The sequence below is a fragment of the Lissotriton vulgaris genome, chromosome 1_1, assembly GCF_964263255.1.
Source record: "Lissotriton vulgaris chromosome 1_1, aLisVul1.2, whole genome shotgun sequence".
Classification (NCBI taxonomy): domain Eukaryota; kingdom Metazoa; phylum Chordata; class Amphibia; order Caudata; family Salamandridae; genus Lissotriton; species Lissotriton vulgaris.
The window spans coordinates 1,402,731,473-1,403,308,188 of record NC_141685.1 but is presented as its reverse complement, the minus strand read 5'-3'; the positions used below and the strand labels follow the sequence as shown (position 1 = coordinate 1,403,308,188).

At 46.0% G+C, this 576,716-nt stretch overlaps 1 protein-coding gene, 1 long non-coding RNA gene and 1 pseudogene across 2 annotated transcripts; 2 read left to right on the top strand and 1 right to left on the bottom strand.

Annotated features, from left to right (window-relative positions):
• Nucleotides 1-210,782: 210,782 nt before the first annotated feature.
• SYPL1 (synaptophysin like 1) lies at nucleotides 210,783-487,069 on the top strand. The gene is made up of 6 exons (XM_086967099.1): nucleotides 210,783-210,862; nucleotides 211,000-211,071; nucleotides 287,838-287,953; nucleotides 346,541-346,745; nucleotides 433,204-433,395; nucleotides 486,160-487,069. The coding sequence occupies exons 1-6, from the start codon at nucleotides 210,788-210,790 to the stop codon at nucleotides 486,286-486,288; spliced, it is 789 nt and encodes a 262-aa protein (XP_086823225.1). The 5' UTR covers nucleotides 210,783-210,787; the 3' UTR covers nucleotides 486,289-487,069.
• LOC147750593 (uncharacterized) lies at nucleotides 286,188-287,359 on the top strand (annotated as a pseudogene).
• A 73,543-nt stretch (nucleotides 487,070-560,612) lies between the features above and the next one.
• Nucleotides 560,613-573,526, bottom strand: LOC147750591 (uncharacterized). Its single transcript, XR_015310120.1, has 3 exons — nucleotides 573,395-573,526; nucleotides 564,581-564,629; nucleotides 560,613-561,885 (listed from the first exon to the last, which is right to left on the bottom strand). It is a non-coding gene; the product is annotated as an uncharacterized LOC147750591 (long non-coding RNA).
• Between the last annotated feature and the right edge of the window lie 3,190 nt (nucleotides 573,527-576,716).

The following is a 576,716-nucleotide window of genomic DNA, read 5'->3' as shown; positions in this document are numbered from 1 at the left end:
TTTGATTTTCCGAACATTGTTTACAGAATCAAGACTTTGGTAATAAGGAAGAAGCTACAAAACTGAAAGAGCAGACATTTGTGCTTAATGAAACTTCCGATGACTTACCTTTGAATCCCTGAGCATAATCCGGGACTCTTCAATCGCCACAATCACAAATCTGAGCATAAAAAGAAAACACAAGAGGAGAAAAAGAACTTTATTGAGAGCATATTAAGACTCAGTGAACATTATGAATACTATTTGTGTGTTTTTGGAAGTTATTATTTAGTAAGTTAGTGCGACGGTCATACTATGTAGTGAACTGGAATAACAGTGCAGGCCAGGGATTGATGTCATTTTATTTCCACAGATTTAAAGATAAGGATAATAGCATTTTGTCATAAAAACTTCTTATGGTGAATCAGAATCACGTTTTATACAAAGGTATCTTCTTGACTAGTGTTATAAACATATAGAGAAAAAGACAAGACATGGTTTTTATAAGAGAAGTGTGATAACATATTCGCTTATGTTTAAGATGTACTTGTCAACTCCCAGGAGTAAGACTTCCCGAAGACTTTTAAGCTAGAAAGGAGTGATGTCTAATCAACGTGAGCCGTAACCAGAGGAGCTACAAAACTGAAAGAACAGACATTTGTGCTTAATGAAACTTCCGATGACTTACCTTTGAATCCCTGAGCATAATCCGGGACTCTTCAATCGCCACAATCACAAATCTGAGCATAAAAAGAAAACACAAGAGGAGAAAAAGAACTTTATTGAGAGCATATTAAGACTCAGTGAACATTATGAATACTATTCGTGTGTTTTTGGAAGTTATTATTTAGTAAGTTAGTGCGACGGTCATACTATATAGTGAACTGGAATAACAGTGCAGGTCAGTGATTGTTGTCATTTTATTTCCACAGATTTAAAGATAAGGATAATAGTATTTTGACATAAAAACTCCTTATGGTGAATCAGAATCACGTTTTATACAAAGGTATCTTCTTAACTAATGTTATAAACATATAGAGAAAAAGTCAGGACATGGTTTTTATAAGAGAAGTGTGATAACATATTCGCTTATGTTTAAGATGTACTTGTCAACTCCCAGAAGTAAGACTTGCTGAAGACTTTTAAGCTAGAAAGGAGTGACGTCTAATCAACGTGAGCCGTAACCAGAGGAGCTACAAAACTGAAAGAACAGACATTTGTGCTTAATGAAACTTCCGATGACTTACCTTTGAATCCCTGAGCATAATCCGAGACTCTTCTGTCGCCACGATAACAAATCTGAGCATAAAAAGAAAACACAAGAGGAGAAAAAGAACTTTATTGAGAGCATATTAAAACTCAGTGAACATTATGAATACTATTCGTGTGTTTTTGGAAGTTATTATTTAGTAAGTTAGTGCGACGGTCATACTATATAGTAAACTGGAATAACAGTGCAGGTCAGTGATTGTTGTCATTTTATTTCCACAGATTTAAAGATAAGGATAATTGCATTTTGTCATAAAAACTCCTTATGGTGAATCAGAATCACGTTTTATACAAAGGTATCTTCTTGACTAATGTTATAAACATATAGAGAAAAAGACAAGACATGGTTTTTATAAGAGAAGTGTGATAACATATTCGCTTATGTTTAAGATGTACTTGTCAACTCCCAGAAGTAAGACTTGCTGAAGACTTTTAAGCTAGAAAGGAGTGACGTCTAATCAACGTGAGCCGTAACCAGAGGAGCTACAAAACTGAAAGAACAGACATTTGTGCTTAATGAAACTTCTGATGACTTACCTTTAAATCCCTGAGCATAATCCGGGACTCTTCAATCGCCACAATCACAAATCTGAGCATAAAAAGAAAACACAAGAGGAGAAAAAGAACTTTATTGAGAGCATATTAAGACTCAGTGAACATTATGAATACTATTTGTGTGTTTTTGGAAGTTATTATTTAGTAAGTTAGTGCGACGGTCATACTATGTAGTGAACTGGAATAACAGTGCAGGCCAGGGATTGATGTCATTTTATTTCCACAGATTTAAAGATAAGGATAATAGCATTTTGTCATAAAAACTTCTTATGGTGAATCAGAATCACGTTTTATACAAAGGTATCTTCTTGACTAGTGTTATAAACATATAGAGAAAAAGACAAGACATGGTTTTTATAAGAGAAGTGTGATAACATATTCGCTTATGTTTAAGATGTACTTGTCAACTCCCAGAAGTAAGACTTGCCGAAGACTTTTAAGCTAGAAAGGAGTGACGTCTAATCAACGTGAGCCGTAACCAGAGGAGCTACAAAACTGAAAGAACAGATATTTGTGCTTAATGAAACTTCTGATGACTTACCTTTGAATCCCTGAGCATAATCTGGGACTCTTCTGTTGCCACGATCACAAATCTGAGCATAAAAAGAAAACACAAGAGGAGAAAAAGAACTTTATTGAGAGCATATTAAGACTCAGTGAACATTATGAATACTATTTGTGTGTTTTTGGAAGTTATTATTTAGTAAGTTAGTGCGACGGTCATACTATATAGTGAACTGGAATAACAGTGCAGGTCAGTGATTGTTGTCATTTTATTTCCACAGATTTAAAGATAAGGATAATAGTATTTTGACATAAAAACTCCTTATGGTGAATCAGAATCACGTTTTATACAAAGGTATCTTCTTGACTAATGTTATAAACATATAGAGAAAAAGACAGGACATGGTTTTTATAAGAGAAGTGTGATAACATATTCGCTTATGTTTAAGATGTACTTGTCAACTCCCAGAAGTAAGACTTGCTGAAGACTTTTAAGCTAGAAAGGAGTGACGTCTAATCAACGTGAGCCGTAACCAGAGGAGCTACAAAACTGAAAGAACAGACATTTGTGCTTAATGAAACTTCCGATGACTTACCTTTGAATCCCTGAGCATAATCCGAGACTCTTCTGTCGCCACGATAACAAATCTGAGCATAAAAAGAAAACACAAGAGGAGAAAAAGAACTTTATTGAGAGCATATTAAAACTCAGTGAACATTATGAATACTATTCGTGTGTTTTTGGAAGTTATTATTTAGTAAGTTAGTGCGACGGTCATACTATATAGTAAACTGGAATAACAGTGCAGGTCAGTGATTGTTGTCATTTTATTTCCACAGATTTAAAGATAAGGATAATTGCATTTTGTCATAAAAACTCCTTATGGTGAATCAGAATCACGTTTTATACAAAGGTATCTTCTTGACTAATGTTATAAACATATAGAGAAAAAGACAAGACATGGTTTTTATAAGAGAAGTGTGATAACATATTCGCTTATGTTTAAGATGTACTTGTCAACTCCCAGAAGTAAGACTTGCTGAAGACTTTTAAGCTAGAAAGGAGTGACGTCTAATCAACGTGAGCCGTAACCAGAGGAGCTACAAAACTGAAAGAACAGACATTTGTGCTTAATGAAACTTCTGATGACTTACCTTTAAATCCCTGAGCATAATCCGGGACTCTTCAATCGCCACAATCACAAATCTGAGCATAAAAAGAAAACACAAGAGGAGAAAAAGAACTTTATTGAGAGCATATTAAGACTCAGTGAACATTATGAATACTATTTGTGTGTTTTTGGAAGTTATTATTTAGTAAGTTAGTGCGACGGTCATACTATGTAGTGAACTGGAATAACAGTGCAGGCCAGGGATTGATGTCATTTTATTTCCACAGATTTAAAGATAAGGATAATAGCATTTTGTCATAAAAACTTCTTATGGTGAATCAGAATCACGTTTTATACAAAGGTATCTTCTTGACTAGTGTTATAAACATATAGAGAAAAAGACAAGACATGGTTTTTATAAGAGAAGTGTGATAACATATTCGCTTATGTTTAAGATGTACTTGTCAACTCCCAGAAGTAAGACTTGCCGAAGACTTTTAAGCTAGAAAGGAGTGACGTCTAATCAACGTGAGCCGTAACCAGAGGAGCTACAAAACTGAAAGAACAGATATTTGTGCTTAATGAAACTTCTGATGACTTACCTTTGAATCCCTGAGCATAATCTGGGACTCTTCTGTTGCCACGATCACAAATCTGAGCATAAAAAGAAAACACAAGAGGAGAAAAAGAACTTTATTGAGAGCATATTAAGACTCAGTGAACATTATGAATACTATTTGTGTGTTTTTGGAAGTTATTATTTAGTAAGTTAGTGCGACGGTCATACTATATAGTGAACTGGAATAACAGTGCAGGTCAGTGATTGTTGTCATTTTATTTCCACAGATTTAAAGATAAGGATAATAGTATTTTGACATAAAAACTCCTTATGGTGAATCAGAATCACGTTTTATACAAAGGTATCTTCTTGACTAATGTTATAAACATATAGAGAAAAAGACAGGACATGGTTTTTATAAGAGAAGTGTGATAACATATTCGCTTATGTTTAAGATGTACTTGTCAACTCCCAGAAGTAAGACTTGCTGAAGACTTTTAAGCTAGAAAGGAGTGACGTCTAATCAACATGAGCCGTAACCAGAGGAGCTACAAAACTGAAAGAACAGACATTTGTGCTTAATGAAACTTCCGATGACTTACCTTTGAATCCCTGAGCATAATCCGAGACTCTTCTGTCGCCACGATAACAAATCTGAGCATAAAAAGAAAACACAAGAGGAGAAAAAGAACTTTATTGAGAGCATATTAAAACTCAGTGAACATTATGAATACTATTCGTGTGTTTTTGGAAGTTATTATTTAGTAAGTTAGTGCGACGGTCATACTATATAGTAAACTGGAATAACAGTGCAGGTCAGTGATTGTTGTCATTTTATTTCCACAGATTTAAAGATAAGGATAATTGCATTTTGTCATAAAAACTCCTTATGGTGAATCAGAATCACGTTTTATACAAAGGTATCTTCTTGACTAATGTTATAAACATATAGAGAAAAAGACAAGACATGGTTTTTATAAGAGAAGTGTGATAACATATTCGCTTATGTTTAAGATGTACTTGTCAACTCCCAGAAGTAAGACTTGCTGAAGACTTTTAAGCTAGAAAGGAGTGACGTCTAATCAACGTGAGCCGTAACCAGAGGAGCTACAAAACTGAAAGAACAGACATTTGTGCTTAATGAAACTTCTGATGACGTACCTTTGAATCCCTGAGCATAATCCGGGACTCTTCAATCGCCACAATCACAAATCTGAGCATAAAAAGAAAACACAAGAGGAGAAAAAGAACTTTATTGAGAGCATATTAAGACTCAGTGAACATTATGAATACTATTTGTGTGTTTTTGGAAGTTATTATTTAGTAAGTTAGTGCGACGGTCATACTATGTAGTGAACTGGAATAACAGTGCAGGCCAGGGATTGATGTCATTTTATTTCCACAGATTTAAAGATAAGGATAATAGCATTTTGTCATAAAAACTTCTTATGGTGAATCAGAATCACGTTTTATACAAAGGTATCTTCTTGACTAGTGTTATAAACATATAGAGAAAAAGACAAGACATGGTTTTTATAAGAGAAGTGTGATAACATATTCGCTTATGTTTAAGATGTACTTGTCAACTCCCAGAAGTAAGACTTCCCGAAGACTTTTAAGCTAGAAAGGAGTGATGTCTAATCAACGTGAGCCATAACCAGAGGAGCTACAAAACTGAAAGAACAGACATTTGTGCTTAATGAAACTTCCGATGACTTACCTTTGAATCCCTGAGCATAATCCGGGACTCTTCAATCGCCACAATCACAAATCTGAGCATAAAAAGAAAACACAAGAGGAGAAAAATAACTTTATTGAGAGCATATTAAGACTCAGTGAACATTATGAATACTATTCGTGTGTTTTTGGAAGTTATTATTTAGTAAGTTAGTGCGACGGTCATACTATATAGTGAACTGGAATAACAGTGCAGGTCAGTGATTGTTGTCATTTTATTTCCACAGATTTAAAGATAAGGATAATTGCATTTTGTCATAAAAACTCCTTATGGTGAATCAGAATCACGTTTTATACAAAGGTATCTTCTTGACTAATGTTATAAACATATAGAGAAAAAGACAAGACATGGTTTTTATAAGAGAAGTGTGATAACATATTCGCTTATGTTTAAGATGTACTTGTCAACTCCCAGAAGTAAGACTTGCTGAAGACTTTTAAGCTAGAAAGGAGTGACGTCTAATCAACGTGAGCCGTAACCAGAGGAGCTACAAAACTGAAAGAACAGACATTTGTGCTTAATGAAACTTCCGATGACTTACCTTTGAATCCCTGAGCATAATCCGAGACTCTTCTGTCGCCACGATAACAAATCTGAGCATAAAAAGAAAACACAAGAGGAGAAAAAGAACTTTATTGAGAGCATATTAAAACTCAGTGAACATTATGAATACTATTCGTGTGTTTTTGGAAGTTATTATTTAGTAAGTTAGTGCGACGGTCATACTATATAGTAAACTGGAATAACAGTGCAGGTCAGTGATTGTTGTCATTTTATTTCCACAGATTTAAAGATAAGGATAATTGCATTTTGTCATAAAAACTCCTTATGGTGAATCAGAATCACGTTTTATACAAAGGTATCTTCTTGACTAATGTTATAAACATATAGAGAAAAAGACAAGACATGGTTTTTATAAGAGAAGTGTGATAACATATTCGCTTATGTTTAAGATGTACTTGTCAACTCCCAGAAGTAAGACTTGCTGAAGACTTTTAAGCTAGAAAGGAGTGACGTCTAATCAACGTGAGCCGTAACCAGAGGAGCTACAAAACTGAAAGAACAGACATTTGTGCTTAATGAAACTTCTGATGACTTACCTTTAAATCCCTGAGCATAATCCGGGACTCTTCAATCGCCACAATCACAAATCTGAGCATAAAAAGAAAACACAAGAGGAGAAAAAGAACTTTATTGAGAGCATATTAAGACTCAGTGAACATTATGAATACTATTTGTGTGTTTTTGGAAGTTATTATTTAGTAAGTTAGTGCGACGGTCATACTATGTAGTGAACTGGAATAACAGTGCAGGCCAGGGATTGATGTCATTTTATTTCCACAGATTTAAAGATAAGGATAATAGCATTTTGTCATAAAAACTTCTTATGGTGAATCAGAATCACGTTTTATACAAAGGTATCTTCTTGACTAGTGTTATAAACATATAGAGAAAAAGACAAGACATGGTTTTTATAAGAGAAGTGTGATAACATATTCGCTTATGTTTAAGATGTACTTGTCAACTCCCAGAAGTAAGACTTGCCGAAGACTTTTAAGCTAGAAAGGAGTGACGTCTAATCAACGTGAGCCGTAACCAGAGGAGCTACAAAACTGAAAGAACAGATATTTGTGCTTAATGAAACTTCTGATGACTTACCTTTGAATCCCTGAGCATAATCTGGGACTCTTCTGTTGCCACGATCACAAATCTGAGCATAAAAAGAAAACACAAGAGGAGAAAAAGAACTTTATTGAGAGCATATTAAGACTCAGTGAACATTATGAATACTATTTGTGTGTTTTTGGAAGTTATTATTTAGTAAGTTAGTGCGACGGTCATACTATATAGTGAACTGGAATAACAGTGCAGGTCAGTGATTGTTGTCATTTTATTTCCACAGATTTAAAGATAAGGATAATAGTATTTTGACATAAAAACTCCTTATGGTGAATCAGAATCACGTTTTATACAAAGGTATCTTCTTGACTAATGTTATAAACATATAGAGAAAAAGACAGGACATGGTTTTTATAAGAGAAGTGTGATAACATATTCGCTTATGTTTAAGATGTACTTGTCAACTCCCAGAAGTAAGACTTGCTGAAGACTTTTAAGCTAGAAAGGAGTGACGTCTAATCAACGTGAGCCGTAACCAGAGGAGCTACAAAACTGAAAGAACAGACATTTGTGCTTAATGAAACTTCCGATGACTTACCTTTGAATCCCTGAGCATAATCCGAGACTCTTCTGTCGCCACGATAACAAATCTGAGCATAAAAAGAAAACACAAGAGGAGAAAAAGAACTTTATTGAGAGCATATTAAAACTCAGTGAACATTATGAATACTATTCGTGTGTTTTTGGAAGTTATTATTTAGTAAGTTAGTGCGACGGTCATACTATATAGTAAACTGGAATAACAGTGCAGGTCAGTGATTGTTGTCATTTTATTTCCACAGATTTAAAGATAAGGATAATTGCATTTTGTCATAAAAACTCCTTATGGTGAATCAGAATCACGTTTTATACAAAGGTATCTTCTTGACTAATGTTATAAACATATAGAGAAAAAGACAAGACATGGTTTTTATAAGAGAAGTGTGATAACATATTCGCTTATGTTTAAGATGTACTTGTCAACTCCCAGAAGTAAGACTTGCTGAAGACTTTTAAGCTAGAAAGGAGTGACGTCTAATCAACTTGAGCCGTAACCAGAGGAGCTACAAAACTGAAAGAACAGACATTTGTGCTTAATGAAACTTCTGATGACTTACCTTTAAATCCCTGAGCATAATCCGGGACTCTTCAATCGCCACAATCACAAATCTGAGCATAAAAAGAAAACACAAGAGGAGAAAAAGAACTTTATTGAGAGCATATTAAGACTCAGTGAACATTATGAATACTATTTGTGTGTTTTTGGAAGTTATTATTTAGTAAGTTAGTGCGACGGTCATACTATGTAGTGAACTGGAATAACAGTGCAGGCCAGGGATTGATGTCATTTTATTTCCACAGATTTAAAGATAAGGATAATAGCATTTTGTCATAAAAACTTCTTATGGTGAATCAGAATCACGTTTTATACAAAGGTATCTTCTTGACTAGTGTTATAAACATATAGAGAAAAAGACAAGACATGGTTTTTATAAGAGAAGTGTGATAACATATTCGCTTATGTTTAAGATGTACTTGTCAACTCCCAGAAGTAAGACTTGCCGAAGACTTTTAAGCTAGAAAGGAGTGACGTCTAATCAACGTGAGCCGTAACCAGAGGAGCTACAAAACTGAAAGAACAGATATTTGTGCTTAATGAAACTTCTGATGACTTACCTTTGAATCCCTGAGCATAATCTGGGACTCTTCTGTTGCCACGATCACAAATCTGAGCATAAAAAGAAAACACAAGAGGAGAAAAAGAACTTTATTGAGAGCATATTAAGACTCAGTGAACATTATGAATACTATTTGTGTGTTTTTGGAAGTTATTATTTAGTAAGTTAGTGCGACGGTCATACTATATAGTGAACTGGAATAACAGTGCAGGTCAGTGATTGTTGTCATTTTATTTCCACAGATTTAAAGATAAGGATAATAGTATTTTGACATAAAAACTCCTTATGGTGAATCAGAATCACGTTTTATACAAAGGTATCTTCTTGACTAATGTTATAAACATATAGAGAAAAAGACAGGACATGGTTTTTATAAGAGAAGTGTGATAACATATTCGCTTATGTTTAAGATGTACTTGTCAACTCCCAGAAGTAAGACTTGCTGAAGACTTTTAAGCTAGAAAGGAGTGACGTCTAATCAACATGAGCCGTAACCAGAGGAGCTACAAAACTGAAAGAACAGACATTTGTGCTTAATGAAACTTCCGATGACTTACCTTTGAATCCCTGAGCATAATCCGAGACTCTTCTGTCGCCACGATAACAAATCTGAGCATAAAAAGAAAACACAAGAGGAGAAAAAGAACTTTATTGAGAGCATATTAAAACTCAGTGAACATTATGAATACTATTCGTGTGTTTTTGGAAGTTATTATTTAGTAAGTTAGTGCGACGGTCATACTATATAGTAAACTGGAATAACAGTGCAGGTCAGTGATTGTTGTCATTTTATTTCCACAGATTTAAAGATAAGGATAATTGCATTTTGTCATAAAAACTCCTTATGGTGAATCAGAATCACGTTTTATACAAAGGTATCTTCTTGACTAATGTTATAAACATATAGAGAAAAAGACAAGACATGGTTTTTATAAGAGAAGTGTGATAACATATTCGCTTATGTTTAAGATGTACTTGTCAACTCCCAGAAGTAAGACTTGCTGAAGACTTTTAAGCTAGAAAGGAGTGACGTCTAATCAACGTGAGCCGTAACCAGAGGAGCTACAAAACTGAAAGAACAGACATTTGTGCTTAATGAAACTTCTGATGACGTACCTTTGAATCCCTGAGCATAATCCGGGACTCTTCAATCGCCACAATCACAAATCTGAGCATAAAAAGAAAACACAAGAGGAGAAAAAGAACTTTATTGAGAGCATATTAAGACTCAGTGAACATTATGAATACTATTTGTGTGTTTTTGGAAGTTATTATTTAGTAAGTTAGTGCGACGGTCATACTATGTAGTGAACTGGAATAACAGTGCAGGCCAGGGATTGATGTCATTTTATTTCCACAGATTTAAAGATAAGGATAATAGCATTTTGTCATAAAAACTTCTTATGGTGAATCAGAATCACGTTTTATACAAAGGTATCTTCTTGACTAGTGTTATAAACATATAGAGAAAAAGACAAGACATGGTTTTTATAAGAGAAGTGTGATAACATATTCGCTTATGTTTAAGATGTACTTGTCAACTCCCAGAAGTAAGACTTCCCGAAGACTTTTAAGCTAGAAAGGAGTGATGTCTAATCAACGTGAGCCATAACCAGAGGAGCTACAAAACTGAAAGAACAGACATTTGTGCTTAATGAAACTTCCGATGACTTACCTTTGAATCCCTGAGCATAATCCGGGACTCTTCAATCGCCACAATCACAAATCTGAGCATAAAAAGAAAACACAAGAGGAGAAAAATAACTTTATTGAGAGCATATTAAGACTCAGTGAACATTATGAATACTATTCGTGTGTTTTTGGAAGTTATTATTTAGTAAGTTAGTGCGACGGTCATACTATATAGTGAACTGGAATAACAGTGCAGGTCAGTGATTGTTGTCATTTTATTTCCACAGATTTAAAGATAAGGATAATAGTATTTTGACATAAAAACTCCTTATGGTGAATCAGAATCACGTTTTATACAAAGGTATCTTCTTAACTAATGTTATAAACATATAGAGAAAAAGTCAGGACATGGTTTTTATAAGAGAAGTGTGATAACATATTCGCTTATGTTTAAGATGTACTTGTCAACTCCCAGAAGTAAGACTTGCTGAAGACTTTTAAGCTAGAAAGGAGTGACGTCTAATCAACGTGAGCCGTAACCAGAGGAGCTACAAAACTGAAAGAACAGACATTTGTGCTTAATGAAACTTCCGATGACTTACCTTTGAATCCCTGAGCATAATCCGAGACTCTTCTGTCGCCACGATAACAAATCTGAGCATAAAAAGAAAACACAAGAGGAGAAAAAGAACTTTATTGAGAGCATATTAAAACTCAGTGAACATTATGAATACTATTCGTGTGTTTTTGGAAGTTAATATTTAGTAAGTTAGTGCGACGGTCATACTATATAGTAAACTGGAATAACAGTGCAGGTCAGTGATTGTTGTCATTTTATTTCCACAGATTTAAAGATAAGGATAATTGCATTTTGTCATAAAAACTCCTTATGGTGAATCAGAATCACGTTTTATACAAAGGTATCTTCTTGACTAATGTTATAAACATATAGAGAAAAAGACAAGACATGGTTTTTATAAGAGAAGTGTGATAACATATTCGCTTATGTTTAAGATGTACTTGTCAACTCCCAGAAGTAAGACTTGCTGAAGACTTTTAAGCTAGAAAGGAGTGACGTCTAATCAACGTGAGCCGTAACCAGAGGAGCTACAAAACTGAAAGAACAGACATTTGTGCTTAATGAAACTTCTGATGACTTACCTTTGAATCCCTGAGCATAATCCGGGACTCTTCAATCGCCACAATCACAAATCTGAGCATAAAAAGAAAACACAAGAGGAGAAAAAGAACTTTATTGAGAGCATATTAAGACTCAGTGAACATTATGAATACTATTTGTGTGTTTTTGGAAGTTATTATTTAGTAAGTTAGTGCGACGGTCATACTATGTAGTGAACTGGAATAACAGTGCAGGCCAGGGATTGATGTCATTTTATTTCCACAGATTTAAAGATAAGGATAATAGCATTTTGTCATAAAAACTTCTTATGGTGAATCAGAATCACGTTTTATACAAAGGTATCTTCTTGACTAGTGTTATAAACATATAGAGAAAAAGACAAGACATGGTTTTTATAAGAGAAGTGTGATAACATATTCGCTTATGTTTAAGATGTACTTGTCAACTCCCAGAAGTAAGACTTGCCGAAGACTTTTAAGCTAGAAAGGAGTGACGTCTAATCAACGTGAGCCGTAACCAGAGGAGCTACAAAACTGAAAGAACAGATATTTGTGCTTAATGAAACTTCTGATGACTTACCTTTGAATCCCTGAGCATAATCTGGGACTCTTCTGTTGCCACGATCACAAATCTGAGCATAAAAAGAAAACACAAGAGGAGAAAAAGAACTTTATTGAGAGCATATTAAGACTCAGTGAACATTATGAATACTATTCGTGTGTTTTTGGAAGTTATTATTTAGTAAGTTAGTGCGACGGTCATACTATATAGTGAACTGGAATAACAGTGCAGGTCAGTGATTGTTGTCATTTTATTTCCACAGATTTAAAGATAAGGATAATAGTATTTTGACATAAAAACTCCTTATAGTGAATCAGAATCACGTTTTATACAAAGGTATCTTCTTGACTAATGTTATAAACATATAGAGAAAAAGACAGGACATGGTTTTTATAAGAGAAGTGTGATAACATATTCGCTTATGTTTAAGATGTACTTGTCAACTCCCAGAAGTAAGACTTGCTGAAGACTTTTAAGCTAGAAAGGAGTGACGTCTAATCAACATGAGCCGTAACCAGAGGAGCTACAAAACTGAAAGAACAGACATTTGTGCTTAATGACTTACCTTTGAATCCCTGAGCATAATCCGAGACTCTTCTGTCGCCACGATAACAAATCTGAGCATAAAAAGAAAACACAAGAGGAGAAAAAGAACTTTATTGAGAGCATATTAAAACTCAGTGAACATTATGAATACTATTCGTGTGTTTTTGGAAGTTATTATTTAGTAAGTTAGTGCGACGGTCATACTATATAGTAAACTGGAATAACAGTGCAGGTCAGTGATTGTTGTCATTTTATTTCCACAGATTTAAAGATAAGGATAATTGCATTTTGTCATAAAAACTCCTTATGGTGAATCAGAATCACGTTTTATACAAAGGTATCTTCTTGACTAATGTTATAAGCATATAGAGAAAAAGACAAGACATGGTTTTTATAAGAGAAGTGTGATAACATATTCGCTTATGTTTAAGATGTACTTGTCAACTCCCAGAAGTAAGACTTGCTGAAGACTTTTAAGCTAGAAAGGAGTGACGTCTAATCAACGTGAGCCGTAACCAGAGGAGCTACAAAACTGAAAGAACAGACATTTGTGCTTAATGAAACTTCTGATGACTTACCTTTGAATCCCTGAGCATAATCCGGGACTCTTCAATCGCCACAATCACAAATCTGAGCATAAAAAGAAAACACAAGAGGAGAAAAAGAACTTTATTGAGAGCATATTAAGACTCAGTGAACATTATGAATACTATTTGTGTGTTTTTGGAAGTTATTATTTAGTAAGTTAGTGCGACGGTCATACTATGTAGTGAACTGGAATAACAGTGCAGGCCAGGGATTGATGTCATTTTATTTCCACAGATTTAAAGATAAGGATAATAGCATTTTGTCATAAAAACTCCTTATGGTGAATCAGAATCACGTTTTATACAAAGGTATCTTCTTGACTAATGTTATAAACATATAGAGAAAAAGACAAGACATGGTTTTTATAAGAGAAGTGTGATAACATATTCGCTTATGTTTAAGATGTACTTGTCAACTCCCAGAAGTAAGACTTGCTAAAGACTTTTAAGCTAGAAAGGAGTGACGTCTAATCAACGTGAGCCGTAACCAGAGGAGCTACAAAACTGAAAGAACAGACATTTGTGCTTAATGAAACTTCTGATGACTTACCTTTGAATCCCTGAGCATAATCCGAGACTCTTCTGTCGCCACGATCACAAATCTGAGCATAAAAAGAAAACACAAGAGGAGAAAAAGAACTTTATTGAGAGCATATTAAGACTCAGTGAACATTATGAATACTATTCGTGTGTTTTTGGAAGTTATTATTTAGTAAATTAGTGCGACAGTCATACTATATAGTGAAATGGAATAACAGTGCAGGTCAGTGATTGTTGTCATTTTATTTCCACAGATTTAAAGATAAGGATAATAGCATTTTGTCATAAAAACTCCTTATGGTGAATCAGAATCACGTTTTATACAAAGGTATCTTCTTGACTAATGTTATAAATAAATAGAGAAAAAGACAAGACGTGTTTTTTATAAGAGAAGTGTGATAACATATTCGCTTATGTTTAAGATGTACTTGTCAACTCCCAGAAGTAAGACTCGCTGAAGACTTTTAAGCTAGAAAGGAGTGACGTCTAATCAAAGTGAGCCGTAACCAGATGAGTGTTTCTTTTTTCTTTATTATTTTGTCCCCTTTTCCCCCTTCCCCTGAGAATCTATTCTTGACAAACTGAGTTGTACATCCAGTTGGGCTAGCATAGGTTTTTAAGGGTGGAAGAGAATTAGCATCTCATCTCTCAAGTTGAACAACCTGAATTTCAGGTGAGTGAAGGTTAACAGAAGCACAAGCCTTGACAACAATTTAAGTTCTCCTTGAGAGATATGGACTTGCAGGATGACAGAACAGATGGCCAAGCCATGGCTTAGGCTCCTAATGAGGATTGAGAGATGGGTAATTCAGTAACCCAATAGTTGGAACAAATACAGTTAGAAATAAACATGTTAAAACAGGAAATCATGGAATTACGTCAGGAGGTAGTTAATATAAACCAAGACAATCTCTTGGGACACACCCTTTTCTTCAACCTTCAAATCTTCTGTAGACACAGAAGCTAGGGTGAAAACCTCACACAGTTTTATGACATCTAACAAAACTTCATCACCTGTACAAGTCACAGTGGTAGTTCCTAATGTTGTGCCTTTATCTGCACCAGAACGAATTTTTGAGATAGTTCAAAGTTTAATATTTTTATCAGTCAGTGCCAATTACATTTCATCTGTAAATCTCAGTCATTCCCTAACGATGCAACCAAGGTGGCTTTTGTGCTGTCCTATTTAGGTGCAATTGAAAGGAAGGGGTGGGCCCTTAGGGGACGGAGGGTAGGTAGGGCCACAATAATAATATAAAACAAGGGGATTGTACCTATGCCTCCGGGATGTATTACTAAATCACTCAGTAAGACAATAGATAAAGCTAAATGAATTAGTTTTACCAAGACAATTTATTTTGTCAGTATCTTTAGAATCAGTTTTTTAGATGATTATTTTTTAGGCAAGAGAATCAACATTATCAACTCAACCTCTAGCGACTGAATTTTCACAAAAGACTAATGTACAAATAACATACAAAAAACATTGAATTAATCATCAATAGACCTTAACAAAAAAGGACTAATGTACATGTGACATACAAAGAACATTAAATCAACATATATCATTTCATTCCAATTATCAAAAAACAGTTAATCATGGACAGAAAGAATTTGCCAATATTAAATATGCATTCAGTTTCCACAATGTGGTGCACTATTTCTTTTTAGAACCACATGAGTCAAAGTTTAAACATTCCTTTTAAACTTGAACATTCATATTAAATGTATTAACAAGAATTTTATGCGAACTAGTGCCGTAGCCGACGCGTTTCGAGTCCTGTTAGGAAAGTCACAGGGCTCTCATCAGGGCAGCATTAAATGGATTCTACGGGGAACTGATTGAGGGCTTGAGTGCGACCTTTTATTAATAGTAGTGTGGCCGCCACTGTGTGTCTCACACTTAAGTGAAAGCCTCAAGGGTGGTCTCTTGTCAAGGCATTGTTTATTGTTCCACGGTGACAAGTCTTCTCTATTCAGAAGCCAAACAGTCCACCGCAGCCTTGCGTGAGGTACTGTGCTTAAAGTTGGTTATTTTGTAATAACTCTGAAGGCTGAACAGCCCACCGCAATCGAGCGTGTGGCGCTGTGAGTAGGAATTATGTCTTCTCTGGTTCAAAAAGAATCTTTCTGTTTTCTCTCATTGAATGAGCACGAAGCCTTCGAGGCTTTCACTTAAGTGTGAGACACACAGTGGCAGCCACACTACTATTAATAAAAGGTCGCACTCAAGCCCTCAATCAGTTCCCCGTGGAATCCATTTAATGCTGCCCTGATGAGAGCTCTGTGACTTTCTTAACAGGACTCGAAACGCGTCGGCTACGGCACTAGTTCGCATAAAATTCTTGTTAATACATTTAATATGAATGTTCAAGTTTAAAAGGAATGTTTAAACTTTGACTCATGTGGTTCTAAAAAGAAATAGTGCACCACATTGTGGAAACTGAATGCATATTTAATATTGGCAAATTCTTTCTGTCCATGATTAACTGTTTTTTGATAATTGGAATGAAATGATATATGTTGATTTAATGTTCTTTGTATGTCACATGTACATTAGTCCTTTTTTGTTAAGGTCTATTGATGATTAATTCAATGTTTTTTGTATGTTATTTGTACATTAGTCTTTTGTGAAAATTCAGTCGCTAGAGGTTGAGTTGATAATGTTGATTCTCTTGCCTAAAAACTAATCATCTAAAAAACTGATTCTAAAGATACTGACAAAATAAATTGTCTTGGTAAAACTAATTCATTTAGCTTTATCTATTGTCTTACTGAGTGATTTAGTAATACATTCCGGAGGCATAGGTGCAATCCCCTTGTTTTATAGTCCTATTTAGGTGGCACTGCGGCTAATTGGTCCATTCCATATATTGATAGGAATGATCCCATTTTACATGATTGGCCATTATGTAAGAGATCTATGACTAAGCTGTTTGCAAAACACACATATGTGCAAGCTAGTGATAACGAGTTGCTTAATTTAAAGCAAGGAAACAAAGATCTGTTAACTTATGTAACCACGTTTAATAGATTACTGACCGAGACTCAGCGGCCAGAGGAAAAGTGTAATTCCTTATTTTATAGAGGGCTGCGAGATGATTTAAAAAATGCTCTGGTGCATATTGTGGAATTGCCTGATGATAATTCGTTTTTTGTGGATTTGGTTGTTAAACTGGACCATCGTTTAGGAGAGCAAAAAGGGGATAAATCAGAATGGAGGCTTGATTCTCTGTAGTAAAAAATGATAAGAAAGAGGTAGATACTAAGACATCGGAACCCGAGCCTATGCAAATAGGGACGATTAAAGGGCCTCTGACCTCGGAAGAAAAAGAAAAAAGGCGAAAATTAAATTTATGTTTATATTCTGCACGATCTGGGCATTTCGTTAAAGACTGTCCCATAAAGCCAAAAATACCCAAAAAGATAAATGCGTTAGTAACTAGTTCAGGAGAACAGGAAAACTAAGAAGTTTGTCAAGAATAGAGGTCGCTTGTACGAGAAACCAAGATTCACAGATCTCCCATCATCTAGCTAAAATAGTGGCTCGTGTACCTCAACATTTTTTGGCTCAGGTCATTCTAATCATAAGCCCCCAACTTAGATATCCAGTTCCAGTTTTACTAGACTCCGGAACCACAGGTAACTTTGTGGATATTAAGTTAGCTCAAACCTTACACATTCCAACAGTATGTAAAAAATAACCAGAACCAGTTTGTGCTGTTGATGTGTCTGCTTTATCTTCTGGGTTGATAACAAAACAAACCTGTCCCATTATAATGGTGTGTCAGAATGGTCATACTGAGGTTTTAAGTTTTGACTTGATAGATACACCCATGTTTGGTCTTATTTTAGGTGTACCTTGGTTAACAGCACATAACCCTAAAATAAATCGGACTTTAAGGACAGTAACGTCAGATTTCTCTCACTGCAAATCATATTGTTATCAAGAAGCACATAATGATTCTATGGCAGTTTTACCATGACATCACCTCCTATGATTCCTCCTGAATATCAAGAGTATAAAGATGTGTTCGATCCAGTAAAGGCAAGTACCCTACCCCCACATATGTCGTTTGATTGCCAGATTGACTTAATAAAAATGTATCTTCAGAGTCATGGAAACAATAGATAGATATTTTACTCAATCGTGCATGCTTAGTTTCTTCAGAGGTGCAGAGAAATAGAGAGACGGGCGTTTTCAATAAAAGGATTTATTGAACAGACTTCTTTCTCATGTAGAAGAAATTAACTGCTACAATCGTAATACAGGCTGCAAAGTATAATACGTACAGCGAGAAGAGTATTATAAAATAATACTGTAAAAGCATGGTAGGGTTTCTAAGCCATAAAATACATACATAAATAACAATAGCTAAAAGTACTCAACTGGTGCTTCTAAAATACGCCTACCCCGATGTACCTAACCTAAGTCCAGTACGAGGGAATAAGTAAGTGAGGTGTAGCATAGGTTTAGTTTTTCCTTGCCAAGAATCTAACCAAGATTTCTCTTAGGGTCAAATCAGCTCCGTACCTTAGTTTCTACAATGAAGGAGGTCTGTCTCAGACTCGATTTCCCAACACCCCGCAAGGGGAGCTTGGAAACACTGGAGCTAGATTCTCAGCAAGTGAAAGGACAGCTTCTCTGTCAGTGCATCAGCTGGAGGGTCGGCTTCCTTCGGCACTTGTTGTTGCGAGCTGCGTCGGGCAAGTAGATAGTCGAACTGCTCCGAACCACTGTGTGTTTGCTAGGGCAAGTGTAGGCATATTATTGCCTTGAAGGTGCCTGGCTTGACATAAAGTCGGGCATAAAAACGTCATCAAAGAACCCCAAGGGAATGGTAGTTCTTTGAAAACGCCATGATTTCTAGGACAAATCAATATTCAAGCAAGGAGATGTCCCTGACTGCTGAAGCTGAGTTTTCCAAGAATTTGTTGTGGCTTTTCGGAACTAGTGGAAGTATCTAGCTAGCTCAGAGATAGAAACTTTCTCGAATTCACAAGAAGGGATAGTTTCTGACAACCGCATAAACATGACAACTTTGTTTCCCCAAGAATAAAAACGTATCTTCAGAGTTGTGGAAACAATAGATAGATATTTTACTCAGTCAATCGTGCATGCTTCGTTTCTACAGAGGTGCAGAGAAATAGAGAGACGGGCGTTTTCAATAAAAGGGTTTATTGAACAGTCTTCTTTCTCATGCAGCATAAATGAACTGTTACAACCGTAATACAGGCTCCAAAGTATAATACGTACAGCGAGAAGAGTATTATAAAATAGTACTGGGACTATTGCTGTTGCCAGACTACTGCGCCCAACACCATACGGCGGGGCTGCACCTGGAGGGGGACCGGCCACGGAGGGGTATTGTGTTGGACTGTAAGAGGGGACTTCTGAGGGGCCGGAGAGAGTGCTGGGACCACGCATTGGAGGAGCCACGTGTCACAGATACACGCAGGGAGAGCGTCATGCGTTGGGGATGCCCTTGGTTGGAGCTGAGAGCTTCGCATAAGGGTCTGAGGACTGTGTCTGGCTGCATTGGGGGTCATTGGAGACTCAGCTACCCTTACTTTTGACTGCTCTTGCTCATTGGTGCATTTGGGGATGGAGTGGGGGCGCCTACTTGTGACACTTGGAGGTGTTGCATACGGCTGTGCAGCACTCCTGAGTCCTGGGACGAGTGTGACGCGGGGGGCCCTTCAACACGGAGTCGGGTGTGTGTCCACCTCCTTGCTTCTGACTCTATAGGGGAGACCGGGTGATTATGTCCACAGCCAGGACGAGGAAGCAGAAGTCCCTGAAAGAGCTTTGTGAGAGGGCCGCCTCCTCCCTCGCCGTTCCGACGGCCTTAGGCCCGATGGTGACATCACAGGTCCCGCTGGAGGCTGGAGAAGCCCTCATCACAAAATCGTTCCTAGAGTCTCTCTTTAACACCCTCCGGTCCGACATACAATCGGTGAAGACGGACTTAACAGCAGAAATGCGAGATATCCGCAGAGATGTGGATAGTGTGGGTGAACGTGCCGCCACACTCGAGACCAGGAGCGACAATGCATAGTCGGACCTGACCATGATGCAGCAGGAGATCATTCGCTTACAGGAGCAGCACATTGACTTGCAAACCCACTTGGAGGACTTAGAAAACAGGTCCCAACGGCATAACATCAGGATTCAGGGGGTGAAGCTGACCGACGATACAAAGGACCTCTTCGCTTTCTCGGAGGGCCTGTTCCGTCACATCTTGGGGGCCACAGGATCCACTCCCATCGTCCTGGATAGGGCTCCAGGGTAGGCCCGACCCGTTCGCCTAACGCTCCCCTAGCTGACATACTTGTCTGCCTGCAAGACTTTAAAACCAAGGAAGCTATCCTGGCCAAGGCACGGTCCGCACATCCGGTCTCCTACCAGGGTCACTCACCTGTGCTTTATCAGGATCTTGCTCTGATGACATTGCAACGTAGGAGGCAGTTCCGCCCTGTGACGGAATTTTTTAGGCAGCAGAACATCACATATTCCTGGGGGCATCCCTTTCGCCTCATCTTTCAGTTTAAGGACAGGCTTCATCAGATGCGCTCCCTAACAGAAGCTTGTCGGCTGCTGGGCCTGGCGGAGCCACAGGCGGTTCAGGATCAACGGGCCCAAGACTCCGAGCCGGAGACATTGCCCTCAGGGTGGCGGAGGCCCAGGAGGAGGCGTCGCTTCAGGAAACCAAGCGACCAATATATTGCGAGGGGGAGACAGGAGGCCCTCACTTCTGTTACTGATGCACTTGTGGGGCCTAGTGGCGATGTGGGGTGAGGGTGTCCAGGGTGTCTTCTGCCTGTTGACGATGGCGGCTTTGGTTGGTGGTGGGCGGGAGGGGGGGCCTGAGCCACTCTTCTTGCCCGCGCTGCGATCTCCGTAATGCCGACTTCCTGGACGCTCTGGGGAGGAGGACACTGTCATAGGAACACTGGTTTCCTAATTGGACTGGGGGTTTGGTTTTTGACTTTGGTTGTGCTGTTTGATTTATTCTTGGGGTTTGGGGTTTGGGGTGTTTCTTCGTCCACCTCTTCTTGTCTTTCTTTCACTGTATAATGCCCTCCCTATGGACACTGTTTCCCTCTTCCTCCTAATGATTATATTCATAGATGGGATAGTCTATATCACGGTCCCCCTGTTGTTCTACAAATGATTCACGATTCTCTTAAGATACTTACTCTCAATGTCAAGGGTCTGAACAACCCGATCAAATGCAGGGCGGTGATAAACTACCTGGAACAATCGGGGGCAGACATCTGCCTTCTCCAGGAGACTCAACTACTGTCTAAAGATCATCACAGACTTCGTTCTAAGTAATTCCCCACGCAACTGTTTTCCTCTAACACTTCTAAGTCTGCTGGGGTGGCTATACTGGTTTTCCGCTCATTCACTGGCAAGGTAATACAGAAGGAAGTAGAACTAAAGGGGCGGCTTCTTACATACCAGTTTTCGGTAGGGGGGTTGAATTTGGTGGTGGGGTCGATCTATGCGCCTAATAAAGGCCAGGCAAACTTTATAAGCAACGCTCTGAGGGAGGCGGCATCTACCTCCGTCCGCCATCGGTTCTTTGGGGGGGACCTTAATCTGGTGCTTGACAATGACTTGGACCGGTCTTGCCAGAGGAGGACGCAGGCGGGTGTTCTCCCTCGGGCGGGAAAGGCTCTTATGGGCGACCTGGGGCTCTTTGACTTGTGGCGGCACTTCCACCCACGTACATGTAGCTACACATTCTACTCAGGGTCACACAAGACATATGCACGTTTGGATTACTTTCTTAGCTCTACCACACTCCAGGCCTATGCCACAGACTCTGACATATTGATGGAATCGCTGTCTGATCATTCCTCGGTCCTGGCTACCTTTCGCCTTCCGCGCTCCGTTCGGGCCCTGAGGCAGTGGAGAATGCGTGACACAATCCTGCAGGAGCAGGGAGCTACCGAGCAAATTCGGAAGGCCATGTCTGATTTTCTTACTATTAACGCTAACCCTGACACCTCCTTAGCAGTGCAGTGGACGGCCTTGAAGGCGGTTCTGATGGGGGAACTTATTGCACTCTCTTCGGCTCAAGATCGGGAGAGAACCCTAAAGCGAGCGGAACTTACACAGAAGGTGTCGGAGCTTGATCAGTTGCATCAGCGAACGGGTGCTTCCCGAGCGTGGCGGCAGTAATGCGCTGAGAGGAAGCAACTTGTGGCCCTGGATCAGGACAGGGCAGAGTACACAGCCCTCCGGCTTCGCCACTCCTTTTATTCCGGTGGCGACAAATGTAGCCGTCTCCTTGCCGCCAAGCTGAGGGAGCAGCGACAATGCCAGGGGGTCCAGGGCATTCGTAGTCCGGACGGAACCTTAGAAGTGGAGGACGCAGGCATAGCAGAGACGTTCGGGACTATTATGCAGACCTCTATGCTAGTGACCACCTTGACGCTCAGCATAGTGCCGAATACATTGTGGCGGCCAATATGCCATCCATAACCCCAGCACAGGCCAATTTTTTGGATAGACCCATTCAAACAGAAGAGGTGGTTTCTGCAATCTCTTGCCTCAAACTGGACAAATCGCCCGACCCTGACGGTTACCCAGCAACATTTTATAAAACATTCTGTGCTCAATTAGCCCCTCTGCTCATGGCCCTTTTTAATACATTTGAACACACAGTCACCGCCCTGAGTGAGATGCTGATGGCGGCCATAGTCGTTATCCCGAAATCCAGAAAGGATAAGACGTCTGCGGGGCCTACAGACCCATTTCACTTTTGAATTTGGACATCAAATTATACACCCGCATACTAGTGGCCCGTCTGGCGCCGTACATGGCCCAATTGGTAGAACCTGACCAATCCGGTTTTGTCCCCCAGCGGCAGACTAGCGATAACACCAAACGCATTCTGTACTTGATAGAGAAGGCGTCTCACACTCAGGGCGAATATATGCTCCTGTCGATTGACGCCAAAAAGGCCTTCGATAGTGTGCATTGGCCCTATCTGGAACAGGGCTTGATTGATGCTGGGCTTGGAAGAAGGCCAGGACCCGGATCCTGAATTTCTATCGCATCCCTATGGCGACAGTTCGTGTCAATAGTTTTACATCCTCCCGCTGCCCTATTAGTAGAGGCACGCGAAAGGGGTGCCCCCTGTCGCCCCTCCTTTTTACACTCTACATGGAGCCCCTTGCGTTGAGAATTCGGCAACATCCACGGATTACCGGGATTAAATTTGGGGGCGATGTCCATACCATCAGTCTTTATGCGGACAATATTTTACTTTCCCTGTTGGAACCGGTTACGGCTCTTCGTGCCCTTTTTATTGAACTAGAGGCTTTTGCCAGATGGTCTGGATTTAAAATCAATGTTGAAAAATCTTTGGCGTTTAACTTGTCCCTCTCCCAACACACTCTCAATTTCCTGCGGGAGGAACACCTGGTCCGCTGGGCGGACTCGGCCATACCTTACCTAGGCATCCAATTAGCTCCGACACTTCCGGCCATAGCTGATCTGAACTATTCCCTTCTCCGCACCCGCACATCCGTGCGGAGCTGCGCAGGTGGAAGCACTGTACTATTTCTTGGTTGGACAGAATAGCAGCCACCAAGATGACGATCCTCCCACAAATACTGTACCTGTTTCAGACCCTCCCACTTAAGCCACAGACAGGCTGGATTCAACAGACCCAAGCGGTGCTTTCCCGCTTTATCTGGAACGGTCGCAAACCCCATTTCCGACATCAAATCGCGGTCCTCCCTCCTGAAAGTGGGGGAGCGGGGGTTCCGGACCTCCTGACCTATTATCATGCGCCCGTCTTCGGTACTTAGTGGAGTGGCAGAGGTTGGAGTCAGAGAAGCATTGGCTGTTTCAGGATCAAGCGGTGGCGGGCAGACCCCTTCCTTTCCAAGTCGAATTGGCCTCCCAACTTATATACCTCTTTCATCACGGGCACTCTCATCAAAGCATGGGATCGCACCAATGTTTTGGCACAGCTGACTTCTTTTCCTTCACCCATGACGCCATTGTTCGATAACCCGGATTTCCAACCGGGCACAGACACACACGCGTTCCCCGCTTGGCGCTCCTCCCCTTGTAGGTCCTTAGGGCACCTTTATGATTTAGAGGGCATTATTTCCTTCCCGCAGCTCAAAGAACATTATGGCATTCCTGCATCGGACGGCTGGAATATCTGCAGCTCCGTCATTAGGCAATGCACCCACAGGTTAGACCGCATGCACAGCGTTTGCTGACTGCATATGAAAAATGATTGGTTACCCGCACTACGGATAAAAAAGTCATCTCAGATCTCTACAAGATGCTGCTAGCTCGGGAAACATCCTTTACAACGCAACTTTTACCACGCAGTGCCTTTACGACGCAACTTTTACAACGCAAACCATTGCAATGCATTGCGCTGGGGGGCGCTCTAGGATAGGGAATAAGTTTAATTTACTATCCAACACCTTCCCTAGTGTCCACGGGGAATGGAGTTGGAATAGTAAATTAAACTATTCACTATCCAGCACCCCAAAGCGCTATGCGTTGTAAAGGTTTTCGTTGTAAAAACCGCGTTGTAAAGGCATGCGTGGTAAAAGCATGCGTTGCAATGTCATAAATCCTGCTAGCTCCTACTAGACATACACACGATGCAGGACGGGAGCGCTGGGAGAGGGACCTGGGGTGAACCCTCACACAAAAAGAGTGGGAGGGTATATATCACAGGGCACGACACTCCGCATATCATGCAGGTCTCACAGAAACACTGACCAAAATAGTCACTTAGTGGTATTATACGCCGGAGCGCCTGTGACACTTTGACCCACGCCAAAGTGACCTTTGCTGGAGGGGATGCGGGGAGGTGGGCACTCTGGAACATGTCCTTTGGAGTTGTACTCAACTGCAGCCATATTGGTCTAAGGTGCATGATGAGATAGACATTCACTTTGAGATACAGCTCCCAAGATTCCCCTACTACATATTTCTGGACCTACCTAATCCTCTGATGTACCCTCTCAAGTCCTGGAGGGATGGGATGATTGCAATTGCGTTGGGGGCGGCTATGCAGAATATTCTGGTTCACTGGAGGACCACCCAGCTTCCTATGCACTCAGGTTGGCTTCAGAGGCTCTGGATGGTGCTGGGTATGGAAAAACTCACTCACTCTCGTGGGTAGAGGGTCAGAGTTCCCTGAGTTATGGCGACCCTTTCTAACACTACTGGTATCCGAATTTAGGGAACTGACATGCCCTCTGTACTTACGGCTGTTACGCCTCCCCGACACCCAAATTCCCAGTGGCTCCGCCAAGAAAACCAGCAGAACTCACCTCTAACTCTTACCTCACTCTTTTCCCTTTTTTCCCCTCTTTCTTTCTTTCTTTCTATGATCTGGTGGTCAAAGGGTGGGTGGGTTGGGAGGGAGTACGGTGAGTTTGAGTTGGGGAGGAGGGTGGGAGGGGTTAGTTTGTCTTTGGTTTTTTATTTTTTATTTTCTTGATGGCCCGCTCCATGCTTATTGCCGATGGTAACATGATAAAGCGACCTTGTTGTCTACATTTGCACCATGTCTGAGGAGCAGAGGGTCCATGTCACTTGTTTGTTTTGTAAACAATAACAATATTTAAACCATAAAATAATACAGTAAAAGCATGGTATGGCTTCTAAGCAATAAAATACATACATAAATAACAATAGCTAAATGTACTCAACTGGTGCTTCTAAAATACGCCTACCCCGATGTACCTAGCCTAAGTCTAGTACGAGGGAAGAAGTAAGTGAGGTGTAGCAAAGGTTTAGTTTTTCTTTGTCAAGAATATAACTAAGATTTCTCTTAGGGTCTAATCAGCTCCGTACCTTGGTTTTAGAATGAAGGAGGACTGGTATCTCTGTCTCGGACTCGATTTCCCAACACCCCGCAAGGGGAGCTTGGAAACACTGGAGCTGGATTCTCAGCGAGAGAAAGGTCAGCTTCTCTGTCAGTGCGACAGCTGGAAGGTCGGTTTCCTTCCGCACTTGCTGTAGCAAGCTGCATCGGGCAATTAGATAGTCGAGCTGCTCTGAACCACTGTGTGTTTGCTAGGGCTACTGTAGGCATATTTATACCTTGAAGGTGCCTGTTTTGACGTAAAGTCGGGCATAATAACGTCATCAAAGAACCCAAAGGGAAAGGTAGTTCTTTGAAAACTCCATGATTTCTAGGACAAATCAATATTCAAGCAAGGGGATGTCCCTGACTGCTGAAGCTGAGTTTTCCAAGAAATCGTTGTGGCTTTTCGGAACTAGTGGAAGTATCCATGCCTATATTTGGACTGCATGGGCAATGCCTAAATATAGTTATGATTTCTATACCTATATAAGGGCAATGTGAATTATACCTATATAAGGGTATGAATCGGTAAATTTCACTTGGGTCCTAAAACACTATACAACACCCACTCCATTTTATTATGTTCGACATTACTAAATTATAAGCATTTAAAAACATATCTAAAGCACATGTTTACAACCCCACCCAAAATACATATAAAGCATTCGAAATGGTTGCACACGAAAAGGAGCACTTGTGCTGTACGCATTTTTTTCTAAAAGCAATATTTTCATTCAAAGCATATAGTATGACATTTAGAAATGCTATCCGAATGAATCATGAAATTACATTTATGAAATGGCTCCTAAATACAGAAGAAAAAGTCGAGACCATTCCATTGCAGAATATATAAACTGTTTTGGTTGCGGACAAGGTCAAATATTGTCTCTTGGAAGTATTCAAAGAATTCTTGTTCTCTAAGAATAGTTCTACTTTAAGCAGATTACTTTGTGCCCCCAAAAAAGTTCAATTTTGGAAAAAAAGTCAAATCATAGAAAAATAGAGTTCCAAAGTTAGAAGTTTTGTTTTGAAAAGTGAAGGTCGGATTCAGAGTTCATGGAACGCTGTGTGCAACTTTCAAAAGTCATTCTCGTTGTTAGGAGAAAACATCAAGGGTCAGATGTAGGAGCCCTAATACTGGTCGGAAACGGCCGATTTCGGCCGTTTCCGACCGGTATTAGGGTTTTCAGATGCAGGGGGCTTAAAAAATACAGAATCGGTATATTTACCGATTCGGTAAAATTACCGATTCGGTAAATTACCGAATCGGTAAATATACCGATTCTGTAATTACAAATGTAGGTGGCACAGTTTACAGTGCCACAGGCCCTTAAGAGTCGGTATTTTACCACACAATCCTATTGTGTGGTAAAATACCGAATTCAGGTGTGCATGCACATCTGTGCATGCACACCTGTGCAATGTGACACACAGACATGCCCTTAGGGCATGTATGTGTGCCACATTGCACACAAGCCTGTACTTGGGGTGCTAGAGGGTGTCAAAGTGACACCCCCTGCACCCTTGCAGGATTCGGTATTTACCGATCCTGTAAATACAGAATCAGTATTTTCTATTGATTCCTATGGGCTTCAAAGCCCACAGGAATCAATGGGAAATACCGATTCTGTATTTACAGAATCGGTAAATACCGAATTTTACAGATTCGGTAATTCAGATTTTAAAATTACCTACATCTGCCCCCTTCCCATTTACAGACTCTTCAATACTGAATCGGTAAAATTCGGTATTTAAGAGTCTGTAAATGGGATTTACCTACATCTAGCCCCAAATCTTCTAAGCTGGCAAAAAAATCATCTACCAAAGTAGGTGAAAATTCGACTACTTCGTTAAGTAGAGCGATTGCACAGAAATGTGAAGCATCGACGTCAGCGCCCGTCGCATTAGTAATGTTCATAGGAGATGGAGATGGTACCTGTGTGCCTATTGATCCACGTATCTCACCCTCAGCAGATTGCGTATGTGAGACCTCAATGAATGCTGTCATCAGGATTGGCAGCCGCTGGGGACAACACAATGCATGAGCCGTCACCGAACCAAGCAAACTATCAACATGCGTTGGCAGTGCTGATGGAAGTGTTAGACAGATATCCAACACGCATCCTTCTCCACATAGCAGGCATCGTAGAACAGGTAAGAAGCAATCTTGCCAGATTGGTCGGAATGATAGAAACACGTGGTATTCAGATCTCTCAAATGAGCCAAGCCAAGAATCTGTATCATGCGCTCACGGCACTTCATTGCCAGGAGAGTGTTCTCTATGGAAATCTGGGTGTCGCTGGTGACTGGACTTGCCATATCGGAGCAGAAGGAACAAAAATAGTATTCCTGCTACGAGTCCCAAAATGAGAGGTGGGCTGCCAAACACAGAGTGCACGAAGTTTGGAAAAATGCCTAGGACTGCTTCAAAGGGTGCTAACAGTCCCGAACAAACTGTCTTAAATACATGTACAATACCACTGGTATCAGACATGTTTAAGATACGACCTAACATTTCTGTGAAATGTATGGGGCAGTTTGTGGATAAAAGGGCATGTATCTCTGCAGAGGACCTTGCAACTTGCAGATCATACGTCTCTTTGGACAAGGTCAGTGGCACAGTTTTTTGTAAAAGAATGGCTTTCATTCTGCTTAAAGTATCAATTCGTATAGAAGAGATGTTCAGTGAAGGCCATAACGGCGACTCACCGTCTGTCTTAGTTTTAGGAAACAATACTTGCATACAACAAGTGACCCTGGCTGACACAGTTACGAGATAGGCTATTCCTAGCAACATGCCACAGCAGCTGTGATCATTCAACATAATGTAGCTTCCATTCGAAAGCTGCCTAAAAATTGGATCTATCACTGCAGCAGGAGAACCTTGCAGGTGGCAGGATATGTTGGTCGAAGAACCATCGCAGGCTGCGTGTAACTTAATCTGACATAGAAGTGTACCGCTTAGTGTGCTTTTGCAGTTTGTACCACTAAGAAATACTTCTTTTCCCCCACTCCAACATCTGTGTGTGTATGGTAAATCCCAGGTTGACTTGATGTATTCTTTACCCAACCTTTCATATACGCCAGCTGGTATATGTTTCAAACAATATTGAAAATGGATCATTGTGACAGGCAGAGTGATTGTCCTATGTATTAGTCATTCTGTTGCTGATTTTTCCGAAACAGTAAATGGTAATCTTTCCAGTTTTCTATCCTCAGCACCATATTGTCTGCTCCTCTTTGTGCCAGAGTGATTTGATTTATCTGTAAGGTTAAATGCAGAAAACAATGACGTGGTGTTGACTAGACGCCATGGCACATATCCAGAACGCAGATTTTGTAACGTCCAGCCTAGAAGCATTATAGAACGCAATTGTGACCGTCCATATTGTAACATGAGCAAGTCCTGTTCCATTATGTCTATGGCAGAGGATACTATGCTGTCCAAAGAATAAATTCTGGATGAAAGAGTCGTTAACTCATTGCCAACTACAGAGAGAGATTTCTCTAAATGAATACGATCAATTTCTCGTATTCGTTCTGCAGTCTCTGCTTGTGTCGCTTTCCAAGCTTCATTATAAATGGCATATATACCTGCGTATATGGAAATTTTAAGACGCGGTTTTGTAGGTCCTTGTAAGAAGTACCTTAAATTAACGCCATCTTTAAGTAAAGATAAGTGTTGTTTTACCTATATTAGCGTGGACTTTTGTAGCCACTTAAGGCACAGTTTTCCTACACTGTATGTTGTTACTATCCCTGGATGTTGTCTCTGAACATACCTCGGATCTGGCCTAGTGAATGTGAACCCTTGTGTCTTATTCAGGAATCTATCTTGACAGTTGTTTGTGTTTGTGGGCCAGATTAACAATTTTTTCCAATCAGGATCAGTTCTGTTTTTAAGTAAAATTGTTTTTACCTCGACCACCCCCTCTGCCCTCTGTATTGTTCTTATTATCATGTGTAGGTGTAGGTATGGACGGTTTGTTTAAATCTTTTATCTTAGCTAAGCCAAGACAAGATGTCTGTTGAACAGTGTCATTCAAAAACATTATTTGTTCAGGGAGGATGCAGGCTCTAAATAAGGCTTCTAATCCCTACAACTGTCAGTCTTTTGTGCCCCAGACAGTTTTCGTTTCAATGTTGTCTTTTCAAAAGTCAAAGCCTAATGTAGACATTTGAGCATAAAAGGCCGCAGAATACATTTGTTCAGTATTGGTCAACATACTTTTCATTCCTGTCTTATTAACATTTTTAAAGTGAATGTTTCTGGATTTGAGACATTAAAACCTGAGAAGTATGGACATTTTTCATAAAATGTTTTTGAGCTACCCTTTGGTGGCGTTGAACAATGTTCCCATTGATTATAAATATAAACATTTCTAGGGTTTGCAGATTTGTGTAAATAATGATGACCATAGTGATTATAACAATACATTTGTTCATAATCTGATTCAACCTTCTAAGTATTCGTGTTTTGTCAATTTTGCTGACATCTCTAAGGCTGACATCATATTATTAACAGTCTCAAAGTCCCAATTATCAGAAAAGGTTCTGGGTGAAACAAAGTCACTCAAGGAAACATTGAATTGATGTAAAATTTTCAACAGCTCTGCAGGACCGAAGATGTCATAATCAGTTCTGTCCCAGGCTATGCCACTAGGTATAGGAACGGCTGTGATGTTCACTGATGACAAGTCTCTTTGTTCACAATAAGATGATTTGTGTGGCTTGAGGAGCAAGTTGATGTTCTTACTTGCTGTGTCCATTTTACTATATCTTCCATTTATCAGCATTCCCAAACTTAATGCAAGAATTAGCCAAAGTAGAAGAAAAAGTACGCCTAGCACAATTCAAAGTTCAACCCATGGTGAAACCAGAAAAGTCTTTTCAAGTTGCTGAAAAAGTTATTTTACTTGTTTTTTGAAAGTTTTATTTGCTGGCATTGTTTCAGGCTCACTGGGATCCTCGAAAAACGTATCAAATTTGATAAAATAGCCAGAGGCAGTTCTGTCAATTGTAGGGATTGCATCAGGATTATTTGAAATCGCTGGAGCTACCTGATCACTTGTCATATTAGTATAGTCAGGTGCTATTTCATTGTAGACAGGCGTTTCTTGATGAACTGTTATTTGGGTTTCAAGTACAAGTTCCATGGCTTTGTTGCATAGTCCTTCTTTTCGCACTGCAGATTCTTCAAAGGTGATGAGTCTCTCAGTTTGAACCTCTTGGATAGTAGCCAGATTCGGTCATCTGCTACATCTTTGGAGTCCACTTGGCCTACTACTTATGATTGGCCACATGATGTGGTTTTACCAGGTCGATAGACACGAACCTGTTCTCCTTTCTTCCAGCAAGGGGAGGCAGTAACACTGTTCTTGATCCGTGGATTGCTAAAACAGGTACTGGTTTTCTGTAAGAAGGTCCAAATCCCTTCTTATCCGTGATCTTTTCTCTGAATAGATCCCCAATCTTTGGAATCCAGGCAGGCCTTGCTGGGACAGGTGGTTCTCCTTCAGTGGTTGTTGGCTTCTGCAATGTGTTGCTTAGACTTCTTCTTGTTTCATTTAAGTCCTGCAAAACAGCAAAACTGTCTTTGATATCAAAGGGTTTTTGTTCTACCACTGAAGTGTGACGATCAAGGTCCTGGACAAGCATTCTAGTACCAATAAGGATTTCATATAGAGTGATGCCACCCAGAGAATTTCTTGGCAGATTATTGAGACTACGTTGGACACTTATTAGATGTTTGACCCACCCGTCACCCGAGCCTAATACCCTAGCTGTTATAGATTGCTTTATGTTATGTTATGTTATGTTATTCGCACTTATACCGCGCTCAGCTGCCCCAGCAAAGGGACGTCCCGGCGCTTTGCTTATCCCGGTATTTTCTTTCCACTACAGAATTTCCCTCAGGATGGAATGTACTCGAATACCGCAATGCAAGGTCCAGAATGGCCATGGCCTCCTTGTAAGCTCGAGAGCTAAACGCAGGACCCTGGTCAGAATGTAGCGTGCCGACTGCGCATGTGCCGATAAAGACTCGCAAATCTTTTATAACAGTCCGGGCGTCAGCCGAGCGCTGAGGCCACATCCAAATGAATCTGTCCTAATAGTTGTGGGACCGCATTCGTCCATAGTGACATCTGCATGTAGAAAGTCTAATGCTGTCTAACAATGGTGTCTGTACTGGGCTGGCTACACTGTAGTCAGGTATCTGGCGGTGTTCGCTGCTGCGATCTCTGTTGCAGTCATGGCAATTAATTGCAAATTCGTGAATGTGGGCATTCATCCCTGGCCACCAGTACGTCTCCTTAAATTTCAGTATAGATTTAGAGATCCCTTGATGTATCAGACCTTCTTCAAAATGTGCTTCGTGTATCAAAGTTACTCTACGTCTCCTGTTTGGAATTACTCTATCCCCCACTCCAGGGATTCGAGCAAAAGGAATGGAGTTGGCGTCAATTATGTATGAATATTCGAGTGGATACTTTAGAGGTAACGCTGCACCGCTGCCTTTGCTTGTAGCATTGACAGCTAGCATTATTTCGCCGTCTATTTTCAATTTTGAACGAGTAATTGCAGCAACGGAAGCCGTTTGTACAGCTGCCTTCACACCTTCATCAGGGCCGGCTCTAGGCTCATGGTGGCCCTGGGCAAGGAGCGTAGGTAGGGGGCCCGGAAGAGGTGGTCCAGGCGGGGCGCAGCGTGCAGGCCAGTGAAGAGGGTGGGGGTCAGGGTGTTTAGAAGTGGAACAGAGCCGTAGGCCGCCAAATCCCTGCCAGGGGCCACCACGCAAATATGTATCCATCCTCAGAGGATTAATATATTAAGGATATATATTGGCGTGGTGGCCCCTGGGGTTTGGTGGCCCTGTGCAGGTGCACAGCTTGCACATGCCTAAAGCCGGCCCTGCCTTCATCAACCAATGAATTCCCTGCAACATGAACGCCATCATGTTGATGACTCAGTGTATGGATCACGTGAGTCTTCTGTAGATTTTTTGTAATTGAACTACTTGTTCCTAAAGCAACTTATGCTTGATTGTGCCATCTTTTGCATCTTTGAAACCGTTTTGAATACAGTTCGGCAAGTATTAATTGTAAGATTGGACGCAGTAATAGGAATCGCACACTATGAGTGTGGGGAATTCGCGATCAGTATTTTCAAGCGCCATCTTGAATGCCTGTAGTTCAGTTCGCTGAGCTGTACAATCTCTTAGAGTTTGTGTTTTAGTGACCATAGGTCGGAATTTTCCATTGCGCCGGCGACCTTTAACGAACGCGCACGCAGCACTATATGCCTGTTTACCCCCAATTGCGGGCTGTGCTGATCCGTCTGTATAAATTATACATTCATATTGTTCTAGAGGCAGAATCTCAGTGGGCAGAGGACATTCTTGTTCGTATTGTAGAAATTCTTGTGTTTTCAAGTACGTGTCAAAAACATATTCAACATCTGTTGAGTTAACCCATTGTATCCATCTCGGATGTAAAACCTTTGCATTTGGAATGCTCGCTTTCGTCACTGCCCTCTAAAGCAGGTACAGGAGTAACGACCATTATGCGCTTTCCCTGTGCGAGGGCTCTCTCTTTTGCTACTGCAGTTTGAACCGCTGTCAGAATTTTTTCTGTAGAAGTGAATTTCATTTCAGCTTGTGTGTACAAGTGTGGTTTATAAGCTATTGGTACTTTTTCTCCTTCAATAAAGGTTAAGTACATGAATCCGCATCTTCCTGGAATGATTCAGATTACAAGATTGCGTACGTTTACGCGAATTTGTAAATGTGTTGTTGCTAACATGTCTGTTTGCACTGAACGCAAAATTTCTGTGTTTTTTTTTGTCCAATTAACTGTTTTGAAATCAGATTTGATTCGTTCGTAGAGAGGTTTAACCCTTTCTGCGTAATTTAGAATGTAAGTTCTTCAGAAATCTGGGAAACCTAGAATTGACTGTAAGTTTTTCCACGTTTTTTGAGGTTGGAGCAGCGCACATTTCTCTAGCAAGTTTGCTGCCAGGCATTTACCTTCACTTGATAATTCGTATCCTAGAAAAAGGACGTTGAGGTTGGCAATTCCTGATTTCTTAAAATTGAATTTGTACCCCTCAGCTGCGAAGCCAAGTATTATGGTGTTCACTCTGTTCAAGTGCCTGTCCAAGTCATCGTCTGTTAGATAGATGTCATCGACATAAGATATTGCCTCATCATCATATGTTTGTAGTAACTCTGTTACTCTGGCTGAAAATAACCCTGGACTATTCTTGAATCCCTGGGGGAGACGACAGAGGTGACGATGTGTCCCCCCATAATTAAGAAAGCGGTCAAATACCTGTTTTCTGGTGCAATGTTTTGACAGAAGAAACCGTTAGAAATATCTAATGTGGTTTTATATTTTTTACGTACAATGTTATTCATTATTGCTGCACTGTGTGCATTTTGTATTGCAAAGGTTTTGCAACAAGAGTTTAAATGTCTGTAGTCCAAAACTAGACGATATGTATTGTCTGGTTTGGAGACAGGAAACAAAGGGTTGTTCATTGACAAGGTGCATGTTTCAATCACCCCTTGATGTTCAAGTTGATCTAATATCTCCCTGACCTGTTTTTTTAGCTTCTTGCTTAACTGGGTAGTGCCACAAAGAAGGGGGACCCCACATCAAATAAAGGCAGGTAGACAGGGAAAGTACAATGCAGAACTATAGCAAAAATACGATTTCCAATAAAATTCATACTATGGCCCTCACTCCAAACTACACAATCATACCAACATACATACGTCTTAATTCATACTACTGCCACATATTCGTACATCACTCCACGCAGATGTATAGATCAGCGAACAATAGTTCTACTGTACCTAATATTTGTGAACCACATATTATGAAATTTTTCTTGATTATTTTAAACACTATAAAAATTGTTTAGTATTCTCCCACTTCTTTTTAGGAGTAGTGAGAATGTTTTTAATAAAGACCTTTTCAGGATTTTCTGTTAGTTGGGGCTTTACTGGTTTCCCACCCAAACTATCTCTACCTAGTTCTTCATAGGATTTTTCAATTATTCTGGCCAGTTCATATGGTTACTCAGTTACATCAATTTCTCTTATTTTTTGGCGGATCGCCACGGATGCTGCTTCACCTTTAATATTAGCTTATATTATAGCTGAGACCTGTTTGAATTCTTTCAGTAATTTCATACACAGATTTAAAGCAGGCTCTGCCCCGTATTCATTTTGAATCTGTTTCAGGACGTCTGGTATCACCGCCATAGATGGAACACCATGTGTTTTTGTGTAGATTGCAGCAAAGACTGTACCCCAAGTGTCGCAGTCCTTCAGGTGTGGTGCGATCCCATTGGTAAACAGATTGTTAAAATCCTGTGTTTCTCATGAGGGGTACTATCGGTAAATACTGCCTCTATTTGCGTGATTTTTTGAGCTATCCAGAAACGAATCTGTTCCCTTTTTGCGGGTAATTTACCAATGACTGATTGTATAGTCTGTAGTGTAATTTTGTTTGTGTTCCCCTGGTGAGGGGTGTGTTGTGAAATCCTTATAGGAGGTTGGACAGTTAGAGTCCGCATGACATATTGAACCAATTGTCTATGGATTTTGATGAATTGCTTTAATTGAACTAATAGTTCTTCACCTGTCATTTCTTCAATGGCAGGAAGTGGTGTATAGCTGGCTAATACCGGACATGTTGCTCCTGGTCTACCTAGTGGACCGTGCCTGGTAATGTGATTTTGATGTTGTAGGGTGCATTAAACCCGTTGGCCGCTGCCGCAATTTCGCGGCAGTGCGGCCGTTTTAAAAAACGGGCGGGGCCGCGCCGGCCGTTGAACGAGAGCAGCACCAGCCAGGTAGTGCTCCGAACGTTCAACGGCCGACGGCAGCACTTAACGGGTTAAACCAGAGCGCATGCTCTTGGTATGTTAATGGAATTTCAACATCCTCGAAAGGAGTGTATTCCGCTGGAGGTTCATCTACTTTGTAGAAGTGGAACACATGTGTTATTGGATTTGCATCAGGGAAGACAATCCATGAATAGAATACCTTTGTTTGCCGATATTCATGTGCCTCTATGACAAGAATTACCCTACCACCTCTTGATGATAGGCCATTTGTTATAAGCTTTATAGTGATGGTTTTCCTTAAAATTTCTGGGATGATTATAGCATCCGCGTCGGTTTCTTGTTGGAAACCTGTAACGTCTAAGCCTGGTTGGGCTGCAGCCCCTCCATTCTCACTTTCAGTCATTTTGTTGGCTGAAAGTTTTGCAGAGCAAGTTTCAAGGAAACAAAGAAAAGGTGCACAATATTTTGGAACACTGTATCCTTCAACGTTGAACAAACCAAAAACTAATACATAGGATTTTCGTCCTACTCAGTTTTGGCGGATATTATCCTTTTACCCACTCCAGACGTCTATTGGAGTATTTTACGGGAAAAAGGGGTCTTTGAGAAAAGCACGACTGAGTTACTTTAGTATCTAGTATTAAATTAGTGCCTTATCAAATGTTGGGCAACATGTAGTGTAGTTCCTATATTCCCAATAGGCTCTGCGCATTGGAATAATATATTTTATAGATTTGACACGGGACTTAGGTCGACTAGGTCTCTATCGAATATATTAGACTTAATTGTAAGTGCCAGCTAGCTCAGAGTTCACTTGAAACTTTCTCAAATTCACAAGAAGGGATTACTTTCTGACAACCGCATAAACATTACAACTTTGTTTCCCCAAGAATAAAAACGTATCTTCAGAGTCATGGAAACAATAGATAGATATTTTACTCAGTCAATCGTGCATGCTTAGTTTCTTCAGAGGTGCAGAGAAATAGAGAGACAGGCGTTTTCAATAAAAGGATTTATTGAACAGTCTTCTTTATCATGCAGAAGAAATGAACTGCTACAATCGTAATACAGGCTGCAAAGTATAATACGTACAGCAAGAAGAGTATTATAAAATAATACTGTAAAAGCATGGTATGGTTTCTAAGCCATAAAATACATACATAAATAACAATAGCTAAAAGTACTCCACTGGTGCTTCTAAAATACGCCTACCCTGATGTACCTAACCTAAGTCTAGTACGAGGGAAAAAGTAAGTGAGATGTAGCATAGGTTTAGTTTTTCTTTGCCAAGAATCTAACTAAGATTTCTCTTAGGGTCTAATCAGCTCCGTACCTTAGTTTCTAAATAAAGGAGGTCTGGCATCTCTGTCTCGGACCCGATTTCCCAACACCCCGCAAGGGGAGCTTGGAAACACTGGAGCTGGATTCTCAGCAAGAGAAAGGACAGCTTCTCTGTCAGTGCATCAGCTGGAGGGTCGGCTTCCTTCGGCACTTGCTGTAGCGAGCTGCGTCGGGCAAGTAGATAGTCGAGCTGCTCCAAACCATAGTGTGTTTGCTAGGGCAAGTGTGGGCATATTTATGCCTTGAAGGTGCCTGGCTTGACGTAAAGTCGGGCATGAAAACGTCATCAAAGAACCCCAAGGAAATGGTAGTTCTTTGAAAACGCCATGATTTCTAGGACAAATCAATATTCAAGCAAGGAGATGTCCCTGACTACTGAAGCCGAGTTTTCCAAGAAATTGTTGTGGCTTTTCGGAACTAGGGGAAGTATCCATGCCTGTATTTGGACTGCATGGGCTATGTCTAAACATGTTATGTTATGTTATGTTATGTTATCCCTTTGTTAAAGCGCAAACAGCTGCCCCAGCAACGGAGCGTCCCGGCGCTAACCTAACCAGTACCAGAGGAGTGTGTGGGATAACCAACAAGACTAGATGACAGAAAAGAGGTGAGTTTTAAGTTCCCTTCGGAAGACGGTCAGATTGGTTAGGGTGCGAATGTGTAGAGGCAGGGAGTTCCAGAGTTTTGCACCTAGGACTTTGAATGAGCGTCCGCCCATTCTGGAGAGCTTGGTTCGGGGGACAGTCACGAGGTGCTGACCTAGTGAGCGCAGGGTGCGCTGGGGGGTGTAGGGTACAAGGAGCGGGCGTAGAAGTTCGGGGCAGTCCTCAGAGTTAAGAATTTTAAATGCCATTGTGAGGGTTTTAAAGTGAATACGAGATTCAACAGGTAGCCAGTGAAGGTTACGAATGTTGGCTCTAGCAGAGCACCTACGTGGGAGACCAATCACGGCTCTGGCAGCCGAGTTTTGAATGCGCTGCAATCTTGCTAGTTCTGCTTTGTTTGCCCCCAAGAATAGAACATTGGCATAGTCCAGCCGGGCAAGGATCATGGCTTGGATGATTAGCTGGCGGGTTCTGGCGTCAAAAAAGCCTAGTATCGGGCTAAGGCTCCTCATTAGCCCCACACACGTAGCTGCCACTTTCTTTGTGTGGGACTGAAAGTTGAGTGATGAGTCAAGCCAAACACCTAGGTTCTTGACTACTTTTTTTGGGACGGGGGTGGGGCCAAGCAGAGAGGGCCACCAATGATCGCTCCAGTGGCTAGGGTTTTTGCCAAGAAGAAGCACCTCCGTTTTCCCGGCGTTTAGCTGCAGGCAGTTGCGCGTCATCCACTGTGCAACTGCTGCTAGGCCATCCCTGAATTTAGTAGCCGAGGGAGATGGGCCTTCAGAGAGTGTGATGACTAGCTGTGTGTCGTCGGCGTACGACACCAGCGTAAGGTCATACTCTTTAGCCACTACTGCAAGAGGCTGGACGTACAGATTAAAAAGGGATGGGCTTAACGCCGATCCCTGGGGGACTCCCTGCTCGATGGAATGGGATTGGGAGATGTAAGGTGGGGCTGAGACTCGAAAGGACCTGTCCTTTAAAAAGGACCGGAACCAGTCAAGGGCAAGTCCACTAATCCCAATGGCCTCGAGTCGTTTCAACAGGATATTGTGCGATACCGTGTCAAAGGCCGCGCTGAGGTCCAGCAGGATCAGTGCGGCACTTTGACCAGCATCCAGGATGCCTCGAAGGTGTTCGGTGGTGGTTAGAAGGGCCGACTCGGTGCTGTGTCCTGGCCTGAAGCCGTTTTGGGAGGGGTCCAGGACTAGGTTTTGCAGCATGTGATGGGATAGCACTTTGTTTACGTGGGCTTCGGCTAGTTTAGACGTCCAGGGGAGCAGTGAAATGGGCCGGAAGTTTTCTGGCTTAGTGGGATCTAGAGTGGGCTTTTTAATAATAGGTGAGACCCATGCAGACTTCCAACAGCTGGGAACCACAGCTGAGGAGAAGGAAAGGTTGAGTAGGCTGGCAAGCGGGGGAAGGAAGAAGTCAAGTGAGTCCAGAAATTTTGTAGGTCTCATGGGGTCAGTGGGGGAACCGGACTTAACTTGTCTACACAGTTTAGCAAGGTCGTTGATAGATATGTCGGGTATTCTTGACAGTTCCGACGTTTCTGCCGCTGCGTTGGACATGTTGATGGGTGCAGGGTCATCTTGCGGGAAGGAAGTATATATCTTTTTTACTTTTTCAATGAAGAAGGTGGCAAGTTCTTCACACTGTGACGAGGAGGAGATGCAGGATCCTGGGTTGGAGACTTTGTGGAGGCTTTGAACTAAGTTGAAGATGGTTTTAGTGGGGTTAGAGCTTAGTTCAATTTCCTTTGCGTAAAAGGAGGCACGGGTGGTTCGAATAGCTTTATGATACAAGAGTAGTTTAGATAGGTAGAGAGTTTTGTCACTATCTAAGTAGTTTTTCCTCCAGCCGCGCTCGGCTTTTTTACATTCCTTCCGTAAGGCTCTGAGCGATTCATTGTACCATGGGTTAGTGGGGGAACTACGGGTTTTGGTCCATTTAGCCGGAACAAGGGCATCAAGCCCTGCAACGATCCAGTCATGAAAGGCAGCATAGGCTGTATTGATGTCTTTGTTCTCGTCAGGGGGGTGGAATTCTCCTAATTTTTTAATGAGGTCTTCGGAGGAAAGTTTGTGCCATGGTCGTTTGTGGCTGGGGTTGGCCGCAGCTATGGTAGGCGGTTTTCTCGCCGTAATGCTAAGTTTGACAAGAAAGTGGTCGGTCCAACCCATGGGTTCAGGGGGATCAGCCGTAGCATCCAACATATTGGTAAAGATGGGGTCCAATATGTGGCCAGCGGTGTGGGTGGGGGAGTAGACCAAGGAGTTTAATTGCAGGGCCGTGAAGTCGGCCAGCAAGTTTTTAATGATTGGTTCTGTCACAGAGTCAAAGTGGAGATTAAGATCACCCAGAATGGTGAAGTTGGGGGAGGACACTGCCAAGGTGTGAGATGTTTCAAGTAATTCATCAATGAATCTGGCAGAGGGACCCGGAGGTCGATAGATATACAGCCCAGAGAGGGCGAATTGAGGGCAAATGGAGATCTTAAATCGTGCACATTCGCAGCCCCAAATGTCTTCTTTTGTGAAAGAGCAGTTATATATAGTTCGATATATAACGGCTATTCCACCGCCCCTGGAGTCTCTGTTTACCAGCTTCATGGAGAAACCGCTAGGCAGCGTAAGGTTCATAATGCTGGTCTGGTCGTCATGGAGCCAGGTTTCGCATATAAACAGAATGTCAGGATTTTCGTCCGTGATAAGAGAATGGACTTCAGCATGGTGTTTCACGAGAGATCTGACATTCAGTTGCAGAACCCGGAGGGGAGATAGCTTGGGTGTCGTTGCAATACAGCTTGCTAGGCTAGGTTTAGGTATAGTAAACTTACAGGACTCACAGTGGAGAGGTGTTTGTCCGAGGCAGCCCCTGAGCTGGTTGCATCTGATCTTGGTATTTAGTGCGCGGAGATGATCTCTGTCATAAGTGACTCTAATCAGGGGGATTTGAGCAGGGGGACTGGCGAGAGGCGATGTCTTGGCGATGACGGGCGCAGACGGGCTTGCCTTAGGCGCTCCCGCTGCGCTCGTCCGCTGCGCTTCCTGTACGTGCACATTTATCCCCGGAAGAAGGGGTGTGGCCTCAACGGGGGCGTGGTCAGCGCGCACGCCTGCTCTGATGGCGGCCGCTTTGAGTGAAGGTTTGCGTGCGAGTAAAGCGCGCCAGCTTGTAGTCAGCTGTGCGCTCCGGTCGAGTATCAGGTGAGATGCCAGCCGTGTTTAAAAACACAGTACGTGACACCACACCACACAGAGTAGAAATAGTGAGTTTTTAAAATCTTTAAGCGAAGATAAACAGTACCGCCAGCTCCCGGCTTCCGCCTCAGGACTGGGAAGGATTAGGACTATCACCGCTATAGATCGGCGGTTATATAGTCTAATAAGGGGGCGTGGCCTCAACGGGGGCGTGGTCAGCGCACACGCCTGCTCTGATGGCGCCCGCTTTGAGTGAAGGTTTGCGTGCGAGTAAAGCGCGCCAGCTTGTAGTCAGCTGTGCGCTCCGGTCGAGTATCAGGTGAGATGCCAGCCGTGTTTAAAAACACAGTACGTGACACCACACCACACAGAGTAGAAATAGTGAGTTTTTAAAATCTTTAAGCGAAGATAAACAGTACCGCCAGCTCCCGGCTTCCGCCTCAGGACTGGGAAGGATTAGGACATGGTTATGATTTCTATGCCTGTTTAAGGGCAATGTGAATTATAACTATATAAGGGCATGAATCGGTAAATTTCACTCAGGTCCTAAAACGCTATACAACAGTAGGAGATAAAGTGTGGCTATCCACTAAGAATTTAAACATCGTAGGTCCACGAAAATTACATCCACGTTATAGAACCTTTTCCTATTAATAAGATCATAAACCCTGTTACTGTACAATTAGAGTTACCTTCTGATTATTCCATGCATCCAGCCTTTCATATGTCCCTGTTGAACCTCCTCCCCCACCGATCCCTATTGATGGCCATTTGGAATATGAAGTACGTTGTTGTTTTAGAAGCTAAGATAATACAAGGCAAACTTCATTATTTGATAGCATGGAAAGGTTACTCTGCTGCTGAAAATTCCTGGGAACCAGCTTTATTTGGTCATGCTCCCAAATTGGTAAATTTACTTTTGATTCCACAGAAACCTCGCCCTGTAGGGCGGTCTTTGAGGCGAGCGACTGTTAGGGTTTGTACTAAGAACATAGCCCAACCCCATACTGTGTAATGAGGATTTGCCCTGTGTGTCTTTTGTTTTTACTTTGTCATGAATAATGTTCCTTGTTTATATTTTACTATGAGGGGTTTTCAAGTTGGCTCCTTTTGCACAAGCATAGGCCAAAGTGACATTTATTGTACAACCTGATGCAGGAAGAAACTGGATTTTCAGTTTGAGCTCAGGGGCTCATTTGCATACTCATTGTACAACCTGATGCAGGAATAAACTGGATATTCAGTTTGAGCCCAGGGGCTCATTTGCATACTCAGCACATTGCCTTAATGGCAGTTGAAGCATGCTTTCCATGTTTTTCTAGCCACACCCTAACTGGAGAACCTCACCCAAAGAAACAGTATCAAAGGCCCCACATTACAACAGAACTCGCGTGTGCTCGTTGAATCCTCTTCCTCACCTGATTTCCAGAGCAGCTCCAGTCCCGTGTGTTCCTTTGCAGTCTTCACTGCACCTTCCAAGCGCAAGAAGTGTTTCGGCGGGGATCCAGCTTCAGCAGGGTTTCCTTGGTGACACCAATGCGGCGAATCTTCCTTTCCGGTCCAGAGGGGAAACCTGTCTGATCTGCAACGGAAGAAATAGAAATCATAAATGACGTAAGATCTTTGAAAAAGCTCGCATAGAGAGAAGCGTGCATAAAGGAAAAAAGGTAATTACTAACTCCATTTGTTTTTGCGAGTGTGTATTCTTTGATTTTCCGAACACTGTTTACAGAATCAAGACTTTGGTAATAACAAAGGAGTTACAAAACTGAACGAACAGACATTTGTGCTTAATGAAACATCCAGTGACTTACCTTTGAATCCCTGAGCATAATCTGGGACTCTTCTGTCGCCACAATCACAAATCTGAGCATAAAAAGAAAACACAAGAGGAGAAAAAGAACTTTATTGAGAGCATATTAAGACTCAGTGAACATTGTGAATACTATTCGTATGTTTTTGGAAGTTATTATTTAGTAAGTTAGCGTGAAGATCATACTATACAGTGTACTGGAATACCAGTGCAGGTTGGTGATTGTTGTCATTTTATTTCCACAGATTTAAAGATAAGGATAATAGCATTTTGTCATAAAAAACTCCTTATGGTGAATTAGAATCACGTTGTGTGCCAAGGTATCTTCTTGACTAATGTTATAAACATATAGAAAAAAGACAAGTCATGGTTTTTATAAGAGAAGTGTGATAACATATTCGCTTATGTTTAAGATGTACTTGTCAACTCCCAGAAATAAGACTTGCTGCAGACTTTTAAGCTAGAAATGAGTGATGTCTAATCAACGTGAGCCGTACCCAGAGGAGTGTTTCTTTTTTGTTTATTATATCGTCCCATTTTTCACCCCTTCCCCTGGGAATCTATTCCAGCCAAACTGAGTTGTACATCCAGTTGGGCTAGTATATGTTTTTAGGGGTGGAAGAGAATTAGAGTCTCATCTCTCAAGTTGAACAACCTAGATTTCAGGTGAGTGAAGGTTAACAACTCCACACTCTTTCTACATGTGTTTGAGGTAAGCAGACAGGAAGTTGGAACCTCTGTCTTAAACCACCTCCTTATGAAACCCTACCCTGGTGAAGACACCAATGAGTGCCTTGGCTACTGCAAGTGCTGTAGTAGTCCTAAGGGGAATTACCTCAGGATACCTAGTGGCATGATCCACTACCAATAGAATGAATTTGTTTCCTGATGCTGAGGGAGGTTCAAGTGGACCCACTATGTCCTCAGCTACCCTTTCAAAGGGAACCCCAACCACTAGTAGTGCAATCAAGGGGAGCTTTGGGTGGTTACCTGTCTTGCCACTGGCTTGACAGGTGACGCAGGAGCTGACAAACTCCTTCACCTTCTGATATATCTGGGGCCAGTAAAAGTGGCTAACTAGCCTTTCCCAGGTTTTGGTTTAGCCCAGATGCCCAGCTAGAGGGATGTCATGAGCTAAAGTTAGGAGGAACTCCCTGTACTTCTGAGGCACTACCACTCTCCTAGTGGTTCCCGGGTTGGGGTCTTTGGCCTCAGTGTAGAGTAGTCACAGTAGTCCCTCTACCCAATAAACTATGTGGGTACCACTGACATCTCTCTTTTCCTGTGCAGCAGCGTACTGCCTCAGGCTTTCAAGAATTGGACAGTCCTGCTGTCTAAGGCACAACTCTTCCCTAGAGGGCCCCCTGGGCCTAGGAGTTCAACCTTGTAAGGGCCAAGCTCCATGGCCTTAGTTTCCTCTGGGGTTTCCAAGTCCTCTTCCTGAGGAGCGGGGTCCTGATCCTTTTGCTCTTGAAAGGTTGGGCCATACTTTCAGGCTCCAACACTTCTTTTTCACCCTGATTTCTGCTCTGTGCTCTTGTTTATACACACACCATCTCAGGGATATCCAGCATTGCTGCATGGGTTTTAAGTTCTACCTCAGCCCATGCCGAGGTTTCCAGGTCATTACCAAGCAGACATTCAGCTGGTAGCTTTGGATAGACGACTACCTGTTTCAGGCTAGTAACCCCCCCTGTCTAATGTCACCATAGCCATTGCATGGTTAGTGGTAACACTGTCAGCATTGGTGACTGGGTAAGTTATCCCAATCACATATTGCACAGGGAAAACCAGTGTATCTCTCACCATAGTGACACTGGCACTTGTATCCCTCAGAGCTTCTATCCTAGTTCTATTGATCCAAAGGGATTATAAATATTTCTTTAAGTTGGGTGGCCACACAGCTACAGTGGCAAACTTAACTTCCCCTTCTGAAACTAGAACTGTTTCAATGTACAACCCGATTTGCTCTTGGCACACTGTTGATCCCATCTGGAGACGTGCTAAACCAGGAGTAGCTGTACTAGGACTAGGGGGCTTCTTGTAAGGACAAGTATCAACTCCAATTAAGTGTCCCAACTGTTTACAGTTGTTACAACAGACCTTTAAAGGATAACATCTATTTCTCCTGTACTTGTTAGTAGATTGGGAAGCGTTTTGGGACCCACCCCCCTGTGCAGAAGTTTTGAGGGCCTTTTGAAGACTCAGGCTTTTTATCTTGTGGATTCTCACCACCTTTCCCCTGGGGAGTCTATGTAACCCCTTTCTTTTGGTCACCTCCAGTGGTTGTTTTTGTCACCCTTGTCATGACCCAGTGGTCTGCCTTCCTCCCAATTCTCGGAGAAAAATTAGACCTAGGTCTACCAAATGCTGAAGTAACTTTTCATTAGTGCAATTACTTAAAAAAAATTCTTTCATAAACAGATTGTAAAGTCTATTGAAATCATGTACATTGTGTCCAGTTAACCAGCCATCTAGTGTTTTAACTGAGTAGTCTACGAAGTCAATCCAGGATTGGTTTGGGGTTTTGTGAGCCCCCCTGAATCTAATTCTATATTCTTCAGTTGTGAGTCCAAATCCCTCAAACAGAGTTCTCTTCATTACATCATAAGACTCAGCATCTGCCCCAGAAAGGGTCAGGAGTATGTCTCTGCAGTTACCAGAGAACAGTTCCCAAAGGAGTGCCCCCCAGCGTGACGTCTTCACTTTTCTCATTTCACAAGCCCTCTCAAAGGCTGTGAAACATTTTGAGATATCATCACGCTCTTCATATTTAGGCACAATCCCTTTGGGCATTTTCCGATCATAAGATTGCTCTTCATCCTTATTAAGTACATTTCTGCAACCATTGATGGGTGCTAGGCCCATCTCTGCTCTGTCTCTCTTTCTAGAGCCAGCAACCTGGTCTCTATAGCCAATATTTTGGTCAACCTTGCTAAAAGGTTGTCCTCAATGTCCTCAGTGGTACCTGATCCACCTGTAGGAGATCTAGGTACTGAGAGGTTTACACTTTGAGTCAGGGGCACTTGGGCCCTTTTCTCCCTATGAAGTGGAGGGGTTGATCTACCTGGTCATCCCCTTCCTTTTCTTCCTCATCTGATTGGCCTTTACCATTTTCAGATGGGTGGTCCTAAGCATACCTAGCCAACAGCTCCTAGAGCTTTTGTTTGTTGGGATGGGACCCCATGGTTATGTTTTTAATTTTGTATATGGACCTTATCTCATTGAAAGACAAGTGAAGGTAAGGGGTGAGGTCAAGCTCCTCAACATGGTCCTCTAAGGCATTGTGGTTATTTTCACTAACAGCTGGGTTCTTGTTTTGAGAAATTGTTAAAAAAAATTCTAACCCTAGCTAAAGGGACTTTTTATTTTTCTAAAATCCTAAAAGGACTTAACCAAGGCCACAGCAAGACTTTTAGTAATTTAGCAAAAAATTGCCAGTTTGAAAAATCTAAATTCTAAAGACAATTTAAGAGTTCTGTTGTGTGATCAGGTGGTAACTAAGTAGTCCAGCAAATGCAAAGTTGTATATCCCACCACTGATCCACCAATGTAGGAAACTGGCTCTGTAGATACTATACCAAAGTGAGGTATAGTGTGCACAGAGGCAAGTGGAAACCAAAAGGTAGGCAGAGGTAAAAGTAGATAGAACCTTACTCTCTATTTGGGGGAGTGTGGTCGAGCAGTAAGGCAGTATCAGCAGACAGTGTTGAGCATTTGTTGCGCACACACAATCAGCAAATGATTTCACACACTCAAAGACTGAACTTCCGACCAATTATTTTTGTATAAAAATATTCTTTTAGTTTTTTTATTTCCTAGAACCAAGCAAGCCTTGCACATGTAAGTGATAAGTACTTTGCAGTAAATACACAATTGTAATACAGTTTGGATTTGTAATGGTATATGGACTTTGATTTGACCTACAGTATTGTTTTACAGAAATGCAATGCTTTGTAAATATAGTACATAGACTTGAATGGGCTTTTCAGTAAAATACCCGATAAGTTACTTTGTAGATTACTTTTCTTACTCAGAGTAGTATACCTGGAATCTACACTGGGACATTTCCTGCAAACAGGTAAGTAAAATCGTTTTTGTTAAATAGTACAATTTTAAAGAATTTCTTTAGGTTTTCAAATCCACACAGAAATGTTTCCAAGAAAAACAGTCAATGTTATCCTATGAAGGAAAACAGTGTTATTGGTTTTAAGGTAAGTATTCGGTAGTGGGAGTTGAGGTTCTGGGGGTAGACTCAGGGCTCCCCAGGGTCAGGGATGCACTCTCATTACACCCTCAGCGGCATTAGGGCGGCCGGGTGCAGAGTGCTTAGGCCCAATGTTATCCAATGGGGGATAGGGGGCCTCTGGTTGGTGGCTGCTGACGAGCAGGCCACTTGGTTGTGGGAGCAAAGCTCCTGGCCTTTTTTCGCTCAGGATAAACAGAGAAACAAAGTAGCACCAAAGATGCACCCTCAGCAGCACTAGGGCGGCCAGGTGCAGGATGCTGTTTCGACGTCGGGCACCCTGTTGTTTGCAATGAGGAACCTCCGGTTTGGAAAGGCAATGCAGGCTCGGGGACGAAGATCTTCTGGGAGTAACCACCACTTTGAGAGTTAAGTTGGGATCAAGTTCCTGGTTGTGGTTATGGGGACCTTCTGGACTTAGGCTGCAGGTGTTGGCTGGAGGCTTGAGGCAGGTCAGGGGTCACGTGGATCTAGGGTGAGGATCGCCGGGGAGACCTCCTTGTGTTGTTTGCCCACTCGAGCTTGGGCCGTGGACGGCGGGTGCAGAGTAGTGCAGATTCCCGGTGTCCGGCTGGAGCCAGAGGTTGGAGATGAACAAATTGAGTGTTCACAGGAGACAAAGTATTTGTAGCTGAAGGCAGGCAGGTCCTCTGGAGTTTCCAAGGTTGCTAGCTGCAGGACACACCAGGATTTCACAGAAGCAGGTTCGAGGTAGAGACAGGCAGGTAGGGCTGGGACCAAGTCAGTTGGCGTCTTCCTCTTGTTAGCTTCAGCACGGCTGCTCGGTCCTTTTTCTTCTTTTCTTGTAGTTTTATCTGGTCTGAGGAAACAGGTTCAGGGGTGCCCCATAATACTAGATTTAGGGGTGTTACAGGTAGGTAAAAGGTTGGAACCAATGGGTCCCTTCCCCTGGGTGGGTACACCCACTATTATGCTACCCTCCAATGGGCGGGGAGTATAAGCCTTTCCCTGGTTGGCTGAGTCCCCCCGTCGGCAAGATGGCAGAGGACTCAGAGTTGTGCTTCACCTCGTCGCCCCCACCTGAGGGGTGGAGTTGGAAGAGGTGAGCACACCTCTCTTCCTCACTTGTTTTTCCCGCTGGTTCTCCTGCCCAAAGAGGAGGTCAGAACCAGTGGGGACCAGTTGCTGAAAGCAGCGAGTGGCCTGGGAAATCTCAGGAAGGCGGCAAGCCTTGAAAGCTTCCCCTTTGTGGACCCTGCCCATCCTGGGGGAGGAGGCTTGGCACCAAGTCCCAGTATGTGCATTGTGTCAGGCCCCGAGAGCAGCAGGCTCTCGACCCAGGGGTCAAGAAACGTGTCTGGTGGTGGCAGCTGAAAGCAGCCACTCAGTCTGGACAGTAGTGGTAGGTATGTTTTCAGGGGGCATCTCTAATATGCCCTCTGTGTGTATTTTTCATGAAATCCCACACTGGCATCAGTGTGGGTTTAATGTGCCGAGAGGTTTGATACCAAACTTCTCAGTTTTCAGTTTAGCCATTATGGTGCTGTTGAGTTCGTTATGACAAACTTCCAGCACCATATACTCTTAATGGTAGTACTGCACTTACAATTTCTAAGCATGAACTTAGACACTGTAGGGGTACAGGGCTCATGCACCTATACCCTCACCACTGGTATAGTGCACCCAGCTAGAGGAGTGATTGATCTATGCCAGGGCAGTGAGTTGTGGGCATGGCAAACAGGGATGTGTGCTATGTCGACTCTTCACTTTGTTCTACACCGAAACACGCAGCCTGCAAAGGCAGTGTGTGATTTTGAAAGGTACAGGACAGCAAAGGGTGGCACAATAAGTTCTGCAGCCCTTAGAGGCCTTCTCTGGTGAGAGTGCCCTGGGTAACTGTGGCCAGAGCTGACAATTGAGTTTAGGCTTCAATGCAGTTTTAGGGAAAGGACATAGGCCCTGGGTACCTGAATAGCAGGAACCCAGGACACACTCAGTCAAAGCACATCAGCAATTCAGCAAAATGTGGGGGCAACCATGTAAAAAAAGACAGCATTTTCTCACAGGGACCAGTGGCAGCACTTGTGCAACCATTTCCCACAGCGTGTGGGAGTAACTGCCCAATAAGCATGCAGTGTTCACTGACCGCAATGCAAGACTGGAAGAAGTAAACATTTTTTACCCAAGCAGTCCTGTCTCTTGGATTTCCTTTCTGGGGGAGCGGAAGGGAAAGCGCCGTGGAAAGTGGAGGTTTGGACCACCAAGTTTTCCAAGGCGGTGTGTTGGGTGAGGAAATTTGGGTCCCCTGGAGCAGGACGGTGGTGGCAGGCAATTGTCCTGTTCACAGGAGCCCCTGTGCTAGGTTTGGACCAGCTCCACAGAAGTGCATTGGTGAGGGCTTTGTTGAATGGGAGTTGAGGTTTAGAAGAGGAGATGTTGGTCTTGACTGCCACTGAGGGAACTGAATGTAGAGGATCTCAGCCACCCTCCATACCACCATTGCATATGTTGTTCCCTCATCCATAGTCACAGTAGGGGAAGAAAAACAGCCGGTCTCTAGAGATGTATTCAGTCCGCTGGCATCATCCAGTTCCTCATAGCAGTCCATATCCTTTCCATAAGGTTGGTCTTCCCAGAAGTCTATCCCTTCAGAATAGGGCTCAAGCTCTGACCTAGGATGAGGGGGTCCTAATGGCACCAAAATCAGAATCAGTTGATGTGATTGTGGCTCTGTGTCGGGTTCGGGATCACAATGGAGGCTGGTGCCAGCGGCACTGGGAGCATCACGTCGGGGCCAGCACCAGAAAAGGTAGAGGATCCATCCCTGGATCCATGGGGGCCCACTGGAGCTGAGACTGGATCCATGGAAACAGATGGGGCCCCCACCGACCCCACATGGTTTGCAGGTACCCCAAAGGGGTCGGGCCACTTCCTGAAAAGATGGGGAGGCAAGAAGTCTGCACATGCACAGGTTCTGAGGAACAAGCCCTCGAAAAACATGGGGGCATATTATCAAGGGGGTATATCTCCGCTTTTTTGGCTTTAAAAGCCAAGAAGGCGGAGATAAAATTATCTCCCTATTACCTAACTGTCGCTAACAGTTAGCGACAGCTAGTAGGAGATAGCGACCATCTTGGGCCCCGCTTTGCATGTCAGTGATATTTATCACTAATGACATGCAAAGTGGGCGTGCCAAGATGTTAGTGACTGGAAACAGTCGCTAACATCGCTATCTCCTATTACCAACTTTTGGAGATATTCGCGCTAAGCGCGAATATCTCCAAAAGCTAACACCTGCCCCTGAGCAGTTCTTAGCCATGTTATCCAATGGTAGGTGGATAACATGGCTAAGAGCATTAGCTCGGTAATGCATGAATATCGCTGACTTTTCAGCGATATTCATGCATTTCGGCCGATTTTTATCGCTTAGGAGATAAACCTTGATAATAGCAAGGTTCCTAAGCGATAAAAATCGCCGCAGCTCGGCGATAAAAATATCGCCGGTAAAACCAACATAGCGATAATTATCGCTAGTTGTTGGTAATATGCCCCGATGTTCTTTTGGTGTGGATCAGGAGAAGTATAGGCTTCATTCAACTTCTTGTATTTGTTGTGCCTCTTACCTGAGTGCCCCAATAATTTCAAGTGGGATTAAGAGGACTTCGGATCCCGGAAAGGTCCTGGGACCTTCCTCTTGACTGGGATCGTGAATTCCACGGAGTCGCATGCCCTGCAGTTAGCAGCTTCAGTGACCGCTCCCTCAAAGCCTTCGGTGCCATTGCCCGGCACTCGGAATATGACTTGGAGTCATGGTCGCGCTTCGGACATTACAAACAAACAAGGTGTGGGTCTGTCACTGACAAGGTGCCGTGGGAGGTGCCACATGGTCTGAAACCTGTTTTCATCAATGACATCCTTGACACACCAGGAGGAAAAAACCTCAAAAAGAGTCAACAAAATGATGCATTGTTGAACCATTTAGCAGAAAATGGTTACAAGTTATCCCCGAACAACCTTCAGTATGGTCAGAGAAAGGTTTTGTATCTGGTAAAAAACGCACAATTGATGTATGGAATGGAGAACAAATCAAAAAATTCACCCCCAGTCAAGAAATCTGTGTTAAATCCGTCATTCTTTTTTTGCTCACCATGCCACTCCAGTTTAGACTTGGCCATATGCAAACCAGTGTTGACCCTGTGCCGCATTGGAACAGTCCAGCCGAACTGCAGTGCCAGGCCCTTCCTGGACCGGAAAGAAGCATCCTAGGACCAGTTTCGGGGTTTCACCCTTCATCAGCCGGGATAGCTTGAATCAAGTGGCAAAGTGAGCCCGAAACCCACTTCTGGGCATACCCTGCACACTTAGGGCGAGAAAGCAAAAAACACACAATTGGTGGATGGAATGTAGAACAAATCAAAACATTCACCCCGTCTGCAGCCGAGAGGAATGGGCGCGTTCAAAACCGGCTCCTCGGCCCTCGCCTGCAAATCCGTGGCTACGCTCCATCAAATGCTCGGCTGAACCCCTAATAAACCCAGGGGATCGGCCCGCCACCAGCCTGCACCTGAGCGTCCTGCATTTTGTTGCCCTGCCTGGCTGCGGCGGTGATTCTTCTGAGGTCGCGGATCGGGCACACGCTCCCTAAGATGGCGGCCGCGGCTGTGAGCGGAGAGGGGAGCGGCCGATGACGCCGCCGATTGCACCCGGAACATCTGCTGCGAAGATCCAACCTGACCGAGGCTGCGGTGGACACCCGCCTGCCTCGGAGGTGAGCTCCGCTCCCCCGAGCTGCTGCTGCGACGGCCTCAAGCACACACACGCGAGCTGCCCCCGTCGCCGGCCTGAACTGATACGCGAGTCCCCGACTTTGTGCCTAGTGTCGGGACTCGCGCGGGCCTCGCGACGAAGGCTCTGGGCCCCACACAGACTGAATCGCTGCCCTCCGCCTGCACTGGGGGACCCCACGACCGGAGCGGACGTCTAGACTGCTGGGGGTTTATACCCACAGCCGCCAGACCAGTACTTACACCCAGCTGGCAGGGACAGTTTGAACGCTCCTCGAGGGCGGTATTTACCCAGCATACACAGGCCCTAGACCCCAAGGGGGCTTTGAGATCTCTGGCTGAACACTCCGTTGGGCTGAAGCAGGCCTATCTGCCTATCCCTAATAGATGATAGCCCGTGGACGATCTGGTAGCCGGGGCATGGTGTCTTAATTCCCCGGTGTGGAGCCCTACGCTGGGATTGGCGTGCGCCACTGTAACTTCCCTGAGCCCCCGCGCTAGCTGCACAACACTTCACCATATACATTGGATGCTCCTCAGCCCCCGTGCAGGCTGGGCAGATGAAGACGGATGTTGACCCCTTTGCCCTAGGTGGTGTGCTTGGACGTAACACGTAGTAACGGCAGAAACTGTTCCTGGGGTTGTGATGGATTTGCCCCTGAGTGCCAGCGCCCCTACTTGGATAGCCACCTGAGATCTGGTCTTACAACTTGAAAAACACGCCGCCTTAACAGACAGCTGCCTGTGCCTCCCTTGTTGACTCCTCTCCCTTTGCCCGCTGGGATACCGGGGGTGCCGGGCCCGTGGACGGGCTGGATTGGCCGGCTCGGTCTGAGTGTCTCTGAGATAGTCACCGGACTCCGCCTCAGTCATTGCCGGAGTGTGAGAGGTTCCTGCTTGGTGACTAGGCTCTGACGCCAGGATCCTCCAAATGGCGAACAATAGAGGAAACAGACTAACCACCCAGAAACAGATAACTAAATTCACCTGGGCATCCAAGGTTGACGGCAAGGATCTGCCATCTGGGGGGGACCCGAAAGGGGCGTCCTCCTCACCCGCGGCGAAATCACCGATGCTGGAAGACGTGATGGAAGTGATAGTGGGGGTAAGGTCCTCTCTTGAGACTCACATCGAGTCCGTTAATATAGAGGTCACCCTCCTGAGCGGACCTCCGCAAGATGGATACAAAAGTCAAAGACGTCGAGATCAAGACGGCCGCCCTCATTGATAACACTTTGACCCTCCAACAACAAGTGGCACACCTGCAGAAGCAACAGCTCCTTATGGGTGAACTCCTAGACAACTATGAAGGTAGATCAAGACGCAATAATGTCCACATCCTAGGGGTTCCGGAACGAATGGAGGGGCAGGCGACGGACCTCTTTGTGGAGGAGCTCATCCAAAAACACCTCAAACCCAAACGCCTCTCTGCCTACTTCTCCATCGAGCGGGCACACAGAGTCCCTGGGGGCCGCCCGAAACTGGGGGCTCCCCCGCGTCCCATCATAGCTAGAGTCGTCTATTTCCGAGACAGAGACTCCATCCTCCAGACGGCCCACACCGGAGGCCCCTTGCAGCTGGATGAGGCTCATATCACATTCTTCCCAGACTTCACTGTTAAGGTGCAGGCCCGCAGGCGCAGCTTTCTTGAGGTCAAAAAGGCCATGCGAGACAAAGACATTAAATACTCCATGCTCTTCCCTGCGAGGCTCTGGGTAGAGGCAGAGGGCAAAGCTTGGTTTTCGACTCACCAGACACGGCGTGGGAATGGCTGGAGGGATGGCGCCGAGCCGGGAAGCCTCAAAACAACCGTGGAGGCCCAGAAGCGGGCGAACGCCGAGACCGACCTCCGGAACGACGTGATAAAGGGACCGAAGAAGAATCTACTGATCAGTGACGTTTCCATCCAAGGTTCGGAGGACTTTCGGAATGACAGATGCCCCGGAGCTCTGCCGTGGCCGGGTGTGGCAGCCCTGCCGGAGGCGGGAAACTGAGGACTTCGTTGTTACACGGCACTGTCTATCCTGCTTGGTTCTGGGGAGGGACGCTCATCCTAACCGTATGTTATGTTCTTTCAACGATATATCTGTATATGCAGGTTGGTTGATATTTGATTCTGCTTATTTGTTATACTATGATGTTCTATGGCGAGGGTCTTTCCGGCTCACCAAGCACCCCGTTCATGATTGGGAGGGCGACAGGCACTCCGCCTAGTTGGAGAGTGGATAGTTCTAAGTCCGCGGGCAGGGGGGCAGGGTGGGAATGTGGGAGGAGGGTGGGAGGGGGGGGTGTTCTTGTTTTTAGCTAATGCTTTTTTCCTTTATGTCAGAGTATTTTCTTGTTACACTTTACTTCTCATGCGAGGTCTAGCTAAACCAAGCCAGATAGATCCATTAATACCTACTTCCCGTAGTACACGTTGGACCGCTTGCTGTGGGTCCCCACAGATCGTAGCTTAGCTCCTCCTCATGCTACCCATGTTCATTCGCCATGGTCTCCACCACTGAATCAAGATCCCAACTTAGGACCCTCACAGTACTATCATAGAACGTCAATGGGTTGGGGCATAAAATAAAACGCGGCATAGTCCTTCAATATCTACGGCGCCACTCCCCCGACGTAGTACTGCTACAAGAAACGCACTTGGTGGGCAACACGTGTCAGGCACTCCAACGGGGAGGGTACAGACTACTGGTACATGCAGGATTCACGTCTGGATCCTGTGGCACTGGGATCCTGGTCAAGAGAAACCTGGCGCTCACATCCACGAAAACACAGGCTGACCCTCTAGGCCGCATGGCATCTGTTGAGGCCCTTTGGGAGGGATGCCCCTAAACATCATATATGTTTACCTCCCACCGACCCTAGGTCGAGATTCTCTCCGAGATTTGTGGATTCAAATATCAGACCTTCCCCCCGGTACACTTCTCATAGGAGAGGATTTTAACATGACGATGAATGACGAACATGACAGGCATCCCGCTCGCCGCTCGCACAAACACAGTTCCGATCTTGCTGAATTTGTAAGCGCACTGGGCCTTGAGGATATTTGGCGATCCTATCATCCCGACACACCCTATTTTACGCACTACTCCAACGCACATAACAGTATGTCCCGAATCAATTATTTTTTCTGCCCTGCGGCAGACATTGGATTTTTCAAACATCCCAAAGGTCTTCCTCGTGGAATTTCAGACCATTCTCCTATTCCTGTGAAGCTGACATACTATCACCAGACCACCCGAGTGGCCATAGGTATCAACCCATGGCTTTTACAAATCCCGGACATCAAAGATAGCCTGATTGAACACACTGATTTTTACTTTTCCGAGAACGTTGGGTCGGTACAATCCGCCACTACAATATGGGACAAAAAAGGGGGTGGTGATGAACAGAGTGTCTGAATTAAGCAGACCACTCTTACCCAGTCCAAAGATCAGGGCTTGATCCATCACCGTTTTTTAGCTCACTGCACCATCACAGCTCAGAACTTGGCTATATGCAAATTAGTCTGACCCTGGCCCAGTGCATCATGGGAACAGGGCAGACCAAACTACCAAGCCAATTCTTATACTGGGAAGGAAACAAGCTTCCGGGGACCGGTTTCTGGCATTTCAGCCGTCTTCGGCCCGGCTTGCTTGAATCCTGATGGTGCAATGAGCAAGGGACTCACATCTGAGTATACCCTTCCACGCTTATGGTGGACAAAAATGATTCAGAAAAGGGGGTGGTGATGAACAGAGTGTCTGAATTAAGCAGACCACTCTTACCCAGTCCAAAGATCAGGGCTTGATCCATCACCGTTTTTTAGCTCACTGCACCATCCCAGCTCAGAACTTGGCTATATGCAAATTAGTCTGACCCTGGCCCAGTGCATCATGGGAACAGGGCAGACCAAACTACCAAGCCAATTCTTATACTGGGAAGGAAACAAGCTTCCGGGGACCGGTTTCTGGCATTTCAGCCGTCTTCGGCCCGGCTTGCTTGAATCCTGATGGTGCAATGAGCAAGGGACTCACATCTGAGTATACCCTTCCATGCTTATGGTGGACAAAAATGATTCAGAAAAGGGGGTGGTGATGAACAGAGTGTCTGAATTAAGCAGACCACTCTTACCCAGTCCAAAGATCAGGGCTTGATCCATCACCGTTTTTTAGCTCACTGCACCATCCCAGCTCAGAACTTGGCTATATGCAAATTAGTCTGACCCTGGCCCAGTGCATCATGGGAACAGGGCAGACCAAACTACCAAGCCAATTCTTATACTGGGAAGGAAACAAGCTTCCGGGGACCGGTTTCTGGCATTTCAGCCGTCTTCGGCCCGGCTTGCTTGAATCCTGATGGTGCAATGAGCAAGGGACTCACATCTGAGTATACCCTTCCACGCTTTTCTGAATCACTACAATATGGGAAGCATACCTGGCGGTCATTAAGGGCAGAGTGATATCACTCAAGCTAGGATACATACGGCAACATAATGAACAGGTCCTTCAGGCCGAGACTGACCTCCTTCAAATGGAGATGGCCCATAACACGGCTCCTTCGGCTGAATCAGCTCGCCGGCTCCGTGCCAAACAACTTGACTATAAAGCACTGGCACAAGAAAAAGCACGGGCCCGACTGCTTCACACACGTCATCGAATATATGAGTTAGGAGATCGGGCTGGTAAAATGTTGGCGTGGCTGGAGCGTCGCGAGCATGACGCTAGGTGGATCTCGTCCATTACAACTCCTCAGGGAAATGGGACTACCCACTCTCTCTGACACAGAGAGAGACTTACTTGACGCCGACATAACAGCTGATGAGCTCACAACAGCAATTTTCTCCATTAAATCCGGCAAGACCATGGGTCCTAACAGAGTCCCCATCGAGTTTTTGAAGGGTATGACCCCTGGAATCGTCCCGCATCTCAAGAACATGTTTGAGGAGGGACGGGAGGCTGGTACCTTGCCACTCGATCAGAGGCTAGCCTCCATTGTAGTTATCCTCAAGCCAAACAAACCACCCACTGAATGCAGCTCCTATAGACCGATCTCTTTGATCAGTGCTGAGGCCAAGATTTTGGCGAAGCTACTGGCTACTTGCCTCCTGGTCGTACTCCCCTCTCTAATTCACACTGATCAATCAGGTTTCCTCCCGGGGCGTAATACAGCCCTGAACTTACGTCAGATCAACAACGTTCCGAGTAGACAACCTCACATCCAAGAAGACGCCGCCATCCTGTCCCTTGACGCCACAATGGAGTTCGACTCGATCGAATGGCCCAATCTTTTCGAAGTCCTGCTCAGATTCGGCTTTGGACCCAAATTGATTCAATGGGTCCGACTCCTATACGCAGTTCTCTTGGGCCAAGTGCGAGTTGATAACCACACGTCTAGATGATTTAAGCTCCACAGAGGAACCCGGCAGGGGGGTCCGCTCTCGCCACTATTGTTTGCTCTGACCCTGGAGCCTCTGGCTCATTGGATCCGCACTGATGTCTCCATCAGAGGCCTCCAATGGAATGACGATACGACAGACAAAATTTCTCTCTACGCCGATGATATCCTGATCTATGTTGCCTCCCCCAGGTCCTCCATCAATAGCTTATTTCACGTTCCAACCAACTTTGGAAAATACTCAGGCTACTCCATTAACTGGAATAAGTCGGTACTTTACATGTTGCACGTCCCCCGCCATTGCTACCCCAAGGGTTTTCCATCACAGTAGCCCAAGAAGGCTTTAAATACTTAGGCATTTTTGTTACCCCCAACTCCACACTTTTCCATGACCGGAACCTACTGGCTCCGCAACGCAGACTGCACAGCCACGTAGCTCACTGGCTCTCTTTACCGCTCTCCCTTCCTGGTAGAGCTGCCTTGTTTAAAATGCTGGCGCTCCCGCATTTCCTATATGCCCTCCAGAATTGTCCCTTCCCGATACCTGATTCCTATTTTCAGGGTGTGGAGGCTGACCTACGGCTTCTATTATGGGATGGAAAGGCGGCCCGCATAGCCCTCCACAAACTAAAGATGAGCTGGTATGACGGGGGCATTGCGCTACCTAATCTACACCTTTATTACTGGTCATCACAACTGGTCGCTACTAATCATTGGATACACGATTCACCCGTCGATCCAGATTTTCACCTTGACAGATACCACACTGAGCGGAAGGGATATATGGGGGCTCTGTACAACAGGCTGACAAAAAATAGATACATTGGACCTATGGCACAAACTGTCACAATATGGCACCAAGCCAATAAACGCAGGGGATGGTCGAAGACACTCACCAAGGCTACACCACTATGGGCGTCTCAACAACTTGGTTCCCTCTGCTTCCACTTAGGGTTTGACAAATGGGACACAATAGGTATTTTGACGGTAGGGGACTTAGTATGTAGGGGTAAAATATTGACTTTCTCGGATCTACAATCTAAATATGCACTCACACAGACAGAATCTTTCCATTATCTCCAGATCAAACACGCCCTTCTCACCGCCATCCCTGACCTCTCCTCCCTGCCTGACTCCTCCCCCTTGAAGGATAGGTTGCTCTCGGAGCCTCTCCCAGCTAAGGCCATATCCTATACCTATCGTAAACTCTGTAATAATCTTCCTGATACATTTCAGCCCCTGCGAGATAAGTGGCAGGCAGATCTGGGCGTTTTGGAGGAGGAGGAGTGGCGGGCGGCCTTGATGTCCCCCAGGGAAACTGCTATCAATCATCGCTTTAGACTGATCCAATTGAAGATTTTGCATAGGACCTATCTGTCCGCTACTCTACTGGCAAGAATCAGGAGGCGGGAAGACGACCTGTGTCTAAGGGGATGTGGTCAAACAAGTGCTTTCTATCATGTCCTATGGGACTGTCCAGTAATACAGCATTTCTGGGGGGAATTGTTCGAAAGATGCGGGACTCCCTGGGAAAGCCCTTACCTCTGCTGCCTAAAGAAATTGTCCTCAATATCTGGGGTGCCACGGACCTGAATGAACTGGAGACACAATGGGCTGCATTGGGTTTCCTGATGGCTAAACGTTCAATTGCTATGAAGTGGGGATCTGCTGATCGACCGTTGGTGGTGGGTTGGATGGCCGAACTGGACAGATGTATGCTAGCCGAAAAGACTATTTATAAGCTCAGGGGTTGCCCTGCGAAATGGGACAAGAAGTGGGGCCACTGAAACAAATACCGTGGTGAAGTCTGCGAATCTCCCACAGCGGAATCGACCGTGGATTGAGCTAGACCACCGAACTGAATGCTTTTTTGATTTCCTATATGATAATTTTGTATTTTGATCTCATTTCATTTTGCTGTACTATGTAAGTGAATTTTTGACTCTGCTCTGATTTCAATAAAAAGTTTTTCAAAAAAAACATTCACCCCCAGTCAAGAGAACTGGGTTAAATTCATCATTCTTTTGCTCACCATGCCACCCCAGCTTAGACCTGGCCATATGCAAATCACTCTTGATCCTGTGCCTCATGGGAACAGTCCAGCCCGATCTGCCGCGTCAGGTCCTCCCTGGACCAGAAACTAGCATCCTAGGACCGTTATCGGGGTTTCACTCTTCATGAGCCAGGATAGCTTAGATCCAGTGGAAAAGTGAGCCTAGGACCCACTCTTTAGGCCCAGATATCTGAACTGGGGTGAATGTATGACATTGTTCTGCATTCTGTCCATCAATTGTTCTTTTTGCATTCGTCAAGCTATCCTGTCAAGCTATCCTGGCTGATGAGGGGTGAAATCCTGAAACTGGTCCTAGGATGCTTGTTTCCAGTCCAGGGAGGACCTGGCTTGGCAGTTCAGGCTGGACTGTTCCCACTGGGCACAGGGTCAAGACTGATTTGCATATGGCTGTGTTCAAACTGGAATGTCATGGAGAGCAAAAAAACAATGGTTTTAGGTCTAGTTCTCTCAACTGGGGTGAATGTATGACGTTGTTCAGCATTCTGCCCATCAATTGTTCTTTTTGCATTTGTCACCCAGAGTGGGACGGGTATGCCCAGATGTGGGTCCCGTGCTCTCCATGCCACTGGGGTCAAGCTATCCTGGTTTAAGAGGGGTGAAACCCCAAAACCGGTCCTAGTATGCTTGTTTCTAGTTCAGGGAGTTCCTGGCCTGGCAGTACAAGTCTAGAGTGATAAGAACCTTAGTACCAATTGCCTTAGTTATTTGGGTGATTGTTCTATTAGTAGGCTTGCATTATTATTGAGCATGTTTCCACAGAAACTAAATCTTGTTCTCCTTATCTAGAAGAGCATAGTAGATTTAACATGAAGATTTCACATAGGGGTAACTCTAAAGGAAACATCACCGACAATGTTTTCTTTAAAGTCCTCTTGTGTTATTCACATGCATGATTGTCATATATGCACCTATTTACCAGCATCCACTCCAATGGGAGTTACATAGCACCGCTTACCCCTCACCTACACACTGACCTGTATCATTCTTAGTAAATTTTATCAGAGAGGTTAATTTGAATAATATTTCACCAGCTACGACATGCTTTTAGATGATGTGCCTATGTATAAAAGTTTAAATCTGTATACTAACTCAAGAGATATTGAGAAAGTAAAGCAGTACTTTCAGTATATTAGAGAAATTGATGTCCTCTGATTTCTTAAGGAAATAATCACATGTAAGTTGACTAGACCTGAAAAGGACTTGAGAAGTAATTTATTGAAGAATTAGAAGAAAGAAGGGAAGGGATTGAGTTAAAGGCAAGGAGAGGAATTAAGGGGATTGGGAAAAGAAAGAAGAAAGATTGACATCTTTTGGAATACATCCAAAGTTAAATTTGGATTGGTAATGAGAGGAAAAACTCTGTTTTATGAGGAGAAAAGAAAAGTTTAGACATCAGCAGCTGGTGGGTTTGAGTGCATTTGTACATTGAGTGCATTTGTACAGAAATTTGAAGTTACAAGTGAACAGATATTTGGCGGAAAATATTATTTTCAACTTCCTGTAAATTGGATAATCGAACAGAGACTGATGGAAGAGCCAAGCGTGGTCCTAAGATTGGAAACCTGTTTACTTGAAGATTAGAAAGCTATCTACTTTGGTTGATCGCCTTGCAACAAATAGCACAGGAGCCTTTACTCCTGTTAACCCTGAGCTTGTGGCAATAATGGTAATAGCTTTACAGAGCAGGCTTGCTTTACTCGCTAAAGAGGCCAGAGTCTGTCGCTTGTTATGCATCTAACAGTGCTGCTTGTTTATGCCTAACAAGAGTAGCACAATTAATACGTTTGTGACTAATATTATTGAGGTTTCTAAAAGACCTGAAGGATTTGGAGGAGACAGGAGCTTAGGAAGCAATGGAGAAAGGATGTTATGCAGTTGGTAGGAGGCTTAGAGGTATTTATGGTAAAATAGTATTGCCATTTCTGTGATATGCTTATTTTCTTTCAATAAGGGAAACCAAACTAAAGACTGCAAATGGAAAGGGAAGAACATTCGGTCACCCGAACGTATGGCCGGGTGCCTCGATCCCCTGGGAAACCTTTGCGGGCGGGGGGCGTGTCCTGGCCGGTATGCCCATAGCGGCGTGGTTGGAGCACACCCCCGCCTCCTAAAAGGGTTGTCCTAAACACCCGCCTGGAAGTCCGTGCTCCTCTGGGCGGGATGGGGTCGCTGCCCCGCCTTCCCGCTGCTGGATGAAAGGCGCGGGAATCCAGGGAAGCGTCCTCTTGTTCCTGCGCTCTGAAGGCTGCACCACTCGTCGCTCGTGAGCCCTCAAGGGAACAAGCTGCAGTTTTTGAACGTGTAATCGTTGTTTTTTCTGTTTCAGTCATCAAGGCGTAGCTGGAGTCCGAGTCACTACTGGAGAACAGGCAGAGATAAAACAAAACGCGGACATGCCTGGTAAGAAGACTGGAAAGAGCTCCGAGATGGAACGAATGCTGCGCACACTGGTGAACCAAGTGTCGGCGATGGACAGGAAGTTCGGTAAAGTAGACCAGCTGGGTTGCGGCTTTGCGGCCCTCAGGAAACAAGTTGAGGCCCAAGCAGGGCCCTCAGGGCGACCTAAGAGGATCATGGGGCCTGCTTTGCCAAACATTACCCCAGGGGGGGGATAAGGGGAAAAAGAAGAAGGGGAAAGCGGGTCCTAGCGAGGCCCCAGTCCCGATGGAGGTCCCGCCGGTCCCAGTAGCACCAGCGTCCAGCCCGGTACCCACACCGGATGGGGGATTGCCGATCCCTGTGGTTATCACTCCGCTGGATAACGACCAAATGCCTCCCGAACTAGCGATTCAGTTGGCAGCCGTGTTACCTTGGTTGAAGAAGGGAGTGGGGGGATCCGCGGCTATGGAAGACCCAGCCGAAGAAGCTAGGCAGATTATCGAGCAGCTCAGGCAGACAAGGGGCGCTGGGGCAGCGAATGTGCCTCCTATTTCTCCGCAGGTGGTGAATCCGGCCGCGGTCGAGAATCGGAATAAATCGACGGACACGACCGGAGGTACATCAGAAACCAGTAAGAGATCGCTCCCAATAATGGGGGAGGGCGCTGTACCCTCAAGGCGGGAATGCTTGGCACAACATGTTCCTATAGCAACAAAGGAGATGGTGTGGGGAAACAAATATATCAATATGTTTTCATTGTTGACAGACAATCGTGAGTTAGAATATGCCAAAACTCAGAAGGATTTATGGCACCCCAGTGTATGGAGGGCAAAGATGGCTGAATTCAGGGTGGAAGAGTCTATGATGAACTGGATCAGGGCTTTCTCTATTTTTGCAGCGATTGTGGCGGAACGAACGCCGGAACTGTTGGGATACCTTGCTTGCTACCAGAGCAGGATCACGGGCTTCCATGAAAAATATGGAGAAGAATGGAAATGGTATGATGTGGCTTTTAGAAAAGCAAAAGAGTTTAATGAAACACTGACTTGGGATTGTTTGGATACTGTATCTTGGCATGCGCAGTTCCTGCCGGGCGCGGCGGGTGGATCAGGGTCGAATACAAACGGCTCCAGGGCCTTTCAACAGAAACATCCACAGCCCTTTCGACCAACCTATGGGGGAGATACTCCGTCTAGATCGGGCGGGAATGGGAATAAGCGAGGAGTATGTTGGGGTTTTAACAAAGGAACGTGTAGCAGGCCGCAGGGAACATGCAGGTTCAGGCATGCCTGCGCAGCTTGTGGCAACACCTCCCATCCCGAAACGAGCTGCCGATCCAGAGGCAATAATTCTGGAGGAAAAGGGGGTACCAAGCAGGATTGACACGGTGCCTCGGAGGTCCAGGCAATCGCTCGTGGATATTCTGGCTTTGACTCCCTGGCTGAACAAATACCCTGATCATGTGTCCGCTGGGATCCTGCGAGATGGCTACTCATATGGCTTCAGGATCCCGGCGGGTAATTTTCGGGGGGCCCCCTCATTCAAAAACCAACTGTCTGTTAAGCACAACCCGGCAGTGGCCGCCACAAAAATCGCAAAGGAGGTTCGCCTGGGGCGGGTTGCAGGACCGTTCGGTGAACCACCAACGGCCAATTTTGTGTGTTCCCCATTAGGGGTAGTTCCCAAGAAGGAGCCGGGGGAATTCAGGCTCATTCATAATTTATCTGCACCAAGGGGGGCTTCCGTTAATGAGGCGATCGATGCAGACATTTGCAGTGTGAGGTACGCATCATTCGATGACACAGTGGTAATGTTGAATCGCCTAGGCCCCGGTGCATTGTTAGCAAAATCGGATATTGAATCCGCATTTAGGTTGCTTCCGGTACATCCCCAGGATCATCACTTGTTGGGTTTTGCATTTCAGGGGAAGTACTACATGGATATGTGCATGCCGATGGGTTGTTCAATTTCATGTGCCTATTTTGAAATGTTTAGCTCATTTTTGGAGTGGGTATTCTCGAAGGCCTCAGGGCACCAACATGTGATGCATTATCTCGATGATGTCCTGTTTCTCGGCCCAGCGGGCTCTCGTGACTGTGCACGGGCATTGCAAGATTTCTGCGTGCTCATGCGGGGTTTCGGGGTACCGTTGGCGCCAGGTAAAACGGTGGGTCCAACTACCTCTCTGGAGTTTCTGGGTATCGAACTAGACTCCGTGGAGGGTTGCTTCCGCTTGCCGGCGGAGAAGATCGCCAAATTCAGGGCCTCCTTGTTGCAATGTCTCCGGAACGACAAAGTCACACTGCACCAATTACAGCAAACAGTGGGTCAGCATAACTTTGCATTGAGGGTTATGCCGATGGCTCGCCCTTTCTCACGATCCATTGCCCAGGCCATGGTTGGCCTCAAGGAAGGGCACCATCGCACGAGACTGTCGGCAGAGGTTCGCCAGGACATGCTCATTTGGCTGGCATTCTTGGCGGATTTCAATGGCCGAGTAGTCTGGAGCAAAGCCCCGGCCTCGTCAGCAGAATTAGGTTTATGGACCGACTCTGCGGGCAGTGTTGGGTTTGGCGCGATCCTTGGTAACCGTTGGTCAGCCCAGAAGTGGCCTGCATGGTGGGAAAGAAGCGGTTTGACGAGCAACATTGGTTTTCTAGAGCTATTCCCCATCTGGGTAGCGCTGTCGGCATGGCCAGAAGAGTTCCGAAACCGCTCTGTGGTATTTTATTCTGATAACATGACTGTGGTTGAGTGCATTAACCAGCAGGCAGCACGCTGCAAGTGGATATTGCGATTGTTGAAAGAAATTGTGTTGAAATGCTTGAGACTAAATGTACAATTCAGGGCAAAACATGTGCCGGGAGTACTGAATAATGCAGCTGATGCGCTCTCTCGTTTCAAAATGCAGGCTTTCAGGGATTGTTTACCCTCAGCGGAGCAGCGCCATTTCCCCAAGCACTATGGCAAATCGGCGCCCAGGAGTACAAAACCTCGTGGCAGCCAGTTTAGTGCCCAGGACAAGGAAAGCTTATAAAGGGGCGTTCCACTCGTACTGCCCCTTTTTGGGCCCTGCATGGGAGCATAGATGGGGTCAGGAGGGGTCCTTTACAAAATTTTTATTTAGTGGCACTTCATGAGGAGGGCCGGTCGGTGGCAACCGCCAGTCGGTATAAGGCCGCCATATCGTTCATGGCTCAGCTCCAAGGGATCAGGGACCCAATGGATTCCTTTATAGTCAGGAAGGCGCTGCGCGGCTGGCGGCGCCTAGAGGGTCGCAAAAAGGATACTAGGCACCCGATAGGATTTGACAGATTGACCTCCTTGTTGGCTAAACTGGAGGAAACATGCTCCTCACCTACTGAGGTCATCCTATTCCGGGCAGCATTTGCGTTGGCGTTCTATGGGGCCCTGCGGGTAAGAGAACTAGTGGCTGCCAACAAAAGGGATACTGAAGGGGGTCTGCACAGGGACCACACGCAAGTAAGGGGGGATTCCCTGCTGATCACGATAGCCAGGTCAAAGACAGACCAGGAGGCCCAGGGGAGTAGCATTGTGCTGCAGCGCGCTCCAGGTAGTCCCTGTTGTCCAGTGAGGCATGTTGAGGCCTACCTAAAACAAAGGTTGGCAACGTGGGGGGGGGCCTTACTGCGACATGCTGACGGCACCCTGTTAACAAAGTTTCAGTTCCACAGGGTGCTGGCAATCACGATTGCAGCTGCGGGCTTGAACCCGAGTGATTTTGGGAGTCATTCATTCAGGATAGGGGCCGCTACAGAGGCAACGGCGAGGGGTCTGCAGGCAGACAATGTTAAACAATTAGGCCGCTGGTCTTCGAATTGTTTCAAACGTTACGTGCGGCTGCACATGTTGTAAGTTACTGAAGAAGTGCACTCACGCTTGTTGTCTTTTGTTTGGATTACAGTTTCACGGGCCTGTGATGCAGGGCGGAAATTGGGACCGGCCCAGTATCAGCTAACCACAACTTCAGGAAGGGGATTGTCCACAACTGCGTTGAACCATTCGGTAAAGAGGGTCAACAATAAAATGGAGAAATTGTTTCGTTCTGCTCATCTTCAAAGCATACCTCATGGGTGCATGTGGGGGGATCACTGTTATTCAGATGATGGGGTACACCTGTCCAGGGTGGGGAATGACTTATTTATAGGAGACATGATAGCTTGGCTAGTGGGATTGAGAAGACATGACCTATAGGAGGTGTGGGGGGGCCAGATAGTCGGTCAACTATCTTCCTGTGGCGGTAAGGTCATGATCGGTGATCAGTGATTTCAAGGTCCCTAGGGGGGGCGCCACCCATTATGGATGGGAGCGCCCGGGGGGAGGCGGCCATTGGCCCCTCCCATGGGGGGCGGCACCCATTACGGATGGGATCGCCCAGGGGTAGACGGCCATAGGCCCCTCCCAGGGGGAGACGGCTATATGCCCCTCCCACGAATTTCCCGTGGGGCCGGATATCCGCTCCGGCGGAAGAGAGTGCGGGGAAAGGGGGGGAGCCTACTCTGTCCTTCTTACGGATACCCCGCACGGGAACTCGGACGACCTTAAGATGGCGCTGAGTGAAAGGGGGCCCCCACGACAAGGGAAGTTACAGTTGGCTACGAGGGTAAAGTCCTCTGCACATGCGCCACTCACACGTGAGGGCGGAAATTTGGTGATAGGGACCTGATACCGGTTAAGACCTTGCTGTTGGCCCCTAACGATAGGATGTACAAATTCGTATGCAATGCATTATGTCATGATGTTAGACTCGGTTAGGAAATCTTTGTATTAGAGATTTGTTAAGGTTAGCCTGAATACCTGTCTTCATCAAATGTAATGAAAGTTGAATTTGTACATGATACATGAAACGTTTTTAATTTAAAGTTTTACATTTTGTTTCATATTTTAAGAAATACGGCCGGGGGGGGGGGGTCGTGAGGCCCCCCTGCCTTCCAAAAGTTCAAACTGTGTCTGTCTCCTACCATTGGGATTGGTGGTGGAAGGGGTGGCGGGCATCCCGGTCCATATGGAAAGGGGAGACCATTCGATCACCCCGAACGTATGGCCGGGTGCCCCGATCCCCCGGGAAACCTTTGCGGGCGGGGGGCGTGTCCTGGCCGGTATGCCCATATTGGCGTGGTTGGAGCACGCCCCCGCCGCCTAAAAGGGTTGTCCTAAACACCCGCCCGGAAGTCCGTGCACCTCTGGGCGGGATGGGGTCGCTGCCCCGCCTTCCCGCTGCTGGATAAAAGCTGCGGGAATCCAGGGAAGCATCCTCTTGTTCCTACGCTCTGAAGGCTGCACCACTCGTCGCTCGTGAGCCCTCAAGGGAACAAGCTGCAGTTTTTGACCCACCCACCAGCCCCTGTTGCGGAAGTTTGGGAGTAAACAAAGTTCTAAGTCGCAATTTGATTGTAATGAATAAACGTCTTGTTGGAATTGTTGCTCTCATCTTAAGTCGATGCCAAGAGTATGCATGCAACTGAATACTTGCTTATAGGCCTTTTTTCCTTTGTAGAAATGTAATGGAATGTATGCAATAAAGAACGGTCTCTGCTATAGGACCTTTTCTCCTTTGTAGCAATGTTTATAGTTCAGTGGATATACCTAGCTGTAATTTAAGATTAAGCATTAGTTTTTTCCCCCTAGTAGGTAACTAACTGTCGTATTTATTTAGTCTTCGGTCGGGCGGTAAGGTCATGATCGGTGAGCAGTGATTTCAAGGTCCCTAGGGGGGGCGCCACCCATTATGGATGGGAGCGCCCGGGGGGAGGCGGCCATTGGCCCCTCCCATGGGGGGGCGGCACCCATTACGGATGGGATCGCCCAGGGGGAGACGGCCATAGGCCCCTCCCAGGGGGAGATGGCTATATGCCCCTCCCATGAATTTCCCGGGGGCCGGATATCCGATCCGGCGGAAGAGAGCACGGGAACTCGGACGACCTTAAGATGGCGCCGAGTGCAAGGGGGCCCCCACGACAAGGGAAGTTACAGTTGGCTAAGAGGGTAAAGTCCTCTGCGCATACGCCACTCAAACGTGAGGGCGGAAATTTGGTGATAGGGACCTGACACCCAGTGGCGGCTGGTGGAATTTGAAACTGGTGAGGCGTATGCAGATTGAATAAAAGTATGTGAGCGAGCCCGATGGCAATAAGGGGGGCTCGGGGGAATTTTTTTTGTAAATTGGCATCTGTTTGGTGAGATTGTCAGCACTATTTCTGTGATAAATGGACTAAAAATTCAGTATTTCTAGGCATTCATAAATGAAAACTTACACATTATATCAGAGAATTTCTGGGTTGCCAAGTCACAAACACCTACAGGCCCTGCACATTTGTTAACTTGCAGAGGCGTTGAGACAGACGCACTGACACACACCACTGTCAGACCACTAACACATGCAGGCTTGTGTAAGGAGAATTACACAAATCAACATTCAGACACACAGGTTCAGAAGATACAGAAAAATTGTGCAAGTACAGAAGAGGAAAATAAAATATAAGAAACACCAACCTGAAGGAATCACAGTCTTGCAAACATTACACCACAGGGATATCCTAGCGACAACTACCTGTTTGACATGCAGAGCTCCTTTAAAACACATTTGCGTAAAACAAGCACTGGCGTCTCGCAAAGCCAATATGCCTGGCATGCATTTTGAGCCTCAAATAATACATTAAACCCTGCTGCAGTGTAAAATCAAACAAAACGATCTGTATGCAGTGTATCTAGGAGATAAAACATCATTAGTAACGATTCAGAATAGTTTTTGAGAAAATCTTGCAATTGAAAGCGATAATATCTTCCTGAAACACATACAAGCACTAGTGAGACACTGTTTTGCCCCGCGACTCACCAGCCTCTTGGAGATCAGCTGAGCTGGGGTGCTCGCAATTCAGCTAAAGAAAATGGGGAACCCACTCACCACGAGAAGTTCGAGCCAGGGACTTGGCCACAGGGGTCATTGAGTCCAGGGTCAAGAAGGTGGAGAGGCCGAAGAGCTACAGGTGCGAAGGTAGCCCGAGGGTCAAATGGGGTCTGGGGGTCCGGGGATACACCGGTGTGCAGGTCTGTAAGACACTGCTCAGGCATGACGCGCCAGTTTTCCAAAGAAGCCACTCGCTGCGTCAGAGCAGAAACATGTCAAATATTCATCTGATGTACACACTAGAAGAGATGGAGCTGGCCAACTCTTAAAGCAACACCACAGCCTGTAATTCACAACCAAGGGGTTCTGCACTTTTCAAAGTCACGAATCTGTTTCAAAATGCTTAGCAATTGCGCATATTTCCTCCTGAAATACTTGGCATGTACCATGTTGTGTTTCTCCAAAATCCCCCGGCCTCTCCCCCAAAAAATAATATTTTATTGCACTCTGTACAACGTAGTTCAATGCGTTTTCTGAGCTATATCCTGAAAATAAATCTGAAATCCTTTAGAAATTTAGCGCTGAAACAGCAAACTTTCGACGGAGTACAATGATTCTTTTGAGTGTCGAACACATGCTTTTATACACAACTAACTCCAAAAAAAGTCACTCTGGCCACAACACAGGCTTTTCTTTTTAAACTTAGCAGAGGCCAAACATTGAATGGGTATGAATTCGGACCTCTACTCTCACCATTAGGGCCAGTTAGTTACACTTTGCAAGAATGTCAGAGATACTTAAGAGTGCTCAACGTCCGCACCCTCAGCACTTTGCATGCAAACCAAAATTCACGCACTACATTGTACCTAGTACATAAAGCAAATGCAATCTGTAGAGGGCACCGTGTAGGAAACCCACACCCTTCCTTGCAGTGGTGCCGTTCACTCCAGGCCGGCAGCTATGGAATGGGCTCTGAAACCAAACGATACTCATCCCTACGCCTTCATACTCGTGACCCTGTGAAGAAGCAAGGATATCGTTGGGTCTCTCGCCCATATAGCAGGGGCTTGGGGTGATTTTAGAACAACCTCCACTGCTTGGCTGAAACAGGAGCGCTGCAAAGCCGAGCTCCTGAGCCATCCCATTTTCCAGGTTATCGACTGCGTGCACAGTGCAATCAAGAATTCTAGGAAATGCAGAGAGTAATAAATCTTGAGGGGCCCTTGGAGCACACATGCAGCTGAAAAACAGGGCTCACATTCTACAAAATCACCGACATTGCGCAATTTTCACATGCCAGGAAATGAGCACTATCCAAGTGCGTTTGTCTTTGCAAGTTGTTTTCGGAAAGCCTTATATTAAAACACCACTACAAATATAGAGCACTTAGAAGACACACCAGGAAAGCAGTGCACGCCGCTTTCTACTGACCACATTGTTAATTTACCCCGATGTCAGCCTCGTTGTAAAGTGTCACGGAAGAGTCCTTTATTGTTTGCTTTAAGGAGTTACTAGCAAAAGCCACCCGAACTATACATGTGAGTGCAGCATTACTTTAATAATGTGTATTACATGAATACCATCCTTCCCGACCCGCGACTTCCTGTTCACTGCATTTCCACACCATGTCAGCCACCCCAGAATTCATAGGGGGGCACGGGTTTGATGAACCCCGAGTTCTCACAAACTGCGCTTCAAAGATTAAATTAAAAAAACACAGCCCGCTCTCCTGCAGCGACAACGTGGACACCAGCCCCTCCCCCCCCCACCGCAGGGCCCTGACCACGCCATCGGTCTGCACGTCTTCAGTGCACAGCCCAAATCTACGATTTTCCCTCTAACTTTGCAGTATGCTATCATCCCACATTTTTTTTTAAATTAATGTTCTTGTAGTCACTATGATGTGTTGCAGCGTCTACTCTCAATGACGTTTTCTTTGACAGATTTCATTATTGTAGGTTGTCAATTGCTATATGTGTCACCAAATGGAAATTGCTTCTCCAGTGTTTTTATCACTTTTAAGAACGCGGTTATGGCTCCCAGACTACTTGACCGGTGGGCAGTTGCGGCCGGCATGACTTGGAGCCTGGAGGTACGTGGGGGGAGGTATTAAATTAACCAGGTTAATTTAATTAATAAAACTTACCAGGCCAGGCATCTCCTCCGGTCCCGCGTCGCATCACGTTGGCTCTGCAATGGTGGAACTAACTTCTCCCCGCTCTTTTCTTTTGCCGCTCAACAGGAAACTAACTGCCAATAGAGCACGCACGGCGGTAACTCAGCCAATCCTGGCGCAGCATAACATTGCCACCGCGCCAGGATTGGTTAAAGTGCAGGGCTAATACTGCCCATTTTGAGACCCGGCTCCCCCGGGTCTCTGCCTGTGTTCGTGATAGAGGTGGAGGAGGAGGGAAGGGGCTACTGCGTGTGTGCGCATGCGTGGGCAAGTCCAAAAAATGACTTGTCCTAAATGCGCACACACTGCTGCTGCCCTCCCTGCCACGCTGTGCTATGCTATCTGCCACTGCCAGCCGCATGCCACTCACTGCTACAGGCCCGCCCCCCACCCTTCCGCGATCGCATGACTACAGAGTGATGACTCACTCACTCCGATTCTCCGAAAAAAACTATGACTGCTGCGCTCGTAATTTTAATTATTGCCGGTATGCGCAGACAGTGTCAGACAGTGATGTGACGGTCGTCCATGGCTAGTGGGGCAACGCCCTAACGCCCCCAATGGACGAACCGCCACTGCTGACACCGGTTAAGACCTTGCCGTTGGCCCCTAACGATAGGATGTACAAATTTGTATGCAATGCATTATGTCATGATGTTAGACTCGGTTAGGAAATCTTTGTATTAGAGATTTGTTAAGGTTAGCCTGAATACCTGTCTTCATCAAATGTAATGAAAGTTGAATTTGTACATGATACATGAAACGTTTTTAAATTAAAGTTTTAAATTTTGTTTCATATTTTAATAAATACGGCCGGGGGGGTCGTGAGGCCCCCCTGCCTTCCAAAAGTTCAAACTGTGTCTGTCTCCTACCATTGGGATCAGTGGTGGAAGGGGTGGCGGGCATCCCGGTCCATATGGCGAGTCCAAATGTAAGCATACTGCATCCAATGGGAGAAACAGAAAGAGAGAAGAGCTAAAGCTTGAGGAGTTGCAGAGACATATTTATGACAAATAGAGGGACTTAGAGGAGTATAGACATAAAATGCAAAAGTCAACAACTGTTATATAAATGGCGATTTCAAAGGGATTTATGGATGTAGTGTGATGACTGCCAGACTCATCAGTGGGTTAATTGATGGGACTTTTTCTTTATTGAAGGCTTTAAACAAATATTTACATTAATCTGCAACAAGCACATGTATTTATTGTGTGATATTGATAATGTCATCATAGTTGATGTAGGCCTCAATTTAAAAAGGTGACTATTTAGTCGCCATGTTTACTGACAGTCGGGTAATTTTTTTTCTCTTTCCTGTTACAGGAGCCAAGATGTACGAGCCAACATTAACTAAGTGTATCTGTTGTTTAGTTCTCATATGAATGTTTAACTGTGTATGTTCCTTGGAGAGCAAAATAATCAGTGACCACGTGGGAACAAGTACATCCTGTTCAAATTGTATAATTTCACGGTAGATATTGAGCTGAATATCATGTGGTAGAGACTCCATTGTGTGTGAATCGTGGAACAGTACTGGGGTAACATTATTGTACTGTACTCGATCCTGATTCGTTCCCTTGCTAAAAATGCTGTGGAGTTGTATTGTTAAACGAATGAGCTACAGAGCCTGTTAGGAGATGCCTACCTTGCTCTCTTTAGAGATTACTAGCAGCCCGTCCCGACGTTGTCCGGGTATGAATTGCTGCCGGCCAGTAGTATATTGTTTGGTAGGATTTCTTTTTGATAACATTTCTTATCTGTGACAGGCCTGTGAAACGCTCCGATTCACAGTGCACTGCTGATACACTTAAGAGTGCGCGTTCAGTAGTGTGTGAACTCGAGTTTCCCTACTTTATTTTTCCTTGCAATATTATATAGCGCGAACTCGACAACATGGCACTAGCACAATTTACATTACAGAAGAACACATTCATTTGTGGTAGGCACGGGGAGACACAGCGATTTGCCTGGAATCACAGGATGTTTAGCTGATGCCGAGATTCGAACATAGCTCCCCAGCTCTAAAGTTCGCAATTCTAGAACTTGTGGCGGCAGGTGTGTCTAAAAGTGTATGCCGGTGCTGGCCATCAATGAGAGAGGCCTGTGCATTTTTCAAATGGGTGGTGAAAAAATATGAGTATGTTACTGGAGATGTGGGCCGCCGTGCCACCAATGTACTTACCGGGGGAGGGTAAAGACCCATTATTCCGCAACTTTCTTTCCGCATACCATCACTCCGCATACTTTCATTACGAAAGTACCATGACTCCGCAATGCCATTATAACGCATGGCATTACATTTTATATGCTTTTACCACGCATACATTTACAACAAAATTCGTTGTAAATGCCTGAATGGTAAAAGCATGTGTTTTTTTAATGTTTGGATAAGGTAAGTATGGTTATAGGGGTATATGTTTTGGGGTGTTTGGGTTTTTTATGGGTTCAGATACAGTTTTGGGTTATGGGGTACAGGGGTAGTATTAGGGTTTAGGGATAGGTATGGGTTTGGGGTACAGTGGTATTTTTAGGGTTCAGGGCTAGGTTTGGGTTTTGGGGTACAGGGGTATTTTTAGGGTTCAGGGGTAGGTTTGGGTTTTGAGGTACAGGGGTATTTATAGGGTTCAGGGCTAGGTTTGGGTTTGGGGTACAGGGTATATTTATAGGGTTAAGATGGGCTAGTGTTTAAGGGTGTTAGGGTATTTTAAGGAGTAAGGGTGGGTTATGATTATGGGGTGCAGGGGTATTTAAAGGGAGCAGGGTGGGATTAGCACACGATATGAGACATGACATGAAGGGCGGAACGTACCACACGCCCCAAGCGTTTGTCACGCCCCCAGCACACACCCACAGCACAACGCAGACACGCCCACAAGGGACTACTTTGCTTGCACAGTTCTTTTACCTTTTAAATGTGTATGGTGGGCGTCTGCATAGCCTATGTCCTTCTGCTGCAACTGCCCTTTCCAACGCAGTATTGGGTGTTGTGATTGGTGCTGTGGTCCCTGAGATTACCCGCCTCAAATGTTTGGGCTCTCTCTTTATTATATTAGTATGGATGGGCCTAATTTATGAGGCTGTGCGTCACTTTTACGCTGCTGGTGCACAAGTGGCGTAAAAAATGTGCCTTGTTGCGTCATATTTACAAAGTGACGCATCTAGGTAGATGCGTCACTTTGAAAACCCCTGCGCCACATTATACCTGCGCCAGGTATAATGTATGCAAGGGGGGCGTATTGACGCAAGAAAGGGTCATGGAAGTGACGCAGTGAAATCTATGAGATTTCACTGCACCACTTCTAGGACTCAAATGCGTCAAAATCTTACGCCTGCCTCATAGCAGGCGTAAGACTGATGCAGGCCCTTTTACATGGGGCTTGCCCCATGTGAAAGGACACATTGCTAGAGTTGCATCACTTTTGTGACACACTCCAGCAATGCGTCCCTTTTGCATCTACAGATACGTCAGAAATACTGACGTATCTGTAACTCCTTCCGACATGATGCGTCATACTGTAAATATGACGCATCATTGGTGTCGCAAGGAGGGCGCAATGAAAAGTGACGCATCGCTGTTTTCACGCAGCGATGCATCACTTTTCATAAATGAGTCCCTATGTATTTTCTTCTCACCCAAAAGAGTTAGACACCTGCACAAATACTTTACCCACTTGCTTGGCTGAATTGTTATTTGACCCTGCCTTTAGAGGCTCTCTTTCGGAGTTTAGCGAAACAGAAAATTCACTTCATAGGAAACTGAATCTGCTCTGATTTACTTTATGACAACTTTAAAATAGTTTGCCTTTGTTGTTATGATTTTGAATTGTTTTGAATGGTATTTAATAGTGCATTAATGGATTGGTTACTGATTTACAACTAATATGATGATTTGAGTTTGTAACTTTGCTAATCTGCTAATAAACCTTCATGGTTTGGCAAATATAATACTACATTGTTGTGGGGCCAAATGTGCTTCATGATATTTAAAATCAGAAAAGAAACAAGGGAACCCTTAGAGTCAGAAGGGGCCAAGGGTGAATCAATATAAATGGCAATCTATAAAAATAGCCACAATATTTCAGTCAAGATTGGGTCTATTCGTGTCTAAATGGATGATTTAGGAAATGTATTAGCACACACTTAAATCAAGATAATAGTCCTGATGATGATCCCATAACCATGTTGGGGGTCAAAACATCGTCGACACCTGCATCTTAACTCTAAACTGTAATATTGAGAATTTTGTGGAGTATAAGATGTTTTGTGATTGTGACTTCTGTTAAATTGGTATTCGCACTAAGAAAGTCACTTTTAAGTCACCTACCTGCGGTAAGGAAATTGGCTGCTTTCTCAATACCCTGTTACGTCCTGCTCACTAATTGTTTATGTATTGTCTTGATTTAATTGTGTGTTGATAAATTTCCTAAATTGTCCAATTAGACACGAATAGACCCAATCTTGACTGAAATATTGTGGCTATTTATAATGATTCACCATGTAAGGGAGCACTGTCTCTTAATAATAATGATATTTAAATGCATTGATTTGTTGTGTTAAAACCTAATGGCCAGATGTAGGTCAGCAAATACCGGTCGGTAACGGCCGATTTCGGCCGTTACCGACCTGTATTTGCTAATGAGATGTAGGGGCCTTAAAATATACAGAATCGGTATATTTACCGATTCTGTAAATTTACAGGTTCTGTAAAATACCGAATCGGTAAATTTACCGAATCGGTAAATACAGATGTAGGTGGCACTGGAAACAGTGCCACAGGCCATTACCGATTCGTTATTTACCATGTAATACTATTACATGGTAAATAACAAATTCCAGTGTACATGCACATCTGTGCATGTACACCTGTGCCATGTGGCACACAGACATGCCCTAAGGGCATGTATGTGTGTCACATGGCACACAAGCCAGTAACAGGGGTGCAACAGGGTGTCAAAGTGACACCCTGTCCCCCTTGTAAAATCGGTAATTTTACCGATTCGGTAATTACTGAATCAGTATTTGCTATTGAATCCTATGGGCTTCAAGGCCCATAGGAATCAATGGCAAATACCGATTCGGTAATTACCGAATCAGTAATTACCGAATCTTACCGATTCGATATTTTTACCGAATTTTTTACCTACATAGCAATTACCGAATAGTAAATACCGAAGCGGTAAAATTCGGTATTTACCATTCGGTAATTTGCTATTACCTACATCTAGGTCCAAGTCAGCAACTAAAGGTCCATCCACTTAGGTGCAGCCTGTACTTGAGTTTGCACCAGAAATTAGGACAGTGCAAAGCACTGCAACAGATAGAGGTAAGTAAGGTTGAATGGATGGATGGATGGCAGAGGGGCGGACAAATGGTTGGACTGAAAAATTGATGGGTGGCAGGGTGGATGAATGGAATTTGTGTGGGGGCTAGTGAGATCAGTAGTGCTGAGAACGAAGGATGGTTTCAGCAGCATCATAAGTAGAGAAGATTAGACTAGTTTAGACTAGATAAATGTACTTTTATTTGATTTAGTTTAAATCATAAAAGGGGGGCACAACCACCAATATACACAATGTGTAAGGACGATTATAGAATCCACTCAGAAGGTGGTAGTGATCCCTAAAGTGATGGGGAGCACACAGTGTTGTTTAAATACCCCTCACACACCAACAGGCCCCTTGGTGTCATGCTTTATCATCGGGGCCTTCGCATCCCTCTACGGCATGGGTACTCACAAACTTTCTCTCGGGGGCCAAATTTACAGTTTGGTTTGTGTCCGAGGGCCGCATCGGTGGGGGGCGGGGTCAGTGGGGGAGGGGCGGGGCTAGAGCAACAACATAAAACTGACCATGAGGTTGATCACAGGTCCCTGCAGCGGACGCCTTCGTCCACTGAGCTGTCATGGCATACACACATCTCTCTCTCTCTTTCTCTCTCGGTTTCCCTCCCTCTCTATAGCTCTCTTTCCCTTTCTCTAGCTCTCTCTCCCTCTCGCTTGTCTTTCTCTGTCTCACTCCCTCTCTCTCACTCCCACTCTCTCTCACTCCCTCTCTCTCTCCCTCTCCCTCCCTCTCACCCTCCGTCTCACTCGCTTTCACTCCCTTTCCATCCCTCTCCCTCCATTTCCCTCCCTCTCACTCCCTCTCCATCTCCCTCCATTTCCCTCCCTCTCCCTTCCTTTCACTCCCTCTCCGTCTCCCTCCCTTTCCCTCCCTCTCACTCCCTCTCTTTCCCTCCCTCCCTCTCCCTCCCTTTCCTTCCCTCTCCCTCCCTTTCCCTCCCTTTCCCTCCATCTCACTCCCCATCAGTCTCCCTCCCTTTCCCTCAATCTCACTCCCCATCAGTCTCCCTCCCGTTCCCTACATGTCATTCCCCATCAGTCTCTCTCCCTTTCCCTCCCTCTCTCTCCCTCTCTGTCTCCCTCCCTTTCCGTCTCCCTCCCTTTCCCTCCCTCTCCCTCCCTCTCTATCTCCACCTCACTCCCTCCCCCTCCCTGTCCGTCTCACTCCCTGTCTGTCTCTTACTCCCTCCCTCTCACTCTCTCCCTCCCACTCTCTCCCACTCACTCACTCCCTCCCACTCACTCCCTCCGACTCCCTCCCTCCCTCCCACACCCTCCTTCCCTCCCTCCCACTCCCTCCCACTCCCTCCCTCTCACTAACTCCCTCCCACTCACTCACTCCCTCCCTCTCACTCTCTCACTCACCCCCTCCCACCCACTCACTCACTCCCACTCACTCACTCCCACTCACTCACTCACTCCCACTCCCTCCCTCTCACTCCCACTCCCTCCCACTCCCACCCCTCCCTCTCACTCCCACCCCCACTCTCTCCCTCCCTCCCTCTCACTCACTCCCTCTCACTCACTCACTCACTCCATCCCACTCAATCCCTCCCTCTCACTCCCTCCCTCCCTCCCTCCCTCTCACTCCCTCACTCCCTCTCCCACTCACTCACTCTCTCTCACTCACTCTCTCCCTCTCACTCACTCACTCCCTCTCACTCACTCACTCCCTCTCACTCACTAACTCACTCCCTCTCACTCACTCCCTCCTCACTCACTCACTCCCTCCCTCTCACTCCCTCCCTCCCTCCCACTTCTTCCCTCTCATTCCCTCCCCCCTCCCTCCCTCTCACTCACTTACTCCCTCTCACTCACTCACTCCTCCCTCTCACTCACTCCCCCCCTCCCTCTCACTCACTCCCTCTCACTCACTCACTCACTCACTCTCTCTCACTCACTCACTCCCTCCCTCTCACTCCCTCCTTTTCACTCACTCACTCCCTCTCTCTCACTCTCTCCCTCCCTCCCACTCCTTCCCTCTCACTCACTTACTCCCTCCCTCCCTCTCACTCCCTCTCACTCACTCTCTCCCTCTCACTCCCTCTCCGTCCCCCTCCCCCTCCCTTTCCCTCCCACTCCCTCTGTCATCTCACCCTGCCTGTGTGCCAGCTGGGGCGCACACAACTCACAGCCGCACCCGAGCACTTAACAGGCCATTTGCATGTTAATGTGGCCTTTGTATTTCACCTCTTCTTAGGCCCCTGCAGCTTTACTCTGGCCATTGCTTGGATCGCCCGGCCGGCAGCTCCCACAGAGCAGCAGAGTCTCTCGCGCTGCTGCAGACACTTACAAAAAAAAACGTTAAACACAGGTATGATGTCTCGAGGGTCCGCGGGCCGCCAGGAAAGGCTTGCCGGGCCGCCACAGGCCCGCGGGCCGTACTATGAGTACCCCTGCTCTACGGGATGCGGCGTGCTGCGACTCACGGATACGTAGGAGCACTGATAGTGAACTATGTGTTTTGTGTGTGTGAGAGGGAGTGTGAGTCGCGGCTCACACATCGTCGGAGCCGCGTTAAGGGGATGGCAGTCTACTAGGTCGTGCAGTAACCGTTGCTATATTGAGCAGTGAGGAAGGAACCCCCAATACCACGCTTAGGCTCATGAGGTCAGACAACCTTGATCCATAAGTTCTTCAAACGCCAATTGGGCGCAACAGAGCTTATCCATACTTCTACACCTATAGGTACATTTCACCTAGTGTTTTTTGTAAAATACACTTTTACATTCCACACCCATGTGAGTAAGGTGAGGATAATCGTGCATATCCTCGTCCTGAAGAAGGAGTCGCTGTACTTTGAAACATGTCGACACACTTTTAGAGGTTGATATACCCTAATACGTATAACTGACAACCTCATCTTGCACCCCTTTTAACAATACCAGCCGAGGACATAATAAATATTTTTTCCCACGAGCCAGGTATTTTTTAACCTTCACTTTTTCACCTCACCACTCATACTCCCTCTCACACACACAAAACACATAGTTCACTATCAGTGCTCCTACGTATCCGTGAGTCGCAGCACGCCGCATCCCGTAGAGGGATGCGAAGGCCCCGATGATGATGCATGACATGTGTGAAGGGTATTTAAACAACACTGTGTGCTCCCCATCACTTTAGGGATCACTACCACCTTCTGAGTGGATTCTATTTTGTTTAAACAAATTGCCAGGGGAGGCTGAATCCACTTCTTCCTCTCCCTCACTCCTTTTGTTGTATTCATAAGGACGATTATATCCATGCATTAATTAACATAAATCTCATCAAATTTACTAAAATATTATATCAATGCATTAGTTAAGTTGAGTCTCATTAAAATTTGCAGTAAAACATAATCATCAATCTCATCAAATATACTAAAATGATTATATCAATACATTAATTAACATGAGTTTCATTAAAATTTACAATAAAATAAGTTTAAAGGATAGAAGTGGTTTGTTGATCTAAAAGAAGACTAGTACCATAGATCGAATCGAGTGAAACCAGGATAAAGTGCTGTAAACTAATAGTCTACAATAAAAAAAATGCTCAATTATACTTTGAACTACTACCGTTGTTGATTTCCTAATATTTCGCAGGGTGGAGTATATGGGGTTGTAATAAATGGACTTCAAATTCTTAGTCACACTTTATCTCCTTGTATTCCCAGTTAGTTCTAACTGGCAGTCCCTCTTTTCCAGTTCTTTTGCTGCGATAGTCAAAAACGTTATTGCCTTGCACGCCAGTTTTACTGTTGAGCCTCCTAGGCATTTGATTACAGCAGTTCTGCAGGTGCTTATTTGTTCTTTGTTCAATAGTGGCCGTAGAAGGGTTTTCCGTATGTGTAATAATGCCGGACAAATACATAGTAGGTGGAGTACTGACTCTTCTCCTTGGCCACACAGGCGGTAATCCATTGTGGTCCAAGCCCATTTCCATTTTGGAGTGAGTAGAGTAGAGAACAAACCAGGTATCAGAACAAATCACAGAGATCAGCTGTTGGGAAAGCAAGAGTACCTGAAATGTGCTGAATGCACGTAGAAAGGGTCAATGAGGATCAGAAGAAAGGCATCTTTATTTCATAGTAGTAGCCAAGAAGTAGAGGTGGAAACAGGCTGAGGAGAAGCACAGTGGCTGCTGCAGTAAGCAGGTAGGTTCATGAAGAGCCGGTGCAAAAAGTACACAAACTACAGTTCTAAGTCATTGCATCACAAATGCTTTCTTTTTGCCTGGTGCACCTAGATAGCCACTGTGTAAGGAAGAGAGAAAGGTTAGTACAAACCATGAAGGGTTGGTGAAGCAGCATTCCATCATGAAGCATTGCTAGAGTTTGGGCAGCACTGTAGTGCAGCCAGCTAGCAAAAACTGCCTTTCCACCATGCTCATGCATTCAGAGTTCCATCGGAGGAATCTCTATGCCCTGCTTTCATCAAGATCCTCTGCAACAAAATATGACACCAAGCATTTTACATGGGCGCTATTTTATCTTGATGTAGGCGGAAAGTGATTCATCCGACAGCATTCCATATCCGCCCTTTAAATAGGGCAGACCACAAGACATTTATGATTGCCACTTACATATCATTGGCGGTAAATAACCAGGGGTACAATTTCTAAGATTTCTTTTTTTTTTTTGTTCTGTTTTTGTCCTCATCTTGCGATTACTGTATGCTTGTGGAGTGTCAGGTGTCTGCCTCATTATTCTTTTCCGACACTGCCCCTTGTTCTCTCTTGGCTGGGGAGTTTTGACTTCAAGGTGGTATGGTATGAGGAGTTTCCTTTACTCGTTGCATATCGAAGCTTCTGGCTTGGATCGGGGGAGGAGCTAGCCAACTTGGCTACTCAGCAAGTACCATACTTGTCTACCAGAAGATATATCGCTTTAATCATTGGACTTAAGTTTAGATCTTATTTGGGTTAACAAAGGTTTCAAAACTATCCCAAAACTTAAATCTTTTGCTCACATTTCTTAGCTTATCAAGTTTATTGATTCTTATTGCCGAGTTCAGCCATTCTGTATGAGTAGGGCTAGTGGCTCCTATCCATTTAATACAGATTTCTCTCCTTGCGAGTACTATCAAAACAAAAAGGAGATTTTCCTGCTCCTTGGTAAGCCCCCCTTCATTACTTGAGTCTAATATCCCGAAAAGAATAAGTATAATACTCACAGTTAGTTGTTTGGACAGGATAGTACTCAGGGTCTTACCGACTTGATCCCAAAACTCTTTCAGTTGAGGACAGTTTTTAAACATATGAATATCGTCTGATTTTTCCTCGCCACATTTTGGGCATTTCTTTATTCCAGCGTTTTTAAATTTGGAGAGTTTTTTTGGCGTCCAATAAGCCCTGTGAATAGTATACAAATGATTCCTCTTCAGAGCGGCAGATTTCAAGTTAGACCAGCATTTATCTACTGATTTTTCCCAGATTAAGTCCAGATCTGTGGTTACAATATCTTTCCCCCATATTTGGGTTTCCATGTTGTTATTTGTATCATTGGCCATTATCAGAGCCCAATACCACTTTGCTACTTCCTTAGGTAGTCGCGCTGTATTAATCATGTCGTCTTCCAGTTTTTCGTTACCATTGATATTAGGCAGAGTTCTAGACCAGCTTTGCATTTGGTAATATTTAAATTTAGATAAAGTATTATTTGACATTTCTTGTAGTTCTATCCATGTTTTTAAGTTTGAACCATTTAGGATTTGTCCCCAATATACGATGTCCGCACTTTTTAATGCCAATGCAAGAGTGTCTTTTAAGCATTCTGGGGTTTCTAACAATTTCTAAGATTTCACACAATATAGAGTACTAATGGACGTTGCTGCGCTACATTGCAGGAAGCAAGCTGAATTGTGCCTTATTTGCAAAATATAGCACAGACCAGCTCTCTCCTGGTGCTGGCATTCTTGTGACTGCCTACTGCCAACACAGGCACCCTTGCAACATGCACCAGGTTGCCTGAATTTAGGGCAGGATTGTTTTTTGTGCTGGAATGGATACCTTCCTGCACAAAAACAATCCTTAGCGGCTTAGTCCTCTTTCTATGTGTGCTGCCGAATTCAGCACACATGGAAAGTGGCAATAATGACATATATTGTCTTTAGTAAATCTGGGATTTCGTCAAATTCCATGAGTGGATGCATGAGAATGCCCGCTCAAAACACCCCTTGCATCGCTTTGTAAATCCTATTTGTGTTGCCTTGCAACTACATGCATCGCACAAGGACAAAGAAAGACTTTAGTAAATCTGCCCCCCAGAGTTTAGTGCATATATCTTTTACCGCCGTATTCTAAAAGCAGAATTGTGAAAATGGCCAGGACTGAACTGGGAATGCAAAAACAACCCTGGCAAAAATGCTCAAACCAACCCTGCTCCCTTCGTCTCCTTGAGCAATCTCTTGCCTTCCATCCACCTAAACTTTCTCTCTTTCTCTCCTCACTCTATTCCTCTCTGATCACTTCTTTCTACCATACCCCTCCCTCCTATTCTCTTTCAAAGCCTCATTGTGTCTAATACAATTAACATAGGGTGCTGGGGAAAGTGACAGAGGCACCAGGAGTGACCCCAGGCTTTCAATCCTTCTGAGGAAATGTTTAGTGGAATAAAAGGCCTGTCCAGCTCTGGGAATGGCCTGTGTGACAAGTTAAGCATATATTAGCTGTGCACTTTGCTGTGGTGATGCTGTGCTGTTTTTTTCTGCTGTATGGTTGTGCGTTTTGGTGTTAAACAGAAGAGAGAGAAGGAAATGTCCACCCAGTGAGAGAAATGGACTTTGTGTAACCAGGAAATAAGGGTTTAAATGCAGGCTTCACTGATTGATCGAACTGTGTGATCCTATGCAAAGCACCTTTTTTGCTTACCTGTACCACAGGGTTGTGACAGGTCTTGATGCACAGAATTCATTACACAAAATTAACAATTTTTCCACAGTGTGATGGCTCTCAGTGTGTAAGGACTTTAATACTGTATCAGGTTGGATCTGGGTGGGAAGGTGCTAGAGAATTCAATTAGAGTTCAACTGTATTGTTGTCTAGGGACACCACTGGTAAAAGGGTCAGACTGGAATAAAAAATAGGCTGGGTTAACCAGGATAAAAGTGGCCCCCAATTGTGAATTAGATAGCCAACAAAAAGTGGCCAGTTTTGAACTTGTAAAGACTCACTGTATACGTGTTTTTCAAGGTATGAGCTGTTGCATAAATTTGAGCTTGCAGCAAGCAACGTTTGTTTTATTATCCAGGAAATCAACCATAAAAACCACCCAAGAATCCTAAAATATAGGAGTATGAACATCCATAAAACGGCTCATGCACTGATCTGTCAGACCAGACCACCGGGCAGTGCCTGATTGCCCTGTAGATTACATATATTGACTCATTCATAACCTTGTAACTCCTCAAAACCTAGGTATCCCATCTCATAGCTTTCCTCAAAAATGTGTCTGTTATGTTGGGCACAATTTCAGCAACCCATGATAACTTTTCTCTGTTCTACATTACTTTAGCTCTGAAACGAATGAAGGGCTAAACCCAGAAACACGTGTCCGCAGATAACAGCACTACCTGTAGCAACTTTGGTGAAGAACTATAGCAACTTTGAAAGTAAGTGTACTGCATTTACCAGGATGCAATGGGGAGAACTGTGCAGGGATGAGAAGCAGTGTGCTACCTCCCCCCTTGAGCTCAATTAGGATACCTGCCTTTAATTTTCAGGTCACATTTGTTTCTCTTTGTGAAAATCAAGACCAAAAATGATGTTTTTCAAAACTGGTGGTGAATATATTTGTTGTCAGAAAAACTAAACGCATACTAAGCAACAGTATATCCAACGGAGTGCCATTGTTTACTATATACTGCCTGCAGCATGCCCAGCTTGTGTTTGACCACCTTGTTTGCTTAAATAGAGCCCACAATTAGTTTAAGGGTTGATCATCTCCACTTGCATTTCTTATTCAGCCAACTCATCCACATTCACAAATAACTCTTGGGTTTTGCTGCATTTCTACTCTCACCTAGATAGAAATCTAGGGGCATATTACCAACAACTAGCGATAATTATCGCTATGTTGGCTTAGCGGGAATATTCCTATTGCCGCCCTTCACCTGTTTTTATCGCTGAGATACCTTGCTATTATCAAGGTTTATCTCAGAAGCGATAAAAAACGGGCGAAATGCGTGAATATCGCTGTCAATACAGCGATATTCAGGCATTACCGTGACAATGCTCTTAGCCGTGTTATGGAGATATTCGCGCTAATCAATTTTATGTAATGTTTTTTTATAATTGTAATCCTTTTTAAAATGGTTGTTAAAATGTAATATATCATGTATCTTTTATGGTCTCATAGACCGAAATAAAGAATTTTTGGATTGGATTGGATTTATTCGCGCTTAGCGCAAATATTTCCAGAACTAAGCCATTGTTGGTAATAGGAGATAGCGATATTAGCAACTGTTTCCAGTCGCTAACATCTTGGCACGCCCACTTTGCATTTCATTAGCGATAATTATCGGGCCCCAAGATGATCGCTATCGCCTACTAGCTGTCGCTAACTGGTGTTAGCGACAGCTTGGTAATTGGGCGATCAAATTATCGCCGCTTTAGCGGGAAAAAGTCCAACTAAAGCGGCGATAATGGCCCTTGGTAATATGCCCCCTAGACTTCCTTTTCTCAATCATGTCCTATCAGTGGGCCAAAATCTAACAGCATGATCTGTAACTGCGTCATTGATTTTTACCAAGCACTTATGTTAATATTTGCTTTTTTTCTTCCGAATGGATGCGTATTTTATCCACGCAGTCCCTATTTTTTTGAAACATCAATCTCTGTATCCTTAATTTTTCTCCTTGATGATTTTCCACATTTCCTCTTTATCTTCTCTTTCAATCTCCATTAAACCATCGATAATTTGTTCCCTCCCTTTTTTTAATTGTTACTGATCCTTCTAAACGATGCATTAGAACCTCATAGTTTTCTTCTGCCCCACATGTCCATTTCGTTTATTGTTCCACGTTTGCTGTTGCTTTAATTTGTCCTACCTTTTCCAGAAGATCACATTAGTTTTAGGTCTAGCCTACCAGACAGCATAAGCTGTCTGGTTGCTAAAGACCTATTGTGCACTTTGAATGGGCTTACCAGCTCGTCCACTGCTTTTTGCTGGCTGGATTTATTATCAGACTTGCTTCTTATTCAATTGCTTGCCTCCTCCCCCCCCCCCCCCCCCCGACCATAGCCTCTTCACAATCTGGTTGGTAGGCTGACAAGTATCTTTCCACTGCTCACTTTTAGGGAGCTTCCTTTTTCTTTTTCATTAAGCACTCCTTGAGATTACATGTATTTTTTGCTCTCTCTCTTGAGGGACGCTTCCAACATCAAATCCCTGCCCCAGTCCTATCCGTGTTGCTTCCCCTTCCTATCTCGTCAGTTATCCTCACTGTGCTCTGGGTACTTTGTGCCTTTTTTCTGCCTGAAGATAGGGAGCTCATAGGATCTCCCCCTCACACATTCTTTGGAAAAGGGAACTTTCTGTTGTTTTCTTTGCAGTGCCTTTCTTTTCATAAAATAGTCAACATGCGACCTGTTCTAAATTGCTGTGCTGTGCTGAAATGTCATTTATTTTGTATCTTCCTCTGAAGGTGTGTTGTAACTGTATCAACTTTTGTAACACGTCAAGGGACGTTCCTGCTCCTGCGACTGAAGAGTCCATTGTATTTAATATGTGCAAAGATGTAATGTTTTTAGGTTAAGGTTAAGACATCTCTAGCATTGCTGCAACTAATGTGTCATGTGTTCAATAAAATCTATTGGTTGATGCTGTTATTACTTCATTTCACATCATGTCATGAGGGTGACCTCTGTTTGAAAACCTATAAAAAGTACATTTTCTGTGAAGTATACCCAAGTTTTCCTTCAATTGTTCGGAGGGAGACTTTGTATTTGTCCTTTTGCTGACTCTACACTAGATTTGTTGTCTTGACTTAGGATCTTTATTGATGCTGATTTGAATTGTCTAACTCAATGTCCTGTCTGCTTTCTGTCCTGATTCCTAATTGTGAACACATCTTCATGGCTTGGACTTTAAATTTTTTATGGTGTAGGTTTCCTCTATTTGGCTTGGGCTCTCATCTTTTGGAACTAACTTGGCCCGGTCCATCCAATCAGCCCTTTGGTAATGTATTAATGCAAATCTCAGACACTGTCATTATTTAAGTGGTGTAATTAAACCTCAGTCCCTCCCCCCAGCAAGGTACAACAATGGGGGCCTCATACATCACACTACGGTTCTACCCAGCTTGGGGAAGCAGATGCCAGAAGCAGCTTAGCCGCACCTCACCAGACACTCCAGAAGAAAGCCCCAGCTGTCGTGTATGATCATTTGCTCCACTCCTGCCTCTGAAGTTTGTTCCTGGTATCAAAACGTTGTCGGTTTTTTTCTGCTTATTTTCTTTAACAATTTTAGATATGCATATCATAAAATTGAAATGTGAGCTCACACACTTCTGAGCTGCATACAAATGCAATTACTGATGACAGCATGAACACATTCTTTTCACAAAGTGGTTTAAAAAGGAATGGGGAGCAAACTAGCAGCTGTGCCTGGTAGTCTGTCTGTTTGTTCATAAAATATCTTACCTCTTTGCATATTGTTTATACATTTTAGTTTACATACCGTCATGACACCCTGAGGGAGCTTCTGTGCTCTGTATACTGTATAATGAGACAGAGCTGTTGCAATTGAAACAACATTATTACAATGTTATAAAGTGTATTTTTCTGGCTTAGAGTTAACTAGGCCTCAATGTGATCTTGTTCAAAATGGATGCCATATCAGGATGTTAATTCTATTGTTATATTTCTTGCCTGATATTCTTCTGCTTGAGCTTACTAGGGATAGCATTTAGTTACATTCTTTAAGGTTCTTCCTCCTTGCACACTGCATTGTATTCATTCACAATAGTTCTCTGTTGTTTATTTAATTAGTTTGTTCTAACACATCAGGATGATATTAGGTCAGAAGGGGTGAATCCATATTAATATGGTGAGTTAGTGCTAGGATGGCCCATTATTATTCATTCACAATAGTTCTCTGTTGTTTATTTAATTAGTTTGTTCTAACACATCAGGATGATATTAGGTCAGAAGGGGTGAATCCATATTAAAATGGTGAGTTAGTGCTAGGATGGCCCATTATTGTGATGTTTTAAAATGATAAAATATGATTTGTTGGAGCAATGATCTTACTATACTTACTATACTGACTTTGCAATATTATTCATTTCTATGCAAGTAAATTGTATATAAACTTTTAAATTTTAAAGTGGAGGCCAAGAAGGGCAATCTTTATGGCGGTGCCACTGGTGCCACTGCACCGGATGCCAAGCTCAAAGGGCACTCAATTTTGAAATATCTTATAGGATTAGAAGCACCTACTGGAGATTTTTATGTGTGGCCAGCAATTTTCAGGTAATAAATAACATAAAACTTTGGTGATTAATGTATTTATTGGAGAGATCTGAGTTTTCTCAATTTGCAGTTTTGACTCAACATAAAGTAGTGCAGAGGCAAAGCAAGTGTAACATGTAGATCACAGAATTGTATTTTATCACAAAGAATGCAAATTTCATCACAAGTTGTTGACTCAGCATTTCGATGGTATTAAAATTGATGAAATTAGCATTTTTTGTAATAATATGGTCATTGTTAGGTCTGGTACTATATAGAACAGAGCAGTTCTTTTTTTTAATAAGAAATACGTGTCATGTAATCTTGGGATAATTGGGTGATGATATTTTTCCTGGTGTGGCCGTGCACTAGATTGAGTCCTGGAAGGGTTAGTAAGAAACAAGCACCAATATAATGTGGAAAATAATATTGTGACAATTACACATTTAAACTCACAGCGCAGTGGTGTAAAAAGCGATATGAAGATATATTTATCTTGACTGCGAGCAGCAAGAAATGAGGGCTGTTCACTGTCAAGATAAGTGTCATAGGCAATATTGTATCCTGATTGGTGGCCATTTTGGAATACAGTTGTGTCCCTTTTGGCTGTTGTCCCTAAGCCTCTTGGGGGTAGTAGTTTTGTATTGTAGTTCTTGACTGCTGCTGTTTAAAATAAAGCAAATTAAGAAGGCATAATAGGACCCTCCGTGACTTGCCGAAAAATGTCAGTTCCAAGTACATAAAAGATGCATCAGGGGGTTTAGCTTTCACTGTAGTACTGTAAATGGTCTGACTTCAGGATCGCATCAAAAACATGTGGCAAAAATTCTAGTTTCTGGGGCTTGGTTTGAAATCCCCCTGTGGATGTGAATTATTTACATCCCATGAAACCATGAAATAAAAGACTCCATCCCGAAATTAATCTTCTGTTCCCGCCTCCGCCATATTGGAAAGTGGCTTTTGTTGAAGTTTTTGTTGCTCCCACAGGCACTGAAAGTGGAAACCTGACAAATAATATGCTGAATGCAGTGGTTCAAAGTCGGCACCATGGTCACTATAAGGAAACAGTAGGGCAAGGAAATATTAAGATAATAAGCTGGAATGTAGCTGGCCTCAACAGTAAGAGAGACGACATAAGTTGGATAAGGATGATAGCCAAATATGATATTATATGTCTACAGGAAACATGGGAGGTAACCGCAACCTCCCTGGAATGCTTCAGAGCATTTCATACCCCATCAGTGCCACCCAGAATCGCAAGGGCAAGAGGAGGCATTTTAACATTAGTGGTGAATACGCTCCCCAATTTATGTTTTAAAATTTTATAATGAGTCACCCAACTTCCACTTTTTGATATGTGAAGATAGAAGAGAGGGGGACTTCTTCATCATAAGTTATTTTAATAATAATTTTGAGGGGAACATGGATTCTGCAGTCAATTATATGGAATGGGAGATTAATGAGGCTACTTCCCAACATAATAGAGTGGTGCACTTTATTCTTTTGTGCAATTTTAATGTTAGAAATGGCACCATTTTGTGGAAACAAGTCTGCAGGGTTATCCTTTGTGAAGGTGATCCAGTTGTCCACTTTATTCATAATACCTATAGAAACGCACTAAATAGAATTCTAACTATACTGGATTTGAGAATATGTTATAATATAAATACAGTGACAGGGGATTTGAATAAGACATTTGAGAGTGCCGGGAGGGTGTCTACAATTGATATTATAATTAGTTCTGAAATTTTGACTAAATTCAGAGATAATGCTAACATCACTTGCAATCTGAAAGGGGTGCCCATAAAGAATGAAATAAGAACCACAAAACTGGTACCGGCAAAAAAAAATGTCTATGCACTAAAATGGGACAGAGTGAATAGACAAGACATTCTGACAATAGTAATCACCGATAAATAACGAGAGGTCATGATATGCCTTGATTATAACATCAGTATGGGGGGAATGGTGGAAGCTTTTGATGAAGTTCTAAAAGAGATTAAAAAACTGCTGACTCGACCACGCAGAAGTAAAGAAACACTGATAGTGCATTGGTTTGATGCAACATCTACCAAAATGTCTTCTAATCTTTGAAGAGCATTGCACGAGGACCCTAGGGATGTCAACCAAATTTGGGTCCTCCGTGCCAGAGATAAAGAGGCGAGGTAAACATGCCTAAGGACCCTAGAGAGAAAGCTTGGGGTGACTTAAGGATCGCAATAGAGAATAAAGACACCAGTGAGTTCTGGAAAGTGTTCAATGCCCCGTTTCTAAAAGATGACAGGGCCCCACACTAGATGCACACGTAGAGGAGGAGGGATGGGTCAAACAGGAGGACCTGGCTTGGCAGTTCGTTCTGGACTGTTCCCATGAGGCACAGGGTCAAGACTGATTTGCATATGGCTTGGTCCAAACTGGGGTGGTGTAGTGGGTAAAAGAACGATGGCTTTAACCCAGATCTCTTGACAGGGGGAGAATGTTTGAATCATTCAGCATTTCGTCCATCATTTGTTGCTGTCAAACATTTTGGGGAAATCATTGTAAAGGCCAATGAACCCTCAATTGCGAAGCTTAACACCTGGGATGAAAATAATTTGCTGCCAACCATTGAAGTATGGGAAGTAGTGCAAGCCTTGGATCAGACATGCCGGTTGAAGGCCCCTGGACCTAATGGTGTCCCAACTGACATTTTCATAGAGGCTAAAGTTCTGTGTGGACCTATATTGACAAATGTATTTAATGCAGTAGCATAATTGGGTCAGTTTAGTTCATGGAAACACTTTATTATAGTCCTAATATATAAAAAGGGCAATAGATTGGACCCAAAAAACTATAGGCCCATATCCCTAACTGATGGAACAGCAAAATTGATTGGTAACATTATTATTAAACAGATTAGAGGAAAGGGCAAGTGAAAAAAGATCCTTTCTGAGGCCCAGAATGGCTTCAGGAAGGGTAAGGGAACAATTAATCAGTGTTTATCCAAGATAATCTGTAAATATACGATGGCACAAAAAGGGTTGGCTATGCATGGCCTTCATGGATCTATCGGCTGCATATGAGTGTGAGGTTCTCAGCAAATTATGGGCTCACATGGAGGGTATGGGTGTTGACCCTGCCATTATTATCTTCATAAGGCAGCTATATCTTGGTGCAAATACATGTGTTCAGTATGGCAGAGAGGGGGAGTGCACAAAACCTTAACATTTATAGAGGCGTGAGACAGGGGTGCATCCTTGATCCATTTATTTTCTCACTCTATGCTAAAATGCTGGACGGGTTACTGAGAGAGACAGCTAAGGACATCCCATTTGTCGAGACATCCCGCTTCTAAGCAGATGATGCAGTGCTTCTGTCCAGAACGCCTTCCTAATTATATCCCCCACAGTGAATTAGGCCTCTCATACCTTGAGGACCATATTAAACTGGCCCCATTACTATTATGGCTCTCGGTTTGGAAAAGAGTAAGGGTTACCCTGAATCAAGCAGTGTTTGGAGATTGATAAACAATGGATCATACCTATAAGACACCATCACTGAATTACGTGAAAACCACCTTTTCCGCTCTGGGTCTTCAAAATCTGTTTGACTCCCCATCTTCGTGCACACACTTCTCGAAGGCCAATTTAAGAAAGATATTTTTAACAAAAGTCTTAGAAGATAGAGCAGAGAAAAATAAAGATACAAGCACAGTAGCTATGTACCTCACACTGCCCCTTAAGAACATGGTAACTCTGGCTTATTTGACCTCTGTATTGAACTTCCTGCATAGATATATACTGACAAGATTTCACCTAAACTATGTTCCACTCATGCTTGGCTTTCCTAAAAACTTACATTCTATGACGGACTTACCATCTTGCCCATGTGATGGGAAGGTGGCACAATCTAACTCGCGATTTCTATTTTTTTGCTCCTTTTATACCCACAGAGGAAAGATTTTATTGTACTCCTTTTATGAAAGTACAGTCCTGGGCACTATGGCCTGGCTCTTGTTTTTTTTTCTTAAAGTGAAAACCCATCTGTATGTTATGCCCTTGCATCCTTTTTATGGGCAGTAATGAAACATAGACGTTTGCATATGAGATGTGAGGCCATGCGCTAAGAGAAGGAATTGAGATGTTTCACAATGATGAGAGATGTATAGCGAGCTGAAAGGGGAATATTGTAATATTTATATAACTCTTCTAGTTTTTAAGCGATTTGATGAATATGATGTAATTTGACTAATGAAATAATGTTTACCCTTTTAACTGGTTTAAATGTAATATTTAAAAAATATTTATTGTAATTTAAATGTTTGATACTCTGTGGTTTATGAACTTTCATGCATTGGAAATTAATGCGAAATGAAGTATTAATTGTTGAATGCAGTCCCGGGCCCAGAAGCAGAAAATGGACAGAACAACGCGTCACATATTTCATTTGCAGTACAATTTTGTGTCAGTAATTGTCACATCTGAATACTGTCTACAATATGTGCAGCAAAGACTTAAAGATAAGGCTTTGTTGGATGATCTTTAGTACCATGGCTACGATTGGTTTTGTGTTAAGCTGCATAGTTGGGTATTGGACATGGAGTTCAGTATGGTGCACCAGGTCAATTAACCAAACGTAGTGGTGTACATTATGTAATGTGAAACATAACTTCAAGTTTCCCAGGTCCTTGAGTGATGTGCTGCTCCAGGCCAGGTTTTCTTTTAATTCTGGGACGTGTAGTCCTTTTTTATAATGGCATAAACGTTAATACAAGTCCCAGAATTCAAAGAAAAAAACCTGGACTGGAGCAGCACATCACATGGACCTGGAAAGCTTGGCAGACCTGACTGCTAGTTAGGCAGTTTATTTGCTGTTAAAATGGAGGCCAACTAGACATAAAAAGAGTGCAGGGAGGATTACAATGACTAACCCAAAAGAGATTTCTTAGGCCCAAAATCATTTGTTGCTGTGTGGCTTTTCTAGCCAGCCTCTGCCAGCCTCTGACGTATGTTTGTGGTAGGTTCCTGGCAGGTGGTGCCCTGGACGTGACCAGATTCATAGAAGATTCCAGTGGTCAATAATGGACAGACTGATTGTCAGCCTTTTCTAGTGTCTTTTGGTCCTTCTAAACTGGACTACGAGCATTGGTGGCATGTGTAGAATGTACTGCCACTATAGTTCACTTTCTGTGTAATATAGATACCTGATATTTTTAGTGACGGCTGGTTTAGAAAATAAAGGAAATAAAGAAATGAGATGTAAATTGGTTAAGGTATATCCCTGGGATCATAGTAACCACATGTATTCTTTAGGACTATAACTAGATTATGTTGCTTTCTAAATTGTGAAAAGAGACACTGGGCTCTCTCTGTCTCTTTCTTTCTCTCTCACACACACCACAGGACCCCGACAGAGATGCTGCCATTGTATTACTAATTTCTACTTAGCTATAGCTATAGCACTCTGAACTGGATCCTCCTTGACCTCTCAGCAGCCTTTGACACCGTATCTCATAACACCATGATCAAAAGACTGCATCACATTGGTATCAACAGAAGAACACAGACGGTCTGCCTACCGTTGTTCACCTCCAAACCCAAGAACATCATCTGAGGAATTTCTCAAGGCTCCTCCCTCAGCCCCAACCTTTTCAACTGCTACATGACCCCCTTGGCCAATATCGTCAGACCCCATGGACTAAACATTATATCCTACACAGAAAACACCCAGCTCATCCTCTCACTCTCAGAAGATCTCACCAATACGAGAACACACTCTACACTGATACTCCTGCAGAGACTCCAGACCACACAGAATTCCGCTGCCTGAGTCATCCTCGACCTCCCCAGGCCACCCCTTCTCAGAAAACTCCACTGGCTCCCTACACAGAAGCAAAGTCAATTCAAGCTGATGATCCACGCCTACAAGGCGCCTCACAAACAAGGACCAGCCTACATCAACCACCACCTGAATTTTCACCAACCTACCACACAACCATGCTTTGCCTCTCTTTCACTTGCCGACACCCCCGCATCCACCGAAGTAACAGCGGAGGAGGCTCTTTCTTCTATCTAATGGCAAAACACCGGAAAGACCTCCCTCTGCAGCTATGGACCTCCACCTCTCTACTGGAATTCCGGAGAGCACTCAAGCCCTGGCTGTTTGACTGAGTCACTTGAACCCTCATGACGCTCAAGTGCCTCAATATGTTCGCGTGTGATTAGTCACGCTATAAAAATCCACTGATTGATTGATTGATTGAACCATGGTGCTGCTTCTTTGCACACCCCCCATCACAGGTGAATGATTTGGAAAGATCTGCTTTAACCTTTATATTTGCCTTACAATGGGGAAAGTACAGGAGCTTGAGAGAGGCCACATAAAAAGAAGCAAGAGGTTTGTTGCTTACATCAAGGTCCCATACCTTCATCAGTATAAAAAATTAGGCCACAGTTAATTATGGAGCTGAATAATGACAAAGTTAAACATAAAATAGTAACATTCTAATAATCACCAAAACGCATTGTAAACCCCAAATGAAACGTACACACTGCCAGAACCATACATGGGCCACTTAATTTAAATGAATACAAAACTCCCTTAATATTACTTTTTAGGTCTCACCTATAGACTACTGTACAGGTATGTTGTCGAAAATCTAATAACAATATAGATTCAGTGGGATTTTGGTCAGTGCCTTGATCACGATTGCATGACTTTATAGTCTACCTCAGTTCCATGCTCCCAATTAAATGGATTTCCTCCCTATTCTTTTTGTCCCACCCTTGAAGCACTTCTGCGTCATCCATTTGACTGGAAGTCATTTTGCAGCTAACACCAGGAAAATTTGTTTTGTTATTTTATGGGTTTCATGGAAGTGCATGTCTATAGTTGCTTTCACCCAAGCCCCTTCCGTTGGTCCCCCTCATATCACTGGTCTCACTTCTTCTTGTTGATTGTTCCCTATCCCTCTTAACTGTTCTGTTTGCTCCATTAAGAATCATGCTGTGAGCTTGGGCTGCATTTGTAGATTGTGCTGGATGCACGGTGTTGTAGAATGTGTTTCATACTATTGTACTGTGAAAAACGTTGAACTGTTTGGTGCCTCCACTGTTTCTGGGACTGTGTGATTTCTGCTGCAGCTGCTCTCTTTAGGCATCACACTGCTATGGTACCAAAACCAAAACAACACCTTGCAGACAGATTATCAAGATATTCAAAATGAGGTGATGAGAGGAAAAAGCAAGAATGCATAAACAAACTATCACACACTGTTCAAATAATCAAGCAAAAACTTGTAGCAAACAAAATCCATCAAGCATAGTGACAGTCAATTCCCCCCAAAAAGATAAACATCAAACAAAGATTCCCGAATAAATTGGAAGCAAGGGTGAAAAAGAAAGAACCACAAGAGTTGCAAGGAACTCATTTTCACCCTCACCCTTTATAGTACTAGTACTATTAGTGTATTTGGTAACCTCACACCCAAAACAAGCAGAGCTTTCACTGGAGGAGGTGTGGCCTAGTGGCTACAGCTGCTGCTCATTTAACTGGGGAGACAGGTTTGAATATTGACAAATCTCTCTGTGCTGAACAAAAGGTGTAACAGTGTGTGTCTGTTGTGAATCGCCCTTATGGGGTTGGGAAAGGTTTCCCCTGTGGGTTTGGGCAAGGTTTTCCCTATGGTAAACAGACAAAAACAAAACAAGGATTTTGACTGTAACCCAAGCTCTAATCTCAGCCTCCAAGAATTAAGGATAACACCTTAACCTTTGATGTCAAAAATAAGTACCCATCTAATGGCTGAAATGCAGAGTGTGAAACTTGAAAATGTGGGATCAATTCCAGCTTTGGTACTTGACCTGAATTGCCTGATCCCAGGCCTATACTTTATTTCACTGAGCCTCCTTTTTGTTCTCTCTCATATACGAGTTCTCCTTCAAAACATGATGTCAGGATGTGCGTTGTGCAAAAACCTCTATTGCATTTGATGTATACATTTCAATAAGAATGTAGACCACATATATGCTACACATGACCTCTGAAATGCCTTTCTGTTTACTAAAAGCATTGTAATCAGGTTCGGGCAGGAATGTTTCACAGATCATGTTTGAAAAAATATCACTTCTAGTAAATATTTTTCAGTGGCGAGATATAATCTGAATTACTAGGATAAAATAGATCCCCATGCAAAAGAAATACACTTTTGTAAAGTGAAGATACCTTATATTCCAACATAATGTTTGTGACACAATTAACATGCCAAATATTTCAAGACTCTGCTTGTGCTCTGGCTCTTAGAGTTGGATCCGATTGTTGGCTTGGCTCTGGTTCAGCTCTCCCTGATAAATTGTTGGCTACCCGAAACTCAATCCCACCAAAACAGAATCCCTGCTATTTGGCTTAACAACAAGAAGCACAGAGTACAGACTTGACTCAAACTTCTGACCCTGGATTGATTTGATTCCCAACTTTCCCTGAATGCCATTTTACTCAAATTCACCCTGAACACTTACCTCAGCCTCAGGAAACCCACTGCCAGGAAGGCCAGGAATGGTCCCAGCTCACTCTACTCAAATCAAATCAAATCAAGCTTTATTTGGTACATATAGTATAACCATAAAAGCATTCTACATAAAATCAATTCTCCATAGTAACATTGCTTAAAAAAATATTTTCATATTAGCAGTTCAGGGAAAAATGTCCCAAACAAGTGTCTACACGCTATATATTTTCGAGAAGAAAACATTTAAAATGTAATCAGTGCAAAATAAATATATTTGCACTTCCTCACAAGAAACAGTATAGATTAAAATGTATACAACATTTCATAAAAAGGTTACACTCAAGCTACTTCATATTATTATTCTTTCTCCTTAACTCAGTACACATTATAAGGTAATACCAAATACAGTAAACTAATCATTAGATCACATACCTATTCAAGTTCATATGTCAATTTTTCCAGATGCGAAAGATCCTTTCTTCTCTTAATTGCCATTTGGGTAAAAAGAATGACTGCATTGCATGTTGTTACATTTTCAAAGTTACAAATATAATAAAAAGTGGATTTATAAGAATACAATCTATTGTCAATGAATACAAATCGTAAAATTGATTTTTTAATATCCTGATAAAAATTACAAAAATTATAAAATGCAGTGTGGTCTGGGAAGATCTTCCATCACATGGGCAGTTAGGCAGATTAGAACTCCACTTACCCATCATAGGGTAAGCAATCTGGAAGTGTAGGGTGCCCATTCTTAACCTTGATAAATACAATCTCTGTTGCATATTTCTAATAAAAACAAGGTACGTCTGTACTCCCGCTGACAGCGGTCCTTCACAGTAGGATCTAATGCTTGATTTTAATGCTTGATTTTGTGCTCAGTTCAGCATCTCTTATAGATTCCCTGGATATTAATAATCTCCTTTTTAGCCCCCCCTTACTCTAAGTCTGGATAGACTTGGGATCGTAATAGTCAATTGCCACATTGCACTCAGTTAAAAGGCTTTAAATACACTGGAGCCATGGTATTTACCTACATTTATCAAATTTGAGGCAATCCAGAATTATATCTTGCGTAAACTGTGTCTTGTCCTTGATCCAGATTCTATGCCAGAGTGTCAGAGCAGCCATGCTAATTAAATCACTGATATACTGTGTACCTGTCTCCTTATGGACAATATATGAAGAAGTCGAGTTGGGGACAGATAACACCCTTCTTAAAAAATGTATTTTCAAGAATTTGTAGTAGTGAAGTGTTTGCCCTACCACATAGCGCTCCTCCATAGCATGCCCCTGTAATGCACTTACTCCCATATAACCTAAGAATTTCACGCACTGGCTTGTTATATCAATTTTTCTAGAGAATCTGAAGATGGCCTAACTTGATCATATACATTTTAATTTGCATAGGTTAATATGAGTACTCCAGGATCAATTCATGTTAAAAAGTAACCCCACATATGAGAATGAAGTCATTCCTTCAATAGGTGCCCCTTCCACATAATGGCTTCTGCTCTTAGCTTTAGTTTTCCCACAAGTCATAGCTAGTGTTTTACTCAAAATTAATTTTAAATCCTTTCCAGTGATAAAGCTTGTGAAATTATTTATCAGACATTGAAGGCCATTAGCAGTCTTAGCTATTAGCACTGCGTTGTCTGCATATAAGAGTACTGGGGTTACACGTTTACCGAAAGTGTTTAGGCTCTGCAATAAAAGATCAATACTATTAATATATAATGAAAATAAGATGGGCGCAAGGACCCAGACTTATCTAATCCAGCGAGTGACTCTAAAATGTGTGGTACATTCCCCATGTGGGCCAAAGTGTATCTTTGAACTTAAATTCGCATATATCTGTGATAGGTGAACATTTATGTCATGTGGGGCGCCCATCCCTTCCAGCGTTTGGCGTGATTGACTAACTCAAACGCGTTGGTGAAGTCAACAAAACAAAGGTGAAGTTGACCTTCTTTGGCGATGGTATATTTCCCTATTAGCAACTCGAGGTTGGTGCACTGGTCAATCGCTCCAATACCCCTCCTAAATACGTAATTGGGCTTCAGTTAATATATTTTTTTCATTTGCCCAACATTCAAGTCTGTCTAGCATGATTCTGCCCATTGGTGTAGATGTGGAATCGAGAAGGGATATTGGATGGTAGCATTTTGCGTTTCCTCTGTCGCCTTTTTTGAAGATAGGGACCATTATTCTTTCTACCCAGGTTGCAGGTAGAGCCCCTCCAATAATAGTGTTACAAAAGTTAACTAGATTAGGGGATCAGAAGTCCATGTTGAACTTAAAAACATCAGTGGGGACCCCATCTGGTCCCGCGGCCTTACCACTTGCACTCTTCTTTAGAGCAGTTGTAATCTCCGCTGTAGTAATAGATTCCATCCTAACAATATTCAGTAAAATAAGACTAGATAGGGGAGCAATACAACTGTGGTCTATCAATTGTACTACTTTCTCACCCAGTCAATCTATCTCACTACAACTTCGCAGAGGGGCAAACCTGTTTGGCATGGACGGTATCATTTACGTGACCAATCTACTTTGGTAGTCTCTCCCAATTGTGTATAGGGGCTCATTTCCTGGCCTATAAAAAAGCCAAGTGGGACAGCAGTGATAATATTGTCAGGATAATCAGATGTTCAAGTGTATTTTGCTGATATTTCTCTTAACAAAGTGCCCACCACTTCCGGACTATGGAAGTTCACCTCAACACAATTCCTTTCACATGATTTTTTCATTCTACCTACCCATCTCACTCTGCAAGTTATTATCCCTTGATTCTGATGCACCGCTACTCTGGAATTTTTTTCTAAAACCATATCTCCTTTCCCTGAAGTACCAAATCATACATCTACTCACCAGTGGGGCCCATAACACTGCGAGTTACTCACAAAACACTTCCATCCTACTTCATGGATCGGTGAGATTCAAAGGAGAGCTGCTGTATCATAGCGGAGTGTCTACATTAAAACTAAATATTTATACTATTTACACCTGTAGTTTAAATGAGTTTTACCATGGTTTTTATCAACAAGACATTTTATTCAGACACACCACAATTATAGTCGAATCTGCTAGTAAAAAATTAGGCGTAGGAAAATATAAAACCAGCTTAATTCTCCATTTATCTAATTTTTATTGAAAGCAAAATTTAGCATGTCTAACAGTTTATTCGCTTTATTTATTTCTTTATTCAAAAATAACTTTAAAGGATTAAAAGTCTTATCTCAAACAGTTATATTCATTTATTTCCGAGATTCAGTAATAGACATTATTATTTAGATTTCAGAACACAAATATTAGCAAAAGACAGATAGTTCCCAAAATTAATTTTCTCCTAACTTCCCTAACTAATAACCTCATCTAAAGCTCAGTTCTCACTCAAAGAAATGAAACATTTATTCAATAATTCTTACATCTCAGGAAAATCAGCATACCGACAGCATCTCAAGAGGAAATCGAAAAGAGAGTTTTTTCTTAAGAAAAGTCACAACTTTATATACCCTTTTTCACTATCCCTATCTAGTTAAAAAAGTAACTGTCAGTACAGACTCAAGTTCTGATTGGACAATTTGAGGGTGGATGAGCATCTGCTCATCATCCTAATATTCAATTTCCGTAGCATCAGCTGAATTTTAAAGAGTCCTTTGTTTGAGAAGGTCTTTGGCCTAGTCACATCCTCAACTAGTTACTACAGGTTTCTTTCCCACGATCAGTAACTCAAATGCTCATTCTTTTGGTAGTCATCTGGACTTCCAGGGCAAGTTGTCCTTGAACTGCTTTCGTTCAAGCACAGCAGTTCACATTCAATCTCGGCTTTGGGCTGCGCATGCTCAGTTTATCTTCCATTCACAGTTAATAAAGCAGCCATCTTTTTACTAGACCTCACAGGCCAGAATGGGAACTATCATAGAAACAAACTCAAATAAATGTTAATTATTGAAAAATAGCCCTTCGGTTTACCTCCCCCCTACTAAGGATTTTCCCTGTTAGTTGTTACCTAGCAAATAAGCAACACATATGCATGATATACTCACCTAACTCCATGTTTTTGCCATAAAATACATAAACAGAAAGCACATTTATGCCGCTTTTGATTACATTTAAAGCTTTGCATTAATAAACAACATGACGACATTACTAAATTAGTCAGTTACAGTTTTCCATGCAAGCAGATTAATATTCCCACGTGTATTTGTGTGTGCATTCTATACTACGTTGATTAATATACCAAACCACGAAATTAATAAAGGTTACAGTTATGAGGAAATGATTTCACGAGGGATATACAACATTTTGTTTCTTCACCTCGCTCCATCAACTCCCTCCTTTGGTGATCTTATCACCAAATATCTCCTAAAATTGTGAACATTTTTATCCAAACATGTTTCAAGTTCTTCAGATTAATACAGTTTACACTCTAGTTTCTTCTTCTCCGGTTTCTTCAAATACCTTTTCTCGAAATTCTTTCATTTCTATATCATAGTCTTCTCTTTCTCTTTCTCGTTTTTCTTGAATTGCTTTCTTTATTGACTTTCTAGCATTCCTTTGTTTTCTATATATCCAACATAATCTTAAAATCAAAATCACTAATACTATTACTGTTACTGGGATTAGTATCTTACCTATAATTGAACTACCTTTTTCTTGAAACCAATGTTTAAATGCTGAAAGACTTTTACCAAGTCGTTCAAGAACACCATCAACCTCCAGTGGTTCAATTTCCTTATGCAACTCTGTAATGTTGGTAATGTACTTTTCAATATTTTTACTTTTGTTTGGAATGTAGGTACAACAGTGCTGCACCTTCAAAATTCCACATACTCCTTGTTTTGCCATTATTATATCAAGAGCAAGACGATTTTGCATCACCATAGCTCTCATCGCAACCATTTCAGTATTTACCATTAAAAATCCACCTGCTGTGTCTGTTGACAAACAATCTACTATCGTTGAGAATCTTCAAATTCGGTTTGCATTAAAAGATATTCCAACTGCTGGTATCAGTGCTCCAAAAATATCACCTATTATTTCAATTACACTCTCTCTTTTTCTACGACTTAAAGGTTTACCTATCTCATGTATTCCATTAGTACCTCTATCTACATGGAAGACCAGACCTACATAACATGTCCCATACCAATGGTCTGGTAATCTATAATATGCTTTGTTTCCGCAAATAAAATAAATACCAGGGAAAACTGGATCTTTTCCACCTTTAAATCCCCAACCCCCTATTATTCTATAGGTGTCTTTACATTGACTTGCTCCCACAAAATAATTGTCATACATAGTGTTGTCTCTTCTTATACAAATTTTCCCTAACAATGGAGTATCTATACTTATGGCCACATTCACATTTCTATCATCAAGATTTTTATATTCAAATGTCCAATATTTGGATTTCTCATGTTTCACTTTTTTCACAAAATTTTTAAGCAATTCTTCTCTCTTCAACCATATCTAAAAATGCTTTCTCCTCACTTCTCATTTTACATGTCAAATTATTTTTGAAGGCATATTCGTGGTTCAATTCATCCATTTCCAAAAAGTATTCACTTACAATGTCCTCCTTATATCAGGATTTCAGGTTTTGTCTTTACCTTATACCTTTGATCAATTATCACTTTTCTCTGTGATTCTGTTCTTTACTCACTTTTCCCAATTGACTTTGGGCAGTATAAGTTCTCTTGGCTACTGTTTACTTCTTCAATCGGAGGCAAAACAATGTACGACCATTCAGGTGACTTGTATTTCTGATTTGGTCTTCTCACTCTTTTTGGCCTTTGAACAACTTCTATTCTTTTTCCCACCGACTCCTTTTGACTGGTTTTTTTGCCTTGTTAACCAGTTTAAATCTCAGTTGATCATTCTCTTTAGGCCAATTATCTCCTTTACAAACTCTTTTTGTCTTAGGCTCTGTGGTATTATGTTCCACTCTCCAAGCCCTTTTTCTTGAACTCTTCCTCAATGGAGTTTCATCTGCACTGTCGTCAGTTTCACTTTCAGTCTCTTCAACAGTTTCATTTATGACAAACTTTTTGGGGTTTTTTTCTTTTTCAAAGCCGTTTTCTCTTTTGACAGTTCTTTCACTCTGTTAGAAATATCTCCATAGCTGGTGCTTGGAATCTCATCCTTATGGTGAGTTATTTCCTCTTTTCTAGTGTCAGGATTTTGGTTCCTGCTTTCAGAGCTTTCAGACTGTTCTTCAGTATTTTCTTGATCACCGATTTTATTTCCACATTTCTCTGTCTCCTTACTGGTGTCAGTCTCTACCAAATCTCAACTTTCAGATTGATCTTCAGAATTTGGTATTTCAACGATTTCTCCTTCTCCTTCAGACGCAGAGCTATCATCTGATACTTCCAGATGTCGACGTTCTTGTCAAGCTTCAGTATCTGGATTTCTCTCTGGTTCACCTTCAGGATCAGAATCAGTTGTGCTTTCACCTTCTTTGTTTGGATTATCAGGTTCAGGTACACGGATGGTGTGGCTTGCATGCACCCATCTCTTTACTCCGGCACATTTAACTGCAGCGGTGCTGACCAATATGACCTGTCTTGGTCTCTGCTAGCGAGGCACCAAACAGTTTCTTCTGCTATGTACCTTTAGCCAAACCCAATCTCCAGGAACTAGATGAACTGGATGTTTCTCTTTCGGGTTTCAGTTCAAACGCTCCGTCCATCATCCCCTTTTGTATCGCTTTGTTCGCCCTATGTTGTCAGGGTATGCTCAGACGTGAGTCCCTTGCTCACTTGGCCACTGGATTCAAGATAGCCTGGCTGATGAGGATTATGAATCCGAAACCGGTCCCAGGATGCTTGTTTCCGGTCCAGAGAAGACATGGCTTGGCAGTTCGGGCTGGACTGTTCCCATGAGGCACAGGGTCAGACTGATTTGCATATGGCCATGTCTGAACTGGGGTGGCTGAGTGAGCTAAAGAATGGGATGGATTAAACCCAGATCAGTTCACTGGGGGTGAGTGTTTGATTTGCTCAAATGCTCCGTCCATCATCCCCTTTTGTATCGCTTTGATTCAGTTCCCACCTGATGGAACACAGAAGTCACCACGTCGAAAAGATTTTTGCAGTAATCCAGTATGATGTCATCATTTATAGTTAACAGTTTATCAACTGGTACAAATGCGTGTCTCGTCACTCTGCCTATCAAAATCTCATGTGGACTCAATCCAGTCTTTTTGTCAGGGATACTCCGTCAGGTCATCAAAACAAGTGGTAAGGCGTCTGGCCACTTCAGTCCTGTTGCCAAACACATTTTTGCAATCCTGTTTTTTATTGTTCCATTCTCTTGTTCAACTACCCCTGAAGCCTCAGGTCTGTAAGCACAATGTAATTTCTGACGAATGTCCAGGGCTTCACAGATCATTTGCATAAGTTCATTTTGGAAGTGCGTTCCACGATCAGTTTCGATCGTTACTGGAAATCCATACCTTGGGATGATTTCACGTAAAAGCAACTTTGCAACAGTTAGTCCATCATTTCCCCTCATGGGGAAAGCCTCCACCCATCGAGAGAACAGACAAATGATCACCAAAACATACCTGAGCCTATTACAAGATGGAAGTTCTATGAAATCCAACTGCATTCTTGGAAATGGACCTCCCTCCCTTCCTATGGTTCCCAGACTCACAATTGTTTTTCGGTTCAGATTAAATTGCTGACACACCAAACATCTCTGGCACAGGCTTCCAGGTTCAAGTTCAAGAATTTATATAGCGCACTACTCACCCAGAGGGTCTCAAGGCGCTTGGGGAGGGGGTTCATTATTTATCGAAAAGCCAGGTTTTAAGTTCTTTTCTGAAGGAGATATGATTCTGTGTAAGGCGGAGGTGAGTGGGGAGTGAGTTCCAGGTCTTGGCCGCCAAGTAGGAGAAGGATCTACCTCCCATGGCGGATCTTTGGATACGCGGCACTGCGGCTAGGGCTTGATTGGAGGATCTTAGTTGGCGGGAGGGTGTGTAGAAGGACAGTCGAGTGTTGAGGCATTCGGGTCCTAGTTTGTAGAGGGCCTTATGTGCGTGGGTGAGGAGACGGAACGTTATTCTCTTGTTGACAGGGAGCCAGTGGAGGTCATTCAGGTGGCTGGTAATGTGGTCTTGGCGAGGGATGTCCAAGATGAGTCTCGCTGATGCGTTTTGGATGCATTGGAGTTTTTTCTGTAATTTGGCTGTGATTCCGGCATAGAGGGTGTTTCCGTAGTCTAGTCGACTCGTGACCAGTGCGTGGGTGACAGTCTTTCTTGTCTCGGAGGGGATCCAGCGGAATATTTTTTTGAGCATACGAAGTACGTTGAAGCAGGAGGATGAGACGGCGTTGACTTGTCTGGTCATCGAGAGTGAGGAGTCAAGGATGAAGCCAAGGTTACGTGCGTGGTCTGTGGTTATGGGTGCTGTGCCCAGAGCCGAAGGCCACCATGAGTCGCCCCAGGCAGAGGGGGATGATCCTAGGATGAGCACCTCCGTTTTGTCTGAGTTAAGTTTTAGGCGGCTGTTTTTCATCCATTTGGCTACTTCTTTCATGCCTTCGTGAAGATTGGTTTTGGCGGTGTTAGGGTCTTTGGTGAGGGAAAGGATCAGCTGGGTGTCGTCAGCGTAGGAGATGATGTTAAGGTTGTGTTGACACGCGATGGATGCGAGTGGACTCATGTAAACGTTGAAGAGGGTGGGACTGAGTGATGATCCTTGTGGTACACCACAGATGACTTCGGTGGCCTCTGATTTGAATGGGGGAAGTTGGACTCTCTGAGTTCTCCCAGTTAGGAACGAGATGATCCAGTCCAAGGCTTTCCCTTGTATGCTGATGTTGCTGAGGCGTTGTCTGAGGGTGCTATGACAGACTGTGTTGAAGGCGGCGGAGAGGTCGAGTAGGATGAGGGCCACTGTTTCTCCGTTGTCCAGTAGTGTTCGGATATCGTCTGTAGCTGCGATGAGGGCTGTCTCGGTGCTGTGTTTGGCTCGAAAGCCGGACTGTGAGGGATCGAGGGAGTTGTTGGATTCAAGGAAGGCGGCGAGCTGGCTATTGACGGCCTTCTCAATGACTTTGGCAGGGAATGGGAGAAGGGATATGGGGCGGTAGTTTTTAAGTTCAGAAGGGTCTGCTGTGGGTTTTTTCAGGAGGGCGCTGACTTCGGCGTGTTTCCAGCTTTCTGGGAAGGTAGCAGAGTTGAAGGAGCAGTTGATGACATCACGGAGATGGGGTGCGATGATGGAGTCTGCTTTGTTGAAGATGTGGTGGGGACAGGGGTCAGTTGGCGAGCCAGAGTGGATGGAGTTCATTAGGCGGATGGTGTCATCAATGGTGATTGGGTTCCAGGTGCTGAGGTTGTTAGAGGGCGGTTTAGGTTCGGAGGGGGGTGGAGAGGGATGTTTGTTGGAAATGTTCTCGAAGCTGTTATGTATGTCGGCAGTTTTGTTGTAGAAGAAGGAGGATAACGAATCGCAGAGGTCTTGGGAGGGGGTGATGTCGTTTGAGGCTGCGGTGGGGTTGGTGAATTCTTTGATGATGTTGAATAGTTCCTTGCTGTTATGGGCGTTGTTGTCGAGTCAATCCTTGAATGCTGATTTCTTGGTGGTTCGAATAAGTTGGTGGTGTTTGCGGGAGGCTGCCTTGAAGGTGGTCATATTGTCGGTGGTTGGGTTTTTTCTCCATTTTTTCTCGAGAGTACGGCATAGCTTCTTGGATTTCTTAAGGTCATCGTTGAACCAGGGGGCCTTTTTGCTGTCCTGTTTGTTGTGATGGTTTTTCAAGGGTGCTAATTCATCAGCGCTGTGAGTGATCCATTGTTTGAGTTTGGTGGCAGCTTGGTTTGGGTCCGATGAGAGGGCGGGTGGGTTTTGGTTGAGCGATGTGAGGAGTTGTTCGGGGGTGATTTTGTTCCAGTTTCTTCGAGGAATAGGTTGTGGGGGGTTGTGGGTCGAGGTGGTTTTGTAGCTGAAGTGAACACAACTGTGGTCCGTCCAATGGAGAGCTGTGGTGCGATCGAAGGAAATGTATTTGCTGGAGGTGAAGATTGGGTCGAGTGTGTGTCCGGCTACATGGGTGGGGGTGTCAACAAGTTGTTGAAGTCCGAGATTGGCCAGGTTGTCAAGAAGGGTGGTGGTGTTGCTGTTGTTTTTCTTTTCCAGGTGAAAGTTGAGATCTCCTAGTAGAATTTAGTTCTCGGAGGCGAGGGCATGTGGGCTGATGAAGTCAGTGATGTCTTTGCTGAATTGTTTACGGGTTCCTGGGGGCCTGTAGATGAGGGTACCTCTAAGTGTGGTCCTAGGGTCGGTGTGGATCTGGAAGTGGAGGTGTTCGGCGGTTGTAAGGTTATCGTCGAAGCTGGTCGTGATTTTGATGTTGTTCTTGTGGACGATGGCGATGCCTCCTCCAGTTTGATTGGTGCGGTCTTTTCGGGTGATCTTGTAAGTGTCCGGGATGGCTATGGCGATGTCTGGTGTTGATGATGCGTTCATCCAGGTTTCTGTAAGGAAGGCGATGTCCGGTGAAGCAGTGTCGAGTAGGTCCCAGAGTTCAGTTGCGTGTCTGTGGACCGAGCAGGTGTTCAGCAGGATGCACTTCAGATGGTTAGAGTCGGAGCTGGGTTTGGGGGTAGTGGAAATGGTATGGATCTTGATGCTGGTAAATTTGCAGGAGTGGCAGGCAAAAGGACCGTGGGTACGTCCTGGGGCAGCTTCGTAGCATTGTGGTGTGCGTCCGGGGTTAAGGGCTAGGAGGGTGGCGGCGTCATACGTTATGCGGGAGGTGTGCGGTTTGCGGGGGCCAGGGGGTCTGGCGCTGGGCGCGGTCCAGGCGCGGACGGGCGCAGACTGGCTTACCTTTGGCGCACCTTCGGCGCGTATGGGGCGCGATCGCTGCGCGTGAACGCTGCACGCAAGAGCATCTGTCATATATGGATGGTGGGGGGGAGGGGCGAGGGGGGGTCAGCTGGGAGGCGGGAGCAGGGTGGAGCTCAGGGCAGGGAGGCACAAACAATAACAAACAAAATGGCGGCAATCCGATACTGAAACAGGACTGGGGTCCGATCGGCAGTGCCTCGAAAACAAATGGCATTGGAGTCGGCACAATCAGGCAAAGGAAATCTGCAGGCAGCACAACAGCACAAGTCAAAAAGTTGCAGTCTAGCGCTACTTTCAAATGTGCCTCTGCTATTATTATTTATTAATAGGCAGGCGGGGCAATCTCTCGCTATCAAGTTAAAAGAATAATTATGCAGACAATCAATTAAGATGCAGCAGTTTAGCAGGCTGAGGCAGACAATCAATTTAGCAGTTTAGCAGGCTGAGGCAGTGCAAGGCATGAAACGCTACGATACCGGTGAAAGGTGAGGAGCAGCGGGTGGAGCGGCCGTTTCTGCTGGTAGCAGGACGGTCACAGCGCATCTGCGGCGGAGCAGCCTAGTCAGTATCCGTGGGAGGGGAGGTCAGCTGGGAGGCGGGAGCGGGGTGGAGATCAGGGCAGGGAGGTACAAACAATAACAAACAAAATGGCGGCAATCCGATACTGAAACAGGACTGGGGTCCGATCGGTAGTGCCTCGAAAACAAATGGCAGTGGAGTCGGCACAATCAGGCAAAGGAAATCTGCAGGCAGCACAACAACACAAGTCAAAAAGTTGCAGTCTAGCGCTACTTTCAAATGTGCCTCTGCTATTATTATTTATTAATAGGCAGGCGGGGCAATCTCTCGCTATCAAGTTAAAAGAATAATTATGCAGACAATCAATTAAGATGCAGCAGTTTAGCAGGCTGAGGCAGACAATCAATTTAGCAGTTTAGCAGGCTGAGGCAGTGCAAGGCGTGAAACGCTACGATACCGGTGAAAGGTGAGGAGCAGCGGGTGGAGCGGCAGTTTCTGCTGGTAGCAATCATCCTAAACTTAGGATTATACCACGTTTGTCTAAATAGACAAAGCATGGCATCCGTTCCAACAGGAGCTTGACCATGGTACATTCAGCCATATTTGAGATCATGCTATCAGGCATTACTGGTCTTTCATCTTTGTAAACCCAAATTTCATCTTCTTCTCTGTGCCTACATCCTGCCTTTAACGAGACGTTTTTCTCTTCCTCATCAGCTTCTTCCTGCACTTGTCTTACTTCCTGCCAAGTCTCAACTACTGTGGTTAGCATTAAAGGACTTGAAACATGCTCTTTATTCCTGTCCCGATTTATGGATGCAAGGTTTCTGGCACAATATTTTGCAATGGAATCTACATACCTGTTACCTTGAGTTATGTAGTGATCTCCCTTTTTATGAGCTGCGCATTTCACTGCTGCAATCTTATCAAGCAATTGAATTGCGTCAATCAACATTGTTACGAATTCGGCATTACCTATGGGGGATCCTGCAGAAGGTAAATAACCTCTTTGGAACCACAGTTGTCCGTAGTAATGGACAACCCCAAATCAATACTGACTATCAGTCACTATGGTAACCTTAATTTCCTTTCACAGTTAACATGCGCGAATCAAAGCAATCAATTCTGCTATTTGAGCAGAACAAATTCCTTTCAGACAAGATGCTTCCAGTACATCTGCCACTGTGCAAACTGCATAAGCAGCACTCAAAACACCTTCATTTGTTCTCAGACATGAACCATCAACAAACATTACATAATCTGATTCAGGCAATGGCTCATCTCCGATGTCTGGTCTTGGTTTGGTACAGTATTCAAGAACATCTAGGCATTTATGATTAACCTCATTTCTTACTTCAGTTTCCATGGTATCAGGCAATAAGGAGAAGGATTAATATTTACACATCTAGAGATTGTCACATTTTCTGTTTCCAGAATTACTTTCTCGTATTTGGTCATTCTATTATTGGTGGGATACTGGGTCTTTGTCCTAGTGAGGAGAATCTCCACAGAATGAGGTACATACAACCTCACAGGAAATCCCATCACTATTCCTTTACTTTGTTCTAGACTTACACTCGTAGCTGCTACTGCTTCTAGACAACCTGGCAATGCCTTTGCAACTGGGTCCAAAACAGCTGAGAAATATGCAATTGGCTTTCTCAGTTTTCCATGTCTTTGAATTAGCACTGACAATGAGCATCCTTCGAGTTCACTGCAATACAGTTCAAACTCGTTTTCATAGTCAGGCATCCCTAAAGCTGGTGCTTCATATAAGCTCGTTTTTAATTGTTCAAATACTTCCATCTCAGTCTTGGTCAATACTATAGGGTCTCTGATATCTGCTCTGGTTAATCTCAGTAATGGTTTTGCTATCAGTAAAAATCCACTAATCCATTGTCTACAGTAACCTACCATTCCCAGGAACATTCTTACTTACCTTTGGGTTTTTGGTGGCTGCATTCCTTGTATCATTTTGATTCTTTCTGCGGTGACTTGTCTAATTCCTTTGGCAATCTTATGACCTAAGTATTGCACTTCTTTCTGACAAAATTGTAATTTTGATGGAGACACTTTATGTCCCTCCTCTGCCAAATGATTCGACAATGCAACGGTATCTGTTATACATGCATCTTTTGTCCTTGATGCCACTAGGAGATCGTCAATGTACTGAACCAATACAGACTCTCCAGGCATGCTCAAACTTTCTAGTGATTTCTTTAGCAACTGATTAAAGATAGATGGACTCTCAGTATACCCTGGAGGAATTCGGCACCATGCCAAAATACGATCTCCAAACCGAACGCAAATATTGGCTGGCTTTCTGGGTGCAATGGAACAGTAAAGAATGCATTACACAGATTGATCACAGTGTACCATTCTGCATCATGGGGAATTTGATATAAAATCACTGCTGGATTTGGTACAATTGGGTAACATGGGACAACTATTTTATTAACCTTTCTAAGGTCTTGCACAATCCTAAATGTTCCGTTTGGCTTTTTCAATCCCATTATCGGTGAATTACAAGGACTACTTTCTATCTCTCTCAGAATGCCTTGATCAATCATTTTGTTTATTACTGGAGTTATTCCTTCAATTATCTCTGCTGTCATTTTGTATTGGGGAACGTTCGGATAACTCACACCTTCTTTTATAGAGACTTTTACAGGATCTACGTCTTTCATTAATCCAATATCTTCTCCTGTGAAATCCCACACCTTCTCTTTCACTACCTCTTTCAATTCATTGGGTATCTTTTCTCGATCAAACACAGGAAACAAGTTATTTTTCTCTGCCTCAATCATGAGCATGGTCATTTTATACAAACTATCGTCATCTGGGGTTTGCAGTTCTATGCCATCTGGTGAACAGTATATGGCACAGTTCATTTTATACAAAATGTCTCGTCCCAACAGATTTACGGGGCTACTATCACACACCACAAATCGGAGCATGTCTTTGAAATTTCCAATTTCTACTTCAGCTGGTTGTGTTAAGGAGGTTTTAATCTGTCTATTAGCTCCACCTACAACTTGGATGTGGTCTCCCGAGAGAGGAGGATTTTGGACTTCCACTGATCTAACAGTAGAACGGCTAGCACCAGTGTCCACTAGGAAAGTTATTTCTACATCATTCACCTTTCCGTTCATAAATGGACCAGACTGATCTACCTCAAGAGTGGCTCCAAGCACACACTCTTCTCCCTCTCTCAGGCACCGTCAGAAACTTTCATCCAACTCACTCCCACCTTCCTCTTGTAACCAATACTGGGGACTCAAATTCACTCTGGGCGATCGGTTTACCTGCTCGCCTTCGTTGAATCCTGTCTCTGCACTGTATATCTGTAGATTTACACTGTGTGGAAGTGGTGGTTGTGGCACCTGACTTTGCTGAGTAAATATCTGCTGCTGCTGCGGTTGCTGTTGAATTACCTGATGCTGCACCTGTGGATTCAATGATGTATTTTCGGGATTAACTCTTGGTGGATACTTACACTCTTTTCTCCAATGCCCTATTCTACCGCAATTATGACAACGGAACTTTTTCTTAAGCTCTTCTATATTTCCTACCAATTTTGTTTTGTTAAAATTTCCTTTAAATTTTCCTTGACTATCTGTATTTTTATTCTCCAATTGTGCTACTTGGTGTTCTGCTACCTTCACTTGTGCCCACATAGCTTTTTCCTTTAGCTTCTTTTGTTTAGCTTCAATTTCATCACTACAATATTTGGCCTGTTTCAATACTTCATCCACTGTACTCGACTGCCATCCTGTTAAACTATGTCTGATCATGTCTCCAATTTCTGGTCTTAAACCATACGAAAATCGATATACAAAATGACTCATATCTTTTTCACCCAGTTCCTCATATCCACTGTATTGTTTAAACACCAACAACAGTCTTTCATAAAATGCATGTACAGATTCCTCAGATTCCTGTATAGTTCTGTCTATTTTAACCCAATCTGTTTCTTTTGGTGGAATTTTATTTTTCAAAAACACTATTACTTGTTCGTACTTTCGCATTACTTCAGGTGACGGAGCACTTGTTATTTTGTCTCGAGGATATTCCTCTTTTGGCCAATTTACAGTTATCTTGCACTCAGTCCACAGATCTGCTGGTACAACTATGTCAAATAATCCATCCAGATCAAACTATAGTACTTTTTCAACTTTCACAAATCGATCTACCTGTTGATACCATTCTGCTGGTTTTTCTCTCAATCTAGGGAAATCATTTGTAAATGATAGTATAGCCTGTCTACTCCAAGGAACATGTACATAACCTCCTCCAGGTATTTCTCTCCTAGGGTACTCATTTGCAACTGTTTCCCTTTCTCTCACAGGGAACGCTAATGTAGATTTATCACTGGCCTCTTCTTTCTTCTTTGCCCATTTTATTCTCCACTTATTCACATCTCCCCATCTCCTTAGCAATACAATTAATTCTTTTATCTGGGTTAACCTTCCTGCAGTATTCATATTTTCAATGTCTTTTTCTGAAAAGTCTACTATGTAGGATTTCTGCAATGTTTTATTTTTTGTGAATTCTACTTCAAATTCATTCGCTAATCCTTCTAATTGATCATGTACAGACTTCGCTTTCCATGTTATACTCTTGCATATGAACATAAATGTATCATCTTGGTACGTTTTTAGTCTGTCCGTTCCAATTGTTCCAATAATTAATTCTTCCATATCGATTTTTAATCTTGCCACATCTAATACTTTAGGTTTGTATTCTTTTAATTTCAAAGTTTTAAGCCAATCACTTAATTCTTGTTCCGATGGTCCTATAGGAGTTTGTGTTAAATCTATTTTCTCAATGATCTTTTCAGGTGTAGCAGAGTCAGATTCTGCTCTGGTTGCATACTTATAGGGTAAACTCTGATTAAAAGTTAAATCAGGCGGATTTACATTATTTGCTCGTCTAATTTCTGACAAATCTGGATAACTATTTTCTTTTACCTTTTGCAAACGTTGCTGTAAAGGGATTGTCAAACTTGGCTCTTTTATTCGTTGGTTTTAGAAACACCAGGATTACAGGTCCTATCGTTGCTGGGACTGTTACTGCTTCTATGTTTTTCGTAAGCTCTTGTATCTTTTCTGTCAATTCATTTGTAGATCGTATATATTCAGCCGTACTTGTTTGTTCTTCAACTCGTTTTTCTACTCTATTTACACTTCCTCTTTCATTATTTTGCTTGGGAGTAAAAGTCTTGTTTCTGTCATTGAGTCATTTGGGTTATATCTTATTTCTACTCTTTCTGGTATATCTCTAAAATTAGAAAATTGTCTTGGGATTTCATTAATTCAATCTTCTACTGGTGGAGCATTAGGTGTGGTCCATAAAGAACCTGGATGATATGGTGGCGGTCTTCTATTTAATATTTCTTCCAGTACAGCATCCTCTGATTCACCATCACCATAACTTTCTTTCTGTGTTTCCACATTTTTCCTCTTCTCTGTACATTTCCGCCCTTCGTATTCATCCACTAATCTAACGGGATACATTCCATCACACATGTCAGCATTTCTCCATCTGCGCATTCTACTTTCATGTGTCTCTCCCCATATTCCATATAATCTACTTTTTGGTCTGAGATGACTTTCTGACCTCTCTCTCTCCATTTGGTGCATCTCATCCTCCCATTCAACTAGAGCTTCATATTGAGTCGGTCTAGGTCTTGGCTCAAGCTTCATCATCCTTTCTCTCAAAGTTCGCAAAACTGCCAAATTAAAAGATCTGACTTCTGGGAAAGCTAATGCACAATCATTCCTGGTATACCTTGCCCATTTTTCTAGCCAAACACATGTATGGTAACCATATTTCGAAAACATATAGGAAGCAGGCGTTTTCGGCGGAGGAAGTAATTTTCCCTCTCTTGTTACTATCGCTTTATCCTTTACAAACACATTTTTCAAATCCTTAAACCATGAAGGTTTCTTCTTTTCTTCTCCGTAATAGTAATCCAGTTTTCTGTAAATTCCCTTTCTTTCAAAAGTTTGCGTACCTCTCTGTTGCTCTTCCGTAACACCAACCTATCACAGCGCTTTTTACACTAGCGTACCAATTAGAACAAGATACGTCTCCTTAGTGCTTAACCAATAATTTCGCTGCTTTTCGTGATGCACCAATCAGCCCTTACTCTGTCTTGGTCACGAGGACCAATCCCTGCGCGACACTTTTGACGTCAGCTCCTGCTCCGGCCTCTGCAGCTTCGACTGATCCCTCCTTTACAAGGTTTATTGAGAAGCCGTATTTACAAGATATACAACTAAATCGGTTATTAACTTACACAAAACAACTCCATTTGTCTGTCTCGCTAAATAAAGTGATAGCATTTATCAATCGGACAAGTATTCTGTATTTCCAGTAGGCAGCGCTTACCTCTTCTCTACCACAGAATTTTTCATTCGGCGATAAACTAGCACCACTTACTCTACTTTACCCTTCTGTCAAGCTCAGATTAAGCTCTATTACTCTCCCAGCAGTAAGTTTTACATCAGGATACGCAATGATCCCTGTACTTGAAGGCTAAGATTTTATAGACTGCCCTCACTATGCATTTATCCTTTCACAAGTAAAGATCCCTAAACTTGTGATATGCGCAAATACCACTGTAGTATACGACAATACCACTTTTGAAACAGACTATGTGATGTGCGACTTCACTTGCCACATTTCCTCTGCCTGCAGACAGAGTGTCACGCAATCCTCTGAAGCCTTTTCAGGACTACATATAACATAATACGAACTCAACAGATGTTAGTTATACTTCTGTACATCAAAACGCTTATATATCATTTTATACATAATCCTAGCTAATTCTATAGCAACCAATGCTCTGCTACCAAGCTAATAACTGATGCAGCGCTATTTTTTTCTAAAACCATATCACCTTTCCCTGAAGTTCCAAATCATACATCTACTCATCAGTGGGGCCCATAACACTGCGAGTTACTCACAAAACACTTCCATCCTACTTCATGGATCGGTGAGATTCAAAGGAGAGCTGCTGTATCATAGCGGAGGGTCTAAATAAAACTAAGGGGCAGATTTATGATAACTGGCGCATCCCCAGGGATGCGCCAGTTATTTTGCGCCGCTGCTCCGTCACCCATGGTGCGCCGCATTTACAATGCCGATTTACAAAAGGGGGTGGTGATGAACAGAGTGTCTGAATTGAGCAGACCACTCTTACCCAGTCCAAAGATCAGGGCTTGATCCATCACCGTTATTTATCTCACTGCCCCATCCCAGCTCAGAACCTGGCTATGTGCAAATCAGTCTGTCCCTGGCCCAGTGCATCATGGGAACAGGGCAGACTAAACTACCAAGCCAATTCTTTACCAGAAAGGAGACAAGCTACCGGGGACCGGTTTCTGGCATTTCAGCCGTCTTCGGCCTGGCTTGCTTGAATCCTGATGGAGCAGTGAGAAAGGGACTCATGTCTGAGTATACCCTGCCACACCTATAGTGGCCAAAATCGATTTACAAAAGGGGGTGGTGATGAACAGAGTGTCTGAATTGAGCAGACCACTCTTACCCAGTCCAAAGATCAGGGCTTGATCCATCACCGTTATTTATCTCACTGCCCCATCCCAGCTCAGAACCTGGCTATGTGCAAATCAGTCTGTCCCTGGCCCAGTGCATCATGGGAACAGGGCAGACTAAACTACCAAGCCAATTCTTTACCAGAAAGGAGACAAGCTACCGGGGACCGGTTTCTGGCATTTCAGCCGTCTTCGGCCTGGCTTGCTTGAATCCTGATGGAGCAGTGAGAAAGGGACTCATGTCTGAGTATACCCTGCCACACCTATAGTGGCCAAAATCGATTTACAAAAGGGGGTGGTGATGAACAGAGTGTCTGAATTGAGCAGACCACTCTTACCCAGTCCAAAGATCAGGGCTTGATCCATCACCGTTATTTATCTCACTGCCCCATCCCAGCTCAGAACCTGGCTATGTGCAAATCAGTCTGTCCCTGGCCCAGTGCATCATGGGAACAGGGCAGACTAAACTACCAAGCCAATTCTTTACCAGAAAGGAGACAAGCTACCGGGGACCGGTTTCTGGCATTTCAGCCGTCTTCGGCCTGGCTTGCTTGAATCCTGATGGAGCAGTGAGAAAGGGACTCATGTCTGAGTATACCCTGCCACACCTATAGTGGCCAAAATCGATTTACAAAAGGGGGTGGTGATGAACAGAGTGTCTGAATTGAGCAGACCACTCTTACCCAGTCCAAAGATCAGGGCTTGATCCATCACCGTTATTTATCTCACTGCCCCATCCCAGCTCAGAACCTGGCTATGTGCAAATCAGTCTGTCCCTGGCCCAGTGCATCATGGGAACAGGGCAGACTAAACTACCAAGCCAATTCTTTACCAGAAAGGAGACAAGCTACCGGGGACCGGTTTCTGGCATTTCAGCCGTCTTCGGCCTGGCTTGCTTGAATCCTGATGGAGCAGTGAGAAAGGGACTCATGTCTGAGTATACCCTGCCACACCTATAGTGGCCAAAATCGATTTACAAAAGGGGGTGGTGATGAACAGAGTGTCTGAATTGAGCAGACCACTCTTACCCAGTCCAAAGATCAGGGCTTGATCCATCACCGTTATTTATCTCACTGCCCCATCCCAGCTCAGAACCTGGCTATGTGCAAATCAGTCTGTCCCTGGCCCAGTGCATCATGGGAAGAGGGCAGACTAAACTACCAAGCCAATTCTTTACCAGAAAGGAGACAAGCTACCGGGGACCCAGACGTGGGTCCCAGGCACTCCACACCACTGGAGTCAAGCTAGCCGGGCTGATGAGAGGTGTTACCTCGAAACCGGTCCGGTCCTCGGATGCTTGATTCCATTCTGGGAAGGACATGGCTTTTGTAGTTCGGACTGGACTGTTCCCATGGGGCACAGGGTCAGAGCTGATTTGCATATTGCCATTGTCTAACCCAGGGTGGTGTGGAGTGCAAAAAAACGATGGATTTGGGCTCAGATCTTTGGACTGGGGTGAATGTGTGACATTGATCCACATTCTGTCCATCACCTGTTTTGTTTGCAATTGCCGCCATAAGTGCGCTGGGGATGCCCAGACGTGGGTCCCAGGCACTCCACACCACTGGAGTCAAGCTAGCCGGGCTGATGAGAGGTGTTACCTCGAAACCGGTCCGGTCCTCGGATGCTTGATTCCGTTCTGGGAAGGACATGGCTTTTGTAGTTCAGACTGGACTGTTGCCATGGGGCACAGGGTCAGAGCTGATTTGCATATCGCCATTGTCTAACCCAGGGTGGTGTGGAGTGCAAAAAAACGATGGATTTGGGCCCAGATCTTTGGACTGGGGTGAATGTGTGACATTGATCCACATTCTGTACATCACCTGTTTTGTTTGCAATTGCCGCCATAAGTGCGCTGGGGATGCCCAGACGTGGGTCCCAGGCACTCCACACCACTGGAGTCAAGCTAGCCGGGCTGATGAGAGGTGTTACCTCGAAAGCGGTCCGGTCCTCGGATGCTTGATTCCGTTCTGGGAAGGACATGGCTTTTGTAATTCGGACTGGACTGTTCCCATGGGGCACAGGGTCAGAGCTGATTTGCATATCGCCATTGTCTAACCCAGGGTGGTGTGGAGTGCAAAAAAACGATGGATTTGGGCCCAGATCTTTGGACTGGGGTGAATGTGTGACATTGATCCACATTCTGTCCATCACCTGTTTTATTTGCAATTGCCGCCATAAGTGCGCTGGGGATGCCCAGACGTGGGTCCCAGGCACTCCACACCACTGGAGTCAAGCTAGCCGGGCTGATGAGAGGTGTTACCTCGAAACCGGTCCGGTCCTCGGATGCTTGATTCCGTTCTGGGAAGGACATGGCTTTTGCAGTTCGGACTGGACTGTTCCCATGGGGCACAGGGTCAGAGCTGATTTGCATATCGCCATTGTCTAACCCAGGGTGGTGTGGAGTGCAAAAAAACGATGGATTTGGGCCCAGATCTTTGGACTGGGGTGAATGTGTGACATTGATCCACATTCTGTCCATCACCTGTTTTGTTTGCAATTGCCGCCATAAGTGCGCTGGGGATGCCCAGACGTGGGTCCCAGGCACTCCACACCACTGGAGTCAAGCTAGCCGGGCTGATGAGAGGTCTTACCTCGAAACCGGTCCGGTCCTCGGATGCTTGATTCCGTTCTGGGAAGGACATGGCTTTTGTAGTTCGGACTGGACTGTTCCCATGGGGCACAGGGTCAGAGCTGATTTGCATATCGCCATTGTCTAACCCAGGGTGGTGTGGAGTGCAAAAAAACGATGGATTTGGGCCCAGATCTTTGGACTGGGGTGAATGTGTGACATTGATCCACATTCTGTCCATCACCTGTTTTGTTTGCAATTGCCGCCATAAGTGCGATGGGGATGCCCAGACGTGGGTCCCAGGCACTCCACACCACTGGAGTCAAGCTAGCCGGGCTGATGAGAGGTGTTACCTCGAAACCGGTCCGGTCCTCGGATGCTTGATTCCGTTCTGGGAAGGACATGGCTTTTGTAGTTCGGACTGGACTGTTCCCATGGGGCACAGGGTCAGAGCTGATTTGCATATCGCCATTGTCTAACCCAGGGTGGTGTGGAGTGCAAAAAAACGATGGATTTGGGCCCAGATCTTTGGACTGGGTGAATGTGTGACATTGATCCACATTCTGTCCATCACCTGTTTTGTTTGCAATTGCCGCCATAAGTGCGATGGGGATGCCCAGACGTGGGTCCCAGGCACTCCACACCACTGGAGTCAAGCTAGCCGGGCTGATGAGAGGTGTTACCTCGAAACCGGTCCGGTCCTCGGATGCTTGATTCTATTCTGGGAAGGACATGGCTTTTGTAGTTCGGACTGGACTGTTCCCATGGGGCACAGGGTCAGAGCTGATTTGCATATCGCCATTGTCTAACCCAGGGTGGTGTGGAGTGCAAAAAAACGATGGATTTGGGCCCAGATCTTTGGACTGGGGTGAATGTGTGACATTGATCCACATTCTGTCCATCACCTGTTTTGTTTGCAATTGCCGCCATAAGTGCGCTGGGGATGCCCAGATGTGGGTCCCAGGCACTCCACACCACTGGAGTCAAGCTAGCCGGGCTGATGAGAGGTGTTACCTCGAAACCGGTCCGGTCCTCGGATGCTTGATTCCATTCTGGGAAGGACATGGCTTTTGTAGTTCGGGCTGGACTGTTCCCATGGGGCACAGGGTCAGAGCTGATTTGCATATTGCCATTGTCTAACCCAGGGTGGTGTGGAGTGCAAAAAAACGATGGATTTGGGCTCAGATCTTTGGACTGGGGTGAATGTGTGACATTGATCCACATTCTGTCCATCACCTGTTTTGTTTGCAATTGCCGCCATAAGTGCGCTGGGGATGCCCAGACGTGGGTCCCAGGCACTCCACACCACTGGAGTCAAGCTAGCCGGGCTGATGAGAGGTGTTACCTCGAAACCGGTCCGGTCCTCGGATGCTTGATTCCGTTCTGGGAAGGACATGGCTTTTGTAGTTCAGACTGGACTGTTGCCATGGGGCACAGGGTCAGAGCTGATTTGCATATCGCCATTGTCTAACCCAGGGTGGTGTGGAGTGCAAAAAAACGATGGATTTGGGCCCAGATCTTTGGACTGGGGTGAATGTGTGACATTGATCCACATTCTGTACATCACCTGTTTTGTTTGCAATTGCCGCCATAAGTGCGCTGGGGATGCCCAGACGTGGGTCCCAGGCACTCCACACCACTGGAGTCAAGCTAGCCGGGCTGATGAGAGGTGTTACCTCGAAAGCGGTCCGGTCCTCGGATGCTTGATTCCGTTCTGGGAAGGACATGGCTTTTGTAATTCGGACTGGACTGTTCCCATGGGGCACAGGGTCAGAGCTGATTTGCATATCGCCATTGTCTAACCCAGGGTGGTGTGGAGTGCAAAAAAACGATGGATTTGGGCCCAGATCTTTGGACTGGGGTGAATGTGTGACATTGATCCACATTCTGTCCATCACCTGTTTTATTTGCAATTGCCGCCATAAGTGCGCTGGGGATGCCCAGACGTGGGTCCCAGGCACTCCACACCACTGGAGTCAAGCTAGCCGGGCTGATGAGAGGTGTTACCTCGAAACCGGTCCGGTCCTCGGATGCTTGATTCCGTTCTGGGAAGGACATGGCTTTTGCAGTTCGGACTGGACTGTTCCCATGGGGCACAGGGTCAGAGCTGATTTGCATATCGCCATTGTCTAACCCAGGGTGGTGTGGAGTGCAAAAAAACGATGGATTTGGGCCCAGATCTTTGGACTGGGGTGAATGTGTGACATTGATCCACATTCTGTCCATCACCTGTTTTGTTTGCAATTGCCGCCATAAGTGCGCTGGGGATGCCCAGACGTGGGTCCCAGGCACTCCACACCACTGGAGTCAAGCTAGCCGGGCTGATGAGAGGTCTTACCTCGAAACCGGTCCGGTCCTCGGATGCTTGATTCCGTTCTGGGAAGGACATGGCTTTTGTAGTTCGGACTGGACTGTTCCCATGGGGCACAGGGTCAGAGCTGATTTGCATATCGCCATTGTCTAACCCAGGGTGGTGTGGAGTGCAAAAAAACGATGGATTTGGGCCCAGATCTTTGGACTGGGGTGAATGTGTGACATTGATCCACATTCTGTCCATCACCTGTTTTGTTTGCAATTGCCGCCATAAGTGCGATGGGGATGCCCAGACGTGGGTCCCAGGCACTCCACACCACTGGAGTCAAGCTAGCCGGGCTGATGAGAGGTGTTACCTCGAAACCGGTCCGGTCCTCGGATGCTTGATTCCGTTCTGGGAAGGACATGGCTTTTGTAGTTCGGACTGGACTGTTCCCATGGGGCACAGGGTCAGAGCTGATTTGCATATCGCCATTGTCTAACCCAGGGTGGTGTGGAGTGCAAAAAAATGATGGATTTGGGCCCAGATCTTTGGACTGGGTGAATGTGTGACATTGATCCACATTCTGTCCATCACCTGTTTTGTTTGCAATTGCCGCCATAAGTGCGATGGGGATGCCCAGACGTGGGTCCCAGGCACTCCACACCACTGGAGTCAAGCTAGCTGGGCTGATGAGAGGTGTTACCTCGAAACCGGTCCGGTCCTCGGATGCTTGATTCTATTCTGGGAAGGACATGGCTTTTGTAGTTCGGACTGGACTGTTCCCATGGGGCACAGGGTCAGAGCTGATTTGCATATCGCCATTGTCTAACCCAGGGTGGTGTGGAGTGCAAAAAAACGATGGATTTGGGCCCAGATCTTTGGACTGGGGTGAATGTGTGACATTGATCCACATTCTGTCCATCACCTGTTTTGTTTGCAATTGCCGCCATAAGTGCGCTGGGGATGCCCAGATGTGGGTCCCAGGCACTCCACACCACTGGAGTCAAGCTAGCCGGGCTGATGAGAGGTGTTACCTCGAAACCGGTCCGGTCCTCGGATGCTTGATTCCGTTCTGGGAAGGACATGGCTTTTGTAGTTCGGACTGGACTGTTCCCATGGGGCACAGGGTCAGAGCTGATTTGCATATCGCCATTGTCTAATCCAGGGTGGTGTGGAGTGCAAAAAAACGATGGATTTGGGCCCAGATCTTTGGACTGGGGTGAATGTGTGACATTGATCCACATTCTGTCCATCACCTGTTTTGTTTGCAATTGCTGCCATAAGTGCGCTGGGGATGCCCAGACGTGGGTCCCAGGCATTCCACACCACTGGAGTCAAGCTAGCCGGGCTGATGAGAGGTGTTACCTCGAAACCGGTCCGGTCCTCGGATGCTTGATTCCGTTCTGGGAAGGACATGGCTTTTGTAGTTCGGACTGGACTGTTCCCATGGGGCACAGGGTCAGAGCTGATTTGCATATCGCCATTGTCTAACCCAGGGTGGTGTGGAGTGCAAAAAAACGATGGATTTGGGCCCAGATCTTTGGACTGGGGTGAATGTGTGACATTGATCCACATTCTGTCCATCACCTGTTTTGTTTGCAATTGCCGCCATAAGTGCGCTGGGGATGCCCAGACGTGGGTCCCAGGCACTCCACACCACTGGAGTCAAGCTAGCCGGGCTGATGAGAGGTGTTACCTCGAAACCGGTCCGGTCCTCGCTCCTCGGGTGCTTGATTCCGTTCTGGGAAGTACATGGCGTTTGTAGTTCGGACTGGACTGTTCCCATGGGGCACAGGGTCAGAGCTGATTTGCATATCGCCATTGTCTAACACAGGGTGGTGTGGAGTGCAAAAAAACGATGGATTTGGGCCCAGATCTTTGGACTGGGGTGAATGTGTGACATTGATCCACATTCTGTCCATCACCTGTTTTGTTTGCAATTGCTGCCATAAGTGCGCTGGGGATGCCCAGACGTGGGTCCCAGGCACTCCACACCACTGGAGTCAAGCTAGCCGGGCTGATGAGAGGTGTTTCCTCGAAACCGGTCCGGTCCTCGGATGCTTGATTCCGTTCTGGGAAGGACATGGCTTTTGTAGTTCGGACTGGACTGTTCCCATGGGGCACAGGGTCAGAGCTGATTTGCATATCGCCATTGTCTAACCCAGGGTGGTGTGGAGTGCAAAAAAACGATGGATTTGGGCCCAGATCATTGGACTGGGGTGAATGTGTGACATTGATTCACATTCTGTCCATCACCTGTTTTGTTTGCAATTGCCGCCATAAGTGCGCTGGGGATGCCCAGACGTGGGTCCCAGGCACTCCACACCACTGGAGTCAAGCTAGCCGGGCTGATGAGAGGTGTTACCTCGAAACCGGTCCGGTCCTCGGATGCTTGATTCCGTTCTGGGAAGGACATGGCTTTTGTAGTTCGGACTGGACTGTTCCCATGGGGCACAGGGTCAGAGCTGATTTGCATATCGCCATTGTCTAACCCAGGGTGGTGTGGAGTGCAAAAAAACGATGGATTTGGGCCCAGATCTTTGGACTGGGGTGAATGTGTGACATTGATCCACATTCTGTCCATCACCTGTTTTGTTTGCAATTGCCACCATATGCGCGCTGGGGATGCCCAGACGTGGGTCCCAGGCACTCCACACCACTGGAGTCAAGCTAGCCGGGCTGATGAGAGGTGTTACCTCGAAACCGGTCCGGTCCTCGGATGCTTGATTCCGTTCTGGGAAGGACATGGCTTTTGTAGTTCGGACTGGACTGTTCCCATGGGGCACAGGGTCAGAGCTGATTTGCATATCGCCATTGTCTAACCCAGGGTGGTGTGGAGTGCAAAAAAAAGATGGATTTGGGCCCAGATCTTTGGACTGGGGTGAATGTGTGACATTGATCCACATTCTGTCCATCACCTGTTTTGTTTGCAATTGCCGCCATACGTGCGCTGGGGATGCCCAGACGTGGGTCCCAGGCACTCCACACCACTGGAGTCAAGCTAGCCGGGCTGATGAGAGGTGTTACCTCGAAACCGGTCCGGTCCTCGGATGCTTGATTCCGTTCTGGGAAGGACATGGCTTTTGTAGTTCGGACTGGGCTGTTCCCATGGGGCACAGGGTCAGAGCTGATTTGCATATCGCCATTGTCTAACCCAGGGTGGTGTGGAGTGCAAAAAAACGATGGATTTGGGCCCAGATCTTTGGACTGGGGTGAATGTGTGACATTGATCCACATTCTGTCCATCACCTGTTTTGTTTGCAATTGCCGCCATAAGTGCGCTGGGGATGCCCAGACATGGGTCCCAGGCACTCCACACCACTGGAGTCAAGCTAGCCGGGCTGATGAGAGGTGTTACCTCGAAACCGGTCCGGTCCTCGGATGCTTGATTCCGCTCTGGGAAGGACATGGCTTTTGTAGTTCGGACTGGACTGTTCCCATGGGGCACAGGGTCAGAGCTGATTTGCATATCGCCATTGTCTAACCCAGGGTGGTGTGGAGTGCAAAAAAACGATGGATTTGGGCCCAGATCTTTGGACTCGGGTGAATGTGTGACATTGATACACATTCTGTCCATCACCTGTTTTGTTTGCAATTGCCGCCATAAGTGCGCTGGGGATGCCCAGACGTGGGTCCCAGGCACTCCACACCACTGGAGTCAAGCTAGCCGGGCTGATGAGAGGTGTTACCTCGAAACCGGTCCGGTCCTCGGATGCTTGATTCCGTTCTGGGAAGGACATGGCTTTTGTAGTTCGGACTGGACTGTTCCCATGGGGCACAGGGTCAGAGCTGATTTGCATATCGCCATTGTCTAACCCAGGGTGGTGTGGAGTGCAAAAAAACGATGGATTTGGGCCCAGATCTTTGGACTGGGGTGAATGTGTGACATTGATCCACATTCTGTCCATCACCTGTTTTGTTTGCAATTGCCGCCATAAGTGCGCTGGGGATGCCCAGACGTGGGTCCCAGGCACTCCACACCACTGGAGTCAAGCTAGCCGGGCTGATGAGAGGTGTTACCTCGAAACCGGTCCGGTCCTCGGATGCTTGATTCCGTTCTGGGAAGGACATGGCTTTTGTAATTCGGACTGGACTGTTCCCATGGGGCACAGGGTCAGAGCTGATTTGCATATCGCCATTGTCTAACCCAGGATGGTGTGGAGTGCAAAAAAACGATGGATTTGGGCCCAGATCTTTGGATTGGGGTGAATGTGTGACATTGATCCACATTCTGTCCATCACCTGTTTTGTTTGCAATTGCCGCCATAAGTGAGCTGGGGATGCCCAGACGTGGGTCCCAGGCACTCCACACCACTGGAGTCAAGCTAGCCGGGCTGATGAGAGGTGTTACCTCGAAACCGGTCCGGTCCTCGGATGCTTGATTCCGTTCTGGGAAGGACATGGCTTTTGTAGTTCGGACTGGACTGTTCCCATGGGGCACAGGGTCAGAGCTGATTTGCATATCGCCATTGTCTAACCCAGGGTGGTGTGGAGTGCAAAAAAACGATGGATTTGGGCCCAGATCTTTGGACTGGGGTGAATGTGTGACATTGATCCACATTCTGTCCATCACCTATTTTGTTTGCAATTGCCGCCATAAGTGAGCTGGGGATGCCCAGACGTGGGTCCCAGGCACTCCACACCACTGGAGTCAAGCTAGCCGGGCTGATGAGAGGTGTTACCTCGAAACCGGTCCGGTCCTCGGATGCTTGATTCCGTTCTGGGAAGGACATGGCTTTTGTAGTTCGGACTGGACTGTTCCCATGGGGCACAGGGTCAGAGCTGATTTGCATATCGCCATTGTCTAACCCACGGTGGTGTGGAGTGCAAAAAAACAATGGATTTGGGCCCAGATCTTTGGACTGGGGTGAATGTGTGACATTGATCCACATTCTGTCCATCACCTGTTTTGTTTGCAAATTATTTTTGAAGGCATATTCGTTATGAGGAAACGATTTTACGAGGGATATACAAAATGTTGTTTCTCCACCTCGCTCCATCAATACTTCCTCAGTGTAGCTCACCAATCTAGGGTGGATTTTTTCCGCTACTGGTTCAATCATGGGGGTATGTCTGGCTTGTTTTCTCTTGTCCAAGTTACTATTAGGCATTACCCTATAGCCAGCTTCTGATGAATTTGTGACTAATTCAGTTAAATGAATGTCTTTTTGCACTAATTTAATTTCTGTCATAACTCGTCTTTCGAAATTGTCAATTTTTCCTTGGAGTTTTTTTAATGTATCCATGCCTTGCATATAGTTTGTTGGTTCATCGGATCCTATTCCTTTTGCATCCAGTTTAGCTTTTCTCCCCTTTTTTTTATTCAAATTTTGGGAGTTAGTTTCCATATTTACTGTCTGCTGTTTGCTCTTTTTAGCTGGCGGAGAAGTCAAATCAGAAATATACAATAAAGTAGATATTTCAAGCGGGAGTGTTGATACACAAGGACCCAATTTTGTGGTCAGTCTAAGTTACTAATTATAGGGCTGCTATTTCCCTCCTTGCTATTACTTGTACTTGTGTCCTGAACTCCGGACTCAGATTCAAAGGGATGTACTTCCAGGGCTGTCTTTGCCTCCTTTTGGGCCGCATTTAGTGCCGTCTTTGTAGCCACCAATTGCTCCTCCACTTGTACTATCTCGTTGTTATGAAGCCCACAGCATTTTTTTTATAATTTGTAATAGTCACGTTTTTGCCCACAGGAATCCCTCTGCTTGATATCAGTTTTCTTTTGCCCATTATTTCACGTATACTCAATGAGTGTTATTTTATGATGGAACAGCAGGCTCCGTACCGGTTATCAAATTTTCCAGAACGTAGAAACAAGGGGTGTGGCCCAGCCCGGCCTCCTCCAGTCTCGGACGGGCGCAGACGGGCCCGCCCGCGCGCATCTCATGCTGCGGGAGCCATGGCTGCTATTTGAGCATCTCCTGGCGTGTGAGATGATGTTGGCGGTAGTTGTGCCGCTTAGTCGCTTGGGAGTTGTAGTGGTTTGGTCCCTCTCCCTCATGAGTGAAACTGACAAAGATTCCAGCAAAGATTCATGCACGTACAAAAGGTAATGAGCTCGCGTGCTGCGGGAGTCCTGGCCGCTATTTGAGCGCCTCCTGGCGCATGAGATGACGTTGGCGGCAAACGTGCCGCTTAGCCACTTGGGAGGTGTAGTTGTTTGCTCCCTCTCCCTCGCGGGTGAAACTGGCAAAGATTGCGTCAAAGATTCAGGCAGGTAAAAAGGTAATGAGAAAGTGAAACTGGTACTCCAAAAAGCTACTTAAAACTCCAATTGAAGCCATTTTTGCTCTCACATCTAGATGGCAGTATCCCTCTGCTTCATGACATCTCAGATTCCACACTGGCTCCCTTTAATGGCACCCTATACATCCAAGCACATCTTATGAAAGAGCTGAAGAAATGGGACCGAGGACCTCATCACTCCCGCTGAAACCCACCACCATGCCTGCCCCCGATGTAACTCCACTGACTATACTTGCATGCCTGCACCACCTTGAACACTAGCTGAATTATCTAGAAAGTTATCATGACTAGCACCCTCACCCATCTGGTTGAGAGGATAGCTGCCTTCAGAGGCTATTGATACACCCACGGCCAGGACACCATCAGACTATAGACGAAGAAGAGCCAAAAAGTTAAAACTGTGCAATCAATCTGCTTCATATACACATCTAGGATAAGGAATGACATTCATTCTGCTCCAAGTTAGGAAACAGCTGAAGACACACGTCTTTTAAGAAGCCTACATCATGATGCAGCACCAGTGAACACAGCTGTAACTTCAATCAGTCATTGAATGTATGTTAGACTTAGATCTGTACATCTTTCTGCTGCCTTTTGGCTATGTTTGATGCATACAAATACCGCTTACATACATTCAGTTTGCGTTTTATGAGAAGATCAAGATGGAATGAGGCAGGTTTTGCAAGTCTGGAGGTGTGGGATATCCTAGTGATGAAGGTCAGTGATTTCATAGTGGAAGCAACAGCTGTTGTGATGCTTTGATCAGAGTAAAAGGTCTAGCTGTTTTTTGACCAGACATGAGGGTTCTTGGGAGTATACCTCTTCAATTTGTGTGACATTCAGTCAGCATTGATTGTTTGAAAGCTATGACTGGGTATCATCAGGTCTCCGTGTATTCCTATAAGTTGTTGCTTTTTATGCAGCATCAGGCCAAGTAGTTCCATATTAGGGTTCAATAGAAATGGGACAGGACGGGAGCGCTAGAGGGTGCTAAACCAAGATGGCCAAACCTGTGTGAGGCTCTGGTGGCCCGGGGACTAATATCCAACATTATCTGCTTTTACAGCAAGGTATTTGGAGCTTGCACTCAGAATTGTGCTTGGAGGTGCTTTCTGCGTCTGAACTTTTGTTTTGTAGCTGCTGAGCGCTGCTGGGAGCGGCGTTAAGAGGAGCTCAGACCTGCGGCGGAGACAACATGGCTGAGCGGCCGGGATCACCTGCCTTCGACTGCTGAATTGAGGCGCACGGCTGTGGTGGTGCCACAATCTCTCCTCACCATCACCAATTAGAGGAGAACAGGGACCTGGTCGCCGGAGGTGGCACTATTTGCTGCAGGGATCCCCGGCGGCAGGAGAACGAGAAAGACCCGCTCCCGCCTCAGGACATTGCGAGCCACGTGAACTGCGGCTGTGGACTCCACTGCACAGGACAGGCCCATACGAGCTGACCCCCAGGTACGTGCTACAAGGGCAAAGTGCTGAGCAAGAAAAAGCGTCGGACTGCAGAGAGTGCCTCCTGCAACAAGGAGCATGCAGGGACTGGTCCTCTGTAGGGAGACGGCCGAGCAGCTGCAGAGGTAAGCAACACAGGCCTAGACACCGCCATACTAGGCATAGGGAAGCTAGCTGAAATTTGAAGGCCTCCACAGTCAGGCAGAGGCCCGCACAGAGGAGGTGTGGGGAGCGTCCCCCGAAATGTTTCTAGCCTCCTGGTGGGTTGCAGCTGATTTGATTGCTTGGCTGTGGCAGCGACTGCAACAGCGAAGGAGACCCGCTCCCCACCTCCAGACATTGAAGACCGTGCTAACTATGGCTATTGACTCTGCGGTGTGAGGGAGACCAACAGAGGCTGACCCCAAGTTGCGTGCTGGAGGGATATTGCCCCAGAAGGAAAAGAAGTAAGGCACAGAGAGAACCTGAGGGGGAGGCGCCAGCCTGGTAGATCCCATATCAGGCACGTAAGGCCTACTGACCTGCGATGGCCTGAGCGGCTTGGCGGAGACACGCACGGAGCACTCTGCAAAGGGACCGTGAGGGGCCCCCTAGCACTGTTGAACATAAACTGGACGCACTTCCAATAATAAGCACTGATGGCACTGCAATAGCACGCCTGCACAGACAATATCATCCCCCTTCTTCTGCACCCCGCTAGACTTTCTCTCGGGAGGTGTGTGGTAGGACACTCCTGGAAACGCCGGCGTGGGCCCCACTGGGACTAATTCACCTGCTATGATAGACAGAGGGCATGTGGACGGGTAACAGAGTGCCAGAGCTACCACGAGGACCTCTGTCTTCTCCGAGTTGAGCTTCAGGCAGCTGTTGCTCATCCAGGATGCAACACCCTGCATTTCTTCCTGGAAGTTGAGTTTGGTGGTGGTGGGGTCCTTGATGAGGGAGAGAATGAGTTGGGTGTCATCGGCGTTGGATACTATGCTGAGGCCGTGCTGTCTGACGATGGCAGTGAGGTGGGCCATGTAGATGTTGAAGAGGATTGGGCTGAGTGATGATCCCTGGGGGTACTCCGCAGTTGATTTCCATGTGCTCGGAGAGGAAGGGTGGTAGTCTTATTCTTTGGCTTCTGCCAGTGAGGAACGAGCAGATCCACTGAGGGCAGTCCCTTGTATGCCGGCGTCCTGTAGCCTGGTGACAAGTGTGCGGTGGGAGAAAGTGTTGAAGGCTGCTGATGTGTCGAGGAGGATCAGGGCTTCGGTGTGGCCTTGGTCGGGGAGGGTGTGGATGTCGTCTGTGTCGGCGAGTAGGGCAGTCTTGGTGCTGTTGTTGCTGCGGAAACTGGATTGGGAGGGGTCGAGGATGGAGTTGGCGTCAATGAACTATGTTAGCTGTACATTGATGGTCTTCTCCGTGACTTTTGCCATGAAGGGGAGGAGAGAGATGGGCCGGTAGTTTTTGAGGTCCGTGGATCTGCTGAGGGTTTCTTAAGCAGGGGTCGGACATCTGCACGTTTCTAGTCGTCGGGAAAGGTTCCAGTCATGAAGGTGGCATGGATGGTGTGTCTTAATTCTGGTGCGATGGCGGCTCAGTGGTAGATGTGAGGTGGGAATGGGTCCATGGCCCCCGAGTGGATGACTTTCATGGTGGAGGAGGTGATGGTGGGCTGGCTGGTGTTGCTGGAGGGCGCGGTGGTTGCGGAGTCAGGTGTTTGGTCATTGAAGTTCTCGTAGAGGTTCTTGATTTTCAGGTGGAAGTATGATCCAATGTTCAAAGGTAAAAGCTAGGTCTCTGGTTCTCAAGTGGTGGGAGAGTTGTGTTGCCTGATTCCATGTTGTTGCAGATGGCAGCATATATTCATGGCCTACACATGTGGGACATGATAAATGTTGTGTTGATCTGTAAAAGATTTTAGCTTCATCTACATTTTGGAATTTATTTATTTATTTTATTTATTTTTAAAGTTTTATATAGCATGTCCAGACCCCTAGGAATATCAGAGAGCTTTACAAAAAGATGAAAGGGAGAGTACTACTCCAGTAAGGAATGCCAAACAGTTGTAGTCACAAAAATCACATACAAATGATACACTGCGAGAAGAGAGGGAGAATACAGAGCCAGTAACGATATCATATAAGAATACCAAACAGTTACAGTCAAAATAATCACAGACAGGTGGTACACAGCAAGTAATGAAATAAGCAGCTCAATAACAGGCTGCTACATGGGGCAAGCCTTAAATCCGAGAGGAGCATGGAGCACAAACACAGGAGGGTAAAAGAATGCAGAGACAATCAACACCTGTTGTATGATCAGTGGTTGCACGCAAATGCTCATCGGCCAAATTAGGGTAAAAATATGTTCATTAGGAATCTTTTGGCTTCAAGTTTGAAAGCAGTTAATGATAATATTCTGCGCAAATCCGGTGGAAGAGAATTCCAGATCTTTGGTGCAGCACCTGAGAAGGCTCAACAACAAGATCTCTTTTTATTTATGGTATGTGGTTTCAGGAGGAAGTTGTTAGCGCTTCTTGATCCTCCCTTGCCACATGATAATTCAAGCTTTTGTGCTAGGTACCTGGGGGTGTTGTCGTGCAGGGCTTTGTGGCCCAGAACGATAATCGTTAACTGGATTCGGGCTTCATAGGGCAACCATTTAAGAGACTTTAGGACTGGGAAAATGTGCTCATTTCGTTTGGTATCAGTATCTAGTCTGGCCGTAACATTCAGTGCTGACCTCAATGGAGCCAGGATGTACTTAGGAAGGCCACAGAGCATAGCGCTGCCATAGTCTAGCCTTGGCAAGATCAGTGCTTGGACTGCTTGTTTGAAGTCATATTGTGGAAGGAAGGGCTTGATATTTCTGAGTGTCCTCATCAAGTGATTAGCTCCTTTACATACATTGCTGATAATATTTTTCATATTCAGGTGATTGTCTAAGGTGATTCCGAGGGATTTGGCAGAGTCTATGATGAGAGGGATGCAATTGAAAGCAGTGAGAAGAGTCAAAGGTCTAGCTTGAAGGGGTGGTTCGGAGGAGAGATGATAAGGAATTCAGTTTTGGAGGTGTTGAGCAGGAGGTGGTTCTCGGTTAACCAGTTTTGAGTAGAAGTTAAGGTAGAGTTGAGTGAGATGATATTATCCAGGGATGAGATTTTCAGATAAAGTTGTGTGTCGTCAGCGTACATGTGGAAGGGAATGTTCATGTTATTTAGAGAATTAGCAAGAGGTTCCAAAAAGAGGTTTAAAAAGATGGGAGAGAGGGCAGACCCTTGAGGGACACCCATGAGTACTGGAAAGGGCTGGGAGAGGGAGTGGTTTGCCTTAACTCTTTGTGTTTTGTGGTGGAGGAAGGAAGAGAACCATTGTAGCACCAGACCCGAGAATCCCATCCTGTTCTTCAGAGTGGAAAGGAGGTTGTCGTGATTAACCGTGTCGAATGCGGAGGAAAGATCAAGGACGATCAGGAGGCAGGAGTCATTTTGATTGAGTACATTTAATATGTTGTCCATAACATGCGTGAGTACCGATTCTGTGCTGTGCCCCTTCCAAAAGCCTGATTGATGTTGGTTGAGGAGTTGGAAATTCTCCATGTGAGCACAGAGTTGAGATTGTACACATTTTTCGAGTAATTTAGCTAGAGTGGGGATGTTAGATATGGGGCGGAAACTTAAGATCAGATTTTTCAGCAGGTAGTTTTTTAAATATGGGTGATACCTGCGCTGCTTTTAGACAGTCTGGGATCGTGCCTTGGGATAGAGAAGTGTTTACTATCCTTGTCCATGTGGGGATAAGAGCATTCTTTATCTCTTTGAAGATGGTCGGGGGCAAAGTATCACTGAAGTAGTTGGATGGATTGATGTTCTGAAGAATCCTGTAATTGTCTTTTTCACTGAGTGGGGTAAAGGTGCTCCAAGAGGCTTTTATTCTTGATGTTCAGGCTTGTAAGATTGGGCTTTTCTGTGACAAGAGATGGAGCGGATCCAGAAGTTGGAAGTAAAGCCTTCTTGGAGGCAAGTTCACTAGAGATGAGTCTTGATTTCTCAATGAAGAAAGCAGAAAATTAATCGCCAGACGGTGGACTGACATTAGAAACAGAGAGTGATTAGTAACCGCAGTTGATTGATGTTTAACCAGTTCAAAGAGTTTCTTGGGGCGATTTGAGGCTTGATCAAATTGTTGTCTGAAGTAATCTGCCTTAGCGCACTTGACTTGCTTGTTGTAAATACTCCTACATCTCTAAGGAATTTTAAGTGTTCCAAGGAGGGATTTGACTTCCAGGCTCATTCAGCTGCCCTAAGGTTGCGTTGTTCCTTGTTTAGATTGTCGTTGTACCATGGTTTCGATATTTTTGTTGAGGTATTTTTTAGTTGAAGTGGTTCAATGTCATCCAATATGTTAGAGATTGCGGAGTTGTAAGCGTTGGTGAGTAACTGAACCCCACCCAAATCGGCTTGGGAGAAGAGGGCAGTTTTACAGTGGGCAGCTAATTCAACTGGGTTTATTGATCTGAAATCTCTTTTACAGCTCTTAGATTTAGCTGGATGAGCCTTCCTCAACTTCACCTCCATGTTGATATAGAAGAGAATGCAGTGGTGGTCTGACCAATCGCAAGGGGTAATGGATTCCAACGTGATGGACTGCCCTTGAGGTCTAAGGTTTCACCTTTGTTGTGTGTTGGTTGGTCACAGTGTTGCTTAAAATCATGATCCTTTAAAAAGTCTTTAAGGCAGGTCACCGCTTGGTCACTAGGATTAGACCAGTGGAGATTGAAATCGCCAAGAAAGATTAGGGTCATAGCTGAGTCGACATTACTGGAGATAATCTCCATTAGTTGTTCAATGAAGGGGAGGTTGTCTCCCGGAGGGTGATAAAAGGTATGGAGTTTGAAGACCGGCCGATTGTTACTTGTGATGTTGAGACATAGATATTCACAGGCAGAGGGCAGAGAGGACTCTGTGGGAAATCGAGAGTGTGTTCCTATGAATGCATGCTAGGCCCCCTCCATGCTTCCTCTGTCTAGCCTAATTATGTCATAAGTAGGAGGTACAAGGATGTCTAAAATAGGAGTGGAGAATGGATTTAGCTAGGATTGAGTAAGGATGATGATGTCCAGATCATTGTGTTGAATAAGGTAGAATATTTCGGAGGTGTGGTTGCTGGCGGACCTGAAATTGAGTAGTACACATTTCAAATGTGGAGGATTTGTGGCAGAGGCAGTCTGGGAGACATTCACTCGCATGAGATTGTCTTTATTGATGACTCTAAGATTATGAGGAGGTTCTCTGTGAGGGTTAGGATGGATGGTTTGTATGTGCTTCAGCGGGGTCAAGTTGGGATTGGGCCTGGTAGAGTAGGAGTTGGGAAGGTCATTAAGATCATTTGACGCCAAGGTCTCAGCTCTTCTAGGCGTGTGGGCACATTAGCTAAGGGAGACGAGACGGAGGAGGCCAACAACTGGCCAAAGCAATCACTATCGGTAGGGGAGGTTCTAAGCAGATTCGCAGCGGTGAGGAAGGAGCTGATCATTGGGAAAAAATCATTTGAAAAGACTTTTAGGTCATGTAGTTCAGTAGTGAGAAGGTGCAGCTGTAGATATATATCATCAAGGCGCGCTGCTAAATCAGAAAGGGGTATAGGATGTGTTGAGAGAGAAGGGGAGTCTCCGTGTATGCCTTCGTGCTCTAAGGTGGTAGATAGTTGTTCCTGGGGAGAGAGTTGAAAGTGTGGGACTAGCGGGGAACAGGGAACCTTGGGAATCAGAGATGTGGCATTAACAACAGTGGTCTGAACAAATCTCTGAGGGTCCTGAGCAATTCCTACCGGAGATCGAGTGTATGACAAATCATGGTCGGAGTAGGGCATTTATCTATTCACCCTCGTGGTATGAGGTGTAAGGGGAGGGATGAGGGAAGAATGTTCAATTGATGAAGGTAAGGATACTGGGTCACATTGGGTTGGGAATGGTATTGAGAACATGCCAGAGGTATGTAACCTGTCACTAAATTAAAATCGGAAAACAAATTAATGTAATCATGAGCCACCGAGGGAAATCAGAAGATACTTTTAGATGATTACAAATAGATTTTGTTGAAATGCCCCTATGTAATGGTTTGAGTCACATTTTGATGGTTGTTCGTCTGTTTAGCAGATGGTGGTGAGGCCTACACAACCATGAGATGTGATGCTCGCACTGTATACAGCTTTTACTGAAGGAGTTCTTCCCTGGATTTGATTTGCCAACATCTTTAGAATTGTTGTGTGTTCTCTATGGGTCCCATTGTCATTTTCTCTAGTTTAGCCTAATTATGCACATTATAGGCTGCTCTTTCTTTGCAAACATTATAAAATATCACACTTGTTTTTGTGTCACATAGTTCTTTGGCAAATAGGCTAGACATGTTTTTGTATTGTGTTCCTCTGCTGGGATTCAGTCTGAACATCTCATGCAAGGTCACAACACTGCTCCTTATTATTCTCTGTGGTCAGACACTAGCACCTAGACATAATAGAGAAATCCAGCTTCTGTTTTTGCACACACACTTTTTATCATATAACCTGGGACTTGTCATTTTGAAAAGGCACAGGGCGAAGACATAATTGCAGAGTAAAGGTCCTGAGAGGAGAGAGCTGCACTAGCTGAGATATAGAACAGCTATCTCTGTATGCCAGGTACAGGGTTTGCCACTACTCCCAGATTTCTATAATACAACTTTATTTTTCATAGTGAAGTTAGGCTTAGGCAAATCTATCAGCTAATATGATTAGGCTTTTTATTTGTGCATGGTTTTCTAATTATTTTAATCACACTTTGACCTGCAAATGCATTTTGATTGCAGCGCAGTTGCTCCATTATAGAACAGTATAGTTTCAACAAATATAGTAATCTTCCTTCATGTCTCTTTTTTATTTATTGTGGATATGTAAGAGTGTGTGAACAAAAGGTTGATGACCTGCTACTGTGATCCCTGAGAGGGTCTAGAGTGTTGTGTTCTGGGGTGCCATATCACTTGTCTCGCTGGATAGGTTAGGAGGGCAAGTGAGGCATTATTAGCTAGTCGAATTTGGACTCATAGGTACTGATGTGGTATGGTCACTCAGTTCCTACATACTGATGTCCTATGGCCCCAGGCATAGTTCTGCTTCTGAGCAGAATCCCTGCAACATGATGCCACAAACAATTGGTCTGGGACTTACTTGCAGGTCTCCAGAGTAGTGCTTGTGCATGCTCACAATACCCTTACACCTACCTATGGAGACGTCCGTGGTGTTAGGGATGAATCTGCCACAGTGTTTAGGAAGCACCTTATTCTGTTGGTTTTTCAAGCTTGAAAGCTAAAAAGGACTATGTTTTGTATACTATTGCAGCAGCACCTGTTGTTATTCCTATTAATTGTGGACCTTTGGTCCATGCATACATAAAGCAACATGGACTTCCTAATGCGGGTGATGCTTTTATTTTTGTGGTAGAAGCAAGTGATGCTTATCGCTTTGAAGTATTTTATTCATGGGTCAATTTTCCAGCTGTGGATGCTAATACAAACACATTCCATTTATATTTTACACCTCCAGTGCCAAATCTATATAGACGTTATGCGCTTATGGAGAGACCTCTGTCTTATTGGAAACACCATACTTTGTTCCTTGGCACACTTCCACATGTACCTACCTCAGTACGTTTTGGTCACCTTAGTAATGATGGGGCAACCTGGTCAGCGTCTGCTGAATATATACCATACCCCAACATGGCTAATCAAAATCTTGTGCAATCACAAGACTTATACCATGGTCTAGTTACCTTATACAGATGCTTAACTCAGTTTGTTTTGCGCACCTTGTTGGCACAACCAGCAAGAGTTGGGCTGCAGGGGCAAGCCCAGTTAACTGCAATGCCGACACTAAGTCCTGCAATTGTTCATTCAGATATGTGCAAACAACCAACTAATCATGAGGAAAATCCATTTTGGATTACCCAAAAGATCAACCAAATTGAAGTTGTGTTCCCCTTATGGAGCCGCAAGACAAGCACAGAATTTTGACTATGTGCTTACCCAATTGGATGGTTCCCCATATTGGAAACTTTAACACCTAGAGGACAGTTTTTGCCGCTGTCTATACTATCTGTCACAGCCCTCCATCAATGTCCGTCTTGTTAGACATATTCAAACACATACAGCTGCTGCCCTGGATTTGGGGATGAAACTATTGGGAAATGTTCCAATAGTATCCAAAATGATTCTGTCTAATGTTAAAGGTGAAGCAGCTTCTCTGGCTACATACCAGCGGCTCACATCTGCTGCTCAAGTTGACCGTGAACGCGAGTTGCCTATAATTATTGCTGATGTCTGCATATCCTTAGGAAGCAATATTTTAGGAACCAGACCTACAAAACCACATCCCGGCAAACCTAGTACTGACAAGAAAGCCAAGAAGACCTGTGAGTTTGTTAAAAAAAATGGGTTAAATCTCAACAACCTCAGAAAGGTAAACCTAAAAGAGGTTCTCCATCCCCTGAGTCCTTTGAGAGGCGGCACGATTTTCGTGATCGCACTAAAACCAAGAATCCAGGTAGGTATCAGGTTCCTGACAAACATTCTCCTTGTTCATTTCAGTAATCGTCTGACCAGCAGTACGACAAAGGAGTGCGATTTGAACGCAAACAAGAAGAGCATGTAAAACCAAAAAGGAAGACACAACGCTCGTCTGTTGTGAAGATAAAGAAGGAGGATGTACCTCTGCTATATAAACTCCCTTTTCAGAAAAAGAAAGTTGCAGTTATAACCACTAAATATGCCACGGTCAATAAGAACTGTCCTCCTAAAAAGGAGCTGTGTGGTGACTCTCCTTGAAAGTGCGGCAAAGTCACAATAGTACGCCGGAATCTCCATCAATTTCTGGTAGCGAGAGCAACTGATACCTTTGTTACAGTTGAGACACCAGACAGGCGCCTAGCCCCTCCTGATAGATAATCCAGACATTCAAATTGAGGGTGACATACCACACACCATTAGAGCAATATTCTGGGAAAATGTAACTTTGTCTTATGACATTCTTTGGCGAACGTTGATTGGCCTCCATAGTTTGAATAACAGTCCCCTCAAGGAGAGGTTGTTATTGTTCCTTGCTTTTTGCCCTTGTCCCTAAACAAGTCAAACAAGCCTATGCGGCAGAATAGGGCTCTTGCACTAGTCCCTGCACTCTATGGCAATTATGTTGGCTGAGATATACCCTTAAGGTACATTCCGCAAGCACAATATCCTATAAAAAGATAAATACTCTTCCAATTGGAGTCTGTCTCACAGATGAATAATCCTCTTTTACCTGTTTTGAACCTGGGTCATTGTCTTAAACAATAGACATTTAAACAGTCATACATGCATTTTTGCAGTGCAAAATACACATAGTATGGCACTTATTAATAATATTGGCCGTAAAAAGTATGAAACCACTTTGGATATCTTCAATGATTAGTACAGTCATAATATAGCGATAGAAAGCAGAGATTTCACAGCCTTTTCAGCCCTTGGTTTTCAAATGAGATATGAAAGGCTCCCAATGGGCTATAAGAATAGCCTGGGACTGTTTGCTGCACGTGTAATGTCAATTGTTCACGCTATTGACCCAGACACATTCTCCTTTATAGATGATATCTACCATAGAGACTATGAATTAAATCCCCACTTGACCAGAGTAGATCACATCATATTGGGATTTTCTGAACTTGGCTTTAAGTTTAACATTAATAAATCTAATATAGCTTTTCCTAGTGTCCTTTTTTTAGGATATGAAATTACACATGAGGGAAGGGGCCTTGCACCTCATGTTTTGGAGAAGTGTGTACAACTTCAACCTCCAAATAATTTAAAGAAATTACAGTCCCTGCTAGGATTTCTTAATTTTGGCAGAACATACATACTGGATTATGCATTAAACCACTTAATGAATTAATAGCACCCAATATTTTCCACAGCACATTGGACATCAGAACATACAGATACACTCAGATCATTACAATCTGACTTACTTGCTGCAGGTCACTTACATACATGTGTAAATACTATGAACCTAGTCATCCAGATTTTACCAGGTGCAATTGGATTTACCTGTATCACTTTTAATGAAAGTGAAATAATGCCGATTACATATAAATTGCATTTATATTCCAATGAAGAAATGAGTTTTGCTTCCACTGAAAAAATACTGACTGCAATGCAGATGGCGATACTTAAGGAGCTGTTGCTTGCACCAGGGAAACTCACTATTATTGTTACTCCTGTGCCAGCCTTTGAGGCTATCACAAAGGCTGGGGTTCTGAATGCAAAGCCTTCCATCCTAGATGGATACAGTGGGCAACATCCTTAGCAGCTGTCACTGTAGGATTCATCCTTAACCCTTCTTTACGGACATAAAAAGTCTTACAGTATGAGTATGTTTATCCCACGCCAAGCTCTTTTTTACCTCTTGACTAGTATAAATATATTATTTACTCTGACGGTTCAGCCCAACCTGCAAAAGGTTCTAAACAGCAATAGTCAGATGCATGCGCTGCTGTTATTGGTGTTATGTTGGACGGCAACTTCCAATCACAAAAAACTTTACTTCTTGTACTTGCACTCATAAATTCCCCACACCTATTCTTTGTGATTCGTATTACTGTGTACAGTTCTTTAATGATAACTTTACATTATTGGAAGCAGAATGGATTCAAATATTCTAAAGGCAGCACAATCAAGCATAAGATGCTTTGAGTTAAAATGGCAGACCTCAAAGACTGGTTGCCACTGGCTCATGTAATGCATACATTGAGACATCATGTGTGGGAGCACACATTATAGGGAATTCTTTGTCTGATGAAGCAGCCAAATCTGCAGTCACGACTGATACTGTTGCTGCAATTACTCGTTCTAAAATGAGAATAAATATGAATATGTTGGCTGCTGTTAATGCAAATAAAGATGGCACCCCTTTACCTAAAGGTTTTCCTTCAAAATATTCTTATCAGCTGAGCGACCAGAACATCCCTTTTGTTACTATTCCAGGGGTTGGCAATCGTTTGATTCCCAACCAAGACCACAGGCTAGCTTTAGTGACAGCTGCACATGAAGGTGTTGCTTCTGCACATACAGGTATGGCTGCCACAATTTCCTTGCAACAGCATCATTGCTGGTAGCGCGGCTTATATTAGCAGGCTAAGAAATATGTTCTGTGTTGTGACATTTGTCAATAAATTAAAGCTTCCACCATGTCTCGTCCACTGCAGACACACCTGTTGATTTCCTAAAAGCCTTTCGGCTGCATTTATTTGGGCCACTTTGGTCCATTGACTTCGGACGCTACGTTTAAGTTTATTTTAGTTGCAGTTGATTCATGCTCCAGGTTCCTCAAGGTTTGGCCACAGCGTTCGGCTGACTCACAAACTGTTATTAAAGACACACAAGTCTGTATCAGGACACCTGCATGCAGTGCACTCAACTCGGACCAGGGCCTGACTTTCGCATCTAAGGCGTACCAGGATTCTATAGCATCCCTCTGTGTACAGGTGCATTATTCTTCTCCATACCAGCCCGAGGGCAGTTCTGTTGTGGAGAAGATAAACTGTGACTTAAAGCAGTCCTTACCAGCTCAAGTATTAGGCAGAGGGTGAAGTTGGATCCACTACCTACATGGGGTTCAACGGGCACTTAATAACCTTCCTAAAAGATCTCTGGGTCAGTGGACGCTGTATGAAGTACTTTTTGGCATCAAGATGTATGTTCCAGACCATGACGGTCCAGACATTGTGGCAGCAGCCTTGGCCCTTGGATGTAGATAAGCGTTGTGCTGTTTTACTAGATCTACAAAAGTTCTGTGACGCTCAAACAAACAAACATTTGAAAACGTCTCCCTCTGCAAGCATTGAGGACAAACCACAACCTTGCGGCTGGATTCCAAAAAGTTGAGGATCGCATTCTATAGAAGGTCATGATCAAAAGGAGTTCAGCCCCTTATACAGAGCACCAGTGCCAGTCCTTGGTATCCAAGGAAGAAGATTTTTTAACCTGCCACCGCTTCCTGGATCTAAAGACAAGCACTTTGTCTCCATTGAAACATGTCAAGCTACAGCATGTGGCAGATTCTAAATAGTAGACCATGAGGAACTCTCGCTACTATAAGGGACATTCCTCTGCAGCTAGTGAGCACCACCACAGCTGTTTCTCCCCAGCTGGGGGGGGCGGTGAATGCACTACAATTAATTCCTGGGTCCGCAACCAGCATCACGACTAAAGTAAGCGCACTCTCTTCTTCTCATAAACTAAAAAGAGTCTTGTCCCTCATGAACATTTCAGCCATTCCAGTGAGTGATAGAATTGTTTAGGCTAAAGTTCCTTTCGACATATATGGTCCTATGGAGATTCTGCAGATACCATGAGTGTTTAAGGTTTCTATGTGTGATGCAATAGTACCTGGGTTACATTTAGATGCTTGTGATGTTGAAACTGTAAACTCCATGCTCCCAGAGTTGGGATATTATACTGTTTTCGAATCAGAGGATTTATACCTTAATTCTGCTAATTATGCTGACATGTTCTGTTATTACCAGCATCATTTTCTACATCAGGCCAGTGTTCAGCGTACACTTTTTAATTACACACAAAGAGAATATTGCCCTACTCTCCCACAAGGTAGTTCCAAAACAAACAAAGATAAATTTAGATATTTTTTAGGATATAAAACTTCAGATCCAACATCATATTATTTCAAATTACTTCCTTTCATATTTATAATTTGAATAACAGTGTGTCATCTGTTTTTGATATTATGCAAAGTGACATGCCAACATTGTATCATGGGCAAAGTTGGCTTAGATCTATCAAGCAGTTTAGCTGGACACTCCAAACCCTTGGGTGCATACCATGGCGTTATCTGAATTCCAGTAGCTTATTTTTGCCTTTCATTTTAACACGCAAGCAACAACTGATGCCAAAGAAAGATGCCACCTATGCAATGTTGCATTTAGAGAAGTTCGAACAGCTTTCATTTGCAATAGCCAAAACACCTTCAGCTGTCTGGTTAATATATGGCATAATATCTTTACACATTACAACATTTCAATTCACAGCTTGCATGAAACATTTCCCTGTCAGCAGATATGAACCCTAGGAGGCAGCCTCATTAATTAATTATGGTCACTCTCCTTTTCCTACTGTAGTGAACGTGGTGGCAAAGAGGTCTTCCTCACTGAAAAATAATGTGACTCTTCTGTCTCCTAAAAAGAATACCAGCTCCTGCAATACTTCCATTTATTACAGTCCTTTCAAATGGAAGCTATTCAATGTTAAGTGATCAAGATTGCTGTGGAATGCGAGCTGGGATCCCATAGCTTTTATCGGTTTCCCAAACAGTCACATGTTATAATAATGTCCTCTTCCACCCTACACAAGGAGTCATGGATAGTACTTTATGGCCTTCCATTACAACTTTGAAGGCTGATTTCAACAAGCTAGGCAGACTCAAAGAACTATTGTTTCAAAAAGAAGAAGCACTCACATCTGCTCCAGAAACGTTTGAATTGCAAGTCACAAGGACATCCTGTGAAATACAGTCTTTGTTGAACACAAACCTCCCACCACATTTTGGCAAATTAGTTCATCATATTTTAATGCAACAAATACTTGATCATTTCTTTAAGATAATGGGCTCTGGCTTAGTCAGTTAATTTCAAACAATCGTCGGAGTAATACAGACTTTTATTCATTCCCTTAATTCTACTGTGTTCGGATGATTCCTGCTGCTTTTATATCTAATTTGCGACATTTTGGGTCCATTTTTGCTTCTCGGCAATGGATGTTCTATTTGCAAGCCCACTGGAATTACCACTGCTACAGCAGTATCATGAACATATGCTTCGAAACTTTGAAATCTTGTTGCTTCAGAAGTTGGACCTTGTTGGTCGTTAACATTCCAACCTGTCTGGTTTACCTGCGTGCTACCCATGTTTCAATGCCTATGGTGCCCCTTTGAATGGCACTGGATATTTGCCTGGCTTTGCAAACTCCTGCTCCCATTGATATTGAATTGCTGAAGTCCATTAGCGACCCATTTTCAGAAGTGTACTTTGGGCCTGCGGCTTCTCCACTATTGCAGGTATGAGCCACTCCTTCCAGCGGAGATATGTGCATCAGAAAATGGATCACTAAATACTGGCTCTAATAACACAGATGTAGGTTGCCTGGCTTTTTTTCTCTGCACAGGCTGAGACCGAGAATCATATTTGTACTCGTTGGGAACTGGGCTGTTGATCAATTGCCTTCTGCAGAGACAGAATCCGTTTTGGATTTTCTGGCCTTTGAATTTGTGGGTGACATCATGGAAACCTCTGACGCAAATTAATTTGAATATTTATTATAAATTGACATATTACCTTTTCATCATAAATATAATCCATTTTTTATAGCATGCTCAGTAGACATGCTTTGGATTGGCTTATTTGTTGATCGTTTTCATATTATTCAGCTACTTGTATCACTATTGCATGGGTGTTGTGTGTTCCCTATGGAGCCCATTGTCGTTTTCCCTATATTAGCCTAATTATGCACGTTGTAGGCTGCTTTTGCTTTGCATGCTTTGCTAAATATTACACTTGTTTTTGTGCCATATTGTTCTTTCGCAAATAGGCTGCACATGTTTTTGTATTTTGTACTTCTGCTCGGATTCACTTGGAACATCTCAAGCAAGATCAAACAACACTGCGCCTTATTTTTCTCTTTGGTCGCTGCCAACATTGGGCTCTACGCAGGTTTAAGATAGAGTTACAGGGAATGAATCGACACACTTGATGCTTCGCATGCAGAGAGCTAGTAGCTGTTGATGTGATCTGCTCCTACTGACCATTAGAGATATGGGCCCGCCCTGCTAAAAACCCAAATGAGACCTTCTTAGATATAATATAGTATGCTAAATAGGGTGCGCGAAATATAGGTGATACAGAATTTCTATTGATTTTGCATTATAATATGCTATCACCGTTCGCTTATTATGGACTAGTGACTATGCTGATAACTCTGATTGTTATAATATGTATGTTGATATTATATAAGATACTGCGTTTGAGAACCTTGCATTGAAAAATAAACATTTCAAACTTGCACGTGTGTTCTTTGACTCCCCGTTTTGGTTTGTAATGATTATATAACGAAAGAGTGTTCATGTGTTCCACGATACCTGAGGTACCCTAAGTTCATGTTCTGGATTGTCTAAGTCATTGGGAAGTTATTAGTACCAATGAGACACTGTAGCTTGCTTGGTAAGGGGATTTCTGATACTAAGGTGAGTTTTGGTTCACCCTAACTCACCCAGGTTCTAGATCTCTGTGCACAGTTCTGTGGGAGAATGGAAACCCTGCTACACTAGCACCTAGACATAACAGAGAAATCCAGCTGCTGTTTTTGCACACACACTTTTTATCATATAACCCGGGACTTGTCCTTTTAACCCCTTGGCTGCGGGCCGATTCCCCCGCTGTGCTGAGGGAGGGGGGGCGCGCACAGCGCCCCGGTGCTCATGACGAGTTCAGCTTGTCATGAGCCACGTTTCTCGTGTCATGACCACGCCCGTTCATCAGAACGCCCAGCACAGCAGGGGAATTAGCCCCGCACCTGAGCGTTCTAACGGTCATGACGAGCTCAGCTCATCATGAGCACACGAGAACCGTGGCTCATGACGAGCTGAGCTCGTCATGAGCGTCGGAGGGGTTAAAAATACACAGAGTGAAGACATACTTGGAGACAGCAGCGGATGCGGCCAATCCCACTGGGGGGGACAGCTGGGGCAGCGCAGGGAAAAAGAAAATAATAAAAGTTTAAACACTTACCTTCAACTGCAGGCCTGCGTTCTTCAACTCCCTCGCAGCCTGCTCTCTTCTTATCCCCCATCATACCGTGCTTCGCTGCTCCTGGCTCTACAATCCCCAGAAGCAGAGGCTCCCAGACCCAACCCAATCCCGGCGCTTCTCCCAGCATAAGAGAAGCACTGGGATTGGGCAGAGCGGCCCAGTTTAACATTCTGTGGGGACTAGGAGCCTGTGCCATGAGCACTGATGATATCTCCCAAGAATAACCTAGAGATATCAATATGCGCATGTAAGTTTGGCCGCAATTTGAGGGCCGGCCAAACCTACATGAGCACTTTCAGTGCTACTACCACTCCCCCCCCCTAATGACGCGGAGACATGGCCCGCCCTGCCCCAGACTTGCGGTCGTGGACTAGCAGTGAAAAATAAAATGACAATAAAATAGTTTTATTGTCATTTTATTTTTCTTCTGTGTGCTGGCATTTCACCAGTGGGGCGATGCTCCTCTGCCATAGGGGACGAGCCAACCATGCTCTATGAGCAAAGGTCCCATGAAGAGAGAGCTGCGCCAGCAGAGATGTGGAATGGCTATCTATATAAGCCATTACAGGTTTGCCACTACTCTCAGAGATCTATAATATAACTTTATTTTCCATAGTGAAAGTGGGCTTTTTATTGTGTATGGTCTCCTAATTATGATAATCACACTATTGACCTACATATGCTTTTTGATTGCAGCGCAGTGGCTCCATAATAGAGTACAATAGTTTCAATAAATATTGTAAGCTTCCTTTGTGTCTTTTTTTCATTTATTGTGAAAATATATGAGGAAGAAAACAAAAGGTGATAAGCTGCTGTCGCGATCCCTGAGAGGATCTAGAGTGTTGTGTTCTGCGGTACAAATCACTTGTCTCTCTGGAAAGGTTAGGAGGGCAAGTGAGGCACTATTAGCTAGTTGGATTTGGGCCCACAGGTAATGATGTGGTATAGTGACTCCCTCCCAGTATACTGATGTCCTATGGTCCCAGGCATAGTTCTGTTTCTAAGCAGAATCCCTGCAACAGAATAGGATTGGGGAACTCATTATTTTAAGACTGAGATCCTGATAGTCGTTTGTATGGCACTGAAGGTGGAGCAGAAAATCATCCAGAAACATCAGGAATCTTTTAAAGGGCCAATGGTACCCTAAAAGCAAAGCTAGCCAAAGTGTGCTAATCAACAATGTTGAAATTTCCAGATGCCCTTCTCTTATTTTTGTTCAGTATGAGGAGCAGACCCAAGAACACAACAGGTTTGCCTCCTCATGACATGTTAATGGGCCAAGCAATGAGAATCCCTGGTATTCCTCAAGCTGCACTTGTGAATATTGCTGATTATCTAGTTGTGAATTACTGCAAGAGTTTGTCTGATAGGGGATGCTCTACCTTCCAACTGCTGAATTTGGCTACATCTTCAGCAAGCGAAGAACTCTGCCACAACCCAGGGCCTGGTGATTCAGTAGGGGTCAAGAAAAATCTGAGAAAGCATTTGAACCACGTGGAAAAGCCTCCATCAAGTGATCTTGGTGACAAATACCGCTGTGAAGTGTGGAGGTTTGCCACATTGAATCTACACATGTAACACGAAGAGAGTGAAGACTGCAGGTGAAGAAGTTGGAACATAAGCTAGTAAACCTGAGTCAAGTTTGAGTTTCTTAAGTGGGTCCAGGGGGGGGGAGAACAAAGAGAACAAAGAGTGTCAAGTACAAGAAGAAGAACAAGAACAACAACAACAAAAAGAACAACAAGAAAATCAAAATTCAAAAACAAGAACTCTGATTTCTCTAAGGTGTTCCAATTGCAAGTTGTCCAAATCATGAAACAAATGAAGATGAAAATGAGGCAAGTTGACTAAATCTGGCTGAAGATGAAAGCTTAATTCATGCTAATTGGTCTGAAGGTGTGAGAGAAGGAAAATAAGCATCACAAAGAGTTGATGATTAGGTGGCAACACCTAAGCAGACTTCCAAAGAAGGAAGCCTTTGTAAAAATATAAGCGCTACAGCATATTTGTTAATCAGGGCACCTCTAAGGAGTGGAATTATAAAACTCTTTGCAAAGCAGTGATAAAGTCTTTTTTTTTAAATGCACATGAATTGTTCATCACAAGGGCATACCAAAATAAAATTGGGATCATAAAGACCCTGGGGAAATGAGAGCTAACCCCTGATCAGACCCAGCCTAAATCTACTCTGTAGATCCTGCCCTGCAATTTTGATACCCACTCCAAATATGGTTCCAGCCCTGTTGTAGTTTGGACCAACACATACTCCCTGTTGCCCGATTTCTTTAGCTTCAACAATTCTCTTTCTCCTTTCTTGAGCTCCCTGAATCTAGTCTTATCCCAGGTTTTGTTGCGACTTGAAATGTTGACAGGCTGGTGGAATAAATCAGGTGTGCCTAACCTGAAGCAAGTGTCCTTAATGTATGAAAATCATGGGATACAGTGGTCCCTGTCACATGACAAACAATCTAATATGATCTTCTCATTCAAACAGGCTTCAGGGTGTTTCCAAATTCAACACCATAGCATCAGTGTTGTCATCAGCTACATGGGTTATGCCAAGCTCCTCATGTACCAAGTATGTAGAAGAGCCCAGTGAAAGACCAATGATTCGTCTGCACACTCTGTTCTCTCCCTGCAGGAACCTGATTTCCTTATAGCCCCACAGACAGCCCCATAAGTTAGGACTGGTAGACACTTCAGTTTATAAATTTCCACCATAGGTGCAATGGGCGTATTGCCTAATTTGGAGGTGATGCTGAAATGAAATCCAAATGAGTTACGAAATGTGAGTCTCCTCTGTTTCAAGCACAGGTCCCATGTCCCCTGGGAGTCAAATGTTACCCCCAGGTACCCAAATATGTGTGCTCTAGAAATGGGATTCCCATGAAACACAAGAGTTCTCAGCATCTTATTTTTGCGACCACAAGCCATAACAAAGGACTTAGCAGAATTTGTGACCAAGCCTAGGTTGTCCATAAAAGTTACAAAAAGCTCTAAAAGTACTGGAGTCCATCGGGGTTCTGGTCTTTAAGACAGAATCATCTGCATAAAGGAGGATGGGGATATTCTGCCCTCCTACAACTGGCATGTCCTTTCCCTTGGTAACTAAATTAAAATCCATATCATTAATATATAATAATAATACATTCACCATTGGGCCCATATCTAACAGTAGCATTTAAATCTGCATGGAAGGCTCTGAAAAATGACACCTGGCTGTGATTCAAATCCTTAGCTTAGAGTACCTTCCAAAGTTTTGACCTGGCCACGCTATAAAAAGCACAGGTCAGGTCCATTAAAGCAAGATAAACATGGCCTGTTTTCGCTAGGGTGTATTTGCAAATTAGGAGGTGTAGTTTGAGGCACTGCTCTTGCGTACCCAGGCCAGATCTGGAACAGTATTGAACGTTAGTGATAATATGGTTGTCAGTAGACCAGGACATGGTTCTGTCAAGGACCACTCTGCCAATAACTTTAAATGTAGAATCAATATAAGAAAGAAATTGGCCTAGAGCAACTAGGAGAGAGCCTGTTACCTTTTTTTAATATAGGCATGATAATGGCTGAGAGCCAAGACTCTGTAATACAATTTTTGCAGGTTACATTTGCAAACCAGGTAATAGTAGGCACCCAAAGGTCCATTTCCATTTTGTATAAGTCCATAGGGACTTCAGCAGGCGCCGGGGCTTTAGACTTGGGGCTCTTACACATTGACACTGCAGCATCATCCAAAGCTAAAGTAAGTATCCAGCAGGTAGTCAAAATGGAGGCAGATCCCTCACCATCAGGATCAGCTGAGTGATACACTTGGCTGAAATGCTCGACCCAGGAATCTGTGGAGATGTTAGAGAAAACCTGGTTGTGATCAATATTCAAGATTTTTCTGTGATTAACTATGTTCCTAAATGAGCCAGAATTTCTGACCAAGGAAGTCCAAGCCTCATCCCTTTGTTCAAGCTTCCTCTTGGTAATGGTCGACTTGTATTGTCTCCTGTCGCTGGCGAACCCACACTATCCCTAAAGATTGCACTTAAGGCACAATAGCAGCTCCTCTGGGCCTCCCTTTAATGTCTGTCTGACCAAGAAAGTCAGTGGTTCTTATTACAAACAAGAGGTTTCAAGAGGTAGGATCTAATGGTACGACCTAGGAGGACAAATGAATCCACACTGCAGTTTGAGTCGCAGGTAGGTCTTAGACATTCAAAAAGCAGGCTGAATGCTATTCAGCCTGCGCGGAATAGCATTCAGATTTTCAGACCTCTAGGTGAGCCTTCACCCCTTGTAATTTTATGACCGAATTTAATGAGAGGAAAATAAAACTAGTAGAAATGCTGCTCAAGCAAGTGAGGTTCTATCACAGGAAGAAGTTGGATAGAGGTTTAGAAATTCAAAAAGATGTCATAAACATAGAATTAATCAAGAGAAGAAAGAAGTTGCATGTATGATGCGTGAGAAACATGATGAACGGCAAACTTTGAAATGATTGGAGCAAGTGAATACAGTCATAATTACATAGATGGTAAAGATGTTATGTTGTGTAATAGCCCTATATTTAGAGGCATTTATCATGTGTGTGGTAAAATAGCTTACTTTAACATTTCAAGTACCTGGATATGTTCCTTCTATTTAGTGTTCGTCTGTCCAAAAATGTATCATGCAGGTAAGATTAATGAGATGAGCGAAATAAGTCTTAAAAGAGTGAAAAATGGATTTGAACATCTGCTTATTGATATATTCGATGCGTTGATTCCTCCTATTTGTATGGCTTTGAATGATGTGAAGATTAGAATGTTGTCTTCATTAGTGGATCGCCAAGCTACTAATATTGCAGATGCATTAGCTAAAATTAATGAACAGATGATAGCCATTCCTGCAATTATTATGCAAAACGGTGTGGCTTTTGATATTTTGCTTGCACAAGAATGTGGTGTGTACCATTTAATAAAGGCCGAACAATGCTGTGCATTTGTGCCTTCTAATTATTGAAAACATTAATAACACAATCAGTGTCACATATGAAGTTTAGGGTGAGCAGACAAGATATAGGGCCCGATGTAGGTAAGTCACATATGAAGTTTAGGGTGAGCAGACAAGATATAGGGCCCGATGTAGGTAAATGTAATTTACCGACTCTAAAATACCGAATTTTACCGATTCGGTATTTTAGAATCGGTAAATGCTATGTAGGTAAAAAATCTGTATTTTTTACCGATTCGGTAAAATTCTGTCACGACTGTAGCCACATAGAGCACTACAACTCCCAGAATGCCTGATGTAGTCCCTTGTCTCTGTCCTTGCCTGCTGAAGTCCGTTTTCTATATACTTTCTTTCCGCGCTCGCAATGGTGCTTGTCACCTGAGTTTCCTCGTTTCGTGGATCGAGCCTTGGATCTGTGTTTACCGTGGAGTGTGTTTTTCTGATGCGGAAACCTTGTTCCGCGCTCGTGTTGCAGATTGTTTTGGAGCACACTGGGATCAGTGGAGAGCAGCGTCGGGGAGCCGCGCTGAGAGCTGGAGGGAGACAGGAGCCGCGCTGAGAGCTGGAGGGAGACAGGAGCCGCGCTGAGAGCTGGAGAGAGCAGCGTCGGGGAGCCGCGCTGAGAACTGGAGAGAGACAGGAGCTGAGCTGTCAGGAACCGCGCTGAAAGTAAGGAACGCGGTACACGGACATCAGCTGCTGGGGTGAGCTGAGGTTCCAGTGGAGCCTTGATTAGTCATTAGTTGCCTCAGCAGTTTGACAATTGAACAGGTACTAGCAGTTGCTAGTTAGAAGAGTGTTATTGAATCTCTTCCTCTTATTTTTTGCGCAAAACCTTTTTGGACGTTCTTTTTGTGGCAAAGGTACCTTGCTGAACATTTTGTGGATTCACAGTGAGCTGTTGAGTGGCTCGGATTCCGGATTTTGTAACCTTGTGTTTACTTGAACTTTCCTTTTTGAAACTGCTTTGGATCCATGTGATCTGATTGGTGTTATTCACCGGCTGGTGACTGTACTGAAGTGAACTGTAGAAGTCGTGTACTTCTTACCTGATATAAGGATTCTGGGCAAATCCTTTTTTCTTTTCTTTTCTTTATTTTTACCATTTTGCCTTCTTTTCTGTTGGGTGGAGTGGAAGCCTTATCGAGTAAGTGCCCCTTCCTACTATCACATACACAATAAGACAGGGAGTGGGAGGGCCAAAGGTAACTGTCTTGCTCTTGTATTCCTCTGCAGGTCCTTATTTACAACCTCTACGTTTGTCGTTTCATCTGCTGTCAAGTCCGGTAGATGGTTTCTGGCTGCCACAACTTTATATTTTATTTATCCATTTTTTCCCCTTCCCGGGGTGGGGTCCTATATGCGAGTGCACATTTGCATTCGACTGTAGTACCGTATCCAGGGAGGAAGGAAGTTTGCTTCGACCTCGCTCCTGCTGTACCGGATATCCAGGTTAGTCAATCTGGCTGATCGTGACAGAGTGACAAGCCCACGTTGGATTACAGCCTGAGCGATGGAGACTGAGAATATTCTAGCTTCTATGTTAGAGACTCTTAACGCTCTACGGGTGGAAGTAAATGCAGTTAGAGGAGAAAACCAGGACCTTAGAAAGGAGATGGGTACCCTACGTCAGGAGGTAGCAGGAATGGCACGTACCAGTCCTACAGGTTTAAGAGGAGCCCATTACATTAAAGAAGCTACTTTCCAACCTCCGACACACACTCAAAACCCCACTATCCAGGGAGCAGGGCAAGGGTCTCCCACTATTCAAGTAGTGCAACCGATTCAGCTGCCTCTTGCGCCTCCAGAAAGGTTTATGGGGGACCCTAAGAAATTCAGTACCTTCCTGGGGCAGTGTAGGTTACATTTTTTATGTAAGCCAACGGTGTTCCCTGATGACCACTCAAAAACAGCCTTTATGTTGTCCTATCTGGGGGGTAACGCAGCTAGTTGGTCGTTCCCGCTCATTGAAAAGAAGGATCCCGTATTAGACGACTTTGAGGGGTTTTGTGACGAGATGCGTAAACTGTTTGATCGTAAGGCACATATGCTGACCTTAGATAGGGAACTGATTACCCTAAAACAAGGATCGCAAGACTTGCTGTCCTATATTACCACTTTTAACCGTCTTGTTGTTGAAACTGATTGGCCAACCTCAAAGAGAATCTCCTTGTTCTATCAAGGGTTGCGAGGTGAATTAAAGGATGTGTTGGCGCAGGTAGTCACATTGCCTCCCACCTGCGAAGAATTAATTGACCTCACAGTGCAGCTTGACCATCGATTACAAGAACGCAGAGGCGACAAACATCGGTATGATTTCCGGTTCCCCATTGTAAAACCAAAGGCCGTTGCAGAAAGCGCTACAACCTCCGATACCTCTGAACCCATGCAAATCGGAGGTGTAAGAGGACCATTATCTCCAGATGAACGTAATCGAAGACGCAATCTCAAACTCTGCATGTACTGTGGGAAATCTGGACACTTCATTAGAGAATGCAGAGCAAAGACTAAAAGTGCCCGTTCTCTTTCCGTGGTGGAACATCCCCTCAATGTGGCGGGAAACGAGAATGCTCAAGCGAGTCACAGACCCCTTGCTTGAGCTTAGACACCGAATCAGAGGTCTACCATGCCATCGCCAATACGATGCAACCAGCCGTACCCCACATGAATGTCTGTGTTACAATCCAATGGCCAGGGGGTCAACCTGTGATGGTACATGCCATGTTGGACAGTGGAGCAACAGGAAACTTCATCGATCTGCAATACGCCAAAAGACTTGGAATTCCTTGTATCCAAAAAGAGACCCCTGAAGCTGTGAAGGCCGTGGATGGGTCTGACTTAACTTCCGGGCCAGTGTGTTATCATACACGTCAGTTGGTGATGCAAGTGGGACAAAACCATCATGAATATATATCATTTGATTTAATTAATGCCCCGCAGTTCAAACTTATTTTGGGAATGCCCTGGTTGACTTTGCATGATCCTGTTGTTAAGTGGGCTGATCGAACTATCACCTTGAGTTCTGCGTACTGCAAGGATCATTGTTCCCTCCCTTGTATTCATGAGATCATCCACGTAGAATCTCCAGCAAGCACTCTGGCAGGAGTAGGAATACCTCTTGAGGTGAATGCCATCTCGTATCTTCCTGAGGTGTATAGCCAATACCGTGACGTCTTCGATGAAAAAGAAGCCAGCAAACTACCCCCTCATCGGGATTATGATTGTGTGATCGAGCTAGAGCCTGGGGCCAACATTCCATGTAGCAGAATATATGCTCTCACAGAATCAGAAAATGTTTACCTTCAAGAGTACCTGAAGAAACTCTTAGCCTCAGGTTTCATACGACCCTCCACTTCTCCAGCATCATCTCCTCTGTTTTTTATCCCTAAGAAGGAAGGGGGTTTGCGAACCTGTATCGACTACAGAGCCATCAATAGAGTAACCAGGAAGAACAGATATCCTCTTCCTTTAATACCTGTGCTATTGGATCAGCTGAAGGATGCGACGATATTCACTAAGCTCGATTTGCGGGGGGCATACCATTTAGTGCGGGTTCGTCGCGGAGACGAATGGAAGACTGCTTTCCGCACTAAATACGGGCTCTACGAATATCAAGTGATGCCCTTTGGCCTGTGCAATGCCCCAGCGGCTTTTCAATACTTCATGGATGAGGTGCTGAGGGGATTATTGGATGTATCCTGCATAGTTTACATTGACGACATCCTTATCTACTCCGCCACACAGGAGGAACACGTTAAGCATGTAATGGAAGTACTGGAAAGGCTCCAAAGGCATGAACTATACGCCAAACTAGAGAAATGCTTGTTCCATGCCACTGAAGTAGAATTCCTCGGGTACATCATCGGCCCTAAGGGATTACAAATGGATCATAAAAAGATTCAAGCCATCACCCAATGGGAGTCACCAGGGAGTGTAAAAGCTTTGCAGAGCTTCATCGGTTTTGCCAACTTTTATCGGCGTTTTATACAAGGATTCTCCATGATTATCCAGCCGTTAACTCACCTTTTGAAGAAAGGAGCTATGTTCAAGTGGACGGAGGCTGCTGAGCAGGCTTTCCAAACCCTGAAGAAGTGTTTCATTACGGCACCCATCTTACGCCATCCAGATGCCAGTCAGCCTTTCGTATTAGAAACTGATGCATCGCATTTTGCTATCGGAGGTGTGTTATCTCAGCGGAATCCAGATACCGGCCAGCTGCACCCAGTGGCCTATTTCTCCAGAAAATTGTCTGCTAGCGAGGTGAATTATAGCATAACTGATAAGGAGTTATTGGCTATCAAGCGAGCGTGCGAAGAATGGAGACATCATTTGTTGGGGGCAAGATATACCGTGGAGATCTTTACAGACCATAGAAACCTTCTTTTCCTGAAGAGTGCAAAGGCTTTAACACCTCGTCAATTGCGGTGGTCGTTATTTTTCTCCGATTTTGATTTCGTAATCAAGTATCGTCCGGGCACACAAAATGGCAAAGCAGATGCCTTATCCAGACCGGAATCAGTACACAAGAATCAGTCTACTGCGATGGAAGATCCCCCCTTCCTTCTTCACAGAGCATCTTTCCATCAAACAGTAGCGGCAGTAGTTGGTCCTGCAGACTTCTTGAAACTAGTAAAAGACAAAAGCAGCCTTGTAGATTCACAAGCCTGGGTAACCAAGGAGCCTCTGCAACGGCAGACGAAAGATGGACTTCTCTTTAGAAACAATCAGTTGTTCCTACCGGACCATGAAGTACAGGAGTTAGTCCTTCAATGGACCCATGACTCATCTTTGAGTGGGCATCCAGGTATCCTCAAGACTTTCCAGTCCACCTCCCGGTATTTTTGGTGGGAAACCATGAGAAAAGACATTGATGAATATGTTACTAAGTGTCCCATATGTATCCAGGCTAAAGCTCAACATCATGCCCATCTTCAATCTGTTTTGAAGTCAGCCAAAGAACAATTGGAGGCAGCCAGAAACCGTGACAAACTGCAGACAGACAGAAAGAGAACCCCAGAACCTTGTTATGTAGTGGGAGACAAGGTATGGTTAAGTACGAAACACTTGAGAGTGAAAGGCAACACACGTTTACAACCTAAGTTTGTGGGTCCCTATCCTATTGTGGCTGTGATTAATCCAGTAGCCATGAAATTAAAGCTTCCTTCTTCCTGGCACATACATCCCGTATTCCATGTGTCCTTGCTGAAACCCTATATCCAAGGGACAAGAGCTGTAGCGAAACCCCAGCCAGTTAGGTTGGAAGGGGATGTGGAATATGAAGTTAAGGCTGTGCTGGATTCTAGAAGGGTGAGGGGGGCCTTGCAGTATCTGATTGATTGGAAGGGGTATGGTCCTGAGGAGCGTTCTTGGGAACCTCTCGGTAACTTACACTGTCCTGGTTTGTTACGGCGGTTTCACGCTACGTTCCCATCGAAGCCTGGTGGACCGCCGAGACGTCGGTCATTGAGAGGGGGTTCTGTCACGACTGTAGCCACATAGAGCACTACAACTCCCAGAATGCCTGATGTAGTCCCTTGTCTCTGTCCTTGCCTGCTGAAGTCCGTTTTCTATATACTTTCTTTCCGCGCTCGCAATGGTGCTTGTCACCTGAGTTTCCTCGTTTCGTGGATCGAGCCTTGGATCTGTGTTTACCGTGGAGTGTGTTTTTCTGATGCGGAAACCTTGTTCCGCGCTCGTGTTGCAGATTGTTTTGGAGCACACTGGGATCAGTGGAGAGCAGCGTCGGGGAGCCGCGCTGAGAGCTGGAGGGAGACAGGAGCTGCGCTGAGAGCTGGAGGGAGACAGGAGCCGCGCTGAGAGCTGGAGAGAGCAGCGTCGGGGAGCCGCGCTGAGAACTGGAGAGAGACAGGAGCTGAGCTGTCAGGAACCGCGCTGAAAGTAAGGAACGCGGTACACGGACATCAGCTGCTGGGGTGAGCTGAGGTTCCAGTGGAGCCTTGATTAGTCATTAGTTGCCTCAGCAGTTTGACAATTGAACAGGTACTAGCAGTTGCTAGTTAGAAGAGTGTTATTGAATCTCTTCCTCTTATTTTTTGCGCAAAACCTTTTTGGACGTTCTTTTTGTGGCAAAGGTACCTTGCTGAACATTTTGTGGATTCACAGTGAGCTGTTGAGTGGCTCGGATTCCGGATTTTGTAACCTTGTGTTTACTTGAACTTTCCTTTTTGAAACTGCTTTGGATCCATGTGATCTGATTGGTGTTATTCACCGGCTGGTGACTGTACTGAAGTGAACTGTAGAAGTCGTGTACTTCTTACCTGATATAAGGATTCTGGGCAAATCCTTTTTTCTTTTCTTTTCTTTAGTTTTACCATTTTGCCTTCTTTTCTGTTGGGTGGAGTGGAAGCCTTATCGAGTAAGTGCCCCTTCCTACTATCACATACACAATAAGACAGGGAGTGGGAGGGCCAAAGGTAACTGTCTTGCTCTTGTATTCCTCTGCAGGTCCTTATTTACAACCTCTACGTTTGGCGTTTCTTCTGCTGTCAAGTCCGGTAGATGGTTTCTGGCTGCCACAACTTTATATTTTATTTATCCATTTTTTCCCCTTCCCGGGGTGGGGTCCTATATGCGAGTGCACATTTGCATTCGACTGTAGTACCGTATCCAGGGAGGAAGGAAGTTTGCTTCGACCTCGCTCCTGCTGTACCGGATATCCAGGTTAGTCAATCTGGCTGATCGTGACAAATTCGGTATCTGTCATTCGGAAATTACTGAATTCAGTAAATACCTACCAGGAAGTGGCTACACAGGCAGCTGCAAGTAATTAGAAGGTTCTGGAGAGGCAGTTGGAGCTGAGCTGAGTGCAGGAGCCACAGAAAGAGTTTTGCAGTTTTAAATTGTAAAAATGGCAAGCAGCAGTGAAAAGGAGCAGCCAGAAAGCAAGAGGAAACTAAAATTCAGCTCCATGGAGCTACAGGTCCTTGTGGTGCAGGTGGTGAAGGAACACCAGAATTTATTTGGCAAGCTGTCCCTGACTTTGCCTGAATCTGCCAAGAGAAAGATTTGGCTGCACATTTAAACAAAGGTTAATGCTGTTGGAGTGACTCCAAGGGACATAGAGGATCTGAAGAAGCGGTGGTATGGCCTCAGGAGCCTGACCAAGAAAAAACTCTCAGACATCCACAAACAGCCAAACAAAACTGGAGGAGGGAAGAACCGTGCATCCCCCATGACTGACCTGGAGGAGCTGGTGGGGTCCACCATTGAACCTGAGGGCGTATGTGGACTGGGAGATGCAGACAGCTCAGCCAGAGCTGCAAAAAAAGGTAAGATGCATGACAGCAATCACCCCAACCCCATCAGCCTTCCCTTTTCCCCATGTGGCATAGTTAACCCCAGTCCAGTAGAGGTTGCAGTATACAGGAGCAATGCATCATGGGACATGTAGTCAGTAAATGAAAGACCATGTCATTTAGCACAACAAGCAAAAAGTCAGGCAAATCATGTCAGACATAATGAAGCGCAGACAACATGTAAAGTGTCTAAGTGCCATGTATTTGTAGTGGTTGTGAGGCAGTAGCACTGAGATAATGTACGTTTATATGTCCACAGGCGAGATAGCTCGCAAGCACACTAGGGAGTCGGAAGGCACGGCACCAGAGAGGGATGACAGCCAGGATCCAGGACCAAGTGCAGGGAATGTCACAGAGGACACAGGTCCTGCATCACTGCCTCTGACACAAAAGAGCAGGAGGCATGTAGTTACCCCACTAGTCCAAATGGAGTCATCAGCAGGTGACATGGAGGGGGATGACACACAAACCATGGCAGGTGAAGGTGGCCCTGCAACACAGCAGTCCACTGCAGAGGTTGCCCATACAGGTACCAGACACCGCAGGCACAGAGAAAGCATTGTACCAGCACATATTGAGGGTCCCAGTGTCTTCCGTGGCCTTGAGGGGAGCATGGTCAAAATACAGAGGATGCAGGGGAAGGCCATCCTGTCTGTGCAATGCCAAATGAGGAACTTAAACACACATATGGAAGGAATAGGGAAGGGCATTAGAGAACTGGTAGATGTGAACAAAGAGATGACACAATCGGTGCAGCTTCTGTGCACCAACCTGGACCAGGACATGGCAGCTAGGTGCAAGGAGAGGCAGCATGCGCAGCAGTAAAATAAAGCTATTAACCGCCTGGCCACAGCCACTTCCCTGCTATGCAGAAGATGCATTAACATGCAGGATGGACTCACACACAACAGCAATGAGGTGTCTAGGGGCATTGCTAGTCTGACAAGTGCTGTAGAGGTGCTTATTAATTCTCAGACAGCACAAACTGCTGCTCTGGAAGCACCAGAAAGTGAGGAAAGCACCAGTAGAAGCAGCATGACAAGCCCCCTTGTTGTGGAGACACGGAGGAGCAGCAGGCGCCATGGTGAGCCAGCAGCCCAAACGCACCATGAAGAGAGCCAGCCACTTACATCTGGCACTGGTAGGCATGGGCGTAAATGACTTGTTCAGTGAATGGGGAAGTGACCCAGGACTGCCATTATTGCCTGGATGACGTTTGTGTTGCACATTTGTGCTTTTGACCACCTGCGTAGTGACACATATTAAACTACTTTGGGTGCATACTCCACCTGTCTGTGTCTTTTTACTTACTTAAAAGTAGTTGCGTGTGATCTCTTCCCATCTGTGTCTGCCATCTGTTGGTGTCGCAACTCCAGCAGTGTTGGGTTCAGGCAGTGCTTGTTCGTCATCATGGTCCTCATAATCAGATAATTCTACCTCGGTGCCCTTCTTCATGGCAAGGTTGTGCAACATTGCACAGATTGCAATCATCTTGCAGCAGGTGACTGGTATATACTGGCGTGCCCCTCCACTTTTGTGGAGGTAGTGGAACCTGCTTTTCCACAGCCCAAAGGTGCGCTCCACAATGTTCCTGGTAGATTTGTGTGCCCTGTTGTATCTCCTCTGGCTGGGGGTTGAAGGGTTGAGGTAGGGAGTAAGGATGAAAGACCGGACCCCATATGCACTATCCCCTATTTGTAACAGAAAAAGACATTACTCATCCACACATATACATACATATGCAATATGTATCAAGGGAGTGTCACACAGTGTTTTACCTAGCAGGTATCCTTCGCCAAATTTCCCGCTGTCAGTCGTGTGTAGATCCCACTGTTTTGAAAGATGTATGAGTCGTGGGTACTTCCAGGAAACTTGGCAACTATGTCCGTGATGATGTACTTTGCATCACAGATTACCTGTACATTTATGGTGTGGGTCGACTTCCTGTTCCTATAAATGTACTCTGTGGCAGCAGGTGGACATATTGATATGTGGGTGCCATCAATACAGCCAAAGACGTTGGGGAAATGTGCCATTTGATAAAAGTCTGTCTTGGTCCTGAGCAGTTCTGCGTGCGTTGCAGGGAAGTTGATGTAATAATGCATTCTCTGCATCATGGCCTCTAGGAATTTCCTAAAAAAATGGGACAGGCAGCTCTGGGACACCCCACCTACCACAGCAACCACACTCTGGTAACTCCCAGAGGCAAGCAGGTGTAGGCTACACAGCACTTGCACATGGGGTGGGATGACATGCGCCCTTGGGGTTGGGTGATCCAAAAGTAGCTGGAGGTCCCTGATCAGGTCCAGGATGGTTTGGGGGTGTAGCCTGTACCTTTGTATGATCTCTGGCTCAGTCAGTTGGAATAGGGTGATTCTCTGCCTGTGGACCTGCTCCTTCCTTCTCCAGACCCTCTCTCCTTCTGCCTGTAGCTGTAGCCGCCTCGCAATCACATAGAATGCCGCCATTCTGGTCAAACTGTTGCATTTTGGGCCCTTTTTTATAGCCTGCACCTGGTTACCACCTGATTTGAATCCATGGTAAATACAGACTCTTAAATACCGAATTTCATGTAAATTCAGTATTTTAGAGGTTACCTACATCTCAATAGTAATTTTTACCATTTCTTATTTACCGAATCAGTAATTTTACCGATTCGGTAAATTTACCGATTCGGTAACTTTACAGAATCGGTAAATTTACCGATTCGGTAAATTTACCAAATCGTACGTTTTTGTGGCCCCTACATTTCAAACACCAAATGCCGGTCGGTAACGGCCGAAATTCAGTATTTTCGGCCATTACTGACCGGCATTTGATTACCTACATCTGGCCCATAGTTTGGTATATATAGTGTGTATTCATTAAGAAAAGATGTACAATTGCTTTCTCATTCACAGAGAAGTCAGGCTGTGATTGGTTAGTCAGCAGAGACTGTCGTTAATTGATTGCTGTTGAAGCTGCACTGTGATTGGTTGATCTTTGGCATAGCCGTGCTGCCAGTGGTTGTTGTTCGCTAACCTGTTTTGTGTGCTTTTTTTATTCTTTGTGTAAGAATAATAGTACTGTGTTAAATAAGCCTTAAGCGCATAGCGTACCTGCTACAGAGCGACATAAATTATCTGCAGATGTTTCACCTGCATATGAAATGATGACAAATATGACAAAATGTTGAGGAAATTATGATGAATATTCTTTTTTATACTTGTACCTGGATTTGCAACTGGCAGGAATACACCTCTTTTGACAAAGACCTACAGTTTCCTTTAAAGGGTACCGTTAATATTAGAAAACTAGATTTCTTGAGCTAGACCATGAATGAGAGGTGTGCAAATCTTTCAAAATTAAAACCCCAGTGGGTCTGGAAAGCGTCCTTTGCCCCTGGGCTGCTCATAACGTGTTGCAAACACGACCTGTCTGCCCTCAAACGCTGCTAGCCGGTTGACTGCAGCTTGGTCTACTGCTGAGTGGCAGGGCTCCTCCACGACCGGGACCGGCCGTAAACATATCCAAAACTAAGGTTGCCCCATTTGGAAGAGCAAACAAGCAGGCAGGTAAGTAAATCTTCGTATTTATTTGCAAAACACAGCGCAGTTGAAAGGAAAAACAGTCCAAGATATCACCATAGCCTGACGCGTTTCATGCTGCTTTAGCATTTCTTCAGAAGCTTCAAACACACTGCCTCGAACACCGGCATCCTTTGTAACTCTGAACACCTACCACAGTGGGCCTTGGCTCTCCCAGAGCTTGCTGGTATTCGTAGTGCCGCTCATACCACTCCAGTGAGCTGCTCGTTTTCAGTGAGCAAATCTTAAATTAAAACCCCAGTGGGTCTGGATAGCGTCCTTTGCCCCTGGGCTGCTCATAACGTCTTGCAAACACGACCTGCCTGCCCTTAAACGCTGCTAGCCGGTTGACTGCAGCTTGGTCCACTGCTGAGTGGCAGGGTTCCTCCACGACCGGGACCGGCCACGTGCATGATGTGCAGATATGGAACATGTGTAAAAAGATGAATAACAAGAAAAAGATATCATTGCCTAAATTCATTGCTAAAATCACATAAATCACACAAGTCTTTAAATACCTTACGACATCATATATAGTAAAAACGTGTGCACCCTATATAAAGATAAAGTAATAAGGAAGAAAGGACAAAATTTCATAATATTAACACAGAAATGGAGCTAGTTAGGGAGGCAACAGGAAACCTAACTGCCTCCGGGAAAAATACCAACAGTCTGATAGAAAAATTCATAAGAAAATCAATTTGAATACAAAGTGTAATAGGTAACAGGGAACCTGACTACCTATGAAATAGCTTCTGGATCAGACCCAAAGCGATGCAGGGCAAAGCACATGCAGAAAGACCAAGAGGCACGAGAAAAAGTTGCGGAGACTCACAGAAAAAAGGGATGATTTAGAGGAAGGTGTGCATGTCCACTGAATTGCTCAGACCATTCGGCCATTTGCTGTCAAATTCTAAAATAATGGTAGTCTCCAACTGCCTTAATCTCTGTTCTCTATTGCCACCCCTTCGGAGTTTAGGAATGGATCCCACTACATAGTAAGAGAGGCAAACTACGTCATTGTTGTGTTTACTCTTAAAATGACGCGCTACTGGGTAAGTGGGGTCACTATGAAGGATCGCTCTAAGATGTTGTAAGATCCTGATTTACAAAACACGACCGTAAGTACTTCATCCTCACACCCATTTATTTAGTAGTTTCATTGAGTAGCTCCTAACATAATGGTAATGTGTGCGGCAAGATTACGAGATTAAAGGACTAACCGGGTTGATAATTCAAAAGTGTAGGAGAACTAGTAGGCATACCAACATTCCACTAACTGAAACTATCTAAAATCTATCCCGCTCGGCCATCGTTTTCGTTATCGTTTTTGTTGTTGAAACAGTTAAACCTATAGGAACAAAGTGCAAGGAGGCATAGCCATAGATAACATAGGCTCTGTATAACAAAAGTACATATACCAGTGTCCTCTCTCATTACGCTTTGTAGTGTCCAAACTGAGGTCCATGCAGACATCGACAGAGTTATTATACACGTTTGTGCCCAGGAGAAAGGAAGGGTTACTTCACCACAAATAAGGCGGTTCTGCTTTTTAAGGTTAGTGAGTTACAGTAACAGTGGTAAATGGTTTCTGTGTTAATGGCATTATTAATGCACAAACCAAGAGAAAAAGAATATTATAAGCTCTTGGTTATGGACACTCACCATTATGGACCATAAAAAACTTTAGGAACCGTATGGACTAAGAGTGTAAATATGCCTATTCTTTACAGATAGTAAATACAGATAGAAATGGAATGTCTGGATTATTAAGGTGATGAACATATATAAATGGAGGTGAGAGAGATATATATGATCTCCTTTCCAAATCACATGGTAATGTCTGCAGATATAAAGCGTAAAACCATATGTTACTGCATGTAGAAAATATAGTGGCAGGATGTCCATATTGCCAAATAAGAATAAAGATTTAGTTGTGTGGACCATGAGCAACACATTCCTGTAATATGAATCATGCCAATGTTAAACGTAAAAATCATGCAGTTACTCCATGCAGAGAACGCAGTGGCAGGAGGCCTATATTGTTAAATATGAATAGGATCCCTGTCTGTGAACTATGAGTAACACATCTGTTTGATATGAATCATGTTGATGTAACACTGGGTGTTAGAATTGTATATTTGATGTATGTCTTTTTCGGAGCATTAGTTATGTGGCATCAATTCTGTATTTGTTGCAGTTCATTTCAATGTTGTGTGCAATATTATTTGATTACTTTACAGTGTGTTTCTGATTCTAAGGCATATTTTATCTTAATTTCAGAAAATTTGGGAATACAGCTAATAATAAATTCCTGATGAAGACGGCTATATGCTTACTGTCCGTCGAAACGCGTTGAGATATTAAGGGAGAAGTATAACACTCAATAATTGAGGAGTATTCTGACTGTTGCTGAATATACCTCATTTTGTACCCCCCTTATTTTAGGAAAAGGATTGGATGAATTAATATATGATTTGTTCTTTTTTATATTGTCTGTGTTCCCTACGTTTTATACACGTTTCCAAATGTATTTTTTTTTATGTGTTTTTTAATTGTTTTAATATATACAAATAAATTGTACACACTGAATGTATATGTATTTGTTTTTGCAGAGTTTATGTTACTCACTGTATTGCTCCGAGTGATAAGTCTTTATGTATGAATAACTGATGTTTATTTGGTTTGTAAGACTGGTGCTCACATTAAGGTGCCCAAAGGGAAACGTATTTCTTGACTTAAAGTCAGATCCTGACATGCACCTGTAACTTAGTGCTGCCTATATAATTAAGGCCACAGGTGCATTTCAGGACATACACTGCAAAATCTGTCTTGCAGTTGAAGCTGCCTACAATTGGAATGTCTTTCCTACAAAAGGAAGTTTGGTAGTGCGTTTTGTTACTACCAAATTTGCACGCCCGGCAGGTGGAGCATTTGCGAAACCCCGCCGCGGGTTTTAACCACGTGCTTTTTTGTATAGTTTTTGGGCTACTTTTATCCAACACAGACCCCATATTCCTCACCCTACGAAAAGTGATCATCAGCTTTTCTGGTAACTGTAAACCTAATATAGAATCAGTTAGTAGAATAGGCCAGTTCCTTTTAACAATGGTTCTGATCTTAAACATACAGATTGTACTCATTTATTAAATCAATCAATGAAGTAAGCATAAAATTCCGTATTGTTAATCAGTCCTCCTATATATTTCAAGTAAAGGGCTATGCAAAACATAATACCATACAAAAGGCAATGCATAGGCAGTACTGGTTCCATGGAGGAACTTCCCTATTCTAAATAAAGAGTCAAATGGTGGCAGTGGAAATTCTAAGCAGAAGGTGTCAGTCTGAAATGAAACAAGTTGAAGTTCAGGGTAAAGGGTAGAAATGTTCAAGAGGCTGACTTAAGAACTTAGCAGTATGAGATCTCAGGTAACAGAGTTAGGGAAAATTCTTCCCTCAGCAAATTCAGGACAGGATCTCCTAGCAACTATTCTAGGAAACACAATTGCACTTTTCTTCTGAACATCTTCCCACCGACTCACTCTAAACTTTGACCAATCAGATGGTGTCTCCCCTAATTCCAATCATCGGTAAAAGGCGTGCACAGCTGCACGGACTTGGGTGTATTCGTGGTCAGGACTGCCTGATACAGGAGGAGCTTCTCATTCCCACCCCATGAACAGTATAAATCACAGTAGACTGTTAATTATATTAATGTTCCTACTAGCCAAGCACTGAGCTACTCTTGTAACTATTGGAGGTAATGTAACACCTGCAAGGGAATGAAAAATGTGAAAGCACTTCAAAACAATGTTAAGTTAGCAATGAAAGCGTTGGGCAACTGAGACGTATTCACAGCTAAGACAACTTTATGCGCATTTGGTTAAAATAAGAATACAACATGAGATTACTACAAGCTAATGGTTATACTTCGGTTAAATAAAATGTGGCCTCTTAACATGTATAAATAGCCACACATTTGCACACACATTAACATTAATAAAGATTATCCCACATAATATGTGCTCTGCCCCAATGTCCCCTCTGTTGGATAGAATAGCCATGATTCAAATATTTAAACACCATAATGACTAGATCAAAACATTGTTACCTGTTGCAGCTTACGCTTACAGTTCTCAATTTCCATCAACTCATTGAAAACTCGACATTGCTCACCCTCCAATTCTATTTCTTTCCTTTACTCTCTTGTTCTTTGTTGACGTCTTTCTTCTCTTCATCGACAGAAATTCATTCACCATAGCAAACAAACATATCACACAAATACCAACAATCAAGGTAGGCCTTAATATAGTGCATACTAGTTCACCATCAATGTTGCTAAGCCAACTACCAACAGCAGAAACTCCTTTTGCAACTGCTTCCCTGGCACCTGTCTCTTCCAATTTCTTTAACTCTGTTGACACAAGAGTAATATTTCTCACATACTTTGTGATTTCTTTGCTCTTGTCTGAGATATACGTGCAGCATTTCTGCACTTTTAGCAACCTGCAGACCCTGCTCTCTTTTGCAAGTAAAATATCTAAAGCAAGCTGTCTCTGTAGAACAGTAGCCCTAATGGCTATTGGTTCTGTATCAATCTATACTAATATAATAAAGAGAGATCCCAAACCTTTGAGGCGGGTAATCTCAGGAACCACAGCACCAATCACAACACCCAATACAGCGTTGGAAAGGGCAGTTGCAGCAGAAGGACATAGGCTATGCAGACGCCCACCATATACATTTAAAAGGTAAAAGAACCATGCCAGCAAAGTAGTCCCTTGTGGCCGTGTCTGCGTTGTGCTGTGGGCGTGTGCTGGGGGCGTGACAAACGCTGGGGGTGTGTGGTACGTTCCGCCCTTCATGCCATGTCTCATATTGTGTGCTAATCCCACCCTGCTCCCTTTAAATACCCCTGCACCCCATAATCATAGCCTACCCTTACTCCTTAAAATACCCCAACACCCTTAAACACTAACCCATCTTAACCCTATAAATATACCCTGTACCCCAAAACCCAAACCTATCCCTAAACCCTAAAAATACCCTTGTACCCCAAAACCCAAACCTAGCCCTGAACCCTATAAATACCCCTGTACCTCAAAACCCAAACCTACCCCTGAACCCTAAAAATACCCCTGTACCCCAAAACCCAAACCTAGCCATGAAACCTAAAAATACCACTGTACCCCAAAACTCAAACCTACCCCTGAACCCTAAAATACCCCTTTACCCCAAAACCCAAAACCTAGCCCTGAACCCTTAAAATACCCCTGTACCCCAAAACCCAAACCTACCCCTGAACCCTAAGAATCCCCTTGTACCCCAAAACCCAAACCTACCCCTGAACCCTAAAAATAACCCTGTACCCCAAAACCCGAACCTGCCCCTGAACCCTAAAATACCCTTGTACCCCAAAACTCAAACCTAGCCCTGAACCCTAAAAATACCTCTGTACCCCAAAACCCAAACCTAGCCCTGAACCCTAAAAATACCCCTGTACCCCATGACCCAAAACTATATCTGAACCCTTAAAATACCCAAACACCCCAAAACATATACCTCAGTACCCCAAAACATATACCCCTATACCCTTACTTACATTATCCAAACATTAGAAAAAAACATGCTTTTACCATTCATGCATTTTCAAAGAATTTCGCTGCGCTGAAAGGTCAAACAAGAACATTCTGGTCTCTTATCGGGGAGGGCTGTGGAGTTAGATCAAAACCACTGCCAGTTGCTATTGAAGAGCATTTATGGGTTGGCTATATCCAGAACCTTTATGCAAGTAATGGGAATGTGATTGATTGTAGCAGAGTAAATGAAGACCCCTCTCCATATGGACCACCTTCTGAAAAAAATATTGAACTGGCCATCAAGGGTATGCGCTCCTCCAAGGCAATGGGCCCGGATGAACTCCCAATTTCAGCCTTGAAACAAAATAGTGCAATGTGGAGTAAAATCCTTTTCCCGGTCTTCAGATTCTGCTTTGCAAATAAAACCGTTCTCCCATCTTGGAAAGGGAGTATTTTAGTTCCCCTCTTCAAGAAGGGAGACCGTGACGCCCCACACAATTACCGACAAATTGCACTCTTAGATGCCGTGGGTAAAGTCTTCGCCAAATGCCTCCTGATGCAAATCAATATCTGGGTGGACTCAGGTGAAATTCTTCCATTTGAACAGACCCGATTTCGGCGAAGGCCTGGAACCATGGATAATCTAACGGCATTGCAAGTAATAACTGAAAAATATGTTAAGGTCCGCGGAGGGAAAGTGTGCGTAGCTTTCATAGATTTCTCCACAGCATTCGACAAAGTAGATCGTCCTTTGCTGTGGAGAAAACTATCGGACCTTGGCATGCCGGCCACCCTTCTGGAGTTGGTTCGAGCTCTCCACACTGATACTTGGTGTAGAGTCTTGATGGGAGGGGAAAGAGGTCTATCCCAAGTTATTAATACAACAAACTGCCTAAAACAAGGTTGCTTGTTGGCTCCCCTATTATTTTCCTTATATATATCTGATCTACCCTATGCCCTGTCTTTAAGTGAAGGTATCGCCCCACTATTGGGGGGAAAATCGATAGTCTGTTTACTATATGCCGACAACATATTAATACTGGATTTAACACCGAGGGTATTAAATAGTCGTCTGCAGGTATTACATGAATATGCAGAGGTCCATCACTTAAAGATAAATGTGTCTAAAAGTACAATAATGTGCATGCGGGGAAGGAAAAAATTGAAGTTTGGGAATTATGTTTGGTCTGTTGGTGGACAAAAATTGGAAGTGGTAAATTCATATGTCTTCCTAGGAAGAATAGTGTGCGGAAACTTAAGTGAAAATGCTCACATAGGAAACAATATTAGGAAAGCAATGGTACAAGGTAAAAGTTTAATCTCCCTTTACAGATCCATAGGCAGTAGACACTTTGCAATCCTACTAGAGGTTTTCCGTGCTAAAATCCCAGTGTCTTTGTTGTATGGTATCGAATTACTCGACTTAAGAAAATGGGGCTTTTTAAATACATCAGAAGGTAAAATTTTACGGAATCTAGCCTCAGTTAACTCTGCCTGTGCAGTTGCGGCTCTTAGGTTGGAATTTGGGCTGCGCAGTAGTTGGGTACAGGGTCTCTCAGGGATAGTGCACTGGGTCACAAGCCTTGTAAAGGGTGAACCTGGTACATTAAGATCCTTTATTCAGAAAGAATTATTAGGAACCTTAAATGAGCAATCATTAGTTGTAAAAAATTTTAGAATTGCGGTGGACTTGCTTCAAATGGACGAATCGGTACTTTTTATTTTATCATCATATCAGCTTAAGGCAACTTTGAAGCAGGCCACCTGGAAATTAAGTTTTACTATGGACAGGAAAGCTCGTATTTCAAAGAGAGGCATTCATCCAGCTATTCATTCTTGCCTGATAAACAAAGTACAACCTTATATTATTTGAAACCTCCCTCTTGGAGTGCGTCGGTTTTGGCTTTTATTGAGGCAGGGTTCTCTTCCACTTAATAATGTATTGTCTAAATGGTACGGTTCCTCCCCTGTGTGAAATTTATGTAATAACTCCACCCAGGATGTTACCCGTGTACTCTTTGTTTGTCCGGCTCTTTTATTGTATCGACGTAAGTGGATGAGACCAATTTGCCTGCAACTATCCATTTTGTCTGCCACCGCATTTATAGATGCCATTTATAATCCTCCTAATGAAATGTTTGCCACAGGATTTTTAACTTTTTAAAATGTTTTTAGATATTTATTAAAATTTCTAAAGGATGTCATGTTTTTCATCAGTGATTTTATCTGACGTTTTATAAGATTATGTATATTTGTATATCTTGTTCTATTGTTCAAAAATGTATGTTTTATCCTTTGTGTTTCTTTTTATGTGGATCCCATCTGAGTTCCAAAATCATAAATAAATTGAACTTGAACTGTACCATCCCACCCAAAGTGTGTGGGGCTATGAAAATATCTCACCATGGGTGACAACAAGATGTGTAGCAATACATGACTTCCATCTCCAGAAACCCAGATCTCATCCTCATACTTTGCACAACATACTCTGACCCATCCCTGTGTCCCCTCTTGAGTGCCTCTTTTGATAATCGTTTGACTTCCTCCTGCATATCAACATCAATTAACAACAGATTCATAGGAATATCACTTTCAGATTCATTTCAATATTCCCCATAAAAAGCACAACCTCCATGAGTTCAATATCGGGCATCTTCATCTTCATCAGCATACAGATTTCCATCAGTAAATGCATCATTTCCACTCCTGTGTGCCCTGCATTTTACAACTGCTAGCTCAATAGGCATTTGTAAGGCTTCGAGTAGTTGCAAGACATATTTCCCATTGCAGTTTGAAGTTTCAGAAGACGTCATAAACTCTCTTTGTACCACAAATGTCCAACGTCATGGACCACATTGATGCCATACTGACTATTAGTATAAATGGTAACTCTTAATTGGTCTGAAACACAGCATGCTCTAGCAAGAACAACATGTTCAGCCACCTGGATAGAGGTTACATCACGCAATGAGGAGACTTCCACTGCACCCCGTAGGTGCAAATAGCATAAGCAGCTCTCAAATTTCTCCTATCATCTCTTAGGCAAGAACCATCCACAAACAATGCATAATCTGGCTCTGAACGGGCATGATCTCTGATGTCAGGCCTCACTTTGGTACACAACTCAGTAGCATCAAGACAGTCATGCTCAACCTCCCCCCATCAATTTCATTTTCAGGCATGGGTAACAATGCAGAAGGGTTTAGACACAAACACCTTTTAAATATAATGTTCTCTGTTGCTTATATGATTTGCTAATACCTGGTCAGATGGCAATAGGGCATGTGTTATGTCTTTGTCAGTGCTTAATTAGTAAATAAGAAGTGTCAGGGACCTTGTCAGGCGGCCACTGCAGCTTGTGGCCCCTGCCTGTTCTCCAAGGTTACAATGTGAACTCTTTCAGGCCATCCAAAGTTATAAGAATGCTTGGACAGCTGGTATTAATCATTTTAACTGTTTCAACAATTATACAACTATCGGTGTGCTTATTTCAGAATTAGACAGCTGGTCCAGTATTATGTAACAGTGTAAACTGCAGGCTCAAATTAAGCACTGGTCTTAGTTCTTGTTAAAAGAAGTGACGCACCATTACAATAAGAGGGTAACCGAGCACTATGCCTTCACTCTGTTGTATGCTGACACCAACTGCTGCCACTGTCTTTAGGCAATCCAGCATCCCAGCGGCTAGTTTACAACTGCACACACAGGCTGCAATGGCAGACCTGAGACATCCAATACAAGCCTGGAGCACAAAGCAATTTAAAGTTGTGACTTACTGTAGTCCACATTTCTATTGAAGATACTATTTTATGTGACTTAAAAAATTATTATACTGGCGGTACCAAAATACAATCTTAACAATATCCAATGTGTTCTGCATGAAGAAGATAAAAACATAACAGTATGCCATACAATCCAAGCACAGCTTTAACAGAATGTAGTCGGATCCCAGCACAGCCAACACAGGTTTCATCTTTATCTAAGACTTTCTCAGCTACACTAATGTGTATTTGAAATGCTATAACTGTATGTGTGCATCTATAATATGTAATAAAGGTTTACTTGGAGTATGCAAAAAGAGCTGTGTCAATGTAATGCCTGTTACTAATCATCCACAGCGCGCAGAGTAAGAAATGTCAATAAGTATGAAAATTATACATGATCCCCTTGATAACGGAAAATTCCTGATGTCAAAGTGGACTTCTGGAAGGAAACCTTCATGTCGAATGCACTGGATATTGTTAAGATTGTATTTGTGTTCTGCTGGTATTCTAACTTTTTATGTCAAATAAAATAGTACCCTCAACAGAAACTTTAACTACAGTAAGCCATGACTTTGTTATTTAAATAGTTTTGTGCTCCAGACTTGCATTGGATGTTATATATGGAATTGCCTTTCGCAATGTTAAGTAAGTAAGTCAGTAATTCTTTATTGCTCAGTTAATTAAAACCATTGCAATCAGCTACATATAGTACGTATAAATAAACTTAAAATACAAATTTATATGAATGAATTTCTTAGAATTTCGTTTAAAAAAAACAGAGAGCAAAATTTCATAAGGCTAAAAAGTCAGTTCTGAAAAAAATTAGGCATCTTTTAGCACTTTCCAATGTGTATGATTGCACTCCTTTGCAGCAGGAAGCTGTCTGTTGTAGCACATGAGAAGTTATTTTACTGACCACATTCTGCTGGGGGTTTCAGTGCTGAATATTTAACTTCACTGCTGCTACGTTTGTAATAGATGCAGGCATGAAACATATTTGATGGGCTACTTAAGTGGGTGGCACAATCAGTACTGCAGGTCCACTAGTAGTATTTAAATTGCAGACATAGGTAGTGCTACTGCACTAGGGATTGACAAGTAAATTAAAGATGTCAGTTGGGTATAAGCCAATTCTACTATGTTTTAAGTAGGGACCATTAGCACTTTAGCAGTGATTGTCAACAGTAAAGTTCACACTGTCCTAGGGCAACTAAAAACAAAGTCAGCAAAACAGGAGGTTTTAGGGAAAAAACGTAGGGAGAAAACCATGCCAAGGATGCTAGGTCCAACAATTACTAATTTCCGTTCTCAGTCCATTCGCAAAAGCAGAAACAAAACCCCTAGCTCCATCTTTTTCTAGGTTCTCGACTGTACTATATATTTTTAATACATTCATTAACCTCTCATAAAAAAAGGAATGCGCTGATTTATTGGGTTCCCGTGCCATTCTTAAAATGTTCTCACAATTGATGGCCTCCTCTGGGACTTGCTTTATCAAATATTCAATCACAGTCTTGAATTTCTCTGCAATCTCAGTTGCTGGTGATTTATTAGGACCAAATCTACCTGGTTCGTGTGTTGGCCATCCACTAACAACCTTGCATTCTCACCACAAATCTCTAGGAACCACAATTTCAAACAACAAATTAAAATCGGCCCATAGCATTGCAGAAATGTGTGTCAACCAATGTATTTCCACTTTGCTGGGTCCTCTCTGAATTTCGGAAAAATGTTTAAGCATAAAAATCTGCTCTTGTCCATGGGCCATGCAATAGAGGTCCTCCACGTATTTCCCTTAAATGGAATTCCACTACTGTGGTTGTCCCTGCTTCTGAATCACTTAAAATACTTCCTACCTTTCCCTCAGCCCTCTTCAATTTATTTTTGTTTTGTTGACCCTCTCTTCTATTTTCTTGAGAATTTCTTCAACTCATTCCAGTCTCTTGTTTTCTCAATTAGATCTTTAAGATAAACGTTTTACATTTTTCATTTTGCTAATATCAACTTCTGGCCTATCAGGCAATTCTTCTAGTTTATCATGAACTTAATTGGCACATCTATCTGCTTCTTTTATTAAACATCACATTTCGTCAGCATTGTAATTCAATAACCTGTTAAAATCCACATTTCCTGTAGCATTTTACCAAATCCAATTTTCAATATCCCAATACAAATTTCTTTAGGCAGTGGCTCTACTACCACTGTTCTTAGAGGAGAAACCTGTGTTTGATCCTCTGGTACTCCCCTTCCACTAGTACTAAGCACTACCATTATGGTTGTCGCCTCAATTGGGAAACTTGGTATAATCCCAGTAGAGACTTGTGCCACTCCTGTACCTCCCCCAACATCCTTATCAACAGAGTGGGCGGCCTTCAGTGATATATCTGTATACAGAGGAGGACTGGAGTCCAATAGTTCACTGAAAATGTGATCATCATCTGACTGCACGTCTTTCCTTTTTTATTTTTCTCCCTATTTTGTCCTTCTCATAAGCTATTGCAGGAAAGGGTTTTACACAGTCTATCACATCCTCCCTCCAAATGTTCTCTTTGTGATCTAGTTTACTCTCTAACAAACCCCTGAAAGACTTTTTCATGTTTATATTTTTGTTCCGTCTTCCTTTTTCACTTGCCATGTGATTCCATTTATTAAGCACCTCAAACTGTGTAGATCTAGCATTGGCTTCAAATCGTACATGGTTTGTTTTAGGAAATCTAGTTTTTTAATATGAAAGGTACCCCTCCCCAATGGAAACTGTAAAGCTTCATCATGTGCAGTTTGTTTATTCCATTCAGAGATCTAGGTGCTTGTGTAACACCTGACCTCTATCATCATTTCATAAGATGGTGATCCATCACTCTGTAATTTCTGACCCTCTCTAGGTATTTCCCTCTTTTGTTTAGGTTTTGAAAATACACCACCCATATTGCTGTATGTAATAAACTCTATGCAAACTCAAAATCACAAAAAAACTCTATGAACAACCTTAGAAAACAACAGCCAATAACAGCATGGCTCAGTCAAAGGGAAACCTATCACAGCACGACTATATCAGCAATCAACCAATCTCAGCGCAGCTTTGTGTTGATGTCTCACCAATCCCAGCACAGCTTACTGCCTGCGCAATTAAGCTCATCGCAGCTTTTTCATGAACAGGAAAACAGTTACGGAACCACATTAAGCTACATTAACAAATAACCCTTTTGTCTGTTTTTCTTTGAAAGGAAATAAAAACCTGTATTTTAAGTTAGATTATTCAACTGAAACTCCTAAAGTCTGAAAATATGAACAAATAAAGAGAAAAGATCACAACAGTTCTGCAAATTACTTGCTAGATACATTCTGACCACTAGTAATCCACCTCCAAGTTAACATACTTTACTCTGTGCACTCAGGGAAGGTATAATAACTCAAATTAAACTCTCAAACCTGATTTTTTTTTACCTCAGAATCCCTACCAGGTTTATGACAGACCCATCGCATTTCTAAACAACGCGGTCTCAGCCACAACCGTGTCTTTACCATGTATGCCTTTACCACGTATGCCTTTACAACAAATTTCTTTGTAAAGGCATGGTTGGTAGAGGCACATGTGGGTAAAGACCACACCCGATCCCCCCACCTTGAGCCATAAAACCTGGCCCCAAGCCCCGCAATCCACACCACCCCAGAACTAAAAACTACCCTGACTCCCCACCCTGAGCCCTAAAACCTGGCTGAAGCCCAAAAAACGACCCAGAAACAAACCCCCTCCCCGTGCCCTAAAACTGTCCCCAGTCATGAAAACCGACTCTTCCCCAACACCCTGAGCCCTAAAACCTGGCCCCAGCTCTAAAGACTAACCCAAGCCCAGCCCCCAGTCCTGAGCCCTAAAGCCAGCCCCCAGCCCTATAAACTACTCTGACCCCCCCCCCCCCGAGCCCTAAGACCCATGCACAGCCCTGTGTCACGATCGCGCTGCGCTAGGAACTACAATTCCCGGCAGAAAGCGGTTGGGAAACTACCGCTCCCATGCTCCTTTGCGATCTCGCGAGATTTGATTGCGGAAGCATAAGGAGAGAGGAATTGCAGCGCACAGCATCGGAAATTCCTCCGGTCCGAGCTGTCCGTGGTTAGCGGTTCGTCGTTTGGTGCGGTAAGGGTGCTTGCACCTGGATCCTTTTGCAGTCGCCTTTCTGGAAACTTCGTGGGTCTTTGTAGCTGGCTTTGCGAGGGCCGCTTGTAACTGGTTGGGTTCGGGGTCTTCACCCCTTTCTTGTCCAAAGGATTTGTCCCGGTCGGCATTGTCGGCCGACGGTGGTAGTGGATGCGGTGACATCCACGGAAGCCTGTTACATTATCATTGTGGTTTCTGTTCTTCTTAAAACTTTGAGGAGAACCAGAGTTCTAGGCTCCTTTGCTCGATTTGCGAACAGGGGGCTATATCATAAACCGAGTTTGTTTGTGTGTGAAGTAACACAGGGACGTCATCATATTGTTTCTTTGTACTGCGATGAAGGGGGTGTGCTAAGTATGGTGTTTAATTCCTATGTCTTTTAACTCCTTTATTAACAGGGATTGATTTGGAGTGGTTGCTAACTCTCTATCCCTGTGAAGTGTACAAGGAGTGAGTTAGGGGTATGTCATAACCTCATTAGATCATTGGTGTTCATTATTGTATCTACTGGCATAACAGGAGGTTACAAGTCACTGTTACTTTTGTATTCTTACAGTTACATCTCTATCCCCTCATCTGCCATCACCTACCTCTCCCCTGAAGGATTATTTTTCTTTACAGGTACATAGTTAAGTTAGGTGTACTTGAGATTTTGTTTGTATATTGTCAGAAAAGGCAAGTTACTCATGAGTGTTTGTTTTCTTTTTGTCTTTTCCAGATCTCCCTCCCTGCTGTCTCCTTCCTTTCCTTCCTGGTTCCTAACACCCCCCCCCACAATATCCCTCGCTTAATTTGTTCGATGTACTGTGCCATAACGGCTATTCCAGTCATTGAAAAGATTGAGAGGTGGAACATAATCTTCAAACCGATCCCGAGGACTACACGTACAACACCCTGCTTACCAAGTTGCGTCCTGATCCTTCCTTTACTGATCCACCCGCCCATCCACTCTGAATCTAGAGCGCTGAGTGCCTTAACCACACATATGCTTGGTTAAAGCATATGTGTGGTTTTTTTAAAACTATTTTATTGATCATCATCATCAGTACAAACAAAAGTTTCTTCATTATCATTATTACACAGAGTAAATACATTCTGTAAATGCTTTTTATCAACAAACCAAAAGGAAAATCAGAACTGAAAATAAAAACACACAAGGTGAGAAGAAAACCTCTGTTAGCAAACTTTGCAAGCAAAACATGTCTTGGACTACCCGACATTATTACCAACCACTGAGGCTGTCTTAACTTTCTTCCATCCTATTTTTCCATTCTCCCATTGGGCTCCAAATGCGTTTCCCCAGTTGTTTTGCCTTCCAGCCCTTTTTTTCATATAGCACCTTCTCTAATTTATATATTGCTAATAGTCGCGAGACCCATTACCGGAACTTTGGGGGTGTTGAATCCTTCCATACTGATGCTATACATATCCTGCTTACTGCCATAGCTAAGAATATGAACTCTGGATGATCCACGGAGACCCCCTCTTTCACTATGCCACGTACCATGACTTCGTCACTTAATCTTACCGATATCCCCGTTTCCCTATTCATGAACTGCTCTGTAGAATTCCTCAAAAGATCTAAATTTGGACATGAGGCAAACATATGTATTGTATCTGCCTCAGTACTTCGGCAGCGTGGACAGGTTATTCCATTTGTTGCTCCCAGCTAGCTATTTTCTGTGGGGTGTAGTACAATTCGTAGATAGTTTTGAAGTGTTGTGCCTGTAAATTTGCTACCTTTAACACAGTGTTTCCTAGCTTCACAGAAGTTTTAAACTCATTGCCTTGTAGATTTAGTTTCCTTTGCTATTTTTCTAGCACCTTCCCCATATCCTCTACCGAATGCTGAATCAGTTCTTCATATATATCAGCAATCGTTGTACCCTCCTCTCTCCTTACCAATTCCATGACTTCTTTACTTTCGAATGCCATATTACCCCCCTGCTTTTTATTAGCACGGACCTAACCTGCAGATATTTAAAAAAATCTCTGCGCTCTAAGTGATCTAATTGTTGTGCCTTATCGAAGGTAATTAATACGGAGGTATCTATCATATCACCTATAGTTTTGATTTCCAATGCATCCCACCGTTGCATAACCTCATCTGCGAACACCACCGGCAGTGAAGGATTTTTAAATAAGGGAGTGTAATAATTCATCCTGCCTATGCGTAATCTTTTCCTTAAGCCAGTCCTTACTGACATTGCTGCCCCCAATGTTTTAAATTTTACTCTCTTGTAATAATTTGTCTCACTACACGTTAAAAGCCATCCTTTAGCTGTGGATAGAACAAGATCATAAGTATCCGGAATGCTCTCACTACCCCTCCACTTATCCTGCGTGGTGCCCCACATGAGCCCTCCTGTGTACTGGAGTACTGCTGCCCAATATTATAACCTGAAATCTGGGACTGATAGGCCCCCCGTTCTTTTGGTAGTGACAAAAATGTAATTGCTCGCGAGTTCTTCCCTTTGCCCAGATAAAACGGTTCGCGATTCCCTCCATCTCTTTAAACCACAGGCCGTTACAGTTTAATGGGATTGTCCTAAACAGATATAAGATTTTAGGGAGAAATAGCATTTTTATTAAATTACAGCGGCAAATTATTGTCAGGTGTAGATTATCGATTTTGTCCAAGTCTTTCGTGGCTTTTTTAAGCACTGGGGCCAGATTTTTTTCCACTAGCTTACTTAAATCTGAATTTATTGTCATTCCCAGATAGTTCGCTGACTCAGTCACTCTTTGATCTACCAGCGTAATATTTTTGTTAATGACAATTTGTGTCTTCCCTTGATTCAATTTATACCCCGACAATACCCCAAAGATGTCAGCTTCTCTTTCTATCTCCATCAGGGCAGATACCGGTTCGGATGATGTAATCGCCAAATCGTCCGCGTAGCCTAGTATTTTTGTCTCATAGCCATTTAGTATTATCGGCAAGATGTTTCTATTACCTTCTATTCTTCTTATAAAAGAGTCTATGTAAAAGGCGAAAAGTAGCGGGTAGCAGGGGCACCCTTGTCGCGTCCCGCTTCCGATGTTGATCACGCCGCTAACATCACTCATCACTCTGAGTCTTATCTTTGGCTTTATATATAACGCCTGTAACACTCTTATGCATCCATCCCCGACGGTTGCCCCCTTTAATGCAGACCATAGGAAGCCCCACGAGACCCTATCAAAAGCTTTTTAAGCATCTAGTAGGATAAGTGCTAGAGGGTCTCGTGAGGCCGCTGCACCGTCAAAAAGCGTGCAGACCCTCCTGACATGATCTGCGGTACCCCTCACTGGGATGAATCCGTGCTGCCTTAATCTGCTAGCTAGCATCTTCGAATATATTTTTGTATCACTATTCATCAAGCTGATTGGTCTGTAAGAGCCTGGCTGCAATGGGGGTTTATTTTTCTTCAAAAAGACTACCATTGTAGCCTCTCCCCAAGATGCCGGTGGTGTCACACCCTCTTGAACATGAATCAGGAGTTTATATAAATCCTCTTGTAATACAAGGAGGAATTTTTTCTAAAACTCTAATGGAATAAGATCGGTCCCTACAGCCGTACCCGCTGGCAGATCTTTAACCGCCCGTTGTACCTCCTCCAGAGAAAACCGACTCTCCATAGCCTCCTTTTCTTCCGTTGCAAATTTCTCTATAGATGCCGTCCCTAGATATTGCTTGATTTCTTCCCTAGTAGCCTCTCTTTCTGCGTTATAGAGTTTTTGATAGAATTCTTGGAGAGTCGCACATATCTCCTTGGGTGTAGTAACTATAGTTCCAGTGTTTGTTATTAGCTCAGAGATATCCCCCCTGGTAGCTGCCTGCCTAGTTTTGATAGCTAATAAATGTCCTACCTGTTCGCTATACTCATGCTGGTCTTGTTTCCAGGCTAAGAATTTCCCAGCAGCCTTGGCCGCAATTAATTCCCCTGCAGCTGCCTTGGCTATGGCTAGCTTCTGAACTACCTTATTTATATCCTCTTTTCGATCTATAGCCTTAACCAAGTCTTCCTCAAGCATAGTGAACAGTCGCATCTTTCCCTCCATTGTCACCTTTTCTTCCTTGCGACGTCTGATGGAGTAGCTCAGTGTTTCCCCCCTGATGCTAGCTTTTAATGCATCCCACACTATCCCTGGTGGGGCTGACCCTCTATTTGTAGCGAGAAAATCCTTGAGACACTTTTCCATATGTGCAACATACCTACTATCTTGCAATAAGGCTCTTTCGAAAGACCAGCTGGTAAGCCGTGCTTGATTATTTGATATAGCAATATCCAGTGTTAAGGGGTTGTGGTCCGACATTACCCGTGGCAGTCTATTTATTTTAGCCGATGATATCAGTGCCGACGAGACCAAGAAATAGTCCAGCTGCGCTATAACCTTGTGTGGTGCCGAATAATATGTACTACCCCCACCAGCCGGGTTTTGTTGTTCCCACATATATACAAGACCATTATCCTTCATAATTTGGATCAAAGCTTTATGGCTCTTTCTTTTTCGCCCTTTGAATCTCTCTGGGTCATCCTTCAGTAGGCCATCTATCCCATTCATATTTAAAGCACCACACATTCTTATCGGGAGTGTCCATGCCGCCATCTGCGTGTTAAGTTTATTAAGCATTTCCAGGTCGTCGACTGTAGGGGCATATACAGAGCATAAGGTAAAATTCCATCCCTGAATTTGACATTCCACCATTGCCCAACGCCCATACTTGTCTGCAGAATGTTTTCTTGCAGTTATCACCCTGGCCCGTGCTAATATCGCCAACCCCCCGTGTCCTGGTCCCTTGTGTGGTATACGCTAAAAGCTGATAACCCAATTGCTCCAGTAGGGATTTACGTGAGGCTTCTACGTGCATTTCCTGTAAGCATATTATGTCAGCTTGGACAATTCTTAGGTACTCTTTCAGCTTCCTGCGTTTTCTTCCATCATTCAAACCGCATATATTTAAAGTAATTATCCGCATAGCATTTGGTTAAATTCTCCTTCTTTACCTCCGTGTGTTACCCTTCTATTTACTTTATTCACTGATGAGGATAATATTTTGTCTCTATTGACCCCTTGTCCCCACCCTGAACCCCCCCTACAAGAACACCCTCCCTCCTCCTGCTCCCCCCTTCTCCCCCTCCCCCATATGCAAAAGCAAGCAGACTTAAGGTCTCTGTGATGGTGTCTAGCGGTCGGCCCCCAATTGCCGTACACCTAGATTTATTTTTCCCTTCGTGATGTGCGTGAAGTGCTCGTTTTAGTGTCCCCCAATTTCCCTCGGAGAATTCGCCCTCTAAATACCAAATAAAAAAGGAAAACAAAGAGAAAAAAACAGAAAATGGGAAAGTGGAACCCACTGATTATTCGAGTCTGCGGTCTCCCCCTACTCCTTCCCCCTCTACTCTATTCTATCCCTTGATTTACCCGTATCTAATCTATTTGTCCTTGTCATGCATTTACTCAGTTTTGCCATCAGACACAAAAAATTCCAGTCCATTATTACTTCAAGCAGTTTCTACTTTCTCAAGAATGTTCAATATTTCCATTTCAATTTCTTGGTTTTCCTGATTTCCCTGGTTTTAATGTGTCCATATAGGCTTTAGCTTGAATTTCAGAAAAAAATACCCTACTGGTATTTTTATAGATAATTTTCAGCTTCGCTGGATTCAGAAGGTATGCCTGGAGACCCATCTGCCAGCAGGGTTCTATCAGTTCCCTCAGGCGCCAGCGCCTTTCAACGGTTGAGTGGCAAAAGTCAGGAGTGGTGAAGAATGACTGGCTGTCGTAGGAGCGTTTAGCGTTTGGTCGGGCTTTAGAATACACTTCCTCTCTTAGCAAGTAATTCCCGAAATACACCAAGATTGCTCTTGGTCTGGATACTCCTTCCTGATGTTTACCTGGGTTCTTTTTTAAAGTCAGTGGAAATCGATGTGCCCTTTGTATTTCCTTCTGCCACTCCCACTGACTTAATTCCGGAAATGCTCCACTCATTAGTTTCAAAACATAAGATCTAATATCATCCCCTTCCACTCCTTCCTCGATTCCCAGTATTCTAAGGTTGTTTCTTCTTTGTCGATTTTCCATGTCCCCCAGCTTCCACTGGACATCTGAATACTGTTTATCATAGGAATCTAGTCTGGGCGTGTCTTTAGCCTGGCAGTCTTCCAAAAGGCTTATACGCTCTTCCACTTGTGCCAACCTTGTGTTCGTCTCTGTGCAAATTTTCGCTACCCTCCTTACTGCTCCTTGAAGGTTTTTAGTTGCCAACCTGTTCTTTTTGCTCTCCATCCTTGCCTCTTCCTGGAACTCCTTCATAGAATCCAAAATTGTCCGTAGGGACGGGGCATCTTCATCTGCTCTTGCAGCTCCCGACTCCATATGTTCTGGATACACATTCCTTGTGGCAGAATAGTCCCAGTTCAGAGCTCCGTTCGAATGTACTCTGCTAGTCCTAGGCTGTTCTATTTTTTCCTGAGATAGAGAGTCCCTTTGTTTCCTGGTCAGCCTTTTCTTCCGGACTGCAATCTCTCTGTCTTTTACCCCTACCCCACCTCCGGTTCCCAAACTAATAGTTGAGCTGGCTCGAGACGCGTTTTTTCGCTGTCCTCTACTTCCTCATCTGAGGGGGTCGGCTCTGACCCGTCAGTCACGGAGAAGAAATTATGCCCGAGTTCTTGGGCACCCTCTGCTCCACTAATTCCGCTGCTGGTGGTAACCTCTTGGACTAATTCATTTGTGGTTCTCTGACCCTTGCCTGTGGCATCTTCGGCGGCAGCAGCACTCTCCACTCCTATCTCCGTGTGAGTTATGATAGTCTCGATTTCTGCAGCTACATCCCCCCATTCTGTCCTTGAGGTGCTTGTTTCTTGACCGACTGCGGCTAGGGTCTTTTGGGAGCATACCGGGGTAGTTTCTTTCCCCATTTGTGCCGATATTTCTATGGCCAAAGCACCCACTTTCTTTACTAGTCCTCGTTGAGTGGCTGGGGAAAAAAAGCCAGTTATACTTTTTAAACCTCCTGTATTTACAACCCCAGGCTTGGGCCCTTTCTCCCTTGTTTTTGCTTGTGCCTCTTCCTCATTTTCGTTCTGAATTTCGGTTGACATGGTTTTTGTACCCTTTTCCAGTTATTTTCCTGCATCCTTTGCATCTTTTGCCAGCGTGGATTTCTTTGGAGGCACCCCACCTGTATCGGTCTCTACCACCTTCCCTCGCCCTCCACGAATACTTTTTGGTGCCATCCTGACTATTTTATTGATTTTTGACGCAAAATCAGTTTAACCGGCTTTTGGGCTGAGTAAGCTGCTAGAAGTATCCTGCAGGCACTGCTCCGGGCTTCCCTCAGAGCGCCGCTCTGTGCTCCGCTGCCGTTGCTGTGGCAGCGGCAGTCTCCGCCTCCGCCGACTTTGCCTACTCCGCGGGCTCCGCAGATCTCCCTGCTGAGCTCCCACAGCTTCGGGAGCACTGCTGACACCAAGAGCACAACTGCCATGATAAGCCTCTCAGCTGCGCCAAACAAAGCCTCCCTGTCAGGCTGCTGCCTTCCCTCAAATATACGCAGGAAATCAGCATGGAGCTGCCTTTCCTCTGAGGCACTTCTCCTCTACAACTTGCCAGATAGTGCTGTGCCACACCATCATGTGAGATAATAACATCATATAAAAAGCCCTGTCACACAGTCTGCGCAAGCACATCCATGTTGGGAGACTGGCTGGTCTTGCTTAGGCATGATAACTGGTATCTGCTGTGAGGCGCCTTCACTACTACTATTAGAGTCTGAGCATTTTCCATTTACTCCATTGAAACTAACTTTAAAGTTATCACCAAGCAGCTTAACTCCAGGATTTCCTCCACTACATGATCACTTCACTTAATGGGAAAAATGCATTTTACTTCATTTTGATAATGAACCTCCAAGAGATAAACCCTTACCTGCTCTGTGATGTTACTAAGTTAGGGAGAAGCAAAGGACAGATTGCCTTTAAGCATAAAGTAGTTTCACGTTAGGAATTATTCAATTATCTCCTCAAATGGAGAGACGACATGCGCTGTATGTTGTACAGAGGTAGGACAGAAGCTATGTGTAAAGAGTGTTATATATGGGTAGAAGGTAGGTAGAGGATTTCTACATTCGAAAAGGTGTGCCATGCATCTTTGAAAATTGTAGATGTAGCTAGTGTGACAGACATATCTGTATGGAGTGGGCTACAGTACAAAACACAATGTGTCTTTGACATGATAAGCTTGTCAAGTGTTGGTAAAGAAATCACATGGAATGGGCTAAGGACTCTGCAAAAAAAGAACAGGTGGTGAGTCAGAGGATCTGTGCAAAGGCACTGTCAAAGGGGACTCTGTAAAGTGGGAGAGGTAAGGCAGGTGTCCTTGCAGGTATGTTCACAAATGACTTATGCTGTTTGAATGACATAATATGTTTTGAGGGCTACATTGTTAGAAGCATTAAGCAGGTGAATGAGTGCTGCACCTGTTTCAAGGCCCTCTCTAGGCAATTAGGTTGAACCAAAGGAAAATTAACCCTATGACTAGGACACAACTGCTTTATTCAACACATTTTCAAACAATCTAAAATTGCTTTCTGTACCCAGAATCAAGAAAGCTAGAAGTGGAGGCTGATCTTTTGCACTAAAGCTTTGGACCTCCTTGCCAAGCAGTATCAGAAGAGAGGACAACTTTGTTAATTTTAGGAAAAACCAAAAACGTATATTTTCCCTAATCTCTAAAACCCTTTTAGCTTTCTAATTGACTCAGTCCAATCAGTCCAATAGTGCTGGGAAGCCCGTTCTGGGTAGCTATGTGCTTTATAAATCCTGAAGAATAGAATAGAATTATAAAGTGTCACTCAAAGTGTCACACATAATGTATTGAAATGCCATACATAAGCAAACTGCAGAAATGTGAATGTCACACATAACGAAACAGAAAACTTGGCAGCTATGCCAACATAGGCCTCTGACCTCCTGTGCCATTTGTGTTCAGCGGCTTGGATGGCACCGTAGGAGTCTCATAAGCGGAAGGTGCATTGCCAGAATTAAGCAAATGAAGGATCTGCATTTCTCTCCCTGTCCTTTGAGGCGCTTCAGCCCAGAGACAGCACCTCTGAACTCTCTTCTGGCTCCAATGAGTCTCTTGTTCACACCCAGACATCCTCAGGACTGTGCCCTCTCACTTCTCCTTTGGACCCAGGGCACTAGTAGTGGTGGCTCCTCTGTGTGTTTGGCAGGTCTTGCTTACTGAGGGAGCTCCTGGGTAGTTTCAGGCCGCATATGTGGGGCCAATGCCGCTCATGTCCGTGCACCATCGGCAAAGATGGACGGAGGCAAAAACAACCCATGGGGCAGGTGGACTGTGTGTCCTCTGAGTTAACAACCTCTGCTCGGGGCCTTGAAGCCATAACCAGCCCTGACAAGTACCATGCATCAGGTGTTAGACTAATGCATTTCAGTTTGGTGGTCTGCATCAACGCACTGAAATGCAAAATCACGTATTATAGCGTCTCTCAGCTGTCAAGCTGGAGCACTGCTATAATGCACCAATACTGAAAGCTGAAATAGCAGTGCGCAATGCTGCTAGCAGGGTTGGGTCTGGCTCGTCTGCTCGCTAGCTGATAGTACTAGTCTTTCTTTTCCACAAACTTTATTAACTTTCATAATACATACAGTACATAATATTATTGGAGTTCTGCAGATCATGCTGGACCTCAAATTTCATTGTTTACATATATCTTGCATAAGATTGAATACAGGTCAATAACAGACATTTAACCAGTACAAAATGCAGTATCCTTTGCCGTGCAGAGCTTGTATACGTAATGCTATTAACCCTAAGAGTGGGAAACTACAAACTCCCTCCCGCCACCCCCTCAACTGGCGACTACCTATTATGTTTGAAAATGTTTATTGCTCCATCAAAATGATTGTGGGAACCCTTTAAGACTGTGGCGTCTTTATTCGGGTGTGGGTGGCTACCACGGAGTGGAGAAATGTCAGGATGGTTCAACTAGCCCCAGGATCTCTCGCTATGCATCCGCCATCTTTGGCAGTTAGCAACGCCCCCAGCTGCTACTACTAGTCTGTGCTACAATGTAGTCAAAGGATACCCGACATCATGCGGCATAACAACTGACATCAGGAGGGGTCACTGTCAGTGCCCAATGGCTGATACAGAGAGAGTCTTAGTCTCAGTGAGTTTGTCAGATTCACTTTAATGGGTGGGTGACTGGTCCGTTTTGCCACCCGTGACATGAGCTGGTGGCATTTCAAGTTTTGGCTGCTGCTGTATGTGTGTGGGCAATGGCAGTACAGCTGAGCATGCTGCTCAAACTGCAGCAGTATGGATCCCGTGACCGGAAATGACCCCACCAGCGCCGGAGTCTGACTCACCATCGTGAAACTGCTGGCAATATCAGAGCTCGTACCCACTGCAGTGGTAGTGATCCCGTGGACCAGACCCAATCCCAGTGGTGGCTGGGCTGCTGAGTGACGGGGCCCGCCTGTTGCCGTGGTGCCGGCTCGCCAGGCTCACAAAGAAGTAAGTGTCTGAGACTGAGTGACGGTATAATCTCCTAGCTGCACTTGCTATGCTATAAAATTTGCTTTTTAGTCTAGCTCGTGATAATGAATGATCAGATCAACGAGATCAACTTCTGAGTGGCTGCAGTGCCCACCTGCTCTCTGTTACTGATGTAGGAGAGTAGGGTCTGCAATCCTATGATCACCCCAGATTTTTGCTTTTTGCTTCACTGGTTTACGACTTCTCTGGCTGTGGGCCTGCCAATCAGACCCACAGCCTTGCTGTTCTCTCTCTAAATTAACACGTGTACCTTAGGTGCATTTACCAATTGGTACTGGGCCACCTTATCAGACCCTGTAACTCAGGGCATAGGTGTACCCAGGGCCTACCAGGGGCTGCAGCATGTATTATGCCACCCCTGGCTGGCCATCTAAATCTGACACATCTGGCTGCACGACAGCTGGGGCAAGGTGGTTTAATCACCCTTTGCTTTAGATATAGTATACCTATATCTAACCCTAAAATGGACATACAGATTCCTATCAGTCACTCCTATGGCAGGCCTTGACAATCCTGAAGGCAGAGTGCTTGGAATCGTGTGAGATGGTGCTCTGGCATGAGCTGAGCCCGTTTGCAGCTTGCGGAACCAAGTCCTAATAGCTTTTCCATGATAACGCATACCATATACTCTTAAGTGCATTATAGTCCTCGCGGTTATATGCTAACTCTGGTATCGCTTTATCAAAACATGTCGAGTAAGGTGTCATACGAATTGGAATACTAACCCCTCGCCAATTCTGGCGACGGGGTTAGCATTCCACCCTTCTAGAGGGACACGACATGTATGTAACTGTGAACCCCGGTTAAAGTTAACTCAAGCCTCAGCATCACAAAATGGATGCTTCCACCACAGACACAAGTCTGACCTCCTGCTGCTGGGAGTCCTTCCAGCGAGGAGAGCTTGGACAAAGGGTTTCCTGTCAAGGGCGGTGCTAGCACCATCCCAGACAGGGTTTTGTGTATCCTGGGTAGGCAGGGCTTTAGAGGAAGGTGACTGCAAGTGGCACCCCGGTGCTCACTATGCATCTGCCGGCTAGAACCAGTTCCAGGGGCACACCAGCCCCTGAGCTGGGGAAAATCCCGCATGGGAGAGGGGTGTAACCACCCCCCTTTCTGGTTCCACCCATGGGCAGGACCTAGTCGCGTGCCAGCCCCTTTCCTTAGTATAAAGATAGGAGCGGGCCCCCTTCCCAAATTAGAAAATTTCGAATCTTGATGACTTTCCACTAAAGAACTCTTGAACCTTTCAGAAGACTTTCCCTTGTGGCTAAGGAGTAGCCACCCTGCCCAGCAGGCACCACCCAAGCGCATCGCGGTCTGCTGTAAGTCTCTCCTCCGGATCAAGACTGCCCAGCTCGACGAGAACCGGCTTCCCTGGCACCTCTGACCTCTACCCACTTCGTCAGCTCAGCTGAGACCCGTGGGTGCGACGAGACCTCGAGGGCCCGGCCATCTTCAAGACTGCACGACGCTTGCCCAGCACGACCGCCGAGGGATCCTCGAGTGAGTGCTTTAGGGTGTGAGAAGCCCCAACCCTGAGCAGCTCCAGCACCGAAGTTCAGCCTCCCAGCCTCCACGAGATCTGCGTGGGGCCCGTCTGCTCTTTGCTGCTCACCGCGTTGTCTGGCTACTAGCCCGCTGGCTTGTGGCCTTCCCGACGACGAACGACGACATCAACACCACTGGTCTGGTTGCTCCAGACTGGCCCTTGCTCCCCTCCAACAGAGGAGCACCCCGGACCCTCCTGGTCCACTCCAGACGCCATTTTGAGTCCACCGCGTGGGCTTGCATTTGCCAAGACTTGTTGCCCCAATCCTAGGTCCAGCAACGTCGACAGCAGATACCATCGTGGGACAGCTCGCACCTCCATCCTGGTCACTGACAACGCCTCCTGGTCCGTGAGACTGCAGAGCCCAGCGTCGCCCACTCACCTGGTCGAGGTGACTTCAGCCGGTGCCATCCTGGTGCCCATCTAATCACTGGCTAGTGATCCAGAACTTGGTCCCCTCTGCTTACAGGTGTCTTCCATCTCCGATCCAAGCTTGGATCCATCCGAATCTCTTCACTGGTCGCCTGCCAGCAACTTCTTCTTTCAGGCTCCATAGACTGCAACGAGGATTCCCGAAGTCTTTCCAGACCTATGCATCCGCAGCCCCTGGGCTAGGTAAACTCAGCATTTCGGTGCTCCAGCATAGCTTTGCTATCCAAGGGTCCAGATCCTTTTTCGTTTCAGCTCTCCCTAGACGGATTCGTCCGATAACACTAACTTTGTAATTTCTAGCAACCATAGACTTTGTTCCGCATCCCGCGTGAGAGTGCACACTCTGCACCCGATCTCCCTAGGCCTCCTGCTAGTAATCTGAAGGTTCAGTAGTCAAGTCCTAGCGATCCCAAAGCCTATTAGCGTAGTACTTACCTGCTAGTAATTTTGCATTCCACTTTTAGAGTATATGGTTTTTCGTGCCCCTCGGGCATTTGTGTAAATTGTGCAACTTTGCGTATTTTCCTAAGAGCTTTGTATTGTGCTTAGCGCCCTGTCCTCATAAGGAGTCCAGGGCTGTTGTGTTCTAAATACATATACTTTATTTTCATAACAACTTGTGTGGCGTCCTTTCACTTGGTGTTCAAGGGGTATATGTGATGGTATAACAGCTGGCTAAACACGCCCTCTAGAGTTTAGCCTAAAGACTGCTCTTGTCCATGCTACTAGGATAGCTGGTCTAACGGTTGACTTACAACCAATCATCAATAAGGGTCGTTTGGAATGATACACAGTGATCACTAGAATAGTGAGCACTACATATCAGGCCAACTTCTCACATTGGTGAGCAGCGGTTGGGATTTGAGCTTGCTGTTGTTTTACCACACGTATCCTAAGAATATCATTGTGAAAGATCACATAAGTATTTAGGTACATATAACTTAGCTTAGAATACTCTGAGTTCTACTGAACCAGCTGTTGTAGTTCAACAGGGCCTAGCACACCCCGACTACAACTCTTAGCAAGGGATCAGTAGGCAAACAAATAGTGTAGGTAGGTGCATCACTTACACCACACCAGAAGCATGTCAGACAAAGGAGGGAACTCAGAAGCCCCCCTTCTGTCAGTTGACCCTCCACAGGTCACTTCCAGATATGCTGCTCTTAGCTTCCAGGAGATGAGACAAATCTGTACATCCAGGAAGCTAAAACAGGGTTCTAGCCCTACCATTCCTTTTCTGATTGGTCTCTTAGAGACTTATGATGCCAGGAGGACTGCCAACACAGATCCTTCTCATCCAGATGGGAATATGCCCCCCCTTAGAGGGAACCACTGGTGACCCTGACCTCCACCTCCAGGCTGCAGATGAGGAAGAGGAGTTATCAGAGGATGAGGCAGACAAAGGTCAGGTAGAAGTCAGTAGACTCACTAGGACCAACTTAAGTAGGCATGGGAATGGATTTGGGGGACCCCCAGGGCCACTCTCAGGCAGACTTAACATTGGGAATGGACGAGTTAGGTCTCTATCCAGAGGCTCTAACAGATCCATTCGAACCAATGGCTCTCAGACCTCTTCTCATAGAGGGATGTCATCCCCTAAGAGGAGAGAGCATGAAGCTAAAATGAGGGAAGCCAATCTGAGGATTGAAAGGGAAGAACTTGCCCTGGCCAAAGAGAGGCTTGCCTTTGCTAGAGAGCAAAAGTTAAGTGGGCTAGATCCCACTGGTGGCAGAATTCTCCCAAGAGAAAAAGACAGGAGTTTAGACACTAGACACCTGAGTAAGATAGTGCCCCCCTTTAAACAAGGGGATGATATCCACAAATGGATAACTGCTTTGGAGAGGGCCTGCACTGTCCAGTGCGTCCCCCCAGGAGTCAGTGGGCAGCTGTCTTGTGACTCTCCTTTGAAGGCAAAGGTAGAGATAAGCTCCTCACTACTAGAGCTGAGGATGCTAACAATTACCAAGTCCTGAAAAGTACACTGATAGATGGGTTTGGCCTAACCACTGAGCAGTACAGGTTGCTGTTCAGGGATACCCAGAAAACTCAGTCTCAGGATTGGTCTGATTTTGTAGATTGTGCCACTAAGGCTTTGGAGGGCTGGTTGCTGGGCAGTAAGGTTACTGATTATACAGGATTGTACAATCTGATCATGAGGGAACAGATTTTAAACAATTGTCAGAACCAGTTGTTGCATCAGCGCCTTGTTGACTCAGATCTGACCTCTCCCCAAGAATTGGGAAAGAAGGCAGACAGATGGGTCAGAACAAGGGTTAAGCAGAACCAGGGCCAGAACCAGGGTGGTCAGAAGAAAGCAGACCAGAAGGGTAATAATACCAAAGGTGAACAAAATGACCAGAAGTCTTCGACAGGTCCCCAACAAACCAGAGAGGGTGGGGGTCAGGCTTCCCAGAAGAAGAAGACTCAAGAAGGCCAGTCTAAAAGGTGGTGCCAGTACTGTAAAAGTAAAACTCACTGGTTTAGTGAGTGCACCAAGAAAGGAGGGCAAACTCCTGCCACTGCAGCCCCTAAGGCACCTGCACCCCTAGTACAGTCAGCAGTGGTAGTGCACCTCCCAAGGGATTAGTTGGGTTAACCTTGGGTTCTGAGGGGTATGACAACTTAGTTGGCACACTCACTCAGGCTGTCCTTGTCTGTACAGGGGATGTGGATATATCCCCTGATGCCAGTCCCAATACTTTGGGCAAATACAGACAGACACCTTTTATCAATGGCAAGATGGCTCAGGCCTACAGGGACACTTGTGCCAGTGTCACAATGGTGACACCTAACTTTGTGGACCCTGGACAGATCATGCTAGGTCCAGAGTACCTAGTGACCAATGCCAGCAATGTCACTACCCACCATAGTATGGCAATTGTTGATTTCTCCTGGGGAGGGGTAAGTGGCCAAAAGAAGGTTGTTGTTAGTTCAGACCTCCCAGTTGAATGTTTGTTGGGCAATGATTTGGAGTCATCCCTATGGTCAGAAGTGGAGCAGAGGACTCACATGGAAATGTTAGGCTTGCCAGCACATGTGCTTGCTGTGACTAGGTCACAGGCCATAAGATGCCCCACTGAACAGGTGCTGGATCCTGGAACAATGGACCAGACACCTTCCAAGAAGAAGAGCAGTAGGGTTAAGGCATTGCCTTCCCCCTTGCCCCAGGTTGTGGATCAAGTCTCAGAGGAGGCTGACCTCAAAGAGCTGAGGGAAACTGAGCCTAAAGAACTTGAACCTGATCAGGTTGAGTTTCTGGGTTCAGGGGGACCCTCCAGAGAAGACCTGGGGAAGGCACCGTTAGACTGCCCTTCCCTTGAACCCCTCAGACAGCAGGCTGCTGCTGAGGCTGCAGGGAACGCCACAGGTGCCCACAAGGTATACTGGGAAGATGGACTCCTGTACTCTGAGTCAAGAGACCCCAAGCATGGTGCAACCAGGAGGCTGGTCATCCCCTTGTCTCTGAGAGGTTTCCTTCTCACCTTGGCCCATGAGATTCCCCTTGCAGGTCACTTAGGCCAGAATAAGACTTGGGACAGAATTGTCTCACACTTTCACTGGCCTCATATGAATGAAGATACCAAGGAGTTTTGCCGCTCCTGTGTCACTTGCCAAGCCAGTGGTAAGTCAGGTGGCACAACAAAGGCCCCCCTTATACCAATGCCTGTGGTGGGGGTGCCCTTTGAAAGAGTGGGGATTGACATTGTTGGTCCAATGGAACCCCAGACGGCATCAGGGCACAAGTTTATACTGGTGGTGGTGGACCATGCCACCAGGTATCCTGAAGCTATTCCCCTTAGGACCACTACAGCACCTGTAGAGCCCTAGTTGGAGTGTTCTCCAGAGTGGGCTTCCCTAAGGAGGTTGTCTCTGACAGAGGTGCAAACTTCATGTCAGGGTATTTGACTGCTATGTGGAAGGAATGTGGTGTCAACTACAAGTTCACTACACCCTATCACCCACAATGCAATGGGCTTGTTGAAAGGTTCAACAGGACCCTAAAAGGGATGATTCATGGACTACCTGAAAAGCTCAGACGTAGATGGGATGTCCTGATACCCTACCTTTTGTTTGCTTACAGAGAGGTCCCACAGAAGGGGGTTGGCTTCAGCCCTTTTGAACTTCTGTATGGGCATCCTGTGAGAGGACCCCTATGTTTGGTGAAGGAAGGATGGGAGAGACCTCTCAAAAAGCCTGCAACCAACATAGTGGACTATGTACTTGGTCTCTGCTCCAGGATGGCTGAGTATATGGAAAAGGCTTCTAAAAACCTTGAGGCAAGCCAAGAACTCCAAAAAGCTTGGCATGACCAAAAGGCTGTCCTGACTGTGTACAAGCCTGGACAGAAGGTGTGGGTGTTGGAGCCAGTGGCCCCAGCAGCACTCAAAGACAAATGGACTGGGCCCCACACAATCCTTGAGCAAAAGGGAGAGGTCACCTACCTGGTGGACCTTGGAACTCCCAGGAGCCCCCACAGGGTGCTCCATGTGAACAGGCTCAAAGCATATGTTGACAGGAAGGACATGAGCTTGCTCATGGCCACAGATGAGGGACAGGAGGAGGAGAGTGACCCTCTCCCAGACCTGCTCACTCAGAATCCTGATGATGGATCAGTAGATGGTGTTGACTTTTGTGGCAGCCTCTCTGACCATCAACAGAAGGATTGCCAACAAGTTCTTCAATCCTTCAGACATATGTTCTCTCTGACACCCAGTCAAACCAATTGGTGTACCCATGAGGTTGACACTGGTGACTGCCTGCCAGTCAAGAGTAAAATCTACAGGCAGCCTGATCATGTTAGAGACTGCATTAAGACAGAAGTGCAGAAAATGTTGGAGCTGGGAGTCATTGAGCCCTCAGATAGAGCTTGGGCTAGTCCAGTAGTTCTAGTGCCAAAGCCTCACTCCCAGGGTGGTAAGAAAGAGATGAGGTTTTGCGTAGACTACAGAGGCCTCAATGCAGTCACTAAGATTGATGCCCACCCAATACCAAGGGCAGATGAACTTATAGATAGATTGGCTTCTGCCAACTACTTAAGTACATTTGACCTGACAGCTGGGTATTGGCAAATCGGGTTAGCTGAGGATGCCAAGCCCAAGACAGCATTTTCAACCCCTGGTGGACATTATCAATTTGTGGTAATGCCCTTTGGTCTGAAAAATGCACCTGCCACCTTCCAAAGGCTGGTGAATCAAGTTCTCACTGGGCTGGATGACTTCTGTGCAGCATATCTTGATGATATAGCTGTCTTTAGTTCCACCTGGGAAAATCACCTGGTCCACCTGAGGAAAGTGTTAGAGGCACTGCAAGCAGCAGGTCTCACTATCAAGGCCACCAAGTGCCAGATGGGGCAGACACAGGTTGTATACCTGGGCAACCTTGTAGGTGGAGGCCAGGTTCAGCCACTGGAGAGCAAGCTACAATCCATCAGGGATTGGGCTCCTCCAACCACCCAGACTCAGGTTCAAGCTTCCTTGGGCCTGACTGGTTATTACAGGAAATGTGTCAGAAATTATGGATCAATTGTGACTCCACTTAATGAACTGACAAGTAAAAAGTTGCCAAAGAAAGTTCAGTGGACAGCAGGCTGTCAAAAAGCATTCGATGACCTAAAGCAGGCCATGTGCACAGCACCTATCCTAAAGAGTCCAGACTACTCCAAACCATTCATTGTCCAAACAGATGCTTCTGAGTTGGGTGTGGGAGCTGTTCTATCTCAACTGAATTTTGATGGTCATGACCAGCCCATTGCTTTTATAAGCAGAAGGCTGACCCCCAGAGAGAAAAATTGGTCAGCTATTGAGAGGGAGGCCTTTGCTGTGGTTTGGGCCCTGAAGAAACTGAGGCCATACTTGTTTGGCACTCATTTCAAGATTCAGACCGACCATAAACCCCTCTTGTGGCTAAATCAGATGAAGGGTGAAAACCCCAAACTGCTTAGGTGGTCCATTTCCCTACAGGGGATGGATTTTACAGTGGAGCATAGACCTGGCACTGATCATGGCAATGCAGATGGGCTCTCCAGGTATTTCCACTTAGAGCAAGAAGACTCACCTGGTCAAGGTTAGTTTATTGTCCCAAAGTTGGGGGGGGGGGGGGGGGTCATGTAGGAGAGTAGGGTCTGCAATCCTATGATCACCCCAGATTTTTGCTTTTTGCTTCACTGGTTTACGACTTCTCTGGCTGTGGGCCTGCCAATCAGACCCACAGCCTTGCTGTTCTCTCACTAAATTAACACGTGTACCTTAGGTGCATTTACCAATTGGTACTGGGCCACCTTATCAGACCCTGTAACTCAGGGCATAGGTGTACCCAGGGCCTACCAGGGGCTGCAGCATGTATTATGCCACCCCTGGCTGGCCATCTAAATCTGACACAACTGGCTGCACGACAGCTGGGGCAAGGTGGTGTAATCACCCTTTGCTTTAGATATAGTATACCTATATCTAACCCTAAAATGGACACACAGATTCCTATCAGTCACTCCTATGGCAGGCCTTGACAATCCTGAAGGCAGAGTGCTTGGAATCGTGTGAGATGGTGCTCTGGCATGAGCTGAGCCCGTTTGCAGCTTGCGGAACCAAGTCCTAATAGCTGTTCCATGATAACGCATACCATATACTCTTAAGTGCATTATAATCCTCGCGGTTATATGCTAACTCTGGTATCGCGTTATCAAAACATGTCAAGTAAGGTGTCATACGAATTGGAATACTAACCCCTCGCCAATTCTGGCGACGGGGTTAGCATTCCACCCTTCTAGAGGGACACGACATGTATGTAACTGTGAACCCCGGTTAAAGTTAACTCAAGCCTCAGCATCACAAAATGGATGCTGCCACCACAGACACAAGTCTGACCTCCTGCTGCTGGGAGTCCTTCCAGCGAGGGAGACTTGGACAAAGGGTTTTCTGTCAGGGGCGGTGCTAGCACCATCCCGGACAGGGTTTTGTGTATCCTGGGTAGGCAGGGCTTTAGAGGAAGGTGACTGCAAGTGGCACCCCGGTGCTCACTATGCATCTGCCGGCTAGAACCAGTTCCAGGGGCACACCAGTCCCTGAGCTGGGGAAAGTCCGGCATGGGAGAGGGGTGTAACCACCCCTCTTCCTGGTCCCACCCATGGGCAGGACCTAGTCGCATGCCAGCCCCTTTTCCTAGTATAAAGATAGGAGCAGGCCCCCTTCCAAATTAGATCATCTTTGAATCCTGAAACTACTTTCTACGAAAGGACCTCAAGACTTCTTCCTAGGATTTCTCCCTTGTGACTAAGGAGTAGTCACCCTGCATCCGCAGGCACCAACCAAGCATCGCGGTTTGCTGTAAGTCTCTCCTCCGGATCAAGACTGCCCAGCTCGACGAGAACTGGCTTCCCTGGCACCTCTGACCTCTACCCACTTCGTCAGCTTAGCTGAGACCCGTGGGTGCGACGAGACCTCGAGGGACCGGCCATCTTCAAGACTGCATGACGCTTGCCCAGCACGACCGCCGAGGGATCCTCGAGTGAGTGCTTTGGGGTGTGAGAAGCCCCAACCCTGAGCAGCTCCAGCACCGAAGTTCAGCCTCCCAGCCTCCACGAGATCTGCGTGGGGCCCTTCTGCTCTTTGCTGCTCACCGCGTTGTCTGGCTACTAGCCCGCTGGCTTGTGGCCTTCCCGACAAGGAACGACGACATCAACACCGCTGGTCTGGTTGCTCCAGACTGGCCCTTGCTCCCCTCCAACAGAGGAGCACACGGACTCTCCTGGTCCACTCCAGACACCATTTTGAGTCCACCGCGTGGGCTTGCATTTGCCAAGACTTGTTGCCCCAATCCTGGGTCCAGCGACGTCGACAGCAGATACCATCGTGGGACAGCTCGCACCTCCATCCTGGTCGCCGACAACGCCTCCTGGTCCGTGAGACTGCAGAGCCCAGCGTCGCCCACTCACCTGGTCAAGGTGACTTCAGCCGGTGCCATCCTGGTGCCCATCTAATCACTGGCTAGTGATTCAGAACTTGGTCCCCTCTGCTTACAGGTGTCTTCCATATCCGATCCAGGCTTGGATCCATCCGAATCTCTTCACTGGTCGCCTGCCAGCAACTTCTTCTTTCAGGCTCCATAGACTGCAACGAGGATTCCCGAAGTCTTTCCAGACCTATGCATCCGCAGCCCCTGGGCTAGGTAAACTCAGCATTTCGGTGCTCCAGCATAGCTTTGCTATCCAAGGGTCCAGATCCTTTTTCGTTTCAGCTCTACCTAGACGGATTCGTCCGATAACACTAACTTTGTAATTTCTAGCAACCATAGACTTTGTTCCGCATCCCGCGTGAGAGTGCACACTCTGCACCCGATCTCCCTAGGCCTCCTGCTAGTAATCTGAAGGTTCAGTAGTCAAGTCCTAGCGATCCCAAAGCCTATTAGCGTAGTACTTACCTGCTAGTAATTTTGCATTCCACTTTTAGAGTATATGGTTTTTTGTGCCCCTCGGGCATTTGTGTAAATTGTGCAACTTTGCGTATTTTCCTAAGAGCTTTGTATTGTGCTTAGCGCCCTGTCCTCATAAAGAGTCCAAGGCTGTTGTGTTCTAAATAAATATACTTTATTTTCATAACAACTTGTGTGGTGTCCTTTCACTTGGTGTTCAAGGGGTATATGTGATGGTATAACAGCTGGCTTAACACGCTGTAGTAAAGAGTCACCACTCCGAGTAGGTTCTGTGAATTCTTTTTATTAGTTATAAGTGAACAGGTGCTTCCAGCTTGGCGGTTATCATACAACACGAACGTTCTATCTCGCACTCTAAGGAGCAGTGCGGACCATACCAAGGAGAGGGGAGGGAGAGGGGTGGATGCGGGAGGGTACAGCAGGGGAAGTTACAACACACCTTCCCCCCTAAGGAGAACTGAGGGAGTGAGATCCCGGGGCCCAGGGAAAGAGGGAAGAAAGATAGGGAGATAGGAGGGAAAGACCAGAAAGGAAAGATAAGGAGAGACAAGAAAAGAGAACACGGGGGAAGGAAAGGCTGGGCCAGAGACCAGAGCAGGAAGGACTGAAAGGTGAAAGAAGGAGTCAGGATAAGACGACCCCCTAAACTTGCAAACGAAGAACAACCTTGACGCTGAGGCCTGAACCCCCCAAAACAGGAGACAAGTGGCTCCTTACACATTTCCCTGAAGGAAAAAAAAACAGAGAGAAGGTCCAACTAAGCGTCTGTCTAGTAAGATAGGTGATGCAAGCACCTAATAAGTTAGTTACTCAGTTGTCCCGGGAGACGGTGACAACTACCCCATTCTCTTCTGCATATGGTTAACTCCGCCGTCGTGGTGAGGACCACCACCGCTTCCGGCGATGGAGTTGCTGAGAGATAGGGTTGATGGTTCCGCGTGGTCATAGCCACGCTTTATCCCCTACACGGAATGGGTGACTGTTCTGTACACTAAGATGCTTTTGAACGAAATGAGAGCTAAACTTTGCCCTTCCTTCTGTTCCCTTTAGCTTTGGTCACGTCCATGTTTGGTTTAAGTTGAGGGATTAGGGAGGGAACTGATGCCTGACGGTGCTCTGTTGACATGCTCAAATCCTCAGTTCCACGTACCATCTCACCCTGCTGGCAAGCATAGATCCCTTTGAACAGCTTATTCATTAGTAAATTTATTTATTTATTAATATTATTTATTTATTTATTTATTTATTTTTTTCTTCGGTAGCTTCCTGGACCATATTTCACTGCTTCTGACCCTGCTTCTGTGTCCGGTTTCCTTCTCATTGGTCTCCTTGGCGTTAAGTCCCGCATAGTTTCTCTTGTGGTACGCCATGCTTGTGCTTCTCGTACTTTCACCTGTACCAGCCTCCTCGGGGACTAGACTTCCCTCCGACTTCGCCTCCAGGATCAACCTTGTGAAACTAGCCTTGTCCCTTGTAAACCCTAACGCAACTTCTTCCCAGCCTTCTGGGAGCCACCAGACTCTTCCAACCGGACTTTTAGGGTACTGGCTTGGTACGTTTTCGAGTGAATTCTCACGCCCTCCTTGACGATTTCCTCTTCCCAGGTTCGTGGGAAGATCAGATCTCTTATACAGTCTGAGTTTGAATTCAACCCTAGCAGCAAAGCTCCATGTTTTCTTAATCCTGAGGCGGATTGGTTTGGAAAGTTCATCCACTATTATCGTGGAAAGTGTTACTCTGTACGTTTCCACCTTAACCCCCTCTTTTACTTCCAAACTATCAAGTTCCCTGATCCTTCTCACAAAGTTTTTTCTCATCTTGTTTCCAACATCCTTTACCTCAGACATATTCTGCTTTATTTTGCGCTTGACCATAGCTGTTTCTGTTTTCCTTTTGTTCCTCCAGACTTTTCTTCTTCTTACTTCAATGTCTAAGGATGGATACGTGTTTACCTTCAAATTCACCAACCTGGTAAATGGGATACTTTTATTTACAGCCAACCTTATCCTGGACTCAGAACCTTTGGGATTTTTAATTCCACTTAATTTCCCACGTTCCATCCCTTCCGGTACTGCAACCACCTCTTCTGCATTATTCACCTTAACTTTCCTACTTCTCTTCGTGTAATACCACTCTGTCTCTTCTTTTCCTTTCAATATTAAGTTTTCACCTACGTCTGCTGCTTCCACTTCATTTCCTATTTTCAAAGACCACTCACTCTTCCTCCGGTATTTGTCCATTGCTGTACTTTGTGACTCTGAATCTGCGATAGATCCCTTAAATACTCCACCTCTATTGATGGTATGCATCAGTCTAGTTTCGCTTTTGTTCCTCACCGCTTCGATATCTCCCCTCTCTCGGCATATATTTCTCCTTTGTACTTTGGCTCTTCTTCCTCGCTTATTTTGTGCATTTACATCATTCAAGTCCTTTTGCCGACCTTTTCTTTCTGTGCCCTTACCATCTCTCCCTTCACTGTTAATATTAGCTATCCCTTCTGCACTTTCCCAACTGTTTGTCCATTCTTCTTCCACTTTCTCTTTATCCGCGGGTTCCTCCTTCTCCTCAGAAATGGTTATGACGAATGCTATGCGTTTTTTCTCATCCCATCTTCCTCTCCTCCTTATCCGCGGTACCAATCCGTTTTTTTTTTTCATTAATAGCTTAGGATGCGATAGTTTTCCCATTTAGCCTTTTCTGATGACTTCTCTTTGCTTTACTTCTAATATTCTCCTTTTGTTTCGTACTACTCTTTTGGGGTTCCAATGGTAAGGTCTAGTTTCATGCACTACACTGAGATCCCTCAAAATGCTTTGCTCCCGACTTCTGGTAGCTTACTGATCCTTGTCCATCTCAAGTTAATGATCCTCAAAAGATATCGTATCTCAAAAAAAAAATGCTCTGCCTCAGATCTGAGTCAGACACCACCTTTATGGTTCACTGCGCACCTTGCCCTTCAGAGATTTCCTCACGTAGCTCCACCACGCTGCCTCAGTTCGGTTTCCGGCATAGGACATGAGGTATGCGACACTCCCTTTGTTCCTCTGAATTCTCCACACCCAGCTTAAAAGCGCTGCCTCAGCTCCGTTTCACGAGTGGCACCTTGGGTTACTTGCCTTCCCTGATCTTCACAGATACTTCATGTCTCTCACTATGTTGCTTCAGTTTAATTTCCAACACGGAAACCAAGGTTCACCACAGACTTTGTTCCTCATATATCTCCTCACGCAGCTGCTGCACGCTGTCTCCCAGCGCTGCCACAGTTCCTTTTCGCGCTTTGCCACAGGGATCGACTGCCTCCCCTGATCTTCACAGATACTTCACACAGCTCACAGTGTTGCCTCCGTTTAATTTCAAACGCGGAAACAAAGGTTCGCCACACTCTTTGTTCCTCACTTAACTCCTCACTCAGCTGCTGCACGCTGTCTCCCAGCGCTGCCACAGTTCATTTTCGCGCTTTGCCACGGGGATCGACTGCCTCCCCTGATCTTCTCAGATACTTCACGCAGCTCCCAGTGCTGCCTCAGTTTAATTTTCAAACGCGGAAACAAAGGTTCGCCACACTCTTTGTTCCTCACTTAACTCCTCACACAGCTGCTGCACGCTGTCTCCCAGCGCTGCCACAGTTCCTTTTCGCGCGTTGCCACAGGGATCGACTGCCTCCCCTGATCTTCACAGATACTTCACACAGCTCACAGTGCTGCCTCCGTTTAATTTCAAACGCGGAAACAAAGGTTCGCCACACTCTTTGTTCCTCACTTAACTCCTCACTCAGCTGCTGCACGCTGTCTCCCAGCGCTGCCACAGTTCCTTTTCGCGCTTTGCCACGGGGATCGACTGCCTCCCTTGATCTTCTCAGATACTTCACGCAGCTCCCAGTGCTGCCTCAGTTTAATTTTCAAACGCGGAAACAAAGGTTCGCCCCACTCTTTGTTCCTCACTTATCTCTTCATACTCCTGCTGCACGCTGTCTCCAAGCGCTGCCTCAATTTAATTTCGATTTCAAACATGGGAACAAAGGTTCGCTACGCTCTATGTTCCTCATTAATCTCTTCACACTGCCGTTACGTTCTGCCACCGTCCCGTCTCTTAAGTTTACTAGTACACTGTGTTCCACTTAACGCTCCTCACCGTGTTTTAAAAAACTCCCTACGCTTCAGCGTTATTCTTCTGGGGTCCCCTTCGGATGATCTTCCTCCCAAATGTTACATGAGAACTCCCCAATGCTCTGAGGTTATAATTCACTCTCCTGGGATAATACTGAGAGTTGTAGCTCTCCACTTCCCCGTGCTGTCATTCACTCCTGTAACGAACACCAAACGCTCCGCCTCAGATCAGTATCTATTTGGCTCCTGTATTTACACGAAGATTCTTAAGCTCACCTCATGTCTTGAATGAATCCCTCTGTTACTCTTCTGAGTCTTGCTTCCCCACTCCGTGACCGTTTCCCGGAGGCACCCGAGGGGAAAAGCGTTAACTTTCTCCTTTCTTCCTTTTCTCCCTCAGACCACCAGGAAGGGAAGTAGGCTGCGAAGTCCTCTTTCGTTTTCCTTGATCAAGTAACAGGAACTTCCTGTCGTCGACTCAGCAGTTCCTCTGAGCCAGATCTGCAACGTCTTCTCCCTGAAAAATGTTCCCTGCTTCTCACAGCCTGCACACAAATCCCTTTGAAACACGGAAGGGATACAGCGCTGTTCGGGAATTCACCTCATCGATGCCAGGAACGGAACAGTGCCTCCTTTAGTCGTGCGTCAATTACTCACAACAGCTTCACTCTTAGCCTCACGTTCCTTAACAGCGACGCATCGGGTTGTAGACAGCGTGAATTCCAGATTGCCGTGTCCTGATTTCTTTTCTAAAACCCACACTGACACCGGCTCAGCTCTGATTCCTGTCCATAGACCCTTGATCTTCTTTTATCATCTGGGCGAGCCTCCTTTTCTACTTCAGTTCTCCGCACAAGCATCAGATTCATCCAGGGGGAATGCACCTTACTGACCCTGGCTCAGCTCCACGTCCTCGTCGCCAAGAATGTAGTAAAGAGTCACCACTCCGAGTAGGTTCTGTGAATTCTTTTTATTAGTTATAAGTGAACAGGTGCTTCCAGCTTGGCGGTTATCATACAACACGAACGTTCTATCTCGCACTCTAAGGAGCAGTGCGGACCATACCAAGGAGAGGGGAGGGAGAGGGGTGGATGCGGGAGGGTACAGCAGGGGAAGTTACAACACACGCCCTCTAGAGTTTAGCCTAAAGACTGCTCTTGTCCATGCTACTAGGATAGCTGGTCTAACGGTTGACTTACAACCAATCATCAATAAGGGTCGTTTGGAATGATACACAGTGATCACTAGAATATCAGGCCAACTTCTCACAACTGAGAACTACAGTAACGCAGTCTGTCTCCGGCTAGTGCCATTCCATTTTTGGTGCTTGGTAGCAGTTTTAAGATCTTCTTAGAGTTTCTCGTTGCTCAAATGGGTGTAATTTCTGATATTGATATGTTTACCTCACCTTCATTATTTATTTAGCCTATATATTAACGGCCTAGAGGGGGCCCTGACATCTTTGAAGTCAGACTATCCCCGAGTGGGTAGGAAAGTAATCCTAGTTCTTTTATACGCAGATGATGCTGATGGAGCAAGGACTCATTTTTGCGAGACTTGCTCGTATTCAATTCACTCGCTCAAACTTATTAATTTATTAACATGAAATTATTAATTATGCTTGTGATTAATCCTCATTTAATACAATCACATGAATAAGATAGTGAAGCTTGCCTACGTGTTTAGTAACCATTAATACGAATAACGGACTAAAAGCGCGGCTCTAAAAGGGATGATGACAATGCAGTTGCTGAAGTCATATGGACACTATTGATAGAATTGTTACAACTGTGAATAAACTCGGATGGAAATAAAATAAAATGAATAATAATAAAGGGGTGGGTTTGGGAACAAAGAAAGTGCTATGCCATCATGATGTGATGACCAATTACCCCTTACCTGTCCAATCAAGAATCACAATTTTACGATATTGCAACTTTAGGTGGCGGTACATGAATTCCAAAAGGTATAACTAAGGTAGTTTAGTTTGTTGGGTGTGCGTGATCCTGAAGAGAATGCTGAGAGGGGAGATGCTGTTGGAATTTTATGATGCTGATGCTGTGAGATGCTGAAGAAGATTCGAAAAGAGAATTAATTATATTAAGCAATAATTAGAAGAAGATCGCGGAAGAATCTCGAGGAGGAAGAGAGTGTCTGAGAGGGGTACTGCGAGTCGTCGGTTCTAGAGAGGTCCACTATCCTGTCCTAATACCTGTCCTGAAGTTTTTGTCGCTTGATATTTCCCATGGGGACCCTTACCAGCCCTTTGGCCAGAGGGATGGTCTTCACACCATCTATGGTAACTATAAATTCATATACATCTTGATGTACTACTGTCTCTATCCTCTCCTTTCTAGGTAACGTCATCTATTTAAATCTTGCAGGAGTACATGAATTGACAGATTTTTCTTTCCTAATGAATGATGGTGTCTGTGGTGTATTTGAATGGTTCACTCACAATTTAAACTTTAGATAAAGGTTTTGAAAACTCCCTGAGTCTGTGATCTTTATTATAGATGAATTATTTATGAAGAAGGTATGTGCATCATTACCATCAACTAATTCCAACTAATTTGGTTCATCAACAAATTGGAAAGGACTTATTAATCAGTGATCAGCAACAAACCCATGCGGTTAACCAAGAAATATGAGTGTATGAGTCATTGATGGGCCCTGGTGAATATATGGTATTGGAGTATGTATTATTGGTGCGTCGCTGGATCAATGCGGTCCTGATGTCACGCACTGCGACAGGCCTACAGGCCCTGGTTGATGGATTTGGAGCTTTTATGAGCGGGCTGGACCTGCCAGATAACTTCACAAAGTCATAAGTTTTGGAAGTTGGCCCCCGGGGGACCCGCTCAAAAACATTCCAAGCAGGTAACCACACTTTAGCTAAGGTCCCTGCTTTTCATTATTTAGGAATCCTATTCAATGAGAAACTTAACTGGAAACAGTTGCTAGAGATGAAGGTAGGCAATATGAATAAATCAATGGGAGCCATAGCTAGCTATGCCAACAGACTAGGAACATGGACCCCAGGTGTGATGATAAAGCTCTATCAGTCATTTTGTGTAGTCAAGGCCCTGTACGGAAGCGAGGTGTGGGGCTACATAGCGACCAACAAACTCCAGATCACAGAAAATAAGTTCTTGAAATGTATATTGAAGGTCCTACAGGGCACCCCATTGTTTTCCGTGCATGAGGAACAAGGGGTAAATTATATAGCGAACCTGGTGCAGTAAAACCCCTGACCTGCTGGGTAAAAATCTGGCCTAATAACCTGTTGGCCTTAAATAGACTTATTGTATGAGATTGTTTAGCACTAGACCATACACAAAAAATCCCCTGGTTCCGCTACATTAAAGAGATGTTTGCTGCATTGGGCATGCAAGGCAAACATTTTTCTAAAGCCTGACTCAGTGAAGCCTTGGGACATAGTGAAGGAGATATTTTTAAAACACACAATGGCCACCAGTGAAAACACCGAGCTTACTAAACTAGCAGTGGGAGGGCATGCTCACCTAAAATCAGTACAGGGCATGGAGAATTACCTATGTAGTTTGAAAAATACCTCTGATAGATTTTTAATATCTTGTTTCAGATTTAACCAGCTTCACCATCTTTTAGCTCAGCCGGCTGGTTGTGTTTTACATGATGAGATGAGAGACCCCTGTGTTTGCGACAATAGGTCCCCACAGGATACCCTACATTTTGAACTTTTATGTAAACATTTTACTTAACCTAGGAGAATATATCTTAAACCCCTTTTAAAAGCAATGAGTTTTAGACAAGCCCGCGTTGCCTTAATGTATCTGCAGCTGCTGCCTAATGATCATACTCTCTTTGCAGTTATTAACTTTTTAAGAGCAGCACTTAGATCTAGAAATACCAGATGTATTAATGGTTGATTGGATTTTGCTATTTTGCTCGTTACCTAGACTGACACTCAGTTTTGCTGATGAAGTGTTTAAGGATTGTCGCTGTTTTATCATTGTATTTTTTATGGATGTGAACAACAAAGTGTTTATAGGCTTTTCTTTGATTTAAATATTGTATCTTTTATGGAACTGATTACCTCAGAATAAGGATTATTATTATTATTATTATTATTTTTATATTATTATTATTATTATTATTCATCTTCATTGCTTGAGTTTGCTCGCAAGCAAGTGCCACTAATAGTCGTTGAAGTGTCACTCATAATTACACTGACATTAAGAAAATGTCACACATAGCAATCTGAAACCTTAGCAGCTATGCACTTACTGCATATAATGGCAATGCATCTTAATGAATAAACACATATGCAATTAGACTTAAGCATAGTGAAAATCAATCATTTGGGTCAAATCGTCAGTTATTATAAATTGTCAAAGAATATTGCATAGCAATGTTCATTCTTAGATATGGCTTACTGCCACAATTCCAAAGTACCTACATGTAAAATGTTCTTAAAATGTGAGTCAGAGAAATTGTTTTATTTATTTATTTATTTTGTAAAGTTATATATAGCGCAACCTTGACCCTTGAAGGGTATCAGAGCGCTTTACAAATGGTTCAATAAGTAAAAAGCAGACAATCAAGAAACAATTAGGAAGTCTAAGACTCTATTAATGAGAAGCATTTACACAGCAAGTTTCATCGGTGTAGGGTAAAGTATATAGAAATTGCACCAGCTTTTCAATAACTTTGGTGCATGATAATCAGAGCAATAAAATATACATTTAATATATTCGTTTGCACAATAGTGATTGAGACTCATGTATGCATGCATATTTAACTTGTCATTTTATCATACATTAAGTTTGCATAATAGCAGCGACTACTTGTGGTGTTAGCGTTCTAGATGCAGCCAGCTTGCGTGTAACGTAACACGCGCCGGCAGAGAACGCGGGACTGCGCATGTGCGAATGGCTGTTCGCGCCGCTCAGAGCCCGTCAGAGCGCGATCCCCACTAGACGGCCGGCGCTCTTCCCCAGTAATTACCTTAATTAATAAAAGAGTATTTACCCTCACACCTGCCTCGGAGTGATCATTTGGGAGGGGGCCTGTGCACTTCTACAGTGGCGACGAGGAGTGGGATCTGTCCACTCAAAACAAAAAAAAAACAAAAAGAAACTGTAACCTGGCAGGATCAAGAAAAGTGGAGGCACAGGGAAACCCAGGACAAGATCACCCACGCCACCAACCTGCAGAAGAAGGAGGGAGGTGTGAAGTCACTACAAAACCGAAGGGAAGAGCGTGGCAGAGGCGCAGAGATACACTCAGGTACACTGAGAGTCGGAGAGCCAAGAAGCAAGGCAACCTGCACAGAAGCACGGTAGGAGCACGCAAGCACCCCCCACCAAGGCCCTGGCTGAAAAGGGTGTCCACGAGGGAGCGGGAAGAAGCGTACCCAGCTCCACCACGTTGCAAGCAGAAGGCGCCAACGCACCTGGCAGCCCCAGAAGTCAGGGAGGGAACAATAGCGCGCCAAGCAGCCCCCGGAATCAGGAAGAAGGGCCAGAGAAACAGGTCAGGATGAGCAACCAAGCGTCATCACTCACAGCACCGATCCCGTTTCTACCCAAGCCAGGAGAACCACCGATGAAGTGGGAGGACTGGAGGGAGTACTTCAAGAACTACTTAGAAACCCTGGAGGATGAATCCACTGATGAATTCACCCCGGCAAGACGGAAACGGATATTGCTGCACAACCTGGGCCCAGAGGGCATAAGGGTGTTCACGAACATAGCGACGACGCCGCTACAAGCAGTTGACGCAGATGTCTTCAAACAGGCCCTAGATGATCTAGACGCCCATTACCGTCCGGCTGTTTGCGTCTCCATAGATAGGTTCAACTTTCAGCAAAGGAAACAAGGCGACGGAGAGTCAGTTGACGACTACGTGGCAGCCCTGAGGAGACTAGCAGTCACATGCAAGTACAGGGCACTGGAAGAAGACTTCATCAAGGACCAGATAGTAATGCACACCACCAACAGGAATGTGCAGGACAAGTTATGGGCTCACGGCGAGGCAACACTAAAAGAAGTAATTGCAATGGTGAAAAAAGCTGAACTCTCCAAGCGGTGCGCAGAAGCCGCGAAAAAAGAGGGGACGCAAAGCGTCATGGTTATAAGATTGATGACGCGGAACCATCGAGTAGACACAAGATGGCGCCGGGAGACAACCGCAGAACCAGCAAATGGGTGGGAAGACCGGGGCAAGCAGGGAAAGAGCCCTCATTCACCAAATCCACGTGCTATAGATGTGGAAGTGCGAACCACGCAGCCCACGATAAACGCTGCCCCGCTTTTCGTGCGAAGTGCATGTTCTGCGGCCTGGTTGGCCACTATGAGAAAGTGTGTAGGAAGAAAGAGAAGAAAACGATGGTGAAATACATAGCGCACCAACAGCAGGATGAAGGCGCCGAGGAGGAGTCAGACGAAGACGACAGAGTGTTATGCATCGAGGAGCAAGTACTAGGTATCGACACTCAGCATTCTGACAAACCGAGAGCAGACATGTTAATAGGAGGAGTCAAAATCAGAATCGCGATTGACTCTGGATCCCCGTACACCATTGTGCAGAGATCGGTGTGGGAAGAGGAATTCAGACCGAGCCTGGGCCCACAGCTAAACCCGCCGGACATCAGACCAGTGTCGTACACAAGCAACCCGATCCCCATAGTGGGATACCGGGGCCTGATGGTCGAATTCAGGTGGAGAACAGCCACATGTAAGCTATACGTAGCTGAGAGGGGCCCCTCCGTTCTGGGATGGAGAGACCAGGGAGACTTGGGGATCAAGCTGGACCCAGGAGGCAAAGAACAGGTGCTGCTAACAGATAGCGAGCAATGGCCAGACCTGGAAAGGGTGAGAAGAGAATTTCCCAACGTCTTCGGTGGCAAAGTGGGCAAGTAGGAGAAGTTCATGCATAGAATCGTGCTCAGAGAAGACTCCCGGCCAGTATCCCACAAGGTTCGCAATGTGCCCATTGCAGTGAGGAAAGCAGTCCAGCAAGAACTGTCTCGACTGGAAGAGCAAGGGATCATCGAACCGATCGATAGCTCAGAGTGGTTGGCTCCCTTGGTGGTCGCCAGGAAACCCAATGGCAAGGTGCGCCTATGTGTGGACTTGCGCGAGCTGAATAAATGCTTGGTGGTGGAGAAGTTTCCCCTTCCTAGGATAGAAGAAATGTTGGCGGGAACCAGGGGAGTGAAATGGTTCTCCACAGTTGACCTCACGTCAGCATACCACCAGATCGACCTACACCCGTCCAGCAGGAAACTGACGTCTTTCATCACCCCCTATGGTAGTTATCAGTGCCGCAGGATGCCCTTCGGTCTGGCGTCTGCCGCGGCGGTATTCCAAAAGCTCATGCACCGCCTGTTCAAAGATGTCAAAGGCATCCAGTACTTTCAGGACAACATCTTGGTAATGGGGAAGGATCGTAAAGACCACAATACCAAGCTGGACAAAGTGCTGAGCGTTCTACAGGAGAAAGGGGTCACGGCGGAATGGGAGAAGTGCTGATTCGCAATGACGTCCGTCACCTACCTGGGGCACGAAATAAGCGGACAAGGGATCACGCCCAAGAAAGACAATGTGAAAGCAATCTGCGAGGCCAGAGCCCCTACCAACAAGGATGAAGTACGGTCATTCCTGGGAATGGCCGAGTACTACAGCAAATTCGTCCAACATTTTGCTACGAAAACGCACAGATTACGACAACTGATAAGAGACAAGGCGTCATTCCAGTGGGATGACGAGGCTCAGAGGGAGTTCGAGGAGCTGAAAGAGAACATCAGCCAGGCCGTGCCATTGCATGGACATGACCCAGCGGGAGTTACCATCCTTACCACTGACTCCAGTGAAAAAGGTCTGAGTGCAGTCCTCGCCCAACAAAGAGACGACAACACGGTTGAAACACTCCAGAGCACTGTCACACACTGAACAGAAGTTCCGCGTAATAGAGAAAGAGATGCTGGCTGTTGTGTGGGCCATGGGAAAGTTCGGATGTATGACGTTACAACGCATACTTTTACTCCGCATACCATTACAACGCGGTATTTACAACGCATACCGTTACAACGCATAGCGCTTTGGGGTGCTGGATAGTGGTAAGTATAATTTACTATTCTAACTCCAGTCCCCGTGGACCCTAGGGAAGGTGTTGGATAGTAAATTAAACTTACCTCTTATCCTAGAGCGCCCCCCAGCGCAATGCGTTGTAATGGTATGCGTTGTAATGCCTGCGTTGTAGTGGTAGTGCGTTGTAAAAATTGCGTTGTAACAGGTGCATACCGGAAAGTTCCGGCAGTTCCTGAGGGGCACGAGGTTTTGCCTACAAACTGACTACAAGCCACTAGTCAAGGTGCTTACCTCAAGTGGGCATGCCACGGCCACCCCGCGGATTGCGAAGATGACTCTCAAACTATTAGAGTACACGTACGATGTAGAATACATCCCGGGGACACGCAACAAAGTGGCGGACTATCTCAGCAGGGCCTCAGCCATGGAGGATGCACCCACGCCTGCAGAAGAGAATGAAGAAATGGTAGCAGTAATGGAAGACATGGAGAGAGCGATCAGCATACAAGAATGGGAACACGCATATGAAGAAGATGAGACCTTGGAAGAGATCAAGAGGTACCTTGTCAATGGGTGGCCAGAAAAGAAAAGGCTAAAGGAGGTGCCTAGGAAACTGTACGAAGTGAGAGAGGAGTTATCCATGAGTGACTCAGGAACATTTCTGTATCGCGGGGACAAGGTGGTGCCCGTAGAAAAGCTGATCTCTACATTGCTGAACCAACTGCATGAAGGTCACCTCGGCATTGTGAAGACCAAGTCGAGAGTGAAGCAGATGTACTGGTGGCCAGATATGGACATCCAGATTGAGAGACATGTCAGGGAATGCAACCAATGCCAGGAGTCAGACAAGGTGCTTAAACCTTTGAGGCCGGCATTGGGCAGTTTTGAACAACCCCATGATCCATGGGAAGATCTCGCTGTCGACATCCTACGGCTGATACTGGATGGACAAGGAACAGCCAAGTACTTGTGTGTACTGGTGGGTAAGTATTCCAAATGGCCAGAGTGCATGTGCAGGAAGAAATGGACTCGGATGTAGTCATAAAATTCCTCATGTCGGTGTTCCTAAGGGAAGGCAGCCTGCGGACTATATTGACAGACAATGGCCCGCAATTCACATCCGATAAGTGGCACCGATACACAGAGAGGAACGGAATCAAGCCCAAACACACCTCAGTGTATCATCCAGCCAGCAATGGACAGGTGGAAAGGTCTAACCGAGTTCTTATGGGGTCGATTCAAGCTGCCATTATGCAAGGAAAAGACTGGGAGGCAGAAATTCAAAGAATGCTGTGGGCGTATAGAATCACTCCCACTGCAACAGGGTACAGTCCCTTCCAGATCCTTAGAGGCAGGCATCCGTTCACGAAAGACAATGTGGTATGGAGAGAAAAAATGGTCACCAGTAAGTGGTCGCCTGCCGTAGTCCAGCACAACTTGGAGAAGGCCCAAAGAGTGTACACAGACCACTACAATCGGAGAAAGAGAGTGAAGGACTCGACTTTGGAAAAAGGGGAATGGGTGAGAGTTAAACAAGCAGTACTGAGGAAGAAGGGAGAAAGTAAATACAGCCCACCCCTACAAGTGGGGGAAGTGTACAGCAGAGCAGCCCTCCTTAGCGACGGAAAGGTGTGGTCTCAGGATCGCATGGCAAAGATAAATAAGATTGTGCAATGGCCGGAGGAGAAAGGAAACTGCACTTCTGTTCAAAGACAAGAAGGAGAAACTGAAGAAAGAGAGTCAGTTGACGAAAGTCAGGGAGGCGGAGATACGTGCATAGAGAGTGAAGAACTGGTTGAGACAAGTGTGAAGGAAACACCAGCAAAGGAAGAGGCGACACCCAGGAGAATGGGAGATGGTCAAGGGAGAGAAAAGGTAGGGAGCCCCACTCCCGAAGTTGTCCATGGAGCCTCCACTCCGGTAAGACGCACGCGCGCTGGGAGAGTGATAGTCAGACCCTCACACCTCAGAGACTTTGAGTGAGATAACGTTGAACATTGAACTGTAAATGTCCGTTGTGTAAAAGGAGGAGATCACTTGGTCAGACCACTACCTTATTTCTTTCTCTGTTGACCTTCCTAGCTTCCACCACACTCCGCGCCCGGCTAACATCACGGCCCGTAATTGGAAGAATGCCAATTTGTCAAAACTTCACTCTCTTCTGGCAGCCTCAGTCCCTCCAGTCTCTGAATCAGTCTCTCACCAAGCATCTACGCTTGAGCATTGGCTGAAGGCAGCAGCCGACACTGTAGCTCCTCTAAAGACCATAAAAGTTCTGCGCCCCCACGACGCCCAGCGATGGTTTAATGACCAGCTTAAACTTGACAAATTAGCCCTCCGCCAAGCTGAACGTCGCTGGCGCCACAAGTACGACCCTGCACTTAAGACAGAATTTACTACTTTACTTAACAAGTATAAATCCTCCATACTCGAGGCAAAGACCTCCTACTTTTCCCGTAAAATCTTGGAGTCGGCTTCAAAAGCCAAAGACATTTTCTCGATTGTCAATGAGCTTTCCCTTCCCAATCGCATCACTCTTCCACCTGTGCCCACCCAGGCATTGTGTGATGAGCTTAATGCCTTCTTTCAAGATAAAATTTCCACAATTAAAAACAATATCTCTCCACCTTCCCCTTCCAAATCATTTCCCCTCCCCCCTGAAAACCCTCAGAAATTTCATACTTTTCCTCCTATTTCATCACCGACTTCCACAGTCTTCTTCACAAAGTCAGTTCCGGTTCTCCCAAGGACTGCTGCCCCCCACATATTCTCAAAGAAATCTTCATGACCTGCCCTGATCCTGCTTTGGCCCTCCTCAACTGCTCTTTAACATCAGGAGTTGTCCCAGAAGCTTTCAAGCAGGCTGTGGTGTTACCCATTCTGAAAAAGCCCAACGCAGATCCACTTGTGCTGAGCAATTACAGACCCATTTCCCTTCTCCCTTTTTTGGGAAAAATCCTAGAAACCTATGTAACTAGGTGTCTGAGCACGTTTATGGAGACTTCCCTTTTCTTGGACCCCCAACAGGCTGGTTTTCGCCCCCTCCATTCCACAGAGATGGTGATCGCGCCTGTCATGGACACGCTTAGAACCTGTGCCGATAATAACATTTCCCAAGCGCTGGTATTGTTGGACCTCTCTGCGGCTTTTGACACGGTCGATCATACTATTTTGGTCGACCGTGTCAGAAACGCCGGCATCCAGGGCATCGCCCTTGACTGGGTTCGATCCTTCTTGCAAGGCCGCTCCCAGGCAGTCCTCCTTTCTACCTTCTCTGCTCCTTTCTCCCCCCTCACCTGTGGTGTCCCCCAGGGTTCAGCTCTTTCCCCGCTCCTCTTTAACCTATACATGCAACCACTTATGGTCTCCCTTCGTCACTCCCCTGCCACTATATATAACTATGCAGACGACCTGCAATTGGTCTTCCCTTTGGACACTTCACCTTCCTCCCGTTCTAATTTTCAAACAACAATGTTGTTCATCTCTGACTGGATGGCTCACAGCCAGCTCAAGCTGAACCCGTCTAAGACGGATCTTGTTCTGGTGGGTGGTCCTACCAATCCATGGGACGACAATTACTGGCCCCTTTCTCTCGGTACCCCCCCTCGCCCGGTCGGCTCTGTGAAAAGCCTTGGAGTGGTCATCTCTGAGGACTTATCCATGAAATCTCAGATCTCGGCTGTTACATCATCCTGCTTTTTTCAACTGCGCAGGATCCGTAAGATCTGCCGATTTCTTACCAGAGAGGCACTCATACTAGTCATACTGGCTTTGGTCATCTCCAGGGTTGACTTTGCTAACATCTTGTATGTGGGGATTCCTGCCTATCAGTTTCAAAAACTCCAGTTAATTCAGAACCAGGCCGCCCGCTTGGTGTTCCATCAACCTAAACACCAGCATGTCTCCCCCCTTCTGAGGAGCCTCCATTGGCTCCCAGTGGCTAAACGGTGCTCCTTCGAACTCGGATGCACCATATTCAAATCTCTCCATAACCGCGCCCCCGAGTTTATCTCCTCCAAGCTAAAGAGATACCTCCCTACCCGTAATTTAAGATCTTCTGCTGACAATCTTCTCTGCATCCCATCTAACCGCCGCAAAAAACACGGCGGAATGCGTTTTTCTTTTTTAGGCCCTTCCTTCTGGAACTCCCTCCCTTCTTCCTTTCGCCACTGCCCCTCCTATGAGTTGTTCAGAAAAACTTTAAAAACTTTCCTTTTCAAAGCGGCCTTAGAATAATACCCTCTGACCTGGCTCGTTATGTCTGTTATGAGCGCCAAGAAACCGTCTCGGTGTACGTGCGCGGTATAAACTTTTTAACATAACATAACATAACATGTGGTGTTAGCATTCTAGAGGCAGCCTGCTTGCGTGTGACGTAACACGCGCCGGCAGAGAATGCAGGACTGCGCATGCGCGAACGGCTGTTCGCGCCGCTCAGAGCCCGGCAGAGCGCGATCCCCACTAGACGCCCGGCGCTCTTCCCCAGTAATTACCTTAATTAATAAAAGAGTATTTCCCCTCACACCTGCCTCGAAGTGATCATTTGGGAGGGGGCCTGTGCACTTCTACACTACTTTTTATAAATTTTAATTTCCACATAGTTTCAGCCATCAGAAAAGTAAATCATTGGACATGTTAAACACACAATGTAAGACTAATGTCTATTTCTACAGCTCTAATCACTCGTTAACCGAGGCTTGAACAATGTTTTGCTCAAAATTATTGTCGTTCACTTAACGTGTGCAAGGTGCACATTTTATTGTTGTAAAACTAGTTGACAGCTTTTACGCTGTAACATTAATAAAGTAATTGGACCTACAATTACAACGTGAAAGAACACAAAGTTTGTTCAACGATATCTTCTTGGCGATCCAGTGTCAGAAAACACTAATTGGCAGTAGCTTTATGCTCATGCTGTAATAAAAACAGTGTTTTTTGTGAAGGTTAGTTGGGCTTGTTTTGGGCTACGCGTGGGTGGCTTTCGGTTGGTTTTGGGCTACCTATGGGCGGGGCTCGGGCGGGACAGGCTTCTGGTTTCTGTCCGCCTACTCCCCGAGCCATGAACCGCCTGACTCAGGTACGGGGCGGGATTTCCTTCAAGAAAGTTTTCCGACAACGAAAAAAAATCGCAAGGGCGGTTGTGTGCATGTGAGGCCTGCGTGTGTGAGTGAACCCCGCGGTTGCCAACTTGTTTGTTCCGTTCTCTCTCTGCAGAAAATGTCGGGCGCGCAGCTGAGCATGAGTCCGCTTCTGGAGCCGCTGGGCTTCATCAAGGTGCTGGAGTGGGTGAGTACAGGAGCCGCAGAGCTGTCACTGAGGGGAGGGGTGAGCTTTCACTACTGAGGGGCGCCCGGGCCTAGGGCCAAAGATTATAAGGCGCTTTTTCAAGGCAAGAGCTGGGTGCGTCAGGTCCCGGGGCGGCTCCGTGCTGGGGTGCGGCCGGGATCTAGGAACCAAGGCTCTCGAGGGAGTCTCGAGTTCCTTACCCAAGGCCTACACCGTGCACCCAGCCCGGGGAGGGCGGGACCGACAGCTGTCATCGAGGGTGCTAGGCAGTGACTTTAGTACTCGTACTTTCTCATTCCTTCTTATATACAGAATGACCTAGGGGTGATGGTTGATAGTTTCAGACAAAAATCGTTCATACACCTTGGGCCTTGGAAAGAGAAAGTCTTTTATCTGGGATGGGCCTTCTGTGAGTCTCCACGTCCTGTTTGTCTGCATTTTCAGGCGGGGTTGGAGTGTGGATTAATTCTTCCGTGTGGTGTTTTTCAAAGACACGTTTTGTTTTAAAGAGAAGCTTATGCTTAAATATTTTTCTCTCAAATTAATGTTTTTGCTGTAAATCAGCCCCGTACAGATTGCTCACAGTATTCTATGTACAAACTAACAGGAGCTCTGTAGTTTTCCTTCTTAACGTAATGCATACCATGTACCCCACTTCCCGTATAATGAATGGGTCAAAAGTGCCCCCTAAATATCAGGTGGCCGTTTAAGTTAACTCCACATATAGTAACGATGTACTATAAACGGTGGTTACCACACGTTTTGCCGTTTAAACAGTCAAGATTTGTGGTAAAACTGCTTCCGCGGTGCAGTAGTTACACGGCACAACAGAGCCAGCCACATTACTACTGTTAGAAGGCTTGTGTAAATTGCTTGTCAATAAAGGAAGACAATGTAAGCAATGTTGATCACTTAATCCTTTGTTCAACCCCCCCCCCCCCCCCATTGAAAATATGAATTTAGGTATTGTTTAGGCGGTCACTAATTCATTGCATCTGGCCCAGTGCTTTAAATGAAAATACAGAAGTGCTGGTACTTTCTTCTCAAAGTACCTGTTTGCTCCTGAGAAGTGCAGGTACGTACTCCCATTAAATGTGTTGCAGCTGTGCTGGAAAGTAAATGTACTCTCCCTTTCAAGTTAAAGACGTGCAGTTACTCTGTACCGGACATAACCTGCCATTTACAGCATTGATCTGACTATTAACACCGCATTTACAATATACACCTAAAATAGCATCAGTTTACTGTTGTAAAATAAACGGGTCCAAATACCAAACTTGTCTGAAACACTTTGCAAGCTTATTTGCAGCACTGTATGAAGCACTTTACACGTTTATTTGCAGCACAGAGACAAGCATGTATCTCAACAGTTGACCAGTCTCCAACTGACCAAACTGGAATCCGAGCTGAGTGAGATCACAACTACAGAACAGTAGTAATATTCTAAAAGAGCATACATAAGAAAACGATGTAGAAGACAGACTAAGTTACATTGTAAAATCAAGAATCATATTTACAACATTTACCCGTTTTCAAGAATGATTTTTTAGGTCGAGCTGGTGTAGCAATGCCTGTCTCTCGTTTCTCCTTCCCCCCTCCCCACTCGCTCATCAAAGGCTGCTCGCTCTCCTCCCCCGCCCCCACCCCATCCGACTTGTTTTTCTTTCATTTCACGGCAGATTTTGCGTCACACTCGTGTTTTTTCCCCCGTTTTTTTAAATTATTCATTTGATAACTTTATTTCGGTCGAAGACCATAACAGTACAATAAAATATATACAAGCACAGAAGTAAAACAATAAATACATACAATTTAAAAAGTTATTAAACGTTGAGTTATCAAAGTTGAAAAAGAGAAAGAAAGGGGCCATTACTTTTTGTTGATAAAAACCGATCTTCTCCGCCACATGCCATATAAAAATCGTGAGACAGCGAAGACCATGGGAGGGGCAGTGTCATATGTTAAAGCTCTCTTCTAATCAGAAGGGGGGGGAGATGGAAACGAGGATCCTTTCAGTTTCCAAAAATGCATATACTAATCAAGGGAGAAAGGATCACTTGTCCTGTACAACCTTAGGTCTGCAGGAGTTTCGGCCGTACGTCCCAAAGTAAAAGACCCTCATGCACGTGATGGGTATGATGGTATTTAAGCGGTATATCTTGGTTCTCCGCTGTACATGTCACATGTGTGCATAATCATTAGTTCATTGAGTTATGCAGCCTCCACCAGGAGGTTCTTACCCAAGGTTGGAACAGTAGTGAGTCAAACAACAAAAGTGTCCCAGACAGATGGACAATAAAAGATTGTCCTATTTTAGTGTTGGTAGTAGGGATATAATAATTGAATGGGCATGCCAAGAATTCGGCGGGAAAGGCAAAGGTACAAAAATGTGTTTAAATATACATCAATTCCGCACTGAAACGTTAAGGACAAACATAGGTTATAACAGATTCCATATAATTATTCGTAATACTTTCAAAAAGGCTGAGGATTTAAATATTGAGACTTGTCACAATGTATGTTTGGTAAAACTATGTTTTAGTTTTATTGCACTTTATCAGTTTATAGTTCACAGTTCATATCAAAGCAGTGTTAAAAACATATCACAATGGCTCACAGCCACCGGACCGGGTGGCTGTGAGCAGCGCAAACAGTGTAGACGCGAGGAGCAGACACAAGAGTCCACCCCGAGCCCTCCACCCGACTGGAGCACGTATAATATACGCGCAAGGTACACTGAGACCTTTATCATAAGGAAACAGGTTAATGATCCTATTTTCTAATCACTTTTTTTGAGAGCACTTTATCCCCTATCTCCCCCACGTCATTCACATAACGGTCCTGATGAATGCCCGTAAGTCCTAACCTAGGCGGACAAGGCAGAAACATGTCGACCAAGTTTTACTCCCCCCCCCCCCCCTCACAATATTTTAATCTATTACTCTAAGTGCACCTACGACTCATAAATAAATCACAAGATGCACTTTTACAGAGTTATCCAGACCTAATAAATACCTTTCCATCTGGTTTTCCGGGCCTTTTTAAGATCCCCTATCACTGGCTCACTACTGCTCCAACCTTGGGTAAGAACCTCCTGGTGGAGGCTGCATAACTCAACGACCTAATGATTATGCACACACGTGACATGTACAGCGGAGAACCAAGATATACCGCTTAAATACCATCATACCCATCACGTGCATGAGGGTCTTTTACTTTGGGACGTCCGGCCGAAACTCCTGCAGACCTAAGGCTGTACAGGACAAGTGATCCTTTCTCCCTTGATTAGTATATGTTAAAGCTCTGCACGCTTGTGCACATTGTCTAAAACCCAAGTTTTTACACAGAGGGATAATCCAACATTTCCAAATTTCGCTGTATGCCGGGCAGAAAAAGAAAATATGTACAATGTCTTCCCTGTAGTAATTACAGGCAGGGCAATTGCCCTCCACCGACTTCGCCCATTTAGATGTCAATGCCCCAATCGGAATAGAACCATGCCTCAGTTGGGTGTATAATTTTCTTGCAAGTAGGGGCTGCACTACGTCCAGGAATACCTCCATCTTGGGTTCAATTTTCATCAGTACGAACTCAGTAGACAGCCTACCCAAGGAAGTCGAGCAATACAGAAATTTAAGGTTATGAGACCTTACGGCCGCCACTAGCTCAGACCTTTGTGTCCTCACACAGCTGTCCTCCGGTGACTCCCACAGTTGGGGCAAACCAACTTGATAGAGGAGAGCCTTTATGTGAACTAGCCAGGGTATGCTCTTATTCTTTAGCTGCCCCCAAATTGGAATGAATTCTGCTCTAAAGGATACAAGCTCTGGCACAGACCAGAGCCTTCTCCAGTAGAGCAGAGGTCATACAGCTGCCAATTTGTTAATGGGTACCAGGCCCATATCCAACCATAGTGGTATGAGGGGCGTGCTTTGGGGAAGGCCAACCAGGCTGCTCATAAAGGTCTGTTCTACCTTCAATAGATTGTGTGTTCGTGTGTCCCCAAAGTTCTGCAGCATACAAGGCTGCTGTCCTCACCTGTGTTTTATAAATCTCGAGTACAGGGACAACTGGTTTAAATGTTGAAGATCTATAAAATCTGCCGATGCCTCCCATAATCTGTGACAGTCTCAGGGAGGATTTAGATACTTGACAGTCCCATAGAAACTGCTCGGTCAACGTGACCCCCAGATAGATAAAGGTCTTAACTCGTTCTAAGGGAGTTCCATTCAGTACGGGATTCGGACGGGTGTGCCTCGGGGGGTTGAAAATCATAAACTTGTTTTTCTCCAAGTTAACCTCCAATCCCCGCGAGGCACAAAAAGTCACAAACCCGTCCAGGACCCTCTGGATGCCCGATGTCCGCGACAACAACAAAGTGTCGTCCGCGAACATCAGAGCTGGCACCTGGCCGGAAGCCAGACACGGAGCATCATTGTCCCTAATACCATTAAGTTCATCTATCAGACCATTAACATATAGGCTGAAAAGGGTGGGAGCCAGTACGCAGCCCTGACGTACGCCCCGGGTTACAGGGAAACGAGCTGATAATGCCCCGTTCCTCCCGCACCTCACCTGTGCATAATTCCCTGTATGAAATCTAATTAGGGCATCCAATAAGTAGCACGGGAGGCCTAGTTCCTCAAGCACCGTCCAGAGCCTCTCCCTAGGAACCAGATCGAACGCGGCCCGCAGGTCCACAAAAACAAGGTAGAGGCTGCCACCCTCTACTCTTGCAGTTTTCCAGTATAGGACCTGGAGCCGGAAGATCTGGTCCATGGTCGAGACGCCTGATCTAAATCCGGCTTGGAGGGTGGTCAATATTTTATTCTCCTCCATCCAGCCCAATAATCTGTCAAGTAAAATTCTGCCCATCAGTTTCTGGGTAGTATCTAGTAAACTGATTGGTCTGTAATTAGATGGGACAAGCGGGCAGCCCTTCTTAAAAATTGGGACAATCTCGGTTCCCAGCCAGGGCTCTGGCAATGCGGCACCCTGAAGAACCGCATTAAACAAGACCACCAGGTAAGGAGCCCAGATTTTTGGCTGGGAGCGAAAAAGGTCCCCCGGGAGCTTGTCAAGGCCTGGGGCTTTATTCGGGAGCAGTCTCTCAATTGCAGATTCAACTTCCTTAAGGGAAATGGAGTCTAAATTATTAGTGGCAATCCTCTCCTGGGCATCCAACTGTTCTATCTGGTATCCAAGGCCCAAGGCCCCCCGCAGTCTATGCTCGTGCGGGAGGTCTGGGGCCACAGAAATCCCAGAGACTGGCATCGTGTCCTGGCCTTGATGGGCAAGAGCCCCAGGCCCCAAGACCCCCGGCAGTCTATGCTCGTGCCGGAGGTCCTGGTTCATAAAGGTCCTAGAGACCGTGGCCACTTTAGGCAACTTGTCCCAACCTTGGCACACATAAGCCCCCAGCTCAGGACTTGTATAGAGAGCCTTAAAATGCGCCTCCCACACCGAGGGGGCGATATTCGAGACCCCAGCCTCTCTCTCGCCTCCCGCCGCGGAAGTGGCGATAGCCCAAAAGGTCTTAGCATCCTTTAAGAGGAGTGCTTGCCTCAGCTCATCCCATCTAGATTCCTCCCACTCGCTCTTGCCCCTGATTAGTTCCTTCTTGTACAGCAGTCTGGATGCTAGAATTTTTAGGGTGTCTTTAGATTTGATTGCTGCAAGAAGATCTCTCTTTGCTTTTTTACAGGCATGGTCATGCCAAGGGTGTGTTTTAGTCCTGGGTAGCTTGTACCCGCTAACTGGATAGAATACATCCCCTAGGCTCACAACTAACTTTCTGTGGATCTCTATAACCTACCCATGGGAGGTAAAAACCCCCATTTCACTTATGAGCGGGGTAGCGATCTGGTAAATTTCTGCAAGTCGAGTGGGAGAGTCCACACAAGAAGGCCATTTGACCCTTCTCCTGTTATTGGATATAATAAAGGGTGGCACTGCCATGTTATGACTAGAGTCGGGGTTAGTTAAACCAAATGCACCAGGCTTAAGCGTCCGGACCAAGGCGTTGTGGTCACTGTCGTGCCTTGGTACAACCCTGAAGTCTTTGAACCTATCCCAATATTTGGCTTCCAGCATGAGATAGTCACTGATGGAAGTGCGGTTGATCCTATTATATGTGGGTAGGCCGGAACTATCGTTATTGGACCTTCCGTTGCATGCCCGCAAGGACATTGCAAGGGTAAAGGATTTAATTTGTAGTACTAGCGAAGTCCAGGCCCTAACCGGGGCAATTGTTGGGACCGGGATGTGCCAGATTGAATCAACCTCGTCCTGTTCGCACATCTAAAATCCACCCAGGGTCTCAAACTGGCAATTAAAATCGCCGCCAAGAATCGGAATTGTGGGATCATGTGTCTGAATAAAAAGGTCAAGCGCTTTAATAGTACTTGATTCCTTTCCATTCATGGTGGGCCTAGAATAGATGTTTATGATAGCCACTCGAGATTTATTAACGGGCATTAGTAGAACACATTGGATATCTGGGGAGTTTGTTTCCATATGGGTAGCCTGTACACCTAGGTGTATACCTACCCATATGGATAGACCACCCGAGGGGCGGCCCTTGCCCCCAGAAACAGCAGAAATGTCATAGGTCGCAAAGCCAGGGCTAGCACTCTCCTCCAGGGCCCAGGTGTCCAGGGGTCTACACAGGTAGGTAGTGCACCCGCAATGCCCGCAGCAAAGTTACAGTAAAATTATTATTTTGTGGCCGATTTTCGTTTCACGGCCGCCAATGCTTGTTCTGTTAGCTCCTTGTTCACCACTGACTGCTACCTTCTCCTGCCCATCTCCATTTCCGTTGTATGAGCCTCCTTCCCCACATCCTCGTATTACTTCCTTCCACCCTTTTGTCCACTGACTGCTACCTTCTCCTGCCCATCTCCATTTCCCTTGTATGCGCCACCTTCCCCACATCCTTGTATTACTTCCTTTCACTGTGTGCACTTTGCACCTAGTTTTTTTTTAATGTTATTCGTTAGTGGCTTATTTTTCGAAACTTCTCCCCAAAATACCACCAATTTTATTTTTGGCTAAAAATGGTATTGGTAAGTTCTGTAAATATGCCAAAATAGCTTCTTACGGATGAAAATATACAGAAGATCGGCGGTGCCTGCAGCCGCCTCCCACCACAGCCTGCCCAAGCGCTATCGGCAGTGCCTGCATACCCCTCCCGTCTCTCACCACAGCCTGCCCCAGCGCCATCGGCAATGCCTACAGACGCCTCCCACCACAGCCTGCCCCAGCGCCATCGGCAGTGCCTGCAGACCCCTCCCGCCTCCGACCACAGCATGCCCAAGCGCAGCATGAGTTACATACACACGGATGTGGGATGTTCTTAACTAAACTGCAACTAACAATCGTTTTTCAGTTTGTTTTAATAAAATTATTTTTGTACCTTACAAGTTACGGGATTGGGGGTGTTTTGTTTGGGTGCAATCACTAGCGTGCTAATGCTGCTAGAGTTAAAAGGTGGGCGCTGAAACTGCATGCAAGCATCATGTTCTCAAGACGAATGGAAACGGAAGTGTGCGGCCGATCCCTGCACCCAGCTTATGTGTTTGAACCACAGCACGGTGTAAGATGCAACACCCATTCTTTTACTCGTTATAGCAAGTACGTAGCTGAATTTAAACAGACTTGTTATTTTGTTAGATGAATACATCTAAGTCACGTACATACAAAACATTACAAATTACATTACAAATGCTATAGGTGTCACATTTGAAAAAGTTTAAAGCATTGGCATTGTAAATGACAAAGCTATTAATTTGGCTATTTTCAAGACCAACACATTAAAAAAAAATAGTCATTTACAAAACCAATAGCTCCAACTTTTCTAATGCGAGACCTATTGCATTTCCAATGCTTGTTTTGAGTGTGGTTTCCCATTGTCTCTCACATGTCCTATCCCCATCCACATCCTCTTTCTTTCCCTTTCTCTCGGTCTATTGACTTATCACCCAACCCATTACGCGCATTAGTGCCGGCTGCGTCATAGCACTTTTAAAATAATTATTTGCTATCATGCTGAACAGCAGCCGCGCAGCTGTCACCATGGCTGAAAATCACTGCCAAAGCCAATAGATCTCATAGGCTTTATTAGTACTTGTTTACAAATAAATATATAATGTGTATGTATGGCAGTCATCTTACTTAGTGTCCCAGTACATGGTTCTTAACCGCATCGCTGCAGCGGTTATTTTCGCGCTACGCGGCTTTTTTCTAAAAGCCGCGTTAGATGACGAGCTGAGCTCGTCATCAGCATCGAAGGGGTTAAAGGAAACACCAGGACTGAAAAGCACACGATGCCCAGGTGAATTTCAGCGAGCGTTCGCCAACTCATATTAAATGGTGCAGTTCAGCCTGGAAACTGCAAACAACCACTGAGGGTTGATGCAGGAGACACATGCTCTGAAGCGTCAAATTGCTTTCTGCAAGGGAGAAAGAAAGGTATGCATGGCCCGGCTCAACGTTCGCTTTACCAGAGACTCCGCTTTTTCATTTTTTATGACGCACTCATGCATACTCGGTCACAGGGATGACACAATAGTAATTGAATATTTAAAACAAGCTTTTTCGTTCCCTCTTGGAGCCGCTAGCTACTAACCTATCCGCCATCTGCAGTCACGTGACTGCAGAGCCTGTCTTCTTGTGCCCTTTCATGTTTTCTTCATAGCCCAGCGTCTGCGGGTATGTTCTTGTGACTGAATTTACTGACCTCTTTCCATTCCACTTGTGTTCATACAGTCTGTCCTTGGCAGGGCGCCTGCATTTGTTGTTGGTGTCTGAGAGAGGTGAACTGCTGGGCGGTGATCTGTTATGTACCTATCTTAGATTGAACATGTACTCTCGCTATCAGAGTCTGCATGCTGAGGATATGGGATCTTCTAGTTCTGCAGCCTTTTTTTGGGGGGATTCAGATTTGCTCACTAGTAATGTAATGTAATGTGGTCTTGTAAAGCGCACTGCTGCCCTGAGGCGTTGTGGCGCTGTACACCGCTGGGGAACCCGTCCGGGCTATCCCTGTGAGATGGTCCCTACTGGGTATCTCCAAGGTGAAACCAGGCATCCTCGGCGAATGTGGGGGGCCGTTGTAGAGATGAGGCAAGCTAATGCCCAGAGTTGCCGAGTGTGATCCCTGGTTAGAGTAGGCACCGAGGTGAGAATTATCGAGTCCGCTGACCCTGGTCCACGACCCTGCCGCGTTGGGAATTGAACCCTGGTCCCGGGCCGCTCTCTGCTTTCAGGTCTGCTGCCTCTAACCAGTGAGCCACACCACTCCACATCATTTCTTGGCTCACACGTAAGACAGTAAACCTATCTCAGCAGGTCTATTACTTTGGAGCTTAGCGGTGTTTATCGAGTACTTCGCAAGTACCTCGCTCGTGCAGAAGCTTGTCAGGATGGCGCGCCGCAGAATCTGATTGATGCTAGTAAGGGTCCACCTCCAGACGTTACCAACACCCTGAGAGTATATCATACAGGGTGCTCGAACCATCAGGTGAGGGGAAAAATGAAGGGGGGAAGACCCTCTGGGACCAGGAGACCTGAAACAAAAAAAGGCCACTATAAGCACTATGCATACATATAGACTACTCTCATAATGTCTCGCTAATAAAGGAGGAATACCTGTCGCACAAAGGTCTTTCTGGACAGACAAGCATACACCCAAGACCGTCTTCCAGGTTCAATAAGCAATCTGAGGAAGATATAGAGGTTTAAGCCTGACAATCCATTTGTCCTCAACTCCTGCTCATATTCCCCCCCCCCCCCCCCTGTCACATGAAACTTGAAACATACCACAAATGTATACTAGAACAATAATACTGATCCTAAATCCTCCCCAATCCTTCATGTAGAAAATAAGTAAATGACAGGAATGACTTCTTCCATCAGAGATGTAAGGCAATGAGAGGCTCTGTATAAGTGTTTCCCCAACGAAAGAGACTGTGGAGCCTGGTTGCGACCACCAAGGAACTCCGCAGAATAATGCCAAGCAAAAGGAGGAAAAGAAAAAGATAACTCTAAAGAATTCTCTAGCTCAACCTGAGCATAATCCTAGTCTGTATGTCCGCCGGTCACACGTAGCTGCGACCACCACCGTGCTCCGGGAAGAGAACACTTGTGAATAGTAAAAACCCATTAATGTGTGGTTGCGACCACCTCTACGTTCAGGGAAGAAAAATACACTCTTTAACCCAACAGGCCGGTAATGCGTGGTTGCGACCACCACCGCACTCCGGTACTGCCAAAAGCAACACAACCAACAAGGAGTCAAGGAACAGCGGTGCGTAGTTAACCTCACTACCACGCTCTGCTCCGAATGAAAGGGAACACTCCTATCCGGAATGAAATCAGAACTCCTACAAACGTGACACGGTAACGCGTAGCAAAACTACTGCGTTCCGCTCACGAAGGGTCGACGGGTACTCGCAGAGTTGACGTCTGCGATCAGGACATAGAATCCCCACGATCCTGTAGGGCAACGGAGGCACAACAGGAACGGCCGACAGTAAGTCCTCTGTCCAGCCGGCAAAACCAGGAAGTGTTTAGAATTACGCGCACCCTCTCCTGCGCCGCCCCGCCTAAGTACGTCCATGACGATGGCATCATGGGAATTGTAGTTTTCTTGCCGACTCGAGGCAGGCGCGGCTAGGTCGGCCCTTACAAAGCTGGTTCTGAGATGTTTCCTGTAATAACGCAGTCCCATCGCCGCCAAAGCCATGTCTGCCCTGTCTTGGCCTCTCCACTCTTCCTCTATTTCAGATTCACTCTCTCCTGCCCCTTCACTGTCTTGCTTCTGTTTATTGTATTTGCACAAATCTAATATCTTGGTCTATTCCTTTTCAATAATCAGGCATTTTTGTTTATTAGGTGTTTGTTTCTGATGGGTTTATTTATAGGCACTATCTATCTATCTATCTATCTATCTATTGCACTCACTCAGCCTCTCCACTCTTCCTCAGTTTCCGCCTCACTCTCTCCTGCCCCTTCACTGTCTTCACCTCTCCACTCTTCCTCTATTTCTGACTCACTCTCTCCTGCCCCTTCCCTGTCTTCACCTCTCCACTCTTCCTCAATATCCGTCTCACTCTCTCCTGCCCCTTCACTGTCTTCACCTCTCCACTCTTCCTCTATTTCTGACTCACTCTCTCCTGCCCCTTCCCTGTCTTGGCCTCTCCACTCTTACTCTGTTTCTGACTCACTCTCTCCTGACCCTTCACTGTCTTGGCCTCTCCACTCTTCCTCTATTTCTGTCTCACTCTCTCCTGCCCCTTCCCTGTCTTGGCCTTTCCACTCTTCGTCTGTTTCCGCCTCACTCTCTCCTGCCCCTTCACTGTCTTGACCTCTCTACTCTTCCTCTATTTCTGTCTCACTCTATCCTGCCCCTTCTCTGTCTTGGCCTCTCCACTGTTCCTCTATTTCTGTCTCACTCTCTCCTGCCCCTTCAATGTCTTGGCCTCTCCTCTCTTCCTCAGTTTCCGTCTCTCTCTCCTGCCCCTTCACTGTCTTACCCGCTCCACTCTTCCTCTATTTCCGTCTCACTCTCCCCTGCCCCTTCACTGTCTTGGCCTCTCCACTCTTCCTCTTTCTGTCTCACTCTCTCCTGCCCCTTCACTGTATTGGCCTCTCCACTCTTCCTCTTTCTGTCTCACTCTCTCCTGCCCCTTCACTGTATTGGCCTCTCCACTCTTCCTCTTTCTGTCTCTCTCTCCTGCCCCTTCACTGTCTTGCTTCTGTTTATTGTATTTGCACAAATCTAATATCTTGGTCTATTCCTTTTCAATAATCAGGCATTTTTGTTTATTAGGTGTTTATGTTTCTGATGGGTTTATTTATAGGCACTATCTATCTATCTATCTATCGCACTCACTCAGCACCACCACTCAGGGGCACCACAGCATTAATCTGTGCAACCATTCAACAACAACTGGTTCAAATAAGTTCTCTCAATGTCTCAAACTTTATTACAAATGTCACAAAAAGATGTTAATATTACACTTGGATTTTCGTCACAATAAAATACACTTAACACAATCTTCACAAAAGTTATTTACAAAAGTTTAAGCTATTGCTATTATAAATTACAATAACTTTTATTTAAGTATTAATTATTTAAAAAATTAAAAGCCATTGTTATTTGTAATAGGAATACATCTAAGTCACGTAAATACAACACATATTGCATTACAAATGCTATAGGTGTAACATTTGCTAAAGTTATAACTATTGGCATTGTAAATGACAAAGCTATTAATTTAGCTATTATAAAAACCAACACAGAAATAAAAAAATTGTCATTTACAATACCAATAGCTCAAAATTTCCTAATGCGAGACCTATTGCATTGCAAATGCTTGTTGTGATTTGAGTGACATATCTTTGAGGCTGTATTTTAGATACAGTGATCTGCCCCTGTCTGTGATATACACCAGAGGTGCAACTGGAGCCACATTTCGGGGAGGGGGGAGGGGGGGGGTGGGGTTGCGCTAAGACATTTTTTTGGGTGGGGGGGCTGAAACATTAAACAATAGGTAGAGTGGAGCTGCAGGGGTGAAACAACACCAGCGCCTCATTACCATGCAAATGGTCTGTAAAAGACCTGTGAAGTGCTCGGGTGTGTGTGCCCGGGAAGCTGTCTCATCCCGGGCTGCCACACACAACAGGGGGGGGGGGTGTGCTGAAGCCCTTTAAGTTCAATAGGTGATGCACCGCCTGATGTACACATACGCGCCTAGGGACAGCACAATAATGAAAGACGGACTAGTTGTTTAAGGCCGCCAGCACATCTTTAACTCGAGGTGGCAGCGTGGTCTGCATTTGAAAGTGGTCCGAGAGGCCACCACATACGGTTGCTTAAAGGCAATAGTTTTTCTTTTTTTTTTTTTTTGGTGGGGCAGCAAAGGGACTTTCTTGGATAAATATGCCATTAAGCAGTCCAGCACTATGCATATTTTCAGATGTGGGACTTAAGCTTGCTGGGCTTTAGGCGTGCATTTGCATCTCATTGATGAGAGCTATTTTGTTACCCTTACCACGTGAGAGTGGTATACTTAGATTTGGATATTGAGCACACTGCTGTAAGCACTCGTACTGAGTAAACACAACAAGATGATGGACAGAGTGCTGAAACTTTTCAACCACTCACCCCAGTCAAGAGATCTGGGTTTACGCGATCTCCCATGCTTTGTTTGTAATTGGCCCCGGGGTTGGCCAGAGCCCAGAGGCAGTAGAAAACAAACATTTACAATGCATTATTATTAACATTGCTCATGACATTTTTTTTTAAAATCATAAATAAATGGCATTGTCATTTATATTGCCAATAGCTTAATCGCTTGCATATGCGAGACCTATTGCATTAGCACTCACACACAGAGTAAGTAGTAGAGTGAGTAGTTGATAGTGAGTAGGAGAGTTATTAGTAGAGAGTATTCGAGAGCGAGTAGTAAAAAGTGAAAGAGGAGTATTAAATAGTGAGAGAGTACTAAGAGTTCTAGAGCCACCCACATTTACATGCACAGTCACACCCTTACATATACAAAGTGTATTTGTAGTTTCAGGAGTAAAGAGTGAGTAGTATAGAGTGACTAATTATGAGTGAGTAATGTTGAGTAGTAGAGTGTAGCAGTGTGTAGTACAGTAATACAGTAAGTACTATACATTAGATGCTATTTAGTAGATTGAGTAGTAGCGAGTAGTTGATATTCAGTATTACAGTGAGTAGAGTGGTATGGAGTTGTATAGTAAGTATTCGAGTGAGTATTGATAATATTTGATGGTTCGTAGTATAGAGTGACTATTTGAGTGAGTATTTGAGTAGTGGAAAGTGTAGTAAAGGGTGTGTAGTAGTGTGTGTAATACAGCGTTATAATAAGTACTGTAGAGTATATATTTGTGTACTAAAGTGAATGGGGAGTATTAGAGAGTTGTTGAATAAGTACTTTAGTAGTAGTGAGTAGTTGATATTTAGTACAGTGAGTATAGAGTATGAGATTTGTCGTGTAACTAGTAGTGAGTAGTGAGAATATTAGAGTGAGTAGTAAAGAGTGAATAGTAGTGTGTAGTAAGTTGTGTGTAGTAGACAGTTTTTTTGTAGAGTATTAGTACCTCACAGCATTTTTTCTCATTACTAAATCTATTAGGCAGTATTGGAGAGTTGTAGAGTAAGTAGTACAGTATTAGTGAGTAGTAGTGATTAGTAGAGAGTATTAGAGAGCGAGTAGTCGAGTGTAATATTTAGTATTAAGGAGTGAAAGAGTGAGTAGTAAAGAGTTTGAGTTACACACATTTACATGCACAGCCACACTCTTACATATACAAAGTGTGTTTTTTCTTTTGTAGGATTTTGAGTTGGAGGGGTGGAGTTGGAGGGGTGGAGTTGGAGGGGGAAGGATTGAGTTGTAGGGTGGTTTTGGAGGGGGAGGATTGAGTTGTAGGGTGGTTTTGGAGGGGGAGGATTGAGTTGTAGGGTGGTTTTGGAGTTGTAGGGTAGTTAGAGTGGTGGCGGCTAGAGTGGTGGCGGCTAGAGTGGTGGCGGCTAGAGTGGTGGCGGCTAGAGTGGTGGCGGCTAGAGTGGTGGCGGCTAGAGTGGTGGCGGCTAGAGTGTGTGTATGTGAGAGAGTGTGTGAGGTAGTGAGATATAGAGTGTGAGGTAGTGAGGTAGGCCGAACGAAATAGAGAGTGAGGTAGTAGGAGGCACCATCGTGATACTGGTATTTTGCACAAAATGCCTTTGATTAGTAGCAGAAAGTTAAAGGTCATAGGTTGGGGTCAGTAGAGCACAATTTAAGAACTTCTGGTTTATAGTGGTAAATGATGGCATCTCTTATTTGGGCCCACGTTCCCTGCGTTTTGAGGTGAACATGATATTCTGTATTTGTAAAATAATACTTGGCTGTCTCGATGTTGAAATAACCAGAAAGGTGTCAGATGATTTAGTGGGTATTAATTTTGACGACATCCGAAGGATGAAAGGCTAATTGGCCCTTCGTGAAGTCGGACCTGTGGTTTTCGGGTTAAACGCGGATTTCTGCAACGGGTGCTTTAATCCTCTGAACCATTGTGTGCTGCGTGGGCTCAGTTTTGTATCCGTATTTACCTGCACCGAGGAGTGTAATCAACTATTCTGGAGACATAACACAAGCTCTGAGGCAGCGTACTGTGCAATTCACCCTTAATCTGCAGCTAGGTGGCCCGAAAGACGGTTTTTGTTGCTGCTTCGTGGAGTTTGAGGGCAGCTGTGACCTCATAGCAGGTAATGTGCGTCTTTGCCTCACATTGCCTCCTGACACATCCGTCGCTGACCCAATTCAGGAAGGGTGTCAAGACCTGGCTCTGCGATTAACCTCAATGCCCCGAAGGAAATGTTGCCCCCCACCTTCTTGAGACTCTCACAGGTGAGTAGTGGCGCTTAACAAATACTGACCGATTGAAAAAAGAGCTGAATGCAAACTGCATAGTACAGGTTAGAACTTCAGGTTTCCCCCAGTCTTTCATTAGCCTAATGTTGTTAAAACAAAAGTTAATTTGTGTAGAAATACATTCTTACACTGATTTACACACGTATGATTTATTGGTTCTGTGTGAGAGATATAAAGTGCTCCGACATACTATGCTGGTCTGAGTAGCGCTATAAAACAAATGAAACGAGAGTGAGAGGAACTGTGGAGATGAGGGGCTCTGGTGGTAGTAGGGGAATTAGTGGGGTAGGTGGTTTGAAGGAGAGGGGCAATAAAGCAGCTTCAATAGCGTTAAAGCCGGACCTGTTTCTAGTAATTACGAAACCTGAATAATGAATAAACTCTTTTCGCAATATGTTCCTACATTATGGTGTAATCTGTGACGGATGGAAGGTACATAATTTACAAAGATATATCCTGTTCTGTACAAATCCATAAGGCTAAAAAGACGGACCCCATAGCCAGTGTCTGGCTAAGAACCAAAATCAACAATGAAGAAAACGATCACTCTAGCCCTACCCCGCGGGAGGTTGCTGCTAAAATAAGGCCATGGTTCTCGGGAGCCCTTCCACCTCTGAAAGCAACCACCTAAACTGCTGTCTGACGTTTAAATAAAAGGGCGGCAGAATGGTCAGTCCGGATCTGCCCACATAGTCCAAACACATCTAAATTACAAAACCCAACTCCGGCTGGCCGAAGAAGCCGCCACGCCTCGTCAGGGACGATGTTACATAATGACTTATACTTGAGCGTACACAGAACTTAAAGGTCCATGCCGCTGACAGCACGCCTGCCCTTCTCGTGTGACTCCACTTTACCCCCAGAGTTCGCCTGCATCTTAGTCTTAAACTCTAGTCAACAAGCGCCATTTCTTACCCCCGTACGGCTTGCTCAGGGAATGCTCCCGTTTCAGATATTCGTCAGTCTGGTCTGCCAGTTAGACCTCCGCGAGAAGTATTAAAATATAAATTAAAACCGTAAAGCTGTTCCGCCGCCAACAGACGCCATTTTCTTCCGCTCTCACCTGCGAGCAACCCCCACCCATAGAGCTCGCATTGGACGAATATGAGCCTTCACCCGCCTTCCAGTCGTTAGTTCCTCACTGTTCCTACTTGTATACAAACAGTTGTCTTGCATTACGCTGGTCACTTCTATTGGTCTCTGAACACATCGATCAACATGCCTGTATTTCCCAAGACCAAAGGCCGGCAATGCTTGACCCCTCGGGTTTCTAAGATTTCAGTGTCATCAGAGGTCATGCCACGCTGTAGAATTCTATGGGGCAGAGTCGGATTAGCCAATAAACAATAGGGCAGTGACCGATGGGCTTTTCTGATTCAGCAGTGTGTGGGTCGGATTTTTAGCAATTGTGGGCCGGTTTCATGGCTAAGTGGGCTGTGGGAAGGCTTAATAAGCGCCACCACGTTTCTCCGAGGCGAAGCAAGAATGCCTCTGAGAAACCAGCGTAATTTTCATATTCAGGGCGTTGTTTTCGTTCTCTCCTCTTCCCATTGGCTGGAAGTTAAAATTCCAGCCAATGGGAAGAGGAGAGAAAGTAAATAGAAAGAAGCTTAAAAAACGCCCCCGAATCTGAAAAAGACAGGGCTTGAACCAAGTGACGCCCCTCTCCTCCAATGGCTGGCCTCTGTTTAGGAAGCCAGCCAATGGAGAAGAGGGGTGGGTTCTAAGCCCCCTCTAAGAGACATTAAATCTCGGGCTCCGCCCACTGCTACGCAGTGCGACAGTCCTCGACCTAAAAAGGAGGGAGCGCATGGGGGCCCCCCCTCCTAGGGCTTATAAATGTCCCAGGGACAACCACCTTCCTAGGGCTTGTGTACTTAAATAAGCGTGGGAGGCCCTACAGCCTTCCCCGCTGCTTTGGGGACCACCACCTCCCGAGGGCTCATTGCTTTTAAAAATGGGGGGCCTCTTAGGCCCCAAGCACCAGGGACTGCGACCACCCCATGACTTTGTTTAAACAATGAGGGGTCAAGTGGCTCACCTCTCCGGGGATTTCATTTGAATTAATGCCGGGGCCGACATGACCCCCCCCCCCGCCCTTGCAGCCCTGTGGACTGTCACCTCCCTAGCGCTTTTAATTGGATGGGGGGCTGTGCCCCCCCCCCCCCCAATCCCCTGGGCAAAATAAAAGAAAGCCAGGGTCAGTGCATCCTCCCCTCCTGGATCCAAAAATGGTGCTGGGGACACCATCACCCCCTAGGGCCGGCTCCAGCAATATCCCAGGGTGCCACCCTCAGGACATTGCCATTTGCAATAGTTTGGCAGGAGCTTTACCTTTCCCGTCGAGCCATGGCAAACACTGTTCCACTTTCAGCAAGTGAGAACATTAAAAATGCTTGTGCCTGCGGTAAGCTGAGCAGAATTGCTTTTTGACAGAGGGAGCTACATAATCAGCAGCTCCCTCTGTCCAAAAGCAATGTCTGCTCCTACAGGACATGGAATCCAGCAGGGTCCGCGGGTGCCTACAGGCTACACCTGCGGTCCCCAATAAAGTGTGTGGATTCCCTGGATGGGACCAGGGCACCCACACTAGAGGCTGGGCCCCGGGGATGGGGCTTCCCAGGGCCAAAATCAGCCCAGGAGGGGGCACTGCTTAGCCCCCTTCCCTTATGTAAAAAGAAAAAAGGCTGATGGATGTGGTCACCGGGGCCAAAATCAAGCCTGGAGGGAGAGGACGCCGTGAGACCCCCTCCCTTCCTTTATTAAAAGAAAAAAGGAAAGACCATGCTCTGGGGGATGGGGTCTCCAGGACTGAATCGGCCAAGGGGAGGGGGGCATGCCGCACCCTCTTTGCATTTCAAAAATGCATGGCCTCAGAGAGGGGGTTCCCGGTGCCGGAATCGGCCCAGAGAAGGAGGGCTATGCTGAGCCCTTCCTAAAAAAAGAAAGTTTTAAAAACCGCCCGGCAACTGGTCGGAGGCCCTGCCCCTTTCTTCTCCTCTGGAAACATGCTACTGGCGTGTTCCTGGTGTGGGGATGAAGTCCCCTTGGCTCCAGAGGGTCCTTGGGGCGGGGGCAACAAGCCCACCTATTACCTCTAGTAAGTCCCACACAGTGGGATTGCTGAGAGGTCTTTGGAGGCCATACCCCCTCTGCGAACGTGCCTCCTGGTGCACTAATCGTTGGGGGATGAAGCCCTCTTTGATGCTGAGTGTTCTTGGGGACTCAGAAGTCCTCCTGTTACCTCCAGTAAGTCCTACACATCGGTATACCTGAGATCTGGTTTGAGGCCCGTCCCCTTTCCCTACCACTCTGCAAAAGCAACTACTACCTAAAAAACCATAGAAATTCACATAAAAAAACAAAGGTTACAAGGATGTTATAGTTGGGAATTATTTTTAAAAAACTTAAATTCAGTGGAAAAAACAAAGGTTACAGGGGCGTTATAGATAGGCTCGTACAAAACCAATGAAATTTAGCAGTTATTGTTAGCTGAGCTAACTATAACTCATTCTCCTGCAATGCACTGCTTATGACCTTACATATACATCACTCATGACGTGGTCAATGACATCACTGATGACATCCACAGAATCACTATCACACCCACTCACACCGCCATAGTCTTTCATACACCCACTCAACCATTAACATACACATACCAGTACTTACACACCCACTTAATGATTCATAGATCTACTCGCACATCCACTCACCATACACCCACCCACCCACTCACTAATACAGCCACTGATATATCCACTGATACACCTATACAGCCACTCACACAGTGAGTCAGTCCCCCATAGAGCTACTCGCTCACCTATTCACTCACCCATTCACTCACCCAGTCAGTCGGTCACCCCTACAGTTACACGTGCACACACACCCACTTACTCCACGTACTCATTCACCTATTCAGGCCCTGCCACAAGCGCACACTTGCCCATACAGCTACTCCCATTCACTCACTCACACAGTAACTCATGCACCCCATCACTTACCTATACTACCTTTCACATACCCAGATACTCACCCATATACCACGGATACATCCACTCACTCACCCAGCCATACACACACACACTCACTCACCCATACAGCCCCTCACACATGCACTTACTAACCCACACAGCCACTCACTCACTGACTCATCCATAAAGGCAGTCACTCGCCCCTTTACTCACTCACCCACCTACCCAGACACTGACATCCATACAGGTATTCAGACAACCAGTCACGTACCCATACAGCCACTCATGTATCCACTCACATACCTGTACAGCCACTTAGGTACCAACTGACAAACTGATACAGACATTCAAACAACTAGTCTTTTACCCATACATTCACAGAGACACCTAATTACTCACTTATAGAGTGAGTCACACACCCACTGAATGTTCCATGCAGGCACTCATACACCCACTGATTCACCAATACACCTTGATATATATATTTTTTTAACACTCTTAAAACACGCAGTCACTGGATGATGTAATCAGGGATGTCATCGGTGATGTCATTTGAGATGTCATCAGGGATGTTACTGAAATGTCATGAGAGATTTCATATGTGAGGTCATAAGCAGTGCATTGCTGATGTAAAATTTATAGTTAGCTCACTGCTGAATATCACTGGTTTTATACAAGTGGAACCTGAGGTTGTAATGACATACTGATGTAAATAAATGTAGATGGATCACAGGATACTTCTGGATAAGTTACAAGATAGGTTTATTAAGACACAGCAGAGCAGAAAACCTCGCCAGCTGACCAGACCATCAACTGACAAGTGTGGAACCTTCAAGTACAAAGTAGAATGCACATAGGTATACTGGGAGGCTTAAGAGGTGTAAACATAGAGAACGGTCTAATGACCAAAGGTGGCCATGTTGCGAGGAGTATAAGTTTACTACACATACATCTGTGGCACAGGGCCAGTCCACTTTAGCCATTACCTCAGCTGCTTGAGTTAAAGCATTTTGCTTGTGCACGTTGACCGGAAAGGTAGTTCCTTTCAGTGCCAGGGATTGTTGGACTAATGTGATATTTCTAGTTGAAATATATGAATTTCACTTTCCTTTTTAGGTCGAGCCTAGGCAGCATGCATACACTGTCTGCAAGACCTGTTGTACCAAATAAATGACTTTGATCCCGCTTGCCTCTTACCATAGGTCAGGGGATCTCCAACTGGTAGCTCGGGAGCCTCAGGTAGCTCACCAGCACCCTTAAAGTAGCTCTCAGAGGTGAAGCCAAACCAAGCCGATCTCCGAGAATCTTTGTATATGAAACAAGGCAGCACTGCTTGTTTCATTACCCTTAAGAGTTACAGTGAGCCTACCAATGGCAGGGCCTCGTGATAACACTCAAACACACAATGTGTTGCCCTATGGGTCTGCTACAGGAACCATCTTTATCCACTTGAAATTTACTTACAAAGGAGACTGGCCATGTTTTACGCCTTGGTATATTAGTCGCACCGCACCGTGTATGACATCAAAAAATAGTGACCGCAGTAGCCACTGCTGACCCACCAAAGTGTGTGACTGCAAGAACTAGATTGAAAATGTGTTAGTTGGGAGCACAATCAACCCAAGAGCTAAGGAGAAGAGTTTGCATCCAGGGCAGAGAAAATTAGAATCACCGCGTTGATTTATGTGTGGGTGTGTGACTGTTTGTCCTTCCCTAATAAACAGTATTGATTCCTTGAAGCTAATCCTACAGCCCAAATAAGTTCGCCCAAGATTGTTTCGGTCATGGGCCCGCCTGTCCTCCTGTCGGCTGTCCTAATCGACCAATTAGTATGCGACCAAACAATGTTTGATCACACTCCTATTGTTTACAATGGGAGCATGCATTCCGACCGGAATGCATGATCTCATTGTAAATTGACGAGGTTCAGTTTATCCCTTCACCTAGTCGCAGGCACCTCAAGATACGTGTGTGTGTGTAAGTACCCAGTCGTCCCAGTGATCCTGGCACAGAGGCCTCCGAGATCTGGGCACTTAGTGACGGGTGTCACTTGCAGGGTGAATGAGGTTCTGTTTTCTTTTTAACCGGGCTCATTCTTTTTTGCCCTTTTCATTATTTATTCCTTCTGAAGTCCAATCAGACTGTCAGAGGGGTCAGTAATTTGGCTGCACTGTACATTCTCACGTCTTTCTCAGAGAAAAGGTGTCTGTGTGCATTGGAAAACCGAGAACGGCGCTCAGACTGAAAGTGCTTTCACAGTCCGATAATTTCCGTGGCATGAGTTACTTTGCATCACCCACCATGTGGCCCGCAAGTCTCCATCATGTCAGTTTCATACTCCTTTTCCAAGCACGGCAGGTGGAATGATAAAGTACTTGGGTAAGCTGATCCTATCAGATTGGACTTCCAGTTTGATTATTTTTAGCTGCTTGGAGATTCTGCAATAGGTGCTCCAATCGATCAGGCTCCTATTATATTGTGCAGGCAAGCGAGTGTCCACTATTTATGACTCTGGGGATTTGGGAGAGGGTGGAGGTAAAAAACGTGAACCCACTTAAGTGACTGTCTCGCTGCTCCTCACTTGCTGAAAAAGTTGACGTCCACAAACGGCTCTTACCCTCTCTTTCATCACCTTCCCTTTATTTATTCCCCTTCGAAAAGGATCCAAAAAAGAAAAACACATTTGCTGCAAATGTCATCTTTTACAGAATTTTTTCTATTCCAAAGTGCATCCCCGGGACAGAGAGAAAAAAAAATTAAAAGCAAGACCGAACAGTCGCAAAGTGGCCAGATTGGTTTTATTCACGCCCGCCCACATTAGCGCCACATTAAAGAGTTTGCCAGTGAAGTGCTACTTTCGTTTTCTAGTCGTTATTTGAACAAAAAATTTTCCCGGGTGGGGGAAGTGCACCATTCCTGCAGGTTCTGCAATACTTGGTTGATGGGTGCAATGGAATATGTTTAATGTGATCCTGATCAGCTGTTTTCCTTATTTTTATTTATAAATAATGTTCAGGTACGTGGTCTTTTTAAACCAAACTGCTTACGTTTTGTAAGGATATGAGCAGTGGACATTGAAACGGGTGCCTTCCGGGCCCTGTAGTCATGTCCATAACTTTTCAGGTAAAAACACTAATTGATTTCTGAATAATTAATACAAAAACTTTAAGGTAACCATAATGTTCCTGCTTACGTTTCACATGCTTTTCTTAATCTTGTATTCCCTATGAGTGTTTGCTTTTTCCAGGGTGGTGTTACTTTTTTTTGTGGCAGCATATTACTCTCGTCTCCCCTCCCTCATAACCTATTCCTATTTTCTGGTTCACCATTGTCCACGGTCATATGAATGGCAATAGCGCTATGCAAATATGATGACGCCACTGAAATAAATGAACAAAAGAAAAAAACATTGTCATTTTAAAAGCTAAGAACTCTAACTTTGCCAAATTCGAGACCGTTTAGTTATTTTATTTACTTTTTCACCCCAGTCATCCTCGTCATGTTTCTTTTGGCAGATTCTCTTTGGGTTGCTCCTCAGCAGCAGTCGGTCTGTTTGCTAGTCTCTCTGTGTCTGATAGTGTAGTCATGTCCAAAATTCAAAAAGCCCAGCCCTTCCTGCCCCACCCGCAAAAATTGAAGGCTTCTGATCACTGGCTCCGCAGTGCTCAATCGTAAGAGACCTTTGCTTGGAGGAAGCACAGCAGACTTCATGTATCAACAAAGTAGTTTTGTACTGCATCTTATCTTGCTGTGTATGCGCGCTCTTTTTTAAAATTAAATTTTTAAACTACCCTCCACCCAAAGTAGGGTGATTTGTGAGTCTGCTGTTCTTTTAGAAGGATGATTTATGTTATAATTTTTTTCTCATTAAAACACACTGCCATTTTATCTTTATTTGTGTAATATCCGTGTGGTTTAAAAAAAAATATACTTGTTGAAGCTTAAAATTGCTACATGTCTGTACAGAACTCCTCTTGTTCACTTGCCTTCTAAATTTGATGACGTGAGATGACAACTAACATGGGCTGTCTTCCTTCTACTATGCATTCATTTCCCACTCCTGAAACTTTCTATCAATGCTCATCCACCATCTAACCATCTATTTGCGCTTATCAACTCATTTGTTGATTCTTCCCTATAGACATCAATCATCCATCCGTCCCTCTCCATCCATACCCCTCCACCCACAAGTGTGCCATCCACAGATACGCGTTTTCTTTCACCCGCCCTCATGTTTACGTCCACCCACCATCACCAGGCATTCATTCATCCTTCCACTCCTGCATTTAACTAACAATGCAACCACGCCCCATCCTTCTACCCACTCACCCACAGTTGAATGCACCAACAGCCGCCCAACATTCTACTCATCCATGTATACACTGGCCGTCCCATGAATACATTCATGCATCCATCCAGCATTTAACTGTCAGCGTATGCCTGTATGTATTTATCTGCATGTGTGTATGTGTCTTGAGGGTTGTCTGTATTTGTTTGTGTGCTGTCTGTGCATCCAAAGTGTTCAGACGGCATCATACAGCCATTAACACACACCAAACGTCAGGTTGATAGGCTTTGCCGAAGCTTGCATTTTTTTACTATTTTGTCCTGTTGAGGAAACTGACGATATCTGCTGCAAAAAAGACGTATATTGCTCAGAAAAATGTACTTACTGTTTCAAGATGAGAATAGATTTTTCATTGTGCTTGTTTGTGCGCCTTCACGTTGTTTGGCTTTCGCTTGGTTTCGCTGTCCCAAAAAAGATAAACAAAACAATTTTCAGCAGGATTTATTTTGTTATTCATGTTGAGCGTTATTTTCACAGTTTGTGTTTGTTTAGTCATACCAGGGCATGTGCACTGCTGTCCCTGAAGCGTGTCTTTTCCTCAGTCTTGACTGCAGCCTTTACAGAGTCATGCTGGTAAAGACAATCTCGTGATATAGCTGTGACTGGCTATGATGATATAGCTAGTAATAATAGAAGCTGTATAATGAACTTGACGGGCTTCTTTCTTGCCAGCTTTAGCCCATCAGCTGGAACGTGCTGTAATGACGTTGGAGGGGGAAATTTCGGGAGACCCAGTTACTAGAATATTTTTTATGTATTTTGCTGCATTACATCTTCGCCCGATATTGCGGAGTCATACGACAGTGATACTGGGCAGATGCTGAAATGACCACTGGCAGCAGCATTGTTACCACCAGTTATTTCTCAGTTTTCTGACACCTGACTCGTTGGCAGCTATGGTAACACAGTCATTTACACAAAATATTTATGGGTACATTTTGAACAAGAGATTTAAATTGAAAGTGGCAACAAAAAAGTGCACATGTACTAACACTTCGTGTAGCAAGGCTTGGTGCAACCAAAACCATCTGCCAGTTGTCACCATACCGCTTGTATTTACATGCTGAAAGCAAGTGGGAATTTTGCACTCTGCTTTAAATACTGCGGGAAATTCATTATTGCGCATAGCGTTTCCAAACAGGCACACGTGTGTACTATGTTTGGTGACTTCCTTCGATGTGAAATGTTGCCGGTGGCGACTTGCTGTAGTGTTTAGCACCCATGCACGGTAGCCCCATACATTGCCATTAACACTTAGGCAGTCCTAAAATAATTCACGGCGCGGGAAACGACATTTGATTCGGACTCGGAAAGATAGAAGCAGCTTGAAGTGCACACTGCTCTTAGGCATCTTCATTCTTTTTAACTCGCATCTGCAAAACATAAATAATAGGTGCTAAATGTGGAGAAAGGCTTTAGTTCTTGGGGCTTTTTCGGCCAATTACATAGATAGACAGTTTTAAGTCCTGCTGTTTTTAGTGTCCATTTCCAACTCAGTGGCCTGTTTTGCACTTTAAACTACTTCTGTGGAAGTTTTAAAGTAATTTAAAAAAAAATCGTTGATGCAATTAAACAAGTCTGTTTCTACCTCTCAGGTGTTTCATACATCTTTTGTTATCCTTTAAAAAAAAAAAGAAATCTGATGCTTTGGATATTAAAAGTTGTTGGCTGCATCAGTTGTGGAAAATGGTGGGAATAGCTGAAGTTGAGAAGCTGTCGGATTTTTAAAATATCTTTTGCACTTGCGTGATCTAGTAAGAAACGTGCATGGTGACTTTATTTTGAGCTCACGAGGCGTGCACTTTACTTGATTAGTTTGCTTTGAAATGGTCAATCTAATTTACCAACGAATTTCTGCGAAGTATAAGTGCCCTGTTTTAGAGTCAATTTTTCAGAAGCAATATTTAATTTATCATTTTTAAAAGCAAAACATTTGTTCTTGCATGTATGGATCATTTTAAAAACGCCTTAGCTCACGGACAACCGCATCTCAATTGCATAGGCAATTCAAACTCTGCGAACTGGAGTTGTCTTAAGCCCATGTCTTCTGAGTATGGCTGTTTTCCTCTTCAACATAGTAGGGTCGGCCTTCCAGGGCCTACCTTAAGGATGATATGGTGACCTCCCAGTGGAATGAAGAGGAGTAGAGTACTCTGTTCTCTCCCCCTTCCCGTGGAAATATGCCAATTCTGCAGTGAGCTCCAGTTCCATCCTCTTTTAAACACTCGGTTAGCCTGTAATCTGACAACGCCCAGCACTGCTTCATAGCTCTGACTTTGTCAGATTGGAATGTATTAAAATGTTATAAGGCAGCTGCATAGAATGTACTATAGCAGTGGTGGGCATGGACCCTGTGCTTGTATTGTAAGAGAGGATTTGTTTAAGTCTTCCGTCATTTATTCGTATCCAAGAGAGGAAGCATAGCTTGTATTACATGTTGGACCTCGTGATGGATTCACATGCCTTCGAGCAAGGCGGAGCAATAGTAAATTGGCATTGTTTCAGCTAGTTAGTTTTGCTATTTTCTGAAAGTCACGAAGATTACTGTTTCTGTCTGCCTCTATTTATAAAACGCTCATTCTGCTATTGGTTTGTCTGTGCAGTGCCATATATGAAACTGTTATAGATTGAGTCTTGAAACCACCGATTGTGAAGCAATCACTGCCCTGGAGTCTGAGTACATTCATGGTCTCCTGATCGTCATGTGAGCAGAGTATTGTGACCTCCGGTGATCCTTTCTTCTATGCTGTATCCTCCCTAATGTTAGCCTTTTCTTCCTTGTAAACGCCCACGAATAGTGTTTTGGATTGCCCATAAGTCAGCGACAAGCAGTTTGTACGAATTCTGGATCGTAGCACTTGACTCTGCACCCATCTCACAACTCACTGCAAGGCTCTATCCACCTTAAAGCCAATCTGAATAGATGTTATGAAAGAACAAGCATTGGTAAAGCCAGTAAGCATCCTCTTTAAGACCTATTGGCTTTGCCAGTGTTTTTTTAGCAGTACTGTACAGAATCCCTTGTGCTGTATGGCTTCCCCTATGCTGTACACCATAGCTAAAGAAGAATGGAAAAAGCGTATAATGGATCTACCTGCATCATTTTGTAGGTGTGTGCACCATGCAAGTGCACGCCTTCTAAATGACATGGTGCTTTTTTCTTTTTATTTGTCTGGGATTGTTAGAGGAGGTACGGCTGATATTAGCGTTTATGGGTGTAAGTAAAGGTCGATCTTATGGTTCTGGAGTCCATAGAGTTTAGAGGAGGCAAGAGCAATTTTAGACTTCAGCTGATGGAAGCGGTAAAGGGAGGCTAGGATTAAAAACAAGAGGGACGTAAATGGGTACATCAATCAATAAATATATAATATATCACCCACTGGAGGGTAACAGAAATGAAGCTGACTACAGGTTCCATAATGCCGTATCCAGAAAGTCACACCCACTGAAGGGTTAAATAACCGATGTCCAAATAACGGCACAAGCACTTCTGGTTCCTGTGAGCAGACTGCCATGAAATGAGAAGCTCGTCTGTCTTTGAAAAAGGCCGAAGTCAGGCCGAAATGCATTAGAAATTGGGACGAGTTTTAAAGAAAATAAAGAACGTTTTGTCATCGCGAGGTGTGCGGCTCATTCTTTCCAGCTCGGGAAGGTGAAGTTTTATATATATATTCTCCATCCCTCCCCAAAGGGTTTTTGGGGGACCCCACCCAAAAAAAGTGTGTGTGCATGCAAGATGGACAAGGTAAGCTATTGAATATAAAGAAGGCAAATTAGTATGCCAGGAAAGCCAAAACATGGTAAGCAATGGACTGACTACAAGCCCCTCTGTTCTCGGAAAGCTGACAGTGTGTCTTGTGCTGTTGGTTCCACTTAACCTAACCAGGAGTAGACAGTGGAGCTGCATAATAACCCATGGAAGGTTGATGGCAAGGAAAAGCCAGTTTTTGTTCATAAAGCACACATCTGGATCTGAATATGATATACATGTGGCTTAGGGAGATTCTTATGCACCACTGTAGCTGTCCCAAAGTAGGAAATAAAATGGCAATAGTTGTGTGGACAGCACTCCTACAATGTCAGCCTGTGGCTCTGATCTACTACTTTTTTGTTCCTCAATTTGGGATGCTAATGCTCCAACACAGACAGGAATATCATAGGCAGCTATAGAATGAAAAGCAGTTTCTTGGTAATAATTGATACATGTATTCTGCCAGTGGCACACGCATGAGTCGTTTTTTAAATGAATGCCAGTTCATGGATTGGACTGCTTTTTTCCTCATAAAGAGTAGTTTAAAGTGTCACAAATTAAACTCTTAATTGTGACACAAGCACAGTGAACATTGAGAATTTGGCAGCTATATCCTGGCCTCTTCTATCACTGCAAAACCCCATCTCCTCCCGCACCTACCTCCTAACACTGGAGCTACTTTTTGTCCTGTCATTAAATACAAAAAGAACAATTGATGGACATAATGCAGAACAATGTCATACATTCACCCCAGTACAGAGATCTGGGCCTAAATCCATTATTGCTTTGCTCACCATGCCATTCCAGTTTGGACCCAGCCATATGCAAATCAGTCTTGACCCTGCGCCCAATGGGAACAGTCCAGCCCAAATTGCCAGGCCAGAATATTTGCATTGTCAGCATTCCGTCCATCATTTGTTTGCTTTAATACTGTCATTAAATACAGCATCGGGCAGGGTCATCTAGCCACTGTTTGCACGCCACAGTACCTGCCACATTTCACCCAGACCCGTCCATGAACCTTTCAAGACAACACACGAATGACCGCTGCGGTGCTGAATGAGATATTTCATACACTTTTGGATCTATAGTTTCATGGCTCAACACAACTCACCAGCAGCCTGTGTTTACATAAGAAAACTAACTAGTCTAAAACCATGTGTCCTTTGAAAATACCTAGCTTTTATTTCCCTAGCAAACCTTTTCATTGAGTGAAGTCAAGGAGCCCTGTAGCCTCAGACTTGGGTAGCCAACACCTGTTATCAGTGGTACATTTACACATATGTAAGGCACCTCAACCACAAATATAAAATAAAAGTACATTTTTGATGAGCACCCTTAAAAGTGTACTGTTAAAAAAAAAAAAAACAAAAAAAAACTAAACTAAATAAAAAACAATATTCTGGTGGCACTTGAAATTGTCTTTACATGGTGCAGAAAGCACCGTTCTGAAGCTGGCATGCCAATAGGCAACATCTCCAACCAGATCTACTTTGTGGGCTTGATTAGAACAGATCTTACATTCCAGGCTTTGAAGGGGGTCAACAGAAGTTCACACAGTGCTTGAGAGCAACTTGGAGAGCACTGGGAGGGGGAAAAATACATGCACTCTCATGGAGTGATTCATGATAATGAAAGAAAGAGTTCCTGAAAAGCGAGCACTTGTGGAAGAATTGAAGGAGCCAATCAAAGAGGAGGTAAACAGGCCAAGCTCCACAGGAGGTACACATGCCAATTGGACATGCTAAAGTATGCTAAAACAAATAACTTCAATAAATATAAAGCAAGCAAATGGGAATGACAAAACCCAAACCCATTGGTAAGCACTGGGCTGAATGCATTCCTAGGCATGCTTTCGGCATGTCTTTGCTGTGCTCTCTGCTTGGCTTCAACCTAAAAAGAAGACCACTTTGTAATTTCAGTCGATTCTTCGAAAGTGTTTAGTTACTGTATTCATTTCAGGTACTTTGTGCCATGCTTGTAATTGGGATTTATTTAGAAGTTATTTTAAAGTAAATTTATGTTATAACATGTTTACAAGAGAAAAAGAAAATTCTGAAGCAGGTGTATATATTAATAATTTTTGTATTGGAAGAAATAATTTTTCATATACATAAGAGGTTCACAGAAATAAATCTCATAGTACATTGACAATGGTTTTTGCTGAGTTGCATACAACTTTGAAGACCATATAACAATGCATCAAGTAACCATTTCCTATATAAAAAACGTAGGCCTGTCAGACGTATAACTATGCTCTAAATGACGCATTTAGCAGTAACTCAGAAGGAAGATGGATGGTGACGTTTCAGTCTTTATCGCTACACATCAGTGAGACCATCTTCTGGATTACATGCATTTCAAGAGAATGGAAGACCCCTCCTATAAATTATTTAAGAAATATACATAACTAACAGTTCAAAAATCAAATCAAGACACCTGCAGTGAAATAGGCTAAACATGTTGAAGGTAATGTGAACAGTAAAGGGCCAACACCTTATTTAAAATAGTCATCATTATTATACAGAATATCAAAGTTACTGCATGATCGGAAATGAGCGCATGTTCTATGCATATTATAATAATTTTTTTCAAACGTGCAATTAACCACTCGGCTGAAGATTAATATCTCCCGGATCCAAGCAGCCTCCTGCAAAAGAAAACAAAAAATTCATTTACATCAGAGTAATATCTAATCTGACGAAATGTGCCCACTGCTCAGGAAGAGTGCATAGTACTTGAAACTGTTTATGGTTTTAATTTTTAGGCGCAGACCAGGGCAGGAGACCGGGCTTCCCTGCTTTCAGTTGCTTGGACTGTTTTGTGTGTTGATGAGCTATCTAGAGCAAGGCTGGAGAGGCACTATGAACTAAGCCGAAAGCTGCCCTTCTTGTTTCTGGCATGGGCCTTTGGGTCTGTATACTGGCCTGGCCGAAGCGTCACTAATTGGTGTGAAGATGTTTTACGTTTTTGAGCTGTAACTAGGGATCACCAGCAACTGATCATTTGTCTTTGAGGCATGTGAAGTCTTAATTGATGTCATGAACTGTGGTACGAAGCTGGGTAGCATCTTATTTGAACTAAACGGACAGCACTTCGGGCAAAGCCAATGATTAAAAGTGCTGAACAAAAGATGCAATACAAAACATTGTCTTTCGTGTTTGAAATGCTCATAAATATCTTTGATTATTAATTTATCTTTGCTGATGCAGGCAATTACATCTCTCTGCTAGTCATTCTTGTGTTTGCAAGGCGTGACATTTCTAAATTTTATTAATATGATTGAGAATGCAGACAGTGACATCTCTCTTGTTTATTTATGTGTGGGCAGGCAGAGAGTCCAGTCCCTCTTTAGGTTTCACCTGCCTGTGCTTGTGAAATCTATAGTATTTAATATAAATCTTGCTTGCTTTGTATTGGTTCCTGTGCTTGCTACTTACTTTTCCTCCATTTCTATTAGCTGCTGCATGCCGTTTCCTGTCCCACCTGTGTTTCCCTTATCAGTGTCTCATGGCCCAAGTACTGTTTTCATCTGCTTTGGTTGAACTTCTTTTAACTGCGTTGGCACCACTGCATGCTTAGTGGGAAGCCAACGCTCGGATCACAACACCTACTCATCAGTCCCCCGGGGCTAAATCAGGGACCCAAACCAAGCAGCGCACTCACCAGTCACTCCCCTTGACTCTCCTCCCACGGGCTCAAGTATGGACCCACTCTAGAGCTCCCTTTTGTTGATGCTCCCTATCTGCTTCCTGTCGCCAGTTTACTCTTATTGCTTTGCTTGTTCACCTACGGAAACAACTTGCGCACAGAGCCCTTTAGTCACAGCAATGCGGCTTCCTCTGTGAACCCCCTTTGTTATAGACTACCTTGGTCCGTGGTTTTCCCTGGTGCAGTTCTTTGTTTATTCTATGCAGCAAATCTGTTTCAACAGATTTTGTCTTTTCAGTCAGGCTCATGTAGTGGGAATTGTGTATTTAAACCAGCCAATCTGTAAATGGGAACATACTGTTCTTATACTTACATTTTCGAAAGTGACTTAGGAGTTGTGCGCTGTTCATGGAAATCTGTTTACTGTAATATTCCCCAACTAACTCGTTCGTGCGGCTCGTTATCCCCATGGGCTGCAGTGGTGTTTTCAGTCAGACGCGGGTTAGACTCCCTCGTGTCTCCCTTAATCTTGCTGGCCATACTTTGTGACTGGGCTCCCTCAGGAACTTTGCTGCCCCTACCTGTTTCCACGTCCGCTAGTCCTCCCGCCGCCGCACTGCCACCTGGAGCGGCCGCTGAGAGGAGGACTAGCCTTCCCAGGGGGCACTGCGGCCCAAGCTGCCAACGTCATCGTCCGCGCCTGGAGGCGCTATAAATCGCGCATTATACCGGCGGAGCGGGTGTCTCCCTTAATCTTGCTGGCCATACTTTGTGACTGGGGTCCCTCAGGAACTTGGCTGTCCCTACCTGTTTCCACTTCCGCTAGTCCTCCCGCCGCCGCACTGCCACCTGGAGTGGCCGCTGAGAGGAGGACTAGCCTTCCTAGGGGGCACTGCAGCCCAAGCTGCCAACGTCATCGTTGGCGCCTGGAGGCGCTATAAATCGCGCATCATACCCGCATCGCTGGACCACGCATGCGGGACACGCCAGGCTAAGCCCGGGCAAAGGGCTGGCCGTCCGGGGCTGGGCTGGCCCACCCCCCTTTTGTCTTCTGCCAAATCCCACTCCGGACTCTGAAGTAAGAACTCTCGACGTTTGGACTGAACTCCTAGTTATGAACAATTTTGCTCAACACCTCCTCATATAGTTTTTGCTCACTATTTAAAATATTAAAATCAGAAAATGTCTATGTTATGTTGCCCTTTAATTCTTTTAGAATGTGTCTGTATGTATTCCACTGTATCCTGGTTTCCCCTCCCTAGCAACTATGGTAGTTGCTGATGAAGAAGTCCTGTGTAGGCTGTTCCCTACCTTGCTCCTGTGTTCTTTTAATAAACTACACTTACTACTTAAATTGTGTGGTTTCAACTTTACAATTTTGGCGACTTGGCTTCCAAGAACACCAGGAATCTGAAGAACCCATATTTCTACAATTTTTCTTCTTATATTTTTTTTTTAAAAAAAAGAAAGAAAACTTCAAGGAAATTCATCTTGGAAACATCGATCTTCAAAGATTAACTTTAATCAACCTAAACTTCGACCTACTTCTAGTCGAGTTTCACCGTTTTATAGCCTTGATGAACGTTTCCTGAATTCAACCTCGAGGAACTCTGTGAGTAACCCCTCATTGTTTACTCAGCTCTCCTCTCTTCGGCCATAATTCATTCCATATTGTGCTATTCTACTTATTTATGACTTCCTATTAACCCTGGATATCTGAGAACCTTGTTTACATTGAATGCGTCTTTTAAAATCTTCAAAGCGATCGTTACCTTCATGCGCTTCAGCGCGCAGCAGCTCGTTCCATGCTCGCTCTTCGCTTTCGCTCCTTTGTTATGATGTGACGTCAGCTCGTTTCCACAGCAGAGCGTCTCCCACACATTGACGAGCGTCAAGAATCAGCGTCAAGGATCATCTCCTTGACAACCCAGAGCGTCTATCAGAGCACTGCGTGTAAACTTTCAAGTTCATTTCCATGGTAACACTTCGTTTTCCCTACGCGTTTGAAAGCGCGTTTTAAAGCAATTTACACTCGCTTTATTTTACCTTTCTGCACGCGTTTGAGAGCGCGTTTTCAGAGCGTTTTCAGCACATTACGCTCAACTGTGAAAAGATTTAATTTTAATTGTCAAATACCTTAAAGGTGAATTATTAATTATTATTTTTTTCATTTTCTTCGTTTTAAGTGCACAATCAAAGGATTCTTCTACCAACCTAAGTCTTCAAGTAAGATTTTTATTATTCTTTATTATTCTCTTTATTCAAAATGACTTCTCAGAATTTTACTATTCAATCACCACAACCCTTTTGGCCTACTGGTTTGGAACCTTGTATGAAATGGCTTCAATGGAAAGCATATTTTATGAACTTTATTGACACTATTGATGAGGATGGTAAAATGAAACCAGAAAGAAAGAAAAAACTGTTTTTACACTCATTAGGTGCAGGTGGTCTTAAGGTTTATGAAGAAATGCCCAAAAGTGGTGGAAGTGGTGATTCTAATGTTTTTGACGATATTCTAAAAGACTTTGACAGTCATTTTTCGCCTAAAGTTTGTATAGGTATTACTCGTTACAAGTTTTTTCACAGGAAACAAAGACCTGGAGAAAACATTGACGTTTATATTGCTGAACTTAAAAAGATAGCTGAAGATTGTAAATTCGATCATCTTCAAGAACAGTTTATTAGAGACCAAGTAGTTATGCATGCTTCGGATCCTTCCATTCAAGACAGATTGTGGATAAATGGAGATTCAGATCTCAAAGATGTATTGGCTATTGTCAGAAAGGCAGAACTTTCTGGTCGAAGCGCTAAAGCTATTAAAAATGAAGAAAAAGCCATTTCTGATGCTAAAACTACTAGTGACCAAACTGTTTCAAAAGTTCAAGGAAAATCCAACTATAAGCAAAAGCTTCAATATAAAAACAAACCTACTGAATTTAAAAAGAGTGATAATTTAAAATGCTTTCGTTGTGGTAGCAGTTCACACTTAGCTAATTACAAGCTTTGCCCAGCATTGAAGGAAAAGTGTTCTAATTGCAATTTAATTGGTCATTATTCAAGAGCTTGTAACAGACTAAAAAGCAAAAAAGTTAAAATTGTTTGATTCATCGTCTGATGATGAAGAAGTTTTAAGTAACAAGGTTATGCATTGTTATGTTGATGATGACTGTGTAAAGAGTATCACACCTTGTTCTATGAATGAGATCTGCATACCTAAACCTCTTGAGAAAGTTTACATTTTTAATGTTAATGACTCAGGGAAAAGGAATGTCCTTAAGAAACCTATTTGTAACATGCTTATTGGTGGAGTTCCTATTGACATATATGCTGACTCTGGTTCCCCTTATTCCATCATCAATGAAAATGTTTGGAATTCTAAATTTGTTCAATATTTAGGTAATGAACTTTATTCTCCTGACATCTCTGCTGAAGGATTTAACGGTGGTAAGATTGATGTAATTGGTTACAAACCTCTAAATTTCAAGTTCAAAGGAAGAGAAGCGGTTTGTAAATAATATGTTGCCAAGGTTGGACCTTCTGTCCTTGGGTGGAGAGATCAGTGGGATTTAGATATCGTTTTAAATCCTAACAGTCCAGATCCTGTTTTAGTTATCAATGAGGGAACTGAAATTGGTGATTCCATGCTTAAAAAATTGCAATTTAATTGGTCATTATTCAAGAGCTTGTAACAGACTAAAAAGCAAAAAAGTTAAAATTGTTTGATTCATCGTCTGATGATGAAGAAGTTTTAAGTAACAAGGTTATGCATTGTTATGTTGATGATGACTGTGTAAAGAGTATCACACCTTGTTCTATGAATGAGATCTGCATACCTAAACCTCTTGAGAAAGTTTACATTTTTAATGTTAATGACTCAGGGAAAAGGAATGTCCTTAAGAAACCTATTTGTAACATGCTTATTGGTGGAGTTCCTATTGACATATATGCTGACTCTGGTTCCCCTTATTCCATCATCAATGAAAATGTTTGGAATTCTAAATTTGTTCAATATTTAGGTAATGAACTTTATTCTCCTGACATCTCTGCTGAAGGATTTAACGGTGGTAAGATTGATGTAATTGGTTACAAACCTCTAAATTTCAAGTTCAAAGGAAGAGAAGCGGTTTGTAAATAATATGTTGCCAAGGTTGGACCTTCTGTCCTTGGGTGGAGAGATCAGTGGGATTTAGATATCGTTTTAAATCCTAACAGTCCAGATCCTGTTTTAGTTATCAATGAGGGAACTGAAATTGGTGATTCCATGCTTAAAAAATTTCCTAAAGTTTTTAGTGGTAAAATAGGAAATTTTCAAGGTTTTTCTCACCACATTGTTCTCAGAGATAATGCTAACCCTAAGATTTTCAAAGCCAGAAATATTCCCATTCTTGTTCGGAGCGATGTTGAAAAAGAATTGGAGAAACTTGTCAAAGATGACATTATTGAACCCATTGAATCCTCTAATTGGATTTCTCCAGTAGTTATCGCAAGGCGTGCCAATGGCAAAATCCGTCTTTGCGTGGACCTCCGCCACTTAAATGAGAATATTGTTGTCGACAAATTCCCTTTACCCAAGATTAATGAAATGCTGTCTCTAGTTAATGGTGCTATGTACTTTTCCACTATAGATTTATCCTCCGCATACCATCAGATTTCCCTAGACACTGAGAGTAGACAACTTACTGCGTTCATCACTCCCATGGGGTGTTTCCAATTTGAACGCATGCCATTTGGTTTAGCGTCTGCCGCTGCCATTTTCCAGCGCATCATGCACCAACTTTTTGGGAAACATCCTAAAGTTAAATTCTTTCAGGATGATATTCTAGTGTACGGTAAAGATAAAGATGAACATAATACCATCTTAGAAGAAGTTCTAGGCATTCTTGAAAATAAGGGTTTAACCATTGAATATTCAAAATGCCATTTTGCAGTCAAATCTGTGACTTATCTTGGACACGTGTTGTGTTGTGATGGTGTTTCAACCAAGGCTAAATTAGTTGATGCCATAAAAGATGCTCCTTCTCCCACCAGTAGAGATGATGTAAGATCATTTCTAGGAATGGTAGAATTTTATTCTAAATTTGTTAAAAATTTCTCATCCAAAGTATTCAATATTAGACAACTCCTTTAAAAATAAAGTTACATTTGAATGGTCTCCTTTTTGTGAAGATGAGTTCAATAGTATCAAATTGGACATCATTAATGCTCCTGTGTTATGCCCTTTTGATTTAGATCTAAATTCTGTAGTCACAGTTGATGCTAGTAATAAAGGTTTGGGAAGTGTTTTATCTCAAATTGACAGCTCAGGTAAAGAACGCATCGTAGCATTTGCGTCAAGAGCACTTTCTGTTCCGGAGAGTAAATTCTCAGTCATTGAGAAGGAAACTCTAGTGGTTGTATGGGCTCTTGAGCACTTTCGCAGTTTTGTGTGGGGAAGGGAGTGTATTGTGCGATCAGATCATAAACCCCTCACTAAACTCCTTTCTACTGAAGGCCTTTACAATGCTACTGCTAGAATTGCTAGAATGTCCATGCGTCTACAAGATTTCATTGTTAAAATTGAATATCTGCCTGGTAAAAGCAACGTTATTGCTGACTTTCTCTCCCGGATGCCTACTGATTTACAAGAATGTGAGGTGAAATAATGGGATTCCTTCCACGTTGCTTATATTCTTGACAGTAATCCTTTTTGTATAGACAAAAAGTTGTGGAAGGATGATTACCTCAAAGATAATATTCTAATTTCTATTATCACCTTAATTCGGGAAGGTTGGACAGATAAGAAAGATTTACCTTCTGATCTTAAACCCTATTGGGAGGTTAGAAATGAACTAACTGTATGTAATGATACAATTTTTAGAGGTGAAAAAGCCATTCCCCCTTCTTCTTTAAGGAAGGGCATAATTGATCTGTGTCACAAAGATCATTGTGGTATTGTGAAAACCAAACAAAATGTTAAACAATGGTATTGGTGGCCAGGTATTGATGTCCTTACTGAAAGAATCGTTCGTGAATGCGTCACTTGTGCCAATTCTGATAAAGTTCTCAACACACTCAAACCTTTAATTCTTTTAGAATGTGTCTGTATGTATTCCACTGTATCCTGGTTTCCCCTCCCTAGCAACTATGGTAGTTGCTGATGAAGAAGTCCTGTGTAGGCTGTTCCCTACCTTGCTCCTGTGTTCTTTTAATAAACTACACTTACTACTTAAATTGTGTGGTTTCAACTTTACAGTCTACGAAATTAAGTTTGGGTGGGAAGTCGCTAGTGGGGGGCTCTTCCTCTTCTTTTAAAGGGACCCTAGATAACTACATCACCAGGGACGTTTCAGCCGTAGAACGTGAAATTGAGCAGGCTGAACGGCGTCTATCCTCAGAGTGGCAAAACAAACGTTCCTCCCTTGGCGTTATGCGGACAGCAGTGTCTCCATCTCAGCCTCATCTTGGCACTGTTCAACCATCGGATACTGGTATCTCTCGTCTGTCCCAAGATCTATCTGATTGTCTGGTTAGTTTGGGGGCTTGTAATTCTACCAATACCATAATTGATTCCCCAACGGACAGCTCTTTTGAAGAGCAGCTACCAGTGAAAACCATTAGTACTGGAATGCCAGCGCCAACCCTCCCTATAAAAAGAAAACGAGGTCGAAATAAACAAAAAGGCTCCAGAGCAAAAAAATCCTAAATCCTCCATAACCACCAAAAGCTCTAGTGCTGACCCACAAAGCAAACTTGAACAAAACCCTCTGCCCACGCTTCTGCTGGAAGACCTCATGAGAAATATAGAGCACCTGATAAAATATCTACTGTTGCCTCTTGTAGAAAGGGTTAAGCGAATAGCAGACCAACTTGGGTCAGTTCAAACTACGGGTATCTCGAATACTTTCTTACTCGGCGAACTGTCAACAATTAGGTACCCCCTGAACCCTTCTGCCCCTGTGGATAATCCCAAACCTAGCGACTGTCCAACGAGGGGTAAGCCCACTTCAACTGCCCAAGTTAATCTTCCCATTAGTCAATCCCCTAAGCCAACCCCTGTTATTCCAAAACATAGGGGAATTAGAGAATCAGAGCAAACAGATAAAAGGGGCCAGGCTTATGACAAACATGGGGGGAGGCGGATGGCGGTTAAAAACCCAAGAGGGATCGCGCAGCACGTAAACCTTCCGTCTGAAGCCGAACCTTATGTAATATTATTAACCGGGGTTCCTGAGCTGAAGCCAGGACAACTTGGAAACTATCAGACTGAAAAACAAGGTCACGTATTGGTTAAGCGGTACCAGACCATTACCCTCAAGCATTGATGGTAAAATTCTAAATGTTAGGAGGCTACCATGATTGGGACAAAGACCTAAGGATGTACAAGGGGACAGCGTAATTATAAATTTCAAAGACTATAGGACAACAAATTTCATTAGAGATTGGTATAGCGATAGCTACGAGGGAGGCATATCTACCAGATCATTAAGTTATTTATACCCAAGAGCCCTGGTTGAAAATCAAAAGACAAAGAACCCTAGGAGTTACTTGGGCCCAATCTTTAATATTCCTTCCGCTAATCGTTTCATGGCTCTCTCGAGTTTAGAGGGGGTTGATTGACTTGCAGATATGCCTAACAAGACCCAGGAGTATGTAATTTTAACCAAAACAGGGGATGAGTACGAAGGTGTTCCCATTTTGGAAGATCCTCCCTATAACTCTCTTCCAGAGAGCATCCCCAAATCTCAGAACCCGGTCCGATGCCCAGTGACGGTTCTTTTAATCCATCGTATAATCTTTTTTTCCCCAACCCCCCCCCCCCCCCCCCCCCGTAACTGAAGTTTTTCAAGTTCCCCCTCCTTCCCTTATTGAACCAACGTGTTCTTTAACTCTCACCATGATCTATTGGAATGTAGCCGGGTTACGTACCAAAATCGACCAATATTCCTGGCTTGAAACAATTCGAAAAAACAACATAGTATGTCTTCAGGAAACTTGGTTGATTTCTCCCATTTATTTACAGGGTTACAAGACATTCAATTCAAGCGCACGTCCTTCTTCTTCAGGTAGACCCAAAGGAGGACTAACAATCTATTTATCTAATGACCTTCCACTTAAGGAAATATCTGAATTGAAGACAGCTGAGAATTACCAAATACTTAGAATAACGGTGAAGAAAGGGTCCACGCATTTTCTGGTCAACTTCTATAACAATTTGCCTTTATCTGAATCTGTAAATGTTTTAAATGAAATATGAGTTTTTTTAATGGAGCAGCGGTCCAGATTTTCTGTATCCACTTTTAACCTGATTTGGGGCGGTGATTTTAAAATCCCTTTGTGTTAATTATGAAAATGCTAAGTGTGGTATTACAGATGAAGTTGGGTGCCCTTTAACTCACTTTACTCGTTCTAACACCGGGAACTGTTTAAATGAACATCTTTTCTCCCTGGAGCTGGGTTTTGCTAACGACCAGGTAGACCCTCCTATTGCTTTTTCTCCTACATTCCATGGAAGGGTCTATCGACTGTTATAGATTATATATTAAGTACACATAACACGAAAGCACATTTGTCAAAATTTGTACCAGGGGTGGACATTAGTAGCGATCATTATTCTAACAGTCTTACTGTTACATTTCAGAGTACACCTCAACAATCCAGGATTCCTAACCTATTAAACCAACAAGCCCTGACCATAGATAAGTCGAATGGCTATTCAGTCAAATGGTCGAAAGCAGACCCGAATGTATTGTCCGCTAAGATAATAAAAAGCGCTCTCCCCTTACTGGAAACCTGTTTAGACCTAGAGTCTCCAAAGGATCTGATTCTAACCAGTTTTGCTGAGATTACCCAAATAATTAGAGAGGAGTTATTACGCAAGCAAAACCTTTATAAATCCCTAGAGAAAGGCTGGTTTAACCGCCAATGTCGTAAGGCGCTCACATCTTTAAAGGAGGCTTTAGGCAACCCTATAAGAGATCAAATTGTAGTTAGAAAATTAAGAAAAGAATATAACTTGGCCATTAAGAACTGCAGACAGGAAATTAAAAAGGACCTTTGGGAACAGCTCCATGAGAGCTGTCGTACTAAGGATTGCTCAACTTTCTGGAGAGTAGTAAAATCGCCTTTTCTCCTAGATTCAAGTTCTGCAACCAGGATAGAAGTGGCAGTAACTACAGAGAATTGGGTTAACCATTTCTCAAATTTTCTCTGGAGTAAATTTAACCCTGAATGAGAGTGGGAAAGCTAGGGAGGATGTCCCCCATACTACTAAAACCTACCCCATCCAGTTAGCTTTTGGTCATAATGAAATCATTACCGCCCTGTCAGCCTCTAAATCTGGCAAGGCGCTCGGCCCGGGTACCGCTAGATATCTTTACCCATAATCTGGAGTTATGGTCCCCGATTCTAACCAGTGTTCTTGAAGCTGCCATTTCATTAGGGTTAATTGATTCATGGTCAACATCAACCCTGCTTCCCATTTTTAAAAAGGGAGATCACAATAACCCTGCATGCTATAGGCCCATATCCCTCCTTGACTCCCTTGGCAAAGTGGCCGGTCGGCTGGTCCTCGAGCGCCTACAGGATTGGGCTGCAGCTAACGAAATTATGACCAACCTGCAATATGGGTTCCGGGAGGGACTGGGAACCGTAGAATAGGCGTTAAGCCTCTCCCTTTTAATTGGAAAATACGCTGGGGAAAAGAATGGCAATCTGCATCTAGTGTATGTAGATCTGACCGCAGCGTTCGACTGCGTGTCTCATTCCAAACTGTGGTCGATTCTTGCAGAACTGGGTGTTGATCCTCCCCTGGTCACATTTCTCCGAGAACTGTACTCTGACTCTTCGGCGAGAGTGAGATACGGGGTGCACGGCGAACTTACTTAATCATTTGCCTTCACCAGGGGAGTTGGACAGGGTTGTGTCCTACTCCCTTCCTTTTTAATCTTTACACCAATGGACTTGAGCTAGCCATGCTGGAAGGGAGCCAGGACCTACCAACAATTGATCACCGACCCATTCCCGCATTATTATATGCAGACGATTCGGTGATCATGGCGAGAACCCCAAATCAGCTGCAGTACCTCCTTAATAATTACTGCAAGTTTGTCATCTTTGGACCTGATGGTCAACATTAAAAAGACCTTTGATATGCATATTGGCAAGCGGATAAAGAAACCCAAACCGATCTTTATCGCAAAAACCAAGCTGGAATGTACCATTACGTACCCCTATCTAGGTATTTTATTTGACAGTAAAATGTCTTGGAAGCAGGCCATGTACAGTAGGAAATTATTATTTCTATGAGCAACAACTGCCCTGGTTGCCTTTGCACGAAAGTTAGGAAGGCCTCCTCCCGAAGAACTTTTGAAAATATACTACCCCGAATCCCATAGTGTGGCAGTATATACTGGGGGGGGGTCTGGGGCTATGCCGCCCTAGAAGCCCTCCAGGTGGTTGAGAATGGCTTTATTAGATATATGTTGGCAGTTCCGCAAAGTGCTCCAACTTATGGTAGCCATATTGAGTTGGGTATGTATTACATAACTGACAACATAAAAATTCAGCCCATTGTCTTAAGGCACCGAGTGTGGACCACGGAGCAGTGTAACCTGACCCGCTCACTCATCATGGACTGCCTGGGCCTGGCCACTTGGTTAAAATCCCCTGGCTGGCCTATGTGAGTAACTTTTTTAAAGACTTGGACCTGACTTTATTTTTCTTTGAGCCCTCAACCTTGTTAAGCATTTCGAGGAAAAACCAAAAATCTTTATGCTTATCTCATTTAAGGGATTTGCGTTTATCCCAAGAAATTCTCAAGACCTCTAATACCCAGATCCTAAGTGTTCAAACTGCCCCAGGCATTCAACCTTACCTTAAAAATCATCTGAACGCATATGAAAAATACCTACTGACTCGGTTTCGTTTTAATATATTTTTCCGCATTGTTTCTTTTCCAAAAAAGCAAGATTGGTCAAAATCCATTACCAAGTGCCCTTGCGATGATATTTCGGAACAATCCACAATCCATGTTACGCAATTTTGTAGATTTTATGAGTTTCCCCGAAAGCGTTGGATCATCCCTCTTTTGTTATCTATGGGTTTGAGATCCTGTCGTCCCGCTTTCCTTGCTCTGCAATATTTAGACTCTGAATTTATCGCCAAAAGTGTTGCGGGTTTTCTTAAAATGTGTATAAAATATCGGTGTAATTATGACTAATATGTCTTTTAACTCATCTGCACTTTACCAACAGTCTGCTTATTTACCCTGTTTGATTTTTAACCTGAAATGTTTTTTTTATCGTTAAAGTTGTATATTGGTATAATTTTCTCCGCCCTCTTTTTATAAAATGTTTGTTGTAATGTACTTTTTATGGTTCCTAAAAAATTATGGCAACCGAATAAAAGATATACGAACAACTCGTTCAGGGTACATCATAACCTCAGAACGTGATATTAGAGTGCTGCACACACAAGCCCAGTTTAGCTAAACTTAATCCTGTTTATGATCAATACAAACTCACAGCAGCAACGTAGCTGAAACGTTGAATGCCCCTTTGATTGATGACTCTTATATCCATTGCCTTACTGAGCCTTAGAAGGAGAGGATTGATCAGCTCTGTTTGGGCACACTGTAATACCTGTAAAGGAAATAGAGTTCTGTATGTGACATCACTAAGTGGGGAATCCATCTAGGTTTTTTGTCAGAACGCTTAAGATACGCTGTCAGTTTATATACTCACATCAGCATAAGCTTTAATGAGCATTTCTATTTAGTATGTGCGTCCCGCTAAGCACGCTTTATTGCAGTCTCAATCCTAAAGGCAGACCGTATCCTTCTTGCATTGCACATTGCATGAGTGGTTTTATGTAAGGGTTTTTTGGTATCTGGAAGCGCAGCGGCTCAAATATGCTTTTTGCCTGAATATGTAAAATACCCTATTTGTGTCAAATACTTCTAGTATTTGTTAATGTTTGTAGCAGGAGATGCAATTCATGTGGTGATAATGCCAAAATCCGTGCTCACCTCCCGGTCACCCTTTCATAAAAATGGGATGTCAGGAGAGATTGCATAGCGTGGTGCAGACCGCAGGTCTTGTGCAGTAAGCAATTCACTACTGAGACTAGTGCAGTACTGACAGGCGCACAGGCATGCGTGGGCTTCATAGCTCTCTCCTGAGGCTGTACTGCTTCAGAGCCTGTAATGACGCCTCCTCTTAGTTCACTGGGGAATCGTTTGAGGTTCGCAGAAGCGCAGCCTTCTCTGTTTCCTGGCAGCCATGAGAGAAGCTCTTTTGTCACCATGCACAAACACTGCAGCTTGTCATGGTTGAGTTAACGAAAGCACCACTGGTGCGAGCTGAGGCTTGCCTGTGAACTGCTGCCAGCGTCTTGGCTGGGGTGGTCTGCCTGTCTCTTGCTGCCTGTCTTCCTCCCTACTCCTCTCTACTCTAGGCATCTCACTTGCATTCCAGATAGCAAACCTTGCCTCAGTGTCTCTCTACTATTCCCTACCACACTGTTTCTGGCTCAACAACACTCGGTCCAGCCATCCTTACCCATCTGTCTCATGCTATCTTCCCCCATTTTTAGGTCTCGACTACTCTATCCCGCAGGGATAGATAGGCGAGTATATAGTGGGCAGTTCAAAATCTCTACCAAACTGCGGATCGCGTACAGTTCATGTGGACACAATCACGCGCATTGTCAACTGATGCCACAACCACGCGCATTTTTTTAAGAGCTTCCATTTGCTACCAGACACTTCGTGCGTGCGCCTGTGCTCTCCCTCTGTTGCCACACGCATTAAACTCGCCAAGCAGCACCCCCCTCCCGCTCCCGCGCGCACCGCGCTCTCCCTCTGTTGCCACACGCATTAAACTCACCAGGCAGCCCCCCTTCCCTCTCCATATGGTCGCTAGAGTTTGCTTTGATCGCCGCCGCAAGTTCTCACAGGCTCCTCTCTGCCCACGCATCTCTCCTCTTCCATGTAGTTCCGTCCCGCCTGGTTTATGCTCCCAAACTCATTCATTGATTTCTATGCAAACATTCCCAAACTCGTTCATTGTTTTCTATGCAAACGTTTTGCACGCGTCTTATATTTATTTACTTGCATTTCTTTTTGTTTTTATTTTAGTTTATGCGCCCAAACTCGTTCATTGTTTTCTATACAAACAACATTTTATTTCCTGCTTACATTCGCAGTCAAACACTTTCTCCAGAAAACAGCACTTTTATTAATGTAATCACTACCACATCACTCTGGGGCAGCACTCTGGGGCAGCACTCATGGGCACCACCACATCAGGACACCACCACATCACTCGGGGACACCACCACATCACTCGGGGACGCCACCACATCACTCGGGGACGCCACCACATCACTCTGGGACGCCACCACATCACTCGGGGACGCCACCACATCGCTCGGGGACGCCACCACATCGCTCGGGGACGCCCCCACATCGCTCGGGGACGCCCCCACATCGCTCGCGGACGCCCCCACATCGCTCGCGGACGCCCCCACATCGCTCGCGGACGCCCCCACATCGCTCGCGGACGCCCCCACATCGCTCGCCGACGCCCCCACATCGCTCGCCGACGCCCCCAGGCCACACACAATGACCCCCCTCACACACACTGCTCTCCTCTCTCAAAGACCACACACACACTGCCCCCTCTCACACAGACCATACACACTGCCCCCACCACATCACTCAGTCCAACCACATCATCACTCTGTCCAACCACATCATCACTCTGTCCAACCACATCATCACTCTGCACCACAACAGCATCACTCTGCACCACAACAGCATCACTCTGCACCGCAACTGCACTGTTCTTTATTGCTACCAACAAGCATTACCATAGCCATTAGGATTTGCCTTAGGAGAGTTTAAGCTATTTTTTTTTGGAATAACAATGCTATTATTTCTTTATTTTTAAAGGCATCATTACATTGCCTGTTGGTGCTATGTGTGTTGTGCTTACTTTTTTTGTAGAACTTGATTTAACAAACAAATGAACAAAGTGCACGTGGACGTTGCGGGCTAAAAATGTGGTGGCGACCACGCGCCGCACTGTCTGGGACACCACCAGACATGACTCGGGGACACCACCAGACATGGCTCGGGGACACCACCAGACATGGCTCGGGGACACCACCGGACATGGCTCGGGGACACCACCGGACATGGCTCGGGGACACCACCAGACATGACTCGGGGACACCACCAGACATAACTCACACAATGACCCCCCCTCACACAGGCTACACACAATGACCCCACTCACACAGACCACACACACTGCTCCCCTCACACACACTGCTCTCCTCTCCTCTCCGCTCTCACAGACCACACACACACTGCCCCCTCTCACACAGACCATACACACTGCCCCCCACCACATCACTCAGTCCAACCACATCATCACTCTGCACCACAACAGCATCACTCTGCACCGCAACTGCATTGTTCTTTATTGCTACCAACAAGCATTGCCATAGCCATTAGGATTTGTCTTAGGAGAGTTTAAGCTATTTTGTTTTGGAATAACAATGCTATTATTTCTTTATTTTTAAAGCCAACACATATCTATAAAAATTTGTCGTTTACAATACCAACAACTCTACATTGCATAACGCACAAACTATTGCATTGAAATTCCTTACAAAACACAGCAGTCCGTAACGTCAGCCCGTGTCAGAATGTGTAATTTTTTACAATACTAATGCAGCGTTTAAAAACAATAGAAATACAGGTTACTGACAGTCACTAAACAACATTGCCCCACTATCACACAGACTACACACACTGCCCCCCTCTCACACTAACTACACACACTGGGCCACTGTCACACAGACCACACACACTGCCCCCCTCGCACACAGACCACATACACTGACCCCTCCTCACACACTGCCCCATTTCACTGCTCTTTCACACATTACCCACTCACAGTATTTTAGGACACACACACACTGCACACTTACAACCCGTGCACGCACACATCCCGCACCCTTACACACTCACACTGTGCCCTCATACAATTCACCCTCACACACTGCCTTCTTACGATGTCAGTAGGTGACTTTTCTACATTTAAAATAAAACACAAACGTTACAGGATCAAAGCGTTTCCAAAAGGCATCATTAAATTTTTTTGATTTTAAGGGGTGGTAAATGCCTGTTGGTGCTATGTGTTTTATGCTTACTTTTTTTGTAGAACTTGATTTAACAAACAAATTAACAAAGTGCACGTGGACGCCGCACTCTCACTCTGTTTACACACGCATTAAACTCACCAGGCAGCCCCCCTCCCTCTCCATATGGTCGCTAAAGTTTGCTTTGATCTCCGCCGCGCGTTCTCACAGGCTCCTCTCAGCCCACGCGTCTCTCCTCTTCCATGTAGTTATATTTATTTACTTTCTTTTTGTTTTTCTTTTTTTTTACGCGTCCAAACTCGTTCATTGTTTTTTATGCTAACAAAAAAATGTTCCTGCTTACATTCTCAGTCAAACACTTGACTCGGTGACACCCCCCCCCCCCCACGCATCACTTGGTGACCCCCCCCCCCCCCCCCCACGCATCACTCGGTGACACCCCCCCCCCCCCCCACGCATCACTCGGGACACCCCCACACCACACGCACACTGCACCCCTCTCACATTCATGACAAACAATACCATAGTAGCGCAAAAACACAGCTCAAACTTAACATACATCAAATTTTCATCAGAACATAATACAAGCATCACTTTACGGTTAAAAAACATATCACCTATCACCTAGAGTTGCAACATTATAACTTAATACCGCACATATGCAACATATATCCCTATGACGCAATTCGCACAGTACTTTGCAATCAATAATGCAACTAATAAACAAAAAAAAGAAACCTAAACATTCGATAACAATACATTAATTACATAAACTGCCCACACATCTTTAAAAAGGAACATAAAAGTACATCACCAAAATAACATATTTCATTGCAACGGAAATACGCAAGTAATACAAGAAAACATTTCTAAACGCAAACTTGACAAATACATTACACAACACAATGTAAAAAAGAATGCATCTTACCTGTCGAACAATGTTGGCACCGACAGGAAACACGACACTCCTTACATGAAGCGCAACTTCAACAATATGGCGATTTAAAAATAGACGCGCATAAATTGTTACGCTACGTAAGAATACGTAGGCATAACATTGGCTGACAGACATGTCAATCAAATTTTTACACGAAGCCCAAAATATAAATAAAACGCAACACTTGCATACGTCAGTTTCGTAATGGGACAATCGGACATACAGAAATAATATAAAAATTAATATAGATCAAAAGACACACACACACACAAAACAACCACACACAATGAAAATGCAACACACACACGCACAACCACACAAAAAATAAAAACTCAAGACAAACACACAACGCCCCACACACACACAAAAAAAACCACCCAAAATTACAACCAACACACACCACAAACACACACATACAACCACCACACAAACCACAACAGTACCCACACAAACACAACACAACAAAACACACACACACACCACGGACACCTAGCAACACACACACAACAATACAAACCGACACAACCACACAGGCACAACACCACATACACACAATCACACACAACCATCTATATAGAAACAAGATACAATAACGCCCCAAAAAAAATTAATCAACAATGCGATTATTAAAATTACACAATACAACTGTGAAAACACAATGAACAAGTATGGGGAACCAGTTACATATGGGCAATCGACATTGTGACTTTTCAAAAATGAAAACTGTTAGACGGGGACCCGGAGGGTTGGCCGAGCAAGGGGGGAGAGGCCTCCTGGCGAGGGCCCTCTCCGGTAATCGTACGGACGAGTAACTTCCCCCCCACAGATGGACACCACACCAAGATAGGTTACGTATACTTTATAGGTATTCTTAAGCAGGTTAACTTGACGATACAGTGGGGACCAGGATTCGAGGATCCCGTCAATTCTAGTCTCTTTGGGGAAAGGGGTAGCGGGACAGTCCTAGTATCGGTCCGGTACGGCGGTAGCAGGGGTGGAACTCACAATCCTCGAGCTGGAGGGTTCGCAAGGAGGGGCCGCGGCAGCGCCAGCAGGCCTTCAAGATGGTTCACCACGAGGATGGGCCGCGGCAGCGCCAGCAGGCCTTCAAGATGGTTCACGAAGAGGATGAGCCGCAGCAGCGCCAGCAGGCCTTCACGATGGTTCACGACGAGGATGGGCCGCGGCAGCGCCAGCAGGCCTTGAGGATTAGTCATTACGAGGATGAGCCGCGGCAGCGCCAGCAGGCCTTGAGGATTGGTCACGACGAGGATGAGCCGCGGCAGCGCCAGCAGGCCTTCAAGATGGTTTATGACGAGGATGAGCCGCGGCAGCGCCAGCAGGCCTTCAAAGGTGGTTCACAAAGAGGAGCCGCGCCAGCAGGCCTCCAAGGATGAGTTCGTCTCGGTGTCTCTCGACTCCAGGATACGACTGCCTTCCTGCTCTGGAGCTGCCCCAGTTATAGGTCTGGCGCCCTTTGATGTCCGGACCCTCGCACTTGGAGGTCCGGGATGAGGGAGTCCAGACACCCAGCAGGGGGGTGGAGCCAGCGCCCAGGGAGGCCGCGGGTGATCGAAACCGGGCAGAGGGGAGCCATCGACACTCCTTCGCCCATTGAACTGCCAAGTGGTCTCTCTACCCCCTGGGTGGATGGTGGTGCCTCGATGTCGGGGCCTGGCTGGGCCCGAGGCCGACCCGAGGCCACGTCGTGGAGTGTCCAAAATGGCGGCTGGGCCGGAGACAGTGGTTCGGGAAGGGACCCGGGCCAGCCGAGACTGTTATGTTCATGAGCCAAGGTTCTGTCGGGGAAGGGCCGTGGGGTGGCCCGGCGGGTTGCAGGGGTTGTTCTTGTCCGGGGAACAGGGGTAGCAGGGGTCCGCGACCCGCCATGCGGGGAGGGGTCGGGCATGCCACGAGGCCTGTCCAACAAAAACAATTTGAATAACACATAATAAGGTTTAGAGAAAAAAAATAGACCCATAACCCTATTCATGCACTGGATCACTTCAAGGGTTTCAAAAGTGCACCAATCAGACCCTCCAGGATATCGGGATTTCGCGATTTGCCGCGAAATCGGCACTTTTGTAGAAATCGTGGCATTTTGACAAAATCCGCTATATCCTTGGGGGTCTGTTAGTTCTTTTCCGACACAAATCGCATTCTGTAGTGAGTTACTTTCGAGGCTGTAATCACGAGTCATTTACTGCCTGCTTGAAACAAAGCATTCTTCGAAGAAAAACAATACCCTGAATCCAGCACTAGATGGCAGGAAAGTGCAAATATGAAATCTACAACACACGCTTCAAAGAATGCCTTCTTTGTCATCAAATGATTTGGCTTCACTGTTGGTGCAATTTCACGTTTCTACCGCAGGCTTCTCAAAGCTGCAGTTACATCAAGATTCCCAGGCATGTTTCAAGGTCTGCTGGTGTTTTCAACCTTGAAATGCCTCCTATCGATAACGGTGCAAATGCACAATATTCTGCGGGGGAATGTTGCACTTTGGAAAGAGGTTCCCAGAAACCTCATGAAAACTAAATAAACCTTCAAATGAGCCGCTCCAGAAGACAAGATTTGAACATGGCTCGGATGCACAGAATAAAAGAGGCACACATTCGATTACCAGAACTGTGAGCATTCGGTTTGCGTTTTACTTTTTAAACATTGTTTACAATTTAAACGAATTCAATCAGTAGGCAATGAGTAAATAACACAGCAACTGCAGAGTGTATGTTGGGAAGTGTGAGCGGGCCAGGGAAAAAGCAAAAGGGTGGTGAGTCAGAGTGGGGGCTAGGGAGCCACGGGATAAGCCAGCCATGTGGAGCCCACCCTGTGAGGTGGCGAGGGACTGGCAAAGAAAGAGCTCGTGCGAATCAGCAAGGAAGCACAGGGCAGGAGAAAGAGTGGGGTGGGTAAACAGGGTGGGGAAGGGAGTGACATCAGGTAAAGCAGAGTGTGCACTACTCAGTGCCAGTAGATTGCACAGTGCCCTACTGTTTACTGCCAGTGCTTGTGTTCACTCCAACCAAGTTTCTGTAGCACGTAGTAACACAAATTTTACCCTACTCTGAAATTTGTTGGGCAGAGTTTAAAACTACTACACACGTTGACCCTGTGTGGTTGCAGGGCGAAGCTGTCAAGAAGGACTTTAGTTAATTCTCAAGACTCGATTACAAGGTAAACTTAGTAGCATCTGCCAACTCCCCCGTGGAGTTACTGATGTCAAGGGGTAACTGCATGTGGGAGGGACACTGGGAGTCTTTTTTATAAATCAGACATTAACCAGGAGGGTCACTAAGTCTGGTCCAGAGACCCCTGGTTAATCCTTATTTTGACCTGGTGTTTCACCATTATTGTTTTCAGTTAACTAAGTGTGCTTACCAGTAATGTGCAAACTAAATCTCTGGGGCACAAACAGAGAACTAATGTAAAAGCAAGGTTTCCTATGCTATAATGGATTTTTAAAAGGAAGAAAGAAGAAAATACACAAAAGAAAGACCTCTCCTTGTGTTATGTGACTGGAGATGGTATGGAACTAATGAGCCGATAGGCCCTGAGTTTCCGAAGAACAATTGCTACAATCTCACTCTGACTCTTACACACTGAATAAACCAAATATACATAGCTTCATGTTGTTAAATAACTAAAAAAACTAAGATATCTGTGTTTGTTGTAGGAAAAATGGGCAAATAAAATGCCGCAAAATTGCCGCTAAATTTCCATATTTATGCCGCTAAATTTCCATTTTTGTGCCGCTAAATTTGCTAATCCATGCCGCTATATCCTGGGGGGTCTGACCAATAAAGATAAAATTAAACATAACCAGTTTGCACAAAAGTACAAACAGTTAGCCCACATTTACAATCAGCAACAACATTTTGTGGAAAAAGAAAATTACGCAGAACGGAGCAGTGCTTAAGTTACGGAACAAGCAAAATGTACTTCCCGCAAGTGAACTCCTGCATGCAGAAATGTTTATAACACTTCATGTCAGCAAACAAAGTGAGAAGACCCATAGAAGACAAACAGAAATACGAAAATCATGTGGCAGACAGTGAGGACGAACTGTGGCTAGCACTAATGTAAAACATCCTAATTTTTTGATGGGGAGGGCAAAAACAACAAGATTCAGACCGATGGTGGAACGGAATACACTCAATGTTCCACACTTACAAAACAAGCCGAACGCTTCGGAAAGTCACATTTAGTAACACAAAATTTATCACATCTCAAAACAATTATACGTACCTCGGAATTTATGATGACGCTAATAAAGAATACTAATAGCAAATTTGGAAAACCATACAATACAACCAGCAAAAAAAAAATGTATATACAAAGAAACATTGATTATTACATAAATTCATACCACAAAGCGTTGCAACAATATAAGTAAGTCACGCACATATACAAGATATACCACTATTACAAAAAATGTAACATATTTGCAATGTAATAACTCAAATAGTTAACAAAACTAAGAAAAAAATATATAAATCAACATTAATAGGCTATACATTGCGTACATACACAGCCGACACACCTTGGACAATTAAACAAGTACGTTAAAAAACTACATTTGCTTACATAAACAGAACACTAACAAATTTCAAAATTAAAAATATTTACCTGTCAGACGAGGCATGAAACAGACAGCAAACCCGACACTCCTTCCAGGAACCGCGCGGTCGACAATCTGGGGATTTCCAAATTGACGCGCGTCAATTGGTACACTACGTAACACAACGGAGCAATCTCATTGGCTGCGGCAGATGTCACTAAAAAAAGGAACACTAAAGCAAAAAAAAACTAGACCGCACACGAACTGTCGTAACTAACGTTAGGGGACATTGGCACATCGGCCATTTTCATTAAAAGGATCTTCTCACACACACACACACACACGAAACCGCACACACAATGAAATAAAAACACAGACGCACACAACACAGACACACAAACGCACAGAACACTACAACTCCACACACAAACATACACACCCCCCACACACATCTGCAACACACACTAACACCCACACACACCCACACACACACCACACACACCACACCCACCCCCCAAAAAATATACAACGCAAAATACACACTGCACCGCACACACACAAAATCCACACACACACATACAACCAACACCCAACCACAACCACACACACAACACCCAAAACACACACATCACACTAAGAAAATGTCATACGCACGCCGCGCGCTGCTGCACGCCGCTGCACGCCACATACTGCTGCACGCCTCACATTGCTGCACGTAGTCATGAAGCATTTTCGTAAGTCATTCCACAACAACTATGTGTAAACAAGCCCCAATTCCTGAATGTATAGACCTCTTTAATCATGGTCTAGTGCCATGAAAGTTCATTGTATACAAACGTACTGCCATTATCTTATTGTGTATGTAATAATAAAGGATGGCGTGTCGTTAAAGGCTCTATTGCCATTGTACATCTTTAGGCCATTTCCTCAACTGTCAACCCTCTGTCAAAACTTAAGTGTCAAATGGTACATTGTGTATTGCAGCCAATGCCTTCTAACTATTATTATTGAAGATGTTTTCCCAAATTCCTGTTGTCTGATTCCTGTACAATTAATATATTTACAGAACACATTTTGGCAACCAACTTTCCCATAGACTTAACCAAATGTCATCCCTTTAGCATCAGATAATCTTATTTCCTGTCCAAATACCATGACTACTCTCTATGGACCGTACACTACAATATATTAGATTGGTATAACTTCGGTTTGATCTTGACTGCTATTCATTTCAAATCTATTCAGGAAATAAGTGTACGAGGCTTAGCTCTGTAATTGTTTCTTCTCCTTTACATGTCCTCGATTTGTGGAGAAGTGTGGCTCAGTGGTTAGAGGCGGCAGACCCGGAAGCTGAGATCGGCCGTGGACCAGGGTTCGATTCCCCGCCTCGGCGGGTCTCGGACTCAAAAATTCCACGGAGTCGACAATTCTCGCTCTGGTGCCTACTCGACTCACGGGGTTACACTCTGCGACTCTGGGCGATAGCTTGCTTAATCTCCACTACGGCCCCTCGCGGCGGGATGCCTGGCTTTCACCTTGTGGATACCCGGCCGGGGTATCTCACAGGGGAATACCAGGACGGGTTCCCTAAGCAAGCGCCTTGAGACCCCTGGGTTATAGTGCGCTATATAAATCGAAACACATTTACACATTTACATTTACAATGTTTCCGGATCTGGTGGCTTAGTGGATAAATGCGTCTACTTCAGGGAGTGATGTTTGACCTCAGTGGCATCGGTTTGATTCACTGGTAGGTCCACTCATCCTTTCATCCTTTGGATGTAGATGAAATCCGTGCAACTAAGTTGCATAACAAAATGCACCTGGTATTAAGTGCCAGGATGCCTTTAGTGGGATTGTACTTTTTACAAATACATGCTATGGTGTTTACCACTTCTACAGTCTGAAGCCATATATAGTGCTCTTCATTACCCTGAGTTTATTCAGAGTTCCCTTCTCTGATACTACCACACAGCAGGGCTTGGAATCCATTATAAGGAGAGAAGGGGGAAGTGCCCAGAAAAGCTCCTTCTTAGCCATCATTTTTATGTCCACAAAGGTGAGCAGACCACATGTAAAACGTCCCTCCCAGGGGCCATTCTCCTCTAGAGAATATTATAAAATGTGGTGGCATCCATGCTTGCTGGTTTCTCAGTGCTCACAATTGTCCAATAGATGTTCTGCAACATGCACTGCGTGCAATTATATCTGCTGTTTTTGGGGACCGGAATCTCACTGGTGTTAAACCGATGTATACCCCTGCCCTGTGTGTCTGACTTCATGTGAAACTAGTACAAGAGTCTGTTTGTCACTAGTGTCATGCTAGTCTACAGTATGCTCAGAGGAAGTATGCGTGCCCTCACAGTGGGCATATTAGTAATGTCCATGCCCAGACTGAGTCCCACAAAGGAAGTAGAGTTTGCGTACCTTGTTTGTGAATCCTTTACTTTAAACAGACCTTTTATTCTGTACCTCTTGTGTAAAGTTGTTATATGAACCACCAGAATCTTCCACTGATGTCTACTTCTGATTAGTTCTTCCTGAACTCTGCCATTTTGGTAGCTGGTAGGCATGTAGGGTCGGAATCCAGTTTCTATTGTTCAAGGTAAGGTAGTCTCTAGGTAGGGCGTGCTCTTATTGTCTGTCTCAGATTTCTGATTCAGAACAGCTGATGCCAGCCAGGTATGTAGAACTTGAACTTCATTGATCTGTTCCTCCGACACATAGGCTGTGAGTGTGAAACAGCCAGAAAAGGACAGTTGAAAGCGAATTTGTCCAAACCTAGTCTGATGCCTTATAGAGTAGATCCAAAGCCCCTGTTTAGGAAATGTACATTAAAGTGAGCCAAACTCCCCACCTTGCTTCAGTTTCAAGCTAGTCTTGACTGATCAAGAGAGCGCTCTGCGGATTACAAAAAAAAATAACTGTGCGGCCAAGGCTGGGTGTCTACCAGACAGACAATCTCCCAAAGATATGGGGACATCGCCTTAAGACTGCACTTCGTGCTGAAGAAGCTTAGGGTCTGCCTAAAGTGCCTAGAAGCCTGCCTTCAGAGAGCGGGAAGGGATGGGCCTGGCTCTGCTGTATTAGAGACAGACTAGAAGATGCCCAGGTAGTCCCTTCATTGCCACCCTAATATCGTGTGATGATTTCTGCCTCTCCTCCGTTAGCGCAGCATTCTCCTCCGCATTAGTGAGTTCCATGACCTCTAGCCAATCCTCAACATCTCCGGGACGTTCGAAAAAGTAAGATTTTCAGTACGATTTTCTGCCGTGCCGGGAATAATAGTGCATACTGTATATTCAGGTCTCTAAGCCGTCACTTCACTGCCATGAAAGAGGACCGTTGCTTCTGCGCTAGCATCGTGTAGTCTGGAAATAAGAAGATCCTCACATTCTCAAAAGTAATCGGCGCTGCCTCCCTGGCTTTCTGCAGCAAAGTGTCCCTGTCACGGTAATTCAATAGCTTCACTATGAGGGGTCTTGAAGGGGCACCCGGTTCCGGTCGCTCGGTAGGTACTCTGCGCACGCTCTATACAGTATTGTGAGGATAGGCCCTCTGTCGTGACATGCTCCCTGAACCAGCGTTCCATATACCCTGATGCGTCAGGTCCCTCACTTTTCTCCAGCAGGCCAATCACCCGGATATTGTTCCTTCGTGCTTTCCTTCCGCATCCTCCACTCGGTCCAGTAAGGTGGCCACCTGTGTCTGCAACTGCTTCACATCAGTTTCAGTCTGGTTCTGTTTGGGCTGCAGATCCGCCAGTGCCGTCGTGTGGTCCTTCACCTTTTCCTCCATTTTGACATGATCTGCCCTAAGCAAATTCAAACCAGTTGATAGGGACCCTATTTGTAACTAGAGTGCTTTCCGTGAATCTCATGCTTCCCGCAGTATGAGGTCCAGTTTGTCTTCAGGGGCAGACTCCTTGGTCGCGGGGACATAACCAGACCCCATCGCCCCATCCGTGCAAATCACACTCTCCTGCGTCGGGTCCGTGCCGCTCTGATCCTGCTGTCTCGGCTTATTGCGTCCCATCTCGTCCACAGACCGTATCAGGATCGCACACTGCACTAGAGAAGCTTAATCGGAAGGGTCCTTTAACTGCTGCTCTCCAATCCACACACTCACTGTCTTGTGGTAGTGCCCGTGAGGTGGGGGTTCTGGTCCACAAGGCAATCACAGATCGACGTGCATGGCAACAGCGTGCATATGAGGCTTACAGATCATCCCAGTTTCTACCAGGCTCCACAGCGACCTGCAGTGGGACAGAACAGTCTCAGTTCCACGTGCCCGACCACTTGCTATTTACCCAGTGGCATTCACATCACCATATCACATCACTGGAGGGCAGGGGAGAGTAACGCCAGTATCCGGGACAACACAGGGCATCCACACCCTTGTTAGCACTGCGCCCCTCCCAATATAGTCTGGGCAAAACAGTAGGGTGAAGCAGCACAGCGTGTATCACTCCAGGTTCCCACCAAGATCGTGCTGGAGTTTATGCAGCCATGTGGATCTTCCTCCGGAACCCCAGCAATGTTCCCCACACACAGTTGGACCAGCACCAGGCCTGAAGTATTACGTAGCAACACACTCGCCTGCTCAATTGTCAGTGGGCCTTCGGAGAATATCGGCACCGCACACAGTCCGACATAAAGCAGTCGCCGGCCCAATTACAAAATGGCCGAAGGGCACGCCAGCTAGGCTACAATCCCGGCGGTTGCCCCGTCTTTGCCCTGCATCGCAAGTCCCTTGGGCACTGCCCTGCTTATCTTGCTGCCTCCGGTCTGCCCCAAGGTATACTGGAAGGGTCTCCGCTCCTCGATATGGGCGCAGCCCGACTGGGCCCGTCGCCCGGGGAAAGGTAGGCCCCACAGGATCCCTGGGCTTGCGTAGGGCAGCGCCCCGGAGCACCCACACAGGCCCTTTCTCACCTGTCGATGGGGTGACAGACTCAGCTGCAGCAAGTCTGCGGAAAGGTGTGCTGCCCCCTCCGCCCGGAGCAGTCGCTCTATCCCCGATGCGCCGGGCCCAGGTAGTCGCGGCGGCAGAGTGCCAATCCGGGCCGCTGTCCCTCACTGCTCCGTATCATGCGGCCTTGGTGATTGCGGTGTAACAGGCCTCATTCAGCAACAGCTGACCAGCTCGAAGTGTCCGGGCCCCCTCCCACAGTCGTCACCGTCCGCTGAGTATGTAGGGCTAGTGTAAATCAGGATTTTGGAGGCTCGGGTCCGGATCTCTCCTAGCAGTCCACCACCATGCTTGGCTGCTGGCCACGCCCCCCTCTAAGTTTTGCTTGTTGACTGCCAATCTGTTGTGAACCTGAAACGGTGTTGACAACAACTGACATAAAAGTATGGTCTCCTCCAAAAGCTGAAAAACTGATTGGCACAGAAACTGCCACTACCATACCTGTGCTCCTTGCTGCACATGTCCAAGTTGGCTGCCCCTGCCAAAGACTATCGCCACAATACTTATTGTGGTTTACTTCACGGGCTGTACTCTGTCACCGCATATATTAATCCCCGCTGATCTCGCATTGCGGATATACGCTGTAGCTTACCCTAAAGCACATTTTGTTCATTGATTCTCCACACAATTTGCGGACACACGGTGTGTCCTCCCCAAAACCAGTAGGCAAATATCTCAAGCATTACTTGTGTCCTGATGATTATCCCATACTACGCAGGGGTGTGGAATTTATTAAAATATCTACTTGTCCAAGGCGCAGGTTGCTTCATAAATCTACTTGTCCTGTAACAAAATCCACTTGTCCCTTTGGTGCCATGTAGTACGGCGACAAATTATGGCAGCAATCTCATTATAGAAGAGCTCTGATTATAGCCTTTCTGATTATGCCAGGGGTCATACTATAGTAGTGTTCAAATACTAGCAATCCCCTATGTTGCCACGTTTCCGCAGATCTACATACTGGGGCTGGGGGTAGTGGTAAGCTATAGTTTTAGGGTTAGAATACCCTTTTGAGTTTGTGCAAACTTACTAACTTGCACGTTTTAAGGGTTTTCAACAACTCTTCTCTAATCTTTTCCCATACTGAGACAGGTTGACAATGTACTCCTGACAATGGCAGACGTAAACCTGCTTCTAGAGTTGGGGAAAAAGTGGTTGGAGGGAAAGTTAATTCAGATTTTTGCATGAGCAGATCTACACATGCAGTTCATCAAACTTTATTCGGATAGGCATTATATCCATGAAAGTACATAATAAAAATTACATATTAAAAATCACAAGGGAAGGGTAGTGTTAGACGGGGACCCTGAGGGTCGGCCGAGCAAGGGGGAGAGGCCTCCTGGCGAGGGCCCTCTCCTTAGATCGTACGGACGAGCAACTACCCCCCCTCCCCCCACAGATAGATGCCACACAAAGATAGGTTCTGCACACTTTTATTGGTATTCTTAAGCAGGTTATACTGGACGATACAGTAGGACCAGAATACGGTGATTCCTTCAATTCTAGTCTCTGGGGGGAAAGGGGTAGCGGGACAGTCTCGGTACCGGTCCGGTACAGGGATACCTGGCGTATAGCTCTCAATCCTCAAGCTGGAGGGTTCTCAAGTAGGGGCCGCGGCAGCGCCAGCAGGCCTTCAAGGATGGTTCACGAAGATGAGCCGCGGCAGCGCCAGCAGGCCTTCAAGGATGGTTCACGAAGAGGAGCCGCGGCAGCGCCAGCAGGCCTTTCAAGGATAGTTCACGAGGATGAGCCGCGGCAGCGCCAGCAGGCCTTTCAAGGATAGTTCACGAGGATGAGCCGCGGCAGCGCCAGCAGGCCTTCAAGGATGGTTCACGAAGAGGAGCCGCGGCAGCACCAGCAGGCCTCCTAGGATGAGTTCGTCTAGGTGTCTCTCGACTCCAGGAAACAACTGCCTTCCTGTTCTGGAGCTACCCCAGTTATAGGTCTGGCGCCCTTTGATGTCCGGACCCTCGCACTTGGAGGTCGGGGGGTCCGGTATGAGGGAGTCCAGACACCCAGCAGGGGGGTGGAGCCAGCGCCCATGGAGGCTGGGGGCGATCGAAACCAGGCGGAGGGGAGCCATCGACACTCCTTCTCCCATTGACTTGCCAAGTGGTCTCGTTACCCCCCTGGGTGGATGGTGGTGTCTCGATGTCGGGGCCTGGCTGGGCCTGAGGTGGTGGAGGTCGACCCAAGGCCACGAGGCCTGGCCGTGGAGGGTCCAAAATGGCGGCTGGGCCGGGGACGGTGGTTCGGCAAAGGGCCCGGGCCAGCCGAGAAGGTTGTGGTTACGGGTCTGGGTTCCGTCGGGGAAGAGCTGGGGGGTGACCCGGAGGGCTGCAGGTGTGGTTCTCGTCCAGGGAACAGGGGTAGTAGTAGTCCGAGACCCGCCATGCGGGAGGGGTCGGACCACGCCACGAGGCCGGTCCAACATGCGTCCCCCCCAGCTGAAGGCAGGGAGAGTCACCCATCCTCTTGGGTAATCTCCTCGCCGAGGCGGAAGAAGCGGGACAGGCCGTCTGCGTTGGCGTGGTCTTGGCCTGGGCGATGCTCCACAGTGAAGTCCATCCCTTGCAGGGAGATGGACCAACGCAACCGCTTCGGATTCTCTCCCCGCATCTGCATCAGCCGTTGCAGAGGACTGTGGTCTGTTTCCACCCGGAAGTGGGTACCGAAGAGATAGGGCCGGAGCTTCTTGAGGGCCCACACCACGGCGAAGGCCTCTCGCTCTATGGTGCTCCAGCGTTGTTCTCGGGCCAGCAGGCGTCGGCTGATGAAGGCCACTGGCTGGTCAACTCCCTCTGTGTTGATTTGGGAGAGAACGGCCCCAACGCCGTGATCGGAGGCATCGGTCTGTACTATAAATTCCCGGCTGTAGTCGGGGGCTTGGAGCACTGGGGCGGTGCACATTGCAGACTTGAGGTTCTCAAAGGCGGCCTGACACTCAGGGGTCCAGTGTACTTTCGGGGTTTTTTTCTTGGACGTGGGTTCTGTGAGGGGCCCCACAATGCTGCCATAGTCCTTCACGAAGCGCCAGTAGTATCCGGTGAACCCCAGGAAGGCTCGGACCTCTGTTTGGGTGACCGGGGGCTCCCAGGCCCGGATGGCTGCGATCTTGAGTTGGAGAGGGGCCACCTGGCCACTTCCTACCTGGTGCCCCAGGTAGGTCACGGATCCTTGGCCGATTTGGCACTTGCTGGCCTTGATTGTCAGTCCTGCCCGCCGGAGGGCGGTCAAGACCTCCCGGAGGTGTTGGAGGTGTTCCGCCCAGTGGAGACTGTACACGGCAATATCGTCCAGATAGGCGGCGCTGAACTCCTCCAGCCCCGCCAATACTTTGTTAACGAGCCTCTGGAAGGTGGCGGGGGCGTTTTTCATTCCGAAGGGCATCACTTTGAAGTGGTAGTGGCCATCCGGGGTGGAGAAGGCGGATCGCTCCTGGGCGCCTGGGGTGAGGCCGATCTGCCAATAGCCCGCGGTCAGGTCAAAGATGCTCAGGTAGCGGGCGGCCCCCAGACGGTCGATCAACTCATCAGCTCGGGGGATGGGGTGAGCGTCTGTTCAGGTGACGTCGTTCAGGCCCCAGTAGTCCACACAAAATCTGAGTTCTGGGGCGACGCCAGGGGCAGCGGCCTTGGGGACCAGCACGACCGGGCTGGCCCAGGGACTGTCGGAGGGCTTGATTACTCCTAGAGCCAGCATCTTGGAGACCTCCAACTGGATGCAGGCGCGTACCAGATCGGGAACTCTGTAGGCCCTGTGCCGGATAGGGGGGCTATCCCCGGTGTCGACATCGTGGAGGCACCAGGGGGTGACCCCGGGTGTGAGGGAGAACAGATCGGCGAATTGTTGCAACAAGTCTTGGCAGCTGTGGCGTTGTGCTGGGGTCAGGGTGGAAGAGAGGTTGACTCCTTCCACGGAGCCGTCTTGTGCTAGAGTTGTCAGGAGGTCGGGGAGGGGCTCGGAGTCCTCTTCAGCCCCACTGTCGGTAGCCATCAGGAGGCTAAGCTCTGATCGCACAAAGTGCGGCTTAAGTCTGTTGGCATGGAGAACCCGGAGGGGGTTCCTGGGGGACTCCAGGTCCACCAGGTAGGTGACGGGGCCCTTGCGCTCCACCACCTTGAAGGGTCCGGTCCATTTGTCCTGGAGGGCGCAAGGTTCGACCGGGGACATGACCCAGACCTGTTGTCCCGGCTCAAATTCAATGGACGAGGCGTTTTGATCATACCAGCGTTTCATGTCCTCTTGGCTGGCCTCGAGGTTGGTCTTGGCGAGTTCTCGGAACCTCTGAGTCTGATTCCGGAGGGTCAAGAGGTACCGGTATACATCGGGGGGAGCCTTTTGGGGGGTCACCTCCCACCCTTCCTTGCCAGGCTGAGGGGACCCCGGACGGGGTGCCCATACAGGAGCTCTAAGGGGCTGAATCCCAGGGACTTCTGTGGGACCTCCCGGTAGGCAAACAGGAGGCAGGGTAGCAGCACGTCCCATTGGCGGCGTAGGGGCTCTGCCAGGCCCATGATCATACCCTTGAGGGTGCGATTGAATCGTTCCACTAGTCCGTTTCCTTGCGGGTGGTAGGGGGTCGTAAATTTGTAGGTGACCCCACACTGTTGCCATAGGGACTTCATGTATCTGGAGATGAAGTTCGTGCCCCGATCACTGACGACCTCTCGGGGGAAGCCCACCCGCGAGAAGATCCCCATCAGGGCTCGGCCCACTACGGGCGCTGTCACGGTCCGGAGAGGTATGGCCTCGGGATAGCGGGTGACATGGTCCACCAGGACGAGAATGAACCGGTGACCCTGCGCTGTCCAGGGCTCTAGGGGCCCCACAATGTCGATCCCCACCCGCTCAAAGGGAGTGGTGACGATTGGAAAGGGTTGCAGGGGGACTTTTAGTTTACGGCCGCTCTTCCCGCTGGCCTGGCAGGTGGGGCAGGCCCGGCAGTGGTTGATCATATCGTTCCGCAGCTTAGGCCAGTAGAAATGGGTCACCAGGCGGCTGTAAGTCTAGTCCTGCCCCAGGTGCCCGGCGAGAGGTACATCGTGTGCCAGGCTCAAGAGGAAGTCTCTGAATCGGAGGGGGACCACCAGCACCCGGCTGGCCCCCAGTTCGTCAATCTTCTGCTCACTGTAGAGGAGCTCATTGTCCCAATAGATCCAATGGGCCCCCGAGGCATCCCCTGCGCTCTGGGCTACGGCTTGCTGTCAGAGCCCCTCGAGGGAGGGACACGTTCTTTGTTCCCGGTGGAACTGTTCCTGAGTGGGGCCACCTTCTTGGCGCCACTGGGCCAGCTCCGGAAGGTCTCGGAGTGGGTCAGGCTCTTCGTTGTCGGACCCCAGTGGACCGGGTTCAGGGGTGGTCTCTTCAGTGACGACAGGCGGTGGAGGTTCGGGCCACTCGGGTTCTTCAGTGGATGGGATGGCGCGGGCGGCCATGGATCGGGTCGTCGCACAGACCCATTCAGGGAGACCAAGCATCCCCAGGTGCTCTCTTCGTTCAACGGCTGCCCAGGGGGAGCTCTCGAGATCGTTCCCCAGGAGGCAGTCCACGGGGGCATCGTCTCGGACGGTCACTTTCATCATGCGCGACACTCCCGCCCTCCCCCACTCGAAGGGGACGCGGGCCATCTGGCACAGGCTTTCGGAGTTGTCCGCAGACCGTACTGGACAAAGTACGTTGGGCAAGATTTGATCGGGGGGTCACCAGATGGCAACGGACTGTGGTCACACTGGCCCCCGTGTCGCGGAGGGCTTCGGCCCGGTGTCCATTATTGGTGACCCACTGGCTGTACTTCTGCGTGTTGGCTGGGATGGGGGCCCGCTGGACCATGTCCCTTTCTCCTAGACCTACCAGGGACATGGCTGCAGGTTCCCACTCTGTCTGATATTGTTCGCAGTCTTCGGCTTCTTCTTCGCCTTGCTCTTCTCCGAGGGCGACGGCGGTGATCTGGCGGTTCATTGGACCCGGGGTATTGTTGGATTGGCTTCTCGGACAGTTGGGGTCATTGGAGTAATGGCCGGGCCGCTGGCATTTGTGGCAGACAATGTTGGAGCGGAACCCCGGTCGCTTCGGAGGACTTCCTCTTCCGGCCGGAGACGGGGGGGTTGCTGGTGAGGGGCACCGTGGCGGTGTCCCTGCCCCGACCCTGGCCGCCTCCTCCTCCTCGCGGACGGTGGGACCCCTGGGAGGCTCTGTTTTGTTCGCCCGGCCAATTCCGGGGGACCCGGGTGCTCTCCCATAGATCCGCTTCGATGGCGAGTTTCCTGGGTTCGGTCAGCTTGCTGTCGAGGAGATGCTGCCTTAGTTCAACGAAACAATTATTGGAGAGGTGCTCCCACACGATGAGATCGACCAATTGTTCGTAGGTGGTGACCTGGCTGCCTTTGATCCACCCCTCTAAGGCTCGGCTAAAAAAGTTCACGTATTCCACCCAGGTGGTACCGGGGATTCTTTTACAGTCTCGGAATCGCTGCCGGTACATCTCTGGGGTGAGCCCATAGCGAGTGAGAAGGGCGGCTTTCATGTGCTCGTAGGAGGTCATCTCTGCGTCGGGGAGTTGTAGCAGGGCATCTCTTCCTTCGTTGACGAATCTCCCCCACAACCCGGCTCCCCAGTCTTTCCGCGGAATACGGTGGGAGATCATGGCTACCTCGTAGGCCTTGAACCATTGCTGGATGTCGTCGTTCCGGTAGTATTCTCGGACGACGTCTTTGGGAATGTGGACCTTGGTGTCCGTAGGGGGAGCGGAGCTCTGGTTCTCGGGGACGCCGAGGTCCTTGTTTTGTCTTCGAATCTCTAGTTCTTTTAAACTGCGCTCGTGTTCGTACGCTAGCTTCTTCTCTTCTAGCTCCCTCTGTTTTTTTTTCTTCTCGTTCTTCTCGTAGCCGTAAGTGTTCGAGGGCTATCTTTTTTTCCGCTAGTTTCAGTTCCCCATCTAAGCGGAGTCGAGCCAGTTCCAACTCGTGGAGCCAGCTCCTCTCCCGTTCTCGGGCCTCCTCGGAAGAGAGGCCCGCTCTTCCTTCTTCTTCGGGGGTTGCAGTTGTTTCTGGGGTCTCGATGCTTTCGTTTTGGGGTGGGGACGCTCCCGTCTCCACCCAAGACTCCAAAGGCGTGCTTGAGGTCATCTTTGGTGCTCAGTCCCGTGGTAGCGACGCCCAAGTCTATGCAGAATTGTTTCAATTCCTTGTGGCTGTATTCTTCCAGCCGTTCCATCTGGAATTTTGCGGTTGTTCCGGTCTCTTTTGTCGTCATTGTTGCTGTGTGTCGTGGGGCGAGTTACTCTCCGTACGATTATGCGTTGGCTCGAATCGCGCCGCTGGCCACCAATGTTAGACGGGGACCCTGAGGGTCGGCCGAGCAAGGGGGAGAGGCCTCCTGGCGAGGGCCCTCTCCTTAGATCGTACGGACGAGCAACTACCCCCCCCCCCCCCCAACAGATAGACGCCACACAAAGATAGGTTCTGCACACTTTTATCGGTATTCTTAAGCCAGTTATACTGGACGATAAAGTAGGACCAGAATACGGTGATTCCTTCAATTCTAGTCTCTGGGGGAAAAGGGGTAGCGGGACAGTCTCGGTACCGGTCCGGTACAGGGATACCTGGCGTATAGCTCTCAATCCTCGAGCTGGAGGGTTCTCAAGTAGGGGCCGCGGCAGCGCCAGCAGGCCTTCAAGGATGGTTCAGGAAGATGAGCCGCGGCAGCGCCAGCAGGCCTTCAAGGATGGTTCACGAAGATGAGCTGCGGCAGCGCCAGCAGGCCTTTCAAGGATAGTTCACGAGGATGAGCTGCGGCAGCGCCAGCAGGCCTTCAAGGATGGTTCACGAAGAGGAGCCGCGGCAGCGCCAGCAGGCCTCCAAGGATGAGTTCGTCTAGGTGTCTCTTGACTCCAGGATACAACTGCCTTCCTGTTCTGGAGCTACCCCAGTTATAGGTCTGGCGCCCTTTGATGTCCGGACCCTCGCACTTGGAGGTCGGGGGTCCGGGATGAGGGAGTCCAGACACCCAGCAGGGGGGTGGAGCCAGCGCCCAGGGAGGCTGGGGGCGATCGAAACCAGGCGGAGGGGAGCCATCGACACTCCTGCTCTCATTGACTCGCCAAGTGGTCTCGTTACCCCCCTGGGTGGATGGTGGTGCCTCGATGTCCGGGCCTGGCTGGGCCTGAGGTGGGAGGTCGACCCGAGGCCACGAGGCCTGGCCATGGAGGGTCCAAAATGGCAGCTGGGCCGGGGACGGTGGTTCGGCAAAGGGCCCGGGCCAGCCGAGAAGGTTGTGGTTACGGGTCTGGGTTCCGTCGGGGAAGAGCTGGGGGGTGACCCGGAGGGCTGCAGGTGTGGTTCTCGTCCAGGGAACAGGGGTAGTAGTAGTCCGGGACCCGCCATGTGGGAGGGGTCGGACCACGCCACGAGGCCGGTCCAACAGGTAGCAATAAAAAAATTAAGGTTGATGATTTGTAAGACACAATATTACGCTCTAAGATAAAAATGGTACATTCATTAACAACAATTATAAATTGATCCATTCATACTTTAAAAGTTCAGGGATTAAGCATTGACTTGTGTGCCTGAGTGGCAATTCTCAGAAATGTAGTAATGCGGAAAACAAGCTCTTCATCAGTCAAGGCAAGCACACTCGAGAAGGCTGAATCCCTACTAATGGGCCCGCTCCTGTTGAAAAACGGGTAAAGAAGATACTTTATGTAATATTTGCAGAAAAACAAAAAATGGAGGGTGGATTGGCCACTCACCCCGTCACACGAGCAGGGTATTAAATCAAGTTTTGAGTGAAAAACCAAGGGGGAAACACAATGCAAATTTTACAGTTCCCGCTCTAAGGTGGAATAAAAGGCTTCTTACCCAATGACTCCTAGGTAACATAAGGTAGTTTGGTAAGGGGAGACAGGGCTGCTCACGAGACATATACCTGGAGACAAATGGTTTCTTCGCTTCCCGCACCAGTCTTTCTTCATTATATGACAAATATAGGAGGCTTCTAAGTTCTTTTTTATGCAAAGTAGCAGTTTCGCTGGGGTTTGAGAAGATACAGCCTTTATTGATACTACATAAACTCTGGTAAACTCTAGAGAGCCAGGGGATTTCCATCCCCTTCTCACACTTCGTTAATAATATCTCTGGTTAGGGTCGCTGCCTCATTCTTCCAGACCTACACATGCACATTTGCTCATGCTAAAATGCAGTTCACAAATATTTTCGAGGAGTACAATTTCTTGTCCTACTTATGTAAATGTTTGGGAATTCATGAAAGCCGTTTAGCTGCACTTAATGCAAGGACATATACCATGGGTGTACTTTTGAGTCTTTCTTTTATATTTGGGCCCCTAATTTGGTCTGGCGTGGACCGTGACATTTTGTGTTTATTAAAATTCTGTCTGTCTCTCTCTCTCTCTCTCTGTATCGACTGGCTTTACTGTGAGTGAAAACATTCTGTTCTTTCACAAGGAGCATATCGACACACAAAGTAGTTTTGTTCAGTGCCATAAACTACTGTGGCAGTGTGCGCTTTTTGAGATCAAAAACTATTTTTGCTTTTGCCAATGTTTGTTAAAAGGGTGAGGGCCCAGCAGCTCCCACACCAATAAGGCTTTACAAAAACCATGCCTAAACAAGTCACACATTAACAAAACTAAACAGCTGACCACCAATTGCAGACCTTCTGGCTTTGCCAGTGCTTGTTTATTTTTGTTTCCCATAATCCTATTGAAACTGGTTACACTGATTTTCCATTATGAATATTTTTGGAAAATACTAGCGTGCATCAACACATGTTAATAAATAAAGCTGCAACGAAATGGTACCTGAAATTATACAGTAGTTTTTCCTGCGTTCATTTTATTATGAACACTTTATTTTGAAAGCAAAGAATCCTCAATCTTGCTTTTAAGCCTCTGCAAATATTTGCATTAAATCAGAGAGAATTCTGGGTGCATTACACGTAGCAATGGAACAACCTCTGTGGGTGTGGTTCTGCACTCCTTTGTAAATTCTGATATTTGTTAAGTTCATTCAGTTTCAAAAATGTGGTTGGTGCTGAATGTGATACTCCCTCTGAGCATGGGAGGTATTAGTAGATTCAAACACGCGTTGCTTGGACCCCAAGCTTCACTTTCACACAGCACTCTCTGGTTCTTCATTCAATGTAAAATGAATTTCGTCACATATTCTTCACGGGATTGTCTTTTATTGTTTCTCTTTTGTTTTATCCTCTTTAGGTAATTATTTCATCATTACCCTCGTTTTTTCATGTAGTCATTTCATATTTAAATGTACATTTGCCCAATGCATTTCAAGCACTAAATGCCCTTCCTCAGGGGACTTCGTTCTGAAAGAATAACAATATGTCGGTACATTCTCACAACCATATTTTCTAAAGCATACACAATTAATATAAACAGTTTATGTCTGTCTTTGATTTGTCAACCTTATACCCCTGTGATAAAAACCGTGATTTTTGTCTGTTGGTGCATGTTTTATTTTTTACAAAATTAAGATGCACGCATACGTGAACTACCCTTCACTAAGATTGGTACTGACCTTCTCTCTAATGTTCTTGGAACGTGTGCATCTGAAAAGTAAATGAACCAAATGTTCAAGATAACCCCCACTGTCAGATTTTTACACTAACGCGTTTAAAATCCGCGATCACAAACTATGCGTCTCCATCTACGATTTGCTTCTTACCGGGTGTTTTCGCTGTTTCGCGTTTACCGCGATTCCTTCTCCCTTCCGGGTTCGTGTGTGTTTTGGCGTGCGTCGCTCTATACTTAATACTCTATGGTCGCGTAATCACGTGGCATGTACCTCAGTGGGTAAGCAAGCTAGAAAACGGACGTGGTTTGTTTGTGTCTAATACTATCTTGGCTGACGTGTATGTAAAACCTCGGTTTTGATGTTAAACTGTGCAATGTGGCTAATATCGTTGACTGTGTTTAAATCAGGTGAAAATGTAAGTTATGATAAAAATCGTGAACACTAATGATAATTAATGATAACATAATACAAATATTCATAATGAAAGTGCATATATCTACTCAATGTCTTCCAGTCACATCAACCTATATTTACATCTTATGTTCATCTTTAACAGTCTATATGAAGCAACTCAGTTCCATCCGTTCGTTTAGTCCTTTCGGATGTAATGTACATAGAAAATTCATCCAAAATGTTTCTCTTCTTAACAGTACATTATTTGTGTCTGTACCCGCTTGTGGTTTTATCATCTCCAATATACAAAATTTGAGTTGCGAAGGATTATGCCTTGCTTCATTGAAATGCACTGCTACTGTAGACTTGGTGTTCTTCAGTCTGATATTACTCTTGTGCTCTGTGAGCCTGATTTTTATTTTTCTCTGGGTTTTGCCAACATAGGACAATCCGCATGGGCATCTTAGCATATATATTAGATTGCTGCTGTCACATGTTCCTGTTACTTTTAGTTTAACCGGTGTTCCTCTTGTGGGATGGTTGATAACATTCCCTTTAATTATGGCTGTACAATTTCCGCAATTGTGGCATGGCACTGCCAGGTTCACTGAGAGATGGTTCGCAATTCTAAATAAATGTTCGCTAGACCTCATTTTATTAATAGTGGAAGAATTAGCTAAACTGTTGGAAGAATTAACCAAAGAAATCAACTTGTTAAAAGATGATTTGAGTAGAATGACAACCAAAGAGGAATGGGACCAAATTCTCATAGACACAAACAAGAAAGTAGAAGAATACACAAAGGAAATCAACGATCGAAAATTAAGAAAATTTAAAAGAGACACCACTGATTATCGTTTAGGAGAGGTGTACACATGGGCAGACATCTACGCGAAAAGGAGACAACAGAAACCAAATTATGATAGATCTTCGGATGAAACATCATCAGATGATGCACAACAAAGAAAGACACCATTTGGAAACAGGAGACAACGGACAACGTCACAGAATCAACAATCAAACATTGTAGATAAATCAATGCCCTCAACATCCAACACAGAACCCACAACAATACCAGCACCTTTTTTAGAGAAGGCTACAGGACCCCAAACAGAACCAGGAGGGGCAAAAAAACAAATACCAGCGGAAACGATAGCCAAAAACACAAGGAGTCAGAAACCTTAGTAATAAACATATCTAAATATACCATGACCTCTAACGAAATGCAAGTGTTACAAAAAGGTTCATCGTACGTTCCCACATACCATTCGAATTTACTGGAAACAAAAATATGCATGTACAAATTCTTGAGATCACTAAGACTGCGACATTTTTTTACGAATATTGTGGAAAAACCAGCGATTACAGAACCTAAAGAAGACATAATGATGGGGTTAAAAACAAAAAGCAAATTCATGGCCCCAGTGAGCCACAAGGTATTGGATGCCTTTGAAAAAGTCGTAATGAAAGAAATAGAAGAAACCTTCAAGAAACCCAAACCCAAACCAACAAATTTGACTGAAAAAGAGAGACAAACCTTACGAAAACTAGCAAACAACCAAGACATTACCATAAGGCAAGCAGATAAAGGGGGCGCCCTCATTATCATGGACACGGAATACTATGACAACCAGGTGGAAATTCATGTGAATGATCAGGATACATACATGAAAATGGAAATGGATCCTACAAAGGAATTCATGAAAATTCTAGAGAACATTGTGGAGAAAGCTCTAGAGAAGGGCATCATAAATCAAAGAGACAAAGAATACTTGATAAAAATCAACCCTTCAGTACCATATATATATATGACACCCAAGATTCACAAACACGCAACCAAACCGCCACTACGTCCAATAGTATCAACCATAGGGTCTATACATGAACCCATAGGAAAATTCATAGATAAACACCTACAAAACATTGTACAGAAATCTTCAACTTATCTAAAAGACACCACCCACTTTCTGACCATCTTGGAGGAAGAGAAGGGAAATTTCACAAAAGACATGATCATGGCTACAGTGGACGTAAAATCCCTATACACATCAATCCCACATGATCTGGGAATTAGAGCAGTGGAGAGTTTTTTGGTAAACGAAGAGAAAAGTGAGAATTTAAAAATATTCATCATGGAGTTAATTCATTTCACCCTATTTCATAGCTACTTCATATGGAAAAACAAGTACTATGTACAATGCTCGGGTACATCCATGGGAAATTGTGCTGCACCCACGTACGCGAACACATTTATGTATAGATTCGAGCTGGACAACATAATGAGTCATCAAATGTGGCAAAACAATTTAATTCTGTATAAACGCTTTATAGATGACATTTTCATCTTATGGAAGGGAAGCACAGAAAGCTTAAAGGAAGCACTACAACAACTGAATGAGATCAATGAGCGAATACAATTTACACACACCATCAGCAAAAAGACAATCACATTCCTGGACGTGACAATATTGAATGAGGAAGGTCAATTAACCACAAGCGTCTTCACGAAGAGTACAGACAGAAATAATCTTTTACATTATAAAAGCTTCCACCAACCACCACTGAAAAAAAACCTGCCATTTTCGCAACTGGTAAGGATAAAAAGGATTGCCTCAACAGAAGAAACATACAAGAAACATAAGCTGGAAACACTTACTAAATTCAAAAACAGAGGATATCCGGAACCCATTCTGAATGCCGCTGCAGAGAGAGCGGATAAACTTCAAAGAAAACATCTATTAACAGCGACAACAAAAAAAGATGAGCAAAGATCAGTATTTGTGTCAAAATTTTCAACACGCAGTTACAACATTAAGAGAACCATCATAAGACATTGGCCATTACTCGCGTTGGAGGAAGATTTTAAAGGGATCTTCTCAAATTCTCCGATATTTGCATATGAGAGAACCAAGAACATCAAAGAGCTCATTAAACACCCAAAAACATCACAAACGGAGAACCACAAAGGAACAGTGCCATGCCACAATTGCGGAAATTGTACAGCCATAATTAAAGGGAATGTTATCAACCATCCCACAAGAGGAACACCGGTTAAACTAAAAGTAACAGGAACATGTGACAGCAGCAATCTAATATATATGCTAAGATGCCCATGCGGATTGTCCTATGTTGGCAAAACCCAGAGAAAAATAAAAATCAGGCTCACAGAGCACAAGAGTAATATCAGACTGAAGAACACCAAGTCTACAGTGGCAGTGCATTTCAATGAAGCAAGGCATAATCCTTCGCAACTCAAATTTTGTATATTGGAGATGATAAAACCACAAGCGGGTACAGACACAAATAATGTACTGTTAAGAAGAGAAACATTTTGGATGAATTTTCTATGTACATTACATCCGAAAGGATTAAACGAACGGATGGAACTGAGTTGCTTCATATAGACTGTTAAAGATGAACATAAGATGTAAATATAGGTTGATGTGACTGGAAGACATTGAGTAGATATATGCACTTTCATTATGAATATTTGTATTATGTTATCATTAATTATCATTAGTGTTCACGATTTTTATCATAACTTACATTTTCACCTGATTTAAACACAGTCAACGATATTAGCCACATTGCACAGTTTAACATCAAAACCGAGGTTTTACATACACGTCAGCCAAGATAGTATTAGACACAAACAAACCACGTCCGTTTTCTAGCTTGCTTACCCACTGAGGTACATGCCACGTGATTACGCGACCATAGAGTATTAAGTATAGAGCGACGCACGCCAAAACACACACGAACCCGGAAGGGAGAAGGAATCGCGGTAAACGCGAAACAGCGAAAACACCCGGTAAGAAGCAAATAGTAGATGGAGACGCATAGTTTGTGAACGCGGATTTTAAACGCGTTAGTGTAAAAATCTGACAGTGGGGGTTATCTTGAACATTTGGTTCATTTACTTTTCAGATGCACACGTTCCAAGAACATTAGAGAGAAGGTCAGTACCAATCTTAGTGAAGGGTAGTTCACGTATGCGTGCATCTTAATTTTGTAAAAAATAAAACATGCACCAACAGACAAAAATCACGGTTTTTATCACAGGGGTATAAGGTTGACAAATCAAAGACAGACCTAAACTGTTTATATTAATTGTGTATGCTTTAGAAAATATGGTTGTGAGAATGTACCGACATATTGTTATTCTTTCAGAACGAAGTCCCCTGAGGAAGGGCATTTAGTGCTTGAAATGCATTGGGCAAATGTACATTTAAATATGAAATGACTACATGAAAAAACGAGGGTAATGATGAAATAATTACCTAAAGAGGATAAAACAAAAGAGAAACAATAAAAGACAATCCCATGAAGAATATGTGACGAAATTCATTTTACATTGAATGAAGAACCAGAGAGTGCTGTGTGAAAGTGAAGCTTGGGGTCCAAGCAACGCGTGTTTGAATCTGCATTACACGTAGCCTCATATTGCTAAACTTTGAAAACGTTTGTGCACATTTTTATACTGGACCCACAGTCAGCAGTGCAGTCAGTGCTTACATTTACTTAGAGCACTCACCCTAATAATAAAGGCTTTCAATTAATGAACCATAAATATAACTTTGAACAGCATTAACATATGGACAAAAATATTACCCTAACTGCAGACAGTTCCTTTCCCTGATCCATAATGTGGTACTGCAAACTGGCAGCCAAAGGGTTTGTCCTGCAGGGGGTTGAGCCTACTTGTGCCAAGGACAAAATACACATGTAAACGTGTTGCCCTTGACCCCAAACAATATGTCCTGGGCGTCAAGCAATGGGAATTCCGCATGCCTGCTACGTTGGGGATCAAAACACCATCGACATTAGTACCTGGACACTGATTTGCTCATACATTTACTGTAGATACATGCAATGGTACTATTTATGTTTGTGGCTTAATTGTTAAGTGTATCTGAAAGAGACTATTAGTTATAGATTCCTTACCTTAGAATTACCTCCAGGCGTCAGTCTGGATCCAGAGAAATATTTTCGTAGCAGTACCACAGTGCATCGGTAGGTGGCGTCGGTCAACTCCGCATTTGTCGTCGGCGTCTTTTTGACTCCTGGTGCACGTTGGGATGTCTCATCGTCTGACCGGCTTCAAACCTGAGACTCCTGCCACAATTTGATGTCTGTTTTGGACCCACACCTCGTGTGCCTCTGGTGTCTGGAGCGCGACCACGACCGGAAGTCGTGCTCCTACTGTCTGGCCATGAACCCGAAGTCTTGCGGGACCTGTCCCAAAAGCTTTTCGAGGCCCAGCAGTCAGCTCTGTGTCGCTCGAGGTCCCGATCGAGAGGGAGGTTGCGGGACCGGTCCCCCAGTCACCACCATCACTCCTAAACAAAGTCTTCGTCTTTGAGTAAGTCGAAGCACTAAAAGAAGGCAAAGAAGCACTGTCGCTCTTCGCCTTTTCCCCGTCCGTCGGTCAATGTGACGTGGGAATACGGTATGTCGTCATCCTTCGGCTCCGCCAATGGTATCTGTTGGGTCGGCTCAGAGCTTCCCTTCCTTCCCAGGAGCCGGAGCGACCCCTGTCGAACTTCGTACCTTTTACGAAGCCCTCCACTCCATCTTTGGCCAGCCCGACTCTACCTTCGGGCCCCACGGACTCAGCTGGAGGTTCTAGGCCTTCAATGCCAGTGGATCTGGCCCCGGCGCCGCAGGGATCCAAGCCTGGATTCGGATCGGCACTGTTTCACCTTACAACACCTCCAGCGCCTATTCCATGGACGACCCCTCTGCCTCTTCCGACGCCGGTTGTGTCCCCAGCCGACGTTGACCCCGGCCTCCCTTTTGACTTGGACACGGAACCAGACTGGCGTCAACCGGTACAGACCGATACTTTTGTACCACTTTTCTATCCTGGCATTCCCTAAAACCCCGAGTGGCAGCCTGAAGAGGGTGCGGCGGACTGGGATTGGTCTTTTGACCCTTTGGCAGACCAGCTTGATGAGCCGGACTGGAGAGAGGAACTGGGCGAGGCTAGTAGTCTGGATACATCCCCAGACCTTGATATGCTGTCCCCCCCTACCATGGCTATGGCGGAGGGAGCCTCCTACGCTGTGGTGTTGCGTAGGGCGGCTGAGGCCTTGGGCCTCTAGCTTCCTACGGTGGTAGTCAGGACCAACCTCCCGACTGAGGTGCTTCAATCGGCAGCAGCCTCTTCGGAGCTCGTGCTGCCGTTTAATGAGGCCCTCCCAGACATTCTTCTGGGCACTTGGTCCAAGCCCAGCACAGGGGCTCCTGTGGATAGGATGATTGCCCAACGCCACCACATGGCTCCGGGCGACACCACTTTTCTCTCCCAACACCCTACCCCTGAGAGCTTGGTAGTCCAAGCCTCAACATCAAAAGGCGCGTTCCCTACTGCTCCCCCAGAAAGGGAATCCAAGAAGCTGGATCATCTTAGGAAGAAGATGTTTTCTTCTGCCAGCTTAGGACTGCGGTCGGTGAATACCCCAAGTCTGTTGGGCTGTCCCACCCACTCTGTGTTGGACACAGTTGTGGAGGTGCTTCCACAGTGCCCGGAGGAGGCCCGGGACGTACTCTCCCATGCGGTCGCAGAGGGGAGAGATGCAGTAAAGTTTGCCATTCGATGTGGGCTGGACACGGCCTACTCGCTAGGCAGGACGATTTCAGTGTCTGTAGCCTTGAGATGCTACGCCTGGCTGAGGTCCACTGGCCTCTCGGGCGATGTCCAATCGACCCTTTTGGACATGTCCTTTGATGGCCGTCGTTGTTTAGCAACAAGGTGGACAACTCGCTTGAGCGCTTCAAAGATTCTAGGGGTACGGCCAGATTCTTAGGCCTTGCTACCTCTCGCCCTGCATTGTCTGCTTTTCGCCCCTTTTGTGGCTACCGAAGGGGTACCCAAACACGTTCCACCCAGGGCCCCAGGCCTGCCGAAGCTGCCCAGCCTCTGCATGGCCGGGGAGTTGGGACGCAGCACTGGGGGCCTGCAGGCGAGCCAGTTCACCGGTGCCCCCTCTGCAGCAGCCTCCAAACCTTCCTAGTCTGACCTTTCATGGCCACCAGTTGCCAGTGGGTGGCAGGATCCTCCATCCCTTCCCCCACTGGCAAAACATCACGTCCGACCGACAGGTGGGTTTTGCAGATTGTCCGGAGGGGCTGCTCCCTCCCTTTTGAGACTACCCCTCCATCCATGCCACCTACACTCAATCGCATGTCGGAGAATCACTTGGCCCTTCTCCGTCAGGAAGTTACAGCCCTTTTGGCCAAAGGGGCCATCAAACACATTCCTCTGCCAGAAGTAGGTTGTGGTTGCTACTCCCACTACCTCCTGGTACCCAAGAAGGACAAAGACCTGCGTCCTATCTTAGACCTCAGAGACGTCAACCGCTTGCTATGGAAGGAGAAGTTCAAAATGTTGACGTTGGCTCAGGTTCTGTCTGCTCTCGACCATGGAGACTGGATGGTAGCGTTGGACTTGCAAGACAAGACTCCTATTTCCACATCCCCGTCCTGCCAGCCCACAGGCGTTAGTACGGTTAACAGCAGGCCACGAGTATTTTCAGTTTACTGTGCTCCACTTTTGCCTTAACTGCGCCCCTAGGGTGTTCACAAAAGTGTTGGCAGTGGTCGCACCTCACCTGCGCAGATCAGGGGTTCCAGTCTTCTCTTATCTCAACAACTGGCTGTTGAAGACAAGTTCGCCCTGGGCTGTCGGCTCCCACCTCCAGACTATGGCAGACCGCCTGCACTTGCTGGGGTTCACTATCAACGTGCCAAAGTCACACCTGGTTCCCTCTCAGAATCTCCTTTTTATCGGAGCGGTTTTGGATACAGCGCAGTTTCGGACTTATCCTCCCGAGCGACGAGCCTGGTATATTCGGGCTATGATACCGATGTTTCAGCCTGTATCCCCGGTTTCGGTGAGGATAACCCTGAGGCTGCTGTGCCTCATGGCCTCCTGAATCTTGCTGGTGGATCATGCAAGGTGGCATATGCGGCCTCTGCAGCGGGACCTGAAGATCCAGTGGACACAGCATCAGGGGAATCTTTCCGATTGTATCCAGATCTCGGAGGGCACTGCACACCTATTGCAGAGGTGGCTAACGAACCATGATTGGGTCAACAGCAGATCCTTCTCCCTTCCCCAACCAGAGTTCACAGTAGTGACGAATGCGTCAGTCCTGGGATGGGGCGGCCTCATGGGAGAGGCCGAGGCCGGAGACCTCTGGTCTCCGGCGGAGTCCGGGCACCACATCAACCTTCTGGAGCTCTGGGCAATTAGTCTTGCAGTGAAAGCATTCCTTCCCTCTGTCAAGGAAAGAGTGGTGAAAGGTGTTCAGACACCACCACCATGTGGTACTGCAGCAAACAGGGCGGGGAGGGGTCGTGGATCCTATGTCGGGAGGCTCTTCGTCTTTGGACATGGCTGGAATATCAGGTAATGTCCCTGGTGGATCAACACCTGGCAGGTTCCCTGAATGCCTGGGCAGACTAACTCAGCCGCAGGTGCATGATGGATCAGGAATGGCGTCTTCAATCAGAGGTGGTGCAAGTTCTCTTTCTGCAGTGGAGAGACTTGGTTAGATCTGTTCGCCACCGAAGAGAACGCGAAATGTCACCCCTCAGCTGCACACCAAAAACAAGAATTCTCACCAGCCACAGCCATAAGAGAAGTTCTGAAACTATTAAGCAAAAAGGTAAGGTAGTCCATCAAACCGGACATATGTGAAGAGCTGGTAATGTGGTTACCGTTAGGTGATTTGAAGTATATTTCTACACTGCATTACACATGTGCTTGATTTAGTAAGAAGTGCTGGGTAAGTTTGTGATATTTTCTGCACCAAACCTCCCCGGATGGATTGGAGCAAGGATTAGAAATAGGGACATCATAGGGGTAATGGTCTTCAGAAAGATAGCAGTAACAGGGTGTTGCAGCTGTCACGATTTTTCTACATACTAAAGGATTATCAATGAGTTTGTGAGTTTTGCAATTGTTTAGTCTTATGACATGCCTCGTGTGTGGATATTAATGCAATTTATTGATCTCTGTTCCCCGTTCTAGATTTTCTCAATATTTTCCTTTGCTACTTGTGGCGGTTACAGTGGAAGCACATCAATTAATGTTACTTGCCAATCCAATACCAAAACACTTTCTGCATCCTTTGGGTACCCTTTTAGGTGAGTGAATATTTTTGTCTTGGTTTGCAATGTTTTTAGTGTTTAAAAATAAAAAGTTCTAAAGCAAGCTTTTATTCACTTTTTTTGTTCTTAATTCACTCAGATTCATAATGTTTGGTAAGTACTCCCTGGAAACTAGATTCATAACCTGGGATACATTGAAAAAATGAAAAGCACAATTAGTGAGAGGCAGGCAATTATGAAGGTTCCCATCCCCATGGCAGACTGTTTGCTTTTTACCAATAACAACAATCCCTTGTGTATTCTACAGGACTGAGCTGTGAAGCATCAGCAGTTGATTTCCCAGTCAGGCTTGTAAGGTGCTTTTTGAGCGGTTGATATTTTTTGAGCCCGGAGTATGACTTGCTCAAGATTTTTAGGTCTCGTCTGGCGACGCAGCGCGAAAGCGCTGTCGCCAGCGAGAGCTATTGTTGCTGACTTGCCTCGGAAGGGAGACCGGGGATGGGCACGCGCAGGTCAAAAGGAGGTCGTGAACACGCACGTACAGCCACGCGGTGTGCACATCTCCTGTCTCCCTTCCGTCGTCTCAATCCTCACGCAAAATCGCTTTCACTTTTTGTATGCGCACGCGCGCTCACTTTAACATAATGACCAGTTTACACGGTGTCCTCTGGCCCCCACAGGGCTTTTAAATAAACTAGCCCCATCATTGGAGCGGGCAGCAACGGCGTGTTCGCTCAGGAAATAAACATCACAACCACTGTACAAATGGAGAATCCTCCACTCGCCAGGTCTGCGGGGGGAACTCCTCCTCTGGTGCCATCCTCCTGAAGGGCGGCCAACTGCGGCGCGCTTCCGGAGCACTCCAGCTCCTCTGTAGTTCTGCCAGCACGACGCGGGGCTCTCTCCTCAGTCATGGGAGCCCCGTACTGCTATCTGCCACTCTTCACTTGGGCCCCCTCCTTGGACCCGGGACTTGAACTCCGGCACTTCCTCTCTGGCGCCAGGGCTCCCTCTTCCACTGGCTCTCTACTTCTTCGCCCGGTTCCCCTTCCTGGGACCGGGACTCCACGTGGAGCCTGCGAGGTTCCGGGCAGCTTCTCATGCGGGCGGGACTTCCTCTCCCTGCCACACCTGCAGTTTTGTTTTTTGTTGCTTTATTGCTCACGTCAACAGACGGACACTTCAGGGCAGCCCGACGCTTGTTAGGTCTCGGCTAGCTGCGCGGAAGTGCGTCTCCGCCGAGAACCTTTTGTCGGCGAGTGTGCTTCCCAGGAGACACTCCTGGCCGCGCGCAGGCGATTCTAAAGTGGCACGCGCACAAGTACGAGCGCTGCGCGAAGCTCCCACACAACACACACATGCGCATACATAGAAACACACACAGAAGCGCACACGCACGCACATACATACAGAACTCCCCCCCACTCATACACACACACACGCACACACACACACACACAAGTGCACCGCCCCCCCCCCACCTCCCTCCCCTTTAACTTACTGTGGCAATCTGGGGGACTCCGCTCTCCGCACGGGCAGGGAGAGTTGACGCTGCGGCTCTTGGTAGCTCCTTTCCCGGGACTCCCTCTTGGTCAAGGGAGCCCCGCAACACGTGTGCAACGTCCTGTTGTCGGCCCCGGGGCTCTCCACCGCTCGCAGGAGCCCCGGGCCGCTTGACGCATTTCCTCCGCCTGCCTCCTCTTCCGGTCCGGACGCGGCTCCACCCCTGTCACAGGCGACCTTGCCTGACTTCTGGGGCGGCCGCGGCGGAATTCCGGGGGAAGTAAGAGTTATTTTATATTTTTCTAGTGTGTTTTCTCGTGATGGTGGGGGCGTGATTGTTAGCAAGTTGTTGTATTTTCAAACTTTATTTCCCCTTGCACAGGATAGAACGGGCAACACGAATGTAGCACGCAGGCTGAGTTTATGGTTATTACAGGCTTGCTCCTTTGCACGAGCCTCTTAGGGTATGTGGACGCGCTGTGCAGAGTTGTGAATGCAGAGTTGTGAATGCAGAGTTGTGAATGCAGAGTTGTGAATGCAGAGTTGTGAATGCAGAGTTGTGAGTGCAGAGTTGTGAGTGCAGAGTTGTGAGTGCAGAGTTGTGAGTGCAGAGTTGTGAGTGCAGAGTTGTGAGTGCAGAGTTGTGAGTGCAGAGTTGTGAGTGCAGAGTTGTGAGTGCAGAGTTGTGAGTGCAGAGTTGTGAGTGTGCAGAGTTGTGAGTGTGCAGAGTTGTGAGTGCGCAGAGTTGTGAGTGCGCAGAGTTGTGAGTGCGCAGAGTTGTGAGTGCGCAGAGTTGTGAGTGCGCAGAGTTGTGAGTGCGCAGAGTTGTGAGTGTGCAGAGTTGTGAGTGTGCAGAGTTGTGAGTGTGCAGAGTTGTGAGTGGTGAGTGTGCAGAGTTGTGAGTGCAGAGTGCTGTGTATTGGCAATGCCATTTATTTATGATTTAAAGAAAAAAAAGAAATCTCATGAGCAATGCCAATAGCTCTACCTTTAATGATGCCGAGACCATTGCATTGCAAATGCTTGTTTTTAAAGCTGTACCATTTCCATAATTAACCATTATGCTAAAGTAGAAGTGCAGGCAAAAATGTCAAACCGATTTGAAGAACCCAAGAAAAAGCCATCCGACAAAATAAAAAAATAGAATTCCGATAAAAAATCCGAATACAGGCTTTAAAGATGCAGGATGTGGCGTCATGTGTACACGTGTGAAAAGCAAGGACCCCCTGATATGGATCAAACTCCTGGGTCAGGGTAAATAATGTGTGTAAAGTAACGCACCCAGGCAGACAAACTAATTACTGGCACACAAACTAATTACTGGCACAAATTAAATGGCAAAACAAACCACAAATAATAAGGGTATACAACTGTTTTAGCATATAAAGTACATTTTAATTTGGTACAAACAAAGAACATATGATAAAATCATTGAATCAGTGATAAGACTTTATAAAAACCATTCTGCATTATTTCATATGCATTCATTGATAAAAAAATGAGAATATTATATAAATCATGGATGGTTTCCTGTCAACGCGTTTCGACACGAGGACCGTGTCTTCATCAGGACTTTACCATCATGGTGCTATTCTATTTCATTCGGTATGATGTTGAAAAGATTTTGAATGTTCCTACTAAGGTTACCGGCTCTTTATTCAGAACATTCGAGGAATGTTTCAAGATTGCACGTGTATTCAGAAATTAGATAACGTTGATTCTGTTTGTGGTGTACCGACTTTCTTAAGCGTTCCCTCACGCACCGTATAAACCTTGTAATCTTGGTCGTGGTCGGACAATATATATTCTTCAAATCGCGAGTTGCCGTTAGTTAAATAGGGAAACGATATACGAAGAAGGCGCTTTCTTACGTCCAAATCTTCCGCAAGTAAAAACACAATTTATCGATGACAAGTAGACGGACGGCGTGCCGGATAAACAGCTTCTGGCGTCTCGGTCTGCAGCAAAAACCTCCTCCGAGAGGACACAGGTAGGATCTGCAGTTGCCATTTCACAAATCGAGTGAAGCACGCTGGTTAGGAGGCAAAATAAATACCGCTTTTTGGCAAAGCAGCCCCTTGGAAAGAAATATTAACCGTGACAAAATGAGCTCAGTTCCAGTGCTAATTAAATAATGTATAAATCCTGGTTTTCCGCAGAGCTCCCTCAACTACCCTACAAAGAGCAGTGAAGCAATGCATTCGTTGTACGATCCCGCCCGGCAGCTGGGGTTCCATTAGACAGCCACAAACACATACATGCAAGCACTAGGGAAGGCTGATGACCGTAGTCTAGAACACGCCTCGCTGTGAACGACCTGCCAGGAACAGGCAGCATTGGCAGTCTCACCAACAAGCATTTGGAATCAAATAGGTCTCGCACTTGTGAAAGTTGGACCTATTAACGATGTAAATGACAATGTCTGTCACTTATGTATTTATTCGTTTTTTTGCGGCATAGTTATTATATACAGAAAATAAGTGCACGTTGTACGGTGGCGATTTTATGTAGTGATATTGTACACTAAATATGCAAGGACTGTGTGTGCTATATTGTGGAAAAAAACATATTTATTTGCACTAAATGTTAACCATTCTGCACCACTCATATTTATTAGGCTACTAAAACACAAAGGCTAAAATGTTTTAGCTCATTTTTATGGGAAGAATCATAAACTTAGGGCACTGCTCGCTGCAGTAAGCATGGCATTGTTGCACAATTGTCAATAAAACGTATTTATTCGCCTTGCCTGTAAAAATGGGCATAGTTTATAGTCTGGAGAGGTTGCGGCTGAAGTCCCGCTGGGGCAGATAATCCTTGGACTGCTACTTGCTGCCGCCTTTATGAGCCTTTATGATGGGGACAAGCTACGGAGAGCTTCATCGAGAGGCTGAGTGACCTGCTTGGGCTTCTGTCAGATGCTGGAAACTCAAGTAGGCATCTGGAGCAGGAAGAGGAAACGCAAGCCAAAGTGTCAAGGGATGCTTATCATCCCAGCTCCTGTTGGAGGACACGTCCCCAGCTGTACTCAACAAGCATTTGCAATGCAATGGGTCTCGCATTTACGCGAGTTTGAGCTATTGGCATTTTAAATGACAATGCCTTTTTAAAGTTTTGGTTTTTAAAACCCATATAAAAATTATTGTCATTTACAATGGCAATAGCTTAAACTCTCGTAAATGCGAGACATATTGCATTGCAAATGCTTGTTATCATAAGGTTCCTCCTAAGCTATGTGTTGAGACACGAGTGACCTGTGCGTGGCTCAGTGCAGCATGCCTTGTTTCCTGCACCCCTGGTGTAACCAGTTTCTTTTCGCCTTTTTGAATTTTTTGCCGCTGTCCACCTGGGAATCCTGCATGTTCGCCTAAGGCTGCAGACCAGAGTCGGGCTCTAGTTTGGTAGGGCTGACCAAAGGCTGTCCTTCTGAAAGGGACTACTGCCCTCTCCCCAGGTTGAGAGGAACTAGCAGTGGTGGCAGCAGCAAATGTTAAAAGTTCTAGGAGAAGGCCTTTTTACCGGTTTTCCAGTATTTGGAGAGGAGCATAGCCTTTCCTGTTAAAGAGTCTGCCAGTTTTTCTTTCAACCAAGTCTATTACTTCATCCATGAGCGATGTGGCGGGTGCACATATATTTGCTCCATAGATATGTGGCAGTGTGTGTGCACTGTGTGACTGCATGGGTAAAGGTATCCCTTTTTGTTCTGCTGTGTTAGATGGTTCACACAATGGAGAATGGAGAGAGCATACCAGACAGATATGTTAATTGTAGAATCCGATACAACGTGTCTGAAGGCCATTTAAGTGTGCCAGGCTTCTGTAAAATAAAGGTAGACGCCCCTTTAAAGTGGAAATAGGAAAGGAAGTGGGGCCACACAGAGATACAGGGGAGGGTTCTCCACCGAACCTGTCCAGCCTCCACCTCCTTGCGTGGAGAGTGAGCGGCGGCAGTTGACGCCTTTCAAACTGCCTCCCGAAGTCTGTGATGTTATATTGGCAGCCAGGCATCCCTCCACTAAAACGGCATACGCCTGCAGGTGGAATAAGTTTGTTGCATGGTGCACAGCAAAGGCTGTAGATCCCCTTTCTGCCCCTCTTTCAGAGGTCCTTCTCTTTCTTCTCTCTTTGGCCCAGCAGGGCTCTGCTCTGGGCACTATCGTGGGCTATCTCTCGGCAATTTCAGGCTTATTACGGCTTCCAGATCAGCCTTCCCTTTTCAAGTCCCCTGTTGTAAATAGATTCTTGAAAGGCATTACGCACATGTTCCCTCCTGTTCTTTTCGTGATGCCTCAGTGGGACTTGAACCTGAGCCACTTCACAACAGTCCTCTTCGTCTTCTCACCCTAAAAACTACTTTCCTGGTTGCCATCACCTCTGCCAGAAGAGTGAGCGACCTCCAGGCTCTTTTTTTCTTAACCTCCTTTTCTCTTTGTCCATCCGGACAAAGTTGTTCCAAGGATTCGTCCATCCTTTCTGCCAAAGGAGGTCACTGCCTTTCACAGACCATCACTTTTCCCACCTTCTTTCCGCCTCCGCATCCCTCAAAAGAGGAAGAGAGACTCCACCGTCTGGACACAAAACGTGCGCTCTTTCTATCTGAACCACACACAACCGTACCGGGTGAATGACCAGATCTTTGTTGGCTACATGGGTGCCAAGAAAGGTCTGGCCGTGCACAAGCTGACCAGCTCTCAGTGGGTCGTTCTGTGCATCAAGGCTTGTTATTCTTTGGCTAAAAAGGAGCCTCCGGTGGGGTTATGCGCCCATTCTACCAGGACAACGGCAGCCACTACTGCTTTGGGATGGTGGGTTCCCTTGCATAACATCTGTCGGGCAGCTACGTGGGCTTCGCTGCACGCGTATACCAAGCATTACTGCCTTAGGAGAGTTAGTGAGATTCAAGTTTTCACTATACAAGAACCATTTTTACAATTACACCGTAATAAAGTGGTTCTCAGAACAAATCCTAAATTCCTTCCAAAAGTCATTACTCAGTTTCATTTAAACCAATCTGTAGAGTTACCAGTGTTTTTCTAAAACCCAGACTCTGTAGCAGAAAGAGCTCTACACACCCTAGATGTTAAGAGCTCTTCTCTATTATATAGATAGGACCAAATCCTTTTGCAAAACAAAGCAACTGTTTGTAGCTTTCTCTCCACCACATAAGGGCAACCCCATCTTTAAAGCTGGAATTGCAAGGTGAATTGTAAAATGTATACAAATATGCTATCAAAAAGCAAAACGTACATTAACAGTTCATCCTAGAGCACACTCCACACGCAAACTAGGAGCACCCATGGCTGTCTTAGAGAACATTCCCCTAGAAGGCATCTGCAAGGCAGCAACATGGTCTACAACACACCCCTTCACTAAACACTACTGTGTTGATGTGCAAGCCAAGCAGAAAGCTGCAGTAGGCCAAGCTGTCCTAAAAACTCTTTCAAACTACTGCAACGGATACAGGTGACCACCGTTAGGGGAGACACTGCTGTAGAATCTATATATGCATTTGTTCTTGGCATGTAGAGCTGCAGATTTCTACACGCCGTCCTGCCTCCCCGGACCTGTATCTGTTCCAGCTTCATCTTTATTAGATATACACATGGACATCCCTTCTTTATTTCTACTAACTCCATCATTTCCCATCATGGCGAAAAACAATCTAAGGATGGAGCAGATGCCCATGCGCACTATCGTCCAAGGGAGGAGTCACCTATCTCGTGACTACAAAAGACTTCTTCCAAGACGACAACATCATGCAATCATCCGAGCCCAACACCAGGTGGCGATCTGATGCAAAGTGTAGAAATCTGAAGCTCTACATGCCAAGAACAGATGCATAGTGGTAAGTAGCATTTTTCTTTTTCTCCCCCTTTCTTGGACATAGAAAAAAACTTTAATGCCTACGTGATATTGTCCACATCAGTTTTTGTAGGACTCAGTCATTGTGATTGGTATCCCATGAGTTTTCGATTCACCTCCTACCTACAGGTTCCTCTCTTATGCTGTAATCTCCTCCCCCCCCCCCCCCCTAATGTTGCATCATGTGTGATGTGACATATGGCCATGCTAATTTTTCAGTCTTATGCTGTCAATTAATGTTGATTATTGTGACTATTTGCTCAATGTGTGAAGCAATTAAGTTTTTGATACCAACTATTGTAATCTACTAATGAGTAAAGGCCACAATTTACTTAGGTCTGCAATTCCATTTTTTCAAATAATTCTAATGGATTACCAAACAAATCCCTTGAAGGCCCACTTTACCTTATTTTCAAAAGAGACCACCATTTCACCACACATAAGAACAAGCATTGGCATAGCCAATAGGTCTCGCCTCAGGGACCTTATGTGTTTAGCCAGAACTTTTGGCTATGTTGTAGAGCATTGTGGCTGCTGTGCATTATGTTGAAAAGTTCTAATAAAAAGTGTTAAGCATTTTTGTTACCTCTATACAAATGCAAGACATTATATACAACTGAACAACCTGATTAAAGAAAGATTTTAGCACAAAAAAAGTTCTAGTTTTTTTGTACTTGCACTGTTGCCAACTTCCTACTGCCTGTTCTCATGCTTGTTTGTTATATTTGTTTTTGTTATTGGGGAGCGGTACATAAATAACAGGGGAGTTGAGGTTGGAAAACAGTAATTTAATTAGAACATGAGCAGCGGACGGACACTAGGGGAGAATCAACAGAGCAGCTGTGGGTAAATCAGCAATCCTCGTTCATTTAGCCAATGGGAAGCTTCAACGGCTGCAAACCATGAAGATAGAGCTTTTTTAAACATACATAAAAGGGACTCTGGACTGCGAAGATCCTTCCGTTGGTTGTCAGTGGGCGACATATAACATTCAAACCCTGTGCTTTTGTTATGGGACGGTTTATGGTAAAAACCCAATTCACCACACACACTTTCCTGAAGAAAAAGTACCAGAAATGTAAGGTCTGATAGTCTAGTCCAGTTACTTCTTCCCATGGTGATTTGTGCCAGAGTGCCTGGTAGAGTTATCTGTGGAGGTACCAGGACTGTGGATGGGCTATTCCCAGTAACGCTTAGACCACAGGGTAGTCTGCATTCTTTTAGGAAAGTGCTGAAAACCTATTTGTTCACCGAGTTATGGTGCTCGGGGATCTTTTTCACTTCGATATTTAAGCGCCAAGAAGTCTTAGCTCAAACGTCAGTGCTTAATACATTTAAGTTCAATCAGTCACTTCTGTAAAGGGAGACCGGGTTAATGCTAAAATTCTGTTTCCACTCTTTTGGCAAAACTTTGCTTTGGTAGTGATATACAGTAAGAGAGAGAGTTTCGGATTACAAACATATCTCCTAGGGGTATTTTTCCCAATAGGATTTCAAGGGCATGACAAGAGGGGGGTCCTGAGGGCTGCTGGCTGCAGATGTTTGGGATTAGGGGGCTCCCTACAGGAAAGAGATGTTTATATAGGTTGTCCTTTTCCAAATTTAGAAATCCGACAGGATTCTCTGGTTCTGGTGGCCTCGTGCCTAGGGTATGCTTACACCTCACTATCCATCCTGCATCTCTATGACTGACTATTCTCCAACCCTACTGAAACATTAAAGTCGGACGGTGACTATGTATCACATGACTAGTCTACATTTTTTAAACCGGTTCTGCTGGCACAGGGGGCTAATGCATTAACTGCAGAGATCTGTGTTTAATGTTATGTACATGGTTTGAATCCTGGTCGAGCCACTCAGCCTTTCATTCTTCTGAGGCTGACAAAATGGCCATCATTATGCTGGATAACAATAAGCACCCATTATCTTTTTGTAGCGCCAAGAGACGCCATTGGGGGTGAATGTCCGTTAAACAGAATGCGTTTGTTTTGTTTATTATGACCCATGATTCTACACCAGCTTAGCTGGCTTGCGAACCACTGTGCTGCAACCCTCCCTGACTTTCAGAGGTATGGGTGTCATAGAAAGGTTAATTGTTAAATAGTTTGCTACTTCCCCAGCCCTTCCGGGTCTCTAATCCGTTTGGAATCTCCCAGTAGTCATAGAAAGCCATCAACCTTTGAACACTCACCATCCCATCCAAGTCTACCCTGTTTCTGTATGATTAACAGAATGTAAATGCTTGCAAATTCAAGGCTCGGCAACCCAGCCTTTTATCCTTCCAACGTCGATAAAACAAGCACCACTTCGTTGGGACTGATTAATGTCATCAGTTGTCCAGTGCTTAAAAGCTGTAAGCCAGTCATTTTTATATCACTACGGTTGTATTTATGTTATCGCATGTTACACCAGCCATTCCCATTCCATTACATGATAGTTCGAAGCCCCTCTTCCAGACTCCCCTCCCTTCCTCCCCACAAAGCCCACGAGTAGTGCGCGTATAAAGAATGAGTGTGCCCTTGGTAGGTAATATTAGTGCCAGAAGCCTCCATGCTTCTGTGTTGTCCAGAGCCTGGAAGGTGAAAGGTTAGTGCGAGACGGGGCTTTCCCAGCATGCACTTCACTGCATTCCTAGGCAACCGGCCCAGCGCAGCAGACTGCTGCGATTGGAAGAGAAAGATTGCATGTGACCAGTCACCACAACCAAGGTTCCCGCTACGAAATCGCCAAGATGTGCACTTGTTGCATTGCAAGCAATGCAACGCGTTCACGTTTTTGCCCCCAAAGCTGCGGCGATGACTACAGGTCTCTCTCCTATGCAGTGCATGTGCGTTGCGTAGGCGAGACCTAAAAACAAAATCGATAGTGATTGTCCTAATTTCATTGTTAAATAATTTGATTACTTTAATCAGTTCAGTGAACTTTGAGTAGTCCCCAAGTCCAGAGAGGAAATTGTATCTTCACTAGGTCACCTATCTTCACCTTTTGGATTTGTGCTGCCTGTCTCATGCCAGGTGCTACCTTCCGTCTATCACTTTACTTTTCATGCTCCCCCAAACCTCTGAATGAAGTCTCTTAAATGGCTTTCAATCATTCACTCATGTTTGAATTGAACATGTTTGGTTTCCTATCCCTAAATAACTCAAATGGATTTCTTCCTTGTATGAATGTATCTACTGATTGTTATTTTTGTTGACTTCTCTCAAGTTGTCCCCCTATTTCCTCACAAGCTGCATTTCTTATTTATTGCTTCTGTTGAAAATATTAGCCATCCAGTTGCTCTCAGGGAAGTGTATTGCACATTTTTATGTCCTTATATATCATAAATTGTACCACGTTATCAGACAAAATAATTTGGGGAAATTCCTCCTTGCTAAAGATATCATTGTGAAACGTAATGACACTCTAGTTTCAATATAATGGACCATGGTGCTTCCGGACATCGTGAATACATATTCTTTCAATGTTTGCAAGTACTGACCATCTTTCACCTGTGTAGTGGCTCTCCTATAATGAGTGTTATTTATTCCCATGCTTTGTTTGGCAAACTTTTCTGTGATGGTTTTCGATATTGTATCACTTAGGCAGCATTCTGTGCACTCCCCTGATAATCTTTCAACATGTTCATCTCGCCTAGGCCGCTATTAATCCTGACTTAGCCTTTCTCTTGTCTTGTACATACCCATGTGTCCTTCATGTGCAAGTTTGATTGATTTTTCTCTTTTGGTGAATGAAGGAACAAGTCTACCTCTGAATATTGAGTGTTCGCTCTCCAATGGATCCTTTCACCCACCAATGTTTCATGCTCTCTTCACTGTATAATTTCTGTTCCATCATATGATCTTGTTTATTCAACAAGCCTCTTGCAACAGGATATAATTTACTACTTTCCTTCTCCACGCCTCTACCTTTACCATTCCTTATGTCATAACACACTTTCACCTCTTCTTCTGTCTCTTCATCCTTTTTCTTCCACCTGATTTTCTGTATCTGCTAATCTGGGCAAAGTCAGCAATTCTGTTCCTTACACCTGGAATGTAATCAACCTACAGCCACCATCCATTTGCAAATATATCAAATCCATATATTCATAAACATTTTTTAAGTTCTAAGATTGGTTAAATCCAACATGTCTCCTCATAAGAATGATTTAGTCTTTTGTGAGTCAATATACTACTGCACTTATCTTCAGATCACATAATTTGTTTAATTTTGCTCCCTTTAAACTCCTAGAAATAAAGCATGGCTTACTCCTCTTTTCCATTAATTTCCCAATCACACCTTAGCCTTCACTGTTAGCATGTTACTATCAAGCATCTAGCCTTTGTGTCAAAGCTTTGTGAACTGAAGCTTGTTTTAATTTGCTTTTTGTATTCTCAAATTCTATATTCTATTAAATGTGGATCCAATTTGAACTCTACGCTTTTCTTTTGCAAATTTCCCACCTTTTGTGTACTGCTTGCAACATGATGATTAACTTTCTATGATATTCTGCCATGTCTAGAAAGGTTATTCTCTTTCAATTCAGGTGCAAGTTAGTTCATAACGGTTCTATTTAGCTCCTTTTGATTTCATCCTATAACTCTTCATTTTATGTTAAACTAGTTTAATGTTCTTTTTCTCCAGATTTAAACCATTCTATCTTTGTCAAAACATTTCTGTTGTGACTGCCAAGACATGCTTCATTCTGTTACCATATTCTTCTTTGTCGCATCCAAACTCCAGTGTGTCACCCTGATAAGTTTTCACTAATTGTATGTTTTCTAACATTTCCTCCATGGATCATTGAAATGCAGATACTACCAATATAGGACCAAGGGGCATTCTCAAACATCTAAATGTTTCCTTAGGTGTATGAAACATCATTAAATGCCTGGATTATTTTTGTTGTCTTACCTGGTGGTAAGTGTAATGCTAAAAATATTTCTTTAATGTTGGGGGTATTTATGTTGAATTAATCTGATGTCACCCCACCATCCGGGGTTGTGTGTGAGTGATTGTGTGAGTGTGTGCGTGTGATTGAGATTGTGATAAACTCCTTATGGTCCCGCATATGTTAATCCAACAGCATTTCTTCAACTGGGCAGAAAAGCAGGCAGCACACAGTGTTTTATATTTCCAGTAATCTTTTTTTTATTAAGTTTTCTCATACGATGCAACAAACAAATGGCCTACGCGTTTCGGTGTCAGCCTTCCATAGGGTCATAGACAGCTAGATTCATGAAGCTAAATTGCGATCGCAATAGCTGCGAAAAAGCAATTGCGATCGCAATTTTGTGAAATGGAATTCAAGACAGTTGAAATCCAAAAATAGCGAATTTGCTAAACATTTTTTGCGATATCGCAATTAAATTCGCAGAATCCTTGAAGAAGCCCGTTAGCGATTCTGTAATAGCGAGAAACCATGGATTCTGCAAATAAAACTGCGATACCGCAAATCGCAATCGCAATTCATGAAAAATCGCAATTAGCGAAAAACCCAAAAATCGCATTTTGCGACGCGCAATTTAAGGGGAACCCGAACCAGGTGGTAACCAGTAAAAAAAAATATTCACATCTGAAATCAACTCTAGCAAACTAGCAACAGGTGCAGGCTTGACCACACATACTTAAGGACAGCCAGCTGGAGCCTGAGGACTCTCACAATGCCAGGACTCTACATGGTGGTCAGGCGGCGAAGGCTACAGCGGGCAGCATGGAACAGACGTCACATCCAGGAGCGGATATTCCGTCAGCGGGTCACCCTACTGGGCCAAACCAGGGAGCAAATCTACGCCAAGCACCGGCTAAATGGGCCAATGATCATGAAGCTGATCCGGGACCTAGACCCCCTCCTGCAGCACCCAACAAGGAGGACCAATGCCGTTCCCACCCATGTGCAGGTATTGTGCAGCCTGCACCTACTGGCCTCCGGAAGCTTCCAGGGTATAGTCGCTGTTGCAGGGGGAATATCCCAGCCCACCATGTCTCGCTGCCTAAGGAGTTTCCTGGAGGCCATGCTGACCCGCCTACACCACTACATCTCATTACCCACCAGCCAACAGGACTTGAATGACACCAAGCTGCAATTTTACAATGTAGCACAATTCCCACATGTAATAGGATGCATTGACTGTACCCACATCTGCCCACCAGCACAAACTGAATACATGTATCGCAACCGCAAGTTCTACCACTCCCTCAATATCCAGATGGTGTGCAATGCAAAGACAATCATCACGGACATAGTGGCACAGTACCCGGGGAGCACACATGATTCCTTCATATTCCGGCACAGTGGCATTCACACACGACTGGCCAGGGGAGACTTTGGTGAAGGACACCTACTGGGTAAGTACACATGCCCCTCAATATAACTGTGATAATGATGCTGCGCAGCACAGGCACTCACCCTCTGCTCCGATCATTCAGGTGACAGCGGCTACGCCCTCCGTGAGTACCTCCTCATACCATACCTAAACCCTGCAACACCACAGTAACGGCGTTACAATGCAGCACACATACGCACAAGAAATTGCATTGAGAGAACATTTGGCCTTTTGAAGAACAGATTCCGCATACTGCACAAGACTGTTGGGGCCATCAAATACGAGCCAGAAGTCTGCTGCCGCATCGTGGCCGTATTTGGTATCCTCCACAACATTGCTACCAAGCGCAGGATACCTCTAGACATCTCTGGTAGTGAGTCGGAAGGGGACAATCGACCACCTGCACATGTGCGCCACGCACGCGGAGAGAATCCTGCTGAAAACCAAATCAGCATGAACTATTTCTAGTGCACCCACTCCCCACACCCATTACTCAACTCATGCATGACAACATTAATAATGACATGAGTCAGATTAAGTTAATCAGAATTTTTTGTTACTGCACAATAAAATGGTCATTCTGTTAACTGGAACAAGACTGACATATTGCGTCATATGTCTGTATGTCTGTAGGGCATGCTTGTAGCATCAGCATGTACCCTCATGTGAATGTTCAACAGTTCAGTGGCGCCTCCGGGTAGTTGCCCCTGACCTCCTCTCAACGTCCTCCTCCTGAGTCTGCCGTGAGGCAGCAGAGGACCTGCTGCTGCGGTGGGGTGCTACAACTGGTGGAAGGGACTGGCTGCTATGGCTTGATGTAGCCTCACTGGTGTGGTCTGCCCCCCTGCCTGGCCATGGCCGGTAGCCTGCATGCCCTGCCTGGCTGTTGAAATATGCTCCAGAGCTGTCGCGACGTCCTGGCAGCACTGGACCATTTGGACCTGCATGGCCAGGGAGCGTTGCGAGAGCTGGGAGGTGGCGTTCCCAATTATATAGTTTGACCGCGTGTACGCCAACAGGCGGGTCAACAGTTGGTGTGGTGTGCGGCGATTGAGATCGTGCTGGCTGGACATGGCCTGTGTGTTGGCCTCCAGAGCTGCTGTCATCCTGTCCATACGGTCAGACATATGGGCCACATTACGTGCGGTCTTGTCCAGTTGGAGATAGATGGCGGCTAGGTGACGGGCCTGAGTTTGCTGCACATGTAGCATCCTGCGCTCGATGGAGAGCCCACCTGCACGCACGTTTCTGACCCTGCCAGTGCGGGATGTGTTGGTGCGCTGCTCTCTCACCAGTCCGCTAGTCTGGCTCCTCACAGCCGCAGGGCGGCGGGTTGGTTGGCGACCTGCTGCTGGTGTTGCAGGCCCCACTGATGGTTGAGTGCGGTGCTGTGGTATAGCAGCGCCTGTTGGCACAGGGGTGGAAGGGGCCACAGGGGCAGGTGGTGGGATGACCGCTGGCGCAGCAGCTTGCCCTGATGGTCCGGGCTGTGAGGTTTGTTGTGTGTCTCCCTCCGTGTCCTTCGTGATGTCCTCAATCACCAGGGCCTCGCTGTCCGTGCTGGGGACATCAGCGCGACCTGTGATGTAAAGTGGACGTTGATTAGTGACATGTTCCGTACACGATTAGGCTTGCTACATGCATGCAGACTACCATTCCCTGACTCGCTGCAGGATTGACTCACACCGGACATGTCCGGCTTAATGGTACAGGATGGTAATTGTGGTCAGACTACATGTCCCACAATGCAATAGCGCTATAGTGGTGTGCTCTGTCAGCATGATTGGGGTTTGCTATGGGATGCACTGGAGTAATGGACATTGTTAGGGGACAGGGGGTCGCTGTGGCATGGCACTTACCTGGTGTGTCTTGGGTGGGTCGGGAGGAGTCCAGATGGGTCACACCCACGCAGGCCTGTGGATTGATGGTCTCCTCCACGCGGTTCTCCAGTGGTGTGTTCGGTGGGACAGTGGGCTCCCCTCCACCTGTCGCCACATGCTCCCCCAGCCTCTCCGCAATCTTTTCCTTTGCCCGCCCTCTTGGGTCATACCAGCGCTTTTTTAGCTCGTCCACAGAGTGCTGGGTCACCCCTATGGAGTTCACTTTGGCGCGGATGCGCAGCCATATACGCCTTTTGTTGGCCTCAGGCACCCTTCGGGAGTCTTTGCCAAATAGCCTGTTTTGGTCCTTTGATACTAATTCTATGAGGTGTTCGAGCTCCTGCTCAGAAAACTTGATTTTCCGCTTTCTCCCACTGGTGGAACCTCCTGCTGCATCCTGTGACATGCTTGCCACTGTGGTGTCGCCTGCTGTACTCGTGTAGCAACAATGGAGGGGAGCTCTGACACTGCTGCCTGTACTTCAGCCTCTCACTGCAGAATGAGGGTGTAACCTGCCTACTTCCTGGTTGTGATGTCATCACTGTGCTCAGGATGCGACTTCCCGTTTTTGCGATCTCTCAGTTAGCGAGATTGCAATTTCGGTAATTGAGATATCGCAATTTCAACACGGGAATCGGCGGATTCTGCGATTATTTACCGATTTGTTGGGGCTAGCAATCGCCGATTGAGGCTGGTTGCGAATCGCATTTTATTTTCACAAAAATTCATGAATGCCGTTCTGCGATTTCTAAATTGCGATTCGCTTTTTATCGCAATTTAGAAATTGCAGATTGAGGCATTGATGAATCTGGCTTAGAGTTCCTTAGTCTAGAGTGGCAGTTTAAAAGAGCAAGCCAAACGACAAGGTGATATTTTACTTTTTGCATTTCAAGAGTGGAATTCGTTTTTCTACCCAAGTTTATTTTCTCAAGAAATTTTTTTATGGAATATTTTCATTTTTAAAACATCAAAGGCAAATCTCCAAGATCAAATTTTCAAGATTGATTTTTACCACATTTCTTGCTGCAAATTATATTCTTATTAGGCTTCTTTCTCTTCCACTATTCTTAAATAACCGTAAAGTATCTTGGATGTTAAATCTATCCTTTACAAATCAAAACAACCAAGAGACCTAAATTCTTGCATGAATGATGGTAAAGTACCTTTTGATATCTCAAACCTTTGTAGGATAGTAGCGTTAATTCATCAATTCCCATTAATCAAAAACATGTTTCAAAACACATTCTATAATATGCAATTTTTTTCACACAAAGTGTAAGTGCGGTAGAAAAGTCCTCCGAGATAGAAGAGGGAGGGAAGAAAAGGGGGGAAAAGCAGGAAAGCAATGTAAATAAATATATGTATGTGTGTGTATATGTGTGTGTATGTGTATATATATATATATATATATATATATATATATATATATATATATATATATATATATTGTATATAATATATTCACCAAAAAAAACATAGGTTTCACAATCGTTATAGTTAGGAATTCGCTTTTAAAAACCTTTGAAATTCACTGAAAAAACCATAGGTTTCACACTTGTTATAGCTAGGAATTAGCATTTAAAAAACCTTTGAAATTCACTGAAAAAAACCATAGGTTTTACACCAGTTATAGTTAGCTGAACAGTTTACTCATACAAAACCATTGAAATTCCCACGTTATAGTTAGTTGGACTCACTATAACTCGGGCGCCCGCAATCCACTGCTGATGATGTCACATATTACATCATTCATGACATGGTCAGTGACATCACTGATGACATCACTGATGACATCTCAAATGACATCACTGATGACATCATCCAGTGAATGTGTGTTCCTGTAAAGTTAAAATGTGTAACATATTGAAGAATGAGTGTATGTAGGAGTGTCTGGATGATGGATTTAGTAGGTGCGTGACTGACTGTATGAGTGGGTGATTAAATGTGTCTTACTGAATTCAATGGTTAGTGACTAAACTGTCTGAATGTGTGCATCAGTATGTCTGTTGTTGTGTAAGCTGCTGCATGTGTTGATCAGTAGGTATATGAGTGGCTATATGGGTTATTGATTGGTTGTCTAAGTATTTGAATGTGAGGGTGAGTATGTGTGGGTGGCTGTGAGGTGTGTGACTCTGTGCATAGATGTGTGACCAGTTCATTCACTAGGTATATGGGTTCAAGAGTGAATGTAGAAACAGCTGTATGTGCGGTTGACTGTGTGCATGGGTGTGTTGCTGAGTGAATGGATATATCAGTGCTACATGTCCATTTAAGTACATATATAAAACACAGTGTATGTGAGAGTTGGCATATATAAATGACTAAACATCAGAGCCTGTGATTGCGTAAGTGACTGTATGGATCAATGTGTACTTGTATTAGTGATTGTAAAAGAGAGTAAGTATGTGTTAGTATATGTTTGAATAAGTAAGGTTTAGTGTGTATAAGTTTGTAGTTGATGAAATGGGAGTGTGATTGATTCTTTGCATAACTGTCTAGGTGTTTGAGTAACTATGTGGATGAGTGTCAGCATGTAAGTGTCTGTATAGGTGTATGAGTGGATATGATAGTGTTGTATTGATGAGTGTCTATGTATGAGTGATTGTATGGGTGAATGAGTGGATGTGTGTGTAGACCTAGGAATCAGTGAGTGCGTATGTAGTTACTGGTATTGGTGTGCCAATAATTTCAGGAATAGTAGTTTGTATTTAACACTGGGTGTATCAAAGGTTAGTTTAGAGTGTGAGGAGATGCATCGTATTATCACATGAATGATGTCATCAGTGATGTCATTTGAGATGTCATCAGTGATGTCACTGACCATGTCATGAATGATGTAATATGTGACATCATCAGCAATGGATTGCGGGCGCGCGAGTTATAGTGAGTCCAACTAACTATAACGTGGGAATTTCAATGGTTTTGTATGAGTAAACTGTTCAGCTAACTATAACTGGTGTAAAACCTATGGTTTTTTCTGTGAATTTCAAAGGTTTTTTAAATGCGAATTCATTTGTATATCGACTTTGTAACCTACGATTATTTTTTTTGTTAGCTGTTTTTTACAACAATTAATTATATATTTTGTTAAAAAAAAAATTGTTAAATGTATATACTTTTTTTTAGCATTTTTTCCCGGTGTGCTCTGGGTGCGCGCACCGGTAAGCTCTCCCGAGAGCGCACCGACAGCGCTATTTCTGCGTTCGTAAAAAAAAAAATATGTATGAAAAGTAAATAATAATATTGGAAGACATTTAGTACCATACTTATAAAAGCAGTATTTTTGATTTACGAAATGAAAATGATTTTGCATTTCCGTAAAGCTATCGAAACGTCACTTAGGCACGCCGCGTAAGCGCCCCCGGAAGCGCCTACGTTTGCGCCGCGTATGCGCCCCCGGAAGCGCTTCGGTGCACGCAGCGTAAGCGCGTCAAGTCATGTGACCTTAAAATAACTATTTTCATTAGTTGCTAACAGTTTTTTTTTTTACAAAGAATGAAATCCCCACCCATTTCCTTCACTTCTTCTTTCACTTTTGTGACTGCAAGACCTTTCTTTTTGCTGTCTGATCTTTGTGGGATTAATATCTTGGATTACCATGGCTGCCAGACCATCCAGCAGTGAAGATGACTCAAATGAATTTCTTGATGAAGAGGTTCCTCAGCCGAAAATAAAAGAACACTTCATATGGAAGTTTTTTCCATTTCAAATGACCAGAAAAAAGTAAATGCTCCAAAGGTGGAGTGCAGGATTTGTCACACTGTCCTGTCACGGGGTGACCCCACCAAGAAATATTCTTTTGGAAACTCCACTATGATTCGCCATGTCGAGAGGAAGCAACCCCAGAACTTTACCCGGGAGAGTGTCAGGGCTCTGGCACGAGAGGTTCCCAGTGACGGGGCCTCTACTTCAACCGGAGGAGCAACTACTTGAGTGAGGGGACGATCGCAAGAGCTGATTCCTAACATTCAGCCTGCTTTTAATAAAGGCGTTATTAAATGCAGAGACTGTGATCAGCTACTTTGCTATGGGGAACAAAGTGTTCTGCTCATGGTTCGATCATTGGAGAACCATCGCTGCCGTTCCCAGCCCTAAATTTTTTTAAATTTATTTTTTTGCTCCTGTTGAGCAGTTTACCATTCCCTGTTTTTGTTTTTGTTCTAAAAAAGGAAAAATGAAGAAAAAAAATTTATTTTCAGAACTACCTCCAATTCTCATCAAAGAGCTGTGCTCTTAAATAAATGAAAAAGAGTAAGTGAAGTGGAGTGCATTGATAAAGGAGAGGAAAATGAGTAAGAAAGCACAGAAAGGGACGAGAGGAGAAGGGAAGTGAAGTAGGGGGACTGAAAGAAGGTGAGTGTGGGGAAGGAGAGTGAGGAGAAGGAGAGTGAACATGGGGAATGTGGATATGCGAAGAAAATGTAGTAAAGGAACGGGGGTGTGGAAGGGTAATAAAAGAGCAGTGATGTTTTGGAAAGAGTGGAGATACAGACTGGATAAAGACAAGTAAGTGTGAGACCAGGTAAGTAAGGCAGTGAAGAAACAGAGAAAGTGAAAGAAAAAATAGAGTAGAAGACTGAAGGCCTCCTTTTTGCACCTGCCTCACAGCAGGCGTAACACTGACGCAGGTCCTTTAACATGGGCCTGGCCCCATGTGAAAGGATGCATTGCTGGAGTTGTGTAGCTTTTGTGACACACTCCAGCTGCTTCACTTTTGCGCTTACAGATAAGTCAGAAATACTGACGTATCTGTAAGTACTTGCGACATAATGCGTCATAAATTAAATATGACGCATGAGTAGAAGACTGAAGGCCTCATTTATGAGGCCATCCGTCACTTTTACGCCACCGGTGCGTCACTTTTTGTGACGCACCTGTGCTGTAAAAAATGCACCTTGTTGAGTCATATTTACAATGTGACGCATCTAGGTAGATGCTTCAGTTTATAAACCCCTGCGCCACATTATACCTACGTCAGGTCTAATGTATACAAAAGGGGCGTATTGACGCAAGAAAGGGTCATAGAGGTGACACAGTGAAATCTATGAGATTTCACTGCGTCACTTTTAGGACGCCGTTGTCAAAATCTTGCGCCTGTCTCACAGCAGGCGTAAGACTGATGCAGGCCCTTTCACATGGAACTTGCCCCATGTGTAAGGATGCATTGCTGGAGTTGTCACTTTTGTGACACACTCCAGCAATGCATCACTTTTGCGCTTACAGATACGTCTGAAATACTGACGTATCTGTAAGTACTTGCGACATAATGCGTCATAAATTAAATATGACGCATGAGTAGAAGACTGAAGGCCTCATTTATGAGGCCATGCGTCAATTTTACGCCACCGGTGCGTCACTTTTTGTGACGCACCAGTGCTGTAAAAAATGCACCTTATTGAGTCATATTTACAAAGTGACGCATCTAGGTAGATGCGTCACTTTGTAAACCCCTGCGCCACATTATACCTACGCCAGGTGTAATGTATGCAAAAGGGGTGTATTGACGCAAGAAAGGGTCGTAGAGGTAACGCAGTGAAATCTAAGAGATATCACTGCGTCACTTTTATGACGCTGTTGCGTCCAAATCTTGCACCTGCTTAACAGCAGCCGTAAGACTGACGCAGTCCCTTTCACATGGGGCTGGCCCCATGTGAAAGGATGCATTGCTGGAGTTGCATCATTTTTGAGACACACTCCAGCAATGCATCACTTTCCTCTAATCACTCAACATTAATTTTTTACTCTATTTTTTTACACTGTTTTTCCCCGTGGTGCACTCAGGGTGCGCGTACCGGAGAGCGTACCGGGGAGCGCCGCCAGTGCTTACCCCGCGAAATAAAAAAAAACAAAACGTTTTTTAGCCCTTCAAGGTCCTTCTAGGCCCCCCTCAGAAAACCTAGGGGGTCCGGGGGTGTCTACTCTGCGCCCTTTTAATTATTTCCCCCTTTCTTTTTCACCTCTTGTGTCTCGATTCTACCGAGACACAAGATGGCGGACTCTCCGGACTGTTTAGAATGTTGACAGACACCCGACAGCCAATCAGCTTTCCGCTCGCGCACTCCCGTAGCACGCCAGGTGCGCTCCCCGGTACGCGCACCTGTGAACGCTCGGAGAGCGCCTATAGATATATATGTGTTTTTGAAGTTAATTTTCGTAAAAACCACTGGAGCAATTTTCACCAAATATAGCAAAGGCACATCTGCGTACCAGTCCCTACAATTTTGCCGGTTCGGGCTGTAGACTTGTCAGACCGTCCTATGGAAATTAACATATGGAAAACGCGTTTTGGGACCCCCCTTTTTTCTCCCCCACTTCACATACCCCCCCCCGAAACTTTCAGGGAAGGAGCGCAGCGGAGCTGGCCAAAAGGTTGGAAAATTACACGGAAATTCCTCAACCGGTGCCAAAGTTATGCCCAATAGAATGTTGCGGATTTCCTATGGTAGCCAATCCTAACTATAACTACCTACTGGCGATCGCCAGTAGGTAATAAATATATATATATATATATATATTATATATATATATATATATATATATATATATATATATATATCTCAAATTCCAAACACGACTCTCGCCGCTTGCCGAAACACGGACCCAAGGCATGTGAATCAAGGTTCTTTTATTCCTCTTATGCCAAGACTCGTTTCGCAGCCAAATCCGCTTGTTCACTCGACAGTGAGTGTTAACGTGAAGGTGCAATTTAAAGTGCTAGTGCATACAATACTAACCACGTGACAAGCCAAGTAATGAAACTCGACAACATACTCGCCCAAAACACTGTTCGAATACAATGCAAACAAAAAAGAGAATATTTTTTAAAAACTTTTGTCAGTCTATATTCTTAAAATCACTCGTATATCATCAATAAAATAATGGATATGCATGATAGTTTCTATATGCAAAATATTATTCACGGGCGGGGACAATTATTTATAAACCACCAAGGGATCATGGTATCATGTCACGTGGATAACAAAACATTTATGTGTAAATAAGTGCAAAGTGAATCAATGCCAAGAACCCACTACTGCTGGCAACCTGACTGTTGTGGATTAAAATAATTTTTTATATCATCATGGTCTAATACAGTTAGATGGAGACAAGAAATATGTACATATCACTGTATTTGCTATTCTTCAGTTGAATACTATTGAGACACATTCCCTAAAGTATTGCATGCAGAGATGCTACTACGACTAACTTCCGTAACATCAAATTCACTGCGGAACACAATAGTATATAACCCACATGCTGTAGATCTAGTATTCTACACCGGTCAGTTTAATAAAATCATGTTGCTGACACTGTCTGTCTATAAAGTGCTGGCTAGTATCATTACATACATTGATAAATATAAAATCTAAATATAGATGTACTATACCAATAAATGTCAATAAATAACAGATTACCTAACACAGCACGTGAATTGCAGGGCAGACTAAAACAATTAAAGATACCTGCCTTCCTCCAACCGTCAAAAATACATCATATGTTGTTGTATAATATACAAAGCTTATATAAATACATATAAATATATGAATATAAAATGTCTATAATAAATATATGTGGTTAAATAATCAGATAAAATTCTACTCCCATATTGACAGATAAGGGTGTACACCATTAGTACTACCTAGAGGAATATTCATGTGCTATCTCTCCATATTCTGTGCAAATCGATGCAAAAAAGTTTAATTTAAGAAAAGCGATATTAATGTGAATGCTAAAAGTAATCAGCTATTTATATGGACATGGCTGCACCTAATAGGGTAATGACTGTCTGAAAATGGGGCCAGAACCGAAAGGCTACGATAAACTGGATTAGATAGCTAAAAAGGGATCAGACAGTTACTACTAAAGACATTTGTAAAGGTCTTCTGTGACATTCAGTCCATTCGGTTGTTTGGTATCCAGTTGCAGAATATATCTAGTCTCTAGCCTCCTGAGTTTGCTTTCTCTATCTCCACCTCTTCTGCTGGGCGGTATAGCATCTATCAGAAAGTAGCTGAGGCATTTATTGTTGGATTGGTGGAATTCCTTAAAATGCCTTGCTACCGGGTATGTATTATCTGCGTTGGCTATATCGCAGAGATGTTGGAGGGTTCTCTTGTGTGCCAGGAGTTTCGTGCTCCCAATATACATCGAAGGCCACAAGGACATGAGAGAACATATATGGTATATTCAGTCTTACAAGTGAATAATTTCGTTATTTTGCGGGTACTCTTACTAAAAGGAGTAGGGTATACTGTGGTATTAACTCCATGGACACAAGCTTTGCATGTCTTACATCGTATGAACCCTTTGTGTGTCTGCAACCAAGAAGTCTTATCAATTATTTAAGGACTGGTCGAGACAAGACAGTCTCTCCTAGAGGGGGCTCTGCTATGGGTAATGGGCACCCTCTGCGGGAGCAGGGGTCCAATTACCGGATCATTTAAAACTAGTGGCCAGCTGGTTTGCACTATTTTGTTAAGTTCTTTATGTTGTCTGCTATATCCCAGTATCAGGCGGAATATTTGTGTGTTGTCTGTTGCGGAGTCTAGGTTAGTGCTGGCAGTGGTTGGCGTAGGGTTCTTATCTCTGAGTAGATCATTACGGTCAAGCAACTTAGTCTTTGTAATTGCTTGCTCTAATATTTTAGGCGAATAGCCTCTTTCCAAAAACCGCTGCCTGTTCTGTTCCTGTGCAACTCTTAGGTCATTCTCTGTGCTGCATATATGCTTCAGCCTAAGCATTTCCCCGTAGGGGATGCTATTAATGAGGTGACGTGGGTGAGCACTGGTGGCGTGCAGAACGGAATTGCCCGCCGTCTCTTTACAATGTAGGGTTTCCAGCTTGTTGTTCTGCACAAAAACCTGTGTATCTAAAAAATTGTCACTAGTGTCACTGATAGTGGCTGTGAAATGCAGATTCAAGGTGTTTTGGTTGATGTTGTTGACAAATAATGCAGCCTGATGTTTAGTTCCTTGACAAATAATTCAGCCTGATCTTTAGTTCCTTGACAAATAATTCAGCCTGATCTTTAGTTCCTTGACAAATATTCAGCCTGATCTTTGGTTCCCTGCCACACTACAAATAAGTTGTCAATGAAGCGAAGCCACACTTTGATATTGTGTTCCATAATTAAGGTAATTTCCACCTGAGGACCAGCTCCTCCCACCAGCCCACTTGAAGGCAGGCATAGCTGGGGGAGAAGCTGGCCCCCATCGCTACTCCTTGCATCTGTTTGAAAAGGAGGTTGATAAACATGAATATATTGTTGCGGAGACAGAAATCTATCATGGATATCAACATTTCATTGTGTGGACGATGTAGTGTGGACCTCTGGGAAAATTAATATTGTGTTGCATTCATACCATCTTTATGTAAAATACTGGTATATAAAGATGTAACATCAAGTGCAATTAGAAGTAGATCTGGGCCCTATTCAGTATCTTTGATTCTGTTGATAAAATCACTGGTATCACGCACGTATGATGGTAACGCTGTCACAAACCCCTGTAAAAAGAAATCAACGTAAATAGAAGTGTTCTCTAGTAGACCGTCTCTAGCTGTTATAAAATTGGACGGCCTGGTGGTTTCTTGGCGTTCTTGTGTACTTTAGGGATAAAGTATATCGATGGTATCGTTGGATTGTCTTTTTTCAGATATTTATACTCATCATCACAGATTACCTCCCTTTTACGCTATCTAGATACTTTGTTGTAATATGTCTGGTACGTTGATTTCAGGTTGACAGCGCTCGTGCTAACATAACACTCTCGATCATTTAATTGGCCAGAAGCTTCCGCCTTATAGTCCTGCTGTGACCAGAGAACAATCTTGCCCTCCTTATCACTATTACGTATGACTACTTCCTTGTTCGATTTCAATGTAGTCATCAGTTGCTGGTATTTCAAATCTTGATTGCAATAGTGTCTTGTAGTCATATTCACCTTTTTGTTTAAATATTTTTATTTTGTTGGTCACGACCTCATGGAATGTGTCTATAGAGTCATGTACAGCAATTGGCATAAAGGTGGATTTAGGTTCAAAATTAGTGAATCGTGTTGTATTTGAGGCAATACCAGAGGTTGTCAAAGTTGAAGAAGTTACAACTGTATCCTGACTGGATGTATTATTCCACAGCTCCTCAAGTTCATTGGTCAGACTAGTACCTGTCATAGATGCTAGTACCTGACTTGGTGAGTTTGCTTCCTGTGTCAAGTTGCCTTGTCTTCCTTGTACGTTTTTGAGAGAGTGGTATTTTTTCAATTTAAGTTTACGCACTCCTTTATAAATGTCCATGCTGGTGTTTGCATAATCAAAATTGTTGGTAGGACAATATGACAGTCCGAAACTCAAGGTTTTGGTTTCCTCTGCTGTGAGGGTGACAGTTGATAAATTGATTACCATTTGGTTTACTTTTTCCTCCAATATCCTCTCGTTTTCCTTTTGTAATTTCCACCTATGTTTTCTGTTGGCTTTGCGTCTTTGGCCTCTTTTGTAATTTGCCCACTTGCTTTTGTGTTTCGTGTGGCCCTTGGTCTGAGTGTTGATCGCCTTTCCTCGCATAAAAAATTAATTTCTTCGCCGGGCGAGGGTTTATTTTTTATGGCTCCAGCACTTATCACGCATTTCTGTTTCGGATTCACTTCCTGTTGAGGAGCTTTGACCTGTTGACAATGCCTCATTATTTTCATCAAATCTTCTTTGGTTACTGGTCGTTGTTGTTGTCACTTTCTTAAAATGAGATTTACGCATACCATCATATTTTTTAGCGAACGTGAAAATTTGCCCAAGTTCGTAGTCCTTTTTATCTCTTTGGAACTTCTGGGTTTTCCGTTCTATCATCTTTTCTTCTTCTTTTTTGATTCGAACCAACATGTCTTTGCGTAGCTTAATCATTTCCTCCGTGACTCCCATAGATTCAAGCTCCTCATTGATCGTATCAATCTCTGTTAATAAACGCGCCCTATCAATATCGGCGTATTTAATTAATATTAGTGTCAATTTGCGTGAGGAGTCTAAATTACAGTTGGCCCATTCCCGCATCAAATCCGGGTTAGGTTCTTCATATGTGAGGGCCGTTAATATACGCAAGCCGCGTGGGATTCGCCCTACTTCAATATAACGTTGCAGTGAGCGGGATTCCCACCATTTATCCAGTATTTGGGTGTCTTTCATAGATTCACATGCCTGAATCATTCCCCGTCGTCGAGACGGGAGCCTCCGGTATATAAAAAAGTAATGTCCTAAGACATACATAAAGAGAATAGGTCTAAGGGTCTAACCTTAGTAACCTATCTAGGTCCTTACGCAGGAAGGACCAAACAGAGCAGGCTCCAGGGTCCCACCTTGGTAGCCTATCTGTGTCCTTTTGTAAAAAAGGACCAAAATAAAAGGAACAACCAATCAGCTACTACCTCCCTCTAGAACCTTCCTGTGAGGAGCCTCAGTCTCTCAGATTTTCTACCGCACGTTGTGCTAGGGAGTCTCCACCTGAGTTCTCCTCAGGAATATTGAATTTTCTTCAAACTTCACAGTTTTTTCGACTTTCTTACTATGGCTGATGTCAAGAAGAGAGCACTTTTCCGTCCCTGTGCCTCCTGTGGTAAACTAAGGCTCCACGTGGACGACTAACATGAGGAATGCCTGTATTGCCTCTATCCTCACCACAAGACCATAGACTGCAGGATTTGCCGTAAGTTCTCCGTCAAAACCCAGAAAGACCGGGAAGGGAGACTTCTAATCTGGCTGAACAGGCTTAAAGACAAACCGGAAGGCGACCTCATTTCCGAAGGTGGGAGCATGTCTGGCGCCTCACAGCTTTCCCTGAAGAGGCCTAGGGCTTCCTCGCCTGGCCACTCAGCAACCCCTCCTAAGAAGTCCAAAAGGTCTTCAGAGGGCAAGCCTGCCGTATCTAGCAAGGACCTTCCTGTCCCCAGGAAGCAACCACTGCTCACGGTGACGACGGCGCAATCGGCGACCACCTCATCGCTTAAGACCGTCTCAACATCGACGACGGTATCGACGACGATGGCATCGTCGGCGTCCTCCTCGTCGACGACTCTAACTTACTTGTCGTCGGCAGGACGACCGCTTTCATCCTCCGCACCGTCGACGACAAGACCGTCGACGAGGACGTCGACGACGGCACCGTCGACGAGGACGTCGACGACAGCACCGTCGACTAAGACGTCGACGACGACACCATCGACGAAAGTCACACCGTCGACGAAGCCGTCGACGAGGGGCGCTCCGTCGACGACGACGCCGACGACGAAGCAGTCGACAACGGAAATGCTACATAAGGCACCGTCGACGAGAGCGTCGTCGACGGATGCGCCGTCGACGAAGACCATATCGACGGCTGCTGGTACCTGGAAAGAATCCGAGCTCCTATCACATGCAATGGACGCTCAGACATCCCATGTCTCCATTAGAATCACCAAAAGGCAGATCACTCCGGAGATGACCTCGCCTAGTAAGGTCCAACAGCTGACGCCATCCTGCTTCTTGCAGGACCAGGAACCGGAGGAGGAGATGTTTACCCAGGCCACTAGCCCTTCAGACTTGATTGTCAAGTGCCAGAGTACGGACGAAGAGCAGGAGATTGAGGAATCGACTCCTCCAGTAGTGTCTACCCAAGTCCACACCCAGGTGACCCCAATGGTGTGCTTGCCAGCCTCCTTAGTTGCAGACTTGAGCTTTCTCGTTCAGGACTACAAACAGCGGTTTCCACAGAAAGCCACCCCTGCTGTTCCACCAACCCCGCAGCCAACTGTGACCGTTCCTGCGCAGGGGACAAGACCTAAGCCCCCTCCACTGGTTCTTCCTAGGACACAGGACCCTGCTCAAGACCCTGTCTCGTCCGAGGAAGAGGACAGGGAACATGAAGAAGGGGAAGTCCGAGATGATGATACGGACGTGGATGCAGACCAGGACTATGTCACTCACTCTCCAGCCTCTCCGGAGCCGCAATCCTCTGAGTCTCCACCTGCAGATATTGGAGGTTTCCATAACCTCATGGAAAGGGCTGCCAAAAGGTTCCATATGTCAATGGAGTCTCAGGAAACTGAATGTTTTCTCTATGACTTTAAAGAACCAACTAAGAAAACTACGAGATCGATCCCGATCATTGATTATCTACTTAAACAGGGCAAGCAGCTCATGCAATCTCCAGCCTCCCTGCAGGTAATCGTACCCAGACTGGACAAAAAATACAGAGCTACGTCGTCAGCTCCAGCATGCCTTACGGGTCACCCCAAGGCGGACTCTGTGGTCACCCAGGCGGCGCAGAAGAACTCGCGTAACCCTGCATCACCTTTATCGACACCACCAGATAAAGAAGGCAGGAAGTTGGATGCAGTTGGGAAACGTTTTTCCACTACCTCTGCGACAACGGTGAAGATTGCCAATTCCATCGCCCTTCTTGGGCGTTACAACCGCCAACTCTGGGCGGATATCGCGCCCTACATTGCCGACCTACCAGAAGATATTAAAGCGGAGGCACACTCGCTCCTCCTCGAGGGTCAAACATCGGCTTCAGAACTGATAGACTGCGCCATTGACGTGGCCATGACTGGATTCAGACAGCTGGCAGGCGCCGCTGTCCTAAGACGCCAAGGCTGGCTTAAGGCCACCTCTTTCAGACAGGAGGTCCACACCAAAATCTTAGATATGCCCTATGATGGTGATCATCTGTTCGGCGAGAAGATTGACGAAGCCCTCACTACAATTAAAAAAGACACCGACACAGCCAGAGCCCTAGGCACTCTGCAATCTCGCACTCAGTCCTTTCGTGCCAACAGGGGGAGGGGACAATCCTCCTATAGAGGCTCTTATCAAAACAAGTCCTCTTACTCTTACTCACAGGGTAAGACGCAATTTCAACAGCGCCAAAACCAGTCGGGACGTCAGTCCTCCTTCAACAAATCGTCCTACAGAGGAAAAGGACAGAAGAGACCAGCAGGCAATCGCCAATGACTCTACCAATTGGCCAGCCCCTCCACCATCGCTTCCCTTGCGACTAGGAGGAAAACTTTTCTTTTTACCTTCAAAATTGGCGGCAAATAACGACGGACCGGTGGGTTCTACAACTTCTTCAATTCGGCCACTCTCTGGAATTCCTCTCAAACCCTCCTCGGACACCACCTGTCAAGCGTCCTCACAGACACCTACGGCTGCTTCTACAAGAACTAGCATCCATGCTCCAGAAGGGCGCAATAGAAAAAGTTCCACACGCCCAGATGGGGGAGGGCTTCTATTCCCACTTCTTCCTCATCCACAAGAAGGGGAAGAAATGGCGACCAATTCTCGACTTGAGAGCTCTCAATGTGTTTCTAAAGAAGCAGTCGTTCCGGATGGTCACGCTACAAGAGATCCTGGGACTCCTGGAAAAAGGCGACTACATGACATCACTCGACCTACAGGACGCCTATTACCACATCCCTATCCTCAAGGGACACAGAAAGTTCCTAAGGTTTGCAGTCGCAGGGGTACACTACCAATTCCGCGTCCTCCCCTTCGGCCTCAAATCTGCTCCAAGGATCTTTACGAAATGCCTTTCTCCTGTCGCAGCCTATCTCCGCCAGCAGGGCCACCAGGTTTTCCCTTACCTGGACGACTGGCTGGTAAAGGCTCCGTCGAGAGCAGCCGCAGCCGCATCTTCCAGCGCCTGTCTGCATCTTTTCCGCCGCCTCGGCCTGACCCTCAACAGGGAAAAGTCATCCCTGACACCAACCCGAGTCATCACCTTTCTAGGAGCGACCCTGGACACGGAATGCACGAAGGCCTTTCCATCACAGGAGAGCAAGTCGAAACTCATCTCCTTGGCCAGGTCAGTGGCATCCAAAAAGACTCTGACCGTCCGTCTCTTCAAATCGCTCCTCGGCATGATGTCGTCATGTATCCTACTCATCCCACACTGCCGCCTAAAAATGCGCCCCCTACAGGAAGAACTGTCAAAACAGTGGACACAAGCGGCGGGATCCTTCGAGGACCGCTTACGAGTCACCCAACCTATAATCAACAGTCTACAATGGTGGACATCAGACAAACACCTGTCGCAAGGACTGCCGTTCCTGCTTCCGGCGCAACCGCATATCATCACCACGGACGCATCCTTGGAGGGCTGGGGTGCAGTCCTGCAAGAACTGCAGACCAACGGAAAATGGACGCCACAGGAGTCCAAGCTCCACATCAACATTCTAGAGCTACGGGCAGTCTTCCTGGCGCTCCAGTCGTTCCTCCCGCGCATCAGAAACTCCCCAGTGCTAGTCAGGACGGACAACACCACGACTATGCACTACCTGAACAAACAGGGAGGGACGCGCTCGCTCTCTCTCTCTCTCTCGAGAATCTCAGAGGGTCTGGAACTGGCTTCTACAACATGGCATCACCCTCAAAGCCGAATACGTTCCAGGCAAGGACAACGTCCTGGCGGACGCCCTCAGCAGAGAACAGTCCCTATCCCACGAATGGGAGTTAGACGAGAGTGCATTGGACTACATCTTCACGAAGTGGGGGACACCACAGATAGACCTCTTCGCCACCAGGGAGAACGCCAGATGCCCAAGCTTCGCAAGCAGGCTTCCCCAACCAGGAACACTAGGGAATGCATTTTCCATAGCTTGGCAGAACGTGTTTGCTTACGCCTTTCCGCCATTCCCACTGATACCCAGGGTGATCAGGAAAATGAAATCGGAGCCCTGCACCCTGATCCTCATCGCCCCATCCTGGCCGAGGCAGCACTGGTACACGGAGCTCCATCGTCTATCAGTCCATCCGCCTCTTCGCCTTCACAGCCACCCAACCCTACTCACGATGTCTCACGGGCAGGTTCTCCACCCGAACCTGGGCCCTCTGAAATTGTCAGCCTGGCTCCTGACTACCGTGAGTTCAGCCATCTAAACATACCACAAGAGTGCAAAGATGTCCTGTCCAACGCCAGAGCTGACAGCACAAAAAAGACTTATACTCTCAAGTGGAAACGCTTCTGCGTCTGGTGCGAAAAGGAAGGTCTACATCCCTTCCAGGTCACTCCCCAACAACTCCTGCCATACCTTCTACACCTGGCGCACTCAGGCCTTGCCCATGCGTCCATCAAGGTCCACTTGGCAGCAATTTCTAGGTTCACTCGAACTTCTAGGGGCCCCTCTCTGTGGGCGGACAGACTCATTAAACAATTTCTAAAAGGCCTTTAGGTCCTTCCCTAGACCAAAACCTGTCCCTCCAACATGGCAACTCAACATAGTTCTTCACCAGCTGATGAGGCATCCCTTCGAGCCTATCCACAAGTCGGACATCAAATTCCTGTTGTGGAAGACAGCCCTCCTACTTGCACTGACCTCGGCCAGAAGAGTAGGCGAATTGCAGGCCCTATCCATCCAGGACCCATTCCTACAATTCAAAGAGGACAGAGTCATCCTGCGTACCAACCCACGATTCATACCCAAAGTCCCTTCGGACTTCCATCTTAATGAGCCCGTGGTTCTTAAATCATTCTTTCCGAACCCATCTACTCCGGCTGAGAGATCACTGCACTCTTTATACCTTCAGAGATGCCTAAAATTCTATCTTGATAGGACGAGACAATTCAGGAAGTCATCCCAACTCTTTGTCGCATTCAGCAGACCTAGGAAGGGCATGCCCTTAACTAAACAAAGTATATCAAGATGGATCTCTTCAGCTATAACTCTCTGCCACGAGAAGGCAGGGCGACCTCTGGACTCACGGGCCAAAGCCCACTCCACCAGAGCCATGTCTACGTCTGCGGCACTGTTTGCTGGAGTGCCACTCCTGGACATCTGTAGAGCGGCGACCTGGAAGTCCCCGCATACCTTCACCAGGCACTACTGCTTGGATGCTGAGCTGACGAAAGACGCAGCAGTGGGCAGAGCAGTGCTTCGCCATCTATTCCAGTGAGGTGAGCCCTCCTACTTCCCACCATCCTTGACTGGTATGCACATTTCTTTGTTACTAGATTCTGCATGACATTGTATGCTGTTGTTTTTTCCTACAGTCACAAATGTTCATTACTTGCAGTAATATACTTTCTGTATCATCACAGAATGTGCATTTTGTATTGCTTGCTACTCTGATTCAGGCATGTGAATCTATGAAAGACACCCAAATACTGGATAAGAAATGCGTTACTTACCTGTAACTGCAGTTATCCAGTATTAGTGTCTTTCATAGATTCACATGCACCCTCCCGCCTCCCCTGGAAGGACTCACCTCTCTCTACAGGTTAACACCTATCCAACTTGGTGCGTACGAAAATCTGAGAGACTGAGGCTCCTCACAGGAAGGTTCTAGAGGGAGGTAGTAGCTGATTGGTTGTTCCTTTTATTTTGGTCCTTTTTTACAAAAGGACACAGATAGGCTACCAAGGTGGGACCCTGGAGCCTGCTCTGTTTGGTCCTTCCTGCATAAGGACCTAGATAGGTTACTAAGGTTAGACCCTTAGACCTATTCTCTTTATGTATGTCTTAGGACATTACTTTTTTATATACCGGAGGCTCCCGTCTCGACGACGGGGAATGATTCAGGCATGTGAATCTATGAAAGACACTAATACTGGATAACTGCAGTTACAGGTAAGTAACGCATTTCTTACTCTGCTCCATCTTCATTTTTTTTCTCAAGTAATTTCATCTTGTATTTTACCGAGTCGGTGTCAGCAGTGTTGGTACGTTCCTTATTTCTTACGCTGTGTATAGCCTTAGGGGTATCAGAGAACATCTCCGTAGCAGCGCCTCCCTCTCACGTACCATGTCTGAAGACATATCAGGAAATTCGTATATAATGATTGCTAATCCTCTTTTCTACGGTGCTTCACACGTGTGGCCATTCCGAAGATTAGAGCACACTCCTCCACCCCAGAATACCCACGATGTCCTACCTGGCACAGACCAGTAGAAATTCCTCGTTAGCCGACTCTGGATACCACCGATTGTAGCCAGGAAACTGTCGACAATTTTCGGGTTCAGGGGGTTAGGTGTCCGATCCCTCCTTCGGATCAAAGATTCTTCCAGGTTGTCCCGGAAGTGCGGTTCCGCTGTGGACGCCAACCACAAGGAAGGAGGGGTCCGCGTATGACTGAGCGGAACACTGCAGTCGTCAATATGCCAAATTCCAAACACGACTTCCGCAGACTCTCGACGCTTGCCGCAACATGGACACGGACCCAAGGTATGTGAATCAAGGTTCTTTTATTCCCAGATATATATATATATATAATTTTCAATAGAAAATCTCAACATTCTATTGTGAAAAACTTTGGCGCCGGTTGAGGAATCTGCCTGAAAATGTCCTCAAATTTTCCTCACGGCGCTCCGGTCCTTCCTTGAAAGTTTGTTGGGGATTCGTCAAGCGGGGGCCTAGATAAAAGGGGGGTCCCAAAACGTGTTTTCCCCATGTTAATTTCCATAGGGCGGTCAACCTCACTTTTAGCCCGAACGGCTGAATAGATTTCCACCAAACTTGGCGAAATTGTAGGGACTGGTAGCCCGATGTGCCTTTGCTATGTCTCAAGATATGTGCTCCAGTGGATTTTGAGTAATTTAGGTTAAAAAAAATATATATATCTATATGCGCGCCCCGGTACGCGCACCGGGCGCTCTACGCGAGTTTGCGCGTGGAAAGCTGATTGGCTCTCGGGTGTCTGTCAACATTCCAAACAGTCCGGAGCGGCCGCCATCTTGTGTCTCGGTAGGATCGAGACACAAGAGGTGGAAAAAACAATGGGGGAAATGACCAAAAGGAGGCAGGGTAGACCCCCCCCCCCCCCCGACCCCCTAGGTTTGATGTGGGGGCCATGAAAGAGCCCCGCGGGGCAATTTTTTTTTTTTTTCCGATTTTCGCGGGGGAGCGCCCGGTACGCGCACCGGGGAGCGTAGCATGGGGAAAACTCAGTTTATTCACTGCGTCACCTCTACGACTCTTTCTTGCGTCAATACACCCCTTTTGCATACATTACACCTGACGTAGGTATAATGTGGCGCAGGGGTTTACAAAGTGACGCATCTACCTAGATGCGTCACTTTGTAAATATAAATCAATAAGGTGCATGTTTTAGGCTGCTGATGTGTCACAAAAAGTGACGTACCGGTGGCGTAAAAGTACAAAGTGACGCATCTACCTAGATGCGTCACTTTGTAAATATGACTCAAGGTGCATTTTTAACAGCACTGGTGCGTCACAAAAAGTGACGTACCGATTGCGTAAAAGTGACGCATGGCCTTATAAATGAGGCCTTCAGTCTTCTACTCATGCGTCATATTAAATATATGACGTATTATGTCACAAGTACTTACAGATACGTCAGTATTTCAGACGTATCTGTAAGCGCAAAAGTGATGCATTGCTGGAGTGTCACAAAAATGATGCAACTCCAGCAATGCATCTTTTCTTACCCTTCCACACCCCTGTTCCTTTTCTACATTTTCTTTGAATATCTACATTCCCCATGTTCACTCTCCTTCTCCTTTCTTTCCTTCCCAACACTCACCTTCTTTCAGTCCCCCTACTTCACTTCATTTCTCATCTCATACCTTTCTGTTCTTTCTTACTCATTTTCCTTTCCTTTATCAATGCACTCCACTTCATTTACTCTTTTTCATTTTTTTAAGAATATAGCTCTTTAATGAGAATTGGAGGTAGTTCTGAAAATAACTTTTTTTTTCTTTTCTTTTTTCTTTTTTTAGAACAAGAACAAAAACAGGGAATGGAAACTGCTCAACAGGAGCAAAAAAAATAAAATAAATTAGGGCTGGGAACGGCAGCGATGGTTCTCCGATGCTCGAACCATGAGCAGAACACTTTGCTCCCCATAGCAAAGTAGCTGATCACAGTTTCTGCATTTAAGGACGCCTTTGTTAAATGCAGAGTTTGAAAAAACAGGGTTAAACCCAATAAACTCTAAGGGACCTGGGTGATTATCGTTACAAAGGGAAGGGGTCCCAGACAAAAAACAGATTAACATACACTTATAACATTTGAAACATTTAAAGTACAACGCTAGTCAATGCAAAAAAGTATTTATTCAGATTTGCATGGTTACCTTCTACTGGTTAGAGTTCATATCATATTTCATTAGACACAGTGCAAATTGGTATTAGATATACGTGCCCACATTCACAACGGGGAGGGGGGAAAGTGAAGGACGTGTCAAGGGCAGGGTAGGGTCAAAGGGTAATCTGATTCATTCTGTGACAAGTTTTTATCACTATTAGGAAACAATTCATGTAGTCCCTTTAGCCAAAGGGCCACATCATAAGGCTCTGTCTGAGTCCGAACTTTAACTGATGCACCGAGCCAAACTCCACTTCAGCCGATAGGGTCTTATTGGGGTAGGAGATTGGTCTTCTTCAGGACAGAGGGGTTGTGGGTGGGCAACCTCCTATGAGTTATGAGCTTATGAGACCCACATTCACTGGATGGTGTCATCAGTGATGTCATGAGTGATGTCACTGACCATGTCATGAGTGATGTAATATGTGACGTCATCAGCAGTGCATTGCAGGCGCGCAAGTTATAGTGAGTCCAACTAACTATAATGTGGAATTTCAATGGTTTTATGTCAGTAAAAGTTCCAGCTAACTATAACTGGTGTGAAACCTATGGTTTTTTCAGTGAATTTCAAAGGTTTTTTAAAAGCTAATTCCTTTCTATATCGAGTTTCTAACCTACGATTTTTTTATAAATTTGCTGTTTTGTGTAAGTATTAATTATTTTTTTATTTTTTATAATATTTAAAAAAAAAAATTATCATTTTTCCTGGGGCGCTCTGGGTGCGCGCACCAGTAAGCTCTCCGGAAAGCGCACCCAGAGCGCTACTTGCGTTCGTAAAAAAATATGAATGAAAAGTAAATAATAACGCAAGACATGTAGTACCATACATATAAAAGCAGTATTTTTGAATAAGGAAATGAAAATGATTTTGCATTTCCGTGAAACTATCAAAACGTCACTTAGGCGCGCCGCGTAAGAGCCCCCGGAAGCGCCTTCGTTCGCGCCGCGTAAGCGCGTCAAGTCATGTGACCTTAAAATAACACTTTTCATTGGTTGCTAACAGTTTTTTTTTACAAAGAAAGAAATCCCTACCCATTTCCTTCACTTCTTCTTTCACTTTTGTGACTGCAAGACCTGCTTTTTTGCTCTTGGTTCTTTGTTGGATATCTTGGATTATCATGGCTGCCAGACCATCCAGCAATGAAAAGGACTCCAATGATTTCATTGATGAAGAGCCTCCTCAGCTGAAGGTCAAAGAACATTTCATCTGGAATTTTTTTCCCATACCTGCTGACCAGAAGAAGGTAAATGCTCCAAAAGTGGAGTGCAGGATCTGTCACACAGTCCTGTCACGGGGTGACCCCACTAAAAAATATTCTTTTGGGAACTCCACAATGATTCGCCATGTGGAGAGGAGGCACCCCCAGAATTTTGCCCGGGAAAGTGTCAGGGCTCTGGCACAAGAGGTTCCCAGTGATGGGGCCTGTACATCAACCGGAGGGCCAACAACATCGGTGAGGGGGAGATCACAAGAGCTGGTTCCGAACATTCAGCCTGCATTTAACAAACCTTTGAAACATTTAAAGTACAACGCTAGTCAATGCAAAAAAGTATTTATTCAGATTTGCATGGTTACCTTCTACTGGTTAGAGTTCATATCATATTTCATTAGACACAGTGCAAATTGGTATTAAATATACGTGCCCACATTCACAACGGGGAGGGGGGAAAGTGAAGGACGTGTCAAGGGCAGGGTAGGGTCAAAAGGTAATCTGATTCATTCTGTGACAAGTTTTTATCACTATTAGGAAACAATTCATGTAGTCCCTTTAGCCAAAGGGCCACATCATAAGGCTCTGTCTGAGTCCGAACTTTAACTGATGCACTGAGCCAAACTCCACTTCACCCGATAGGGTCTTATTGGGGTAGGAGATTGGTCGTGTATATAAAGTCAACGTTTCGACCCGAACTGTGTGTAGGAAGGTAGTCCTTACAGGGCGGGTCTTCTTCAGGACAGAGGGGTTGTGGGTGGGCAACCTCCTATGAGTTATGAGGTTCCTCAAAGCTTCTGATAAATTGACCAAGATCTTTATTAGTAGTTCATCATGACACCACTATAAAAGCAAGCTTGCGGTACAGCGCGTTTACGTGTGGATCTCTTCCGGCTGCGCTTGGAATCAAGCAGAGGCGCTCGAGTCCAGGGACGCGCCGTGATAAGTCTTGGAAGAAAGGCGGCGCTCAATTTATAGTCATAAAAATGACGCGGTGCCCAGAGAAATCTTGAGAGAATGGCGGCATAATGATAATTTGTTCAGTAATTGATAACAGAATATCTAAAAAAATCTCTGTATGAGACAGATCCTTTCTAGTCTGCACGAGAATTGCATGCTAGTGTGCCGATACATATCCAATTTATATTTCAAAAAATTCAACCGAATAGCATCAGTCATTGAATAATCCTGATTTATTTACGATGGGAACTACAGTATAGTGCGCCGTTCCATATTTAATGTGTCCATTGTGAAATCCCACGGAATAGTACCATTATTGATCCACAGATCTTATCTACTATGAGAACTACAATGTAGTGGTGTCAGGATGAACTACTAATAAAGATCTTGGTCAATTTATCAGAAGCTTTGAGGAACCTCATAACTCATAGGAGGTTGCCCACCCACAACCCCTCTGTCCTGAAGAAGACCAGCCCGTAAGGACTACCTTCCTACACACAGTTCGGGTCGAAACGTTGACTTTATATACACGACCAATCTCCTACCCCAATAAGACCCTATCGGCTGAAGTGGAGTTTGGCTCGGTGCATCAGTTAAAGTTCGGACTCAGACAGAGCCTTATGATGTGGCCCTTTGGCTAAAGGGACTACATGAATTGTTTCCTATATATATATATATATATATATATATATATATATATATATATATATATATATATATATATATATATCCATCCATCCATCCATCCATCCTTCCTACCATGGATGGATGGATGGATGGATGGATATATATATATATATATCAGCGATAGCCAGTAGGTATATATAGTTAGGATTTTTTCTCTATGGGACTTCTGAAAATTCTATGTCTAATAACTTTGGCGTTTGTGGACGGAATCGGCTGAAATTTTCAGGAAAATGGCACATTTTGTTTCTGAGCAGCCCCTGAAAAATTTGGGGGGGGGGGGTTCGTCAAGGGGGGGCCAAGAAAAAAGGGGGGTCCCAAAACGCGTTTTTCCATAGGGCGTTTGGCCTCACTTTTAGATCGAACGGCTGATTGTTTTTACACATAACTTGGCAAAATTGTAGGGACTGTTAGCCGATGTGCCTTTGCTGGGTCCCAATATATGTGCTCCAGTGGATTTTGAGAAATTAACGTTTTAAAAAACAGATATATCTGTGACAGCGTCCCGGGTAGCGCTCCGGTTCGCGTACTTTTCGCGTTACGGAACTTTGCGAAGCGAAGCTGATTGGCTCGCTGGTGTCTGTCAACATTCTAAACAGTCCGGAACGGCCGCCATCTTGTCTCTCGGTAGGATCGAGAGACAAGAGGAGGAGAAAAACGAAGGGGGAATTTAATGAAAGGGGGCAAGGTAGACCCCTCTTGACCCCCTAGGAATGATGTTGGGGTTATTAAAGGGTCCCGTGGCGGGAGGCGTCGCGAACGGGCCTCTCCCGCCTCCCCAGGTGGAGGCACCTCATCTGCAGTGCGGCGCCCCTTACCGTTTCACTCGCCGTCCAGTTGAGTTGTGCCCGCACTTGCTGCTACAGTAGGCCGAAGGCAGCACAACGCGCCGAGATCCGGATGGCACCGAGGTGGTGTCCAGCAAGTTGCCGCACTGGTGTGGCCATCCTACATTGCTGCGCCGAAAGACGGCGTGGGGTGCCCGGGGGGGGGTGGAGGCGGCGCAAACGGGCCTCTCTCGCCTCCCCAGGTGGAGGCACCTCATCTGCAGTGGGGCGCCTCTTAGCGTTTCACTCGCCGTCCAGCTGAGTTCCGCCCGCTCTTGCGGCACAGTGCCTCACCCGCCATCCAGCTGAGTTCCGCCCGCTCTTGCGGCACAGTGCCTCACCCGCCATCCAGCTGAGTTCCGCCCGCTCTTGCGGCACAGTGCCTCACCCGCCATCCTGCTGAGTTGCACCCGCTCTTGCGGCTACAGCGTCTCGCCCACCATCCAGCTGAATTGCGCCCACTCTTGCGGTGCAGCGATAGGCGGCTGCAACAGGACTCTCAAAATGGCGGCCGGCTCTTTGGATTTGGGCCTGGTCCACTAAAATGGCCCTGGGACACCTTGGAACTCGGACGCTTGCCTGCTAGGGCATGGGCCCCATTCCCAAAAGCATCCCCTCTTTTGACTGATTGTTCTTGTTGCCTATCTCTTCTGTTGTCATTTAACGGAACCTTTTTGGACTGCCGAAAGGGGTTCTGGTCCGACCGCTGGTTGGTGGAGACATTTTGACTATATCCTGGACCTGCCCGGCCTCGCCCAAAATGGCGCCGGTATAAATGGGACTCGTAACTCCTTGTTGTGTACTGATTGCCCAACCTTGATATCACAAGATACGTATGCAGTTTTGAAGCACATGGCAGCTTGGGACGAGTACTGATTGAACATTTGGACATCCCTATTGATATTAAGTTCTGATGTGTTATTGATTACTGTACTATTGAAAGTTCGAATTAACGTCACCCATGGTACTTGCCCGCAAATGTATATCTAGATAATTTTATTGTAACTGGCCCTGTCGTACTTTAATTATAAAATGTACGTCCACCCATTCCGCAACTGTTAGACACCTTAGTTCTTGCAACCTAATGGCCCGCCCGTTACGTTCTTCTACAGTGTAAATGTCCCCTCATCATATACGATTCCAGTTTGCTCCGTGATGTCATCAGTGATGTCATCAGTGATGTCACTGATCATGTCATGAATGATGTAATATGTGACATGATCAGCAGTGGATTGCGGGTGCGCGATATATAGTTAGTGCAACTAACTATATATGAAATTTCAGTGCTTTTGTGTGAGTAAAATAAGGTTTTGTAAATGCTAATTCCTAACTATATATGGTCTATAACCCATGGTTTTTTCAGTGAAAATATATATATATATATATATATATATATATATATATACACACACACACACACACACATATATACACGGCATAAAGACGTCCTGCAGCGGTCCGGCAGCAAAAGAAGACGAGGCAAACCCAGGTATAGTGAATAGTGGTTATTAGCTCACCAATGAATGATGACAATTCAATGTGCAGGAATGTACAATTGGAAATACATTTGTAGATACGCTCCTTGATGACCCGTTTAGGAGAACCTTAATATACAATAAATATAGATGCATAAATAAATACATAAGTGTGAATACTCATTAAAATTCATCTATTTACAACACAGCAGCAATTGGTAAAATAAAAACCATTGTGCAAAACTTCGCGATGTTGGGAGAATATATAAAGTGCAATAAGGTACGCTCTCAATAAATACTCATAAAATTGTATAAAATATTGTATATAAATATGTGCATAAGAGTATAAAATAGGCGTCATCAAATTTGGATATTGGTCTACCTCTGAATACTTAGTCATGGTTGGAATTGACTAGTTCAGTGTGGACACCCCTTGTGCCCGAAAAGAATTATTGACATTCCTACAAAAAACATATGGTTGTCCATTGTGTAAAGCTTTTAATGAGCTATATACTAGCCGGATGGACAAGCGGCTCAACTATAAGCTAATCTAAAAGTGGCCAAGAGCAATATAAGTGCAACCGAGTGATAATAAAATCTGTAAAAATTAAAAAATTTTAAAAAAGTGTGATTTAAAATGTGATATTTGGCAGAGGCGACAAACTATGTTACTGAAATTGCAATCTTTTTAATATATAATTTTTCATATTGTCGGGGATTAGAGGGAAGTGTGACAGTCTTCTCCTGCGTTTAACCCATTGGGATTCTTAGTGTCAAGCAGTATTATATGCCGTGTCTCCAATCTGCGTAGTAATAGATTGCGATCTCCACCCCTTCTCTGTGGTGGCACTGTGTCTATTACGAAATAACGCAGTTCAGAGGCCTTTTTCTCATGTACAAGACCAAAGTGCATGGCTACCGGGTACGCAGTGTCGCCGTTGGTAATGGCCCGTAGGTGCTGGAGTATGCGTTTGTACACCTGTGGCCTGGTGCTACCAACATAGCGTAGGCCACAGGGACACTCCAGCACGTACACCGCGTACTCGGTGCGGCAGGTCAGCTTGTATCTGATGGTGGTAGGTATATTATTGAACGGCGTGACATACTCTTTCTTACTTACTCCATTTTTGCAGGCTTTGCATGTTGCACAGCGCAAAAACCCTTTGCTGGTCGCAAGCCATGGAGTGGTACTACGTATTTCAGGACTGCTTGATACAAGACGGTTGCCTAGTGTCCTGGCTCTTTTGTAGGCAATCTTGGGGGCCCCCTTAAACTGATTGCCTAATACCCGATCGCTTGTGATTAGTGCCCAGTTCCGCTTGACAATGTTTCTTATTGTACGGTGCTGGTTACTAAAAGTGAAAATCATGCGAGTTTAACTTTCCACCAAACGGTCACTGGACTGCACTGTATCATTGGAGGTGCTGGGAGACTCAGTGGGTGTGATTGCTAACAGAGATGTCCTGTTGTGTGCATTTGCACGATGCATGGCTCTTTCTATCACTGCCCTACTGTAGCCTCTCTGTCTGAATCTCTCCCCGCACTCAAGCTGTGCAGATATGCAACTAGCCTGTGTGTTGCAAATCTGTCTGATGCGGAGCATTTCTCCGTAAGGTATACTCCTGATTGTATGGGCAGGGTGGTGGCTACCGGAGTGGAGGATGCTGTTGCCAGCTGTCGCTTTTCTAAATAACCTGGTTTCCAGCTTACCCCCACTCACGTATATCTCCACATCCAGGAAGCAGATTGATCTAGCACTGATGTGACTAGTGAATTGAAGATTCATATTGTTGACATTCAATTTAACAATGAATTCCTCAGCTTCTTGTTTGGAACCATCCCAGATCACAAAAAGGACATCTATATACCTTAACCATGTCACAACTTTGGTGTCCATTGTGTCTGCAAAATTAAGCGATAGGACCTGCTCCTCCCAGTAACCCATATGCAAACAGGCATAACTGGGAGAGAAGCAGGCCCCCATCGCAACTCCTCTTATCTGTTGGAAATATTGTTTCCCAAACAGAAAGAAGTTATTTTCCAGGCATAGGCTGATCATATCTATAATCATGCGCGTATGATCTCTACAACTCTGGTCTGGAATTGAGGTAGTGCTGAGCTGCTCTCAAGCCATCCCTATGGTGTATACTGGCGTATAGTGCAGATACATCTAAGGAAATCAACAAGTAGCTAGGTTTCCATTCAACATCATACACCTTTTTGAGGAAATCACCAGTATCTAACACAAAGGATGGTAATGATTTCACAAAATCTTGAAGAAAAAAGTCTACATATTTGCTGGTATTCTCAAGTAGACTGTTACATGCAGAGATAATCGGACGACCGGGAGGCACCTGATTATTTTTGTGTATTTTGGGTATGAAATAGATAACCGGAGTGATAGGGTTGTCATTCTTCATGAATCTGTATTCATCCATGGTTATCACTCCGGCACTTCTCCATGCCATAAGTGAACAAGTTCTAAGGCAGAACGAAACCCGTTGGTGTGTTTGTTTGGTAAATCCATAGAATAAAACAGCTTTGAATTTTACAAACCGAATTGCTGAGGTGCGACCCATTTCTTTCTGTAAAGGAAGTGTTGTGGATATTTGTGGTGGGTTGCTCACCCGCGGGGTCACGCACGGCCCGAAAGCAGCGCCAGGCCCGCGAACTGAGCAAATGGTGAATAATATATATATATATATTTCTTTTTACTAAAAAAAACAACGGTTTACACAAGGACGTTGTAGTTAGGTTCACATTTCACTAGTGCAAAACCATTGAAATTCAGTGGTTCTAGTTACTGGAGCTAACTATAACTGACGACCCAGAAGCACTGCTTATGACCTCTCATATTACATCACTCATGACATGGTCCGTGATATCACTCATGACATCTCAGAAGACATCCTCCAGTGAGTATGTTCCAAAAGTTTAAATGTCATATATTCTAAGGTACTACAAAAGTTAAATTAATATATTTTGTGTCCAACTAATGAGTGATACTATTTCTAACTTATATTATGTGAGTGACTTTGGGAGCAGCTGTATGGGTTAATAAATGGTTATATGAGTAGGTGTATGGGTGAGTGGCTGTATGAGTAGCTGTATTGGTGAATGAGTGGCTGTTTGAGTGGGTGTTTAGTTAAGTGAGTTGGTGTGTGAGTGGCTGTATTGGAGAGTGTCTGTGAATGACTATGGGTGAGTAAGTGTATGTGTGAGTGGTTGTATGGGAAAGCGTTAATAACATGTATACACTTATTGTAATTAATGATCTGTTAGAGACATCTAGCCACAGATTTATTACTTTTGAATTTCCCAGGCGGCAGACTGGATCCAGAAGACATTTCTTTGCGCAATACCTCTGTGCACTGGTTGGGGGTATTGATCGGCTTTGTGTGACATCTCAGTCTACACTGTAGGGATGCCCGTGTCCCCTATATAGACACTAACTCGGTGCACTGACGTCCGTTCTTTTCTTTCCATGCCAGTCAAGCGATGATTCTTGAAGGAGCTACCCTCTGTCACTTTTTGACAGGCTTTTTTCGATGTGTTGTTGACCCCTTTTTTGGTGAGTAGACTTTTTTCCATCATGTCTAGGAAGACTTCTGCATTCAAACCATGCAGCACCTGTTACAGCGCATTGTTTGACAAATCCTCACCTGATTTGTCTCTGGTACCCAAAGAGTGACCTCAACTCGAAATTGCGCTCATACTGCTGGGCCATGGCTCCAAAGGCTTTGCAGGAGCAATCCCTAAAGCTACTTGCAGCCCGGCACTCAGCACTGTGTCGAACGACTCCTTGGAGGTTCTGTTCACGGTCCAGGTTGAGAGGAAGGACCTGGCACTACTCCGGTAGTCACAAGTCCTCGTGCTCCCACTCTGTCATCCGCTAAGAGGCATTAGAAGCACAGGAAGTCGAAGCGTGCTTCAAATCATCCCCCCATCCGTTGGCGGACGCAATAGAGGAGCTTCATCATTGTAGGCCTCATTCTTTGGAACCTGTACCTGAATAGACTCCAGCCTTCCCCCGCCTTTCCAGGAGCTGGTCCAAAACCTGCCCAATGTAAAGAATGTTCTTGCACCATGCGCCTCCTATATAGGCAGCCTGACCCTGCCGGTGCGCCTTCGAGCCCTGTAGGATCAGGGGGAGCTCCATCTGGTTCCATGCAGGCAGCTCCACCCCCATGGATCTGGTCCGCCGCCGGTCATGACATTATGACCTTCCCCGACGTTAATGCTCCCGGTGCCACTGGTGCCACCCAGTGGCATGAGCCCCATTCGGATTCCTAATGACCTGGAGCTGGTACTACGCTGACCGATAACAGCCATTTCTGGCTCCCACGTTGGGAAGGAGAATGAGTGGGAAAACCAAGCTAAGAAGTGAGGTATACCCACCTTTGCCAACCCCACCCCTCAGGTGGGGGAGGCGAGGTGAAGCACACATCTCAGTCCCCTCCATTTTGAAGATGTATGGATTCAGGCAGTTAACGAGAGGCTCATGCCCCCTTCCCCTGGAGGGTGGAATAATAGGGGATGTACCCACCCTGGGGAAGGGACCCATTGGTTACTACCTGCACACCCCTATAATGCCCCTAGTACTAGTATTGACTGGCAACCCTGAACATTGCTGCCTCCGATTCGAAGAAGGAAGGACCGAAGAGCCGTGTTGACCCAGGAAGAAGAAAAGGACCCCAACTGCCTTGGCACCAGTCCTACCGGCCTGTCCTGTCTATGACCTCCCAACAGCAAGAACCCCGTTGAGTCCAGCCATCAGAAACCCCCAGATCTGCCCTGCAACCTTTCACAGACCCTGTCTCCCATGAGCACTGGATTTGCTTAACCAAAGACCCTCCTCCAGAATCCAGATTCCATCGATTCTGCATCGGACACCCATGGCCAGAGTTTTAGTGGCCCAACAGACCATGGTGGTCTTGGTCCCCCCAGCAATCCTGACCTGTGATCTGGTGATCCCTCGCCTCCCTCACAATCCTGCAGCCTCAACCTGAAGGGTCCCCGCGACTGGAGCTGGTAAGAAAACCTGCCACCAGAAGACACCCATGCACCCAACGCCCACAGCCTTAGGTGGCCCAACCGACTGTGTCCAGGCAACACCTCCAGATCCCAACTTACATCTCCAGCCGGTGGTCGCCTTCAGGAAGTCTCCCTGCTTGAGCCTGCAGCATCTTTCTGAAACTGAGGCCTCCATTGGAAAACACAGTATCCCCGACATCCGTTTTGCACCCTGCACCCGGCCGCCCGAGTGGAGGTGCAGCTCCTGTGCTGGTCGTTGGCTCCTGCAGTGCTGACCTTCAACCCAGGAGCTTGGCTCACATGCCCGAGTGGCCTGCTTAACAGCAGTCCCTAACCAAAAGCCCCCTCAGGCCCAGTGGTTAACATTGGGCCTCAGCACCCGGCTGCCCCTGTATTTTCATGAACAGTCATGCATTTGAAAGTATATTTTACTCAACTGTGCCAAGTCCTACTTGGTTCTAAAATAAAATACAAGTAAATTTTTTTTTTAATACTTACACACACTCTGAGACAGAATCCAGACCAATGAGGTATCAGTCCTTGAGTGAGTGAAAACAATAAATGCATAACACACCATCTGGATAAGCCTAACTGCTCGCCCACACTACCACAAAGAGAGCTGTCGGTACTTATCTAACTTAGCCTCTGTTCAATGTCGGGGGACTCCATCGACTGTGCACACTACCTCATTTTGGTATAGTATATACAGAAACAGCTTACTGTAACGCCTCTCCAGATTCTTGCATGCTTTCCCCCCCTAACATGGCTATGGGGGAGGGAGTGCTACTTGCTATGGTGGTACGAAGGGCGGCGGAGGTCCTAGACCGGCGGCTCCCTTAGGTGGCAGTCGAGACTAATATCTTGACGGAGGTCTTGAAGCCAGTTGTCTTCTCTTCAGAACCCTTGCTACCCTTTAATGAGACCCTTACAGATGTTCTTCTGGGTACCTGGTCCAAACCTAGCACAGGAGCTTCTGTGAATAGGATTATCGCCTGCCGCCACCACCCTGCTCCAGGGGACTCCAGCTTCTTACCTCCCACCCTACTCCAGAGGGCTTGGTTGCCCAAGCCTCTTCCTTCCATGGTGTGTTCCCTTCCACTTCCCGAACAGGGAATCCAGGAGGCTGGATAGTTGTGGTAATAATTTTTTCTTCCACCAGCCTTGCATTAAGGTCAGTGAACAGCAAATGTTTGCAGATCCTCGGCCCCATGGTTTACTGAGGCCCTCAGGAAAAGCAGAAGTACCTGCAAACGTCTTGAGAGAGTTTGGAGGAAAAATGTTAATCCCTCGGATAAAACAGCGAATAAAGTGGCATTAAAAGCCCATTATGCCTAAGTTAGCGGGGAAAAAGAGTTTCCTGTCCTCTAAAATCGAGCAAGCGGGGAATAGCAGTAAGGAACTGTTCAAAATTGCTAAAGATTTCTCCTTCTCCTGTGCCATCAATACACTTCTTACCCCTACAAATGAAAAGGGCGAATCTCATCGCACAATATTTTTATTAAAAAATTACAACCATTCAAGCTTCGCTTGGGGAATTCTCCCTTGCTAAGGATGGCAACACAACCTGGTCCCCCCCCTTCTTATCCATCGCCAGAGGGACCCTCCTGCATTTTCCCCACATCCCGTTTGCCAACTCCCTGAAGATAATGAAGGCGCTGAAATCGGGCTCCCCCCTCAGACCCCTGCCCTGCAAAAATACTAGCATCTATTGCAGAAGTGATCAGCCCAGCAGTCAACTGGGTCCTGATCCTCTCCCTGTCGGAGGGTTTGATGCCTGACAGCTGGAAACACAGGAAAATCCTCCTGCTTTTAAAGAAATCTTCAGCTAACCCTTCTGTAGCCAGTTATTACAGGCCAATTTCGCTGTTGCCTTTCTTCTCCAAGGTTCTGGAGAAATACGCAAACACTGTCATTTCTGATTTTGTTGAGGCAAATCACGTACTTCATCCTAGCCAGTCACCGTTTAGAGCCAATTTCAGTACGGAGACAGCCCTACTGGAAGTCTCAGAATCTATTAAAGCCACACTCGACAGAGGAGGTATGGCCGTATTTATATCTCTGGACCTTCCCGCGGCTTTCGATACCGTACACCATGCTCTTCTCTTGCATAGAATCCAGGGCTGTGGCATGGTCCTCCGGTGGAAAGCCGCCAGTAAACCGTTTGGTCTCCCCCTTTTTCTGCCCCTATCTCACCCGTTGGAAGTAGGTGTTCTGCAGGGATCTATCTTAATCTTCACTTTGTTTAATGTGTTTATGGCACCCCTAGTACTCCTGGCAGAACAATACGGCGCTAAAGTAATATCTCACGCCAATGACACACAGTTACTGTTTACCTGCAGAAAGGACAAGGCCCTTAGTGGAAGTGAGAGATATATCTGCCTGTCAAAGGTGTTCGCCTGGTTTAAATAGAATACATTGATGTGCAACTCTGAAAACGCAGAACTTATTTTATTTAGCCACAACCCGTGTGAGGAATGGCACAATGGTAGACACAATATGTCTCCTCATGCAAGTTTAGCTACAACCGTTAAAAACCTCTGGGTGAAAATGGACACAGTCATGTCCATGAAGTCCCAGTTCCAAGCAGTGGCCGGCACATGCTTTGGCCTACTGAAAATGTTGAGGAATTTCCTCCCACTACTCCAAGTCCCCCATAGGAAAACAGTAGTCCAAGCATTGATTGTATCCCGGCTCAAATATGTTAATGTTTTGTAATTCGGCCTCCCTAATTATCTTCTTGGCCGACTACAGGTGGTAAAAAACGCTGCAAGAGCCATACTCCTGGTAGGCCTCAGGACACATATGACCCCTCACTTGAAGTACTTGCACTGGCTTCCGGTGCGCAAGAGGACACATTTCAAAGCCCTGGTACTGGCTTATAAGGCCTTTCGCAATATAGGGCCCTCATTCAGCGCTATACTCCAACTAGAACTTTGAGGTCTTCCAAGCCAGCAGCTTTCGACTATCCCAAGTTTCTCTTGTTCCAGCCTCGATGGTCTTTCCTTTCAAGTGGTAGCTACTCAGCTATGGAACAGCCTGCCACCATCCTTGCGTCCGGCTCAGGATCTCCTTCCCTTTAGGCGAGATTTAAAAACCTGGTTCTTCTTACAGTAGCGCAGCTGTCATGTGCGTGCCTGTACTGCGCTGTCACTGATTCTCTTTTCCCAGCGCCGGGACACTCCATGGAATAACCACGCGCTTTACAAGTGCCCAATAACATAACACCACTTTCTTATTGGACTGTTATCACTCCCTGTGGAAAACGGTTCTTCAAGTGCTGCCACAGGTCCCAGGGGAGGCCTGGACAATCCTCTACCAAGCAGTATCAAATGGGAGAGATGCAGCAAGCTTTGTCATCCATTCTAGTCTCGACACAACCGACTCGCTGGGCAAAGCAATTTTATCGGCGCTGGCTGTTTGACGCCACGCCTTGTTGAGTACTTCTGGCTTTTAGGGAAGATGTCCAGGCCTCTCTCTTGGACATGCACTTTGATGGCACCTGAATCTTCAGAAACAAGACAGGCACGGCGCTGGAGTGCTTTACGGACTCATGGCGGCCAAGTCCTTGGGCCTCTCAGTGGCCACTCATCCTCCATCTGCATTTCGCCCGTTCGTGGCTACTGAAGGGGCTTTCAACCACACCAGCCCTGTCCCAGCCACAACACAGCGCAGGTTCATCAACCTCAGCGTGGCCGAGGCGCAGCTCGTTCTGAAATCGTGGGTCGGGCGGCCAGAAGTCAGGTCATTCCACCACCCCCTGCAGCCTCTGCCTCCAAACCCTCCAAGTCTTGCCCTTCAAGATCATGGGCAGGCGATAGGTGGCAGGTTTTGCCATCACCTCCACTGCTGGCTCAATATTACATTGGATGGGTGGGTTCTCCAGATAGTCTGAAAAGGCTACTCCCTCCCCTTCAAACCCTATTTATATATTCCTGTCCTGCCTAGCTACCTGCTGTTTACGGTAGGCCATGAGCATTTTCGGTTCACCGTACTACCCTTTGGCCTTACCAGCACCACTTGGGTGTTCACCAAGGTGATGGCAGTGGTTGCAGCTCATCTCTGCCGATCAGTGGTGTCCGTTTTCACGTACCCCGATGATTGGCTGTTGGAGGCGGGTTTGCCCCAGGCTCCAGCAGGCATACACTGGGCATTCAAATCACAGATGGCCAATGGTTTCTGTGGGAGCTGAACAAGACGGACATGCTGCCTTGGCTGTCGTTTGGAGGCTGCCACCTCCAAACTATGGCAGACGTTCTGCATTCGCTGGGGTTCACTATCAATGTGCTGAAGTCACACCCAACTGCCTCTTAAATGCTCCCTTTCATCTGGGCTGTTCTGGACACAGTGCAGTTTCGGGCATATCCTTTCGAGTGGCGAGTCCAGGATTTTTCAGGCTAGAATACAGATGTTTCAGCCTCTATCCTGGATATCTGAGAGATTGACCCCGAGGCTGTTGGGCGCCATGTCGTGCATCCTGCTGGTGACACACATATCAGATGGCATATGCTGGCTCTGCAGTGGGACCTAAAGTTCCAGTGCGCGCATCAAGGGAACCTCTCCAAAATGGTCCAGATCTCGGAGGGAACAGCTCAGGATTTGCATTGGTGGCTGATAAACCACGATTGGGTCATAAGCAGACCCTCCATTTCCCAGCCCGACCTCCAAGTAGTGACATGCATCACTCCTGGAATGGAGCAGCCTCCTGGGAAAAGTGGATATCAGTGACTATAGTATCCAGCGGAATCCGGAGTCCACATCAACCTGCTGGAGCTCCAAGTGATTCGTTTGGCATTGAATGCCTTTCTTCCTTCATCAAGGGGAGGCAAGTGTTCACAGACCACAACAGCGCCATGTGGTACTTCAATAAGCAGAGTGGGGTGGGGTCGTGGACCCTTTGTCAAGAGGCTCTGACTCTCTGGACTTGGCAGGAACACCAGGGCGTATCCCTGGTGGTTTAACATCTGGCAGTTTCATTGAACGCGAGGGAGGATGAACTTGGCTGTCAATGCCTAGCGGATCACGAATGGTGTCACCATCCAGAGGAGGTAGATCTTAGATCTGTTCGCCTCCGCCAAGACCGTGCAATGTCAGCAGTTTTGCACGCTGGAGTTTCCATGACGGCTCCCCTCAATAAACTCTTTTTGTCTCGAGTGGAACTCAGGCCTTACACCCATACCACCCCTGCCCAGAGTTATCAAGAAGATCAGGAATGATCGGACCCAAGTCATTCATGTGGCTCCGAACTTGGCACGGAGAGTCTGGTATCCCAAGCTTCTCCAACTGAGAGTTTATCCTCTGATCAGGCTACCCTTTAGGGAGGATCTCCTTCTGAACCTGTCAATTCTACGCACTCTAAAAGGCTACCTTTATGCCCTGTCTGCCTTTCTGCAGCAGCCAGTCAAACCCTCTTTATTTAAATTTCACATTGTTTATAGATTTCTCAAAGTCCTTGCACATATGTTTCCACCTTCACCTTTCATCATGCCTCAGTGTGACTTTAATTTGGTTGTTGTCACTTTCTAATGTGTGCTCCATTTGAACCTCCGCACAAATACCCCCTTCCGCTGCTTACCTTCATGACAGCCTTTTTAGTTGCAGTCACACCCATCAGAAGGGTGAGCGAATTGCTGGCCTTGTCATTCAAGCCTCCTTCCTGACAAGTTGGTGCTTTGCACTTGAGCCTCTTTCCTACTGAAAGTGGCAACACCCTTCCATGTGCGGCAGCCAGCCACCTTGCCTGCTTTCTCTGTTCCTTCGCATATCCCTCTAAGGAAGAGGAGCAACTCCACTATCTGGATCCAAAAAGAGCGTTGCCGTTCTGCCTTGACCACACTAAAGAATTCCAGTGGGTGACCAACTCCTCATGGGGTACGTGGGAGCTAAAAAGGTTGTGTGGTACAGAAGAGGACTCACTCACGATGCGTCTTCCTCTGCATCAAGATTTGCTATGCTCTGGCGAAGAAGCAGCCGTCTGAAAGCGTATCCACCAGAGCTAAGGCTGATACCATGGCGTTGCAGTGTGAAGTTCCATTTCTAAAGGCAGCTATGAACGACAAATGGTTTTTTCCCATTAAATTGCTCTTGTGACCCCAGTTTTGACTATTTTCTGTTTTTGTCCAGTTGCCATTTTAAGAAAAAAAGTTTTAAGCTATAAAGTTCCCCAAAATTGTTTCTAGTTAGAACCATCTTTCTTGGTTTAAAAGATAAACTGTATGTGTATATAAGAAAGAGTACGAGTTTCTCTGTTAGTGAGTGAGTGCATGAGTAAGTGGTGGCAGTGGCTGTATGGGTAAGCGAGTGGGTGTTTTAGTGTCTGTATGGCTGAGTGGGCCTGTCATTAACTGAATGGGCGAGTTAGTCAGTGGCTGTATGGGTCTGTGAGTCGGTGAGGGAGTGCCTGAATGGATGACTTGGTGGCTGTCAGTGACTGTATGGTTGAGTGAGTAGCTGAGTAAGTAGCTGTATTGTTAAGTGGGTGAGTGTGTGTGTGTGACTATGGGTGAGTGAATGTGTGTCTTAGTAGCTGTGGGTGTGGCAAGAAAAGACACATTGTTTGGCATGGTGCCGCACATTTGATATTACACCTTTTTGTTTGTCATGTGTACACATGGTAATACTGTATGGGCAAATATTTCTCCTCAGTAGCAATTTAACACCAACTACAGAAACAAGCAGCTGAAAGATGCTCAGCTAACCTTTGTGGAGGGCCTTTGCCATGAACACATTTCAAAACGTTTTGATTGGCTTTTGCTAGAAACGTAGTTTTATTGTGAAAATCTGAGGATTATGCAAGGGATGATGGATTGTGTGGCAAATCTGGCAAATCCATAATTATGGGAAAAACTATGCAGCATTTTATGATTCCAGTGGCCTCGCTCATTAGTTTATACACTATTTACCTGGTTTAAGGCTATGCCTTCTAACTGAAGGAAGAGGAGGAGATGGAGAGCACTGATAAGATTGTTCAATTGTTCACAAGTATGTTCCCTAGCTTTCACATTCTAAATGGTTTCTGCACTGAGCTGCTAATGCTGCGACTCCAAGTCAGGAAAATACAACCTGCCATTAAACAAAACTGAAGAGGGTAGGACAGTTACTGAATGTAGATTGTAATGAATTTCTACAGATTAAACAATTGAGTGTGAAATGCTTTATTGATAAAAAAGCATGTGATGCAAGAAACTTTCACTGCAGTAATATTGGTGTTTTAAAAGGTTATATGGACCCTGGCTGCAAACGCACCCCTGGCACATCTACTTCCCAAAATGACTGTGTATTGCATGTACACATATTGAGAGGAGAGAGGTGTAGGTTGGAGGGACTTCACATTTCTGTTGCTTTTCTGATATGTAATCGTGCACCTTGGCTTATCGTTTTGTGTGCCTATAATCTGTAACTATTAAGGTACTTAAAAGTTTGAAGTCATGGAAAGTGGAGGGGGTGATGGGCCTGTCAGATGGCATTCAACGAGAAGTTAAACTGTTTGTTTCACATGCTAATACTTGGGAAAAGCTAAGAGATTGAGGAAAAACATGGGATAATATATTTTTCCCATTGACTTGCAATGAAGTTGATGCCGCCATAAGCATGGGGAGATGTGGCCTTGTGGCTATTCTTGCTGACATTGCAAATGGGGAAACCGGCTCAAGTCCCTGCCTTGGGTCAATATCCTGTGATTTTATTCAAATCATAAATATTCAGTTTATGAAAACTGAGTGAATTGCAAAAAGGATTAGAATGTGTAGATGTGATATTCTAAACGAGAGCTGAGACCAGTCTTTCTGGGCCAACAGAATATCTTCTTGCTCCAGCTTCTGCATTTAAGGTAAAGCCAGAAGTGATCACCCTTTCATACCCTAACCTCCTCTACTCTTAACTCGTACAGGTATCTTTTTTGTGGAGCAACGTCACCCCCAGAACAGGAACTTGGCTGCAAAAAAGTCCTTCCCGCATTATTGGGTGACGTTAGTTTTGTCTATCTTCTGAGAGATGCCTCTTAGCAAACGAATATTTCATGCAGCTTCATAATTGCTGCTTTGTCTGTCTATCTCTCGTGTGATAAAAGACTAGTGCATGCATTGGATGCCAGTGGTCTCTTGTGGATTCAGTTCTCATACTGAAGGTGATACTTTATTCACTTTTTGATGTTTTGGGGGCTTGATCTGTGCAGGTGTCAGTCTAGTCTTTTTTAGACCCTTGAACAGTTTATCTAGTGCTCCCTGAAACAATAAACCTGGCTGACAGTAGACTACCAAGCATGGGAGGCATGAAGCACCAGGCAGAGACCAGGCATTTTTGATTTGGCTATTTGATTATCTGCATGCAATGCAATACATGCTCTGATGTGAAACATATCCGCCATTTTGCATCTGACTGACCAGAGTAAATCCTATATGTTGTATATAATACAAGTCATCATTTGGCTGCTGGTGCGAGCATTCTAGTTTGTGACATAATTATATTAGAACAAGTACCTCAAAGGTAGATCAAAATGCACTTTTTAACAGTGAATTTCAAGCCTATCTTAAGAGTGTCAAATGCCACTTATTGTAGCTTGCAATGCTATGCTTTCTTGCATACGGAGTCGTTAGATGTCTTTGGTCCACATAGCCTTGCCTGCAGTGCACAGACACATTGAATTGCCTCTCACAAAATAATTAGAGGAAACATTGCACCCGAAGAATATAGTTTAATGGTGTCACCACTGTCAGTCTCCCACAGCCAGGGTAGAGAGGTCTTTGTACACTCTGTATTGGATGGGTGCACTGTGTATACCCCCACAACCTTAGAGCCTAGCTCTAGGGTTTCAAACAGTGTAGATAGGGAGACCCTCAGTAGACATGCAGGATTGGCATGCTATCTGAGGTAGAGATCAAGAAAATCTACTGCAGTTTTTCAGTGACTTGCCAAAAGATCAACATAGGGCATTACAATTTATCATTCAAATGTATTTATCACCAGCTGCTTAACTTGCGCAAAGTAAAGTCTCTCCTTGTATAGTGTAATGCCAGAGTTCAGTTGCCGTACCTTGGGAGGTTTATGGTGGTTTCCAATTATCAGTCAGACTCCCACTACTGCCTCTTGTTGCATGTTATAAAGAAATGACACCTACGAGATTCACTTGAGCATACATTTAACAACCATTTGTCACACCATCGAATTGGCGACAACCATCTCTTCCAGCTTCTGAGGCAATTGACTGCTCTAGATGCGCTACCACATTCCATTTAACAGTAACACGCAAAGAGATATACTAAGATTCCAAACAAAACCTAGTTAGCACACCATAATATTTTGCTCCAGGTGGACTCGTAGAGCTAGTGTGCCCAGCACACACAGGCTCAGTTCTTCCTCATTGGAAGACAACAAAGTGGATCTCTTACCTTTTCCTTCCAAGCATGCTCCAGGCACTACCTTTCTAGTAACTACAAAATTGGTTGTCCCGCTCCGATCTCAATCAGGCATCTGGTTACATGGCTTGGCAGTTCGGGCTGGACTGTGCCCATGAGGCACAGGGTCAGACTGATTTGCATATGGCCATGTCTGAACTGGGGTAGCGGAGTGAGCTAAAGAATGATGATGGATTAAACCCAGATCAGTTGACTGGGGGCGAGTGCTTGCAATGTTCAACACTTCGTCCATCATCCCCTTTGGTTTTGCTTTGTTCGCCCTAAGTTGGCAGGGTATGCCCAGACGTGGGTTCCTTGCTCACTTTGCTACTGGATTCAAGATAGCCTGGCTGATGAGGTTTTATGAACCCGAAACCGGTCCAGGATGCTTGTTTCCGGTCCTGGGAAGACATGGCTCTGCAGTTTGGGCTGGACTGTTCCCATGAGGCACAAGGTCAGACAGATTTGCATACGGACATGTCTGTACTGGGGTGGTGGAGTGAGCTAAAGAATGATGATGGATTAAACCCAGATCAGTTGACTGGGGGGTGTGTGAGTGCTTGCAATGTTCAACACTCCGTCCATCATCCCCTTTGGTTCTGCTGCAAATTCAATGCATCCCCCAGCAGGTGTGTGTGTGTGTATATACCGTGATCAAGACAGCGGAGGCTGTTGAAACGCGTTGGTTTCTTTTGATTTGACACCCCATGGATAAAGAAATAAGAACTTCACTTGGTGTGGATTAACGGCTTTGTTTGTGCGACTCCATGTTTCCTCGAAGTGAGGAATCGTTGTTGTGATTGATAGCGGTTGGGTTCAACCGCAGGAGTAACGCGGCAACAGCAGCGCCTATCGGGAGAGGAAAGGGAGCCATATGGTTGAATATATATATATAGATCTTGCGTTCTGTCAAACTTAGGATGGTGTTCCTCTAAACATTTTGCCTTCCTACTTTATTTTTGCTGATCTTGTTTTTGCTGGCCTTAGGACTCTGCACGCTTTACTGTGCTAAAGTGCATGTGCTTACTCCTTAAAATATGGTATCATTGACTTATACCCAGTTGGGATGTATAATTTACTTGCACGACCCCAGTAAAGTGTCCCTACATGTGCCCAGGGCATTTAAATTTAATGATACTAGTGGACTTGCTGCACAGATCATGTCACCCACTTAAGGAGCCCTTTAAATCTGGCTTGGGCCAGCCATTGCAGCCTGTGTGTGCAGTATGAAAAAACTGCCATTTCGACTGGGAACAAAAACTTTTTCTCAGGCTCAAACCTTCCTCTATAATACAGATTTCACCCTGAGGGTAGCCCTGGACAGCCCAGAGGGCAGAGCACACAGAGTATTTATAAAGTTAGCCATTTTACATGTCCTAGTAGTGAGAACTCTTAAGTTGTTTTCACTACTGCAAGACTACCTTTCCAATGACTAACATTGGAGTTACCTTATAACATTTTAATAAGCTGTAATTTCCAAATGGAAGCAAGTAACCAGTTCATATATGGTGTCATTTGAATTTTAATGAAAAATCCTAACTTAGAGTAAAATTGGATTTTTAATTGCAATTTTGAAAATGTCTCTTTTAGAAAGTTGCAATTTTCCTGCCATAGACATTTAGTCCCTTCAACCTCTTGCTGGGTCACATGATTAGTTGTAGCCTACAGTTAACTTTTGTGTGTTCCTCCGAGACAACCACCCACAATAGCCACACGCCTGGATGTCGACGCAGGACCTCGTACCGCAGTCTCGCCCCATCTTGGAACAAACACATCTCTTCGGTTGTGCGACGGATCCTCGCAAATCTCTGTAAACCAGGATTTCATGTACTGTGTTAGGGGGCCTAACTGGGTCCCTGTAACCGGCAGGCACACCATCGATGTCGGCCTGAACTTGTGGCTTTGTCCTCTTCCGGTGTGACCAGATATTAACAGTTGGCACTTCATGCCTTTTGGTGCTGTTTTCTCTAAAACCTGTCAAATGGAATATCTCCGGTTATACTGTTTTGGTCTTGTTTTGTGAATTAGAAATTACTAAATCAGTCTAAACTGATCCAGGATTTTTTTGTGGTGTGGTTTTCACTCTGTTGCTGTTTTAAGTGTTGAACAAATATTGTACACATTGCCTGTTAAGTTGAGCCCGGCTCCTCTGTGCCAAGCTACCCGAGGGTTGAGCAAGGGTTAATATAGGGTTTGCTTGTGAGTTCACCATGAGAAGAGTTGTAATTGCTACTTAAGAAGGATTTCACCCCCCTCCAACAAAATTTTTTTTTCCTACACATTGTTTAAACAAAACACAGAAATGAAGGGCTAAAAAGTAAGCAACTATTTCTTTGTAAATTATATCTAACTTCCTGTTTCCACCCTGTGTCCCATTAGTGTTTCATAAACAACCTAAACTTGGTCCATAGTCTTACTAAGTGGTCCTGGACATTTATTGTTCTGACCGTCATCACTGACAAGCTAGGTATCCCCAGGTGGTTTGAATTGTGATACTAAAACTAAAATATGTGGTTAAGTATTACAGTCCTAGATAACAAATTATACCTTCAGAAATAATTTCAAGTTTTCATTTTGCGGAAGGTATTCATTTGAATGTTCTTTCTCTGTTAATCTGCTTTATTTTAATTGGCATTCAGGTAGGGTTTGTTTCTCCCGTTCACTGCTGATTTATGCTATTGATCTATAAAACCAACAGTCTTTGGATAATCAGCGACTGTATCCGTATATATCTGTGTTGCCTAATCCTCACTTACGTTTGCAGCTATTAAAATTTTGAGTTGCCTTTATCCTTTTGGTTCTTAAAGTATGAGAAATGTTGTAACATTTTAGTTACTGAACATAATTGTACTCGTGGTGTGTGGTCCAATAATTGTAATGTTCATTGATTACTGATTTTTAAACCTGTCTTTTTAATATAACATTTACCATCGTAAAAAGGCGCTCTCAGTACTTTTGAACATGAAGTTTTTAGATGTGACGTTATCTGGCAACAAATCGGGGATAGGAATGTTCATGATTTTTGTGATTGTTTGTCTATTGATCTATATGTCAGTAATATGCTTGCTGTTGCAGTGTTAGAGGTGGTTTTGAATTTTTCAGTCCGGTAGGAGGACCATTTTAATTAGGTTTTCCACATTTTCATCAGGGTGTTCCTGAGTTGATCTTTTGAGTTTTTAAAGAATGGGTTATACAGAATGAGGAAGGTTGGGGTCATTGGAATTTAACATTGTATACGGTGTGTATTTATTGTTTTATAGACAAATGTCTAAATTAACTTGTTCTGTCTCCCATTCACTCACATCTCGGCGTAGTATTTATGTGAAAAAAAGAAAGCATACTGAAAGTAGAATGTGGTTTCTCTCACACAGAAATGAAAAAGGTTTAAAAAATATTTTTAATAGGATTCTCTTTTTTATCTTTTTAGGTTGAATACTGCTCAACTGGCTAAATCAGAGCTTCCATTTTGCAACATTACGTGGAGCATATTTCACCTAACGGGAGACTACTCGTCTTCGGCACAGTTTTATGTTTCTGTTGCAGTCCTTGCATTCCTTTACTGTATTGGTGCCCTTGTCCTTTATCTCGGCTACATGCACTCTTATAGAGAGTCAGGAAAATTACCAATGATTGTAAGTAATATCACAATGTATAATGAAAAAGACTTCTTTTTTTTTTATCACACAGCTAGTGGATAATGGCTGATTCAGTTCTCACTGATACTAGGCAGCTTCTCTTGATAAATTACCATTTGGTTGTGTTTGTTACCATTTGCCTAAACCAACATGTATCATGTTGCTTTGTGTTAATCTAAAGAATATGGGTAATTTTCAGATTTCAGCTAAGCATTCTTGATATTCATGTATGTGGTTTCACAGGTTTTAGTCATGTGAAAACAGAAATGAGAGAAACCGGTATTCTGATTTCTGAAGTTTTAGTTACAATAACTCATGGTCCTGGGCTCTGCCATCAAACAGTAAACCAGATAAGTAATTGCGCACCCTGAGCAGGATTTCCGAAGGATTAGGGAGGCACTGATACCAAATGAGGGCACCTTCCCCCACCCACCATGGGGTCCTTCTTCTAAACAAGCGCTTTAAATATTAATTGCCACCATGCAGTACTCCATTTTGGAAGAAAAAGAAGAGTTCATGCTGGCCAATTGTTATTACAGGTAAGTAAATGTTAAAGGCGTATGAGCTGCAGATCACACACTATGCTTAGATCGCCATCTGGTGTTGGGCACGGAAGTTTGCAGTTTGTTATTGTCTTGGAAGAAATCTTTGGAAGTCACAAGATAGGTGACTCCTTTGGACAATAGTGCGCATGGGCATCGACTCAATCTTCAGATTGTTTTTTCCCACCATCGGGCTCGGATGTGTTTGACACGTTCCAGTTCGATGTCGTTACCGATCTAACTTTCAACACGCAATCCTTACCCTCTCTTCGGTATTGTTTTTGATCGAGTTTCACTATCTCTACAAGCTTCTACCTCGGTTCTGGTCGTCGAAGCAGGCCTTCAGGCCTATCTGCCCCTTCAGGCCCTTTGGCTAATGGAAAGGACTCCGTTTAAAAAGTGTCCTCAATGTGGATCCAAGTTACCACACTCCGATATTCATGAGGTGTGTAACCTCTGCCTTTCACCTGAGCACGAGGCCAAAGACTGCCAAGCTTGCGCCTCTTACTGCTCCAAGAAAACCATAAGAGATCGTCGAGCTCGAAGAAGCATGGCTCGATCATCGACATCAATACCGGACGACATCTTCCAGGAGGGCATGGATGTACCTGAGCAGGAGCGGATGGAAGAAGGCACCTTTAGCGCCTCTGAAGCCGAAGAATCAGACATCGAAGACATAACTCCGGGGCAACGGGTCGTAAGTACTGACGTCAAACCCCCCCCATCCCCACCCATCCATTCAAAGGTTTTGGTAACACCTTCACCTTCGGGCCTAGGTGCACACCAGGATAAAACTTCCCACGCCCCGGCTTCGGGCCCGGCAAATAAGTCAACTTATAAGCCTTCAGGCCACTCTGGAGCGAGCTAGCCTACCGTCTGTGCCAAAACGCCATCCTCAGCACCGACAACAAAAGACAAACCGAAAGAGAAACCATTGTCTTAGTCGGCACCGAAGCCTGGTTCCACATCGGCGCATTCGGCACCGAAACCTATAGACACTGAACCTTCGGGTCTGAAAAAATCATCGAATCCGTCAAGGCAAGCTTTATTCGATTAATTAAAATCATAAAAGCAATTCCATCACATATATAAAAAGACAATTCATGTATTAAAAACAATTCATGTATAAAAACAGTTGTTACATTTAAAAAGAACATTTAAGAGAACAGTTTCAAATATTTACATAGGATAGAGCATTTCATCGGTAGAACTAATGGATAGCAATTATTAACACATATCAAGGAACATTTAGCTTCAGTTTTTTAGACTTAATACGCATAGCAGCAACCAAGAAACTTGCGACCCCAAATATGACTCTGATGCTGCTCAAGAGCTGTAGGTAACGGGAGTGCGGGCCGGACTTGTGTAAACCCTGCTTCTCTCAAAATAGGTAATAAAAACTGTTTCCTACATTCCTCATAATGGCCACAGAACATAATAAAGTGCATCAGTGTCTGTTCGGAGAAATTGTCACAGCTGCAGGGGATAGATGGATCTGATTTTCCCCATACTGGATAGTTCCCCAAGGAATACTGGATGATATTAAGTCTAAATCTCACAAGGAGGTTACGATGGAAGGGTAGGGTCACAATATTCAGATAGGGTTCCAATTTAGGGGTAGTCTGAAGTATCTAATTAGCTCTAACTCCCGGTTTTTGGACCTCTACTTCCTCCCGTTCCATCTCCACACATCCCAAAAAATTGTTCTTAATCCACAGTACGTCACCCTTCTTGATGGTACTCGGGGCAAAGTATAGTTCTGGCCTCCCCAGTTTACAAAGAGTGTTTTTAATGTAAACCAATCATGGGATTTTATTGACTTTGTCCAGTGCCATACAGTCTTTAAGGATAGAATGGTTGAGACTAATTTCAGAGTTCAGCCAGGTCTTGGAATCAAGGAAACAACCGGTTCCGAAAACCACTAGTAATCAACCTTCGGATCCGAAAAAATCATTGGCGCTGAAAAAACAACCGGTTCCAAAGACACCTGGCGCACACACACTTCGGATCTGAAAAAATCATCTGAGCCGACCAAGCAACCGGTTCCAAAGACTCAAAGCAAACCTTCGGAACCCAACAAAACTCCTGATTCCAAACCTAAGGAGCGCAACGCCAAAGACTGTGCCACACAATCACTTGGACCCGAAAAAATCTGCTGAGGAGGAGCTTTTTCGACCCAATCCTACACAAAAAACTCTGGAAGTAGACCTAGAAACAGGTCATTTTAGGAATAGACCTCCCAACAAAAGAAAAATGGACAAACCTACACCACCTCCAATCCCTTCAAAGAAAAAATACATTGCTACTTCTCCTTTAAGGGTTCCTTCTACACCTCCCCCTCCACAATACATTTCTCTTATTCCATCTCCAGTACCCACAGAATCTCCTCCACCTCCTGATGATGATACCACTGGTGACGAAGGGGATAATGAACCATTCGGGGAACTTAGTCATCATTACTTCCCAAATGACCCATGGGAAAATTATGGCACACCAGATGTTCCTCATTACCACAAGAGGATGTCTACCCATCTAGACCATCCCCTCCAGAGGACACTATAGGTTTCACTCCGCTTATACACAGGGCTGCAGAATACCACAGGGTAAATTTACACACAGCGACCCCATAGAAGAAGACTGCCTCATGGACACTTTTGCAACATCTCAAAGGTCCACCTCCTTTCTACCAATGTTAAAAGGGGTAATTAAACACGCTCCTGAAGTCTTTAAAGACCCCGTAAGGGCTAGAGTCATTATCACTAGGATAAAAATAAAGTACAATGCTGTTCCAACTGACCCTGCATATATTAAGGGGCAGCTTCCCTTAGATTCCTTGGTTGTTTCCAATGCCCGGAAAAGGGCTGACTCTCAAAACACAGGCGATGCTCCACCGCCTGACAAGGAATCAACTCTTGTACACATATACTAAAAGAACAGCATCACAAGCAGCCAACGTATGGCGGATTGCCAACACACAGGCTTTACTAACTAGGTATGATAGGGCGCACTATAATGAACTAGAGACCCTACTACAACACCTTCCAGATCAATATAAGACCAGAGCCCAGGATCTCATACAGGAAGGTAAACTAGTAACCAATAACTCCATTTGATGTGCTTTAGATGCCGCAGACACAGCCTCCCGAGCCATTAATACCAGTGTCCTTTTACACATACATGCCTGGCTAAGGATTTCAGGGTTCAAACCCGAGGTTCAAACTACCATACTGAACCAACCTTTTGACCGAGAACACCTATTTGGATCTACGGTAGATTAATCTTTAGAAAAGATGAAAAAATATACTGATCTCGCCAAATCAATGGGAGCATTGCTATCACAAGCTCCCAGAAGTTCGTTTTGTCGCTCCTCTTATAGGGGCGCCTCTAGAGGCTTTAAACACAGATAATTCCTCCACTTCCTATAAAAGTCCCACACAGACCTCCTCTACCAGAGGTTATTACAGAGGAGGATATAGGGGCAATAACAGCAAAGGTAGAGGCAAAACTACCAATACTCACACTGCCACCACCTCCAAACAATGACCTCCTGCCACTCTCCCAGACCATTATACTCCGGTCGGGGAAAGATTAACCCAGTTCCTACCTGTCTGGAACACTATCACTACGGACAGGTGGGTGAGACAAATCATCCAACCCTGTTATTGCATGGAGCTCACTTCGACTCCCCCCGACATATTACCCAAACAGAGTCCAATGTCAACAGAACATTAAACGCTTTAAAACAAGAGGTGCTTTCCCTACTGCAAAAAACATGCAATAGAACCAGTTCGCCTTCACCATCAAAACACAGGAGTTTACTCCCTGTATTTTCTGATTTCAAAGAAGGATGGAACCCTGAGACCCATCTTAGACCTCGGACCATTAAACCTATACATACAATCAGACCATTTTCATATAGTCACTCTTCAACAGGTCCTTCCCCTACTCCTCTATTCCAAAGAGGAGCCAAGAGGGAAAAAGGGGAATCAGGGTTGCCCCCCACTCATAAACTGACAATATCACAAAAACCTTGTCCCCAGGGCGTTCAATATCAAAACTCCTATTAATGCAATGGAGAGACAAACGGTCAAAGTCCAATGCTGCACCACCAATTTTTGAAAATTTTTGGTTGGTGTGTTTAATGTATTTCGCCCAAAATTCTCAACATAAAAATAAGGGAAATTCCTAGTAAACTTCAAAAAGACAGTCAAAACAGAGCACTAAACGATGTCTGCATCAGTCATGTACACAGGACATCCGACCACACTTACTACGTGTGAAAATATATGTGTGGAGAAAAGAATGACACCTCACGGGCGCACCACCCTCGGGGCAACTGGCAGGTGTTCACCAGATTGTGCCCCTTTTCGCATCATAGGTATTCATTCAATTAAAAAAAGAAAGAAAAGTGTCCAAAACATATCAAGAAGATGTGTAAAGTGCAAAGGAGCAATAAGCATTCACTCCCTTCTGTGACCAAAAGTGCTTAAAATCAACAGGCACACCTTTCGCACAACTTTATTTTGAAATTAGGTGTGATCTAATAATAATAGGGGGATTTGTAGAGCGCATGGTGACGCCAGACGACGTGTCCCCGCGCTGTGATACTAGTGCTAGCAGAAGAGGTGATAAGGTGGTCCACTATTGGGCGTAAAGAAATGTTTTTAGTGGTGTTGCACCGTTACAACGCAACTTTTACAATGCACTACCATTAAATCGCAACTTTTACAACGCAAATACCATTACAATGCATGCCATTACAACGCATGTCATTACATAGCAGATACTATTACAACGCATACCATTACATCGTAAGTATAGGTAAGTATATTATTTTTATTTTATTTTACATTTTATTAATTTAATTAATAATAAAATAAAATATTAATATATTAATTTAAGTGATTTTGGGGTATTTTTAGGTTTTAGGGCTGGGTTTGATTTTTGGGGTACAGGGGTATTTTTAGGTTTTAGGGCTGGGTTTGATTTTTGGGGTACAGGGGTATTTTTAGGTTTTAGGGCTGGGTTTGGTTTTTGGGGTACAGGGGTATTTTTAGGTTTGGTTTTTGGGGTACAGGGGTATTTTTAGGTTTTAGGGTTGGGTTTGGTTTTTGGGGTACAGGGGTATTTTTAGGTTTTAGGGTTGGGTTTGGTTTTTGGGGTACAGGGGTATTTTTAGGTTTTAGGGCTGGGTTTGGTTTTTGGGGTACAGGGGTATTTTTAGGTTTTAGGGCTGGGTTTGGTTTTTGGGGTATAGGGGTATTTTTAGGTTTTAGGGTTGGGTTTGGTTTTTGGGGTACAGGGGTATTTTTAGGTTTTAGGGCTGGGTTTGGTTTTTGGGGTACAGGGGTATTAGGTTTTAGGGCTAGGTTTGGTTTTTGGGGTACAGGGGTATTACGACTTAAAATAAATTAAATTAATTACATTAATTTAAATAAATGCAATTAAATTAATTACAATATTTACAATAAAAAAATTAATTGATGTACATTACTTAAATTAAATTAATTAGTTTTTTTATTTATTATATTTATTATAATTAAATAATATTATTTACAATTTTTAAATTAATTAAATTACTTTAATTTTATTAAATTAAATTATATTAAGTATTTTAATTTTAATTATTTTTATTGTAATAAATTACATTATATTTACTATTTATAAATGTATTATATTTCATTAATTATATTATATTAAATGTATTAAAATTTTAATATTAATTAAATTACTATAATTAAGTTAAATTAAATTAATTACTGTTTTAATAATTTTTAAATTATATTTATTAATTTAAATTAATTAAATTAACTTTATTACATTTTTTAAAAAAAGATATACTTACCTATACTTACGATGTAATGGCATGCGTTGTAATAGTATCTGCTATGTAATGACATGCGTTGTAATGGCATGCATTGTAATGGTACCTGCGTTGTAAAAACTGCGTTGTAACGGTCTGCGTTGTAAAATAACGTGTTGTAACGACATCCGTTTTTAGTTTAGCTCTGAAGATGGACTCTGAGGGTTCCAGGCGTAGTGCCACAGGGAGTTTATTCCAGCTGGATGCCGCCAGGTACCTGAAGGACCTGCCACCCATCCTAGCTTTGGACTCCTTAGAAATGGACAGGCGTCCCGTGCCAGATGATCTAAGGGAACGCAAAATCTGTTGAACTAAAAAGGCTGGTAGCTAACTCTGCATACCATTACCTACAGCCAACATGTTTCACTGCCACTTGAACTTCTGGTAGATTCATCAGGGCTTGACACTTTGTCACCGCACCAATGTTGGACACCTTGTACTCTGGGACTCAAACAAGGCGATTTCCTTGCCACTTTAGATCTCAAAGACGCCTACTTCCACATTCCCATTCACCCTTCCCACAGGAAAAATCTTCGATTTGTAGTGGATATTCAGCATTACCAATTCAAGGTTCTCCCATTCGGAGTTACCACGGCACCCAGAGTATTCACAAAATGTCTAGCAGTGGTAGCAGCCCACTGAAGAAGACAACAAATTCACGTTTTCCCATACTTGGACGACTGGCTCATAAAAGCCAGGTCACATACCCAGTGTGTAAATCACACGCACACTACAATCCAGCTACTTCACAACTTAGGGTTTACAATAAATCTCCTAAAGTCCCCCCCCCCCCCCCCCCCCCAACCATCCTGCATTCAACAATATCTAGGTGCCACAATACACACCTCAAGCGGCCTTGCATGTCCCGATCCAGCCAGGATAGCAAGTATGCAGGCCCTTATAACAAAATTCCAACCACAACACTCACTGCCAGCTCGAGTGTTTATGCAACTAATAGGGATGGCCTCTTGCATATTCATAGTACCTCACACAAGACTCCAGATGCGCTCCTTACAGGAATGCTTAGCACATCAGTGGAACCAAGCTCAGAGTCTGTTAACAGATCTGGTGTTGGTGGACGGCCACACGCTTGGCTCTCTGCAGTGGTGGAACACCCAAAACCTTACCAAAAGGCGACCATTCCTAGAGCTGGTTCCAGAACTTGTGTTAACAGCAGAATCATCGCTCACCGGCTGGGGAGCTCATCTACTACATCACATGATACAGGGCAGGTGGACACCGCAGCAGAAGCTACTCCACGTCAATCATTTGGAGCTACTAGCAATATTTCTGGCATTAAAAGCATTCCAGAAACATGTATCAAACAAAGCTGTTTTAGTAGGGACGGACAATATAACAGCAATGTATTATCTACAAAAACAAGGGGGGAAACACTCTCTACAGCTCTCTCAACTAGCTCAGAGCATATGGAGATGGGCAATTCCTCAAAACCTATTTAGGCAGTCCAATTTTAGGTTTAAACCTATAATAACTGATAAAACCCCACCGGCAGGGAAATAGTCCTCACCAATGTAAACATATAAACACTGAAAAAGCCCCCACACAACTACAAACTAAATGCCATTCAAAGAAAGGAAAAGGAGAGCGAGTCATTTTTTATTTCTTCCTGAATTGGCCAATACAATGTTGTCATTTTGTTATATAAGGTAGCAGTAAGAAAGACTGGGCTTACATTATTCTGCTTGAGTTTTGTTGTTTAGGGATGTGACTAAAATATTATTTCTTCATCCTTTTTTCAGTTTTGTGGTCTTTGTTCTAAAGATACAGGGGTTAGAAGCATGTTTTAGGTATTTATTTATTTTATAAACTGTAGATAATCCGGAAATATCTAAATCATAATTGATTTTTTGGCTACGTTGGAGTCTTTCACTGATAGAAAACATGTAGGTTTCATAAGAATCTTTCCCAATATGTGCCTTCACATTTACAAACAGAGAATGGGTAAAACCCCTTGATACCTCAGCCCCCTCAATATGAGCCATCACATTTACAAACAGAGAATGGGTAAAACCCCTTGATACCTCAGCCCCCTTTTCTAGTAAGTCAGTATTGATAGTAGCTGAATTGCCAAACACTAGGCTTTAAACATACAATGCCAGGTATAGTTACAGATGTATGTGAAAAGAGTGCAGTCATAAAGCATCTGGATTACTGGTGAAAATGTGACACCAGATTTTTGAAAAACATGGAATGCAGTGTCACTTGGAATGCTGCTGCAAAAAGTTCTTACTAAGTTCAACAAAGATTGGAGTGATATTGTTTGTATTTGCCGTGATTCAGCTACGTATATAAAAAAGTTGTGATGACTTGTTAAAATCGATACCCGGGCTGAAGCGCTTCCCTGTAAGAGATCCTTGCCACTTGCTAGATGGTATGCTGAAAGCATCTTTACATTCTTCAGAGTTAATAAAGAATACTATTGACTTATCAGTCCATTCTGGTGCACTGTTTTGTTATGCGTGGGAACTAAAACACAAATATTTCTCATTTTGTGCGTTGTGTGCCATCAAAGGAAGAGTCATCCCAACTGTGTCACTTAGCAGGTGATTCTCAGTCCTGGCGCCCGCGAATGCTATATTATCGAAGTGGCAACCATTTATAGAACTTTTGCTGAGTGATGATGCCAAAGGCAAGAAATGTGAGGATCTTCAGTCGCATATTGAGAGTGATGTGAAAAAAAGTGTACTACTGCATTCTTAGATTTTTACAGGAAAGCATGACTGCTGAAGTGGACATAATAAAAAAACAAGTATTTGCAATGCAATAGGTCTCGCTTTATTAAAGTTTTAGCTATTGGCATTGCTAAATATTGCAACACCAATAGCTCAAACTTTAATAATTCGAGACCTATTGCATTGCAAATGCTTGTTTGAGAATGCTTGTTATATAACTTGGATTCTCAAAGTATGGCCCAGGGGTCACTTTAGCCCTACTGACGTTAATATGCGGGCCCACTTTGAACAGCAGCACTGGGCTGCTGTTTACTTGACAGAGAGCTAAAATTAACTAGCAGCACTAAGATGTTCATCCTTCCGAGTTCGGTAAAATGAGGACAATTCTTCATCTATTAAAAAAAAAACAGCTACTTTACGTGAAGGTGCGCTTTAAAACTACATGCAATTTATGTGACTTACATGTGTGTAGACACACACACTTATTCAGTGTCGCCCACGCGGGATCTGCAGTAGTTTCTTAAAAGCAGTACAGTTTTCAGTCGCAATAACTTCACGAGTGCGCACTTATGCTTGCGTTTTAGCCCTGGTTCGTGCTGTAATAAGTATAAAGACACACACACACTTGAGCGCACACACATGGATACACACTGACACACACACGCACACACAGACACACCTCAATACCCGCTCGCTGGTAAAGCACCAGCTTGAGATATTTCAGCTATTGGACGATAATAAAGTAGACATCCTTCTCCTTTCGGAGACTTGGTTAACTGATGACTCCACCCCTGACATCCTCGCTTCTGTTCGCACAGGCTACTATATCTTGCAATCTAATAGGGTAGTCGGGAGAGCAGGAGGGGGGGTTGCAGCTACTATTCGCTCTCAGTATAAGTTTACTATCCTTGAAACTTCTACTCTCCCTAAAACTGACATTCTCACTCTGAAATTCACTTCCCCTAGATCTTCTTTTATCTGTGTCCTTGTTTATAGACCTCCTAACTATATGCCCCTTTTCTCCCAGCAGTTCGGCGATTTTGTTTCTCGGCTAACTATTAATTCCGCCAAAATTCTTATCATTGGCGATTTTAATTATTGGCCGTCAGATCCTCGTGAAAGCCGTCTTTCTGAAGAATTCACTGATCTCTTACTCGGTCTGAATTGCAATCAGCACATTACAGTAGCCACTCATAGCAAGGGTCATACCCTTGACCAAGTTTGAACGGCCAATCTTGACATTTCCCCTCCTTCAGTGTATTCCTGCCCTTGGTCTGATCACTCTTTTATTTCTTTCTCCCTTAATTTCATCCCACCTTTCCAGCTGCCTCTTACTACCAACTTTACCACGCGTAACTGGAAGCGAGCTAATCTCGCAGAATTCCATTCCATTCTATTCTAGCTACAACAGCCCCCAGTGACCTGACCTAGACGTCTGCCCAGGCTGCTGTCCTTGAGCAGTGGCTGGTACATGCTAGCGATATGGTGGCCCCGTTAAGAACCATTAAAACTAAACGTCCCCACGACGCTCAGCGGTGGTGCACTGATCAACTGAAATTGGACAAAGTTGCCCTCCGCCAAGCTGAGCGCCGTTGGAGGCGCAACTACGACACTGCATATGTTGACCTACTAAAACAATATAAAAAATCTATCTTACTGGCCAAATTCTCTTACTTTTCTCAGAAAATTCTGGACTCCGCCTCTAAGGCTAAGGAAATTTTCTCAATTGTGGAGGAACTCACCTTGCCAGACCGTGTTACTCTACAACCCCAACCTACACAAGTCCTCTGTGATTCCCTCAATTCATTATTTATCGACAAAATCATTACCATTAAAAACATTCCTCTTCCTTCCTCTCCCACTCCTTCTTCTTTACCCCCTATGAACCCCTGTTGTTTTGATGCTTTCCCTCCCATTTCCTCGACGGAGTTTATTTCCTTGCTACACACGGTGAGTTCGGGTTCCCCTAATGACTGCTGCCCCCCTCAAATCCTCAAAGCAGCTTTCCTGGCCTGCCCTGATCCCCCGCTGGAACTTCTTAACAACTCGCTCGCCACAGGCACAGTCCCGGATTCTTTTAAACAGGCGGTCGTAGTTCCTATACTTAAAAAGCCTGGTGCGAATCCTTCTGTCCTGAGCAACTATCGGCCGATCTCCCTTCTCCCCTATTTGGGGAAAATTTTGGAGACCTATGTCACTCGCTGCCTCAGCGCATTCATTGAGGGGTCTTCCTTTTTGGATAACCAACAAGCCGGCTTCAGACCAGCTCACTCTACCGAAGCTGTCATCGTGGCCGTAATGGATGTGCTGAGGCAAGGTGCCGATAAGAACATTGCCCAGGCACTTGTTCTACTAGATCTGTCAGCCGCCTTTGACACGGTAGATCATGCTATTTTGATCGACAGTGTCAATAACGCGGGTATTCAGGGCATGGCTCTAACTTGGATCAGGTACTTTTTGCACCAGCGCTCTGTCAGTTCATCTGTCCACTTTCTCTGCCCCTTACTCCTCTCTTTCTTGTGGAGTCCCTCAAGGCTCTGCTCTTTTGCCTCTTTTATTCAATCTGTACATGCAACCTCTTATAGTTTCTGTTAGACGGGAACCCGAAGGGTCGGCCGAGTACAGGGGGAGAGGCCTCCGGTGAGGGCCTTCTCCTGTGATCATACAGACAAGTAACTTCCCCCCCACAGATGGACACCACACAAAGATGAGTTCTGCACACTTTATATAGGAATCTTGAGGCAAGGTGATTAACGATACAGCGGGACCAGGATACGAGGATCCTGTCAATTCTAGTCTCTTTGGGGAAAAAGGGGTAGCGGGACAGTCTTAGTACTGGTCCGGTACGGGAGCAGTGGGTGAGGGAGCTCACAATCCTCGAGCTGGAGAGTTCGCAAGGATGGGCTGCGGCAGCGCCAGCAGGCTTCGACGATGGTTCACAATGAGGAGCCGTGGCAGCGCCAGCAGGCTTTGACGATGGTTCACGAGGAAGAGGGCCGCGGCAGCGCCAGCAGGCTTCGAAGATGGTTTCACGATGAAGAGAGCCGCGGCAGCGCCAGCAGGCTTCGAAGATGGTTTCACGAGAAGGAGCCGCGGCAGCGCCAGCAGGCCTCCAAGGATGAGTTCGTCTCGGTGTCTCTCGACTCCAGGATACAACTGCCTTCCTGTTCTGGAGCTGCCCCAGTTATAGGTCTGGCGCCCTTTGATGTCCGGAATGAGGGAGTCCAGACACCCAGCAGGGAGGTGGAGCCAGCGCCCAGGGAGGCTGGGGGCGATCGACACCTGGCGAAGGGGAGCCATCGACACTCCTTCTCCTATTGACCTGCCGAGTGGTCTCTTCACCCCCTGGGTGGATGGTGGTGCCTCGATGTCGGGGCCTGGCCAGGCCCGGGGTTGGGGTCGATATGAGGCCACGCGGCCTTGTCGTGTAGTGTCCAAAATGGTGGCTGGGCCGGGGGCAGGGGTGCTGAAAGGGGCCCGGGCCAGCCGATACCGGGGGGTTCAGGAGCTGAGGTTCCGTTGATGACGGGCCGTGGGTTGCCCCGGTGGGTCGCCGGGAGGGTTCTTGTGGAGGACATAGGAGGAGCAGGGGTCCGGGCCCCGCCATGCGGGGAGGGACCGGGCCTTCCATAAGGCCTGTCCAACATGCGTCCCCCCCCAGCTGAAGGCAGGGAGAGTCACCCATCCTCTTGGGTACTCTCCTCGCCGAGGCGGAAGAAGCGTGACAGGCCGTCTGCGTTGGCGTGGTCCTGGCCTGGACGATGCTCCACAGTGAAGTCCATCCCCTGCAGGGAGATGGACCAGCGCAACAACTTTGGGTTCTCCCCCCGCATCTGCATTAGCCATTGCAGGGGGCGGTGATCTGTTTGCACCCGGAAGTGGGTACCGAAGAGATAGGGCCGGAGCTTCTTGAGGGCCCACACCACGGCGAAGGCCTCCCGTTCGATGGTGCTCCAGCGCTGCTCTCGGGCCAGCAGGCGTCGGCTGATGAAGGCCACTGGTTGGTCAACTCCCTCGGTGTTGAGTTGGGAGAGGACGGCCCCCACGCCATGATCTGAGGCGTCTGTCTGTACTATGAACTCCCGGCTGTAGTCGGGGGGCCTGGAGCACGGGGGCGGTGCACATGGCGGACTTCAATTTCTCAAAAGCCGCCTGGCATTCAGGAGTCCAGCTGACGTTTTTGGGGTTCTTCTTGGATGTGAGTTCCGTGAGGGGCCCCACAATGCTGCCATAGTCTTTTACAAAGCGCCGGTAGTACCCGGTGAGCCCCAAGAAGGCTCGGACCTCTGTCTGGGTGACCGGGGGCTCCCAGGCCTAGATGGCAGCGATCTTGAGCTGGAGGGGGGCCACCAGGCCGCTCCCCACTTGGTGTCCCAGGTAGGTCACGGACCCTTGGCCAATCTGGCACTTGCTGGCTTTGATGGTAAGCCCGGCCTGCCGGAGGGCGTTCAGGACCTCCTGGAGGTGGTGGAGGTGTTCTGCCCAGTGGCGACTGTACACAGCAATATCGTCCAGATAGGCGGCGCTGAATTCCTCGAGGCCCGCCAGTACCTGGTTCACTAGTCTCTGGAAGGTGGCGGGGGCGTTCTTCATGCCGAATGGCATCACCTTGAAGTGGTAGTGGCCATCCGGGGTAGAGAAGGCGGATCGCTCTTGGGCCCCTGGGGTGAGCCGATCTGCCAGTAGCCCGCTGTTAGGTCGAAGATGCTCAGGTAGCGGGCGGCCCCCATGCGGTCAATCAGCTCATCTGCCCGGGTGATGGGATGAGCGTCGGTGCTTGTGACGGCGTTCAGGCCCCGATAGTCTACACAGAACCTGAGCTCGGGGGCGACGCCTGGGGCGGCGGCCTTGGGGACCAGCACGACCGGGCTGGCCCAGGGGCTGTCAGATGGCTCGATCACTCCCAGAGCCAGCATTTTGGAGACTTCTGTCTGGATGCAGGCGCGTACTCGATCCGGCACTCGGTATGCCCTGTCGGATAGGGGGGCTATCCCCGGTATCCACGTCGTGAAGGCACCAGGGGGTGACCCCGGGGATGAGGGAAAACAGGTCGGCAAATTGGAGCAGAAGGTCTCGACAGTCTTGGCGTTGCTCTGGGGACAGGGCATCGGAGAGTCTGACCCCTTCCACGGAGCCGTCCTTTTCGAGCGTTTTCAGCAGGTCAGGGAGGGGCTCGCAGTCTTCTTCAGTTCCACTGTCGGTAGCCATCAGGAGGCTAAGTTCCGAGTGCACGAAGTGGGGTTTGAGTCTGTTGGCGTGGAGGACCCGTAGGGGGTTCCGGGGTGACTCCATGTCGATCAGGTAGGTGACCGGACCCTTGCGCTCTACTACTTTGAAGGGCCCCATCCATTTGTCCTGTAGGGCGCAAGGTTCAACCGGGGACATCACCCAGACCTGTTGTCCCGGCTCGAACTCTATGGAGGAGGCATGCTGATCATACCATCGCTTCATATCTTCTTGACTGGCTTCAAGGTTGGCCTTGGCAAGTTCCCTGAATCGCCGGGTCTGGTTACGGAGGGTCAGGAGGTATTTGTACACATCCGGAGGAGTCTTCTGAGGAGCCACCTCCCACCCTTCCTTGACCAGGCTGAGGGGGCCCCGGACGGGGTGTCCATACAGTAGTTCGAACGGACTGAAACCCAGGGATTTCTGGGGGACTTCCCTGTAAGCGAACAGGAGGCACGGGAGCAGCACGTCCCATTGGCGACGTAGGGGTTCCTCCAGGCCCATGATCATCCCCTTGAGGGTGCGGTTAAACCGCTCTACCAGCCCATTTCCTTGCGGGTGATAGGGGGTCGTGAATTTGTAGGTGACCCCACACTGTTGCCATAGGGACTTCATGTACTTGGAGATAAAGTTCGTGCCCCTGTCACTGACGACTTCCCGGGGGAAGCCCACCCGTGAGAAGATCCCCATCAGGGCTCGGCCCACCACGGGCGCCGTCACGGTCCGAAGAGGAATGGCCTCTGGATAGCAGGTGGCGTGGTCCACCAGGACCAGGATGAACCGGTGTCCTTGTGCTGTCCGGGGCTCCAGGGGCCCCACAATGTCTATTCCCACCCGTTCAAACGGGGTGGTGACGATGGGAAAAGGCTGCAGGGGTGCTTTGAGTTTTCGGCCGCTCTTCCCGCTGGCCTGGCAGGTTGGGCAGGCCCGGCAGTGGTTCGCCACATCGTTCCGCATCTTCGGCCAGTAGAAGTGGGTCACCAGGCGGCTGTATGTTTTGTCCTGCCCCAGGTGTCCGGCAAGAGGCACATCGTGTGCTAGGTGCAAGAGGAAGTCTCTGAAGCGGAGAGGGACCACCAGCACCCGGCTGGCCCCCAGCTCTGCAATCTTTTGCTCACTGTAGAGCAGGTCATTGTCCCAATAAATCCAATGGGCCCCCGAGGTGTCTCCTGCGCTCTGGATGAGGGCTTGCTGTCGGAGTCCCTCGAGGGAGGGACACGTTCTCTGCTCCTGTCGGAATTGTTCCTGAGTAGGGCCACCCTCTTGACGCCACTGGGCCAGTTCTGGAAGGTCCCGGAGCCGATCAAGTCCTTCTTCGCTGGACTCCGGGGAACTGGGCTCCGGGGCTGCTCCTTCGGGGACGATCGGCGGAGGGGGTTCTGGCCATTCTGGTTCTTCGGGGCTGGAGATGGCGCGGGCAGCCATGGACTGGGTCGTTATGCAGACCCATTCAGGGAGGCCCAGCATCCCCAGGTGCTCTTCGCTCAACTGCTGACCAGGGGGAGCTTTCGAGGTCGTTCCCCAGGAGGCAGTCTACTGGGGCATCGTCGCGGACAGTCACTTTTAGCATGCCGGATACCCCGCCCCACTCGAAGGGGACGCAGGCCATCCGACACAGGCTCTCTGAGTTGTCGGCCGACCGTACGGGGCAAAGCACATTTGGTAAGATCTGGTCCGGGGTCACCAGATGGCAGCGGATGGCAGTCACACTGGCCCCGGTGTCGCGGAGGGCTTCAGCCCGGTGTCCATTAATGGTGACCCACTGGCTGTACTTCTGCGTGTTGGCGGGAAGGGGTGCCCGCGGAACCAGGTCTCTTTCCCCTAGACAGACCAGGGACATGGTGGCGGGTTCCCACTCAGGCTGGTCTGGGTCGTACTCTTCGGTGTCTTCTTGGGCTTGTTCTTCTCCCAGGGCGGCAGCAGCCACCTGGCGGGGCATGGGACTCTGGTTTTTCGGGCAGTTGGGATCATTGGCGTAGTGGCCGGGTCGTTGGCATCGGTAGCAGGTAACGTTGGTGCAGAACCCTGGTCGCGTCGGAGGGCTTCCTCTTCCGGCCGGGGGCGGGGTGTTGCTGGTGGTGGCCACCGGGACGGTGTCTCGGCCCCGACCCTGGCCTCCTTCTTCCCCCCCCCCGGGGGCGGTGGAGCCCTTGGGAGGCTCTGTTTTGTTCGCTGGACCAGTTTCGAGGAACTCGGGTGCTCTCCCATCGGTCTGCTTCGATGGCGAGTTTTCGGGGTTCAGTCAGTTTACTGTCAAGGAGGTGCTGCCTGAGCTCGACGAAGCAGTTATTGGAGAGGTGCTCCGATACCATAAGGTCGAATAGCTGCTCGTAAGTGGTCACCTGGCTGCCCTTGAGACCCTACGGGTATGTAGCGCGCTCTATAAGTGTCATTGATTGATTGATTGATCCACCCCTCGAAGGCTCGGCTGAAGAAGTTCACGTACTCCACCCAAGTCGTACCCGGGATCCGTTTGCAGTCGCGGAACCTCTGGCGGTACATCTCGGGCGTGAGCCGGTATCGAGTGAGGAGGGCGGCTTTCATGTGGTCGTAGGACGTCATCTGATGGTCAGGGAGTTGCAGCAGGGCGTCTCGCCCCTCGTTGACAAACCTCCCCCATAACCCGGCTCCCCAGTCGCTCCGTGGGATCCGGTGGGAGGTCATTGCTACTTCGTAGGCTTTGAACCATTGCTGGATATCATCGTTTCGGTAATACTCTCTGACAACATCCTTGGGGATGTGGACCTTGGGGTCCGTAGTGACCGGGGGCTCTGGTGCCCGGGGACTCCGAGGTCCTTGTTCTGTCTCTGAATCTCTAGTTCCTTCAAGTTGCGCTCATGCTCGTAGGCTAGTCTTTTCTCTTCCAGCTCCCTCTGACTCTTTTTCTCTTCTCGCTCCTCTCGGAGCCGTAAGTGTTCTAGTGTTATTTTTTGTTCCGCCAATTTGAGTTCTCCATCTAAGCGGAGTCGAGCCAGTTCCAATTCGTGGAGCCGGCTCTTGTCCCGTTCTCGGGCCTCCTCGGACGAGAGGCCCGGTCTTCTTTCCTCTGTAGGAGCGGTGCTTGTTTCGGTGGTCTCGAGGCTTTGGCTTTGGGGTAAGGGCGTTTCTGTCTCCGCCCAAGACTCCAAGGCGTGTTTGAGGTCATCTTTCGTGCTCAGTCCGGTGGTAGCGATGCCCAGTTCTATACTGAATTGTTTTAGTTCCTTGTGGCTGTATTCTTCTAGTTTCTCCATCAGGAATTTTTCAGTTGTTCCACTCTCCTTTGTCGTCATGGTGGCTGTGTGTCGTGGGGTGAGTTACTCTCTGTACGATTATGCGTCGGCTCGGATCGCGCCACCAATGTTATACGGGAACCCGAAGGGTCGGCCGAGTACAGGGGGAGAGGCCTCCGGTGAGGGCCTTCTCCTGTGATCGTACAGACAAGTAACTTCCCCCCCCCCCCACAGATGGACACCACACAAAGATGAGTTCTGCACACTTTATATAGGAATCTTGAGGCAAGGTGATTAACGATACAGCGGGACCAGGATACGAGGATCCTGTCAATTCTAGTCTCTTTGGGGGAAAAAGGGGTAGCGGGACAGTCTTAGTACTGGTCCGGTACGGGAGCAGTGGGTGAGGGAGCTCACAATCCTCGAGCTGGAGAGTTCGCAAGGATGGGCTGCGGCAGCGCCAGCAGGCTTCGACGATGGTTCACAATGAGGAGCCGTGGCAGCGCCAGCAGGCTTTGACGATGGTTCACGAGGAAGAGGGCCGCGGCAGCGCCAGCAGGCTTCGAAGATGGTTTCACGATGAAGAGAGCCGCGGCAGCGCCAGCAGGCTTCGAAGATGGTTTCACGAGAAGGAGCCGCGACAGCGCCAGCAGGCCTCCAAGGATGAGTTCGTCTCGGTGTCTCTCGACTCCAGGATACAACTGCCTTCCTGTTCTGGAGCTGCCCCAGTTATAGGTCTTGCGCCCTTTGATGTCCGGACCCTCGCACTTGGAGGTCGGGAGGTCCGGGATGAGGGAGTCCAGACACCCAGCAGGGGGGTGGAGCCAGCGCTCGGGGAGGCTGGGGGCGATCGGCACCTGGCGGAGGGGAGCCATCGACACTCCTTCTCCCATTGACCTGCCAAGTGGTCTCTTCACCCCCTGGGTGGATGGTGGTGCCTCGATGTCGGGGCCTGGCCAGGCCCGGGGTTGGGGTCGATATGAGGCCACGCGGCCTTGTCGTGTAGTGTCCAAAATGGCGGCTGGGCCGGGGGCAGGGGTGCTGAAAGGGGCCCGGGCCAGCCGATACCGGGGGGTTCAGGAGCTGGGGTTCAGGAGCTGGGGTTCCGTTGATGACGGGCCGTGGGTTGCCCCGGTGGGTCGCCGGGAGGGTTCTTGTGGAGGACATAGGAGGAGCAGGGGTCCGGGCCTTCCATAAGGCCTGTCCAACAGTTTCCCTCCGTCACACCCCGGTTACCATCTTTAATTATGCGGACGATTTACAGTTGATTTTCCCTGTTGATCCCTCGCCCTCCTCCTGTGCCAATTTCCAATCCACCATGCTTGCCATCTGAGTGGATGCATTTTAGTCAGCTGAAGCTCAATCCCAACAAGACGGAGTTAGTATTGATAGGCGGGTTAGCTAACCCCTGGAACTCTAGCTTCTGGCCCCCCTCTCTCGGACCCCCGCCTTGTCCTGTCAATTCGGTGAGGAGCCTAGGCGTAATTATACGCAATGATCGGTCTATGAGGCCTCAAATTAATGCCGTTACATCTTCCTGCTTTCATCTACGCAGGATTTGCAAAATTCGTAGGTTTCTTACTACTGAAGCTCTCATACTTGTCATAATGGCTCTGGTCACCTCCCGTATTGACTACGCTAACCCCCTCTATGTTGGGATACCTGCTTACCATCTCCACCGGCTGCAGCTGGTACAAAATCAGGCGGCCAGACTTATTTTCCATCGGCCTAAACACCAACCCGTCTCGCCCCTGTTGAGGAGACTGCACTGGCTCCCAGTGGCCTCTCGCTGCATGTTTAAATTGGGCTGCACTGTTTTTAAGGCTCTCATCGATCTTGCCCCTGCTTTCATCACTTCTAGTCTTAAGCGTCACATTCCCTCAAGAGATCTCCGGTCCACTTCCCACAACTTGCTAATTGTCCCTAGGTATAAACGCAAAAAGCATGGAGGCTTATGTTTCTCTTTTCTGGCCCCCTCACTGTGGAATTCCCTCCCGATTTCACTCCGACTCTGCCCCAGTTATACTTGTTTTCGTAAACTACTTAAAACCCATCTCTTTCAACTAGCTTATGAGTAATCCTGTTGTTCTGCTCCCCCGCATTTGTCTTTGAGCGCCATGAAACCGTCTGGTGACCGTGCACGGTATAAATATTTTTAACATAACACGCACACACGCACGTACACATGCATAAACACACACAAAGGCAAGCAGACAGGCTCACACAGACACGTGCACACACGCACCGGTACCTGTTTGGGATGAGCTGCTGGTGTCCACACGCGGGTCCTGCACATTCCTCACTGGTGCACACAAGCGTTTGCCCATATATACCATGCATCGTGTGTTGACACAGCCTTTTCTCTGCACAGTGTAGTACACAAATGGCCGTTGTGCTGGGAGTGTGCTTTCTTCCTCCCAACAACGCGCCGGCCCTGTTCTCCGAGTAAACACCGCCTGAGCGCTCCTTTTGTTAGCACCTCGGGCCTGCTCTCCAGGGGTCTGTGTGCTGCAGACAAATGACACCCCTGCTGCTTGTGCGCTCCCTGACAAAGGGTATGACTGTTCACTGAAGCCTCGAGGCCCTGCTCCTGCTAGCAGCACTAAGATGTTCATCCTTCCGAGGTCAATAAAATGAGCACAATTCTTTATCTATTAAAACAAGACTTCAGAGAGAAACACCCCATCTCTAAACATTACCCCGAGGAGCAACGTAGCACACCGGATCTTTGCAAGGCTGATGGGTGGACTTTGGTGAATGGGTCTCGTTGCAACATTTTATAAAAAACTCTATGAAGAGAGCCTGGTACTGTCCCCGTGACACTCTTCTGGACCCAAACCTAAAGAGACCAATTTTTATTATTTATTTATTTCGCGATTTCTAGAGCGCCTGGTGACCCGTAGGCATCCCCGCGCTATTAAACCTGTCGATATCCAGAGGGGGGGGAGGGAGTGTTTAATTGGGAAACAGGAAGGTTTTAAGATTCCTACGGAACACTATGTGGGAGGGTTCCAGACGTAGGCTGAGGGGGAGTAGGTTCCAGGCTGTGGAGGCTTTGACCGAGAAGCGGCGTCCGCCGGAGCGAGCCTTCTTGAATTTGGGCACCGTAGCAAGATGTTCGGCGTCGGAGCGAAGAGGTCTTGAGGCTTTGTATGGGGTAACCATATGTTTAAGCGCGTCAGGGCCAGCTCCATTCATGAGCTTGTGGGTGGTACATAGGGCCTTGAACTCTACTCTCTGGCGAACCGGGAGCCAGTGTAGGGCTTTGAGGGCGGGTTTAGCCGACATTCTAGGGGGAAGGTTCATGATAAGCCTGGCCGCCGCATTCTGGGTACGTTGGAGTTTGGCCAAGGTGTACTCAGGGGCCCTCGGATAAATGGCATTGCAGTAATCGAGCCGTGCCAAGACAAGGCCCTGGACAAGTAGTTTCCTGGAAGGGAGGGGGAGAAGAGGCAGGATCTTGCGAACAGACCGCAGTAGACCGAAGCAGGTGCCTGCTGTCTTGGTAGCCTGCGTTTTCATGGTGAGGTCCGGTTCTAACCAAACTCCTAGAGTCTTGATTTCATTTTTAGGAGAGGGGATTTCACCGAAGGTGTCGGGCCAGGACGTAGGCGGCAAGGTCGTCCGTTTATTGCCTAGGAGCATGATCTCGGTCTTTGCGCCGTTCAGCTTCAAGGCCGAGTCACACATCCAGGTATGGATGTCCTGAAGACAGTGGAGCAAACTGTCCGGATGGTTATCCAGGTGGGACAGGGATACGACAAGTTGGGTGTCGTCAGCGTAGTTGATTATTTTTATGCCGTAGGGGGCCACTACGTCTTCCAGGGGCGCCATATAGACATTAAAAAGGGTAGGGCTGAGCGACGACCCCTGGGGAACTCCGTTTTTCAGTGGAAGAGGATCTGACCGGGAGTTGCCATCCCACACCTGAAAGGATCGATGGGAGAGGAAGGATTCGATCCATGCTTGCGCCGTACCCACAATTCCTGCCTTGGCCAGGCGATGTAACAGGACACGGTGATCCACCGTATCGAAAGCGGCGCTAAGATCCAGGAGGATCACTGCCACTGATCCCCCTGAGTCTAGGATACACCTTGCCTCCTCGATGGCAGCGAGGAGTGCGGTGTCCGTGCCATGGCCGGGTCGAAACCCAGTTTGGGATTGGCGGAGGATGTTGTGGGTTTCGAGAAATTGGGATAGCTGTAAGTTGACTAGTTTTTCAGCTATCTTACTAATGCAGGGGAGCAGTGAGATCGGTCTGTAATTGGACATGTCGTCCGGATTTAGTTGGGGCTTTTTCAGCAATGCCTTCACGACTGCGGTCTTCCAGTTGGGGGGGACCGTTCCACTAGCTAGGGAAGAGGTGATTAGGTCCCTGATGCTGGGGGCTATGGTGGAGGACACCTTTTTTAGGAATCTGACCGGGGCTGGGTCCAGGGGGGAGCCACTTTTCATTTTATCAAGCGTGGCCGTCACCTCGAGGAGGGAAACTGCTCTGAAAGTTTTCAGCTGTGGGCCATTATTATCAACCGCTGTGGCCAGGATGGGAGGGCTGATGGAAGGAAGGGAGTCCAGTATCCGTAGAATTTTAGAGTCAAAATATTTTGCTAGATCCTTGCTTCTGTCTGTGTCGGGGGAGTGAGGGGGAGGTGCTGTAGGGATGTTTAGTAACTCTTTGACAATCTGGTAGGATTCTTTGGCTGAGTTGGTTGAGGTTTTTATTCTGTTGTCGTAGAATAGTGATTTCGCGGATTTCAAGGCAGTCTTGTATTGTCTAACCGCGTTGCGGTAAGTATCCTTGTTGCTGTGGAGCCAATCTTTCCTCCAAGCTCTCTCAGCCTGTTTGCACACTTTGCGCAGGGCTCTAAGATCAGAATTGTACCAGGGGGCGTGGCCCTTGGTTTTGTTTATCACTTCTCGGTTTTTGATGGGGATAAGGCTATCAAGGGAGGAGGAAATCCAGTTACTGAACTGGGTGTCCGCCGTGGTGGAGTCGACTGCAAGAGTGGGGGTAGAAGCGTCGAGCGCCAAGGCCCAGTTGTCAGTCGAAAGTCTGGCCCAGGATCTATCCTTGTTGAAGGTTGGAGGGTTGTGGGGTTTCTTAAAGACCCCCGGGAGATGGGTCAAGACCAGAAAGTGGTCTGTCCACGGGAGGGGGATGGAATTGGTAAACTGGAGGGAAGGGATGTTCGAGAGTACAGGGTCAAGTAGGTGACCTTTCGCATGCGTGGCTCCTGAGTTAGTCAGGGAGAAGCCAAGGGCGCCAAGTTCACTGATTAAATCGGACGACCCGGTGTCTGTTGGGTCATCGAAATGAATGTTGAGGTCGCCTGTAATCAGGAAGTTGGAAGTTTGGTAGGCCAGGGAAGAGACGGATTCCAGGAGCGCGGTGGAAAAAGGTCCGGGATGACCAGGGGGTCTGTAGACCAGAAGGCCTGATAGGGAGTAGGTCGGCGAGAGCGTCAGTGTAAACCGACAGCTCTCCGACTCCTTACACTGGATCTCTGTAGAGCGGCAGGTGAAATAGTCTCGGTGGATGATGGCTATCCCACCACCTCGACCTACAGGGCGGGGTTGGGACATGATGAGAAAGCCCGGAGGGAGGGCCGCGACTATGTCGGCGTTAGAATGGCTAGTGATCCAGGTTTCGGTGAGGAATAGTATATCCAGGTCGTGGTCGACAATTAAGTGATTAATGAGTAGGGCGTGTTTGGGGAGCGATCTACAATTAAGTGTCGCAAGTTTGAGGCCCGGGAGAGGGACGGCCAGTCTGGGAAGGAGTAGGTTACCCGGTTTGCAGATGTTACAGCCGACGAAGGGGACATTTGGGTCATGTGTGTCATGACAGTTGTTGTTTTTCGAGGGTCTGAGGCTAAGGAGATCTCGCCGAGAGTAGAGTTGCCTAATGGGGGTAGGATCCGGCATGGATAGTATGTGTAACTACTTTCTCTGCCATATCTAACCGTGTAAAACAATGTATAAAAAAGAACTGGCCCATTTTGAATTCGGGTCCTCTAAACTGGGAAACTCCGCTCTTTGCTTTTAAGAAAAGCAAAAATCTTAAAGACCAATTGGTCAGGGTAGCATTACCACCTGCAATCGGTACAAATATCACACAACATGACCATTGGTCACTACCACCCCTGCGCGGCCATTATAAATGTGGCTCATGTGTGGTCTGCGACTTTGCAATTGAGAGTAAAGAATTTGTATATAAAAATGTGAAGAATGAACTGCACACTTTTACAAATTGTAATAGTTGTAACCTTATTTATGCGATCCTCTGCCCGTGCAATTGCATATATGTTGGACAGACAAAGCAGAAAATTAAACTGTGAATATCCCAGCATCGCAGTCGCATTAGGTGCAAAACACCAAACGCACCTCTGGTTGAACATTTTTTAAGCAAAGGACATACTGAGAATGAGATCCGCTGGACGGTCATCACTCAAATCATCATACCACCAAGAAGGGGCGACCTAACTTGCATGCTTAACAGAGAAGAATTAAAGTGGATACTGAAGACAGACAGCTTGAACTCTGGCTTGAACCTGCAAGAGGAGTGGACTGCTTTAATCTGATTTTTTATAAATAACTTAGTCTCTGAACTAAGCGTCAACCAACTGACTGTTCTAAAAACAAATCAATTTTTTGAAAACTGTTTTTTTTTAAAAACTGTAATTTATAAATGTCACTCTGCATGTGAATCACCACAAATATCACCCAAGATGGCTTCTATAACATGCGCCCCTCGTTTATTTCTATGCCCAAAATCCTCACGTGCACTGTCCAATCACAACGCACCCACCCCTTTTTCACTTCCTGGTCTGAGCACACGAGTACGCCAGGGAACTTCTCTATGACCGTGTTTATCGGTGAGTAAACCAGCACTGCGTGGATATAATTCGGGACAGAAATCTTGTGCTCCTATCCCTAAACAAACCCTTGTTTTATACAGGCTTACCCTGGCGTCGTCCGGTTACGATCGTGTAACACGGCAACCGCCGTCCTAATTGGGTAAGAGTTCTTGCATGGCACGCTCCATTTTAGTGTCACTTGGAAATTCTTCCTTTTAAAATGTAGATTATCCCCTTATACAGGGCTGCTGGTCTGGGCTAATTTGAGCATCAACTTGTACAAATGACCATTTACGCACTGCCTCGGTAAGCAGAGCGTGCCCTCCAGTCCTCACAGAGACCCAATTCACACGATATGACGGGTTCTGAATAGACACCACCATCACTAGGAGATATTTAGTCATCACACGCACTCCGTTCGGTAATTTGCGCAAGCACCGATATCTACTAGGCACAGGTTAGCATTTCTTGACACGTCCTTAAAATCTTAAAAATAGAAACATAGACCAACTAGGTTCACCATGTTGCTACCACCTCTTCACCCGTAGAAATAGTGCGTTACCACTACCTGGCCAACGAGTATATGCACGCTGCACAAGGAGTCACTTTAATTTTCCTTTAATTGATTGTACCCTGTTCTTAAAGTCTGTACTTTTCTTATTTTTCCTTTTAGGCAAATTTGAGGTTTAGTGAAAAAGGTAATTATTTGTTTGTCCTGATGATGGTTCCCATGAGCCTTTAGGGGAACCGAAACGCCGTCGACTTGCCCATGCACCCTATACAAATGTTTGATTGGTTAACTTGATGTACCGGTGCTATTTGATATTTTCTGTACAATGCATATGTAAACAGAAAAACGCTTGTTTGCCTTTAAACCTTTCCTATTTTCTCCAACTGTAATCACCCTGCAAGTGTTGGGCACAGGCTTGTGTACCACACAGGGGCTTTGTGGAAGGTATCCTTGTTCTACCCTGGAATTCTGTTTATTAAGTAAACTTGAAGGACCTCTGTCCGGCTGGACATGTCATTCTAAAATATAGAACTGATTTCGCCTATATTTATTGGCTGTGAACTGATTTATGCACGGGACCGTTGTTGTTCTAGAGAATTGCTCCCCGAGGTCCCTGGCTGACTGAATTGGGGTCCCTTGTTGTTATAAAAGACCTGCTCCTGCTAGCAGCACTAAAATGTTCATCCTTCCTAGGTCAATAAAATGAGCACAATTCTTTATCTATTAAAACAAGACTTCAGAGAGAAACACCCCATCTCTAAACATTACCCCGAGGAGCAACGTAGCACACCGGATCTTTGCAAGGCTGATGGGTGGACTTTGGTGAATGGGTCTCGTTGCAACATTTAAACAAGGGATCACACATTAACTGGTCATGGAAGTAACTGGGGAAGGCAGCACCTGTCACTAAAATTAGACTACGGTATAGAGTAATTGTACCCATTTTCCAGAGGCCATGCAGGGAATCCATTCACAAGATCCTTTAGTCCCTGAACACACTCGAGCGCACACACACATGGGTACACACTGACACACGCACACTCACTGACATGCACACACACATGCATAAACACACAAAGGCAAGCAGACAGGCACACACAGACACGTGCACACACGCACCAGTACCTGTATGGGATGAGCTGCTCGTGTCCACACGCGGGTCCTGCACATTCCTCACTGGTGCACACAAGCATTTGCCCATATATACCATGCATCGTGTGTTGACACAGCCTTTTCTCTGCACAGTGTAGTACACAAATGGCAGTTGTGCTGGGAGTGTGCTTTCTTCCTTCCAAGAATGCGCCGGCCAAGTTCTCTCCGAGTAAACACCGCCTGAGCGCTCCTTTTGTTAGCGCCTCGAGGCCTCGGGCCTGCTCTCCAGAGTTCTGTGTGCTGCAGACAAATGATACCCCTGCTGCTTGTGCGCTCCCTGACAAAGGAGGAGACTATTCACTGAAGCCTCTATGCACTGCTCCTGCTAGCAGCAATAAGATGTTCATCCTTCTGAGGTCGATAAAATGAGCACAATTCTTTATCTATTAAAACAAGACTTCAGAGAGAAACACCCCATCTCTAAACATTACCCCGAAGAGCAACGTAGCACACCAAATCTTCGCAAGGCTGGTGGGTGGACCTTGGTGAATGGGTCTCGTTGCAACATTTAAACAAGGGATGACACATTAACTGGTCGTTGAAGTAACCGGGGAAGGCAGCACCTGTCACTAAAATTAGACTACGGTATAGAGTAATTGTACCCATTTGTCAGAGGCCATGCAGGGAATCCATTCACAAGATCCTTTAGTCCCTGAACTTTAAAGCAAGAATCTCCGTAGCCCTCTCTGCGCTATTTGGACTCGGAGATCGAAAGGTGGATGAAGCAGGCATGCATGAGTAGATTAGCACAGGCATTCCTCCTATGCTCGTGGTGTGTACCCTATAGCCAGATCACCGGCAAAGGCTCTTACCCTTAAATGTCACACTACGTCATGCGCAAAATAAAGGGCTAGTGAAAACAGTTTAGAGGAAGGAAAGGTAGGAGCTGAAACAAAAATGTAAAAAAAAAAAAAATCCCACGAGTGATGTGCGCGCGCGCGCCTCAGCGAGCAATATGTTTTCAATTATCGTGCCTGGGCACGATAATTGAAAACATATGGGCTTTGGTGCAAGCGTAACAGACACCAATACGACATGGGCGGAGCAATGCGCTCATCTTTGGCCTATTGCGTGTTCTGTTTTTAAAAAAAACACGCACTCATAGCCCAATAGCGGAACCCAAAAGGAAAAGCACACGCCCAAGCGTATGGGATTCCAGGGTCCGTTTTCAAACATCGGACAAAAGGCTCGCCTGCGCGAGTACTGCTGCTCAGTGCATTGCCAGGGGCGAGCCCCAACTAGAGTCTGAAAACACCTTTGTCTGCCACGTGTGTAAAATTTGCGTAGGTGTGAAACATCTCCTTGAGAGTAAGCTGGTTGACACCTATAGTGACTTTGGCACTGCAACATGTTCCATGTTAAAGCGCCTGCCACTTGGTAAGTAAAGAAATGTTGAGGAGCAATTCAGGAACTTTTATTTTACAAAGCATGAGAAATAGCTCTTCACCAACCATGGCATTTCAAGTCGATGAAGCCTCACTGTGGTACTCTGAACAAGCTTTAGATCCCTTCCATGAAGGGAAATTTTCTCCTGAGTTTCAAAAGTGCTGCCTCCTTTTTGACCACTTCAATAACTCTGAGGGCATATGTGCCCAGTTCAACGCATATGTTGCAGAACCTGTGTCAGAGAATCACAATCTTCAGGTACACCAGTATTGGCATGGAAAGCTATGTCAGTGGCCATAGTTAGCAAATTGTGTACTGAGTGCTTTGGCGTAGCCCGTCTCCAGTGTCCATGTTGAGATGGCCTTTTCTCAGATAAAAGTTTACATGAGAAGGAAAGAGCGAGCGTGCATCACCAAAGACTCACTGAAGAAGTATTGTATGGTGTACTACGATAAGTTTGATTTGTAAAAATGCATTTGGACCTTTTTTTTTTTTTTTTTTTTTAAATATATTTTTATTGCAGGAATTAGTAAATCGTTACAATATCGACCAGCATCATATCACAAGCAATATCAGCGGAACACAACCCTCTGTCCCCACACCGTAAGTTCCGTACACAGCCATCCGGCCCACAACCCTGGGGTCGGGCGGCGAAATTCATTAGGGGCTCAGCAGGATGCTTGAGCTGGTCCGGATGATCCACTGTCCGTCATCTGCTTTTCCAAACAAGCCTATAAACCCAAAAGAAAAACCCCCACCCTCAAAAAACTACTAACCAAAGGAAACCCCACCCAACCCCGCCATCAGCGCCTGGGAGCAACCGCTACAGGATCTGCCATTACACCCACGGGGAAAGCAATAGGACTAACAGTGCAAATGTTTATCGGGACTCGGGGCGAGTCGCTTCTTCACCTTCAGAGTCGCTGGGGGCGCAATAATCCCTGAGGGCCTGCACCAACATTTCCCACTCCAGCGCAGCCTCCTGCGCCTTCTCATTACTCTGTCTCCAAGCCAGTTGATATCTCAGCGCGCTCTCCCCCGCCGCCCACTTCAACAGCTCGCTGTGCCATCTGCTGCCTGTCGGACCAACTCGTGCCTTCCAGTTCCTGGTCACCTCACGCTTAGCAAGGAGGAGCCCTAGGTCGATAAATTTACTGGAAATTTTATTCCTGGGGGTATGAGGGAACCAGTGTAGGAGCCCCACCGCCGCGTCAAATGATAAGGATCTCCCCGTCACCTCCTCCAGGGTCTTCTCCACTTCCATCCAGTAGGATGAAAGTCCTGGACAGGCCCATAACATGTGTAGGAGGTCCGCTTCCTGAGCTGGGCACCTAGGGCATTCCGCCGAATTCGTGGCAAAATATCGCCTAATTTTCACTGGAGTCAGATATGCTCTATGGAGAACGTAATAGTGGACCAGCTGAAAACGGGCGTTGCGTGTGCCCTTCCAGGCTCGTCGCACCAGCTGGGACCAGGTCGTCTCCGGGATTTCCCTGCCAATGTCCTCCTCCCAGCGGTTTCTCAGAGTGGTGAGAGGAGCCAACCCTTCGTTGATCAACCTGCCGTAAAGGCAAGTGACCGCCTTCACCGTGCCCGCGGACATCATCACGTATTGGCACACCTGAGATAAGGCGGGTTCCTCCTGCCCGTTCTTCCAGTGTGCCTGGATCGCTCGGTGCAATGGCCGAGTGCAACAGAAAGTCACCACGGGGGATCTCGAAGCGGTCAATAAGATCCTGGAAGGACAAGAGCGCTCCGTCCTCATACAAATCTCCAACTAGCTGTAAGCCGGCGTCCTCCCAGGCCGCCAAACGTGACCAATCACCTCCATGGGGGAGGGCCGTCAGCATCCCCAATGGTATTTCGGGCGCATACGGTGTTTTCAGATGGCCTCGGGCGTGGGCCCGATTCCAACACAAGCGGACAGTCCGCTCCTCCAGCGATAAATCCCGCAGGGCCAAACGTTGTCGCAGCGCTATAAAGGAGAGAACATGCCTGGCCATGCCCGTCCCCCTTCTGTCTTCCGGGCCCCGGAATTCCCGGGCGATCTCCTGGGTGAAGGTCTGGAGCTGCGCCGCCAGATAATACTTTTCAAAGTCCGGAACCGCGAGCCCCCCCTCGTCTTTCGGCCTCATCAGGGTTTTGAGGGCCACCCGCCGGCGGCCCGACCCCCAGAGGAATCCGACCACCATAGAGCGTAACAGTCGAAACGTGGCCGGTGGGACCCAGATCGGTAGTGTCCGGAAGTAATATAATAGTCGGGGAAGCGCCACCATTTTAAGCAGGGCGATCCGTCCCGCCACCGAGAGCGGCAGCGTGGCCCAAAAGTCCATGCAGCCTCGAAGTGCTCGAGTGCTGCGGGCAATGTTCCCATCCAGGAGGTCGGATGGGTCGTGATAGACGAATACCCCCAGGTACTTAAAGCAGTCGGGTTCCCATCTAATCTCTCTACTTAAAGTAGGGGCGGGAGCACCCTTGCGAACCGGGAAAAGACAGGTCTTGGACCAATTCACCCGGAGGCCCGAAACCTCCCCGAACTCCGTGAGCGCCTCCGCCGCTCCATGTAAAGCGTCGAGCGGGTCCTCTAGGAAGAGCAACAGGTCGTCCGCGTACAGCGAAACGTAATGCGGGCCCGTAGACGTCCACAGGCCCGTATAGTGGGCTCCCGATCGAAGGTGCAGCGCGAGTGGCTCCACCGCCAGCGCAAAGAGAAGTGGGGATAACGAACACCCCTGCCTCGTGCCTCGTTCTACCGGATATTGTGAGGAAATCAGTGGTCCCGCCCGAACCTTGGCCGATGCAGAGGCATAGAGAACCGCGGTCCACCTGACAAAGCCCTCACCGAGGCCGAATCTCCGCAGCACCGTGCAGAGGTAGTCCCACTCCAGGCTATCAAAAGCCTTCTCTAGGTCCACCGACGAGACGACCGGGGACGGGGCATCCACAAATGGTTCCCCTAGCAAACGGAACAGCCTGCGAATGTTCATAGTCGTGTTTCGCCGTGGGATGAAACCAGCTTGGTCTTCATGCACTAGGGAACTCATGTGTCCCAGCAGCCTCGAGGCCAAGATACTGCTCAGTATTTTATAGTCCACCGTCAGCATCGACAGGGGACGGTAAGACCCCGGGTCGGACGAGTCCCGACCTGGTTTGAGGAGAGGAACCACCAGCGCCTCACACATCGAGCTCGGGAGTCGCCCCAGCCTCTTTGCCTCCCTGTAGACCACCAATAATCGAGGGGCTAGGAGGTCAGCATAAGCTGCATAAAACTCCACAGGTAGGCCATCCAGGCCCGGGGTCTTATTTCTCGCCATCCGTTTAATGGCCCCGCGGATCTCCCCCAATTCGATGTCGGACCCCAAGGCTTTCGCCACTTCTTGCTCCACTGTTCAGATCTCCAGTGGGCGTAGATAACTAACGAGCCGGTCAGGGTCCCGTGCGGAGCGACTGCGGTACAAACGTTCATAATAATGCCGGAAGCAGCCGAGAATCTCCGGTTGAGTGTGTACTTCGGTTCCGTCTGCCTTACGCATACTTGTCGTCAATGAGGACTGGCGCGTAGGGTTGGCCAACCATGCCAGCAACGCGCTCGATCTGTCTCCCTCTGCGATGGATCTGACCGTATAGGCCTTGTAGTCAAAACAGCGAAGCCGTTCGACCTCTGCCGCTACCTTCTCCCTCGCCTCCGCCGTTTGTATCTGTAAGTCCGGGTGTCCGAGGCGGCGGATTTCCAGCTCACGGAGTTTCCGGTCCGCTGAATCTAGGTCAGCTAGGATAACGCGTCTCATGCCCACCTTCTTAGAAATACAGTAACCCCTCACCACTACCTTAAAAGCGTCCCACTCTAACGCTCGTGTACTCGCGGTGCCGCCGTTGGACGCAAAATAGTCCGATACCTTATCCCCTAGGTCCGCCCTGAAAGCACTGTCCTCAAGAATCTCGGGTCGCAACTTCCAGGTGGGCACCGCCGGCGTCCCGGGGAACCAGCGAAGGTCCAGCAGGACCGCTGCCGAAACCAGTTCGGGCGAACCAAGAAAGCCATCCAGTCTGACATGCAACTCATGTAGGCTCGAGAAGTATGAATAGTCCCTAGATGCGGGGTGGTGCGCCCTCCAGATGTCCGTCAGACGCCAGCGGGTCTGCCAATCCTGACGACCCTTAGCCGTGCGACGAACCGGAGAATCGGGAAGTGGTGGATGCGAGCGGTCAATGTCTACGTCCACTACTGAATTGAAGTCTCCCCCGAGCAGAAGGGGCCCGGAGAAGAAGTGGGCCAGCGAACCCGATAACCTGGAAAGGAAGGCAGTCTGGTCTATATTAGGAGCGTACACACCGCAAACGTTCAAGTCCCTCCCTCCTAAAGTGCCCGAAATGGCTACGTAACGCCCCTCTGGATCTATCACTGTTTTCGTGACTTGGAAGGGGACCCCAGCTCTGATCCATATTAGCGCCCCTCTGGCATACGCGGAGTACGATGTGGAAAAGACCTGCCCCCTCCATCTACGCTGTAGCGCCGCCCCTTCCGCCTTGTTCAGATGAGTTTCCTGCAGCAGCGCCATTTGCACTCCCCTACGCACTAAATAAGCGTGGACTTTGTGGCGCCTGGACATAGTATGAAGCCCCCTTACGTTCCAAGTAACACATTTTAAGTTAGCAACATCAGCCATTGTCCCATATTGTTCTCGTACAGTCTCCCCATCCGGGTTCCCACAAAAAAGGGACATCATTCATCCCAGCACTGATGGCGGCCATTTTCCCCAACCAAAACCCAACAACCCAAGAACGAACCAAACCCCCACCCACCCTCCCCAGAACAGGACCCAAACCTCACCATCCAGATCCCATCCAAACCTTGCCCTCCATCAACCCAATAATCCCTACTAATCTTGCGGTCGCCACCGTAGGAAGGCCTTAAGGGCCAGGTGCGGGCCGGGCGGAGGCAGTGGGCCCTCGACGCTCAGGCTACCAGGACTAAAACAAGCCCAAACCAGTGCCAAAAACCCTCGGGGCAGAAGCAGGGGCACCCCACCCTCCCCGCTCTCGTAGTCAGCAGCTATTGACGGCAACCGCCTCCCCCCTGCCGGGCCCCCCTCCCAAAATGAGGTAGCACACCCCGTTACCCTTGTCCATCCAGAAGGTCCTCCACCGATTTCGGTGTGATCACCGGAGTATGGGCGCTATCAGTCATTGAGTCCTCCGAGTCCGATGGTGCCCCCTCGTCACCTGGGTTTACTTCCTCTTCAATGGCTTCGCCCCGTGCGCCAGACAACTCAGTTAACACCTCCAGCACTCCCCTCCGCTCCGTCGACGTCTCTGCAGTTGAGGGCCCTCCCGTGCGGCCGCGGCGATTCCTAATCCTCCTGGATCGCCGTCTCTGTTCCGGCTCCTCCGCCTGTTGGGATGAGGAGCCGAAGCCATCCTTCCCTGTTCTGTAAAGCTCGAGCCAGGCACAGACATCCTCCGGGGTGTCGAAGAATTGAGTTTTGTCATCGACAATGATGCGGAGCCTTGCAGGATAGAGGAGCGAGTACTGGATGCCCTCGCTCCTGAGCTCGCGCTTGACCGCCAGGAAGGAGAACCGCCTGCGTTGAGTCTCGTAGGTGTAATCCGGGAAGATGTTCACCTGCCTGTTCGCCACTTTGAATGGACCATTATGTCTGGCGGCATTGAGGATTAAGTCTCTGTCCCGAAAGTGCAATAACCGCGCCACCACTGGTCTCGGGGTACGTCCCTGTTGCGGTGGCCGCGCCGGGACTCTGTGGGCACGCTCCAGGGTGTAGAAGGAGGATAGCCCCTCCGGGGCTACCGTGTCACGGAGCCAGGCCTCCAAGTACGCCACCATGTCGCCATCCTCGATCTTTTCCGGAAGGCCCACTACACGGATGTTGTTCCTCCTGTTGCGGCCTTCTGCATCCTCCGCCCTCTGTTCTAGGGTCGCAATTCGGGATAGGGCATCCTTCATGGTCGCAGCCAAGGTTCGCTGCGCCGGCTCCAAGGTCTTCACCGAGCTCTCCACCTCCTTGACCCGGTCCGAAAGTTTGCCGTGGTCCGCTCTGAGGAGACCTAGGCTCGTCGCCACCTGGGCAATGTCCTGTTGGAGGGCCGATCTCGTGGTCGCTATCGCTTCCACGACACGGTCGAACTGCTGTTGCATCGATGCGCCACCAGAACTCTTTGGGTCCCCATGTTCCTCTTTGTCCTGGGACTCCGAGTCCGAGGCGGTCGGGGTAGTCCCCTTGGCTCCTCTAGGTTTCCCCATGTCGCCGGGGGCCCTCCGTGAAGGTCCCGGAGTAGGCGTCTCCGGGTGCGAATGCCGACCGCGACCCTCCCGGTTACTGGTCCTCAAATCGAGTATCGGAGACCTCCTTCTCCAGGGCCTGTGGAAACTTCTCCGCTTCGGCTCGCGCCACCGCCACGGCGTCCGAGGGCACCGATGAGGGGGCGGAGACAACCGCCGCCAAGTCGGGCAGGCCCGCACAGCCGCTAGAGACCCGGGGTGAGGGTCACCAACTCCACCGGACGATTTGTGGCGCAAGAGTGTCGCGCCTCCCATGGAAGTGGACTGGCCAGTAACGCGTAGCTAGGTGCGGTGTCGTGAGTTGGGCCACCGCCTGGTTCACAGGACGTCCGCTCACGGGGTCTCCTATAACGTGGGCAGCCGCCCAGTCACCCAACCGAGTGCAGTCTCGTTGTAGAAAGTCCGATCCAACTGATATCTAGTGCACTGATCGGCAGGGGATGGCAGAGCCGGGGGCAAGTCGCCGCCCGCGACGCTCCTCCAAGTCAGTGGATCCGGCCAGGGGGACAATGAAGTCCGGGCGCCATGTTGGGTCGCACTCCGCAACTTCGCAAACTTCGGTTTTACACCGGATCAACACTCGTCCGAGCCCCACCAGGGGCCCCGGCAGGTCTTCGTCGGTCCGTTCAGCAGAATGCGGGGTCTGGGGTGCCCCGCAGCCTCCGATTTACAGGATAATCCCGGGCTCAGTCCCGGAGCCGAGCTCTCAGGCGACCGTCGCCATCGGCGCCCAAGCCACGCCCCCATGCATTTGGACCTCATATACACTGTCTATATACCATGCACTATCAGTGCAGAAAGCAAGCAATAATAAAAGCAAAAAGTTCCATAAACTCCAGAAAAACACTTTCTTTTCTTTTTAATGGTGCGAAAATGTTTAACCACTGATCACCCTTCTTTTTTTAAGGTATTGAAATCACTTGTAAACACTGAAAAAACTCTACCAGTCTTTACCAAAAATAGAAACTGAAAACAGGAAAGCCTAAACATATTCCTTTTAGCCCAACATCTTCCAGGAATACAGAATCAGATGGCAGATCTGTTAAGTCGTCGGACACAACAGATTCACGAGTGGGAACTTCATCCACAAGTCCTTCCACCATTTTTCCAAAAGTGGGGGCATCCAGAGATAGATCTCTTTGCCACACATTCAAACACAAAACGCCCAAGCTTCGCTGCCAGATATCCACACCCATTGTCCAAAGGCAATGCGATATGGATGAATTGGTCAGGCAAATTTGCCTATGCTTTCCGCCTCTCCCTCTCATTCCACTAGTGGTACGCAAGCTGCAACAACCGTCACTCACAATGATCCTAGTACTCCAACATGGGCCAAACAGCCATGGTACACAACCTTGCTGGAACTATCAGTAGGCCCTCACCAAAAACTACATCTCTTCCCCACAACTCTAAACACAGAACCATGGAGAGAAAAGACACCCAGATCCAGCACATCTCAACCTACCAATCTGGCTCCTTAAGTCCTAGAATTTGCTTACCTCAATCTTCCACCTAATTGAATCAACGTCATCAAAGAAGCTATGAGTCCCACCACTAGAGCCTGCTATGCAGCTAAGTGGAAAAGATTTGTCATATACTGTACCAATAACACAATCAATCCTCTGGATGCGTCTTTTCAACACATCATGTGTTTCCTACTGCACCTTCAAAGATGTAACCTAGCATACACATCAATCAAATAACATCTCGCTGCCATAGCAGCCTACCTGCAAAATAGACAACATCTATCATTATGCAGGGTACCTGCAATTAAAGCATTTATGGAAGGCCTCAAAAGAATAATTCCTCCCAGAATACCACCCTCTCCCGAGTGGAATCTAAACATCGTCCTCACTAGGTTAATGGGTCCTCCATTTGAACCGCTACATAAATGTGAGCTGTAGGAGAGTAGGGTCTGCAATCCTATGATCACCCCAGATTTTTGCTTCACTGGTTTACGACTTTCCCTGGCTGTGGGCCTGCTAATCAGACCCACAGCCTAGCTGTTCTCTCTAAATTGACACACATGTACCTTAGGTGCATTTACCAATTGGTACTGGGCCACCTTATCAGTCCCTGTACAGTATACTTTAGGTATCCAGGGCATAGGTGTACCCAGGGCCTACCAGGGGCTGCAGCATGTATTATGCCACCCCTGGCTGGCCATCCAAATCTAACACAACTGGCTGCACGACAGCTGGGGCAAGGTGGTGTAATCACCCTTTGCTTTAGATATAGTATTCCTATATCTAACCCTAAAATGGACAGATGTATTCCTGTCAGTCACTCCTATGGCAGGCCTTATCAATCCTGAAGGCAGAGTGCTTGGAATTATGTGAGATGGTGCTCTGGCATGAGCTGAGCCCGTTTGCAGCTTGCGGAACCAAGTCATAATAGCTGTTCCATAATAACGCGTACCATATACTCTTAAGTGCCTTATAATCCTTGCGGTTATTTGCCAACTTTGGTATCGCTTTATCAAAACATGTCGAGTAAGGTGTCATACGAATTGGAATACTAACCCCTCGCCAATTCTTGCTACGGGGTTAGCATTCCACCCTTCTAGAGGGACACGACATGTATGTAACTGTGAACCCCGGTTAAAGCTTAACACAGCCTCAGCTCCACAAAATGGATGCTGCCACCACAGACACAAGTCTGACCTCCTGCTGCTGGGAGTCCTTCCAGCAAGGAGAGCTTGGACAAAGGGTTTCCTGTCAGGGACGGTGCTAGCACCATCCCAGACAGGGTTTTGTGTATCCCAGGTAGGCAGGGCTGAGAGGAAGGTGACTGCAAGTGGCACCCCGGTGCTCACTGTGCATATGCCGGCTTAAACCAGTTCCAGGGGCACACCGACCCCTGAGCTGGGGAAAGTCCGGACAAGGGAGAGGGGTGTAACCACCCCCCTCCTGGTCCCACCCATGGGCAGGACCTAGTCGCGTGCCAGCCCCTTTTTTTTTTAATAAAGGTAGGAGCAGGCCCCCTTCCCAAATTAGATAATTCTGAATCTTGACTACTTTCCACGAAAGGACTCTTGACTTTTTCTGAAGACTCTCCCTTGTGGCTAAGGAGTAGCCACCCTGCACCAGCGGGCACCATCTAAGCGCTTGCGGTTTGCTGTAAGCCCATCCTCCGGATCAAGACTGCCCAGCTCGACGAGACCCGGATTCCCTGGCATCTCGGGTCTCTACCTGCATCATCAGCCCAGCTGAGATTCGTGGGTGTGACGAGACCTGAGGGACCGGCCATCTTCAAAACCAGCACAACGCTTATCCAGCACGACCGCCGAGGGATCCTCGAGTGAGTGTTTTGGGGTTTGAGAAGCCCTAACCCTGAGCAGCTCCAGCACCGAAGTCCAGCCCCCCCAGCATCCACGAGATCTGCGTGGGGCCCTTCTGCTCTTTGCTGCTCACCGTGTTGTCTGGTCACTTGCCTGCTGGCTAGTGGCCCTCCTGACGACGAACCACGACGATTACATCGCAGGTCTGGTTGCTCCAGACTGGCCCTTGCTCCCTTCCAAGAGAGGAGCACCCCGGACCCTCCTGGTCCACTCCAGACGCCATCTTGACTCCACCGCGTGGGCTTGACTTTGCCAAGGTTTGTTGCCCCAATCCTGGGTCCAACATCGCCGACAGCAGACACCTTCGTGGGACAGCTCGCACCTCCATCCTGGTCGCCGACAACGCCTCCTGGTCCGAGAGACAGCAGAGTCCAGCGTCGCCCACTCACCTGGTCGAGGTGACTTCATCCGGTGCCATCCTGGTGCCCACCTAATCACTGGCTAGTGATTAAGAACTGAGTCCCCTCTGCTTTCAGGTCGTCTCCATCATCGATCCAGGCTTGGATCCCTCCGAATATCTTCACTGGTCGCCTGCCAGCAACTTCTTCTTTCAGGCTCCATAGACTTCAACGAGGATTCCCGACGTCTTTTGAACCCTATGCAGCCGCAGCCCCTGAGCTAGGTAACCTGAGCATTTCGGTGCTCCAACGTAGGTTCACTATCCAAGTGTCCAGATCCTTTGCCGTTTTCAGTCTATCTAGTCGGATTCGTCCGATAACTGTAACTTTACAAATACTAGCATCCATAGACTTTGTCCCGCATCCCGCGTGAGAGTGCACACTCTGCACCCGATCTCCCTAGGCCTCCTGCTCCTAACCTTAGGGTTCAGTAGTGTAGTCCTAGCGATCCTGAAGCCTCTGGATCTTGTTACTTACCTGCTAGTATTTCGCATTCCACTTTTAGTGTATATGGTTTTTCGTGCCCCTCGGGCATTTGTGTAAATTGTGCAACTTAAAGTATTTTCTTAAGAGTTTTGTTGTGTGCTTAGCTCCCTGACTCATAAAGAGATCAGGGTAGACTTGTTATAAATAAATATCCTTTTATTTTCATAACAACTTGTGTGGTGTCCTTTCACTTGGTGTTCAAGGGATATATGTGATGGTATAACAGCTGGCTTCACACGCCCTCTAGAGTTTAGCCTAAAGACTGCTCTTGTCCATGCTACTAGGATAGCTGGTCTATAAAGTTGACTTACAACCAATCATCAATAAGGGTCGTTTGGAATGATACACAGTGATCACTAGAATAGTGAGCACTATATATCAGGCCAACTTCTCACATGAGCTACAATTTCTTACATGGAAAGTCGCTTTCCTTGTGGCTATCGCATCTCTCAGAAGAGTCAGTGAGCTACAGGCACTAACTATTCAAGAACCATTTTTACAACTCCATCATAACAAAGTGGTTCTCAGAACAAAACCCAAATTCCTTCCAAAAGTTATTACTCCCTTCCATCTCAACCAATCTGTAGAGTTGCCAGTATTCTTCTCGCAACCACAAACAGTAGCAGAAAGAGCTCTTCATACACTAGATGTAAAAAGAGCACTTCTTTACAACATTGATACAGCAAAACCTTTTCGCCAAACAAAACCGCTTTTTGTTTCCTTCTCACCACCACATAAAGGCAATCCCATATCAAAGTCTGTAATTGCAAGGTGGAACGTCAAATGAATACAAATTTGCTATCACAAAGCAAAACATACAATTTCTATTCCTCCTAAAGCCCATTTCACTTGCAAAATAGGGGTTTCCATGGCATTTTTAGGAAACATTTTCTTAGATTATATCTGCAAAGCAGCTACATGGTCTACACCGCACACATTCACAAAACACTATTGTGTAGATGTGCAAGCAAAACAACAAGCTAGTGTGGGCCAGGCTGTACTCAACACTTTTTCAGACTACTGCAACAGATACTGGTGGTCGCCACTAAAGGAACAGTACTGCTATGCAATCTATGCATAGTGTGTGATCTGCAGCTCATGCCTCGAACGGAAAATGCAACTTACCAGTATGCATCTGTTCTTGGCATGTAGAGCTGCAGAGTCACACACGCCCACCCACCTCCCCGGCTACCTTTATCTGTTCCAGTATTATCTTAATTAGATTCAACATACATGGACATCCTTTTCTGTTGTCTCAAAACTCCAACATTTCCCTTGGCTAAAAAACAATTTGAAGATGGAGTGGATGCCCATGCGCACTATTGTCCAAAGGAGTCGCCTCCTATCTCGTGACTTCCAAAGACTTGTTCCAAGACAATAACAAACTACAAACATCCGGGCCCAACACCAGATGGCGTTCTATGCATAGTGTGTGAATCTGCAGCTGTACATGCCAAGAACAGATGCATACTGGTAAGTAGCATTTTCCTTCCCTTTTTTCCCCTAAGAAGAATAGTGTATGGTTTGGTAGGGCACAATCATGCCAAAATAATCGGAGATTAGAAAAGGAAAAGTAATCAATTGGAGGAAATTCTTGCTGCCCCTTCATTCATCAAAAATGTTGGTAGGTAAAGGGCCAGCAAGCTGTAATGATAAAGTGGTAAATGTGCTGGAATGATCATATTAACAGGTTCATAAGAATTCAGATGTTGAAAGGTAGGGGGCTGGAAAGAGTAGGAGAACAACAAACATATACTTGATGAGCTCCTTCCTTATGTACTGCTAAACTGCATATAAACTAGTTGAGATGTTGAAAGTTATATAGATGTTAGTCTTGATGCTTTCACAACTTGATGAGGTTTCGCTCAGGAAATCGTTTCCCTGGTCTCTCTCCTACCTCATCTCGAAGTCCTGCTACATGCTAAACCCTCTTCCAGTTTCGTTGAATTGCAGCAAAAACATGCCTTCCATAACTACTGGTTTAGTTCCTTTATTCCCCTACAAACGTTTTCACATCTTTTCTTTCTCTTGAAATGATTGGGCATAGCTTTGGAAGCGCAATGATTCTCGGCTTAGAATCTTCCTTTCTCCTTAGGTTGGGCTTTGTAGCTTCTTCTTCTCTTGCCCCTCTATGCTAGTCCCAATGTAATTCATCTGAATTCAGACTATGGCATTCATTTTGAAGCCTACCTTCCTCAGCTCACTTATTTCCATGACATTTTTTTATCTGCTTCATTTTGTGTTATGTTGTGCAGATTTGTAGAGTGCTGCATTATCACCCTGGAGGATATCCTGGTGCTGAGTAGGTGTGAGCCTCGCTAACCCTAATGTCTAGTGGAACTACTCGAATACCAGATCTTCAAGTTTCTTTCAAAGAAATTAAAATAAGGATTTTATGTGAAGTGGCGGGTCAATCCATTCTTTAGGAGCCATGCAGCAGGCTTGACTGCTGGATATGGTTCTCCGTATGCATGGGGTCTGTACGAATAGGAGTCTGGATGAGTGGAGGTGTCTGGAAAGTTTATGAAAGCAGATGCGATTGTTGTGGTATACTGGGCCAGTGTTAATGTAGTGCCTTAAAAGTGTGGGTGAAGAGTTTGAACTGAGCTAGTCTGTGTATGGGGAGCCAGTGGAGCTCTTTCTGGTATGGTATGGTGTGATGTGAGTGTGGCGTGGGAGGTTGAAAGTGATTCTGGTCGCAGTTTTTAATGGTTTGCAGCTTTCTTTTGAGTTTTTGTTGACACATTGTATATTAATCAATAGCATGTAGCCAGAAAGCGTAAAAGACCAGGTAATATGCTGGTTAGGCCTCCAGGTTTATTGGCTCTCTTTCACTGTCACGGTTTCTCCGCTTCAGTAACCTATAGTATTATGTTTCTGTAGAGTTTTTACTCAAACACAGCAGTTTTTAACATGCGAGTTCAGTCGTTGGTATATCTATTCTAGATTTGTGGCTTCTATTTCTACATGAAGACCAATGCCCAGATTCTCTCCCTCGCGGATATGGAACTTTGTATGGCTACATGCAGCTTCCATTCCTGTTTTGTGGAGGCACAGGTCTTGATGGTATCATCTCTGGCTCAAACTTAACTCCAATAAAGGCAATCATGATTTGTGGGAGTGAGGAGCTCTGGAATTGTACCTTCTGACCTGAAAAATTTGGAAAGTTTTGATACACTTTTAAGATTGCTTAAGATCTGCCATTTAAACTAGATTGTGGCCTCACCCTGATACCTCGTGTTTCAGGTGTTTATATTTTTTGTTTTTTCCCCATCTTGTACCGCTTCCTTGTTTGAATGAATATCATTGTATTGCTGCTGATGGAATCAAGACTGGAATTTGTTACACCTGCTTTCTTATTCTTGCTGCAAACATTGTTTGCATTCCTTGCACTGGCAAACTGTTTAAGCTAGGACTTGTTTTAAAAACTGCATTGTGCACCATTTACTATATGGATCAGCACTCAGCTTCTAATGGACAAACCTCTGGACTATGCTCTCTTTTACACATTAAAATCTTCTGTTTAGGTATCCTTGAGAACCTCTTTGTTTCTATCTGCAGGATTGGGAAGCCATATCTCTTCAGTGCTGCTCCCCAAATCCAGCCTGGTGGGCAAAAGAATGATGGATTGTGATGCTACCCTCCGTAAATGCCAGTGGTTAGTCAAATTACAAGCATTCCTTCCATCACCTTTTTGTGTGTTTGATATATTGTCCAAAGTGGCTGCGTATGCCCAGACATAGGTCCCACGCACACTGGGTCACTGGAACCAAGCTGTTCCCAGCTGATGAGCCCATAACTAAGGTGATGCTGGTCCTATGTTGGTTGTGTTCTGTTTCGGTGAGCGCTGGACTGTTGCCATGAGGAGCAGAGTCGAGGCTGGTTTGCATATGGTTGGGCCCAAACTGAAGTGGCATGGTGAGCAAAAGATCCATGAGTGGGATGCTATCCCGGTAATTGCCAGTAGTTCGACAAATTGCCTGCATACCTCTCGTCCTCTTTTTAGGTCTCGCTGAGCGAACACGTTCTCAGCAAGACTTAAGTAAGGGCTCTTAAAAATGCACCCAAAGGCGGATTGCCTACAGTGCATGTGTGCGGGCGCGTGCACATCGCATGCCATTTGTCTCTCTCCTCACTCATGCTGGTTTGCTTGCAGCCGGCATCAAACTTCAAAGGAATCTGCTCCCCGGCCGTTTCTGGCTTTGCTCGCTGAAGGTCACACCCGATTAAACAGCTGAGGTAATACCCCCATAAATTATATTGTTGCTTCCTGCTACTTTGGTGTCCCCTCCGCTTTCATCATTGGATCCCAGTCTTTTGCTATCTAGATGTTGTAAAATAGACATGAAAGGATTAGTTATGTCCTGATTAGGGTCACTTTTGGAAAGTCTTACAGAAACGACACTGTACGCATTCCTACCCGTTCTGGTCTCATTTCTTAGAGGTTTATGGTGCTGTTCATTCACACTTGCCAGAGATGCCGAAAGAGCTCTTTTGAGCTTCTCATTTTATTATGTGCTAATAAATGTTTTATTGTGTACTATACCGTGATTCTGTGTGAAGTCCGTGCATTGCAACAAACGCCTAGAGGCGCTGCTGAATTTTGCACAGCCTGCTGGCAGACTCCTGCAGGATTACCACCTCACCCACCTCCACCATGTCCACCACCACCATTTCTACCACCACCATGTCTACCACCACCACCACGTCCGCCGCCACCACGTCCGCCGCCACCACGTCCGCCGCCACCACGTCCGCCGCCACCACGTCCGCCGCCACCACGTCCACCACCACCACGTCCACCACCACCACGTCCACCACCACCACGTCCTCCACAATCACCACCCCCACGTCCACCACCACGTCCACCCCCACCACCACGTCCACCCCCACCACCACGTCCACCCCCACGATGTCCACCACCACCACCACGTCCACCACCACCACGTCCACCACCACTACGTCCACCACCACTACGTCCACCACCACCACCACCACCACATCCACCAGCACCACCACGACCACGTCCACCACCACGTCCACCACCACGTCCACCACCACGTCCACCACCACGTCCACCACCACCACGTCCACCACATCTACCACCACGTCCACCACCAAAAATGTCCATGTCCACCACCACCACATCCTCACCACACCCACCACCACGTCCACCACCACTAGGTCCACCACCACCACTAGGTCCACCACCACCATGTCTACCACCACCACTAGGTCCACCACCACCATGTCTACCACCACCACTAGGTCCACCACCACCATGTCTACCACCACCATGTCTACCACCACCATGTCTACCACCACCATGTCTACCACCACCATGTCTACCACCACCATGTCTACCACCACCATGTCTACCACCACCATGTCCACCACCACCACGTCCACCTTCATGTCCACCACCTCCACTACCACGTCCACCACTACATCTACCACCACCATGTCCACCATGGCCACCACCATGGCCACCACCACGGCCACCACTGCGGCGTCCACCACCACCACGTCCACCACCACGTCCACCTTCACGTCCACCACCTCCACTTCCACATCCACCACCATGTCCACCACCACCACCATGTCCACCACCACCACCATGTCCACCACCACGTCGGCCACCACCACGTCGGCCACCACCACCACCACCATGTCCACCACCACGTCCACCTTCATGTCCACCACCTCCACATCCACCACCACCGCGTCGGCCACCACCGCGTCGGCCACCACCGCGTCGGCCACCACCGCGTCGGCCACCACCGCGTCGGCCACCACCATGTCGGCCACCACCACCACGTCTACCTCTACCTCCTCCACCACCACCACATCCACGTCTACCTCTACCTCCACCACCACCACATCCACGTCTACCTCTACCTCCACCACCACCACATCCACGTCTACCTCTACCTCTACCACCACCACCACCACCACGTCCACGTCTACCTCTACCTCCACCACCACCACATCCACGTCTACCTCTATCTCTACCTCCACCACCACCACATCCACGTCTACCTCTACCTCCACCACATCCACGTCTACATCTACCTCCACCAGCACCACATCCACGTCTACCACCACCACCACGTCCACGCCAACCACCACGTCCACGCCAACCACCACGTCCACGCCCACCACCACGTCCACGCCCACCACCACGTCCACGCCCACCACCACGTCCACGCCCACCACCACGTCCACGCCCACCACCACCACGTCCACGCCCACCACCACCACGTCCACGCCCACCACCACGTCCACGCCCACCACCACGTCCACCTCCTCCGCGTCCACCTCCTCCGCGTCCACCTCCTCCGCGTCCACCTCCTCTGCGTCCACCCCCTCTACCACGTCCACCTCCTCCACCTCCACCACGTCAACCTCCTCCACGTCCACCACCACCACGTCCACCATACCCACCTCCACCACCATGTCCACCTCCCACCACCACGTCCACCACGCCCACCACCACCATGTCCACCACCACCATGTCCACCACCACGTCCACCACCACATCCACGTCCACCTCCACCACATCCACGTCCACCTCCACCACATCCACGTCCACCTCCACCACATCCACGTCCACCTCCACCACATCCACGTCCACCACCACCACAACGTCCACCACCACCACCACATCTACCTCCACCACCACTTCCACCACCACCACTTCCACCACGTCCACCACCACCGCGTCCACCACCACCACGCCCACCATGTTCACCACCACCATGTCCACCACCACTATATCCATCACTGCCACCACCACCACCACGTCTACCTCCACCACCACCATGTCCACCACCACCACGTCCACCACCACCACGTCCACCACACCCACCTCCACTACCATGTCCACCTCCCACCACCATGTCCACCTCCCACCACCATGTCCACCTCCCACCACCACGTCCACCTCCCACCACCACGTCCACCTCCCACCACCACGTCCACCTCCCACCACCACGTCCACCTCCCACCACCACGTCCACCACCACCACGTCCACCACCACCACGTCCACCACCACCACGTCCACCACCACCACCACGTCCACCACCACCACCACGTCCACCACCACCACCACGTCCACCACCACCACCACGTCCACCACCACCACCACGTCCACCACCACCACCACGTCCACCACCACCACCACGTCCACCACCACCACCACGTCCACCACCACCACGTCCACCACCACCACGTCCACCACCACCACGTCCGCCACCACCACCACGTCCGCCACTTCCACCCTGTCCACCACTTCCACCGCGTCCACCACTTCCACCGCGTCCACCACTTCCACCGCGTCCACCACTTCCACCGCGTCCACCACTTCCACCGCGTCCACCACTTCCACCGCGTCCACCACCACCGCTTCCACCACCACCGCGTCCACCACCACCGCGTCCACCACCACCGCGTCCACCACCACCGCGTCCACCACCACCGCGTCCACCACCACCGCGTCCACCACCACCGCGTCCACCACCACCGCGTCCACCACCACCGCATCCACCACCACGTCCACCACCACGTCCACCACAACGTCCACCACCACCACCACGTCCACCACCACCACCACGTCCACCACCTCCACCACCTCCACCACGTCCAACACCTCCACCACGTCCACCACCACATCCAGCACCACATCCACCACCACTACTCCAAATACCACTCAGTGCCATATAATTACACTGCACTCAATACCACCCAGTGCCACATAATTACACTGCACTCAATACCACCCAGTGCCACATAATTATATGCTACATAATTACACTGCGATCAACTAAACATACACTCCAAATACCACTCAGTGCCACATAATTACACACCACATAATTACTCTACTAAATACAACACACACTCCACACAATACCACTCAGTGCCACATAATTATATGCTACATAATTACAATGCAACATACACTCCAAACAATACCACTCAGTACCACATAATTGCATGCCACATAATTACACTGCACTCAATGCAACATACACTCCAAATACCACTCAGTGCCACATAATATATGCTACATCTTTACACTGCGCTCAACGCAACATACACTCCAAATACCACTCAGTGCCACATAATTACACGCCACATAATTACACTATATATCTGTCGCCCTCGCTCTGTCTGTCGCCCTCGCTCTGTCTGTCGCCCTCGCTCTGTCTGTCGCCCTCGCTCTGTCTGTCGCCCTCGCTCTGTCTGTCGCCCTCGCTCTGCCTGTCGCCCTCGCTCTGCCTGTCTGTCGCCCTCGCTCTGCCTGTCTGTCGCCCTCGCTCTGCCTGTCTGTCGCCCTCGCTCTGCCTGTCTGTCGCCCTCGCTCTGCCTGTCTGTCGCCCTCGCTCTGCCTGTCTGTCGCCCTCGCTCTGCCTGTCTGTCGCCCTCGCTCTGCCTGTCTGTCGCCCTCGCTCTGCCTGTCTGTCGCCCTCGCTCTGCCTGTCTGTCGCCCTCGCTCTTATCACTCGGGGGCGCCACAGCATCACTCGGGGCAACCATTCAACAAGTGGTTCAAATATGTTCACTCAATGTTTAAAGCCTTATTACAGATGTCACAAAAAGATGTTGAAATGTCACTTCTGTTCTTGGATTTTCGTCACAAAATACACTGAACATAGTCTTCACAAAATTTATTTACAAAAGTTTAAGCTATTGCCATTATAAATTACAATAACTTTTATTTAAGTATTAATTATTGAAAAAAAATAAGCCATTGTTATTTGTGATATCACGTAAATGCAACACATTGTTTTACAAATGCTGTAGGTGTCACATTTGCGAAAGTTATAACTATTGGCATTATAAATGACAAAGCTATTGATTTCGCGATTTTCAAAACCAACACATAAATAAAAATGTGTCATTTACAATACCAATAGCTCAAACTTTCCTAATGCGGGACCTATTGCATTGCAAATGCTTGTTTGTTTATTGTGTTGCTTGCTACAACAGCCTATTTTCTTGGACTCTTGGAAAGAAACATTTTTTTATGTATTTCTTTAGAAAATAAAAAAATGTATTGGTGTTGTAGTTTTTAGTGACTATGAAGGAATACAACAATCTCTAGTTGTTCAATGAAATAAATGTTTCTTCAAGTACAGTTATTGCCTTCTAAGAATATGTGCTGAATGAATGTAAGGCTACTCTTCAAGATTGCACTGGATAATCCTGTACAAAATAATTTTAGACCGATCATTGTTGTTCCATAATCTACTTGATTCCACTGAGTTCACTGTCCAGAACATGTGCCTGATTCAATAATACACAGACAAAACACAACTCTTTCTGTGGCTTTTGTAGGAGTTTAGTTTGTAATGTATTCCTGATTGGTTTTGTTATTGCTAAGGGCATTGCTTTTGTATTATGTAGTTGCTTTATATGCCATATTTATACTTTGTATCTACTTTTATTTGCTGCCTTAGGGATGTAAACATTTCAGGTAAGTCTTAAGCAGTTAAAATGATCTAATTGATTTATAAAAGTCTTTAACTTAGAATTTGGAGTACCAGTCGATAAGATCAGTACATTGACTATATCAATGCAAGTAGTAATATTGGTGCTCCTCCTTTCTTACAAACCTTAAGTAAACTTGCACAGTTCGAAAATCAGTTCAGATGTATACATCTTTCTGTAAATTCTCCTTCCTGCACTCCAAGCTTACCTCTCCTTTGGAATATTCCCTGACCCCAGCCTCGACTGTATGCGCAGAACATGACGCCACTGGCATATCAAAGGTGCCAACCTGTGCACTGTCAGTTCCTGTTTTCCATGCCTCCTGGGTGTGGTCCGGAGCATGTTGTACTTCACTGACAAATGTTTTCTCAGCTATGAGAGCAACTATGTTAAATATCTCCTCCAAAGATTTCAGGGATTAATCCCTGCCCTAAATGCTGCAAGTGAATGCTTTTACCAGATCCTCACAACATTTACATTACGTTATCTTGGATCTGATCAAGACTCCAAGGCGTGTGATTCATATTCACTGATACACCTGAAGACCGTCAAAAAAGTGTTGAGACCAGCTGCTTTTGTCCAAAGCCCCGATGGATACGCCAGTGCAGACCACTTCTACAGGTAAACCTCCTGTGAGAGTATAATCTCCGAAAGAGCTTTCGCACAAAAAGCACTGTAGGAAGGAAAAGCCATCTTTTTCCATAAGGAAACTTTCCATTCCTGGGCCCTTTCAGAGTCACAGCGCCATTCCCTGACACAAAGCACTTCTTCGTCCTCGAAGCAGATTGTGAAGGTACAGAAAATTCAGCTGGAATTTCTCACTCAGGCTATGTTGAAGAGCTTTGCAACAGATCTCATACCTGCTGGGCCAATCCCTAAGGGTGCAACAGCCCCTTCATACTTGACGACTGACTGCTCCGACCCTAACACATCTACCCTGAACCTCCACAGGTTTCGCGCTAAACAAGAAGTTCCTGCACAGAACTGATTTAGGTACCATGTTTTATATTCAGGTGGACAAGAGGAGGTCAGAACTTGCTTTTGAAAACAGTCTTTTCGAGGGCCCACCCATTTGCCTAAATGTGGGAGAGCTCCGACATATAGCTATGGTTGGTCAGGACTATGAGATCAAGGAGGATGATGTTTGAGAGGCGATAATCTGTTTCCACCTTTTTACTCTTATGTCAGTCTTTACCTCCACTTACAAAATGTCAGTGGCCAAGCATCTCAACAAACATGGACATTCATTACTCCTCTGGTGCCATGGCAGCGAAGCTATCCTCCTTTACCATAGACGTGCATAACACTGCAGACTCTTAATTTGGCTTTTCCCTCTGAGATGCCTTGGCCTAATAGTTTGCAGAAATGTTAAAACCTACTTCTTCGTTTACTGAGCATTTCGTCCCATTTAACGAGTTACTATTGAAACCTGTCTTGGTTGTTTGGGAGAAACTCTTTTCCTGCTCAGCATGGCACAGACCAATTGCCAGACGCCTCAGGCTATCTGTGGGTGACCTCAAATTCTATTTCGCACATAAATCGCTTGAGAGCTTAGCGATTCAGGCTCCATCTTCTTAACCAAACCCCATTGCTTTCCTATGGCCCCTCCAGACAGTGTATCAAAAAACAAAACTATGTTATGTTATGTTAACTGGTGTTTTGTTAAGCGCTCAGCTACTCAAGCAGAGTGTCCCGGCGCTATCAGACCCAGCACAGCATAACCCCGGCGGAGGGGGGAGATTATTGGCGGAACAGCCACGTTTTGAGATCTTTTCTAAAGGACAGTAAGTTCTCACTCTTTCTTAATGACAGTGGCAGGGAATTCCAGGCCCGGGGTGCCAGATATTTAAAAGATCGACCGCCGGTCCGAGCACGCCTAATTGCCAGGACCGTGGTCAGTGACAATGACGCCGAGCGTAAGGCTCTAGACGGATGGTGAAAACCAATTATCTTCCTTAGGTAAAATGGACCGGTGCCCTGGAGTGCCTTAAACAAGGTGGTGAGAGCCTTAACCGCATCGCTGCGGCGGCTCTTCCAGCTGTGCGCGGCGGTTTTGTAAATACCGCATTACATGACGAGCTCAGCTAGTCATGAGCGCACGGCAGGTAAGTCTCATGACGAGCTGAACTCGTCATCAGCGCGGAAGGTGTTAAACTCAATGCGTTTCCGAATTGGCAACCAGTGGAGAGACTTCAGCAAACCCGCAGCATGGGAACTACAGCTGAGGCCAAAAATTGTCGTGCCGCAGAGTTCTGCACCACCTGCAAACGCGATAGAAGGTACTCAGGAAGACCAAGGTAGAGTACGTTAGCATAGTCAAGCCTTGATCCCACCAAGGCTTGTACCGTGGTTTTACTGTGGGCAATGGAAAGAAAAGGGAGGAATTTCCTTAGCGTTTTTAGTATCCCAAAGCACTGTCCAACCAGGCCCAGAATCTGTGGTTTAAGAGTAAGACAGTTGTCCATCTTAACTCCAAGATTCTTAGCCGCCATGGTGTCGGCGGAAGGTGGAAACGTAGCCGCCGGCCACCAGGGCTTCCAACCGGGGTCTGGACAACCAAAGAAAAGAACCTCTGATTGGTCTGAGCTGCATTTTAGCTGGTTAAGTTGAAACCAGGCAAAAACCGCACCCAGACCGCTCTTAATGCGATCCCCATCAAAGTCCATGTTCTTTCCGCAGGTGAAGAGAAGCTGGGTGTCATCAGCGTAAGAGACAATCTGGGCACCAAAAGACTCGATCAGTGCCGCCAAAGGGGACATATAAATGTTGAAGAGAGTGGGGCTTAAAATCGACCCTTGGGGGACTCCCACCTCCAGAGGCGGCACTGCAGCCGAGTACGGAGGGGCCCAGACTGTCTGTTGTCGGTTGGAAAGAAAAGACTCCAGCCATCTGAACACCTTTCCCCCGACACCAATCTCCAAGAGTCTTGCCAGGAGTCTGTCATGGAGAACGGTGTCAAACGCCGCCGAAAGATTCAACAGCTCCAGCAGTGCTTTCCCTCCAATGTCCAGGACCTCCTTGATAGCCTCCGACACCTCCAGCAGTGCCGATTCAGTACTCTTATTCGCCCGGAAGCCGGACTGAGTATGATGCAGGACAGCATGTGACTCTACAAAGTCAGAGAGAACTGCCTGCACATGCTTTTCTGCAACCTTGGCCAGGACCGGGAGCAGAGAGATAGGCCGATAATTGGCGTGGATGCTAGGGTCCAGAGACGGCTTTTTTAAATGAGGGAGAACCAACGCCTGTTTCCATACAGGCGGCACTACCCCTGTCTCCAAGGAGCGATTTAAAATCGGGTTGATCATAGGGTTGATGACATATGCCATTTTAGCTAGAAACTTAGTGGGACAGGGGTCCAGCTGGGAGCCAGATCTAATTTTCGATAAAAATTCTAAAGAAGCTTGCGGCTCAATGGGAGGAAAATTCGACAGACTAGGCTGTCCCGCGGCAGACACAGAGGAGAGGGGTCCTGGATTAGACACTTCCACTATCACTGCAGGTGATAGAGGTGGAAAAGTCGCCTGAATGCTTTTGATCTTATTGGCAAAAAAGGTTCCGAAAATGAGCACTTAGGAGTAATGGAGGCCGGCAATGTAAATTCCTTTACAATCACGAAGATTTATTTGCTGGTGTTGGTGGCCTCCTCAATCCTCCTGGCAAAGTAGGCTTTCTTTTCCAGGTAGATTTCCTTGTGATAGGCCTTAATGCAACGCCTGTAGGCCTCCTTCAATGGTTCGAGATAGTTTGATCGCAATGCTCTTTCGGCCTTCTTACAAAGCCTACGACTGGTATTGAGCGCTGGCGTAAACCAAGGTGCCGAAGCACGAGTAGAGATCTTAAGAGCCCGCTCAGGCGGTGCCAATTCCCTCAAGCAACGCGTAAGCCACGTTTGGAAGAGAGCAAGATCCTCCTCTGTCGCCTGACGACGAGCAAGGGTGTATCGACAGATACTGTTTAATCATATCCGGTGACACTCGATGGAACTCGATGGAACTAGGGCTGACGCCCATTGTCTCTGATGGTAGAGCTGGTTTTGTACTGAATATCAAAAGTCACCAGCATATGGTCAGACCACAGCACTGGTTGAGGGGGGCAACTGCAATAGGAGTAGTAGAAAAGATTTGGTCCAACGTATGCCCCTTGTTGTGGGTGGAGGACGCCAAGTAAGGCGACAGTCCCAAAGGTTTAGTGGTGTCTAAAAGCTTGATGGTATCAGCAGCGTCCGCCACATCAAAGTGGATGTTAAAATCGCCTAAGAGTATGCAGTGTTTAAACTGAACACTCATTGCCGAAATCACTGAGTAGAGCCCCTCGTGAAAGGACCCTATAGGACCCGGGGGCCTGTAGACCAGCAGTCCCGCGCAGGATTGGGCGGGTGAAAGTGTCAGGCAGAATCCCAACGCTTCTGCCCCATGAATGCCTTTCGTTGGTACCATGATACATTCAAAGCGTCTGTCTATCACCAGTGCCACTCCACCGCCTTTGCCCAAGCCCCGATCTTTCCTCAACATGAAATAGTTAGGAGGCAGGGCGTTGGCGATATCTGGACCATACGCCTCGCCGAGCCAAGTTTCCGTCAGGAAGAGGCAAGCAGGTTTGGATTCTGATAATAAATTAAACAAATCCTGAGCATGTTTGCTCACAGACAGAGTGTTAAAAAGGGCGCAGCTGAAAGTACGTACCGAAGGTCCCAGCCCATGCATCGGATCACCATAGTACCCTGGCTCCTCGGGGGCCCTCTCTGACGAAACTTTGTTCAATGACCACCCACATCCGGCACAGTAAAAATTACCCTTGAAACACAGGCCCTGAACTGTACATCCTCTATTGATGTTGCGTCTTAAGCTCCGGAGATGCGCTGAGGAATACCTGCAAATTTCTCCCTGGGGCTGCGTCAGGAAGTCGCCAGCCCGTCTGCCTCCGGGACGCTGACTGGCGCAGACGGGCTTTCCTTAGGCGCTCCTTCGGCGCAGGGTAGGCGCGTCCGCTGCTCGCGTCCGCTGCGCGGAGCGATCCCCGTCTAAATTTATAGTCCTGCCCATGAGGCAGCAAGCCTAGTCTGCCGACTAGAAAGCCTGCCTCACCCAAGATGGCCGCCAGACTAGTGCGCAGCCTCCCCGTCCCGCAATACACCTCCGCTCCTAATCGGCCGAGAGGGAGACACCCAGATAGAACACGGCGAAAGGGTGACTGGGAAGAGCGGCGCATCAGTCAAGGGAGACAGGTAGGTACTCGACTGCCCCCAAAAATGTATAAAACAGAATCCCATATAACAGTGATTAAAACAGTACAGAGAGAGATCTCCCGGCTTTTCGCCTCAGCAGAGAAAAGAAAGGCAGAGAGCAATACAATTTAAAAGAATGGCACGGGCCAGAGAAACCATGCAGTGCAATTAAAAATACAGAGCAAGGGAAATACAATATCAGTTTTTTTTTTAACTCAGTTCTGAAGCTCGCTCCGCCAGGCATCCGCCACGGGAGTCGCTCTGTAACAGGTCTGCCATTTTATTTTATTTATTTATTTAAGCTTGTATCGCGCACAGCTACCCACAATGGGTTTCCCGGCGCCAGTGATAGACTGTAGAAGAAAGGAGGGTATGTCCCCTGACTTGAAGCCACAGCCGACTATTGGCCACGCTGAATTAAAAGCAAAGTCTTCAGAGCCTTACGGAAGCGGAGTAGGTTGGTCTCTGATTTTAGTGCCAGTGGGAGGGAGTTCCAATATTTGGGGCCCAAAGTAGAAAAGAAACGGCCTCCCGTTTTTGTCAGCTTCCATCTTGGCACTGTGAAGTTGCCCGTGTCCGATGACCTTAGTGGGCGTAGGGGTCTGTAAGGTGTTATCAGCCCTTGGATATAGGCTGGGGCGCTGCCCTGCTTAACCTTGAACATGTAGCAAAGTGCCTTGAATTTAACACGTTCAGGGATGCTCAGCCAGTGAAGGTCACGTAAGGCGGCATTGGCTGAAGTGCGTCTAGGGATGTTTTTAGCAGGCGCGCCGCCGCATTTTGCACTACCTGCAGCACATGTAAGGTGGCTTTATCTGCGCCCAAGTAGAGAATGTTGCCATAGTCCAGGCGAGATGTTACAAGCGCTTGGACTACGGTTCTGCGGGAAGGAAGGGGGAGCATCCACAGAATCAGAAGGTTTTAGTATCAGACAGTTCACTGTTCTTATTGCGAATGCCACATGCATACTGGGACTCTATGTTCAAGTCTTGTGAAAGTTTTTAGCCCACAGAAATTCATGCAGAAACCTTTTTCTGAATTGGTCGGTGATGGCTTGAAGATCCCAAAACAAATTCTAAAGTGTGTTTTGGAGTCTGCTGATTCCATTTGCTGGTCCTTGGGCGGCATGTATGATGTTATGCTGGCATACCTGTATGGATACTACCTGCATTTTGAGAGATGTCCAGGTCATTGTGATTGACTTGCCTTTCAGTGGTGAGAGCTTTTCAGTGACAAGAGTAACTCCTCACTGGAGTGCTTCAACTCCAAACCTTTTCGATCAGCAATACAGAGAGTTTAATTGCTACACTATAGGTAGCCCTGTTAGATGGTTCATACGCCACACCAAATGGCCTGCTCCTTTCTTTGCAGTGGTAGGTCAACATTTCCCCACAAGTAGCATGTTTTGGCCCCCTACGTACCTTTCCAGATACGCTGTCTCCAAGCATCTGAATCTCCCCACAAAAACACCATCTTCATTGGTGATATCTCCCACTTTACCATCAATTTGGATTTTCCTGCCTGGCCGCTGTCATCCAGCTTCTACGCAACAATTTTTAGGCCCTACCTTTCCAGTCCCACAGGGTATCCTTTCTTTGGAGGTACATGCACTTCAGGTCACCTCAATGCTAGAGGCAGAGGTCCATTCCCTGGTAAACAAAGGGACCTTCGAAGTGGTGCCTATGGAAGAGAGGAATGCAGTATTTTACTCTCAGTACTTCTTGGTCCTCGAGCAGGGCAGAAGGTCTGAGACTCATCCTGGATCCTCGCTTTCTGAAATTATTCATTTGGCACCACTAGCTCAATTTTTTTTTATCGGAGCCAAGTTCTAGTGACCCCAAACTTGTGGGTATTGGTTGGTGGCTCTGGAGCTTCAGGCCCTTTTATCCATCTTCTAGTTCTCCCTGCTCACGGACATTACCTGGGTATAGTTGTGTTGTCCCATCATTACCAGTTCGCAGTCTTAAAATTTGGGATGATGACCGTAACTTGTCTTTTCACAAAATTGCTGGTATTTGTGGGAGCCTCTCTGAGGGGGTAAGGAGGCTTTATTTGTCCATACTTGCTGACTGTCTGATGAAGTCCTACACTGGTCATACAACAACTTTGGAGCACATTGACTCATTGCGTCATGGGCTTTACGATAAGAACTCAAAAGTCACATCTCACTCCAGCACATAGGTTGAACTAGATAGGTGTGGTGTTGGACACAACAGCGTGAAGGAGTTTCCTTTTCCTCTGAGGGTCTTGGATATTTGTGTGCTGATTCTGGGGCCTCTGACTCAAGTGCTTTCCCTGGTCCTACAGGCTTTACTTGTGCTCGGCCATTTGTATCCAGCTAGTTCCACGCCAGTTTGCAGATGAATGCTATAAAATGGTGCCTACTATGGTAGTTGCTCTAACATTAAGGGATTCTCTCTACTTGGGTTTTGATGTTCCTGTATGATGACTTTACCATGTACTAGTTATATGTATATGTTCTGTTAATATTCCAGGGCCCTCCTGACTGGTTATTAATAGTAGGTGATTTCTATGCTAAAATTTCAAATTTGCTTATTAAAATATATTTAGACATAAGGAAATTGAGGAATCCTGGACAATTCCTCTTGATAAGCTAGCCCAAATTAAAGGAACTAGGATATATAATTATTAATGGTCATTTTGTTGATAACTCTGCCAAAACCAAGTAGATATGGTCCTACCAGCGACTCAATAATAGACTAAACGGCCTGCACTTACGCTCCTTTTAACCGATTATCTGATGGCAAGTTAATCAAGAACACATTGTGTTATCACGCTGTACTTGCAATGAGGCTATATTGGCCTTTATTGAAGAACAAAAATCGGAACCATTATAACAGAGCAGTTGAAGTGGCAGAAAATGACGATTATTTGAACCGATAAAGCCATCACACAGGTAGATGACTTGTTACCTAGCTTCTTCAACAATCTCCTCATTCTGCAATTAATAGCATTTTTGGAATTTTCAAGTATTTAATTCAGTTGCTGTTTTTAACTGCGCCTTATTCGAGTAAAATGAACCATGGTAACAGATCTTGTCCATACAGCATAGTATATTGAGGGAGTTAAATACACTAATATGCAAATAATTTTTATGCCCCTGCATCATAAGGGCACATCACGTTAACCGCATCGCTGCTGCGGTCATTTTTGCGCTGTGCGGCTTTTTTCGCAAAACCGCGTTACATGACTAGCTCAGCTCGTCATCAGCACACGCCACCCGTGGCTGATGAAGAGCTGAGCTCGTCATCAGCATCGAAGGGGTTAATAAATTGAAGTGACGAAGCAAAGTAAAATTAAAACAATTGCAAGCAGGTCTTGTATGGCATGATCTTTCTAAAGCTTCAGAGGGAAGAAATTGGAGGAAATTCTGTCAAATTATATTAACTAGGTGTCAGACAAGATCAAAACCCCTAGCTATTGCTATTCCCTAGGAAGAATGGGTGCGGTATCTGGACCAATTATATAAATGCAATTCCTCCCATTCTAAACTCCCGATTGAATAGTCAGCACAGTAAATTAATTTATCACATCCTTTCGCTCCTTCGGCACCACAGATCGCAAAGTATATTTGTCCAGGAGGTATTCCGGAGCGGTTAGACTGGATAAAATTCTGATATATCCATAAAGCGTAATGCGAAAGACTGGGGCTATATCACATTTTTGTTCTTTTATCGACTTTTTCATTACTCTTGACCAGGTTGATCACCCTTTTCAGTGGGAAACATTAGCAAGACGCTCTTGCAATGAATAGTGTCTCTTCATACACCAACTTGGTGTAATGTTTTGCTGTGGAAAGCATAGGTCTCTCTCAAGCAATTATAATTGAAAATAGTTTGAAACGGTGATGGGTTTTAGCATAACTTTACTCTTCAAGTGCGAAATATTTAGGTGTTGTTCACTTTTATAAGCCGACAATCTAATCTTAATAGATTTGACTAACATTGGCCTACCAGTAAATTTAAATGCCATGTATGAATATACTGAGAAACACCATTTTAAAAGCAGAGTTGTAGCTTCACTGTAAATATGAAAATAGCATTTTGTTGGAAACTTTATGCCTACCTTGGCAGAATATTCTTTCAGAATTCAGATATAGAATTTCATATTGCATGTAATTGCTTGAAAGTCCTAACACACAATAAATACATTTCAGAAGGATTTACATGGCTAAAATTGAGCCATCTCTGTCATAAGGGATAGAATACATTTCACATAAATATTGGTCACAAGCACAAAAAACAAAGGGAAATAAATATACGGTCAATCCTCAGTGTTGCTCTCCGTATACCAGTACAGGCTCTGCAATTAGAATTCAGAGTGCTTATGCGTTTTTCGGTGCTGCAGTAGTGGTTAGATCTTTTACATTGGAGAGTGGATTCACTGAGGTTTTCAAAGGAGGAATTGATAACGGATAAAAGCCTACTGTGTTTTTAAAGATAACTTGCACCAGTGATTAGCTACATTGAAAGTTCCTTTTGAATATCTTTTGACGTGGATGAAAGCTTACGTTTAAAGTCTATTTACTACCATTAGTTTTAAATCTTACAAATTGTACTGATTGGAAAGCTATATTGATTTTTTTAACCATTGCAACACGGGAAAATGCAACCATATTTATTGACGGACTCCTAACCATTGTATCAGAAGAACCATGTATTTATTTAGTTGATAGACTGCAGCAATGGCAGGGGTGTGGAGTGGAATTCCGATTCAACAATGTGTTTCTCTTCACAGTAATAACGGCATGCAATACATATATTCAGCTTGTGCATCATCAAGCAACATTTTTAGATCTATGCTTTCGCCAGTTGAATGTGTGTAAAGAACGAGGTAATCTGCTAAACCTCTAGCTCCCAATTCCTTACCTTGAAATATTCCCCAGGTTTCAGACTGGATACAGGGATTTAAGAGTAGTACCCCTGGGCACTTTTGAGTGGTGGTGTTCGGCTCTGTGTGATGCCTATATAGGCACCACTCCCAGTGTGCCGATTTATTTTCTTTTCTTTCCCTTCCAGTCAGCACAGATCCAGAGAGCTACTCCCAGTCAACTTTTGACCACTTTTTCTCAATTTTTTTCAAGGCTTTTTTTGAGATTTATATCTCTTGTTGTGTTTGGGAGTACTGCTCAAAAATGTCCCGATCCAGTCTGGGGCCTGGGGAATATTATAAGGTAAGGAATCTGCAGCAAGATACAGTCTCCACCAAATAAGGCATTACCGAAGGCAAGTAAATCATTATTCTATTTAAGGGGGTTTCCATTATAGTCATAAGCACTGAATAGTCCCACCCATGTGTGGGGACCCTGAAGCAGTTCTTTAATATATCTTAAGTGTGGAGTTTCACCTTTTTTGAGGAAGGCCTGCTAAGACCCTTAAGAAAGATACAGATTATACAGCCTATATACCTATAAAACAATGGCCAAATTCTTCATCATAAAGGCAAAAAAAGGCCATAATAAGGTATATGAGTAATTTGAGATGATTTGCAAACAGCATAAATATCCCTCATCAACCCTTTTTTGTGATGGAGATGGAGAGCAGGACAACGTAGCCTCATACACTCATTCTATAGCTAAAAAAGAGGCTGTGCATTGAAGAACTCAGACTGCCAATATCTTATCATGCACAGCAGGTGGCAGCTGCTTAATTTCTTTTTTGTGGCTCCTACTGATGGAACCCTGGAGCAATGAGCTTGACCTTTTACAGCTTTTTAGGTATCGCCTTCGCAGCGCGCATGCGCTGCATAGGAAAAATATTTTTTTGTAATCGATTGGCTTTTCGCCCTAAAAACGTGCATGCGTTACATTGCTTTCAATGGCAACGCGTGCATGTTGGGCGATTCCCTTGCTGAAGCGAGCTTTGACATCATATGTTTGTAAGTAACTTCAAACACATGGTGACCCTGGCTCGCTCCCAGGAAGGAAACGCTATGTATGCTCTTCGGCCGCACTCCCCTCAACCCTCTCACTTTTAGCGTGAGGCGCGCATCCATTTTAGTGCTGATGTGGAGTCTTAGTGTCAACTCATAACCCAGTGATTCTGGGCAATTCACTTCCTCTCCACGTGCCTAATGCCTAAAAATGATGTGCATGTAAAGCGCTCCAGTGCCTACAGATTTCGTGCTATGTCTAAAACAAAAAGCCACACCGTTAACATCTTTGATGTTCTTTGATGGTGTAAGGGTGGCCTATGGTTTTACCGCTGCTCTCCCTCCGTTACCGTGCCAGAGAGAGCGTGTGCTTCAGGGAGCTGTCTGCTCTGCCTGAGCCGTCAATGAGTCGCTGCTCATGGGGGAGGTGGGTACCGTAGAAGGGACAGTCTGGGAACTGCACACAGAACTGGGGTGGTCTCGAAGAAGAGGCAGTTTGGGGGCGGCATACAGGCTGCTCCCTCCCCCTCTCAGCCTCTCCTCCCTGAGATCCCACTTACAGTGCGGCCGCCTACCGTGTTCGAGGCATGTGGGCTACTGAATTCATATCTGTGCATAGATCGCCGCCTAGTGTTGGGTCCGGATGATTGCACATTGTTGTCCTGGAAGAGTCTTCGAAGTATCACGAGATAGGTGGCTCCTCCCCTGGACTACAGTGCGCATGGGCATCCACTCCATCCTCAGATTGTTTTTTTCCGCCATTGGGTTCGGATGCATATTTGTTAACTCAAGTTCGGAATCGATAAAAAACTTTCTTTTTGGCCAAAAGGCCTTTAGTTATCGTCGGTATTGTCTTGCGATCGGTGCCCAGTTCTTGTTCCAGCTCAGTTCCCGAGCCGGACATCCAGAGGAGCCGCGTGGCTTTTCGGCGCTGAAGGCCCGGTCGACGCCAGAGGCCTTATCGACGTACCATCATGGAACGGAGCCCGTTCAAGAGATGTCCCGTGTGCAACTCTAAATATCCTCACATCGACGTCCACCCGGTGTGCAAAAAGTGCCTGTCTCCGGATCACGATGAAGCTAGCTGTATGGCTTGTTCTCTTTTCCGCTCCAAGAAGACGATTTGACTTCGACGCGCAGCGCGCAAGGAGGCCCAGCAGACTGCACCTGACCCGGTGAACATTTTCGATACCGAGGAGGATGAGGGAGTCGAGCAGGAAGTTCAAGAGAACCTGTCTGATCCTGCATCGGAGATCGACTCCAGTTACGACTCTGATATTGAAATGGTCGATAATGAAGACGTCGTCGACTAGGTAGGAGACGACGATGGGGCCTTTGGGGCCGTGGAAGATAGCTCGAGCGAGGAGCTAGGCCCGACCGTTGGTACGGGGACCGAGACAGAGACACTTAATAAGGCTCAGGTCGAGGGATCGCCACATGGCCTTACCCAAGATCTTACACTTGGTTCTACAGCCTCGCCGCAAGGCCCGGCTTCGGACACTTCTAAGGAGCCACGGGTTGACTGATCGAAACCGAAAGAGAAAGCATCGGTGTCTACGCAACCTAAAGCACTGGAGGCGAAATCGAAACCAAAAGTGCGTATTGCTTTGGTCGGCTCGAAGTCCTCTGAACTATCGGCACCGACGAAGCATAAAGGTGTTATCGACCTGGTGAGGTCGCTAAAGGGTGTTGAGCCGAAGACTGGGACACCGAAGAAACTGGTCAAGGACGTCGACCCGAAAAAATCGGCGCCGAAGGCCGTCGACACAGACAAAGGACTCTGGGCTCAGAAGGTTCTCGATCCTACGCGTCGACCAGATAAGGCTAAAAGCGGTACGAACCTCGAGTCCATGCCTGGCGGTGGCTCGAAGGACAAAACTACAATAATGGGTTGGTGTTAGAATCGATGACGTGCTCCTCGAACTGGCCTACATAAATGCAGGCCAAGCTCGGTGCCATAATTGCGCCCATAGAAGTTCCTGTGACTTGGAGAAACATGTCATCCTTGTAACAGAAAAAATTCCTGGTGAGTGCCAGTTCGATACACTGTAACACAAAGCTCTGGGGAGCATCATAGAACCATTCCTGTTTTGCTAATGCCAGCGCAGCTGCTACAAGTGCAGCATCCTGAGGAATACATGAGTATAATGACTCAATGTCGATGGTAACTAGTATTTCAGTGGATGAATCAAATGTCATTTCATTCAGTACATTGAGGATGTCCATCGTATCCTTGACGAAGGAGTTTTGAGTAATCACCGATTCACGTAAGAAGTAGTCGGCGAACTGAGACAGTGGCTCCAGCACCGATTGTATTCCTGACACAATCGGGCGACCCGGGGGAGGCCGGGTCGCCTTGTGTATCTTCGGTAAAATGTAGAAGGCTGGAGTCCTGGGGTTGGTATTCACAAGGAACTCCGCCTCCTTAGATGTTATCCACTTGTTTTCTTTAGCTTTGCCCACCAGATCTTTAATAGTTTCCAATAGATCTGCAGTGGGATCCTTTTTCAATGGTTGATAGTTTGTACGCATGTTCAATAGTCGGTACACCTCTGTCTCATAGTCGCTGGTATTTAATACGACAACCGCTCCACCCTTGTCGGCACTTTTTATAGTAATGTCAGCATTATTTTGAAGAGATTGTACTGCTTCCCAATCCACTTTGGACATATTCTTGAATGTTCTCTTGGTGTTATTTGATTCCAAAGATTCAATATCTTGCAACACCTTTGACTCAAACACTGCTACCTCTGGTCCTACTGATCCACTTGGAGGGCAGAAGGTAGAAGGCTTTTTTAAATTGGTATAAAAACCTCCTTTTTCTTCGGATGGTTGTTTTGCGAAGAATTTTTTAAGTTTGATCTTTCTTACTGTTTCGTGGAATTCCACTTTGCATTTAAAAGCATCGTTGGTCGGGGTAGGGACAAATCCCAAGCCTTTGTTTAGGACTCGCTCTTCATTTACAGTCAAGGGGTAATTCGATAGGTTGACCACAATACTCATCATAGGGGTTTTCTCCCTCTGCTTCGAGTCTGCCGAGGGGAGTAGGTTTGCCATTGTGGTGGGGAGCGGTTGCCTCGTCCTCTCCCCCGTCCTTGTTGGCCCGTTCCCCTGGTTCCTCCTTGGCCCTGCTCTAAAAAAGTGCGCAGCAGTGTTCCAAGATCTGTGGTGTTAATATCTTGTTGGTTAAACCTCACTCTGCTCGTCTGTGGTCCCGGTTCTGGTTCGTCTTCACTTGATGTATTATCAAATGTCCAGTTCGACGGGGTATGTCTCTGTTGTTGTTGTTGTCTCGCACCCCGACCCCCGCGTTGTCCCACGAATTGTTGCTGCTGTTGATCAGAGTCCGCTTGATAGTATGAGTCATTCACATATGGGAAGGCCCATTCATGTGTGTATCTTTGCAGATTCCGTTGGAGTCCTCTGATTTTACCATATAATTTTTGTATTCTTCCAGATCTCTTTGTATTTTACTAAGATGTTCCTTTACATCAGTGAGAGTATCGTCACGGCTAATGCTCTCTTCGAGTTCTAAAATTTCCTTGAGCAACTCCTGACTCAGTCTTTGGGCCGTACTAATTATAAGAATTAGACAGTCCCTTGTACATTTGTTTGCGATATAGCTCCAATCTAATCAAAACTTTTTATCATCTAAGAAAATCCTGGGTTCAATCCTAACTAGTAGGCTTGCTGGGGCTGCTCCTGCTGTATAATACTCTGACATTAAAGCCCCATGTCGGGCGATTCATATGTTTTTTCTTGAGATTACTTAGTTTTTCCCATTCCTCCCTCGCTGTACTATTCCCTGCTAAGGGATTGTCAGAAAACAATGATGGTCCAGCTAAAATTGCGGCAATCTGTTCATCTGTAAATGCCAAACAATTTTTGTCCATTCTATATTGTTAACAAAGCTGCAAGGGTTGAACAGTGGAAAGGTTTTCTACACGTGGCATACAAAAAACTCGAAGTGTATTAAAACTTTTATACGGGAGACATACTCAGGGCTGCTCTCACGGCTGAGCCGCCGTACAAACTCTGCACACCAACACGGAGCTAAGAGGGAAGTAATGGGGGCGTGGCTTAGCGAACGTTGATGGCGGACGCAGCTTTCTAGAGCTCCCGCCGGCCCGATACTTATCAGACTGTTTATCCTGGCCCCCGGACCCAAACAGCACACTGCTTGAGGGGCGATTGTGGCGGTTGGTGTTGGGCATCATCCGGTGCTGGCGCTCCGGGACCACCCAGAACCGTGAAACCGGCCGAAGCTACAGGCGGCCTAGTCCCGGACGGCGAGCCGGGGTCTCGATTTTGGCGCACCCGAGTCGGGGGGGGGGGGGGGCGCGAGAGCCGGCGGCGCAATCCTTCTGCCCGAGCCCAGGGCTGCCTGATACCAGCGGCGCAACGAGGGGGGCCCCCTGACCGTCTCTGCGGCGGCGGAGGAGTTTGGTGCCCGGAAACCGCCGGTGAGGAGCTGCGGCCTGCCTGGCCTTGGGGGAGCCGGGGCCTCGAGTTTGGTGATCCCCGCCCGGTGGAACCGGCATTTGCTCTCGGACGGGGGAGCGGACGCAGTGGGACCTGAGGTGCAGGAGGGTCTGATACAGCGCCTGGACTGGATCGTTGGGAGTATCACAGCTGTGCTCCTTGGGGCTGTAGTCTGGAGGCCTGTGGAAAGAGCCAGAGTGGCCCGTGTCCGTGCCTGGAGAGGCGCGCCTGCTGACCTGGTGTAGACCTGGGGCTGACCCTACGGCGGTGGACGAGAACAGTGAGTGCCCCCCCCCCCATTGGTGTGACTGCTCGTGGGGTGAAGGGGTCCGGTGAGACCGGCTTACTTCCACGCTGTGGCCCTGAGCACGCTGCTGGACCTGACTGCGGGCCTGGGATACCCCTGAATGGACTTGGAGGACCACGAGCCGGGCGCATACAATCAGAGCCGGTGGAGCCCGTAGATAGGTGTCCCTGGTGGATTTCGCTCACGCTGGGGCTCGACCCCCCCCCGGTGCAGATGGCGGTGTGTGCGAGGCGTGTGCCAGCAGGTGGGGTATCTGACCAGCGTAATACCCTTGGCTGTTGTTGGAGGTGTGGGTTGCCCCGCCGAGAGGATCTGCCGCTATTTTGAGGACAGTGGTGCCAGAGTGAGCCTTGGCCATGACCAGAGGGGGGGGGTGGGCCTGCTAAGCAGGGGCCCATCGACAAGTTTACGGAACCAAGCGGAGGTCCTGGTGCACACGGTGGCCAGGGGTCGGGGCCGGACAATGCAGCGCTGATGGCGGCGATTACCCAATCACGGGACATGTTGGATGCCAAGATTGGGGCTGTTGGGGCAGATGTGACCCTCCTGAGACAAGACCTGCGCAATGCTGTGGCGCGAATCACGGAGGCCGAATCTAGGATCTCGGTGGTGGAAGACCATGTCGGGACCCTGAGGCAGAAAATGGCGGCGATGGAGAATATCCAGAAGGGCCTGGCGCTCCGCGTGGAGGATGCCGAAGGGCGGGCGCACAGGAACAACCTTCGCTTTGTAGGTTTTCCGGAGGGCTGTGAAAAGGGCAACATGGAACGATTTCTATCCCAGTGGCTGGAGACCTGGCTCCCCCTGGATGTCCTGTCTCGCTGTTTCGTGATTGAGCGCGCCCACCGGGCCCTGACGCAGAAGCCGCCGGCGGGAGAGCGGCCCAGGCCGGTGATCGCTAGAATCCTGAACTTTCACGACAGGGACACTATACTGCGGGAGGCGAGGGCCAAGGACTCCCTCCTCTTTGAAAGCCAAAAGATCATGATCTTCCCCGACTACACCAGAATTGTACAGCAACAGCGGCACTCCTTTCTGGCCGCCAAGGCGAAACTTCGGGGCCTGAAGATTCAATATTCCTTGCTCTATCCGGCCCGCCTAAGAGTGGTCTTTCAATCCCGGACTCACTTTTTTGATACGCCAGAGGACGTCTTCAGGTGGACGGATGAAACAGTGAGGGTCAGGCCCCATGCTCAACCGGGCCTTGATCCGGGACACACAAGTGATTCATCGCAGACCCGGGGGGACCAGAACGCCCGAAGCAAGAAGAACAGGAAGTCCAGATCTCGGAAGCGCGTTGCCTCTTGCAGTGGGTCTCGGTCTGCTGCGCCTACTGACTCAGACCACTCAGGAAGGGGTAGCTGAGGGACGGTGGGGGGCCTTGCCCACCTATGGATACCAGATGCTCCTGCAGAGGGGAACGGTCCACCTATGTTTTGATTTACAGACGACCGAACGCTGAGTATATTGCCATGTTTAATTGGTTATTCTAACGATTGATGGGGCTGTGAGAAGGGTTCGGGGAGCTCCACTATAGGGGCTACCTGCCTCCTACGTGAGTGGGAGATGTTAGGGGGAAGGGGGGAGTTCTTAGATTAGGGGGTTTTGGGATCCAATGGTATGGTGGCCTTGGGCGCTCTGTTTTGGGCCCGAGGTTGCCCATGCCGCGACAGATGCTTCAGTGTTCAATGAGGTGTTGGGGTGGGGGAATGTAGGAAGTTGGGAGGTTTGTTTGGGGGGCAGGTGGGGATGGGGCGGGGGTTGGGGGGGTAGTGGGGGTTGTTGGGTGGGGTGGGTGGTGGGGGAGGGGGAGAAGGGCGATTGGGGGGGGTGGATAAGTTTGACACAGTGTCTGCGCTACTTCGGCAATTGAAATGTATGTGTGTGTGGCTCCGAATGCCCAGACTTTTGCTTTTTGTCCCCATTGACAATGGTTGACGCCCAGAGATCGAGCCTTCCGCAGACTCTGATGAGAGTGGTGAGTTGGAATGTCGGGGGATGCTGGATAAAATAAAGCGTGGGGCGGTGCTGCAGCTGGGGAAAAGGGAAAGGGCTGATGTTCTCCTCTTACAGGAGACACACCTCCAGGGCACCGTGACCCTCAGTTTGCAGAGGTATGGCTATCAACAAGTGTTTCATGCAGGCTTTGTGAGGGGATCCCGAGGGGTGGCGGTCCTGGTTCATCGTAGACTATCTTATGTACATGAGACGCAATGGATCGATGCCCATGGCAGATTTGTGTTTGTTAAGGGTATGGTTGGGGATGAGCCGATGGTCTTTGGTAGTGTGTATGCCCCGCCCCCACTGCAGGAGGCGCTCATTGAGAAGCTATTTGAGGTGTGGGCCGATATCCCGGATGTGCTGGCGATTGTGGGAGGAGACTGGAATGATGTGATGGATGGACGGATGGATCGGTACAGGCCCGGAAGGGAACTCCCAGCGGCAGCACCGACGAAACTTTGTGACCTGGCGCGGGGCATGGGTTGGGTTGACTCCTCGCGTTACCAGCACACTCTGATCCGCGAATACTCCTATGTTTCGGCAGTGCACAAATCCTTCTCCAGATTAGATTATCTGTTCGTGCCGACCCCCTGGATGGCGAGGGTTGCTTCTACGGCTGTGCTTCTTCGTGGTATCTCAGACCACTCCCCTGTGTCCCTGGACCTCTCGTTAGACAAGAGGCGACAGCCCTTCCGATGGCGCCAGTCTACGTGGCACCTGCAACAAGATCGCTATCGATCACATCTTCGTGAAGCCATATCTAATTACTGGGAGAAAAACGATGGGCCTGAGGTAGACGCCGTCACCCAGTGGGAGGCACTGAAGCCGGCGCTCCGAGGGGTGGACATCGCTTGGTGTGCGGGGGCCCGCAGAGCCCGTCGGAGAGAGGTGGCGGAGCGAGTGCGGGACCTGGAGAGGGCCTGCGCTATGGGTGACACTGGCGAGTTAGTGGGGCAGCTCCTGTTGGCACAGCAATCGTACACATCCCTGTTACTTAATGAGGCGCGTCAGCTGTGGCTGGCCACTCAGAGCAGAATCTATCAATGGGGGGATAAATCCAGCACCATGCTCTACAGGCTCTGCCAGCACACCTTCCAGGGTCAGTCCATGCCGGGTATTCGGGATGAGCGGGGAGACCCGGTGTCGGCCCCTGAGGACATAGCGGCCAGCTTCGCACAGTACTATGCGGATCTATATGCCCCCCAGGAGGTCCTTCCTGCGGAGGACGTTGACAGGTTTTTGGCGGATCTCCCGCCGCGTGCCCTCTCGGATGAGGGCGGCGATCAGCTGGATCTCCCCCTGTCCTTGGAGGAGCTAGGTACGGCACTTGGAGAGCTGAACTCTGGCAAAGCCCCAGGACCTAACGGGTTCCCGTGTGAATTCATGAAAACCTTTCATCTTCAACTGGAGGGGCGTTATCGGTTGGCGCTGGAGGCAGCTAGGGAGTGTGGTCGACCTCCCAGCGGATTGGTGACATGCCGAAATTGTTGTGTTCTGCAAACCCGGGAGGCCCCCCGAACACCACTCCTCATACAGGCCGATTTCCCTGTTAAATTTTGAGGCGAAGATATTGGCTAAGGCCCTGGCCAATCGCCTCCTCCCATATATCACCGACTTGGTTCACCCTGATCAGGCGGGGTTTATGCCCCATAGGGCGACGAGACACAATATTCGCTGTGCGCATGTGGTGGTGGAGACGGCCCAGGCCGCTGGGATCCCAGCGGTACTCCTTCTGGCCAAATAGATAGGGCGTTCGATTCTCTCAGCTGGGTGTATCTTCGGGCGCTTCTGTCCCGCCTCAATCTTGGGCCTGGCTTCCTCTCATACCTACGCCTGCTATATACGGACTTGACAGCGTCTGTGAGAGTGGCGGGGGCGGTGTCGAAACCCTTTCCCATCGGACGGGGCACCAGACAGGGTTGCCCTCTCTCACCATATTTGTTTGCATTGGCTATGGAACCCCTGGCGGCATGGGTGCGGATGGACGCGCAGCTCTGGGGGCTGGAGTGGGAGATGGGTCCGTCCAATCGCATTGCGCTATACGCCGATGAAGTCCTCTTCTTCCTCATGGCCATCACTAGATCCGGGCCCAGAGTCCTAGAGATAATTTGAATTTTTGGGGAAGTGTCGGGCTTGCATTTAAACGTGCGGAAGTCTACGCTGTGGGTGCTGGGGGGTGGTGAGATACTGGGTCCGTGGGCGTCAATGCTGCAGGCGGCCTTAAATACCTGGGTATCTTTCTTACAGACGTCCCGGGTGTGGCGTGGGCGCGCAATGTGGTGCCCGTTTGGGACAGAGTACGGTTGGACATGAAAACTTGGTCCAGAATGCCCTTGAATATCTACGGCCGGTCGGCGATCTTAAAATGGTAGCCCTCCCGCGCCTCCTGTACCAACTACAAAACCACCCATGCCCCATAGCACCGCAGTGGTTTCGTCAGGTGAACGCTGCGCTAAGTCAGTTTCTTTGGGCCGGGGGAGTGGCGAGGGTGGCCCTTCGCACTTGCTTCTTGTCCACGTACAGCGGGGGCCTGGCCACCTCTGACATTTTGTCATACTACCAGGCGTCTCACTTACTGGTGCTCAATGACTGGTGGTACGGGAACCGGAGTGACCCGACCTATGCCCTTGAACGGCACTTGATGGAACCGGACACGGTGCATACCATCCTGTATTCGGTGAGTATCAGGAAGAGGCTCCCCATGGTTACCCAGGTGGTCTTCCGAGTGTGGCGTGCGGCCCTGCGCCGCATGGGGTGGTGGAATAAATTGACGAGGGAGACCCCGCTGTGGCGCAACGGGCGACTGCCGGCGCTGGCATCCCTGCGGGGGTTCGGGGGCTGGACGATATATTGGCATTTCAACACTGGGTCATGTCATGAAGGGCACTACCCTCAAGTCCTTCCAGTCCTTGAGTGAGGAATATGCGATGCCCAAAACCCAATTCTTTCGATACTTACAATTGCGACATGCATTGTCCCCATCTCTGGTGGGCTTGGAGTCCCTGCCCGAGTTCAGCCCCCTAGAAGCTAAGGTGTTTATGGGGGAACTGGAGGAAAAGAAAATTTCTAACATATATCAGACCCTAGTTACACACTGCTCCTCCTCCCTTGATATGCTACGCTCCGTGTGGGAGGAAGATGTAGGAGCTCTTGAAGAAGAGGACTGGAGGGAGGCCCTGGAGGCCCCGAGGGGGCGGCCATTGCGATGCGTTTACGCCTTATCCAATTTAAATACTTACATGGAGCCTACTTCACCAGAGAACGGCTGTGGAGGGCAGGTTTGATTGCCTCCCCTGAGTGCTTGAGGTGCGAACGGGCGGTGGGGACCTTTATCCACACTGTGTGGTCTTGTGCAAGGCTGGCGAGATACTGGCTGGGTGTATGGGACTGCTTGTCTGAGGTTCTGGGCTGGGACCTTCCCCGATCGCCCCAGCTCGGCCTGCTGCATGTCATGGAACGGGTGGGGGTCAACATATACAAACGCCATCTGTAGGTTTTGGGCCTCACAGTAGCCAAGCGGGATATAGCTCGGGCCTGGAAGGACCCCAGGGGCCCCCTTGCTGGAAGTGTGGAGACGGGGATTGGACTTTTGCATGGGGCTGGAGCGTCCAGTCTTTGAGGCCAGGGGTTGCCCCCGGAAACAGTTTAAGATATGGAAAAGATGGGCGGGCTATAGAGGGTTGTGGCTGGAGCCACCTGCATCCCAGGACGCTGGAGAAGAACTTTAAACTATTGGACCCTGGGCGACAGGGAGCACGCACTTTTTGTACTTTCTTGATTTGTGCCTTGAGACTTTGCAGACACTGTGTAGGGGAATGGGTGGGACCCGGGGGGATGGTTGGGAGTTGAAGTTTGGGGGGGCGGCTGTATAACCTATTACTGCTTGTGCTGACTACTCATCTTCTTTCAATGTGTGCTCGCTAGTCCTGCGATGTAATGCGGGACGGTGTCCCATCTGTATTTTTGTCGGTACTGCAATAAAATTTTGTTCTGAAAAAAAAAAAAAAAGAGGGGAGTAATGACCTAGGGTGCCCTCCACTCAAAAAGTCAAAACTACAATAATGACCTAGGTCTAGGGCATTCAATTTCAACAGAGCTGGTGTATTACTTATCGTAATCTTTTACAAACAACCTCCCAATCCTTATAAGTATAGGGTAGGGAATACACCAGTCAGTAGCCCATCTTTAAAAAGCCCGCTCCCTTATTTAGACAGAGGCGAAACCCGCACCCAAATGTGGTTAAGAAAAAATGTGCAGTGGCACGATGGCACCTCACGGGCGCACCACCAATGGGACCTCTGGTAGGTACTCACCAGGACGGCCCAGTTATCATCATTGGTGCCATCGCGCTTAAAGAAAAGTGTCCAAATGAAAGCAACTGTGTTACCAGTGATAAGTGCAGTGGAAAACGTATGGATACAGTGATGTCACACAACATAAAACATACATACACAAACCCACGCCGCCAGCACCAACAGATAACTTTATTCTTGTTCTTTTATGCTGGTTGCGTATATTTAAAAAAGTGAATATGGCTACTACCTATAGAGCCATGTTCTACTTGCCAACATTTTTCATTGCCATGGTACTAGTCAGGCAATTTCTTCAGGGCATATACTTTTTGCGCCACTGCATTGGACACCAGGGGTTTCAAACACTGTCATAAAGATAAAATGAAATAAAATAAAATCGAGTTATACTTCCATGCACAACGTGTATGTTTAGAAATACCACTGCGCAAGCCACGTAAGTTGTCGTCATATTTACCCTCTAACGGCAGAAGTTTCTCATACCGGCCGAGAGGTTGTAAAATCTGGGTTTTGGTTACCTCCTTGTGTAAGTAACGTACTGCCTCCTTCCGTTATTCTTAACTGTAAAAACAACATCACAGAACTAAGAGCACTTCTCACTTACCCTATTTTTTTGGTCTAGGTATTCATTATATTAAGACCCATTTCGTACATCCCCCTTGTTCCCTTTTACCGATATGAGGAGAGTCGCCGGTGGCTCGAAGGAACCCGTCGAGTCGACTCAGCCGTCCGCCTCCTTTTCCAAGCAGGTGTCGGAATCGCTGAAACGAATTAAGGAGAAGGCTTCGACTGTCGGACCGAAGGATACTCCGCCAACTAAGCCTGCCAGTAAACCTCAAAAATCGTCGGCGCCCATCCAGTTCACGCTGCCGCCGAAAGTGGTACCTAAGGCCTTCGCCCCTAAGACAGCCGTCGAAGCGTCCAAGAAGGTGTCCACGGGGCCGAAGCCCACAACTGCGGTAGTGGTCACGAAGCATCGACAGCCTCCACTTGAAGAGCAGTCGGAACAATTCATCGACGCAGACACGGGTAGACTTTCAATTTACAAACAAAAGATAGCCCCGAAGCAGCCTATGGAGTCCTATGAAATTCCATTGAAAAAGGATTGGACTACATCACCCATTCTTGTCGAACCTATATCACCACATGGCCAAGACACTGCTCCTATCTCGCCCACTTACTCTGATGTGGAGACAGGGGAAGGTGACAATGAGGAATACAATTATCCTATAGACACTGATCCTGAAGATCACAATGAACCCTGGGCAGACGCTGCTGACCCAGGAGATCCACACACTGCCCCAGACAGTCCTGTGTATGCTGTAAAAACCTCGCCTACTGAAGACTTGGCGGCGTTTAATGCACTTATTGAAAGGGCAGTCAAAAATCATGATGTCCAGCTCCATGCTGACCCTATTGAAGTGGATTTTTTGTTTAAACCTTTTCCACCTCAGAGAGAACTGTCAAGACTCTGCCAATGCTAAAGGGTGTCTTCAAACATGCTGAGGATATTTTTAAAGAGACCACGAGGGCCAGGGTGATAAACCCCAGAATTGAGAAAAAGTACAAACCTGTGCCTGGGGACCCTACCTACATCAAGGGACAGTTGCCGTTGGACTCTCTGGTTGTTTCCAATGCCCGGAAGATGGCAAACTCGCAAACAACGGGTGATGCTCCTCCCCCTGACAAAGAATCTAAAGTGCTAGAAGCATCAGGGAAAAGGGTGGCAGCTCAAGTGGCAAATATCTGGCGCATTTCCAACACTCAGGCACTCTTAGCCAGATAGGACAGGGCCCATTACGATACACTTGTGACCCTGTTACAACACTTGCCAGATGAATATAAGGAGGCAGCAGAGATGCTCATACAGGAAGGGAAGCTTATATCAAATGCATCTATCAAGTGTTCACTGGACGCAGCAGACACTGCGGCCAAAGCCATTAACACAAGTGTGATGTTACGGCGACATGCCTGGCTGAGAATCTCCGGTTTCAAGCCAGAGATACAAACCACCATACTAAATCAGCCTGTAAACCCTGATCACTTATTTGGACCAGAGGTGGACACCACCTTGGAAAAGATCAAAAAGGACACAGACTGCAAAGTCTATGGGGGCTCTCCAGTCGCAGCAGTTCAGGGGTGATTCTTTTCGTCGCTCAAACAGAGGAGTTTCCAGAGGCCAGCTGTCCCAGCAAACACAGTACAGTAAAGGTGGCGCGCAAACCACCTACACCAAACAAGGTAGAGTTGGATATCGTGGAAACAGCGCCAAGGGCAGAGGTCGTGGAAACAGCTCCCGATCCTCCGCCACTAACAAACACTGACGCCTTGTCACTGCCCCCCGACCATACAACACCGGTCAGGGGGAGACTACAACGGTTCCTGCCAGTCTGGAAATCCATCACTACAGACAGGTGGGTGAGGAAGCTTATCCAGTACGGTTATTGTCTGGAGTTAACATCCACTCCACCCAACATACCCCCAAGACACCGTCCTATGTCCACAGAGCATTTGCACTTATTGCAGCAGGAGGTAGTCGTCATGCTGCAAAAAGGAGCAATCGCGCTTGTGCCTCTGGAAGAAAGAGGTACAGGAGTGTACTCGCTGTACTTCTTGATCCCAAAAAAGGACGGGTCCCTCAGACCCATACTGGACCTCAGACCCCTAAACCAGTACATTCTATCAGAACACTTTCACATGCTAACATTGCAGCAGGTTCTACCGTTACTCAGTCAGGGAGATTTCCTCGCAACATTAGATCTGAAGGATGCATATTTCCATATTCCGCTACACCATCACACAGAAAATACCTCAGGTTCACCATTCAGAATCAGCATTATCAATTCAAGGTCCTCCCTTTCGGAGTGACGACGGCACCCAGGGTGTTTACAAAGTGCCTGGCGACAGTGGCTGCACATCTACGGAGACAGAACGCTCACGTCTACCCTTATCTGGACGACTGGCTTATCCAAGCAAAGTCGGCCAACCAGTGTGCCACCCACATGTCCCACACCATTCACCTTCTTCACAATCTGGGATTCTCGCTGAATTATCCAAAGTCCCACCTTCAGCCCGCCCACGTACGGCAGTATCTGGGCGCGACAATAGATACTCTGGCAGCCAAAGCACAGCCAAATTCAGTGAGGATCAACAGCATTCAATTGCTGATACAAAAATTCAGACCGCAACACTCTCTTCCGGCACGAGTGTTCATGCAGTTGATAGGCATGATGGCCTCCTGCATCTTCATTGTCCCGCACGCAAGACTACATATACGTCCGCTTCAGGAGTGCTTAGCACGTCAGTGGAATCAGGCTCATGGACAGTTGAAAGTCTTAGTGTTGGTGACCGGTCGTGCATACAACTCTCTGCATTGGTGGAATCCACAAAACCTTTGCAGGGGCCGACCGTTCCAGGAGCCTGTGCCACAGATCATTCTGACAACGGACTCATCTCTCCAGGGATGGGGAGCTCATGTACTCCACTACACAGTGCAGGGACTATGGACAACGCAGCAAAAGAAGATGCACATCAACCTTCTAGAACTGATGGCTATCTTCATGGCGATGAAAGCATTCAAAGTACATCTGTGCAACAAGGTCGTGTTGATCCGGACGGACAACATGACGGCCATGTACTACATTCAGAAGCAGGGAGGTACACACTCTCCACAGTTGTCTCATCTGGCTCAGAGCATGTGGAAGTGGGCCATTCAGAGGAACATCTTCCTCATGGCGGAACACCTCCCGGGCAAGGACAATCAGATGGCGGACCTGCTCAGCAGGTACAGCCACCAAATGCAGGAGTGGGAGATACATCCATCAGTACTCCACCCATACTTCCAGCAGTGGGGTCATCCAGAGATAGACCTGTTCGCCACAAAGGAAAACGCCAAATGCCAAAGCTTTGCCGCCAGGTTTCCACACCCACAGTTGCAGGGCAATGCAATATGGATGAACTGGTCAGGCATATTTGCGTACGCTTTTCCCCCAGCACCTCTAATACCGCTGGTGGCACGCAAGCTGAAGCAACACTCGATGACACTCATCCTGGTTGCTCCGACGTGGGCACGCCAAAAATGGTACACCACGTTTCTAGAACTATCAGTGGTACCGCATCAAAGGCTGCACCTCACACCCAGGCTTTTGACGCAGAGCCATGGCGACATTCAGCATCCAGATCCGCAACAGCTCAACCTGGCGATCTGGCTCCTTAGAATTTGGCTACCTCAACTTGCCTCCCGACTGTATGGACATAATCAGGGAGTCAAGGAAGCCCACCACCAGAGCATGCTATGCGGCAAAATGGAAGCTGTTTGTCATTTATTGTGCAGACAAGTTACCTCCCCTACCCACACAGGAGGTCATATCCTTGACCCCTTCTTTACCACACTGGAGCGGGCTAGGGTCTCTGACCCGATGGTGGTAGGCTGGACTGATCATCTGCTGGTTAAAGTTTCATGCCCTATAGATGACCCACAATTTAAACCTGTGGACAGACTGATCCTTAAAAGAAATTGGCATAAGCTCAAACTGGAGGAGTTTTATAAGATCTTGGAGGCGCAGCCCCTGGGCAATCTGCTGAATGTGGAACAAGGATACGAGCAGTTTCGTAACTGGGTCCTAGCCGCCCTTGACTCTCTTATACCGATGCGCTGGTCGAAATGCCATGCTAAAGTTCCCCTGTTATCAAGGGGGGTTATGTCCAAAGGGTGTGGCCGGGTAGGACAATTATAATTATACGAAGAAAGAAAACCCGGTCACTCGTTTGATGGTTCTGCTCAATTTTTATTTAGGGCAGAATCTTGCACTCAGGTATTTAATCCTTCTGTGCAGTCTATAAGTTTTTTTTGGATATTGAAGAGAAGTAAATACAGTGGTTTTTACACTATTATGAATGTCCGAAGAGTTACTTACTGTCCTGCACATAGACACATGTATTTACATATATTTACAAAACACAATTTACACATCACTTAGAAAAACACAAAGAAACAGAATCTGTACATTTAAATAATATATACAAAACAAGCATTTGAAAACATTTTCGAGATTGACAGTACCCTGTCCATCTACTTTTCGTCAGACCACTAGAACCGAATATTTTTACTTTTTCTTGTGGCCTGATAGCGCAAGAGGCTGTTAGTATGATCAATGTTTTATATGTTTATCAAAACATGAAGAGAGCCTTATGCGCTCAAAAACATTCGAACTTGAGACGAATGAGGGTCAAGAGCCTGTAAGCCGACGCGTTTCTGAGCCTGTCTATGTACTTGGCAGACTCGTCTTCAGGGCTTTAGGGCTGGGTACCTGTGTAAGTACAAATATAGGGGGTAATGAGTTTTTTTGACCCTCTATGATGCATCACCAAAAACTATATATCTGGCGTTGTTATTACCTTCCTAGCCGCCCTTGACTCTCTTATACCGATGCGCTGGTCGAAATGCCATGCTAAAGTTCCCAGCCCATGGTATAATGATACTCTTGCCGAGCTTAAGAGAACGTGCCGGCAAGCTGAGAGGGCGTGGAGGAAATCCTTTGATCCCACCTTGAAATCTTTGTATTTTGCCCAGCTTAAGATCTATCACAGGGCAATCTGTCAAACCTGGGCCGCACACTATGCTTTCGAGTTTCAGAATAGCCCCAACCCGTCTAAACTAATCTTTAAGGTTCTCAAAGACCTTACGGGGAAACGGACCACCTCGGTGGAGATCTGCACGGACTCTCACTGTGAAAGTCTGGCATCCTTTTTCGTGGAGAAAGTGCAGGCGATCTACCGAGGATTTACGTCATCTGTGCCCGATGCTGAGCAAACTGGTGTGATAGCTACGGTTCATGAAACTCTGTCCTCCCTGCCAGTAATGTCTGACGAGGTCTTCGATACTCTGAGCCTCAAAATTAAATCCGGTTCTCCATTAGATCCGCTGAAGCCAGAGTTATTCAGACTTCTCCCTCCCCTATGTCATGAGCCTATACTGGATCTGATCAGCCTATCGCTCACATCGGGTGTGGTCCCTTCTTACTGGAAGCAGGCAGTGGTCAGCCCAATTTTAAAGAAGCCTAACCTTGACCCCCTACTACCAGAAAACTACCGTCCCATCTCCCTCCTGCCCTGGACCGCCAAGGTCACTGAGGCACACGTGAACTCCATCTTGTCCGCCCACCTTTCTCGAAATAACATTCTAGACCAGAGCCAGAATGGTTTTCGTGCACAACACAGCACCGAAACTGCACTGCTCTTTATGACCGAGCACTTGCGAACGGTGCTGGATGCTGGGCAGACAGCGGCGCTCCTCCTGTTAGATTTGAGCGCCGCGTTTGACACGGTGTCTCACGACATTTTGATCCGGCGCTTGGAGGGAGTGGGAATTGAGGGGACTGCTCTCCAATGGTTTCGCTCTTTCCTCTCGGACCGGTTTTTTAAAGTGGCTATTCCACCTTGTCAGTCCTCTTTCCATCCACTGGGGCTGGGGGTTCCGCAGGGCTCTGCGTTGAGCCCCACTTTGTTCAACCTATATGTGAAACCGCTGGCTGCAGTCGTCAGACAATGTGGCTTAACCATGACATCGTATGCCGACGACACGCAGCTGGCGGTGACACTCAGCGGTGATCCCGAGGTGAACGCTCCCAGATTCCGTGCAGGACTCATAGCCGTGGCAAACTGGATGCGAACTAACTGTCTGCAGTTAAATGCCAAAAAAACCGAGGTCCTGATCTTAGGAAAGCAGGCGGAGCTCTGGGGAGACCAGTGGTGGCCTCCAGAATTGGGGGTGACTCCCATCCCAGCTGCCGAAGTTAAGAACTTGGGGGTCTGGCTGGATCCTACACTCTCCTTCACCAGCCACACGAAGAAGGTTGCAGCAACCTGTTATGGTATTCTGCGAGGGCTGAGACCGGTCCTCAAATTCTTCGACCCCCCTACTCGGCAACTGGTGGTCCAAGCCTCCATTCTTTCTCGGCTGGACTATGGGAGTGCGTTGCTGCTCGGAGTGAATCAGGCGGAGGCTACTAGATTGCAAAGGGTGCAGAATGCCGCGGCGCGAGCCATTGTTGGCCTTCCTAGACAGTGCTCTGTCTCTGCAGTTTTGACCTCTCTCCACTGGCTGCCGGTCAGACAGAGAATTAAATTTAAGGCTCTCTGCCTGACATTTAAAATCTTGAAGCTTTCCTCTCCTCCAGCCCTCGCTAAGCTTGTTTCCTCCTATGTTCCTACGCGGCCTCTTAGATCGGAATTTCTCCATCTGGCGGTCAATACACGGTTTAGACTGAGTAGGATGGGAGGTCGCTCCTTTCGAGTATTAGCGGCAGGATTATGGAATTCTCTCCCTGTCCATATTCGAGCCTTGAACAGCCTTACTTCCTTTAGGCGCGCCCTAAAAACTTTTTTGTTCCCAATCGCTGACTGATTCCTTCCTCTCCTTCCCAGCATCGATTTGTTGTGTTGTGGTACCTGATCAGGCGCCGGGACGCCCCTTGGCTGGGGCAGCTGCGCGCCTTATAAAAACTACTAACATAACATAACAACAACGTTAACCCGCTGGATGCATCTATTCAGAACATCATTTGTTATCTCTTACATCTGTACAAATGTCATCTGGCCTATGCTTCCATTCGTATACATCTATCCGCAATGGCTGCTTATCTCCAAAACAGACAGCACCTCTCCCTTTTCAGGGTGCCTGCCATTAAAGCCTTTCTGGAAGGACTCAAACGAGTCATTCCTCCGCGGATGCCACCAGCTCCTGAGTGGAACCTAAATGTGGTCCTCACCAGGCTGATGGGTCCCCCTTTCGAACCACTGCATTCCTGCGAGATCCAGTTCTTGACATGGAAAGTGGCTTTCCTTATAGTGATTACGTCGCTACGACGAGTTAGTGAACTCCAGGCACTAACTATCCAAGAGCCATTTATTCAAATTCATTCTAACAGGGTGGGGCTTCGCACTAACCCTAAATTCCTTCCTAAGGTAGTTTCCCAGTTCCATATCAACCAAACTATAGAACTACCTGTGTTCTTCCAAAATCCAGAGTCAGTGGCGTAGAGGATGCTCCACACACTTGACGTCAAAAGGGCCCTAATGTCCTACATTGATAGGACCAAAGATTTTCGGAAGACTAAACAACTATTTGTTGCCTTTTCGCCACAACACAAAGGCAACCCCATTTCCAAGGCTGGTATAGCCAGGTGGATCGTTAAATGTATTCAGATCTGCTATCAGAAAGCCAAGCGCACTGTCACCATTCCACCACGGGCCCACTCCACCCGAAAGTTGGGGGCCTCATGGCTTTCCTTGGAAATATTCCTTTGGAAGACATATGTAGGGCAGCCACATGGTCTACCACACACATTTACAAAACATTACTGTGTTGATGTGCACTCCAAACAGCAGGCAGCTGTAGGGCAGGCTGTTCTAAAAACACTTTTCCAAACTGCTGCAGCTGGCACGGGCGGCCGCCGTTAATGGAGGGACTGCTGTGTGTTCTATGCACAGATATGAATTCAGCAGCCCACATGCCTCGAACCGAATATGCTACTTACCAGTATGCATCTGTTCTTGGCATGTAGGGCTGCTGACATTCATATCGCCCGCCCTCCTCCCCGGCGCCTGTAGCGGCTGCAGCATTCACACTTACTTCTGGCATGGTGATCATTCACTTAGTTTCACTCCATCTTGGCCACAATGGCCAAAAACAATCTGAGGATGGAGTTGATGCCCATGCGCACTGTAGTCCAGGGGAGGAGCCACCTATCTCGTGATACTTCGAAGACTCTTCCAGGACAACAATGTGCGATCATCCGGACCCAACACTAGGCGGCGATCTATGCACAGATATGAATGTCAGCAGCCCTCCATGCCAAGAACAGATGCATACTGGTAAGTAGCATATTCGATCCCTGTCATAAAGGCTTTTAAGGGAGGACTTAAACAGGTAATTGCACCTAGAGTTCATCCTTCCATAGTCTAGAATCTTAATATCATCCTTACTAGACACTGGGGGGGTGCACCTTTTGAAGCACTACGCTCATGCCCTTTACAGTTCCTCTCTTGGAAGGTCGACTTCCTCTTTGCTATTACGTCTCTAAGACTTGTTAGCGAGCTACAGACACACACTTTAGAGGAGGCTTTATTCCAGGTTAAGTGTTAGTTGTCCTTGAAGCCAACCCCAAATTCATGTAAAACACACCCTCATTTACTACGTTGAGGGCACCTAGACTTTCTGCAAGACAAAGCAATTTTTTGTTTACCCTAAACCTCACAAAGGGCGTCTGGTGTCAAAGGTCGGTATACCTAGGTGGATTGTCATATGCATCCAACCCTTCTGCTTCAAAGCCAAAAGAACGTTGTCTGCCCCACTTAGGCTGCATTCCACCCGTAAGAAAGGGGCCGCTATGGCATTCCTGGGTGGTATCCGCAAAGCTGACATTTGTAAGGCAGCTACATGGTCCACTCCACACACATTTACCATAAAGTACAGTGTGTCCTAGCTAGTCATCCTGCCAGAGTTGGTCAGACTGTCTTAACTAACTAGTTTCAATCATCTGCACCATTCACTGGCTAACCACCGCTTAAAGGAGTACTGCTTCACAGTGTATGCGCATCTACAGCCACAGGTGCTATGAACGGAAAATAGTACTTACCCTGTAAGCATCTATTTGTAGCATGTGGTGCTGTAGATTTACATGCGTCGACCTGCCTCCCCAGGAGCCACTGGTTGCTTCAGATCTTCTCCTTCATTTGCATATTTAACCTGTTCTACACAACTTCATGCATGGTCTCCAAGCAGTCCTGCTTTTCATGAAACAATCTAACAATAGAGTCTATTCTCATTGCCCACTGAAAAGACTTCTTTGTAGAAAAACAAGTTGCAAATATCTGTCAACACCTAATGGCATGTGTATGTGGAGCAAGTGAATCTGCAGCACTACACACTAAGAATAGCTACTTACAGTGAAAGTAACTCACACACACAGAAATGAAGGGAGGGGGTGAAACAAGCTATTTCCTATTTTAGCTCCCACAGAAAAATTACATCTGAAGTCAGGAACATTAGAACAGATTTATACCAAACTTGTTGTGAAAGTAAAACTTTACTCAGAGTTCTGAGTAATGACTCGTATAAGCCCTGTCAATATTTATGTAAAAATGTGGTTGGGTGTTTTGGGGCTGACATTTTTTTTTCACCAACTTGAAATGTGCGAGTTGACACCAAATTAAGAGTGTTGCGCTTTGGGGGGAAAATAAATCTACAGCCATGGGGTTAGGCCTTCCCGAAATGTGATGAACTCAGGGCAATGGTCAGGGGTACCCAGATGCGTGACAAAAACAACAAGCATTTACAATGCAACGGTTTCGCCTTTGCAAAAGTTTAAGCTATTGGCATTGTAAATGACAAAATTGTCATTTGTGTTGGTTATGAAAACGGATAAATAAATCGCATTGTCATTTACAATGCCAATAGCTTAATCTCTTGCAAATGCCACACACAGACCCACACCTACACACACACAGACCCACACCTACACACACAGAGCCCGCCCCCCACACACACAGAGCCACACGTATGTCTACTATAGTCAACAAAAACGTGTCCCATCAAAACAAAGATAGAAGGGCTCATGTCAAAATAGAGGATGCTCTTCCAAAAGGACTACTCGGTTTTAAAAATTTCAGCCATTATTGCTTTGAAACATGTTTGACATCTTAGTACACAGTACTTAAACTGACAGAACAAGTTCAGGTTGCCCAAAAAAGGGAGGCACCTCTTCGCTTCAGAAATGCGCCCAAAATGACAGCCTCTAGCACTCGTGACACGCTGAGGTCGCGGCCTCAGCAATTAGCAAATAAACTGATAGAAAACTGCATGAATTAAAAAGCTTTCCAGAAATGCCGTATGACAGCGTGGAAAGCCGGGTCAAATGCGGTGTCAGCGGAAACAGGCCGCAGTGACAGCAGTGGGAAGAGCCCGGGGGAGGGAGGCTGACAGTGCCAGGAACGGCAGCTCAAGAAACGAAACCTAGTGCCACTGACCGCTACCCACGTGTGAGTGCCAGTGGGGGCGCGGTTATCAACTGGTAAGATCCACGGTCGGAGGCTACAGAGCTACCTTTAGGCACACACGTCAGCTAGATGCGCCAGGCCCACTCTCTCTCAGCATTGGCACATGTTTCACGTTTTGTATGTGTGCCCGCACTGTGTCAAATGAAATGTGATACCAGATCTTGCGTAATCTTGTAAAGAAGCAGATAATATTTACAAGAGTCCTCTAATACTTCCCAAAGATCTATCCAGATTTCTTAGTGGTATGTACCGCACGCACGGCTGCCTTTACTGTTTGAAGTTGCCCTCCAGGTACCAGACTTTAGAAACAATTTCTATCCAAGAACTTGGTAAACAAGTGGGGCCGCAGACACGGACAGCGGGAGGGGGGGCGGGAACGGGCACACAAACAGCGGGGGGGGCGGGAACGAGCACATGGACAGCGGGAGGGGGGGCGGGAACGGACACTTACCTGCATTAAGTTGAAAAATAGCAACTCTGAACACAGCCTGCAGTGCCACGGATTTTAGATCAGAATGGGATAACTCTAAGATTGCGGGCAGTGGGAGAGAAGGACAAAAAAAGTCTAATTTAAATTTTTATGAGCCAATGATGCTCAGCTGGCGAAATGTCCTACACGCAGCGATGCCTGGCCTTGATAAATATGGGAACAACCGATGCACAAAGAAATCTGGCACTGCTGGTGGACACACACTGTTTTGCTCTCTTCTTTCGGAAACCAGTCAAGCATTTTCCAGAACATTGGCAGATGTTTCACGTTTTGTCTGTGTTCCCGCACTGTGTCAAATAAAAATGTGATACCAGATCTTACGTAATCTTGTAAAAAAGCAGATAATATTTACAAGAGTCCTCTAATACTTCCCAAAGTTCTATCCAGATTTCTTAATGGTATTTACCGCACGCACGGCTGCCTTTACTGTTTAAAGATGCCCTCCAGGTACCAGACGGTGGAAACAATTTCTATCCAAGAACTTGGTAAACAAGTGGGGCCGGAGACACGGACAGCGGGAGGGGGGGCGGGAACGGGCACACGGACAGCCGGATGGGGGGGCGGGAACGGGCACACGGACAGCGGGAGGGGGGCGGGAACGGGCAAACGGACAGCGAGAGGGGGAGCGGGAACAGGATAAAAAAAGTAGTAAAAAATGCCGCTTACCTGCAAATCAAGGGAAGTGAAATCGCGCAGCCCACCCCAGCAAAGCACACGTTGGAAATGAAACCAACATGCCAAGACAAAAAAAGAAAAACAACCGCCCACCGCCGCATGACGACGTTAAAGGGGTGGAGAGCGAAAAAATCGCCGGAACGCCCACGAATCTGCTCGGGCAATGACTGACAGATCTCTCTTCCAATGGCTAGCCTCCATTTATGGAGCTAGCCAATGGAAGAGAGAGGCGGGACAAAACCCCGTACTGTCTAACATAAGATTTCGCCTGCGCGAACACTGCTGCGCAGTGGACGCCAGGCGAAACCTAAAAAGCATCCAGAGGAAAAAAGCAGTAAGAAAGGCACAGACTGCAGCCATCTCGCGAGTGGCCACATCTGATAAAGCCTTCTAGCAGCAAATTCCTTACCTTAGAATATTCCCCAGGCAGCAGACTGAATCTGGAATTTTTTGAGCAGTCCCCTTGCATGCTGTTAAGTAGTGTCATTTATGTAATTGACGACGACATGTGGCGATATTGCTGTATTAATACTAGGAAAATATCCCTGAACGGCAGACATGGACTTGTGCATTTCAAGCTCTTCAACAGGGTATAATGCACACCGGTGTGGCTCCACAGGTATGGCCTTCGTGGCTCATCAGAGTGTGAGAGATGTCGTGCGCCAGACGCAGATTTTCTACACCTGGCATGGCTATCCCCGGGAGTGCTGGATTTTTGGGAGAAGGTCTTTACCGACATAAGCAACATTGTAGAAATAGACCTCGCCCCAGACCCTATTCTGGCACTACTGGGGCACTCTAGGAAGCTACCTAGAGCGGCTCAGCGATTAGTAGACATGGGGTTGCTTCTAGCCTGGAGGGTGGTTGCATGTTGTTGGATGAGATGTCCCGCACCTACGCCTAAACGCTGGGCACACGATATGCTATATTGCTGCACGCAGTCGGAGAAGTACAGCGAGTTGCTGCCTCCCACTAGTCGTCCGAAAAACTTTTGGGGATTGTACCAGTTATATCTAAACAGTAGGGATGATTCACATGCTATGGTGGAGGACTAGGGCCACATGGCAGTCTCCGGGAGACGTTCAAGCGGTGGAGCTGTAAGCCTGGCTGTATGGTGGGAATTGATCACACAAGAGGGGCTGGGGGGGGCCTTGCGAAGAGAGGAGCGCCCTCATTCTAAGTTCGGATCAGTGGATATTAACAGGACCGCCACCTGCCCTGCACTGGGTTGTTGGCTGAATGGCTGTGTACAAACCAAAGAGGGGAATGTTTCATTGTTGTCCGGACTTGCTTTGCGACAAATGACAGATTGGAGGGAGGGGGGCTTAATTGATTGTAACGTTCTGTGTATGCCAAATTCAATTTAAAAAGTTTATAAAGAAAAGAAAGTAGTGTCATTTATCCCTGCATGGTTTCTTTGACGTCGAAAGTGATGAGCGTAGTACCTATATAGGCGTTACCCCGTGCTCTGATCTCAATTCCTTATTTACCATCCCATCAGTGCGGATCAGAAAGAGCTCTCCTCAAGTCAATTTGAGTTTAACTTTCTCAGCCGTTTTGTCGAATTCGATCAGTATACCTTTTTCCACCTGTTTTGTGGACTGTATCCCTGAAGAAGCAGACCGGTTTCAAGCCGACAGACCACCACTATGTGTGTCAGTGGTGCCAAAAACAGGACCATCATTTCACGGCCTGCCCTGATTGCAGTACTAGGAATCCGAAGGCCATCCATGAGCGGGCCATAAAAGTTAGACTGCTCACCACTCGACTATGCACCGCTCCATTCGACTCAGTCCTTGAGGGAGGTCCCAGCACCACTCTCTAAATCAATTGCACCTGTCTTCATCACAGTCTGACTTCTTCAGGCAAGTCCCACAAGAAGTAGAAGTGCTTTTCGACTTATCCACAACTGCCAAGAGGGTTGCGAATTGGTACTTTCTTTTCAACCCTAGTACTCATGTTTTTTCTGGATAAGCTGTCTTTAGTACCCATGCCTCCTTGCAAAACGTGGTCATACCTTTTCATGTCTGGCACACTGCCTCCTTTCTTTGCACCACTTCATCCTACGAAGGAAGAGCAGTCCACTACCTTGATCCAAAAAGAGCGGTGGTGGTCTACATCGATCGTGCAAAAGACTTATGGGTGGACCATAAAATCTTAAAGGCAGTTCACAAAATAACCACCTCCGGATTGTTTACCCTGTGTATAAAAATCCATGTGATTGCCAGGAAATAAGCTAGAGGGTTTGAAAGCTCGTTCCACTCATACTAGCTCGAATAGTATCAGTTCTGGGCATCTGTGAAGCAGCTACAAGGTCATCACTACACGCTTTTACCAAACACTACTGCTTAGAAAGGAAGGTCCGGCGAGATGAGCATTTCAACCGTTCGGTCCTCCAGGACTTCTTAGTGTAACAGTATGGGGAAAGATTGCTTTGGTATCTATTCTAAGGTAAGAATCTGCGGCTAGAAATCTCTATCACATGAACAAGTTACTTATCTTTGGTACCACTTTCTGCTAGAGACTCTATTGAGTCACAGATTCCTTATCACCCCTCCCTCCACCCCATGTTGTGAACTGTATTTCTCACATCACAAAGACCCCTCAGGACCTCACCTTGGCACACTGGCCATTTCAACCCTGTTTACCTTCTGTTGAGGAAATACAGCCCTGAATTGAGGTCAGTACACTGGGGTGGAATCTATATAGGCACGGCACATTATTTTTGGTGCGGACCACTCCAATGATTTCCCACAGAGCTGAAGAACACCACCTATTGACGTGCAAGGCACTGCTAAAAATGTCCTGATCCAGTCTGACACTAGGGGAAATATTGTAAGTTAAGGAATCTGCAGCTTGATAGAATCTCTACCAGATAGTGTTATTAATGGTAATTAACTTGTTCTTTAGGTGTTGGATTAAACTGCCTTTTTGTGCCCAGTTTACTTCTCGCTCACAGTTTTCAAGCACTTACAAAAAAGAAATAAAAAACACAAGAAAATCCAAAACCATACGAGTGGCAGGAGCCTGTCCCCAACCCCCGCTATGTAGCGCCTGCTGCTAGTTGGGCTCGGGCCAACCTCTATTATGGATAGCCAAAGGGAGTGTGCAGCAGGGGTTTCCCAAGAGGGGGTTGGACATGGTGCCCGGCAGGTTGTAAGGTCTTTTCTTGTCTTCCTCCTTTCCACCCTGTCTTCCCTCTTTGTTCAGTCTGGGGACATTTAGAATGTTGAATGATGTCACAGAATGTGGGGTGACTCATTTGGGCTGAAGGAAGTTGCTCCTTGTGGGGCCTTATTACCAACTTACTTACTGGCCTACTTTCTACCTATTCATCACCTCTATAACTAACCATCCAATAAACTAAAACTTGGAACTTCAACTTGGACTCCTGTCCGGTTCTTACTTTCAACATACATAAAAAAAGAAATGCTGCAAAAATACATTTGAAAGCTGATTTGTGGTTCTGGCTCCTATGTATGAACACACAGCATGCTACCATAAGTCATGGCGTTGTCGCCCATGCCCAAAACAAACATATCCCAATAGCACAAATACAAAGACTGGTAACAGTACAGCAACATTGCAGATCCCATTAGTGATGGCATGTGTTGTGTGCATTCATAACCATAATTGGTAAATGTTAGTTGTTTTACATGTTCAACCCGAAACAACTACCTTTTTAACTGCGATATTTTATTTCGGTGATTTGTGTATGTGTAGGCAGAAAATGCAGTAAAGTTGGTAACATAAACTGGAGTTTCTCATTAGGCAATAATGGAGAAATAACTTCTGCTGCTTGTTTATTTCGAAATGCCCCCTACCAATCTGGAACACTCGGTTTGTTTTACAGATGTGTCTCATACTGCAGAAACTAATCTACATTTGTACTAGGAGCTCTTAAGTAGTGCTGTTGGTGTTTAAGCCCCAGGAGTTTTCTACATATTACCTTGTGCTTGGGGATTTCTCTTCTGGGATCAAGTTTGTTAAGCATGGCAGAAATGGGGTCTGGTATCGTTGAGTTTTGGACTCTGCTTTAGGACTAGGAGATCAAACCACACAATTCTGTATCTCATTTTACCTGGGAAATTCGTTTTTAAGAGTAAAGAAAGAACCTAATCCACCACCACCTGAAAGATTTTGGCATGGTACAATTAACATGGATTTAGGGAATGAAGCATCTGCTAAGCAAGAGGACAGTAGATATATCTTGGCTGAAATATGACTGTGTCCAAAAGGACTTTAAGCAGTGAATGTTCCTTTCTGCGATTTCATTTCTCCCTCTTCTTTTCTTTATCTTTCACATAGTCCAACCACCTCTCTGAATTGTAACACCTGGCACCAATTAATCCCCACCAATGTTATGTAGCATCTTGAATATTTATTTTTTCCAGATTTATCTCAATTACAATTTTTTTAAATGTATTTACCTTTGCTCAATTCAAATAAGCTTGGCTAACTTGGGTATTTTCGCTGTCGGCATCTTGGTTGAATTGTGCTAATAGTAAAATATGGTGCTCATAATTGAGGATAATACATGTTTATTTTTGATTTAGGATTTTGTGGTTACCTTCATCTTTGCCTTTTTCTGGTTGGTGAGTTCTTCAGCATGGGCTAAAGGACTTACAGATGTAAAGTACTCGACCAGCCCAAGCACTGTTCTTGTGTCCACGGCGGGAAACTGCACAGAGCCTAGACATTGTGTTTCTGCAGAAGGACCCAGCTTGGGAAGTCTAAATGTTTCAGTGGTACGTATATATCAGTTTACTGTTACAGTACATATAAGAAAATAAGTTTTATTCAATAGCCCTCTTGTGCCTTAAGCTAGAATAAAAGGTATTTTCTTTGAAGAGCAGATTACTTGCATTTGGGAAATGCCAAAGCAATGTTATTTCCAGAGTCCACACTTTTTACATTCTTCAAGGAGAGGATGTTTTATAAAAACCTTTGTCTTTTGGCATTCTGCTAACTTAACAAGATTTTCTGTAGCATTGTACTTACTGTTGGTTCTCACAGACCACTCCGTGCTATATGTGGTCCAAATTACATGTGAATTAAGCAGCCTTATATCATTTTATTTGAAAGATGAGCTATCAGTTCTGGCAGGTCCTTGTCTGTTTTCATGGTGAGATTCAAGGGTACGAGCTGAAGTTAGCTTTTTATTTTTCAGATTTTTGCATTGAAGGGGCGCTACTCAAACTGACCCAAGTGCTAGTGTCTTTGGAGCAGAGTAACTAAAGATGAGCTTCGAAATGACAAATGAACGAGCACCACATGTGTAAATGGAAAACAGTGGTTGCAAAATTTGCATACTTCATACTTGGTACAGAAGGGACCATATTAGGTCTAAAAATATTCTATGATGAAGCGTAAAAACCTGGGTAAAAAATGTGAATTGTATGCATTTCATGTCTCCGACATAGATGCTTCTGTGGAACATTGCTCCAGCCATCATTCACCTCACTGCATGACTGCCTCAGGTGTACTTGTTATCGTTGTTACTCCAAGTAATACATTACTGCTTCAAAATGTGTGTCACTGCCCACACGGCTCATGGCATGACTGCTTCAGAATAATATTTTCTTCAAAAACGTCCTTTTTGGTAGTCCTCTTTTTAGACATGTTATATGTACAAGAAATATTCAGCACTTGACTTACCGCAGTAAACAAGATTGTCACGTATCTGTTAAACCATGTCCTATCTACAACAAATGTTCTGTTATTTGTTGTAGATATTTCCCATTTCAGCATTCAACTGATGAAGGTTTCTTGTAGATTGTGCCTGAAACATATTATTTATGAAATTGTTTAGTATCCTATGACTGCTTGTAAGTCAGTTCCTATTAAGAATTTCCAGTTGTGCTAGTGGGATAGGTACGCTTCGCCAGCACGTTTGATGAAGGTTTTGCTAAGCGCTAAATAGCCGTCCAATTAATTCTGTTTTCTCTTCTGTCAACATTCAAGACATTGCTATCGTCCCCAGAAGGCAGGATGTATTTCATATTGAGTCTTCTATGAGGAGGAAAAAAAATGTAAATGTAGATTTAATGTAAATCGGTGGAGTTCTGATATAAATGTTTCACTGAGTTACTACGAATTTAATCCGTGTTCTGGCTCGGTGGCATTAATGCTTTCAAATACAGACACTAGGGTACTTGGTCCTTGTTAACGTTACCCTGGGAGCTGGGTAAGGAATATTAAGGGTCAAACAGTAAATTTTGTCTTTAGTTCAGAGGTGAGAAGTAAACATTACTCGTGTCTTTTTCACCTTTGGTAGTGCAGGCTTTGAAGATCAATCCTGGGCTCTTAAGGCATGTGGGGAATTTGGGGTTCAGATATTTATGAGAACGAAACTGAAGTAGTCTTCTCCAAAATGTCAAAAATAGATGGCTCTGAGGAACATTTCCCATCCAAAAGTTCGGAAATTGGCATTTTCCCTTTGCTTCATATCGTGTGTATTGTCCAGAACCACATCTGGACCTACTACCAGCATTTCAGTCCTAGGGATATGTGGCAGTTTTATCCTGAATGGATAGTAGACCTTCTCTGGTTAAGTTTTGTGCAGCAGTATCTAATTTATGGGTGCTTCTTTTTGGGCCTGGGTCAGTCCCTTTGTGCAGCACCTCTTTTAGAGATCCCTAGGTTAGTGTCATCATGCACCTCTTCTTCAGACAGCTTGTGCCATGATACAGTTAAGAGCATCAGTGAGGCCTAGTCTAGACCCATTGCTTACTCTTGCTGCTTCTTCCTCAGACTCTGGTGCCCAAAACTTCTTCTTGGATGTTTTGGGAGCTTGTGGCTATTCCTCCAGTATTGCCGCATTGCACCCTTCCATTTATCAGTTGAGTTGATTGCCCTAAATTACCAGACCTGTACATCCGTGACCGCCCCCATAATATTAGGTTTCTTCATGCACTTATTAAATAGTCAGTATCTGTTATAAGGCCTTGCAAAGCTTCATCAGCATGTTTACCAAAAAAGAGTTAACCCATCAAAAGGCATATCTAATATTTTAAATTGGGCATCAGTATGGAAGGCTGTGGATTTTAACCAGCCTTCTCTCCTTAGTACAGTACCTCCTCCTAATTGGTGAATACCTGCATGTGAGGCATTCCTTGCTGCTATTAATGAAAGAAGTTAGTTCTCCTTCCTTAAGGATATTTCTTGCCGTTTCCCTCTTATCCTCAGGAATACGTTCCAGCAATGGAGCAATGCCATGCCACATCTGGAGATCATAATAACCTAGAACCACCAGGGCATTGGCTGTCTTAATTAAGGTTACTGTCATAGGAAAAATTCTTCAGCTCAGATTATCAATACGTTTGCTATCTTTGTCTGGTGGACTAGATGATGCGGTTATTGGGGTCTTGGTTCTTCTCCGAGCTGCTGAAGCAATCGCTGAATCCGGCCTAGGATGAACAGTGAGGAAAGCTTCAGCTGAACCCGGCGCCTTATGTTTCTTCTCCCGAAGAGGTTATCACAGCTGGAACATTTGCCAGTGTCTTCATTAATTTCAAACCTTCTGACCAGACATAATCTAGAATGGGTATAGACTTATTTCTGAGGTTGCTCTTTAAATTCATAAGGAAAGCATGGTTGGTCATTGCTAGTTTGAATTTCTTGGCAGCTCTTTCAATGAATGAATGAATGACATTTAGGGATATCATCTGCAGAATCCTATAGAATTGTCTGTCATTTCCACTCGGGACAATAAATTCTTGGCCATTATTTTCTCTCCCATCACCGCCTGGTGGCAGCTGTCGTTCCATATCCGACTATGTAGAACCATTACAATAAGCATCATCCATACCTTCCCCATGGGCTGCTATCCTTGGCATTGCAGGAGGTAGCAGTGATGGTTGCCCAGCAGGTGAAACTGGTCAAGGTGCAGATTGAGGAGGTGGGAGGATGGGAGCAGCAGGTAAACCCATGCTAAGACTATTAGATGGTTGCTATGGCAATAATTTAGTAAAAGTATCTGCAATACCTAGGTGGATTCTGCCTTAAATCCATTGGACTACTTCCAGGAATTCACTGTTGGACTCATAATCTTCCATTAGTTCTTTTTTAAAATTTGGGACATATCTCACATCCAATTACGTTGGGCTGTAATCTGTCAGTATGGCATTATAACTAGCCTCTTCTTGATCTGATTGCAGTAATTGCACTGGGGGCACAATCATCACCCTTAAGAGTGAAAAACCATCTCCTCCCCTGCGTGGGTCCTAACAGTAATTGACGTTGACAGAATGGTACTTGACGCCGACTGCATGGTATTTGCGGTATGGTACTTGACGCCGATGGAGTAGTCATAGGCGACGGCATGGTCTTTGCCGTCAACAGCATGTTGACGGTGCCTTTGACTCAATGTTAAATGTGGAAAGTGTTGCTGTCTGCGATGGAATCACCGTCAACCGGACACTGTCATTATCTTCGACGTCGACACTCATCTGGACTTTAACAGGATTTCTTCTTTGCCACAGGTGAGTCTCAATATCGCTTAGGCTCAGATTTGCCTGTAGAGGAGATGGCTGCAAGCGCAAAACCAAATAAATCATGCTCCAGAAAGGGAACAAGTCTCGTTTTGTGTGCTGCCTACATTGAAGTGCTTGGGGGGCCCTTCTCATGGAATTATCCCTTGAAGAGGGGCATCTCCTTTAGAAGGAGGAACATTCTCTTTCTGTTCCAGGGGATCCTCATCAATAGTCATGAGCACATGAATATTCCCGCCCATGTGCGGGACCCCGGAAAACATATATCTTATGTATGTAGCTCTACATATATGTATATATAAAACACACTCACAATGCAGTCCTCTCTGTAAGAGCTGAACAATGCTGCAAAAGACTTCTTTGCACATAAACATTCCAATAAAAGCAGGGAGAAAGAAAAACATTTGAAAACTGCTTTATTACATAGTAGAAAAGGTAATCCTGCAAGGAAAATGAAAGCATTGTCAGCAACTAGGCTGCATTGTAGGGAAAACCATAGAGTAGAAAGCTGAACAGCTAACTCATATAGAAAGTAACAGAAAACTGGCACTGTGCCTTTAAGGCAGCCATGACCCCTAGCTCCCATCATGCCTCAGGGGTGACAGTTAGGTCAGTTGTTCTTTCCGGCTCCTTCTGACAGGACCCTGGTCTCTACAGCTCTTCTTTTTTCTGACTTTGTCAGAAATTGCTTCACTTTCCGAGGTTAAACCTCTTTACTTCGACATTTTTCCAGTGTTGAAGTGTTTTTCATCTGTTTTTGAAGGGGTTTGGCATTATTTTCCAGTCAGAAATGCCTTCCCTTTTTGATGCTTGCCCCTCCTGTGGCAAAAAGAAGGCAAAAACAGACTCTCATTCAGTCTGTATTCTATGTTTGCCTTCAGATCGTGATCCTCGCACCTGCCAACATTGTCAACTTCTGTCCAAAAGAACTTTAAGGGACAGAGAGCGGATTCCCCTCTATGGCCTTGCAGAGAGAAGATCATCCTCTAGAGGCAGGTCACCGCTGAGGAAGAAGAGAACATCAGTGTCGGGCTCGGCGCTTCAAAACCCTTCTTCAGCGACCAAAACGGCGACAAAAGGATCATCGGCGGCGGGCTCGCCGTCCTGAGAAGATCAATCGTCGTCGAGGTTCACAGGTACGTCGAGACCTCCGCCGTCATCAACCAGGCGACGATCGGCGTTGAGGCAGCGATCTCCGTTGGTGCGGGCTCGCACAACGTCGAGAGATAGGTCTCCGTCCTCACCGTCGAAGCGGCATTCGACGTCGAGTCCGGCTACGTCGACGCCTAGTCACCGGCGATCGACGTCGAAGCATGGAACTCCGTCGCCGTTGCAGGATCATCAGCGACTGGCATCGAGGCATACGTCTCCGTCGACGTAGTCCAAAAGGCGTTCAACGTCGAGACAAGTACCATCTCCGTCGGCGTCAAAACGACGTTCGACGTCGAGGTCCAGATCCCCGATGAGGCAGAAGTCTACGTCAAGGCCAAGGGTGTCGACATTAAGGGATTGTTCGACGTCGAAGGTTTTCTCCGTCGGACAGAGCATCGGGGAGGCAGCAGGCACGCTCTTCGCATAGAGCATGATCTAGAGACTCTAGTCATTCGGCGTCACGTCATACAACGTCGAGGCATTCAAGATCAACGTAGAAGATACGCTCGAGATCCAGAGTAACCCCCATAATTGTGACGCAGAGCAGATCCACGTCCGAACAGACGTCTCATCCCTCTCCGCGACGGCGGTCGTGTTCAAGATCACGTGGGGCCTCTTCGCATTCCATCCGAAGTCCCCCACAGACAATTGCCTCTTCTTGCAGTGCATCTGTGCAATCTGGAGGTCCTGCAGGCTCTCCTTCTAAAAGCCCTCATAGGAGACAGGAAACCCCTTTGGTTCACCTCTCTCCCAGATGGATGCAACCACTACATGTATGGCAGTTGGCAGCAGCGAGCGGAGGAAGAAGGGAGGCTGAATATTCAAGCCCTGTACATAGGTCTCCTTTACAGCGCTTGCTGCAAGAAGCAGACAAATCGCCTACCACTCGCTCCAGGGAGCACAGGGGCAGGTCTCCGGGCCGAAGACCTGCACATAGCCATCATAGAAGGCAGCGTACACCATCATGGTTGTCATTGACTACGCAATAGTCTAAGAGGGATTACTCTCCAACCCTCACTGGTAGTCCTCCCAGCAGAGTGTCACCCATTGATGACGTGAACACTTTCCACGATGTGTTATCCAGAGGTGCGCAGAAGTTGGGTGTTACCATGGCCACAACTCAGACGACAACGTCTATTATCTTTGAAACGCTGCACCAACGATCGATGTCGAGACCGTTACTCCCCTTGGTTCCGGGAGTCATCGAACCAGTGATGGATGTTTTTCTGGCCCCAGCATCAGCAAAAGCAGCTTCCGCAAGGATCTTAAAGAAATATAAGCCAGCGGCTTCGAATCCTCTGTTTTTAAGATCTGATCCTCCCCCTGACTCAGTGATGATCGCAGCAGCGAAAAAGACACATTCGGTGGCATCTTCATCTGTCCCACCAGACAAGGACAGTAAGGTCATGGACTCTTGGGGAAGGAAAACCTGTAGTTCGGCTGCATCCTCGCTACAGGTTTCCAATGCTTCAGCCCTGTTAGGGCGTTATGACAGATCCCTGTGGGACTCTTTGGATCGTTTCAAGGCAAAACTCCCATAGGAAGACCAACAGGAGATTATCCAAGAGTGGTCTTTGGTTTCTAACCAAGTAATAAGCGCAGCAGCTGATGGTGTCTCCCTGGCGGCGCATTTTTATGCGCATGGCGTTTGCGCACGCCGTTTCTCTTGGTTACGACTCACCGCGTTGAAATTAGATGCTCAGTAGCGCGTTTTAAACTTACTCTTCTCCGGTACCTCTCTGTTTGGTGCCCTTGCAGACGAGGAGATGGGCAGGATGAAGGCGGAGTTGGACACTTTGAAAGCGGTTGGCCTTGAAAGAAAAGAAAGAATTCAAGAAGCGCTTCAAGTCGTACAATCGCAAAGGGGGCCAACAGAGGGTTCAAACCCCTCAATGGGCCCAAAATAAACGGGGGAAATCCCCATATCAAGGCCAGCGATCTTCCAGAGGAAGAGGACGCCGCAGCAATCCTCTTCCACACCCAAAGCAGGAAGGAAACAATGAGTCTATGCTTCCTCCAGCACCGTTGCGCACTCAAGTCGGAGGAAGTATATCACACTACCCTCAAGAGTGCACAATAACAAAATATCAGTGAGTGCACAATATACTAGTCAATGGCTACGCACTACGTTTTTGCAAAGCTCCAAAAGACTGTCCTATGATAAAATCCAGACAACATCATTTGGTCCTCTTGCGTCAGGAAGTGGCGACCCTTCTAAAAAAAAAAAAGCAATAGAAGCGGTCCCATCACTACAAAGAGGAAAAGGCATCTATTCCAGATACTTCCCGGTCCAGAAGAAAGACCAGCAAGGCAAATTCAGACCCATCTTGGATCCGCGTTTTCTAAACAGATGCATCACAAAAGAAAAATTCCGGATGCTGTCCCTCCATCAAATTTTCCGTCCCCTGAAGACAGGCGATTGGATGTGCTCGGTGGATCTTCAGGATGCATACTTCCACATCCCGATCACGGCACTGCATCGCAAGTTCCTACGTTTCACGGTAGGGAAAGATCATTACCAGTTCAAAGTCTTGCCCTTCGTCCTCAAGTCAGCCCCAAGGGTATTCACGAAGTGCATGGGGGTAGTAGCGGCATACTTACATCGTCAAGGCCTACAAGTATACCCATACCTGGACGATTGGCTACTAAATCATCTCCTTGTCTGGTACAGGAGCATCTTCACATGTGTATGAGCCTTCTTCATCGTTTGGGCCTTTATGTCAATCTGACAAGTCGTCCTGCTACCGACCCAATCGATCCACTATCTGGGGGCCACTATTGACTGCGTCCAAGGAAAAGAGTTTCCTTTGGTGGAAAGACTATCCTCAATGAAGATCAAAGGAAACATGATTCTTCAACCTCCGCGGCCATCAGTGAGACAGGTGGCTTCCCTGCTGGGTTCAATGGCCTCCTGCATTTTTCTCATACCCAATGCCAGGTTGAGGATGAGACCACTTCAGCAGGACCTGGAAGGCAAATGGAATCAGGCCTCAGGTCAGTGGAACGACTGGATTCTTCTATCCCCCATTGCGAGAAAGTCCATCCTCTGGTGGTTACACCCTCAGAATCTCATGGTGGGAGTTCCATTTCATCAGCCTACGCCTGTACAATCCCTGATCACAGATGCCTCTCTTCAAGGCTGTGGGGCCATCTGGGCCCTCCTCAAACTCTGGGGAGATGGACCCCCCACAAGCAGACTTACCATATCAACATGCTAGCGCTGCGGGCAGTCCACTTGGCCCTCAAGGCTTTTCAACCTGCCCTTCAGTCAGATTCAATTTTGGTTCAAACGGACAACACAAACACCATGTACTATTTAAACAAACAAGGTGGAACACGATCTCGTCCTTTGTCTCTCGAGGCTCAAGCGATTTGGCACTGGCTGCTAGCCAGGAACCTATCTATCTCGGCAGTCCATCTGCCGGGAGAGCAGAATGTTCAGGCAGACTTCCTAACTCGTCACTTCCAAGAGAAGAGGACTGGGTGCTCAACTACATTTTCCAGCAGTGGAGTCATCCCAGCATCGACCTCTTTGCAGATGAAGACAACAGAAAATGCCACGCCTTCGTATCCCGGTTCTTCCGACCAGGAACGAGGGGGAATGCACTTTTGATAAGTTGGTCAGGGACGTTTGCATACGCCTTTACACCCCATCCTCTCATTCAGAAGGTGGTGGCGAAGCTTCTGAGATCCAGGATGAAAATTATACTGATAGCACCGGATTGGCCTCACCAGTGGTGGTGCCCGGATCTCCTGCAATTGTCAGTTTGCCCGCATCGGAGACTTCCATGCAGACATGACCTTCTTTCCAAGATGGGGGGCAAGATCTTCCATCCGAGCCTCCCCTCCTTCAGCCTGACAGCATGGTTCCTGCGGTCCTGCAGTATGGCCACCTAAATCTTCCTGCAGACTGCATGGACATTCTAAAAGGGTCGAAGAGGCCTTCCACACGCACCTCATACTCTAAAGTTTAAGAGGTTTTATCTGTGGTGTGTTCAAAAGGGCGACTACTGATCAAGATGAAGTCATACTACCGTACTTACTCTATTTGGCCAAGTCGAGTTTAAGGTACTCTTCTATGAAGGTATATTTGGCAGCCATTACGGCTTATCGTAAGTCTCCTAACCAACCTTAATTTTTTCAGCTTAAAGTGGTTAAGGATTTCCTACAGGGGCTAAAGAAGGTTTACCCTTCTGTGAGACCTCCCTCTCCACCTTGGGAGCTGAATTTGGTATTGTCCAAGCTCATGGGCCATCCGTTTGAGCCCATCCATAAAGCTTCTCTGCAACACCTGTCTTGGAAAGTGGTGTTCCTTGTTGCGATCACCTCTGCATGCAGAGTTAGTAGAATTCAGGCTTTGTCATCTAAAGAGCCCTTTACAGTGTTCCATCATAATAGAGTGGTTATGCGAACCCACCCTTCTTTTTTACCTAAAGTGGTGTCGGAGTTCCATGTAAATCAGTCGATTTCTTTACCCTCCTTTTTTCCAAACCCTACAGCTCCAGCGGAGAGAGCTCTGCATTCGCTGGATCTAAAGAGGGTTCTCAAATTTTACTTAGAAGCCAGAAAATCTGACCAGTTGTTTGTAAACTGTGGTTCGGTCAGAACGGGTTTTGGCCGAGATTTGCAAAGCGTCAACTCTGAAATCGGTTCACACATTTACCAGGCATTACTGTCTGGATTCAGACTCCAGAGCAGATACCCAAGTTTGCCAGGCCTCCTTGCGGAATCTGTTTAAGTGTTGAAGGCTCGGAGTCTGTGTTCGCCTAAAGGCGGGTTGTTTTTCTGATGTCTACATAGTTTCCAGTCTACTTGCCCGCCGGATGAGGGGTTGGCTTGCTATTCTATTCATGTGCTTATGACTATTGATGAGGATCCCCTGGAAGAGAAGGATTAGTTAGTTCTCTTACAGGGGATCCTCATCAATAGTCATAAGCATTAGAATATTCCCGCCCATGCGCGGGACCCCGGAAACACTATATATATATATATATATATATATATATATATATATATATATATATATATATATATATATATATATATATACACAGCCAAATCACATTAGAGCTGAAATATGCTGTGAAGAATTTCCACCATACATGTAATAATAAGCATTAAGAAACAACACCAAAGATTGTTTAGAAATTGTTTTAATGCTCAGAAAGCAGTAGAAATTCTCATAACTCACTGGAAGCATAGGAAGCTCCCAGGCTGCATTGCAAACACACAGTCTAAAAAGACTGAAAAGCTAACCTGTAGCTGAATAGCAATAAACTGACACCGTGCCTTTAAGGCACTCATGACCCCCTGTATCCCATCATGCCCCAGGGGTGACAGGTCAGTTGTTCTTTCCGGCTTCTTCAGAGAAGGACCCTGGTTACAGCTCCACTATTTTTCTGGTTTTTTGACAGAAAAATACTTCATTTTTGACAACTTTTACTCTTACTTCGACATTTAACATCTAGTCAAGTAAGATACTGCTTGTTTTCAGCAGTTTAGTGAACATTTTCTTCTGAGAATGCCTTCACTCTTTGATAAATGTCCTTCTTGTGGCAACAAGAAGGCAAAATCAGACAACCACGACGTCTGTATCCTATGTCTGCCTGAAGATCATGATCCAGGCACCTGTCCACATTGTGAGCACCTGTCAGGAAGAACTCTGAAAGACAGGGAGAGGATTCGAATTTATGGCCTGGCTCACAGGGCTTCAAGAGGAAGATCACCAGTGAAGAAGGGCTTAAAGAAGGCTCATACATCTTCAAGAAAGAAGTCTTCATACCCTTCAACTTCAGCGTCGGGCTCGGCGCTGAGAGAAGAACCACAGGTGGAGTTTTCCTCTTCAAAACTACCGTCGACGGCGGGCTCGCCGTCGAGGAGAAGACCAGGTACGTCGACGACGTCGAAAGATCCAGCTCCGTCGTCGAAATCCCCTCCGCCAACGTCAACCGGGCGACGATCGGCGTCGACGAAGGCTACTCCGCCGCCGTCAACCGGGCGACGGTCGGCGTCGAGGAAGGCTACTCCGCAGTAGTCAACCAGGCGACGACTGGCGTAGAGGGAGGTCACTTCGCCGTTGTCAACCAGGCGACGACCGGCATCAAGAAGTGTGACCCCTCCGCCGTCGTCCAAGAAGCGGCGCTCGGCGTCGAGGACCAAGACCCCTCCGCCGTTGACAGTAGCTCGTCGATCGGCGTCGAGGACGCAGTCTCCGTCAGTGCAGCGTCGGCGCTCGGCGTCGAGGGTGCCCAATACCCCTCTGCCGTCGTCGCACAGGCACTCGACGTCGAGACAGATCTCCGTCGACAGCCGACCATCGCCGTTCGACGTCGAGGCAGAAAGCTCCGTCGACGACAGGACATCGTCCTTCGACGTCGAGAGAGAAGCTTCCGTCGACTGCAGGACATCGTTGTTCGACGTCAAGGCAGAGAGCTCCGTCGACGGCCGGTCATCGCCGTTCGACGTCGAGGCAGAGGACTCCGTCGACGGCTACTCAGCGCCGCTCGACGTCGAGAGACTACAGATCCTCTCATGGACATTCGGGGTCGAGATTGTTTGATCCTCCGACTCCCCGAAGGCGTTCGGCGAGAAAAGAACGCTCGACGTCGAGGCATTCAGATGCAATCATGGTGACGGAATCTGCTTCTCATCATTCATCTTATCGGTCCTTTGGCTCCTCAACTGAACATTCGACGTCCAGAAGCCCTATACGCAGATCTCCTGAGCGTCGACCAGATCCGTCGGCCGAGCGAATCAGGCTGTCACCTAGATGGTACAGAACTTTGGACCATTGGCGAGATGCTGGGGCTACCAAGCGTATGCAGGAATATGCCAGCCCACACCACAGGTCTCCTCTCCAAGATCTGGTGGAGGAGATGGACAGGCGTAGCCCTCCCAGGCGCAAATCCCCTGTGAGACTACCCACCAAATCGCCCAGAAGATCCCGATCTCCTAGAGGGGAACCTCGAATGGAAGGTCGGATAAGGTCTCTCTCTCCTAGAGGCAAATCGCCTGTGAGATCACCAGCCAGATCTCCCAGAAGATCCCGATCTCCTAGAAAGGAACCTCGGACAGAAGATCGGATCAGATCTCGCTCTCCTAGACGAGAGGAGCGTTCAAGAAGGTCACGGGAGCGGAGACTCAGTGCTCACCGTAGACGTCGACGTACTCCGTCTACTTCTTCTACCTCTTCTACCAGATCGTCAAAGAGGGACTACACCCCGACGTTGACGGACAGTCCTGCGTCCAGGTCCTCCCCAGTGGATGACATTGGCACGTATCTGGATGTGCTGCAAAGAGGAGCGCTTAAACTGAACATCGAGATGTCTGTCCCTCAAGTAACGACGACAGTCATTTTTGAAACTTTACACAAGAAGGTCATCTCCATACCTCTGCTGCCTTTAGTCCCGGGGATTATGGATCCTGTCAAGGAGGTTTTCCTAACCCCAGCAGCAATCAGAGCGGTACCAGCCCGCATTCAAAAGAAGTACAAACCGGCGGCTTCTGACCCGGTGTTTGTAAAATCTGACCCTCCAGCAGACTCTGTGATTGTGGCAGCGGCGAGGAAGACACATGCGGTTGCTGGTTCCTCTTCAGTCCCGCCAGATAAGGACAGCAAAACACAAGACTCCTGGGGTCGAAAGGTTTGCAACTCTGCTGCTTCCACTCTTAAGGTCGCTAGTGCAGCTGCGTTTCTGGGTCGATCTGACAGAGCCTTATGGGACTCGATGGAAAGATTCAAAGCCAAACTGCCAAAAGAGGACCAGCAGGACTTTGAAGAAACTGTTACAGAGGGGTGTCTGGTGGCGAATCAGATGATTAGCACGGCTGCGGATGGGGCGGTGCTTTCGGCTCATTCCTATTCCCATGGAGATTGTGCCAGAAGATCGGCCTGGTTGCGCCTTACAGGTCTGAAACCGGATGCTCAGCATCGGATTCTGAATCTTCCCTTTTCGGGTTCCGCTCTCTTCGGAGAACATGCGGACGAAGAGATGACCCGAATGAAGACTGAGCTGGATACGGTGAAGGCGGTGGGCTTGGAGAAGAACAAAGAATTCACGCGCCGCTTCAAGACCAACAGGGGAAGAGGGGCTCAACAGAGGGTTCAAACCCCTCAGTGGTCCCAAAACAAAACTCAAGGGAAACCCCAGTTTCGTGGCAAGCCCAGCAGAGGTAGAGGAGGTCACCAACAGTCCTCCAACACCACAAGAGGAGGAAAGACCTGAACAGAGGCTTCCTCTGGCGCCGTTGCCCACTCCAGTGGGAGGAAGTGCTTCACAACACCTGGCAGAGTGGGTCAGCATCACAAAAGATCAGTGGGTGCTGAATATACTGCGCAATGGATACAGGATACGTTTCCGTGCTCTTCCAAAGAGCATCCCTCCAAAGAGCTCTTGCCCTCACCAGCTAAGCTTGCTCAGACGAGAGGTGAAAATCCTGCTGCAAAAAAGAGCGATAGAAGAGGTTCCTCCCGCTCTAAGAGGAAAATAAGTTTACTCCAGATATTTCCTTGTCCCCAAAAAAGATCAGGAGGACAAGTTCAGACCAATACTCGACCTACGACTATTAAACAAAGTCATCGTCAAGGAAAAGTTCTGCATGTTAGCGCTTCACCAAAGATGTCCACATCTTCAAGCCGGAGATTGGATGTGTTCGGTGGATCTGCAAGATGCATACTTTCACATCCCGATTGCGCAACAACATCGCAAGTACCTAAGGTTTGTCGTAGGGAACAAACACTACCAGTACAAGTTGTTACCCTTCGGTCTCAAGTCCGCACCACGAGTCTTCACCAAATGCATGGCAGTGGTGGTGGCTTTTCTTCACAAGAAGGGTCTCTTCATTTACCCATACCTTGACGACTGGCTCCTAAAAGGTCCATCTCCGGTACAAGTAACGCACGATCTGCAACTGTGCCTGCACCAGCTACACAGACTCTGCCTCCATGTGAACCTGGAGAAGTCAGTCCAGCGGCCTACACAGTCCATCCACTACCTAGGCTTCGTTCTGGACACAAGCTTGGGAAAAGCGTTTCCTTCGGAGTAGAGACTTTTTTCCATGAAACAGAAATGTGGGATTCTGCTGGAGTCTCGGCTTCCAACAGCCCGACAAGTAGCATCTCTACTGGGTTCCATGGCGTCCTGCATTTTTCTCATCCCAAACACCAGGCTGAGAATGCGTCCTCTACAACAAGCTCTGGAGGATCAGTGGGACCAAGCGACAGGATGCCGGGAAGATCGAATCAATCTTTCCCAGGCGACGAAAGAGACCATCAGATGGTGGACTCGGAGAAAGAATGTGATGGTGGGGGTGCCGTTCCACCAACCCGTTCCTTCCCAGTCTATAGTGACGGATGCCTCCCTGCAAGGCTGGGGAGCACACATGGGTCCTCTTCAGATTCAAGGCCAGTGGTCTGCGCAGGAGCAGACATACCACAGCAACATGCTGGAACTCAGGGCGGTAATACTGGCTCTCAAAGCTTTCCTACCAGCGATCAAATCCAACTCAGTCCTGGTTCAGACGCACAATACGACCACCATGTTCTATCTGAACAAACAAGGAGGCATAAGATCTCGCCCACTCTCTCGAGAGGCTCAGGCAATCTGGCATTTGCTTCTCTCTCGAGGTCTCGCAGTAGTGGCAGTGCACCTTCCAGGCGAGTTGAACATCAAAGCAGATGCACTCAGCAGGCACTTCGAAGATCAGCCAGACTGGGTGCTAAGCGACGAAGTAGTAGAAGAGCTTTTTCGTTGCTGGGGTCGTCCATCCATAGACTTGTTTGCAGACGACGAAAACACCAAATGCCATGCCTTCGCGTCCAGGTTCCACCGGCCAGGGACGCAGGGGAATGCTCTACTTTTGGATTGGGCAGGGATGTTCGCATACGCGTTTCCTCCCCTAGCGCTGATTCTGAGAGTAGTTTCCAAGCTCCTCAGGTCAAACATGGAAATGATCCTGATTGCTCCGGATTGGCCTCGGCAGTGGTGGTATCCGGACCTTCTACATCTGTCTGTGTGTCCACACAAACGGCTCCCTTGCAGGCCGGACCTGTTGAGCAAGATGAACGGGAGGATAATGCATCCCAACCTCCCATCATTGAACCTAACAGCATGGCTCCTGAGGTCCTGCAATATGGACATTTGAACTTGCCTCCCGAATGCATGAACATTTTAAAGGAGGCTAAGAGACCTTCCACGAGAGCGTCCTATGCATTCAAGTGGAGAAGGTTTTACTTGTGGTGTAGAGATTATCACTTGGATCCGACTAAGGGACAGGAGGACGTCATCTTACCATACCTCCGTTCCCTCGCAACTGCTGGTTTAAAGTACACTTCAATTAGAGTGCATTTGTCAGCTATTATAGCATACAGAAAATCACCTGATCAGATGTCTTTCTTTCAGGTTCCAGTGGTTAAGGACTTCCTCCAGGGGTTGAAGAAAGTGTATCCCCCTGTGCGAAATCCTTCTCCTCCGTGGGAATTGAACCTAGTTCTATCAAGGTTAATGTCTCCTCCTTTCGAGCTCATCCACAAGGCTTCCTTACAACATCTCTCTTGGAAGGCAGCTTTTTTGGTGGCGATTACCTCTGCACGCAGAGTAAGTGAGATACAAGCGCTCTGTGCGAAGGAACCATATACTGTTTTCCACCACAACAGAGTAGTCCTAAGGGCTCACCCATCTTTCTTGCCTAAGGTCATCTCTGATTTTCATGTAAATCGGTCTATTTCCCTCCCTTCCTTTTCTCCAAATCCTACGACCCCAGCCGAGCGGTCACTTCACTCCTTAGATCTTAAGAGAGTGCTTAAGTTTTATTTGGAAAAGACTAAAGGGATTAGGAAAACGGACCAACTGTTTGTGAACTATGGCTCAATGACAACAGGTTTTCCAGCGGCCAAGAGATCCATCTCCAGATGGATTGTCTCTTGCATTAAGTTGGCCTATCAACTAGCAGGCAAACCTTTGTTGATGTCTCCAAAAGCGCATTCCACTAGAGGGAAGGCCGCTACAGTAGCTTTCTTGCATGACATTCCAATGTCGGAAATATGCAAGGCTGCAACCTGGAAATCAGTTCATACCTTTACGAGGCATTACTGTCTCGAATCTGATTCCAGGGCCGATACTCAAGTAGGGCAAGCCTCCTTGAGGAATTTGTTTAGGTAGTCTATAGTCTACTCAGACTTATTGATGAGATTACTGTCTTATCATTCCTTTGCCCGCAGGGATGAGGAGAGGCTCGCTACTCTATTCTAATGCTTATGACTATTGATGAGGATCCCCTGGAAGAGAAGGATTAGTTACTTACCTGTAATCCTAGTTCTCTTCCAGGGGTATCCTCATCAAAGTCATAAGCAACCCTCCCGCCTCCCCGGGCAAAGGATACTCTTTAATAAGGAGATATTGTTAACCTATTTGTTTTTGGGTTTGTTTTCAGTCTCCGAAAAGAACTGACCTAACTGTCACCCCTGGGGCATGATGGGATACAGGGGGTCATGAGTGCCTTAAAGGCACAGTGTCAGTTTATTGCTATTCAGCTGCAGGTTAGCTTTTCAGTCTTTTTAGACTGTGTGTTTGCCATGCAGCCTGGGAGCTTCCTATGCTTCCAGTGAGTTATGAGAATTTCTACTGCTTTCTGAGCATTAAAACAATTTCTAAACAATCTTTGGTGTTGTTTCTCATGTTTCTAATGCTTATTATTACATGTATGGTGGAAATTCTTCACAGCATATTTCAGCTCTAATGTGATTTGGCTGCTATTGCTTATATGTGGTGCACATATAATATAGTGTTTCCGGGGTCCCGCGCATGGACGGGAATATTCTAATGCTTATGACTTTGATGAGGATAGCCCAGGAAGAGAACTAGGATTACAGGTAAGTAACTAATCCTTACCTGTAATCCTAGTTCTCTTTCAGAGGTATCCTCATCAAATTCATAAGCAATCCACCCGCGTCCCCGGCAAGTAGTTATGTGAAATATGTGTAGGATTTTTAAAGAAATGGTCTGCGGTTATCCGCAAAGAACAACTGACCTAACTGTCACCCCTGAGGCATGATGGGAGCTAGGGGTCATGGCTGCCTTAAAGGCACAGTGCCAGTTTTCTGTTACTTTCTATATGAGTTAGCTGTTTATCTTTCTACTCTATGGTTTTCCCTACAATGCAGCCTATGTGCTGACAATGCTTTCATTTTTCTTGCAGGATTACCTTTTCTACTGTGTAATAAAGCAGTTTTCAAAGGTTTTTCTTTCTCCATGCTTTTATTGGAATGTTTATGTGCAAAGAAGTCTTTTGCAGCATTGTTCAGCTCTTACAGGGAGGACTGCATTGTGAGTGTGTTTTATATATGTATATATACATATACTACAGTCCGCCCCAGCGTTGCCTGGGGCAGAAAGGGGTTGGGGGCAGTACACCCGCTCCCGTCCCGACCCCCTCCCGTCTCGACCCCCTCCCGTCCTGACTCCCTCCCGCCCCCACTCCTCCCGCCTGTCCCTCTGTGCACACCCGCTCCCTCCCGCCCTGACTCCCTCCCGCCCTGACTCCCTCCCGCTCTCGCCCTGATTTCAAGCTTTACTTTACCTGAGCTGCCGTTCCGCTCCTCTTCGCCATGACGCGCTCCTCGCCTCACCGCAGCTCCATGTCCGCCGCTCCTCCTCGTCGTCATCACGCATGCGTCGCGGTCATCACGCACGTCGCGTCGCGGCCAGCGCTAGGTACCGGCCGGCGCTACTTTCAGGGGACTACTTTGTTTTAAAACTTAATTTTTTTAATTTACTTTTTTTATTTTTATTTATATAGCCTATGTCCATCTACACATCCTGACATTTTCATAGATGTATCGGGTGTGTAGTTTGGCGCTGTGGTTCCTGAGTTTACCTGGCCAAAAGGTGCAAGTTCTCTCTTTATAATAGTAGTATAGATTTACTTATTTATGATTCGGAATATGAAATGGTCTAATGAAGAACACACGTTATTTTGTATTGCTTTATCGATTGTTTTCCTCTTGTTAATGTAACAAAATTATATGAATTATATAATTGTGTGACGATATATTTGTGTGATTGTTGCGATTTGCAAAAGATTCATGGCCATGTGTTGTACATCACTTGATTAATCTAAACTTAATATGGGGGCGATACTCGAATTACCGGGAACTCTGTTAAATTGCTCCAAAATGTGTGTCTTAAGCATTACTTTTTTCTGTATCTGTCACTTCATGGGATGGAAACAGTTAACATTTACTGTCCATTTGTTGTTCCTCCCATTCAATTCACTTCACAAAAGCCACTATCCACTCAGCATAAGGGACGTTTCCCCGCCGAATTAGACTTCACGCGCACCAGCACACCTCCCCAATCAGAGATTTTAATTACCGTGGTGAAGGTTTGGAATGGGCATTCTCTGTTTTTCTGCTCCTTGTTTTGGTTCGTGGCGCCATTGCTCGCCGTAATTCTGACGCCCACCCACACAAACACAGTGGATAGATTTATTTTCCGATTTTACTTTATATGTGGAATCCAATTCGACATGATTGTCCTTATAGGGATATGCCCCCTTGCTTGTGCTTTATTACATAACTCTTGCAGGCAAGCACCCTTATTTTAACAGAGAAGTTCTTCAAGAAAGTATTTTGCCATTTTAATGTATTTTTAGTTGGGGCGGGCTAATAGTGTTAGCTGCCAATGCTACGTTAATATTCGTATTCCATCAAGCATTGCTTTCAGCGAAATGGAGGGCGAGCGTTCTCTGTGCACTGGTATGTTGATAACGGGCTCTGCGTGCATTATTGCTGAAAGAAAAGTACTTACATTGCAGCCTTGTACTGGAAGTGGTCATGTGCTCTCCGGTGCTCTCTCCCTTTCACAGGCTCAGAGCAGAGCACTCTGCACGGCTCTCTGCTTTACCGTTAACGGCATTTCTTGAAATAAATCTGTATAGTTTAATATTTCCAAAGGAAACATGGAAATGCGCCAACTATAGATGTTCAGTCCGCAGAAAGAAAATCGGGCTATATGCCTTCTGTGGAAAAACAAAACAAACATTTTCGCGACAAAAGGTACGAATTGAGCATTAATTGTTGGACAATAGTGTCCCACTTTTAATTCAATTATATTAAGAATGTGTTTCTACCCGGACACCTTTTGTACTCCACATGGCTAAAATAATAGGGAATATAATATGTTAAGTGGCTGGATATTAAAGCAGACTGGAGGAAGAAGGATTCTGGCCGTGTACGGGGAGGAATGAAACAGCACATTTGAGTCTCACAGTCCTTTCAGTATTACATTTTCAGGAAATAAAATTACTTGAATATGAAAACAGAGCCTTCGTCATCACGTACGTCGCGTAGCGGCCAGCGCTAGGTCCCGGCCGGTGCTACTTTCAGGGGACTACTTTGTTTACAAACTTAATTTTTTTAATTTACTTTTTTTAAAAATTTATATAGCCTATGTCCATCTACACACCCTGACATTTTCATAGATGTATCGGGTGTGTAGATTGGCGCTGTCGTTCCCGAGTTTACCTGGCCAAAAGGTGCAAGTTCTCTCTTTATAATAGTAGTATAGATGTAGAGCTACATATATATGATATATGTTTTCCGGGTCCCGCACATGGGTGGGAATAATCATGTGCTTATGACTTTGAGGAGGATAACCCTGGAAGAGAACTAGGATTACAGGTAAGTAACTAATCCTTACTCCAGTATTGGAGCTTTCATAGATTCACACGCCTGAATCATTCCCAGTCGTCAAAACGGGAGTCTCCGGTTCATAAATGTTTAGTAGTATAGCAAACTGATGAGGCCTAGGACCATTTTCCTTTTGCAACCCATAACCCTTGTTATGTAAAAGAGACCAAACTTTTCCCTGAACCAATCAGAGCTCCTCACGCTCAAGAACCCTCCTGAGAGAACCTTCTGCTCAGATTTTCTACTGCACGTTGTGCTAGAGAGTCTCCTTTGAGCTCTGCTCAAACTCTTCAGTATATTCAATTGATATTAGACCAGAGTGTTATTCCTTCTCCAGATTTAATTTTTTGGAATTCTTCAGACTATTTCTCCTTCTTCTACCATGGCTGACAAGGAGAAAAAAGGTTTATTTAGAGCTTGTGCCACCTGCTCTAAGAAAAGGCTTTATAGAGACGACCCTCTTAAGGACTGCATTTACTGCCTTTATCCAGACCATGAGGCAAAGGATTGCAAGGTATGTCGTACCTTTTCCAATAAAACTTTGAGGGACCGTGAAGGAAGGCTTCTACTCTGGCATCAAAAGGTGAAAGCTAGGAAGGAGATCTTATCCAGTGACAGTGAGGAGAAGTCCTCTTCTTCCAGGAGATCTCAGAAAAGGAGCAGATCTCCTCAGGCTCATACCTTAGGGGAAAAGACCTGAGAAGGCCCTTAAAAAGACCACACCTGGGTCTACAGGGTGCAGTCCCTCAAAATCTCCTTCAGACAAAGAGACGGAGGAGAAGGGTCATGCTTTGGGGGTTAAACATACAAAGAAAACTCATTCAGAGCCCTCAATCTCCCCCCCAAGGTCAATATTTGTCAAGAAGCCATCCTCCACACCTTCTGAGGAGAAAGTGGAGAAATCTGCGTCGTCGGCGGGAGCGTCAATGAAGAAAATAACGTAGTCGTCGAAGAAACCGGAGGTAAAAGCTGTTTCTAGAGCTTTATCACTGTCGACCGTACCACCAGCGACGACCGTATCGACACACGAGTTCGACGAAGGCGTCAACGGCTACGTCTACAACCACGTCGTCGACGGGATCGTCGACGAGGGAAAAAAAACCCAGAAAAAAGGTTTTTGGCCTGGAAAAAGACAATTACGCCAGAACTAACCTCGCCAAGTAAGGTGTCCCTTCTAGTACCATCTCACCTTCTGGAGGAAGAAGATTCGGAAGGGGACGAAGATGAGGCGGCCCTTTTGGTTATGCTAGTAGCCCGTCTCAGTTGCAGGTGAAGTACCAAGAGGAGGATTCAGACGAATATTAAGTTCAAGAGCGTCCTCAGCAACGATATCGCCAGGAACAGCAGGAAGAGATGACTAGTGTACCATCTTCCTTGTTAAAAGATTTACAATTCATGTTGGAGGATTATAGGTGGAGATATCCTGTACCTCAAGCCTCAAGGGAAATTCCAGAGTCTACGCCTCAACCACGCTCTGTACCAAGTACGCCAGTGCATAGGTAGGACATCTTACCGGAACCCCTCCCAAGATCTCCACCACCGAGATCTGGTCAAGACCCAAGAAGCACAGATGAGGAGGAAGAAGGAGAGATCACGGACCCTAGCAGAGAGTGGGACGATTATCTCATTCCATCACCTTCTTCTCCATCTCCGAAGCCTGTTGATTCTCCACCGGAGGATGAAGGTGAGTTTCATAATTTAATGGAGAGAGCCACTAAAAGATTTGCTTTTACCATGGCAGAGGATAAGGCCAAATGTTTCTTGTATGACTTCAAGGAACCCTATCGTAGGACAGTTCGATCCTTACCAATTGTGAGTCATCTTTGGGAAGAAGGCCTGAAAGTCATGGAAGCACCAGCTACAGTGACTCCGGTGCTCGCCAGGTTGGACAAAAATATAGGGCGCCTTCAGATGCTCCAGCTTGCCTTTTAGGTCCTCCTAAGCCGGACTCTGTTATTACCCAAGCAGCTCAGCAAAAATCAAATAATCCGTCCGCTCCTATTACAGCACCTCCGGACAGGTAGGGTAGAAGGCTGGACAATGTGGGGAAGAGATTTTCCTCTGTCGGCCTGGTTAGTGAGTGCTGCGAATGCCCTGGCCATTCTAGGGAGGTACGATAGGCAAATGTGGTGCGACCTTTCGCCTTACATGGACCATTTACCAGAGAAGGAGAGACAAGAAGCCAGAAAAATTCTGCAAGAAGGGGAGAGGACTTCGGCCGAAGTCCTAGATTGTGCTATGGACATAGAGACTATGGCATTCAGATCTCTGGGAGGAGCTGCAGTACTACGCAGGCAAGGGTGGTTGAGGGCAATGACATTTAGACAGTAAGTCCATAATAAAATCTTGACCTTCCGTTCAACGGTGAAGATCTATTTGGCAAGCATATAGATGATGAACTGCAGAGTATCAAAAACGATACGGATACGTCTAAGTCCGTGGGAACTCTACAATACAGGAAAGCTCCTTTTCGAGGCTCTAAAGGTAGAGGTCAATCATCTTACAGGGGAGGATTCCAACAGGGTCATTATTCCTCTTACTCCACCTTATCCCAGCCCTACCGTCAGCAGTATATACAGTGCCAGTCAGGAGGCTACACAAAATCGACTCCGAGAGGTAAAGGAGGTCTTCAGGAGAAAGACAACACCTGACTACAATGACAACCTTCTAATTCCGGCTACACCGATTCCTCTGAGATCGCATGTTCCCCTGGGTGGAAAGATTTCTCATTATTTTCAAAATTGGCAACAGATAACTACGGACCAATGGGTCCTCAAAATTATTCAATTCGGCCACACTCTAGAATTTCTACAGAAACCACCGCCGCCGATACATCAGAAATGCAAACATTTCCAGAAAATGCGAGAGGGGATTCGTGCAATGCTCCGAAAGGGAGCAATAGAACCAGTTCCGAACTCCCAGAGGGGAAGGGGTTTTTACTCCCGCTTTTTTCTCGTCAAGAAAAACATCATTTAATGGCGGCTGATTCTGGACCTCAGATTCCTAAACACCTATCTCAAAAAGCAATCTTTCAGGGTGGTTTCTCTGCAAGACATCCTTCTACTCTTGAACCCAGGAGACCATATGACCACACTAGACCTACTGGATTCATACTTTAATATCCCCATCCATCTTTCACACAGGCAGTACCTTCGGTTCATGTTAGTCGGAGAACATTACCAATTCAAGGTACTGCCCTTCGGCCTGAAATCAGCCCCAAGAATTTTTACAAAATGCCTGGCTCCAGTGGCTGCGGTTCTAAGAAGACAGAAACACCAAGTATTTCCCTACCTCAACGACTGGCTAGTCAAGGCACCATCAGCAGCGTTAGCCCGAGCATCAACAGAGGCTTGGGTGCAGTTGTTTGCCAGGCTAGGTCTGACTCTACACGAAGAGAAGTCATCCCTTCAGCCAACGAAAATCATCACTTTTTTGGGGGCAATACTGGATACAGACAGAAACAAGGCGTTCTCCTCCAAAGAAAGGCAGCTGAAAATTGTTTCTCTCTTCCAAGATTTTGCAAAAAGAAAGTGTCTTTCAGTTCGCAAGTACAAGTCATTACTGGAAACAAGGTCATCTTGCATTCCCCTTGTACCTCACTGCAGGTTAAGAATGCGTCCGTTGCAAGCGCAACTGGATCTGCAATGGCGTTAAGCGGAGGGATCCTTCGAGGATGTTGTCCAAGTTACGCCAGTCATGGTTCAGGCAGCAACATGGTGGACCCGGAAACGCAATGTCTCGCAGGGTCTTTCATTCCTCACAATTCCAGCTCCATTGATAGTTATAACAGATGCGACCCTGGAAGGATGGGGGGCGTTCATTCAGGACCTTCCAGTCAGCGGTCGCAGGAAGTTGCACGAACAGCAACTGCACATAAACTTACTAGAACTCAGAGCGGTCCTCTTCGCATTGCTAGCTTTCCTGCCAAGGATAAGAGGATCATCTGTGTTGATAAGAACGGACAACACAACTGCAGTGCACTACAGCAGGGAGGAACAAGATCACTCTCCCTCTCTCAGGAAGCCCAGGACATATGGGAATGGGTGCTACGGCACAGGATATCCATAACAGCAAAACATCTCCCAGGGGATCATAACATCAAGGCAGGTACTCTCAGCAGGCTCAAATCGTCCTGCCACGAGTGGGAGTTGGATCAAGGAGTCCTGAACAACATTTTTCAAAGATGGGGAGAACCGACAGTAGACCTTTTCGCAACAGCGGAGAACAGGAAATGCCGGTTCTTCGCAAACTGGCTTCCCCAACAGGGATCTTGGGGGAATGTGTTTTTTCGACGGCATGGTCAGGCATCTTTGCCTATGCCTTTCCTCCAACTCCCCTGTTGCTGTGAGTGCTTGTGAAGATCAAGAAAGAACCGTGCAGACTAATCCTAATAGCCCCATGGTGGCCCAGACAACACTGGTTCACGGAGCTGCTTCTGCTTTCGGAGGTACATCCTATTCGCCTCCAACCAATACCATCGCTTCTGACGATGTCCCAGGAACAAGTGCTCCATCCGGACCAGAGGTCCTTGCGCTTAGCGGCCTATCTCCTGAGCACTGTGAATTTCAGCATCTAAACATCTCAAAAGAATGTAAAGATATCCTCTCCAAGGCCAGGGTGGATACTAGAAGAGATTTTATCTCTGGTGTCAAAGAAGTAACGTTCTTCCTTTGTATTCGGCACCTCATGAGATTATTCCATACATCCTGCTTTTAGCTAAGTCTGGTTTGGCTCACGCTTCTATAAAGGTACATTTATCTGCAATATCACGCTACGGAAGGACTGCTTCGGGACCATCCTTATGGTTGGCAAGAATTGTTAAACAATTCATGAAGGGATTATTCAGAGTTTTTCCTCCAATAAAGCCGCCTCCACCTCTTTGGCGTTTGAACATAGTCCTTTCGCAATTAATGAAACAGCCCTTCGAACCTATACGCAGGGCAGATCTCAAATGCCTATCGTGGAAGGTGGCTCTTCTCATCGCTCTAACTTCGGCCAGAAGAGTGGGGGAATTGCAGGCTCTCACAATTCAAGGCCCTTTTCTGCAATTTAAAGAGGACCGGATGATTCTCAGAACTAATCCGAAATTTATCCCGAAAGTACCAACTGACTCATTTGAATGAGCCATTAGTTGTAAAACGTTTCTTTCCACAACCAACAACAGCAGCGGAAAGAGTTCTACATTCGCTGGACGTCCAGCGATGTCTCACATTCTATTTGCAAGAGATTAAACACTTTTGCAAGTCTTCACAGCTTTGTCGCTTTCAGCGCACCCAGGAAGGGCTTCCCTTTATCGAAACGTGGGATTGCCTGGTGGATTTCCAGTACTATAGTATATTGTCACCAAGCTTCTGGGAAACCTCTGAACGCACGAGTTTGTGCTCATTCAACGAGAGCAGTGTCCACCTCCACTGTGTTATTTGCAGGAGTACCGATCCAGGATATCTGCAGGGCAGCGACCTGGAGTTCTACGTACACCTTCACCAGGCACTACTGCTTGGAAGCAGCTGCAGAGACAGATGTGGCGGTGGGAGAAGCGGTGGTGAGGAACATTATCCAGTAACGGTGAGCCCTCTTTCATATTTTTTCTATTGTTATGTTTAGTTACAGTGATTGCAATATTTATAAGCAGAATTCTAAATAACTATGTACAGAATGATTCTGTATTAAGTAACAATATATAAAAAAAATGTGCTTTATGCTACTGCTCGCTATTCTGATTCAGGCATTTGAATCTATGAAAGCTCCAATACTGGAGTAAGAAAACAAGTTACTTATCTGTAACTGTAGTTCTCCAGTATTGGAAGCTTTCATAGATTCACATGCGACCCACCCTCCTCCCCTGGGAGGCTCACCTTGGATTTAGCACAAAGAGTGTTTTTAGGCACAAGTGTGCGAAAATATTAGGAGCAGAAGGTTCTCTCAGGAGGGTTCTAGAGGGTGAGGAGCTCTGATTGGTTCGGGAAAAGTTTGGTCTCTTTTACATAAGGGTTATGGGTTGCAAAAGGGAAATGGGCCTAGGCGTCTTTTCAGTTTGCTATACTACTAAGCATTGCTTTTTTATGTACCGGAGACTCCCGTCTCGACGACTGGGAATGATTCAGGCATGTGAATCTATGAAATATTCTAATACTGGAGAACTACAGTTACAGGTAAGTAACTTGTTTTCTTATTCATTAGAAATAATGCCAACAAGTGCGGTTAGCGAGGACGAAAACTCACCAACCGCCAATCTGGAAGCATCCGATATAAAGAACAATAATGAACCGGGTCGAGACTCTGCCTCTAAAAAGAAAGTGGAGAAGAAGAAATCCAAATTTAGAAAATCTCACAAACCATTAGATGACGAAACAACGGATCAGGGGAGCAACCAGGACCAAGCAAAGAAAAAATCTGGACCCCTCCGGAAAAGTTTGACCCCTACATTTAAAGGAGACACAGAACAGAAAAATCCTAAAAACGGGGCAGCTGAAAAGAGCAAGGGAAAACAACAACTTCATGATACTGACAAACTAGGAGGTTCTGCAGAACCATCATTGAGTGAGGTCCTGAGGACCATAAAGGATTTTCATTTGGATGTTAAAACAGATAGTCAAAGGAATCACAACGCGATTCAACAACTCCAATGCGCTATCCAGAAGGTAGATAATACCTGTGCGGAGATAGTGGATAGAATGGCCTCGGTGGAGAGCCGCACAGAAAATCTAGAAGCAGATGTCATTAAACTTAAAGGTAGAGAAAAGTCTCAAACTGCTATTATCGAAGACCTAATGACAAAGATGGAGGACCTTGAGAATCGGGGAAGACGAAATAACCTCCGCTTCTTGGGAATTGCAGAAGGGGCAGAGGGAAGTGATGCCAAGGGATATATTGTCAACCTTTTGAAGTCTTCCATGCCCGAACTCTCAAAATGGGAATTGGAACGAGAAGTTCATCGTGCTCATCGCTTTCCTATGACACCCCTTAAGAGACCTATAAAAGAAAATCCGTACACGAGCTATTCTGGTCTGCTTCGGAAACTTTCTTTTACGAGAAGCAATCTACGACCTGGCTAGACCAACGAGCAGAAAAGAATATCAAGGAAATTGCTTTGTCCGCCCGGATTTTGCCCACGCAACGGTTGAACGCCGATGGAGGCTGAGACAACTCTTTGCCCCATTTGAGGAGATTGGAGCAACCGTCTATCTGCTAAATCCAGCACGTCTAAGAGTACTCTACAAAGGAACATCAAGGAACTTTACAAGCGAGATTCAAGCAGAAGCTTACCTGCATGAACTCTCTGAACTAAGAAAATAGGAGAGGGAAAGTTAACCAGCCGAACTGTTATATGGTTAAAGACTTTTTGATATCTCAGGCGATCAAGCAAGCGGTGATGCTCGGATCACTCGGTCGCCCACACATGGGGCCCCTCGGTCCCAGGCTGCCTCATGGATTGGAGGGGGGAGGGAGGCGTGAGAGGGGGGGGAGAGGAAAAGGGAGGGGGAAGGGTGGGTAAGAATAAGGCAAAAAATGGAAAAAGGAGGGAATGGTGCAGAACCGTTAATGGCGAAAGGATGCCAGCAAGGAAAAAGATTTCTGAAAGGATTTTCGATATAGGTTGCTACATTCAATTTGATGGCACGCATTAATATTTGTACAATGAATGTGGGGGGATTAAACGATTGGAGGATAATACAGAAATTAGCATACGTGGTAAAACATAATAGAATAGATCTTGTCTGTTTACAAGAGACCCACCTCCCTTGGTCTAAGAGAAATTTGCTTTCCATAAATGGATTTGAATTATTAGCCTGTACAACTCAAAGATCAACTATTAGGGGGGTCGCCATTCTAGGAAGGAAAAGTCTAGGGAAAGTGAAAGTAGATAGCAATGGAAGATGGGTGATTATCGAGATGGAATTGGGTCTAACTATCTGTACGGTATATGGCTCTGAGGACGACCCTGAAATTTATGATTTTCTAGAAACAGAGCTTGCAAATTGGCCCACTCCTTTGGTTTTCACAGGAGATTTAAATATCTCATCTCAATGGGGGATGGGCATATCGTATCAGGGGAGAAAACCCAGAGTTTTTAAGGCGGTACAAGCTATGTTAGCTTCTCATGGGCTTCAACATCTATGGAGAGCTAAAGAACCCCTAAATGCAGGCTATACTTACTTTTCTAATCCAGCCCAGAGATACTCAAGATTGGACTACTTTTTTGTCTGTTTTAGAATCTGAAAAAGTTAAGATATGTAGACTCCCAAGGGTTATTTCAGATCATAACCCTCTGTTGCTAAACTATGCTATGGGAGGGTTAGAACGGTCTAAGACAAACTGGACTTTTGAAAGAAGGCTTTTGGCAGATAGTAAATTTGTTGACCATCTGAATTTATGGGCTGATGAATTTTTTGCAGCAAATAGATACAGCACATCTCGGAACGGGGTCTGGGAGGCTTTCAAAGCTGCGCTGAGAGGAGAAACAATCAGCTGTGCTGCCAGGCTCAGAAGAGAAGATAGGAGCGAAGTAGAGAAATTAATGGATGAATTGGTTAAGGCGGAAGAACAACTTATAAAAGATATTGCTTCAGGTAATAATAGTAAGGCTAGTCAGGGTGTTCTGCTGGCAGTAAAAGCGGCATTGCAGAAGGAGGTTACACAGAAAGCAATCAGGGAGTATCAATCTTCAAGGTCAAAGAGGTACGAAACAGGAGAGCAAGCTGGTAGATCTTTCCTGTTCGGATTAGACAGGAAAGATCAAAGAATGTGATTGTGTGTATAGAAGAGGAAGGGATAACATATACAGAGATAAAGGATATTCTGTTGGTGTTTAAAAAATACTATCAGAAATTATATGAGGAGGATCCCTTCAATAATGATCAGGAGGAGGGATGTATTGACAATGGACCTTGTTTGGATGATTTAACAAGAACAGCCCTTGATAAGGATATAACATTTGATGAAGTTTTATCTGCCCTGCGAGAGTTAGCGCCAGGGAAAGCATCTGGCCCTGATGGTCTACCCTTGGAGGTATATATAAGCAATGGAAAAAGAGATTGTTCCTCTTTTAGTAGATCTATTTAACGGGATACTGTATTGGGGGTGGTCCCGGACTCGTGGAAAAAACGAATGTTAGTCTTTCATAAGAAAGGTAAACCAGCTGAGAAACCGGGGTCATATCGGCCTATATCCTTAATAAATGCCGATACTAAACTATACTCCAAGATCTGGGCGAAGAGGTTGGTCAGGATCATAGGCGGTCCCGTCTCTCCATGGCAACATGGTTTTGTTCCTGGGCGTGGTACGACAGATCATACCTGTAGAGCGATAACTTTGTTTGATGCCCAGGAAGCCGTGGGGGGAGAGATGGCCATGATCCTGCTTGATGCAGAAAAAGCTTTTGATCGGGTAGGGTGGAGCTTCCTCTGGAGCATTTTGGCCAGGAGAGGTTTTGGTCCGAATGTCATCAGGGCTATCAAAGCTATGTATATAGATCCAGTGGCAACAATTACGGTTATGGGGGAGAAATCAGATAAGTTTAAGATAAGTAGAGGGACACGGCAGGGCTGCCCCTGCTCCCCCATACTATTCGCTCTGTACATTGACCCTCTTATTCAGAAAATTTTAGAGTGCCCTAGAATATCTCCAGTGATCTATAAAGGCTACGAAAATAAGATCTTAGCCTACGCTGATGACCTGGCGGTTATCACCACAAACCCGCAGCAGGCACTCCTGGAATTGGTACAGATGGCTAAAGTTTTCGGTCAAGGCTCTGGATATCTTTTGAATGAATCCAAAACCCAGATAATCTGCTCCAGGAATATACCAAGACCCGATTTAAGGTATGTTGATTCTGCTATATATTTAGGGGTAAAGATTAATGCTTCAGTGGGCAAGATAGTGGAAGAGAACTACCCCCTTATTCAATCCATAGAGATAGAACTGAAAAGGATGGATGTTCTTCATCTTTCTCTGGTGGGGAGGGTAAATGTCTTAAAAATGGTGATGTTTCCGAGGGTGCTGTATCTATTTAGAGCCATTCCCCTATATATTGAGAAAATTCTGAAGAAATTAGAGTCTGCCTTTATTAGGTTCATATGGCAGTATGGTAAGGTTAGACGATCAACGACCCTTATGTCCCTTCCGTGGGAAAGGGGTGGGATGGCACTCCCGAACCTGAGACTGTACCACTGGTCTGGTCTCCTGATCCAGATGTCAATTCTGTTTCAATGTGACAGTGGCGCGACTATTGTAGACAGTCGGGGTCCCCCTCCAATCTTCAAATTGCTGATGGGGGGGAAAAGCAGCAGGCCTATTGTTGACGGAACTGGAATATAGGTTCTATAGGAAGGCACGATTTAAGACCCTACTGGGGGCATGGCAAGTATGGAAATCAATCTTAAAATTCTTTCATTTTTTTTTTTTTTTAAATATGTTTTTATTGCAGGAATTAGTCAAAGTTACATGCCGGCCCAAGGATACATTATCAGTACCAATTAAAAGAAAGAAACCCCAGTAGCGGAGTACCCCTACCACACAGCCATTCAGCCCACATCCCGGAAGCTGGGCGGCGTTTACGTTGAACCAATGTATGAGGGTCTTGCGGTCTGCTGGTGTCGACCAAAATAGATGAAAATTCTTGTTCTGCTTTTCTAAACAACTTGAAAACACCCCACTCCTCCCACCCGACCCAACCCCCCCCAGAGGACCCAGAGCCAAACATGCGGTATGAAAAATCTTCAATGTCGGTGGAAGCTTACTCCGCTTCCCTCTGCCTCTATCCACCTCCCCCCCACCCCACCCCGCCATCGGTGCGCTAGTGTGTGTGTCGAGAGCTTGTGGTAGGAAACCTTTTCCTTCGGCATGGAAGATCGTTTTGAAGTATCTCTATAGGGACGGAGGCTGTTCACCGTCATCACTATCGGATTCACTGGGAGTGCTGTAATCGCGCAGGGCCTGCACCAATGTCTCCCACTCCTGTGCTGTCTCTAACGCCTTCTCGTTCTGCTGCCGCCTGGCCAGTTGATACCTCAGGGTGCTCTCTCCCGCAGCCCATTTTAGAAGTTCATTGCGCCATTTAGTGCCTGTCGGACCAACCCGTGCTTTCCAATGTATAGTTATCTCCCGCTTTGCCAGTATTAGCCCCAGATCAATAAATTTACTGGAGAGTTTGTTTTTAGGAGTGCGAGGGAACTGATGCAGGATCCCAACCGCGGCGTCAAACACTAGGGCCCTTCCAGTAACCCCGTTAAGGGTGTCTCCTATCAGCGCCCAGTATAAGGACAGCGCAGGGCAGGACCACAACATGTGTATGAGGTCAGTCGCGGGCGTCCGGCATCTGGGACAAGCCGCCGTGTCCGAGGCAAGGTATTTCTGTATTTTCTCTGGGGTCAAATAGGCCCCCTGTAGTATATAAAAGTGAACCAACTGAAATCGGGCGTGACGCGTACCCTTCCAGGCTCGGCGTATCGGCTGCGCCCACGTAGTCTCCGGTATGTCTTTCCCAATGTCAGCCTCCCACCGAGTCCTGAGTGCATGCAGCGGGGGTAGCCCCTCGTTGACCATTCTGGAATACAAGCACGTTACTGCCTTGACCGTCCCCGGATCTTAAAATTCTTTCATGTCCCTAAAATGAACCCTTCTCTTCTTTTGGTGAATTTGAGTCTTTTTCCTCAGTTACGTAATGATGGGAACCTACAAATTTGGAAGGGCTTAGAGGTTAAGACTATTGGAGACCTAATGGTAGGAGACAAGATAAGTGGGTTTGAGGACATGCAAAGAAGATATGGCCTCCCTGTAAATCAGTGGCTTATATATATCCAAATCTCTGGTATCATACAGGCTTTTAGGCCAAAACTTAAACCCCTGGTAGACTTCCCTGTGGTTGAGGGCATTGGAAGAGGATGTAGGAAGATAAAAGAGGTTTATAATATGCTGGTGTCCAGATTACAGGATGATGTAGGAAAAGTAGAAAGTGACTGGGCAATCAAACTGGGAAACCCGGATGTAGATTTGGACCTAGCATTATGGTTAAATAAAAAGATCTTTCGGGCGTCCAATTTACGGGCACAACATTTTAAAACAGTTTTTAATCTGTATCATACACCGGCCAAACTATTTGCCTGGGGTGTTGGGAATGATGATTGCTGCCCGAGATGCAATAAGGGGCAAGCAGAACTATTACATATGTTTTTTACTTGTGAGCGATTGGCCCCTGTCCTGGATGGAATAACAAAATGTTAGGTCATTAGATCGATCTATCCCCAACACTGATGCTATTTGGCTCAGATTCTAAACTGGTTTTAACAGAGGATGAGGCTGCTTTGGTTTTTATGTCGGTCGCTGTGCTTAGAATCTTAATCTCGGCCGGATGGAAGAATGTTACAGCCCCCTCTTTTCAGATGTGGGTCTCCAGATTTTTGGGTATTTATAATATTGAGTCTTGTCTCTATGAATTTAAAGGTGTTAAAAAACGAGAGATGGGAAGACGATTATGGGCCCCGGTTAAGAAATGGCTGGAGGACAGAATAAGAACTTGAAATGTACTGTATTGTTATATTTATTGATAGATCTTCTGTATCATTTTTATCCCCAAGTCAAATATTGTGTTTTTAGCTACTTATATTCGAGTGATCATCTAATTGTATCAGATGTTCTTATACCTTGCTTGTGGTTAATTATGTATTTTCTCATTGCACCATGAACTCCAATAAAATAAAAAATAAAATAAAAAAAATAAATAATGCCAACCTCCTTTCTCTGTCCTTAAGTTTCTTAGAGGAGAAAGACTTAAAAATATTGCAATCTGCTGCCTTATGTGTAGGATATGGGCAATAAATACATTGAGTGTCGATCATTGTTGTAAATCGTCTTACTGCCACAAGATAAACTCGTTTTGAAAAAAATCTCTTCTCTTTGTCAACCATGGTGAAATTTTGTGGCAGTTGGTTGTCGGACCACAGATCTCCCTGTTCCAGTAATTGAAACAATCTTTTTCCCTGAAAACAATTACCAGTATAGCAGAGCTGAAGCTGGTTCAATTCTAGGGCAGACCAAATTGGAAACCATTTCAGCTTCACTGAATGGTTAGAGCACGTCTGGATTCCGTCACACATGATGTGCGGTAAAGATCTGAGCTATGGTAGCGTCTTAGGGGAATAGGGGTGCTTAAGACTCTACCTCATTGGCTGAAGTTTGTTCTTCTTGTGACATACCAGCTGGCATATGCGAATCCTTTTTTAAAAACATTTTTTTATTGTTTTAAATTGCTTAAACAATCAAACACAACATACAAGATTGTGAGCATTACATGAGAAGGACGCATTTGACAGTGATCAAGTCAGTAGCAAGTGATATATGAAATAATGATGTGACATTTCAAAAGGCATTGGCAGACTATAGGCAAACACATGGTTCAATCCAGATACATACGTAGAGTAGACGTAGGCAGATAGCAGAAAACATCCCTCCACTGGGTACATTATCATACAATTCTGTTAACCCCAGTTCTCCACAGCTTTGAACTATGATAGAAGCACTTCCCTACCCTCTTCGGGCAGGCATCCCCCCATAGTTGTGTTCAGGGCAGTACTTGTTACCTCTTGCTCAGGACTGCCTGACGCCGAACATAGGAGATAGGTCTGCAGGGGCTCCCAGATGTCCTTAGGCCTAGACGCCAACGGCTGAGTCTCTGCATAGATGGCAGCCTGTTCCTGCCAGTATGTAATGTCCTGCAACCAGTCCTTAAATTTGAGGGCTCTCCCTCTCCCCCAACGACATGCTAGCCTCCATTTTGCCAATAACAAAGCAATGTTAAGGAATTTTCTACAGCCCTTAGGGATAAACGCAGTATGACCCAGTAACATGATTAAGGGGGCTCTGTCAAATGTGATACCTAGCATAGCCTCAAGGGCCGCATCAATTTGCGACCAGTATTGCCCCACAGCAGAGCATTCCCAGGCCAAATGGTAAAAACCAGCACCAGGACTCCGACACCTCTCACACTGATCAGTATCGGAAAGCTGGAACCTGAACTTCCTTTCAGGAGTATAATAGATCCTCTGTAAAAATATATAGTGAATAACTTTAAATCTGCAACTAGCTGATATATTGTGTGTTAGTTCACAGCAGTACTGCCATTGCTCGTCTGTGATGTCCACCCCCAAATCTGTACTCCTGGCTGAACTGTCTATCCCTTGACGCTGGGTCCGTATACTGTTGTACAAACCAGATACTAAGTGCGTGCCCTCCTTTGAGTGCAGATGAGCAATTAGCGGAACCAGACCTTCAGGCACTTGAGGAAAATCTGGCAGAATGTCTTGCATACCCTGTCTCAGTGGCACATAATAAAAAACCTCCAGTGGTGTGGGGGTGACGGCCTTAAAGAACAGTTCCTTGGAGGGAAACACTCCGTCTAGAAACAAGTCCCCCCATGTGCTAACCTGCACCTGTTTGCACATATTTTGAAACCCAGTTTCCTGTAGGAGCTCTAAGTTCGGATGATAAGTAAGTGGCATGCGTGAGGCATACAACATCTGAGCTCGTAAGGTGCGAGCAATACGCCGCCAGGCGTCAATCGTACGCGATACTGTTGTAGGTGGTGTCGCCAGTATTTTAGCAGGACCGTGTAGGATACTGCTCAGGGGGTAGGGCCGAGCAATCTAGTCCTCTACAGCTAGTTGGGTCATAAACTGCGTAGGCGCCATCCAGTGATAGGCATAATGCGCCTGAGCTCATATAATAAACCTCAAAGTCGGGAATGTCAAATCCCCCTTTGTCACAAGGCTGCGCCATGATCTCCCATTTCAACCTTGGTTGTCTCCCACCTCAGACCAAGCGGATCAGCTCTGATCGCAACGTTTTGAAAAAAAAGCTCCCAGGTAATACGGAATATTAAGAAAGAGATGCAAGAAGCGGGGCAATATCACCATTTTGATGAGTGAGGCTCTGCCAGCCATCGATAGGGGCAAGGATATCCAACGGGACACAGTGGTCGACAGCTTCGTAATAGCAGTACCATAGTTAAATCGTAACGTTTCATCTCGATCTTTGGACACCTGAATACCCAAGTACCGCAAATCTGACTGACACCACTCTACGGGGAAGTCCAGGGGAAATTCAGTGACAGCAGGAGTAAGTGGGAAGAATTGGGACTTACCCCAATTAATGGTAATCCCAGACAATCCAAACTACAAAACCAAAAACTAAAAATTCGCGCAACAAGGCATTCAGATTTCGCTGAGTGTCTTTAACATACAACGTTCCGTCATCAGCATAAAGTGAGATAGAAATTTGGCGCTGGAAGCATTGAAAGGCGCTGGAAGCATTGAAAGGCACTCTCCCGGTGAACCTGGCGTAGCCTGCAAGCCAACGGCTCAATCGCAAAAAGGAGGGGGGATAGAGGACACCCCTGACGAGTGCCCCGCGTTATAGCCACCGAGGAGGAAAGACAACCATTTATCAATACTCTAGCAGTGGGCTGAGTGTATAGCAGTTTCATTCAAGCAAGATAAACGCTCAGAAACCCCATTTTTTGCAGTACGGTAAATTGGAAGCTCCATTCCGCAGAATCGAACGCCTTAGAGGCATCGAGAAACACAGCAGCAACCGGGAACTCCAGGGCTACCGTTTGGAGAAGGGAGAAGAGAGTAAGCAAATTGTGGGTGGTGGCCCTACCTGGGACAAAGCCCGATTGATCTGGGAGGATTATTTTGGTCTTTAGTAATGACAGCAGATTCGCCAGTACTTTAGCCAAAATCTTCACATCACAATTCATCAGGGGCAAAGGACGGTATCAGAGTCACAGACCTCGGGGCTTTTGCCTGCTTTTAACAGTGAGGTGATCACTACTTCGCGCATGGACGGAGGCAGTATCCCTACCTCTAGTGATTCCTCAAATACCTCATGCAACACCAGGGCCATAATGTCTCTGTAACATTTATAAAATTCTGCTGGCAACCCATCTAGCCCTGGCGCCTTACCATTCTTGAGGGACATTATTGCTTCGCGTATCCAGCTCAAGGGGTGCGTTCAAAAAGGACCTATGAGCATCACTCAACCAGCACAGAGCAATGTCTCCCATAAAGTCATCTAAGTCTACTACGCCTGGACTGTGCGTGGTGTATAGATGTGTGTAATGTGAGGTGAAAACATCAAGGATACTGGCATTGTGGCTGCAAATTTCTCCCCCTAGACCGTTAATTTCCAATATGTTTGTGCTTCCACGCTGGTTACTTGTAACCCCAGAAAGAGCTTTCCCAGGCCTCTCGCCTTCGCCATATTTGAGAGCTACCCAATAGGGGCCACGGAATTTGGTTTCCCGTGCAGCTTCCTCCTCGTACTCAGATAACTTGACCCTGAATTCACTCTTTGCCTGCCCCACGGCGCCACTTTGCATACTTCGTTCCAGCTTCCGTAAGTCGTTTTCCAAGTTATGTAATGTTTTCTGTATATCTCGTAACACCCCACCACTCTTAGCTTTACAGCAGCCTCGAACTGTGACCTTGAAGGCCTCCCAGGCAACCTCTACACTGTCCACTGAACCTTTATTGCGCGGGAATCTCTTGTACCAGCTCTTCCCTAAAGACAGCATCCAGAAGTGCAGTGGGCTGAAGGCGCCACGACTGCCGAGGCCTATCATACCCAGGTACCTGCAAAGTAACCAGCACCGGACAATGATCGGAGTAGGTTCTAGCCAGATGTATCACCCCAAACAGCCCAGGAACCAACAACCCCCTAGACCACAGCTTTCCAAACTGTGTGGCGCGACACTTTACTGTGTCGTGCCCCATGCGTAGGTGTGTCGCGCTTGTTAGGGCTGCCCGGGGGGTTATCTTAAAGCAAGAATGCGCTGTTTATCTACCCATTGACATGCTGATGTTTCATTTAGGGCGTGTTTGGAGCTCACGCTGCGGTTGTAATTACTGTAATCTCGGGAACACGCATTTCACTTAGCCGAGAGGGTGGCGGGGCGCTGTCTGCGGCAACACTGGCGATCTGTCTTGTTTGAGCCCTGGACAGGACAAACAGAAGAGGAGCTTAAAAACCATTTGGGGGAAAATGTTCTAATCCTCATCGCAGGTTGAAGGGGGCAGGGTTCGGCCTTTTGCTATTCAGAGGTACTGGTTTTTGTAGTGTGTTCAGAGAGATGTGCCTTAGGTTTGTCAGGTATGCGTTTTAGTGGGCCATCTCTATGATTTGTATATCTCATTCTGTTATGTATTTTTGAGGCGGATGCATTGGTGGTATGTTTGCAATGTAATCTTGTTCTCCACTGACATTAGTAATGGAGTATTTAAAAATGGAATGTTTTTTTTTCTGGCAATTTTGCAAACCTTCGAGTGCTCAAAACATTTAGCACGGTCATCCCTCTACCCTAGAAAGTTGCTTCTGGTGACATGTTTTCTCCTCGTTTGAAGAATCACACTTTGGAGAAGTCAAAGAGACTATTCTTTGAGACAGACCTCCTACTCGTCCCTAGTGTTAATGTACGGACAAAGAGGCCAAGACTGAATGGGCACGCAGGCTGATCTCCGACTTACCCCCTAAACTGATCTGGACACAGAGAAGTCGATTACTGAATGGTCATGAAAGAGGGCTTTGCTTTCAACCTTAACTGTGATATGTTGAGAGAGGGGTAACAAAGAATGACTGTTTTGTTTTGTTTGTTTAATCACAGAGTAGGGCATTTAATAGAGATTATTACTAAACTCAGTTGGCAAAGTCTCGAGGCTCCATTAAAAGTGTTATTGCATACATTTTAGCCTTGTAGGAAGGGTAAAAGGAGGAGTCAGTTTGTCAGGGATTAATTTTGGGACCTGAAGGGTGTATCTTGGCAAAAGTAGGTAATTCGCTCAGCATTTAACGCGCCTGCGACTGAGAACCCCAAGAAGGAAGGGGCCATGGGTTGGGGTTATTCCTCACCATTTTTACGACTTGAGAGTGGGGAAGGAGGGAGCGCCTCGGCAGCAAACTTGGGTATCTGAACATGGAGTCTACTGATGCTAATGGTGTCTATTTTACCTTAGTCGCTCCAAATGTTTAGATGTTCTGCTATGAAGTTCGTATGTTTAGCATGCAGTCATTTTTCGATTTGTGGTATAAATAGCCTGTGTCGCTGTGGGAGTTGACTGCTGCACAGAGCCATTGGAAAATGGAAATGGGTGTTGCCAAATTAGGATGGGCTAGGTCAAACAGCTAGGCCGAAGGATAGCTCAGTGAACCAAACGCTTGCGATGCCAAATGTTAGCCTCTTGATCTCACCCGTAGCCTTCCACCCTTCTGTGGGTGTAACCGCCATCAAATGGCCAATGTTTGTCATTTATAGTGCTTAGAAAAGGAGAAAGTACAGTATTTCGGTGCTAGGGTCGCAAGCGGATAGGAATTCAGTTTAATGCCTAACTTTGTATGGTGGACTGCAAATATGTGTTGCAAAAAATATAATCAATTGATTATGGAGTTATTATAACTAGCTTCACTTCTAGGTACCATAAAAACATAGCTTCAATGTCAAATTGGTTTGGAGCCAAGAATAGCTTTCAGTGGTTCAGCAGTTCATGCGGTGGCTGATATCTTTGTGGTGAATATTTGGACACACCAGGTTAGTGTTTCCATGAAATGTGGCGGTGCACAAACGTGACAGAACTTCTGTGTTGTCAGCTAACTGGTGACTGTCTCTTGGAAATTAAAGGCATTTAGGCCAGTGGCTCACCATCCGTGTGTGGGTGTGTGGGGTTGTGTCTGGGGTTGTGTCTGGGGGAGGTGTGGGGATAGGTGGGTGTGGGGTTGTGTGTGTGGGGTTGGGTCTGTGGGGTTGTATGTGTGTGTGTGTGGGGGGGTTGTGTGTGTGGGGGAGGTGTGGGGTTGTGTGTGGGGGGTCGTGTGTGTGTGGGGGGGTTGTGTGTGTGGGGGAGGTGTGGGGTTGTGTGTGGGGGGTCGTGTGTGTGTGGGGGGGGTTGTGTGTGGGGGGGGTTGTGTGTGTGGGGGGGGTTGTGTGTGTGGGGGAGTTGTGTGTGTGGGGGAGTGGGGTTGTGTGTGTGGGGGGAGTGGGGTTGTGTGTGTGGGGGGAGTGGGGTTGTGTGTGTGGGGGGGGTTGTGTGTGGGGGGGGTTGTGTGTGTGGGGGGGGTTGTGTGTGTGGGGGGGGTTGTGTGTGTGTGGGGGGGGGGTTGTGTGTGTGGGGGGGGGGTTGTGTGTGTGTGGGGGGAGTGGGGTTGTGTGTGTGGGGGTTGTGTGGGGTTGTGTGTGTGGGGGTTGTTTTTGTGTGGAGGTGTGTGTGGGGTTGTGTGTGTGGGGGTTGTTTTTGTGTGGAGGTGTGTGTGGGGTTGTGTGTGTGTGTGTGTGGAGGTGTGCGTGTGGGGGGGGGTGGGAGTGGGTATGTGTGTGTGTGGGGGGTTGTGTGTGGGTGCGTGTGGGGGGGGTATGTGTGTGTGTGGGGGGTTGTGTGTGGGTGTGTGTGGGGTTGTGTGTGTGTGTGGAGGGGGGTGGGGGGGGGGGTTGTGGGTGGTTCGGGCTAGCTCGCTCTGCACTCTCGCGTTACCATGTCCCTGAAATTTTTTTCACAAAAAGGTGTGTCACCAACATGAAAAGTTTGGGAAACTGTGCCCTAGACAATAGGCAGTAATCCAGCAATGCCCAGGTACCCGAGTAAGATGTATAATGAGTGCCATCCCGCCGCGCATGGTATAGGTATCTCCAGCCGTCAACTAGCCCCCCTTCCTCCACAATGTCCTGCAACGTCTCCCTTGCTTTCCTATTATATTGGGCTCCTCTGTCCGCCCTATCCAGGGCAGGGTTAAACGTCACATTAAAGTTCCTTCCCCAAATAATGTTCGAGGATCCAATGTCCACAATCTTGCCCCGCAACACAGTAAAGAACTCGGGCATATCCACATTCGGGCCATAACAGTTGACAATGGTAACAATCTCATGACCCAGTCTACCCTATAGAATGACATATCTCCCAGAATGGTCTAGTACCTGTCCAAGAGGCGTAAATGATGCATCTCTTTTAATCTGTAGTGCTGTTCCACTGGCATAGGACAAGAAAGAGGAAAACAATTGGACAGTGGCCCACCTGCTAGCAAAAGTGCTGCGAGAGTGCGGTTGTATATGTGTCTCTTGCAATAGTAAAATCTGTATACGATGTCTATCCACATATGCCAATATCTATCTACATCTCCTAGCATCCCTAAGCCCTCTGATATTCCAAGACAATATTCGAAGCGTCGATTCAGATCCCTTCTGTGCCTTAATCACGTAGAAAACCTGTGTAATACTGCGACATCCTAATAGACATTGATCAGCGCATCCGTCAGGTCAACACTCACACGCAACTCACACCGTACATCCTTACATTTCTTGCATACTGCATTCCCCATACCCCCCACCACCTCCCACTGAAGCATCCCAAACATGCCAGCATTATACCATCCCACCCCCCTCCCTTCCAACAAACAATGCAAAATGCAATAGGGGTATTCCCATTGGGACACAGCTTCCCAGGTGGCACACTGAAGCCCTGTCCCCAAGTTGGAAACCAACCATGTAGCCAGCCTCCAGTAAGAGACAGGGGTATCCGGAATAGGTCAAGTACGTGTTACTCCAAGTCCCATAGCAAATGTGAAATAGGGAAACAATAACCTGTAGATCAATCCGGTAAAGTCTGAGCAGGGGCGTCCATACAGTTAATCAATATAAGAGCAGGAAACAATCGAGTCTCCACCAGGCAAGCAGGGTCCCTCACTCGAACACCTCATGATGCGCCTTGCCATATCAGATCATTCCACATCGGAAAGTGGCGCCTCACCAGCACCTTCCTGTTCCTTATCCTGTGCATTTAGTTGCTGCAGTGTCTTTAGAAACTTTTCAACGGATTGCGGGGAGTTGTGTATGGTCTGTTTCCCCTGATGCTTCACTCGGAGCCTCGCGGGATAGAGTAATGCATAGTCCACCTGCGCCTGCCGGAGTTTTTGCTTGACGCCATTGAACTTCCTCCTCTCCTCTTGTACCCGCATGGTGAAGTCAGGGGATATGGTGAATGTGATGCCCTCAAAGACAAGCTGCTGCTTCTCCCTGGCCACCTTCAAAACCACATCCCTATCACGATAGTTGAGGAGACGGGCAATAATAGGCCTGGGAGTGGCCCCAGGGGGCGGCCTCGGACCTAACGACCTATGTGCCCTCTCCACTATAAATTGGGGAGAAAGCATTCCCTTACCCGTGATCGCCAACATCTTCTCAACATATTGTTCCATCCTACCCGTGTTGGTACTCTCCGGTACTCCCAGTATACGCACGTTGTTACGTCTGCTGCGGGCTTCAATGTCCTCATTTTTGGCATCACTAACACGCATAAGCTTATCCATTTGTGTGACCGCATTTCTCAGTTGTACCGTAACATCTTCTGTGTCAGAAATTCTTTGTTCCACCTCTTTAAGTCTGGTGTCATGAGGGTCAAGCCTACAGGCAATAGTGTCTATGCGACTGGTAAGGGTGTCCACCTTGTCAACTATCATGGCGAAGCCCTGTCGCATTTCTGTGAGGATAGTTTGCATGTCAGTGGCTGGTCTATGGGTACTGCTCCCTGCCACCTCCTGCTCTCCACCCTCCGATGTCGCGGGTCCTTGTTTATTGCCTCTCTTGGACTCAAACGTGAGTCACGGCTGTCGGGCATCCACCCTGCCCATGTTGTGCCACACTGCACAACGCGGTGCGAACAGGGCCAGGTATGAGGGCGATATCAGCAGCCCACTAAAGGCAACAGCACCACCACAGATTACACTGCAGTCTTCCCGCGTGGCTGGGTTGGCACACCAGGGCCCTCGGGCACCGACCAAACAGACAGGATATTGGCACTTAGAGTAACAGGTCACTGCTGTGTGCCCTCCAGGGACTCCCGCCCCAAGAATCCGGTAATTTGGCACACACGAAACACCAGCCACCGACAACGGGAAATACAAATCACTCACAGCCATGTAGCTGCACTCCAGTCCCCCCGCAGCTGCAGCGTCGTGAAGAAAGGGCAGCAGGTAACGTAAGCGCCCGCACCTCAGGGGCAGACAACACCAGCGTCCCACGTTTCTCCAAGGGATAAGCGCTCCGAGTCACAATCCCTTTGGGGTGTTCTAACGAGGGCTGTACCCTCATCGAGCGCTGTACCCCCATCGAGCGCTGTACCCCCTACGTCACGGGGGGTGCCGATTTCCTCAGAATCAGCCTATCTGGCGTCGTTCCCCCATCGAGCTTTGTACCCCCTACTAATGTGGTAAAACACGACACCGGTAACGTTGTGTGCTAAGTTTGTAAAACAAAAGACAACGTGTCTATTTTAATTGCTATTGTTGACACGAAACGTAGGCAAATCCGTTAAGGATCGACGCTGGTTTAGATGCATAATTTTGACGATTTGCCAGAGTCGATATCCGTACCGACCGTAGAACAGAATTAGCCATGGCTGCGACGCTACGCTGACTGACTAGAAAACTGGACATTCACAGCATAATCGTAGAAGTTTGACAAAACATAGGCTGCATTTTTGACTAATGGATACTCGTTTATAGTCTAGATGCTCGATGCGTTATTACGAGGTATTAAGTGTATTTTTTCGAGAGTGCTGGGGTTCCCTCCCGTGGGCTTCCCGTCCTGCAGCACTCTCTCCGGCGGGCGCCCTCTCTCGCCTCTGTCACCATCGGGCACAAGGCGGGTTCTGCAGAACAGCGGCGCAACAGCACCCGCAGTGCACAGTGCCAGGGCAATTTCTGAATAGAGCATGCACAAATGCGGCAATTTTTTAACAGAGCATGCGCAAATGCAAAACATTAGAGGGTGCACGGAATGATGGTGGGCGTGGTGCCACGTCATTATGTTTAAATGTGCGCATGCGCAACATTCCTGCACATGCGCAAAACGAGGGGGGGGACAGAGCTCGATGGGGTACAGAGCTGGATAGTACAGGGGCACTAAAGGATTCCGCACTCACTTCCACCTTCAGGCAGGTCGCAGGCAGCACCGGGCACCACCGCTGCCCGAGAAGGTCAATGCTGCAACATGGCCACCTCAATTTTGTATGGGAGGTCGAGGCAATCAAAGAGAACCGCTCCGCACCCAGCAGACCACGAGCTAATGGTATACTCTCCGACTATCCGGCCACCCTGCAGAAACAGAGGTAGGAAATCACCCATATTACCAACAACAAGAGAGTGTTAATGCAAACATCCATCACAGTAGGCAAGTAATGAATTAAACAGGCACTACTGAACTTTTAAGAAAAGAAAATTATTAACAGTAGGAAAAGATAGGGTGCACGTGCTCAAAGACCTAGCTAAAAAGAACCCTCAGGCCCCAGTGAAACACTGGTAGCCAGTTGTCTTCATTGGGCTCTCTTTGATAGCTAAGAGAAGTGACGGTGGATTAAAGAGTGTGGGCTACTCCTCAACATTATTTTAATAGGAGGGTAGCTCTAACTCTATTAAAAACAGTGTTTTGGAAAACGTGATGATTTTCCTGGACTAATGAAAGGTTGTGCAAATTAGAACCAATCAGTCCCTTAACAAAGTGCAAAAAGAAAAACTAAAAAGAGGTCAACATGTTTCTGCTTTACGAGCGCTACTCTGCTCAGCATTCGTCAGGACCAAAGGATTAATACCACTCACTGATTAGAGCACGCTAAAGCGCTCGGAACCAGTGGTGGTTGTAAGAAACAATACGACCTGTGAGTGTCGATGCTCTATGAGGACAGTCTTCCTCAATTTGAAATTCACTCCTTATTGTAGGAGCAACTGTAGTAATCTGTAGGGATGGATAGAGAGAAATCTAAGTTGTAATCCCTTAAAAATTGCATATACATTGATACAATCCAAGCATGTGCACACCACTACCTCAAACAATATGCATGCAAACGTAAGCCTTTCTTCTCAGTATTGCAATGCTAGACCTGAATTTATTGGTTGTTTCAAAATACAAACCACACTGTATCATTGTCTGTGGTGTTTTAGATAAAATGAGTTAATTAACAGGAGTAAAAAATAGCAAAAAAACACATAGCAAAAAAACAGTGCTCGAGTTCAAATAAATGAAAACCGAATTAGGAGGGGTAGCTCCTTAGCACACCTCTACATGAAGCACATAGGGCGCAGTACACTGACAGAGAGGAGGAGTCCGTTAAAAACTTACTTAGGATTCAAAGGTAATGTGCCCCATGGGCATAGCGGCAGGAGGAAAATCTTCACGTTTGGATTTCTGCCATGAAAAAGCAACAAAACAAGCGTTTCAGTAACTATGCCACAATACCGCTATTATTGCCCATACGCGTTGTCAAAGAAACATTACTTACATGTCACCAAACGCCTCTCCGCTTGTTAACCTACAGACGGCCACGTCCGCCGCCCGCAATGACAAGCGCAAAGTCAGAGCCGCCGTTAATGTAAACAAAGCAGCCGGGGGAGGATGGCGTGTGACACGGCACGTCTGATCACGTGTTCAGAGTGATCGCGTCAAATTTTTAAAGGCGCCTGTCTGTTTACAGACGTACTTGGGCGCATTTGAAGCGAGCAAATGAGCAATAAAAAGAAAAAAGAAGGAAAATAACTTGATTACAGGAATACCTCAAGGGACACGATGGCTATGGTTCAAATATGGACAGTGGCATAAATAATGCTGAAAGAAATAGGCAGATACAGTAATATGCCCATAGCAGCCCATATATTAGAAGTGTGTATTCCCCTCATAGTTAATCAGAACCTGAGTATTGTGGAGTTATTAGTTCTTATCTCAGTATTCATAGGTTAAGACACCATGAGATATGGATGGGCACTTAATTGACAGTGATGGTATTTTTAAACTATCTGCGCATAACTGATCCCCATGGGATATCATCGTTCAAGCCATTTTTATGGGTGGAAAGACGATAAACCCATCGTTGCTCCTTCTCATATAAAGTACCCTCGTCCTTAGTGTTCAACTGTTCGATTATGACCCATTTGACATCATTAGGACAATGGCCTTGCTCAAGAAAATGAGTAGTCATTTTAGTGGTGTTCCTCCCACATCGGATGTTGCTGCGATGTTCTCCTATTCTGGTCTTAATTTTTCTAGTGGTCATCCCTACATATCTGAGACCACACGGACATGTAATTAAGTAGATGACGTTACTTGAATGACGTCGTGTGGCCTCGTAGGTACCATGTTTTACCCTCTTCCAATTGTAGCGTTTTCGTGGATGGTGTAAGATGGCATACACCACACCCCCCACAGGGGTAATGACCGGTGATAGAAGGCAAACCCCAAGCATTCAAAACAGAAGCATCATGTGTGGGTTGATTAGTTCTAGGGCGAGTGTGTACTAGAACATCATGCAGACTCCTATCTCTTTTATATGAAAAGAGTGGTTTCCGCCAATTTCTTCCATTGCTGGTCAGAATCTGCCAGTGTTTACCAATACAGCGGCTTACAGAGTTGGAAATATTGTTGTAAGTGGTTACACAGGTCAGGGGGACCTCCGATTCACCATGTTTCTCATTGTCTTCCAATAGAGCTTCTCTGTTATTATTTCTTGCTCTTTTGCGGCTCTTTCGTAAGATTTTCCTGGGATAGCCTATTTGTTCTAATTTAGTTGTGAGGTCATCTGCTTGTTTGTTGAAATCCGTGGTGTTGCTACAATTTCTTCGGACACGTAAATATTGGCCGAATGGGAGATTTTCCCGTAGTGAGCGCGGGTGAAAACTCGTGAAGTGCAAGAGATTATTCCTACTAGTGGGTTTCACCCGGCAGCTCCGCCGCACTCACCGCAGCCTGGTCATCAGTAACACCGACATGGACAGCGGCACGGCCCCGTCACCACGTGGAAGCCCCAGAACTTGCCTGAGCCTCGTAGCCGCCCTCAGGCTCCACGCCACCGGACAGCTCTCACCGCAGAAGTTAGGCAGCAGCCAGCCAGAGCACGGCAGACGCGGGAGGGGGGATAATGCCGCACCACCCACACCAGTATCCCCTCAGCAACCAGCAGCAGTGGGCTAAAATTGATTTTTAGGATTAGAACACAGGATAATTGAAGGATAGTGTTCCGGACTGCGGGAGCCTCAACGAGCCGCGGCCATTCCGCAAGCGCGCCACCTAGCGCCCCTGGCATATGCGAGTCCTGCAGTGGGACCTGAAGTTCCATTGAGTGCCGCATTAGGGTAACCTCTCCGACATGGTCCAGATCTCGGACAGTACTGCAAAAGATCTGCAATGGTGGTTAACACACCGCGATTGGGTCAGTGGCAGAAGTGCCATTGACCGTAGTCCAGAAGTCTGATTTGTCATCTTGGCAGCCAGGCATCCCTCAACCATGTCGGTGTCAGTTATGATAGGTGCTTTGTTTAATATTTCAATTGCTATAAAGTATGAAAAATGTTGAAACTATACCCCAGGCATTCTCTGCCTTTCAGAAGGGGCAGTAAAAGGTAAGTTTTCATGAACAGTAATATACTAAAGGGCTTGGGTATCTATAGCTGTCAAAGCATTAAGTAGATCAAACAATTGTTGCAACTCTCATCTACTGTTCTTGATTTTAAGAATTGATTTTGGGGATTTTGATGTCCATGGTCATATTTCATGTTGGTTTGGAGTTAAATGTTGTTAATTCAGGTTCTCAATCAACAACTTTTAGGAACTTGAGCTTGATGTTTGAAATGATATATTCTGAATCCAACTTCTGGGACTCTAGATAAAGTACCACTTAGGATTTTTTTTTGCAATGCAAGGTACCATTAGGGATGCTTCAGAGGTTAATCGGTTACTAGAAACCGTCCTGTGACTCTGCTAGGAGTGTTCACCTATCTTCTCTCTATCGGTCATCGTGTTCTCAATTGAGTGACGAATTGTTGATTTTTATTTTTATACATTTTTTTTTATCCTTCTGCCACCATAGTCTTTAAAGCATGCTTAAATCCTTTACCAGTAATGATCCCAGGAAGGTATTGGTTTCTCAAACTTATCTGAAAGACACTTTAGTGATAGATTCCTTACCTTAGAATATCCCCAGGCGTCAGACTGGATCCGGAAAGTTTTCGCTAGCAGTACCTCTGCGCATCAGTAGTTGGCATTGTGCGGCTCCGCGTCCGTCGCTGGCGTCTTATGCCCTGTGATGACGTCACGGAGACTACTTAGGCGCCACCCATTCGCGCTGACGTCAGTTCTTTCTTTTTCCGCGCCAGTAAGCGCAGATCCGGTTAAAGCACATACTGTGGTCACTTTTTGACTACTTTTTTGGAGACTTTTGCCTCTTGTGGTTCTTCTCTGGTGCACGTAGGGATGCCTGGGTTTAAGTCATGTCGGGCCTGCAGTCGCAATATGTCGGTGGCGGACCCCCATGACGTCTGTCTCTACTGCCTGGAGCGCGACCATGTCTCCCGGTCCTATTTGGCCCCGAAGGCCTTGAGGGAGCGACGCTTGAAGTTGCTTGAGGTTCGGCACTCGTCCCAGCACTGCTCCCGGTCCAGGGGCTGTTCTAGGGAACGCTCGCGGGGCATCCATCATCGCTCCCCTGGCTCTAAGTCTTCACCCTCTGATTCAGGTAAGATACAACACAAAAAGAAGTCGAAGAAGCGTTGTCGCTCTCCGACGTCCTCCCGTCAGTCCCCGGATGCGGACGAGGGGGACAGGGGTTTTGCCCCTGCTGCTCCTTCGGAGCCTGGGAGTCCCGCGGCCTACCTGCCTTACCCGGGTCAGCCGGCGACTCCCGCACAGGTGCAAGAGTTTATTGCTATCATGGACTCCCTGTTTAGGCCATGCGCTCCTGCTGGTGCGCCTTTGCGCCCCACGGTCCCGTGTCAGGATCCTGCCGGACCATCAACTCCACCGGCAGCTCCAGCCTCCACAGCGCAGGATCCTGCGACATTTGTTTCGGCCACTGCGCTACGAGGTCCCACGCTGCTGCAATCCGGCCCCCGCGCCATCCTCTGCTCCGCTCATGGCACGGCAGTGGATCCCCATCTGGGATCTGAATTGGGACACAGCGCCGGTTTGGCCGTTCCCCGCACAGTTTGTTCCCTCCCCGGTACCTGTCCCGCCGCTGTGGTCTGCGCCACATACGGCGGAGGTGGAGTTTGACTGAGAGGAGTCCGAGGACCCTCTTGCTTGTTATTGTGACTGAGCAGGATTCGGCGGGGGACTTGGAGGTGGCTGGCTGCCTCAACGTCTCCTCTGATCCGGGGTTTGCCTCTCCCCCGCCCACTATGGAGGAAGGTGCCTCGTATACAGTGGTGCTCCGTTGGGCAGCTGAGGTCCTTAACCTTGATCTCCCTATGGTGGCCCTAAAGACTAATCTCCTCACTGAGGTACTCCAGTCGGCGTCCACTTCATCGGAGCCACTGCTGCTCATTAATGACGCCCTCACTGACGTCTTGATGGGCACTTGGTTGTGGCCGGCCACAGGGGACCCAGTGGATAAGAACATCGCCAGGCGTCCTCACTGGGTGACCCTGCCTTTCTGACCACTCGCCCTACGCCCGAGAGTCTGGTCATTCAAGCTTCGACGTCCCAGAGTGCCTTTCCCATGGCTCCGCCAGATAAGGACTTTAAGAATCTGGAGCAGTTCGGCAAGCGGTTGTTCTCTTCGGCCAGCTTAGGGCTGCAGCCGGTGACCACCCCATGTCTGTTGGGCTGCTACTCCCACGCAGTGTGGGAAACCTTTACTCCGGTGTTACCTCAGTGCCCGGAGGAGGTCCAGGCTGTGCTGTCTCAGCCTGAGGCCGAGGGTAAGGAAGCGGCTAAATTCGCCATTCGTTGTGGCTTAGACACCGCAGACTCGCTCGGTAGGGCAATTTCCACGGCTGTGGTGCTTCGTCACCACGCCTGGTTGAGATCTACCGGGTTCTCCCCGGACGTCCAGAGCTCGCTCATGGACATGCCCTCTGCTGGCACTCGTCTGTTCGGTGAGAAGGCCGACAGTGCGCTGGAGCGTTTTAAGGACTCTCGAGCTACAGCCTAGTCTTTTGGCCTTTCCGCCACATGCCCGGCCACGTCTACTTTTCATTCCTTTCGTGGCCATGGAAGGGGCGCCCCAGCCCGCTCGTGTAGTGAATTGTAAATTCAGTATTTGTAAAGCGCAAACAGCTACCCGAAGGCATGCCGGCGCTGGGGGCCGTCAGGAAGATTAAGCAAGCTATTGCTCAGTCGCATGGTGCTGGGCTAACCTGGTGCCGGGGATCGAACTGTGAGCCCGAGATTCCAGCATCAGTCGCCCTGGCCGCGGCGCCATACCTCGTCCCTGCTCAGAACCAAACTCTGCGTGGCCATAGGCATGGAGGGCGCCATGGCGGCTCCGGAGGCCGGCGTGAGGGTCAGTCCACCTCCGCCCCCGCGACGTCCGCCTCAAAGCCTTCCTAGTGTGAACTTCGGGTCGCACCCCACGCCAGGGGGTGGCAGGATGCGGCATCACCTTCCCCATTGGCATTCTGTCACTTCCGACAAGTGGTTGCTGCAACTCATCCAGAGGGGCTACTCCCTCCCCTGCAAGTCTACCAACCACCCCCCCTCCCTCTCCCCCCCCCCCCCTCCCCGGCCGTGCCACCTCAGTTACACCACATGTCGGGGATCCACTTTGTGCTTCTCCAGCTGAAAGTTATGGCCCTCTTGGCCAAGGTGGCCATCGAGCGCGTTCCTAGTCTGACATGGTTGTTGTTCCCACTACTTTCTGGCCCCCACAGACAAAGGGGGCTTGCGCCCCATCTTGGACCTCAGGAACATCAATTGCTTCCTCCGAAAGGAGAAGTTCAAGATGTTTACTCTGGCTAAGGTCTTGACTGCCCTCATCCCTGGAGACTGGATGGTAGCGTTGAACTTGCAGGACACATATTTTCACTTCCCCGTCCTGCTGACCCACCGACGTTACCTGCAGTTCACAGTAGGCAAGGAGCATTTTCAGTTTGCCATGCTCCCCTTCAGCCTCACCAGCGCCCCTCGAGTGTTCACGAAAGTGATGGCGGTGGTCGCAGCTCACCTGTGCCGGTCGGGTGTCAGTCTTCCCCCTACCTCGACGACTGGTTGTTGAAGGCGGGCTCACCCCAGGCAGTCGTCACTCACCTTCAAACTACGGCCGACCTCCTGTATTCGCTGGGGTTCTCCAACGTGCCGAAGTCGCACCAGAGTCCCTCTCAGAAGCTCCCCTTTATCGGAGCGGTTCTGGATTTGACACGGTTTCGGGTTTATGCTCCCGAGCTGCGAGTCCGGGATATACAGGCTATGATTCAGATCTTTCAGCCTCTGCCCCGGGTTTCAATCAGGAGGACCCTCCGGCTCCTGGGCCTGATGGCCTCCTGCTAGTGCAGCATGCCAGATGACAAATGCAAGCTCTGCAGTGGGACCTGAAGTTCCAGTGGGCGCAGCATCAGGGCAACCTGTCCGATCATGTTCAGATCTCGGTGGGCACTGCATGACAATTGCACTGGTGGCTCACGAATCGCAATTGGGTCAATGGCAGATCCCTCTCCCTTCCCCAACCTGAGCACCCAGTGGTGACGGATGCGTCTCTCCTGGGCTGGGGAGGCCACTTGGGAGAGGAGGAGATCAGAGGCCTCTGGTCTCCGGCGGAGTCCCGACTCCATATCAACCTTTTGGAGCTTCGGGCGATCCGACTTGCTCTGAAGGCATTCCTTCCCTCTGTTCGGGGAAGTGTGGTGCAGGTGTTCACGGACAACACCACCGCCATGTGGTATTGCAACAAGCAGGGTGGGGTCCTGGTCCGTATGTCGGGAGGCTCTGTGCCCCTGGACATGGCTGGAACATCAAGGCATTACCTTGGTGGTTCAACACCTGGCAGGTTCTCTGAACGCCAGGGCGGACGAACTCGGCCACCGGTGCTTGATGGATCATGAATGGCGTCTGAACTCTGACGTGGCGCAAGGTCTCTTTTAGCAGTGGGCAGAACCTTGGTTAGATCTATTCGCCACCAAAGAGAGCACGCAATGTCATCAGTTCTGCACGTTGGAATTTCCAAGGGGGCACTCGCTCGGCGACGCTTTTCATTGCAAGTGGAGTTGCGGTCTGTTGTAGGCCTTTCCGCCTATACCACTTCTGCCCAGAGTGCTGAAGAAGATTCAGCGCGACCGGGCCCAAGTCCTTCTTGTGCCTCCGGATTGGGCACAAAGATACTGGTATCCTGAGCTACTCAACATGACCATCGATCCCCCAATCCGACTGCCCCTTCAGGAGGATCTTCTGTCGCCGCAGCAGGGGACGGTCTGTCTCCACCCGAACTTTTCCAGCCTCCACCTCCATGCGTGTAGATTGAGCGGCGACAGTTGACAGCTTTCGATCTTCCTCCCGAAGTCTGTGATGTCATTCTGGCAGCCAGACGGTATACTCCTGCAGGTGGAACAAGTTTGTGGCATGGTGCACAGCAAAGTCTGGATCTCTTTTCTGCCCCTCTTTCTGAGGTCCTTCTGTTCCTACTATCCTTGGCCCAGCAGGGCTCTGCTCTGGGCACTACCAAAGGTTATCTTTCGGCCATCTCTGCCTTTCTAAGGCTTCCAGACCAGCTTTCTCTTTTTAAGTCTCTGATTGTTAGCCGTTTCCTGAAAGTCATTACGCACACATTTCCTCCTGTGCCATTCAATATACCTCAATGAGACCTAAACCTTGTCTTGACATATCTGATGTGCGCTCCCTTCGAGCCCCTGCATAACTGTCCTTTGCGTCTTCTCACTCTCAAGACGGCTTTCCTGGTAGCTATCACCTCTGCCAGAAGAGTGAGTGAGTGAGTTCCAGGCCCTTTCGTCCAAACCTCCTTTCCTTTCATCCGGACAAGCTGGTTTTAAGGACCCGTCCTTCTTTCTTGCCGAAGGCTGTCAAGCCCTTCCACATCGGGAACACAATCACTTTGCCCACCTTCTTTCCACCTCTGCATCCTTCAAAAGGGGAAGAGTGGCTCCACCGTCTGGACCCAAAACGTGCGTTCTCGTTCTATCTGATGCGCACACAACAATTCCTGGTGGATGACCAGCTCTTTGTTGGCTACGTTGGTGCCTAAAAAGGTTGTGCCGTGCACAAACGGACCATCTCTCTGTGGGTCGTTCTCTGCATCAAGGCCTATTACTCGTTGGCTAAGAAGGAGCCTCCAGTGGGGCTGCGTGCTCATTCCACCAGGGCAACAGCAGCCACTACTGCCTTGGGCAGCGGGGTTCCCTTACAGGACATTTGTCTGGCAGCTACGTGAGCCTAGCTGCACACGTTTACCAAGCATTACTGCCTTGACAGTCAAGTCCAGAGAGACTGCTTCTTTGGCCGTTCTGTTCTCCATGAGTATCTGGTGTAATCCTGTTCGCAGAGCCAACACCGGGGTTGGTATTGCTGGGGTATCTATTCTAAGGTAAGGAATCTATCACTAATGTGACTCTTTCAGATGCACAAGTTACTACTTGTGTAACAACATATCTGTAAGAGATATTAGTGATAGATTCCTTACCACCACACCCATCCTCCCCGTTCTGCGACCTGATTTCTAGGGTTAAGGACATCCCTTTCAGGGCCCTAGTTTCTTGGCACCAGTGGTCAGTTTCTTGCATGGCTCTGCGTTCCTGGCACGGAAAGTAGTGTACAGAACTGACCGTGTGCATGGGTGGCGCCTAAGTAGTCTCTGTGACGTCTTTTCGGCCCATACGACGCCAGCGATGGGCGTGGAGCCGCACAATGCCACATACTGACGCGCAGAGGTACTGCTAGCGTAAATTTTCCGGATCCAGTCTGACGCCTGTGGATATTCTAAGGTAAGGAATCTATCACTAACTAATGTCTCTTACAGATATATCGTTACACAAGTAGTAACTTGTGCTTTAAGCCTAGATCAGCAGGGTTTTCATCTAGCACTCAAAGCACGGTCACCCTTCGACCTCTTAGTGTGTGTATCCATTTATACATCACATCAGTTCAATGTATATATCGTCACATGGACATGTGTATTTGCGTCAACAGATGTGCAGGTAATGGCCTGTGTCCACCTTTTTAGATATCAGCTGTAATGGATGTAGATGTCCACTTCCGTTTCCAAATCTGCAGAACGGTATCTGGTAAAGGGACTATGTATTGCACACACCCTTTAACCTATATCAAGATCATAATAAGTATTCATTAATTTAAAGTATGTGCTTCTACCTCCTTGAATTTTAAATTATGTAAGTCAGTCTTTGAAAAGTCTTACATCTGAGAAATGTCGTCTTTTCACTTGTAGGTTTTCGGATTCCTTAATTTGATACTGTGGGCTGGAAATGCTTGGTTTGTTTTCAAGGAAACCAGGTTAGCAACCCCTCCACCAGAGAACCCTGCCACTCAAAGTCCTGGAAATATCCCATCGCCTTGAGCAGTATAATTAAAGGAAACGTGTGAAGCGTGTTTCATTACATTGCCTTGCCGGGTGTTTAGTCACCTCATTTATGTAACTAAAAGAAGTTTTGATAACTTGATAAATCAGTGGATAAAACTGCGTTCTGCTGTTCATACTGTAATGTGCCAAATGAGTAAACAAATGTTCTACCCTGTTAAAACATGTTATCATATGTAAGCTTGTTTCTTATCACTGTTTACAGCCTGTAAAGCATACAACTTTGCTTCTCCCTTTGATTTTGTGTGTGTATAATATGCTCTGGTGTTTCTCACTTCTCTATTTGTTCCATTCAACATTGGATAGGTTTTATTTTAAAGAACCACATTAAAATGAAACAATGTAATATTGCTATTGTCTTTATGACTATAAAATATTTTTTCAAGTTGATAGTTCTATTACAAACACTAGTGATTTTAATGGTTGTAAACATCCTCCAAATGTAAAATGCAGAGTCAAGAGTTTCTCCTATAATGTTTGAAAAGTGCTTGTACAGAAAACTTAGATGTGTGATGTTTTTTGGAATTGTTAATGTCTTTCATAAAGTAACTTGGTGGCTTGTTTATTGGATACTTATCTATCACTGTGAGCACGTTGAAGGCAAAGTTAAATGTATGGCCTTGCAGTTATTCTTTATCACATTTGTTTTCATGACCCTTTGTGGGTTCAGATTTCCATTCAAACGACTTGCATTTCAATAGTTATACCAAATTTAATGTTTCTGTATCTATGAACACAATATTAAAGAGATACAAATGTATTTTGTTTTGTTATCATTTTGTTTAAAAGAATAGGGTAAAAGTCATGAAGTAACAATACATCCGCTGCAGAGAATGTGTGTGAGGGACATGACAAGTTTCATCCTTGAAAGCCTGAAACTCAGATTCCCCCAAATTGCAACATACAGCTCTTGCAAATATAGGTGGCAGCGGCTTCTAATGGATATTTATAACCATAGATTACTCATTTTAGGAATATACCTAGGTATCAGACTGAATATAGCAAATTTTCTCCGCATTGCTTCTGCATACTGTTTTGGTGGTGCCATGTGGCTCTGCGATGACTCGGTTTCACCCCAGAAGTGGCAGAGTAAATCTGCATATAGGCGTAACCCCTGAGTGCTGGTTTGTTCCTTTCCTTCCGCAGCATTTAAAATGCATCCCAAAACTGTACTCTCAAATTTCAGTTTTCTAACAACTTTAAAAAAAATCATCATACTCATGTGAGGGATACCAGCAGACTAAACGATTCAAGCTGTGCCATGACTGCCGGAAACCAATGTTGGTCATGGACCCGCATGACATGTCCTTTTGGTGCTTGTGCTCTTGTCATGACTCAGTAATGTGATATATGCGCCATTATGCACGCAAAGGTGATCCTGGAGTGGTTGTGAAACTTTCACAGAGTAAAAGTAGTTGAAGTAGGTGGTCTGTTCACAATTCTGTTCAAGGATTTGGCTCCCCGCGAAGACCTTTTCGTGCTCAAAGTCTTACGGTAAGTCGAAAATGTGCCATAAGGGCAAGAAGGCCAAGCGAGACTCAACCCTATCCCACCACATGAAATCAGGCGAAGAGGGGCAAGAGCGTCCATGTAAAAGTTATACTGACTCCAGTGCTGTTGCAGTGCTTCCCTAATTTCCCAGGCTGTTATCGACCCAGTAGCAAATTTTGACCTTGAAGGAGATAATGTTGCTGCTTTTTCAGATACTTCTGGCTCCATTTGCCGGGCTTCTGGCCCCATTGAGTTATGAGGGTGTCAAGTTAGACTTCTGCCGGAGGGTCTTTCCTCTATGTCAAATGTACCTGTAAGGCCTGTAACTGGACCCATTCTGACTCCAATTCATGAATCCACTCCAGCCCCAGTGTCCATGCCATTTCGTTCAGTGCTGATACAGATTCCGCTGGCTTAGGAACATAATCCGAAGGGTGATATCTGATCCTCAAGTGATCTGCTTGTCCAAGGTCTGCCGCCTTATGAGATCACAAATGTGCAACCAGTCAATCTGAAGCCATATTCTTATCTTTGACCTCTTCTTGAGCCTCACTCACTACTATCTGAGATTAGAGGCCTTATTTGGCTCAGACTCTGATGCAGTTCTGGGCATGCTAAATGTTCTTTGTGACTCTAAATATGACTGAGCAGACAACCTGTACCTCCTTAGTACTGATATGTGTATACCTGGGATTGCAAAAGGCCGGTGGGCTTGATGTATCCAGTAAGAAAATAGGGTGTATTATATGGTGTGGTTGTGTGACCTCACTGTGTAATACACTTACCTACCCTTATATATCTAGTATGTTTTGCCTATCAAATGTTCGGCTCAACCCTGGGGGCTATGGCACTGAGCAGCAAGACTTACACAAAGGAACTAGTGTAAAACATTTAAACCGCACTAAAACAATTGAAAAATAAATAGACAAAACACTTAAATCTGAAACCAATTTATAAAAACAGACTTTTTATATGAATTTAGACACTAGAACGAAGAAGATCCACCGGCGGGTTCTAGAGATGGATTTAACAAGTAATATTAAATCAAAGCATTTTCACGCAACCACGAACAAGCCTTGGCAAATTCAACAAATTTGACATTTAGGAACTTATTCAAGGAAAACTGGGTGTCAATGCGATTAGGTAAAAGTACTTGAGGCAACCAATACAGGCAAGGAGCTGGTCAGGGAGACCAGCAATGTTATTAGAAACTTTCAATTCCACAGAAGCAGTCCAGGCACTTTATCCACGTTGAAATGGAGTCCTATGGAGTGGTCTCAATACAAGGGATGGAGGATGCTGAAGATGCTCTAAGAAAGCTATGGATGGGGCTCTGTCGACTGGCGTCTTCCTGCAGGCTCTCCTTGGTTGATGAAGAGATTGTAGTTGCAGAGTTGACGTCCCACAAGGTCCTCTCTTTTCTGACTGAAGTCTAGTCGCCCTGTGTTGCAGTAGAAGGTCAATCCGCTCTGGTTTGATGATGCATCGTCTGAGGGTCCCATCACTCCCGGGTTCAGCAAACTCTGGTGCAACTCTGTCCTTGGTGCTGCCCAGTGGCCGTGGTATAGGCTTGAAGTCTTTGGTCTACCAACTTGTCCCTGCAGGCTTCTGCAGCTGTTGTGTCTCTGTCCTGCAAACAGGAGGCAGTTGGCTGACCCTTAGTGTCTTTGCTTTGCTGGGCTCTGGAGACACCTTCTCCTTGAGCAGGACACAACAGACACAGTCTTTTCCTCTGCTAGCCAGCAGGTGCCGTCTTCTTTAGTGCAGCCTTTCCTTGGTCGTCCTTCGGTGCAGCAGGCCAATCTTCCTTTGGTCCTTCCAGTCAATATAGTTCTGAGGTCTGGGTACCCGGGGTGCTCCTTTTGTGCTTGAAAAATACCTTCAGGGCAAGATTCTTTTGGTAGCCATTGGGCTACCACGTCCTCTCCTATCTGGTGACCACTTTCTGTCGAGTGTGCATCTGGCTATCCCAGGATGCACCATTCTGCCCACTCCCAAGATGTCATGACCCCTCTTTTGGTGTTCAGACTACACTAGTCCACCCCTGGCATGTTGCTACCTCAGAAGTACTCGCTCCTGGGGAAACCGGTGTGGCAACTGTTTCACTCACTGCTCCCCGTGCCAGCATGACTGCCTAAACAGTGGTACAGCACTACTCCCTAGTGTTACACATCTGTCACCTCAAAGGCGGCTTCACCTTTTAAGCCTGCCTTTTGGGCTAGTAACTAAGTGGCTTCCTGTAGGAGGAGGTAACACCTCCCTGGCTGTTCAACATCTCATTGTTCTCATTTCTGAGAGTTGTTGGCGCCTCTCTCCAGGAGGGCAGAAAGTTGTCTTGTGGAACAGGCTCCTTTTGTGCCCCGGAAAGTCCTAGGAGTTGTAAAGGCAACAAAATGGCAGTTTTATATAAGCTGCACACTGAAACAAGTCAAGTTAATTTCAACTTGAGAGACCAGTCTGGCTTAATGTAACGAGTTGTTTGAGACCTCGGAGTGCCCACTTTGGCCTCACCGTTCAGGAGTTACCACAGCTCATGTGCTCCACAATTGGGCGACCAAGTCTTTCCCGGGTTGAAAACTGCAGTTTTGTGTGTTTACTGTCAGTACATTTAAGGTGCATGTCCTGGCTGTGTCCTATGTATGCTTGCAATTTTAAAGTTGTTCTAGCAGTGCAGACCTGCTCTGCCCGTCTGCAGCGGTGGCTTGTGGGGCTCATTGTACTTGGGGGCGGGGCGGGGGGGGGGGGGGGGGGTTCTTCCAAGGTGGGACAACCAGTCCTGCAAGACCGGGGGTACCCCTCCTGGCTTATTTATTTATTGAGTTTTATATAGCGCTGGCTAGACCCGTGAGTATCAGGGTGCTTTACATGAGGAAGAAACATTGTTTCAGAACATGGTTGATAAGTTACATCAGTTACTGGAGGTTAGTTACAGGAATTATATAAATACTAAAGCTTAGAATAATGGAGGGAAGAAGCGGGGGAGGGTATAGGAGGCACCGCGGGGAGACTTGGAAAAACAGTGTCCGGCGTCAGGCTGGGTACGTGACGGCCAATGGGTGAACCAGAGCCAAACTACTCTATAGCTGCATGGGACAGCTCTACCGGTCATTGGCCAAAGGTTGTTCAGGCACTGCAGTACATACAGAAAGGTTATAGTTTCTGCCTAGGGGGCCATAATCAAGAAAGTTCCAACAAGCGCGCCGGTCATGGTGTACGGGGCTGTGCTCCCAGCGGTAATGGGGTAATAACCCAGGCTCCGCTGTGTTAGACTCCCTTGTCACTGTGGACTCTCTCAGAGTGGTCTCTGAGACTCCAGAGCATACATGCTGGATCCCTCCCCAACAAGGGGTGAGTGCTTTGGAAAAGGGCCCACTCATGATGGCCATTATTAGAAAATTGGTGTGTCAGATGTCCCCAGAGGCAGCCATTTTTGAACAAATTTCGGTGCAATAGATCGGACTAGCTGGTTCGGACATTTTGATTCGTAGTGAGGGCCTCTTTTATTTCTCATCTAGGGGTGTTGGTAGAAAGTCATTTATTTGTTTCTGCTTGAGGGGTGAAGACCTCTTTCTACTTCGCTTCAATAGCTCGGACTAGCTGGCTCGGTCATTTTGATTCCTCTTGTCCTGTGGCTGCTTCCATGTCCAGAAAGAGGTCGAGCAAAGACCTGGCAAGCCGGGCAGCTTTTGCTTTACTGATGGAGTTCAGGAAAGGTCGGACATACTTCAGAAGACCCCCTAGCTCTGCAGCCTGCCCAGTTTTGGCCAGGAGTCCCCCAAGCTCCAGTATGCTCTGCTCTTTGACCCACACCGCTTCTTCATCACTGTCCTGGATATGTCGCTTTACGATAGAATGCAGGATGTGGATGCTCTCGTCCAGGTCCGTGCTGAGCAGGGTCTGCTCCTGCTGAAACTCGACTACCGCAGCGCCCGCCATCTTCCACTCAACTCAGCACCAGCCTCCGCACAGCCAGGCGACTGGTAAATTTACATGCCCTAGTTACCAGGGTACTATATACCAAGAACTTGCAGGTAAGTTAGCCATTTCCAATTGGGTACAGTCAATTCTACATACACTTTAGGGTCAGGGCACTGGTACAGTGGTCTGATTAGCAGGCCTACGTGCACTCGGAGTTGAAATCCCAGCATCCGTCAAAAACCTTGGGGGTTTCTATACAAAAAGAGGCATATCCCCAGAGACTTAGCTAGTATCGCTAACTGGACCACCCACTGAAAAAAATGTCTTTCACAGTGGCTATGTAAAGGGCAGTAGAAAAGCTTAAAAGACCCAAGTGTTAAATTAAGCTTCCTCAACATGGTTCAACTTCTCATAAGCCATTATTATTACTATAAACACCCTTATGCCCACTTGGTCCAGCTGTCCTTGGGCCCTTTATTATTATTGTTATAATAATTATTATAATATCTTGTATAGTGCATAGCTATCTAAAAAGGGTTGCCCAACATGTAGGCAAGGAGGTAGGATCTTGCGGAGTGAGAAGTGATCAGAACAACCAAATTTTCATATTCTTTGTGGAAGGTGAGCAGTGATGGCAGCTTCTCAGGGTCATGGTCAGAATTTTAAACAGCTCAGGGCCCAAGTGTGAGAAAGAGGGACCGCGAGCCAATTGAACTCTGGTAACTTTGCAGCGCTACTGATTGCTCGAATGAAGGGAACGAATTGGATTAGGTACCACCACTTCTTGATGGTAAAGTGGACCAATACTCAACCTATCTTTATGCATAAGCACAAGGCTTTGAACTTTATGCGTTTGTCAACCAGTGAAGATCGCAAAGGAGATGTGACGAGGCATGTTTAGTAAGATAATATAGCACCCTGTCAGCAGAGTTCTGGATGACCTGTAGCGGTCTAATTGAAGTATTGTTTGCCCCTAAATAGAGGATGTTCCCATTATACAGTCTTGATGAAATAAAGGCCTGGATGACCGTCCTTTGGGCTTAAAAAGGGAGCATCCAGATGATTTTAGTGATCGCAAAGCGGGTAGAAACCACCTTGGCGATTTCAGATTTCATTGACTGATCTAGCCAAAAACCAAGTTTCCTGAAATGTGCCTACGGTCTCAGGCCAAAACTGCGGGCTCCATACCAGGTGGTTCTAACCCATCACCATGGTCTTATTGCTGTTAAGCTTTAGTGATCTGGTGTTCATCCAGGTGGAGATCTTACCCAGGCAAGAAACCAGGGCATCAGAATTGTGGCCCTGAGCAGATGTCAGAGAAAAGATGATTTGAGTGTCATCTACGTAGAAAAATAGGTTAAGGATGCCGCTTTCTACAATGTCCGCAAAGGGGCAAACTGATATTGAATAGCATCGGGCATAAGGCCGATCCTTGGGGGACTCCAGAAGTAAGAGCATGGGGTTTTTGACATAAAGCTGAAAGAGAAGACTTTGAAAAGACAATCTTTAAAGAAAGAGGAGATCCAATATAGAGTTGTCCCTTGGAGACAGAGGTTTGCCAGTCTTTCTAATAGTGGTGTGTGAAACGGTATCGAAGGCTGAGCTAAGGTCAAGTAGAGTCCATGAAGGCAGTAAGTTGCGCATTAATGTGTTTCTCCAAAATTTTAGCGTTAATGGGAAGTGTCAAATTCGGTCTAAAGTTAGACCAATTGGAGGGATCCAGATTTTTTTTTTAAGAGGGGCGGGACCATTGCGTGCTTCCATGCCTAAGGAATGTGTCACACTTATAAGGAGAAATTTGAGGAGAACTGTCAGTAGTTGTATTAAGTGTCGGCCCAGTGTAATAAATTTGCCTGAGGAAGAGGTTCTTGAGAGCCTGACTATAGAGCGTAAGAGGGTGTGAAAAAACGGTGTCCCAAAGGATAAATGAGATTTCCAAAAAGTGTGCTAGATCATCGCATTGAGACTGTAACCATTGCAAATTTGCATCTAGGGAATCACAGATCGAGTCCTCAACCATATGTTAATCTAGGTCTTGGTATGGTGTCTAATAATCAGAAGTTGATGTAGGGGAGATTTAATTTGGACCAATTTCTGGACAAAGCCAGTGATCCAGCTGCATCGGTATGGGGCAGTAAAGGAGTCTGTAGGGAAAAAGGCACTGTGAAGCGGTCAGGCCAGAGTAGTGGGAGTGAGGGGGTCAGTAGTAAGGCCCTTAATGTTCGAAAAAAGGTGTTTCAATAGATGTCTGGGCTTATGTGTGGGTGTAGAATTAAGGCGAGGTTCAAGGTACTAAGGTCCTCTATAAGGGCCATACAAGTGTTGTAGGAGGGATCCTCCAGATGAATATTTAAATCCCCAAGCAGCATAAAATTGACGCATTTAAGAATGTAGGGAGAAAACAGGTCAGGAACCTTAGATCCCATTGTCAGCGTAGCGTGGAGGACTGCAAATCAGAACACCAGATACAGTGAGATTATGAGAAAGGCAAAGAGAAGAACATGGCTTCACAGGCAGGGATAGATGACTCCTATATTTGCATTGATATTTCTCTTTAACCAAAATAGCTGTCTTATTGCCATCTCCTCTGACAATGCAATAATTCTGGGGTAGAGCGGCAATAACATCAGGCAGTTAAGTCTCATGTGCCATGTTCTGGTCTGAAGCAGGGCATCTAGGGCATTATCCATTGGAAAATTGTATAGGTGCTGTTGATGTCTTTACAGCGAGTGTCAATTCTATAGAAGTCAAATTAATAGAGCCCGTGTCCTTGTTCCTAACTGGCCCAGGAGAGTAGACATCATCTTTGCTGGGAGAGTTACAGGACTTATAATCTGGGCTGCGCAAGAAATTGTTATGGGTTAAACCTTTAGGACTCACCAGGGAGTCTAATGAGGCCAGACAGACCTCTGAGCAGGGGAGCAGAGCGCCTTAAGCTAGTCTGCAGAAAAGATCCTTCTATTTGGATGGGTAAAAGCAGCGTTCTCTTCCAGGGGATCCTCATCAATAGTCATAGCATTAGAATATTCCCGCCCATGTGCGGGACCCCGGAAACACTATATTATTTGTGCCCTACATATATATATATATATATATATATATATATATTTATATATATATATATATATATATATATATATATATATATAATTCCAAAGTTGCCCTTGATAAGAATGTCGCACACAGAGGGGATTGCTGCAAATCACCTCGCAAGCGGCAGCAAGTTGGCAGGCTGCTTGTCTTCTTTGTGGCCATACGCGTTTCGAGCTCCCTCGAGCTCTTGATCACTGGCGGCATGAAGCAGGACACAGGCAGTGTAAGAACAGCTAATTTTATTTGAATGAAAAGTCCCGCCCTAGTGGGCGCACAGCATGCTGGTAAAGGTAGTCCCATGTAATGCTGACTGGACTTGAAAGTTCTTTAACCAAGTGGATGCTGCTCCCACTTCGTGAAATAATATTCCTGTAGGGTAGAAGAACAACGCCAGCGCTGCCTTCCAACTGTCAAGTCTCCAAGCGGGTGAGGCTTCCTCTGTCCTGCGCGCACTCGTAGTTACGAGCACATAGGAACCGATAGTTTCAGTCAGGACATTCTTGCGGCTGGACCAACCGCTGTAACACCATTCCAAAGTTGCCCTTGATAAGAATGTCGCACACAGAGGGGATTGCTGCACATCACCTCGCAAGCGGCAGCAAGTTGGCAGGCTGCTTGTCTTCTTTGTGGCCATACGCGTTTCGAGCTCCCTCGAGCTCTTGATCACTGGCGGCATGAAGCAGGACACAGGCAGTGTAAGAACAGCTAATTTTATTTGAATGAAAAGTCCCGCCCTAGTGGGCGCACAGCATGCTGGTAAAGGTAGTCCCATGTAATGCTGACTGGACTTGAAAGTTCTTTAACCAAGTGGATGCTGCTCCCACTTCGTGAAATAATATTCCTGTAGGGTAGAAGAACAACGCCAGCGCTGCCTTCCAACTGTCAAGTCTCCAAGCGGGTGAGGCTTCCTCTGTCCTGCGCGCACTCGTAGTTACGAGCACATAGGAACCGATAGTTTCAGTCAGGACATTCTTGCGGCTGGACCAACCGCTGTAACACCATTCCAAAGTTGCCCTTGATAAGAATGTCGCACACAGAGGGGATTGCTGCACATCACCTCGCAAGCGGCAGCAAGTTGGCAGGCTGCTTGTCTTCTTTGTGGCCATACGCGTTTCGAGCTCCCTCGAGCTCTTGATCACTGGCGGCATGAAGCAGGACACAGGCAGTGTAAGAACAGCTAATTTTATTTGAATGAAAAGTCCCGCCCTAGTGGGCGCACAGCATGCTGGTAAAGGTAGTCCCATGTAATGCTGACTGGACTTGAAAGTTCTTTAACCAAGTGGATGCTGCTCCCATTTCACGTGAAATAATATTCCTGTAGGGTAGAAGAACAACGCCAGCACTGCCTTCCAACTGTCAAGTCTCCAAGCGGGTGAGGCTTCCTCTGTCCTGCGCGCACTCGTAGTTACGAGCACATAGGAACCGATAGTTTCAGTCAGGACATTCTTGCGGCTGGACCAACCGCTGTAACACCATTCCAAAGTTGCCCTTGATAAGAATGTCGCACACAGAGGGGATTGCTGCACATCACCTCGCAAGCGGCAGCAAGTTGGCAGGCTGCTTGTCTTCTTTGTGGCCATACGCGTTTCGAGCTCCCTCGAGCTCTTGATCACTGGCGGCATGAAGCAGGACACAGGCAGTGTAAGAACAGCTAATTTTATTTGAATGAAAAGTCCCGCCCTAGTGGGCGCACAGCATGCTGGTAAAGGTAGTCCCATGTAATGCTGACTGGACTTGAAAGTTCTTTAACCAAGTGGATGCTGCTCCCACTTCACGTGAAATAATATTCCTGTAGGGTAGAAGAACAACGCCAGCGCTGCCTTCCAACTGTCAAGTCTCCAAGCGGGTGAGGCTTCCTCTGTCCTGCGCGCACTCGTGGGACTACCTTTACCAGCATGCTGTGCGCCCACTAGGGCGGGACTTTTCATTCAAATAAAATTAGCTGTTCTTACACTGCCTGTGTCCTGCTTCATGCCGCCAGTGATCAAGAGCTCGAGGGAGCTCGAAACGCGTATGGCCACAAAGAAGACAAGCAGCCTGCCAACTTGCTGCCGCTTGCGAGGTGATGTGCAGCAATCCCCTCTGTGTGCGACATTCTTATCAAGGGCAACTTTGGAATGGTGTTACAGCGGTTGGTCCAGCCGCAAGAATGTCCTGACTGAAACTATCGGTTCCTATGTGCTCGTAACTACGAGTGCGCGCAGGACAGAGGAAGCCTCACCCGCTTGGAGACTTGACAGTTGGAAGGCAGCGCTGGCTTTGTTCTTCTACCCTACAGGAATATTATTTCACGTGAAGTGGGAGCAGCATCCACTTGGTTAAAGAACTTTCAAGTCCAGTCAGCCTTACATGGGACTACCTTTACCAGCATGCTGTGCGCCCACTAGGGCGGGACTTTTCATTCAAATAAAATTAGCTGTTCTTACACTGCCTGTGTCCTGCTTCATGCCGCCAGTGATCAAGAGCTCGAGGGAGCTCGAAACGCGTATGGCCACAAAGAAGACAAGCAGCCTGCCAACTTGCTGCCGCTTGCGAGGTGATGTGCAGCAATCCCCTCTGTGTGCGACATTCTTATCAAGGGCAACTTTGGAATGGTGTTACAGCGGTTGGTCCAGCCGCAAGAATGTCCTGACTGAAACTATCGGTTCCTATGTGCTCGTAACTACGAGTGCGCGCAGGACAGAGGAAGCCTCACCCGCTTGGAGACTTGACAGTTGGAAGGCAGCGCTGGCGTTGTTCTTCTACCCTACAGGAATATTATTTCACGAAGTGGGAGCAGCATCCACTTGGTTAAAGAACTTTCAAGTCCAGTCAGCATTACATGGGACTACCTTTACCAGCATGCTGTGCGCCCACTAGGGCGGGACTTTTCATTCAAATAAAATTAGCTGTTCTTACACTGCCTGTGTCCTGCTTCATGCCGCCAGTGATCAAGAGCTCGAGGGAGCTCGAAACGCGTATGGCCACAAAGAAGACAAGCAGCCTGCCAACTTGCTGCCGCTTGCGAGGTGATGTGCAGCAATCCCCTCTGTGTGCGACATTCTTATCAAGGGCAACTTTGGAATGGTGTTACAGCGGTTGGTCCAGCCGCAAGAATGTCCTGACTGAAACTATCGGTTCCTATGTGCTCGTAACTACGAGTGCGCGCAGGACAGAGGAAGCCTCACCCGCTTGGAGACTTGACAGTTGGAAGGCAGCGCTGGCGTTGTTCTTCTACCCTACAGGAATATTATTTCACGTGAAGTGGGAGCAGCATCCACTTGGTTAAAGAACTTTCAAGTCCAGTCAGCATTACATGGGACTACCTTTACCAGCATGCTGTGCGCCCACTAGGGCGGGACTTTTCATTCAAATAAAATTAGCTGTTCTTACACTGCCTGTGTCCTGCTTCATGCCGCCAGTGATCAAGAGCTCGAGGGAGCTCGAAACGCGTATGGCCACAAAGAAGACAAGCAGCCTGCCAACTTGCTGCCGCTTGCGAGGTGATGTGCAGCAATCCCCTCTGTGTGCGACATTCTTATCAAGGGCAACTTTGGAATGGTGTTACAGCGGTTGGTCCAGCCGCAAGAATGTCCTGACTGAAACTATCGGTTCCTATGTGCTCGTAACTACGAGTGCGCGCAGGACAGAGGAAGCCTCACCCGCTTGGAGACTTGACAGTTGGAAGGCAGCGCTGGCGTTGTTCTTCTACCCTACAGGAATATTATTTCACGAAGTGGGAGCAGCATCCACTTGGTTAAAGAACTTTCAAGTCCAGTCAGCATTACATGGGACTACCTTTACCAGCATGCTGTGCGCCCACTAGGGCGGGACTTTTCATTCAAATAAAATTAGCTGTTCTTACACTGCCTGTGTCCTGCTTCATGCCGCCAGTGATCAAGAGCTCGAGGGAGCTCGAAACGCGTATGGCCACAAAGAAGACAAGCAGCCTGCCAACTTGCTGCCGCTTGCGAGGTGATGTGCAGCAATCCCCTCTGTGTGCGACATTCTTATCAAGGGCAACTTTGGATATATATATATATATATATATATATATATATATATATATATATATATATACAAGCAATAGCAGCCAAATCACATTAGAGCTGAAATATGCTGTGAAGAATTTCCACCATACATGTATAATAAGCATTAGAAACATGAGAAACAACACCAAAGATTGTTTAGAAATTGTTTTAATGCTCAGAAAGCAGTAGAAATTCTCATAACTCACTGGAAGCATAGGAAACTCCCAGGCTGCATTGCAAACACACAGTCTAAAAAGACTGAAAAGCTAACCTGTAGCTGAATAGCATTAAACTGACACCGTGCCTTTAAGGCACTCATGACCCCCTGTATCCCATCATGCCCCAGGGGTGACAGTTAGGTCAGTTGTTCTTTTCGGAGACTGAAAAACAAACCCAATAACAAATAGGTTAACAATATCTCCTTGTTAAAGAGTATCCTTTGCCCGGGGAGGCGGGAGGGTTGCTTATGACTTTGATGAGGATACCCATGGAAGAGAACTAGGATTACAGGTAAGTAACTAATCCTTCTCTTCCAGGGGATCCTCATCAATAGTCATAAGCATTAGAATAGAGTAGCGAGCCTCTCCTCATCCCTGCGGGCAAAGGAATGATAAAACAGTAATCTCATCAATCTGAGTAGACTATAGACTTCCCAAACAAATTCCTCGAGGAGGCTTGCCCTACTTGAGTATCGGCCCTGGAATCAGATTCGAGACAGTAGTGCCTCGTAAAGGTATGAACTGATTTCCAGGTTGCAGCCTTGCATATTTCCGACATTGGAATGTCATGCAAGAAAGCTACTGTAGCGGCCTTCCCTCTCGTGGAATGCGCTTTTGGAGACATCAACAAAGGTTTGCCTGCTAGTTGATAGGCCAACTTAATGAAAGAGACCATCCATCTGGAGATTGATCTCTTGGCCGGTGGAAAACCTGTTCTCATTGAGCCATAGTTCACAAACAGTTGGTCCGTTTTCCTAATCCCTTTAGTCTTTTCCAAATAAAACTTAAGCACTCTCTTAAGATCTAAGGAGTGAAGTGACCGCTCGGCTGGGGTCGTAGGATTTGGAAAAAAGGAAGGGAGGGAAATAGACTGATTTATATGAAAATCAGAGATGACCGTAGGCAAGAAAGATGGGTGAGCCCTTAGGACTACTCTGTTGTGGTGGAAAACAGTATATGGTTCCTTCGCACAGAGCGCTTGTATCTCACTTACTCTGCGCGCAGAGGTAATTGCCACCAAAAAAGCTGCCTTTCAAGAGAGATGTTGTAAGGAAGCCTTGTGGATGGGCTCGAAAGGAGGAGACATTAACCTTGATAGAACTAGGTTCAATTCCCACGGAGGAGAAGGATTTCGCACAGGGGGGTACACTTTCTTCAACCCCTGGAGGAAGTCCTTAACCACTGGAACCTGAAAGAAAGACATCTGATCAGGTGATTTTTTGTATGCTACAATAGCTGACAAATGCACTCGAATTGAAGTTTACTTTAAACCAGCAGTTGCGAGGGAACGGAGGTAAGGTAAGATGACGTCCTCCTGTCCCTTAGTCGGATCCAAGTGATGATCTCTACACCACAAGTAAAACCTTTTCCACTTGAATGCATAGGACGCTCTCGTGGAAGGTCTCTTAGCCTCCTTTAAAATGTTCATGCATTCGGGAGGCAAGTTCAAATGTCCATATTGCAGGACCTCAGGAGCCATGGGGCCTTAGGGCTACTTGCCTTGGGCCACGACTCGGAAGCAGGGCGGTGGCGTTGGGACCCGGGACGTCCTCTCCCTTCCTTGGGCCGCTGGGTATGAAGGTGTTGTACCGTAATGCTGGGCCTTCCGGGTCTCCAACGGGTCGCTCCTCGCTCCTCTCGTCCTCCTCTCCTCTCTGCTCCTTGTACGTGCCGTCTACTTCTCCTTGCCTCCTCGATTCCTCTCCGCTGCTCTCCGTATTAGAACCACGCCGCCATCCAGTGTTTGTCTGCTCATTCTTATGGTCCTCCTCTAGCGTTGACGTTCTGACGTTCCCAAGCGCAACTAGACCGCGAGCTGTTTCCGGTCCTTTTTTACCGTCCCAGCCCGTTTCTTCACACTTCCGGTCCGCCGATTCTTCGTCTTTCTCGTCTTCCGTCTCACAGGCATCTTTGACCACTGCTGTATGTCCTGGTCAGATCTGCTTGCAATCGGAAAGAACAGGAAGCATCAACTGGTGTATCCTCAAGGAAGGTCACTATTCTGCTCATTCTGCCTGTAATAGGACATGGGTCTCCTGCAAGCATTCCCACCACTGCCTCTCTTGCCTTGAGTGCTAAGAAAATTTAAGATAGTTTGGACCGAAGTCGTCATAATAGCCATGGATGGGCCGGGAGTCTATGGTATCTTCAGCATGGGTATTTGCTTTCTGATTCAGCTACTGTGAGAAGTTAGCCTGGCATATGATTTCACTAGTTCTAGTGGCACCTTGCACCAGTCTAATTCGACTCTTATTGATGGTGGTTGTAAAGTCAACCTTATAGACAAGCCATCCTAGTGGTAGCATGGACCAGCAGTCATAGGCTAAGACTTCAGAGAGCATGTAAAGCAAGCTGTTTTACCAATTATACTCCCTTGAGTATCAAATGAAAGGACACCACACAAGATATATCAAATATATATGTATTTATTTCTAAAACAACCCCTCTGCACTCTTTATGAGGTCAGAGATCGAAGTACATCACAAGTTACTCATTTAGCATACTATAAGTTGAAAAAATACAGTTCTGCCCTAGGGGCCTCACAAACCATATACTAAGTAAGTGGTATAAGGACCACTTCAGAAATAGTGAATAGGCCTAGGGAATCGCTGAGGCTACACTAGACAACCAAAGGTTAGGAAGTAGGAGACCCACGAAGACGCGTGCAGTGTCTAAACACAGTCGCGAGTTACCATGGACTTATAATGGAGAACGAAGAAGTTACAAAGTTACTGATTAAGGACACTTCCGGATGGACTATGGTAAAATCCCTTTAGACTAGGACACTTGGAAAGTCAATACCCACGGGAGCACTGGAGTACTCGAGTTACCTCACCCAGGGATTTGTCGGGTTTTGTCAATGCTTTCAATGGAGATCTGCAAAAGAAGTGCTGCAGGCGGCCAGTGGAAGAGTGTCCGGGTGGATCCAAGGGTGGATCGAAGAAGTGAAGAACCTGAAAGCAGAGGAGACAGAGTGTGGGTCACTAGCCAGTGACCAGGAAGGAACCAGGCGATGTCGCAATGATCTCAGGTGAAGAGGTGAATCTTGTCTCTGCAGCCATGAGGACCAGGAGGTGTCAACGATTACCAGGAGCTGGATTCGAGCTGTTTATTTTATTTATTTTTTGCATTCATACAGCGCGCTGTTACCCGAAGGCATCCTGGCGCTAGATGAATACTCCTAAAGGATGAATCCAGAATCAAGTTAATGTGTAAACAGCCAGGTTTTAATGCCTCTCCTAAAAGCCATTTACAACAAGGGGTGGTGAGGGACAGAGTCTCTGAATTAAGCAGAAAGCTCTCACCCAGTCAAGAGATCAGGGCTAGATCCAACACCGTTTTTTAGCTCACTGCACCATCCCAGTTTCAGAACCTGGCTGTATGCAAATTAGTCTGTTCCTGTCCCAGTGCATGATGGGAACAGGGCAAACCAAACTACAAAAGCCAATTCTTACACTGGGAAGGAAACAAGCTCTCCTAAAAGCCATCAGGTCTGTCATGTTCCTCAAGGGGAGGGGCAAGGCATTCCAGGCCTTTGTTGCCCCCAAAACAAAGCTCCTGCCTCCCCACCGTGCCTTCTTTATGAGAGGAACTTTGACCAAGCGCTGCCCAGCAGACCTTAAATGTCTGAGAGGGAGATACCATTGAAAGTACTGCTTCAGGCAGGCCGGCCAGCCCTAGGCCTTGCAAGGCCTTAAAGACCAGACACAAGGCTTTGAAAGAAATCCGCTTCCGTACTGGCAGCCAATGTAGTTTAGTAATTTCGGAGGAGATGGAGGCATACTTCGGTATGCCCGTCAAAATTCTAGCTGCCGCATTTTGCAATACCTGCATTTTATTAAGAAGTCCATTGTTGAGCATTCAGAAGCAGGCTGTTGCAATAGTCTAGGTGCGACAGCACTAATGCAGTAATAACTGTTTTTTTTTCTGCTCTCCGGAAGGAAAGGGAGAATCTTCTGCATCATTTTAAGTATATAAAATACTGATGATGCTATGGCATTAACCTGGGGCCTAAAGGTGAGCTGCTCATCAATGAAGACACCCAAGTTCTTCACTTTAGTGACTGGTAAATGCGGGTTACCCATCTCCTCCGGCCACCAGCGATGACTCCAAAAGTCCTCCTTTGCGCCAAATACAATGACCTCAGTTTTGGCTGTATTTAATTTGAGGCAAATATCAGCCATCCACCTGCTCACTGCCAACATACATTCCTGAAATTGCATGGCTATTCCTTCTTCCTTGCCAGGTAACAGTGACAACACAATTTGTGTGTCATCTGCATATGATGTTAAATCAAAACCAAAGGACCTGACAATCGGGGCCAGCGAGGTAACGTATATATTAAACAGTGTGGGGTTTTGGGAGGAGCCCTGCGGAACACCACAGGGCAACGCGAAAGGTTTTGATGCGTAATCACCCATTGCCACACACTGGTCACTATTAGTTAGGAAACCTTTCAAGATGTCCCAAGCTTTCCCTTGAACCCCACAGTCCCTCAACCGGTCCATCAAAATCCCATGATGGACCGTGTCGAAGGCCGTGGATAGGTCCAATAGGACCAATGCTGCTCTGCCTCCGAGATCCAGCACTTCTCTGATTTCCTCCGTTGCTTTAATCAGAGCGGACTCAGTACTGTGACCGGCTCTGAATCCGTGCTGGGAGGGATCTAGGGCCCAGGTGGCACCTAAAAAGGCACTAAGTTGAAAGTTCATAATTTTTTCAACTAGTTTGGCTGGTAGTGGCAGCCTAGATATGGAACGATAGTTTTTAGGGTCCGTTATATCCAAATTAGCTTTTTTCAGTAGAGGAAGGACGGAAGCATGTTTCAAACAAGAGGGAAATAGTCCAGTCGCAAACATATTGTTGAAAATAGTTGTTAGAGCTGCGGCAAGAGGTACATGTTCCATTTTGGCAACCGTTGCCGGACACGGGTCATATGGGGATCCTGATCGCACCGTAAAAAGCAATTTAGTTGTCTCCTCCGTTCTCACCGGTGTAAACTGCTCTAGCTTGGATCCTTGGAACTCTCCCACTTCAACATTCTGAATAGGGCTAAGTGGGTCGCTCTTATCTGCATCCAGGAAGACCCTAACAATAGTATCAACTTTGGCCTGGAAGAACTTGGCCAAAGCCTCACATAGCTCTTGGCTAGGTTGAGGACCTGGCACTTTTGTGGATGCAAGGCAGGAAACTGTTCTAAATAGTTCCTTTGATGAATTACTGGCCAAATTAATCCGGTTTGTGAAGTACTCTTGTTTCGCCCACCCAATCATTTTCTTATAATCAAGGAGGCTCCGGTTTAAGTTCACCTTATCTGTTTCCTTATAACCTTTGCGCCATTCCCTCTCCAAGTTTTTACAGCCTAATTTCAGCCTTCTAAGGTCATCCGTGTACCAAAGGGCCGAGGGAGAAACCCTATAAGGACAACTCCTACTTGATGGCACTAATGTAGCAGGCGCTCGCTCTAACCACCCCGTGTAAGCCACTGCGGCATCGTCCACTTCTAGTAGGAGCTCTTGCATAGAGGCCAACAAAAGCTCCTCCAGACTTGACCCTACCAGCTTATTCCAAGCTCTTCGACCTTTACACCATTTCAGCCATGCTCTACTTTGGGGAGTTTCTTAAGGGTTATCTCGAACTTCACGGCCACATGATCAGACCAAGCAACTGGCCATGTCCCAGTGAACGCTAATGATGGATGGTTAGAAAATATACCATCCAGTAAATGACCTGCCCTATGAGTGGGTCCTACCACGAGTTGCTTTAGCGCAACTCCCGCCATCAGGTCCAAAAGAGCAATGGTCTCGGGATCCTTTAAGTTTTCCAGGTGAAAGTTGAAATCCCCCACCAGGTTGTAGGCCTCCTCACATAGACCTGCCTCTAGCACGGTTCATACCGAGGTTAGAAAAGCGTGTTTTGTCCCTGGGGGTCTATACAATAGACATCCTTTAAACGAGTGGTGATTGGAGAGAGTAAAATTGAAAGAAAGGGCTTCACATGCCTATCTGAATATGCTGAAACCTACCCTTTAGGAGTTGTGGTATATGACCGCCAAGCCACCTCCTAGTTTACCTTGCCTATCCTGCCTATAGCACAGATAGTCTAAGGGAGTGAGTGGCCTTAATTACATTTGGCCCGATGCCGCATCCATCCAGGTTTCTGTGATGAATGCGATTTTTATTTCATTCTCAATTAACAGATCAGCGCATTCCAGGCTATGTTTCTCCAATGACCTGGCATTTATGGACAGACATTTATTTGTAAGATATCACAGCCTCCCCTAATGGCCCCTGTTTGGCCCTCCCTATGTCCTGGATAGGCGTCATTACAATTTTGGGGATCGCTCTATTGCAAACTGGGCAGGACTCAGTGATAGTAACTGGCCAGCTATCAGGATGAAAACAGACGCAATCAACCTCCTGGTCAGTTTCCCTAAGCTCCATCAAAGTATCCCAGTCATAGGTGTATGAGGTGGCCTTACCGATCAGTAGATGACCAGGGGTCCTGGCGCAGAGCGCAGTGTGCGCGGACGGGCGCAGACGGGCTTGCCTTTGGCGCGCCGGCGCCAGCCCGGAACTTATTCGCTCTTCCTGGAAAAGACTAGAACGCTACCCTGGTGGGTCCACAAAATGGCGGACCTCCGTGGGAGAGCGAGGATTACCCCCAAACCACGAGACCTGCCAGTCCCTGTCCCTCTCAACAATTTTAATAATCAGGACCCCTACAGAACTCCAAAGGATAGCAGTTAAATAAAAACAATAAATTGTGCACAATCGTTTTTAAAAAAAAAAAGAAGTATGTGTAAAATCGGCAATAAAAATTATCAAGGGTTGCTGTGTCCCCTAGCACCTCTCCCGGCTCATGCCTCAGGAGTATTCAAGGCTGCGCGCCCACCCGGAACTTATTCGATCTTCCTGGAAAAGACTAGACCGCTACCCTGGTGGGTCCACAAAATGGCGGACCTCTGTGGGAGAGGGAAAATTACCCCCCAAACTACCAGACCTGCCAGTCCCTGTCCCTCTCAACAATTTTAATAATCAGGACCCCTCCAGAACTCCAAAGGATAGCAGTTAAATAAACACAATAAATTGTGCAAAATCGTTTTTTTAAAAAAAAGTATGTGCAAAATCAGCAATAAAAATGATCAAGGGTTGCTGTGTCCCCTAGCACCTCTCCAGGCTCACGCCTCAGGAGTATTCAAGGTCCCACGAAGGATCTAGTTGACTGCGGTGTCGGTATCTGGACTCGACCCAACAAGCCTTGGCAAACGCAATCCACGCAGGAAGTGAAGTGATGTAAGTAGGAATGAAGATCTAACACACTGTTAGATGGCAAATGATGTATTTATTGCAGCACAGAAGTAAACAGGTCTGTTACCCATCTGGCCAAAGCTCTAACTGCCACAGCATGGAATACATAGAAGCATCATAGGTAGAACCCACAGACAATCCAGAAGATTAACATAGAAGAAAGGCTAAGCACTATACAACCTACCTCCCCACCCTTAGACAACAAAAGAAATAAAAACAAAACAAAAGAAATAAAAGAGCAAAAAGACCATTAATGAATATAATCATCCAAGTAAACTGGAGGATGACGGGAACGCGGACTCCTCAGACTAATACTTAAAGGAGCCGAGCGAACAGGAACAGAATCAAGGGTAGAACCACTATCTTCACAAAAAGTAGAAGCATCACCACTACCCACCTCCCCCCGTACAGCAGACGGAGAAGAAACATTAGAGTCACATTGAGAGGATAACATGTAGCCATTGCAGTTCTTTTCACATACACTTGAAGAATCTTCCCGAGAAACAACTCCACGCTTTTGATAACGTGCTACTCTCCTATAATTCCACTTTTCACCATTATCAAGAAGGACAAAATGGGGAAAAGCTTTCTTAACACGAAAAGGACCTCTAAACTTAGTAAGACCTTTAGCACACCGTCCAGGCTTAACTTTGACAAGATCACCCACTGAGATTGGTAAAGAAGCCAAGTTAGGTGAAGAAGATTGATTATCCAGGCCTCTTAACCAGGAAGGAATCAACCTCGAAACAGGAGGACGACCACGCATCAACTCGAAAGGAGACTTTTCCCCTTGTTTATGGGGAGTTGAGCGATAGGCCCACACAAGTTCCTGAACACGCTCATTTGAGAAACACCCACTCGCAACAAACATCTGGATCACACCTTTCACTAAACGATTTACTCACTCACACAAACCATTGCTCTCTGGATTATAAAGACATGTACGATGATGTTCAATACCACACTCACGTACAAAGGAAGCCATTTTAGCAGACGTTAATTGAGTGCCGTTGTCAGTAATCAGCACCGAGGGAAAGCCCTCATCCACAAAGACACCCTTTAGAAAACTGATAGTGGAATCAGTAGTGATATCTCTCATAAAGCGAACGGTTAACCACTTAGAAAAGCAATCAATTACAACAACAGCAAAACGCTGATTAGCAAGTAACTCATTCATTGGACCAATGAAGTCAAGGCAGATACTGTGCCAAGGTAAATCCTTAAAAGAAATACTGCCAATCGAATGAGATCCTACAAACTTAAGACGTTTCTCTCCCTCCTTACAAAAACTACACTTAATCACACAATCCACAGCATCAGAATCAATCAAAGGCTACCAGAAATTCTCCTTCACACGTCGTTGGGTGAGGGTCTGTCCCAAATTACCCTCGTGAGCCAGGTTAAGGATCCTACTCCTCAAAGAATTACGAGGAACAAAACGATCACCCCTCATCAACACATTCTTACCAGACAGAGACAACTCACTCAAAATCCTAAGAAAGGGCCTAACCGGAGGCTCTACAGTACTCTCCCTTCTCTACCCTTTGACAACAAGATCAACAACAGCCTTTAAGACAGTATCCTCCTCCATGCCTTTTGACCACTCCTCAGCTGAAAAGGAACCCTCCCCCAAGAACAAAACATCTTGTAAGAAGGCAACCGCAGCATCATCCGGCACATCATCCAAAGAATCTTGCATCTTAACAGACTGCACAGGAAGACGGGATAAACAATCCGCCTGGACATTCCTCCAACCATGTACAAACTCCACTTCAAATTGATAATCCTGTAAACGAGAAGCTAATTTGGCCAATCTGGGTGAGCCCTTCCCAGTACCCAAGAGCTAAGACATTGAGCAGGGGCTTGTGATCAGTACGAAGGATGAATCGGGAACCCCACAAGTAAGTTCTAAAATAACTTTTCCCCCAAACAGCCGCAAGGGCTTCCCATTCGATTACAGAATAATTTAACTCGGATACAGTCAATGGTCTGGACGCAAAGGCAATGGTTTTCTCCACACCACCATGCTTTTGAAGAAAAACCGCACCAAGACCAATCCCACTCGCATCCACCATCAGAATAGAGGAGTGTTTAGTATCAAACGGAGTAAGTACATTCGCAGATTTGAGTTCAGTTTTGATCTCGTTAAAACAAGAATCTTGCTCACTAGACCACAAAAACTTGACTCCCTTTTTTAATAGACACCTCAAAGGAGCAGTTTTCGTTGAGAAATCTCTCACAAACTTAGCATAGAACTCAATTAGTCCCATAAAGGACCTGAGTTGCTCCTTGTCAGCTGGAGGAGGAGCTAACTCAATAGCTTCTAACAAGTTTTTCTTCGGTTTAACACCTTCAGCAGAAAGACAAAAACCTAAGTATTCGACCTCCTTAACTAAAAACGCGCACTTCTCTCGCCGCAAAGTGAGTCCAGCCTCAGCCACCCTGCGTAAAACACTTTGTAAAACACTGTTGTGCTCCTCTAGCGAATCGCCAAAAATCAGGATATCGTCCTGAAGGTATATTACTTTGTCTAAACCCTTAAACACCTCCGTAACCATTCGCTGGAACACACTTGCAGCTGAAATCAGCCCAAACGGTAATCGAGTGAATTGAAAGGTCCCTTCACCAGTAATGAAGGCTGTCAGATGTTTAGAACTTTCATCGAGACGAATCTGGTGATATGCATGTTTCAAATCTAACTTACTGAAAATTTTTGCCCCCTTGAGTGTGGAAATCAATTCCCCAATATTTGGCAACGGAAACACATCAGCCACCACACACTTGTTCAAAGAGCGCAGATCCACACAGAACCTAATTTTATTATCAGGCTTCTGAGAAATCACAACAGGGGAAATCCATGGAGAAGCTTCGACGGGCTCTATAATCCCCCCTTGCAGCATTTCTTCCAGAACAGATTTTACCTCTTTTCGCAAAGCAAAATTCACCCGTCTAGACTTGTGTTGAATAGGAATACTGTCCTCTTTCAACACAATCCTATGTGAATACCCCTGCAATTCGCCTGACTGTTCCCTGAAAACATGATCGTAACTAGTAAGTATATCATCCACAGTGAGATTGTCTACAACCAGAACAGGTTCCTCCTCTCTTGGATTTACCACAATGTGTAGGTCATATTGATGCGAACGCCCCAAAATGGCAGGGCCATCTACAAACACATATACCTTACCCCAAGGTGACCTGTTTTTAAAAACAATTTTTCCTTCAAAGTAACCAAGAAGATTAATTTTTTCTCCCTGGTAACCAGAGGGAAAAATTTCACAGTCCTGTAGACACCTATCGCCCCACACAACCTTCAACAAAGACGCAGGAATGATGGTCCACTTCGAACCAGTGTCAACCATCAAATTGATACACTTGTCATCAATCATAAAATCAGCTTTTGGAATCCGCTCTCTTTTCTCAAGACAGGAACATACTGAATCGCACAAAACAAGAATTTTGTTCACATCTCGTTTTAGTTCACCAAACTCATCCACCACAGTTACTCTTGGGTTAGACTTATTTTTGCACATCTTCGCAAAATGACCTAATTTGCCACACCGCAAGCACTCCTTGTTATTCGCAAAACAAAACTTTGCATCAGACGCATGCGAATAACTACCACATCTTGAACACATTTTAGATTGTGACTTATTAAAGGGCTGATGAGACATTTTTCTTTTGAAGAACATAACCTTTTTTCCTCACAATAGCAATAGCAGCCGCTTCACTGTCACTGTTATCACTATTAAAAACCTTGTGTGAGACTTCAGCAACTTTTGGGTCTAAACCACTCTTTTGCAGTTCTTTCATACACTTCTCACTCTCCTCAACTACTTTGGCTAATTCAATTGCCACCTTTAAAGTGGGGTTTTTAGCCGCCCACAAACGTTCTTGTATTTTGCGATTGTTAGCTTGTACAATAAGTTGATCCCTAATGAGTTCATCTGCCATTTGCCCAAAGTTACACTTCACAGATAACTCACGCAAACGTGCAACAAAATCATCAATACTCTCATCTTCGAGTTGTTTGTTCTTTTAAAATTTGTATCTTTGTATAACTAGATTCTCTTCTTTCCCAAATCTAGTCTCCAGCCTTGTAACCTCTTCTTTAAACTCGTCCAGAGGGGACTGTGAACCAGAAGGTAAAACTTGCGGTAAAAACTTAAATATACGTTGTCCTTCCTTCCCCAAAGTTGTCATGAGAAGAGCCTTTTTCCTTTTAGGCGAAAAATCATCTCCATCTAAAGCTTCTATATAATTGTTGAACATTACGATCCAATCTTCCCAGGCAGTAGATGGGTTTCCAGGTTCACTAAGAAATTGTGGAGGAAGAGCCACATTGACTGGCTGTGCCATAATCAGAACTCAGGTCATGATTAATATCCGAGTAAAGAATTGCAGAAAACGAATAAGTATGTTAAGAACTGGATGACACAAATTCCAGTCGTGAATAGCTGGACAACTAAGTAGAAACACGTATCAAGTACAAGCCGGTTTGGATAAAGTGTAGGAGGCTGGTTTAAACAAAGCGATAATGTCAAAATAGCAAGTACAAGTTGGTTTGAATAAAGCGCTACGGGCTGGTCTGAACAAAGCTCTAATGTTAAAATAGTTAATTTCAGTAATGCTCTAAAACAGTACTCTTCCAACTTGTACTGAAGAACAACTTTTAGGAAATAGCGCAAAAGAAATGCGCGCTTACTGTTGATCCCCTGACGCTGGTGTTAGATGCGACCAAAAGTCGATATGCTATCCGATAAATGGCCGATAGCGACCACTGAAAGCCGATATGCTTCCGATAAATGGCCGATAGTGCAAAAAGAAATGCGCGCTTACCGTTGACTCACTGACACTCGTGTTTGATGTGACCACTGAAAGCCGATATGCTTTCCGAAAAAAATGGCCGTCAGTGTCGGACGTCACAGGTCACACGTCTGACCTTACGCTTGTGACGCACGGTATACGCTTGACAGGTTGCTAGGTGACAGCAAGGATTCCAGGAAGAATGCGTCAGACAAAAGAGCTTCCACGTTGCTCTGGAGACAGAAGAGACAATAAACTCACCGCTACAGAGTTGTCAAGGCAATACGTAGATGACGTCAGCACCTTGAGCCAACGGCAACACCGAGAAGGAAAAATGATTAAAATTAAGTACCGTTTCTTTTTCTTGGGTGCCGCTCGACATCGAAAGTGACAGGAAGTCTCTTACTAATAAAGCTTGTCACGCAGGATTCGCTCGAGAAACAGAACACTGTTCTTCTGTAAAATTAAACTCCACTGCAGCTCCGAAATCTTGAAAAATGGCCAGAAGTATCCACAAGCCAAGTCGCCAAATGATTTAAGTAGGAATGAAGATCTAACACACTGTTAGATGACAAAGGATGTATTTATTGCAGCACAGAAGTAAACAGGTCTGTTACCCATCTGGCCAAAGCTCTAACTGCCACAGCATGGAATACATAGAAGCATCATAGGTAGAACCCACAGACAATCCAGAAGATTAACATAGAAGAAAGGCTAAGCACTATACAACATGAAGATTGGCTTCAAGTCAGACCAGCAAGGTCTGGGGAGCTTCTCCTTTGCAGGGAAGCTAGAGCAAGCCTGGAGCAACCAGGAAAGCAGTTTAGTTTCACAAGAAAGTCTTCGGAGGGCTAACTAGCCAGCGGGCTAGCAACCGGGAAGACGCGTCGAGCTGAAATGCAAGAGCAGTCCCACGCAGCACTCGTGGAGTGTGAAGGGCTGAGCTTCGGTGCAAATGACACTCAGGTGGCGGGCTTCTCGTACCCCAATGCACAACTGCGAGGGTACCTCGGGAGTCGAGCAGTTAGCAAAATGCAGGATGTCCAGTCCCACATCTCTCCTGTCCGCCACGGGTCTCAGCTTTGCTGTGGATGTGGGTCGGAGTCGGAGAAGTCTGAGAGTCCAGTTCCTGTGTCGCTGAGTCTTCGGGTTCCAGCAGGAGCGTCGACAAAACAGACCGGCAAGTTACTGGTGGTGCCTGTTTGCACAGGGTGGTCACTCCTTGACCACAAGGGAGATATCTCAGTCTTCTAGTCGGTTATAGAACGTCGAAGGTCCAAGAGTTCTGTTTCAAAATTTCATTCCAGGATAATCTAATGTCTGTAAACACAGCTCCTATCTTTATACTGATTTTAGGGGCTAGATTACCTGATAGATCCCTCCTATGGGTGGACCTGGAAAGGGGGTGGTTACACCCCTTTCCCTTTGTCCAGTTTTGCACCAGAGCGGGGCTGGAGTGCCCCAGCAACTGGTTTGAACCGGGCTTTGCATGGAGTACCTTGTGTGCCCCAGACAGTGTCTGGAAAATCATTTTTCTATTCAAACCACCCTACCCCAATACACTACAGGCTGTCTGGGGAGGTGCTAGCACCTCCCTCGACAGAAAACCTATTGTCCAGGCCTCCCTTGCTGGAGTTTCCCCCAGCAGCAGGAGGTCAGACTTGTGTCTGTGGCAGCAGCATCCATTTTGGGATGCTGAGGCTCTGTTTAACTTTAACCGGGTAAAGCAGTAACATACATGTCTTTTCCCTCTAGAAGGGTGGAATGCTATCCCGCCGCCTTCTGGGGGCAGGGTAGTATTCCAAAGTGTTTGACACCTTACACACCATGTTTTGATAAAGCCAAATGTATTTATTTATTTATTTATTATTTATTTTCTTATATAGCGCAGGATTCGACCCACGAAGGGGTATCTCCGCGCTTGCGCTATTGCTAGAAGTGCCCAATCAGGTTTTGTAGTCTGTAAAGTAATTAGGAAGTCGCAAATAAATGTGTTTTGAGAGACTTCCTAAAAGACTGGAAATTAGTATTTTGCTTTAAAGTGAAAGGGAGTGAGTTCCAAAGAGTGGGGCCTTTATAGGAGAAAGCTCGACCTCCCTGCCTAATCCTCTTAATCCTGGGGACCTGAAGTAGTAATTGATTGCTAGAACGCAGGAAAAGTCCACGACAATAGAGGTTGAGCTTTTCAGTCAGATATTTAGGGCCAGAGCCAAAGAGACTCTTATGTATTGTGCAACAGATTTTAAACTTAACATGTTGCCGGACAGGCAGCCTGTGGAGTTTGTTCAAAAGGGGACGTTAGGGGGTCCTAGGCAAAGCGTTGAGAACCAGTCTAGCCGCGGTGTTCTGGGCCACTTGTAGTCTATTGAGTTGCTCCTCATTGGCCGAGATAAGAAGGCCATTACAGTAGTCCAGCCTGCTGACTACAAGAGTGTGGACAAGCGTCTTTCTGTGGCTGTCAGGCAGGAATGGAAACACACGCCTTAAAAGTCCAATGACACGAAAACAGGATCCGGTAACCTGACTAACATGTTCTTTAAGCAGTAGTGCCTGATCTAGTCGCACACCAAGATTCTTTACAGTCTGTTTAGGGCTTGGTACTGGCCCTAAGTCCAGAGGCCAACATTCTGGTGACCATAGGAGAGGGGCCTCCCCGAACAGCATAACCTCTGTTTTGCCTACGTTACATTGGAGGCAATTTGAGGCCATCCAATCTGATACTGCCCTCATACCATCCGCAAAAGATTTTTTTATTGCAGGTGTAAGGGACTGAAAAGGGAACAAGAGCTGGGTGTCATCAGCGTACGACACCGGGGTGAACCCATATGTTCTCACAATGTCAGCCAAGGGGGCCACATACACGTTAAAGAGTGTAGGGCTTAGACATGAGCCTTGTGGCACTCCCTTGGTGAGTTCCCTTGAGATGGAATGGAGGGAGCCCAATCTGACTCCTTGGGAGCGGCCTGAGAGAAAACTCTCCAACCAGGACAGAGCCATACCTCCTATGCCTACCTCCCTCAGACGACCGAGAAGAATCTCATGTGACACTGTGTCAAAGGCAACGGATAAATCTAACAGCACCAGAATCATAGAGCCCCCTCCATCCAGTGCCATCCTGATGTTATCGGTCAAGGAGAGGAGGGCGGATTTGGTGCTGTGATTGGGTCTAAACCCAAACCAAAGTTAGCATTAACCGCGAGGATTATAACGCACTTAAGAGTATATGGTATGGCTATATCATAGAACAGCTATAAGGAGATGATTCCGAAAGCTGCAGAGGGGCTCAGCTCATGCTAGGGCACCCTCTCACATAGGCACTCTGCCTCCAGGATTGTCGAGGTCTGCCGTAGGAGTGACTTATAGGTGTATATATGTCTATATATAAGGTAGATATAGATATACTATATCTAAGTAAGGGGTGATTACACCACCTTACCCAAGCTGAGTGATCAGCCTGTGGTGTCAGTTTGGATGGCCAGCCAGGGGTGGCATAATACATGCTGCAGCCCCTGGTAGGCTTTGGATTCACCGATACCCTGGGTACCTGTGGTACCCTATACAAGGGCTCACAAAGGTGACCAAATACCCAATCAGGTATGTACCTAAAGTACATGGAGTCCATTTTATAGGGAGACCAGATAGTTTGGGGCCCTGAATAGCAGGATCCCAGGCCAACTAAGTCGAAAACCAGCAAAACACTAGGCAAAACGTTGGGGTAACCATATAGTCAGATATCCACCTTCCTACAGTTACCACTTCGGACAGGGCTCCTTTCTCAATATCAGGTGAGTTGTAAACCCTAGTCTTCACAACCCACACCTCAGTGTGTGAAGATTGAGTGCCAACAGTTAAATGTATGTGTACTGCAGACCGTGGTAATCCATGTTATTCTTGGAGCCAAACGCACTTCGAAGTCCATCTATTCTGCAAGAAGTTCGTTGTCTGGTGCTCAGCATACTGACCCTCTGCAGGCCAAAGTTTCCAAAGTGTTGCTTGTGTTATCATTGGCACACAACAAGATTTTGCAGTGTGCACAATTAAGGTTTTTTTGCTGGGCTTTCCAGTGTTTTATTTATCGACCTTCTCTATTTAAATCACCTGTTGTGATGCATTTTTATCAAAAGTTTGACTCAGTTATTTCCCCCAAAGGTGTTTGTTAAGCTGCAGTGAGAGTTGAACTTAGTATGTGTACACCTTTACAGCCAGCGAACAGCTGCTTACTGCAACTAATGCTCTAAAAGTCTTCCTTATTGCCATCACCTCTGCGCGCTACATGAGTGAACTACAGACAAGTCATTGCAACCGCCCTACACCACATTCTTTCCAGACAAGTTAGTGCTGAAGACCCGAATGGCCTTCTTGCCCAACGTTCTGATGCCTTTTTATGTTGGCCAATCCACCATTTTTCACTTCATCTTTCAAAGGAGTTGGGGTAGGCTCTGCTTGACCCTAAAATTAATGGTAGCTTTTACATTAACCACTCAGGGGCCTTAGTTCAGATGGCCAGGTCTTTGTTGTATTTTCTGGAGCAAAGAAAAGGAATGTAGTGTAGAAAATGAGCTTGTCGGGATTAATAGTCCTCTGCATTAAAATCTGCTATACACTGGCCAGAAAGCAATTTTCTGAAGGTCTGCATACTCATTCTACGTCAAACGCCACAGCATTGGAAAGGGGGTGCTGGTTTGGACATCTACCAGGGTGTGCCATGGGTATCTGCCCACGTTTATGAAACACTACTACCTTGAATGCCAGGTCCAGCAGGAGGGAGGAGGGCCTGCAAGATCACCTGGTTTGAATCCAGTCCCAAAACCCTCCACTTTTGGGATGTACTGCTTTTGTTGCTAATCCTAAGGTAAGGAAAATACAAGTTTCAATTCTATTAAGGACTTGGAGGCAGATTATGCTGTTCTTTTTATACTTTATTAACTACATGTATAATCCACTTTAGGGAAATCAAACAAAGCTCATCCAATTCACGGGGGCGCTAGAGGGCGCGCTTGCGGAATGGCTGCCTAGACCTGCAGCTCCCGCTCCTTGGTAACTGATCCTGCCTAGATCCTGTGCCACGGGGTGCTGTATCACCCTCAAACTACCGGATTCCACATCCAGGCACTGTGCTCTACACTCGTCCCAAGTTTGGAGCCGCTGCGGGCTCTGGGCCCGGAGCTACGGGCTGCTGCAATCTGCCCGACTTTCGCTTTGGAGCTGCGGAGTGCAGGCAACCGGTCGCTGCGATCACGCAACACTGGGGACTGCCACGAGGTTTCCAGGCCGCATCGAGACTCTGCACTCGGGATCCTCCTGGGACGGCGTGCGGGGGCGACCGCGCAGGTAGGCGACCGCTGAGTACTTCGCCTAGGGTCCCCCCCCCCCCTTCCCCAGCCTCCGCTGCACCACCTTGCTGGCGCTGAGGGGGGGACGCTCCTCGCACGGCGGGTAGAGCTGCGACCCCCTCCGGACTGTCGTGCCTGTTTCCCGCATTGCCGCTGATCCCGGCCCATTCAGCGCGGACCGCTGGACCTGCTGACCGGGGGTCGGGGCCGGCCCCCCTGCGCGAAATAGCCCTGTCGCATCCCGCCTCATTCGCCTGCAGCCTACTACATCGCGCCGGGTGCCGGAGGTACTGTCAGCTGTGCAGGCACTGCGTGGCTGCTCCCCTGTACAGCTCCATCCTGTGAGACACGATGCCCTGCTGCTAACTGCCGCTGTCTGCCCTTCTGATTTGGACCCTGCTGCCTGCTGTTGCTCTAGGTGCCCTGGCCTTTCCCCCAGTCGGCTCTGTGCTGCGAGTGCCCACTGCTGGGATCACGTGCCTCTGGCTGGACATTCACCTACTACCTCTTAGTGCTTGGAGGCTGCATAGCGCTTTTCCTTGACTGCGCCTCTACTGCTGTATATTGAGGCATGCCGAGCTTCTGATCCTCCTGTCTACTGCTGGCTGCATCTTCCCTACGGGGCCCGGCCTTGCGCTAAATTGCTCTGCCATCCCTCATCTTGGCCCATCACTCGCCCCCAGACACTGCCATGGGGCGGCCCGAGACTCGCCAGCCCAAGCTGAGCTGCGACAGCGCTCGCAAAAACGCCACGTCGACACAGACGAACCCGGGGCCTAGCGCGCCGTCTCCGCAGCCTACCCCGGCCCCTGCTGTGGACCTTACCAACCTGATACAGGAGCTGCGTCAGGGCTTCGCCACCGTTGTGGAGAAGGTGGATGGGGTCACGGCTCGACTGGACGCCTTAGTCCACAAGGTCGACCGCCATGAAGAGCGTATTACGACTGCGGAGCAGCGGATCTCCGACAACACCGATGTAACTACGACCCATGCGACGCAGCTGGCCAGAATGGACAATCTACTCCGCGTCATAGCGGCAAAGAATGAGGACTTCGAAGCACGCAGCCGCCGGAACAACATTCGCATTACAAATGTGCCGGAATGCACCGCCACGGGTAGGATGGAACTATACGTGGAGAAATTGCTTAGAGGCTCAATCGGAGAGGAGGCTTTCTCGCCTCAGTTCATTGTGGAGAGGGCCCACCGCTCCCTGGCGCCTATGCCCCAGCCTGGTTTGCCACCGAGGCCTATAATTGCTCGTCTACTGAACTATCACGATCGTGACACAGCCCTCAGAGCTGCTCGGACTCAAAGATCACTGCAGTACGACGGAATCACTTTTTCCATCTACCCCGACTTTACACCGATGGTTCAGGATGAACGGCGCAAGTTCCTTCCAGTGAAGAAAAAACTGCGGGAGGCCCAAATAGACTATGCCCTCTTGTATCCTGCAAAGCTCCGAGTTACTCATCAGGGCAAGCAACGTTTTTTTACCAACCCGCAAAAAGCTGAGGACTTCCTGAAGACGATCCGAAGGGCACGCAGGGACGAACATGTATCTGCAGACGAACAGGAGAATGCTGATCTGCCTCCGGTGCACCACGATGACTAACTATCCCTACATGCTTTGAGTTGCATAGGCACTGCACCGACCTGCCTGCTAGCAGCGGCTCAGACTTTAACAGCTGGGGTGATACGAGAGCGATGGACCTGTGTGGACCCTGCACCCCAGTGGTAACGTACACCAAGGACCACTTTCTCGGCCCTAGTCTCCACCGAGGGCGGTATAGTTCTGGAGCTACGGACAGGGTAGTGGCAGTGCGCGCTCTATGATGTTCCCCTGTCGGGTGTTCCCCATTGCCTTGTTGCGTTTTTTGCTGTTTGCGTTGCTACAGTTGGGAGGGAGGGGGAGGGGGAGGGGCTGCGTGGGGGGGGGGGGGGGGTCCATGGCTACTGGCATGATTGGGATGCTGGGGTGGGTGGGGGGGGGCTAGATTTCATGAGGTTTACGTTGCTTAGACTGTGTGTATATTTGCTAGCCTGGTGTATGTCTTGGTGCTGGAGGGGTGGATGTGGTTTCATAATGTTGCCCCCTAGGGCGCTATCACTTCTACTGTTGCTATGTCCATGGCTGCTTTGAATGTAACTGCGCGACTGACATGCTTATCATGGAATGTCCGAGGATTGAACAATGCTAAAAAATGCAGGAATGTTATTGCCTACCTGGATAGACACCATGTGCAGGTTGCCATGCTACAGGAGACGCATCTGCCTATGCGGGGCGATGCCTCTTTTGCGTCAAAGTGGGCAGGTGCCCGTGTTCTTTCCTCCTACTCGACTTATGCAAGGGGTGTGGCGGTGCTCATTGCCCGTGGAGTGCCTTTTCACCGCCTTGGGGAGGCGGTGGACAGAGAGGGCCGTTATGCTTTGTTGTGGGGTAGGGTGGGCCATGACGTCTATTTATTTGTATCGATGTATGCACCGAATGTTGATTCACCTGCCTTTTTTTCCACATTGTGGGGGAGGATTGTGGCTGTTGGGGCGCGACACATCATCTGGGGTGGTGATTTCAACTTGGCGCTGGCGCCCCCCCTAGACAGAGCGGATGGTGTTAGCTCCTACAAGCCCAAGGCAAGGGAGGCATTGGAGGGAGTCGTAGAGGAGGGTGGACTATTAGATGCCTGGAGACACCTACATCCCCTTGGACGGGAGGGTACACACTTCACATCTCACACTGGGACATGGGCGCGCTTAGATTACTTTCTGGTTAACAGGGACATTGCTGTAGAGTTGGTGGGAGTGGACCATTTGCCTAGAACCTATTCTGATCACAGCCCTGTGAAGTTGCAGTTCCGTACTCCTGGGTGGGACAGTCCGCGGCCGCAGTGGAGACTGCGTCCCGATGTGCTTCTCGACAACCTATTTCGCACTGAGCTGGGTGAGGAGATTGAGAATTTCTTTCCTAGGAATAGGGGTTCGGTGGAGTCAGTTGAACACATATGGGAGGCTTTCAAGGTCACTATCAGGGGGTTCTGCATCTCAAAAAGCCACGGGGTACTGCGTGATATCCTACATACCATCACCACACTGGAAAGGGACCTGCGGGCTCTAGAACTCCGCATGACGTTAGGCACTGACCCACGCCTGCACGCGACCTTTAGAGAGACACTGTCCAAATATGAGGAAGAGGCGGCCAGAGAAGCGAAGTATCGGGGTAAGCACTGGGTAGCCCGGAAATACTGTGAGGGGGATAGGCCTTGAAAAGTACTAGCTGCGATCACACGTCCATCACGGGTACAAAACACTATACTAGAAATTACCGATGAGTCCGGTGCCACCATCAGAGAATCGGATGTGATACTCTCCACCTTCACGACACATTACTCTTCACTTTATACATCCACGGCAGAAATGGACGCGCCATACGCTGAATACCTCAGTGACGTGGCGCTGTGCTGGCTCAGCGATGGGGACAGGGAGTTTCTTGCAGCACCATTGGACGAGGTTCGCGAGGCCATCATGTCCCTCCAAAAATGGTAAGGCACCGGGGCTCGATGGCCAACCAGCCGAGTTCTACAAAGCCTATATCGACGACATGGCGCCCGTGCTCCGCGAGGTCTTTACCGAGTCCCTCGCTGATGGGATACTTCCCTGCTCTATGCGCGAGGTAGTTATCACCTCCCTTTTGAAGCCGGATAAAGATCCCTCCTCCTGTGACTCTTACCGTCCACTTTCCCTCTAAACTGCGATGTTAAGATCCTCGCCAAGATTCTGGCCACACGGCTTTCGCTGCTAATGACCAGGCTTGTTCTGCCTGATCAATCTGGTTTCGTTGCGGGCAGATCCATATCCCATAATCTTCGCACCCTCTTCTCCCTGCTCCGCACGGTCCACCCTGACGTCCCAGTGGCGGCTGTGTTCCTGGACGCCACCAAGGCGTTCGACTCTGTCGAGTGGCCCTACCTCTTCTCGGTCCTGGCTAGCATGGGATTCCCTAAAATGTTCCTAGCCTGGGTTCGCCTCTTGTACACGGACCCCACGGCGAGGGTGCTAATTAATGGACGGTTTTCGCAACCTATCACACTCACGAGGGGATCCCGTCAGGGATGCCCGCTCTCTCCTCTGTTATTTGCTATTGCGGTCGAACCACTTGCCTGTCGCTTACGTCAACTACACCGAGCGGGAGCGGTACAATGCCTGCAGCGGCAAATTGATGTATCCCTTTATGCGGACGACATCACGCTATACGTCAAATATCCTGAAATGCATCTCAATCCCCTGCTTCGGGAGTTTATCCTCTTCGGAGGGGGGTCAGATGTTCACATCAATTGGGCCAAGTCGCAATTTTTTCCTCTCACAGATGCGGTACACGCCTTCCCTCTTGATTACCCGTTGGTATGGTGCCGCGATGATCTTCGTTATTTGGGAATCCGTATTTCTCGTGATAAGGACGAGACACTACGATCCAATTATGGGGTAGCCATAACCAAGTTGACTGCTTCCGTCGATAGGTGGATCACGTTACCACTCTCCATGGCTGGGAGAGCCTCACTCATAAAAATGGTGATATTGCCCCGCTTTCTGTACCTTTTTCTTAATATCCCCTACTACCCTGGTGCCTTTTTCTTCAAGACACTCCGCACGGAGCTGCGCAGACTTTTCTGGGGTGGCAACTCTCCCCGCTTAAAGTGGTCGACACTGACCCTTCCCTACGACCAGGGAGGATTCGATGTCCCCGATTTTGAAACATACTATCAGTGCGCGCAGGCGCATTTTGCCTACCACTGGATGGCTCCTACTCCCTTCATGCCACATATAGTGGAGGAGGATTGGATTGTGCACCCACTCCCTCTCAACGGCCTGCTACACTGTCCTGAGACATCCATCACCACATCGAATACCTCGGTCTCCTGCACATTAGATGCATGGCGCCGTATCGCTAAGCGACTGTTATGCCCGCTGCCCTACTCCCCCAGACTACCGCTCACCTACCATCCACAACTTTCCTTGTTATCAGAACTGGGATTCCGCCAACTCTGTGATAAACTACTAGTTACCTGCTGGGGTGATCTGTTTCACGAGAATCATTTCAAGTCCGCTGACCTATTTTTTAAAACGCATGAGCATACTCCCCTCGAACTCTTTTACTATATTCGGCTATGCGCGGGGATGCGTGACATCCTGCCCGACTACCCCGATGAGCCTGAGATCCTGCCACCTCTGCACTTCCTCTTGGGATCGCAAGACGGGACCCACTTGGTCTCTGGGCTCTACCGCCAGATCCGCGGTGCTGCTCCAGAGCAGGTCTCCGCTGCCCGGCTACACTGGTCCGCTGAACTCGCCATTGATATCTCGGATGACCAGTGGAAACACTGCTGTACACTGACTTCCCGCATCTCTGCCAGCTGCAGATTGAAAATTATTCATTACAAATTCCTTCAGAGGATATATTACACGCCGGTCTGGAAGTATATATTCGGGTTGGCCTATAATGATCGTTGCGAGCGTTGTCGCGCCGATCATGCTGATTTTCTTCACCTGGCATGGGCTTGCCCCCAGATTGCCCGCTACTGGCGACAGGTGATGGAGGCCGTTGCGGAGATGGTGGGGGAGGAGATCCCTGCGGACCCTCTGATAGCCATCCTCGGTTACACGATGCAAATGCCTAGAGAGTGCAGAAAATTCGTTGACACAGCGTTGATCTTGGCCAAGCGGCGTGTTGCGTGCCGCTGGAGCAGGGGAAGGGTGCCCAAGTTCAAGGACTGGCTTACGGATTTGACATATTGCCAGGATCAGCATACCACCTTTGCTGAGCTGCTGCCTCTCTCATGTCGGCCCAGAGACATCTGGGATCCTCTGGTGCACTACCTGCTCAGGCGCTCAAACGAAGACACGCAATCGGGCGACTTAGCTGCCACTCCACGGCACCCTGAACTCTCTCCCAGAGCTTAACCTATAACTCCCGATGTGGTTTTCAGCCCTCCCTCTATGTGTGCCCTCCTGCCCCCACGGACTCCCTGGTGATGCGGGCTGCCCTGCCTCGATCGATCTGCCCCCTCCTCCTCTCTGAGCATGTACACCCTCTCTCGCAATCACGACACGATTTCACACCTCTGGCGGGCGATATCCCGAGACACTCTGCGCTTTCTCAAGGTGAAACTTTACTGACTTCTACAGCACTGGGATGAAAGCTCTGGACGCAATCTCTCCCACACGCCACTACCTGCCCGGACTACCACAATACACCACTATCACTCATCATTACTACACGGTCATGCACTGCCTCTTTGTTGTTACCTAGTTGGGGTGTTTTGGTTCCTGTTCTACAAACTACAAAAAAAGTAGTGAGACTCTTCTCTCGCTCAAAAAAATCTGTTCAACTGCTGCTCATCCTTACTTGTCCTACATCACCGGATGCGGAACCAGCGTCATATAAGTCTGTAATGTGCCGCCGGGCCCCCGGGATGCCGGCTTCTAGGCTGTGTATTGTTCATCTTCTCCTGCTGCCGGCCTCCGGGTTGTAGGCGACCCAAGCTGTGTACCATACTCTGTTTACTCCAATAAAGCAGATTTGAACCCCCCAAAAAAAAAAAAAAAAAAAAGCTCATCCAATCCACTTGCTGGGTACACTTCATAGTCACTTGTCTCCTTCACTTACCCTCTTTCTTTGAGCGACTTAAGCACGTCAGTTGTAATATCGTATCCTTTTTCAAAAGTTTGTTCCCAGCAAAAAACATCAATTACTGAAGTGAAATTAAAAGTGTTTCCAGCATTATACAATGTTTCTTCCAACATACCATAAGTATCCCAACTAATCCCATGAAAAACCTTATAGCAAGGAAAATTAAGGTTGTACCATAGTCTGACTTATCACGAAGACTGATGGGAGGGTCATTTCTTTGTTTCAGATCCATGGCTGGGATAATCCTCACCTCAATGTCCTTAATAGAATTCAAAATTTCAGTTTAAGATAGCTGGGAAATCTTATTGTCTATGTCGGGACCAGAGGCGAGGATTATGCTGGTTTAAAGCTTACTGACCACCAAGGAAACCATATTCAACACTGGCTTGAAATAGAAGTGTTTGAACATAGAGTCTGAGGACCAATCTGCTGCACACATGATATCTTCCAGCCTGGTCCTCAGGACCGCTGCTTTGTAGGCTGTTGCTCTTCTGGCCCAGTGAGCCCCAAAAACTCTAGTGTCACGCCTGCCTTTTTTTATTTTTTTTTATTTATGTAGTTTGTAGAGCGCGCAGCTACCCCCGAGGGGGTGTCCCGGCGCTAGAACCTGAACCTCAGGGGGAAAAAAGCAGGGAGGAAGTCAGCAATGTGAATATCAAAGTCCAGAAAATAGCCAAGTTTTGAGTCTAGCCCGAAAGATGGATTCAGAAGGGCAGAATCTAAGATCGATTGGCAGAGCGTTCCACAGTTTGGCCGCGATAACACTGAACCCTCTGCCGCCCATTCTGGTGAGTCTAAAACGGGGAGAGATCAGAAGGCGGAGGTCGTTGGATCTCAGGGATCTGATGGAGTGAGATATTGAAACTCGTTTTTTCAGGTAATTGGGTCCGAGGTCATTGACAGCTCGGTAAGCAAGGGTAAGGATCTTGAACTGGATGCGGCTGGCAACGGGAAGCCAGTGAAGCTCCTTGCGATAGGCGGTGACTGACTGACGATAGGGGATGTTTCCAATCAGTCTGGCAGCCGCGTTCTGGACAATCTGAAGCCGGTCGATCAGATATTGAGGGGCACCAGCATAGAGGCTGTTGGCATAGTCCAGGTGAGACGTAATGAGAGCATGGGTAACCGTTCGGCGGGAGTCCAGAGGGAGATAGGGAAGTATCTTTTTGATCATGCGCAGCTTCAGGAAACAGGCAGATGTAACTTTATTAACCTGAGTTTTGCATGAGAGGGAATCGTCGAACTGAAATCCCAGGTTACGAGCAGAGTGAACGGGAGAGGGAGCGGGATCAAGTGCCGTTGGCCACCACCGTGAGGAAGGGATGGGATTTTTCTGGTTGAAAAACAGCACCTCTGTCTTATCTGCATTGAGTCTAAGATGGTTGTTAGTCATCCAGACACTGATGTTGTCAAGACACTGGCGGAAGTTGGTGAACGCGGAGTCTGAGTGGTCTCTAAAGGAAAACATCAGCTGAGTATCATCAGCATAAGAGACCACCCTGACTCCGCAGGACTCCACAACGTCGGCCAGTGGGGCAAGATAGACGTTGAAAAATAGAGGGCTGAGGGCAGAGCCCTGTGGCACACCACATGACAAGGGTTTATCCTCAGATTTGAACGGCCTCAGCAAGACCCTCTGACTTCTTCCTGAAAGGAAGGACTCGATCCAGCTGATGGCAGTGCCGCCAATGCCTATCTGTTTGAGTCGGTCAAGGAGGATGGGATGGGAGACCGTATCAAAAGCAGCGGACAGGTCGAGGAGGACCAACATGGCCTCCTCGCCCCTGTCCACGCACTCCCGGATCGTCTCCGACACCTCCAACAGGGCCGTCTCTGTGCTGAATCCCGCTCGAAATCCGGATTGTGAGTCGTGCAGCAAAGAGTTGTTCTCCAAATACTCCGTAAGTTCCAGCTGCACGGCTTTTTCCAGGACTTTAGCGGGTTTAGGGAGAAGGGAAATGGGGCGGTAGTTGGCGAAAATAGTAGGATCAGCATCTGACTTTTTCAGGATGGGAATCACCAGAGCCTCCTTCCAAGTGGTAGGGCAAGAGCCATGGTGGAGGGAGGCATTCCAGATGGAGAGGAAGGAGCTGGCTAGCGAAGGAGCCAGCTCGCCCATAAGTTTAGCAGGGACTGGGTCGGAGGGGGCACCAGATTTGCAGTGGGAGAGTAGCCTAATAGCAGTGTCCATGGTGAGTTTATTGAAGGATAGAAGGGACGGGGAAGCTGGGGACCTAATGTGGGGAGGCAGGGAGGATAGCCCTTTAGGAAAGGAGATAGAAAAGGTTGTTTATTTTTTCAAGGAAATAGTCAGAGAGTCCATCGCATAGGGCCTGACTAGCAGAGTTCTGTGTGGCCCTAGCGGGAGGGTTAATGAAGTCTTTGACAATGGTGAAAAGGATTTTTGACGAGTTTTTGGCATTAGCAATTTGAAGAGAGAAGTGGTCTCTCATAGTAGTTTTTTTTTGTTTGAGGAATTTTTTCAGAGCAGATTTATAGGTAAGTTTGGCTTTGGGGTCATAATTTTGTCTCCACTTGCGTTCGAGTGCCTTGCATCTACTTTTTTCCTCACGGAGGGAGGTGGAGAACCAAGGGGCGGATGGGCGGGATCTAGCGGAGGAAATGATTTTCTGGGGGGCAATGGCATCAATAGCTTTGAGTAGGGCGGTATTAAGCCTAGAGACATTTCCATCAATGTCCCATTGTCCCCATCTTGCAACAGTAGGAAAGGAAACTTCCTTTAAAGGCTAAATTATGGAAATGAAGAGCTGGGTCCAGGAGGACGGGCATCTGCTGTCACTTACTCATACGCTTTGATGCATCGCACCACACACAGTTTATGATTATTTTCAAAGAAGTGGTAAGACATTGATGCAGCGCTCCTCCGGAAATAATTTCTAAAGACATGTCACCTCTCCCTGAAGTATAATTTCTAACATACTCTCAAACAGTGGGGCCCATAACACTGCGAATCACTCTTAAACACTTACTCTTTACTTCATGGATCGGTGAAGATCAAAGGAAAAGCTTCTGTATCGTAGTGGAATGTCTAAAAACTAAATTGCATATTTATACTATTTACACCTGCCTTTTTAGATATTTTTACCATGGTTTGAGAGGCCACCCCCGCGACTAGGGGAGGGGGGTCTTTAGTGGGCATTCCGTGCCCGCCTCAGTAGGTGAGTTTCGATTCTGGAGTGGGACGTCACGGGGAGGGTCTCACCGTAATGTGAGAAGCTTGGTGGGTGTCTGAGGACCCTCCCTCCAAGGCAATAAGAGGTGCAGCACCTCTGGGAGTAGCCCTCTTTGTTTCTCGCCTGTTCTACGTGAAGGCTAGCCGGGAAAACAGTTACGAGTGGAGTCAGGCCTGGTGGCTTTCGGTTCGAAACAGGTGAGAGGCCGTAGCGTATTAGTCATATGTGTTACGGTGCCGGGATCTTTGGGTTCGGGCCCTGATGAAGTCCTTTTAATTTGTAAAGTAATTTTCTTGCCAGCAGGAGAAGGGGAACAAAGTTAATAAATTTGCGGAGATGAGATTGTTTGTTACCCAAAATCATTGTCGAGGATTGCACGTGCTGTCAGAGGATGAGGGAGATGATCAGCGATGTCGCTGGCAGAGCGAGGGAGGCGTTATCAGTTACATGGAGCTAGGGATGTTTCCTTCCGACCCGCGTGGGGAGGGATGCGCGTCGGTCTTAGCCCAGAGGAGGACAGGGTTAAAAAAAAATAAAATAAAAGAATTGTTAATTTATAGGAGCACCGCGTTATACAGGGTGCGTGCAGTTCAGATAAGGAGGGTGCACGCACATTAAGGTATCGCTGCTCTAACCTCGTTGTTTAACTATGGATTGATTCGTGGCTGCGTAGTTAAAAGGGGTAAACGGGAACGGGAGCCAGTGGCGCACGCTTCACGTGCAGCCATGAATCTTAGCAAGCAGCACATCCCTGGGTTCGAGACTGCCTCCTACGATGTAAAACTGCAATATATGAGAGAAGTCTCTAAATGGTGTTTTTTAGGGGTCTTTTGGAATGAAGGGCGATTTTCACCATGAGGGCCATGCACTTTTGGAAACATGGGTAAATCCCGAGGAGGAAAACTGGTGGCAGGGAAAAAAGCGGGGGTAGGGCCTCAGCAAAGGGTCAAAGGATTAAGAAGGCAGGGATTTCGGGCCTGCAGGCATGCTATACCGGAAGGCAAGTCCAGAGATTTGCGCGGGTAACATTTTTGGTGAATGGCTTTAAGGGGTCTAGTGGTGCGCAAGCAGTATGGTGCTAAGGGGGCCATAGCTTATGTCATCAGTGGGTATGGTGCCCGGGTTTAAAGGGGCAGGGACGGTGCATAGTAAGAGGCGCTCCTCTACAAGACCAGTTTAAAGGGGGATGTATGTATTTGACCAATTAATGATTGTGTTTTTCTTTCTTAGTAGGCGGAATGCCTCCCAAGCGGACACAAGGGCAAGGAGGCCCCGGCATCAACCGAGGAATTCCGCTCGTTGGCGGCATTGTGGGAGGTTGCAAAGAAAGGAGGTATCTATTGGGCTCTGAGGACCCTATCGCAGGACGGGGGTGCAAGTGGGCAGCAGGAGTCAACTTGGCAAAACGGGTACGGCGGACGCCTATTCGCTTTCGGGAGTCGCAGCAGGAGAAGACTACACGGGTCTCAGGACAGCGAACGACCATTCCAGGTGAGGCGATTGCAGAAGGCCAGCCCCTGGTGGTCAAGGACACTAGGCAGGTGTCAGGCGTAGGCGAACAAGCAAAAGTAGCAGAAAGTGGGTTGTTCCCTGGAGGGGGGTCGGCACAGGAGGCAGTGGTGGCCACGGGGTCAGCACGAGGGGAAGGGGGGTTGCGCCGGATATGGCAGCGCGGCCCCTGGTGGAAGCAATTCAGGCCCCGGTGGTGGCGACACAAAATGGTGGGGTGGCGCAGGTATGGGTTCAGCCAGGGGGTGTAGTACAAGCACCAATGGTGATGGCTACCACGGCGCAGGGCCCTGGGAGCAATGCAGGGGCGGTGGGGGCGGGGCCAGCTGTGGTGTCTACGGCTCCTCCCGCGGCAACAGTGGCATCGGCGCACGCTGCCCTTACGCATAGCCCAGTGTTATACGGCTCAGCATCATTGGCAATGTCACCGTCAGCAAGTATAACTTGGCATGTGCCGGCGGAGACAAAGGAGAAGATCTTTAAAGGGGAGTATGTGGATGTTTTTGATCTGATCAATGCGGGTGTGGTCCCGGGCAAGAGCAGGGCAAGTAAAGATGGGGAACTGAAACAAAGGAAAGTTTGGGTGGAATGGTCACTGAAGAACTGGGTGACTGGGTTTGCCATATATGCGGCAATTATGGTTGAACGGTTTCCTGCATTGGCGGCACAGTTAATAAGTTACATGTCACTGATTCACTGGGCAGCTTCAGAATTTCAGGGAACGGCATGGTTGCAATATGACACGAAATTCAGGCAGATGAAGGCAGTGAAACCAGAAATAGCATGGGATCAGCGCAAGATTAATATTTGCAGAATTTTACTTCGCGGTGCCAATTAGCAGACCTACACAATCGTTTCGAGGTGACAGGGGTGCATGGGATCAGTGCAAGATTAATATTTGCAGAATTTTACTTCGCGGTGCCAATTAGCAGACCTACACAATCGTTTCGAGGTGACAGGGGTGCCGGGAAAAAAGACAATTATGCTGGCAATTCAACAAGAATGAATGTAATAGAGGAGCGGCATGTAAGTTCAAGCACACATGTTCCTTCTGTGGTATGTTCGGGCACCCAGAGATCAAGTGTTTCAAAAAGGTCGGAAAGCCTAAAGAACCCCGCTCTCCCCTCGCAGCTCCCGCTCAACCAAAACCTCGCCCCTCCCAATGAAGCCCCGAACCTGCCCACGCCCATACACCTCTCAGTATTAACACATCTGCTTGCCAGGTATGAAAAGGGGGCAAAAGCAGTATTTTTGTATGAAGGTTTTAGATATGGTTTTCGAATTCCCTCTGCTGCAGTGCCAAGCGCAGTTCCTCCCCGCAACCAACGGTCAGTGCTACGGCATCCAGAAGTAACCTTGGAAAAAATTAGGAAGGAGTTGGCGTTAGGGAGGGTGGCTGGTCCTTTCAAGACAAGGCCTAGGCCGGACCTGGTATGTTCTCCACTGGGTCTAGTGCCAAAAAAGGAAGTGGGAAAATATTGTCTCATTCACAACTTGTCGAGTCCTGTGGGCGGCTCAGTCAATGAGGGTTTGGATCCAGATTTGTGTGCAGTTCTTTACACCACTTTTGACTCAGCGATTCTGAAATTGCAGCGGCTGGGTGGAGGGGCACTGATGGCTAAGGCCGATATTGAGTCTGCCTTCCTCCTCTTGCCGGTCCACCCGGATGACACTAGGTTGCTAGGATTCACTTTTGATGGCAATTTCTTTGTGGATCTATGTATGCCCATGGGTTGTTCTATTGCATGTGCAATATTCGAAACATTCAGTCGTTTCTTGGAATGGACAGTGCGGGAGGTGATGGGCGCGCGAGAGGTTGTGCCTTTTTTGGATGATTTTCTTTTTATGGGGCCGGCAGGCTCGTCAGAGTGTCGGAGGCATTGGTGGGTTTTCAGCAAATGGCGCGGGCATTGGGAGTGCCGCTGGCGGAGGAGAAAACGGAAGGGCCAACAACTCAATTGACGTTCCTAAGGATCGAGATAGACACGGTCAGAGGGGTGTGCAGGCTACCTCCAGAAAAAGTTAGGGCATTCCAAGGGTCTTTGGAACAATGCTTGGGGGCACGCAAGGTTACTTTGCATCAGTTACAGGTACTGGTGGGTCAGCTTAATTTTGCCCTGCGTGTGATACATATGGGCAGGTTTTTTTCCAGGAATATAGCCAGGGCAATGTCAGGTTTGAAGGAAAAGCATCACCACACTAGGCTGACACCAGAGACAAAGGATGATTTGGTCACATGGAGGGATTTCTTGGAGCACTTCAATGGGTCAGTAATATGGCAACAACCGGCCCAGGACAATAGAGAGTTGGAACTTTATACGGATGCGGCAGGTAGTGTTGGGTTTGGGGCAGTGTTGGGAGCAAGGTGGTGTATGCGGCACTGGCCCGTGGAGTGGTCCGAGAGGGGGCTGGTCCGCAACATCACATTCCTGGAGTTATTCCCCATTATTGTTGCTCTTCAGATATGGGGCACCTTACTGGAAAACAAGAAGATTGTGTTTTGGTCAGACAGTATGTCAGTGGTTTTGGCGGTGAATAACCAAAGGGTGAAATGTCCGTGGGTGCTCCGTTTACTGAATGTGTTGGTGCGAGAGTGTCTTAGGCGTAATGTGCATTTCATTGCCAAGCATGTGCCAGGTGTGGTTAACACGGTAGCTGACTCCCTGTCTCGTTTTAAGTTGACAGAATTCAGAGCGCGATGGCCACAAGCAGACGCTCAGATGACGGCCTTCCCGGAAAGCCTGTGGAATCTTGGTGCCCCATTGCTTCCGATCTCATAGCGGCGTTGGTTGCTCCCAAGACTAAGAGTAGGTATGAAAGGGCTTGGCAGGCTTACATGGCAGTCGTGCAGAGTAAAGGGGGTGTGGGCGAATTTACACCACAAGGGGTGCTCAGTTTCATAGTCAGCCAGAGAGAAGAGGGTAGGTCCTTGGCGCTGGTACGCAGACAATTGTCAGCAATAGCCTTCTTTGCAGGGATTAAAGGGGTTACGGATCCCACTAAAGACCTTAGAGTTAGAAGGGCTATGAGAGGATGGGAACGATTGGTTCCAGCGGGAAAGGATAGCAGGAGACCGATCGATTCCAAAAGGTTGGTGAATATCTTGGGGGTGTTACCAAAGGTATGTTGGTCGCATTATGAGGTACAATTGCTGCAGCTGGCATATTCATTAGCATGCTTTGGGGCATTTCGGGTATCGGAATTAGTGCCAAGCTCCAAGATGGACAGACAGGGGGGAATGGCTGTTGGTGATGTGGTGATGGCAGCGGGCTTGCTTCAGTTGAGGGTGCGGAGGTCGAAGACAGACCCACTAGGAAGGGGAGTATGGGTGCAGCTCAGAGCAGTTCAGGGGCCGGGCTACTGCCCGGTGATGTTGATGGAGAATTTCATGAAGATGAGGCCGGGATGTGAGGACGATAGGCTGTTGGTGCATGAGGATGGTAGACCGCTGACGAGATTCCAGTTCACGTGAATTTGCAAGCGGGCACTGGAATTGTTGGGTGAAGACATAGCGCATTTCACGTCACACTCGTTCCGTATTGGGGCGGCTACTACAGCAGCGGAATTGGGTTTATCACCGGGTGCAATCAAAAAAGTGGGCAGGTGGAAGTCAGCAAGTTTTGAGCGTTATGTGCGACCGTAGCTGGTGTAGGTGGGGTGGTATTGCGACAGGTTGGTATTTACGGACTCCTTTTTTCTATTCTTTTCTTTGGTCTCGCTTGCAGGGGTGGCAAGGCAGAGGAGGCAAGTATGCTGGTGTGGAGATTCTGTCATACTCAGAGCAGGGACTTGGTTTGGAGAGTCCGAGGTTGGGGCCTTGGGTATTATCCACAATTGGTTAGGGTTGGAAGGTCTGCGGGCTGAGGACGTTTCAGCTCATTTGTACAGTGCGCTCAATAAAGGTCTGCCTATCCCAGACGTGCTGGTTATTCATGTGGGGGCCGAAAACCTGGTCCCGGGGGGCAGGCGGGGAGCCAAGGAGGCATTATTCTCTCTCCTTACTTGGATTAGAAGGGGATTACCAGACACAACCATTATTTGGTCAGAGGTTCTCACCAGGAGAGAGTGGGGGGGGGGTGATGTGCCAGCAGCAGCCATGAATACATCAGTCAAAAAGATGAATAGAGAGGTGGAAAAGCTGTTGGGAGGTTCACAGATCCTGGTTATTAGACATAGATTGCTGCAGACATTGACTTCAGATGTGTATCGGATGGGGGATGTGCACCTGACCAGGGTAGGGTTGGAAGTGTTTGTGCAAACCATTCTGGGGGCCATTGCCTTACACCCTGGGAGAGTGGCAGGGCGCTAGCATGGGGGGAGGGCAAGGTGGCCAGAGGGGCGCCTTGCCCTGTGGCGGGGTCCCTTCTAAGAGAAAAGGATGGGGGACTCCTTTTGGATGAAAAAGCGGTTGACCCTGGAGCAGGGGAGGCAATTATGGCGGCTCTAGGCAGGCGGGAGAGGGGGCCGTCCTGCTGGTGGCCCTGGACTCTCTGGCTCTACCCTGGTAGCTGGTGGTTTGGATAAGGGGGTGGTGTTGTGTCCTGCTGGTACAACACGCCTCGAGAAATGCCAATTTGTATATCTATATGTTAAACTGTCTCGCATATGTATGGGCGCAGCATTTATGTGTGAATTAATAAATGGTCAATGTGGGAAGTCTTATCCACAACTGAAAATGGTGTTTGGTATAATAATAAAGCTACGCTGAGGACACCACTCATTTGTAAGTGTTTTACTGGGGAGGGGTGAGCCAGGGGTGATGAGCGAATGGCACGAGATATCCCCACTATCATAAAATACAACATTTTATTAGACACACCACCATTGAGATCAATGGATCTACTAGTAAAAATTAGGTGTAGGAAAACTCAAGACCAGCTTGATTCTCTATTTATCTAATTTTTATTAATAGCAAATTCAGCATGTCCAAAATTATTCACTTTATTGATTTTATTTCAGAAAAATTCGACATTTAAAATATAAAGATTCAGTTTCAGGACAGTTAAATCATTTCTTTAAGAAAACTCAAGAATAGACATTTTTCATATTTGAATAGATCAGATATTAGCAAAAAGACTGATAGTTCCCAAACCATTCACCTATTCTCCTAACATCCCTAGCTAAAGTCTCAGATAAAGTGCATTTCCCTGTAAAAGAAAAAAGAGTTAGGCAGATTTCTTACATCTCAGGAAAATCGGCAATCCGGCAGCATCTGAGGAGGAAATGGAAGGAAGCGATGCCATTCCATAAAATCAGCACTTTTTATACCTTTTTCACGAGCTCTATCTGACTAAAAGTTTATCTTTTAACTTAAATGTGAGTTCTGATTGGACAGTTTTGGGGTTGATGAGCATCATCTCGTCATCGAAATTCAAGTTTCCTTCCTTCCGCAATTTTTCTAAGGGGTCTATTGTTTTATTCAGTGTCCATCCTAGTCCGGTTCTCTACTTGCAACGTCCTACAACGTTCCCACATTCTGTACCACTGTGCTCATCACTTGGAAGACATCTGCACTTCCAGTCCAAAACGACCTTGAACCTCAGTCAGTCCGGGCTCAAGCTACTCTCATTCAATTCCCGCTCATGCGCAGTACTTTTGTGGCCACAATAATAGACTCTATTTTCTCTTAGGCCTCACGATTCAGAAATGGGAACTATCATAGAAACAAACACAAATGAACATTAATTTAAATCGTTTGACCCTTCTGTTTACCTCCCCCTTACTAAGGTTTTCCCAATTAGTATTTACCCAGCAAAATAGCTACATTTAAGCGCACTATACTTACTTTATCTTCGCCTGTTTACACAAAGACACATAAAGAAAAGCACGTTTATGCCCCATTCTATTATCTTGAAGCTGCTTATTAGTTTTAACATGACGAAATTACATAATTAGTTAATTATGATTGCAACACAAGCAAGATTAGTTTCCCACGTGTATTTGTGTAGGTGCATTTCTTATTCTACGTTGGTTACACATGCACGACGTTTCATTAATACGAATTATTGTTATTGGAGTATGATTTCACAAGGGTACATAAAACTTTGTTTCATCACCTTGCTCCATCAACTCCCCCCTTTGGTGATTAATCACCAAATACCACCCAAAAATTTGCAATTTTTAATTTTCCCAGAACATGTTCCGAATTCTTCTGGTTAGTATTTCTACACTTTAGTATCCTTTTCCCTTGTCTCTTTAAAGACTTTCTCTTGAAACTCTTCCATTTCTATATCACCTCTTTCTCTTTCTCTTTTTTTCTGAATCATTTTCTTTAATGACTTTCTAACATTCCTTCTTTTTCTATATATGCAACATAACCTTATCATCAAGATGTCTAATACTATTACTGTTACTGGAATTAGTATTTTACCTATAACTGAACTACCTATTTCTTGAAACCAATGTTTAATAGCTGTTAATCTTTTACCAAGTCGTTCAAGGATACCATCAACTTCCAGTGGTTCAATTTCTCTGTGCAATTCCGTAATATTTGTAATATACTTTTCAATGTTTTGACTTTTATCTGGAATGTATGTACAGCAGTGCTGTACCTTCAAAATTCCACAAACTCCTCCTTCTTTTGCTAATATAATATCAAGTGCAAGACGATTTTGCATTACCATAGTTCTCATAACAATCATTTCAGTGTTTACCATTAGGAATCAACCAGCTGTATCTGTTGACAAACGATCTACTATCGTTGACAATTTCCTAATTCGATTTGCATTGAAAGATATTCCCACTGCTGGTATCAGTGCTCCAAAAACATCACCTATTATTTCTAGAACACTCTCTCTTTTTCTACGACTTAAAGGTTTACCTATCTCATGAATTCCATTTGTTCCTTTATCTACATGGAAAATTTTAGGAAAGACCAAACCCACATAGCATGTCCCATACCAATGGTCAGGCAACCTATAATAATCTTTGTTTCCACATATAAAATATACTCCAGGAAAAACAGGATCATTCCCACCTTTAAATCCCCATCCCCCTAGGATGCGATAAGTATCTTTACATTGACTTGCCCCCACAAAATAATTGTCATACATGGTATTGTCTCTCCTGATACAAAATTTCCCTTTTCTTTCATCAATATTTTCATCATTAAATGTCCAATATTTTGATTTTTCATGCTTCAATTTCTCTTTACGTTTATAAGCAATGCGTCTTTCTTCAACCATGTCTAAAAACGCCTTTTCTTTTGTTCTCATTTTACAAGTTAAATTGTTCTTGAATGCATAGTCATGACTCAACTCATCTACTTCCAAAAAATATTCTCCCATAACTGTAGCAGGCTTTTTCTTATTTAATGCACTATCTATTTTCAATTTTGCTAATACTTCATCCGAATTGGAATAATGATACTCCACCTTGCCTGATTGATCAAATAAGCTTGCAATCGCGCAACATGTAACTCCATATGTAAGTGGGAGATGATGGTAAGTCACCCCCTCAGAAACAGATGCAGGCAACTTTACACACACATAGCAGTCACTAGCATCCATTGTTCTAACATATTCAGTTAACAATGTGCATATTCAGTTAACAAGGTGCTTTTCGTATAATCACTTATAGAGCTATCTTGATGCAATTCTGGCCTATGTACATGCTGCTTATCTGGTTTAGATTTAACATTTTCTTCATTTGATCTCTCATTATGTTTCAGTTTTACTAAGCTATCTTGAAAAGGCATAACAATAGCTAAAATTATCCATATCAGTATTAATAATCCTGTACAAATCAAACACATTCTACACCATTTTCTAAAAATAGAACATTTTGTTTTATGTTCGTTAGTAACCTTTTTTTTTTTTTTTACACAGCGAGTTTGGCTAACAAGGTTTCTTCGACCTAATGTCTTTACAAGCTTTGGTTTTCTAACAGGATTTCTTCGACCTTATGTCACTTACAAAATTTTCCTTTCTACTTACAATGCCCTTCTATCCTTTCCATCTTCTGAAATTTCAAAATTTTACTTTTGATCAATTTCCACTTTTCTTTCAGGTTCAGCCTTTTACTCACTTTTCCCATTTGTCTTTGGGTAACTCAAATTCTCTTGACTGCTGTTTACTTCCTCAATTAGAGGTAGTACTATATAGGTCCACTCAGGTGATTTATACTTCTGATTTGGTCTTCTTACTCTCTTTGGCCTTTGTATAACTTCTATTTTCTTTCCTAATGCCTCTCTTTGACTGGTTATTTCCTTAACTTGTTCTTGTTGTCTTTCTTTGTTAACCAGTTTAAATCTCAGCCCATCATTCCCTTTAGGCCAATTATCTCCTTTACAAAATCTTTTTGTCTTAGGTTCTGTGATGTTATGTTCCACTCTCTAAGCCCTTTTTCTTGGACTCTTCCTCAATGGAGTTTCATTTGCACGGTCATCAGTCTCACTGTCAGTGTCTTCAACAGTTTCATTGATAATGATTTTCACAGTGTCTTTCTCCTTTTCAGAGTCAGTTTTATCTTTAGACAGTTCTTTCACTCTGTTAGGAACATCTCCATAGCTGGTACTTGGAAGCGCATCTTCTTCATGAGCTGTTTCCGCCTTCCCAGTGTCAAGATTTTTGTTCCTGCCTTCAGAGCTTTCAGTCTGTCTATCAGAATTTTCTTCTCCACCAGATTTAGTTTCTCTTCGCTCAGTGTCCTTACTGGTCTCTGTCTTTACCAATTCTCGATCTTCAGATTGATCTTCAGAATTCGGTATTTCAGTACTTTCTCCTTCTCCTTCAGATGCAGAACTAGTATCTGATACTTCCAGATATCGACGTTCCTGTCGATCTTCAGTCTCTGGTTCACCTTCTGAATCTGAATCAGTTGTGCTTTCACCTTCCTCATCAAGATTTTCAGGCTCAGGCACACGGATGGTATGACTCGCATGTACCCATCTCTTCACTCCAGCACATTTGACTGCAGTTGTGCTAACCAAAACAACTTGTCTTGGTCTCTGCCAGCGTGGAACCAAACAGTTTCTTCTGCGGTGTACCTTTATCCTCACCCAGTCTCCAGGGACTAGATCATGTGCTGGATTTTTCTCTTTGGTGTTTGATTTGGTTCCCACCTGATGGAAAACAGAAGTTACTACGTCAGACAGGTTTTGGCAGTAATCCAGTATGATGTCATCATTAATTGTTAACAATTTATCAACTGGTATATACGCTTGTCTCATTACCCTGCCCATCAAGATCTCATGTGGACTTAATCCAGTTTTCCTGTCAGGAATGCTTCTTAAGGTCATCAAAACAAGTGGCAAGGCATCAGGCCACTTTAATCCTGTTGCTAGGCACATTTTTGCAATTCTGTTTTTAATTGTTCCATTGACTTGCTCTACCACTCCTGAAGCCTCAGGTCGGTAAGCACAATGCAGTCTCTGAGGAATGTCCACTGCTTCACATACCATTTGTATGAGCTCATTTTGGAAATTTGGACCACGATCAGTTTCAATCGTCACTGGGAAGCGGAACATAGGTATGATCTCTCTTAAAAGCAGTTTTGCAACAGTTAGCCCATCATTCCTTCTTGTAGGAAAGGCTTCTACCCATCGGGAGAACAAACAGATGATCACCAAAACATATCTGAGTCTGTTACAAGGCGGTAGTTCGATGAAATCCAATTGCATTCGTGTAAATGGACCTCCCTCCCGTCCTATGGTTCCCAAACTCACAATTTTTTTCCTGTTTGGATTAAATTGCTGACAGACCAAACATCTCTGACACAAACTCTCAGCTAACATCCTAAACTTGGGGTTATACCATGTCTATCTGAACAAGCGAAGCATGGCATATCTTCCAATGTGCGCTTGACCATGGTACATTCGGGCCATATTTGAGATCATGCTATCAGGCATTACTGATCTTTCATCTTTGTAAACCCAGATTTCATCTTCCTCTCTTTGTCTACACCCTGCTTTTAACCAGACATTTTTCTCTTCCTCATCAACTTCTTCCTGCATTTGCTTTACTTCCTGCCATGTTTCAACTACAGTGGTTAGCATTAAAGGACTTGGAACATGCTCTTTCTCCCGTTCCTTATGAATTGATGCAAGATTTTTGGCACAGTATTTAGCAATTGAATCTACATACCTGTTACCTCGGGTGATATAGTCATCCCCTTTTTTGTGTGCTGCACATTTTACCACAGCTAATTTGCCTGGTAATTGGATGGCATCCAACAACATTCATACAAATTCAGCATTACGTATGGGTGTTCCTGCAGAAGTCATATAACCTCTTTGGGACCACAGTTGTCCATAATCATGAACAACTCCAAAGCCATACTGACTATCAGTCACTATGGTCACTTTGATTTCTTTTCCCAACTCACATGCTCGAATCAGGGCGATCAACTCTGCTATTTGGGAAGATCGAATTCCTTTCAAACAAGAAGCTTCCAGTACATCTGCCACAGTACAGACAGCATATGCTGCACTTAGAGCACCCTCATCTGTTCTCAAACATGAACCATCAACAAACATCACATAGTCTGATTCAGGCAAAGGCTCATCTCTGATGTCTGCTCTTGGTTTGGTACAGTATTCAAGAACATCCAAGCATTTGTGATCAACTTCATTTCTCACTTCTGTTTCCATTGTGTCAGGCAATAACGTGGAAGGGTTCACATTTACACATCTAGAGATGGTCACATTTTCTGCGCCTAGAATTACCTTTTGGTACTTGGTCATTCTGTTGTTGGTCAAATACTGTGTTTTTGTTCTAGTGAGGAGAATCTCCACAGAGTGAGGTACGTACACTATTGCAGGAAATTCCATCACTATTTCTTCACTTTGTTCTATGCTAACACTTGTAGCTGCTACTGCTTTCAGACAACCTGGCAATGCTTTTGCAACAGGCTCCAAAACAGCTGAGAAATACGCGATAGGTTTTCTCAGTTTTCCATGTCTTTTAATCAAAACTGACAGTGCACATCCATCTCGCTCACTGCAGTATAGCTCAAATTCTTTTTCACAATTTGGCATCCCTAAAGCTGGTGCTTCACATAAACTCCTTTTTAGATGCTCAAATGCTTCCATTTCAGTTTTGGTCAGAACTATAGGGTATCTGATATCTGCTTTTGTTAATCTTCGAAGCGGCTTTGCAATCAATGAAAATCCACTAATCCATTGTCTACAATAACCTACCATTCCTAGGAACATTCTCACTTGTCTCTTGGTTTTTGGTGGCTGCATTTCTTGTATCATTCTGATTCTTTCTGTAGTTACCTGTCTGATTCCTTTAGCAATTTTATGACCTAGATACTGTACTTCCTGCTGACAAAATTGCAATTTTAATGGTGACACCGTATGTCCCTCTTCAGCCAAATGATTCAATAGTGCAATAGTACCTGTCACACATGCATCTTTTGTCTTTGATGCCACAAGGAGATCATCAATATATTGAACCAGTACTGACTCTCCAGGCATACTCAAACTTTCTAATGACTTCTTTAACAATTGATTAAAGATAGATGGACTCTCAGTATACCCCTGAGGAATTCGGCACTATGCCAAAATACGGTGACCGAATCTGAACGCAAAAATTGGTTGACTCTCTGGGTTCAATGGAACCGTAAAAAACGCATCACACAAGTCAATCACTGTGTACCATTCTGCATCATGTGGAATTTGATATAAAATCACTGCTGGATTTGGTACAACCGGACAACATGGAACAACTATTTTATTGACCTTTTTCAAATCCTGTACTATTCTAAAAGTTCCATTTGGCTTTTTCAATCCCACTATTGGCAAATTACAAGGAGTACTTTCTATCTCTCTCAGTATACCTTGTTCAATCATTTTGTTTATCACAGGGGTTATTCCTTCAATTATTTGTGCAGTCATCTTATACTGAGGAATATTTGGATAACTTGAACCTTCTTTTATAGAGACTTTTACAGGATCTACATCTTTCATTAATCCAATATCTTCACCTGTGAAATCCCACACCCTTTCTTTCACTACCTTTTTCAACTCATCCGGTATCTTTTCTCGGTCAAAGACGGGAAACAATTTATTCTGTTCTGCTTCAACCATAAGCATGGTCATTTTATACAGACAATCTTCATCTGGGGTTTGCAATTCTATGCCATCTGGTGAACAGTATATGGCACAGTTCATCTTACACAGTATATCCCTTCCTAACAGATTTACAGGACTACTGTCACACACTACAAATTGGTGCATATCTTTAAAATTTCCAATTTTAACTTCAACTGGTTGTGTTAATGATGTTTTAATCTGTCTGTTGGCAACACCTACAACTTTGATCGATTCACCAGAGAGAGGAAGATTCTGAATTTCCACTGACCTAACAGTAGAACGAGTAGCACCAGTGTCCACTAGGAAAGTTATTTCTACATTATTTACCTTTCCGCTTACAAATGGACCACACTGATCTACTTCAAGAGTGGCTCCAAGGACACCCTCTTCCCCCTCTCTCTTAGGCACCGTCAGAAACTTACATCCCACTCACTCCCACCTTCCTCTTGCAACCAATACTGAGGACTCACATTCACTCTAGACGATCTATTTACCTGCTCGACTCCGCTGAATCCTGTTTCTGCACTGTATCTCTGTTGATTTACACTGTGTGGAAGTGGCGGTTGTGGCATCTGACTTTGCTGATTAACTATCTGCGGCTGTTGCAGTTGCTGCTGAATTACCTCATTCTGCACCTGCGGATTTAATTATGCATTTTCTGTGTTAACTCTCGGCGGACACTTACATTCTTTTCTCCAATGTCCTAACCTTCCACAATTATGACACAGTAACTTCTTTTTGAGTTCATCTATATTCCCTACTAATTACGTTTTGGGGTAATTTCCTTCCATTTTTCCTTGATTTGTATCACCATTTTTATTTTCCATTTGTACCACTTGGTGTTCTGCTACCTTCACTTGTGCCCACATAGCTTTTTCTTTCAGCTTCTTTTGTTTTGCATCAATCTCTTCACTACAATACTTTGCTTTTCTTAAAACTTCATCCACAGTCCCTGACTGCCAGCCTATCATGTTGTGGCGGATCATGTCCCCAATTTCTGGTCTCAATCCATACACAAATCTGTAAATAAAATGGCTCATATCCTTCTAATTCAACTCTTCATAACCACTATATTGTTTAAATACTAACAACAGTCTTTCATAAAATGAATGTACAGATTCTTTCGGTTCTTGGGTAGTTCTGTCAATTTTTACCCAATTTGTCTCTTTTGGTGGAATTTTGTTCTTCAAAAACACAATCACTTGTTCATATTTTCTCATTACTTCAGGCGATGGAGCACCTGTTACTTTGTCTCGAGGATATTCTTCTTTTGGCCAATTTACAGTAATTTCGCACTCAGTCCACAAATCTGCTGGTACAACTATATCAAACAATCCATCCAAATCAACCAACAGTACTTTTGAGACTTTCACAAATCTATCTACTTGTTGATACCATTCTACTGGTTTCTCTCTTAATCGAGGAAAATCATTTGTGAATGATAATATATCTTGTCTACTCCATGGGACATGTACATATCCTCCTCCAGGTAATTCTCTCATCGTGAATTCATTTACAACTGCTTCTTTTTCCCTAAGTCTCCTCTTTCTTCTTTGCCCATTTGGCTCTCCATTTATTCACATCTCCCCATTTTCTCAACAGAACAATTAGTTCTTTTATTTGGGATAATCTTCCTGCTGTATTCATGTTTTCAATGTCTCTTGCTGAAAAATCTGCTCTATAGGATTTCTGTAATGATGTATTCTTTGCAAACTCTACTTCTAGTTCACTAGCCAAATTTTCCAACTGATCATGTATTGATTTCGCTTTCCATGTTATACTTTTACACATAAACATAAGTTCATCGTCTTGGTACGTTTTTAATCTCTCCGTTCCAATTGTTCCAATAATTAATTCTTCCATATCTACTTTTAATTTTGCTACATCCAATACTTTAGATTCATGCTCCTTTAATTTCACAGTTTTAATCCAGTCACTTAATTCTTTTTCTGATTGTCCTACAGGTGTTTGCGTTAAATCTATTTTCTCTACACTTCTTTCAGGGGTAGCAGAGTCAGATTCTGCTCCAGTCGGGTATCTGTATGGTATACTCTGATTAAGGGTCAATTCAGGCGGATTCACATTATTAGTTTGCCTAATTTCTGACAAATCAGGATAAATGTTCCCTTTTATTTTCTGCAAACTCTGTTGTAAAGGGATTGTCAAGCTGGGCTCTTTTATCCTTTGTTTGCCAAACACTGGAATTACAGGTCCTATCGTTACTGGAACAGTTACTGCTTCCATATTTTTCCTTAGTTCCTGTATCTGTTCTGTCAAAGCATTGGTAGATCGTATATATTCAGCAATACTAACTTGCTTTTCAACTCGCCTTTCTGCACTATTTTCTATTTCTCATTCATTACTCTGTTTAGGGGTACCAGTAAGTCTTGGTTCTGTCATGGAGGTACTCGGATTATATCTCACTTCCATTCTTTCAGGTACTTCATTAAAATTTGAAAATTGTTTTGGGGTTTCATTAGTTCTCTCAACAACCATTGGTGCATTCGGGGTAGTACATAAAGAACCTGGTTGATATGGTGGTGGTCTTCTATTTAATATTTCCTCCAATACAGCATCCTCTGATTCACTTTCACCATAGCTCTGATTCCCTGTTTCTATGTTCTTTCTCTTTTCTGTACATTTCCACCATTCATAATCATCCACTAATCTGCCCGGATACATACCATCACACATGTTAGTATCTCTCCATCTACGCATTCCACTCATGTGTTTCTCCCCAAAGATTTCTACATCTTCCTCTGGGTCTGATATGTCTTGACAATCTCTCACTTTCCAATTCATGCATCTCATCCTCCCATTCAGCTAGTGCTTCAAATTGAGTCGGTCTAGGTCTCGGGTCAAGATTCATCATTTTATCTCTTAAATTTTTCAAAATTGCCACATCAAATGATCCTCCTTCTGGGAATGCCAATACACCATAATTTCTAGTATATCTTGCCCAGTTCTCTAACCAAACACATGTATGGTAACCATATTTTGATAACATGTAAGAAGCGGACGTTTTTTGGTGGAGGAAGTATTTTGTCCTTCTCTTGTCACAATTTCCTTATCTTTTACAAATACACTTTTTAATTTCTTAAACCATGAAGGTTTCTTCTTCTCAATAGTAAGAAATTTTTCCGGTAAATTCCCTGTCTTTCAAAAGATCGCGCACTTCCCTGTTGCTGTTCCGTATCACCAACCTATCACAGCGCGGTTCACACTAACGCACCAATTAGAACAAGATACGTTTTCTTAGTGCTTAACCAATCACTTTGCTGCTTTTTCGTGATGAACCTATCAGCTCCTACTCTGTCTTATTCACGAGGACCAATCCCAGCGTGACACTTTTGACGTCACCAGCACTCCGGCTTCTGCAGCGCCGACAGACCCCTCCTTTACAAGGATTTTTCAAGAAGCCGTATTTACAAGATATTTCACAAAATCAGTTAGTGACTTACACAAAACAATTTCCAATTTCCACTAATCTGTTTCGCTAAAACAAAGTGATAGATTTTCAATCGCTCAAGTATCCCACAATTAGAGTAGATGACACTTATCTCCACAGGATTTTAGACTCGTCGATAAAGTAGCACAACCCTCTACCTTACCCTTCTATCAGGCAATAACAAACCCGTTTCTCTAGGAAAGCGCATACAGAGATCTTTTTCACCTCCTTAGAGTCAATCCCAGAGTTTCACCAGAATGCATATTGCTACTTCATTTACACATGTTCATACAGAAATCCCTATTCATACACACAATAATTCTGTATTTCCAGTAGGCTTACCTCTAGCCCACCACAGAATTTCTCTATTGTTAGTAAAGTAGGCGCAACTCCTTTACCCTTCTTTCGAGCTCGGGTTAAGTCCTACTACTCTCTCAGCAGTAAGTTTTAAGACAGAATACACTGTACTTGAAGGCTAAGATTTCATAGACTGCCCTCACTATGCATTTATCCTTTCGCACCTAAGGTCCCTAAACTTGTGATGTGCGACGCACCACTTGTGATATGCGCAAATACCACCGAAGTATACGACAATACTACCCTTTGAAACAGACTAATGTACTGTGCGATTTCACTTGCCACACTTCCTCTGTCTGCAGACAGAGTAACTAGCTTCACGCCACACTCGGAAGCCTTTTCAGGACCACATATAACGCAATACAAACTTGACAGATGTTAATCATAATTCTGTACATCAAAACTCTTATGAAATACTTTGTACATAATCCTAGCTAATTCCATAGTAACTAATGCTCTGCTACCAAGTTTAATTACTGATGAAGTTCTCCTCCGGAAATAATTTCTAAAGACATGTCACCTCTCCCTGAAGTATAATTTCTAACATACTCTCAAACAGTGGGGCCCATGACACTACGAATCACTCTCAAACACTTACTCTTTACTTCATGGATCGGTGAAGATCAAAGGAAAAGATGCTGTATCATAGTGGAATGTCTAAAAACTAAATTGCATATTTATACTATTTACACCTGCAGTTTTAGATATTTTTACCATGGTTTCATAAAATCCAACATTTTATTAGACACACCACCATTGAGATCAATGGATCTACTAGTAAAAATTAGGTGTAAGAAAACTCAAGACCAGCTTGATTCTCTATTTATCTAATTTTTATTAATAGCAAATTCAGCATGTCCAAAATTATTCACTTTATTGATTTTATTTCAGAAAAATTCGACATTTAAAAAATAAAGATTCCGTTTCAAGACAGTTAAATCATTTATTTAAGAAAACTCAAGAATAGACATTTTTCATTATTTGAATAGATCAGATATTAGCAAAAAGACTGATAGTTCCCAAACCATTCACCTATTCTCCTAACATCCCTAGCTAAAGTCTCAGATAAAGTGCATTTCCCTGTAAAAGAAAACAGAGTTAGGCAGATTTCTTACATCTCAGGAAAATCGGCAATCCGGCAGCATCTCAGGAGGAAATGGAAGGAAGCGATCCCCTTCCGTAAAATCAGCACTTTTCATACCTTCTTCACTAGCTCTATCTGACTAAAAGTGTATCTTTTAACTTAAATGCGAGTTCTGATTGTACAGTTTTGGGGTTGATGAGCATCATCTCGTCATCGAAATTCAAGATTCCTTCCATCCGCAATTTTTCTAAGGGGTCTATTGTTTTATTCAATGTCCAGCCTAGTCCAGTTCTCTACTTGCAACGTCCTACAACTTGGCAGACATCTGCACTGCCAGTCCAAAACGACCTTGAACCTCAGTCAGTCCGGGCTCAAGCTACTCGCATTCAATTCCCGGTCATGTGCAGTAGTTTTGTGGCTACAATAATCGAGTGACTCCATTTTGTCTTAGGCCTCACGATTCAGAAATGGGAACTATCATAGAAACAAACACAAGTGAACATTAATTTAAATCGTTTAACCCTTCTGTTTACCTGCCCCCTTACTAAGGTTTTCCCAATTAGTATTTACCTAGCAAAATAGCTACATTTAAGTGAAATATACTTACTTTATCTTCGCGTGTTTACTCAAAGACACATAAACAAAAGCATGTTTATGCCACATTCTATTATCTTGAAGCTGCTTATTAGTTTTAACATGACGAAATTACATAATTAGTTAATTATGATTGCATCACAAGCAAGATTAGTTTCCCACATGTATTTGTGTAGGTGCATTTCTTATTCTACGTTGGTTACACATGCACGACATTTCATTAATACAAATTCTTGTTATTGGAGTATGATTTCACAAGGGTACACAACATTTTGTTTCATCACCTTGCTCCATCAACATCACCCCGGAATTAGTCTTCGTTCATCTGCGTACATGAAAAGCAACTCCATCTGGAGTAAAAATCCTACCTGTAAAGTCCAGAGCCCGACATCTGAAACTCTCTTACAGACAAGAGCAAGTAACATAACTAGCTTCCTTCTTCCTTGAGAAGTATCTATTGTCCTGCCAGGAAAGGAGCAGGTTAAGGACTGTGTTGACGTCAAATAAGGAGCATCGTTTTTCGGGAGGCCTAGCAAGGCGAGCCCCTCTCAATAACTTCCATATCATTGGATATTAGCACATCGCTGCCCCCACTATGGGGTTGTGCCTTGTCGAAATGGATGGGAAAAGAAATTCAAGAAATGCACGTCAGTCCCCACTGAATGCACATCCTTTTGCATACACCAGCCCAAACATTGTGACCACGTTGATTGGTATCTCTTTGAAGTTGAGTCTGCCCAGACTTTTGCAAGGAGAAACTGAGGCTGTTCCGAAAGGTTTGGGACTGTCAATCTTTGCCTGTAATCCACCATGCCATAAGACTCCGGTATCCCTCCAGAACAGTGGTCTTCACGCTTTTTAATGCTGTGATTCTCCTCACCCCTCTCAGAAATATACAAGGAATACACACTGGGACGTTTTCAATTTTTATTGAACCAATGCGATTCTTGTATAGAATATATGTGCTGCTATGATCAATAGATAGAAGTAGATAAAGTTGATTAGCAATATAAAAATAGTGAACAAAACAAAAAGATCCACTGTCTTGCTAAAACAATGTATATACGCAGGCATACAAAAACTATGTATATATGTAAGTTGTGCTCCTATGTGTTCCCTAGCCTGGATATCTAGGGGGGGGTGTGTGTGTGTGGGGGTGTGTGTGTGTGTGTTTTGCCAGGAACCCCCATCTGGATGGTTCAACCCCTTTACCTGTAGGGAAAGAATGCAAGCCCACATCTTGGTCATGAGCTGGACTTCGCTTGCCGAGGGATCAACGAACAGCTGGATAGAGATTCAATGTGTAGTCACCTCTGTATCAGCAAAGTGCTTCCTTGTCTCAACCCAGAAATGCTTGTTTATAATGAAAAGCATTTGAGCCGAGACCCTAGGCAGGCCAACATTGTTATTGTCTATTGATAGCTGGGTCATCTTGTGGATGAAAATTAGCGACATTTGCACAATGTATTCAAGGAGTCATTATAATGTTTTCACTAAGTGGAATCTGTAGCCAAAGCAGTTTCAGAGAAACCAATCCAGCATTGTCACCAGCACAAATTAGTTTTAAAAGTTGTGTGAAAGGTAAGGCAACGTAGGAAACATGTACATGGTGAAAGGTGGCAATGTTGAGCCAACTGAGACACATGACACTCACTCCTCAGTAAAAGAAACAACCAAAAAGCTATCTAATAAATAAAGCCATAATAGAAATGGTGTCATACTATATACATATAAACGTCACTATAAAAGTCTTTCTAAAACTAATACTAAAAATGGCAATCATACAAGTTTAAAGCCAAAGTACATAAAAGTAGAAAAAATCAAATGTATAGCCTCTTATAGGATGTAAAAATCAAGCTGAATTAAAAAGTTCCCACTGAATGGAATAGTCAAATGTTTGTGTTCTAAGTGGTAGAGGAAACATTTCTGTTCTCAGCAACCGCAGACGATGTTCCCAGAGGCGCAAAAAGCAAGTTTATGGAGCAAATGTGTTCCCATCCAGCCACCACAGCAGCTGCTCAGGGAGTGACCAAAGCCTGTAGAAGGTCCGCAGAGCCAAGATCCATTTCACTAGGAGCTGAAGCGTCCCAGGATGGCACAACAAATGCATTAAGGAGCAACAAAATAAACTCGAGAAAACTATACAACTGGGCCTTTAAGGGGTCCACCCGTACATCTCCGTGCGATGGCTCAAACAGCTGTGACGTGAGGCATAAATCCAAAGCACACTTGAAAGTTACCAGCAGACAGCTGAATATGGGCTGCACGTATTGTAGCCAGACTGGCCGAAATGACAGGAACAAATACTCATTAAGTTACTGAAGCAAAGGTATACTGATGCAATGCACCATGTGTTCAAGGCAGAGCAGCACATTTGCTTTTGAACTGGGACTTCCATTGTGGAGCAGAAGAATGAAAATCCCAGTCCCGGCAATCAGGAGCAGAACAAGAAGACACCTACAAATGCTTCAGAGCATGGAGTGTTTAAAGAATGGAATTACTCCGAAAACTGTCTGGAATTTACTAACCAATCCAGAGCCTATAGACTTAAAGTGCGCTATTCCCTTCCTATCAAAATTATAAAAATACAATGTACCAGCTCCCCAAAACGCAGCAGGAAGTTAGAGCGGAGTAGCGCCTGATCTCTGATGAGGACCTTGCAGCCTGGAGATCAAATGTCTCTTCATCAGATGTTAAGGTCACATCTTTTTGAAATAGTATGACTTTCATTTTGCTCAGAGCATCAAAGCATATGCTTAAAACATGTATTGAAGGACAAAGCATTGCCTCCCTAACTGTGTGGGCAGATGAAAACATAACTTGGATACAAGTAACCATGGAATTTACCATCATCATATAGGCGGTGCAGTGCTTCATTCCATAGCAACCATGATTGTTAAGCATCAAATAACTCCCATTAGAGAGCAATCTGAAAGCTGGACGAATCACGGCCACTGGGGAACCTTTCAAGTAGCAACAAAGATTTGCCACAGAAGCATTACATGTCCTGTGAAATGAAATGTCCGTCCAGACTAAGGACCCACTCAAAGTGTTCTCGCAGTTGGAACTGCTGTTAAAGACTTCAGTTTCCCCAGTTCAACATCGAAATTTGAAAGGTAGTTCCCAGGTACCCATGTACAAACCCTTCCCCTAACACTTCATACTTGCCTACTTGGTGGTGTCCCATACAATATTGGAAATGGAATGTCGGGATTGGCAAAGTAATATACCCATAGATTATCCAATCCGCGGATGGTACCTTCTCTAGCTTTTCGATGTGTAACATAGTGTACTTTGCATCTTTACGTGCCATGAGCACCTGTTATGTTAGATGATATGGATTACAAAAGCTTTTGGTATTAATATATCGCCATGGCACGTTGCCAGAATGTAGAATTTGAAGTGTCCAGCTTAGTAACATAATAGACCTAAGTTGTGACTGCCTGTGTGGTAATGCAGACATATCTTGTTATATAATGTTTATTGCAGATGACACTATGTTGCTCAAAGAGTATATTCTAGAGGCTAAAGTGGCCATACTGTTGTCAAATACTGCCAGAGCATTATTTTCTAAATTGGCCCTGTCAATTTCGCGTAGCCAATCAGCAGCATCTTGCTGAGATACCTTCCATAACTTGTATGCTGGATTGGCAGGGAGGTGGGCATTGAGATATATTTGGAGTCCCATACCTTTTTACACATGCTTCCAGCTAGATATACGTGACAAAAGATGTTAGTGATGGCCCTCAACAGAGTGGTTTACTGTTGCTGATCTTTTTCTGCTTTAAACAAAACACTGCAATCAGCATTATTCTGCTTTTGGCCAGAGCCTGACACCCAACCTGGGATCAGTTAATGCACCCCCCACCCGCCCTAGGGTTGCCCGCCTCCAGGTTGAAGACCATTGCTCCAGAATCATCCTGTAAGAGGGAGTTTCCCCAGGGATCCAGAAGCAGAGCCGGAAACAGGAGTTGGCAGATTGGAGAATCCCAAGAAAGTTGCATCATAACTGGATACCAGACTTGAGATTAAAAAAAAGGTGTCTCTAGTACCATGGGGCGAAAAACAAAGGGTGGAGGGGGGCCCTAGGGGAAAGTGTATTTATAGACCTGCTTGTATCTTGTCCCCCAACTAGACAATAAACCACACGAGAGATACCAAGGGTCTTTCTGATTGTGTTAGTGATTGGAACCTGTTAGTGTCCCAGACCACATATACCAAGAGGTTAATTAAGAAATTTACACAGGAGAAGAAAGGGAAATAAAGTGCAGTTTAGAAAAGGAAAAATGTACCCATCAGCCCACACAATAGTGGAACTTCGTCATCTGGGTTTTTTTGTTAACAGCTGGTGTCCAGAGAGCTCTTCCACAGGAGGAATCCTGAGGCTAGCTGAACTTAGACCCACCGGTTGTACCAGTAGCTTGGTGAAACACCAGGGCATTGAGGACAGGCCGAAAGACAGGACAGTGAATTCCAAGAACTGGTTTCTCCTTTAGAATTGAAGGAATCTGCAGTGGGGATGGCAGATAAGGATAGCCAGTAGTCGTCTTTGAGATCCAACCTGACCAGCCAGTCCTGGTGGCTAAGCAGGTTGTGAAGGAGATGGATGCCCTCCATTTTGAAATGGCGGAACACCAGCCACTCGTTGAAGACCTTCAAGTGAGTGACTGGACATTGGACCCCATCCTTTTTCTCCACCAGAAACAAATTGCTAAGAAACCTCTCTGGGTGCAGAGATGTTGGTGAGATTGCTCATTTCCTAAATAGTACTGTGACCTCTGTCTACCAGCTCCAAGTCACACTCTGAGAACCTGATAAGAATGGGAGTTCTAAACTAGTGAGAAGAGCTGTAAAACTCTATGTGAAAGCCTTGCACTGTTTGTAATACCCATTCGTCGGCATTGAGCACACACTGGTTGTGAATGAATGGTGCCAGTCTGCACTCTACTTCTAAGTGGGAAGAAGGGGTTACTCTTATCTTGTGTAGATCCTTGACTGTTGTTCCCTTAGAGGTGTTCTCTGGAGCCACGTTGGCATGGCCCCTGAATTTCATGGAGTCCTGCCACTTTCCCCTCCTGGAGCCTTGTCCTCCAGAAAAAGCTTGGTAGGTGAGTTGGACAGTCGTACACCCCCTGCCATGACCTGCCTAAGCAAAAACCTTCGGGGCAAAGATTTGCTTCATGGACATCTTGGCCTTATCCAAAGAGGAGAGAGTAGCAACAAACTTGCCCAGTTCCTTAACAAACCTGGTCGCCAAAGAGGCAGCCCTGTGCCATGATCCCTGAGGTGGCCAGGTCCCCTAGTTTGGGGTCTACCTTAATAAGGAAAGACCTGTGGCGCTCTGTTGATAGGGCGCAATTGGTGTTCCCCAAAAGAATTGTGGCTCTGTGAGCCCAACCCAAGAGAACGTCTGGGGGAACCAGGGATCCAGAGGCTTTGGCTTCCTCTGCCATGTCTAGGATCTCTGTTAAGGGCCTGTCACATCCAGGAGTTTATCCTGACAGGAATGTCAGGATCTGTCTGTGCCCTTTTTGAGGTAACAGATATGCTTGGCCAAGAAGGTTATCATGTTGGGGTCTATCTTGGGTCTTAAAGCCACCTTCCCTTCTAGTGAGGAGCATGGGCATTCTGCTCTAAGGCGGTTGCGTATCTCCTTGGGTCCTGTAAGTTCTTCCCTCTGGAAGAGGGGTGCATTACAGCTTTCCATCAGCTGTTGTGGGACCTTCTCATAGCATGCCATAACATATGAGACTACTCTATGTATAGAGGCATTGTCAGCCACGCAAACCTCATCATCAAATGGGAAGTATTGTTCTTCCTCATCCCCTGAGAGGGGTTGGACCTGTGAGGGCTGCATATCTAGAATTGATGGTTTAGGAGACCAGTGCAGTGTGGGGGCCTGTGGGGGTAGCTACAGAAAGCTATTGACACTTCTAGGAAGCAACGCTTCCTTCACTCCCCAGCCATGTCTACCTCAATCCCGACTTAACTGAAGTTTCTGACTACTGCTTTGCCTGAACATCGCACCAAAACCAGAAGCCCAGATGCATCTGTGTGTGTTCTCGTTTGATGTCCCTCCCCCCTGAGATTCTTCCATTATACCCTGTGCTATTCCTAGTGATGGAGGATGGTTTCCGGTGTGCAGGGCGATTTGTCATTGTCAGTCCCTACAGTGTCTTATCGGTTCAGTGATTCAGTGATTGGTTCTGATTAGTCCCCTTTAGTCATTGCTTGAAGAAAGTGTAAACAATGTTTTTGATTGGGGCAGATGAGTATTTCAATCTCACCGTTAGCTATTGGCTAACTAGCTGCGTTTGTCCACTTTCCTTTAATTCAATTAAAGTGTATGTTCCACGGAAGTATCTATGCATGGCAGTGGAGGAGAATTTGTGCCTAAAAGTGTTTCCACACTCATGTTAATACTGCACTAGTGTTCATTTTGTCCTTGAATTTAATTTTTGATTTAAATCTGTTTTTGCTCCTAAATGTGGTTTGTGCTTGTTAAACTTTCATCCCCAATCTAGCATTATCCCAAAGAGAAATTTGCACATCAAAGTGATTTAGCTACTTATTTTGCACCAAGGGTGATTTTCAACTTGAAAGTGATTTTACACCTAAATGTGATTTGTGTTCCGCAGAATATTCCATACTCATCCTGATGTTGCGCCAAGAGTGATTTTGCCCCTCAGGGTGCAGTCAATAAATGTGATGTCATACTGATGCACACATTTAACACCTGCTGTGACATCTTACTATCACATTTTCTCTCTATACTGAGGATTTTTGCCCCTAAACGTTATACCACACTCTTGCTGACTTTGCACTGAGAGTGGTTTTGCACCTTAATGTTTTTCAGTTGCTTCTTGTGTTTTTTGCTATTATATGTGTTTTGCACTTAAAAGTACCTACACACTCCTGCTGCTTTAGCACATAGGTGTACTCTAATATTCACGGTGATGTTTCCCCATGGAAGATTTAACATCTAAATGTGCCATCACCTTTTACACCTAATGTGGTATCCTGCTACCAGATTTTTTCTCAATTCTAAGAAAATCTTGCACTTCAAGTCTTCTGGCTTTGCACTGATTTTGTACCTAAATATGATTTTTGTTTCTGTACTTCTTTCCACACCCTTGCTATTGCACCGAGTGATTTTGCACCCCAGTGCACTATCAACCAAATGGGATGTCATACTGATGCACATCCTTTACACCTGCTGTGACATCCTACTGCTATATTTTCTCTCTGTACTGAGTGATTTTGACCCTAAATGCGATGCAATAATTATGTAGCTACTTGTCTTTGTTGCTCTTATATGTGTTTTTGCACCTAAAAGAGCATTTAGGCGCCTGCTGTTGTTACACACGAATGCACTCCCATTTGTTTTCCACATTCATGGTGATGTTGCCTCATGAATGAATTTACACCTTAATGTGCTGTCACCTTTTACAACTAATATGACATCTTACTTCCACGTTTTATCGCAATACTGAGTGATTTTGCACCTAAATGTTTTTTCCTCCATGATGTGATTTGAACTCCGGAAAATATTTTGCCACTTATCCTGATGTTGCACTGAAGCTGATCTTGCAAATCGATGTGCTGGTAACCAAATGTGAGGTCATTCTGGTGAACATCTACGCATAATGGGACGAGTTATTGCCACATTTTCTTTCTATACTGAGTGATGACCCGTGACTACACATTGTGGCACGCACACATGGATGTAAAAACACATAAACACACACACCACTCCCCCATCCACTCAAATTCCACGCACCCCAAAGGACCCTACGATCAGCCCAGCTTTCCTACGCCGTGGTCCCCCGCACCAGAAAGACCAGATCGGGAGGCCGCTCCTTCCCCTTCCTCGCGGCCAAAGCATGGAACGCCCTTCCGCTCCACCTCAGACAGACAACATCGCTCCCCATCTTCGCAAGAAACCTCAAAACCTGGCTCTTCGACAGACCCCCTCCTTGATGGAATGGAACCTGCATCCCCCCCCCCCCACCCCACCCCTAGCGCCTTGAGACCCTTACGGGTGAGTAGTCGCGCTTTAACAAACTCCTGATTGATTGATCCACTGAACATCCAACCCGGAAGTCTTAAACAGTGACAAACTGCATTAGCTCATACTAGACTCCATTAAAACTGACTCTTCTGTTTTTCTTAGAAAGTCTTCCTGGGCTGATACATTATGATTTCTTCTTAGACCCTCATTATGAGTGGTGCGTTTCCACCCAGAGTTATAACTTTGGGTGAAATTACGCAACCAGCGGTTGTAAATGTCTCTGGAACGCAATTATTAGGTCTGCCAACTCCGGAACCAATCATTTCAGGCCTGGACACACCAAACGTATCTTTGATGCTGCAGAGTGAAGGGATGTAAGCAGCTGCACAGCAAGGTCCTCGCCTGTCACCTGCAGTAGCAAGGGGAAAAAAATTCTTCCTTGACTGGAGGAAACCTTCCATGATCCCCATCCAAGTCCGCTAACCCTTTTCTAGACACTTACCTGTGGTTTTTACTCCCGAATCAACGAGAACCACACAAGGAAGGACCCAGTATATTCGAATCTCTGTGGTTATTCTCTATTCCAGGGAGAACATTTGTGATTGGCAGATTTTGGTGTGGAAATATCACCAAGAATTTGAAACTGTGGCCATTGGAAATATCAACCTTTGCACCAACATCTGCTGAGCTCACGATAAGGGACTAAGGCCTGGATTTTTGTTTTGATTTATGTATACTTTGTCCCAACAGTGACGGAGTATACATGCCGGCAAGATAAAGGCCTGTCACCCCCCCTGATTTAGATGCATGTAGACCATATGTTTAATCATTGCGGAAACCGTTCCATCTCCACTGTTATCAAACCCCTAGCTCCACCCATATAAATCAGATGGGCAGAATTAGAGATCAGTTTTCACTGCCCATTACCACCAGGAAAACACTGGCGGTAAGGGGCAGTGAAAACTGCTAAATGCTCCCCTTGCCATGGGTGAGCGCTCCCATGGTGAGGCAAGCATTTTCTTTTTTAACCCTCCAAAAAAATTCAGCTTCGAGATTTTCTTTTTGAAAATAAAAAAGAAACCAGTTTAGTGCAGGGGTCTGTCTTGTTGAAGGAGCTGTGCGCCAAGCTTCAAAAGCAATTGGCCTGCCAATGCTTTATGAAATCACCGCCTACTTGGTGGTCATTTTTCTCAATATGGTGGGTGGAACCTCCGTCAGAGCAACAGAGGTTCTCCCTGATGGAGAAATGGGCTGCTCGCCAACATCTAAATTAGGCTTTCAGAAGTACACATACTGCCAAGATATAAATCTGGCCCTTAGTCTTGAATTGCCAAAGAAGGCCTTGTGGGAAATAAAATACTAGATCTGGTTGTAAGAACCAGATCACCATTAATTTGAGCAATACATGACCTTGTAGGGAAATGGAAAGGTCATGACCCAATCCTATTATATCAATGTCTATACCTTTGTCCCAATGTTTGATACCCTGCAGATTCTATAATCTTCCATCATGGATAGAGATGTTAACTTCATGTCTGGCCTTAACTTATCCTCCTCCAGCCCCCAATCTCCCTATTATCGCTCTCGAAAGCCTCATAGAATAACTTCACACAGAGTAACAGCAGAGATCAAGGTAGTCTGGACTGTAACGGTAACCTGGAAAAGAACACTTAGCACAGACTGAAATAGTGTCTCCCTTGAGCAAACAAACTCCTGGTCTAGTAAAACACCACCAAAACAACAGCACAAAACAGAAGGACTCAATAACTTACAGAAAAGATGCACCTGAGGCAAAATTATTTTATACTTTAATGCAGACGCTTACTACTGACTGGTGCACAAATGTCCCCAAAATATACTGCTTGACATCAAATTGAAGTAGATCATTTGCGTGATATAAAGTCCGCAGCTCACACCTGCCAATACTCTTTCACATGCAGTCTCCTCCCAAGATCTACTCTGCTATTTCCATAACCGTTACACCTCGTGGAGAAGTGTGGCTCACTGGTTAGAGGAGGCAGACCTAGAAGCAGAGGTCAGCCCGGGACCAGGGTTCAATTCCTGGCTCTGTGGGGTCTTGAGTCCTAAAATGTCCATGGACTCGACAATTCTCGCTCGGGCGCCTACTCGATTCACAGATTCACACTCTGCGACTCTGGGCAATAGCTTGCTTAATCTCCACAACGGCCCCTCGCGGCGGGATGCCTGGCTTTCACCTTGCGGATACCCTGCCGGAGTTATCTCACAGGGGAATACCAGGACGGGTTCCCTAAGCAAGCGCTTAGAAACCGCTCGGTGATTTGCGCTATATAAATTCCTGTACATTTACATTTACATTTACCTACTTAGAAGAGCCCAACCAACCTCAATGATTTGTACTGTTCCTCCACTCACATTACCACTAACCCACACACCCAAAAAATCTGTGATCACAGATCTGCCAACTCATCCTTTTACTGAAATCTTCAGAGATAGACACTATAAAGACAAAGATCAACCACATTCCAACACTTCACCATGGATATTGCAAACCTGGCACCTAACCTCATGAGGCTGAACACCACAAGAACACCTGGAAGCAAAAATTGTTGGTTATGGTTGTCTTGTTTACAGCACTGATCAACAAACCTCCTCTTGCAATCAGATTTTTTTCTGGGCGATTTCAACCTCCGCTTGGAGAAAGACAAAGACACCCACACATTATTCCTCAAATTCCTCCTATTGAACAGCAATATACTACAACATTGCATGTATGCTACGGTCAATAAATGCTACACCATAAGTGCGATCTTCGTAAAGAAATTCAACATGCAAATCTCTTACTATCTCAGATTGAATTGGTCAGACCATGTCTGCATTCTTTGAAAGTCCAAGCCTCAATGCAAGCTTTCTATGCCAAATCAGAAGTGGAAATGGAAAAATCTTTAGATATCAAACCCATTGACAACTTGCACTGGCAAAGCCAACTGGCCTGGCTTTTAATGTGGCACTTCTCTGCATAACCTGTGTCTTTTTGTTCTTCCTATACCCTGTTTTTATTTCCCAGACTTATTTGGGCTACTTTATTTCAGACAGCTGGACAGAGCTGTTGTTCTTCATACATGGGCTTCAATGGAGCACTGGGTGGCTGTTCCACAGACCTAAACCTAGATGGGTAGATGCAATGCTTGCATACTTCTCAAGAGTGGTTTCTGATTAGGATGCTGTGGATGGCACAACTGACACAGTCAGGGCTGGACTGGACTGAGAACACAAAGCAGCCCTAGTAACTTTATCGGACAGTCAGTCCCCTGGGGGCTGGCAGGGGGGGGCAAGGGGTGGGCGAGGGTGAAAGTAACTAAAAGGGCCCCCAGCACTGCTGTTTTTTTACTCAGGCCAATATTGTAGCACCGCTGCAAAACCGGCCCCACCCTTCCAGCCTGCTCGTGAGGGTCAGTCCAGCCCAGACTCCTGCCCTCTTTGTGACTAGGTAGTCCTGGTCTTTCGGTCCAGCTCCCATTATGCTCAATGTGTTTTTCCTGACATGCAATGATATGCAGGTAAGGTAACTCATTTTACAAGCTTTATCGTGAGAGAGGTCCTCACCCCAAGCACTCTTGCTTTGATGCACAAAACACTGGGGAGGTCAGGTGTACTTTGCAAATCAGGACATTTCCCAGATAATTCGACCATTTTTAGGAATGTCTGTGAAAGTTATTGTTTTGGTCATTTTTAAAAAGAGATTGCGCTGGAAAAAATTTACCATTTTATCCCACCTAAAAAATGGAAGGGGAACCTGACAGTCGTGATAACTTACATGCTTAGGAAATTCTTGGTTTAATTTTACGCCCCACACCCCACTACTTTAAGGCATTACAGGCCACCACTAACTCTAAGTGGTTTGTTTGGATTCTAGGACCCTCAGCAGAAATGTATAAAAGACTTTTAAACACACAGAAAAAATGTACCTCTCTAAACACATCTTTGAAGTACTGAACTAAAAAAAGAATATTCAGCATTTTCCATGACATAATAAATGATGAAGGGATTAGAAACGTAGATAACTCATCCCAATAACGCCATGACAATCTGCAAAAGACACAAAAGCCCCATGAAGACATTGTTGCCAGTGAGGTACTCTCACCTGACCGGCTCTGTCTCCACTTCTGCTCCAGCCCCTTGTTATTACTTCCTTCAAACCAATGACAGAGACAAAAGTCTAGCTATGGAAGTAAAAGCCTCCCAATTACCCATGGAAACATACCCAGCTACTTGCCGGTTAAAACGTTTCCCAACCCTCTCAGCAGATGTTACACATTGACCAATGCCTCCACTCTTGGTGGCACAGTGCATGATCAGGTGAAAGAGAAAATCTTCACCTCCCGCCCCCTCGCCAAGAACCCAACAGCAGATTCTCCGAGAGCTTTCGGGCCACTATTTTAAATCTTCCATACCCGAGCAAAATATTGGAACTAAACGTTGCCAGACAAGTCCAAGAGTATGTGGAACCGAAGCTCATTCTGAATGACCTCCGGTCGGATTTTAGAACTTTGTGAAGAATCACAACTCTGCCTGAAAACGTAGAGACCTTCTTGTTACCCCTGAGGAAGGCAAACAAGAGACACCGATTCCCTTCGACCTGTTGGCAAGCTACAACACTGCAGATCACAACATTCTGTTACAAGGGCTGCAGGGCATACGTATTGGGTAGAGCTATAATTTGACCTGATTCAGCCATTTTCCCACAACTGAAGTTAACATTCACATGCTGGAGTGTCTGATTCACCCTCTCACAAAATGTTCCACTATACAATTTTAAACTCGTGGGAATTTTAGGCTCAGTTCTTGATTTCACTCCTCAAATCAATGCCAGCAAGAATTATTAAAGTGATGCTCTTCAAAAAAAACCTCTGTTCTTGACAATTAATTTTCAAATTGAGTTAACTCAAGCTCCGGTAATGGTTCCTGGACTATTGTAAGGTAGACTATACTGGGTGCAAGCAAAATTTGAATTGCGCCACGTAACTCATGTAAATTTTCACATTGCATGTGTTACATATATTTCCTGTAATTACGTCATGTTGTGAAATTTGTAGCAAAATGATAGTAAAGTTTCGTTTTTTACCATTTTAAAAAGTGAAATTTGTCCCTGCGTCAAAAATGGTGGTAAAGTATAGATGGATTTGTGTTTTGCATAATTGCCCATAATTTCACATAATTTTCACAAACATTTGCTTAATTACGCTAATGCAAATTACGTGAAGTTTCTCATATCTCTTGTCTGTACTGGCCTTCGCAAAAATCTCATTGGAATCTTTTGCACGAGTGAAAAAACAGCAAATCAGATTGTACCTCTACACCAGGAGTTCATCTCAGTTGTGAAGCCTGCAAGCACATCATCCCTCACTCATGAGGCTCCCATTCCAACGTCAGCAGTACTCCGGTGAACCACTTATAAAAGGCTATTTATTGGCCTGAACTTCGTGTCAGTATGGATTTTTTTTAATAATACTTTTTGATAGTGCACTTATGAATTATTACAGCAAAATGAGATTTACAGATTTGGACGAAATGAAGACCTGGATTTTCCTGTATTAATAAACCTGAAATAAAGCATTTTTAAATTTTGCAAATTGAAGTTAGGAGATGTTTGTCTGATTGAGAGACAAAGATGTTGCTGGAAATAAAAAACAGCTTGCTATATACATTGTAGTTGATATATTTTTATTGTGCTTTATAGCATTTGATCAATTTCAACGCACTAGGTTTACACCAGGCTTTAAGTGGGCTGGCTCCCCCTGGGTCTCACACCCAGTAGCAATTAAAAACGGATATTGAAAAGGTTTGTCAATAAGGTTGATAAGGTTGTCGATAAGCTAACTGGCAAAACTGTGATTGATTTCAGAATAATTAATGTAAAAAGCAGTAAGGTAATTAATGTCAGTGATTTCGTTTCTGATTATATTTCACATGTTTAACACACTCAGAGAATTCAAGATTAAGTCAACTATTTCCAGGATGTTGTGTTTCTGTATATTTTTTGTGCAAAAAATTACTCTCGTATGTGCATACTTCGAACTAGGTAACCCCCAGCTGTTTCTAACTAAGCACAGTTGCTCTGGAGTTGAGATGAGGCCATTGTGTGAGTTTCACCCAGTGTGTCAAAAAAGTTGTTCAAAATACATGGCCATCTAATCCTTGGCTTCTTTGCAGAATGTACAGCGAACAATCATTGACAAAGCATAACGTTTGGCTGGTTTTAGGTGTATGTCAGTTGTTGTGTTATATACTTGGATCTATTAACAGAAAAGCTGATAGAGGCAACAAAATACTGGTTGAGTTTGTATGCGACAGAAATCACAGAAGTTGTTTATGTGTTGAAGCCACATTCTTAATTACATAATCATGCCCATCTTTAGAAGACTTGATAAACTGCGTTCCCCTGCAATTGGGGTGCCGTCCTCCGGTCACTTCCTATGTCCCTATACAGTAGGGTCTGTAATGGTTATTCTCCACTTTATCAATGTGCTTCACAAATCACTTTTAAAGTTGAAAGTATTTATTTCTTTATTCTCAATTGCATTGTCACTTTACATTCCGCAATATGAATCCTTATTTATGGTGCTTCCAATGCATTTCGGCTTATTTCATAAGACCCCCACTCACACACACTTTTTCATCCTACTATAGCCCAGGGTTTACACCAATACCATCGCTCGTGATGGCCGTTACCTCAGGACGCGTGCATTACAGTGTGAATCTGATGAACAACACATGTATGGACCATCATGAACATTTTTACCGGGCCAGGTTATCAAACAGGACTTGACTACATTCTTCCGCAGTTGTATGGTGTGTTCATGTTCATGGGACCAGAATTACAAATACAGGGCACCTGATTCACAAAACGCCTCTAGACTCGTGGCAAAGGCCCCGCAGTCGTAGGGGAGTCTCTGCACTCAAGACAGAATCTCCACATAAGAGTTTTCAATCCTTAGATTCGGCCCCTAGTGCGGAGACTCCCCCACGACTGTGGGGCCTCTGCCACGAGTGGGGAGACCCTTTGTGAAGCAAGCCCATACATGTTATAATTAGGGCTTCCGGTTTAAAGTATTTATTTGTTTGACATTTCTGTCTTTATTCATCTATACATATTTTTCCTAAATGTATTTGTGTTTATCCATAATAATTTGTGGGTTTTGTGAAAAAATGAAGCTGAAACTAGTATATTTCCACATTTATCTAACTGATAAATATGCACTCCTGCTTTATTCCCTGCCAGGATTTCAATGATATGAACACCACGGAAGCAAAATCAATACACTTATATGAACATGTGCAAATTTCAGTACCAACCTTGTGCATATCTACTGCTGTTTAAGTCTTTTTGCTAAAATTCCTTTTTTTAACCATCTTATCAATCAATCTACACAACTATTGGAATGACAGTCATGGCAGACGATATTTAGAATCACTCAAAAAGCAACCCAATTTCTATTTTAATCACATTTAAAAATAAATGCAGACTGGAAAATGAAAAGAATTCTGTCTGTATTTATCTGTAAAAATCAGTAAAAATGGAAAACAGGGAGCCATAGTTATGATATATTGGCTTCCAGGACCACATTACAGACATATTGCAGTAAGCAGATGCTTCAGATTGTGAATTTAAATAAATATATATATATATATATATATATATATATATATATATATATATATATATATATATATATATATATATTATCTGAGGCGTTATACCTATTTGAAAATTGCCATCTCAGAAGCAAGGACTAAGATGTACATTGTAAATATTGGTCAATTTCTCCATTGTACACTAAGGGTCAATTGCTGCAGCCTTGAACGTGTTTGTAGGGCACATTGTGGCTTGTTTGCTCACTTCATGGAGAAACAAAGGGATAAGAATATTTGATCAAGATCCTAGACTTAAATGAAATGGAGTTTCACCATCACTCTTCTGCAACTAATTATTTTCAAGATCACGCCTCTCCAAAAGCTTTAGTTCTGAAGACCTGTGAATAGTACAGAAGGAGCACTGCCTCTGAGGTCAACAAATACGCCCTTGGTTTACAGTTCTGACTTATGCCCCTGTTTGTTCCCTCAGAATTTAATTTCAGGGTATCTCGGGGTATACTTTGCGTGGTGGGAGGGGAGACCTGCGGGGTGGGAGGGGTGACCTGCTTGAAGGCCTCTCAATTGGTTTTTGTGTTCCGGTACGTGCAGAGGGCTGCTGTGCTGGTTCCGGGTTCCCCTCCTGAGGCTTCAGTACTCCCGCCTCCTCTGCCATCTTCTGTTCGTTGCCCACTGGGACTCCAGTCTTTTGTGGTGTACCTGTTCTTCTCCTCCCCTCAGCTGTCTTCCCCGTCGGAGTTGGAGCAGTTTGCACTGTTGGTTCCACTGGTCCGCCTTCGATAATTTGCTTTGTGTCTTTCCATCTCCTGGCTCCAGACTTTGAATTGTATTCGTAGACTTTGCCAGTGACTACAAAAGAAATATACATAATGAAACTATGACCACAGGGGTTAATCTTTCAAGCATCTACAGTTTATATTTTAGGTAATGGGACCTAATCTTTTTCTGAGCTCTGATTTCATAGACTTCTTAAGGATCATTCTAATTATTCAAAGATACTATGGCAGACTGGCCCTCCACTCGTATATGTGGATATGAGATATGGACTCATATGTTTGTACTACAAGATTCGCCCCCTCTTTTTCCCAGAGTGTATGATCAATTAGATCTGAGGATAAATGATGTTGGCACCAGTCTTGCATTAGTTATTTCTCTCTGCCAGTATCTACTTCAGTACTAATGTAGGTATTTATATTGAACTCCGTGTCTGGTGCATATCTCAAAACAAGGGCCTAAACCTGTCTTGGAAAACACCTTTGAAGAGTTCTTTTCAAATTCAACTCCACTTTGAAGGCATGGCCTTATACCAAAAATCTGCAGTTGTGCTGAGATGACACTCTTGCCACATGTGTTACCCATCAATGGAAATCATATCTATGCAGGTCAACACATGGTCACCAAGCTATGAAGCTATGAAGATCATGGACTTTGCACTCTTCAGACTTAACACTGTGCAGTACACTTGAGGTCTAACCAAGGAGCTGTGAAACACAATAATGCACCTGATGTAGAATATGCCCTCTGCTCTCTTCATACCCACTTTCATAAAGAAAGTAGTCTTAAGGCCTTGTCTGTTTTTTTTATTTCCATGACATTAACCCCTGGAGAAAACAATTTTCTTTGGAATGGCATTTTTACATTGTGCTAGGGAGCAGACTGAATTTTTAAGGCCCAATCAGTGGTTAAAATGGCCAGCTCTAGTCACTGCTTGGCAGTAATAAAAACAAGCATTGAGAAAGCCAGTAGACCAGTCATTGTCCACCAGCCTTTTGACAATTCTTGATTTTAGTGTTGTCATGCTTTTTGCACAACTTTATTGTTTGGGAAGCTGCCGAGCCCTCAACAGTCTAATAAAAGACGTTGGCTAAAGGCAAATATGTTATTTTTGTCTCAAAAAGCACGCATTTTCATAGTACTCCCTGGCACTGAAGGGAACTACTTTGTGTGTACCTTGTAAAAGAGTAGCAAACTGCACCTAATAGAGAAGTCAACAATGGCTGAAGTGGAATGAGACATAGCCAGTTGATGCATGATAGAGGGGGTAGAAGAAAAATGTGAATGACCCAACCACAGACTAATGGATGAATTCCTGCTGAAAAATCTGTTAAGAAACTACATTACACAAATTATATTAGTAAAATCAAAAGTCTTGGCTGACGCAGACTTGAATAACCTAATCAGTCTGCCATTGTCTGCCAGCCTCCTGCTTTTGGTAAATGGATAGAAAGAAGCAAACAAAGAAAGAAAGAAAGAAAAAGGAAGGAGGGGAGGCAAGAAACAAAGAAAGACAGAATTAACAAAAGAAATAAAAAAGAAAGAATAAAACAAAGAAAGAAAGGATAAAAGTAAGAAAGCGAAGAAAGCTAGGTAAAGGCAAGAAATAAACAAGCAAACAGAAAGGAAGGCGAGAAAGAAAGAAAATGGAACAAAAGAAGGAAAAAAGAACAAAAAAAGAAAGAACGTAAGAAAGAAAGAAAGACAGAATGATAGTCTGACATTTAGGGTTGCAAGTCTGAGAGTCAAGGGCAGAAAGGGGTGTACTTAGGCGCCTATTATGATGGCAGACGGACCTGCGTCAGTCTGCCACCCCCGAGGTGGAGGGACAGTCCGCAGGGGCAGCGGCGGTCCCTCCGTGCCAATTAGGATGTGACCGCCACCCTGGCGGTCATATCCTGTATATTTTACATTTAAGCAGCACCCGCCGCAATGTAAAATATGCATGTGTAGCCTTGGCATGCAAAACTTGGCAGGCACTGCATGGTGCCTGCCACCCTGTGCATGCCAAAGCAGGGGGGTACCATTGGTACCCCCCATGGGCACCCCCCAACACCCTGGGGGCTCGCAACGGGCCCCCAAACACGAAAGACCACATGTTTTTCCGCGGCGGAAAAGCTGCAGCGGAAAAGCATGTTTTCTGCCCCATCCTAATATGGCTGGCAGTGTCTGATAGACACCGCCACCATATCAGAGCTATTTCGCCACGGTCGTAAGGCGACCGCGGCGGAAAAGCGGCGGACGGTCTTCCCGTCCGCTGCTGACCCCCCAGCCATCCTAATGTGGCGGGGGGTCTTTGAAGGCACCGCAGCGGTGAATCCGCATCCTCCGGGCCAGCGGTGGCTTCCAACGGCCCGGAGGATGCAGATTCACCGCAATCCTAATCGGCCCCTTAGTGCGTATTTTGAAGTACCATAGTATGTCAGTCCCAGGACATTAGTGGTAAAAAGCACCAACCCTCAATTTTGTGGTCCAGTTGCTCCTGCTTGTTCTTTGATCCCAAAGTGGTTAAGACGTGGGTGAAATGCATGAACTATCATTATGTAGAAATTGGTAGCGGATAAAAGAAGGTACAAATCTTCAATGACATAGTTGCATTTTTCTACATCTTGCTAAAAATCACAAAATGCCAGACTTCTCAGCTTCTGCCTTCTGAATTCAAATAATCTCTAAGCTTCGCCGAAATACATCTTCATGCATGTTTGCCTAAATAGTAAGGTGCCCCTGTTTAGTATCCTGGGAAATAGAAAGATAATTCCAAATTTCTTACTTGGATCTGTAGCTTCTCCATCAAAAACGGTGTTCAGCTTGGTCATTTCCTACAAAGAGACAGAATATCAAAACGTGTTTATATGCATACACACAAGACATTTAGGACTTTATTCAGAGTTGGGTGGATGGTCTGATTTTTTTGTCTCTTATCGCCAGGAATAACCTGATGTTGAGGGACAAAAAAATAATGACCTTCACACCCAGGGAGAAAACTTCAAGGTTGTGGGGGGGGGTCATTAGTTTTCTATTTTTCAATATACTCCAACTTTGCTTTTGAAAAACAAAAAATGTTAATTGCTTGCTGGCCAGTCTTTAAAATCTTCACCCGCCATCCGCCAAACATTTCATAACCTTTACAGGAACCTCCACATAATGCAGTTCCTGTCAAGGTACAGAGATCACTGCATGGCCAATTTGGCAGGTTGTATCCATCAGGGTGGCAAACCTAATCTCCTCTACCAACCTGATGGACAGAGTACCACTCATAAAATACTAGAAGTGGCCCACGCTAGCGTAAATGATGATTGAGTAGATATGGACATTTTGAGAGAATATTACGCTGTATAAATGGTTGGTGGAACGTGCATGTGATCAGGAGTATGTGCCCAAACAGATCACCGTAGTTAGAGTTTCTTTTCGTGCTGAAATGTAGGATAGACTGCAGAATGCACATAAAAACATACAGTTGGAATGGAAGGAAAGGGGTAGTCATTATTTACACAATAATAACAGTAGGTGAAAGAACGGTATATGATGTGGGAAGAGCAAGAATTCTAATTACATTCTGAATACCTAATGTTCTGGGACCTGATATTTGTGTGTATGGCTTTATGTCTAAAACTGATAAAAGATTTGATTGTATAACCCATGTATATGAAATGTTATAGGCTCTTTTTTAATTAGTTCCAAAATCAACCAATCTATTAGATATTAGTCACATAGAATCGGAGTAGATAATAGACAAAAAGTCTATGTCAGCCACCTGTTAAGGACACGAGCACCGGACAAGTCCAAATGACTGGCTTAAGATGGTCTACATTTTGTGAAAATTCTGAGTTGAAATAAGATTTAGGGCCAGAGATACCACAAGAGAATAGTTATCAACTCTATCAAAGGAGTTTAACAATGTAACAGAAATACATAAAGGAGATTTAAAATATAAAAAATAAAACATTCAAAATATACACCATTGATTCATTTTGGGAAACCTTTGACAACACCCGGACCAGCCGACCTAAGGCTCACCTGAGAGGGACTGAGGAACCTGCCTGCTGCTGCTGCCACGCCTCGCCCTCAGCAGCGGCCAAGGTACTATTGCGAGGGGGTTTCCTGCTTGTAAACAACCGGCAGGGCTGCGAGCCTTCAAGCGGTGGAATCCAAGGACCAGGAGTCCCCGCGCGCCCGCCTCCACCTGGGTTGCTCTCCCTGCCGGCCCCACCCCCAACCTGCACTGACAAAACCGGCGTCCCTTTACCAGCACAGCGGATTCATTTTGGGAAACCTTTGACAACACCTGGACCAGCCGACCTAAGGCTCACCTGAGAGGGACTGAGGAACCTGCCTGCTGCTGCTGCCACGCCTCGCCCTCAGCAGCGGCCAAGGTACTATTGCGAGGGGGTTTCCTGCTTGTAAACAACCGGCAGGGCTGCGAGCCTTCAAGAGGTGGACTCCAAGGACCAGGAGTCCCTGCGCGCCCGCCTCCACCTGGGCTGCTCTCCCTGCCGGCCCCACCCCCAACCTGCACTGACAAAACCGGCGTCCCTTTACCAGCACAGCGGATTCATTTTGGGAAACCTTTGACAACACCCGGACCAGCCGACCTAAGGCTCACCTGAGAGGGACTGAGGAACCTGCCTGCTGCTGCTGCCACGCCACGCCTCGCCCTCAGCAGCGGCCAAGGTACTATTGCGAGGGGGTTTCCTGCTTGTAAACAACCGGCAGGGCTGCGAGCCTTCAAGCGGTGGACTCCAAGGACCAGGAGTCCCCGCGCGCCCGCCTCCACCTGGGCTGCTCTCCCTGCCGGCCCCACCCCCTCGGCTACCAATCACACAGCTACAAAAGACAGGCAGCCTCCCCGCTGCGCTGGAGGGCGCCGGGAGAAGCCCGGGACAAGGGCGGGACCGTTCGAGGCCCAAGAGGACTGGCCTGGCCCACCCCCCTTGGTTCGTGTCACTGTGCCTGCACATCGATACTAGTGAGTACACTTCCGGAACTGTAACTGCCACACATCATGTGCACTCGGGGTAGTCGCAGCAAGACTGCATTGGGGTTGAGCAAGCCAAGTGGGACTTTGGATGATTTCCTTGTGAAAACAAATTTGGCTATTGACGCCGAAATTACTAAAATGCAGAAGAGGGTTTCAATTGAGCTAGATGCTGCGCGCAGGCTTTCTCAAACCTTTGCAAACTCCAAAAAATCTTCTTTGGGAAAAATTGCGCCTGCTGCATCTCCCCAACACGCTTCACGCCCTCTCCCTCTGATAATTCATGCCGACATCCATCATCCTCCCCCTTCTTCTCCCCTCCCACCAGAGCCCATCTTTACCTTTACCCCCATGCCCTCTAAACCTTCTGAGGGTCATGTGCCCACTGGACCTGGAATCACCATCACTCTGTCGGACACCCCTGCCCCCCCCTCCTCTGTAGTAAAAAGCAAAAACCTAGATGGCCCAGCCCTGAAAAAGAAAAATAACGCAAGATCTGCTTACGCCCGCAAAAAAGCAAAAATTGCAAGGCAGCAGTTTTTCAATCACAGAAGAACTCTGCCCAATACAGGGGAGCTCACACAAACATCAAATTCGGTCACCCAGCTAGCAGGAGGTGATAGCGAACATAGCCATCCTAACATCACTCTTGCTCCTGCTTCAGAGCACCTCCCTGTTCGTGGCGAGAACTTAATAGGGGGAGGGCAAAACGAGCCAGGGAGGGACATGGACAAGGCGGGTGATGATGAAGACTTTCTCAAAACAGTCTGGGTTACTTTAAAACAACTACTGTCACCTTTTGAACTCAGACTGTCACGTATCGAGAATCATCTTCTGGAGATGGATCAGACCTTAGTATCCCTGGCCACTCTTAGCCTGAAACAGCTGGAAGCCACATATCCCCGTATCGCTGAGGGTGTCCCCCAGGAAAGCAATGATGGCATCCAACCGGCTCTAGACCCTAACGCTGCCTCCCCTGCTCCTCTAATTTTGCCCCCACCTCTACCCCTACAACTACCAAAACGTACTCCAATTCCCAAACCTCGGACAATTTCTAACGTTTCTGTTCCCCCCATATCAAACCCATCAAAATCAGAGATAAAACCCCCCAAAAAACAGATACAGCCCAAAACTATTCCTAGGGCAGCGCATAAGGCGAATAAGATTACCAGCCCTCTTCCTCAGCGTACAGTCAACCAACACCAAAGTCACCAGAACTTTCGTGGGGGCTATATTGATCTCCCCCCTGATGCCGGCCCCTATGTTGTCATCTTGGCTGGGGTACCTCCACTTGATCCTCATTCTGTGGAGACCCAGTGGTCTCTAAAGAACAAGGTGATCTACTGGCTAAACGTTAACAGGCAGCTCCCTAACACCACCAGGAGCAGGGTCCTAATGGTCAGGCGAGTCCCATGGGTGGGTCGCACTCATAAATCCATACCTGGAGACTGCATTGTGGTCTCATTTGCAGACCCCCATACAGCCCAACTTATCACCACATGGGATCCATATGTTACTGACCAATCTATTGTCACCAGACCCTTTACCTTCTTTTACCCTCCTAAACAGACTGCAGAGCTACCTGGGGCCTGGTCTATAGCCCACAATCACAGATGGAAAGGCCAGGGGCACGGATGGCAACCCACTAACAACTGGTAGGAAGGAGTACCCACTATGAATAGGTTTGAATGCCTAGACCAGGTGGATTGACTGGGAACTACTGTTCCTTCACCTCCTTCTAGTGCCCATAACCACCCAATGGATGCCATTAATAACGATAAATTATTGCCCATTAACAAAAACTCAACCCTAATGGGGGTAGATCAATCCTGCCCTGAACAGCATGCCCTTCCTGTACAGGCTACACAACAGATAGAGATGGCACATTCCCTAGTTCCGAAAGACATAATGGGGAACGAGGGTCAACTTCATCAGAAAAATAGAAACTCAATGCACTCTCTCCTATCCTGGAATGTAGCAGGCTTGGGTAGTAAGATCACCCACAAACCTTGGTTGGAGATCGTGCAGAAGCATGGCATCCTTTGCCTGCAAGAAACCTGGCTTGTAGAAGAAACTCACATCATGGGCTACCGAACATTTCACTCACCCGCTGTTCCATCACCCCAGGGTCGCAATAAAGGGGGTCTGTGCATATACATCTCGAACGTAGGGGATGTAAAAGTATATAATTTCCATTCTGATCAGTACTTCCAAATTCTTTCATTTAAATGGGGCACCACACAAAAGGTGATACTAGTGAATTTCTATAATAACATGCCAGCTAACGAAGTGGAATTGATCTTGAACAAAATGATCCATCATATCCACAAACTGAGAGATCAGAGCACGGGGGACCACATAGTACTGTGGGTGGGAGATTTCAATTGTGCCATCTGTCCGTCGTCTGAGTTAGGTTTGTGCGGCCTTTCAGATCTCGAGGAGGATGGTCCTTTTCACTTCTCACACACCAATCTGGGGTCTCTCCTTAATAACATCATATTCTCTTTTGACCTCACTTTCATCAACCTGGCATGCTCTCCCCGGTTCCCTTTGCCCCAACATATAATGGAAGAAGCTGTGAAACTACAATCGATTTTGCACTAATATCACCCACTAATCCCAATTTTATAACTTTCTGGGAGATTGGGGATGACCCAATGAGCGATCATTATCCTATCACCTTTGGGGTAAGGTTGACAGAGGGGAAAGCAAAGGAATCTAGCGGGGCTCTTTATCCACTTGAGGTCACCCTAACAAAGATCAATGGGTATGTAATAAAATGGGAGAAAATGAACCCTACAACTTTCTTCCACAACTTCATATCGTCCTGCGCTACAGACATTTTTGTCTGTTTAGAAGAAGACTCTGACCCAAAGGCCATCATGGCTGCCTTTTCTAACATTCAGCGATATATAAAAGATGCGCTAACCAGGAGCCACAAAAAAAGAATGGGAAGCACACACGTGGGTGGTTTGACTCCAGGTGTACAGCTGCCCTGAAAAATCTAAAGAAAGCTTTATCTGCTATCCCAAAAGACAGGGTTCAAATTTGCCAGGCGAGACGAGAGTATAAGCAGGCAATTAACCAGCGAAGGGCGACAATGAAGAGGGAGGCCTGGGAAGCCTTGGGGGAAGCCGCTAGGAATAAGGACACTAATCTCTTTTGGAAAGTGATAAGATCTGTATATAACTTAAAAGACAGTGACAATTCCATAGACGTAGCAATTACGGCAGAGCTCTGGGTAGAACATTATGGCAACCTTTATACCAATAGCCAGGGTGACACCCAGAACCAACAAAAGGCGACTTCACCCTTGGATAAAATAACTGAGGATTACCCGTCAAGCGTCCCCCCAGCATCCCCCTATCCAATTGAGCTGGTTTTTACCACTCTAGAAGTGGAAGATGCCCTTAGGGAAAGTCCGTCAGGGAAAGCCCCTGGCCCTGATCACACCCCAGTGGACGTCTACAAATCAAATCTGGATTTCTGGGTTCCCCTGTTAACCAACGTATTAAATATGGGAAACAAATGTGGCTTTATTAGCACCTGGTCAGATGCAATTGTAGTGCCCATCTTTAAAAAGGGGAACAGGGACGATCCTGCTTGCTACCGTCCAATATCGCTATTGGACGGACTCATGAAAATCGCAGGAAGGATCGTCCTCAAGAGGATCCAGTACTGGGAAGCAGAAAAAAAGGTCATCTCGGAGCTCCAATATGGGTTCCGAAAGGGATTGGGGACACAGGAACAATGCTTAAACCTGTCTTTATTGGTCTCTAAATACACTGAGGCCAAAAAAGGGGACCTGTTCGTTACCTTTGTTGACCTTAGCTCCGCATTTGATTGTGTGGACCATGCGCAGCTCTGGTCAACATTGGAACACATTGGGGTGGATCCAATCATTATTATATTCATAGAAGAATTATACAGAGATGCCGGGGCTAGAGTGAGGTACGGGACCCAGGGCCAATGTACTCAAAAATTTGCCATAAATAGAGGGGTTAGGCAAGGCTGCATACTTACGCCCCTGCTGTTTAGTTTTTACATAAACTCCATTGCAGAGAATCTAATAAACTTGCCAAGCGATTACCCAGCTGTTAATGGTAGGCCTGTACCCATTCTTTTATATGCCGATGACGCGGCAATTATGTCTAGGACAAAGGTAGGCTTGCAGAGAGCCGTAACTGAATTCTCATCCTACATGGGTAAAAGAAACCTGAAGGTGAATATCTCTAAAACTTTCTCCATGTCCTGCTCCCAAAAAAATAAGAGACCACAATGCTCAATATACCTGGAGCAGCAAAAAATTGCGATCACGGACACCTTCTGCTACCTGGGCGTTGTTTTTGATAGGAGAGGAAGGTGGAAACATGCAGTATCTGCCAGGAAACTTGCCTTCAGCCGTGCTATAGGGGCCCTGCGAACCTTCGCAGCCAAAATTGGGGGTAAACCTATTGCTGAGATGCTACAGATCTACCGGGCAAAGTGTATAGCGACGGCCACCTATGGAGCAGGTCTATGGGGTTTCGAGAATGTGTCCTCACTACAAACCTGTGAGAACATTTTTATCTGCTACTTACTAGGTGTGCACAAAACCACTTCGACCTTTATGATCCACATTGAGACTGGCCTCAAATATCTCAGTGACATTATAAAGTTATCACCTTGTCTGCTTTGGCATAAAATTTGGACTACCGTGGAATGCCATTTGAACAGAGAGCTCATCAAAGACTGCTTGACTTAGGATGGCGCATCAAAAGTTAAATGGCTACGATACGTTCAGACGATGTTCTCTAACATTGGACACCCCGAATATTATGATGATCCAGAGTCCTTAGAAACCTTGTCTAGGCCGGCTCTCAAAAAACTTTTGATTACACACCTAGAAAGTGCCAGATGGAACATTGAGAAACTTAAAAGCACTGCCCTGAGCTACCAGCAAATTACCCCCAATGAAGGTCTACAACTTTATCTCAGGATTGAAACTGCACCCTACCCTCGCATGCTTCTTACTAGGCTGCGCTTAGGGATTTTCTTTCGCATGGTCACTTTCCCAAAACAGAATGACTGGGCCTCTCTGAACCTAATTTGCCCATGCGATGATCATTCAGCACAAAGTAACATCCATATCATGTTCTTTTGTAACCTGTATACCTCCCCAAGGAAATTGTTCCTTTTACCACTACTTAAACGCTGGGGGATAAGAACATGTAAAACTGCATATCTGAAATTACTGTTGCTAGATGAGGAGTATGTTATCTTTGTTGTTTCTCGCTTTTTAATGTCAGTGATGAAATACAGAAACTCAATGACTTAAGCTTTACATGTTCAAATTAACTAAACACTACAATATGAGGCCTTCCGTTCAAATTTCTACTGCAGACTTTTAATACATGGAAAAATGTTTTATATATTTTTTTATAAATTTTGCTTATGTGAAAACTGTTTTTAGATTCATGGTATAAATTGTACTTGTACGCTTTTATGATTTTCTGATAAATCGAATAAAGCTTATTTGTATATTGTATATTGTATATTGTACACCATTGATTAGAGCTTGGATAGGGAAACTACATTGTTGAAAGAGTGCACAAGACAGTCGAATTACATATAAACATTGCTTTGATTCCCAAGATTGGAGCTTGAAATCACCATGGTAGGAAAGCTAGGATGTTTTGTAATTGCTTAAACTAATCTGGCACAACATCTTTTTCATGAAGCGTCCAAAGTGGCAAATAAAAGGTTTACTTGAAGTAAGTACCGGTAGCTCACACTATTGTACAATCAACAGAACTCCAGACTTACCCCTGAGGAGGAGTCACACGGAGCAATCATTGAAAAAGCAATACAGTTAAATCAATGAAAAATTGAAGCCTATTCCAAGTTTATAAAAAAAAGCAAAAAGGGTACAATTCAGCACAGGTAATATGTTAAGGAAGAATACAATCAAGCAAAACAGAAAGAAAAAACAATTTTCAGTAAAAGTCATTGGGACCAGAGGTCAGTGTGAACAAAATGAAGTCTACAGAAACAGCAGAAGCCATAAAATATATGTCACGGTGATCTACTTTAGACAAACAAGCGGAATGACAATTAGACTGCTTCCCAACTCGAAAAGGTTGGACTGATGACGACCGTCATACCGCTGATTAATTTAAAATTGAGTTAAGACCATACCTCCAGCTCATCATTTTAATCGATCACACCATATCAATTTGTCTGCAATAACTTTTATATGCCGCAGTTGGGGGATAGGAAGGTGTGTGTGTGAGAGAGAGAGAGGGAGAGAGAGAGAGTGTGCGCGCGTGTATGGGGGTGTGTATGCATGTGTATGTGTGTTCTTTTTGATGCACCTGTGACAGTACATTCAAATCCAACCCATCAAGGCTGGCAGTTTACGATTACCTTTGCTTTTAGAATGGCTTTTATATGCCAGTATTTATATTGTAGTTTGTGCATAAAGGTATATTAAAGTATCTATGTCTATATTAAAATAGCACAAAGACTATGCCTGTGCAAATGTTTTCATTCAACTGAAGCACAATCTAAACTGAAGGAAAACAGTTTAACACAGCTTTGCAACTAATCTAAGAGGAAGTCTTCACTTACCCACACAATGTCATGCTTCACATTCTTCTTTTTTTCTTTAAAATAAAAGGTAAGAATAATAGCAGTTACAACATATGTTAGCCGAAAAGCAGGAGTATATCACAAATGCTAATTCAGTGGTAGTGACGTGCGTATTTAACTAGGCCATATGTGAATGGCCACTGAGTGAGCGAGTGGGGTTGTCTATATTCAACTTTGTGGGGAACTTTTTATACAATTCTTCTAGCAGAGACATGAAATGATCCACCTAACGCTGCTCTGCAGAAAGCAATACAAGTCTACTGTCAAAGGTGTCACCAACACCGAATGGCCAACTTGTCCCAGAAAGAACACATTTGGTAAATTTGTGGCAAATACCCCCCTCCCCCACCACCTGCCCTTGGAAGAGAGGCTAATTACTTTATATCAGCCTCCTTAAAACAGAAAGACCATTACATGTTTTACAAATTGTAAACAGTCAGCCTTCGGCTCCAATTACATTCACTGCTCTGGGATAGGGGGAGGCAAACTTGCACTGATGTGCTATTCAGCTCCTTATAAAATATTGCAATCTGTGTGTTATTTTGTTCCATTTCTACTTGAGTCTACAGGTACGTTTTTGTGGCATTAGACACTAATGTTCACATTTTGTCTATGGAGACAGCTGTGTATAACCTACCAATTTGTCTACGTAGACAAAATATGAATGTCGATTTTTGAGGCCATAAAAGCAAAATAACCAATGCAAAAAGTAATGGAGCGACATAGCACACCATTACACTATGTAATAGGACGCTAAATATATAAGATTGCACACTAGCATCTGACAAGGGAAAATAATTCTAATCTTAGAGCAAAATGTGAGGCACAAGCTCTGCAGACGGGTACAGTGGTATGTGTAGTGAAACAAACAGGACAGGACTTTACCTTCCTCCTCTGTCCTCCTCGTCACAATCACCAAGGAGCACCCTGTGTTCCATGCACAGCATTCACCCATAAACAAAAGTCCCCACCCAATATGGTGGTCAGACACGAAGTACTTATCACCTGACCTATAAGGGTGTGGCAAACACAGCAAACATCCTGTTTTTTTCTCTGTGTTCTGGCTGGAACACCCATCTTCGTGTTGAGGCCATTCATGTATCTGGTCTCGTGAGTATGTTCTATGGGGTCTGCTCTAGCATCCCCTTTTTTTGTGCGGCCATCGCTCCCCTGGGTGTGGCGGTTTGCTTCTGTTGTCGCTCCCGCTCTGACCGATGGGTAGCAGCTGCTTGCCCGTTTTTTTAGGGCTCGCCTGCTGATGCGCTCAAGCGCATAGCTGGCGAGCTATATCGTGGCTTAAACAGAGTTTAACCATCTCGGCGATATGTTGCAGTGCCTGAGAGCGCGTGCACATCAAAGCCACCAGCCTCCTCAGGCATCTCAAGCTTCCCCCAGCCGAAATTTCTCCTCCCCTAATTATTCACTGCACGGCCGGCCGGCCGGCACATCAAAGGCTGCTGCTCCCGGCCCCTATTCTTCCCTTCTTGCCTCTCCCCGCCCCCCATTCCCACCACAGCAATGCCGAGGGCTTGTTTATATTGCAGCCTAACCATCTCGCACGCTGCTCTTTAAACAATAACCGTTGTTAGTCATGATATAATTAAACGCTCCAATTATTTTATCAGGGCCACACAGAATTTTATAAAGTCTTTTGCTGGCATTTTCGTTTTATGCTGATTGCTATTTTACACCTTTCACATGCTGGCCATTTGCTTCAAAGGAATACATTCATCCTGAATCCCGTTACTAGAGCTTTCTCCTCTTCTGCTATATATGGGTTTTAGTTGAATTTCATTGATCTCTTTTACTAATGATTTATAAAAAGTGCCACCCACCACACAGTTCCACCTACACAGCTCCGCCGATGCACCCACCACACAGCTCCACAGATGCACCCACCACACAGCTCCACAGATGCACCCACCACCCAGCTCCACTGATACACCCACCACACAGCTCCACAGATGCATCCACCACACAGCTCCACAGATGCACCCACCACACAGCTCCACAGATGCACCCACCACCCAGCTCCACCGATGCACCCACCACACAGCTCCACTGATGCACTCACCACCCAGCTCTACCGATGCACCCCCCACACAGCTCCACCGACACAGCTCCACCGATGCACCCACCACAGAGCTCCACAGATGACCCCACCACACAGCTCCACTGATGCACCCACCACCCAGCTCCACCAATGCACCTACCACACAGCTCCACCGACACAGCTCCACTGATGCACCCACCACAGAGCTCCACAGATGACCCCACCACACAGCTCCACTGATGCACCCAAAACACAGCTCCACCGAGGCACCCACCACACAGCTCCACCGATGCACCCACCAAACAGCTCCACTGAGGCACCCACCACACAGCTCCACTGATGCACCCACCACACAGCTCCACTAATGCACCCACCACACAGCTCCACCGATGCACTCACCACACCGCTCCACCGAGGCACCCACTATACAGCTCCACCAAGGCACCCACCACACAGCTCCACCGATGCACCCACCACACAGCTCCACCGAGGCACCCACCACACAGCTCCACAGATACACCCACCACACAGCTCCACAGATGCATCCAACACACAGCTCCACAGATGCACCCACCACACAGCTCCACAGAAGCACCCACCACACAGCTCCACCGATGCACTCACCACACAGCTCCGCCGATGCACCCACCACACAGCTCCGCCGAGGCACCCACCACACAGCTCCGCCGAGGCACCCACCACACAGCTCCACCGATGCACCCACCACACAGCTCCACTGATGCACCAACTAAGCTCCACCGATGCACCCACCACACAGCTCCACCTATGCACCCACTAAGCTCCACCAATGCACCCACCACACAGCTCCACCGATGCACCCACCACACAGCTCCACTGATGCACCCACCACCCAGCTCCACCGATGCACCCACCACACAGCTCCACCTACACAGCTCCACCGATGTACCCACCACCCAGCTCCACCGATGCACCCACCACACAGCTCCACTGACACAGCTCCACTGATGCACCCACCACACAGCTCCACTGATGCACCCACCACAGAGCTCCACCGATGCACTCACAACACAGCTCCACCGATGCTCCAACTAAGCTCCACCAATGCACCCACTAAGCTCCACCGATGCACCCACCACACAGCTTCACCGATGTACCCACCACAGAGCTCCACCAAGGCACCCACCACACAGCTCCACCGATGCACCCACCACACAGCTCCACCACTGCACCCACCACACAGCTCCACCGATGCACCCACCACACAGC

Excerpts from the sequence above, each read along its gene's own strand:
- SYPL1 (XM_086967099.1), top strand. The coding sequence starts at position 210,788 with ATGGGCGGGGCTCGGGCGGGACAGGCTTCTGGTTTCTGTCCGCCTACT. Across the intron at positions 211,072-287,837 it reads TCATCAAGGTGCTGGAGTGG|ATTTTCTCAATATTTTCCTT; the intron begins GTGAGTACAGGA and ends TCCCCGTTCTAG. Across the intron at positions 433,396-486,159 it reads GAAGTCTAAATGTTTCAGTG|GTTTTCGGATTCCTTAATTT; the intron begins GTACGTATATAT and ends TTTCACTTGTAG.